General features: G+C 42.9%; 3 protein-coding genes and 3 long non-coding RNA genes across 13 annotated transcripts; 3 read left to right on the top strand and 3 right to left on the bottom strand.

The window, feature by feature from the left end:
• The first annotated feature begins 10,974 nt into the window (after positions 1-10,974).
• PAX5 (paired box 5) lies at positions 10,975-262,512 on the top strand. 5 transcript variants are annotated; one of them, XM_083420377.1, is made up of 12 exons: positions 10,975-11,311; positions 14,797-15,023; positions 76,295-76,460; positions 81,807-82,004; positions 89,449-89,513; positions 92,435-92,563; positions 139,492-139,667; positions 161,895-161,951; positions 171,744-171,873; positions 217,598-217,699; positions 249,413-249,499; positions 262,193-262,512. In XM_083420377.1, the coding sequence occupies exons 4-12, from the start codon at positions 81,919-81,921 to the stop codon at positions 262,267-262,269; spliced, it is 909 nt and encodes a 302-aa protein (XP_083276503.1). In that variant the 5' UTR covers positions 10,975-11,311; positions 14,797-15,023; positions 76,295-76,460; positions 81,807-81,918; the 3' UTR covers positions 262,270-262,512. The 5 variants fall into 5 exon arrangements, with proteins under 5 accessions (XP_083276503.1, XP_083276504.1, XP_083276500.1 ...); XM_083420378.1 differs by lacking the exon at positions 161,895-161,951 and having other exon boundaries at positions 10,989-11,311; XM_083420374.1 differs by lacking the exons at positions 10,975-11,311; positions 14,797-15,023 and adding an exon at positions 48,567-48,627.
• On the bottom strand, positions 257,340-359,098 carry LOC310667911. 2 transcript variants are annotated; one of them, XR_014506402.1, is made up of 5 exons: positions 359,002-359,098; positions 317,022-317,052; positions 315,384-315,576; positions 305,831-305,929; positions 257,340-257,832 (listed from the first exon to the last, which is right to left on the bottom strand). It is a non-coding gene; the product is annotated as an uncharacterized lncRNA (long non-coding RNA). The 2 variants fall into 2 exon arrangements; XR_014506403.1 differs by lacking the exon at positions 317,022-317,052 and having other exon boundaries at positions 359,010-359,098.
• LOC310667912 lies at positions 281,526-284,171 on the top strand. The gene is made up of 3 exons (XR_014506404.1): positions 281,526-281,640; positions 282,445-282,572; positions 283,623-284,171. It is a non-coding gene; the product is annotated as an uncharacterized lncRNA (long non-coding RNA).
• Positions 359,099-385,387: 26,289 nt separating the features above from the next.
• Positions 385,388-417,871, bottom strand: MELK (maternal embryonic leucine zipper kinase). 3 transcript variants are annotated; one of them, XM_083419868.1, is made up of 18 exons: positions 417,778-417,871; positions 410,063-410,157; positions 409,253-409,338; positions 408,801-408,917; positions 406,688-406,831; positions 405,804-405,872; positions 404,307-404,399; positions 403,100-403,198; positions 399,396-399,464; positions 398,237-398,335; positions 396,442-396,528; positions 393,538-393,669; positions 392,308-392,439; positions 390,874-391,087; positions 389,780-389,876; positions 389,144-389,312; positions 387,739-387,842; positions 385,388-385,720 (listed from the first exon to the last, which is right to left on the bottom strand). In XM_083419868.1, the coding sequence occupies exons 1-18, from the start codon at positions 417,864-417,866 to the stop codon at positions 385,543-385,545; spliced, it is 2,073 nt and encodes a 690-aa protein (XP_083275994.1). In that variant the 5' UTR covers positions 417,867-417,871; the 3' UTR covers positions 385,388-385,542. The 3 variants fall into 3 exon arrangements, with proteins under 3 accessions (XP_083275994.1, XP_083275993.1, XP_083275995.1); XM_083419867.1 differs by lacking the exon at positions 417,778-417,871 and adding an exon at positions 413,357-413,507; XM_083419869.1 differs by lacking the exon at positions 417,778-417,871 and adding an exon at positions 410,485-410,770.
• LOC310667971 lies at positions 410,824-449,308 on the top strand. The gene is made up of 4 exons (XR_014506496.1): positions 410,824-410,964; positions 446,281-446,364; positions 448,225-448,339; positions 449,174-449,308. It is a non-coding gene; the product is annotated as an uncharacterized lncRNA (long non-coding RNA).
• LOC310667854 (cysteine-rich protein 3-like) lies at positions 448,896-488,752 on the bottom strand. The gene is made up of 5 exons (XM_083420879.1): positions 488,729-488,752; positions 482,744-482,909; positions 463,593-463,687; positions 454,543-454,597; positions 448,896-449,275 (listed from the first exon to the last, which is right to left on the bottom strand). The coding sequence occupies exons 1-5, from the start codon at positions 488,735-488,737 to the stop codon at positions 449,193-449,195; spliced, it is 408 nt and encodes a 135-aa protein (XP_083277005.1). The 5' UTR covers positions 488,738-488,752; the 3' UTR covers positions 448,896-449,192.
• Positions 488,753-493,076: the final 4,324 nt, after the last annotated feature.

Below are 493,076 nucleotides of genomic sequence, written 5' to 3'. Positions count from 1 at the left end.
CCCCACGACCCCCAGGACTGCTGCCGCCAGCACTACCAACGGAGAGGAATCGGGGGTCCCCGGGGCGTCTATCAAAAGAGCCAAAACGCCCCCCCACGACCTTGATTGAGCCGGAAAGGCACCCGACTACCCCCCCAACAGCCGAGAGGAGCTCCAGAATCAGGACAGTGGAGCCAACGCAGAGAGGGAGAAGAGGGGGGGAAGAAGAAGGAAAAGAAAGGGGGGAAAAAAGGAACCCCAACCTTACCGCTGCTGCCCCATCTCTGCCGAAGGGAAACAAGAGGAGAGGTGAGCACTCGAAGGCAAAAGAGGCTCTGAAAAAACACGTGGCTGAGCCGGCAAGGAAAGCCGCATAACAAAGGAAGAAGCTACCCCCTTCTCTTTTCCCTTTTTTTTTTTTTTTTAAAAAAAAAATAAATCCTTTTTTTTTAACCCCTTCCTCCCCCTCTCCCTTTTTAAAATAACAATAATAATAATCTTTTTTTTTTATTCCCCCCCATATACCTACTTTTACCATTCTTCTTTTTAAAAGAGGGGCCACTGCTGCTGTAGCCACCCTTTATTTGAATTTTTATTTTTATTTCTACCTTTCCTACACACTATTTAAAGACACACTTTTCCACACACACACACCCTCAATTTAAACCCCACTTTACTTTTGCCTCAAACTCCCCTCTCAAGAATTAAAATGGCAGTACCCAGAAAACAGCTCTAAACCACCACAGGCTGTTTCCTGGGACTGCCACTTCGCCCCAGACTTTCCACTCTCTTTTAAATTACTATTTTATTTTATTTTTTAATAAATAAATAAAAAGCTTCCTCTACCTATCTACCTATCTATATAGAAAGACGACCCCCCTTCCCCCCCCTCTTCCTTTACCTTTAACTCTCATTCTTATCTTTTACCCGTACATTTTGAATTACTTTTTTACAAACAAAGAATAATAACAATAATTAGGGGGAAATATTGTGTGTGGTTTTCTTTGTGTTTTATTTTTTATTTTATTTTTTTAAAACTAACAAAAACCACACAATTAGTATTATTATTTTTCCCCCTTTCTTACTCTTTTTAAAGCCCTTCACTCTCTATTTGTTGGCTTGCTCTTGAGGGGGGAACCTCTCACCCCCCAGCTACGACCACCACTCTCCTTTAAAACAAAAATTTCCTCCATACCACAGCTATTGCTATTGATACTCTCCCCCTCAACTCCCCCCCCTTTTTGTTTTCCTCTCCCTTTTTGCCCTCCTCCCTTTCTTTCTCTCTTCACCCCTCCTTATTTTTTTTATTTTTTTTATTTTTATTTTTTTTTTGCTTCCTATTATTCACCTCTTACTTTCCATCCCCAATTTTGTTTTCAATCCCTTTTATCTTTTAAAACCAACCCCCCCTTTTTTTACCCTGCTTGCCAGTCTGTCTTTGAGGGGGGAGCCCTTTCTCCCCACCCCCTCTTTTAAAACAAGACCATCCCCAATACCATCGCCACAGCTCACCCTCCCTCCCTCCCCTCTCTCCCCCTCTCTCTTCTTCTCCTTCTTTTCCCCACCCTTCCCCCTCCTCCTCTCCTTTTCTCTCCCTCCTCCCTCTCACTTTTTTCAACGCTCTTTTTGTCTCTCTCTTTTACTCCAATCTCCCCCCGCCTCTCCCCTTCTTCTCCCTTTCTTCTTCCTCCCTCCTTTTCCCTCCACCCTTTACATATAGCCTACTTGTCTGTCTCTGTTTCTGTGCGCACCCCCAACCCCAACTTCCACCTCAACTGGACCCCAGTACCCCTTTTGGGCACATACAACCCCCTCCTAAACACATACTTCCCCTGGCCCCACCCCACTAATCTCTTGCACCTCTACCCGCTAACCCCCCCCCCCTTATACGACCTGTCTGTCTGTTAGCCTACCCATCTCTGCTTACCTACCCCCCCCCCCCCCGCTTTGGCGGCACCGCTGAGGCAACTATAGAAATCCTAGAGAAGTTCTTAAAACACAGGCCAGAAGTGACACAAATGTCCACCTAATCAAACGCTCTGCGAAAGCCACCAGCCAGCAAAGCCTGATCAGCTCAGCAACCCAACAATACCCAGGAACCACCACTGCCACAACTCCTAACCACCACACGCCCTACCCCAAGGGGACGCCAAGCCAACCTCAAACCAAAACCATCAGGGAGACTGAGGTGACACCAACCAGGAAGATGGCAAACAATGCTAAGACGGTAACTCCCCTTCAAGATGATGAGCACCCAATAACGAAACGAGACCTGAGGGAAATGGAAGCAAGATTAGAAGCACGATTAGAAGAAACACTGAAGGCCACAATGGCTCCCATACAGGTACTAATCAACAATCTAACCTCCAAAGTGGAAGCTCTAGAGAACAAGAACCGAATGCAAGAAAGAATAATAGAGCAATACCGGGAGGAGAACGCACGCGTGAACAAGAAACTGGACGAACTGGTAAACCAAATGGAAGCAGAACACAGAGAGATGAAAATTAAGCAAGCCGACCTTGAAGATCGTAATCGACGTTCTAACATCCGTTTCCGAAACTTTCCTGAAAAAACAGAGGAGAAAAGCCCAGCAGACCTAATTATACACTGGCTGAAAAACACAATCCCAAACCTGAAACTTGAGGCAGATGACTTGGAGAGGGCTCACAGAGCCCTAAAACCTATGCCAAAACCCAGCGCCCCCCCAAGAGACATCATTGTATGCTTCACACGCTACAAAAAGAAGGAAGAGGTATGGAACAGCCTCAAAAACTCAACCAACCTTCGATATGGAGAAACCCCCATTCTGGCCTTACAGGACTTATCTCAGGATACCCTAAACCGGAGGAAAAGCCTGCGCCCATGCACCCAGCGTCTCCAACAAGCAGGGATCAAATACCGATGGGGCTTCCCCTTCCGCCTCATTGTAACAACCAATACAACACAACACATGGCTAGCAACATACCTGAGGCCCTACAGCTACTAAAGAACCTTGAACTCGACCTCCCACCGGAATGGCAACCAACAAACCCACCAAGTGACAGCCCCAATCACGAGGAAACAACAGCAAGCAACTGGACAACGGTACAGAAGAAAAAGAAACAACAGAAGCGGCACAACAGTGTAAACCAACACAGAGAAGCACCACGCTCAGAACCGTCCCGCCGGCCATACGACACAAGAAACCAGACCAAGATCAACCAAACCAATTCATCGCAGACGGACAACCCTACAACAACAACCCCAGCTGAATGAAGCAACCAAGAAAAAAAACCACAAACTGAAGGACTGGTGATTCCCCCCCCTTTCCCCCCCCTCTCCCCCCCAAAACATAGATTTAGTTAACACCATCAACACCCCCCCAACCCCGCACCCCCACAGAAATCCCCACCCCAACACCAGTCCAGACGACCTCAACCACATTACCCATCACCCACACCTTCAACACCCCCACACTCCATACTAAGGAAAAACAACTCTTCCAATCTTAATAACACAACCCACAATCAGGCTAAAATCAGATACCCAACCAGCACTATGGTGGCACCAGAGCGTACCAGCACCCACATCCCCACCCCAACACACCAACAATGTTGCTCACAACATTGGCAACATTGCTTATGAACCTTATACCTGACAGCGACGTTACAAAGTCACTTCACACTGTCTCACTGATCACCCCCTACCGCAAACAACAAGGGGGAGGGCCTGTCTTTGAAGACGGCCCTCCACACCAGCTGAGACTTAGGACCAACCGGCTAAATGCCAGATGGCCGAAAATATCCCAAACAAACACCTATATGACTACATATAGGAAACTCTCTACAACTTACCCCCTACTCTTCAACCCAAACCTTACTCTAATCCCATTAGCCACCCACCCACCACACCCTAGGTCAGCGCAACCCCACTGGTACCTTAAACAACACGAAGAGAGAGATACAAGACAACCCAAACGGGTTGGCAGGGAATCGCCCCACACAACAGATAAGCAAGATGGCTAACCTAAAAGCAATTACATTAAACGTGAGGGGGCTTGGAAACCCTATCAAAAGAAAACGCATCACCTCATACATAAACTCCATGAAACCACACATCACCTTCCTACAAGAAATACACAACCCACCCAAAGGCAGCAAACTCCTGAACGACCCCCGCTTCAGTCAACAATGGGTCGCACGAGGCTCAGGGAAAGCTCGTGGTGTAGCCATAATACTCAGTAGAGACCTGAACTTCACTGCCACAACAGTCCTCAAGGACAAAAAAGGCAGATTCATTTTCGCCAAAGGGACACTAGATGGCAAAATCAAACTGACAATCGGCTCCATATATGCCCCAAACACGAAACAACTAGAATTCTTCCAGAAGACACTAAACAAATTCCTCTCCTTCTCTGAAGGGGAAGCAATCCTAGGAGGGGACCTCAATCTAAATATGAAAGGTATATCCCTGAGAGATATCCACCCTACAACCCCATGGGCAACCTTCCTCCGAAGGAAACCCCCAACAACTAGGAACCCTTACAAGTTACTAAAAATGCTAAAAAACAGGGGTCTCTACGACATTTGGGGTGAGCAAAACCCGGGAGACACCAGCCATACATTCCAATCGGGACGCCATAATACAGTGTCCAGACTGGACAGCATTCTACTCACACAGGGTCTGATCCCCTCAGTGGAATCAACAAACATAGGTAACATTAAAATCACAGATCACGCCCCAGTAGAAGTCATAGTTAAAATAGGAGAAGGAACAGAAACCACCCCAATATGGTCCTTCAGTCCCATCCTAACTACAAACAAACAAACTAGAGAGAGTCTCACAAAAACCCTCCAAAACTACTTCAAGGAAAACGATGTAAACAATATAACAACCCCCCTCCTATGGGACGCAATGAAAGCGGTCACCAGAGGAGCTTGCATAAAAGAGAAAACATTCCTTAAAAAACAAACCTCCTCAAAAATTAGCAAAATAGAACAAGACATCACAGCCCTCTCATCACGCTACAAACAAACAGGATCTAAAAAACTCCTCAAAACTATAGAACAAAAAAGGAGAGAACTAGACTCCCTAGAAATTAACAAAACAATGATCAACATTCTATACTCTAAACAACGTTTCTACGAATATGGAGGGAAAAACTCCAGATTACTAGCAAATAGATGTAGGAAAAAAGCACTCAAAACAAGAATACACTGCATCACCAAAAAAGACGGCAACATAACATTCTCCCCCAAAGAAATAACCTCAGAATTTGCAGAATTCTACTCCAACCTATACACCTCCCATAACCCACCAGAGAAGGAAATCAAAAAATTTCTAGCAGGACTGACCATACCTACCCTAACTGATGAGGAACAGGAATTCATGGACAGCCCTATCACCCCAGAGGAAATAGATGCGGTCCTCAAAAACCTGAAACCACACAAAGCCCCAGGACCAGACGGCTTCACAGCAGAATTCTATAGGAAATTCAAAGAACCCTTGATGCCCTACATGACCCGCCTATTCAATGACATCATAAAAGGGGGCCCCATCCCCAAAACCTGGACCCACTCCAAAATAGTCTCCATCCCAAAACCACTAAAAGACAGCCTCAAAGTAGAATCATACCGCCCAATCTCATTAATAAACCAAGACTACAAGATATTCACATCAATCTTGGCCAACCGCCTGAAAATCTTCCTACACAAGTTAATAGCCCCAGACCAGACGGGCTTTGTCCCTGGCCGCAATATAACAGACCCCATCAGGAAACTACTGAACCTGATCGAGCACAGCAAGGCAACCAAACTCCCGCTGACAATTATGTCCCTAGACATCCTCAAAGCCTTTGATTGCTTAGAGTGGAAATACATATTAGCAGTACTAACTAACATGAAATTTGGCCCCAACTTCCTACAAATCCTCAAACAAATATACTCCCAAGCCTCAGCAAAATGCAGAACTAACAATTTAGATTCTAATACCATAGCTATCCAAAGAGGCACGAAACAAGGATGCCCGCTGTCTCCCTTCTTATTTATCCTGGCTCTGGAACCCTTAGCAATCCGCATCCGAGCAGCCACAGACATCAAGGGAGTGGAAATAAAAGGCAGAACCTATAAATTAGGGCTCTTTGCAGACGACCTAATGGTCACAACACCAGACCCCATAAGCACAGCAACCTCCCTAATCAGAGAACTCAACACATTTGCAATGGTGTCGGGCCTACAGGTAAATTTTACAAAGTCAGAAGCTATGTGCTTCAACACCCCTCCTCACATCCAAAAGGAACTCATGAAGGTCACCAAAATAAAACTTTGTCACACCAAGTTCAGATACCTAGGGGTACAAATAACCAGAAACCTCAATAAATTGTACCTCCACAACTACAAGCCCCTGTGGCGACAAATTAACAAAGACCTAACGAGGTGGAATAGCATGAATTTCACTCTCTCAGACAAAATAGCCATGATCAAAATGATCACACTCCCAAAACTAACCTACCTATTCCAGGCCCTCCCAATCTGGATCCCCTCAACCCAACTTCGCAGTTGGCAGAGAAAACTACACTCTTTCATCTTCTCACATAAAAAACCAAGAATAAGCCCCAAATACCTGCACCTCCCCACCTCAGAAGGAGGATGGGGAATCCCCAACATAGAAGCATACTACAATGCCAACCAAATACGCCATATAATCCCATATATACTAGAAGATGAGACAAAACAATGGGTACACCTAGAGAGGGAAACAATTAAAAATACCTGCACCACAACATACCCACTCCTCCCAAACAAACTAAAGAAAATTCCCACAACACTTAACAGATACACACAGACCATGCTCAAAGCATGGAAAACACAAATAGGCAAACTATCCCCAACCCCATCCCCACTAATCCCCCTGGCACACCACCCATTATTCCACCATGCAGCACAAAACCTCCAGATAAAAACCTGGCAAACCAAAGGCCTATATCGCCTAATAGACTTTTATAAAAATAACAAACCTTTGTCAACACAAGAAATACAAGACAAACTAGAAGACACCCAAATGCCCTGGTTAACACAACACCAATTACATGCCCTCTTAAACAACCCAACAGTAAAATCAGCAGCAACTAGGCCCCTGACAACCTTCGAAAACCTCCTCCTGACAACAAAGGGAAACGGTAAAGGGACGGTATCTGCAATATACAAAATACTACTCCAAAACCCCGCAAATCCCCTAGATGCAATCAAAAAACAATGGGAGAATGACATAGGCTATGAGATTAACCCCACTCAATGGACCAGAATGTGGTCTAAACCCCCCTTTAAATCCATATCAATGAAAAGAAAAGAACTCACACTGAAACTCACCTACAGGTGGTACCTAACACCAAGGAAACTAGCGCTAATACACCCAGGAACCTCACCAAAATGCTGGAGAGGGTGCATCTCCACAGGCACATACCTCCACATGTGGTGGGAGTGTCCCAAAATCCAACTATTTTGGACAACAGCCATACAAGAAATATGTAAAATAACTAAACAAGTAATAGACATCACCCCAGAATTGGCCCTACTAAACATTTTCCAAGACAACAATGCCCATTTACACCACAAAGAACTCATAACCCACCTACTCTCAGCAGCCAGAAGCATCATAGCCAGACACTGGAGAGACCTGTCAGGAGTAAGTATGGACCAATGGTACCAAATAGTATGGGAAACAGCCCTACTAGAAAAATTAACTAATAAACTGAAACTGACACGGGGACAAACAGAAGAAGACGCCTTCACCCCGGTATGGCTCCCCTTTATCACATACACAGCCCAACAGGACAATGACAATAATCCACCAACAACATACAAATCAATATGGCTAACCTGATCCAAAACACCCAACCACCTCACTCACACACAAAAACAAAGATCACCACAGCCAATCACAAGCAAACAATCACACCCTAGGCCAACCCCAACCTCTCTCACCACCAAAGGAACACAAGCGAACAACACAAACAACGCTGACCCCAAACTCTACATACATTAAACACAATAGAAACACCGCCACCCGACCCCACCCCCATCCATCTTCCCTCTCTCCACCCCCCCCTTTTTTCTTTTCTTCTCCCCCTAATGCCTCAACAAATGAAATGGATTTGTAAAAATGTTACATGGAAAAACAACAACGAGGCGTTACACTTACTTCTGTAAAACAAGAAAACCCTTAATAAAAATTTAAAAAAAAAAAAAAAAAAAAAAAGAAAATTCCTCTTAGCGCCTGTGCTTCGTGCAAGGCCGTCCTATCCATGTGGCAAGGTGCCTCAGGCAGCAGGATCCAAGCGGGCAGCAGATCCCAATCTTCCTGAGAGGAGGGACTTCAGCAGATCACATTTAGGCTTGCTTCACCTACAGCCATCTGCCTTTTATAAACCATGTATTAGTAGCATCCCAAGTGACACAGGATTAGTGGAAACTAGTTGTTTTTTACTGGTGTTTTTTTAAAAAATAAAGGAATGAAAGGAATAAGTTAGTATGGGGAAAACAGACATGTAGTTTGGGTTAAAGGTAGAGTTTGGGGCTGATCTCATTTGGTTGAATCACTCTATAAATGCTTTGATTTGTCCTGATGTATTCCTACATTGGATGCAGGTGGCTCTGTGGGTTAAACCACAGAGCCTAGGACTTGCTGATCAGAAGGTCGGTGGTTCGAATCCCTGCGACGGGGTGAGCTCCCGTTGCTCGGTCCCTACTCCTGCCAACCTAGCAGTTCGAAAGCACGTCAAAGTGCAAGTAGATAAATAGGTACCACTCTGGTGGGAAGGTAAATGGCGTTTCTGTGCGCTGCTCTGGTTTGCCAGAAGCAGCTTAGTCATGCTGGCCATATGACCCGGAAGCTGTACACCGGCTCCCTCGGCCAATAAAGCAAGATGAGCGCCGCAACCCCAGAGTCAGTCACGACTGGACCTAATGGTCAGGAGTCCCTTTACCTTTACCTATTCCTGCACTGGGGAAGGGGACCTCAGTCCTGGAACCCAAATGTGGTGCTCCAGGCCACCCTATGGAGTTTTGAGACTTTCAGACCACACCTCTCATTTCCCCTGCACCACATCCGTCTCTAGAACTTTTGCATGGCTGGGATGTATCCTTGAAATGTATAAATGCCTGTTGCTTGCCTGGATTGAGAGATACACATGTAGAGCTCTGACTTTTGCATGGTTGGACTGCAGTCTACTGTACAAAGATGAGCTCATCTGTTGCTCCAGCCACCAGTGGCATGCAACCCCCAAAAGGTTTCCCCCAAAGGCTGAAAAGGGTTTCCCAACCCTGACCTAATAATTCTTTACAAGATGAAGCCTCATGGAAATTGTGCAGTGTATATTCTTAGAACACCAGAATAACACAACCAAAAATGCATGATAGAATTAGAAGGGCAGATCTGAGAACCAGGCAAGTGAGGGTCAAAGTACATGAATTCTGTAATTGGGACTGTTCTTACCTTCTGTGTTTTGGAGAGAATCCTACTGAAATCAGTGGAACTTGCAGCAAAGTGAGTGTGCATAAGATCACAGCCATTATTACACTCTTGCATCATTCTGGGATGAAAGTGATGGTTGTGATGGTCAGTTTATGAACATACACTGCTTCTGAAGCCAATGCTAACCAGGCTTATTGCAGAAAAAAAGAATATGCAATACCAGAAGACCATTTAGCAATGGCTAATGAAGAAGGAGACTGGCTTGGGCGGCGATCCTTGGTGGGAGGGGAGGGATGTAACAAGTACATAAACATCCCTATGATAGTAAAGGCTAAGAACTAATACAAGGTAGGTGCAAAGGCTTGTGTGTGCTTTGTGGGCATTTTAAATGGCAGACCATATTGCCACCTACCTTTGAAGCTGCCCTCTTTTTTAAAAAAATGCTTGTTAAATGACCTTTTGGTGTGTTGAGTGGACACATAAATTTGTGAAAGTTTTTAAATAAACTGTTGATCATCAAATTGACACTTATTTTAATGCCATCATACCTTTAAAAGTGCATATAAGGTGTTTCAAGAAGCAGGACATTTGTAGCTGGATACAGAAAAGTCTTTGGATTTACTTGACGAGGTGAAACGATCTGAAAGCTCTGCCCTGTTGTCCACATAAGGACAGAAAGTGAGGCTTAAATTAAACCAGGCATGTCCATATTAGATATTTCATAATGTATGCCAGTCACAGGAGCTGGTGTTTACTGTACTTATATTATTTAAAAGGCTGTGAGGCCTCAACAAAGACAGAGCCACTTAGTTTACTAGCCTTGGTCTTGGATCATGAAGTTCCTGGCTGAAATCCAGGAGCACTCAGAAAATGCTGCTTTTTCTACACCTTTCGTCAGTTTCACTTTAAGTACCCTTTGCACACCAGCCTGGAATGTGTTTTGGACTGGAATCAATACTTCTACCCAAACCAGCCTCCAGGGTAGGAAAGTTTTATTATGAAAATGCCCATGTATTTTTTAACAACATGAGGCTAACTCAGGATAGCTCAGTTGGTAAAGCTTGAGACTTAATCTCAGGGTCATGGGTTTGAGCACCACATTGGATGAAAGATTCCTACATTGCAGGGGGTTGGACTAGATTACAGTGGTACCTCAGGTTACAGACGCTTCAGGTTACAGACTCTGCTAACCCAGAAATAGTACCTCGGGTTAAGAACTTTGCTTCAGGATGAGAACAGAAATCGCGCAGCGGCAGCGGGAGGCCCCATTAGCTAAAGTGGTACCTCAGGTTAAGAACAGTTTCAGGTTAAGAATGGACCTCCAGAACGAATTAAGTTCTTAACCTGAGGTATCACACTATTCTCATCCCTTCCAGCTCTACAGCTCTATTATTGATTGATTCTGTGAGGCATGTAAAGAGTTAACTGAACTGAATGCAGACTTGCAAGCAGCAAAGTGTCAGTTAAACTGTCAACCAGGTGCTATATTAGGGGAGGTTTCTGGCTTTATATTCAAAACCAAAGGGGAGCTGTTTTAACTGGTCAGTAAGTGGACATTCCGCCTCATCTCATTGGCCCATAACTACAAACCAATCATAGGACAGGATTTCACTCGGATGGTAGTGATAAAAGGCCAGGTTCAGTACTGGTCAGACTAGAGTAGCTGTTGGAGTGGAACAGTGAGGGCTTAGGGGAGCAATTAGGAGAAGAGGTTTGTTTCTGAAGGGAAGTTGGAGATGTAACCGAGGAACTGGTATCGCCAGGGCAAAGAGCTGAAGGTCTGCTAGGAGGAGAGATAGGTTTTGTGGCTATTGCCAAATGCCAGCTGGTTGTTCTGAACAGCAACCCTAAGAAGATTGAAGGGACCCAAGAGTGAAGGACGTGAGTGCCAAGTTGAAGACTACTTGTAAAAGTCTCTGGGTGTAGTGAATTGTGTGTTAACCAGAGAGAGAGAGAGAGTAATTTGCTAGGGCTTGAATAGAGGAAAAAACTAACCTGGTACACACACACGTTTTCCAAATTATTTAAATTTGATACAATTTTTAAAATAATTAGGTTTCCCATTCCTGTTACAAACTCAAGTCCAAATGCTTCCTGATGATGCCACTTCATTCTTTTTTAATCACCTTCTTATCCTTCTATTAATTTTAATCCATTTTCATAGCTGGCCTTTTTTGTTTCCTTACAATCAGCACCTTTGTTGTTTCCCAAACATATAAAAACCCATTTTGTGTGTGTAGACCTTCCAACACTCTGTTCCCAGACCTGGTGTGTAGAGAGAGTTTATTGCCATTGTCCTTTGTCCATAACTACATTCTTAATGGTTATATGTGATCCTCGGATAAAGGGTAGTATAGAAATTTAATAAAGGAACAGTAACCCTATTTAAAGTAACTCAATGAAACCACAGACCTTAGTAAAACCTTTAAATAAACATGACTGCCTATTAAGAATAAGCCTCAATAAGCTTATAATGTCATAGATGTTTTTAAACTTTAAATATACCATGGTATGTTTTGGTCCATACTGCTGCAGGAGGAGGATTGGGCTGAGTGGAATTGTGGAAATGGGTCTGTTGCAGTGATAGGGAATCATCTGCCTGCAGCATCTGCACAGAGACCTGCTGTTGTATTGTACTATGTAGCCAAATACAATTATGGTACATTTCTTTAGGATTTATTTCCACTCTCACACCTTTTATGACCATTAACAGTGGCTGATGAATAATAAAAGAAGCACCACCAAACTTAAAACAAGGCAAATCAAGGTAGAAAGCAGTGAAATGGAAACACTTCAGACTGAAGGGGTGAATTTGCTGTTTTGGAATAAACACCTTCAACTTAGTCAGAGCTTGCAAGGATTCAGCAATTTCCCACAGTGTAAGGCTCCCTGATAGTCAGCTAGCAGCCAGTACTAGCCTGGACAAATCTTCTGAAGTGCTAGGTAGTCCATGCAAGGGGTGTATGGAGTATTAGGGGAGGGGTAGTATCTCTGGTGGGGGAAACACATTGTGCTCCTTCTGGGGTAGTTTGTCCACCCTAGGAAATGTCTTTGACTGGATGGCTAAAGCAGGTGAGGGGTAGCCGAGGGTCTCAAACCCTCAGTGAGTTAGGGACATGTGAGTTAGGGATGCATGCAAAGACAGGCTCCAGCAGATTGTGTGGAAAAGCCCAATAGTGGGTATCATGGCCGAGAAGGTGGTTTCTGCCTGTACTGTAAAGGGAAATGAGGGGCAGATGGAGAGGAAGCCAATCGAGAAGGATCCTAAACCTCCACTGCTTTAGGGGAGATCATTGGGAAAAGAAAAGGCTAAGGCGTAAACCCTACACAAATCTGCAGTGGAGTCACTAAAATGGTTTGATGTCGCCTTGTATGCCTCATTCTAGCAACTCCTGAAGTCAAGCTACAGCGAAACATTACTCTCCTTTACTTTGGAGAGTAAAGCTGAGGGGGGATTTGTTGTCTGGACAGCCCAGGACCTCCATATACACTGCTCAGGCTTGGACAATAATGTTAATTTTTGAGTCAGGCCTGTTTTTTTAATTCTTCTTGTTGTTTTGTTGGTTCTTTTCCTCCCTCATTCTCATTTTTCAGGGGGAGAAATGTCCCTTAAGGAACACTCCATGATAGCTCATCAGACGAACATGTGAATGGCTGACATTATGTAATGCTTTGACATTTCGCATTCCCATGGTATTATCCCACCACCACCAATGCAGAATAAGCTGTCAGAGCATGAAATTGGTATTTTTACATATTCTTAATGTACAGATGTCAGTCTGAAAACCATTCACTGGGGTTAAGATTATATTCTTTGTTTCACTCCATTCATATGCGAAAATCTGTTTGAAGGGTTTTTTTTTAAGGCGAGACAAACCTTAAATAAAGAATTTAAATTAATAGCTCTATCAAAACAGCACAAGGTAACTCTAAGGCATGGTGTGATGAAAGCAAGATAGACCATATCACTCCAAGACTGCAACACTCCGTTTAAGCACCTGTGTTTCTGGCACACTTAGCAGAAAGTCAACGAGAGCCAAATGCAAATTGGAAATATAATCAGTGACCTATTTTCTACTGCCAAATTTATCAGCATGTTCCAAATCAAATCTGCTCACAGTTTACAAGTGTGTTATTCTATGTTGATTGCCATGAAAGAATGCTGTAACCTTAGGGGAGGATTAGTATTTCTAAAAATAAAGTAGCACTAGGGGATGGTGGGGTAGTGGGAAAGGAGTAAGAAAATGCTCAATCTAATGATCCTAGTTGTTGAGATGCTACCACAGGCTCCAGTACCTTGCCCAGAAATGGTGCATTCCTCATGATTAGTAAATGACAACAAGAGTCACCAAAAGTCAATAAAAGTATAAGATGTTATCATTCCTGCATTCATTTATTGATTTTTATTACATTTCTATACAGCCCTTTATCCAAGGATCACATGGTGGTTTCCAATATAAAAATACAAAAATACATAACGTAATAACAAGCAAAAACTATATTCCCCATCCAATAGAAATACACATTTTAGAAGGTCATATACTGTTTAATTAGCCAAAAGCCTGGAATAAGAAGAACGTTTTTGCCTGGCGCATAAAGATATGTAATGAAGGTGACAGGCGAACCTCCTTGGGGAAAGCATTCCACAAGCAGGGAGCCACTGCAGAAAAAGCCCGCTCTTATGTTGCCACTCTCTAGACATCTCGTAGAGGACGCACATGAAGAAGGGCCTCAGATTATGATTGCAGGGTCCGGATCAGTGCAAATGGGGAGAGGCAGACCTTGAGGTATTGCAGTCCTGAGCCATTTAAAGCTGGGGCAACCCAGTTAGATGGGCGGGGTACAAATGATAAAATTATTATTCATATTTATAGGTCAAAACCAGCCCTTCATAATCTATGATGGCTTCTGTGTGAGGAAAAGCCCTTCATAATCTATGATGGCTTCTGTTTGGGCAGCAAAGGACCTTGCATCTGCCCTAAAGATTAGATTTGCTCTTTTGCTGTTTTTTATGTTTAAAACACAGTATGCTTGAAGCGCAGTCAGGGAGCCCCTAACTGGCGCTGTGGACAGCTTGCTGACAACCTCCTGATCAAGAGCTACTGAAAGGCTGGAGTCAGGCAATCCCAAGTGGCTTCTGCTGCACCTGCATTCCAAGAAAGATCAGGACCAAGGCGGGGGGGGGGGGAATAATTCCTCCTGCAGTGGGGAGCTCCCACTGAGGATGCAATTCTTGGAATTCTCCCTGTTCTGATTGTATCATGTTGACCAACGTTAAGTGACTGTGCCAGAAAGACCACCACATTTTTAACTTCTCTTGCTTGTTGCAAATTGTCACCACTTTGCTATCTTCTCCTTCCCCCTAGATGTGTGACTTGCTTTTTTGAATGACCCCTTAGCGGAGGATTTTGTTAACATGCTTGCACTTGGGGGCTCTGGAGACTTCTACTTGGATCAACAAGAAACATTGATTCTAACATGTTCCAGAGGATTTGTGACATTCTCAGCGTGTGTGAAACTCAAATCACCCCCCACAGGCCCACCGTCTGATGACATGTGGAAAGCTTTCCTCGCTATTTGTCCTTGGAAATGTGTAAGTACAGAAGTTAATCCTTCTTGGGATAAATCTCATTTATGTGTTTGTCTCCTCGGCAAGGTTTATCCTACTTCATTAAGTTTTGGCATCTCAAAGGGCAACAGCTGCACCGTCACACTGCCACCGCTTTAAGAACCTCCATTCATGATAATGTTTAATGCAAACTTATTCCTCTTGCCAACTGCAGGAACATTAAAGCAGATTTTCCTTATCTTATTACTATTTGCTTTTTAAAGTATTTTGATTTTAAACAAAGATACTGTACAGGATCTTCAGCTGGTATACCTTGGCATAGCTCCAGTAAATTAAGCATTGCTCCTTCCCTCCAACTCAGCTGGGTATCTGACCCGATTTGGAAGAGAGTGGTGGTTTAAAAGGGTAGGAAAGCTTGACTCAGTACTTGTTTATATGTGACAATAAGGACTGGGATTTCTTCTGTAGCACATTGTTTAGAAGGAATTTACTGGGCACAGCCTGTCATCAGTGCTGGAGCAGGTGCTCAGGAAAGATGCCATCGGTGGCCACCCTTTCTGAGTAGCTCCACCTCCTCAGGGGCAGACTTTGGTAATCTTTCAAAATATGGCACCCTGTGTGAGGCCAAAAACTTCTCCATCTCCTCAGTATGGCCACTGCCTACTTGCTCATGTGGGATATTTACAATGCACTCAAACCAACAAGACGTGTTCACTAGAAAAGCACACACAGAGGAAGTTGGCAGTACTACCTGTGAGAGCCAGTCCCGTTGTGTACTGCCAGGTAAGCGGGGTCTATGCTCTAAAAGCTGGCTATGTTCCTGGCCTGCTCTCTCTTTTCTCCGCTTCTTGATATTCAAATACTCATCTCTTCTCTTTCCTCATCCATAACTAAGGATGTAGGCCAGCTCAGATTCCATTTTAATCTAAAGTACAATATAGGTCTGCAACTACTTTTAGTCACCACTCTCAAGACTGCTTCTGTGAAACTGAATGAGTAAATTTTTCTTTACTTATAAGAAGTCTGTTCTGCGTGTTTATTGTTTTTAAGGGAGAAAAGGTAAATTACCAGGAAATGTAGTCTGCTTTAAAGCATCCTGGATTACTTAACTAAAAGGCTAAAGCTACGGTAGTTTATCGACAGCTTCCTTATTTTGAGCTGCAAAGGGACATATGCTAAACTCACAAACATGAGCGAGGAATGATAATATCTAACTAATATATCCTTTCCTGGTTTTAATACATCCCTACAACTCAGAGACAGCAAAGAAGAGGAGCAGCACGGCCAGGAGGTTCTGTGGTTTAACAGTGGGTGACTTTGCAGCGAGGGGCCTTGGCAGGTGTCCATCAATGCACTCTCCTGACATTGGCCCTGCTTGCTGTGACTTATTTCAGCTGTTGCTCTAAGACAATGTGTTGTGGTCAGTGTGGTGTAGCGGTTAGGCCGGGCATCGGACTAGGACTTGGGTAGACCAGGGTTCAAATTCCCCACTTGGCCATGAAGCTCACTGGGTTACCTTGGGCCAGTAACTGCCTCTCATCCAAACCTATCTTACAGGGTTGTTGTTGTTGTTGGGATTAAATGAGAAAGGCAAGACCTGCTTTACATCTGCAACAGAATTGCTCACACCTGCTCTCGGCATCTATTTTTATCTTCTGGCCTTGCCATGTTGTGTGTCCTTAAATGACACGTCATTTGTGTTTTGTTTTGACATCCGTATTGTGGGATGCTAGGGCACTTTGTGGTGATTAAACCTCTGGAAGAGATTTGGCTCAGTTCTCTGCTTGTGACACAAATGCTGGCTAGGCAGAAGGGTCCGTGATAGTTGTAGGTGCAACCTACCTGCCTTGTGCCAAAGGGGCTCGCCAGTGAGATAAGCCTCTGGCAGTAGATTGGATGGTCTGATAGGACCAGTAGATAGGAAGTACAGGTAGGCAGAAGATCCTAGAAAAAGAGGGGTGAATGAAACAGGGTCTATGAAAGCAAGCTTGAAAGGTGGTGTGCTCTTACAGAAGACTGGCATGAAGGTGAGACATTTGAAAGGAAGCTAGGAGAGATTTAGGCAAAGCAAGAAGGGCTAACATTGACTCATTCTGTTGAAATAATTAACTATGTATTTGGCATATAGGACTTTAACAATTAAAACATAGGTGGCTAACATTAGCGGCCCTCATTGAGCAAATCTGTCTTCATATGTAGCAGATTGTACTTAATCTCCAAAACATCATATGTAAATACCTTTTCAACATATTGCGATATTTACAATGAAAGAGCTGTTCATTAAAACACATTTACTCTGGATAACCTGACACAAAAGAAATTATCTTGTTTACAGTGGAATCCTGACAAAAATACATGCAGAAAAGAGAGGCAAACACATCTGAATCTGGATTGCTTAGTGGAACACTGGTTTGCTGCCACATCCAATTTTTCTCATTAGAACTTGTTTTATTTGAACATGACTCAGTACCCCGTGTAAAATGTGAAGTTGTTAATCGTATTACTATATGGAAAACAAATTAATTATGCATGATATTGCAAATGGGCTGTTAGTTTGACACCGGAAAGATTAAACAAATGCAGGCATTGCTTCAAATGGTATCTGATATACATATAAGGCCCTCTTTAAGATCATTTGTAATTTTCATGTAGGAAGAATTGATCTGAAGCCTTTTCTTGTATCTTCTAAAGAAATTTCAAATTAACATTTTGAAGGTTAGATTAACAGCTACATTGTGTGTGTCCGGTCACAGGACATTAAGGTTATTTGTTGTTGTTTTTTTGAAATATGGTATTAGAACTTACTGTGAATTCTAAGTTTCTTCTCCGTTCATTTAAGGGAGGCAGCAATTTCTGCCACCTTCTCCTTCATCCGAAGCCCTCTTCCACACCCAGTGTTTGAAACTCCCATTGTTCTAGGTGCATTTGGCGACAGGGAATTTCATTAGCGCGAGTAGTTTCTGAGCTCTGGGCGCAATACTGGAGCAGAGAACTTCAGGGATTCCTGCTGCAGGACTGAAGTTCCAGGTAGAGACTTTATTGTTTGGACAATGTCAGACGAGCCCTGGGAAGAAGGGCCTGGAACCAGTGAACTCTTATTAGTTGACTGGCAAGCTCTTCAAGGTCTCGCCAAGGACTTACAGATCCCAGTTACTATTTCCACACACACCCCTCTTTGGATTTGCTTCTACATTCAGGTGCCTATTCTGTACAATTAAGTGTTAGAGCAGTTGCTGGAACCCAGTGTGATTGGGAAGAGGTTGCCAGCCCTGAAGTGCCTTCAGCACTTGCCTCAAGTCTGAGTTACACAGACATTCAACTGACTTGCACAATTATTACACAAAGATCCCAAGACTCATGGAGTAGTCTGCTCACAAGGTTGCATTTTCATTTTTACTGCTTCACACTTAGCTACTTCTGCAGATCTACTCCACTCCAAACAATCTATTCATCGAACCTCTTGGAACTTAGTATTTAAGAGGTAAGGGGTTGATTCTGTGTATATAAATTTGCAAAAGAACGATGGGTTTAAGGTTTTTCTCTCAACTCTGTATGTTTATTTTATAACTTTTTTGCTGTGAAGAAAACACATGTTATCTCTGCAGACACAAATTCACACTTTTGAGAACTGCAAGAAGAAGCATCTGTGACACCTCGTTAGAAAAACTGCCCCACATAATCTTACAGAAACCTCTGGAAAGGCATGGCATTGTGAATGGATTAATGGAGTTCATTTAAACACTGCATATAAAGCCTCATGCTACATAATTAAAAACAAATCCTTATTTCCTGATGAATAGACTTTGGACTATAATGTAACTTAAATAGAAAACTATCTTTAGAAAGATGTTTCCTCCAAAAGCATGTTTTTTAAAAAAATCCGATTTAAATTTTAAAAATTGGATTTTTTTCTTTTAAAAAAATAATTGATTTTTATCCACCTTGACCCCACCCCTCTTGCTGATGTGGTCCAAAGGAAAGCAGAGCAATAGGTTTGGCACCAGCTTGGCTGTAGGAGTTGCTGAAAGGAGGCGTACAAGGTGCCATCCCGTTGTTTTAGGGACTCCGCCCCTGGATTTGTGTAGACTAATCCCATCTGCCCCTCACTTCCTTCTACAGCACATGCAGAAACCACTATTGCTCACTCAAACAGAGTCTGTCTTCGCATGCAGGGGAAGTCCCTCACTGAGGGTTTGAGACCCATCAATGTGGTCGTTCCAGCACCTCTGTAGTGTTGTGTCACGGCGTTCTGTTTTTGCACGATGGAGTCTGGGTATATCTCCCTTAAAAAGCTCAACAAGTTCTGGCACTTCTTTTTCTAGAAAAAAAAGCCCTGACTGCTGAAGAACCAGCCTCATATAACCAACATGCTTAAGTCTAATTAATGCTTTCTTTCTCTTTCTCCAAAACTTTATTAGGCATTACAGATATAGACCATCTTAATACATCCATATACAATTTGTGTGTGCGTGTGCGTGTGTGTGTGCGCGCACACGCACACACACATACAAAGAAACAGCCATATAATATACATTATAACAGAAATTTTCATTGGAGTGTCTTCCCGCTAAACCATGCCATTGACCACTCTAAGAGATACTATTGACAGAAACTCAGCCACCCTTGCAGTTATCTCCAAGTTAATACCAGACAAGTAGAATCTGATATTTTCATTGTGCCATGACGTTAAACTACCCAAAAAAGGGGATAACACACATTTGTGTAGCTGGTTGTACAGTGGACAGTAGAAAATAATATGTTCTACAGTGTCTGGCCATTCGAATAACATCCGCAATGTCTATTATTTCTATGGATATTTAAATATCTGCCCTTACAAAAGTTGGGGGGGAAATATTCAACTGGGTTAATATAAATGTCCTACATTGGGCTGGAATTATTAACTTTGAGATATAGATGAGCCTGTCATTGGTTGTATTTAAACCATAGAACTCATAGGAGATTATTTTATTTACAGTTGACTCAATGTTTTGTTTTTCGATATCCTTTAATCTAATTTGGATATTGTGATACAACAATTCCAAGTCAATACCAATAGATCTAATTTTGCTGTGTATGAGTTGGAGCCATCTGGGTTTATAGGAGTCCTTAAGTACATCGGAAAGTAGACTTGAAGGTTGGGAACAAAAATGGCAACACAGCCACTATTTTATAGTGCTAGTCCATGCCCAGTATTCAGTCATGTGTACACCTAATTCTACCATGGAGTAAGCTGTCGTGCCAGGTTTGGTAAGGTCACCTCCCCTTACTTTGAAAGGAAATGGGTAATCAAGCCAGTTCAACACCCCCGTGTACTTGAGAAGCTCAGCATGTGAAGCTGGTTCTCAGAAGCCACTTTTCTATACCATTGACATCTATACAAGTGCTCACCCATCATAAGCATGTAAGAAGACTTGCATTGCAGACAAAAGGTTCACCTCATCTAGCACCTTGTTTCCAATAGCAGTTAGCCAGATGCTTCTGGAAGCGCACAAGACCAGAGCTTAAAGATGATGACAATTGTATATTACTACCACTACAAACTGGATCTAGTATTCAGAGCCAATACAATATTGGTGTCCCTAAATCTAAATTGCTTCATTTCAGTTTTGGCAGGGCCAGGGGATATATCCCCTTTTCATTACATTCCTATCTGGCATGGTTGTGTCCTATTTGCCATATTATTTTACAGGTTTGCTTGAGTTCAGAGTTTGCTGGAGAAAGCAAGACTCATAACAGTTTATTAAGAAGCCAGCATGATCATTTTCACCTCTTCTGAATATGTTTGTTTCACAGCAATTATGACTGTATATTGAGCCAACAGGGGAAGAGTTAGGAAATTGCTCTATTTTAATTTGAATTTTATTGATTTCAAAATTTAACTAAAAACAAAAAAGGTTTCAATTACAGAATAATCTTTTTTATATTTCACAGTTAGTAATTTTCATACAGCTGTATAATGGGGCTAAAGAGGATCTGGAATTAATGAAATTGATTTTTGTTAAGTGTCGCTTCACTACATTATTCTTAAAGTCTTTGATTAACTGGAATTCAAAAAAAAATTATGCGTGATATTTCCCTTCCAATCATTTGGCAGTAAACATGCATGCAGATTTGTATGAGCACACATAAAACAGACAATCACATGAGCAAATCAATATAAACCAAAAGGATTTGAAAGGACTGAAAATGATGCAATATAGCAAAACAAGATCTTGGTATAAATGCATTCTTGAAATCACACAGGGACCTATCACATCATGCGAATAAAACAAAAAAGAAATATTCTAATTCTAGGTGAAACCATTGCTCAGTGACCTACCATCAACCCTGCCATCTTCTTTGCCAAGGTCTAATTTGCCTTCTAGCAACAGTGTGGTTAATCACTTGGCTTCATGACAATAAAAAAAATATTTAATACATTTGAATGTGTCAGTCACAGTTTGGCTGAGTATTCAGCTGTGCAGCACAAAGCCCCTTCTGACATTATGCTATAACACTGAAAAGTGAAAGACCCAAACCTTGGCTGTTTGGATTGAAAATATAGAAGTCTTTCCTTTTTATCAATATATACATTTTTCTTAAATTTTAAGGAATAGCAAAGTTTCCATGCTAAAATTAAACTGCTACACACAAAAAAATAGTATTTTGCCCTTAGGTATACATATATGGAGAACTACTAATCATTTGATAAAATGCCTTACTAAAGTTGTAAACCTAACCATGTCTATTCAGAAGTAAATCCCATTGAATTCAATGGTCTTACTCCTAGGTAAATTGGATTAGGATTACAGCCTAAATCAGCTTTTGTGTTCATTTTAGTGAACCATTTGTGTTTTTCCAAAAAAAATATTCTGTGAGTGAAACAAGAATCCCCACTGTATGATATCTGAGCCCAGGTGTGGTTTAGTCCCTCACTACCACAAACATTATGGAAATTTCAATTTTAATATGAAGAGGTGAAGTTTCTACTTCTAGTTATTGCACAGAAACATTTGGAATACATGGCTGTAACATGTGCTGTAAGAGTCATAAGATGAATGAGCAAGGGGGGGGAATGCCTTTTTTATTTTTTCAGAATTTTAAAGACGATAGCCTTTGAAGTTCATAGCCACTCCTAGGATAACCTATTAGCCATGATATCTTTTTTAAAATGTTCAGAGATGTATACTAATGTATACTTGAGATTACAGTAGGAAGTCATTTGATTGACTGCTTCTTCAGATAAACATAACAAAACTCATTGCCTATAGATAACTGACATGCCAGGCAAAAGGTTAGGCTAGTACCATTTCCCCTACCATCCCAGTTTTCTAGGTGGATGGATATTTTTATTTTTTGTTGGAAAGGTATTGAGTCATGCAAGCCATCAGCTTCAGTTTGAGGTGGTACAGCCCAGAGACAGGTTTGCCATCTCAGTTAGAAATTACCCTGTACTTCCTTCAGTATTTTGAAAAGGTGCCAGTATTGAGGTTCTGGTGATCTACAAATGCATTTAAATAGATCAATCAATTTTAATCAATTGAAAGGCAGGAAATTAATCAGCTAAAAGTCCTTTAGTCTAGAGCAGCTTTAACAGTAAATATAGGTTTATACACAAATGACACGGTAAATAACTTAGATTTTGTTTGTATTTCTTCATTCCAGGTGCTTTTCTTTTGCTAGCATTTTCACTTTGATCAATACAGCAAAACTACTCCTTAACCAAAGCTCTAGTTTCTTCATGAGTATTTTCCACTTTGCCTGCCGTTGTCTGAAGCAGGCTGTTTGGAGATTTGGCTTCATATCGTTCAATCTTTTTTTTTCCCCCATGAAGCAAAGGAATTCATTTTTACCTTTTCAGAGTGATAATAGTCGATGGAACAAAAGTTCAAGCGCAGAATGTTCTTGAGCTGAAATCTTTCATTTCTGCTTCCTCTTGTTGTTGCATTGATCTTGGAAATGGAAAAGGGATTCATTGTTTAGTCATACCCCAGGTCTCCCCAGGAAAAAAAAATCCCCATCAAGAAATACCCTCAACTGTGTGTTTGAATTTATGGGCATTATTTGTGACAAGGATGGCTCCATTGTTTCAAAATAGCTGAAGAAACAATGCAATAGCTTTATTTGTCTGTGTGTATTTGGGGAAACGGGAGAAGCAATAGATGAAATGTGTGACACAAAGCTAGGAAATATGCTATTTTTAAAAATATATTACGATTTTGAACCATATTTATGTGTAATCCAACAATGTAGCCATCAACAATGGGGAAGATGAAAGGAAACGGACATTCAAACACCCTGCTTGTATTTTGAAATCTTTCCTTTTATCTCACTCTGAAGACAAATGAAAATTCCACCCTTGTACCCACTGTGTTGGCAGCCAAATGAACAAGCAGTTCTGAAGGGTGGTGTGCTGATTTGCATCTTTCCATTTTACTGCAGGGGAAGGTGGAATTTTTGACTCCTAATCCCCTCAATATGAATAACTAATCAACTTTAACACACATGGTATCCAAAGAGGAAGTGTGCCAGAATGGACTGTATCCAAATTGTCATATTTTAATTGGGTTCATGAAACCACAAGAAACACAGCATTTGGCTAAAAGTCAACACAGTTAAGTTTGTCTGCATTCTCAGATTATCTGTTAGTTTCTTTATGAAAAGGTGATCCCAAAGCAGTTAGCTTAGCTGTCTTTGAGGTGGAACACTATTTGCATCTTATCCGAGCAGATGAATATCCTGCACCCCGTGGGGTGCTGCAAGCCTTTTTCCAAGGGACATAAAGTAACTTGGTTTTGTTCTCTGAGCTGATCCACTTTATGCAGGATAGCAACAGGCTCTGTTTCTTAGAGGATATCAGGACTAAAGCATAGGGTCGCTAACTTTTGACAGGCTCATGCCCTCTGGTCACAGTAGTCCATAGTCTGGTAATCTCTGGATTAGATTACTGTAATCATCACGGGGCTGCCCTTGAAGATGTTTCAGTGACTGTAGCTGATGCGAAATACAGCGGCCAGCGTGTTGACCGATACGGTTGTCAGAACCATGTAACAGCAGTTCTAAACAGTTTACATTGCTGTTTATTTGCTACCAAGCCCAGTTCAAGGTTTTAATGCTTATGTACAAAGTCCTGAATGCCTTAGGACCCAGTTATCTGAAGGAGCATTACCCAGGCTTAATGATCTGCCAGGGATGTCCCTTTTGTTACCCCATACAGAGTGAAGTCCAATGTGCTTTTTGCTTGAGATGGGGCCTTCTTGTTGGTGACACCCTGGCTGTATAATTATTTTCCCTTAATGTGTGACTGATACCAGCAGTGTTTAGCTTTTGGCACCAGCTGTAAACCTTTCATTTCCTCCAGGCTTAAGTAGGGATAGGGGTTGAGATATTAAGCTACTTGGCATTGCTATAGGGAGCAGATGATATTATAGGATGGTTTTAGCCATTTTTATTCTATGTTTTTGAATTATTTTTATGTGATCCAGCCTGAGGATGCTTGCAGTTTAGGGCAGGATATAATTTTATTAATAAGAAAGACAGAGACTAAGTGTCTTGAACTTCTGGCCTACCTGGCAGCAAGTCAGTATGTCAAGTTCAAAGTCTGGATTTCAAGTCAGACAAGCAAAGTCCAAAGGTCAGGAAACACAGTCCAGGGTCAAGCCAAGTAGCCAAGTCTGAAGTCCAGCAGTCAGAATACAGTCCAGAGTCAAACCCAAAGCACAGTTCCATAGATGTCCAGGAGCATCCAAGCCAAAGACCAGTGTGGTGTAGTGGTTAAGAGTGCTGGACTCGTAATATGGTGAACCGGATTTGATTCCCCACCCCTCCACATGCAGCTGCTGGGTGACCTTGGGCTAGTCACACTTCTCTGAAGTCTCCCAGCCTCACTTACTTCACAGAGTGTTTGTTGTGAGGGAGGAAGGGAAAGGAGATTGTTAGCTGCTTTGAGACTCCTTAGGGTAGTGATAAAGCGGGATATCAAATCCAAACTCCTCTTCTTCATCATCCACAATGGGCAGTTGAACAGACATAGCTCCTCAGCTCTGGTCCCCTTTTGTACTTTGCATGCTGATTGCAGCATCTGTGCTTGATGAGGCATGTGACCCTCACCTGTTCCAAGCCTACTCCAGCTGAGGAATCACATCCCTCCTTCCAGAGCTAGCAATCACCTGCCTTAGCCTCCTAGAGTGCCACACCCGCTGCTCCCTACACCTCAGAGCCCGCCATGTTTGTGGGGATAGGAGCTCCTCTGGCTCTGGGTTCTGTGGCTCTGGTTCCTGTGCTTTGACCTTCAACTCCTCACCATCCTCCATCACCCTGTGAGTACTTCCTTCCCCATTCCCTGCTTGTCCCAGTGTGTCCCAGTCCTGACTACACTTGCCAGGATCCCCTTCCTCCTCCCTGTAGTCCTGCCAGTTCATGACACACAGGCAGCAATCCTAACCCCATGCCAGTCGGTTTAATTCAGCCCCTGTGGTAGTATACAACTTCAGTCCTAAAAAAAGCTCAACAACTTTGGTTGGCCGTCACACATCAAATCTGGCCCTCTTTGAAAAAGGTTCGGGCACCCCTGCCCTAGAGGAAGCCCCATTAAATTCAGTAGGATTTACTACTGACTAGATATGGTTAGGATTGCATCGTAATAAATACTTTTATTCCAGTTACCCACATAACTGTGCTTCTGCTGCAGCTTAAATTGACTTCCAGGTCAGGCCAGGCAGCCAAAGGCATTGTCTAAAAGAGGTTATTTCACAAGTTCTTGGCAATATTGCCATCTCCTGCATTCAGTATAATTTGGCAAGGAAGAGCCCCAGCTGCAATCCTACGTAACCCGAAAAAGTTAGACTCTGTTATTAATTGTGTAATTAATTGTACTAGTTTATGGGTTAACAACTGCACATCTGTTAATTAAGGAAGCATTTTGGAAAACATAGAGTCATATATTTGTACAAGGAGGCCTCAAGTAATTCTGTTGATTTTTGGCCTTTCTCAACTGGCTTGATTCTCATTATATTCCCTGGACTTGACTAAAAGGATGCTTGCCATAGTACTGGGTCCTGGTCACTTGTATCTCATTATTCAACATTCACACTGGGATACCTACCTGCAACAGTGTAATTATACACACACACACCCCTACAGCGTCAACAAAGTTATCATGAGTTGGGATATCAGGCCTGTTCAGTGGTGAGGATGCAGTGTCCATTACCAATCTACCATTTTCCTGTTGTAATATGGCAAATCTTAGGATCGAGCTGTGCATGCAGCTGAACATGCAGAAGTGTAAGAGATGAGCAGGCAGCAAAATATATTTGATATATTAAAGGTAATTACTACATTTTGCCTTTTCTTTTACATTTAAAAAATGAAGAGAAGAAGCAGAGACCAAATATGGTGGCAGTGACCAGTATTGTCTGGATTTATAAAGCTTGGTCAGTTTACCTTGACCAGCCAAAGCCTCCATCTTCCATACTTTGTAGCAACCATTGGATTAGGTTGCAGCAAAGGGAGAGATGGGAAACAGTGTTACTCTATCAGCTCAGCTGAGAGACCAGCTCTGTTTGACACCTCTGTCTGTCCCTGAACAATTTCCATTCCAGCTAGTCATTTCAAGAGCTGCTATTTCACTTTAAGAAGCGGTGTCTGAGTTTGCTTGTTCTCTTCTATTTTGCCTTTGATACTGTGTCTTTTAGGTTGTAAGCCTGCATACAGGGATTGTCTTGTCTTGATTGATTGCATATAACCTGCCCTGGGAGCCCTTTTGGCTGTTGAATGTGGTATAAATGCAAGGGAAAAGGTATTTAGTGGTTAAGAAGAGTCCTGCTGGATGAGGCCAAAGGTAAATCTAGCCCAGCTTTGAGTTCTTGCAGTACCCAGTTAGATGGCCATAGTAAGCCCACAAATCAAACCTAAGCATAACAGCACTCTCCTCACTTGTGATTCCCACCAACTGGTTTTCAAAGGTGCATTACCTCCAATAGTGGAGGCTGAACACAGACAATGTGAATAGTAGCCACTGGTAACCTTAGTTATCGATATATCTTCCAGTTTGAAGTTCATATTTCATAATTTTTGACCTGGCAATATATTGCAAATCATGGTGTGTGTGTGTGTTATGCAGAAATCATGATGCGGGGAAAACCGTGAAGCCAGCCAATACCTTTACATAACTCAATCCTTATTTCAAACTGTCAGGCTTCAGGGAATCTGATCCCTCCCATGGTGGGCAGCCAAGAAGCAGATAATAAGAAGAGTTCTTACCAAGTCCTTTATTCAATATTCACAGAGAGAGGCTTTAAAAAGTGCCTTGCCATCCCAGTAATGGCATTGCTCTGAATAAAGTTCCACCCCCTCCATCTCTTCTATCGTACGTCATCCCTGCGCTGGCTGATCTGTGCTTTCTGCCTCTGAGCTTTCTGTTCTACTACTCTCAATGCACGCCGGGTCAGGAATGCTTTCTAATGATAATGTGTCAGCCAGCTGCTCTGGCTCTGCTGTTCCCCCCTCCTCTTCCATTATCTCCCAGCTTTTCCCCTCTTCTGCCTCAGAGTCAAGACCTTCTGCAAATCACCGTTGTAAATCTATACTGCCCTCCTCTTCTCAGGAAGGTTCAGGAGAAGGGGGCGCTGTCTCCTCCATTCTGCTTCCTGTGTCCAGTCCCTGACACAGATATTGTGATATATTGATATAGCCTGATGTTGAAAACCAGATATCACCTAGCCCTCCATGGATTTGCCTAATCCGTTTTAAAGTCCTCCAAGTAGGTGTCCATTATTACATTTTGTGGAAGCAAATTCCATAGTTTTAACTATGTGCTGTGTAAAGAACTGTTTCCCTTAGTCTCTCCTGAATCTTTCAACATTCCAGTTAACTGGATGGCACCAATGATAACAAAGAATAAAAAGTTTTCTCTGTCTGCTTTGATAACTGCACCCAGGGCAAGCCTCCATGGAATCTTTCCTTAAAGCCAGAAGTGCAGCCAGGAGTACTTGGAATTATTTTACAATCTTGGCAGGCACTAGGCCTGTTGGCAGACCAATACTGCATTACAAAGATGTCTGCAGACCTGACATGGAGGCTGGCAACATCAACCCTGCCATATGGGAATTCCTTGCAGATGATTGCAGTGCTTGGAGACAGACAGACAGACAGACAGACAGACAGACAGACAGACAGACAGTGTATCTACAGCAGTGACCAGAGGAGGAATGACTGCTGGGAGGAATGCAGAGAGAAAAATGCCATGGTGCACTTGTAGCACCAAAAACCAGACACCTTCATTTTTGCCCCACCTGCAATAAAACATGTATTTTGTCTATTGGTCTCTGCAGCCACAGCAGGCGATGTAACTCTTCAATGGTTTAACTCATGGGTAGGCAAACTAAGGCCCAGGGGCCAGATCCGGCCCAATCGCCTTCTAAATCCGGCCCGTGGACGGTCCGGGAATCAGCGTGTTTTTACATGAGTAGAATGTGTCCTTTTATTTAAAATGCATCTCTGGGTTATTTGTGGGGTATAGGAATTCGTTCTGCCCCCCCCCCTCAATATAGTCCAGCCCCCCACAAAGTCTGAAAGACAGTGGACCGGCCCCCTGCTGGAAAAGTCTGCTGACCCCTGATTCACCCCCGAAGGCACACTCTTCCATTGTCTCTTGAGACAGACAGATGCCAACAACAACAACATATTGGGCAAGAATAGTTACGTTCTTCCCTCGCACGGACTGTGCCATTGCTGATGCTGGAAGAACAAGAAGAGGGAATGGCTATCTCCATCGCTTTTCCCTTGTGGTTTTCCAGGGGGGATCCAGCTTTCAGCACTGAAGGTTAGGGAAGGACCACAGCTCAGCACCAGGCCAAGTACCTTGCATGCAAAGGGTACCCTCTCCCTGTATTCTCCTGCTGGGGTTGGGAAAGACCCTTGAGAATACAAGAGAATTTCAGTTCTGTGTCAGTAAATGTGGGAAATTCATGTTCAGCATTGAAAATTATATCATTTTCTGCAGACCCTTGAGAATAATTCCTAGTCAGTGTAGACATTACTGAGCTACAGTAGGTGGACCAATGAACAGACTTGGTATAAGGCATATTCCTCTGAAGAGAGATAACCAAACTAGTTGGACCTTTATTTTGAGGCAGCAAGATAATATTCATATTCCACATTTCCCTTGGTATTCTGTGCAGATTTTGGGCTAGGGGCAACTAATGTCTCCTATGCTTGGATTTCCTGTGGCTTATGAGGACCAGATACACTGAGATGATAGATAGATGATAGATAGATAGATAGATAGATAGATAGATAGATAGATAAGATTTAAAAAGGTGTAGACTTGTTCCAAATGTGAGACAGATCCTATAATCCTGCGGCCATGTTTTATCCATGCACCTCTCAACTAGCCTAACATTCCCAAGAAAATTTGTGAAATCAAATGCTTTGAAAATGGCATTAAACTGCCGATACACCAGTGCAATATTGCTGTTTGTTCCTTAAGGGAGAATAATCCCTCCTAATGAATACAAATTTCCTATGCATGAAAGCAAGCATGTAGTTGGGGAGTCAAATGTTTGAAAAACAAAACAAAACAAATAATGCTGGATGTTGCCAGTCATTTGGCTGTGAGCTGATACAATGAGCACTGTCGAGTGTTTGTGCTTTTCCAAGTGTCTTTTTATCCTTTCCTCCACATTTTCTTTTGCTACCTAATTTCATGCATGGGAGGTCAAAAGACAAAAGGTCAGGCCTGGTTTAAGAGCCATCTAAACAGCCTGCCATTAGTTAGGCCACGAGAAAAGTGTCCCTGAATCTGTAAACATCATCAGGTTTCTCAAGCGGCACAATTCTCCCCACCCCCCACCCCATTGAGTTATATTTACAGAAAAACAAAGCAACTTCACATGTTTGCTTTTAGTGCTGGAATTATCATGAGTGATGCTTTGAAAACATAGGAAGTAATGGGTTAAGTGAGATAGAATAGCTTGTATCTAATTAAAGTAAGGTTTTAAAGGGCAAAAAAGGATGTAAAATAAGTTTCTTGTACTCGATATGTATTTTATGTAAATATTTCCAGTAAGATGATCCTAAATTCTCAACCTGATCCACAACCCTGCTATGATTGACACCACATTCCTAGTGTCTGTCCCACTGAAAAGTCTGTCCCACTGACAACTTTCCAAGAACAGTAGGTGTGATATTCAATTTTAGACCTCTTAGCTTTAAACCTGCAATTCTATACCACCAACCTGGGAGTGGATAGCATTGACTTAAAAGGGACTTACTTCTGAGCAGATGTGTAGAATTGCACTGTTAAGATGCAATCCTGCACACATCTACTTGGGAATAAACCTGTTGAATTTAGTGGGACTTACTTCCTACTATACACATACTGGGTTCAGCTGCCTGAAACCATTTCACTGAGAAAGCAAGACTGCTTGGTTACACTGGGCAACAATTTTTTACTTTTTGAATGTTGTCTAGATTTCTACAACTGATTTAGGGTATTTTTGCACTGCTGAATCAGGAAATGGCATCCGTTTCTCTCCATCAGGTCAGGTTTACTGTAAACTGAATGGTGGGCATTGATAAAGGTAAGTACACATAAATTGCATGTTGCTTCACCATTTTTCAAACTTCAGGGCTTGAACTTCCATTTCTTGGAACTTCTGGAATGCTCAGCGGCAGGGAGGTCTCTCTTCAGAGTCCAACAGTAGTCAGCCATCATGACTGCGTCCCAGCGACCCTGATACCTGGTCTCCATCTCTTTCATGTCCTGATGGAATCTCTCCCCTTGCTCGTCACTCATTGAACCCAGGTTCTCAGGAAATCAGTCCATATGTGAAAATAGGTAGTGCATCTTGACGCTCATGTTGCAGCCCAGGTTTCTGAAAGCAGTCAGCATGTTGTTGACAAGTTCTGCGTAGTTTCTGGCTTCATTGTTGCCAAGAAAGTTCTTCACTACCAGAACAAATGCCTTCCATGCTTCCAGTTCCACTTCATTCATTGACTTTCTGAACTCTGGATCTCTGATGAGCTGACGGATCTGAGGACCATCAAAGATGCCAGCTTTCAACTTCTCCATGGTCAATCCTGGAAAAGCCTGGCACAAGTAAGTGAAGCAGTCACCGTCCTTGTCCAGAGCCTTGGTGAACTGCTTGATTAAGCCGAGCTTGATGTGCAGCGGTGGGAAGAGTATTCTGTCTCTGTCCACCAGAGGGTCGTTCATGACGTTCCTTTCTTTGCAGGGCACCAATTCCTCCCGCACAGGCCAGTCCTTCTTTGTGTAATGCTGAGCACGGTCCCTACTATCCCACATGCACAGAAAACATGGGTACTTGGTGAAGCCAGACTGTTGTCCCAACAAAAAGTTCACCATCTTCAGATCAACACAAATAAACCACTTATGCTGATCATAACCAATTTTCTCCAGCACATACTTCACCGCTTCATAGTTCTCCTTCAGTGTAGACGAGTGAGCCAGGGGTATAGAGGCAAACTGGTTGCCGTTGTGTAGCAGAACACATTTCAGTGATCACTTGCTGCTGTCAATGAACAGTTTCCAATCTTTGGGTTCATACTGTGGCACTCCAAGCTTGAGCAGAAGCTGCGCAATATCTGCACAGTACACCAAGTCCTTCTCTTCCGAGAAAAAACGGAGGTACTCTTGATGCCTGTTGCGGAAGAAGCTGATGCGAGCACTGTCAGAGAGGAGTTTTTTTTCCTTCAATCTGGATGCCAACAGTTCGGCAGAGTCCTTTGACAAGCTGAGGTCGCGAACTAGATCACTGAACTCCTTTTGGGAAAATGGATGTGGAGCATCATCTTCAAGAACCACTTCTTCTTCTTCATGTCCTTCAACACTGGAGGCATCTTCGTCACTAATGTCAGGAAGTTCTCCGAAGATAGGCACTAGAATTTCATCACAATGAGCTACAGGACGACGTGCTGATTGAAGATCAGGATACTTGAGGCTGCTCCAGTTCTTTCTGTTGATCCCAGCCGCACCAATTTATGGAAGATTTTGAGGTTTTATGACTTCAAACTGATCCCTTTTCGACATAATCACCCAGAACTATCAGACCTGAATACTTCTTGTCATTAAATAATCATTAACAATCAAAACAATTATTCGACATGGCATTTTACCCCCACCAACTTCTTCTAAAATGCTCCACACAAGCATACATGTGAACAAAAACGTAAAAAAAGACATGTGGCCATAGCTCAAAAACTTGACCTGATTGAGCAAAACCAATGTGATTTTTGGATTCAGTGCATCAGATTCGTCCTACATCAACTGAAAAAACGCAGACAACAAATTTGTTGTTGACCAGTGTTATGTTCAGTAAGCCTTCACAGAATTCCCAGAGTTCCTTGGATATGAACCATCAGTTTATCCAGTTTGAAAGGGGTTTCTATTTAGTGTAGGTGTGCCCTTTGCATGGAGGTATGTTCCATTCAGATCCATGGGACTTGGTTCCTAGTAGATTTACTGAGAATGAGGGTGCCAATTATACTGAAGTCTGTAAAACAACAGTCAATAAAACTGCCCAGGGAAAGTCATTTGTACCACAATAAATCACCCAACACTTGATCCTAGAGGCAAATGATGTTATCCAGTCTCACATAAACACTTTTTAATTCCATTGATTTCTGTGTGGGAGTTAATCACATTCTTAAGGCTGCAGTTCAAAATACACTTATTAGGAAGTAATTCCTGTAGAACTAATTGGTGCTTATTTCAAAGTGTACTTGCTTAGGAGTCTTTTGCACAGTTTTCCCGCTGAAACTATTTGGACTTCAGAATGCTTTACTTTGGCTGGATTGTGTCCATTGTCTGAAACTTTTCCACCTAATTAGCTGTTTAAATCCTGCTGAAGACAACAGGATTTAAACAGCCAAGCAATGTGCAAGGATCACACACCTTTCCTGGTTTGTTCTCAGAACTGAGGGTTGCAAACCAACACAGAATCTCACTTTAAAAATGTCAAAAATTCTGCACTTGGTTCTAAGTAGCAACCACCAGTTGTATAGCAACCACCAGCTGTAGGGTTGTCATATTTCAAAAAGGGGAAATCCGGACACAAAATTGTTCAGCTTTTTTCAGTTTTGCCCAAAGTTGTTGAGTTTAAGCAAAATTGCCAAAAATGGCACTGCAGACATCCGGATTTTCCCAGACATTTGCTGATTTCTGCCCAGACACTGCTTTCAGCAACAGTATTCTGAGTATGTCCAGGAAATTCCGGACATATGGCAACCCTACGAAGGAAAGCTAAAAGTTACGTAGACGTCGATGAGGATAAAAAATATACCTAATTCTTACTTGGTTGCGCCCAATACGTGGAAATAAGGTCCGCTCAGTCAATGGCCCATAGCTTGCAAATAACTCATGTGTTTAGATGGATAAGGTGTCTGTCTCTAATATGCCTTTTGCTGCTTTACTGCTAGTCATTCAGCTCAACAGGTGTTTGAGCTTGGGCATCTAGTGAAGCAAAATTGATAACTTTCACAGGCAGGGTGAAGGAGAATTGCATGCTTTTTCTGAAACTCCCCTCCCTATATATTAGAACTACAAGTTCATTACCCAGTTGTATTATCTAAAGCTAGAGTTCAGTCAGAACTCGCTGGAACTCTTAATAGAATGAGAGAAGTGTTCATGGTGAGTTCTGGCACCTGTTTTTCTAGAAAAATTGCACTGTCTAAAGGTAACGTGGAGATGGGCCTGTGTGCTACCTTCGTACGAAATTCCCCAGTGCAACACAAGAAACACCAATTATTGTTTGGGGGCGGAGGGCCTTTTAAAAACACATCATCATTATTATTATTATGTATTTATTTCTACGCCACCTTTTTGCCCAAACATTTCCTAATCACTGGTGACAGTGGCCTTGGCCCTCACTGTTATACTGATGATGTTTTAATGGTTTTGTTTTATTGATGTTTTTTGTTTGTTGTAAGCCGCCTTTGAGACTTTAAACGGAAAGCAGTCTAAAATAATTTTAAATAAATAAATATAAACTAAATGAAGTGAAGTGAAGAGAATAAGTAATGGCAGAAAGTAAACTTTGCATTTTCACTTCCATGGAACGGCCCTTTCTCATGAGGGTCCCAAAACTATTGAATTCTCCCCCCCCCCCATTGATCCTCTCTTGCTGTTTACCCATCCTGGAAACTAATTTAATAATAATAATCCAGAGCATTAGCCAGGTAATCCAGCATATGGGCGTCGAAAAATGTTTGCCAGAAATAAGGTTCAGATCCTGCCTTTCCAAACCCATTTTTGTAATCCACCTTGTCAGAGCACAGAGCTGGAAAACAGAAAATGGTGAAATCTGAGCTCCTCGGCTTCAGAGAGTTAGGGAGATCAGTTGCAGCGGATTTTAGGTTTCTGCTGTAGGAAATGAACTTTCTTTCACTCTCCGGTCCTATTTCTTTTCGTCCACTTTCCTCTTGCTGCCTGGGGTTCGCGTCTAGCTAGCCTCCACTGAGGTCTGGCCAGTCACCAAATCCTTCCGCGCAAAGGGGCCGAGCTAAGACGAGCTTCCTTGGGGGTCTGCCTCGCTTCCTCCTTGCTCACTTTACGCAGTCAAGTCGCTGCCTTGACCGTCTGTAGGGACGCTTCTTCTCCTTTGGGCACTAGAAGAAGTTAACACGGCGCAGGCTCGAGAGAGTTGCATGTCTTTCCTGGCAAATCCACAAGTCCGGTCCAAGAATGGATTTATTTTTCCCTCTGAGCCTGCTTATAGTATAAAATCATGGCGCTTAGAACACTTCAAAGAAGAAAAACCAGAAGTAGAAGCAGCAAAATTGAAGGAGATTGGGAACGGAAGAACATTTCTAACCAACGCTCCAAACCCTAAGAAATCCCACTGAGAGCAACTGGGCTTTTTCCCGAAGAAACGTGAAATGGATCGGGACGCGGTGGGAGAAAGATTCGCGCAGCTAATAATAGTAATAATAATAATTTTTATTATTTATACCACGCCCATCTGACTGAGTTTCGCTAGCCACTATTGAGCCTACGAACCTTTCCAAGGAAGTAAGCCTCCACAGTTCAGTGGGTTTACTTCCAAGTACACTTGCCCAGACTTAACAGCCTTAGCGAGGATTCTTGCGAATGTGCCCGAAGCTCTTTGAACCATAAACCATATTTACCATAAACATAAAAAAGTGCATTTAAAAAGAAGAAAGTTTTTTGTTTTTTTTTGTTTTTTAACTCTCCCCACTTTCTTCTACAAAGTGCGTTCATCCTGCTGCCCAAAGCTTCAATCCACTTCGATTTAAGTACTTTGAATAAGCCTATTTAGACTGCCCTCCTGTGCCACTTCTGATCAGATTTCCCCTAATAAAAATACTGGGCAAATCTACCCGCGCTGTAGACAAGCTGCCACCCAATATTACTCTCTATTCATTCCAGTGGGTTTGCGCAAGAGAACATCCAGGTGGTTTCTGCACATTGCAAAGCGACCCAGGAGGTTCCTAAGCACTGTATCGCAGGTCTGAGCACTCAACAGTGTTTACTCGGGAGTCAGTCCTATTGATTACAATGAGTTTGATTCCTAAAGGAGCGTGATAGAGGGTCAGGTGTGACTTTCAACAGAACGCAGATGGATCAAATAACCGCGCACAGCCTGATCCTAAACTTTTTTTTTTACTCGAGTGTAAGTCTCTTTGGACTCCGTAGGGCTTACTTCCGAGCAAACAACAACGTAAGATTCAGGTTGGGGATTGTGTGCTCATGGCTGTGGCATGAGGGAAGTTTTAAGGGTGCCTTTCTTAAGTAAATCCCATAGAACAATCTAGCGGATTTACTTATGAGTAAAGCAGGAACTGAGATTACAGAGTGACCCGGCAGGCATCTCCATACAGTCTAGTCTTTCCCTTTTATTTGCCACCACAATGAATTTCTAAAAAAAAACTACCTCGCTTCAAAATATTAGTTCTGTAGCAAAACGGCAACCCGCTTAATCTGTTTTAGTGGAATAATCCTCTGCACATTTGCAAATCGTTGTGAAACCGAAAAGGGTGACGGGGGCGACGGCGGAAGTGGATTCGCGGGAAACGAAATTCATTTAATTTAAAATAATGGATAGCCGATATGGTGCGATTTTTCAAATGCACCAGAGTAAAAGAGTCAGGAGTAAGACTCTTCAGCTTAAATTCCTAAAGTTGGCTTTAACTACAATTCGACTCGTACTTAAGTATGTCCAGTTTAGGGGCTTACTTCCGAGTAAACACGGCGAAACCCGACCAGCAATCGCATCCATTTTCGATAGGATTTACTCTTTTAAAAAGAAAGACAGAAACAGGAAGAAAACAGTCCTTTTTTTTTTAGGCACACCAGATCCAAAATACCCGTGTGAATTGCGGGGCGGGGCGGGGAGAGTGCGCGTGTGTTTAGGATCGCAATCTTGCCCGAAAGTTACCGACACGCCCCGTTGAGTGTAGACTTTGGAGGTAAGTATGCGTTCAAACAGCCAAGCCATACTGCAATTTTAAAATGCCCCCCCGAACCATTCCGTTCAATTCTATGTAAAATTCGTACTAAGGCATCGGTAAATCTGCTTTAAAAGGGATTGGTTTGGTTTTTAAATTACTTTAAGAAGACCTTTTCCTCCGGAATTCCCTTGCCATAAATGTGGTTTTTCTTCAAAGTGATGGATTTAAGAAATTGTTTAGTTAAAGTCTTCGATCTTCAGAGCACACTGAGCCCTGGATTTAAGCCCCGTGGAATTTAGCGGGACTTACTTCTGAGTAAACACGGTTAGGATCACTCTGGGATTTAAAGCGATTAACAGACTGAGCTTCGACATGTTTTCCTGGAAGTAAGTCCTGTTCATGTAGGGGAAACTTTACTTATGATTATGATTAGATTTTTATCATCCTCACACCAACCCTGTGAGGTAGGTTAGGCTGAGAGTTACCTCCTAAAATTCGTGGCTTAGTGCGGCTTTGATCCGGCGTCTCTAACGTTAGTCCACTGACATCAGTACAGTACAATGAGGTGTATTCTTTCGGCAAACAATGGAAGAAAATGCCATTAAAACCAATCAAGGAAAAGTATTTGGAATAGGATTTTAAATGTCTTAATCACAGTACCTTTTTGTGGGGCGGGTGCTTTTTTTGTTCGATTTGTCGATTGCCCTTGGCACCCTAGTCCTAAACATATTTTCAGCAAGTTTCCTCCAAGGTATTTTGTTCCATTCGTAAGCCTTGGGCTGAAATCCTATCCAAAAGTCTTTGGACGTAAACTCCATTGATCCAAGTGGGGCTGGACATGCAAAGATAGGATCAGACTGTTGTGCAATCCTATCTACTCAAAAGTAAGTACCACTGAGCACAGTGGAGTTTCTTCTCTGGAAATAGAAACAGAAATCCTGCCTCAAGCCACTTACTTGGAAGTAAATACGTCTAGAAAGAAATAGGAATGATTTCCAAGTATACAGAAAAATACCCAACAAATACGCTTCTAATTCGGGCTTTGTAAGGAAATCCTAGTATGTTCAGTGGAATATATTCACCCTAATATTTATAGAACTGCAGTCCTAACAACTCGATCCTAAATACATTACCTATTTTAGTCCCATTTTACTGTTAATGTGATTAGAGTCTGGTTTTAAGATGATTAAAAATAAGCTCACATCACACCATTCCTAGACTTCGGTGACACCAACCCAGAATAAATCTGAGCAGACTTTGGGATGTATTTATTTGAAAAGCAACGCCCATCGACTAAATGATCGTTATTTTATTTATTATTGCTTTTGTGAAAGCCCTGCTGGTAGAAAGAATGCTTGCGTGTGTATATAAATCCTTCAGTCCTTCACTTGGTCCATTAATAGATATCTTAATTCGAATATATGCTAGGCAAATGATACTACTCGCCTACCTTTAACGGTAGATCAGGGTAATAATATAAGTGTAATGCTTTCAACACTTGAGTTATAAAACAAATGTCAAAGGCACTATCCAGACAAGGTTAAAGGTTATTGGAGTCCCCCTAATTCCAGTCATTAAATAAAACGCATGGTTAACTTGCCCGTTTAAATAAACAGGACCAAAAAGCTTCAGGTTAGTAGCAGTAGTAGTGATAGCAGCAGCAACAGCAGCATGCTTCAGATTATTATTAGTAACAGCAGGAGCATACTTCAGGTTAGTCGTAGGCATGGTCATAGTAATAGCAGCAACATGCTTAAGCTTAGTAGCAGCAGCAGCAAGGTGAGAATGGGTACTCCTTTGATACTCAATGAATCTGCTCAGAGGGGAATTGTCCTATCAGACAGTATTTCTTCCATCTTTTGGGTGCTGGGGGCAGGAGGGGGACTGTGGCGCTTTACACCTGTCTTGAAACACTTCCTTTGTGCCTGTTCAAACAGGGTTTTTCCGGGGGGAGGTCTCTAAAGAGCTGGCTATTGTCCTTCCCGCTGTGGAGTCCCTTCTCTTCCTCAGAAGATAGTGACCTTGACCTCGGATAGACCCCACTGAGGAGGAGGAAGCCCCCGGAAGTTGTTTAGCTGCCCTTGATTTTTCCCAGGAGGGCGATCAGCGGTGGCAAAGAAGAGCATGGGCTCACCCTGATGTTTAGCATTTTTGTGTTTACAGAAAAACAACACAAAAAAACCAAAAAATAACTTGCTGGAAAGTGGGTTTGCGCCATCATTCTATATTTTCTGAAGGGGATGTCTGTGTGTGATGGTGGGGAAGGTTTCTGAACAGTCTTTTCTGCCAGATGGAGATGGGGGGGGGCGAGGAAATAGCAAGACCCTGCAGTCAGCTCCAGGACCTGTTTTTGAAATGCCACTGCGCAAGAAGAAGCAGGAACAATGAAGACATCTCGTGGCACCTTGAAGACGTGGCAAATGAAGCATTGGAATTGCCCTGCTGGATCCGACTAAGGTCCGTCTAGCCCAGCATCCTTCGGTTTCCAGTTCACCAGCCGGGCAGGAAGGTGACTTCGGGCCCTGGGGGTGTTCAGACGTCAACAGGAAGACCTCGTGCGGCTCCAGAGCGTTTCACAAATTATGCTCCATTCATTGGTTTCATTCGCCGGCTTGTTAAGCCAGCTAACCTAAAGGTCACCCCTACACCTTGTCGCGGGTCATTCCACAAGAGAATCCTGAGAAAGGGACCATCTCTGTTCACAAACTTGTCCGGCACGGACTGAGGTATAAGCCAGAGCCTCAAACCGAGGCGCAAACGCACAGGAGCCTTCCGCGGCGCAAGGAAACAAAGAAACTGTTTGGCAAAGCGAGGCTGACGGTAGCACACTACGAATCAATCGGTTTAAGTTAACACGATTCCATTAACAACAGAGTGCCTCTGGGCATGTGAGGAGTGCTTCCTTCAGCAAGTACAGTACTGACAGCTGCGGGCGTTCCAGAGGGAGAACATTTCCACTCTGCAAAAGGGGCGCCCGTCAGTATTCAAAACAACTATTATTATTATTATTATTATTATTAATTTGTACCGCGCCCATCTGACTGGGTTGCCCTTGATAGGGGCCTCCCCCACTTTTGGCACCCAAGTGGATGGGAACACCCCTAATTCCTAGAGGAAGGGGGAAAAGTAGGGGGCATAGCTGTCAACGTTTTCCCCCTTTTAAGGGAAATTCCCTTACTCCGAATAGGATTCCTCGCAAGAGAAGGGGAAAGTTGACAGCTATGGTAGGGGGTGTTCATACTCTGGTTGTTCTTGTGTGCGTTTGCCGGCCTACTTCTTACAGCGACCCCCCCCCCAAAACCTAGTCCTAAATGGGCGATCCTATTGGCTCAGAAAGAAAATTCCCCCAGGAGCGTTTGCTCCTTCGGCTGCGAAGGGGTTTTCAGCCAGGCTGGATGTCGTGTCTTTTCTGGTGCAACCCAGGGAGTTTTAAGGCCACTCCTGTTCAAAGAGGCGACCGAAGTGCAAGCCATGGGGGGTGGGGGAGCGGAGAAGAGAGAGGAAGAAAGAAAGAGAGAGAGAGAGAATGTTAATCGCGAAGGAATTTCCTTTCCCCCCCCCGCCCCTCCCTCCTCGATCTGGTCTCTGAAATCCGGGCGCAAAATGCTGCCCCTTCTTCCCTTCCCTCCAGTCAACACGCGAGTTTCCCCTGAGCGGAAATGTTCCTCCGCTGAAAGGGGCGCGAAGGGCCGGCCTTCCTCCCCCGCCTCCGCCTCCCCCGCAGAGTCGCTTTAATTAAAGTCACAAAGTCGCGGTTGATTCTCGGCTTGGCTTCTGCGCCTTGAATCGGCTTTCCCCGCCTCCTGCCTCTCCCCCCCCCCTTTCTCCCTCCCCCCCTTTCTTTTATTTCCTCCCTGGAGTTGACTCGGATGCAGTTGAACACTTGCAGGGGCAGCTTCGTCCAGATGTTGCAGCAGATTTCAGGGGGACAGAGCAGACAATGCATAGGATAAAGCCATCTCCTAGGGGCTGAGGTCCCTTTGGCCCCCCAGTAAAATATTGGAGGGGGCGGCCTCCCAAAGTTGATGGGCATTGCTTACCTGCCCCCCAATATGTTATTCAAGTTGGCACTCCTGGACAGATGTGTATCATCCCCCCCCCCGACACACACCATGAACTATACAGCCTTCCCACTCCTCTTTTCTCTGCCCAACTTCCTTCTCTCTCTTCTCCCCTTCTTCAAACTTTGCCTTTGGAAAGGGCAAACAACAACAAACCCGCCTCTGGACCGGCCCTTATTTGACCTCGGTCGTCTGAAAGGTCCAGCCGGCAGAATGGCAAGCCCACTAACGTCGAAGTAACTCGGAGAGTGATTTTATTTTGTTTTGTTTTATTTATTTCGTTTCACAACATTTATTGCTCGTTTTTCCACTTGGGGAAAAAAACAATTAACACCAACAAAACGGAAAAAAACGAAAACTGAAGAGTCGGACCTTTTTGCGGACCGAAGTGGTTTAAAGTCAAGCATTTGCCCGCAAGGGCTGAGTAGATTTGAAACTCCGTTTCCCATTCCTAGCCAACAATTCTCGCCCACATTTTTTGCACCTCCGACTACATTAACTCCGGCTGGAACAGCCTCGGCGATTATAAGCTCCTCGGGGCAGAGACCTTCCTGTATGTCCTTCTCCCATCCGTTCCCACCTAGAAGCCCCGACGCGTGTAGATTAAGGGGAGCCGCACTGGTGGTGGAGCACGTTCTTTGTTTGTATGAAGCCCAGGATTTGACCCCTGACGCCGCCTCTTAAGAGTCTCCCAGGTGGCCACTGCTGGAAAAGATCCCTGCCGGAAGGTCGCAGCCAGTGAGTAGACAATACGGAGCCTGATTTGTAGAGATGGAAGGTACCTCAAGGGTCATCTAGTCCAACCCCTTGCAATACAGGAATTTTATGCCCAACGTGGGGCTCGAACGCAGGACCCTCATGCTCTACCGAGTGAGCTATCCCAGATGAACCAACGGCTTCGCTCAATATTTGAGCACTTTCCTATGCAGTACTACTACTATTAATTAATAGCAATACAATTTTCTTCAAAAGTCAGCTCAGCGGGACGTAAACTCTTTTAAAAATATTCTGCAGGAGAGCTGTTGTTTTTACTTAGGTGTCTGCCCTTCCTCCCCTTAAAAAAAAAAGTGACAGTGAAAGGTGATTTTTGTGAGGTGACACTCCCCCCCCCCTACCGTAATGTCAAATGTTTCTACGCGGGCAGCTATTTCAGAGTTTGCACCCACCCACACTCTACCTTGTCTGCCTTTCTTCTTCTTCTTCTTCTTCTTCTTCTTCTTCTTCTTCTTCTTCTTCTTCTTCTTCTTCTTCTTCTTCTTCTTCTTCTTCTCTGTTTGATTTCCTTTTGTTGCTAATCTCCGGAGATTTAAAACAACAATAACAACAACCCAACCCTCTCTCTTTTATCTTTTCTGGGTTAGCTGGCCCGCCTTACCTGTTTGCAGCGTGCGTCCGCTGAGCGGCAAAAAAGCCCTGATGTTTGGTAAATGGCAACGATTGCGCGTGTGCGCCCTGCGCCGCGCCACGCCACGCCACCTGCGCGGGTGTGGCGGTGCTGTTCAAACTGCGCGGAAAAAGAGGCCGAAGATTAAGGTGCCAAGACATTGTGATTGTTATGACGCCGCATGGAGGGGTTGAAAGGGTCAGAGACTCTCAACAAACCCCTCGCCGCCGTCCCCCCCCCCCCAGTGCAACTGTCTTCTTTGCTACAACAATGCGCAGGATTTTTTCCTGGTGGCAACTGGTGGCTTTTTGTTTTTTTTAACTCAGTCAAGGTATTAGCTTTGGAAAGGGGGAGGGGATTCCTCGGGAAAGCACTTAACAAAGTATGTGCCGCCAAAGGCCATTCAGAAGCCTTATTCTCCAAAGTGTTAGTTCCACTACTAAACCCGGGAGAGGATTGTTTTGTATGTGTGTGTTCTGAAAAGCCACTGAGAAAATGAAAGGAAAGGGGAACTAGGCCTTAGGCTGAGACGCTGAGAATCGCTGACATTTATGCGCCGTGCATGGGTGGAATGGACCCCATTTTGGGTTTGTGTGATGCACATAACTGGGAGGCGAGCAAAGGTGGCTTAAAAACTTCTTGGTGGTAGTGTCCTTGTTTACTAGCTCCGAACTTGTCTTGGCCTGGAATGGCACACACCAGCTCAGCTGCAATGCAGCCATGCAGTGCGCAATGGATCAGGGCGGTCCTGTGCAGCTTTACTCAAAAGTAAGCCCCACTGAGTTCAATGGGGCTTGACCCTTCCTTGGTAAGTCAGTGTGCAGACAAGAGCCGTGTCGAGGGTGTTCTGCTGCGTCGGTAATGGCTTGTTTCTATCGTTATTCCTACGGTTAAATGCAGTCCTGTCAAAACGCTCTGGTATGTTTAACGTTCTCCTCCACTACAGCAGCCCTAGAACATGCGACCCCTTTATAGTTTGGGAACTGGTCTGCACAGAGAGAGAACCTGTTCAAGACAGGCCGCGACTCAAACGCTCACTGGTCACAAAGGACTCCTAGGTAATCTTGGGACAATCGTCAGCTCTTTTCCTGGACAATGAGCCCACCAAGTCAAAGTCACTCCAGCAGTGGGTCCAGAAAAGATATACGTCCCGAGTTCCTTGATTCATCTACTAGTCCCGATTCAGTTTATCAGTTTATGCTGAGCTCTGCTTAGATCCTCTGTTTCCAGCTGGTGAGCACTAGCCAACCTCCCTTATACATCTGGAAGAAAGTTCCACGGAATTATATGAGACTTTCTCCCCCCGGCTGTAAGTCTATGTGCATTTACTGTACTTGGGGAAAGTACCACCAAATATAAGGAAACTTCTTCTCAAATGCTCAAAGATTGGGCTGCACACTCCCCACCCCTCTTAGCTAACAGGTTACTACCAAACCAGAGGAAGAATCGACCCAAACCAATGGCAGTACTGTACAGCAGTTCAAAAGAGCTACTCCGCTTGCAAGCTTTGAATCTGGAATCCTCAAAAGGGTGTGAGTGGGAATCCGGATAGAAACTGTTTCTTTCTTGATGGGGGTAGGGGCGATTCTCTTGACCTGAGCCTGTGCTGTTGGCACCCATGCTCTCAAGAGCCAACATTACACACACACGTGCACACACGCATTTATGTTTAAAAACAAATATTAGGAAGAAATTGATTGTGGGTAGTATCAATTTATTTGAGCGCTACCGACGGGTGTAGATGCAAACTACAGGTTTTGCCCTTTCTAGGTATTCAATGCACAACGTTTGCGCGCGCACTGAATGAAAATCAATAGTTTAGGCATAAAGGTGTATGTGAGTGTGTATAGGCTCGCCCAAACCCACAACCTGACTGATACTGAGTGGGCTGACTCCTATCCATGCAAGTATACAAGGGCATCTATGGATAATCAGCATGCCCGTTTCCGAACAGGCTTATACATTATGGAACCTGGGTCAGCTGATATGCCTGTTACGCGTAGGTGTGGGCGCGGGCATTCTATGCGCTGGTATCTTACATGGCTACGGGTCAAAATAGGTACAGAAATGCAACACATGCCTTCATTTGCAAGGGGGCAGGCAGACCCACAACCCAGTTAAAAGCTTAGTTTCATTGGGACTGTCCCCCCCCCCACCTGATTCTTCGATAGTTAGTACCTTTTGTTTCAGTGGGATTTTATGCCACCGAAAATTGTATTTCTAGAGAGAAGCCTGCACCAGTTTAAAGCTAAATGCTGCTGCTGCTGCTTAAGTAGAATGCAGGATCTATGCATTCACACGCAAATAGGTGTCTGTATTGGTATCCCCAAATAGTCACATATGCCTTTATATAAACATCTCTCCCCTCCCCCTTTCATATCCTAAACAGGTTTACTTGGAATTAGTCACACAGATCAGAATAAAGCATACACCCAGCTGCCGGGTCCTAGCCATGTTTACTGTGAAGCAAGTGCTTTTGCTCCGGGTGAGGTTCACTGCCTAGTAAAAAGGCGTTAGATCTGATTGCACACCAGTGTTTCAAGGTGGGAAGGAAACGTCTTTTTTACTCGGGTGCATATACACGCGCGCGCGTACACGGCGCTGCAATGCCAGAGATGCAGTGACGTCCAGCCCCGCTGGTGAGGAGCCACGAGGATGGATGTTGCCAAAGGAACTGTTTGCCTTCGAAAATCCTGCCCCCACCCGCGCCGCCCCGGTTGTTTTCATTCTTCCTTTCTGAATACCTTGTAACGCTCTGCAATTGGGGTGAGGGTTAAGTAAACAAGTGCAAAATCTTTATAGGGTTGGGGTTTGGGGGGGAGGGATATGAAAAACAAAGCAACTTCCCCCCTTGCAAACTAGGATCAAGGAAGCCAGACACATTTTTTTAATGGTAAAATTCGAATATGTTTTTACTGGGTTTAGAAACAGTTCCTCTTTACACAAGGAGCGTTTTTCATATGACACCGCATTCTCTTGTAAGTCGAAAGGGATGGTTTTATTTCAGAGTAACCAAAGCAGCGTGTGTGTGTGTTATTTATATAATATATAAACAAATAAGGCGACTGAGACGTTAGAAAAAAGGGGAAGTAATGCAGCTGAAAGCAGAGGCAAAATATGCAGAAAGTCAATTCGGGCGTGTTTTGTTTTGTTTTGTTTTGTTTTTTTAACGCAAATAGCTGCGTCTCGAAATATTTTGATATCTACTACTTTTGGGATACAACTGGCGCGATTCTCCGGACAGTTCTCCTGCGCAAGGCCCACTGTAGCGTGTTGGGGACTCGTGGCTCTCCTTCGTCTCGCTGGCGGTGGGGTTTGCGCAAGAGCGTTTGGCAGAGGATTGTGTCCTGTGACGTGCAAAAATGTCTATCCGAGGGAAAGTGGGGCTGTGCTGGGAGGCGCGGTGGGGAAGAACTTGAAGCAAGTTGGAGATGTAAACATTAAACACCACGGTCCCAATGCATTCGCCTGGAAACAAGGGCGCTTAGTTAGAACTGAGGCGCCAATATTTTGAAGGGGGGGAAAGCACTTCCCCCTTGTTTATCAATCCGGATCCTGTGCATATGCCTGGGTCCTACTACTTTCAAAGAGGCTTAGCCTAAAGGTTTGCACATTTATGTATTATTTTATTTATTATTACAAATGTAGAGGCCCTTCTTCCTCCTCAAAGGGGGCGTGGGCGGCTCAAAATAATAAAATTGCTTAAAAAGAATAGACTACAGCAAAAGAATTCTACTTCAAGTAAACCAGATCATCCTTAGTTTTCAGAGGATACTTCTCCTTCCTCTTCCTCTCTCCTCATCCTCATCAGTTTTAATCGATCTTACCTGCACCTAGCTCCATCTGTAACAAAGCAATTGTATTATTTTCATCTAATCTAATATTTTCAAAGGTGCGCGCTCGCATGCTATCCTATGCTTGTGTAAAAATCCAGTTTTAGGTCTAAGCTTTCGTAAGAACTGTGTGCGAAAGGCGGTTCACATATTTATGAAATAAATAAATAATTTGTTTGCAATGGCACATGACCTACAAGCAATGGAGATTTATTGCGAATGAATGAATGAATGAATGAATAAATAAATAAATAAATAAATAGAAGGACGATTTTATTGGTATGATGGTTATTTTCCCGGAGTTTGCATGGATTTACATCCTGGTTATATGAACAGAGTTCACTTGTAAGGAAGCATTATTGCGGATAAGCGAATTTCCAGCTTTGGGTTACTGAAAACAATACAACCACTGGTATCATTTACTGGGATCCTGGAACTGTTAGTCAATACCTTCCAGGTTCTTTTTCTTCTTCTTTAAAAATGTGATCTATTGTTTCTCAAAGACCTTGAAAAGATTTTTTTTGGGGGGGCAGGATCTAGACAACCTTTAAGTCATTACAGCCCCATAAATATCAGTGGGAGACTTAAGCAAGTGCTTAAATATATCCTGTTTAAATCAATGGACCTAATCCTACGTACACAATACACGCGAGTAAGAGCCCTGTTTGAATTACTTCCCAGTAAGCTATCCCACTAAACAGTCGCAAGCTATGTAGCACAATGACTTGGAAGTAAATCTAGTTGACCTCAGTTGAAATTACTTTCCAGTAAATATGGGGCAGGACTGGACAGCGTAAGGACTTAAATTTGGCTGTGTTGTGAAACACGCGCATGCTCAGCAGGCTTGTACACAAGCACACACCATGCACATTTTTCACTGGCAAATGTTTTGAGAGCATGATCCAAACAATTTACCATGCGTTTGCGTGGATAGGACTAAATCCTGGGGAATGTAGGGAATCCCTTCATAGGTTTAGTTTTCTTTTTTGTTTTGGCAGAAGATGCTTTATCCAAACTCAGGCTATTTTCTCCCATGTCCCTGTTGACGAACTGTGCCTAAGGTGCCTTAAGGTGATTGAAGAAGGCGGCCTGCTGGTTAATTTAAAAGACCAAAAGACCCACCTTTCAATCTGTAACGGAGACAGGTAGCAGTTTAGCTCCCCAGCAGCAGCAGCAGGAGGAGATGTGAGGGGAAGAATGCTTTTTTTTTTTGCCTCCCTTTGCATGGTGAAGAGAATTATTTTGCATAAATGGACCGTTTGCCATTCTATCGATATGGGGTCTTTCTCACCACCAATATTGTTCATTCGCTCGGTCTACTTCGCTTTCCTAAAACTGAACTCACTGAAGCATCCATCTCTTCTGCACTCGAAGGGAGAGAGAAGTGTGTGTGTGTGTGTGTGTGTGTATGGTCTAGATTAAGAAACTATTTTGATACCAAGTTCAACTGTAATGGCAGACAGCAAAGAATGAGTGGCTTAGCTGCCTGGTGGAACAAGTAGATTTATTTTAGACAGGCATGAATATTTCAAAATTAATCAGGCCGACTATTACAGTGAAGGAAATTAAAGTGCAAAGCCCATTCCTTCCCACCCCCCGCCCCATAGTGTCGTGGCTAATATTTAATTTTCTCTTTAAAAAATGCCACCCCTTCTTTATTAGAATTGAAGGCGTGTGTGTAAGAGCCTTACAGCCTGTGTAAGAATTGAGCATCTTCTGTGGAAAAAGGCGGGGACAGACGGTCAGAATACGGGCTATTAATACGTTTGGATAATACAGTCTCTCTCTCCCTCTCTCCATCCCTCCCCCCAACTCCCAACACGCGACGAATGAAAGAACTGAACGTTTTCCCATACATCCCTTACGCGGATAGATCTGGAAGTTATTTCCAGAGATTCCGTGCCTTTCTGTACAGCTGTGTTAGGAGGCACTACTGTGACTAGTGAGGACGGGACGACCAAAGATGAGTTGGCTGTGTTGACATATGAAACAAATAATAAAAAGAATTAAAAAGAGGACATTGTTTCATTGCACCCGCCTATAAGGACCATTGGAACATGGCAGCACTTAAAACATGCATTGGCTTTGTTGCGTTTTATAAACACGAAAGCAAATAACCCTTCATCCAGGGAAACTGATATTTCGACTTCAAAATAAGAAATATATAATTACTTTGGGTTTTTTTTTTTACGTGTTCTTTCTTCTTCTTGATCTCCACCCCCCCAGGCGTTGGCTTCAATAGGAAGGGTTCCCCCTCCTTCCTTTTCTCTCATTCTCTTATTTTTAAATTTGGTTCGGTTTTATTTTGGAGAGCAACGTGCAATTTTAATAACTCCAGGCGAATACGCTGCCAAGAGCTCTCTCTCTCTGTGTGTGTATCCATCAGTCTCTATTTATTGTCCCATTTAATGGTAGTGAATGGGTTTTTAATGAAAAGTTGACCGGCTACTTTACTTTCTCCAAATCCTGTAGGTTTCAGTTAAATCAATGGCGCCTTTTCTGCCTCCGCCTTCCTTCCACAACGTTGTTCTGTAAACAGCTCCAGTAACAGTTTAAGGCTGCAAACAAACTTTGATTCCTGCTACAACAGATGTCAGAGCTTCTTGAGTTTTGGCTGCGTCTGGGGACATCTTGTGATGTTTTTAGAGAACAGGACATGATCTCACATGGCGAGAAGCTCTTTAGTTCCTTAATCATTTCACGGTTCCTTCGGAGGCTTTCTTCCCACCTAAAACGTTTAGTTTCAGCTCACTGATCAGCTGCAAAGGCTCGACGGGGAGCGGAAGAGTTGAATTATTCCAACCTGCAAGCAGCCCCTAAAAAAAAAAGGAAAAAAAGTGGAAACTTTTTTTTTTTACCCCTCTCTGTCCATTTCACCAAGTCCTGAAAAATCAGAATGGAATTAGAGAAAAACTACACGACTCCCAGGACTGGCAGATCAGGTAAGGACTGAGATTATTCGTTTGAAATGATGCAAATGAAAACATTTTTTAAAAATAAAAAACATCTTAGGGTTTAACATGTGTTTCAAAAGCTATAGACACATATACAGATAGAAAACCCCTGATGTTTTTAGATTTATATAGAAAGGCTGCCCGTTTAAATAATATTACTCAGGAGTAGTCGCAGGGAAGTTCCACTGGGGTTACTCTCGAGTAAATTGTTGACGGACTGCATTTATTTCTCGCAAAGCACGTTCTGCCAAAAATCGGACCTCTGAGTTTGAAGAAAATGTTATTTCGGGTGTCAATAAGAAGTATACAGTGTGACTGCTATGTGTGTGCCTTTTAGGTGCGTGGGTGTATATATTCTGTCTGTCTCTCTTTCTCTCTCGATGTGCGTCGTAGAATTTTCTTCAAAGAGGTTTATGTGCATAAATGTCCTGGAGACAAAGGCAGTAACCGGATCCTAAATATATTTTAAAACTTGGAAGGAATCTCAGCTGCCAGATCGCTAGGATTTCTTTCTCGTTTGGGACCGAGATTTCTTTTTCTCTCCCCCCCCCCCCCCCGCAAGGCTGCTGTGAATACAGCTTGAAACGCCCAAGTTGCAACCTGCATGACCGGAAACGCTAGACCCTTTCCATTAAAAAAGTCAGTGGAAACCTCCTCTATGTTGGTTTAATTGGGGTGGAGCGGATCCGGCTGCTGGAGACTTCAGAGTCGACCCGGATTATCTGAAGAGGTGGCACGGATGCTACTACTAGAACCAGGCTGCCTGCAGGCTGTCGGGCAGGAGAGAACGAGCGAGAGAGACAGCAAAACGACCTGCCCTTTTTTCTTTCCCTGCTCCCCGGCTACCCAATGGGCTGCTATGACTGCGGCCACTTTCGAGCTCTACGGCCTCTGCATACCAAATCCATAGCTCTTTGGCCTCTGGAGCAGAGAGGGGTGGCGGTGTGTAAGGAGAGATTTCAGAGCTAGAGAGATATTGGCTCAGCAGCCGAAACAGGACATTTTTCGACAAGCCTTTTTCGAACATTACGACGAGCTTGTCATGCGGCCTTTCCTGGGATCTTCCCAGCTCCTCAGGGTCTCCTTTCTCTCCTTCCAGCGGGAAAGCCCCAAAGCTTAACTCTGGGGGCGAGCGCGCGTCTGGAGAGTGCCCTGACAAGCTGTCTATAAATAATGTGATTTCAAGGCGATCGATGAGCCCTTTTATTAGTTAAATCGTCTGAATAATCGTTTCATCGATAAAGCATTTCATTGCTCTTAGCTCCGGGCCGGGCCAGGGTGGGGTGTTAGGGGGTCTGGGAAGGCCTCACAAGGAAGGGAGGTGAAGAACTGGATTTTTTAAATATATATATTCTGTGCCGCCACCCCCTCCGCCACCTGCTTCTCCGTTCCTTCGGTCACCCATTCCAAAGGTGACTTGCATGCTGAGCACCAGAGACAGCCCTCCCCCTGTCCTCCTCCTCACCCCCGGCACAATTCGCTAGCCCGTCTCCCGGCCATCCGATCTCCTTCCGCATTGGTTGGGTCGGTGGGGCGGCGAGAGAGGAGGGGGCTGTCGGCGCAGCAGCGTCTCCGCGCAGTTCGCCGCGATCGATTACTTGGCAATTATTTTTGCACAGGGATGGAGCTGCGCGCGGGTTGATTCTCTGCGGGTTGCGAGGAGGGCTGGTGGCTACTGCAGGCCAACGGGTCTTCTGAGCCTCAAGGCCTCTGTGTATGTGTGTGTAGGACAACCTGCGATAGAGATATCCCAACCCCACTGGGGAGATTAAAGGCAAAGGGGGGGGGGTGCGAAAACCCCACCCCGTCTCTCTCCTTGGAGCTGGTGGGGAAGAGATATTCTCGGCCCTTCTCCTCCCCCTGCGTAATGTCGCCACCCGCGCCTGCTGCGCGCTGGCTGCTGGCTTGGCTTCTGGGGCCGCTTGCCAAGAATCTTTGCCTACCCGCCGTCGCACAAGGCGGGCAGTTGTTCCACCGCTCTCTTTCCCTGTTTGAAATCGCTGCTCGTCACTCAGGCACTCTCTGATCTGGGGGCAAAAGCCACGTCTCATTCCCTGAAAAGTCGTCTCACGGCAAAAAGTCGGCAAAAACAAACTCCCCTAAGGTTGCGATGGCGCTGAGCAAGCGCGCGTAAAAGCGGCCAATGCGCACATTTTGGACACTTCGGGCCCTCTTCGGTTCCAAAGATCAGCCCAGGACAGGTGGATTTTAAGCCGAGTCGTGTCCCCCACTCCCGCCTCCCAATAGAGTGTGCCTAGGAAATTCTTCTCTGCTCTGGGAAGATCAGCTTGTTTGTTTGTATAGGGGGGGTAAAACGCCAGACATAACACGCGGCGTAAAGAGGGCGGGGAGGGTTGGCTGAAACAGAGCAAAGGTCATGGAAAGGTGACCCCCGAGGTGATAATGATTGGGGCACGTCGCAGAACTGTTAAAAAAAAAAAAGCGGGGAGGGGGGAGAAAACATGGAGACGTAGGACATTCTGCAAGAGGCGGAGAATACTTTTATAGAGTTTATTATGTTCATGACGCTTAATCGAGTAACATAAGTAGAAAGACCTACCCGGTAGGGTTTGCAAACCGGATGGGGACAATGGGCGGAGAAAGCAAAAGAAGGACTCATTTTGTATAGCCTACTCTTTGCTAAGAAGGAAGGGCTACTTTTCCATACTGAATGAAGTCTATCCCCCACTCTCTACTAGAAGCTTCAGGAGGATACATACAATAGTCCCCCTCCCCCCTACAGTCTTCAGATTATTTACTTCTGAGTCGACCTTCGAGCTGCGTTTAAGCCATCGGGACTAGCTTGCAACTATCCTCTCAAGAAGGTGGCTCCATTATATCTCAGACGACGGGCTCAATCCACTGGGAAGTTCTGTGCAAAGCCCCACTGAAACCTAGGGAAGCGGCCCATGTGCAAAGCCTGCTCTTTGCCGTGGGTTGTGTGTAGCCTTGGCCACTTTACCCTTGGAAAGAGAGGGAAAGGCGTCATGCCAATTTTCCATATTTGCTCAGCCCAAGACGTGGTTGTTTACTCCGAAGAAAAGTCCGCCGAGTTCGTGTCAGATAGGTGTTTCCTCCCCTCTCCCAGTAAAATTGAGCTAAATGTAAACACCCTTGGTTTTAAAGACCATGCTTAGGCTCAAATGTTCCTCTTCTGTGTCATTTCTAGACCTAGTCCTTGGAAGGAAGACATATTCCTTGATTTCATGGAAGCTGGCTCCAAGCCAGAGTTGCTGTACCGTTGCTGTGATTCTAAACATGCAAATGGGATCCTAAGCTTGTTTATTCGGAAATAAAAGCTACTGAGTGCAGATGGGTTTACTCCTTAGTAAGTGTGGCGAGGACAGAACCTAAAGGGACTTATGCTGCAAGGAAGCACCTTGGATGCAGGCCCCATTAGGCGCACGCAGCTTTAACAGAGCCCGTCACATCTACCCATGCTCCAAATAAAATAAGTAGGTCTGATTCTTCGTTGAGAAGGCCTATTTCAGACACAGCCCCCGCCCTAGAAAACCTCCAGCAGGACTGTGAGCTTGGTTGGGGACGGGGAAGTGAGGCAAGTCCTTGAGCGTGAAAACGTAGGCCAGGCGAAGCTCGATTGAGAGCCGCCCCGGATCGACGGCGTGGGGGCTATGGGGAGTTCACTTGTTCTCTGCACCGAAACTTTCTCTCTCTCTCTCTCCTTCATTGAGAACAACGCCGTGTTGATGGACAATCCCGGTGCCTCTCGTGCCACTGAATCCAGACAGTCTGTTAAGGGAGGCGCTTTTCCCCTCTGTGACCCGTGAAATAATCTATAGAATTGTTTACTTTCAGCTCTGATCTCACTGTCAAACACACTCCTGGGTGCAACACACGTGGGACCCACGCTTCCACTCTCGGCTTGGGCCATCCTGGGTGGGTAACATCGTTACTCGCCTCGCTTTGTAGGGTATAGTTCCTTTTCTGGTAAAAGAGAGCGAAGCGGGGTGGGATCTGGCTGTCGTTGAGAGCGATGGCAGGAACCAGCTCCACCATTTAGCTATGGGAGAACAGGAGAGGTTGTGTTAAGCGGTATCTGGGGCCTATGGGCAGAAATCAGGGGAGATGTCGCCCGCAAAGGAAATGTGGGCAGTCCAGATTTAAGTGGAAGGGGAAATGTCGGCAAGGACCCGTCTTAAATCAATCTGGGAATGAGGGTGATGGAGGGAGATACTAATTTAGTGTGTTTGTTATTACATTACATGAACCAGGGACAGTGTTGATAACGGCAGGCGTTTCTACCTCAAAGGGCAAACTGTCAGCCTTGTTATTTTTTTATAAAAGTAAAAGGATTTGCTGCTGTGACGTACACGGTACATAAGGTGAAGATGGTGATAATGGTGATGAAAATGATAGCTGGTAGCTTGCAAGATACAGAATGGTCGTTGCTGCTGCTGCTGCTGCTGCTGCTATAGCTCTCTGCGTGCCTGGCACTTTAACAGAAGCAAAATATTCCTTGCACCGAGGACTGTACACTTTGCTTTTGCTCGGGGTGGCGGGGGAAGGCTGTCACTAACTGCGTAGAACCAGGGAGTTGGCCTTAGAGGAAAGTGTTCCTGAAGAATAATCAATGGTGATTATTGGAAACGCGGGTGTCTGTGTGGACTGCAGTAATGACACTGATGTGTCCCCCTCCCAGCAGTCAGGAAACGGTGAGCGACAATCTGACAATGCACAAACCACTTGCAGTAAAGGAGCTTGGATTAAAGTGATGACAGCAAGCGCGGATAACCTACAGGCCTACATCTCTTGAGTTCAGGTGTAACTGGATTGCGAGTCACGCGGGGAACGTGTGGAAGAAGATTGCCACCCGGGTTCTAAACATATTTACTCGCAAGCGGAGGATTTTAAAATGGACCTTAAAGGCGCGCACAGCATCCTGGTGCTAAATACAAATAGGCCGCGACAGACTACAGGAAAGCTCCTCCCCAGCTAAGCTTCTTCTCCAAATATTTTTGCGCGTTAGTGCTGAGTTCTGAGTGCCGAAGTTCTCCAAGCGTAAAGCTGGTGGCAACACAGGCATGGCTGAAAATATCTATCCCCCCCGCTGTTCCACACTCCCTTGACCTACGCAACCACAATGTTATTAAAGGTAAAAGTAATAGCCTACTAATACACTGGCTTCAGTTTAGTTTAGCATGGAATTCAAAATCTCTCTCTTCCCCTCTCTCTTCCTCTCGTTTCTCAAACACACACACACGGAGTGGGGGGGCTTGCAGGTTCCCTTTTCCATTCCAAAACAAACCCCGCGGGCTCCACTGCTCAACTGGCTACAAGGAAATACAACAGCAGATGCGCCAAAAAGTGAAAAGCGCGCCCTGCAATGCAAAAATGCGAAAGAAAAGGCGAAATATGAAAACGTTTCTTCCCAGGTTGTTGATTGTCTGAAAATGAGGGTTGATACAGAGTATCTCCTGTCTTCTTCCGTCCTACCTTCCTTCCTTATTTTGCTCAGGAAATCTGGAGGAGGCACGTGCACCCTGCCTTAACTTCAGAGAGATGATCTGCATATAATCCAATTAGTCTTGCTTTCTGTACAAACACAACGCGCCTGCAGCCAGATCCCCGGGCCCCACCCCTCGGCCCGTTGTTCAACCTGCTTCAGTTAATATAAGAAAAAGAAAGTAAGAAGGTCAAGACTGGCAACAAATTAGGCGCCATTAACACCGAAGGCCATAGTCCATCAGGGAGGTTCTCCCATTGAAATGAATGGGAATAGTGCTCCCGCAATGGCCTCGTTTCTCTCCATGAGGCTCGCTGCCCTAGTTTCGAAACGTTTACATTGTTTATGGGCGCGTTTTGCAAGGGAGAGAAAAGAAGGGAGCATGTGTGGTGGGACTTCTTCAAAAAGGATTCTTTGAAAAATCTGCCAAAGTTGCTTCTTTTCGTTACGAATGGCTGTGACTCACGAGTGGGATCCCAATCTGGCATGAAAAGAGAACGGTTTGAGACCTATATTTCCTAATAGATCTCAGTCACCTGTGACTTTCGAATTCTGGAGCCAGGATTCCTTGGGAGATCTCATTTTCTGAACGCCCTCTTTGAACACCAGGACGATCTTAAAGCTAGGCGGTCGCTGGCAAAAAGCATGACTTTTTAAGTGGTGGCTCCAGTCCTCATTAATCCCTTCTCTAGGGTGTTCGCCACTGGTCTTGAGGCTCATGGTCAAGGTTATTATTCTCCTTTAAACGTATTTTCGTCGTTAACTCTGCTGCTATGGCTGCTTGCTCTTTTATCTCACTTGATTGCGCGCAGGTTGGTTTAGTAACTCAATGCATGTGGTTTTGTGTGTGTGTAAAGCCCACACAAAGGTAGTCTACAAAGGTTTGCAAATTGCAAATTTAGCTGTGGTGTTTTATATTCTCCTGCGTCTAGACAAAATGTCTGTACACTACTACTACTACTACTACTAGTAGTAGTAGTAGTGATGATGGGGGTTTTGATGATGATGACAGTAACAATACTAATACTAATACTTTCGATGGGGATAAGCAACGAAACCCCCTCCATGCATCTCCTCTGACGTTCCCCCCTTAAATCGGAGGGTTGCGTGAATCTCTCTCCAGCTTTATCTCTCTACGTGTAAAACCCAGCAGGATTCATGAGGTTGAGAAAGAACTGTGCAGAAGGAGAGAAGTGCTATGCTCTGGATGAGGAGGGGGAAAATAAGCAGCGTAAAGACCAGTGTAAATTCTGCCTACTAAATCAGTGCCGACCAAACCACACATCCTGGGGCACTTTTAAAAAGTTATTTAATCGGAGCATTCAACACGCGCTTGGAAGGCAGCAGTCTGGGCACACCCTTAACTTGGGTTGGAAGCAGCAAAAAGATTAATCAATGGGACCTAAGAGATGTGGTGGGTCGTAGTGCACATCTCTCAGGCTGAAATCATTGGGATTTAAAGTTGCTTAATGAATGAATGAAAATCGGTCATTAGAATGAAGACTCCATAGCTTTCAAAAGGGCTTGGTTCCAGGTTAATGTGTCCAGCCATGTTGGTTGCAGAACGTGATCATTATCATTGCTGCTGTTCGGTTGTTGTTGAAGTGCTTCACCTCTCTAGCAGCAGTGCTAGAATGACTGAAGAGACAGAGGGTTTATATACGTACTACAACATCTCTCACACACACATCGACAGAGGACACAGAGAGCGCTCTCTCACGCAGTTAAGCCTTAAGCACTTGGGCTGAAGCTGTGAATTCCACTAATTTTAGCACGATTGAGGATCTGGGTTCATAAAATAGGACACTGCCTTTAAATCAGCGGTTGCCTGATCCTCGTAGATACAAAGACGCACGGAATTAAGAGTCCTCTGAGAACGCAGTGTGTGTGTGTAAAAACTGGCCCTGTATTTTGTTATGGCAGCTCACACTGAGCTTTATTTTGCAAACAGAGAAAGGGTAGAGGGGAAGGGAGGCCCTCCCCCCCCCCACTCCGCGATCACGCCCCTAACATCTCTGCTTTCTATTTAGTCGAGTATGTACACGCTATGCGAGCAAAAGTGAAGTCGACAGGCGCTTTAGAAGAACTTCGGCATCCTCACCAAATCCCATCTAGCTGTGACAAGCGCATTGGGGAGCTGAGCGGGGGCAGGGCAGGGCAGGGCAGGGCGGGGGGAATGAAGCCGTGCCACGCCACTTTTACAGCCCCACCACTATCATAATCCTAAACATGTTTGCTCACAAGGGGGTCTAGGAAAGTATTCGAGGCTTAAGCACGAGCACACAAGTGTGCTGTTCACACGACGTGGACGTTCTTTTCTCGAGGACTTCCAGTGCCCAAGGCGTGGGTGTAACAATCCCACGAACGAAATTGCTCTAGGAATGGAAAGACATTGTATTTCGACATGCTGTGAAAGAGCCCTCTCGGTCTTTTTTGATCTGGGGTGGCTCATTGACATACGGGTGTCACCCCTTCATACTGTAGTGATGAATGTGCCATGCGTGTATATACTGCAATTGGGTGTTTGCATTCAGAACTGTGTGTGTGTTTTTCCTTCAAGGATGTAGGCTAGCTTGTCTTTCTCCCGAATAAGCTTGTATGGAATTGGGCTGCACATGAGCGCAGCCAGGATTTTTCTGGACGGGGGCAGGCCTTTTGTTAGGGGGGGGCAGAACCTCAGTGTGCTCTGTATTTTTTTTTTTTTATTGATTTAGGGGGGCAGCTGCCCCTCCCTCCCCCCCGGCTATGCCCATGGAGCTGCATCTTAGAGCTAAGTGTATCAGGGCTTTGCCCTTGTAAATTTTCCAGCACCTGCTTTGAAAAATTAAAGGAGAGAGTGTATTTGACCCCCCCCCCCGAATTCCCCCCTACAACCGATTTCTGATCGCCATTTGCATTTCTGATCGCCATCACTGAGGTCCTTTTAAGACATGGAGCACAAGGGTATCCTCTGGCTAAATCTGAAACATCAGGCCAAACCGGTGCCTGGAACCTGGTGGCTTATAATGTTATGAGGATCCTTGGAATATATTACTTCTTTTGCCCCTACAAAGAACCTTGATTGAGAGTCATTTCCATTAAAGAGGTTTGAACCTGACCAGTCAACATGCATGAACACAGCATGGGAGTGGAGAAGGAAAAGAAATGGAGTTTGGAATTATTTGTATCCAGCTTAGTCACGCTGGCCACATGACCCGGAAAAATTGTCTGCAGACAAACGCCGGCTCCCTCAGCCAATAGAGCGAGATGAGCGCACAACCCCAGAGTCATCCGCGACTGGACTTAATGGTCAGGGGTACCTTTACCTTTAAACATGATACACATACAGTGCAATCCTACAAGTGTTCACTCAGAAATAAATCTCATTGTGTTCAGACGGAGCTTACTTCTAGAAAATTGTGCATAGCACTGCAGGTCTAGGAAGTTCAGTGGGAATCAATGGGATTCTGTTTCCAAGTAAATGTATTTAGGATTGGAGTGTCACTGTTCCCATTCAAATCAGCGAGTGAGGCAAAAATGGAGGACACATCTCTCCCTGCCTCCCTCTCTCGCAAACACACTCACACACTCTTCTATGACCAAGTCTAAGAAATACCAGGTAAGCACCAAATCCCAGGACCTTGCAGGTAGGAAGCCACCTAGGTGGAGAGAGGATTCCATCCCAAATCTTTGTTGTGAGGAATGTGCAACCAGGGTAAACGAAGGTTTGCCAGACTGGAACTCCCCCTGCTGCTAGTTCCATAAGGCTGCAGCAGTGAGTTGCCCACCATCACAAGGAGGATTGGATGGGCTTCTTTTTAGATCCGAGACATTGATAAAACTGGCACAAGGGACTTGTTCCCCAAGTGGATATTTTGGGAGGAAAGGCCTAGAGGACTCCAGGTTTACAACCCTGGGAATGTGGAGAGGCAGAGCTGGAAGGCTCTATTCGCAAGCCAACTGAGCAAGAGCTCTTGGGTGGGAGTGAATTGCTAGCCATTGAGGTCAGATAAAGCTGGTTGCTGCAGTGGGAGGCTGGAGTCCAGGGGTGTTGCTGGGATTTGATAGGTGACATTGTAACATGGATTTTGGTGTTTTGAAATGCACCTCTTTATACTTAAGAGCCCACTGAGGCCAGTGGCCTCTCCAGTCTAATGCCTTGTTCTCACAGTGGCTAGCCAGATGTCTGTGATAAGCAGGACCTGAGCACAAAGCACTTTCCCAACCCATTATTCCCAGCAACTGGTATTGAGAGGTGTGTGTGTTTTTCTGTTTCTGTGTGAATGAGGTATATTCCCTCTGACAGCGGAGGTAGAACATACCCATCAGGGCTAGTAGCTATTGACTGATAACCTTTTCCTTCTTGAATTTATCTAACCATCTTTTAAACCCATCCAAGTTGGTGGCATCACATCTTGTGAAAGTGAATTCCATAGTTTTAACTATGCACTGCATGAAGAAGTACTTTATACACCTAAGTGGCTTTTTTACCTAAGTAAAGCATATAGAGTGGTACCTCGGGTTACATGCATTTCAGGTTACATACGGTTCAGGTTACAGACTCCACTAACCCAGAAATAGTACCTCGGGTTAAGAACTTTGCTTCAGGATGAGAACAGAAACCGTGCTCCGACGGTGCAGCGGCAGTAGGAGGCCCCATTAGCTAAAGTGGTGCTTCAGGTTAAGAACAGTTTCAGGTTAAGAACGGACCTCCGGAACGAATTAAGTAGTTAACCCAAGGTACCACTGTACTGAAAAGAACTCATACGGGTGTTTGAAAACACTGATACCACACAGGTATTGGCTGTGACTTCCTGCTAATTGTACACTCAGTAGAAAACAGGTATGTGACTCTGTAATGTGTGAAAACAGGCTGCAGAATCCCTTTAGAAGTGATTAAAAACCACTAACAGTTCCATAGGAGCCAACTTCTAGGAGCTGAGGTCCCTTTGGCCCCCATAATAAAATATTTGAGGGGCTGGGCCCCCCCAAAGTTGATAGGCAGTTACATTCAAATGGTGTGTGCACCACATTTTGTGATTGATTGCACAGGGCAGGGCTTACCTGAGTCCCCCAATATTTTATTCAAATTGGCACCCCTGAATGATGCAATTCTCTGTGTGCCTATTCCAGAGCAAAATTATCAAATGAATGTGCACAGGATTGCACATTAACTTAACAATGGACTTAAATCCAATGTGTTTTTGATCAGCTGTTTTGTGGGTGGTGGCCTAATGTCGCTGAACTCAACTGATTCAAAACAGAACCTTGAATGTAGTCATTCCCTTTCCTTGCTGAATAAACTGTTATTTTTAATTAATGTCCAGGAACATTCTATTATAACAGCAAAGTGAGGATTCGAAATGCCTAAGGCTGTTATTGGCCTTCCTTATGCAGGACACGGGCTGTTTCTCCTAATGTGGGAGCAAAATTAAACAGTCCACGGTGAGGCATAGCTTTAGAAATAATCAGACATAAATACATACTCTAAAAAGTCACTCTCAGTCTGGACAAAAGTCAACCCCATGCTTTCTTCAGGAAAAAGAGACAGATTTGAGAACTGATGCACATACAGCTTGCTGAAAATTCCAGCAAGGCGCTGACATGGAGTGGAGGGTAATCTGAAATGGTTAGCATTGACTCTGGTGAGAGCATATGGGTGCAGCAAGTTTGTATGGGGAGAGGCGTTCATCAATGACCGGAAGAAAGTGTCCAAGCTTGAATACAAAAGGGAACCATCTTCAAAGGCTGCTGAGCTGGGAAAGGGGGTGGGGGAAGAGGGAAAGAAAAGAAAACCGAGACACTGGTCTCTGTGCCCTGAGAAATCTTTGTGTTGTTTCATTTTCTCTCCCTCTTCCTCACCTAAAGTTCCTTGCAAATGAATACACGTTGAAAATTCACAGCCTGGTTCATATCCCACTCACAACGAAAGCACACTTGAACTTAAGAATACCATTTGACTGTGTTTTGTGGAAAGGGTGATCAGAAGTGATTTTGCAGCGGAAAGAGGCCTAGAGGAACTCACTCTTATAGTGGGTGTCTCCTCTCAAGGTCCTTGACAAATGCGGTTTGGGGTTACTATGGAGCTGAAAGATCACATTCTGAGACGTTTCCTTTCCTTTGTAAAAGTGCCCTTCACCCTCTGTTGTTGTTATTTAAAAACATGCTTCTCTGAGCTTTAGATCTAACTAGGAGTGTCATTTTAGATTTCATTCACACTGGGGGGGGGGGGAGAGGGAGAGGGAGAGAGAGAGAGAAGGAGCAGATTCAGTGGCAACATTTAAGGAGCACAGGATAGCACCCTGCATTTCAGACAGATGAACTATGTGCTAACATGAGGTATAAAAGTAACATGCCAATGATCTGAAGAAAATTGTTTCTGGCAGTTAGTTTATCCAAGAGCAGGCCTTTGAGTCGTGCTCCCTCTGATAATCCCGCCAGACATACTCTGCCCTGCAAGAATCAAACACTAACTATTTGATATTATATTCAATATTGAATATATTAAATACTTCTGCTCAGAAGTAAGTCCCAATGGTTGAAATGGGGAAAAAAAAACCAGTACATTTTAAGACAATTTTTTGGTGAATTTTAAAATGCCTCATAATATCATTATATCAGCCACACTCCTTTTGTTTAAGTCAACGGATCTGTGGCTTTGCCATAGGGTATAGGCCCATTTAATGTAACCACAGTAGAAGCCTAGTGAGTCAGTTTACCTGAAATATAAGTGATTTGTTAGGACAGCCAAGTGGCCTTAAATTTGAGGTGGTGTGTGCCTCTCTAAATGACATCCCTGGGCTTATGCTATGAATGAACCATAAGATCAAATAAACAAATAATTAGTCAAAGCTGCATGTGAGAAAAGCCCACCCCTGATAAAACACACAGTTGGAGGGCTAGTTAAACAGCGAGGCAAGTGTCTTTCTTGTGTTTCAGACCATATGTGATTATGTGATTATTCCTTAGGTTTACCTTCAGCCACCAGAAAAGCTCTTTAAAAACATGCAGCTTGGCTTGTAAATGCCTGGGAGTCAGACCTTTCAGATAGGTTCAAAAGCAGATCTTTCCTATGAGTCTTATCCAGCCCACCAAAAGATACCCCCTCACACTCCACCAGTACCACAAAAATCAGAAATATAACTCCCATATACTCCAGGCGAACCCAAGAGCTTCCCTCAAAAGGCAGGTGGGGTGTGGAGTTTGTCTAAAAATTGTCTTGGGCTTGTGCTTCTTCTGGAGAGAGGGACACTCTGCAAACATAATGCATAAAAGCAAACACCCAGAGCACCAGCTCCTCCATTTCCTACCCTGCCCATCCAGAACTGTGGTCTTAACCATGGACTGGGTGCTTTGCCTCTCCCGCTGACATCCATCGAAAACAAATAAGCAAGAATTGGTTTAAGGACTACAAAGCCATCTCTGAACTTTACGCACACACAAACTCCACCACTCTTTTCAAAACACACAGACCGTTCCCAGCACAATGGAGGGGAAACAGGTTATTGGCAGTGGTTAGGGACAGCCGCTGTCCAGTGAATCTGAATGGCCTAAGATTTAAACTGTTCTAGCACTATTTTTGCAGCTAGTATTAATCCGGGCACCACCATAATATTAATGGACCTTGTGGCATTTACTGAGAATTCTGTGGACGGATTCTGGGCTTCAAACTGCAGGTGAGGGGTGGGTGGGTGATGGTTTTGTTGACCCCTGTCCTCGCGTAAAAAATCCCAGCAACAGCGCCCGAGGACTGGTGAGCTAAACTAAGTCTTTATCCATGATATGCTAGTTTTCTGTGTGCAGGCAGAAGTTGGGGCGGGGCGGGGTTAAACTTGTGGGAAAGTGTTAAAAAATGCAGTCCTGTTACTCTCACCATTTTAAGCTGCAGTCCTAAAGAGCAACCTGGGAACTAAGTGGGAACGTCTGAATAGAGGCGCTTAGGATCCTCGCTGTCTTCCAATCGACCCTCTAAACCTGCATACCTTTTCGAGCAGCTCTTGTCAGTCTGATCATTCTTGGGGATGCTTGAGGACGGATGGATGACCATCAGAAAGAGAGATAGGCGTGTGTGCGTGTGTCCTGATTTCCACTGTCAGCAAGGGGCCAAGAAGAAGCCACACTTGTGACGCCTCGCAAGAGGAAGTTCTGTCCTTCAGATAAGCCAACTTTGGCTTCTGACACCGCCCTCTTTCGTCCCCCTACCCTTCTCCCTATGGGCTCTAATTCCTCGCCACTTCAGCGTCTTCCCGGGGCGACTCGCCTCTTACGATTTCCGGGAAATTCGCTTCCTGATCAGGACGATTAGGATCGCAGCTTGGTGCGCCCTCGACCTCCCTCAGCTATCGATCTTTGCTCGCACCTTGGGGCGATTAATTCTGGAAGTACTCTGGAAAGAGAGGGCCTACTTTCGAAGGCCTCGCGTTAGGAGTGAATTTCCCCACCGCCTCACAAACAACACCCCTAGATCCGTGCCAGGCGGACTCATAGTGGTGGGACGCGCAAGGTTCTCGCGCTCATCCTCGATAACTGGGGAAATGGGGCTGCTTTTTCCATCCTTGCATTGGATGAGCCGGCAGCATCTTTGCTGGAAATGTCCGTTTCTGCCAAAGCCTCGTGACCTTTGCTGCCGCTTTTCGCTAAGTTTGGAGCTCTCCGCGCTTGAGATCTGCTTGAGAAAAAGGAGCAAAAGCTTTACTAGCTTCTCATGTCGCTGCGCACAAAAAGGTCTGTCCTCAGGCCTCCTCGCACACAACACTGCTCAGTCACAGCAACCCGAGATATCAAGGGCGCCATGTTCAATAGGCCAACCTATAGATGGAGGAGCACCTCTGCATGGTGGGGGAACGTGCGCACAATTTGGGGGCCTTGCTGTCCACATTTCACACAGGGTTTTTCAGTGATCCTTTTTGCTTGCGTCTTTGCTAGGTGTGTGCGTTACATTTTTGTGTGTCAAGACATACTGTGAATTGTACCCTTTGGTAACAACTCTTTGTTCAGACAGAGACAGAAATGTAGCCTGTGTTTCTTTGCTAAAGGGACCCTTTCGAAATCGCCACACTATTAACTGCAGCTGTAGAAAGAAAGGCATCCTGGGAGGACGGTGTGGGTTTTTATTTTTATTTTTAAAGGAACTCCCAGACATGACTGCAGCTGAGCAAAAGGCATTCAGGTCCAGCTCTTTTAGAGTCAATGGGGGTTTTTCTTCTGATTCCAAGGATGAGTCGTATCGACGTAAAACGATACTTACTGGTTTTTTGGCGTGCAATCTGGGAGTGACTGTGCCTGCGGCCGCAAATATTCACCTGTGCTCCTGTAGCAGAAACGAGTGCAACGATGTATTCAACTAAACGCAGTACACTGCTAAGTGTGCATTTACGATGCTTTAATTAGGTGCAAACGCCCATTGATACAAAAACTTATATTACATCTCAGTGATGATGCTATGCTATCTTGAGCGTGTACGTGTGTATACTATGTGAAAACAGGGGAAATATAAAATGGCAGTTATACAAGACATAAGCATATTCACATATAGAAGGCCATGAAGGTTGTATAGGCGCAAGCACGTCATATGACACCTTGAGTCATATGACCAATATTGCTCTGTGTGTTTTCCATCACGTGTACCACAATGTTTTAGGTGCAGACACTGTTGTGCCTATTATATTACAGTAAATACAGGACAGCAGAACAAATGTGGGTCTGAATGTGTGTTCACACATATCCAGGCATAAAATCAGGCGCTGTCCCCATTTGCCTGTAGCTTAGTGCGGAACACTTGCACTTGGAAGCAAGTCTCATTCATTAATTTCTGTGGAACTTCGGCGGTGCATTCGGATCCTAACGATGTTCATGCAGAAGGAATTCATTTTATTTCTTATTTGGGGTTTCAGTAAGTCTTAACCCCTTAACAATATACCTTAACAGGGCTGTGCGTTGTTCCCCGCTTCAGAGGCGCGCGCCTGTATTTCTATGCACATAGGAATATTTTCAAAATATTACCGACAATGCACGGGGATCCAGTCCTCGCGTTTTTATTTTGTTATTTTCCCCACAAAGTAGAATGACAAAGAGCATAGTTACTTAGTTCTGCCATGCATATGAAACCATATCCGGTAATAACTGTACATTTCATGAATTCTGAATAAAGCAGGCGAAAAGAGACCGTATCGAGTCACTTTAGGGCGGCGAGTCATGTGCTATTTCTAAAGCCAAAGAGACGAGCGAACGAGCGGTTGCTCCCTATATTTAATGATCCTTATCTCGCTTCTCTCATTTTGAAGCCCGCTTTATAAAAAGGAGCACTCTGATTTTATATATTTATCTCTCTCTGTGTAGCTACAGTTTTAAAAACAATCGCAATAGGGTTGTTGTTGTTTTTTAAAAAAACAGACTTAAAATGTTCACACACCCGTCTTAATGGGGTTTTACTAAAATGCATACCGTGACAAGTGGGACTCACTTGCTACTGGAGAGGGAACAAGTTCAGGACTGGGCGACTAGTGGAGGCCTTTCGTTGCGCGCAGGGCACGAGTGGATCGCGTCCTCCGCCTCAACCGCCCGCGTCAGTGGCTAGGGCAGCCCTGAGGCCTCTTGCGAGACGGGTTTCCCCGGCGGTTGATGGGAGTTCAATGGCAAAATCGATGAGGTCGGACTTGGCAGGTGGTGAGACGGAAGGAGACGCGCTTGGAATTACGGGCGACCAGCGGCGTCTCCAGGCGAACCCAAGACCCTCCCTCCAAAGGGAGCGAACTTTCCTAACCTCTGATGAAAGGAAACAAGTTCCTTTCCCCGAGCACCAGTGTCCCAGCCCCTCCCCACACACCCCGCTCCATTCTCCGCGCCTGGGGAGGACGTTCCCTCTATGGGGACCGAAGGAACACAAGGCTGGAGCTGAGAGAGGCTTGCAGATGCTTGGCTGATGCTCTCCATCTCCCAGCTCAAAGAAAGGGGCGACACAAAACACATTTCATTCTCCAACACACATGTAAGTGTGCTCTTATTCCAGGGGTACCTACTTGAATAAAAGGGGGGGGGGGGAGGTAAGCCCCGCCCCGCATAATCGATCATATGCACGCACACTATTTGAATGGCAATGCCCATCAACCTGGGAAGGACCCGTCCCTGCCCCCTCAAATATTTTATGGGTGTGGGGGGGGGCGAAGACCTCTCAGCCCCTTGGAATTGGCTCCTATAGCTCATTTTCTCTCTCTCTCTCTCTCTCTCTCTCACACACACACACACGTGTCAAAACGGATAAGTATATCTTTAGCTCTCTCGCGCGGGTTCAACTACACGCAACGCAATCCTGCAAGTCTCACACCTTGCGCACAGGATTGCAGATATAGACACACGTTCGTACACAGGCAATACTTTCAGTCAGAAGACATTCTTATACACAAATGCCAGGGCAGGAGGAAGTACAGGGACATTTTCTAAGGCCTGGTTCACACATGCAGTGCGCATCAGCTTCCTACATGACGACACCTGATGAGTGACGTCTGAACGTAGAGAAGCATCCTGACGCGGGGCGAAAAGTGAAGCCCCGTCTGCGGTGATTAATCCGCGATAGCCAATCTTCACCTCCTGAAAATAATGGCTCGACGTGGCAGCTAGCAAGGGGGAAAACAAACCTTTCAGAGGCTTACAAATGTAAGCAAACATTTTTAGATGCGCTTCTCTCTCTCTCACACACACATACACAAAATCACACATTTCCACAACTGAACCAGGAAACGGAAGCTTTCAATGTTGGGGAGCCGGGGCGGAAGGTTTCTTCTCCCGCACAAAAAGGACAAGCCTTGAATAATGGGGACAGGAAGGAAAGGGACAAATGAAATGCACAGGCCCACTGCCTAGCCTTAATGAGCAGGCCCCCTCCCTTTCTCTCCCACCTCTCCCATATTGTGTTTTGATCAGGCCCGTCGAGACCCTTCGCAACCCCAAGTTCAACTCCCGCCCAGCTCAGAAACACATCAAATCCCGCATTGACCCCACTCTCGGCTTCCGCGCGTGTGACGGCTCCGGCATTTTGCTAGAGATTTCACTTTTGCTGGAGAAAAGGAGAATGAAACAAAAGCTCGTGTGTGTGTGTGTGTGTGTGTTTGCGATCCCGGCCTCGCGACAGCCGAGGGAGCAGCAATCTTATATGCACTGCTTTGGGATCCCTTGTATTCTGCGGGATTTACTTCCGAGGGTCGGGTTCCACGGGCTGCAATCCTAAAGGCGTTTACTTGAGCGTAAGCCCTCACTGAGGGCAGGACTTCTGCATATAGTCCGGCTATGAGGGGCTTTGCTGATTGATACACGCACCCCGGCACTATCCCCCCCCCCGCAGTTGCCTTCATCAGCCCTCTTGCTTCTTACAGACCCACAGTCGCTCGGGGCAAACACACACACACACACCCAGCCAGCCCGCCATCCCCTCCAGTTTGTCAATGAATCCGCCTCCCCCGCGGGGCTCCGCCCGCCGCCCTCGCTGATTGCTCCGCCGCTGGCTAATCAGGCGCCTCCTCCCCCGCCGCCCCCGCCTTCGCTTCGCCCCCCTCCCCTCGGAGCTCCCGAGCCCCGCAGCCAATGCGCGCAGGGCCGTAACTTTACTTTTCTGATTGGCGCTCGGCGAGCTGAGTGACGGGCCGGCCCGGCGGCAGCGGCCGGCAGCGCTTGCCCTCCCTTGCCTCCTTCCCTCCCCCCCCTCCCCGCCTCGGGCTCCCAGCAGAGGCTGCCGCCCCCCGCAGCCGCTGTCCACACGAAACTGGGTCCTGAAAGCTGCTTTGGCCGAGAAGCGCGCTTCTCCGCTGAGGGAGAGCGAGCCGGAGAGCCGCAGGACTGCGACGGCCGGCCGAGGAGGAGCGAGCCCGGCGCTCCTGAGGAGAGAGATTGCCTGAGGCGCCTGGAGCTTGAGCGCCCAGGTGTGTGTGTGTGAGGGAGAGAGAGAGGGAGCGCGAGTGCGCGCGCGCGGAGTGGGTGGGTGAGGGGACCCTCCCGCGAGAGCTGGCCAGGTGGAGACACACGCGCGCACACACAGGCGCGCAACTAGAGCCGGCTGCCTTCGCGAGAGAGAGAGGGAAGCTCCCTCCGCAGCCTGAGGCGGGAGAGCGCACGCGCGCGCTTGGCCATGGGAGAGCCGCGACGCCGGGCGCCCGAGGAGCGCGGCAAACTTTAAGCGCGCGCGGAAGTGGGCGCGTGAGGTGGCCAAGCGCGCCGCGAGCAAAACGCCGCCTCCCTCGCTCCCTCCCGCCTTCTCTCTCTCGCTCCCTCTCCTCGTCGCGCGGCGGGGATGCCGCTGGCAGGCTCCAGCCGCCGCCGCCACCGCTTTCTCCTCACCTCCTCTGGCGCCTCTCCAAGCCCAACTTCCCGCCAACTTCTGGGGCTCTGAGGGCGCCCGGCGGACGGAGGTCGTCGCTCGCGCCTGCCCGGTTGGGGAAACGCGAGGAGAAGGGGAGAACGGACTTCTTTCCTCCGCCGCTCGACGCCGCGCGCTTCTCCTCAGGACTTGGGACGCCCGCCGAGCGAGACACGCCGACCTACGCGCCGCCGAGGGAGACACCTGTCCGTAGCCTTCGCGCCCTCTCGGCGAAAGAAGCCGTCGCCTCAGAGCCGTCGCCGGAGCGGAGACCTCCAGCTTGGCTTGCCGGCTGAGGAGACGGAGGAGGAGGACGACGACGACGGAGGGGGACCCGCTCGCCCCCAACGCGCCACCTCGCCTCAGACAAAAGACTGACCCGGGGCACTTCCCGCCCCCTGAGGTAGCCCTTGCCTTCGTCGCGGTGGGGAAAAAGAAAGGAGATGCCCGCTGAAAAGTAGCCCCGGTGGATCTTGGCAGCTGACCCGTCCCTGCCCGCGTCTCTGCCTCTACCTTGGACGACCTCGGACTTGAAGAAGCGCTGCCTGTGTGGAGACTCTCCCCCCCCCCCCAGCTCCTCTTCAGCTTCATTTTCCCCCTTTCTTTTTTTCCTTCTGAATCACCGGACGGGATTGATGGCTTTTTCCTCCTGGAGGTGGGAGAAATAAGGCTTCCTCCGCCGCCGCCGCGCAAGCCCGAGCCTCGTCGGAGCCCGGAGGCGGCCGAGCCTGGCCAGGGGGACGCGGGGGGCGGGGAGGGGGGAAGGGCGACTCCGGAGCGCCCGGCGAGCCCCCCCCGAGCCCCTTCCGCTGCAGAGGAATAACTTCCGCGAGGATTGCCGTGCTTCTTGCGCTCCGGGCTCCGAGGGGGAGCTTCTTGCCTTCGGGAAGTCGCGCGGAGTGTTTTTGTTTCCAATTTGTAGCCGAACGACATCACTGCCAGCGACCCTCTGCTTGACCTTTCCACTCGAAAACAAACAAACTAACCCCCCTTGCCCCAGACAAAACAAAACAAAAAAGTGATCCCAGGGAGTTTAGCTTAAGGTGATCTGAAAGCAAAACAAAACAAAAGCCTCGAGCTCCGTGGATCGGCTGCCCAGATGGAAATACACTGTAAGCACGACCCGTTTGCAGCGATGCATAGTAAGTAGAGGCGGCTGGTTCCATTTCTCTCGGTCTCTCCCTGTCCCTCTTTCTCAGGCGTAGAAGGATTGAGCTGGCCGCCGTGCCTTCGCCCCGCTCCCCGAAGCGGCTGCCCCCAGCTTATTGGTTTAACTGAGAGGGAAGGAGGAACGGGCTGCGGGGCCGGGGATGCCTTTGGGCATTGCGAGGGAGGCACGACGACGGTATTTGACCTGCTCTTGGCAGCTGGGAGCGGGCGAGGGCAGAGCAGGAGGGAGCGAGCGGGGCGCTTGCCCGGCTCGCAGCCTCCTCTGTCCAGTTTCAGACCCTTTGTGGTTTCAGAGGAGTTAAAGCAAAAGAAAACAAAAGAGCCACACGGACATCCTCCTCTCTATATACAAAGACACGTCCTGGTCCACAGTATGTAGGGAATGAATGGAAAGCGTCCTCCCTTTTGCTTTAGGACACGATCCAGCCAGAGCGAAACATTTTCGAAGTCCAAGTGATTTCAGGGGGAGGGTTTGAAGCATGTGCTCTAACTCCTCCTTCCAGCGCTGGGGAACTTAAGAACAGGTTCTCTTCGACTGGGTTGTGTTCTGTTAAAGCATCGTCACCATAATTATAATCATCACCACTTTTTAATAATAATATTAATGATGATAATAATAATAAACTCAGCAGAGCTTTGCCTTTGTCTCCAACGCAGATTAAGTGCTGTTAGACCAGGAAACGAAAGCCAGAGCTTGAGCAAAAGAGCAGCTTCTAATATAACAAGCATCCCTATCTATCCTAAATGCATTTACTCGCAGCATTGATTTCAAAATTGCTTACTTTTGCATAACGAATCTACCCAGCAGGGTGTTCCTATGCATGTCTACTCAGAAATAAGCCTCACTGAGTTCCATAGGGCTTACTTTCAGGTAAGCGTGCATAGGATTGTATCCTTACAGTATTTTTTTTTAACGTATAGGAACCTTCCACAAGCCGGGTTTTCATTATTATTATTTTTAAACTATGTTTTCCCCCTTTCCTCCATCCACTTCTGTGTTTGTGTGTCTTACTTTCTCTTTGTCTTTGTGTGTCTTTTTCAAAGTTCAGGGTAGCCCTACTTGACTTCACCCTTCCCTGTTTATTCTGCAGTTATGCATGGGAGGGAGAAAACGCCTAAGAAGAAAATATAATTACAACGACAATGACCACCAGATTATTTTAACGCCTTTCTAAATAAAAACTCCTTCCGTATATAAAATACAAACTTGGATTTAAGAGTCACACGCCCCCACCCCAAAATAAAAAAAGTTTTGTCTGTAGTATATTGTTGGCAATGTTTTCTTAACACAAGTTTTAGAAATAAAAATGACCAGCGGTTTTAAAATGCAGTATAAGGATTCGTTCTCCCTTGCAAATTATTTTAAAAAGGCAAATATGTGACGACTGAATAAGACAGGATGTTTAAAAAGGCCTTAAATATTGGAAGTTGGCTGTTTAAGTTAGCAGGTCGTGTGTAATGTGTTTGCTTGAGATTTGTTGTGCTTGAGAGGGCTAGAGGAGATTTATCCATTAACACAATGTTATGTGAAATGACATCTTCTCTCATGGTGAGTTAAACGCCGGATTAGATCCAGAGATTTCAAGGAAATATAGGGTAGAACTAATCGCATTTCCCTTATGCACAAGGGCCTTTTAGCCAAGACGGATTTTCTTTTCTAGAAAAAAAAAGGGGGGGGGAATCCATGTGATCTATCTATCTATTCATTCATCCATCCATCCATCCGGCGGCGAGATGGATGTGATCTATCTATCTATTCATCCATTCCCTCCCCAATAAAACAATTTCATACTAGATCATTGGATGCATGCAGAAAGCACAACGCAGGGCAGGCAGGCTGCAGATTCGCTTGGAAAGTATACAAGAGCCGTCACCTACAGAGAAAAGTGGTAGAGGAGCACAACCTCCGGAGCTGAAATTGTCTGGAAAGGTTAAGGCTACTGATGCGCGCCCGCTCAGCCCTGCATCGGTGGAGAGAGGCTTTAAAATACGAACATCAAAAGGGGTCTTCTCTTTTCTCCCCCCCCCTCTTCCCCCCTCTCTCCTGGAGTTGCCTTTGTGCTAATTTGAAGAGAGAGGGAGAGCGCGCGCATATGCGTGGAAGCTACCAGGGGACTAGGGGTTTCCTCCATTAACCTAAATAATGATAAATCGATAACTTCTTCAGGAATTTAAGAAGGAAAACAAACGCGAAAAAGAGAGAGTGGAGGGGGCGGGGGATAGGACCCTCACCCAGCGTCTTATACTTCCTCACCACCCCAGTCCCTTCACTATCTTATTATTTTAAAGCTGCGCCGTCAAAAAGAAGCCCGTTGTTGCTCTCGTTTCCCAAAGTAGCGGGTGGGAAATGTGACTGATATCTTTACTGGACATTAACACCAGCGCGCTCCTTTCTGCCAGGAAACGTATTTTGTTCTGCAGGAGGCGCCGAAACTTCGGTTCAAATGCGCAGAAGGGAAAAGAGCCCTCGCAGTTTCCTCCCCTGCCCAGCCAGAAGGATCGCCTTCTAAACCAGACACAGCCTTTGATTATAAAGAAATCCGTAGCACTAGAAGAATCTGTTTCCCAGGAATCTGTTTTAGATTCGCTTCGAACCATGGCAGAACTGGGCGCTAGATTAGCATCCTCTTCAATGAGGGAACTCCCTGGAAATATAAACACGGAAACGGCTCGAAAGACGTGCGTAAAAAGGCACCAAAATCCCCTCCGGACAAATCTGATGGTTGCTAGTGGAGGTCTTTATAACAGCCTCGATATATGTTTTGGTCCCGGGTGGGTGGGAGGAAACACGCGTTTTCTCACGTTAACCATCATCAGGGTCAAAACACACAGGCAGGAGAAAACCTTCACGCCCCGTGCTACATTGTAGCAGCATCTGGGGGGGGGGGTAACCAGACCTTTGTAGGTGGACAGACAACCAGGGAGGAGTGAGCCTGCCTGCCTGCCTGCCTGCCTGCATACAACCTTGTCGTTTCTCCGACTCCCCCTCTCTGATCCTTTATGGTAGTTCGCATCCTCACCCATAATTCACTCTGCATATTTTCTACATAGATGAAACTAGTTGGTAGCCGGAGTTTTAAATCGCACGTTTCGCATACTCGCTGCATTAGCTTGAGCTGACCTGACTTTTCAATTAGCATGATAGAGCTGGGCAGGCTGGGGGGAAGAGACCTTTGAGTTACTTCTGGTTAACGAGGAGATTAAAACTGGACAATCTCTCCGAGCTTCATGTATGAAGAAAACTTTTTCTTCTTCTCTTGGCTGCCGCTTCCTTCCATATAAAGTTTTTTCTCTTTTAACTCACTATTCCGTCATTCGCTGGCGACGCCAACGGTTAGTTTACGTGTAAAGGCACATTGAAACACAGTCAGGTTTTGCAGACGGAAGAAAGGGCATCTGGGGGTGTTGATGTTTCAACTGACGTCCTCTTTGATGGCTCGTTCAAAATATGGAGAGCTCCCAAGCCAAAAATCTCAGTTGCACCAATATTTGCCACCCCATCTGCAATATATAATAAGCCTTGCTCTCTATAGTGTGTATAGGAAGGCTGGAGTGCGTTGAGAAAATGAAAATTAAGAGAATAAATTACTCGAAATTAAAGCAATTATTGTGTGTGTGTAGCTAATAGTTGATCAACATAAGGGATACTTTTGAGGATGGACTACAAATCAGGCTCTGCATATGATCAAAATGAAGCCCCCTTCAATGGATCAGATAACCAACTAGGCCAGATAATGCCGGAGACAGTTAAGTCTTGGACGTGCCAAAATAAAATCATGTGCAATAGCCAAAGAGAAAAAACATGAATTTCAAAACGCCCCATCTAGGCCTGTATGAGTGATCTTACCGGTTCCTTAAAAAAAACAACAACCAAGTGACATTGAAACTGAAATAGATAGTGTATTAGATGTTTGTTTATTGATTGCTAATGAGTTTTCGCCCATTGGATGCGCGTGCTTGCACCCCCTCGCCCCACATAACCTGTTATCTGTCATGCCACACTTTAGTCAGGAACCAGCGTTGGCGATTCATCAGTCTTGTAAAACTTTGTATCCAAACAGGCGGACTGACTCATTGTATGCATATGTATAGATATTTTTTCTCCTTTTCTTGGCGGTTTAGGAATCTATCATCTATCTATCTATCTATCTATCTATCTATCTATCTATCTATCATCTATATCTATCGTCCCTGAAGGAAGCATGGAATAAAAATATGATCCGTTAAATAAATAAAAACAGCTGCGTAACACACAGGCACAGCTATATAGCAATACATTTAGCCATGGGTACACATACTTAATTCAGCCTGTTTTGTATGCAGATATCTAATACTGATCACCGGCAAGCACATGGGCAGAAAATGAGAAAGATTCATGCCGAACTTGCGACACCGGCACATAGCATCACACACTCTCATACACACTCAGACGCACCCAGCTTCCTTGTGGAAGTTTTTCGAGTAGCTAATTCTATAGTCGACATTTGTCGTTCCAGCCTTACTAAATATCTGCAACCTGATTTCTCCTGGGCAGACCAATTATCCCAAGAAGACAAGGAATCTTATACTGGGCAGAACAACGAACAATATCTTATAAGAGCTGAGCTAACTTGCATTCTGAGAAAGAACTATCTAATCTTTCTGTATCTCGAGTGGTTTAATGTGCTTGGCTGATCCTTGTAGCAACGAAGGTCTCATTAGCTCGCTTTTCCTTTCTGAATTAATGCTTTTTTATTATTTAAGTAAATTGAAACACCGATAACTTCTATCTGATAATAGAGAATTTCTGCCTGATAATAAGGAAGGCACACACTGCAGCTTCCCCACGGATGGATCGTTTTCTTTTCATTTAAACTAGTTATTCCCTTTCCGTCCCATAAATTTCCCCCAGCTAGTAAGATGACCGACATAAATCCGTAGTCCCCTTTAACTGCCAGCAAGAGACTCAGGAATGACTTGCGCGTCGTTTCCTTAGCCCAGCTTGCACTTTGATGTCACGGGACAACCGCAGATCCAGCCCACCAAGGAAGAGAGTGCAGGTCGGTCCGGATTAACAGCAAACAACCCACCCAGGCCTTGGGTAGGAAAGGATCCTTTTCCTGGCATTCTCCCCAGTCCATATATCTTTGGAATGGAAACCCTGACTGCCTTCTTACTCCCATTCATTTTGTACTGGATGAAAACCAAAAGGCTTTAGGTTTGAAATTGGCCATGGGGGGGGGGGGGGAGAAGGTAATATTTTTGGAAGCAGAATATCATGTGCCCCTGTCTGTGTCTACTGTATGTATGTGTCTTTGTCTGTTAGTTTTCCTAAAACATCCACTTGTTTAAACTTCCTAACTCATTTTTACTATCCATTAGCATTGAGCTCCTTAGTTTATTTCCTTAACCCACCCCACCCTCCATGAGGACCTAGCATTATATACACCCAAGGTCTGTAATTCAGGAAATGTGATACCTACGTCACCCCTGCAAACCTTTTACAAAGGTAGAATATCAATTGTTTGATTTTACTCCAATCATGTGCACTGTTGGGCTGCTTAAACCTTCAAACATCCAGGAGCAATAGCCTTGATTATTAGAATTAAAATGTTCCATAGCCTTCTTAGTGAACCTTTATACACTAGGATGCGAGGGAATTCTCCCCTCTGTTATCCCCACTCTTTTTCTGTCTCTGCCTTCCTTTCTTCTCATAAATCGTCCTTGTATTGGGATATTACAGTAACAGTAGTCACCTGGTTGCAACTTTGTTCACTTGGGAGACTACAGTGCTTCATTCTTTGCCCTTGCCTAACTAGCCCAGGTACTCCCAAGTTTGTTAAGTTCAGCTGGGTTTCATTTGCTTTCAGCATTCTTATCTGTTTCAGCTGGGAAGCTGGAACTACTCTACACAACATAACTTCCAAGAGCAGGGATATACGGCTGTCTAAGTTAACTGATAAATCCGACCCCTTTCCTGGTTGCTGCAATATTAACCAGGATTTTAAATCAATAGAGATTGCATCCAAATGTATAGCTAACCAAGACCTAAAAGTACACAGTCCCTTTGCCTAATTTTGACTTTGCAATTTGTAATCTTTGAGGATTCTTATGCAGCCAGCATAGTGAACAATATTTCTATTAAATTACGTTTAATACTGTTAAAGCACATTCACTGGGGTAAAAATAATGACCGAAAACCATGTTCTTTCAACAGCTGAACCCTTTATTATTTTTTTTAAAAAAGCTCCTTCCTTCCTTCCTGGTCCAGAGAGTATTTTAAAGCTCAAAATGAAGGCAGCAATAAAACAAAGAAAGCAAAAAGTGGACTCGCCAAGCTTCATTTTAAGGGCAGAACATTTTAGTCATAACTAGTCAGCTGAAAAATAAAAGATTCAGTTTTTAAAATGAGTAGCTACAGTAAGAGTCTGTGCTTGGTTGACACAAATTACTTTAATAATCAAATAGTTATTGTGGATTTTTCATATGTTCTGACATACTCCAAAGTTTGACAGCAATTTATGAACTGGGAAATTATTGGGTTGAAAATAAAAGTGTTTTATATATGTAACTGGTTTGTTTAATACAGAAACGGTTTGCCTTGCCAACTGATTCTGAACAGTTCAAGTCCTCTGTAAATAGAGAGATTAGCTTATTACTTTTGCTCAGTTGTTGCCAATGATGCTGGTTATTGCAATTATTTGTTTTCAACATTGCAATTTCTCTATTATAAGTAGTTTGCATGATTAACAATTTGGGAGTTAATTATATTTTCTCAGTTAGCTACATGTCATTATATTTCGCGCTCATTGATTTTACCCAGTTAGCTGCTATTCATCTAGTTGAGAACCATTTCACAACAGATAGATGTTTCACCTTGCTAAAGGAGAGTAGTGAAAATACACACAGAGAAAGAATAATCTATTTAGTTTGTCTGAGCCAGGCTCTGTAGGCTCCTAATATTTATAGAGGCTCTTCTACATTCTATCAGCTAGAAGTTATTGACTATACATACATACATACATACATACATACATACATACATACATATGTCTTGAGGACATACATAATTAAACTGTGATTTTCAAAGTAAAAGTGAATGCTTGGCAAATTTCATCTTTCAATAAATTTGCCTAAATTTGCCCATATTTTCCCATTATGGGAAAATATTTGGGCCTTCTTTTCTAACCAAGTGAGATAGGACCCCTGATCCTAAGCACGTTTACTGGAAAGTAGGTCTCATTGAGCTTAATGGTACTTAAAAGTGAGCGTGCTAAGGATTTTCAGCCTTTATATCCACCCTATCAGTTAGGCATCATGAGTGATTTTACATTGCCTGATGATTTCAGGCATTGGCCTAAAAATAACTTTTGAGAGATGGTTTTGCAAATCAGAGGCCTGATTCTCATGCCACATAATCCTGGGTAATTATTGAAGTAATTAGAGTTACACAAGTGTAAAATTGCTATCAATGTCAAATTAGGTCTCAGTAAATAACATTGTTCCTCCTCCTCTCAGCAAATAAACCATAGCCATCATTTCAGAAATGGTGAACTGAAACTGAAACTCTTGTTTAAGAATTTGCCCAGTGCTTGATGGTAGATGGGAATCTATAGCTGAAACAGGCCTTATGTAAGCATCTTCTAAACAGTCACAAAGATGTATTTTTTTCTCTGCTTGTTTTTGTTTTTGTTTTTGTTTCCCCCCATATGTTTCAGGACATGGAGGAGTGAATCAGTTAGGGGGTGTTTTTGTGAATGGTCGACCACTCCCTGACGTAGTCCGCCAAAGGATTGTGGAACTTGCCCATCAAGGTGTCAGACCCTGCGACATTTCCAGGCAACTACGGGTCAGCCATGGCTGTGTCAGCAAAATTCTTGGCAGGTAAAAGGAGATAAGTGAATCTCATTGATTCTTAAAGAGAAAATACCATGCTGTTTGTTATTGGAATGTGTTTTAAAAGACAGTTCGGTTTGTGACTAGGCAGATTCTTGGGAGTTAACCCAATGATGACAAGAATTTCAGAGAAATCCATATCTATCTATCTATCTATCTATCTATCTATCTATCTATCTATCTAACAACCAAATCTAGGAAATGTTTTAGAAATAGATTATTGAGAATATATTTAATAAGTTATTGATTATGGAACTATTTATTAAATGCTTCCTACTGAATATGCTGGCAAATCTGTGAGTCATCTCAATATTATGGAAAATTACTATTTCTGTTTCTAAGAAACATTAGCAATTCAATTAGGAAATAGTTGAGGCACACTCAACAGAACTAAGTAAGCCACATTGAAACTCGTCTGAAATCTACAAATTATCACTTAAAAATCAAGCCATTTTTGGTCATTTGATTATTTAATTTGCATATAATAAAAATCAGTTTAATGATTAATAATCTTAATTACTGAACTTTAAGTGAACCTGTCTGTTCACAGTGGAGATGCTCTAACTGTGTAGCAACAGCAGAATACTTAAAAAAGAAAGGGAAGCTTCTGTTGTTTCAGTATGTAAAGTACTACTGTACTTGACCTCGGCCGAGGAACAGTATGATTGTGGACACAATGATTTTGAACATGCTATGATAGAATGCTCCAATTTTTAAAATAAATTAATCAGGCGCATTAAACTAATGTAACTTGGTTAAGATTGCAATGATCAAGTATTGGCTCTTGCAAAGGAGAGTTTGTTAATGTACCATGTTACTCTGCTTCCCATCACAATGATACTCTTTTCTTTAGTCACACAAAGCATATACCATAATATATTAGTCTTTAAGGTACTGCCAGATTCTCTCAATAGTCTCTCCGTCCACCCATTCCCCAGCAACTTTGAATAAAATCTGGATAGGTTATTTTGTTATCTATCACTTCTTTGTTTTTCACCTGCCTAACCTATAAAAAGTTAAAGGTTTTTGGTTGCATTTGAATAATTTCAGCTGTAATGCTTTTGTGGAAGTCCCATTGCACATAGTGGGCATTACTTCTGAGTAACCATGCATAGATAGAACTCTTAATTTTTTATCACTGATTTTTCAACAGTATATAAATATCTTAAGTTTCATTTTCACTACTATGACTTCTGTACTTCCATTGACTTATATAAATAGAGCTATTCATAAGCAGACGTAAAGATTTGTAGTTAGTGCTGCATAAATACAGTTTCTTTAGAAAGTTGTGCAATTTCACACTAACTAGAGCCAAATTCTCAAGTAAATTTGGTAAATTATGGTTCCTTTTTTTTAAAATAAGGTCATCTTTCCATCTCACTACATAAAAAGTAACGTTTGACCATGGATGCAAAACCAGTCCCATTTCTATTAAAATACAAAAATTCTGCAGTAAAATTAAACATTCTTTATAGTGTTCTGTGCATGTGAATCCTTTCAGTGTCCCCATTCTCTGTGCGAAATCCTCAGAGTCAATAGTGGGATATAGCGAAGGTCAGCAGATACAAGTAGACCTGGATCTTTTCTGTCTTACATCTATTTGACAAAATGTCAGTTCACTGGATTAAAGGGAAGGAGTCTTGATTTTATACTGCCATGTGTGAAAAGACAAAAAACAAGCCAGAGGTGCTGCTCTGAAACTTTAATGGAAATACTCTTGAGTAAGCAGTTTCAAGACTGGATCCTTAAGCATTCTAATATTGATATTTCTTAAAAGAGGCAAGTTAGGAAACTCAGCGAAAAGCCTATCAAAGACACTGGTAGCGTTAAGATTGCACAACTGGAGATTTTTCAGATTTTTGTTTGTGGTTCCGAAGCAGGCCAATATGTATGGTCTCAGGAATGTTATTTAAGTGCAGTTTCTAAAATTACCAGTGTCAACGGCAGCAGTCAGTTTTGTGACATTTTATCTTTGCTACTTCATCCCACCCCGATGGCAGTCACATCAAAGTTTAACTTTTAGCTTACTATTTCTATTAGCCAATGAATAAAACTAATAAACAAGCAACTCATTACCAGTAAGAAAGAACATCTAAAAGTTTTACTGTTTCTGAATAGATTTGTCACTAGATATATTTGCATTGCTATGGAGCTAAGAATTGAGTTCCAGAGCTTTGTCATTTAAGTTGTCAACAATAAATTGGAATTTCATAGCTCATTATTTTCATAACTAATAATTACAGTTGGTAAAATGTCAGTGTAATTGGAGCACTCTCTCTCTGTGAATATATATATGGAACACGCACAGAAAATATGCTTGATTCTACATTTAGGAATCAATATTTCTTAATTTACAACACTTAAACACTGGCACAAAATAAATAGCAACAGTGGCAAACCTTTCAAAGATGTCAACACCAGCAAATTGTTTCTATATTTAATAGTTTGTTGCTGAGCCATCTTAACTATGATTGTTTAACTGATACTGCTTGTGAATATAATGGGATCTGTACAGGCAATGCATTTTAGCCCAATAACAATGCCAGCATCCTGAATATGGGTCTAGATTCTTCCCAAGAGTGAACATTGCATTCTGGGACGTTTGGTCTCCTCAGACCACAAGTTAAGTTATGAATGGGTGCAGTTTGTCTTAGGGTCGTTGTTCACAGCACAAATGAAATTATTTGTCATTACTTGGTTTGATACACGTTTGCTAATTTACCTACCCTAGCATTAGATGAAAATAAGAATGATGTTTCAATCACCCAGTAATTCACAATCCATAGACCCAGATCCACCTATTTTGCTGTACTGTTTGAGGCCCAGAAGCCAGTCTGATGCCGAATCCTGTATACTATCATGTTTAAAATATTAGTGACATTTTAACCTAATAATAAAAAACAGTGCTCTCAGATGAGGTCTCTTCCAAACCTGCTTAGTTTAAATAGTGTAATAGCATTAGGTAGCACAGGGTTATGGCTTGAACGCTGACCTATTAATGAGCAAGTCCCTGGTTTAAATCTCACCACTGCCCTTTCACTCGGTGACTTAAGGCAAGCCATTCTTTCTGATTCTCAGGCCCTTGCTATACTTTTTATAGCAATTTAGACTTCACATGGTTCAGCCTATTGCAAGCTCCCAGACCATTCTCTGGGTGGGAAAATCAGAATTCAAATCCCTGCTTGGCCATAAAGCTGACTGGGGGTCCTTGCGCCAATCAATCTCTCTGCCTCACCTACCTCATAGAGTTGTTGTGAGGGTAAAATAGAAGGGGAAATGGCACCACGTACTGTATGCTGTTTTGAGCTCCATGGAGTAGTATTTAAAAAAAGTGAGAGGTATATATAATAAATAAAAATGATTTCTAAATCAGCTACTGAGGGACAATGAGTGCAAAAGGATATGTAGAAAATCAACTATTTTCCATTGTAAAAATAAAAAGTACTCCTCATAAGCACAGTGACTGATGAGTGGCGACTTTCTTCTTAAGTACTTTATCAGCCCGGTTCTATTGATTTTGATGAGAAGAATTTAAATTAAATTAAAGTTATTTTCCTTAACTGAGTTGAGATCAGGCATGGCTGATTAAAACAGGAGAGTCCATGAAGGCATTTCTTAGTCATACAAATGTACACTATCAATTATTTTATGATATTCATTGTATATACAGTGGTACCTCGGGTTACAAACACTTCGGGTTACAGACTCCGCTATCCTGGAAGTAGTACCTTGGGTTAAGAACTTTGCCCCAGGATGAGAACAGAAATCACGTTGTGCCGTGGCGGCGGCAGCAGCGGGAGGCCCTATTAGCTAAAGTGGTACCTCAGGTTAAGAATGGTTTCAGGTTAAGAACGGAACTCCAGAACAAATTAAGTTCGTAACCAGAGGTACCACTGTACATGAAAACTTTGCAGCTTCATTAGACTCAGTACAATATTTCAGAAGGCTCTAATAGCAAGCGTAACCCAGCCTTCCCCATCCTGGTGCCTTCCAGATGTTCAGAACTACAATTCCCATCAGGCCCAGCCAGCACTGTCTTGTTTCACTAGTATTTCTCAGCTAAAGAGTTGTACAACAGACAATTTCTTAAAAAACCCAATGGGAAAACATAAACACAGGATGTAAGTGAGTTACATATCCTGTTGAAATCAACAGCAAAACTCTCCTTGATTTTAATTGTTCTAATCTCACTTCAGTGTCTTGCCAGTGTGGTGAACAAGGATATTAGGCCCTGACAAAGGGCACCCAGAAAGAAGACGCCCAGCTGAAACTGTGTAGTTAAATGAAAATATGATGGGCACCAAAGTGCTGGATCCAAAATGCAGCCCAAAATTGTAAATTCATATTATTTTAATATGATGTGTTTCTGAGCCTTCTGTATAGAAAAATAATACAGATTTATGATATTGCTAGTTAGAGAGCCTTTGGTTGGTATACAAATAATTGGGTTTTCTGTGTTGAACTTCTCCTGTTGGGACACCGCTGGTTTGTTATCATGGCTGTTCTCAACAAGGTTAGTCCAGAGACCTTGATAGTCTTTAGTCTACAGTAGCTGAGCATTAGACTCAAAGGGTGCACATTACCTAGATTTTCTGTAATGCAACCATGTCCATTTTACTGGTGCCTGTATAGGAAAAGTGCTTGGTAGATTCTTCTTTCATTTGCGTCAGTAAATTGCAATGGGTTACTGAGGAGAATGGTAGTTTAACAGTAAAGCCAGTAGTTCAAAAATTCTCCCTACCCTGAAGATAGCAGTTAGGAAAAATGTGTTTTGCCCTTCACAATTATGAAGAAAAAGGAATGAAGAAAAAGGAGAGAAATTTGTGCATTGTTTTGACTGCACTTACCTTTCCATGATATTGTTTTACCACTTAGTTGCAAAAAGATGGTAAGTCTTAATAGTAATTTACTACAAATGAGACCAATGCTCCCCACCCCTATTTAAGTAAAAAAAAATTATGCCAGTGCCAATTTCTTTTTATTATTGTTGCTATTACAGATTAATAACACACATTTTCAGTTAATTTTCAATTTTCACTTGCCCTTTAAAATCACATCATTTTTATTGCCTTCTGGCCATGAAGGAAAACACACATGCACCTATAGTTATATATCAAACAATCTATAATGGCAAATTTAAAAAAGAATTAGGACACAAAATCATGTGACATTAAACACTTCTAAGTCTTATTGATTTCAGTGGGAGAATTAAATACATGGGTTGCAATTTACTAGGGGTCCATTACATTAGAATATATAATGGGAATGACCACTGAAAATGCATTCCTGAATTGATTTTAATTTTTCTCCCTCTTTCATGAAATTTTGTTGTAGGTACTATGAGACTGGAAGCATTAAGCCTGGAGTTATTGGGGGGTCAAAACCAAAGGTCGCCACACCCAAAGTAGTAGAAAAGATTGCAGAATATAAACGCCAAAACCCCACCATGTTTGCCTGGGAGATCAGGGACAGACTTTTAGCAGAGCGAGTATGTGACAACGACACAGTACCCAGCGTTAGCTCAATTAACAGGTAAGGATCTTTTGGGCAGTACAATGGAGATGCATGTGGGCAGTGTTTCTTATAATCGTCTGAAAATGGAATGGGTCTATTTTGATTATTTGCAGGGCTCTTCACATGTGTAAAAGGCATTCATAGCCATTTTGTGATCTGTTTCTCATGCAATGTTTGGTGCATTGAGCATACCTTGTAAGAAATTTTCTGAAAGGCAAGATAAAAATGAATATACAAAATAAATAAATACGAACATTTCTTTCTCCACAACACCCATTGTCTCTGTCTTGAATTTCCATTTTTCTGCCGTCTAAGACCCTGATATTTGTTATGTGAAAACTAGGAACGTAACTGTTCTAATGCAACAAAGTGTGAGTCTATAACTTTGGAATGTGGACTGGGAAATAAGGAAGAACTAGTCTAGGACAAGGACCATGTGGTCATATTTTGCTAGATTTATCATCCATCTTTATTATTGATTAATTGAAAGTGAACCTGGGTAGATCAGTAATGCATCTACTAATAGAAACAAGTGTGGTAGAATCAAGAGTGTCCTCCAGTTTAGTGACCTGTGCAATGTGTCTATTAAATCTTATGCAGAGGGATGATTAATTTTGCAAAATTCTTTTGAGATTCTTGCATACAAAGTGCTATCTTAGATTGTGTATTATGAAGTTTCTGTAATTTGTACTTGTCCGGTGCATGAACAGTCATGCTTATGAACAGTGTGTCAATTACTGCTTTTCTCAAGAAGCAATCACTGTCCCAATGTGCATAATTGTAGTTCATCACATCAAAAGTTAAGTATATATTTCATAGGAGAACTGAAAGATAATTCAGCTACTAGCTACAGTTTACTTCACAGTAGTTCTAGTTAAGTCCACCTTGTTACCCTGAAATAGATGGCTTGCAGATCACATCCTTTGTGAATTTTTATGTTAAATCCCGAGAAACTAAGCCCCATTAGTGTCTCATGTTTAAGGTAGCAGTACAGCTTAAATTGGGATATTTGGATTTTTTTAAAAAAATATAGAATTTATTTTAAATTTAGAAAATACACACAAGTGGAATACTTTTCTGTTTTAGAAACAACAAGCCCAAAGAAAATTTTCATGGAATTTCATTTAAATGCTCTAACTTTATCTAACAATAACACACTATTTGTATTGCTAGATGTGTAATATATAGCTGCAAAATTATTTTATTTGTTCTTTTCAATATCCAAGCATCTTTCGAACACTCACTAAATACTTAATAATTTCCTCATAGGATTTTAAAATGCCTTTTAAAAGGTTAGGGTACAAAAATTGCTGCTTTTTGACTGGTTACTAATCTAATTGCATATTTTCACCAGATATTTTGCAGTAAGAATATACAGCTTTGCACATATTAATAATATGAAGAAAGTTAGTTCTGTTGAAATTAACAGGGTAATTTAAAGCACTTCCAGATTTTCACTATTATTGGATGAGATTCAATCACATACTGTACTGGCAAATTCAGGTTGTACAATTAAAGTTGATTGGGAGGTCTTGCACGGCAAACCAGCTTCACCTCAGAATGACCTTTTTAAAATAAGGAAACTGATGGGAAAATGTCCTAGAAAGTATGGGATAAAATTTGCTGGATGCAACATCATTTAACCTCCCCACAAGCAAATGAGAATGAATGCCCAATAAATTGCTGATATCACCTAATCTCCTTAAGAACTTTGTGCAGACGAATAATGATAAATGTTCAATAAGTGGGTCACCTGATATTGCAATTGATTTATGTCCCGTTGAATTCAATAGATGTTAAGTGCAAGCGGCTTCACTTTGGCTCCAACTTTTAATTCTAATGCCATTCAGAACATTGGCTTCTGTTTCCTAAACAGAATGAAATCTCAAGCGCTTATATAGAGACAATAGAGCATAACCTAATTTATCTGCCTTTCCATATGCTTTGGTTATTTGGTGTTTACGTGCCCTGTTGCTATGATCATTGCAGGACTGTGGGCAAAATTATGTGTTCAGAAAGTGTCTGGCTAAAATGAGGCTGTACTATTTTTGCATATTGCAAAGTCATTTATTTAAAATGTTTGGCTAAAACTGAGAAGTAAAACAACAGCTTGGCCTATAGGCCAATTAAGGGAAAGTACATGGACTTAAACCAATTTAGTCCCATTGAGGTCAATATGGCAAAGCTGGCAGAAGCCCAAATATTCCTGGGTTGGTTTGGGCTGTCTGGACTATTTTTTGCCTGAAAACAAAATTTATCCTTTATGTGCGCTAGAAACCACCGGCCCAGCTCTGCAATCAGCTATAGTCATACTACTAGTTATACTGTTACAAGGCACGTATCCTGATTCTATGCATAACTAGCAAGTTACTTAACGTTTTGACTTCTGCTACCTGCCCCAAATGAAATTGTTAATGAAGAATACTGAAAAAGCTATGTATCGTAATACATAGCTTTTATATATTATAATACAGACCTGCTGATTCCGTCATTTTATAGCAGAGACTTTGAAGAACCGAGTAGGGTTGCCATACGTCCGGGATTTTGTGAACATATTCGGAATACTGCACTTGGAAGCAGTCTAGGAGGGAAATCACTTAATGTCCAAGAAAATCTGGGTGTATGGCAACCCATGTCAGCAGTGTCATTTTCAGCGATTTTCCTTAAAAAACTTTTCTGTCCAGATTTTCCCTGTTTGAAATATGGCAACCTAGAACTGAGTATTATTAACTTTCTTCCTTTTCTTTATCTGGAGGCCACCAGATTGGGGAAGGCTGCTTTGTAGAATATCATACATGAATAGACAGGTTCCTACCCAAAAAGCTTTAAGTCTAAGTTAAGTAGTGAAGGGGAAAACACAGCAGAAATGAGGGAAGGGGGAATGTAGAATAACAAAACAACAAAAGGAGGGGGGAATTTATTTATTGCACTGTAACCCACGTGGTTGCATTAAATATGGATCCTTAAACATAGATGTACACACACACACACACACACACTTCAATATAGAGCTGTGTCATGCAGCTCCACGTTAGTCTCTGGGCATATCAGAGCGGCTAAGGTAATAGAGGATGGATGAGAGTAAATGCAGGTACATGTAGTTACATTTTTTTTTTATTTCCCAAAATTCTCTTTTGTAAACACATGGGTGAAAAATACAGAGTTTGGCTGTAAACCTTAGAACACCAGCTGTTGGTGACCAGTAATAAGGGAAACCTATTAACTTCATGCTCTGCTTGTGAGAACACAATCGTACCTGTCTGGCCACAGCCAGTAACACTGCTGAACTAGATATATACCTTTGGTCTTCAACTGCAAGGCACATATCATGTTCATAAAATGAGCAGGCACAGGTAAATTTTTTGCATATTTTTTCCCTTTCAGTTACTCTTCCTGTATTATTTTTGAATATTACTGCCTAATTACTTAAAATGATTAGCAGCTAAGTTCCAAATAAGTAAGTCACAAAACAGGTTGGTACAGTTTGCATGAGATAAACCCCCTGCTGCAATCTGTTCAATCTCTCTCTTTCTGTCTCTTTTCATAACACACATTTATGTACATACATGAGGGGCTTAAAGGAAAGTTGATACCTTGTTGATTTTTGCATTTCAGAGAAAGAGAGAGAGAGAATTAAATCTCAATCCTGACTTATGTGTCTGGGACTGAGGTGTTCTAGTTGTTCTTTTCTTTCAATTCATTCCTCTAGGTCTGGTATTCGCAGCAGAGTCTTGATCCTACACCAATAATTGATAAAACACAGTGCCATCTCAGCTGGGCCCCTGCTTACGTCATTTGTCTACTGTGGATATATAAAAAAATGTTTGCAAGATGACAAGTAAACTTGAATTCACCCCTAGTGAATGAAATGCTTTATAGTTCTGGGAAGATAAAGGTATAAGTGGAGAGACAATAGCAAACGGGCAGATCTGTGCACATTCTGACACAGAAAAAGTGCATGCTTCTGTCATCTACTGCACAACTTAACAGTTTCTAGGAGAGGGCAAATTGGTGTCCTTTGAAGAAGCGACTATGTCTCTTTCACCAAGTACATATTTCTGTATAGCAGGAAATATATTGATCAGATATTTTAATTTATAAGATGCAGAATAAATTGAAAATGTGTAAATAAATAGAGTTTGCAGGGCAAAGAAAGCAGGTCCATCTGAATGTTATTTTAAAACCTAATAAAATCTAGCAATATTTAGGGATGATTCATAATTCAGGTGGCATTCATGTTTTGCATGTAGCGTTTGATGCTTGAACACATGAAATGAGGATGTGTGCCTGTAAGCATAGGGTGGACACGCAACAGGGAGTCACAATCATTCATTCAAGTTCATTGAATGTTCATTCAGTTCATTCAAGGCCAGTCTTCTCTAACCAGTTGCCCCCACAGAAGAACCTCCCCACCTGCCTTGACTAGCTTACACTCCACGTGGTATTGCTCTGTAAAATGGAGAAAGCTATGTCCTGTGTGGAAGCACAAAGCAGAAAGGAGACATATGGGACATTCTGCCTTATAAGAAGTGCCAGGTTGTTCCCTGGCCAGTCTGGAAGGCACCACCATCTCCTCCGTGCTCTGAACAATCCCATATGTGCTGGGATTGTTTGAGGATGCTCAGTAAGGAGGAAGTGAACTTTGTATATACTCAAAAATGTATTTTATTTTTATGGATCAGGAAGCCACCCTGGAAGCCTTTTTGGGCAAACACTGGGCAAAATACTTTAAAATAAATACATGCGCTTCTTTCTTATACCTAAAGAGAGAGAGAGATTACTTTAAATTAGGTGCTGTGTGAAATATCCAACACCAGCCCTGCTCTGAACCCTGTACAGATGCCAGCAGAGTGATTGGTGTGTAGGAATTGCACCAGTCACCTGTTTGGTTCCCAAGGCCATTTACTCAGTGCAAAACCACTCTACAGCCTTGTGCAGCTTGAACAGGCCAGTTGCATGCTGAGATGCAGGCAATGTGAAATGTAGCAGCCGATTTGCGGCAGTGCAGATACAGCCTCTAGACCTTCATTCTAGCTAGCTAGTGTGCGAGGCTTCCAGTGGAGAAGCTACTGTACATTCAGAGAATACTTGCAGAGCAGACCTAAGAAGTAGAGGCTCGTGTTGCCTCATCATCTTCAGGCTGAAATTCTCAGCTATGGGTTCCTGTTACTTTTAGGTGTGCCTCAGTTCCTCCCCATGTAAGAAGGCTGCACACTGTGTCTTTGTATGATTTACTGCTCTTACCTTGCTTTCTTCTAATCAAACTCTTCTAGAGGTGGGTACTTTGCTGTATCTCTGCATTAGGTGTGATCAGATCAGCTTAGTCACCCATGATGCAAAGACAGAGCAGAATTAAGCACCTTCTGCATGGCTCACTGCTCTGTTCCCTGGGCTTGTACAGTCTAAAACTATGTTCAGGTCTGAAACAGGCCTTGAACTAGAATTGGGGGTCACAAACTCTTAAAATGCAAACTCTTTAGTGTACAGGAGTTTTCGGTTTTACTTATTTCTTTGAAATGTGCTTCAGCTTTCAATACTTTTGGAAATATAGTATTACTCAAAGAGGGTCCCATCCTGAATTGTTCATTAAGTATTAACACAACACAACAACTACAACCAAACACTTCAGGTGGAACTTGGAGTAAGCCCATTGAAATTAACAAGCACAACTACCATTATGCCTATTAATTTCAGGGGGTCTACTCTGAGTAAACCTTAGTTGAGAACCACCCATCATAATCATCTACATTTTGGTAAATGGTGCAAAGGAAGAGGCAGATAACAGTAATTTGGCACTGTCACTTTATGAGTTGATGTTCTGAAATGCCAAAGAGGAAAATGTTTTGTTTTTTTAAATGACAGGAGAGTGTTCTTCTGTGAACATACTAAACACGAAAAAACAAATCTGGAAGACAACCAGGCAAAAGCTGGGAGTGTGGCCAGGAACTCATCAGGCCACAAGCTGCCAGCTAAAATATTATATTAAAACAGGCATATATACTGTGTGGAGAATTATATCAATTAACTGTGTGCTATTTGATAAAAGACCGTTCTATAGTGAGTGCATCAATCTTGTTCTTATTTAAATCAATGGCAAGATCTCCATTTGCGTCACTAGGAAAATATACAGAGAAGACCTCCTGCGTTCAGGGCTCTTAATGCATCTCCACGGTGGATTTTCCATTGTTAACAATTTATTTTATTTTATGCTAACTTCAGTTCTCCAACCCAGCATTAACAAAAGCCTAAACCATATGTAGCACACACACACATTTTGCTGCCTAAAATGTGTTAGCAAATATTTTGAAAGTAGATATGATTCTAGATATGTATGTATAAGTAAGTTGGCACAAAAACCTGGGTAAAACCTCAGCGCCTAGGACTTGCCGATCGTCAGGTCGGCGGTTCGAATCCCCGCGGCGGGGTGCGCTCCCATTGCTCAGTCCCAGCGCCTGCCAACCTAGCAGTTCGAAAGCACCCCCGGGTGCAAGTAGATAAATAGGGACCGCTTACCAGCGGGAAGGTAAACGGCGTTTCCGTGTGCTGTGCTGGCTCGCCAGATGCAGCTTGTCACGCTGGCCACGTGACCCGGAAGTGTCTGCGGACAGCGCTGGCTCCTGGCCTATAGAGTGAGATGAGCGCACAACCCTAGAGTCTGTCAAGACTGGCCCTTACGGGCAGGGGTACCTTTACCTTTACTAATGTTTAGGGCATTTCTACAAGTCTGTTGTGATCAGCCAACAGGAATGAGCAGAGAGGAAACACCACAGAATTACTTACGGTAGTTAATGAGACATTTCCTGTTGCGAGGGTTTAGAACTGTGCAGATTTTGCTCACTGAATATTTGGTGCTGTGAGGAAAAGCAGCAATCACCCACAAACCTGCACCAGGGTCCACATTTTGCCCCAATCTGGATAAATTAGTCATGCTTAACTCCAGTTGAAATTAATGAGACAAGGTATTATTGAGATCAATAATATGTGTAATTATTATTATTGCAGTTATTTTATACCCATTGGAAGTCAATGGAATTTAAGTACTTAGATCTTAGATCCTGCGTTTTGGACACTGTGTTGTTTATATTGTATATTTGGCTTTGGTCCATTTGCTCAGCTGCAATTCTTTCAGTCTCTCTTGATGGGGTGATTACATATATGAGTTACAGTGAATGTCCAAGCATTGTGAATGATGACATTCACACATGAAAGTGGGCAATTCCAGTTTTGTGAATGTATTTAAGTAGACATGCATTTCCCAACTTTTCAGCTATGGCTGATAACACATTTAGGCAGTTCTCAGCTCAGTGCATCTTTTTGGTTTTCAATTTGGGAAATATAATAGTAATGAAGAGGAATAATTTTCTTGGACACTCATCATGCTTAGTTATTGTTTACCTGCATAGCTGTTTTTTTGCTCTATTGTTGTATACCTAATAGTAAGTAGCCATTTGTCTATATGCAGGATTATACGGACAAAGGTACAGCAACCACCCAACCAGCAAGTCCCAGCCTCCAGTCACAGCATAGGTAACTTTTTTTTTAATATACTTAAAAATATATAATGCAATTCATTCTAAAGAACTTTTAATCACTCTTATGGGCAGATAATTCTGCACAGAACACTTCAGCACACGTACTAATGCACCTTCTTTGTCATTCTCCAAGGGCTGAACATGGTAAATGAATTTTATAAATACTGCTAAAAGGTTTTGAATTTTACTGATTATTATGATAAATAGCTTTCACCATGAGACAGAAAATTGAAATCTAAACCAAAAAAAAATAAAAATCATCCCACTAATGGGGGTCTATAGAATGTCAGATAATTAAAGTAATAAATCAAGAAAGGGATAGTTATTCATAACATTTTCTGCATCATTAGTCAGTAAGTAGTTTTGAATGTGTTTTTTTCTTCTATCAACCAACCCTTCCATAATTCTTTGTGCACTTGCAATTTTGAGTGAAGAGGTAGCAAAACTTTGAAAACTTTTTACTGCTTTTTCTTCTTCTTCGCCTAATTCACATGCAGACCATCTAACTCTAGTCATTGAAGAGTGATGGACTTTATATTAGGGTTTTTTTTTTCTTGTGGAGTCTCTGACAGATGAGCATAACCTTGCTTAAAATAAGCCCTGTTAACTCAAACTACTTTTATAATATATTCAAGCTTATGTAGTCCTGTTGAACCAAATGAGTGAAGTCAAAGTACTTCGGCTTAACTGGGTTGTAAGGCATGTTTCCATAGACCACTTTGGCTTAATATTCACTGCCTCTTTTCTCTTCACTGCAGATTTTCAAATTTTTCCTCTGCCTAATCCTTTAGAACTGAATTCACTAAATTTTATCTTGAAAAATCTCCATATTTTCTGAGCTGTCAGCATTTTAGAATACTAACAACCTAATCCACAATCCAGCAAAAATGAAGTTCTTAGATTCAAGACAGTTAATCTCAGTGATTTCAGTAGGGACTAAATTGGTTTAAATCCACATACTTCATTAAAAATTATGGACTGGACTACAGGCAATCCTGTATAGCAATCCTGTATAGCCATTTACTCCGGGATAAAAATCCTGAGTCTAATTTTAGAATCTTGAGTGAATCTCATGTATGAAGTGGTAACTATCTCAACATTTAGGGGTTTTCAGACAAATTGCAGTGTACATTTCAGTATTTCTGAATTGCACGAATATATAAGACATATGAGCGATGGTTTAAATAAGCCTCTAAACCACAGTTTCCTAAATACACAAACTAGAATCTCTACCAACCACAAAATTTAACATGAAAGAGACCACTCAAAACATACCCTGCATCATAAGTCCAATTGATGCAGTTCTAACATATCTAGGATTCCCAGTGAACTCTATATAGCTTCAAGTATTGGACCGGGCTGTCCTTAGTATTTGGCAGACTGAGGTGCCTATCTCAGGAGCCATATTTTGGATGCTATAAGAGGGCAGCAAATTGCTAGTTATTTAATCTATTATTATACTTTTGGCTCTTGGTCTGGGCACCATATGCACTATGTTGAGGCAGTAGTTCAGAGGATCTAGTGTCCCCAGTGCTATCTTTGTCTTACTCAAGTCCTCAAATGCTGAAAGAGTTGCAGATTACCAGTCATATCATAGATGTCCTAGCATCAGGGGTCCTAGCAAGAATGCAATCTACTGTCAATTTAGAGCAGCTTTGCCGAACCCCAGATGCTTTCAACTATAATTCCCATCAGCCTCAGCTGGCAATACTATGCCTGATGGGAATTGTAGTCCAAAACACCCAGAGAACACCAGGTTGCAGGCAGGTGCTTTATTGCCTTGGACATAAATGGTGGGAGATGTAGGCTCAAATCTCTGCTTGTCCAGGGGTTTATTTGTCCAGGCGAAATAATTATAACAGACTTTTAGACTGATGCATCTTGCAGGATGACGCCATATATGTTGACCTGAATGCCTTGGAGATGCAACCAGCAATCCTTTTGCAGTAATATAGCATAATGTTTAAGAACATGAGCTGTAAGCTACTTATCTGTAGTTCTTATCTCATTTCAGCCATGACCTCTATGGCATCAGTGGATTCCCTTTAGGCAGCCACTTCTCATCTTAACATGGGGGTAATATAATACTAGCCTATGGTACAGAGTTGTTGTATCAGTTACTGATAAAATAAACATGAAGCATTTTGAGCGGTTTAGAAAAGTGCTCTATCCTGTGACAAGGGTAGCTAACATGGTGACCACCAGATGTCTTGGACTACAACTCCCATCATGGCAAATGGTTGAGAAAGATGGGAGCTGTAGTTCAAGACATCTGGAGGCCACCACACAGGTTAACCCTGTGGTATGGGTTAGTAAATGGCACAGATCTCTACCACTGTTCTCATGGTATACACAGCTGACTCTCAACTTAGGCAGGGGTTATGTTGCAGGGATAGTGCATAAAGTCAAAATCGCTTATAGTCAAAATATATTGGGTGGAATGGTGGGTGGAATTGCCAGTCTTCTCCCCCCCAGAGGTCCACCCCTCCCGCTTTTATTTTTATTTTTAAAAATCATTTGCCAAGCCCTTGAAGCTGAATGCGCACAAGTTAAATGCACATATGTTGTGGGTCTACTGTGTGTATATATGAAAATAGAGAGGGCAGAATATTTTTGCAATGCTTGATAGGTACCTGATGCTAATTTAGCTTGCTGCTGTATAAAGCAGGTCCTTCTGTCAGCAACAAAAGCTAATAAGATAGGGCTGGGCTGTAAGACATGGCAGAAAATGAAATTTAAATGTTCAGGAAAGGTATCCAGGCTGCAAATTTCCCTGTTCCCCCTCTCCCAGCCTCCTGGTTGTAGGTAGTGGTATTGAAACACAACTATCAAAGATGGCAGTCATGGAAAAGTTGTTTGCATGGCTTCCTCTCTTGTGTGGATATGTGTACTGATTGGTTTGTTTCTAAATTACAGCTTCCACGGGTTCCGTGACACAAGTGTCCTCAGTAAGCACAGACTCAGCAGGCTCCTCCTATTCTATTAGTGGAATTCTGGGAATTACATCTCCCAGTGCTGAAAGCAACAAACGCAAAAGAGATGAAGGTAAGAATAAATACATATTCCTTTCATATTGTTTTTTTATAGTTTATAGAAAGAGTGAAATTTTATCCTCAATCTCTGCTGCAAAATTAATTATCTCCTTCTCGCTACAAACCTGTTTCCCACTTAGAGATACCAATTTTCTTTGTATGTTAATTTGAATTAACACACACACACACACACATGCAGATAGGAGCTAATAAATTTTTATATCAGTAAAAATTATAATTTCAAAATAACCCATTTGGAATCATAGAATCATAGAGTTGGAAGAGACCACAAGGGCCATCGAGTCCAACCCCCTGCCAAGCAGGAAACACCTTCAGAGCACTCCTGACATATGGTTGTCAAGCCTCTGCTTAAAGACCTCCAAAGAAGGAGACTCCACCAATTAGGAGCCAAATTAGTAGCCAAACTATCAACAAAACAGAGAGATTTGAAAAGGCTTGGAATTTGCCTCCTTTGCTATACCATTTTGGAGGACACAGTTGCGAACTTTTTGTCTAGTGATGTGACTATTTTAATTTTACTTAAGAACTGGGTGGGAGGAAAAAGCATGAGATTCTGACATATTTCCTCTTGACTAAAATGATAGGAGCTTGCGGCTTTCCAACACCAATTACTGTATGAATTGACAACATGGTAAAACACCTTCTGTTGCATAATCATTTTAATATGAGAACTGGGCAATGCCTCTGACTCTTCTTGCATGATCAGTTTGACTGAGGGTAGATTCACATTATGGTTTTTAATGCTGACTTTTTTATTTTGTAGATTTCTGAATAATTTAAAACTGTCTGGGTACAGAAAGCATTGTGGCAAATAGTGGTGGCACAAGATAAACCTTTTGTTTAAATAGACTTGCTTTTGTTGAATGAGGCTTTTGAATGGTTCAGCACAAGTTCATTAGCATCAACTTCATTCAGCATTTCCTGGTTCAAGTCACTTTCTAAAGACTTTTCAGAATGTGCCCAGTTGCATTTTGAATTAAAATCATTTACTAGGCTGGATCTGTCTGTGCTATGACTGAAATCTGTAATTGGTTTGATTTGTAGATTAATCAACTGAAGTTTGGTTGATTAATTTGTATGACTAATTTCTAACAATAGAGGTATGAATTAAAAACACATTTTGGTTTATTATTTTCTTACAGTTTCATAGCTTACCCATAACAAAAATTCTTAGCCGCTCATGAAGCAATATGTTTTGGTTGGTATGCTAATAAAACTGGGATTTTTTTAAAAAAATAAGGGAAAATATTAAAGATTATATTCTGTTCAAAAAAGAGTGGAAGTTATGCCTATTTAAGTTATGTTACATCCTTAAATATCTCAAAAAAAACACCTATGGTGAGGTTCTGATAATGTGCAGTGTTATTCAAATTAAACTGATCAGTTACCAATCAACAGGCAGTTAGTACTATAATCAGGTAGTTTTTAAAATTCTAGTGTGCGCTTAGTGTACACAAATCTGATGAAAAGTCAACTCATGTTGGCTTTGGAGCACAACCCCCCCCCCCATCTGAACAGACAGTGCTGCCTCCAGTTTTGGAGGGCTTTTATGTAAAGTGCACTCATTGGGCCCCCTTCCTAAAAGGGCCCACCTGCTGTCATTGCAATTACTGGTAATTAGCTTGCCCAATCTGTATAAGCACCCATCCTATGGTGTGATCTTTGAGGATGCCCAGAGATGTCTGCCCCTGATGCCAGTGAACTGAATTCTATGATTATAAGAATACAAGTAAAACGAGGGTTTGGAAACAAGCTTTTCAGCTGCCAGAAATAGTCACTTTGATGATCCAGTAATTCTCAATAAACGTGAAAGCACTGATGCATGTAAATGAAACTCGGCCCTTCCACTGAAAGGTGTGGGGAGCCTGCTTGCAATGTGAACAGGGTGCACCCAATGTTGCTCTAGTGCAGTTCTGCTTTCTGGAGAGGAAGTGGTTTAGGTTTAGGGTTGTTTACAACTGTATGCTCATCAGGAGTTCATGAATGTATAAAGCGGTTTGCTTAAATGTGTGCAATGAATCACCAGAGAACTAACATGTTCATAGCACTGCTCCCCAAAGGGTTTTCAATTGAAGTAAGTCACAAATTCAGCTGTGAGTCACCAGTCGCTGAGCAGTCCAGTTATGGCTGTGCATGTGTGAACTAGTATTGAGTGCAAAACTTCTGAGTTGGAAATCATTTTAATTATAATCTGTTCTCACCATCTGTTTTGATGGAACTTGGCCTAATCTAACAGTTCCACAGATATAAAACTAATGCTTAGCAAGCATTTGCTGCTTATTGAAGGTTCAAAGCACTTTACACACATCATGACAGCAATTATTGCAATCATCCAATAAGTTAGGTCAGTATTACCTTGCAGGCAGGAATAGAGGAGATATTAAAGGTCTACATAAATATATTTAGTGAATTTACACCTGAGGTGAGAATTGAACCAGGTTTTCCTTGGCCACAGCAGTGCTCTCCAACACAACACAACAATTCTCAACAGCACATAATAATATATAATTCATAAGGAAAAAATGATGTTTTATTGAAATCATATAGCCTCATTAACTGTTCAGTTTGTTTCACCCATAACAAATAAGTTATAGACAAAACAGGCAGCATAGCTGATAAACAGATAATAGATAAAACCACTTAATCAATGTACATTTATTATAACATCTACAAACATAACAATCTGCATTAACTGTGACCAAATGTAGGGGGGAAGTCCTCCAGATATACCAGGGGTCAGTAAACCTTTTCAGCAAACCCTCAGACCTTGGGGGCCAGGACTTGGGGGCCAGGACTAGATTTTGAAAAATAATAATGAACAAATTCCTAGGCCCCACAAATAACCCAGAGATGCATTTTAAATAAAAGGACACATTCTACTCATGTAAAAACACGCTAATTCCCAGACCATCTGTGGGCTAGATTTAGAAGGGCCAGATCTGGCCCCCAGGCCTTAATCTGCCCACCCATAAAGGTAAAGGGATCCCTGACCATTAGGTCCAGTCATGGCTGACTCTGGGGTTGAAGCGCTCATCTCGCTTTATTGACCGAGGGAGCTGGCGTACAGCTTCAGGATCATGTGGCCAGCATGACTAAGCCGCTTTTGGCGAACCAGAGCAGCGTACGGAAACGCCGTTTACCTTCCCGCTGGAGCAGTACCTATTTATCTAATTGCACTTTAATGAGCTTTCAAACTGCTAGGTTGGCAGGAGCAGGGACCGAGCAACAGGAGCTCACCCCATCACGGGGATTCGAACCACCGACCTTCTGATTGGCAAGTCCTAGGCTCTGTGGTTCAGACCACAGCGCCACCTGCGCCTACCCATGAGATATACTAATCCACTGATGTTTAATATTTCCTTTGTATTGTGCGTTAGGGTACATGTGCATACCTGCTACATCTACTACAAAGTAGTATTTTACTCATTTATTTTTGAGGATCAGTTTTTGGCCAGTGTGCTTATGTTTTGTAGGGACAGAGCTGCTTAGGTATTGATGAGTACAGGTGTGTGTCTTACTTTATAAAACTGCTTACGATGCACTGGGTTGTATCCAGTTGGTTTCCTTTTCCTGAGAAGTGGCTCTTTCATCCAGCACAGCCTTCTGGTAATGGGAGAAGGAAACCTCAAATCTGCAACAGAAGGTTGGGAAGCCATTTGCTTGGGAAGTGGCACAGGGGGCTGCAGGGGGAAGGGAGAATCTCTGAAGGTTGCCCGATCCCTATTCAGCTGATAGAGGGCTTAGCAGGATCCCTTAGCCTTACATTAGTGGAGGGGAACCAACTGGTTATAGAAAGATAAACAAATTGGCCCCAGCAATCTCTTTCTTGTGTGTGGAATCCTAAAACAACAAAACATTTTCCTTCTGTTAAGTTCCTCTAACAAATTAAAAAAGAGAAACTTGGAAATCCATTCCTATTAATACATTTGGGAGTAAGCCCTATTGAACTCAGGACATGTGCTGCAAAATGCCCACACTGAAAAATGGCTATAGATTCGGACCAAAGAGTTGCCCCAAAATGAATTTCCCAGTTTGAATGCTATAATAATTTTGGTGGAAAAAAGGAGGAGGATTTGGTTATTTAATTATAGGGAGCAGTGTAATGCATAATATACAGAAGGGGGCCAAGTTAACATTTTTTTACTTTTCCAAAGTGCAACATTCAGCCTTAAATATCATTTTTGCATAGTTGATATATTCACAGCTCTGCACAAATATGGTGGGAAATACTAGGCAGTAATGATGTTCCGCTTGCAGGTGCTGTGTGAGCAGGGCTAGCTAGTGGTATAGAACAGGCTCTTTCCTTAGAACTCATAAACTGTATCCATGACACTCTATGATTCATTACCTTTTTCTGTTCACCTCACCATTGACATTCTTTAGCAGATGTCACCAGTCTTTAACTCAGTGGGTTGCATGCCTGGTAGCAACAGGGGCAAACTATATCAGACAATCTTTATTGGTTTATGTAGCTGAAGGTGTCATTTTCCCCTCCTGTTGTAATATGAATTCAGAGCAGATGTGTCTTAGTGGGGGATCGGTTGTTTTCACTTATAACTAAAGGACACACTACTGGAGACTGACAAAAGAAGCAGAACATGGACAGCAACTAGACAGTAGATGGTTGCTAAATAGAGATGAATTATTCACCTCCCCCCTTCTTAAAAGGCAGATACTTTTAGCCACAGTGGTGTTCTTGAACATGTTAACTCGCTTAAACTTTGCTAATTTTCCACTGCAAACCCCCCCCCCCCCAAGTTAAGAATGCATATTGGGAAAGAAAAGCTACAGAAGAAAATGTAGTCATTTTATTTTATAGTTTCAAAGTTGCAGGGGAAGTCATATGGTATAACAACTGGCCATGTGAAAATGAATTGTGGTTTATTATATGCTATAAATTAGTAGAGAAATAAATGCTTTTTAAATGTTACAAATGGCTATGTTTTCAAGGTATTCAGAGTGGGAACAATGGAAATGAGTCTAATTTTAAGAGGATACCAGGTGAATGCCTTCTGTGATTATTATTTCTGCTGTATAATGCTATTTTTCTGTTCTTGTTTTAGAGTTAGTTTATAACTGATGTTTTTAAATTTTTATTCATGGGTTTTACCGTGAGCTCTTCCGAGGAAAGATAGTATATAGATATTTTAAACAAACAAACATATAGTACTCTTAAAGTACTGTTCCTATTAACATGACTAGAAGATACCTTGACTAGTTTATTCATGTCGCCACCTGCCCACATAGAAGTTGCTAGCTTAATACATGCTTTTTATAAATACCCACTGTAGGGAACAGGTCCCATAGCATCTCAATATTAAACTGGTGGAATGCAGATTTTGATCATGTGAAAAAAACACTCAGCAGTACTGTGTCAAACATTGCAAGCAAGTTTTTAGTGTGCAGAAGATATTTTGTTAACATTTCAGTACTTCCCAGAAATAGATAGATGATAGATCCACTAATATACAAACATTTTCCTGAGATACATGAATGCAAACATTTTCCTAGAGATACATGAATGCAAACATTTTCCTGAGATACATGAATCCAGTTATAAGGAATACACCAGTCTTGGTGGTACTAATACTGACAATATGATGTAAAAGCATTTGGCCTTGATGGGCCAAATTTTATCTTGTCAATTGTTCTTTTTGCATCAGCAGACCTGCAAAAGGCCTCAGAGAAGCTCACGAGCAAGGCATGATAGTTATAGCCATCTCCTGTTTGTCCTCCACATCTCATATTCAGCCTTAGTCCTGTGATACGTGGTTGATTAAGGCTGTGTACACACTGCTATTTACTCTGGGTATGTTGTACTCTCATGTAACAAAAAAAAAAAAAAAAAAAAAAAAAAAAAGGGTAAAGGACCCCTGGATGGTTAAGTCCAGTCAAAGGCGACTATGGGGTTGTGGAGCTCATCTTGCTTTCAGGCCAAGGGAGCCGATGTTTGTCCACAGACAGCTTTCCGGGTCATGTGGCCAGCATGACTAAACCAGAGTGCACAGAAACTCTCACTGGCATGCTTTCGAACTGCTAGGTTGGCAGGAGCTGGGACAGAGCAACAGGAGCTCACCCCATCGTGGGGATTCAAACCGCCGACCTTCTGATTGGCAAGCCCAAGAGGCTCAGTGGTTTAGACCACAGTGCCACCCGCAGCCCTTATATCTCATGTACACATGACGCTACCCATGATGTAGCGCTCTCCTGTATTTCCACGAGAAAAGCTGCTGTTTAATGTGTTTCCCTTCAAATTAGCTTCAGTCTGAAAGCACAAGTGACAGTTTCATATATGGGTGTTCCAGGGGGTGGTGGTCTGCAGGGGCAAGGAAACAAAAAACGGCAATGTGCATCAGCTAAAGACATGCTGGCTCCCTCTCTGGTGTGTACAGCAATGTGGAGCTATGACTTGTAATGCAATGGTGGGAAACAACCTTGCTGCATTTTAAGCTGCTAATGTGTACCTAACCCGAGAGGAATAAAGAGGACATGGGAGCAGATATGGATCAGAAGGGATTTATGCATCCAAGAAAACTAGAGCCAATAATCAAACAAAACATTCTGCACAGTGTTTGAGCGTGTAGACATTCAGTCTGAGTTGGAATTAAATACATGTGTCTAAGGCCGTATTTTTGTGCAATGCATTACATACATATATTTTCTGTTTCATTGTGGCCCAGTCAATGAAGCTGCAGAGAAAGCCGCCTATAGGCAGCAGGGAAGGAAATACTTTCAGTCCCCAAAGAACATGCCGTCCCATAGATTATCTGGTTTATCTGTTTATCTTGTCTGCTTGAGCAGAGTGTGCAGGGCATTCTGTGCTTTGAAGGTTTTGACAAAGCCATCCAATTGGTCACATCCATTTTAATTTTGACTTATTTTGTTTTGCAAGAGGTCCAAAAGGCAGAGAAGGAGGGGTTTTTCTTTTTTTCCTTTTACGTTCATAATGTAATCTGTTCAAGGTAAGGCGGATCCTATGACACCTATTGGAAAACGAGGACAAGAGACTTCTTTAATGAAAAGTTTTTCATTTGCATTCAAGTGCTGCTGTTGCTCCCTCTGCTGGCAGGAATGTTGGTAGCTCTGGAAATCCAGCAGCGTGGCTGAACTTTCCTCTTCTTTAGAGACTTTAGGTCAGGGTTGGGAACCTGCAGGACCTCCATATCATTGGACTGCAACTTCCATCAGCCCCAACCACCATGACTAATAGCCAGGGATGAGGGGAGCTGCAATCCCAATATTGGTTTCTCATCCCTGTTTTAGCAGTTGCCCCTGCTTTATGGAATGAATATTCTGATTTATTTTTTAAAAAAATAATGCATATGATGAGGTGGACATAAAAGTTTATTCTAAGATAAAATTAGATTGACTTCTGCAAGACTTTTTAGTTAGTGTTTCAAGGCTCTTTGTTATTATTTTTCAATGCAAAAGACCAACACTGCCACCCATCTGAAATTTTGTTTTTAAAATGTTCACATTTTAAGCTCTCTGGAAAGTAAATTATATATCTTTTTCCAAATATATAATTTCCTTTACAAATAGTTTCAAATGCGAACATCTAAAAAACAAAATTTCCGATCGGTGGCTGTGTTAGTCTGTTGAGATTTGTACAAGACAAGTTATATAATTAATCTCTATTCTTACTTGGTTTTGTGAATGTTTCTTCCGTTCGGCAAGGTCCCAGTATGAAAGAGAAATGAGTGTAAGCTACTACAGTATACAGAAACAGATACTTATTTAAACAAAAAGGTGTGCCCCATGACTTTTGGATTTGAGAAACAAATCTGGATGTAACATTTACACGAGTTACAAAAAGAAATTTTGCCACAGAATTACTTTCCCCCCATAGAGGCTGACTGGAAAAGTCACAGCATACAGAGAAACCAGGGGGATGAGTGGGGCTCTTCTTTGACTCTTTTAAGGAAATGCTATTGAATATTGTTGTATTATTATTGTTTCTATAAACGGCTTAGAGATTTTTATTACATTAAGTGGTATAATTATAAATAACTGTAGGGTTGCCATACGTCTGGAATTTCCTAGATGTATAAGAAATAATGCAGTCTGCAATCGTGTCTGGACAGAAATCAGTAAAAATTTCTGGGAAAATCCGGATGTATGGCAGCCCATGTCAGCAGTGCTGTTTTAGCCAATTTCCCATAAAAATAGTTCAAAACTGGCATCCCCCCCCCATTTTGCAAAAAAGCCCAGCTTTTCTGTCCAGATTTTCACTGTTTGAAATATGGCAACCCTAAATAAATGCAACTTTAGCTGTTTACCACACTGAAATTTCATAGATTTAGAGAGGTGGTATGCAGCAAAAATATACAGTGGTACCTCCAGTGGTTACAAACGCTTCTGGTTACGAATGCTTCGGGTTACAAACTCTGCTAACCCGGAAATAGCTGCTCCTGGTTGTGAACTTTACCCCAGGATGCGAACGGAAATTGTGCGCCGGAGGCATGGGCGCAGCGGGAGGCCCCATTAGCGAAAGTGCGCCTCAGGATAAGAATGGTTTCAGCTTCAGAACGGACCTCTGGAACAAATTAAGTTCGTAACCAGAGGTACCACTGTAGTAGTATTGATAGTGCATAATTTGAAGGCAGTATTTTGCACTTATTATTTGCCAAAGAATAGCCAAATAATGCCTGTGAAAAATCTAATATATGCAAGTTGTGTCTGCATATATAAAATTTAGAGGCACAACAAGTGACTAATTATACTTACAAACTGATCTTTGCAAATATTTCTCCTAGTTCCTGTGACTCCCCCCCCCCCCCCGCTCCCTGCTGGTATACACTATTAAAAGAAGGACAATAAAGCTTAACACACTGTGTTATAAATGTGCAAGATGCATGCATTTGCTGAACACCTACCACTCCATTACCTAAGAAGAAATCAAAACTGGATTGAAATACCCACCCCTTTTCCAAACCAATGAAAGCTGCTTAGGTGATAGTTCTAATTTGCTAGTATAAAGAATATTTGTAATGTTGAGAAGGGTATGGGAATTTCTTTATTATAGTTCATGAAATTGTATATTTTACATTTTGTTTATGCGTTCATAGTATGTTAAATATATCACTTGAAATTTGTTTAATAACTTCTTTATAGAGAGAGATGCTGGGGATAAAGTATGGGCTTCTTTGTAATTTTTCTTACTTTATTATTTGCCTTCTGATTCCTTTCTTTTTTTGCAGGGCAGTTTTTGCTTTGTGTGCATATGCGTATATGGATATGTGCTCTTGGGTGTTTATATTTTGTGTTGCCAAGAATTCCATGTGTACACTGGAATTCCATGTATATATTGGAATGTGTATATTGTTGAGCTTTGCCTGCAGTGGTATCTGGGTTTTGAGCTGGACTGTACACAGTCTTTTGTGATTGCTTCACAACCTCTTCCTAGGATGAGGGTGATTTTCTTATTGGATAAACAGCCTATGTCTCTTTTCAAAGAGGCACATGGGCTGCCACCTTGCCATTATCTGAAATTCTTGTTTTGGGTGGCTATAAGAGTATAGCCTCTGTCCCTGTAGAATTTGCTATGGTCTGTGCCTTTCACACCAGTGCAGACTTGTAGGGTGCCTCAAGTATCTCACTACTTTTGTGGAACTGATTCAAGCACATACCAGAAATTTACAGTGGATTAAAATATTCTGCAACAAAACCACTTAGAAATACACACATACTTTTTGCTGTTAGGAAAGTGATGGGGAAATACTCTGAAAAGTTTAGGGTGAACAAATGATTAACAGGAAGATGTATGAAAACCCCGGTAAGCAAATCAATATGAACGCTCATTGACTGTTGAATAACTACTGTGCAAACAACTCAGAAGGAATGCTCATTAAAGAGTGGGTATAGTCTAACTTTCTGATGTTGTGTGAGCAAATCAGGATGAATGCTAAACAGGTTGTCTGAAGGAGCCTGTAGATGGTTGTGTTATTCCAAACATCCTCCAAGTGTGTCTGGATGTTATATTTGGGGGCTGCCCAGTGGAACAGAGTATAAGATGCAGAATGACAAATATTAAATATCTGGAATATTATAATTTGGAAAGCCTGGATGATATAGTGGTTAGAATGCAGGACTGGGACCCGGTGGATGAGTGGGCCTGGTTTCCAGTTCACAGTTGCCAGGAAACAATCTGGGTGACCTTAGCCTAACCTACCTCACAAAGGTGTTGTGAGATAAAATGAGTAACTTCCACACAATTTAATCTCACCCTTTCTCCAAAGAACTCAGAGCAGTGTTGCTGAGGTTCTTGCTGTCTTATCCTCCATTTTATCCTCATGATCTTCATCTAGATTTGAAAAGGAAAAAATAGGAATGGCACCAATATGAGAGGGGGGAGAGAAGGAAAGCTGGCATCTCAAAGGTACACAGAAACACAGCTGAGGGCACAGCATGCTGTATCTAAGTGCCTCTGAGGAAGAATATACTGTATATGAAATGTGTCGAGCTATTAAATTTTTGTTCCTGGGTATCTTTGAGATTCCACCTCTCCTTTTTCTCCATCCCCTTCTCTGAATAGGGATTTGAAGCTGGGTCTGTCTAGTCCTTGTCCAATGATCTACATGCCCCATACTGGTTCTAACAGTGTCCTCTTCCCTCAAGACTCTAAGATCCTAGAACTGCAGAGTTCTGCATTCCTCTTACAAGACTTGAACTGCTGGCAATCTTCTGCTCTCCGTACAATAAGTCTTCACACCATTGCTTTAGCTCCTGTACTGGTTTGAGAGACCAGCAGGCAGGCAGGAAATACTGTATTTTTCCGTGTATAAGACTAGGTTTTTTTACCCAAAAATTAGGTTTAAAATTGGGGCTCATCTTATATACGGGTAATGCTGAGGGGTGTTTTCTTAATTTGGAGTCCCCCCAAATATGGGGCGTCTTATACATGGGGGCGTCTTATAGACAGAAAAATACGGTCGTTCTTCAATTTGGCCATCAGTACACAAACAGCTTCAAAAGATTAAAAGGAGGAAGGAACATTAACACTGGGGATTATCTTGCTACCTGTTAGCTTGCACATAAAACTCTTGCAGCAATCCTCTCCTTGCAAGATAATGTACCCAATCTAAAAATATTGGCAGCCATGAGGGGGAAAAATACAAATTCAATTTGTATAGTAATAACATGACCAAAACAACAACAACATCTCAGTGGGAATGTGGCTGGATTAGCCAGATCAAGCTTTTGAAAAACTACTGTATTGCCTTTGACTATCTTAAACAGAAGCCCAGTAACTCTAGACAAATGAACAATATAGCAAATAAGAGCATCTATCTCATGCCAGCTTCAGTTTAGGATGCACAAAGACTGTATCCCTCATGTTGCAATGTGATTACTACCATCTGCAGGAGAGCAGTACAGACATGAAGTGTAGACAGATTTGCCAAGTTTCTAGAGCTGTAGTCCCTATAACTCAGAGAAAGGACCCTAGGAGATAATGGATGGTGCCCAGCTGATTGGTGGCTGGAGCCTGTGGCACAGTCTGGTGATTCAGGAATGTAACTTGATAGACACAGAAGTGGAGCCAAAAGCAAATATTCTCACCATCCCAATCAAAAAATGCCTGGCACCTGCCCCTAAGATTTTACATGGAGACCCTAGAGAAGGAGGCAAAAACATTTGAAACTTCAGATCCAACAACTTTAAATTACTATGCACACACACGTGCAGTAAAAGAGGACACTATCAGAATATATTTCTTGGTGTGTGAGCAAAAAGCTGAAATATTGGTAACAGAACTTAAATTTTAGCACAAAACACAATTTTTGACAGGATAAATATAAAATAGTTTTGGTTCTGAGAAGGCCTTAGTCTTTATAAGCAATATAGATATGTAACTATTTCAGTATAATTTGCGACGTGTTGCAGTATCCTAAATACAAGTGAGAGGGGGTACTTTCCCTTACATTCTTAACATTGCAAATTTGTGCAAATTCACTTTATACATAATTTTGATCCTCTGCTCTCCACTACACAGTTAAGGATGGATATATGGCATGGCCTGATCATAGAATAATAGAATCAAAGAATTGTAGAGTTGGTAGGAACCATGAGGGTCATCTAGTTCAACTCCATGCAATACAGTGGTACCTCAGGTTACATACACTTCAGGTTACATACGTTTCAGGTTACAGACTCCACTAACCCAGAAATAGTGCTTCAGGTTAAGAACTTTGCTTCAGGATAAGAACAGAAATCGGGCTCTGGCGGCGCAGCAACAGCAGGAGGCCCCATTAGCTAAAGTGGTGCTTCAAGTTAAGAACAGTTTCAGGTTAAGTATGGACCTCCAGAACGAATTAAGTACTTAACCCGAGGTACCACTGTACAGGTATCTTTTGCCCAAATGGGACTCAGATCCATCTGAGATTAAGAATCTCATGCTCTACCAGTGCAGGCCTTACTTTGTAGAATATATCTAGCTGCTACAAGCCTATTCATAAAACTTTAAAATGTTGTTGTTCAAGATGTTCCTAAACTCCCCACCTCTCAGAAAGAGACCTGATCTTCAGAGCATTTGAGACGTAGTTGAACCAGTTTTTTAGTTCAGGTTTAAAGATATCCAGAGAAGTCAGCCAGGGAATCTGTCCAATCAAAACATCAAATGAAGAGCACTCAGGCAGAATGCAGTATCTTGATCCAGGAAATACCAAGTGCAACACTTATATGTTAAAAAAAGGTGTGATGGATATTGGCTTCTTCTTCTTTGATGTCTCATCCACATGCATGAGGAATAGTTTTTAATGCTGTTTCATACATAGGAGCCAACTCCAGGGGGCTTGTCTCTCCTGAACGTATTTTTATATTGTGACCCAACTCCAATAATCTTTTCCATAGGTGAGCACGTTTCCTATGCTGGGATCTGACCCACTCCTTACACAAAATACACAGGGAAATATCATTAGAAAAAAAGCAGTGGTCTCTGGGTTTGTTTCTTTCTCAATCAGGCTGAGAAGTAAGGGATGCTGAGAATGCAGATACGCTGACAAATCCAGATCTGTTCTGCTGGGGGGCATTTTATTTATTAAATTTCTGTACCACCCTTCACCCAAGGCTTCATCCAAGGCTTTCAGTGGCACCCTCCCTGTGCTGTGGAACGCTGTCCCATCATATGTCAAGGAGATAAAGAACTACACAAGGCAGCCCGGTTTTTAATGTTTGATATTTTACTATGTTTTTATATGTGCTGTAAGCTGCCCAGAGTAGCTGGGGAAACCCAGCCAGATGGGTGGGGTATAAATTATTATTATTATTATTATTATTATTTACACAATCCCCCCCAGTTTAAAAAGGTCATAGACTGTTTAATTAGGCAAAGGCCTGGGAGAAGAGTTTGGATTTGGTATCCTGCTTTATCACTACCCAGAGGAGTCTCAAAGCGGCTAACAATCTCCTTTCCCTTCCTCCCCCACAACAAACACGCTGTGAAGTGAGTGAGGCTGAGAGACTTCAGAGAAGTGTGACTAGCCCAAGGTCACCCAGCAGCTGCATGCGGAGGAGCAGGGAATCGAACCTGGTTCACCAGATTACGAGTCCACTGCTCTTAACCACTACACCACACTTGCTCCAAAAGAGAAATGTTTTTGCTTGGTGCCTAAAAATATGCAACAAAGGTTCCAGGCAAGCCTCCCTGGGGAGAGCATTCCACAAGTGGGGAGCCCCCACAGAAAAGGCCCATTCTCATGTTGCCCAAAATGGGTACCACAGTGAGAACCAGTACTTCAATGGTTAGGTGTTCTTTGAAGGATTTCCTTCTGAAATGAGACTCTGTGTGTTGCTTCCATGCTTATTGGACATTAGGTGGTCATGTCTACATGCAGTGGAGCCTGCATTAGAATTAACCACTGGTTTAAAAAGTTTTAAACATTAGTGTGTTGACGTTCACGTTCACTCAGCTGCCTGCATTTTAAAATTTAGAGTTCTAGCTGTGGTTTCTTCTTCTTGTTTTTAATCTTTTCAAAAGTGCTCAAAGTATTTTATATGTATTATCCCAGAAACAATATCATTGCATAGTAGGGCAACATTATTATTCCCATATCAAAGATTGCAGGCAGTGACTGAGGCTGAGGGCAGTTGCTCAAAGGCAAGTTTGACAATATAAGAGGTGAGAGTCAAATCAGGCAATTCCTGGCTCACAACTCATGGGGCTTACTCCCAGGTAGGTGAGCATAGGATTGCAGCCTTAATTACACGACACTAGCTAATTGGATGTGGCTGGTGCTAATGTTATGTATTTTATTGTAACATATATTTATATTTTTTATTGTAACACTCTATGGAACGAATATCCAACCACAAAGCCCCAAATAAGTAGTAACAAATGCTTGATTCTCCTGCTAACCCCCACCAGCTTTTTCTCATCCTTAATAAGCTCTAAACAATCTTACAAACACTGTTTAATTAATCTGATGCCCTATTTCTGGCCCTACATCAATAAATCCAGTTCTTTGGGGTGACAATAGTTTCAGTTTATTTGACAGCTCTGGGAAGCTAGCTCTGCTGAGTGCATGTGTGTGTGTGTATGTTTGTCAGATATAACTCCATCACTGTTGCCTTTCTCTCCTTCACTTCTTTTCTGTTTGTTACCCTTCCATTCACAACTGCTGTGTGTGTATATTTGGGGGCAAACCAGAACAAGATGGTGTGCTATCTGGCTGTGAAATGGCTGCTTTTGTGTCCCCTTTTGGCTAGCCTCTGAGAGGTTTTATGAATGGAACCGTGTTTGCCACGGGGATAAGGTTCTGTGAAGAGCTCATTAATGGATAATGAATTCTACCCCCCTCCTTCTCTGGGAAGGAATGGCAGTGGTGCTGATGGTGGAGGGTGCAAACAGCAATGACAGGCATGATCTGCCGATGAATAGCTGCCCGCATTGAAAGAGTGACCGGGTGGCAAGCAGCACTGCTGCCGCTCTGTTCTGTGGCTGTGACTTTGATCTTTGGGAGTGTTGGTTTCTGCTAGGCCTCTCAGGGCCACCTATTGAAGCCTTCTTTCCCCTCCCCCAGGCAGAACCCCTCCCCCCCCCACACATACAGAAACATGCATAGGATGCTCAGCTAAATGCTAATGCCTTCCATCTAATACCCATCCGCTCCCCAAATAAAAGAGGAACGGAAAGAAAAAAACATCTTAGTTTATGCCTTATAGGCAAATAGTAGTGAGTGAGGGTTTCTTTACTGGAAATATTAAAATGTACACACACACACACACACACTAATTTTATTACATGTGTTCTGCTTTTTTTTTTACACAGGCGTAGAAAGTGGCAACTTAAAATAGAGCATTAAACACTTTCCTTCCTTAAACATTCAGAAATATTTATATGTTCATTTCCTGCAGTAAGCAATCCAAATCACACCATGTGGATACATTAAATTAGTTAAACTCCTCATGTACTTGGCATTTAGTTGCTTAACTCTACAATATGTAAATTATCTGAAAATGACTGAAAAAACCCCACGGAAGCTTAAAGGTGGGAGAGAAAGCGGGGGTATTTTCTTACCTCTTTCATATGATGGAAAACTCTTATCCATTCTGTTGGTTATGATGTCAAAGTACTTCTGTTGGCTTACTTTCTCCACATCAACCCCCAAACTAATAAGAGGATAAAATGAGTGGATGGGGGTGCCACTTTATTAGGATGCAAACTTATTCTAGTAAGTTAGTTATGGTTCTGCCTTATATTATATACTGTTGACATGTTACTTATTTTTTTATATGAGAGGGAAGCAGGTGGCACTGTGGTCTAAACCACTGAGCCTCTGGGGCTTGCTGATCAGAAGGTTGACAGTTCGAATCTGTGTGACGGGGTGAGCTCCCATTACTCTGTCCCAGCTCCTGCTAACCTAGCACTTTGAAAGCATGCCAGTGCAAATAGATAAATAGGTACTGCTGTGGTGGGAAGGTAAACAGTGTTTCCGTGCGCTGCTGTGGTTTCTGTCACGGTGTTCCGTTGCGCCAGAAGTGGTTTAGTCATACTGGCCACGTGACCCAGAAAGCTGTCTGTGGACAAATGATGGCTCCCTCGACCTGAAGGCAGGATGAGCACCACAACCCCATAGTCGCCTTTGACTGGGCTTAACTGTCCAGGGGTCCTTTACCTTTACCTTTTTACCTATTTTTATATGGTAGTGTCAGGGTGGCTGAATGGACAAATGTCGATCCCTGCCCCTAAGCAGATTACAGACGAAAATAGAAAGTGGAGTATACAGTATGATGGGGAAATCCTGGATGACAGACTGAACAGACTTTCGTAGGGCTTTTCTTTCTAGTTTTTACACCTCTTTAGAGCCATCTCTAAACTTGGCTCTCAATGGCTTGGTCTAGGATATATTCAAAATTATTATTTAAATCACTGTACTTTGAAATATTTCTTAGACTTATGAAAAGACTAAATTGTCCATTAATTCCCTCAGCCACGTTGACTGGGAAGCAGTAAAGTGGACTGATTCTGCAAACAGGAAGCTTTCACTTTAAATGAGAATTTACCTGAAAAGCCTCAATAGCAAATTTGCCTATCCACACTGGAGAGTCTGGTGTTGCAATTTTGTTCATTAGCTGAAGAGAATGAAAAGAGTCACAAATCATAAAAACATAGAAAACACTAAGATGCAATTATTTGAAAACAATGTTTGGTGAATTCCCAATGTGTGAACAGAGGATGGCAATTCAAGAACAAAGGGCTAGTGCGGACACAATCCTGCTCTCATACAGAAAAGTAATTGCCATATTCTTATGTGAACCCTGGAACACATTATAATGAGCTCCTGATGACTCACCACCAATCAGGAAGAACCACATTCTGCATTAGCTATAGTTCTGAAGTATTCCTGAAGGACAACCCCTAGAAGAATGTATTAATCATATTCTAGTCTTGAGGCTACAAACATATGAATGAAAATCAGTAGGTTGAAACTGGAGAAAAAAGGTTGCTGCTGTCTCAGTGGCCTGAGTTGGAGAAAAGTTAGGGAAGCATAACAAGGCTTGGCTTGAGCAACAGTAAGAGGTCAAACTCTGTGAACCACAGACCTACTCGATTAAACAATGGGCTGACCAATTTACTAGGATTAGCAGATTCAGATACAAGAAAGCGCTCGTGATTTTATGTAGAATTTTAGCAGCTATAATTTCCCACATTATTTTATCATTAGTTCCAAAATATATATTTTCTGTGCACCTATTAAAAGTTCAAGAATTATGTCAGAAATTATTGTGCTTATAGGATTTTTCTGTTTTATGTGAGACGTGAATATTACTTTGAGGAAAAAATATTTTATGTTCATTTCCACACCTATTTCTGTTTCTTTGAGACTCAACTGTATACAATTCCTCTTTGGACCAATAATGACTTTTTATTTTTAATTTGTTATACCAAAGCAACAAATTACAGTAGTGGTATTAAGGGGTGAAGGGATGAAAAGCAAGAAAAAGGTAAGATTTATGTGCGCCCTGTTCTGTCCGTATAAGTAAATTCCAAACCTGACAATAGATTTAGTTTGACTTGTAAAATAAATCTAATCATATGTCTACTGCTCAGCTATGCAGTGCTAGCAGGCGTTACATTAAAGGAGAAAGAGATCAGCGTGTTCTGCGGCTGGTGCAAATTTGCAGGTGCAGGCCCGTAAAACAGTTCCAGCCAAGCAACTTCAGTTTTGTAATTATGGGTCAGTTGACCTCTTAGTGAAGGTCAATTGGATAAAATCTGCTTTCAATGGGCCAAGTATAAGGAGGTGAATTGTGACACCTGCTGCCAGGCTTGAGTGGAGCAGCCCAGAACATTACATTTTGCCGCAGCCTGCTGACATTCTCATTTAAAAAGGAAGCTTACGACATGACCAATTATGCATTTAGAACCCATTAAAAATTCTGCTGCAGGGTAGGTGTAGAATTATTCCTGGCTGTGCTCTTTTACTCTTTCTTCTCCCTCTCTTTAATAAATAGGAAAGGGAAGCAATCAAACCAGAGGAGTGGTGTCATTTTTTGGACATGAACATCATATATATATTTAAAATCTGAATACTGCTTTTCTATTAAAAAATACCGAAAGCATAAACAAACAAGCAAATATAGGAAGTGACATGCTGTATATTTAATAATATATAAAATACAGAAAGTGGCAGACTAAATATTTAATATTTACAGCATGGGAACCCCCTGTTCATTGTGAAAAGTCTTGCATATTGGGATACAGTGCAACTGGAAAAAAACCTGATATGACGTGGCCCTGTGAACTTCACCGGTTAACTTTTGGTTAAAAATAATAGTAATAGTTAACTGATGTGCAGGAAAAAATGTTTATGCGACTGTTTTGGGAAAGGTAGCTTCCAGTCTTAAAAGACATAAAGTTCCAAGGGAATTGAAACTGGCAAATAAATAAAAGAAAAACCAGCGAAATCCCCAAGGAAGCAGAGACATTATTCATCCTAAGTGGAAATGAGACTATTTTGAGTGACCTCAGCTCAGTCTCTAGTGTGAACTGGCCTTTATTAGAATGTAGAAAAAAATCCCTGAATGATAACAATCCCGAGAAGGGCTTGCAAGGCAGAAGTCATAACTACTTTTTTAGCTCTCTCTGTTGTGAAACTTGTTTGTTTCCTGTTGAACCTTTGCTTCTTCTTATTTGCTTCTTGTTGCTTCTGTAACTAGTCCCTAAAATAATCCATCTTCATATTCAGCAGCTGTTAAGGGCTGGGTAGCATCCGGTGTTTTTGGGAAGGGTACGCAACGTTGCAATGGGTCTTCTCTAGTAGCAAGAAGCAGCAGGAGTCAGGAGAGCTTCAGTAGTTCTTTTTATTCATGGACAGCGGAACAATAATTTTGCATAGCAGATGTGACTTGCTATATAGCCAACACTACATAGCTCTTATTCAGCTATTACACATACCAGACATGTCTCTTAATGAGACAAGCCACACATACTATAGGCTGGCCAATATGTTATGGATATTACTAGCTGGGACTTGCCTGTATTTTACATGTGTCACATCCTCGCCCCCATATCCAGGCAGCTTATTATTTAAATCAAGCACATGACTTTGGGACATTTTCTACTCATTTGTGTTTGCTCTTGGCCTGCACCACCAAAAGGTGGGGAAAGAGCAGTATAAACATCTGAGTTGACTGTTTGCTTATGCCAGGAAAAAAATAACCTCGCTGCCAGTGTCTTTAGTTAGTTTATAAACGTATTTATTTGGTTCTGAAAAGGGCCTTCATGGTGGCTTCCAACGTTAGGGACATACAATACAAAAACTAAAAAGTTAGAACATTAAAACAGACAGACAAAAGATAGGAAGACTTTTAAACAGGTCAAAGGCCTGGTGGGAATTCCAGAATTCACCACAACTGAGTTGTTTCGGACTGTGCCCCGTCCCAGTCGACTTACATCCACTGGTTGTGGCACCTGGAACAAGTCTTCTGATGATGATTGTAGTGGGCTGGCTGGTTTATATGGGAGGAAGTAGTCCTTCAAAAATCCTGACCTCAAGCCATTTCTCTCTCTCTCTCTCTCTCTCTCTCTCTCTCTCTCTCTCTCTCTCTGTGTGTGTGTGTGTGTGCGCCTATCTCCAAAGTACCGTATTTTTCGCACCAGACCATAAGACGCACCTAGTTTTTGGAGGAGGAAAATATGAAAAAAAATATTCTGAATCTCAGAAGCCAGAACAGCAAGAGGGATCACTGCGCAGTGAAAGCAGCAATCCCTCTTGCTGTTCTGGCTTCTGGGATAGCTGCGCAGCCTGCATTTGCTCCATAAGACGCACACACATTTCCCCTTACTTTTTAGGAGGGGAAAAGTGAGTCTTATAGAGCAAAAAATACGGTATATTACCAGGGCCACTATTTTGCCAGGCGTTCCTTTTTTGAGGCTGAGAGCAGAGATACGCACACTTCTCTTTCCCAGGCTTCTGACTATACAGATACTGGAGATTCCACCTGATACCTCCCACATGTAAAGCGTTCACTCAGTTAAACAGCTATGGCTTAACTTTGGCTGGACCATGCTCATTTTTTTTTAAAAAAAACACACAAAACTGTTTCTGCATTTTCATAATTTTCTGTTAGCATTTTTTTTTTACACTTCTCTCACATAACCATCCCCGATTAGCTTTCTGCTTCTGGTGCATTTTAAATACCTTTTGTTGTTGCCACCCATGATATTTCCAGTGATTTGCCATTAAATTCATTCTTTCCCTGTCTTACTACTGACTTACATTTAAATTTCCAAAGTCTCTGCTGCTTTCTATAATCTGCTTACACAAGAGTCCACAATTGTTTCTGTGTTGTTGTTTTTTTAAAAAAAATCTTAATTGAATTTGCTACTTAACTTTGTTGTTATCTTCTTGGCAGGAATGGCAGTTCCATGCCTAAAGATAGGGTCTGTACTACTTAATGAGGATGAAACTGCTGTTTCTATGCTTTACTCCAGTCCTTGGGGCAAAGCTAGAGACCTGTCCCGCACAGCAGGCAGGGATCCTGGGGGAGAAGAATGGGCTTAACTGAGGGGCAACTAATTTCTCGTTGTGGCTCTCCAGATGTTGGACTACAAGTCCTATTGTCCATGATCTGGGAGAAAATGGTGGAAAGTGATAGAGTGCCACAAAGTAAGCATGGGGATGGGATGGGTTTTATATGCAGCTCTACTTGGTGTAAAACACCCTCACTTTAAATGCAGATAGTGCAAAGGTGTTTAAAAATACACACAATTCCTCTTCATGCATATTTTGGTCCTATAAAAGCTAATCACAAAGGATTGGGGAGGGGGAAAGATAATAATAATAATAATAATAATAATAATAATAATAATAATAATAATATAATATATTTATACCCCGCCCATCTGGCTGGGCTTCCCCAGCCACTCTGGGCAGCTTCCAACAAAATATCAAAATACAGCAATGCATCAGACATCAAAAGCTTCCCTAAACAGGGCTGCCTTCAGAATGAGATTGGGACCATGAAGTTAAGGAAGAGGGAGTTTAACCTTCTCCCACTTTACCATTTTCCTTATCTACATCATCCCCCCTCCCCACAAATGTATTTTCTCTGCTGGGGAAAACCTGAGGTATGCTTTGCCAGGAGACCAATAGCAACTTTTGAGAAAGGAATATTAGATGAAGAAATGGCACAGGTGGATTTGGGGGAGCGCAACCGGTTTGCCTTCACTGGATGCCAAGCCGAGAGGGTGGCTCAGGGGGGCACCGCAACAATGAGTTAGAATGGAAGGCGAGAGGTGGGGGGCACCAAATTTTGGCGCTGTAAAGGTGCCACTGAAATTTGAAAGCCCAAAGTCTGCCACTGGAAATGACATGAGGGAAAGGGTTAAATCACTCCCCCACAACATTGCAGCCCTGATCCAGTTCACCCCATGCCCCTATGGATGCTTCTTAAATTGTTATTTAAAGAAGGCATTCAGAGATCTGATCACGAATGTCCCATGTTCCATTTAAATTGGCTTGCTCATTCTGGTTCTTACAGTCAGAACCTACGAATCTTTCCTGAGAGGTATGGACTGAGGTCAGTTGTATGTATTCACTAATAAGTCTGATAAGACTGTTTTATTCAGTTTCTAGGGTTTGTTTCCTTATAAACACACACCAACTATACACAGTGTTGCCCTTTGCTGGCCCTTTCTTGTGTGCATCTTTCCTCAGACACTTTAATTGATTTAGTTAAGTGTAATTTTCTTCCATGGGTGTGTTGTCAACTCCTATCCTGTCGTTGGTACTTGTCGTCTTAAGAAGGCTCCAAAGGGATTAAAACTATTAAAAAGAATTAGTGGAAATCCTAGTATTATTCCATAGTTGTGTGATGTGTGCCTAAGAGTCTGAACCTATGTTTTGTGTTTGGGGAAGGAAGGGGATAGGATAGCCACCTTACTACTGCAACATCACACATTGCAGTGTTGCACCAATGCAGCAAAATCCGTGCTTGCAACAACGACTGAAAAAAGAGCAAAGAATAACAATTGACCAAAACCAGTAGTTCTGAACTAATTGCTATAAGTAGCAAACAAATGGCCGGTGGCATTCAGCGCTACTTATGTTGCAATCCTATGCACACTTCCTTTAAAATTAGCCTTAGGCTTCTAAGGGAACAGACATAGGACAAGCTGCATAACTTTATTTTTCCTAAGATTCTGAGACAATCCTAACTTTGCATCCAAAGTTTAACTTTCATGGCTCTCATCCAGGAAACTCTGGGCATTGTATTTCCATGAAAGGACAAGAGGTTTTCTTAACATTGTTTAACCTCTTACTGATAAGCTTATGACAGCTGAACTGGTTTTAAACTGGTTTACATCTGTACAGTAAATGTAACTGAAATAGGAGTGTGGAAAATACGCGTATGCGCACACCCTTCTTTCCAATAAAACAAATGACACAGTGAGATTTAAAACTGTTGCACTAATGCTGACTTTGTCAAAATAATGGAGTAAACAATTTGGGATTCTGTAAACAAAAAAATATTAATTGGTATATAAATACATACTGAAATCACTTATATGAGGAACTTGCACAGCAATGTGTTACTTCCCCACTCTTCTTCACCAGTTTTCAGGCTGAGATGATGAAATTAATTGTTTATATATATAACACTGGCATTTTGCTTGCAGCTCTGCAGGAACTGTTGAGAGGCAGCAGATACTTATGCTGCAGCAACTTGGTTGACATCCGTATGCTATATAAGTTGGGTGGGATGCTGGTGGTGCTCTAAACCGCTGGTGGTCTAAACCACTGAGCCTCTTGGGCTTGCTGATTGGAAGGTTGGTGGTTCAAATTCGTATGACTGGGTGAATTCCCGTTGCTCTGTCTCAGCTTCTGCCAACCTAGTAGTTCGAAAGCATGCCAGTGCAGGTAGATAAATAGGTACTGCTCAGCAGGAAGGTAAACGACATTACCGGGCACTCTGGCTTCTGTCATGGTGTTCCGTTGCACCAGAAGTGGTTTAGTCATACTGGCCACATGACCCAGAAAGTCATCTGTGGACAAATACCAGCTCCCTCAGCCTTAAGCGAGATGAGCGCCACACCCCATAGTTGCCTTTGACTGGACTTAACCGTCCAGGGGTTCTCTAAGGTTTTTTTTACCTTGCTATTTAAGTTATGCAACATGTTCAGACAGCCAATGAAAATTGAATCAATCACTGAGGAAATGGAAAACACACCTTTTGACTTTTCATTATTACCCCCTGATGTCATGCCTATTACATATGGCTCAACTCAGACATCACTAGAAATAATGATTTCCACTAACCATAATTTAGAACCCCAATTATTGTTTGAGCCAACAAATCTAATTGTTGATCCATGGGTTTAAGCTGCTTTTCTGTGTTCATTTCCTGCCCTCTCAGCACTCACACTATTTATTTATTATGTTTATGTTACACACTTACTCTGAGGAGCCCAGGGCAGCCCACATAATTCTCTCTCACCTCCATTTTATCCCCAGAACAACCCTGTGAGGTATGATAGGTTGATGACTAACTCAAGGTCAGCTGGGGAGGATTTCTGTGGGAATGTTCAGGGATGCAGGAGAGGATATATTGACTGATTATATCCTTATCCAACTTGTGCTAACAAGTTCCCAAAATATCAGCAGAGTAAGACATTCCCCTTTCACTTAAGTTCGCAACGGTAACGTGTGCTCAGGTTCGCTAGAACCTCTATAATAATTACTCTGGTAATTTCCCCTTCGTTCCCTCTTAAAATACAAGACACGACACAGTCTTTTATAAAAGTATAAAAAGAGTTTACTCACGTTCTGTTCACAATCGGATCCCAGAAGGCAGACAGGCTTAATAAGGTAATATACATTTAGAATCTATCTTATAGGAAGATAGTCCCTTTGTCCTCTCTTGGCTGGGAGCCAAGAGAGCATCTTTAGCAGATGTTGCTTCTTTGAAGGAAGATGAGAGAGAGAGGGCTGCCCTGCCCTGTGCTTTTATCATTACCTGCACAGGTGAGGCCACACCCACCTCTGGTCACATGCGGAGGAAGTCTGTCCCAGGAAGTTTACCTGCTGGCTGGACAGACATCCCTCCCCATGTTTAAACATGTACACTCTAGGAATGTTGTAATTGACTGCTCCTGTGTTTTACATCCCACAATTTCAAGGTTGTGCTAAGACAAATGTTTCATCAACGCAAGCTTCCCTGACTTTTTATCTCCTCCCTACACATGCTGTTCTAAGGATTTTCCCAACCTCCACCCCTGAGCTTAATTGGGGTTGGGGTTTGAAGGAGGAAGGGGAAAGCCCCATGGTGTTAGTAGTGAAATCTAGTGCACAGGAATTTGAACTAGCATCTCACCAGTTGTAGTCCAACACTCTAAGTCTATGCGTTCCATCATGCTGGTGGAGACTTATGAAGGCCCGATCCTTACCTCCTGCACCTTTTGTGGGGCTGCCCATCTGCCAATCATGGACATCAGAATGATGTCAGGTAGCCCATTTTCCTTTCCTCATATGGTTGTTGATGCCTGGAGCACCCTGATTTCCCTTTGCAATGATCCATGATGGGTTGGTACTTACAGAGGCATAGGGCATTGCAAGCACCAACAATGAATTGATCAGCATTGTCCACAAATTCTGCTTCTGTCAGGGAGCTATGCCTTTACCTGCCCCAACCAGATGCCCAAGATGAAGACAGGTGTAGGGCAGATGGATGTGGCTTGGCCAAAATGGACTTGCAGGCAGAGAACCAAAAACTCCAAACAGATTTAAATTGGTTTGTATTTGTAGTGTAGACTGGACTGAGTCAGAAAGAATATTGTTGCTGATTTTACCTGTGTTTTTGCTATAACATGATTTGTGATACGATGCTGGCACAATGGCTGCAATGTGCTAGTGGAGAGGAGTCTCTAAAGTAGGGTGCAAGTCTTTCTTTTCCCTTTACAGGGGAAAGGTCTTTGCTTCTTTCAAATAGCTTCCTTTGCTCATGCAGCAGGACAGATCATCAGGGTAGTTATGACCTTGAGGCAAATGGTCTATCTGTTACTGTGGCAGGCTGCCAGCTCCTTTATGCTCAGAACCCTACATCCTCTCTTGCTTGCCATGAGGGTAACTGTTCTGCCTTGCTGAAATAAATAACTGTTCTGTCCTGTAATAAAATTTATGCTGCCTTATTTTCCTGAGAGATTCTGTTTTGTAACTCTTCCAGTATTAATTACATTTGGCAAAAGCAGCTTATAAACTGCTGGCATTCAGGGTTTAATACATCCACTCAGTTTTCCATCTGATAATCCTTTAAAGAACATGGATATGTGATTTGTGCTATGTGAACCCAGCAAATTCAGCAATGGTTGGATTTCTGAATTAAGATTATACTTCTATGTGCATTTTTGTGTGTGAACAAACAGCCCAATCAAGCAGCAAGTTTTACTAAATTCATAATTTGATAACAGTGGCTATGTTGCCAGTTTATTATTTCAATGGTGAATGTGTTAAAAATAGGCTCCTTACGTTATTATTCCGAGGTTTTTGCTTGATACAACATCATTTAACCTCCCCACAAACTAATCAGAATGAATGCTCAATAAATAGCTGACATTGTCTAACTATCCTGCAAACTATGTGCAAACACGTCAAGGGGAATGAACAGAAAACAGGTTGTCTGGAAGCCACATCATGCAGTATTCCATGAGGGTCGAAGAGAGGACCTGATTCCCAGCCCTGTTTGCTGCAGTTTCTGAAATGAAAAGCTCCAGACTCACCGCATGAACCACTGTAGTTAAGTGTTTAACAGCATATTGATACATGAAGCTTAAATTGGCACTGAGCCTCCCCTGTGCTAATTGATGCACAAGAGGAAACAGAGGGAAAACATTTGTAATGCAAATGCTCCATTCAACACAGTTTTCCAGTTCATATTATCAACTTTATAGGTCTTTAAGCTGCATGTGTGAAAATGCCCTAGGAGTGTAAACTGGAAAGTTCCTAATTCAGATTTCACTCAGGACCAGATTTACTAAAAGGCAGATTATGCCTTTGCCCACGGTCTGGATTTATTTTTATTTTTTTGAGGCTTTGAAATTGCTGAAGAGGGAAAGAAAGAGCGACCCTGTGACTAAAATTATCCCTTGTTTTAATAAAGAATGAGACAGTACAGAAGGCTGCTTTGTTCAACCAGTAATCCTGGAGAAGAGTTATTGACTCAAAACACGGTGGGCTAAAAATACATTTTTTAGTGACCTTCCAGAGTTTCCTCTTTCATTTCTGCATCAGTGGCCTCTCTCTAGTCTGAACAAGAAACAATCTTTAAAGAATTATGCAAAGAAAAATGGAAAGGGGCAGTATTGTATGCACCAGGGCCCCCAAATTTTTGGACCAAAGAACACATTTAGAAATCTGAGAAATTGTCATTGGTACCAGCACAAAATGGCTCAAGGATTCAAATCATTCTTTCCTCCTGCCTTGCTGATTTAAATCACCTTGATTTAAAACAATCCACTTTACCTGCCACTGCCAAAAGTAAAAGAAAGGAACAATCTTCAAAATGTAATTAAAAATCCTAATTCATGCAAATAAAACAGAATATAACTGCAAATTAAAATATCATAAAACAGTTTTCTATAATGCCCCAATGTGAAATACCTAAAAGAACAACTAAAAAAAAAATCAACAGTAAGAATTTTAAAATGAAAAAAAAAAATGTGATTATGACGCAGGCACTGAGAAAAATGTAGTAATGGCAGAGAAATAAGAACACTTATCTATGCATAGGCTTTAAAATGAGCTCTGAATCAGGGGTTTCCAAACTGTGGTCCATTCACCACCAGTGGTCCATGAGCTTCATTCAAGTGGTCTGCAGCATGTCTGTAAAAATACAATGTAAATTCATAAAGCATCTAGCACAGCACAAAATATTACAATTGCTAAAACTGTCAGAAAACTCATTAAGTGGTCCACCAAGATCCTCAGCAATTTTAAAGTGGTCCATGGAGAGAAAAGTTGCAGGACCACTGCTCTAACTTCTGTTTGGCAGGATTCATCATAAGTTTTCTCTACTTCTACTTCTGCTTCAGCTATTGCCTTTGCTACTTCGTTCTCTTCAGCTTCCAGTTATAGTATCAGTCCATTGCATTCTTTCTAGTGGAAAAGGTCATTTGAGAGCAATAATGTAACTGTCCAACATGCAGTTCTTGGAATGACCTACTTTGGCTTAACAAAGTTCACTGAATTAGTTTGAAAATTTCTGAACTATACCTGAAAGCTGTTCCTATTATTGCCGAGTGAACTGAACACAAGTTTGTTTAGGGTAGTACTTTGATTTCATACTCAAATTCATTCTCTTATGTGTCCTTTTTTCTCTTTAGGCTTATCGGGCCTTTAAGCTTAAATATTGTTGGGGGAAATAAATTCAGTAATTAACATTCCACTGCTCCTGTGTTTTCATGTTTTCTTAGTTGTTTTAAGTATATTTTTTATTTCTGCACAGTAGGTTGTAACATTCTGCATGCAATCTCTCTCTCTCTCCCTCTCTCTCCCTCTCTCTCTCTCTCTCGATCATTTGGATTAACTTAAACTGTGACCTGAATGTGAATCAAATTACTTTGTTTTGTAAAGGGGTGAATGTGAACTAGAATTAATTCCTTTTTTTTTTTTGACATGTTGAATTAGAATTAGAACTAGTTCCTTTTTAAAACAAACTTTCCAGTCTCTGCCAATCTCTGGATGAGCAGGCTGAATTGCTGTATATTAACAAAACCTGGCTAGACAAGACACCATTGCATTCACCCAGTTCCATCCAGTGGAGTTTTTTTTTTTTTAGAAGGCCTGACAGGTTTGTGAAGCACCTGCAGATAATAGCTTGCATTCTTTCCAATTTGGACTCCACTCTTGTACTGGTGTCCTGCCCCCCCCCCCCCCAAACCTGGCATATAACAGTACCAACCAATGGAGCGAGGGGCAGCTGACTGCCTCCAGGAATCTGCTTGTTGAAGAATGGCCCAGAACAAGTGCTGGTCATTAATTGCCTTTTAATTTGCTCCAGTCACTTTGATTTCTCTTTTTCTTGTTTTTAGAAAGATTTTTTTTATTTAAATGAGATGGGGGGGGGGGAAGATTATACTGGTATAACCAACTTTGATTTCTAAGATCCATCTACTCTGTTTATCTTTCGGAAATGCAAAAACTGAGATAGACACACACACACACACACACACACACACACTTTCCCGCAATGTTAGTAGCTCTTATGGCACTCATCAACCTGGCAGGAAATCCAAATATAGTATTTAGGGCATATTTTTGTGCATATTTTTTGTTACTAGCAACTATACAGAATCTAATTCTATAATGTTACAGCTGCAAAAACGTATAGATAAGGGCTATATCCACTGCTAATCATACACAGAGCAGACTCATTGAATTCAATGAATATGACTACCATAGTTCCATCAATTCAAGTGGGTTTGCACTGTTACATTTAGTTGGCTTCAGCTCTCTGTCTGTACTTATAATCTGAACATAGCCAGTTGTTCAAACTTTCCTCAGTTCCTTTTTTGTTGTTGCCCATTGTAATAAATTGCTGGCACAGTTAAGATCATTGGTTATTTTGCTGTAAAGTTGGGCGTGCAGCCATCCATAATGCTCAGTTGTGGATTCAGAAGGCATTTTTAATTGATATCTGCATTGTTACAGTAATGGTAGAATGTATGAGTTCCACTGTTTCTAGGTGCAACACTGATGCATTATGAAACCAATCTATAATGTTTATTAACAGATAAGAAGACCATTAGCTCTCTTAGTCCTTACATCTCAAGGGACTCTGAGAGGGCCATCTGCATCAAATTCCACTTTTGTACATGGTTTGTGTCTGAGCCAAGATGTTGCCAGTTAAAAGTTCTTTCTGCAGAGCTTTAAAAACCTGTTGGTGACTCTGACCTGCAGCTGAAAATACATGGAAAAAAACAGACCCATAGCATTGGTAAATTTGTACACAGTGTTTAAGTCTTAAAAGTTAAGATGATCAGATTCAAAGGGGCTCCTGCCCATTCAACTGTTGTGGATAAGAAGGAGTTTTAGCAGGGGAGAGAAAAGCTGTAGCTACCGAAATTTTGTCTTCTATGTAACCAAGCTACAGCACCTAGAATCTTCTGATTATGGACACAGACAAAAAAATGTGCATCTTTCCCAGCCATGTATTGGATTGCATTCTGAACAAATGCAAACTACAGATCTGTGGCTATGTCTATATCTGAATGCCTTTTGCTCTCAAGCTGCATGGACACAGCCTGTTATATAGCCTTTAGAGTTCACAGAGGCCACTGATGGTTTACACACAGAGAATTCACTTTCCCCCACCTGCCTTTTTTTCATTTTCCAAAGGCCTTTCATTCAGTTATCACACAAGAACATACTGCCAGAAGGCACTAGCCTCTCTTGATATCCCCATCTCCTCTTTAGATCCCCATCTTTTAAAGAAAAGAACAGTGTTAAAATAAATGACAGCCAGTTCTTTTCAAGTTTACTAATAAAGCAGATCTCATCAAGCAAGTTGCTTGTATTGGTGGTGTGGGTGGAGGGGAGCTAATGAAGTTGAAAGAAAAACATAGACGCCTGATGGTGACATAGGTTTCTGTGTGTGTGTGTGTTGCATGTATTATATATATTATAACAAATTATAAACTGAGCAATCCTGGATACAATTGCAGGGAGATGGCAGAGGTCTTTAGAAGCACTGATGGGCTGCCGATAGTCAGCTGAAACAAATGGTCCGATAGTGTGATACCTCAGCTCCCAATAACATAGGGCAAATGGCCTTCCAGGAGGAGATATAGATTTTCCTTTGAGATATGGAAAGGGAAATAAATTAAATTATGTTGGAACATAGTTTATAAGAAAAGGAGAGGGAGGGAAAGGAGAAGGGGGGAAATACAGCGAGGTAAAAAGGGGAAAGTGTGTGTGTGGGGGGGAAAGGAGGGACACAAAGATAGAAAATCAGTTTTTGCAGGCATTTGCAATTTAATTGATATTTGGCGGCAGGAAGCCAATCAGTATAAGTAAATTGACGTTATAAGATAAAAATAATTGCTTAATGGGATACCTTCCCCCATGGCTGAGGCAGGCCAAATAAATGTAGCCAGGCACACAGAACCAGCGTGATGGCCGTTACTGGTTGCAGCCTGCTGCTGCCTTACTGGCAGGGTTCTGCTCGGGCTGCAGTTTATTTTTATGGCGTCTGCCTCCTCTCCCCGAGAGAAGGCAATGAGCGGTTTCACATTGATTGCCGCTCCAGCCAACGGCGGCCAAGAGAGAGGGCCATAATTAATGACTTTATTTGCCGGAGCACTGCTGAGAACAATTGAGTTTGTTATGGTAACAACTGATGCCAGCTTTCCTAGAGGCTCAGGGGAGGTGTTTTAGTGTGGAGTCCAGCCGCCAGAAGCCGGGCAGTGTACCAGATGATCCACATGCAGCGGGAATGCTTTGGCAGATGAAGTGTCAATAAGCCTGAGTGATTCCACCTTGCGCTGATGGAGCCAGGGGCAAAGCATGAGGGGCTGGGATGAAGCACTGCCTTCTCGGGCGCGGACTTCCAAGATTCATTATTATGATTCTTCTTCTTCTTCATATATATATATATATATATATATATATATATATATATATAACCTGGCTGCAGGAGCTAGTCATCGTGGGAGAGCTAGCTCCTCTTGTTCATTAGTCTCCCTGTATATATATTATATCTGGGACAAAGCTACAGTTAAGAAGCTTGAGATGTATTGATACTGCAAGACTTTCAGAGAAACAACTTTCAGAGAAACAACACTTTTCCTCCTGCAACCCCACCCACCCCAATACTGTCTAGTTACTCAGCATCTCTGCTTCCTTGTAGTAACAAGGATAGTGTCTGAAAGGAAAAAGAAGGGACCAAACAGACAAAATCCTTCTGTTGCCCCAAGCAAATTCCTCACTTTGGCCCAAAGCATAGCCCAAAGTGAATGTGTGCATGCCATACGTAAATGTAACATTTGCTATATATGAACTTTCTTCTTTTCTCTTTCGAAGGCCACTGCACTCTAAAGCAAAGCGTATGCTGAATTCAGGCCATGTCTCTCGCCCCCACCATTATTTGCTGTAGTTGGTTCCATGGAGAACTAAATCATGAGAATCATCCAGTTGTTTTCAGACGGCAGGCCAGCTGACATAGACTGGGCAAGCCTGATTTTTCAGTCTTCCTGGTCACCTTCTGTTGGACCATGTGACACAAAATGAACATGTGAATGCACTCCTAGAGTCAGTCTATGCTGTGGTCTTCAACTTTGGTTCACCTGCCATTCCCTCTCCTCAACCTCCCCTGCCCTCAGGAACTGTAACTCTGTCACTGGGGCCAAAAAAACTTTAACCAAGAATCATCACCACCCTCATCAAACTATCCAAATTACAATTTTTAAGGCTATATTGGGGGAAGCAATGACAGTCGATTAATAATTAAAGTCATATATTTTCAGCACAGATGGGTGTTCAGGGTCTAACTGCACATTACATTCAGATGTGTGTAACCAAACCACAGTGGCCCTTTCTACCTACCCCATTCCAAGTGCTGCTTTGAATGGGGAAGATGTTGTGCAGAAACTCAGTGGGGAGGGCACTTTCCTTTAACCCTTCACTCACCTACTATTGTTTGTTCCAAATTCCTATCTCCAGCTACTTTACCTGCAGATGGTTTTATACATACAAGTGGTATCTTAGAACTGTGCATTTGGCAAAGCAACAAATTGCCCCACTCCTGAAGTGGCTTTTCCAGAATAAGGGGGAGTAGGGTGGCTGTTGTTATTCAATCACATGCTTGCAAAGTGAAATGTGCCTTTGCATTAATATGCAAATAGCAGCCACTGCAGGGGGTGGGGGAGTAGGCAGGTCTGATAATTATAGAAATTGCAGCTGGTGTGAGGAAAGGAAGTCTAACTCTTTCCTTCTCTGCTCTAGTCTTCAAAAAATTATTCCTTCAAAGCTGCAGTTTGCATCAAGAGGGAAATTCTGACTGGCACTTTTAGTTTCTGTTCACGTTTGCTGGCAGCTACTAAATTTCACTTTCACAGCTTGCAGTGGAGTGCAGTAAAATTTTTCATAGTAGAACAGTTGGGGCCAGAGGCACTGGCTTGTGAGGGGGGTCAATGTCACCAGGGGTGGAGGAAGGGGGGTGCAGTGGGGGCGGGTCGCCCAGGGTGTCACCACTGAGGGGGTGTGTGACAAAATGCCAGGCGGCACTCACTGTCGGGCCTGCAGCGCACCCGAGCCATGCGTCTCTCTTGGGAGTGACGCTGTGGCTTGGGTACCCACAGGCTCCACGCTGCCCCAAACAGCCCACCTGCTTCCTCCCCCTCAGCTGTAGGGCAGCTGAGTGGGAGGACGCAGGCAGACTCCTTGGAGGCCCCACAATGTGTCCTGCCCTGGCTGGCCCCACCCTGTGGGTGGCTGGCCCCACCCCTAGGCGCAGGGCATGCACACCGCCAAAGGCGCCCGATCGACTTGCTCCACCGCTGCGTGTGATGTTATGATGTCACACACATGCATTGTGCCTCCCTCCTTAAGCCAGGCAGAAGCTTCCTGGGCTTTGCAAAGGAGGTGCCAGGGCTCTGACAGGAGGCTGGAGCCCTCCTTCCTAAAGGTAGATGGGCTTTGGGAAGATGGTAGGATGGATCATGGACCCATTGGAGCCTTCAGCATCCCTCCCTAAACTGGGCAAAAGCTTCCTGGGCTCTGGAAAGGAGGCCCTAGGGGAACATTTAGGTGAGTAGCCTACTCCCCTTAGTCCAATGACCACAAGCCACTGACAGCTTGCACATTTAATCAGAAATGAGGTCAGATTTGTTCAGCTGGGAACTTTGAACTCTCAGGGTGGTCCAGCACACAGTGTACTGGGACATATTTTTTGGAGGGAAGGGCATGTGTCTTTCTGAATGGTGGTGCTGCCTACTGACAGGGAAGCATTGCCAGTGGAAGCTTCTACCTGTCCCCTCCTTTGGTGGATGGAGCAAGGACCTCCATGGCAGCTGAGCCTGGTGCAGCGAGGTGGAGGAACACCTCTCCCCTCCGTGTGCTGGATCAAGGTTTTTAATTGCCGTGCCCCTTGATTAATTAGCCTGAGCAAACAAGGCATGTGTTTATTTCACAGGCTATTTTGTTAATGGTATGTTAGAGAATGAAAAAGGAAATGCTGGATGGTCTTTCCTTTCAGCAGTAATTGGTAGTACACATCTTTGCTTTCTCTGCTGCCTCTGTGATCTTTGGCCAATTAGATTTTGCATATTTTTGAAGCACTGCTAAACTTGTGAAATCTGTTGGAACAGAAAAAATGAATATATCAAATAGCTAAAAGGTAACAATACTGTCTTTAAGTCTCTGAAAAACTACTACCTGTGCCCAGCCTTTATGTGCTCCTATAGTAGCTTCTAAGCACAAAATGTCTTTTTTTGTAAACTTTTAAAAAAATTGCTAGAGCTATTAAAACTTTTTTTAAACACACACACAGCTAGATCTATAATGAATCCAATCCCAGGCCGTAGCCTTTTCAGATGCTTCTGTATACAAATGGTGGGAAATTAAATTCATTGTATTTATTCAGGTAACTACAGTGAATGGAATATTATAGACATGAAAGCAAAAGGAAGGAGTGATGGAAAGAATTTTTATAGCCAGTCTAGTGTGATTTGTGGAGTTTTATTTCCTAGTCATTATGGCTGTGAGACCACAAGTATGCATGAGGTGAAAGACGGGGGGGGGGGATTCCGAGTTCTTATAAACTTGGACATAAGACAATAGACTTTGGTAGTGATGCTGATCTCTATGTATCTGAGACCAGCAGTGGTCCAAGTATATCTAACAGGTCAAGCTTTGAAATGAAGAAGCAATAAGCCAGTGAAATGGTACTATCACCGAAACATGATTGATCAATTGAATTCTATCAGAGACAGTGGACAGTGAGATTAACTCAGGCCTGATAGGTTCAATGAGTTAAAGCATGATGTTCATTTCAGCTTCATTTCACCAGTCTTTGCTTGTGAAATTGGTCAATCAATAGAGGTTGAAGATCATATATATATATATTGGTGACCATCTTATAGGGAATATAATCTAGTGTTGTCAGCTCCTGACTCCGGCTGCCTTCAGTGGGTAATGGAGACAGAGCTGAGACTCTATCAGTGCCATCAAAATGGTCTGATATCTTCTCCAAATGAAAAGTATTTTTGGATCTCTGATGATTTATCTTTCTTTCTCTCTCCCCAACCTCCCCCCGCTCCTCACTTTGATCTACAGCAAAAGCCCATACCCATCTTGGAGAAATATAGTGATTTCTTTAGAAAATATTTGTGCAATGATCAGCTGCATACGCTGCAAAATATAAGGCTTTTTTGTAATATTATCCTTTGGAAGAAAAAACAAAAACAAACAGATAGCAGTTAGGAAGCACAAATAGAGCACGTGCAAAGAACTCTCCCAGTGTTTATGATTTTTAAATCACAGCTTTGCTACTTAATAGGAAGTGGCTATACTGCTTGCCAGATAAAGGTGGGAGATTTCAGGACTGCAGTGCACTTTAGCTTGTAAACAAAGCTTCCCAAGTGGTAATTAAACCAAGTGTTTCCTAGTCTCAATTAGAAGAAAATGCAGCAGGAAAAAGAATGGCAGTTTTTATATCATGCTAATGTCTTGCTTTCAAACCTGTAATTAACACCTTTGTTAGCTAACCTGCATCTTCTTATCAGGTGAAATAATTTGGTTATATTATCAGCTAATCAAATTGGAAAGTGTAGGCCTGAGATTTGAAAAATTGCATTTTTCATGAACAAGGGCTACTGACATAGCATCATATCCCATTGTTTCTTTATTTCTTAAATTAGCGTTATGAAAACCACTTAGGAAAATATAAGAATACTCTCCTAATGTTGTTTTATATCACTTATTTCATAACATCAGAAAGGAATTCCTTATATCTTATTCTACTTCTTTGTTCAGTGGTACCTCGGGTTAAGAACTTAATTTGTTCTGGAGGTCTGTTCTTAACCTGAAACTGTTCTTAACCTGAAGCACCACTTTAGCTAATGGGGCCTCCTGCTGCCGCTGCGCCGCGGCTGCATGATTTCTGTTCTCATCCTGAAGCAAAGTTCTTAACCCAAGGTACTATTTCTGGGTTAGCTGAGTCTGTAACCTGAAGCGTATGTAACCTGAAGCATATGTAACCTGAGGTACCACTGTATTTGGCTTTTCCATAATAATAGCAATTTCAAGTGGGGGACAAATATATAAGATTTAAAAATGCATTTCAGCTACTAGGAAAAATGCATTTCCTCTTAAATAATTGCCTTCTGTTACTATCTAGAATGCTAACTGAGAGCCAATGCATCTCAGCAGCTACACTACAGAGTTAGATTTGGCTTCAGCTAGTTCCTTTTATGTGGAGCATAGTGCAGATGACCTCAAAATTGGTGCAGTCAGCAAGTGGGTTTGGGCAGCGGATTGGGATTATGCCCACTGATTCTATCTCCAGGGCTCGTCCAAGACATTTTGCTGCCTGATCTCAAAGACAATATGTACATTCCATATACAAAAGACAACTAGAATGGCAGTTGAATCTTACCTTGCACAGACAATCTCCAGATTTAGAGAGGAGAAAGCCACATAACTGAGAAGGAATTAAAGAAATAGAATAAAAAAATTGTAGAGTTGGAGGCACAAGGGATTCACAATTCACACTATCTCGAGTTATGGACAGCTCCTTAGCCATGATTCTCTACCTAAAAAGTGGAGATAACAGCTGCCAAGTGAGGACAAGTGCAATAAATATTGTAAAATACTTTCCAAATTTAAGAGCAGCATATGAATTATTGGTAATTGTAGTGCACCGCATGTTTTCATGAAAAAGAGATTTTTGTTGCATGAGAAAGTTAAGGAACTGACAAATCTTGCAGACATTAAACAATGTACATCAATTACATGAATCACACTCTTCAGGAAGCTGTTGGAAGGCACTACAACCTACCATTGCCTCTTCAGCATCCTTCAGTAAGGCTGGATTAAACAGTACTGCAAGCTGCAAACCTGATCCTTAGTGGGGAGTGGTGTCCCATCCAGAACAGGGTGAATGCCAACTAAACCAATAGACCAAAAACAACTTTGTCTTATCTGGTTTGAGCTTCAGTATGTGTGCTGTTGATTAGATCAATCTGCAGCTATCTGAAAATAGTGATAGATTTGTTCAGAAGAGTGGCTGGCCTTACATGGTAAAAGGAGTATCACTCTTACTGCTAGAAACTTTTCAAGTGTTATGAGTGGCTAGCGCTTGCAGCTCTAGCATGCATTTGGGATTTGGTCTGCTCTTTTATATGGTGTAAACCACAGAGCCTAGGGCTTGCCGATGAGAAGGTCAGCCGTTCAAATCCCCATGACAGGGTGAGCTCCCGTTGCTCGGTCCCTGCTCCTGCCAACCTGGCAGTTCGAAAGCATGTCAAGTGCAAATAGATAAATAGGTACCGCTCCGGCGGGAAGGTAAATGGCGCTTCCGTGCACTGCTCTGGTTCGCAAGAAGTGGCTTAGTCATGCTGGCCACATGACCCGGAAGGTGTCTGCGGACAAACATCGGCTCCCTCGGCCAGTAAAGCGAGATGAGCGCTGCAACCCCAGAGTCGTCCACGACTGGACTTAACGGTCAGGGGTCCCTTTACCTTTATATAAATTATTTGTAAAAGGCAACCTGCCTTGAAACTTAAAGATGATGTGGGATGGACGTTGGAATGAATATGACTACAATCCTGTGCACACTGACCTGGGAATAAATCCCATGGAAATCATTGAACTTTCAGGGTTTCTGTGAGGTCAAGGCTGTGTGACTGCACCAGCAGAGCTGATTCATGTCAGTGAGCCTATGCAGCCTCACCTCACTACCACTTAGCCTTGCCTTTTAGCCACATCCAGATAAACTGCAGTGATACTAGTGTTGGGAGGATGGCTCCACCTCACCACACAGACTGTTGCTGCTGTTATGGAGTTGGCCATCTTCCTTATTTTTCTCCATAGTCCAGCCATATTTGAAGGAAGTTAGTATTAGCATAGTTTTAAATAAGCAATGTTACTAAGGGCAAGTTTATGCAACAACCGTGAAGACTTGTGCTCTGCTAGTGGAATTTTCAACTTTTTGTTTTAGAGTATCTTGTATTTATATCATGTAATGAATTGCTTTTGCAACTTTACACCTGCTGCTGCTGTTGTTTTGCAAGTACACTCTGCAGCAAGCCATTGATGCAAGAATAGTGCTTTAGGGCTTATCCTCACTTACCTTTCCTCTGCTCTTTCCAGGCACAATCTGTACTCCATGTACAGGCTGCATGTCGGAGTGCCCGTCCTTTTTTGTTTTGCTGCAGAGCTTTCCCCACGAAAACCTGCTCTCTAAAGCTGAATTGGAGTAAACGGCAATCCGTAGAAAACTATAACAGCTCTTTACTCTGATTCAGCTTTAAAGAGCAGGTTTTCTTGGGGAAGCTCAGACACAGAGCTTTAAAATATGGACCTTTGTCTGGAAAGAGACAGGGATAAAATAAATATAGATAAGCCCCAAGTTGTGGATTTATACTGGATCATTCACACATTGTTCCACTTTATTAGTTCTGCAGTGGTTCCCCAGTGTTGCTACATTATTGCCAGCTGGAGGGGTGCTCTTACACTACAGCACAACAAAAGCAGAAGAACACGCCCCCCTCCCACCGAACATTTGTGTTATAACGAATTACAAGATTTTAGCAAGTAACTATGGGGCATGTATCTATTGCAAATGAAGCAGTGTGACTGCTCCCCCAACTTTCTGTAGGAACAAACAACGTTGAAAGTGTGATCACTTATAGCATCACCAATAATATAGTAAGCCCAAATAATGATGCATGCTCAGTAAAAACTGGTGGGTCCCTCTCCTTCAAAAGCAGTTTGCCCTGCAGCTGTAAAGCTCCTTTGCTTTACTGGTTCTTTGGATCAAGGCCTGTGTTTACTGAAAAGTAAATCTCCCTGAGTTTAATGGGAGCTTACTCCTAAATAAATCTACCTATGAGTATGGCACTAGTGCTATTGCCATGGAAGCATGCTTTTCCTAAGTGATGGAATGACTGGATGAAGAATTCCTTTACCGCTCCCTGGAGCATATTTATAATTTAAACTGTTAGAAGTCTGCCAACAGTATTTTTAATTATCAGAGATGTTCTGGTGTAGTCAAACAATGTCTGATGGTAATGGTAATTATCTCACATTTATGTGAGTGTTGAAATGAATTACCATGGGAATTGAAAATTTGACAAATTCCCAGCATTCGTGTGATTGTCAAATTCAAATCTGAATTGTCACAAATTGCTCCAAATAACACAGAACTTTGATTTTTGTTACAAAATTCATGTTTCGGTTGCAAAACCCAGTTTTTGAGTTCCTGAAACTTCAGTTTTTGCGAATATAAAAATGTAGCATTAATTATTTTAATTATTTATAGTGTTATTTCAAATTTAACATTGAATTAATTTCAGGCTTAAGTCTGTATACTTACAGTAGGCCCTAAAACTCCTTTGAATATTCATTTTTCGTTATACCTGAAATACTTATAAGAACAGTGTTATCAATAGCTTATTGAAACCTTCCTAAGGAAATGTAACAAGCTTTAAAAGCACATCACAGTGATGCTTAGCAGTTTCCTTCGTGTCAGATGATAACTTATTACAACAACAACAACAACAATTTATTTATTATGGCCATGGGCCCATACAAGAAAAAACATAAATAACAACTTGTGCACGTGGGGAAAAAAGAAAAAAAATAGGGAAGGGGAAAAAAAAAAAAAACAGCCGCTAAAACACCACTATAACAATAAAATACTATAAGATAGAATGGCGTCCTACGCCTTAATTAGCTTGTAGTGCTCCTTGGCGTCGCTTTTGGGTAAGGACCGCGACCAGGAACCTAGCCACTTTCAGGGTCGTATGGGTATCCTTATCCTGCAAGATTTGGGCAAGGTGGAATGTTGGAGGGGTACCCGCTAGTTTCTGTATGATTGATCCCAGCAGATTTGCTCGTAACACATTGAACAAGGGGCAAGAAAACATAATGTGCTGGAGCGACTCCGGCGTCACCTTATCACATTCGCACGATAACTTATTAAATTGCCACCCTTTTATATTAATTTAAGTCAAAATTAATATTACTATTCCTGACTAAAATTTAAAAACTGTGTGCAGGTGCATGACTGTACACATGTGTATGGGTATCTATAGCAGTTGGTGTGGAAGGTAAAGTTTGCAAAAATAGGCACAGTCTGAAACTGGTCAGCAATGTGACACTAAGCATGTGATCAGCACTTGTGTGCCTGGTCTTTGCTTGGTGACCCTCAACTTACATGGGGGCTATGTTCCAGGTAGGGCATAAAGCCAAAATTGTATAAAGTCAAAATATATTGGGTGCAATGGCAGGTGGGTTTGCCAAAGTTTCCCCCACAGAGATCTGCTCCTTTCTGCCCCCCCCCTTTTTGCAAGGCGCATAAAGCTGACTGAGTACAAGTAAAAAGCACGTAAGTTGTGAGTTAGCTGAAACAGCTAGACCTCCAGCTGTGAATCTGGACTGCAGCATGGAAAGATAAGAAATTTTAACCCTTTGTTCCTACTTCAGTCACAATCCATATTTGGGCTTCCATGGCTGCTACTTATAAGGGGGGGGGGGGATGTCATTCGTATCAGGGGCAGTTTTTTTCCTAGGGAAATTGGCAGCTGAGGACAAAGGAGGATCAGTATCAAGAGGACTGTAGTTAAATCTAATCTTCACCCCCCCCATTGAAACACCATGATCTGAAACCAGAACTGGTCCTTTCATGATAAAAAAAGCATGCAAGAGCCAGTCACATATTTAATTGCATGTGTAATTTGGCCATAAGGAAATAGTTCTGTCTGTCTATTTCTTTACCCACTTACCTAGTTAATACATGTGTAAAAAACAGAACAAAGTGTTGGTGGGGTCTATTCAGAGAAATGAAAAGCAGAATTATTCCCAAAATGGCACCTGTCAAATGAAACTGAATTAAAGAATTAATTAGGAAATATCTCACTCTGAGAAGGCCATGTGTACTCTCAAAGCAATTTGTATAACTGGATTGAATTGAAATAATGCCGGGAACAAGTGAAATACCCCCACAAAAGCAAATCAACTATTTCCCTAGATTTGAGCAACACGTGTGTGACCATTAATGATACCTTGCATTTGTTTTTTTGGAGCTGAGACAAGCATTTTGAAAGGGGCTGGAAACCTGTGGCTCTAGGGCTGCCTAAAACTTTTTTAATGGAAGTGGCAAGAAGGGGGAAGGTACACAAGGGGAGTTGCCAATAGAAGGGCTCCGCCCCCACTCACCTTTGTCTCCAGCCCTGTCCACTTTTTGGTCCCAGTCCTGCCATTGTGTAGTTCCCAGCAGCTTATTTCTGAGGGAATGCAGCAAGGGAAAAATAAAAACCCATTATTCACCTTTGAGTTTGAGAGCTGGAGAGGTTGACTGACTATTTTTATAAGATATTTCTGATAAATCTGCTATGGAAATTGCAGCCACATCTGAGAAATCTGGTGAAATACCTTTATTATGGAGGGTGTGTGGTCTGACTGATAGTACACTTGGAGCTACAGCTCAGAGGTTGAAACTCATATTGCCTAGATGTGAATTCTGTTCCCTGTCCCAATTCCAGTTACTTTTTGCTGAGAACAACAACAACAACATACCCTTTTACACAAAACCCATTCACTAGAAAACTTGGTTCTCACTGCCTTATTATGGCATTGAGTCCCATTACACAGACAAAAAAATAATAATTCGGTGGTGTGACCTTCCCCCCCACCCAGTACTGCTCACATGATGCTTTCCATTTCACTATTTTTTATACAATATAACTCTATCTGGTTCAATGAATGCATGGAAAATAATAAAAAGGTGACTGACTACTAGGTGCTGCAGGCTTGCCATTTGATCATTCCTATGTTGTTCAGTAAGCAATAGAACTGTAAATTCTAGGTAACTAATCAATTAATGTATTTAGCCCTGCAGAATTATTTTCATCCGGCCTACTCAAATTTAGTAGATTTCAGTGGTACATACTTCTAAGAAAACATGTATAAGATTGCAGCCTTTGGGCACCTTTCCTCATGATTACACCTGTGAAAAATATGCCTGAACACTATTCTTTCTAAATGGAGATATCTACAAATACATAAATACAAAATCATTGCATCTGATGAAATGCTCCCCCCCCCATGAACATCCTATTGCTGCAGACAAGAGTTTATTTACCTTTCCAAAAATAGCAGTGATTTACTCCCACATTAATTCAGCAATAAAGTACTTGATTTCTGTGCTGTCTGCACTACTGTTTCAGTGAGAAATAAACTACTGCTGTTCCTCTTTGCTTTGCCCATATAGCTGAGAAGCAAGAAGTTGGCTATTCCATAATCCTATTCAGTAAACAAGAAAGCTTTTTAAAAGGATACTCTACCCATCTCTTTCTGCCCAGGAAGACAGGAGTAGTTATACTATTGCTGAAGTGTCCACACGATCTATTAGCATTTCAGGGGAAACTGGAATAAATTATCACTGAATCTTCTAGCAATAATTTAACAACTGCTAGGCAGACACATGCAGTAGTGGCAATCCTACAAATATATTCAACAGTCCATCAGCGGTAAAGTGCCAGGCTGTCAGAATGCCTCCAATGTTTTGGCTTCTTCATGTTTGATTTCTTTTTCTTCAATTCTTAAAGATAGTGTATAGAAGCTAAAGCAAACAAACATACTGGAAGCAACCAATTGCAATGAGAGAAGACTAACAGTTTGGATTATAGGACTATGTATGGAAGCGAGCCTATAATCCACTCTGTTGCCAAAACCTGATGACAGGACCAACCTGTGCATACTGGTTCACTAAGGAATTGTGGCTGGGGTTGTGATTTTTTAAAAATACAGTGGTACCTCAGGTTACATACACTTCAGGTTACAGACTCCACTAACCCAAAAATAGTGCTTCAGGTTAAGAACTTTGCTTCAGGATGAGAACAGAAATCGTTCTCCGGCGGCGCGGCAGCAGCAGCAGGCCCTGTTAGCTAAAGTGGTGCTTCAGGCTAAGAACAGTTTCAGGTTAAGAACGGACCTCCGGGACAAATTAAGTACTTAACCTGAGGTACCACTGTAAACAGACTCCTGTCCCTTATTCTATGCTTCAAAGAACATTTTGAAACAAAGACATTTACTGTGTAATCCTAAACTTGTCTACTCAGAAGTAAGTCCTGCTGAATGCAGAGGGGCTTACTCCCAGATAAAATGGGGTTAGGAATGCAGCATTAGCCATGCCAGGAAAAGCTCCCACAAATACATATATATATATGGCAGGTTGCTGTTATAGACACAGGGGCAAGGGCAGAAAGTAGTGGCAGGTGAATTTGTGATATTGCTGCAAATGGCTTGGAAGCAAACGCAGCAGCAATTTGTTCTGACATCATTAATCCATTGCCATGAGATGATGGCTACTGGTTTAGATGGCTTTAAAAGGGAATTAATACATTTTAATGAAGGGTAAATCTGCCAATGGCTACAAGCCAGGACGGCTATGTGGAACCTCCTGGAACGGAGACAGTACTGTATTATTTTTCCACTTTTACTCTCAAGAACTCAGAGAAGCTCATAAGTGGTACACCCGGTATCTTCCATGCAATCAGGTAGTCAGGCCTGATTGGGTTCAGCAGTAGAACTGCATCATATACCTTCTGGTCATATCCCAGGCCTGAGGCTGTTTCAGCTTCATAGAATCATAGAGTTGTAGGGTTGGAAGGGACCACAAGGGTCATCTAGTCCAACCCCCCCCTTCAATGCAGGAATAAATGTGTAAAGATAATTTGCTCAAACTTCAACTCCCATGAATGCATTCTGTATGTGTATTACTTTAGGTAATTGATGAGTGTGCTCCATGAAAGTAACTGAAGGTGCAATGGATTTCAGTAAAGTAGAAGCAGAATCTTTTTGTTTCCATTTCACCAGAAAAATGTAAATGCATGACTTTTAAAGCCCAATTGCAAATAATATTGGTTTAACCTGAAATTTTAAAACAAGCATTTCCATGCTCTGTTACCTGGTCGTTTGGTAACATGCAGCTTCCTACCAGACTTTTAATTTTATAAGCTATGGTTGATTAAACCCAGCACTCGTTCTGCTAGACATGATATAATTTGGGAATGTAGGAAAAAGATAATCTGCTTTTTATATATTTGCACTTTTCTGCCCTCTGTGTGCCATAATGTGATTCTTACACAAGTTCAAGCTTCCCTCATTGCAAGTACCTGAACAAATTACCTTTTTGTCTCAAGCTAGCATGGTGAAAACTGAACAAAAGTAAAAACAATAGTTATTATTGGTGTGTACCATCAGTATCATGCCCACATGTACAAGATAGCCACAGAATCCACAGATTGTTTTGTGCCGCTGGACAAAATTTGAGCATTGTGATTATGTTGCCTGGATGTTTGAAGAAGGTCCATTCATCATACCTTAGATCAGGTGTAGCCAACTTCTATATTTTCAGGGGCTACTCTATTCTTCAAACCAGGAGGAGATGTGGCCAGATCAATCAGCTTTGCATTCATACCTTAGATATTTATCTCTTTCTTAAATTGAAGCAACAGTGCTTTTCAAATGAAGACCAAGTGTCAGAGCTGGCTCCTGGTCCCAGCTCACCAAGGACCAACGCTAGCCGGTAGTAAAGTATCAAAGTCTTTATTGAAGAATAGTTTCCATTTCAAAGCCTCAGCGTCCCAGCTCTACGTCTGGAGTCTAGACCGGCGAAGCTCCGTCTGAGTCTCCGCCCCCTGTGCACCAGTTTAAGACTCTAATCTTACTCCACCTCTTCCTTCTCTCTCTCTTCCTCTGGGTCCTACTACCCCCCGGGGTCTCCTCCCTCCTGGACTCTTCTGACGCAGACGTTGACCCCTCTGACTCCTCCCCCTCTCTTCGGCGGGCTTTAGGACCTGGCTCCCTACCCGGGCTGCCCACCTTGCCGCCCTCCTGTACATTTGAACTTGGCGCGCGCGTGCGTTTAACTTTCCTGATGACCGTTTCCTCGCTCCCTGACGAGGGTGTGGTCACTCCTGCCTCACGTTCTCCCGCTGCCCGCGCGCCACCTGATCCCGATGCCTGGGACTCCTCCCCCCTACTGCACTCTGGGGGGGACGCTGGTCCGGATTTCCAGCTGCTACTCTCTGAGTCCCCTCTGGCCCCTTCTTCCCGAGGTGCCCCCCTGGGCACTCCCCTTGCCCTGACTATGGGGGCCCCTTTCTGTGAATCCTCCGAGTCACTGGAGAGACTCAGAGACCTCGGACTGCTGTCATAGCTGACATTTCCTTCGGACTCCTCCCCCTCGCTCTCCATTTCCTCCCTCTCCTGTGACTCTGCTCCTGAACCCCTGACATCCATCCCCCCCTCGAAGCCCCCCCTTCCCCCCTCCCCCTCCTCCGGCGGGGGTGCTGGGTGCTCCGTCGTTGTGGGGGTGAATGGCGGATACAGTTCGTCCCCCGTGGCGTGCATCCAGCCGGATAAGTCCGGCTCGTCCTCCTTGTCTTCGCCGACCTCGATCTCCTCTGCTTCCATCTCCGTGCCGCCATGCTCGAACCCAACGTCCTCCCCCAGCACGTCCATGTCCATCTCACCCTCGGTCCCCTCTGGGTCCGTTGCCTGCCAAGGACCCCCCAGCCACCTCCTGCTCCACCGCTCCTCTCCTCGATCGTCCCACCAAAACGAGCGGTCTGAGGCAAACCCCGAGGGCGAGCCCTCCGGGGAACGTGTTTCTATTGCCGGTTCCTCGTCCGAGGTGAACCCCTGGAATGTGCTGGTAGAAAGCGTGGGTGTGAAAAGCCAGTCGTCGAAATACTCGGCTGGCATGGGCCTGTGTGGGAACAAGGCATGAAACTCCTCCTTGAGAAGAGGCTCGTTCAGGGCATAGTCCGGCACCCAACGGTTGGCACTAGCCGGGGTACCTTCACTGGCGAGAAAATATTCTACCCCCTCTTCCCCCCATCTCGAGTCTAAAATCTCTGTGACCTGGTTGATGGGCTCCCTTCTTGGCGACTCCCTCCTTGGGGGGGTCTCCCCATACGGGTCTGGTGCCGTGCCCTGCGCCTGAAATCGGTGAGGTGCTTTGTAGGGCGTGAGCACCGACCTATGGAATACTGGGTGCATTCTGGATCCCTCCGGAAGTGTCAACCGGAAGGCCACCGGATTGATCTGTGCCTCAACTTGGTAAGGTCCTAGCTGCTTATGTCCGAGTTTCTTCTTAGCTAGTGATCTGGTCGGAACTGCGTGGGCCGCTAACCACACCCAGTCTCCCACCTGTATGTCCTCCCCAACCCTTCTGTGCTTGTCAGCCTGCAGTTTGTATGCGTGCTTTGCAAGCTCTAACTGCCTCCTAAGCTGTTCGTGAACCTCCTGCAATTCTGCCGCCAAGACTTCCGCTGCCTGTGGCTCCCCCTCCCCCAGTCTCTCTAATCCCGGGAAGGTTCTGGGATGCCTCCCGTTGTTGGCGAAGAACGGTGTCACCCCCGTGGACACGTGCTTCGTGTTGTTGTAGGCGAACTCAGCGAGCGGCAGGTAGTCCACCCATGTTGTCGGCTGCTGATTTGCATAGCATCTCAGGTACTGCTGCATGATGGCGTTGACGCGCTCCGCTTGTCCGTTGGTCTGCGGGTGTCTCGCCGACGCTAGGTTGATCTTGACGTTCAGGAAACCCATCAGCTTCTGCCAGAAGTTCGAAATGAACTGGCGCCCCCTGTGCACCAGTTTAAGACTCTAATCTTACTCCACCTCTTCCTTCTCTCTCTCTTCCTCTGGGTCCTACTACCCCCCGGGGTCTCCTCCCTCCTGGACTCTTCTGACGCAGACGTTGACCCCTCTGACTCCTCCCCCTCTCTTCGGCGGGCTTTAGGACCTGGCTCCCTACCCGGGCTGCCCACCTTGCCGCCCTCCTGTACATTTGAACTTGGCGCGCGCGCGCGTTTAACTTTCCTGATGACCGTTTCCTCGCTCCCTGACGAGGGTGTGGTCACTCCTGCCTCACGTTCTCCCACTGCCCGCGCGCCACCTGATCCCGATGCCTGGGACTCCTCCCCCCTACTGCACTCTGGGGGGGACGCTGGTCCGGATTTCCAGCTGCTACTCTCTGAGTCCCCTCTGGCCCCTTCTTCCCGAGGTGCCCCCCTGGGCACTCCCCTTGCCCTGACTATGGGGGCCCCTTTCTGTGAATCCTCCGAGTCACTGGAGAGACTCAGAGACCTCGGACTGCTGTCATAGCTGACATTTCCTTCGGACTCCTCCCCCTCGCTCTCCATTTCCTCCCTCTCCTGTGACTCTGCTCCTGAACCCCTGACACCAAGATATGGCAAGAAAGAAATATTCACCACCACCCATACCACATTTTAGCATCCTGGGGGAAATTGCAGTAAATATTTTTCACTGAAAAGAGCCCAAATTTGGGTATATGACTATATATAACTATGTTATATTAACCATGCTGTACTATAGTTTTACTACAAAAGCAGAGCATTGTGCATTTGGGTGATTTTTGATGGATCTAGATTTTCATGCTGTTGGCTTCTATTACATATAATTAAGTATCTTCTATGATCAGCTCTCCAGCTGCTGTATCATCTTAAAGGAATTCCCCATAAACTCTTCAAGGATTAATTTATCTTTTGAATGTAAATACATAGATGTAAGCAAAGGTAACAGGAAAATTAAACAAGATACATTTTAAAATTGAAGCTGCCTATATTTATAATTTGTTATGTTATGCTGTTAAAAAAAAAAGAGAAAAGGAAATTGTGATTATCACTGTAATAGCTATATATCTGTTTCTGTATTTTTTTTCCCTCTTGGAAAGGCATTCAGGAGTCTCCAGTACCAAATGGCCATTCTCTTCCGGGTAGAGACTTCCTCCGGAAACAAATGCGGGGAGATCTTTTCACCCAGCAGCAGCTAGAAGTGTTGGACCGAGTCTTTGAAAGACAGCATTATTCTGATATCTTCACAACAACTGAACCCATCAAACCAGAGCAGGTAATATTTGGAGCTGAAACTAATCTGCCTGAGTTTTGTCTCCATATCTCCTTCTAGGTCATCAACTCTTGTTTTGTATCTAGTCTTTCAAATTTGGCATTTAATATTTGGCACTGAATTTGATACTCTTCAGTATCTGATAAACTGTATCTGATACTTGTTGGCATCCGTCTGTCTTGAGACAATGGAGTGAGTCTCTGCAGGTGAAGTCAAACCACTACGTTAGCAGCACGGAAGTGACTTCCCTGGGGCACAAGGTTGGGCAATATGTGTGGAGGTCCTGGGTTGCCCAGATGATGTGGTCCAAAAAAAGAGAAAAGCATCATGTTTGACACCAGCTTGGCTACAGGAGTTGCCAGAAAGAGGCGTGCAACACACCATCCAACCTTCTTAGGCATTCCACTCTGGATTTGTATATAGAGTTTACTCCTTAGCCTTTTCTTCCCCATAAGATGTATCACAAGGCAGTGGAGGTTTAAGATCAGCGTTTCCCTTCTCCATAACTGGCTACCTTCCAAGGTTGGTGAGCCCCATCTGCACCTCACTTCCCTCTATAGCACGTGCAGAAACTGCCTGCTTGGCGGTTGGATTCGTTATTAGTCTCGCCTGCTCAATCTGTTGGAGTCTGTCTTCACATCTGTTTTGAAAAAAAAAATATTAATTTTTTATACTGCCATTCATCCAAAGATCACATGGTGGTTTACAATATAAAAACACAAAAATACACAACATAGCAACAAACAAAAACAATACTCCTCCACTTTTTAAAAGGCCATAGATTGTTTAATTAGCCAAAGGTCTGGGAGAAGAGGCATGTTTTTGCCTGATGGTTGAAAATATACAGTGGGACCTCGTGTTTTTTTAGTAATCCATTCCAGAAGACTCTTTGAGTTCTGAAATGTTCAAAAACCGAAAACTCAGTATGGAAGCCTCAAAACGGAAAATTCAATACGGAAGCTATGTTTTCGGTTTTACTTCTGAGGTGCGTTCAAAAACAGAAGCATTTACTTCCGGGTTTATGGCATTCAAAAACCAAAATGTTCAGCAATGGAGAGGTTCGAAAACCGAGGTACCACTGTATAACAAAGGTGCCAGGTGAGCCTCCCTGAGGAGAACATTCCACAAGCAGTGAGCCGCTGCAGAAAAGACCTGTTCTTATGTTGCCACCTTCCAGACTTTTTGCCTGGTCTGGTCGGGAAGAGATGGTCCATGAGGAATGCGGTCCTTGAGGTATTGCAGACCTGAGCATTTTAAGGTTTTATAGGTCAAAACCAGCACTTTGAATTGGGCCTAAAACCTAATTGGCAGCTGGTGCAGTTGGCCCAGGATTGGTGTTACATGTTCAAATATCTTGCCCCAGTGAGCAACCTAGCCACTTAAGTTTCTGAACAGTCTTCAGAGGCAGCCCCATGTATAATACATTGCAGTAATCTAACCTAGAGGTTGCCAGAGCATAGACAACAGAAGTTAGGTTGTCCCTGTCCAGATAGTTGTTCAGCTGGGCCACCAGCCAAAGCTAATGGAAGGCAATCTGTGCCATCATGGCCACCTGAGCCTCAAGCGAAAACAGAAGTACCCCCAAGCTGTGTACCCACTCCTTCAGATGGAGTGTAACCTTATCAAGAGCAGGTAACCTCCCTTCCATCCAGTCTAGGAAACCACCCACTAACAGTGCCTCCGTCTTATCTGGATTGGCTCTCATCCTGTCCCTTACTGAAAGGCAAGACAATGGTCCAGCACACCCTACTGTCCCCCCCGCTGATGTAAATTACACCACACTCAAAAGTTCAATGGAACTTATTTTCAGGTGAGTATAAGATTGCAGCTTTTACATATTTTTACTTATCCCTAGGCTAAGGGGGTTTAATTCTGCCTGAATTCTGCCCTGAGTAATTCCTCCTCATGTGCTGAGATATAGTATGAAAACTGCAGGATGAAGCAGATGTTTTGGCTGATGCTCTAAAAATGGAAAGTATACATTGACATAAAATTCCTAGAGTGACAGTTCTGATTATCATTACAGAGAAATGATCATCCTCATATTAAGGAGAAAAGGTTTCTGCTTAATTTATGGGTTTGCACTGAAGATAAATCTAATGTATTTGTACAGAAGCTGAAAACATTCGCACAATAGTATGCTTCATGGAAATATTAAGCTAATAAGTGCTCTGGTTTTTGCACGTGTGTGAAACAGTAAAGAGTGAAATGCTTTTGTGTACCATTAGGTGGAGTTCACTTTGCCATTGTTGGTGGTGGTGATACTTTGTTAAGACTAGCATAGTAGAAGCCCAAATCTCAGGGTGTTTATTTTTATAAGAAATACACGAATTTGCCTTTATCAGGTCATCTTTAGCCCGTAAACTTCAGAGTATTGAAACTGAATTTAGAGGAAGCAACATTTTGAGAACAGGCTAACCTTTTTATTGGCCCAAGGGCTGCATTAACCTTTGGCCAACAATTCTGGGGAGTAAATTCCAGTGCTGCATGTGACCAAAAGTGTGTGTGGTCATTGCATGCACCATATGTACTTACAGGACATATAGAGCTCCTTTTGCAGATCAGCTGTGGAAGGGAGTTGTTGCGCCTCTGTGCTCATGAAATTATCATTCTGATGTCTAGAGAAGGGGCAATTTGCACCTCCATCTGACTCTTGGGCTGGGATTTAAATAGGAAGTGATCTTACTATGGGAGATATAAGAAGTGGGTTCGCCCCAGTACCAACATGCTCTTAATCTTGTGCATAAGTGAGCTGGAGTTGGGGTGAGCAGTGAGGTGACCAAAATTTCTTATGACACCAGAACATTCAAGGTGGTCATTTTGTTGTTATTGGTTGAGAAAATGTTTAGAATCCTCTTTTAAACAATTGTCTGTGCTTCTGGAGCACATAGTTGTTAGCTTTGACAGTACTGATCACTGGGTGGCGGTAGTGGTAGTATGATTTCAGATAGCTGTTCCCCCTTCTGTTGATTAATGCTGCTAAAGCTGATGGAAGCACCATTTTGTTTGGTGGAAGAAATCTCTGTACAGCAGCATGCAAATGTATATGTATGGGGCCAAAAATGGAAACGACTGAAAAATCCTAAGGAAATTAGAAATGGTATGAGAGCGAGAAATACCAAAAGGCTTCTGCTGTTTTCCACAAGCATTGGATTGGTTTGGGAATTCCCCATAGATATTTGCTCCTAGAGCTTACACAACAGTTATACAGTCTTATTTACCTGAATGCTTTGGAGTAATAAATGGATTTGAAATAATATTCATAATAAACTTGATATATCTACCTTTGACATGTGATGATATTTGGTTTTAATATTGGGTACCATTATGTTTACCCTAGTGGTGAGAAGTTCCACCTGTGTTTACCTGGGCCTTGTTTGCTTTCAAAAGCTCACTGGGAGGCTTATGGCATTTGCAATAGTTGAGTTTATTTACAAATACAAAGGTTGAGCATAGGTGAAACCACAGTTTAAACACTGCAACAGACAACCAAATCCACTACCCCACACCAGATCTCCACAAAGAGGCAGTTCTTCCCAAAAGGCACTTTCCAGAGCTTGCAGAGCCAAAAAATCAGCTGTCCCCTTAGTAGTCTGTCTTCCTTTCCAACCTAAACTGCATGGTCTATATTAATTCTTTTCATATTCAGACTTAACTTACATCATCCTTACGTAGAAATGGGGAAATGAAGAGAAAGGAAAGTGCCCCTTTCAGGACTTTTCAGATATATTCTAGAAAGCACCCCCCGGCCATTTAGCCAGTAATCTCGCTAACAAGAGTATACAGTATATAGATCTCGCTAATTGACTGACTTTAATCAATCCTGGTTCAGTTAATCTACTCCTGATGAAAATCCCAATCTTAGCAATAATACTTTATTTCAATATGTAATATTTGATTAACAGCGTTTGATATTTAGAACTCATCAAGGAGCTCAGGATGGCATTCAAGTTTCCATTCTCTCCTGTTTTATCCTCACAACAATCCTGTAGGTTAGGCTGAGACCTAGTGACTTGGGATTGCCCAGTGAACGCCACAGCTGAGTGAGGACTTGAACCTTGGTCTCCCCAATCCTAGCCAGGCACATTAACTGCTATACCACATTGGCACTCTTCACATATTATTCAAATGGTATTCATAAACTGACAGCTTTTGTCAGTTTACAGAGAACAGATATTTGACACTGACCAAAAACAAACAACAAGAGTTGCTAACAAGCTTAAAGACCCAGAATCTTGAGGTAAAATTTCTCTTTTTTTAAAAAATGTATTTTTATTAAAGATTTCTTGGTCTACCAAAGTATGTGCAATGTCTCTTTTTTCAAGTTACATTTTCTACAGATCAGTTTCACTTGTTGAGACGTTAGGAAGAAAAACGGGGAAAGAGGTGGAGGGGGGAGTGGTGTGTGGGGGAGTGGTGTTATAGATGTAGGCTGTGCTCCCCCCCCCCCAGGGAACACTCAAGGGTACATGGTACTGGCACCTCTTTTTGTTGTTGTTAAAAAGTGTGGCACTTACTATAACAACTTCATGGTGAGTACCGGCACCTATTTTTCTAGAAAAAGAATGTTTTTGTTTGTGGGACCAAAAGTACAAAAGTAACTATTGTAATGAGACTTGTGCAGATACAGATGACTTTCAGACCTGTAGATCTACCTGTGCTTGGCAGGGGAACAGATATATCTATTATTCCCTTGCAAATTTTTTTAATTTTATCCATGACTTATATGTGTGTTCCTGTGAATGAAAACGTAGGATGCATCCCATTTTGTTTTCAAATGATTAACCTTAACTTTGCCTCCAGAGCGAAAGCTAACAATAAAGGAAAGTGCAAATAGAACTAGAGGGTTTTTGGTTTTTTTTAGACACGTTTGTAACTGTTTAGTCACTAATATGTGTCTCTTTCAAGTAAAAAATACCTTTGGGTCTGTCAGTGGTTATCTAGGGAGTGGGGGAGGAGGAGCAACTTCTAAATCCAGCACAAGAAAGCACATCAGCAGCAGAGAAAACCTTCCCATATTTACTCTCAGTAGACTATTAAACAGCACAAGGCTATTAATTTGGATTTTGAGTCTTCACTAAAGCCCATAAAAGTGCACAGTTGTCGAATGGAGTTCATTTTAATTTCCTTTCAATCACAGTAAATTATTCAGGTGATAAATCAGCTGGGGCAACCTCCTGGCTGTAATAGAAACCCTAATTCCTGGCTAATTATCCAGCCCATTGCTGCCAACAGATCAATACCGCTACAAAATGGAAAGGGCTAAGGCCCTGCAATGGGCAGAGTGTCAGAAAGACAGCTGGGAACAGTGACATGTGTATGACCCCCCTCAGAGTTCAAAGGTCAGGGGAGGTTAAACTGCTATGGTGTCTCCACCCCCCCCTTTAAGGAATGCATCCTCTGCTAGTTGTTAATTTAATCCAGAATTGACAATATTTTCTTTAATTTTGCCACAGTTTTACAAAAATCTACAGCTGGTGAACCCACATTGTTGGATTTCTCCTGACTAGCTATATGCTTCTAACATGCTAATCTACTAGAATGTTCATGTATATTTCAGATAGCACTTGCTGGGCATTGTGTGCAGTGGAATTTGGTTGACTTCTACAGTGTATGGGTGTGTTTGGAGTGCAATACTTAGTATGCTTCATAGTCTAGTATACATGTAACCCATGCCATGTAACCCAGCACTTTTAATACTGTTAATAATAATAATAATTTTATTAGTGGCAATATAGGAGAGTATCTCCATTTAGCATTGTTCTCCCTATACCACATAAATTCCTGGAGTTAATTTTGTATCTTCCTAAGATGGCAGAGATAATATCAGAACTGGTTAGGATAATCATTTTTCTTGTCCAAGCCAGGAAATTTCAGACCTTTTTTTTGGAAAACCCCCCAAAATATTCCTTCACAGCAGGAGTTTGGACTAGATGATGCTTGTGATCCCTTCCAACTCTTAACAATTCTATGATTCTTCCACCAATTTCCATGTAGCATTTGACTTGTCTTACTGATTCAAATAATATAGAGCTATCTGTTCCAGTGGCTATCTGCTTCTAGTTATCTGGAGCTTTTGGAATAACCCTTTGAAAGCTGGAGCATCCTAGGTAGCTTAAGACTCTTTTGGTCCATTCTAACCCTATCATACTGATATTAAAATAGTTGTGAACAGTATCCAACCAGAGGCGTCAGCTTTTCAGAATGATTGAGGGAGCCTGATGTGACATTGCGAGGAGCCAGGCAGCAGAACTGAATGCCCTCTGAACATTGAAGGGGCCTGGCCCCCTAAAAAAAGTTGGGGATCCGAAAGTGCTTCAGCCCTTAGGACCTGGCACCTATGTATCCAGCTAACTCGACCTCTCAGCACAAGGACTTCTGCTTGCACAACGGAATTTCCCTTCCTCCCCCAGCACTCCCTCTAAATCTGTTATGTGCCCCGCCAAACCCCCAGAGCAGATTTGTTGGGGGCATGAGGCACATACCTTTCAGTACCTGCTACACAAGCCCTTGAGTACAATGTTGCTAACTGGCATTTTGTGCAATGTTCAGCTTGATGGACCACACACAAGATCAGGTTGTACCAGCATCAGAGGCCCACTTTGCATAACCAAAGAAAGCCACTTCCGACCTCGGGAGGAGGTGGTGTTGCGGGCTTCATGCCCCCAACACTCACATGGAGGCTGGCTCCCAGCCCCATACGATCAGGGAATCCTCTGTCGCGTCATCCCCCTGGCCAGCCAATCGACTGGCTCTGGGGGTGTGGCTTGCTGCATTTAAGGCGTCCTCTTTGCCGCAATAAACAGGAGGCACATTTCACATAACAGCAGAAACAACCATTCTTTTAACTGGCCTTTTGCTTGTGAAAATTGTGATTTACAGCCAATTTAATTGTTTTGGTTGCCTTTCCTATGCAGGGATTACAGTTGTATAAATAGCCTATGAATGGTCCCTTTTAAGCATGAAAGCTGAAGCCTTCAAGGGATCTTATGCCCCCCTCCCCCATTTCTGACAAGCTGCTTTTGTGTGTGTGTGTGCAGTTTTCTTGGAGGACTGTATAAAAATTTCCTACACATTGTAGCATGTTGCAGCATGTCATGTTGGGTGGCATCAGTCATATTGTGTTATGTTATGTGACAGAACATAACGCAGCATGATTGATGCAGCCTGGCATGTTGCATGACAATTGGATTATGGTAGCTGAGAAGTATTATGAAAAGGATACCTGCTGGACCCATGTATGCAGCTAACAGGGTTTGCTTTTGAAAGGGTCTCTGCATTTGTGAAACTGCTTAGGCCTCCTTTGTGAACTTAGAAGCAGTTGTGTGCTCTCCACAACCTTAACAGCATGATCCCTAAGACATGCCATTTCAGCACACAAGCTCTTAGCATGGGGTGTCCTCTAAGAACAGCCTAAGCAAGTCCAACATCACAGGATGTGAAGAGTCATCTGCAGTGTAGTCAAATGTGCTGGATCAGATGTGCTTTAATGTTTCATTCAACACATTCTTATTTGTTTGCCTTCTTAGTAGCTTCTTATTCATGGATTCTTTCAGCAAATGCTTCTTGTCCAGGGTTTTTTGGGTAGATTGTATCAAAAACATATCAACAGTTGAAGCTGGTGAAGACAGCTTATATTCTGCTGCTACTGTTTCCAGCTGTTACTGAAAACCAACCCTTTCCGAATGCAGGAAACAACACGTGTGCATGTTTTGCCCTCTTTTCCTGGATATCATTGCAGATCCCAGTCTCAGGCTATTTCATATTAGGGATGGAATTTTCTCAAAATATTGAAATCAGAACAGAATTTTTCTCATTATTGGGTGGAATTAAACACCATGCGGGACGCGGGTGGCACTGTGGGTTAAACCACAGAGCCTAGGACTTGCCGATCAGAAGGTTCAGCAGTTCGAATCCCTGTGACGGGGTGAGCTCCCATTGCTCAGTCCCTGCTCCTGCTAACCTAGCAGTTCGAAAGCACATCAAAGTGCAAGTAGATAAATAGATACCGCTCTGGTGGGAAGGTAAACAGTGTTTCCATGCGCTGCTCTGGTTCGCCAGAAGCGGCTTAGTCATGCTGGCCACATGACCCGGAAGCTGTACGCCGGCTCCCTCGGCCAGTAAAGCGAGATGAGCGCTGCAACCCCAGAGTCGGTCACGACTGGACCTAATGCTCAGGGGTCCCTTTACCTTTAAACATCATGATAAGCAGTGGTGGAGCTGCATGCTCCAGCACCGGGGGTGGGGGGGGTGGAGAGCAGGTGGGGGCAGCCATGATGGCACCCTGCTGAGATTGCACTGCTGGGAGTGGTGTGCTCCCTCTTCTTCCTCCACCAGTGATGATAAGGCAATTGTTCTATCACCTTAAGCATTTGGGCTTGCTAGTTGGAACAATCTCCCTTTCCTCCCCCATGTGTTGTTTCAGAGTTTCCTCTGACCTCATCCAGAGCCGGTTTTGGGGGAGGAGAGGGGGAAGCCCATTTGTTTAGCAGAAGTCCTTGCTCAGGACTTCATCTGATGGGATTCATTAGTAGTTGATTGGATTCCTTAGTCGTGCTCATGGAATGTCAGGAGAATAAAGTGTGTTTAATTTTTGTGGTTTCACTAAGAATATGAACTATTAGCACATATTTTTATATGCATTATTATATTGATAATATTATATGCATGAAGTGCAAGGTTTCTTAAAGTAACCAGCGTAAAACCAGATACATGTAACAATGCATATACTATATACAATGATTTATGTATTAATATATATAAATTATGCTGCAGCAATATGGTACCACATGCAGCATGACTCTTTTATACATCTCAGAAATATAATATACATATTTTCTGCAAATAATTTTGCAAGTACATAGATATCTGAAAAAAGAACCCAGCAATGCACAATCTGCTCAGATATAAGTGGCATTTGATGCAAGAGGTAGTCCAGTGCAGCTGAAACTCTGTCAGATCAGAACCTCCAAATTCCTATTGTAAATTCATTTAAAATTGATACAGCCCCTTCCATCCCTACTTCAAGAATGAAGAGGGAATACTCACATCCCACTCTTTCTGTGTAGTGGCTTGCTTATGAGGCAGATATTGTGTGCTCTTTTCAGATGTTTCTAGTAATTATGTTGTCCTGGACTATATGTGTACCTAGCTCCTGACTGGATGAGAGGGTGCTACTCAAAAGGAAGGGAACCTGCACACTGTCCCAGCTGCATGGGTTCAAGAGATATGCATATCATAGTCATGGCTGAACTTCATCTATTCAGCTAAGTTTTGGAACAGAGCTTTCTCCTCCTTCTCACATGCTTCTATGTTGGTATGCTTATTTATAGCAGAGATTATGGACTGTATGATTTCAAATGGGGGCGAGAAACCTTTCTTTTGCCTAGTTGTAAAACTGTTGATTTAAATTGGCCAATGTTCTGCACCCAAGAGATCACCAGTGGCAACTCAGAAACTCACATTCAGTTTTACACAAGCATGCAAACTCTCACTCATTTGCACATAGATGTGCAAACTTATGCAAATGTATATAAATATGAATCATGGATTTCTTCACACATGTACTTTCACTTACAAGCATGCACGCGCGCACACACACACACACACACACACACAATCACTCACATATGGTTAGGGGGCGCAAATTACTTGCCTTGCCCTGGGTGCTGACAACCCACGCTACGCCACTGTGTAAGCTTTTAAGTACACACAAATCCTCTTCATCTCTGCCCACCAGGTTGTTTGACCTTTCCTTGGAAACATTTGAGTGAGATGATGTGACAATGTGTCTTGGGCCAAATCAAATTCAACCCAAATATATTTAGGGGCTCGGAACATGTTGGTAGGAGCTAGTTAGAAAGAAGACATTATTTGAGACATAGGCCTGGGATTCCCTGCACCAGGTCCACAGAGGATATAGCTTTTCTACAAATTTTTGTTCATATACACGAGGTATAAGCGGCCATATAATCAAAATTCTTAAAGCAAACACAGATTAAAACAAACAAAATTACAGCAGCTGAACAATACAACAAATACAAAATCACTTCAGAACAGGGGAAAAGAATTTTTGCAGCAATTAGTAACGTACTCAGGGGGATTGCCATGTAAATGTTATGAAGCACAAAACTCTTGCACAAATCAATGAGAGTGATTAGGGAAGTTTTTAATATTTGATGTTTTATTCTGTTTTTAATCTGTTGGGAGCCGCCCAGAGTGGCTGGGGAAACCCATCCGGATGAGTGAGGTGTAAATAATAATAATAATAATAATAATAATAATAATAATAATAGTAGTAGTAGTTATTGCTTGTTACATTTAACAGCTTATTAAACACTCCCAGTGTGTTTTCCTTCTAAACCAATTACATGCTGAAATCCATGCACAAGCATTAAAATAGCCCATTCCCAACCAATCAAAAGAAAACTAGGAAGGTGGTAGCTGTGAAGAGGACGGTTCCTTTCCTAGCATTCATATCTCTGACAGATAGCAAATGGCAACTCTATAAGTCCCCAATGTCATAGATAGTAGTGAAGGAAACAACGGACTCTGCACATGAACTGAGGCAGAGTAGTGATTTACTGGCCATCCATCAGATTTTCAATATCATGTCAGGACATAATATATGAGTGAGATGAGTACAATATAATTGCTCACATAGTCTTTGTGCCTTTGGAAAATAATAGAGCCAGGGAGATCATCCATGCAGTTTACAGTGTGTATGTGATGTTCACTACTTGCACTCAGAAAATAGATATAGAACTGTCTGCTACTGGGCATTATAACACAGACAACACAATACTGCTTTATATGGATGCTTCACTTTACACAACATTGACCTACTTCCTGCTGTCTACATTAACCCTACAGGAGAGTGAAAGAGAAATCTATAAGCAAATAAACTTGCCTGTTGACTTGTATAATGGGAAGCTGTGATAACCCAGAGCCTACTAATTTAAACGGAAAGTCTTTGTGCTGCATTGCAATTGAGTTTCGAAAATGGCAAGAAATATTGCACTCAGTCTCAGCTAACGGGACAATCCTGCTGTATTCGTTCAAGGCATAACTCTGCAATTATCTGTCCTTTTGTTTCTGAATAGACCAGAATAGAATTCTCCCATGTTTAGGTCTGTAAATTGCTAATACTCTCCAGCTCATTTTGTAGGCATTTCCTACATTTATGAGGCAATTTACTCTCCAAAGGAACATATTTTTAAAGCAGCATTTCTCATATAGCCTTTAAAACATGGTGTATTGAGGTAGTGCTAAATTATTTTTAAAGAGATTTCTACAACTTGGCAATATTATTTCAGACTTCGTTGAATGACTGAGGCGAAAATGTGTCCCAGCATTGAAAGCTGCACAGCAGAAGTGGTCAGACTTCATGCTTGTGAGATCAATTTTGTTTTTCCCCCCTACACCCCATGGTCCAACAACTGCAAAATAGTGGCTTGGGGCGGCAGGTAGGCATAGAATTAAGAACTGGGTAACAGAGCACATACTCAGCCCAGAAATTTGTTTTCATTACTCAAAGAGAGCTCATATAGTTGTATTCAGTGTTAGTCAGAGTAGACCCACCAGAATTAATAGACATTGCTAACTTAATTCTTTTGGAATGTATCCAGCTAAGTCCTACTCAGAATTGATGCATTGAAATTAATGAACCTAAGTTAGCATACCCATTAATTTCAATGGGACTACTCTGACTAATGTTTGACAGAGCCCTAACACTTCAGTGGATCTATTCTGAGTACAACTTAGTTGGATGCAACCCATAGTATTTTAACACTAAAACCCACGCTTGGTTTCTCCCATACTTCCTTAGTCTTAGCAGCTTAATTTAGGAAGCCTAATTTATGTTGTTACTATTGTTAAATAACTGAGTAGATCATCCAGGGGTATATTGGCACATCCCAATCTACCTTTTCCTTCCTGTCCTGGGGACATTTGAACATGGCATGATTTAGGATCTTCTGAAACCATCATTAACATGAGGGTCTAATAATATGGCTACGTTGTACAGTGCTGGCACTAGACTTGGCAAATCAGAAGCCATCACATTGGTCCTGACCATGACATTCTATGGACTTCACTAGGATTTAGAACACAGAAACTGACATCATAAATGTCAGATTTTTGTACAGCGTGGTCAAGGTTTTGACCAATTTTGAATAACTTTACTGTTTTTGCTTCTGGTTGTGTATTGACTTTATTAGTTTTACTCTGTCTGGTCCTATTGTTCATTTTTATGATTTTTCTGCCTCCTTTATTGTGTTATTGTTTTATCAACTAGTTTTTAGAGATTGTGGCTTTTTATTGTCCAAGCCGTTTTACTTTTTTATGGTATACTTGTGATGCTGTAGTTTTTGTTTGTAATGTGTTAAGTTTTATTTGACTTCAGCTATTTGAACGTTGGATTTAATTTTATTATCATTTTAAATATACAACCCCTTGAATGAAAGGTGACATATAGATGCCATAAACAAACAATGCTAAAGACTTATGTTTGTTCAGATACAGGATTCTGCTTTCAGAGGTAAAAATTCTACCCAAAATATGTTTCTTAATTAGGTGCAAAAACCCCATCAAAATATTATGTAGGGTGTGTGTGTGTGTACACACACAATTTTTTATTACGCTTTCATAAGTTTGCTTCAATACATAATAAATTTGTCTTTTCCCCCCCTTTTACGTCCCATCCCATTTTCCATGGTGTTTTTTTTCCTCCCCTACTGCTGTTAGTTTTGCCAATTCAGTACAGTCCATCACCTGTAAGGGCATTAAATGAGACATGCAGAAATATGTTTAAGAGAAAGGAGTTGAACTGCAGGAAAAAAATACATCAAAAGACAAACTTGGAGTCTTTACACATAATAAAAAGCCCAGATTCTATTCTTAGTGCTGTATCTGTGCTAGTCCTGATTCGACAGCTGTAGAGGATTGTACCAACCCCTCATAATGTGTATGTGTTTATGGATGGATTCACACAACCAAGGTTTCAGTTACCGATCATTTGGTCATTCATGCAGCATTCTGATCACACGTGTCAGAACCTGTTTGCCTAAATGAATGAATGAATGAATGAATGAATAATGCTGCTCTTTCTCTCTTTTGCAACACACAGCTAGAACTCTTGACAGAATGAAATCTAGCTGTCCTCTATGAAAAGAGACTGCCAGTATGAGCTCAGGTTTAGTCGTGTCCGACTCTTCGTGACCCCCTGGACCAGAGCACGCCAGGCAATCCTGCCTTCCACTGCCGCAGTTTGGTCAGGCTCATGTTAGTAGCTTCGAGAACACTGTCCAGCCATCTCATCCTCTGTCGTCCCCTTCTCCTTGTGCCCTCCATCTTTCCCAACATCAGGGTCTTTTCCAGGGAGTCTTCTCTTCTCATGAGGTAGCCAAAGTATTGGAGCCTCAACTTCACGATCTGTCCTTCCAGTGAGCACTCAGGGCTCATTTCTTTCAGAATGGAGAGGTTTGATCTTCTTGCAGTCCATGGGACTCTTAAGAGTCTCCTCCAGCACCATAATTCAAAATCATCAATTCTTCAGCGATCAGCCTTCTTTATGGTCCAGCTCTCACTTCCATACATCACTACTGGGAAAACCATGGCTTTAACTATACAGACCTTTGCTGGCAAGTATTTCATGTTACTTAAAAACAAGCGGAGATTTGTAGAAAATAAAACAAAGCCCACTGTTGTGTCTATTTTGCTCCTCTTTCTTTTCCTTTTCTCTCTTTCTCCCATATGTGTAGTTATATCTGCATCTTGGTATTTTCCCATCAACATTCCTTTCATCTTTATCCCCCCCCCCCTCTCAGTATGATATTTTCTCTCTTCCTTATAAACCTTTTCTATCTAACATCACTGCACTATATATTCATTCCCCACTTAGGCTCAGAAATTGTTGCCTCTACCTGTTTTCTACCATGAAGCCCACAACAATGGTGAACAGCTAGCTACAGTTTTTCAAAAGTGTATACATTTCAAACCTGCTATTACTATCCCAAAATTCTAATGTTTGTCCAAAACTTTGCTCAAACTTCCCTGCTGTTGGCATCCTTCTGCATGTTGAAAGTGTCTTCTGCTCATAAAAGGGCTGATTTACACACTTTGGTGCATTATGTTGCATGAAAAGAGTGAAAGTATAACCAGAGATGTTCTACTTATGCAAGAGCTTTGTGCAGTCTCTCCCAGAAATATGGATGCTTGAGAACTGCTATAGAACCTACCTGCTATAACACTGTGTGAACTCTTGTTTAAATATTTGAAGAACAGCACTAGAAGGCACTAGTGCTCTTCTGCTCATGCTTTTTTGGAATCCAATACAAAAATGTGTTCTGCAATACAGAAATGTGTTCAAAATGTATTCAGTATTGTCAGGTTCATTTACATCTCTGTACATGCTCAGAAATGTGGGCATGTGCACTCGTTGCCTGTTTGCTGTTTCCCCCTTAAAAAAATATCACCACCTGTTTAGGTAACTTTATTTATTAACAGCCTTTTTGAGCAGAAAGCTTGTTTCACTCATTCTTTGCCTACTCTTCCTAATTCCCCCGCTATGTTGTGTTGTTACTCAAAGGACCCTTTCCAGGCCTGTGCAGAGGGGGCAGGCAGCTGGCCCCACATGCCCTGGGTCTCAGCGGACCGGCTGGGAATTAGCTGCTTTTTTGTTCAAGTTTATAACTTTATTCTAACAAAGCTCCCACCCTGAGCCTCAGATAAGCTCTGCATTGGCTTGACCCTTTCCCTCGTTCTCACACGTGTTTTCTGACTGAGCCATTTCCCCAGTGCTCAGCCTTCTGCACGCACCCTACCCTCAACTGCCTGCCATTGCTTCTTTTATGTGCCCATGGAGACCCATCACCCTTGATGACTCCAGAGACCTATTCCTACTGTCTCCTTCTACCTGTTTTTGCACCCAAGTACTTTTTAAATGGGCCATAGCCCTAGCAAAACAATAAATGCTTGATATTGCAGTTCGTCTTACTGTGTGAAATAGCTGAGTTTGAGATAAATTCTCTGGTCTCTTATTCAAAAAGTAAACAAATGTCAACAGCAAACACTGCCGCCACAAGTGCCAATAATTTTTCTGCTTATTTCATGTATTCCAATGTTCATTTTGGAAATCTTTGGTTTGTGTATGAGAGAGTGAGTGAGAGTGTGCATGTGATTTACGGATCTGTGGCCTGTCACATGTCTTTAAAATTACAGTGCCCATTTTCCGCCGAAATAATTTCTACAAAGAGTGGCTCCTATTACAGCAAGAGGAGCGTGGACGTCATGATTTATTATTATTTATGGTCCCAGGGCCTTGTTTATGCACGATGGGTTAGGTGCGCAGGATAGAAATGCCATTATGCAAATGACATTGAATGTCCTTACCGAGCCTAAATAATTTTTGTGTTGGACGATTAAACCTCATCTGTTATTGATATGGGCTGCAGTCAGGCTATTAAAGAGTCCCAACAGTACTTACTCCCAGTAATGGGAAAATTGAGAGGAAGAGGCTAAACAATTGCCTCAAGTGTGCTGTGATTGTCTGGTAGGAGTGGAACATAACAAACCTCCTGAATGGAAATCGTGTTCACTACTTAGGGATAAATAAAGAAGGGAGAACACGCAATAAATTATACTTTGTGATTTGAATCAGTGCACTAGAGAATTTGTGTACGTTCAATTTGTTTATCTAAATATTTGGGGGGGTTGTTGGTGGGAGGGGGCTGTGTTTGAAACTGCCAGTGATGGTCTGCATACAGTGTTATTGTGTGTTCTCTCTCTCTCTCTCTCTCACTCTCTCTCTCCCTGCTCTGGAGGAGCGGGCTTGGGGGATGGAGGGGGGGGGAACTGGGGGATGGACTAGAGAACCAATCTTCTTAGTGAACAAGGGAGCTACGTCGTCATTGCTCCTTTCTTTTTTGACACAGCTGTGCGGTCACATTTTGATCAGTGTTGATAGCTTATGAATTCCAAAATTGACAAAATTTACAGAAAAATGAGGATAATCCATCTTCCTTAGCAGCCTGTCAGGAGCTGGCTATACTTCATAATCCTCAATTACAGATGCTATTTTCAGACATTTACATGCAGATATTAGGAGAAAATGAAAATGAGAAACAAAGAGAGAATGGAAATGCAGCTATTTATATGTATAAAAGAAAAACAACAGGTAAATTCTAGGCATTTAGATTGGATTTGGGGGTCCCTTTACAAAAGGCTCTCAGTGACTGTAATATATTTGCAGATTTTAGTAGGAAATGCAGCATATATAGCTTCAGCACGCAAATAATAAGGTTTAGGTCAAAAACAGGTCAGTTATTCTGAAGTATCGGAGTAAATGTGTTCATGGCAGGGTGCACTAAATAATTCCCACTCTTTTAAAAAAGATCTCCAGGGAGTGTCGTGATTCTAATTGGATTTGGGTGAAAATGAAATACAGCTGCTAATTTTTTCCTCCAAAAATCTTCTGCAAAGGGGAGATTTAGAAATGTTTTGAGTGACAGAACACAATAATAACAGGATATTATTTCAAGTGTTATATGGAACTCCTGCGTTTTTTAAAAAAAGTCAATTGACAAATGTTATGTAAAACAAAGGGGATTTGGAATACTGCCATAATTGGCTGTGTAAATAGGATTTACCCCAAAGAAAAATTAGTGTCATTGATAGTGCAAGGTGGAATTGAAAATGTGATGTAAATGATAGATAGATGAGGACAGGGGTGAGGGGAGGACTCATTTTTGATAAATGGTCCATCAGATCCTTGCCAGCTCAGATCTGGGGGAGTCAAGGAGGAGGCTTTGGTAATCAAATTTCAATTCCTATAAAATTTAAGACAGAAGAGCACCAATGCCCATACAGCTGTACATGGCACAGGGTTTCTGCAAAACTGGGGAGATTAATTAGAGTTGCTTTGGATTAAAATCTGTGAACCATGTCAAATGTTACAACCGCTCCCCCCCCCCCCCCCGCTTTGTGGCCTGACAGCAGAGCTTTTGTAGAAAACCTGGTTGCTAATATAATCCTTATATTTTCCCCACTCAGTTTGGGCAACACAACATTGCTCATGGCTGTTGACGCAATGAAAATGTAGACAGTTCCAGTGCAACATACAGATAATTTCTAAATATGTTAATTTCTTGGGTTTAAAATACTTTCACTATATGTGTGTATCAAGAAGCACAAAGACATCATAATAAATATATTTACCAAAATGTTTATACAGCAAAAAGGGAGATTCTTTCAACAGAACCATTTTTGTGTTATTTTGGATCCAGTCATATTTGGTAGGGAGATGTGAAGAAATTGATCTTTGTGAATTCTGATATCAATTCTATATGCAGATAGAGACTTCTTTCTTTACTGGCACTCCCCAAGTGATCCAATGTAGTTATTGGCTCAAAATCTCTACAGTCTTTACCAGCGTTGGAGCTCTGCCACCAATAGGGCTGAAGATGGGGTGTGCCAGTAGTAGATTAGGGGAAGGCTATCTATCTGAAGGCTGTAGTCCTCCAACCTGCCTTCAAACTAGAGAGGAAAGAACTCCAGTCCTGGAGCTTGAGTAGTGGATTCCCCTCCTATTGGGAATGAGAGGGAAATGGTTGCGCCTTGAGGCTCCCAGGACCCACTCATGAAAATAACTTCACTCAGACACATATTTTAGTTTTAAGTTTTCGGGCAAATTTTGGCCACAACTTTATTGAAATTACAGTCACGTGAGCGGTATTGGCTTAGGCATTGACTCCCAACTATAACTGACTCCATCTCTCTGGGTGATAGTCTAATGGGGTAAACCAAACGAAGCTCACCCCGGGGTTCCTGTTCTCCTGGCATGGCCCTAGACCCTCAAGCGGGCTTCGGACGAGATCCAGGACCCCCAGATTCCTTTAATGGAATGCCCAGTTCCTGGAGGGGCAGGTGATGGCCACACCTCCCCTCCCCTCAATCCAACTGAGCCAATGCCTAACAGCCAATTTACAAGTTGTGACGATTTGCTAAGGGGTAGGCAAAACCCAAGTGACTAGAGCCAGTTTGCCACTTGGAAAAAATTCCTACCCAGCCCCTGTTCCCCAAACCGAAGCAAGGCCAGGCGAGAATACCTAATTCTAGGGAGGGAGGCGGTTGTTCGACAGCACGACGCAAGTGCCCCTACTTGCGTGAGTCACGCTGGTGCTTTTTAAAGCCCCTGAGATCACGCCACCCTCTGGGGATTGGCTAAAACAGCCTGGCATGATCCAGGGGCTGTGGCCAGGGCTTTTGCTATTCCCCCCACCAATGACTCCTATGGGGGGGAGAATCCCAGGAGCCCACACGCAACCAGGACCCTCTAATAGGAGGATCCCATTTAAAGATGCCTATAGAAAGCTCACAAGCAATTGCAGTCTCCCCACTGACATTCAGAGGATTCTACCCAGCAACTGTCATTTTCAGTTGGAACTTGCCGGAACTGAGGTTGGTGCCACTGTCGTTATCAGAGAATGAGGGAGGCATTGGTGGTGAGTTCTGGCACCTCTTTTTCTATAAACAATAGCACTGATTATACCACCTCTGATAACAGTTGAGGGAGGAACCTGTTGGAGCTGGACTTTTGCAGAGCAGGGGGAGAGGCCCTGAAGCCCCATCTATCTCACTCTCTTATAACCAGATGGAATGGCTGCTGCAGATGACAGTTATGGGTGAACACGTGTGAAAGTGACATGGACCAGAAACAGAATGAGTTACACATCTCAGAAATACAGTAAAAATAGTACTATGTCCAATTTTGTGGTTCCAAAGTATGACTTATATATTGATGAAAGATATCAAACAAGATATCAAATTTGAGCACTTGGCCTCAAATTTCCAAAGAGATACATATTTGGGAATGAAGACCAACCGTATTATATATAAGCCAAACAAGAGAAAATAAAAACTATTATTTTTATAGTGATAGTTTCAATTGGAATACTGTTTTCCTTCTTGCTACAATGTTAAAAAGAATAACTTCAGTAGGCAAAGAGAATGGGGAACCATTCAAATGACTCAACAAACAACTCCATTTGCAACCTGTAAATCCTGCTTCTCCATATAAGTAGTGCATCACAAATTGCATGTATGTTTTTATGTGCCTTTCCAACAAGCCTCCAAATTATTGTAGGCAATAATTACCTGATGATGAATTTGTATAAACAAATTATTTTGCCTATATTTAAAATAGGGCATGGGGATTTGGAATCGAGGATACGGATACATTGGCTGTTGAAATAAGAACAATGAATTCTTTGTGGGTATAATCCAGGGATTTCATGAATGATCTGGATAGAAAAGTGTTAAAGTCTATGTGAGGAAAAGGGGGGGAGGGAAACTTACAATTTACAGTATTTACCTCTACTGTGATGTCACAAGGTCAGATGGGCAACCAGTTTTACACGGCAGGTAGCCTACTTAATATTCGGTCTGTTTGAACAGGTCACTCACTGTTGGAAGTCTACAGTAATGGTGAAGTGCCCCTAATCTAGCATCTATTTTCACTTGCTGGAGATGAGGGGAGTGAATTTATAAGCCATGGAGAATGCGTTGGTCGGGGATCTAACCTCTTAACTCTCCTCGGCCTCCAGGGTCAGAAGAGTGTTTTAAATGAAAGCTTATATTGTATGTTGTTGACAATATTATTTGACCCATGTCTCCAAGGCCAAAATCAACATCTCTTTTGTGTAGACATGTTACTGGAAAAAGTGATCTAATAAACAGTAAAGATGCCATTTTCCTTCTAGATCTTTTTGTGTTCTGTTCTACATCTAATGCAAGTTTTGTACCATACTTGAGGAAAAGGTTTTGCGCTAAGCACTTAGGAGCATAATCTCCCAGGAGCTGCACCTGCACATTCCTCATTCATCTCAATAGGGCTTGTGCAGGAGAATATACCGGAACACTTTGATTTATATTATATTACTACATTACATTACATTACCTGCCCTTCCTGCCAAAGTAACCCATGGCAGCAAACAACAAGTGATAAAACAAATCTGAAATAATAAATAAAGAAAACACATACACCTCAAACATCTTTAAAACAATTCTAATGTGGATGTAGACTGTCCCCTTATTTTTTGGGAAGTATGCATGATTTTACAGATTATCTATCTCTATCTATCTTCTATCTACATAAACTCCACCCCCCACCCCAGATACACTTGCGGAACATCCTGGGACAACCAGGGCTATTTGTACCTAACCCTGTCAGAAAATGTTCACAGTTTGTCAAGGAGTGCCTACTTCATCCTCCTCAACAGCTGATTGGCGCTGTGATAATTTGGAGAAAACTACACACACAGCCCTGGGGCCTCATCCAGATAGTGATATGTCATCACAGCTTACTCGTGTTTATAGCCCCCCACCCCCCGACCAAGCTGGATTGCAACACATTTATTTTTATTTGAGGGATATTACGAGGATAAAGGTACCCCAAAGGGCTGCTGGAAGCAAAGCTGTTTTAGATGTCCTCTTTCTTCTGTGTTAAAATTAAGTGCTGGTCAATCAACTGAATGTTCCATTCACACTGAATATTCCATTTGAAGAATAATTTCAGTAAAAAGTTTCTCTAATTGTTCAAAAATCAAAATGATGGCTTTTTATTTAGACATTTCTGACAGTTAATTCAAACGTTTAATTTCAAAGTTGTCAGGCATAACAGCCTGCAAATGACATTTTCTGGGTTAAAAACCTGAGATCTTATCATTCCTGTTTCAGAGGGAATTACGAAGCTTCATTTTAGAAAGAATAAAAGAGGGCAGATTTCCCCAGTTTTCAGATACCTCTATAGGGCACATATACACATTTATTCAATTGAGTCTGGCAGGGTGGAGGAGAAACTAACATACACATTCAAGAGGAGACTGTAGTTTACTAAGTCATAAGGATGAATTCAGTGTAGGACTATGGCAATCATTCTGTCAGCACTAGTTTTTTAGCTTCCTGGATGCTCCCCAGTGGCAGAGCGTATGTTATCACTGCCTGTGTGTGCAGGGCGCCCCCCCCCCCACAAGAGAGAAGGCAGGAGAGGGGCGGTAAATTTGCTGCAAACTCTTCTCTCTCTGCCCCTCAAAAGTACAGCCCAGGGTGGTCCACTTCCCACCTCCTAGCTACGATAGTGCTTCTCCCCTGTGTGCCATTCTGCAGGTTCTCTTACTTCCCAAACCCAGTTTCAGGGTGGGTGGTGGAGGTGGGTGGGGACAGAAGTGGGAGGAAAGCCGCCGTGAATTTAAATAGTTTTGCATATATAGTGATCCTCCTGCCCAGGTCAAATGCAGCCCACCAGCAAGGTCTGATGTCCCTGCAAGATGCCCCTCCTGTTTTTTCCTGCCTGCTCAGGGCTGTGAAAATACAGCAACTGGCAAGTGCCTTGCAGACCACAAGGCATAACTAGAGGACTGAGTCTAGCCTTGTAGCTAACATGTTGTGTTGGCTTGATGTATACGCTGCCACCCCAGGGCAAATGCTTATGAGTAGATGCAGGAGATTTAACCCTTAGTCAGGCCATGGTCTGCCAGTACATTTGGAGTACTGTCTGTGAATTTTGCAGCAGCTCTTGAAGCTCTCTGCCTGTTCCCTGAATCCTTTTGTCCAGAGATAGAGGTCAGATTTGGGTCCTCTTGCAAGCAAAGGATGCCTGAATGAGCTATAGCTTATCCCTAAGAGTATCACAGATTTCTTCATATATTGCTAGCTTCTTTATGTGTTTTTGGAGCATTCAGCTTTTTGCTGTGAAACATATACCTTAGGCTGGTGCAAATTGTGACCCACTAAGCTTAACAGAGCCCATCAGCCAAGTATGGTGGCCCATCAGGGATTTGATAAACCTCTTACTTTTGCTGCCTACTGGGGATATCAAGCACAATGGCAAACCACAATGCATAGCTAATGGACTGTGTTCAGTTTTATGGGTCACAGTTTTTGCAGGCTTACCATCCTTCGAATGATATTCCTGTCACAAGCTTGGGCAGTTTGAGATAGCTAGGCCTGTACACCATAGCTATAGTTCCTGCTTCAGGTCGCCATGCAATGCTTAACTATATGTCAGTTTCTTGTTAAGTAGATTGGGGCACAGGAATTATGGAAAAAGAGAGAGCTTTCATAATACAATATTTAATATATATATATATTTATTAAGTTCTCACTGCACTCATTTTTTAAAAAATATATATTCTCCTTACATTTCTGTTTTTTTTCTCCTTCATGCTATGGCAGTGGTGCTCCATGCTGATGAGACAATACTTGGTGCAACCCCAGGCAGTCATTTTTCAGGTAATTTCTTAGGATACCAAACTCCTGTCTCATACTTTTTCATGTATGAAGCAGGTCAGATTCCCCATTTATGGCGGGAGTACCCTGGCTGTACCCAGATAGACTGGGGATCAGCCTAATTCTGCTCATGCCCACACCAAAGCCCATGCAGGTGGAAAAGGGAACATATACTTTTTTAAATCTTAGGCAATTAGGATATTAGCACGAATAAGGCCCCAGGTGAGACTTGCCCAACTTTTTGACCCACTGAATTGCATGCAGGCTTGTCAGCTATGTAACAACTTCCTTGGTTTTTTTTTTACTTCCAGGCAGGTATAAAAAACAGGAGGCTTATTGAGCCAATAGTGGACTGGTAGTTTGCATTTGGCTTGGTCTCCCTTAGTTAACCAATGCTCTTTCTGCACAAGTTTTTAATGAAATGAATGCAGGTTGGGTTGTTTTTGTTGTTGTTTGTGGTGGTAATATTTAACACAAAGGCCACATGGTTTAACATAAGGTTATTCACCTGTTGCAGAAAAACATTGCATTTTCCCAGCTCTCCAGGGCATAGTTTGCATTTGGTAAAATGTGGTTCTCGTACCCCAGAGAGAGCATTCATTGCTACTCTACACAACTCTCTACTGAATATAGTTTGTGATGTCAATGGCAATGAATAGCACAACCCTTAGAGTTGCACGGACACAGAATTGATTTCCTAGCTGAGTTACTTTTTATGGTGGTGAATACCAGTGAGCATAGCTTCTCTGTTTCCACATCTCTATATAACAGTGCTCCAATGTGTTAGTTATTTAGTTATTTATTTGGAACATATTCATTTTCCTTTTCTTGCACTGGACTGCACTGCATAGTAAATTTGTTTGAAAAGAGCAAACAGTGGAAGTACTGCCCCGCCAATCTGCAAGCAAGCTCCTGTCCCTTGGAATAAAACTATCCCCCATTTATTATATACAGGATATTGTGCTATTTACCTTGGAAAGGATTTGCAGGAATATTGTCCATAAAGCTAAAAAGAAGTATGAATAATTTGGCTTATTGTACAGAAATGCCCCAATTCTGAATGTTCAGTGATGAGATAACTCAGGATATTAAAATAAAAGATATTTCAACATTAGGAGGACACAGTGGCTACTCATATATCTACAAAGCTATATGGGAGTGCAGGCAGGTGGATTTTTTTAAAACAAAAAATCCTATGGCAACATTTCACATTGTTGAAGAGGCCAGTCACCTTTCAACTGGAGATATGGCTTGTCTCTTCAGCAGTTCATGCAGATGAACTTCAGCAAAACATCCAATTATGTGCATGGTTCTTCTGCTTAAATTGTGACAGACAAATGGTTTGGGTTTGTTTCAACTCATTTTGAAATACAGGCCAATAACAGGATATTTGGATTGACCAGCAGAGCTTTTGATTTGCATTTGATTAAGGTCCATAATTAGAACTATGGCATGGGGAAAGGAGTATTGTCTAGTAGGGTAGATAGATATTTTTGATTCCCACAGAAATATATTGTCTAAAAATTTGAGGGGGTGGGGACTGTAATTATGTTTGTGACACTTGGGAGAGAGCCTCCCCAAGGTATTCCTTTCCCAGAAACTGTATAGGGGAATGACACTGACTCCTCTTGCCTTTGTGACATTGGGAGCTGTTACAAATATACTTATCCTTAACACAGACTTATTTGTGTGCCTCATAACCAACACACTTAGGAAAGGGTAAATATGTCTGAGAGAGGTAAGAACAGCAATGGGGCAATGACTGCTGATGTCACAAAAGCCCTACTATTTGCTTGCCTGGCAACCAACACGTGTAAGAAAAAACACAAAAGCTGCCATGGTTGGGTACATCTGTGCTGGAAGGGTTGACATGGCAACCCTCATGGTCTGATCCCAGCATCCTGGTTGCTGGCAGGCCAGCAAACAGTTGCAATTACTACAACTCTGTGTGGATTTCTTCAAGCACAAGGTATAGGAAGGAAGGAGGCAGGGTCCTAGAGTGATAGTACAATTGAGAAAGTGGAGAGAGATATGGATGAAGCAAGAAATAGATATGAAATGGAAGGAATGGCGAGTCAAATACAACTGGGAATAGATGAGGCAAGCCGTGACCTTAGGCCCATCAGTGTTCCACCATTTGGGCTGTGTATTATGTTGAGCACATTCATAATTACTAAGAAAAGGCTGAAATCCTATGCATACGTGGGAGTAAGTCCCATCAAATGGCCCCACTTATGTGGCTGCAGCTGTATGGGATATCGTATTAGAGAAGTGGCTGCCAAATGGCTTGGTATAAATGTGAACAGGGGTGCCAACTTAAATAAAATATTGAGGGGGCAGGTAAGCCCCTAATCAATCGCAATACGCGGTGCACACATACCATTTGAATGGCAATGCCCATCAACTTTGGGCTTCCCAGCCCTCTCAGATATTTATTGGGGGGCCAATGGGACCTTAGCCCCTAAGAGTGGGCACCTATGAATGTGAAGGTTCCCCTAGGTGTATTTAAGAAAGGGAATTGGACACATTCATGGAGGATAGTTCTAGTTACAGGTAGGTAGCCGTGTTGGTCTGCCGTAGTCAAAACAAAATTTTTAAAAATTCCTTCCAGTAGCACCTTAGAGACCAACTAAGGTGCTACTGGAATGATTTTTTTAATTTTATCATGGAGGATAGGTTAGCAAATAGCTTTAGCTATCATAGCTTCCACATACAAGAAGCAGTATACCTCTGTGGTAAAACAAGGGAATGGCAACCACTTCCACGCTGAATTGTAAGCTCTCCAGTGTATCTGGCAGGCCAGATTCTGTCGAAAACAGTATGTTGGACTAGATGGGCTTTGATCTGATCCAGCACAGCAGTTCGTATGATTCATGATTTAGTCCCTCTCTGTGCAGCCTTATTAAACTGCTCAGAACCAGTTTGATGACAGCTGAAAGTGCATGTTCCTTGATAAACACTGAGCAGCTACATAAGCAAGTGACTAGGCAAATATGGAGCAAGAACAAGAGCTTAGGGCTATATGAAATGTCACTTCATGTTTAGCTGGAACAAAAAGAGCTTTTGGAAATCAAGACATCAGCCCCAAAAGTGATAAACACAGTTGCTAAACTGGATCTATGTATAGCCACAGGCTCCTGGCATGGGATCAGTTTGACTCTAGTTAGTTTTGCATCCCTTTCTTAAAGCTTATAGCCTGCATAAGTTCCAAAAGTAACTTGTATTACCTTTGGGACATTTATTTGCCTTTTGTGGTAAGATGTGGGATATTGGTCAAAGGAAGGTTCTATTCACACAATCACATCAGGAAGTCAGGGCATGTAACAATAATTCATTAAAACAGCCAATATAGAATAAAGCCACAAGAATGCACATAAAACCACACCATATTTCATGCATTAGCTTTACTAAGGCCACAACTTACTTTAAAAATTCATTGTGTATGCATGTCAGCAGTTCTGAGGTGAATTCATGAGTAAAATACCAAAATAATCAGCCAGGGTTTAAAAGAGGAGCAACTGAAAGTAAAAGTTGTACAAAAATAGTACTGTTCCCCTTTTACACGTGTGTGTGTGTGTGTGTGTGTGTGTGTATTTGCCACACCCCTTCTCCCCTGGAAAATGAGGAGAGGTGGTTTCCTCAATGGGGAGGAATGCATACATTGCCTTTGTCCCATTGTCATCACTGGCCAAACAAGCTTTGTAGGTTTTTGAAATTCTATAAAAACATCACAAAACCTGTTTGACTACAGCCAGTAATGGAAAGCATTGGAGATTGGTATATATATATATATATTGCAGTGGAGTGCAAAAATAAATAGTCTGTTAAGACTGCTGGTTGAAATAATAAAGAAACTTAAGGTTTATTACTCCTGGCAAACAAAGTCATTCTGAATAGAAGTTTACACTAACTGACTGGAGGAGAAAGCAAGCAAGTAAAGCCCAAGGGGAAAAAGAAATCTTTGGAGAGTTACTTAAGAAGGAATCAGTAAGGGAAGAATAGATTGCCTTTTTGTCTATTTTGTTCAGGTAACCAATTACAAGTGTTGTTGCTTTAGTCCCAGCAGAAAGATGGTGTGCATTTACAGATAAAATGCAATGATTAGTTCCATCATATAATCTTCAGTTATTTGAAGGGGGGGGGAGACTGGAATAAAAGAAGAAGAAAATGTCAGCCTTTTGGCAAAATCAGTTGGATGGTGAATGCAATAATAGCTAGGGATGATCAAGGTATGCATGCAGGGGAGCTGAGGAAGAAATAAGGTTGAGCTGCAGACTTAAGAAGTGTAGAGAAAGATTTCAGTTCAAGCTTCATTGAGTGTGACTGTGACTAAAGGACGGAGTAGGAAGCGTTACTCTTCTTGCTGAGAAATATTATTAATAATTCAATTTCTTACCTATCCTTCACTGTAAAGTCCCAGGGCAGGTTACAGCAATTTAAAATGCAATATTTAAATCAGTTTAAAACAAACTGCTATCTATCTAATCTATCTATCTATCTATCTATCTATCTATTTATCTGGTGTCAAAGGCCAGGATAAAGAGTTGTATGTTCTGAATACGACGGAAACTACATAAAGAAAGTGCTCACCTGCCCATGGGGATCAGTGAGGCAGTTGCCTCAGATGGCAGACTGGGGAACACTTGGAAGTGGTAGCAGATCCATGCCTCAAGGAGTGTGCCATGCTGTTTATCATCTGTTCCTCCTCCTCTGTTGCTATCACTCACTCTTCAGTCTCCTTTTTTCTCCCAAAGATGGAAGGGGGAGGGAGGCTGCTGCGTTGGGTGGGTGTGGTTTTGGCACTGGCAGGGGTGGTGGCTTGAGCAGTGGCGGTGGGTGGCGGCTTTGAAGATGGTGGGAGGCAGCATTTTCTGTTTTGCCTCAAGCAGCAAAACATTGCTGACCAGCGCTGTGATGGTTCCAGATGACCCTCTTTGGGGAGGGAATACCGCAGCTTAGGGGCTGCCACAAAGAATGCCCTCTCCATGGCAGCTGTTCTGAATTTCTGGGGGTTGTGGAACCTGAGAGTGTCTGAAGGGCAGGAGATGTTATTTCAGAGATTTGGGGCCTCAGTCATTCAGGGCTCACTAATGTGAGGGCTTTGAATTGGGCCCAGAAATAAACTAACAATAAATCAGAAACTTTGTCAATATCATGCAACTGATATATAAGTCAAACCGAAGAACATTGTGTTCAGCGATTTCTAGCTTAGGTTATTTGGTAGTCTTCCCCTTCTGGGTCAATTCATGAAGTCGGGTAGGCTTATGCTTCCTTCTCCCGCACAGATAGTGCCTGAAATGGACTCTGTGTAGCTGGAGAATGGTGTTTTTTCAGAGACTTGAAGGCAATATATATTTTATTTATTTGTTGCATGAAATGTACACACCACTTAATTTGTAAAAAACAACAACAACCCTGAAAGTATGACAAACCATTGCTTGAAGCGCACACATGTTCATTTCTTTTCTTTTCAGAAAAATATCTGTAATGGTTCCACCTGCGTTGCTGGAGGCTGTGTGCCTCTGAAAATTAGTTTCTGGGACTCACTAGCCCAGAGAGCGCTATTCTGTTCGCAGGTTTCCCATAGGCGCATGGTTGGCCACTATGAGAACAGGACATTGGATTAGATGGACCATTTGCCTGGTGCAGCAGGGCTTTTCTTAACTTCTTACGTTGTTCTTTGGTCAATAGGTTTTGCAGGGTTGTTTTCAATGCAATGCAGGAATAACATGGTATCACTGTATAGTTTACCTGAACTTATACATGTGACTGTCCACTGCCACAAGGGGGCTCATTATTTTAAGGACAGAGAGGCAATTCAATAAAATAGTGTTGAGGACAGAATATGACAAAGTTAATTGACAGTGGAGTGTGCAGAAGAGGCAACATTATTGCAACTCAGGAAAAAATTTGCCGACAAAATGGGATCTGACAATCCGGCAGAAGGATCAAGAGGTGAGAATGGAAGAATGAAACATAGGGAACAAATAAAATATGTAGCAAGAAGAAGAAAAAAGTGTGATGCACGAGGAAATATCTGCAGAGTTGTATGTATGCTGTGAGTTTACAGCAGCACAAATAAGCCACAGAATGTGGTTTTGTCTGTAGATTTCAGCATTCTGATCTTTTCAGTTTTCTTAAAAAAATGATTACGTTTCCAGACCTTGTGTTTGCAGAGACATGGTAAACTGTAAGTTGTTTAAAACTGTTTTAACATTCTTTTTTAACTGTTGCAACCCATGCCTGGACCTTAGGGTGAATGGTGGGTTATTATTACTATTACTATTGTGTCTGCCGCACCTGGTGAAATATCAGCAATCCGAAGAGTAGCCATGGGACGCGGGTGGTGCTGTGGTCTAAACCACTGAGCCTAGGGTTTGCCGATCGGAAGGTTGGCAGTTCGAATCCCCACGACGGGGTGAGCTCCCATTGCTCAGTCCCTGCTCCTGCCAACCTAGCAGTTCAAAAGCATGTCAAAGTTCAAGTAGATAAATAGGTACCACTCCGGCAGGAAGGTAAACGGCATTTCCGTGTGCTGCTCTGGTTCGCCAGAAGCGGCTTAGTCATGCTGGCCACATGCCCTGGAAGCTGTATGCCGGCTCCCTTGGCCAGTAAAGTGAGATGAGGGCCAAAACCCCAGAGTCGTCTGTGACTGGACCTAGCAGTCAGGGGTCCCTTCACTGAAAGAGTAGCCATTTTGGATTTCCAGCACTAGGGGTGGAGATTCAGTCACCTTTTATCTTCCCCATATTCAGATTGAAACATTAGGAGTGATTACATATAAAATAAAATAATTTTTTTAATAGTATGCAACTATTTTTGCAAACTTTTGGTGTTTTAAATTGTACATCACTATGGGTGCTTTGAGGAAGGAAGTTTAAACTTTTGCTTGCTTATTTGTATTTACATACTCTGAAAATAATTGTGACAGGAATAATAGTGATGATTTCTGTTGCTGCTTCTATTTCCCCCCATTGTGATTTTTCTATTATTTTTGCAATGGTGTATGTTCCTTGAGTGGTATCGCAAGTGATAAACACAGTCCATATTGTGGACGTTGTTTATGCCACAAAGACACAGTTACATTGCTGCGCCTTATGATCTTGAGCAGGAATGACGAACTTCTTTTGCCAAGGGAGGTCAGAAGCCAGTCAAGTTGTAACGGGGCTAGATCCTCTGGCCACGAAGTTGCACTTCACACTTGTGTCCACTGGCCAGAAGAGTCCTCTTAGCAATTAATGTGAGGAAGCACAAGAAGCTTCAGGGATTAATGCAGACATTTCTGGAACATTTGGGGTTGACAACTACTGACAACTTTGGAGAGAAGCTTGAGAGTGTCACTGTGTTTTGCCAGGCTAGCAATTCTCTAAGGCTCAACCCTGTCTCACTAGTTTTGCCACACAAAGAGAGGATGCCTCTGAGACCTCTGCTATATCACAGAAACCTGTTGGGTATTATGTCATGGTGCTCAGCACTGCTGCATTACACAGCATCCTGTTTTTGACCTGTAGCAATTCAAATGCCCTTGAAATGTGAAGCATTGTTGTGCGGGAGAGTAGGTAATCTTGTAATTTATTTTTTTCTTTAAAAAGTTGTATGAGTGCTTTGAAAGATCAGTGAATAAGCTTTCACATATCTACAGTAAATATCCCTCAAAAACTGTTCCATAATTGTTGAGAGCATGAGATGGAGTTAGGTTTGTTCCTTAGTATTGAGCTATGGGCTTTCCCTAATAGGTTGCATGACAATAGCCAGACCAAAATGTCTATTGCAGAAGAAGCACTGATTGCATTGCTGATGCGTAGTTCTGGTTTCCCTAGGGTATAAGCACTCTCTCTCTCTCTCTCTCTCCTTTGAAAGCATGCAAAACAAGCAAGACCTTTCTGTTTAAAGAAACTTTGTGAATCAAGGCTGGGATGTTTCTCAGATCCCTGGTTGTGGGATGTGTCTGAAAAACTATAGGCAGGAATTGAACATTGGGCTAAGGTGAACATTCTGTCCGCACAAGCAATTCAGCTTGCCTGCCAGAATGTTATTATTATTATTTATTTTATTTATTAAATTTCTATACCATCCTTCATCTAAGGACCGCAGGGTGCTAAAGGCACCAGGTGAGCCTACTTAGGGAGAGCATTCCACAAGTGGGGAGCCACCATAGAAATAACCCGTTCTCATGTTGCTATCCTCCAGACCTCTAGCAGAGGAGGCTCATGAAAAAGGGCCACAGATGATCACAGGGTTTGGTTTGGTTCATAGGGGGACAGGCAGTCCTTGAGAATGTTACCCTTTCTCCTCCCCCCCCCCCCCCGTGTGTTGCTCTGGGGGTTCTGAGCCAATTTCAAGGGAGGGGGAACAGGGAGAGGAGGGAGGGGGAAAGCCCTACTTGTTGAGACTTGAGGGGAAATCCTAGTTCCTACCTACTTAAAGGCATGTGCCACAGGAATGAGTGAGATTCATTTCCAAGCAACAGTGTATAGGAGGAATGGATTTGTATGTCCTATTGAATGTAGGGCACTTGCTTTCATGCTAGCCCTATAGGATAAGGGTGCAAGTATTTCACTGCAAACTATGTTATGCTATGTTATGTTATGTTATGTTATGCTATGTTATTTATTTCAATGTTCCTTTCTGCCACAAAGTTATATTCAAGGCAACTCACATGTCATTGAAAAATTAATGAAGTAAAAATATGATAGCAGTACAAACCCAAGAGCAGGAGACACAAACCATATCTGAAAGCAGCAGTAAAAGCAAATCAAAGCAGCACCAACAGTCCACAGATACTAACAAACAATATCCATAACCAAAGACAATGACATTAATAATTATCAGCTACTAATTAATTTAACAGAAACCATTCAGCAAAAGGTCAGGCAAACAGGACAGCCTTTTCCGATACTTGTTACAGTCACGCATACTGTTGGCTTGCTACTCTTTGCAGTGATTCTGGTATTAGTTTGGTACTGGACAAGAGGCTTAGCATCAGCTCCTTAGATCAATGAATGGTACCTTATTTATGAACCTTATGAATTGGTTAGATGCACCATAACTGCAATAAGCAATTTTGATTTAATACATTACACAAAGTATTGTTCATGTCCTGAGGCATGCAATACATCATTTTCTTCTGGCCTCACAATCTGTTCCATATTACGAAGCTCTTCAGGTGGCAACCTAATAGTAATGAAAGTCATGGCAGAGGAAAGCCTGAAAAGCATTGATGAACAACAACATTGCCAGTACTTAACCATATGCACCAGTAAAGCATGCTATTTTTCACCAATGTTGTTCTGCCAGAGCTAAATCCTTGTTTAGACATGCAACCATTTTTCTACCACAGCAAGAGGAATTTTATGGAGTCACATCTTCATCGTTTCCCCAAACTAGTGTTTTAAACTTGAGTCGGCCAACACAAATTCAGCAGTCCCCCAAGTGCATAAGTTTTCAAAGTGTTTTATTATGCTCAAAATGTTTTACAAGTTTTGCCTCTGGTGAGGGAATTTCCTAATTCTGTAACACACTGGGCATAACAAAATGTTTACGCACTCTGAAAACTTGTTTTCTGTCCCCCCCCAGCACGTACTTAGCAAGCTACATAGTTTAAGCTTACAAAACTCGTGTTAGCATATGATCTAATCATAGACAGAAGCTACCCACATGACATGTGAAACAAATAATAATAATACTAACAATTTTCACAGGAATCCACCTTTATAGCTTGGTTTTATCATGCATTAGGCACTGATTTTTATACTCAGTAGATGTATTAAGTTATCTCATTTTTTCTGCTCTCAGTCAACAGAATACTCAGCCATGGCATCACTAACTGGTGGATTAGATGATATGAAGGCTAATTTAACAAGCCCTACTTCAGCAGATATAGGAGCCAGTGTTCCAGGTCCACAATCATACCCTATTGTGACAGGTAAGGAAAACTAGATGATCTACCAAGAGCATGTTATTAATGGATATACTGTATGAAATGGCAAGTGGGAGGAGCTTATGGTGATGTAGTAGGAGGTTTTGTCATTCCTTGTTGAAACTGTCTTAGTTTTGATGTTTGATATCTGTGATACCTATGATATGTAAGGTTCTAAGCAGCCCGTGCCCAGTATAGGTTTGCCATATAGTTATTATTTCAAGGAGTGAAATATTTGTTTGTGAGAGGCACCATAACTGCAACATTAATACATATTGGCCAAACTCCTAGGAAAGTCAGCTCAGTGTTACATTAAATATTTTCTGGGAGATCAAATTGTATGGATAGTGGCTAAATTTTTACCAGTGGCAGTGGAAGGATAATTTTTCGGACTTCAATTGTTACTGTGTACATTGTGTTTGTTTTTACTATTATTTCTGGTCTATTGAATGTATTAAAATGATGATGGTGAACATTACAAGAGGAGTATAGCCTAAAAAGTCTTACAAATTGTCTGACATATGCTGTTTTCTTATGGTCTCCTTATTTTGGAGCTTGGCAACTCTACTCTTTGAACGATTGATGGGAGAGGCCTTGTTCGGTATTCCCTTGATTTGGTGCTTGAAGTGGGTTTTGGCGAGGTTGGGGTGCCATCTAATTTCAGGCAGACCTAAAAGGACTCCACTTCTTTTCAGTGGGTTTAATTGACTCTGGCCTAATTTGAAGCGAAACCATCCCAGTTAATTTGGGTGAGGGCACGGCTGGATTTAGATGAAGAGAAGCCCTAGGCTACTCCACTTATGAGGCCCCTCCCAATCCCTCACCCTCACAACTAGAAGAAAATGGAAGAGTGTTATAAACAAAATTGAATGAAGCTAAGCATAACGATGGGTATTTAAAATTCTGCAATTCACAATTTCTCCTCTAAAGGACATCAGAAAACTCCATCAAAATTTGTTTGTCTAAGTTTGTCACTTTCAATGTACAGAATGCTCAGTATGGACAACCTCTCTTGAGACATCGTGGCCCTTAATTCATTTTTAATTCTTTTGGGTCTTGAAAAACTCCTATCTCCCAATCAGTTAGTGACCATAAGGCTAAGAAATAGCTGCAAAATTGCTTCCACATTAGGAAAGGTCATCTGAATTTTTTCCTTGTATATAATTTGATAAAGGTCTGTACCAGACAAAGAGTGCTCTGCTGTAAGCCCATGGCTTTGTCTCACGTACAGGTGAAAGTGCAAAAGTTCATCAATATGAATAGGTATGCTTCCATCTTCTGGGTATGCTTCCATCAACAGTTCAACACCTTGCTGAATTTCTTGCTTAGATGCTATCAGAATAGCAAGAATGGAAAAACAATTGTGCAACATCATTGTACACAGTGCTTCTTCTTTTTAAATTGGCTTCAAGTGCATCTAATATAGGAATAAAGGATTTTATCCTAAACTTATCTCTTGAAGAAAGTGCATCTAAGGCATCAGGTGCACTTCTGTCATTTCTTTGCCGTTCCCTCACTTCTTTGTCTCCTTGTTTTGTAGTTAACATTTGGCAAGGTGGCTTTTGCTTGTTTCTCAAGCTCATCAAAATCTTCTCTTTAAAAAATCCAGAAGTGAACTATACAAACATGCCCAAGAACTCAATAACAGGTCTGATTTCTGAAGGGCTTTGCTGACCTTGTGAAAATGACCTTGCACACAGATTTATATCTCTAAGATTCTGCAGATTTTGGCTGTGAACTAGGGTCCCACAATTTTTTCCCAAGTTGGGCCCTGGAGTTTCAAATTGGGCCCCACTGGCTGGTCCTGAGTCTCACAGTTGCTCGGCCTGAGTTGCCCTGCCCTCACATGAATGAAGTCTTTGGTTTGCAATTTTGGGAGAGGGGAGGCTGCCCGCTGGGGGGTGGGGGTGGGCTGGGGAGGCCCCCTAGATTTAGAAGCCCTAGGCTTCAGCCTACTTAACCTATACATAAATCTGGCACTGGGTGAGGGCTTCTCCTTTGCACTCACAATATCAAATGACCTGCTCAGCTTTTGCCAATAGTTGAAGACTTTCCTGTCCTCAAGAGCATTACATGATCATGTTGATGACTGGTTTATTGGATTATGCTGATGATTAGCTACTGTTTCATTCCTAGTTCCTACATTTATAGCATGTTTAAACATTTATTTAATATAGCGTATTTTTTGCTCTATAAGACTCACTTTTTCCCTCCTAAAAAGTAAGGGGAAATGTGTGTGTGTCTTCTGGAGCGATTGCAGGCTGCGCAGCTATCCCAGAAGCCAGAACAGCAAGAGGGATTGCTGCTTTCACTGCGCAGAGATCCCTCTTGCTGTTCTGGCTTCTGAGATTCAGAATATTTTTTTTCTTGTTTTCCTCCTCCAAAAACTAGGTGCGTCTTGTGGTCTACTGCGTCTTATAGAGCAAAAAATACGGTATTTATATATATATATATATATATATATATATATATATATATATATTACAGTATTTGAATACCTGTTGTAGAAAATCAGTCAGTAAATTACGGTATTTTATTAATAAATACCGTATTTTTTGCTCTATAAGACTCACTTTTTCCCTCCTAAAAAGTAAGGGGAATGTGTGTGCGTCTTATGGAGCGAATGCAGGCTGCACAGCTATCCCAGAAGCCAGAACAGCAAGAGGGATCACTGCTTTCACTGCGCAGCGATCCCTCTTGCTGTTCTGGCTTCTGAGATTCAGAATATTTTTTTTCTTGTTTTCCTCCTCCAAAAACTAGATGCGTCTTGTGGTCTGGTGCGTCTTATAGAGCGAAAAATACGGTAAATTACACTACACATTGAGTTCAAGGGTTTCAGGCCTGCAGTTTGTATAGATGAATGACTTCTCGAGACTTATAAGAGAAATGCTTCTGTCCTTTTCATCCTACCTCTCACCTAAATACATACAGTACAAGAAGCAAAGGTTTGCTTTGCTTTTATGCCGGAAGTCCAGAATAGATGAAGAAGATGAGGATTTAATTAGCTATGTTTTATGCTGGTTTATTTCAGTGCTTGAGCAATGAGGACCAGGGGGTGAGTTGTGGGGAGGGGAGGATAGTTAAGGGTTGCCTGTCCCAGGCAGATAATGAGCTAGAAACAGCTCTGGGCATGGAGATATACCTTTTCTTTCTTACTTGTGATCCACATTTAGTGTGATGAGATTGAGTTTATTTTTAAAGCGATGCCTGAAATCCTTCTGGAGTCAAAGAGGTTTGTATTTGGATACTATGTAGAACTGGAGACTAGTGCTTACGTACTTTATAGACAAATGGACACAATGTAATTGGTACATTAATTAGCTGAAATGTTAATAAAGACTTGATTGATTGAGAAGAGGCAAACAATAAGTCTTAAGTAATCACAAACCTTTATGCTATACAAAGTCCAGAATAAATTATGCCTCTCTCCACACCACTGCTTTTCTCTCTCCCCCACCCCTTTCTGACTCATGACACCTTAATTCTGTTTGTATTTGGCTTTTTTGTTTGTTATTATTTTTGTTTGTTATGAGTTTTTTTTTTGGGGGTAGGCTGTATGCCAAGAGCCTTCAAATCTTTGGATCTAGCAAGTGTTAAAATCTATTCCTGGAACAGCCAGACTAGCTTCCTAGTGAGGTAATAGGCCATTAAGGAAACAAAGGAAGTGGCTCATTGCCAGAGAACAAATGGGTGGGCTCCCTCCCCCCCCCAACTCAAAAACAAAGTTGAGAGTTGAGTTTTAGTGGGTCCAACTGTGACTAACTGACTTCTGTTAGCGCCTTCTGGCGGTTCCCTCATTGTGAGAAGCAAAACTACAGGGAACCAGGCAGAGGGCCTTCTCGGTAGTGGCGCCTGCCCTGTGGAACGCCCTCCCATCAGATGTCAAGACGATAAACAACTACCTGACATTCAGAAGACATCTTAAGGCAGCCCTGTTCAGGGAAGTTTTAAATGTATGATATTTTAGTGTTTTTTGGTTTCTATGGAAGCCGCCCAGAGTGGCTGGGGAAACCCAGCCAGATGGGCGGGGTACAAATAATAAATTATAAATTATTATCCGTAAACTAAATTGTTATCATCATTATTTATATGATAATGCACATAGGAATGAAAAGATCTTCCCAATTTGGTTATGTTAGTTTCTCATTTTTCTAATTTTAAATTTAGTCCTCCACATTTCTGCAGCAATTTGTGGATGTTGTTTTTATTTTTTTTAATCCTCATGAAAATTCAGTGTTTTAATGTGAATTTCTCCTTAAAAACACATTTCTGCAAGCATTTCCCCTGAATATATTGCATTTTTGTATGTTATTTTCACTACTATATAATTTTTTATGCACAGTTTCTACTAATAGTTTCTTCAACCAGAGCCAGGGCCTTTTCAACTCTGGCTCCGGCCTGGTGGAACGCTCTGCCTCATGAGACCAGGGCCCTGCAGGATGTGATTTCTTTCCGCAGGGCCTGTAAGACAGAGTTGTTCTGCCTGGCCTTTGGCTTGGAGCCAATTTGATTCCCTCCCTCCCTCTCTTTTTTCTTTTCTTTCTCCTCCTGCGATGAGGCTACATTTTAATATTTTAATGTTCCATTATTGTAATGTTGTATTTTATTTTTGTTTTTAAGTTGTAATCATTCATCTTGTTGTTATTATTGCTTGAAAGCCGCTCTGGGCCCGGCCTTGGCTAGGGAGGGCGGGGTATAAATAAATAAAAATTATTATTAATATATGCATTTTGGTAAACAATGTTTGGCTGGAGAACTGCAGTGCAAAATTCGGATATTGAAGGATGGCTATATTTTAGATTTCCTATTTATTTTGAAAGTGTGGATTTGATAGTTTCACCTTTAAATGTGAACTGAATTGAATTTCTTCCCCCCATCCCTAAATGTGCCAAGAGATTCTGTGCTGTTGGTGGTGACAATGATGACTTTCCTTGTCTGTGACCACCTCTGGCAGTGATTGGTTCAGCTGTCTGTCTATAATGGAGCAGTTGTATGATCAGTAGCGCCTCTGGCAGTAACTGACTAGCTGCTTGCCAGTCAAAATGAAGTTGGCACAGAAGGGCCTCTGGCAATCATTGGCTAAGCTGCTTTGATCTGGGAAGGGCTGGGCAGGGAGATGTTTTAGCAGAGGAAGTGGCAAAGGAAATGGGGTTTAAGGAAAGCTAGACTGGAAGATGGGATGCTACAGGTGAATGACGGCAGGAGATTAAGAGGGAAAAGAAATATGGAAGAGGAAATGGGAGCAGGAACAGTAGAGGAAGGCAAGATTTAGTAAGCCTCTGGGTATGTAGAAATCATTACCCTATTTTTGGGTGGCCCCATTTCGCTCCTAAACTGAAAGGTATTCAGCCACCCCAAGCTCTCTTTTAACAGGGAAATAAACATTGCAGCAATATTAATACTACTCTGAAAAGTGTTTTTGTCTCAATGTGCCACAGTTCAGTGAGCGTCTTTTATGGTTAAGATCAAGAAAAAACGTAATTACCTTAGTATTATTATTAAATGAGTGTAAATCAATATTCAACATATTATGCTGTTGCTTATGTTAGTGAGCTACTCTTGGTTATAATACTCTACCTTAAAAATATACTAGAAATAAAAAGAAGCCTCGAAAAGGGCAAATAAATTAGGGTTGCCACCTTTCCCAGAGGGGAATAAAAATCTGTCAGTGCTCATTTGCATATGATTTATTTAAGCACATGCACATTATAAAAAAAATCAATTGATTAGAATTGTCTGGGTGACAAAAAATAGTCAGTTGAAAAGGAGACATCCACCCCCACCCTGGCAAGAAAGAAAGAAAGAAAGAAAGAAAGAAAGAAAGAAAATTACTCATCCTTTAAAATAATAATAAAAATAATAAATAGCTAGTGGCATAGAAAGCCTTCAGTTAGATGGAAAATGTTTAGCTTGGAAAGCTAATAAGCAAGCAAGCAAGCACCATTATAATATACAGAAAGTGCTAAATTGCTTTTATTTCCTTTAAGCACATGTAGTTCAATCATATGAATGTTTGCTCAGATGTAATCCTCAGGTAAGTGTGCACCAAACTGCACTATTAAGAGGGAAACTTGTAATCCTCTTCTCTGCAGTGGGTTGTGCACAATCATCTAGTGCAATTGTCTTCAACTGGTGAGTTAGAAGAGCATTGACACCAGGTTTGTGGGGGCTGCAGTCCACTTTCTCTCTATTACAACCACTCCGTTTTCTTCCCCCGCCCCCCACTTCTACTCCGCTGTGCTCTCTTCCCTTCAGCGCTGTCCCGGTTGCTTCATTCTTGCCTTTCCCCTTCTATTATTCCTTTATCTCGCTCCCCTCCCCACCCCTACTTTCCCTATTCTCTTTCTCCTTCCATAAGCTTGCCAGACAGGAAAGTCCTACCTATCCCCTTTTTTCTTTCTACCTCTCATTTTCGGTGAACTCTAGTGCCTGGTACCTTTCTTGCAATGAATTATTGGCACTTCTGTTTGTTAAAGGGTTGCTGGGAATTGTAACTCTGTGAGGGGTAAACTACAATGCCCAGAATTATGGGGGGGGGGGATGTGCTTCGAATATGCTTTGTAGTATGCACAGAAGCCCTAGTCTGAATGTGCAAGGCATTTTCAGAGTTGTTAAATGATAAGATCCTCAGGGTCACTTAGTATACCTTTAGTTATGCCTTAACTTTTAAGAGAGCTTGAGTTTTCACCCTTATTTGTAAATTTAAAACATATTGTTTGACTACGGAGATTCTAGTAAAAAAAAAAAGAGTAAAGAAAAAAATAGCATAGAGCACAAATAAGATGTATAACAGAACCGAACTTTGTGAAAATCTGAAATTTCCTATCTTGGGCTATTTGGAGTTAGCAAGGCTAGCAAGAATACTGTATCTTTCAAAAATCACAAACCTATATGTTATAACATCTTCATTTTGTGTGGGAGACCCAAAAGTAGTGTTGTGCTTAAAAAAAGAAAGAATTGTAAATGGCACCAGAAGTCATTGACTGAATAGAGGAAGTAGTTCTGTTTCATGAAAATAAAACCGCTGAATTCCTTAGTGTTCCACGATTCAACACCCAGCAGGATATTAATGTGCAAAATGCTTAAAAGCCCCCATATTCTGGAATGAAGAGAGTTTGAGAAATGGGTTTTATTGTGGCCAAGAAAACTAATCTGGTTCTTTTGATAGGGCTGAGATCTGCAGTTCAAGCTTCAGCAGTTTTTATGAGAATGTCTAGGGACAGAGCTTGGCTTCCATTCACAAACTGACCTACGTCTAGTTTGTATTGTGAGTCCTGAGTTCTTAAGCCAACTCATAAAATAGTTTAATCAATGCAAAATAGGCTGAGAACCATGCAGATAAGAGAATTATGGCCACAGTGTTTCATTGTTCTTGTTTTCAAGCCTTTGGCTGAAGTAGGAAAGCAGCATTGAGAAATAATAATGTAAAAGATCCTCCGTGCAGCTGTGGTGTCAGTCTGAGGTTTGCATTTCCTAGCAGATTTGCAGATCTGATCTGTAGTAATATCATTTGAATGGGGGGTGGGTGGGGGGAGTACTGTTTAGACATTGGCATTCACATCAGCATGTCCATAAAAATGGGCCTAAATTATGGTAAAAGGAAATTTTGATGACACTTTTCTATACTGCTTCATCCACCAACTTGCTTGTGGTTATGGACCACTGGCTGAACATCTGATTAGAGAACTAGTTGATTTCTCTCCATCGTTTTTATGCCACATTAAATATTAAGTTAAAAAAAACCTCGCTCTTACTGCCTGCTGCCACGGTTCATAAGCGTGCTCTCCATTTGCAAGCCAATGACATGTGCCCAGCTCATTACTGCTGTAGTCAGCATTTCCTGAGCAGCCCCTGATTGTTACTAATTACCTGCAGATGCATTTTCTCTGCTCTGCTGTGCTGACTTCAGCTTGGTCGCTCTCACTTTGAGAGGACAAAGTGGCACTGAAATTGACACCTTTGCTCGCCTCTCCAATAAGGCACAGAGGGCAGATTGACAAATCCACAGGCAACTCTGACTGCAGCTGGTTGGAGAGTCACTTTGCATTAGCAGTGCCCAGAAATGAGTGGATGAGAGTGCTAAGCGACCTAGCAAAAAGGAACTATATGAGAATATTTCACTTCAGCGGGATCAGATGTGAACTGTACAACACACAATTCCAAATGGCATAACTGCTTTGTGGGTATGCCTTTAGAGACTGTTCAGACTGACAAACCAGGTCACTTAGTTCTTCAAAAGCATTTGAAGATTTGAAAAATCTCTCTTTCCCCAACACGCTATCACTATAACTTGCTGTGTTACATTCAGTAGCCTTCTTGGATGAGTGGCTGAGCCAATCCACACAATGATCTAGTCAGTATAGTCTCATGTTTTTTCCTGCACTGCATCACTTCAGAGTGTAGGTAGGGGAATCATATGTTTGAATACGAGCAGAAGGTTATCATAAATACATGCAGCTTCCCCCAAAGCCACTCCTGAAATGCAAGCAATCCTCAGACATGGCTTCCAATGAAATACATAGAGCAGTGAAGGAAAATTTGGGAGATTAATGATGCATATGTGGAAAATGGTTGAATGAGCACATGAGCCTCTTGGGATCTCAGCCATAAAATGAGAAAAGTCTGTTTTCTAGAGAAGATACTTGCAGGGCAAATATCTAGAAGTGAATCCAGAAGCTGTGAACCTTTCAGGGGAACAAACTTGGTATTCTTTTAGGCATTACTGTCCAAAGAGGGAACGTAGACAGAGCAGGGCTGGAGCTGAGAGACTGACCCATTTACAACTAACCTCTGCGGTGGGGAGGGAGCCTTGATACACAGTGCTCCCCATTGAAGAAGTTTATCAGAAACGTGTGTGTGTGTGTGTGTGTGTGCAGGTGCGGGGGGGGGGGAGAGGCTAAATGGGCATCACCCCTTCAGCCCTGTTCTACTCATGCTCCCTTATCAAGTGATGTCACTTGAAGGGGGCTCCTGTGTTTCCATATTAAAAAGGTAAAGGGACCCCTGACCATTAGGTCCAGTCGTGACCGACTCTGGGGTTGCAGCGCTCATCTCACTTTATTGGCTGAGGGAGCCGGCGTACAGCTTCCGGGTCATGTGGCCAGCATGACTAAGCCGCTTCTAGCGAACCAGAGCAGCACACGGAAACACCGTTTACCTTCCCGCCGGAGTGGTACCTATTTATCTACTTCCACTTTGACGTGCTTTTGAACTGCTAGGTTGGCAGGAGCAGGGACCGAGCAATGGGAGCTCACCCCATCGCAGGGATTCGAACCGCTGACCTTCAGATAAGCAAGTCCTAGGCTCTGTGGTTTAACCCACAGCGCCACCCGTGTCCCTTGTTTCCATATTACATCCTCATGAATAATAAATGAGTGTGTTTGCACGCACACAGACACAGACACATGCACACATACACCTTTTAAAAACAGAGTGAAATAACTTATCTTTGCCAACATTGTATTTTATTGATTTGCCCCCCAAACTTTCAAGTGCCCATGAAAAGGTCCTGGCTCTCTTGTTGTCCTCTGTGTCTGCACCCTCAGAGAGATATAGAGAAATGAAGAGAGGATCACAATCTTATGATTCTTCAGCTGCAGCAGTGAAGTTACTGCTCACTTTGTATTCATAGTGCCAGGGAACCTCACATGGGGTTGAACTGGGACTCAGTCTTGGTACCAGCATCTTCTTTAAGCGAAGCAGAGGAGTATTGCCATGTGAAACACTGGCCCCTGTGATCCCTGTGATTGACAAGAAGTATAAAGCCTCTGGATTGGCTGGGCCTGCTACAATTTCCAGAAATCCTTGCTGGGCCAACAGAATAGTGGCTTCTGCCTGCTGAACTTCAGCCAGCCTGCTCTAGACCAGACCCCCCAGCTGATCCGGGGTGGCGGGTCACAAGTGTCAGAACAGTGATTACACAATAGGTCTAGATTGTGCTATGGTTGCCTGTAGCCCCACACCCTGACCATAATAGAAAGCATTCCTACTCACTATGACAGGCTTTGACCCACCATAGGGGCCAGCTTGTGTGGGTGATTGGGGTGTATGTGACACTGCACATGTGTCATCAGGAGGGGCTGGAGCCAGGCTTTGGGAAGGTGGAAAGAGGGCTCTAGGACCCCGTTGGAGCACCACACCTCCCTCCCTAAGCCAGGCAGAAGCTTCCCGGGCTTTGGGAAGGAGGTGCCAGGCTTCTGACAGGATGCTGGAGCCCTCCTGCCTCCTTCCCAAAGCTCTGTGCTTTTGGGACATCAGGGGAGCCCAGTCCCTTCCCGAGAAATAGAAGGGCCAAAAGGAGCACCTAGAAGCCATGACCCTGGCACCCACCACAACACACATACCTAAATGCACAGAGAAAGAGGAGCTGGCATAAAGCTGGGAGCAAAGTCCCCTTGAAAAATGTCATATCAAACCACAGAGGGGGAGGAATGGCTGGATGTCAGTCATGTTGTTTTACCTTCTATGGGCTTTATGAGGAGGACCCAGTCACCTACAATATTTCATTCACAACTTCAGTTTAAACTGAAGTACAGTAAGGGCACTGCCCCTGGCTGAAATGCGTTCGCCCTCTCATATAGCAACACGTGCTCTGTGTATTAATTCTCCTTCACAGGGGCTTTTGTAAGGCATGCTGAGATAATGCGTGGGAATACTACAAAGCAACATAACTGGGGGTAGTTGTTTTGTTATTAATTTTCTGAACCCCCTTCCCCTTTTTTGGAAATTGGTGTTGATTTTAATAATCTTCAATTAAAAATATTTGAAGGAGGCTGGTTTTAGTGAGAAAGTATGCTATTTGGGTAAAAAGATAAATAATTTCATATTATAGTACACTCCATTGAATTCTGAGCAGACAGGATCTCTAAGGACTTCTAGGTGAATGCCATCCACCTCTGGTGACCAGATACTGACATAACATTGTATCATGGGTGAAATTTATACTACTTTCTATATGCAAGTCTACATGAGTAATGGGATGTGGGTGGCGCTGTGGTCTAAACCACTGAGCCTAGGGCTTGCCGATCAGAAGGTCAGAGGTTCGAATCCCCACGGTGGGGTGAGCTCTTATTGCTCGGGCATTTCTGTGCGCTGCTCTGGTTTTGCCAGAAGCGGCTTAGTCATGCTGGCCATATGACCCGGAAAAACTGTCTGCGGACAAACGTCGGGTCCCTTGGCCAGTAAAGCGAGATGAGCGCTGCAACCCCCGAGTTGTTCGCGACTGGACTTAACTGCCAGGAGTCCTTTACCTTTACCTTACAAATAAGATTTATCAGAATAACCATAATATATTTTGCAGTATGCTTAGTAATATGATATCTAGGAGGCAAATGTAAACAATTCATGTGTATCCTTGTAACTAGTGAAGCAGAAGTCATGTTCGGATGCAAAAAATAAATAAATAAATGCCTGCAAGCTACAGAGTAAAGCAAATCTAGAGCTGCTAGAGTTTATCAAGCAGGAAGCTACCCAGACAACCAGCAAAGGCTGTGAAATAACAAACATTTAAAAAGAATGGTTAAGGAAGGCAGGGGGATGAAAGAAAAGCTACATGAATCCATTTTATTATAAAATATGCTGGAGGAGTACCCATGTTTAAACTATTTCTGAAAGTACATCTGAATCTGGTTTCTGGCTTCATATTATAATGTTACTGCCTTGGTTGTGGATTATGTTCACTATCACTAAGAGTGGGAGCTGGCGAAGAGAGAGAACGACCTTGCAATGCTGATTCTTCTTTGATATCATGAACTATAGCGTCCTTCTATGCGGCTTGGCAGCGTTGGAGATAGCATGTTGCAATGCTTCCATTCCTACCTGTCAAGGACGCAGAAAAGTATGCTTGGCTAGAATTGTTCCACCCTGTAGGAGCTGTCCTGCAAGGTGCCACAAAAGTTTGATCTTACCCCACATGCTGTTTAATATCTATGCGAAGCTGCTGTGAGAGGTCATTTTGGAGTTCTCTGTCATCAATATGCTGATGAAATCTAATTATCTCTCTCCATTTCTATCTCTGATTTCTAATATTATAAGGCAAAACTTTCTCTCTGTGCTTATGTACAGTTGAAGACTGTACATGCTATCACTCCCCTCTCTTAAAACGCCAAACTGTATAATTTATTAGTTGGCAGTGCTTGGGGAAGATTGTGTCATCTGATTTTTTTAAGTACGCCAACCCACCCTTCCCACCTGTTTCAAGATAGCTTACAAATACCGTATGACAAGACCATCTTACCCTTTCCTTCCAATTTGATAATCACTTACGTGGAAAACATATAACATGATATGCTTTAAACCCCCAAGGTGCTTATGTGAGAGGTTGCTGGCCAACTCCAGGCACTCTTGCATGAAACTGATTGTGATCCGTTTCACTTGGGTTTCAGGCCTGGTTCTGGAATAGAAACTGGCCTCATTGGCCAGTGGAATGACCTTTGCTGATTGGGGAGAGTACAGCCCTGTACATTCTCTTGTACCTCTAGGTGGCTTTCAGTACTATTGATAATGGTGTCCTCCTGCTTAGGTGGTCCAAGCTGAATGTTGGAGGTACAGCTTTGCAGTGCTTTCACTCCTATCTTGAGCACCAATTTTAGAAGATGGTGCTGGGGAATCCATGGCAGTTATGCTTTGGGGTCCCATAGGGTTCTTTTCTATTACTCCTGACCAGGTGAGATGTGTGTGTGCAAACCTCTGGAGCACACAGTAACTGGCTGTCAGTGGATGGCTAAACACTTCAAGGATAAAGTTGCTTGGCTCCACAGTGATTTAGATGCTGCTATTGTGACAGTGTCAGCTGAAGTGTCTGATTTAACATTGAGCCCAGTGTTCTGAGATCATTTCCAGTTGATGTGGACAGGATACGTACAGTGATGTGCTTGACCACCTGCTCCATAGATTCTAGTTCATCCTGGCTTATTAAAGCTAGTTGGGTTGGGGGGAATGACTGAATGGGCCAAGGGTGTGGTAAATGCATCCTTGCGTAATGGAGTGGTGCCCACTGCCCTTAAAGAGGCAGTGGTGCATCCACTCCTCAAAAAGCCCACCCTAGACACAATGGAGTGTAACAACAATAGACTGGTCACCAACACCCCTTTCTTTGCAGAGGTACTGAAGAAGGTGGTTGTGGAGCAACTGCAGGTATTCCCAGAAGAGACTACAATCTTGGTCCAGACCTGGCTTTGGAACTGAATCAGCCTTGGTCGCCCTAATGGATGACGTTTATTCTGTGAGGGACAGGGGCAGTGTGATCCTCTTATTTCTGCTTGATCTCTCAGCAGCTTTTGAGACCATTGACCATTGTCTTAGAACGACTTAGTGAGTTGGGCATTGGAGGCGCACTATTACAGTGTTTCTGTTTGTATCTTCAAGGTTGTGTCTAGAGAGTAGCACTTTTTCATGATACAGCGGTGTATAAATATTTTGATTAATAAGACAAAGAAAGAAAGGAAGGAAGAAAGTCCTGCCGTGTGGTAGACCACATCAAAGCAAAACATGATTTTCACAGAATAGGCTCGTATGTGTTGGTAAAACAATTTATACCACTTGCCTAGAGTAAATGCTTTTTTATTTCTTTCATGGCTTTCACAAACAGGTTCATTCCATATCATCACAGCTGTTCTCTCCCCCCCCCACCTTATCTCTTCTTCATTCTAGTCATGATGAAAGGAGAAGAAAAAAGTTTAACTAACAGATAGTGCTCTGCTCCCTTCAACCCCTCTGGGATTGATGCCAAAGAAGCGACGAAAGGGCCATTTATCATTTAGTTAGACCACCTTATTTGACCTGCCTTTTATGACCTATTTTTGGATGATGATCCAAAATAGCTAAATTCCTTTTGTGTCAAATTGAAAGTGTAATGTGAAAGTGAAAGGTGGAGGAGAGGGTAGAAGAAAAACAAAAGAGGGAATGAGAAATAACCAAGTTTATTGGTGTTTTCTTTTACATCAAATCTTTTTTGTTTGCAACGTTTAAAATATTAAATTCCTTCTGTTTCCATTTACTCTCATCACAACAGCAATGACCACCAAACAACTGTCTCTATGACCATAGCGTTCAAAGTATTTTGGGTTGAAAGAGCCAAGAATAGGAAAAGAAAAGAGAATGTAGGGGATGGAACAGAATGGAGTTTGGGAGCATCTGAGAGGGATCACTGGGGGCTTGCTTCATATTAGTGTACGATGGGACTCTTTATTTAGCATAGAGGTTCAGATGTGGAGACCACATTGATCTCACTTTAAAATTGCAGCTTCAGTGGCTGTATTTTATAGCACCAATTGTCATAGCTAAAAAGACTCAAAGAACTAATCACATGTAGTTCTCTACTACCAATGGAACCAAGAAGTTTTGTGTAAATAATTGAGAGTGAGGGAAACATCACAAGCCCTGGGCAGCTGTGCAGATTTACTGGGGATGCTCTTCAGAACTGGTGCATGCTTGATTCTCTCCTTCTGTCTGACTTCTGTGGTAGGCATGCTTTATAAGAGCCTCTCTTGCCTTTGCAAGGAGCCAATGCAAGCTCTCGTTAGGGTACCTGAGCACTTTGGGGATGGTAGATGCCAGCCAAGCTGATGGACTGGCATGCATTTCTTTAAAAAGACCATTGAGCTGGTGGACAGTGATTGATGCAATGGGATATGTCCATAACTTGCTATGTGGTTTATGCTAATTTTAATTATAAAACATATGGTGATAAAATCTTAAGGAGGAATAATGAAGCAAGCCTTTTTATTTTAAAGAAAGGTAGCAGGCTAAAAGATAGCCCAGGTTTATTACAGTCTATATTGTAGAGAAACCTTTTACAACCACACTGGTTGCTCTATTTTCTCCCCCCCACAGTCAGAGGCAGTATGCAGTTGCTCAGAATCAAAAGTGGGGAGATTTGTTCTTACATTGGTTTACCACTGTGAGAACTGGATGCTGGACCAGGTGGGTCTTTGGCCTGATCCAGCAGGGCTCGTCTCACATTCTTAGTTTGGTTGCCAAACTAGATGTGATGTTAAATGTGTGGTTGCAAAGGATGTGTCTATGTGATTATTATTATTATTATTATTCATTTCATTTCTATACTGCTTTATATTTTTAAGAAAAATCTCAAAGCGGTTTACAGCGTATTAAAACATCAACAAAACAATCCAGAATCAAATATTTCTGAAGAAAGTCAAATATAGAGTATACAGTCAAAGCAACATAATTAACAGAAAACTAAAATATTATCTTAAAAATTTCAAAATAAAACATTACAAAGGAAGTCAACTACAGAATACATATTTATCACAAACAAAGTTAACAAAAAACTTAAACATTTCAAAAAAGAAAAATTGCTAAGTAAAGTCAAATATAAAAAACACATTTAAAAACAGCATAATTAACAGGAGAATAAAATATGATCATAAACATGACACGGCTGTTTGGCAGGTACAAAAAGATGGGGCAAAAGAATCCAATTGTTAGGATTTGTTGCCAGGCATAGCAGTGTCCCTCCGGTCTCACCAGGCGCCTCTTTAGTAGAGCTGGGAGAGTCTGGGCCCCGCCCCCTAGGCCAGGTGGAAAGGGCCTTGCAGGGAGTGGCCTTCAGCACTCACAGCCAGGTAATAATATTAATAAATTAAACTGAAGCCATAGTTGTGGATGCGGGTGGTAAACCACAATCGAATCCACAGTGTGCAAGGAGGAGGTTAATTATTTCCCCCAACACTAACATCTCTATGAAATTTGCTCTGGGCCAAATTACTATTGCCCTAGAAAGCAAGCTGCCATGGTGAAAACAGATGCTTTCCTCCTGGGTCATTAGGATATTTGCACGGAAGGGAAAGGGTTAGACACAGATACCCCTCCCCCTGCACCACAATATCAATCTTGGCCCCTCCCTGTTATTTCATATTTTTAAAAAATAGTCCCATTAATTGCAATTGCACAATTAATGTCACATCTAGTTTAGCCCTTAGATGCCTGGTAATTACATAACTTTTTTTAAATGGATAAAAAGTGGGGTGGGGGAAGCCCTTAACACCAGACATTGAGCTCAGGAATCCTGGACTGGAGAACACACACTTCAGGATTGGACTTGGGTATAGAGGCCATAGCCCCTGGCAGTGAAAGCATATACCAAGTTTTGTTCTGAAAAATCAAGGTGCTGAAACCTTCTTTGAACACTAATACTAAAACTGTAAAAACGCTTGGGCTGATAATAGTAAACAAACAAAACAGCTATTTCTGTTGGGGCATTTGAATGATACTGAAATATAATCTTGTTGTAATACTGTAGAGTGTTGATCTGCACTATCGTATACAGTTGGGTGTTAGTAGATGCCTTCTCCAAGAGCAGCACAATACCAGATTTACAGCTCCCTCTCACTGTACTTAATAGATAAAAGTGCAGATGCATTTTCCAATAATCTATTTGTCACTCCAAATGGGGCCTGTCATGTTAAGGACTTGGCAAAGAGGCACATAAACTCTCTTCAAACAGCAGCCAGTTTCAAAAACCAGAAGTGTCATATTTAAGTGTTCTTGTCTCTCCATTAGACAAGAACTCAGTTTCCAGTGTGGGACCATTGCTGCCTTATTCATACCATTCGTGGTAAAACTGCAGCATATATTCCAAAAACAACAGAGACAGAGCAGGTTCATGGAACACCTGGGCAGAAACAGAATGGTTTTAGCTGAATGCAGCCCAGCAGCAAATTGTGTATGGCAGCCCACCTTCTGGTTTTGTTCCCTGCTCCTCGGATTGCAAAAACATGGGTTTGTCAAGCACTTGGGAGGACACAATACATAGCTACATTCAGCTTGGTGGATCATAAATTGTGAACTGTCAACACAGAATTAGATCTGTGCTCTTGTCTGTTTTTCCTGCCACTGCACTACTGCAACATATGGATGGCTTGATATTTATTGGAGAATACACTAAAAAGGATTTGTCTTGCTCTGACCCACTCCCCACACTTCCCCAAATGGCCATCTCTGATCTTGGCTCAGATTTGTAATTTGTGGACAAAAGCTGACACTGGGGTTGATAAACAAAGTCACACATAGCAGACCTTCCAAGTGTCCCTATTTTATAGGGACAGCTCCAAATTTACAGAAGCCATCTTGGTTTCTGATTTGATCCCAAAACATCCGACTTTTCCTTAGGAAGACCCTATTTCCATCAGAGAAATGTTGGAGGATATTGAGTTAGGCAACCTCTGAACCAAGGAGATAAGTAACTATACAACCTTTAGAAGACATCTGAAAGGGTATAAAAATACTACTACTACTACTACTACTACTACTACTACTGGAATAGGATGTCCCTATTTTCATCAGAAAAATGTTGGAGGGTATGACATAGTCAACTTTCCAGGAGGGAGAACTTAATGTTTATGTAGTCTTGCAGACAGAAAATGACCCCATTTCCATGCTGAGTAAGGTCTTCCCAGCAATCTGCATGAGCTCCATGTCAGGTTCACTCTAGTCACTTATGCAAATAAGTGGTTAACAATTCCTTTGGCCATGACGAATGGGGTAGTATGGTAGCAGATGACATCTTCTGAGCCTTTAACTACCTGGGTAATTAATGGTTAAACATGGAGTTACGATGAGGTGGTCAATCAGGCAGAGTTATCCTGCCCCCCCCCAATCTGCAATTAGTGGTTTACTTCCACCAAGGAAATCTCCTGTCAAGGGCAGAGGGGCCAAGTGACTCATGGGCCAGGGGACATTCAGGGTGGCCATAGGATGAACCAATATGAGCTGAACTGAGCTGAGCTGAGCTGAGCAGAGGACGGTAGGCCACAGAGCCTTTGGCAACCTTGGCCCTGTGTGACTCAAGGTAAATCTGTCTTGTTCCCTGGGCTGGAAATAAAGATAATATAGAGAGAAATGGTCTAGCTAATGAAGAAATTAGTGCTGAATGATAGTTTCTGAAATAAAAGAGTAGTACAGCACAAAAGGTTAAAGATTCCATTGTTTCCTTGAAATAAAATTTCTGGACAGAATGGTCTGTACATTTTTAAAAAAACTTAGGCATACAGACGCTGAGTCATTAGAACAATATTTAACAGCTAGTCTAGAGATCAAGAGAACAATAAAAATCTCCTATGATGACAGCAATGAGAGAGGGTTTTTAAAAATAAAATAAAATAAAATAAAAACTACCCTGGAAAGTAATAATGGGCAAATTCAATTGCCCAAATAATAACTATGTTCTGCTATGACTTTAATCTGTTAAGAAAGGCAATTTATTGACAACAGAGCTAATTACTTTCTGGGGCACACTAAATGAAAGGGCACCTCTGACTAAGTCCTAAGTAACACACTGGGACTGGTTCAAAATTGAGCCACTAAATACTGACCTATCTTATAATTAAAGTTCAACACTTCTATTGGAAGGATCATATCATAAACCAGCACACTGACATTCTACCTTTTAATGATTTTTAAATGAAGAAATCTAGTTGGATGGAGCTAGAAGATGCAACATTAAACAAACGTCTTCCACAGAAACTGGAGCCTCCTTTGGGTGAGGCAGCTATAGTTCCTTGGCAGGCAGAACTGTTGCTTAGGGTCCCCATCTTGGAGACTTTAAAAATATTTCTTATATCATGAGACTTTAAGGAAGGAATGCAAGGTTTAAATATGTATGATGAGAAATCAAAAAATAAGGCCCGTGTGCTAACAATAACCAGTTTTGCAGAGGGGGTCATGATGCTCTGTACTATTTATAGCTTCCTGAGGACTGACAGTTCCATGCATAAGTAACCATCTTGACTTCAGACCACTTACTAAGTAGCAGAAATGAATACAGTGGTGCCTCGCAAGACGAAAAGAATCCGTTCCGTGAGTCTCTTCGTCTAGCGGTTTTTTCGTCTTGCGAAGCAAGCCCATTAGCGGATTAGCGGATTAGCGCTATTAGCGGTTTAGCGGCTATTAGCGGCTATTAAAGGCTTAAGGGATTAGCGGATTAGCTGCTAAAAGGCTATTAGCAGCTTAGTGCCTTAGAAAAAGGGGGTGGGGAGCGAACCCCCCCCGAAATCGCAAGACATTTTCATCTTGCGAAGCAAGCCCATAGAGAAATTCGTCCTGTGAAGTGCATTGAAAAACGGAAAACCCTTTCGTCTAGCGGGTTTTCCGTCTTGCGAGGCATTCGTCTTGCGGGGCACCACTGTATTTCAGAGTCCAGGCCATAATATGATCAATGCCAGGAGGGGGATAATATTTGACTTTTTATTTGTGTGACTATTCTGTGAATCTGATATAATGTTAGGATACCTGGTAGGGAATTGTGAGAAAAGTGACCTAAGGCATAAGTCTCAGGGTGTAAGTAACCACACAGGGTTTACACTGGGTTAGCTAGTGTCTTCAAAAGATATTGAAACTCTTATTCCTAATAAAACTGCCCATAGGAGCCAACTCCTAGGGGCCCAAGGGTCTTCACCCCCCCAATAAAATATTTGAGGGGGCTTGGCCCCTCTAGAGCTAATGGGAGTTGCCATTCAAATGGTGTGCATGCACCACATCATATGATTGATTATGCAGGGTGGGGTTTACCTGCCCCCCCCATATTTTATTCAAGTTGGCAACTCTGAAACTGCCTCTTCCTTGTTTTGCTGTTTTTGTTGGCTGCCTCCCACCCTGCACACCAACTTTTGGCCTCATGGGCAACACACCATATCCTTACTGCATAATTCTTATTGCCAGGTTTCCAAGGCCCTTCAAAGTGTAGTGCAACTGTGGGGATGATATTCCTCCCTTTCTCATAGCTGTCAACTTTCAGATTTGAAAATAAGAGATCAGCAGCCTCGAAAATAAGGGATCAGCAGCCTCACCTGTCCTGGGGACAGTCTACGGGATATCTAACAATCCGGGATAGCAGCAGGAAGCAGTGGGAAATGGCACTGGGATAAGGGAATGTCCCACAAAAAAAGGTTGACAGCTATGCCCTTTCTACACTTCCAAGAGGAGAGCTAGGAACAGTCCCCAGCTCCCTCCCTAGCTCCAAGTTTGGGGCTAGAGAGGGAAGTAAGAGATTATTTTTGAGCTCACGCAGTTTTGAAGGTGGAACGCAAGGTCTGGAACTAGGCACCATTCCTTGTGGGAGGGCACAACAAATGATTGGCTGTCCACAAAAGTTAGACAAAATGTGTTGATCCCTAGTTATGTGGGCAGGGACTTGTTGGTTTTGCCTTGCCCCTCTGAAGTGTTCTGAGTGCCTTGGAGTTGCAGTGGCCATAGTAGCCCCTGCCAAATAAGATTCAGAGATTAAAAAAAGGCTTTTCAGTTCAGCCCTACTTTACTTTCCAGTTTCAAACTGCCTGTGGTGATGTGAAAAGCACAAAGAAGAAAAAGCCACAGCTCACTGGTAAAGGAAGGTCTCAGATCCAGCCTCTGATATCTTCAGATACAACTGGGACATGTTCCTCTTGGAACCCTGGAGAGCCACTGCCAGTCAGTGTAGGCAATACAGAGCTAGATGGACCAATAGTCTGACTCATGATAAAGCAGTTTCCTATGTTTCTGGATTACAACTCCCATCATCCTTGCCCATTGGCCATGGTGGCCCCCATGCTCTCCATCAGTGTTTTTGGGGAAAGTATGGAAGGACCTTGCCATAGGGAGAATGGCCTGGCTGCTGTGCTACATGACCAGGAGCCTGGTGTGGAGACAACCTGGCAGGGAAGGGCTATACTGTCTTTTATGGAGCAGCTCTGTAGCGGGGTAAGCAGAGTCGGACCTTAAGACACAGTACACAGAGACAACACCTTTGCAAGAGATTTCCATAGCCAAGCGGGTTCCTATGGGAGAAGGTAGTCCATATTTATGGGTCACAGATGAGGTTTGGTGTTCCCCTATCTCTTTACCTGCCTGTCTGTGTGTACTCTGACACTGGATGCAGCATGGCTTTTCAGGAATAGCACTCTTCAAGTGTCAGTGCTGTGGTCTTTCTGTCTGCCAAAATACAAACTTGTTTCCTGGAGGGATTCTTTCTTTTGACCTTTATAATTATTCCTGTTCAATCTTTCTCCGTGTTGTTTTTCCCTTCCCCAACCCCACCCCCCTCAAACTCCTGCACTCCTCTCCAGAGTATTAGGGATGTGAGTGAAATTGATGACTAGAACGTCTCCAGTCTTTATGATGATGAATGACTTTCACTGCCAAAGCTTTTATTGTCTGTGATTTGGGAAGAAGGGGGAACTGATTTATCATGGCTCACTGTCATGGCGTTTAATACAGTTATAAATCCTGACGTCACCCACTCTCCTGCAGAATGAACTGCTCTGGCCAACCACCCCTCCCTTCACCCCCATCTTCATTAAACTTTTATAGATTCTCCCTTTTCGCAGCTCTTTGCTTGACTGTCACTATTATACTCATCAGAGGGTAGCATTCAGACTGTAATTTAAAAGCATGGGAGTCCCCAACAGCCAAAATCTCCACCAGATGCTCAAGAGGGGAGGCAGGGAGTAGTGGGGAGAGGTGGGGCAGGGATCACATCAAATGGGTGATTACACTGGGCTTTCAAATTGCAATGCTAACCTGGGATTTCAGCGATGCCAGACAGTGTCATGTAAGAACAGTGCTAGATAAGGACTATAGATATGGGCAGTTTACATCACAGGCGTTAAGTGAAGCACCTCTTGGTAGATCAGACAATCCATTCTCATGTTACCAGACTCTGATAAGGGAAAGTAAGTTTAAAATGGACTTAAAGGCTTTTAAGAAACATCCCTCAATTATGGTTAACTTGTTTTACACATGTTGATAACCTCACCCCCCCAAACTTGTACCAAACTATGAACATGCATTGTATTCCTGAAACCCAAAATATAATTACAAAAAGTTTCTGAAATCATTATTTGATTAACATACATTTTTAAAGGATTTATTCCTTGGTGAGTGGATACCAGGAATTACAAAGAAAATAAAAGGAAACTAATTATTTTCTCAAAAGTGTTTAGCGTTGTAAGTCACTTTGAATTATGTTTGTTAAAAAAAGCAAGAAATAAGTTCAATTAATTAATTAAAACAATATTTAGAAAACAAACATTTAGAACTGCTTTTCAGGAGCTGACGATAAATGGCACAGAGTACAATCCATTCTGCTGATGCTAGAAATAGGGTGGTCAATGTTTGATTTTAAAAGAAGGTGAAGGGTTGGGAGGGAGAGGACAGGAGCGAATGGAGTTAGGATGAATTCTGGTAGGTGATGGCCAGAGCCTGGTGGATTGTGATTGTGCAGCCTGGAAAAGAGATGGAAAAGGTTTTGCCAGTCCCGATTTCCCAAAAATGGTTGCTATCAGATTCTTATACTACAATCCTATGCATGTCTACTCAGAAGTAAGCACCACTGTGTTTGTGATGGTAAAAAGGACTTGAGATTTAAGAACCCACTTTCATCAGTTGGGTTCTAAGTTGATTGCCGCTTTATACCCTCATCCAGATTATCTTCCTGAGCTGTTTTACTGGTTGGTTCAATGACGTAATGGCAGTGTTCTTTAAAAGCCAAAGTATTTATTCATTCTAATTTCAAACATTTTAAAAGCTCTCATTTCCACTAACGATTAATTAAAACAAACAAAATGTAATAAAAACAGTTAAAGCATTTAAACTAGAAAAGCCCCAACAACTACCAAGCAAGTCAGAACAAAGACATTAACAGCAGCAGCAGCAGCCACATCAACCAAAGTCCTCTCTAAATAGAAACTTTTTCACATTCTTCCTGACTGAACTCAGCAAACTGCTAGGCAGACCTCAATAGGCAGAAAATTCCACATGGAAGGTGCTATCAGTGAAAAGGCTCTGCTCCTCCTTCACCAAATTCCTCCAGTGGGAAGAGAAATTCTTCAACAGTTTAACAGGGGCAAGTCTCCCTATTAACAGCGGCAGTAGCACGCCTTTATTATTTTTCAGATATCTCCCTTAAGTTTATAGGAAATGACTAAACCTTTACCAGTCACTTAATGATAAACCCACAGCTTCATTGGTCACTGTAAAGTGAGGGTGGGGAACCTGCGGGCCTTTGGATATTGGACCCCATCAACCATAGACAGCGGTTGCTGAAGGCAGGGAAGTTTTTAATGTTTGATGTTTTATTGTGTTTTTAATACTCTGTTGAGAGCCACCCAGAGTGGCTGGGGAAACCCAGTCAGATGGGAGGCATTAAAATAAAATAATAAAGAAATAAAATTACAGATGATGGGAGTTGTAGTCAATTAAAAAGTAACCTGAAATCTAAGATGACTGCTTTTCAGTTGTGAGTTTTTCTTTTTCTGCACTCATTTCCTAACTGTATTGGGCTGGCCAAAAAACTGAAACTGGTAATCACCATTATTTTCACTGTGCCGCCACCTAAATTCTGCTGACCAAAAAAGCAAACAGGCATTGGTGATTCTCCTGTATGTGGTGGCCTAGCAATAATTCTTGAGGCAACACCATCATGCATTCAAATCAGATGTTAAGGTTAAGGCTAAGTTTATTTCCCCCCCCCAAACCCCAGTATTAAAACCTCTGTTCATTGCATTTAAAATCATTCTGAATTTTGATGTCTCTCCATTCCAAATTAATTCCAGAGATGCAGATCATAAATATTGATTTTTCTGAAATAGGAAATTTAACACGGGATTAACTCCTCTGTGACATAAACCAATTGAAGTTTTCATTCCCAAGGCTTTTGTTGTTACTTTAATCATTGACTTATAATATATCTTTCTGGTTCATAATTCTGACTCTGTCTGTATTATGGAACATTTCTTTAGTGAATTATTTATGCTAATTTGTAATTTTGAAGATTCTTTCCTGTGATATCCCATCCTTCTCCAAAAATATCCCTGGTGAAGGTAATTATGTTGTAGCAAAGGACAATTATGTAACTAGTGATTGTCTTTGGGCTAAAGGAACCTACAGCCAAGACCCTCTCCCTAAAATCACCACCCAGAATGGCAGATAAAGGGCAGTGAGAAACAGGTTATGAATCAGCACCATTTTATAGTCACAAGTCAGCTAGCTGGGCATGTATATGATTACAGATGCCCCCCCCCCCCAATTTTCACTTTAAAAGTATATTGTCACTTTCTATAGCAAAATGGTACTTATTTACCAGCAGGGCAGCAGATCTTGGGCACATCCAGACCACAGATCAGAGGCACCAAATTCTGAGGGAGAATGGGGGGGGGGGGACATTGTGTGCGTGACGTCAGGATGTTGCGAGGAGCCAGGAGTGGAGCCAAATGTGATGCCAGCGTGGCTTCAATGGTTGGTGGCTCCTCCTCATGCCTTCAACACTGGCCAGGGGCTGCTTTCTCGCCCCTTCCCCTACATGGCAGCACTGAAGCTGTGATGCACTGGAGCTGCGATGCACTCGGTTCTCACTTGGCCTCCTCCACCCCCTTTGAACCTGGGGGGGGGCATGTCTCCTCCCAAAAACATTAGGGGGGCAAAAGAGCTCAGCCCTTAGGAGATGCCACCCCCCCCCCGCCACAGGCTTAAACCTGTTCAGTGATCAACTCCTCTTCTCAGGGAACTCTGGGAATTGTACCTCTGTGAGTGGGGAAGGAGTCACCTAACAATTCACAGTTGTTGGGGAAAGCCATGATGGTTAAAGTGGCATAAAATCAATATGAATGTATAATGCAGATGAGACCTTAAACTCCATTTTATTGTCAGTCATGTTGGTGCAATGATTTAAGTGAGCTTAAAATGTGAAACTGCACATGTTCAGAGTATTCCTTAAAAAAAAAAAAAAGCAGGCATGACGCAGTACACACACACCATTTAAATGGGAATGCCCATCAACTTTGTGGGGGCCCATCCCCCTCAAATATTTTATTGTGGGGGTTGAAACCACCACGGCCTCTAGGAGTTGGCGCCTTTGAGAGAGGTTAAGATTCTTAAGACAGAGTGCTGTGTCTTGTCAGAGAGGTTCTGAATGTTATGTCTTATGCTTCTATTCATTCAGTTTTTACATAACTGCATTCAGATGTCTGTAAATTCCTTTCATTTCACTTTGATAAAAGTAGGCAGCTCCCAACCAAGCAACCCCTAAGTCCTATAAAACTCATGTTACTAAAATAAAATCGGAAGGTGTAAGAGGCCTTGTTGGGTACTGGGTGATGTCTGAGGGTGACATGGTTCTCATTTTAGGGACACCAGCACTAAGGTGATCTGGAGGTTGTGCTATTGTTCAGTTCGTGGCAAAACTGAACAATAGTTCGTGCAGTCTGAGAAAAGTTGGAAACAGCACAGAAAAATGAAGGAGGACAACAATTAGATGACAATATCATGTAAATAATAGAGAAAGAAATGGAGTGAACAAAGTGTGGTACTTCCGCAGTAAACATCTAGTATGGAAGGTTCCCAGCAAAATTATTGTAGTACAAGTTTTGGCAAGCTATAGTTCACTTCATCAGATTCGTAAAAGTTGCAATCTGTGTCACAGTTGTTTCTCACCCAACAGCCAACGCCCCCCACCCTCCCAGTAACCCTGAATGCAATCCCTTTGTTTCCCCTCATATGCTAATGTCTGCAATTCAGTCTGGGAAAAAAATAAAGTGTCATACTTGGGGACAATCCTTCTGATGAGCAAAATGTTTCCTGGTTGACCTAGGGATTAACCATGGAATTTGCTATTACAAAATGTGGTGACGATAACCAACTTGGATTGCTTTAGAAGAGGATTAGAGAAATTAATGAAGAATAAGGCCATCCAGTATAAGAGGCACCGTGCCTCTGGAAATCTTGGGAACCTGAGTGGCTCATGTCCTGCTTCTGGTTTTCCAATAGGTGTCTATTTGGTCACTGTGAGAGCAGAATACTAAACTAGATAGGCTTTAACCCTTCTTTCATTCTTGACTTTGCTGCCAGTGCTAAAGAATTTTTACAGAAGTTGTGGCTTGAGCTGCTCAAATTATTTTCAATAGTTTAATTAATTGCCCCCAAATATCCTTGTAAACACAATCTTATTAACTGCATCAGGATTGCATAAAACTTTGTAAGTTGATATTTCAAATGGGAGGTTATGTTTAAAATCTTTGCAGTTCCTGATACTGGTGGAGTGATACTAGGGAGATGTCCTTTAAGTGCCTGCTGAGCTGCTCTTATTAAAAGTATTGCTGTGCCACTGAAAGGAAACAACAATAGAGGGAATGTGTTGCTCCGGCACGCGTTAAGAGCACTGATCAAACCACATGAGATCCCATTTCGGGCATAATGTGCATCAGAGGGCAAAATTAGATTGAGAAGTAAATGGAGCCTAAAATTTCCATAGCTTTATCCGTCAAAAAGCTGTTTCATTGCGTGGTTTTAATTCTCCTAGTTCTTCCATTCACTGCATATAGCATGCTGGCTGCAGTACATTTCAGAAATAATGGGGTGAAAAAAACCCATCTTTAATTTGGCAGTGGTGGTGAGGTGCATCAGGGCAGTTCGATACTGAAATGGAAGTAGATATGAAATAAACGGTGCACATTGCACAAATGCAGAAAATGGCCCTTCCCCATGAGTTTGCTCCAGTTATTAATATTTTATATCTGTTTGGAAGTTATTCGTTAGATTAAATTTTCATTTCATTTCTGATTGCAAAACTCAGAGATGAACATAGCTCATCTTGTATAAAGAAGATCATTTTGTGGCGTTTAAGCTCACCATTTGTGGTAAAACCAGTTGCTTTTCTTTTGTTAAAAAAAGCTTCCTTTTGTTTCAGTTTTCAGCATGTCTCTATGACGGGAGTAGGTGAACTGGGCTCTCAAGTGAATAGACACATTGTTGTTGGGTTTTGTCTTGCTTTTTTTGCCTTTGAAGGTAACTCCTGATGTCAGTTCAAAACTAACACAGATTGCCAAGCAAAACACCAATGTACAGGGGAAGAATTCCCTCCTGAAATTGTTCAAAATTGTAGTTCTGTGTAATTGACACCAAAGGTTTTTTATAGAGTTAGCATTCTTTACCTTTTCTTCAACATCACTTTGTGAGCTAAATTGTTCACTACATTGAGCAAATTTTTATGAAAGGCAGTGGAAGAAAAAGTTTAAACAGAACTGTCTTGATTCTACAGGGCCTTTGATGCAATTCTTATTTCTATTGTGTATGTGGAGGAAAATACATATGCTCTTTTATACATCTTTAATGAAATTAAAATGGCTTCCACAATCACGCATAAGGGTCTCAGTGTGTGTGGTTCAGAACAAGCTTTGCATGCAGAAGTTCCCAGGTTCTGTTCCCCATATCTTTAGGTAGCACTGGGAAATACTCCTGCCTGAAACCCCAGAAAGTCAAAGCCATCTATTGTATTGTGCCAAATGAACCACTGGCCTTTATTGGGCACAGGTATCTGCCCACATTTTTAATGCAAGGAGATTAGAATCGAGTCCCAGGCAGCATCAGCCCCTGTATTATGACAGCCCCTGTTACATTAAATGCAGTGACATTAAATAGTACAACTCATAGTTATGGTACAACTCATCCTATATAAGTGGTTTTCTATGGTCAGCTTGGGAACTGGACAGCTGTGTCCCCATTGCCAGGTGTGGTATGCCACTTTAGCAGCACTGGTGCAAAATGCTTATTTGCAATGCAAGAATGAAAGTAAACGTATAATTATGAGCAGGATCCTTCCATTGAACAGTATCAAGCAAGAACATGATTTTACATACTTGTGAGGAGCTATCATAAAGTGCTTCAAACTTTTGAAATGTTAGATATATATTTTTACAGTATTTCTTGGTTAAACCACTGGAGGATCTCTTAAGAAGTGAATGTATTTTGTTTTTTTTTTAAAAAATTAAAACTTCTTTTGAAATTATTTGGTGACTTAATCTCTAGTTCTGGTGCTCTAGACATCTTTTGGGGCACAAGGGGCTATGAGAGGCAGGAAGAGATGCAGTTCCTTTAGTGACATGATGTCTAAACCACATGCGACACAATCCGTGTTGATAATTTCCTATCCCTCAAAACAGCTTAAGTGGACAAATAGACTTTTACTATTCCACTGATGATCTCTCAGGCGAGGATGTGGGACTGAACAGCAGACCATGATGGAGGAAAGTCTTAACTTACTAGCAGCTGACAGCTGTTTGTTTCAGTTGCATGTGCTTAGGTCTAGTATGGGGATCAAGGGGTTGTGCCAAAGGTTTCACAGAAAATGTGGGATTTGATGAGGGCAAGTTAAGAACCTAATAAAGTTTTATTAGGAATAGAAATGAGCCTGTGGGTGACCACTTGGTCATCCCTGGTCATGACAAGCAGCTCTTTCCTACATATGTACCATAGCATTCTAAATGTACTTTGGGGTTGTGATTTGCTCAGAGCTTTGTCAAAATGAAACCTTAGCTTAGTGGAGGCCAGAGAAGTTCTCTGGCATTTAGGCACATTGCTACTGCTGTTCCTACATGTGTGGAGGCCATTCAGAATGGCCTGTGAGTTGTAAAACACATTCTGTAGTCCACTCTGGAATTTGGAAAGATTGGCATTAGTTCACCTCAGGGTTTGCCAAAATATTCTGAAGCAGAATCTAGTGATTCTACCAATCCTGACTTAAATTTGCTATGATTGACAAATAATACCTTCAAACTGTAAAAAGCTGGGGGCTGGGATGGGGGAAGGTTGTGAATATATTAGAAAGGATGTGGAAGGTATCTTCTTCTTCTTTGGCAATCACTCGTAGCCGAGTAAGATTGTCTTCCATAAGCAGGGTTTTAACAATGAGTTCATAAGTGACTGTGGAAGCCAATTCTGGATCCACACGTCCTTTCACAGTGGGGACATAGGTTTCCAGGCAGGAGTTGATCACGGTGTGGATTTGCCAAGTGTGCCTTCTTCTTAGCACGTTTCTCCCTTGCGTCCTTAGTTCGAGTGTCTTTAAAGCCCATGACACCTTTAGTAAAGGCTGTTCTCCAACTGGAGTGCTCGCAGGCCAGTGTTTCCCAGTTGTCAGTGTTTATACTACATGTTTAAAGATTTTCCTTGAGACAGTCTTTAAACCTCTTTTGTTGACCACCAGCATTATGCTTTCCATTTTTAAGTTCGGAATAGAGTAGTTGCTTTGGAAGACGATCATCAGACATCCACACAACATGACCAGTCCAACAAAGTTGATGTTGAAGAATCATTGCTTCAACATTGGTGATCTTTGATTCTTCCAGTACACTGATATTAGTTCGCCTGTCTTCCCAAGTGATGTGTAAAATTTTTTGGAGACACTGTTGATGGAATCTTTCAAGGAGTTGGAGATAGCGTTTATAAGTGGTCCATGTTTCACAAGCATATAGTAAGGTTGGTAGTACAGTAGCTTTGTAAAAAAGCATTTTGGTTTCCCTGCGAATGTCCTGGTCCTCAAACACTCTGCACTTCAATCGGGAGAAAGCTGTACTCACAGAGCTCAGGCGATGGAAGGTATAAGAAGGAATGGGCACATTGTTGTAAAATCTTGCAAGTCTTGCTTTCTTTTTGCTAAATAGACATTCATGGCTTTTATGATATTTAATGAACCAAGTTAATTATTCCTTCTGGTACATTTAAGTAATATTTAGTCAAATAGTGCTTAGCACTCTTTTATTTTTTCTTGTTTTGTGGGATCCCACTATAAAAACTTTAAGACCTACTCCTTTAGAGCTTGTTTAAATAGCGATGAAAAACCAATTTAGTAAAACCATATTGATGATACATTTCAGCTTAAACCATTCTGCTTCAACTTAGCTTAAATTTCAGTAAAATAATTTTAACTTATATGGAAACATAAAATTTAAGCTAAATAGTTTCACTACATTCCCCACATAGGGAAGTGAGCCAGCTAAATAAAAGCCAATGTCAATTTGTCTCCACCATCTTTCTTGCAATGACAAATGTATGTTTCATTTCCCTACATTTCTGTGTGGGTAAAGCATGGCCAACAACTCTAAAAGGTAAGTTCCACACCTTGATGTTGCTGTTTTATAGCAAGAATAAACAAAGCAGCATCTGGACCATGATTTCTGCCGTGTTTGTAATTTGAATTTTACAGCTTTAGATATCAGCTACGAATACTGCTGTCAGAGACAAACAGCAACAGTGTTGGTGGGCACTGTGCATTTCAACACATCCTCTGCTAATCTTTCCCCCACTGCTCCCATTCCCTGGCTGCTAATTTCACGCAGGCACTTAAACATGATGGATAATTGTGTTCTGCTTATCAATGTTTAATTTAAGGGCTGTTCTGTCTGACCTGGATGCCCTCTGCAAAGAGCTATGCCTCATTATTGATTTCACGGTCACACCTGTGACATTACCTGCTTTGTAGAAAGAAGACTTTGACATTCCTGTGAGGCCATGGCAGCCGGACCTAATTGTCAGAAGAATAATCGAGCTAACAAAATCATTACAGCTGATCTGTGTGTTACCACTGTTTTATCTCTCTCCTAATTAGGTGCAAGGGAGGTAGCAGATCATAGTAAGCATGCTACACTAGATTTGATGCCCATACATATTTGCTGGGCAATGTGATAAGGGGAAAAAAGGACATTTTGACAAGTTCATTTGGGTATTTTTATTTAATTTAATCTCCTAACACTCTCAGCCCTTTGTATGCCTTTGTTTTTGGATACAGCAGTATACACACAAACCAGTTGCTCTTGACTTGTTTTTGGAAGAAGAAATGTTAGTCTTGGATCCAACATAAATTTTGCAATAGGAACTGATTTTTGGTGGTAGTGATTGTTTACGAGTTTTATTTATAGTCAAATATTGTACTAAGAGCAACATCAAACAGACTTTAAAACAGGTTGTTTGGAACTGCTAAATGGAATCTAAAAGGTTCTTTTCTTCTTCAAAAATAAGGTTGCTTCAGAATAAATAGGATTCCAGAGTCATTTCTCCATGGCAAGATGCAACTGCTAAAATTGCCCCTTCTTTAGCAAATCTGCCTTAGCAAAGTTTCTGGCTATGGACTTGATGTGTCTGTTTCAAAGGATACATCTCTTTATGCAAGTGGGATCTTGAGTCTGGGGGCTAAACTACATGTATTGTAACCTCACATGTAGGAACCCCCCCCCCCCGATTCCGCACACCTACCTCTATGAAGTGCAGAAGATGCAATTTTCAGTGGAAGACTCATTTGAGAGGTGTGGTCTCTTAACCCTTTTCCTTCTGGCATTTCCCCCACTAAAATCAACATTCTAATTGCTTTAACTCATGCTGTGGGAAAGATATGGGTAAGATTTGTATTTTCCCTTGCTGGGGGAAGAACTTTTGCAGAAAAAAATGCTGAAGGATTACAGATTGCCTGCCCCTGTGTCAGAGTTGATCTTATCATTTAGACTGAGTGAGGTGCCTTCCATAGGCACCTGGTTTTAGTACCATTTAAAGGGCAACAAATGGTCAGTTACTGAATTTATTCTTGTTATTTTTACAACACAATAATTGGGATAAACGCTTGGGGTTTATATGTTTCAGAAACCAAAATCACTTGGTTAGCTTGCACCTTGACTTGGTGTGGTGGTTTGCAATTTGCAATTCTGTCTCAGGCTGCAAAACATCTTGGACCAGGCCTGACTTATTGGCATCTTCTGCTTTGGATTTTGTTAAAAAAAAAAAAAAAAGGAGAAAGGAAAATATATATGTGTGTGCATCACCAGGATGTGGCATTAAGATCGTAATTGAAGTGTGCCGTGGCATCTGTCAATTAGTTATGTACATACTCAGTTGAACATGCTGCCACATAAGTGGTCCAGAATAGTAATCCTTGTGTGGAGACTGACCTGGAAATGCAGAACCAGGTCACATGGCATGCCCCATAGGTCCTGAAATCCAATCTAGCAATGAAGATGCGTTAGAGTAGAGAAGAGACCCTTTTTGCCAGGCTCAGCCTAGACTACCCAAGACAGTAGCTCAAATTCTCTAATGAGCTGTTTCACGAACACAGTATTCTCCAGTTTTTCTTTATCTGAGATAGCCTGCCAAGAGGCTACAGAATGCCAAAGGAATGCTAGACTCTAGGCCAGAGTGTAGCCTGTTTGAGAAATCTGATCCTCATTGAGCAGTGGTGCTTGAATCAGTTGTAATCTGGTGGTTGTCAGGAAAGTTGTGTGCCAGGGAGCTGTCCATGGTTTTGCATACTTGGTTTGCATATTCTTTGCTGTTGCCCTTTCTGCACATGACATGCTTCACTAGTTCAACTGTGGGCCCCTCTAATCATAGGGCATGGCAATCTGCTACCAACTATGCCCTACAGGGCTTCATGCTGTTTCCAATTACTTTGACCAGCAGAAAATGAAGGAGAATATCATTCCGGAAGATCTGCTAAACTCTGGGACTGTAGGAGTGATCACCTTCAACGAGAACTTCCCACTATTATTTTTCCATTCTGTAAAATAAGCTAGCCGAAATTCTCCTAATTGCTTTCAATAGATGTTGGATTAGACTTTGGGTGTAGGGTTGCCATATTTTGAACAGCAAAATAAGAGGACACATTTGCTGACTTCTACTTTTAACTATCGATCGTTATGATGACACTCATTTGACCATACTGATGAAAAAGAGGACATGTCCTGGAAAAAGAGGACATATGGAAACCATAAAATAACTTTAATAATTTCTGCCATAATGTTTTTCGCAGTATTGATCTGACTGTATAATGATAACTGCTTTCAAAGTTAGATTTGAATGCTTAAATGCCGTCACCTGTATATTTGTCCAATGAACACTCGAAACATTACATAGATTTACAGTCCCACAGAGCTAAATGTTTCAAATAATGGGGTATCTTGTCCATATCTTAGATCAAATGATGGGTTGTACTGAGCATCTAAAACAACAACAACAAACAAACCAAAATGCATTGCCACTGAGCAATGCAAGTGTGCTATATTTCCATATATGGGGGTTTCTATTTTTCTGCAAACTTTGAATCAAAGTTTGATCCTTCCCCTCTTAAAAACCAAGTAATGCATCATTTCTGGTTTGAAGCACCATAATATACTGCTGAAGATTTTGAAGATGCATTCTTATCTCAAGTCTAAAGGGTCATGAGCACATTTATCCCAGTATAGCCTCTCATCACTAAACATATTGAAATTGCTGCTACCTTTCAAACTGATCACCTGGTAAGGGAGAGGGGAAGTCTGATCTAGAGGGGGGTGAATCCATAAGCACACTGGCAGGTATTCAGCTTCCTGCTGCGTTCATGGATCTCTAGATTGGAGTGAATACTATGCATGAAATCCCAGGTGCTACTTCAAGGTAGGGATGGATAGACAGCCTACGTCTGTCCCATTACAGTTTTACTTGTTCCTCAATCATAGGTCCAAATGAGCACATCAAAAAATTTCATGTAAATTGTTCACACTCTTCCTGTAAAATATGCATTCCTCAATGTATTGAAGTGCTTTTGAATGCATTTCCCCCCAAAACATTTTCTTAAAGTAAAATGTATATTTTTTGTGCACTTCTGGGGACTGAAACTATATCAAAAAATCTGCAGAAATAGGAAATCCAATTGATAGTCATGTTCTGAACTGCAGGTTTGAGAAGATCAAATCATGTTGGTCCACTCTTAAAAGCAGATTGAATGAATTATTTCCCCATTACTACTTCAAGAGGATCCCTCCATCCTGTGAAGCCTCTTTAATGTTTATCTTGGGAGGTACATACAGGGAACCCTGTTTCCATATGAAAGTACTCACTAGCTGAATTAGAGCTCTGGTTTTTCTTTGTTAAGAAAAATAAATTCATATATTTAAAAGTTAAGTCACTAAAAACAGATGAATGAAAAAGAGAAATGCAAGTAACAGAAGGAGAAACCACACTGAAAGGAAGAAAAAATGAGATTGTTTGGCACACTGTACTAGATTAATATGACAGAAGTATTAAGGGTCAGAAGGAGATACAAATCAGGTTTAATGTTTTCCAAAATTAAGTTGTAAATCCAAAGAAGGAATGCTTTATAGAAAGAGGGAAGTGAGATTTTGGCCAAAGCTGAAAGTACTTAAAATCCACCGATTTTAATTTAAAGTAAGTCCTCAGAAACAACATACATATATCATAATAGAAAGAATACTATTGCATTTATGTCCTATTTGCAGCTTCTCAAAGGTAACTGGTTGGCTACTGTGGGAAATATGATGCTGGACTAAACTGGTCTTTGGTCTGATCCAACAGAGCTACTATTATGTTTTTTAAAAGGCTTAACTTTGACTTGATAGGGTCCTATGCTTTAAAACATTGTTTAACTGTCCATATACCATAAGGAAACATCAAAAGTCAGGCGCATGAACATATATAAAAAGGAAGAGAATTAAGATTAATTCAGGTCTGTACAAGTAGCAAAGCATCAACTTACCCACCACGTATGATTCTCCACCTGAGACTAAATAAATCCTGTCTTACTGGAGCTACAACAGCACAAAGATTGCAGATCAGTGTTTCCCTTATAGCTCCCTGGGGAGTCCCAGGATATTCCAGGGTGGCCACAGGTGAAAAATGCATAAATGGGGGGCCACAGAGGGAAGTGAAAAGTGATGGGGGGGAAAAATCATTTATTTATTTTGTTAAAAATCCTGATTGGCTGGCTATCCACTTGGCCAATCAAAAGCAGGTAAGGGGGTGGCACACCAAGGCCTAATGCTCCTTTTTGCCATGTGCATTTTCTTGGAGCAGTCCTGGTTTGTTTCCAGTGGGAGAGGGCAATTGCTTATGCTCCCATTTTGACCAGTAGAGCCCGCGATCCAGAACCCCCACATCAGGTATGTGCAGTGGTGGGGTGGCAATGGGTAGGACTAGGGGAGCCAGAGCTGCTTTTTGCCAGTTCCGGGCTGGAATACATTATATCAATCCTGCCCCTTGGACATTATACCAATCCTGCCCCTTGGACAATCCTGTCCCTTTAAAAATACTGAGCATGGTGACTGTTATTCATATTATTAAAAAGCTTCTCAAAACTTTGATAATCTAGTAAGGCCAAGATGTACAATGCCACCCCCAATCAAAGAAAAATGGGGGGGGGTATGACAAGGAGGGATGAAGAAGGATGAGAGTAAAAGAAGCTGTATCTGGATTTTGGTTTTCAAAAAGCTCTGCCTTCAGCTGGAGGGATCTACAGTGGTACCTCGGGTTAAGTACTCAATTCATTCCGGAGGTCCGTTCTTAACCTAAAAGTGATCTTAACCTGAAGCACCACTTTAGCTAATGGGGCCTCCCGATGCTGCCGTGCCGCCGGAGCACAATTTCTGTTCTCATCCTGAAGCAAAGTTCTTAACCCGAGGTACTATTTCTGGGTTAGCGGAGTCTGTAACCTGAAGCGTATGTAACCCGAGGTACCAGTGTAGGCATGCTGGAATATAGGTCAGAACAGAGTTCCACATGCCCTTTCATCTAGGTTTTCCTGCCGTTGTATATTTACAGTGGAATTCTCACACTGACACTAAAGAGGAAGAAGCTGAGAATAAGTAATTAAGAGGGTAGGCAGGTTGGGATTGGCTAAGGACAGACTGAGGTAGATGGGGCAGTGTCCCATTTGCCCTAATGGATCAGCCTCCATGACACACCTCAAACATTATATTCCTCTATGTAGTCTCCAATACTAAGGTAGTCATCATTTCTATTTTTATTCATATCCACCATTATGAGATTAATTGTATCTTGTTTATTGATTCATAACTCAATAAGAATATGAGGCACCTCTGCATAAGTGTGCATTCACATACCACGTAAAATACATAAAAAGACTGAGGCATCAGAATGAAAGCTGGCTTTCGTGTTCAGGTCACAATTCTGCATTTCAGGTCTGAACTGCAGCTCAACCCCTGAAGCTTTTGGGGAATGGGGGAAGCAAGATGCAAATACATTGTACTGTGAAATATGAAATGAGGCCTCTTGAACACGAATCTTTACGGTACTTCTGTAGTTTTGTGTTCACTGTGTAGCTTTAAGTAGTTTTACTGGCTCTGATTAGATAGCAGGAGCATGAAGGTTCATCAAACCAGGTTCTTTCAGAATCTGACAACTTTGTGATGGTTGTGAGTTGCACAAAAACTCGCTAGGGATTAATCTGTGACAATCAAAATCATTTTTACGTGTGACCTATTCTAAATCTGAACTCTGATCCCTAGGGAAGTGAGGTTACTATATTAATCCAATACACTGTTATGTAGTGCCTGATCATGGCTCCTATTGTGTAATTTTACCAGTGGACATGAAAAAGAGCACGAATTCTCACATTAACTGATAAATGCCTATACTAGGGAATGTTTCTTTTTTCAGTATGGTATAATTTAGGAATGAAGCAAAAAGCCTGCGTAAATAAGTAACCATAGCCTGGGTAAGTAAGTGGCTTTACAACCCATCCTACTACCACCTGCACCCCCTCCTCATTTTCTAATGTATCTTTTGCAGTAATTAATTACATCTCTTGTGGATTCCTTTCTTTCATACTGTTGCTGGCAATCAGGTAGATAAAGTGAAAAAAAATGTTGGTGCCCTATGGTATTAAAAGTGAAGGGTTTTCACACTGTCAGGGTAATGAATTCTGCAAGGGTTTGAAGCGCTTGAGTGTGGGGGGACTCTCTCTGTGTCATGTGCCTGGGAGTGACAACCCCCAGTGGTTAATTACTGCCACGGATGAGAGCTGAGCTGGTAGCAAAATGAGATAAGTTCATTATGAGCTAAATTTGAAGTTAATTGGATTCACATTTTCACCCATTAGTATACAAAGATACACCCAGAAAGGCTCTTTTTTTGTGTGAGAAGACAGTTGTATGTAAGCAAGGCACAGAAAAAGACCCCATTGTCTTAGCTTTTATGTCTTCATACCTATATATTTCTACACACACACACACACACACACACACTCCCCAATGACTTTTTTTAAAAATAAAACCTTTGCTGCAGCCTTCCACTACTTTATAATGTTCAGCTGGAGGTCTATCTGCTCAGAGGCTAGTCCCACTGAGATCAATGGAACTTACTCCCAAGTAAATGTGCATGGGACTGGAGTCTACTCCTACTGAAGTTAATGCAATTTAAGCAGACAGACTGTGTGTACAGGATTGCAGCACACAGGGGAAGACTGGCTAGGTCAGATCAGTGGTCCATGAAGCCTGATATCCAGTTTTGTGTGTTCATTTCAGGATATTTTAGAGGAAATACATACAACAACAGGGTATATAGCTTCCTGATATTTAGCTCAGGATGCAAGAAATGAGCTAAAAATGGAAACATAAGACTTCAGAACTTTGCAGTATTTTCCAAAAATGACAAAACATTTATGGAAACATGTTTTATTCTCTTCTTCAGCTAGAGGCACATGTTCTTTTCTTGCTGCAGTGATTTTTAACAGTGATTTAAAACTTTCATCCAGTGCCACAAGCACTTTTTAGAATGCAAATTTCTGCCAGGACAAGTCCATATTGTGTTCACCTCCTTGTTTCACATGCCTGCTAACATATATTAGTTATGACATTGCAAACAACACTTAATTTTTTTATAGTTTGTTTGCTTATTATAGAATGTGCAGAAACCTTACTCAGAACAGATTTTCGTGAACAGAATTCCACTCATTTCACTGCTGTGTGTCTTGTTCTTCATTTCCCCTAACCTCCTCTACCTTCTGAATATGTACTATGGGGGATTGGTGGGCATGAGGGGCTATAGGAGGAAGGTGGAAATCTCCGTCTCCCACAGTTCTCTAAGTGTTGTTGGACTCCAACCGCCATCAATCCTAGGCAGCATCACCAATGGCGAGGCATGTCAGGAGTTGTAATCCAGCAAAGTTGTGGTGGGGAGACACTTTTTTTGGCAGATCTACTGCCAGCCTACAACCCTGTCAGCTCACCAAGGGCAGGAGGTGAGGAATGGGAATGACATCCATCCCTCACTGCAGTGCGTACTATTACGTTTGCTGAAACCAAATGTAGAGGTGCATATGCTCCACATTGTTCTTGCTATTGGTTCCCCCCATCTGATATGAAAAATATTAATAAACTATTTTGAACCCTCCTCCACAACTCTGCCTGGCCCAGGGCTGGTATAGTTTTAATGCATGGCCTCTTATAACATGCCCCGGATTTGTGCCCACCTCCAGCAAAGCACTGCTGGTGGGACAGCGACCACAGTACAGTTTTCTACCGCTGAAACAAGGAGGTTTCTGTTCACAAAGAGGGGAGGGAGTTCAGAGCATCCAGTGATTCCTCAGGTACCTTCCCACACAGTTTAAGATTATTTCCTAGGTCATTTTTCTCCTGAAATTCAGAATCTCACAGAAGAAATTAGCTGTACCAAGTGTATGACTGTCAGAAGACAAATTATTGGTGTACAATCTTAGTTCCTTACTGTCTTGTGTCTTTCAGTGTGGTTTATTTGATCAATACACTGACTGATTTGTATTATAGAACTTCGAAACATAAATGTTTGTTGATAATTTTCAGTGTTACTGAGTTTCCAATTTTTTGCAATATACAGGAAAGGGTTCCAGCACTCTTTCCCCTGCCTCTGCATATTTGGTGCAATCCGCAGAATTTCTGTACAATCATAGCCCTCTCTTAAACTTTTTCCTTAATATGCTACTATGTGGCATGCTGTTATTTAAGACTCACTTGTGGGTAAAAGCTACAAGAACATCAAATCCAGGAATGAGAAACCAATGTATTGTATGTCGGATGCAGTATTTGGGTGGAAATCGTCAAAATCCGGATGTATGGCAAAAACTTTTGTGTCCGGATTTTTACTTTTTGAAATTTGGCAACCCTGGTATTTGGTCATTGTGATATTCATTGCTATTATTTTTAATGACATGTCAGTTAAATGGTATATAAATATTAATTTGTTTAATATGACTTTTAAGATACCATATAATAGGAAATTTGTCATGATGAACAAAATAACAATTTTAAAGGATTTAGTGACTTTCTAGTATTGTGTGTAGCCCATGGATATATAAAATATTAGTTGTTTATTGTGCTGCTGACTCTGCATATAGTGGATGACATGCTTATTTTTGAATAAATCCTTGTTGCTATTATTATTGTTGGCATTATAAGGCAGTATGACCTTTGCAGCAAGTTATTTCATGTAGCCAGTGGCACCAGACAATGGAGACAGTGGATTGCTTTAGCTGCAGTCATATAGTACCTAGGTAGCAGGTTTCATTGGGACTGAAATGGAATATGATCCACCAAAGTTTGTCAAGATACATTAGAATGAATAGGAATTGCATAAGAACACAACTGGCACAAAGCACCCAGAAGGGCACGGTGCTGTTTTTGTGTGAACATCTTCTATGGCTCTCATATAAATGTGCAGAAGTGCTTAGGAACCTTCCTTTTATAGTGTTTAACATTAAAGAGAGTAAAGTAACAGTTGTAATAACATATTTGCCTTTTCACAGAAGGTTGAAAGCAGTTGATTATCAGCAAAATATAAACTGCCATTTGTCAGCTAATCAATTATCTGGAGGGCTCAGTGCTAACAGTAGACAATACTCCTGTTACGGATAGACAAGAGTGAGCTGTATATGTTCCCTCTGTCACTGACAATGACATACAGTCAGCCCTGTTTGAGCTGACATAAGGTCATCTTTTCCTTCCCAGTGAGACTGGGCAGCTCTAAGAACTGTCGGCTGGCATTTTTAAACTATGATATTACAAACTCCACTGGCTCCTGTGATCTGTTTTACATTCCTTTGTTACCGAGTTCCTTGAGCTTGTGGAGATTGAGTCAATGAATTTCCTGATTCCTATACCCTGTCCTTTCTTCTCTTTTCTGATTTAATTTTGATGAACAATAAAGGCCAACATTTCTAGCTAACTGTTGGTTCAACTCCCAGTTCTCAGCCAATTAGGGGCTGCTAATAGGTAATAATTCAGCAATTGATTTTTATCCCTCCCACCCAGTTTAATGGGACATCTCAGGACCATGCCATGTTCAGTGTATTTGACTTCTGATTGAATCCTATATTTTAAGTGATAGAGAAACTATAAGCTTGCAACTAATTTGACTGCTGCTGCTTCTACTAGTGCACTGTAGTTATTTAGCACCTATAGTGTGTAGAGCATTGTTCATAACATAGAAGCTACATGGTTCTTGTCTGGACAGCTAGCATATCACACATAATATCAGGGTTCAATGGCATTCTTCTTAGATATTTGATTTCAATATGAGACAGGTTTTCTATAGCTTGGATTGCTTTTTAAATATGTGTAGGCATTAGCCCATCAGTGACAGAAAAGTCTCCCTGTGAAAAACAAATAATCACACAAGTGAGTGGTTAGCGGGCCACCAATGGGTTTCTTAAGGACGACAGCTTACTAAAATACAACAAAAATAAGAACCCCAAAAGGGAACTGAAAGTAAAATTAAAAAAATAAGCGGGACAGGCAAAAGAGTGTGTTCGGTCCCCAATATTTGTTGGGAGAGGGCTAGGCCCCCCCAATGCTGAGGGGACAGAGGAGGCCAAGTGTGGGGCAGCTTCAGTGGCTGGCTCCTCTTGAGCGTGAGAGAGGAGGAGCCACTGGCCACTGAAGCTGTGTCATGCTGGGCTCCTCACTCAGCCTCCTCCCAATGACGCAGCATCGTGTGCATGATGTCACATGTGCACGATCTGCACTGGACTCCCTCAATCTTGGGCACAAGTTGGCGCCTCTGCATTGGACTTTTAAATATCTATTTCCTCTCTCCCATTGCTTTTTATGCCTACTTCTTGCGGCTTATCACATATTTCTTTATTAAGATTCATTGGGGTATATTAGTTGTACAAACAGTATTTCTGCAAAATATTACATTTATAGTTTATGTGTACAATGTTTTACCCACCCAAAATTCAGAGCATAAGAAGGTATATATAGCAGTAGGTACATTCCTATCTAAATTAAATGTCTTAGATATCGAAGCAAGCATGTGATTTAAGTTAAATGGGTGGCTGCTATCAAGGAAGGGTCTTGTAGGTGGTGGTAGCCAAGTTGTGGAATACCTTCCCCAGGGAGACCTGGAATACCTTTACAAAATGATACTATATTCTAAACCACCGTTTATGTGTTGTGTAGATTCTGGTCACTTGCTTTTATTCTTCCCTTTGGACATTTATATGCTGCAGATTGTTATCTTAGCATATTGTGTTTTCAGTTGTATTTTGTTGCTTAATGCTGAAGGCTGAGCCTTTGTATCTTCTGTAACCTTGATTAGGGATGCCTCAAGTGAGCCAATAGCCTTGGGTGGCAGATTGACTCAGACTCATCAGTCCTTACTCAAAAGGCCTGAGCTGCCAGGCGGAGGCTCATATTCTTCTCAGAAAGATATAATCTGTTTCTGGAGTATTCAGAGAATGTGAGGTGTGATTCTTGGGTGAGGTCCCTGTTAGAAGATACACTCATGAGAGTCTTTGGGTCAGGTTGAGATTTTTCTATTGATTTTAATTCTGTCTTTATTTTGTGAGTAGATCTTTTGAGTCACCAGGCACTACTTGGGTCTCGTAGAACTCTGATTCATTTCAGTGTGGCCTGTGGCAGGATAAATATCCTTTTGGACTGTGCGCCCGATATAAGGAGCTGTTATTTATGCCAAAAATGCAGCAGATGCTTTATAGTACTGAAAACCCAATAGGCATACAGCACAAATCTGATCCATTGTTGAGACTGACAACTATTGAATGTATGTATGGCTTTCTCTGCATTGCAACCTCACAAATTATTTATTTCAAATCAAATCCTGCTGACATCATAAGAAACAATTTGTTGGTGGATAATTCCTGGTAGTGGTTTGACAAGTTGATTAAAGAACAATGACTGTTTGCTATGATCATCAGTACTCTGAAAAGTAAAGCTTAGGTAGAGATAGAAGTGTGGCAGTTTGAAAACGAACAGGGTTAACTTTGCAGAACCAGCCACACTTTTGCTACCTCTAAGAAAAGAGAGTTCTGTTACAAGGAGGACATCTTTATCTTCTCTGTGTGCCCTTGCTATTTGGACTTAAGTTTCCAGCTAGTTCGGTGAAGAGGTGTTCTTGGTAACCCTAAAGTGAATGAAGGTTAAGAGAAGAGGAGTGGGCTCTGGGATAGGTGTGAGCCACTTGTGTCAGGAAAGTATTGGGAAGACAGGGCGGTTGTTGAAGCATCTGTATGACTTTAGGCTTTCAGTCTCTTGCATGTCTTTCATGAAACTTTTCTGAGCAACCATCATTAAAAAATGCAGGGTGTTTTTTTTGAGGGGATTGGGGAGAATTATGAGTGTGTGGTTGCTAACATTTAATACCTCTCAAGTGTTCAGTTTTAGAAATGTGGAAAAACCTGTAAGATCACTCTCACCTACTCAGACCTTCAAAAAAGACATTCAGTCAAGCCATCATCAACATGGCAGGTAGTTACTAACAGTACATGCCATAGAGGAAGGTCATTGCTGATTGGTTGGCTGATTTAAAGCCTACCCTTGCTGATTGCCTCTGAAACTATAGGTATGCCTGTATAGAATAATTTATTGTCATTATTGTTGTAATACACTGGGAGTGTGAGTATTAGAGTGTGTAGTAGCATAAACATTGCAAAGCAAATATCAGTTCATCGGTTCATTAAAAGTCTATTGAATATAAAGCCTCCTTACATCTGCAGCTTATTTTTTCTGATTTCATTATGTCCAGGTTGTTGCTATACCTTACTCTGATAGCTTTTAAAAAAACCAGCCAGTACTTGACCTTTTCCTCCAGTGGAACTGTTTATGGACTATTTTCTTATCTTGCATGTGTGTGTGTGTGTGTGTGTCTCTCTCTCTCTGTGTGTGTGTGTGTAGCAAAGCCAAGAATTATTTAAAGCTTTATTGTCTGCAGATTAATGTCCAGTTCTAAATACTCAAGAAAAGCATGTGCTACAGCACAGCTGAGGCTGCATTATTTCAGAATGTAGGTGTGTAATGCCATATTTGAATTTTCAGTTTGCTCCTTTCAAAACTCCTTGCATGTAAAACCTACTTTGCCAAAAAGAAGATTGAACTAGAGCTCAATGTCCCGATACTCTTATCTCCCATGCAAGGCTGGCCTTACCATTAGGCAAAGTGAGACAATTTCAGGCTGGCAGTTCTGGCACTGAAACAGGCAATGCTCCTTTTGACTTTGGAAGTGGTAAAGTTCCAGAATGTTCATACCATGTGCCCTTTCTGAATGAGTAGATTGCTCTCATGGCAAGAAATGTTGCTGAATGTAACTGAGCGGTAATGGTTACGTTATCCTTTTTTTTTGGCCCCTAAGGATAATAATGTCCAAATATTGCCTTTGATGTTTGTTTGAACTTTTGAGAAAGACAAATGTAAACATTGTAACAGCGGAAGATCTCTGATCTTACTTTCACACAGAAGTAAATCTTCTTCAACGCTAGAAATAAGGTTTCAAAACTTTACTTGCAGAACTTGTTTCAAATGTTATAAAATAACAAAGATACATTGTTTTCAGTTTTACAAGTGTTCTCCCACTGGTTCCAGTGTGAGCCTCTAAATATATTTTACTAAAAAGTAGCTTTCTAGCTAAAGATCAAAATACTATGTCTCACTCTTTCTGCTGCATGCATTTTGGCCAACACCAACAGCTTCATGGATTTATTTCTGTGTTTGTGTGATGCAAGCAACTTCATCTGCATATATAAACACTAGCAAAGGTACTCAGGTAACAGCTTCTCTCACCACTGCCTTGTGATTTAACTTGTGATCCAAACGTAGTAAAACTCCGTCACAAGGTAGGCTACCACAATCCATTTGGGAAAATAGTGGCTACGTGCCTAAAGTATTCTTTATAGCAACTTGAATACAATGCAACTAAAATACAGCATGCTATGTAACATTTCATAGTTTCATAATTTCAGCAAAGTCTCTGTCAAATTCCTTTTCCTTAGGTTCAATAGGTTTGAAACCTTCCCTTTCCCTCCTTTCTTTTTGATAATTTTGCTTCCTCAGGTGTTAATCTGAGCCTTGCAAAGTACACAGAGCTGAAGGAGAAAGTAAGAAAGAGTTTTCTTCCAACTTCCACCTTCAGCAATATATACTTTTCACATGGGGGAAGGTAATTACTCTTTCCACACCATGATGAAGGGACACTAAGTAGGACCCTTATTTTAGTTGGGGTGCTCAGAGGTTTCACAGACACCTTAAGAGGTCCTCAAGGACATCATTGTAGCAGTTAGGAGTGTGTTGATGACTCCATGGTTACAAGATCATAATATTTGTGACGGATCCATCCCAGAATAAACAAAACCGCATATTAGAATCAATGAGTTTCAAGCCCCTGGTTTTTCCATTCACAGATGAGTAAAGGATATCCACAGGAGGTGAATGCTGAAATTTCTTTTATTTGACAACATATTTTAGCTGTTCACAATAAATGGTATGTTTTTGGAAATTGGGCATATTTAGGGCATTTCTGTTTCTTTCATCCTTAATGTCCTTTAGGATGAATGATGACTGAATTCTGTTCAGATATATTCAGAACATAATGAATTTGCAGGTTCCGTTCTACATTTCTTGTGCATATTTAAATAGCCCTTCTTATCAGAGAGGTCTTCAGTTTGCGTTCTCTTTTTCAGTCATTAGGGAAAAGACACTGAAAATCTTGCACTCTTGGTAGCTCACCCCATTGTGCTGTTAATCACAAGTCTTAACCAAACCAGAATGGTGATGGGGGTGTAAAGAAAATGGCTTATTTTATCATATGTAGTGGGAATATAAAATTGTAATATACTTTTGTAGTACAGGTTTTTTTTGCTGAAGTATCAAAAATGATAAAATAAATCACATAAGTGAGCTTGTCATAACCTTTTTTTAGTCAAATAACTTGACTTGAAATAGACAAAAGGTGGAAAGACTGACACATCAAACTTTGGTGTCAAATAGTATGGCACTTAGCCTTGTCAGGAAAGTTAATACATTAGTTCAAACCCTCAGAAGAACAGACTGTAGCAGATTTGCTTTTATAACATGGTATCCTTTAATTCAATATGTCAATGATGGTCTTTCTCAGATGCCACACATTTCACCAGTACTTTTTCAATGAGTTATTGAGATATCTCTCACACTAGTTGTGTCCTTCATTCAGGCTATGTTATCTTCAGGCAGTCTTTTTCAGTCAACCTGTTTATTGAGCATTCATTCTGAGTTGTGTGCTGGGAGGTTATATGATGTCACATCAAAGAATTGTTATCCCATATTTTCCAGTACATTTCCTTATCCTTGCCACTAAGAGCTTTTTTTCTTTTCTTTTTGAACTGCTTTTGTGCAAGGGTGCAAAATCCATTTAATTTTGCAACCTGAATTTGCTGGTATGCAGTTGAATTCCACCTGTAGTATAGCAATAGTCTAGAAGTGCTTCTGTTTCTATTTAATAAGAGTATATTTTACCTATACCTTGATTGAAGATTGTTTTATTTTGGGGGGTTTGTTTTGCCTCTTACATTAACTTTTTTAATTCTAGAAAAGGGTCCTCACATCGCTCAGAAAAATAAATCTGTTTTCAATCTGTTTGACATGTCAGATCTGCAAAGAAACTTAAGAATAAGCAGGAACAAGTAGAGTTCAAAGCTGGTTTGCTACTAACCTGTTTGCAGTGCTGTTTGCCATTGCTCTCAGTCTCTTACTTTGTGGCAGCTTATAAAGAAAGGGAAATCTTTCTCATTTCTGCCAAAGCTAAGGCTGGGGGGAAAACATCCCACTTTGGTATTCGCAGTACAGTTATGACAAATGCATGGCCTGTGTTCTGAGTGTTAAGGGAAATGTAAAAACATGTCTAGTTGTTGTGAATGCTCACATGGTGATTTGTTGGTTTGATTCTTCAGGTCGTGATTTGGCAAGCACAACCCTCCCTGGATACCCTCCGCACGTCCCCCCTGCTGGACAGGGCAGCTACTCTGCTCCAACGCTGACAGGGATGGTGCCTGGTGAGTTTCCATTTAAAAAAAGAAAGAAAAGAAAGAAACAGTCTTTTAGCAGCAAAGCCAAGTGCTGCCTTTGTGCTCCGCTTTCATACCATTGGCAGGCATAGTAATGGCACTGAATGAAAGAGGAGATGTAAAACAGGCAAATTGAACTACTGCCTTTCTCACAGTCTTTTAATTTCACCTATGCTGCTGTTCTATAGCTCAAGTAAACCGAGTTCAAGCTGGTTTAGGACTACTTGAAGTTAGAGGGAGACTTAAATTCATATGCCTTGGGTTACATAGGACTGTGGACTGGAAAAAGAGAATTTATTCGGTCAAAACATGTAGGAAAAGAAGTGTCTAGCCTTGCTGCATGGCTGTTGGATACACATGATAAAATGTACATAAGGTTAATCTCAGAGTTTCCTCACTTCTCTGAATTTTTGTCATGTGAATCATTTTAATTAACTTTGCTATAAGCATTTCTTGCAATTGTGCCAGAGGAATCTCATACTTTGAAATTATGCTGCTTAATATGGGTGCCTGCAAATGATCTCTTCCAAGGCTTTTCACACATGAGATCTTAGCCATTAATGTCTCCAGTGAATCACCTAATGTTCCCTTTTGTTCACCTTTGGTCTTTCTTATATTTGCTTTAAAAGAAGCCAACCATTTCCTGGGCTGTTATTTGATGTAAGAACATCTCAGGCTTGGGTATGATAATTGAAAGTGCCCTCTGCCAGGAGCTGGGCTTTCAAATTTTTCTGACAGTGGGGAAGAGTTGAAAAAGTTTTACTCAGTACTTTGTAACATCAGACTTTAATAATGCACACATACTGGGCAGTAACATTAGGAACTGGAGAATTATTACCCCATATTTAGAACTGTAGTGAAGTAGAAGAAATATTAAATTTAAGAAAACTGTTAGTGTTTACAGAGAGGGATTGGTGGAATTTCACATACATTTAGAAAAGATACTTCTCGTCCCAAACACTGGAAAGCCACATTTTCAATTCACAATTTCTTTTACTAGCAGTCTGTTCCTCTGCCACATTGCAAGCTCCCTTTAAAACTTCTGAGTTTTAAAAATGGTTGGCCCATCCCTCATGATGAGTTGCTATTAAAATGTTAAAAACCAAAGCAAGTATTTGGTGTCAAGTCGCATGAATTAGGACCTGCAGTATGGAGTGCTCCTGATTATGATTTCAGCCAAGCAATTTCTTAAGATATTCCATTTTATTCCTGTCCAACAACAGCCAGTCACAGTTCTGTATGTAATGGGCATATTCAGCCCTCATTGGATTGTTTTGGGCCCCCTCCCCCATATATATTCATATATTGGTAAAAGTGCATTGGGAGCTGATGTATTGTCTTAAAGGTTGTGTATATATATGCTACACAAGTGTTACACAAATATGATTGTTCCCCTGTGAGCTGTTCTAGGGGTTGTCCTGACCCTCCCCCAGGGTTGGATTAACTTTAGAGACCCTAAGTTGTATCAAACGCAGCACAAAGTAACTGTCCTGTCAGTGTAAGGTTTACAGTTGTTCAACACTACTCCTCCCCCTCACCTCCATTCATCCCCTAATCTGTTCTGGGTTTTCCCCAACCCTCTAAAGCAGATTTGGGGAGAGGGAAGGGTGCATGTGGAGGGGGGAGCCCTGCTGCACAAGCATAAATCATTGCACTGATGGGACAGTTGCTTAGTCTCATGCTCTACCAACTGAGCTAGCCGGGCAATGCCACAGTTGCTTACATTGGATGGAAAAGTATGTTTCTAATAGTTTGCTTACATTGGATAGTTGCTTACATTGGATGGAAAACTATGTTTCTAATAGTTCTAATACATTGGATGGAAAACTATGTTTCTAACAACATACACCTACACATAAAGTTCCATGTTTTCTTTTAATAGCAACATTCTGCTCTACAAAAGTGAAAGCTATCTGCTGGTTTTAAAAAGCCTTCTTGCTCATTTAAACTAGGCTTTGCTAACTAGCATCCAAAATAACTTTTTGATCATCTCTTGTCACTTATCGTTTGGAGGGGCAGTTTCAGAAGCCTCTTATGAATGCCTGCAGTCTTTTATGATTTGGCTCTCAAACAGCCGGCAGATCAGCTTTATTACACACACATCAGTGTTTGTACTCTAATATGACTGAATTACTCTGTCCTGACATTTATACAAGGAGGATTCATTTCACCAGTTCTCAGAAACTCACTTCTAGACATACTGATCTCCTGTAATTTTCAGAGCATATGCAAAAAGTGGATACAATAAATCATTTAATAATTAGCCATGAATTATGCCAATGACTAACTAACATGGGGTGCAAGATACAAAGTGAGTAAGGGAGTTTTTGTTTCATGTTTTTTGACATTGCTATATAGCTTGATCCTCTTCTGCAAAGTGCTACACCAGGGGTGGCCAACTCCCAAGAGACTGTGATCTACTCCCAGAGTTAATAACTGGCATCTACCCCCTTTTTGGGGGTTGAGGTCAAAGGTGTTGAGTTTTTAGGGGGGAGCTGAAGTTGTTGATCTTTGGGGGGGAGCCAGTGATCTACCACAGAAGTCCGGTGATCTACTGGTAGGTCACGATCTACCTGTTAGACATGCCTGTGCTATACTATAGTCTTTTAATTTCTGTAGTATTTGCCAAAGGATGTGCTAGGTAATTTGGAAGCAGAATTTGTGATAGGCAGGTCAGAACTGGGAGGCAGCTGATATGGATCCAGGTGTCCCTATAGGTAGCAGATGAAAGGCTAGATCAGGAAAGCACCTAACAGATTTCCCCTCAGGAATGCCTGGAAAAGTAGCCATCACACTAACCAGTGTTGAGTGGGGTAGGACTAGGGACCAAGCCCCCCCCCCAATTTTCAATGAAGGGGCTACCCCCCAAGTTCCATGGCAGCTGCGCACCCCAGGCCCCCTCAAGCATGGGGGCAAGGTGGCACACCTGATCACATTGAGCTGGTGCATAGTATCAGTCACTTATGGCATCATCATGGACAATAGGGAGTGAATTTAAGCCAGTTTGGATGGTTTCTGACCCCATATGATCACCACAGAAAAGTTCTTGCTCATGGCAATGGTACATATGGCAAGGGTAATGTTTAAAAGTTCGTTATTGTGTGCACAGTCCCTTTTTGTGTGTAATAATCACATGCCACTACTTCATGCTTCTGGTAGCAGTGGTAAAGGACCCCTGGATGGTTAAGCCCAGTCAAATTCAACTATGGGGTATGGCACTCTTCTCCGCTTTCAGGTCAAGGGAGCCGTCGTTTGTCCACAGACAGCTTTTCCAGGTCATGCAGCCAGGATGACTAAGCCGCTTCTGGTGCATAGAACACTGTGACAGGTGCCAGAGCTCACAGAAACACCATTCACAGCAGTACCTATTTATCTACTTGCACTGGTGTGCTTTCGAACTGCTAGTTAACAGTAGTGCTGGTATGTAGCTACTACTCATGTGAAGAACTGCACCATATATGGTTTTTTCAGATGTTGCTCTCCTGAGTGTTGGCATGAGCAAGGCAGTTTCCATTCCTGCAGTCTTCCCTCGGGAGACCAGTGTCTAAATTGGCCCTCTGTGGCATATACGGTAATTGGGAAATAATATGAAATGTGGAGCATGATCCAATAAGCAGATAGTTAGCATGATATACATAAATACTGCATGAACCTGAATTTGTAGATGACCTCTCAATGGTTACACAGCCCACAGTTCCCAGGCTGGATGTAGATTATCTCATTTAACGTGCCATTACATATGTGCTTCTCAATGTGCATGCACTTGTGGAGATTGTACTATTATTCTCCCATGTATTAGATTCTCACAAATGATTGATGGTGTAGACCTATGGTAGATGGTTACAAACATGCTTTTTGTTTTGGTCTACTCATTTACTTATTGGGATTTAGAACCAGTTATAACATGACAGCATTTCCAGTTGTTGTTTTTGCACTCAAGTAGCTAAGATGCAATGCATATATTACTGCTTTGTGGTGTGTTTGCTTTTGCAAAAATGTTTCCCAAGGTGAGATCTCATGGTAAATCACTAGGAGTCCTTTAGGGGAAAGAGCATAGCTCAGTGGTGGAGCAAATATATGTTTTGCATGCAGAAACTCCCTGATTCTATCCCTGGAATCCTGCCTGAAACCCTGGAGAGGTACTGCTAAATAGTTCTGAGCTAGATGGACCAATGGGTTTGACTCCCTATTAGGCAGCTTCCTCTATTCCTATGCACTTTGAGACTTTTAAAGAAAAAGGAAGATGTATGTATAATAGGTGGAGCTTTTGGATTTATCGCATGTTCTGCACTTCCACTGGAGCCACATTGTAATGCAGGTAGACAATGTGATTAGTGCTTTTATGAGAGTGTGGGGCATGTGTAGGTGAACAGTGTTGCAGCAGCAACCACTTTGCAGAAGTAACATGAAAACTGTGTTTAAGGCTGGTTGACCCTTAATGGCAGTGACACTTTCACACAGCTTCTTCCTATGCCTTTCCCATAAAGACTCTCCCTCCTGCAAGAGAGGGGAGTGGTTGCGGTCGGGATCCGGACTACGACTCAAGCAGGGCGCGTTAGCCCCCTGCCTCCCACTCACCTGGCTGGCGCCCACACCCACAGGCAGGCACCCAACCAGGTACCTGCGAGGGGGCGTGTTTAGCAGCCTTAATTGCTGTGGCGCCATCTTCCCGGCCTCACTCTTTGTCGTCCCATTGCGAGTCACCCACCCTCCACTCCCTTAGAGCTCAGGGTCTCAGTTTTCTTTTGGCCTTGCTATGGACCTTAGGTTGGTCGCCCTGGTTGTCCGGGGGGCCTGGTAGGAATTTTTCCATTTGGCATTAGGCTTTTTGGTTTTTTCGCCTACCTCGTAGCAATCGTCACAACTTTTGTGGTATTGGTGGGTAGATTAGGCATTGGAATAATGTGTTGTGGTGTGTCGAAGGGCTAGGTGTGGCCATCGCCTACGCCTTCAATTTTTGGGTATTCCGTTAAAGGAATCCGGCGGTCGTGTATTCTGTCTGATGCCTGTGTGGCGGGAGGCCATGGCACGACCCTCGGTGACATCAGGGGAGAGCTTATAGTTGGATTAGCATCAACAGGCTCCACCTACCAGTGAATAAACCCCGCTGTTTTAGACTCACCCCTCTCTGAGGGAGTGGAGTCAGCTGACGTAATCCAATGCCTAAGCCAATACCTTTTCACTTGCTGTAATCAATAAAGTTGTGGCCTTTTCTTGCCCATTAACCTAATATCACGTGTCCTTGTGTTTTCATCCCACTATGCGGAGATCGGGTCCTCGAACCGCAACATAATCAAGAAGGAACAAAAAGGGTCTGGGTCAATAATGTCATTTGGTTCCATACAAACATTCATTGGCTATGTAGAAGAAGAAGAGGAGGAGGAGGAGGAGGGGGAGTTTGGACTTGATATCCTGCCTTTCACTCCCCTTAAGGAGTCTCAAAGCGACTAACAATCTCCTTTCCCTTCCTCCCCCACAACAAACACTCTGTGAGGTGAGAGGGGCTGAGTGACTTCAGAGAAGTATGACTAGCCCAAGGTCACCCAGCAGCTGCATGTGGAGGAGCAGGGAAGCGAATTGGTTCACCAGATTATGAGTCCACTGCTCTTAACTACTACATCACTCTAGCATGTACATATGGGGGGAGGGGATATGACATTTGCATGAATAAAGTATGTATTTGACCCCACCCACATAATTCCTTCATAAACACTTTTCTGGCGGCACATCATGGGAAGAAGCTACTCAGTGTGACCTATGTCCTTTTGGCTCCAAATCTGAATTGGTCCTTTGTTATCTTCATACAGCGATTAGTTTGTGCACTGGACAGACTGTATACAGATCCAACAAGTCGTTTTGTCCATTCTTGCTTTGTTCCTTCAGCATGCTATATCTTGGGAGATATGGGTTTATCTGTGTGATGTTATTGGTTGGATTAATGTGTGGTGTTATGTCTTAATTTGTTGAGGATTCTTTCTTGAAGCAAGAGGGTAGCTCTAATGTTTCGTTTCTTCAGATCATTTCCAGTTTTTGTATTCTATCATCTATGATTCCTATTTTGACACTGAAACTGTCAAACCATTTCATGGATGGATATGTAAAAGCGTGAGTTCTATTACAGGTTAACAAGGTTTGAGGATGCATTTTTATGGAATCACTGAATATGTCCCACAGAAATGTTCCACATTTTGTATGCTTTTTTGTCTTTTACTGTGAACACAGAAGGCAAGAATGGTCAAAGAGATTAATTCAATGAACCATAAAGAACAAAGCAATATATTTGCCTCTGCACATCAGTTATGCTAGTAGTTCAATCAGAATACATAGATGGGAAAAGCTGCCTTTAAAACAGAAGATACTGTGTAGAAAGAGGATCCAATGTTACAGACTATTACCATACAGTAAAGCAGTTGTGGGTAGGACTACAGCTCCCATCATCTCTGACCATCATCTCTGACCACTAGCCATGCTGGCCGAGGTTGATCTGGAATTGGAATCCAAGCACTAAAGTAAACCAAAGATTTTCAGAGGAAATCTAGTGTTCCCTGAAAGCTTGTCAAGGGTTCAAAAGTGAGAAGACCAGGAATGGCAGACAGTTTGTCCACCATTGTCAGTCTTCCCTTACAATGCACTGTAAAAAGTGGTTGGTGGAAACAAGTCAAGGTAAATGCAGCTAAGAACATTCGAAGAGTGGGCTGGATCAGCCCAATGGCCTATCCAGCCCCAGTGGCCAACCAGATGCCTGTGGGAAGGGAGCAAGCTGAACACGAGCACATCTGTTTGGAAACACTGTGGCATCCAACTTTGAGGGCAGAGCATAGTCATCATGGCTAGTAGCCATTGATAGCTCTCTCCATGAATTAGTGTAATCCTTTTTTGAGGCCGTCTAAGTTGGTGGCCATCACTGCCTCCTGCGGAAGTGAGATTGATAATTTAACTATGTATTGCATATCTAGAAATGCTAGCTCTTTGTCATGACTGGAACAAATACATAGTCAGATTACATGAGGGTAGTTGAAGTTTCCTACTACTACAAGATCTCCCTAAGCATTTTGATCAGGGCGACAATAGCACGTCCCCTCCACTCAATTATTCCTGAGCCTGATATCACCACCCACAATGATTCTGTGGCTGGCTCTTTTTGGTTTTCTAGCTTGCTGGACTCAGTGCCATCTTTGACATAAAGAGTAACACCACTGGCAGTATGCCCTTCCTCATCCTTCCTATAGAGTTTATATCCACAGATATTTGCTGCTAAATCAACACCTTAAAAATAAACAAATTTACAATGGCATACACTTTCATAGACTAGAGCCCAATTTAAATGATGCATGAAGTGTAATCCACAATTTGCAAGGACACACACACACGGATGTAAACAAGGGAAAATGTAACTGTTTGCTTTACATGGCAATGACATGGAAATAAGTATAGGGCTATATCCAGTGGTGCCATTCTGCTTGCACAACAGAGTTCTGCTTGTGCAACAGAACTTCTATACCCCCTCTTCTCTGCTGCAGCTCCCTGTGTACCCTCAAAAATCTCCAGATGGTTGGGATACCCTCTGGCGTGGCTTTTGGGGGTGCACAAGGAGAGAAGAGGAAGGCGAAGTCCCATTACACGAGTGGAACGCTGCATATGCAGTTTTGGATACAGCTCATGGTCTGTGACAATACAAGTACAGTGGTACCTCGAGATGCGAACGGGATCTGTTCCGGAGCCCTGTTCACATCCTGAACAGAACGTAAGACACAACTGCACATCTGCGTGTGTGTGGGTCACCGCTCCGCGCACGCACGTGACGTCATTTTGACCGTCTGCGCATGCGCGAGCGACGAAACCTGGAAGTAACACACTCCGTTACTTATGGGTCACCACAGAACGCAACCTGAAAATACTTATCCTGAAGAGTATTTATCCCGAGGTATGACTGTAGAGCTTAAATTGTTTCAAAATAAACAGAGTGATTCTTCACAGTAGACCCAAAATTATAGAATGGAACTTATTGAAAAGAGGTGCTGTTTGAGCAACACATGACTAAAATATATTGGGTGCACAAAACTAGTTAGCAACCCATTTGATACTGGCTAATCCATGGTGTTTGTTTTTTTAATCCTGCCTCCTTAATATTAGTGTTTAATTCAATTTTCCTCCTAACCTTCAAGTGTGTTATGCAAACAGCGAGTTAATTTGAACAAATACCTGCCTACACTTGAGGAGAGCTTGCTACAATTCCTAGCCCACCAAGGGTCAGAAATAAAAATATTTACATACGTACATACATGGGCTGGGCATGTCCAGTATGAGGAGGAAACTGTATATTTTACTGTTGCTTTCCAAAGAAATGTGTTACTTCTAAAATGGCAGGAGCAGCAACATTGGATATTGCTCATATAAGCTTTTTCTTGTTTTGTGTTGTTAATGCCTTTCATTCAGCAAAGGCTGAGCAGCAGCAGTCATTCTCCTTGTTTTTACATGGAGAATCGGATACCTCTGAGTGACTGGTTCAGATCTGCATAGCAAGTGTGCTCTATGTGTACATGCATGCATTCAATTCACTCCTCTCAGGTTGGAAAACATTGTCCTTTGCAATTTCTATCAAAGTACTCATGCATTCTATGCATCATAATATCACACCATGAAGCCTGCTTTCTCTAGGTGTTACTTTTGATCAAGGAATTTTGACTGCAGAAATAACATGTTTTTGACTAGTTGTATTTTCAGCATGAAAACTTTCTAAACGTCACCCAAGCTTGCCTTGCCCTGAGGGCTTGTCGTGTTTTATAATTGAATTGGAATAAGCTTATGCTTAAATAATCATGCTTGTTCATTTAAATATTTGTTCTGGTTCTTGTATTGGAAAAGCTGAGACAATGGCCCCTGTTACCCTCTGGATATTTTTTTTTATTTCACTTGTACCTTCTTCCTTTCCCTGGGGACTAAGGTTTTGGCCTCATCCCTCATGCTTACCCATTCACTCGACTGTCATTCTCATTGTCCTCTTGGGGCTCTAAACGGAGGGTGACAGGAAAGGATAGACCGTCCGGGATAGTGATGCTGAAAATATAGTCATTAATGGGACTCTGGAAACCCAGATGTCCTTTCTGAACATTGGTAATTTGTTTTTAATGAAAAACCATGCAGTGACCCTGAACAAATGAATTTCCTTTATACGAAGTCTATGTGTGCAATTACCCGAATAAAGGGATCTGAAAATGATCAAATTCAAACCTAGGGTTCACTAAAACATACAGTAGCTACAGCCTAATACCCTTTTGTTTGAATTGCTGGGTCAAAACCACACAGGATTCAAAAGACCTCTAGAACCACATGCATAGGAGTTAGGGGTAAGTAAGAAGAAGGTGGGAAATCATATTTGAGAAGAGTAATCAAGAAAAAGAGTTGTTTTCATTATTAGATTAATTCAGTTGTGAAACTCCAAGCATTTTCACTTGTGAGGCTTAGTTCTTGCTTCAATGGACTTTTAATACAAATTTAAAAATCTATGTCGGCCAAAACTTAATTCAAATGACAAATGGCTCTTTTCTACATTAACAATAAAATATTTGTGTAAATTGAATGAGGCAATTTAAGTCTTAAATGTGAAAACACTCTACAATTCAACTAAACCTGCAAAGAAATATATTCTCAAGCTCCCCCAGAAAAGAAAATGCAGCACATATTCTCTGGGTCCAATGCAGTTGAGTTGGACTTGAGGTCTCAAGAACATAGGATCTCCAATAGCATCTGTTTCCTCCATGGACATAGGAACACAGGTGGCTGCCTTATAATGAGTCAGATGAATAGTCAATCTAGGTCAATGTTTTTTACACTGACTGGTAGCAATTCTCCAGGATTTCAGATAGGGAATATTCCCAGTCCGACTTGGAGATGCCAGGGATTGAATGCAAGGACAATGCTCTGCCACTTAGCTACCTCTCTTGAGAACATTTACATGAACATAACATCAGTTGTGAAATTATAAAGTAGTGCTTAGCATTTAGTCACTTTGAATCTTCCAAGAGGCATAGGAAGTGAAAGCCGCCTATGCTTTTCAACTGCAGGAGCCAGTGCTGACTCCTAGTGGCTGAGGCGGCAGTATTGGGAACCAGTGTTTTATTTTCCTTCTGGCTTACATAACTTTTACACGGGTGTGACTTTATTGAATTTAGAATTACACAGATATGAGTGGAAAGAGACACATGCTCTTTTCAATCCAACTGTTCTCTGTCCCAGCTCTGCTTCATAAACCGATAGTGTGACAAATGGTTTTTCAACACTCTTGTGGTGGGAGCTTATATTGTGCTCTAGCAAAAGCAACATTTTACAGGCTCTAAGCACTAACTGTGCAAGCTGTATGCCTCTCTTTCTCATTTGCTCCAGATAGATTTTCTATTAAGTAGAAAAACAGAAAATTCATGGTCAAGGCGTATGTGTTGCTGTAAAGTGAGCTGCTAGTAGCTTTTGGAGTGTATTCATGTAGGAACTTAAGCGCTACCTGGCAGGATCAGGCCAAGGTCCGACTAGCATTCTGTCTCCCAACACCGATCATCCAAATGCCTCTGGAAACTGATGAAGAGGGCATGACAACCATTGTTTCCCCCACCCCCTTGCTTGTAAGTAGTTGGTGATGTACATCTTTGTGCCCCTGGAACAATTCAGCTGGCTTTTGTGGCAAAGTCATAGGACTGAGGTAGTGTTCCATTTGCTATACTAGATATCAGGCTATGCAACAAGATATCCACCTAATTGTACTCATTTTAAAAAGGCAACATATGAAACAGAATGGTAGAATTGGCTTCAAATCTTTGCACAACCACGATACATACTGAGTGGGCTTGGGTCTTAGTCTAACCTATCTCACAGTGTGCTGTGAGTACAATATAGGATAATCCTATGGGCTCTGCCTTGTTATGAGTTCCTAAACTGCTATAATAATTTTTCAGAAATCCTTGTCCTGTTTGCATCAGGAAGATTAGGCAACAACGGGGCCGATAAAGACACTTAACATCTTTTCCAGATTCTATTTAAAGGCTAGTAAAATCAACTTAAAGGCCCTTGGCACCAGCAGGCTCCAAGTAAGGATCTGCACAGACTTTTTTCACACCAGATTTAAATCATAGCTCTTGATCTTTCCCCATATGGGTTACAATTATTTAATTGTGCCCCCATATTGTTGTGCGCAAGGATAAACTTTGTTCTCCAGAGGAATGCTGCACAGGAAACAAAACTGGGAAATTAAAAAAGAAGTGTATTGGCAAACAATTCAACTTCTATTGGAAGGTAGAGATTACTTTCCTACACACTTCACTATATTTTGTGGATTAAGATCAGGGATGTGGTCCAATTCTAGGTACTAGTTTGGATCACATTTTGATTGTCTCATCACCCATATCATTTAGCTTCAGTTTTTACTTTGCTATTTTTATCTTTTCAAAAATAATATTACTGCTTGTTTTCTAATGACCATTTCAGAGCTGGCTGAAAACTCAATGAGCCAGTAACTGCCCACTGAAGTATGCATCTTGCCTCGGGGTTACTGTCTGTTCAAGTGAAGATGAGGAGGTGAGGGACATGCCACCTCTCTTACTGTTCTTTAGCATGAGGTGCAAGTAAAACCCTTTTTGGTGACATTGACTGCAGTTTCTGGCTGTAGTTTGGCTAAGTCACAGAGGGCAAAAAAGTGTAGGAAAGTTTAGCAATAAAACAATGAACATAAATGCTGGTTAATAGCCAATAAAATCACCTCCACAGTGAAGCAATGAGGCAGAAGTTAAAGTGAATACACATTTCATCAGTACCCAGTTAGCAAACAGTTAAGATCAAATTTTGATGGTGACTGGTAGCTGACGAAATCTTACTGGGACGAATGTTGTCACATTTGAAAAATTATTTTGTAAAACCCCACCTGATCTGCAGAAAGTCACTTCAATGAAGACTGCTTCACAAAGAGAGTGAACAAGCAGACCATGTGCCCGTTTGAGGCTTCGTCTGCTTGTAGCAGATTCCACTAACATCCCGACTTAGATTAAAAGCCAAAACATGTAATGTAAATTAGTCTTGAGCCACTTAAGTCTAGTCCCAACCATTTATTTTATTTGTTTAATTTATATTTCACCTATCTCACCTTTCCAAAGAGCTCAAGGTGGCATATATCGTTCTCCCCCCTCGGCAAGTTAAGCTGAGAGGCAGTGAGCTTTGAGGCTGAGTGGGGATTTTAACCTTGGTCTCCCAGGTCCAACTCTTTAACCACTACACTACACTGCTATATGATGCAGGACCACTCTAATGTGCATAATAGTACACATGCAGTGCCTCTGTGGTTTTCTGGGATTTTTTCCCTTTTTGCCTTTTAGACTACTTTCTGGGAAACAACAGTCTGATGTAGCCAAGGCATCCAGACAACCACCTGTGTTTTAGGGTTGGGGTTAGAATGCTTAAGGCACCTGTTATCTCTGTGTTGCTTTTAATACAGCACTTCCAGAGACATCAGGGTTGTTGTTTTTTAAATTGAGCCATGCTCCCCACCCTTGCCATTCCTATCCAGATCAGGATCACAGCGCACAGGAAGTGAAGGGTTTGGCCTTTACCTCCCCTGGCACAATAATGGAAAAAACTCAAACCCATTCCTGGCAGCAAATAGCAATAGTAAAAAAACACACCCAAGAGAAAATCTTTTCTCTTTGTTTTTACCATCCTGTTTGCCACATAAGGGGTGATGGTGATACTTTTTCAGGATCATGGTTAAACCTCTTCTCCTTGTGCATTGCAGTCTTGATCCATATCCACCACCCATGCTTTTAATTTTTTAAATTTAATTGTAAAAAGACCTTATCATCACTTAAAGCAACCCATGTAAAGTAACACACATGTGGAGCTTCAAAGGGGGAAAATGCAACCATTTCTGAGAATTCACCTCTAGATACCGGCATGCATTATCCCTGAGGTAAGGATATGTTAGCACAAATAGAAAGGATCCATCCTTTTGGCCATGGGCCTGTTTACCTGGCAGAAGTATTTTGCAGTTAAGCATTTGGCAAGGGAATGCTTCTCTCTAGGCCATTGGCAATGTGTATTGAGGGTACATGGATCAGAATATAAGCAATAGCAGAATATATGCCATGACAGAGAAAACATTTGTATGATCTCTTTGTGTTGCTGTACTCCATATAATGAGATGCCAGGTATTCAATACCTGAGTCACCTTTCAGGGACCAGTCCTGGTGGATGGACAGGCTGCCGGTGATTTGAGACAGGCAAGGGTAAAGAGAGGGAGCTGTGGTTGACTTCCTGTGGTCAAGGCATGTAGCAGGCTGGGCAAGCCAGGGTCAACGAGGGGCAGCAGGCAGTACAAGAGTACTGGAAGTACCTGTCAATGATGCCTGAGAGCAACTAGTTGTCCAGACTGAACGGGACCAGCAGTTGAATCTTTCTTCAACAGGAGTGATGCACCTACAGGGGGTGTAGTGTGCACAGCTCTGTCCTTAAACAGAGGGGAATGTCCTTGGGGCTAAGGAGAACAGACAATGGACTGCTGTTGCTGCCCCTGACACCTGTCGCCTGAAGCAGTTGCCTCACATTGCCTATTGGCAGGGCCACCCCTGACTGAGAGTGCAGCAGAGGCCCTGTTATAATTAAGACATTTGTGTGTGGTGCACATATTTGTGAGCTGTCCCATTTTACTCACAACAACCCTGTAAAGTAGGTGGGGCAGAAAGAGAGAGTGACTGGCCAAAGGTAAATCTAGCATGCTTCATGGCCGAGTGGGAACTGAACTCGGGTTCCTCCTGTCCAAGCCCAAAATTCTATTCACTATACCTAACTGTCTATCTTGAAACTTATAGCAGGAAATGGAGCAGAGTTTGGCTTTTCTGGACCATTTCCCCACTAGGACTCTCTTCTCACCAGTGTCCTAGTGGAGGAAACAGTGGGTGCCTGGCCTGCAGGGCTCCTACTTCTAGCTCAGAGATGCCATGCACAGGTGAGCCTTTGTGAAAACTGGAACCCACAGAAGTAAGTGCCATATTCACTGTAAGGCTGTTTTAACTTGAAAAGACACATTTAATGCTACATGTAGCTTTGTCAAAATATGAGGCTGGCTTCCATACAAACTTGTACTTTGTGTGTGGAACACTGTCCCTGGTCCCTTGGTCTGGCACACTCTTTGATGATATTCAGACATCCGATTCAGACAATGTTGTTTTCAGACATTTAAATACATATTGATTTGACTTTTTAAAATTCGGTTCACTGCTGCTGTTTTAACTTATTTTTTGTGTTTTATTGCTGTGAGCCAAACTGAAAAGCACATTTCAGATATTTTTAATCTATTCATAAAGATGGGAAGAGTTGTGGGTGACATGGCAAGCATACCATCATAAGCCTCATTAATCAGATTAATTCGCCTGACAACTTCCTTTGCTAATTTGCTGTTTGAATTGCAGTGCAATCCTATGCATGCTTACTCAGAAGTAATACAGGCAATAAGTCCTACTGTGTTCAGTGAGTCTCACTCCCAGTCTGCAGTCCTAACCTCACCTGCGAGGAATCCCTGTTGGATTTGATAGGACTTATAAGGACTTGTCACACCTCTGCTTGCCCCACTGCTTTCCCCGGGAAAACCCATGATTTACCGCCAAAGCGAAAGTGTGAGTGAGCCCTTAGCAGACATGGTTAGGATTGTGCTGTCAGTATTTGTCCATAGATAGTATATACAACTTGAGTATGTTGCAGTAAGAAACATAATTTTTGTTTTCTTGATGGCGTTACAGAACTGGGAGGGGTCCCTCCCAATCTCTGAAATTAATAAATGCTAGGATTTTGGGCAGGGGCATCTTACCCACAGAGGCTAGTGGCGCGGGGTGCCAGGGCGCCAAGTTCTGGAGGGCGTCAGGGAAGAGGCGGAGGCTGGACACAGCGCCTCCCGGCACCAGCTCGCCGCCCTTGCCCACCTCCGCCATGCCGTGCCAAAGCAGTGCCGCACCCTGAGCCTCCGTCTGCTGTGGCCACCATGGCACAAAGTGGTGAGCTGAGCTGGGAGGTGCCATGTCCAGCCTCTGCCTCTTCCCTGCTGGAGGAGCAACCCTCCAGCTGCTGCCTGCCTCCTCCAGCCCTGCTGGCAGTGCCGTCCACCCTAAAAAACTCTGGGAAACGTGGTGTGTGTGCCAGAGGGAGCTTTGCTCCACGGCGCTTGATATGCTTAAGACGGCCCTGGTTTTGGGTTATTTATGATAAGAGGGGAGAATATAAGCTGCGATGGAATTCCTAGGTAGCCTGGTCAACCTAGGGCTGTTAAGAGAGCCATTGTGGGTCGTTAACAAGACAATGGCACTTCTAGCCCCAGGTGTGACCAGACTGGAGATTTGGAAGGTTGCCAGGTTAACTACTCTGGGGAGGACAAGGAGCTTCTGGGGGGGGGGGGGGGAAGGAGGAGGAAGGAAGGAAGGAAGGAAGGAAGGAAGGAAGGGAGGATCCATCTTGGTGAGGGAGAAGAAAGGACTGCCTGCAGTGCTCTGGGCCATGCTGTAAGATCTGGACTCCTTCCATGCAGACTGAAGGTGTAAATAGGTGAATAAAACCATATTTCTTAAAATACGACAGTCTTTGCCATGTGTTCCATTCTCCAAAGGGACACACACCCTGTGTGTGCGCGCCCGTGGCCCATGTGCTCTAGCCACTGCTTGGCAGAAAGAGGGTGAGGCACTGGGCTTTTGTAACAATATTTTCTGAATTGTATAGAATCAATATAATACTGCATTTAGTATAATGTCCTCATATTTATCATCATCATCATTATTATTCTGAAGTTACTTTGGTAGAGACAGATAGGGTGACTCCATCCTTCACAAGCAGTATTTTTTTTTTTTTAATGAGGTGGATTCTCAGTGGGTATAAAGTGGCAGAGTTCTATTTTGACTTATGTAGACCTGTGCTGATTCACACCACTCAAGGACTTGGTAACGTATACAGAAGAGCTAGTCTACTTCTCTTTGCTCTATATCCTCATTTTTTCCTCCTCCCTTTTTAAAGTGAAACATTATGCATATCTAAACATAAGTAAGCAAGGCAAAGTGTGTATAAACAAAAGCCTCCATATTTAGAAATGGGAAGGAGGAGAGAAAAACATATTGTATTGCTCCACTCTTTGGAAATTTCTATGCATTTGTAATAACAAAATTACCATAATTTGCTCGTTAACGCAGCTAGATCAGTCAAGCATTGTTCCAAACATGCGGAGACTGCTCCTCGCTCTAGGTCTGCCAGTGAGTTAAGCACGGTGAAAATTAGCATGCAAATAGCCCTAATTCAGTACTCGAGCTGTCAGATTCACATTCAGTGGCTTGTTTCCATTTGAAATCCCTGACAGGACCGGTTTATGCAATCCCACCCTCAAGTAGTTCCAGCCAGAGGAGGCACCAAGGGGGCACTTACTGAGTGACAGTTTGGCCAGCTTCAGTCAAATAAATCAGTCACGTCAACTGGTAGCAGTGAGCAAGCTACGCTGGAGGGGAAGGGGGAGAAAGGGCCAGGAGGCCAGCCTTTTCCAGCAGACCCAATAACCCAAACTTTCCGTGGCCCATCAAAGGCCTACAGCAGGGAACATAGGTCTCCTGGTGCTCCCTAAACAATTTGTTTGAAACATTGCCTGTGGGGGCAAGGGAGTGCATCAAAAGATTTTTGTATTCAGATATTGATTTTCACAGTGTGCACCGCAAAAAGACTTCCCATTCATAGGTGTTTAGAACTAATAGGAGAAAGCTTGTGTTCATAGTAATTCCTTTTTACATCAAGCTGAAGGCCCTTGCCTTCTTTTGCAGCAGCTAAGTTCATGCAGAGTAATTGAAGCGGCTGCCACATATTAGTAAAGAAACAAGGTGATGGTGGTGGAAGATTAGTGGGAGGGGGAAAAAGGCCCAATTCTGGTTTTGCGTGCTAATTGGTTTGAATGCAGTCAGTTTAAAATGTGGCCCATTGTCAAACACTTAGGCTATGCCTCAGCAAAGTTCTGAATTTGGTATCGAGGGAAGAGCAGGGGTTGCCAGCATTGTAGGTCTTTGGACACATAATTCAGATGAGCAACTGCCGTAAGCACCACCCCCTGCAGACACTTTTCTCCCCTCTTCTCCTTATTGGCTCCCACAAGGAGACAGAAAGAGGAAAAAATGAGAACACATAACACTTTGCTTTCCCGGGGACCTGAGTAAAATGGGATCCAGTTGAATTATTCTGAAATTTAGAGCACATAGAACCGAAAGAGGAAACTCTATGTTCTTCTTGAGGGAGAATAGTGTAGCCACCCTCACCACCTCATGGACAAGGAGGCAGTGAAATTGAAGGGTGGGGCTCAGAGGCTTTGTAGGCACCAGGGTAAGACCTCAAAGGCACCATTGTGCCCACAGGCACCATGCTGGCAACCCCTGTGTTAGGTTCAAATTCTCAGTCTGCCAAGATGTTTACTGGATGGTCTTGGACCAGTCAGTATTTCCCAGTCTAACCTACCCACAGTAGGGTTGTTGTGAGGATAAAAAGAGAGAGAAGAACCATGAATGCTGAAATCCTTGGAGGAAGGGTGGGATTCAAGTGTAATGAATAAATAATACTTTTACCTAAACATTGGCCTTTTTCTATCAAAAAAGAGTAAGAAACAGAATTTCCCATCCCATGGACTTGGGGTAGGCTCCATAGATTTTATGTAAATTAAAATACTCCCAATTACTTTAAATCTGACATTGTCTTGCTTTATGCAACCCCTGACGACCAAAAGCCAATTTAAATAAAAATGTATACCCCACTTCCAGAATACACCAGTAGTTGGGCTTTGGTGAATTAATGCTCATGCCATTATCATACATCCTAGGAGGATTAGTTTGGTCAGAATCAAGGATACACTTCCAGAGTTAATGCTAAATTCTGGTAAATGAGCCACCATAGCCACTAGAGGGCTGTGAAAATTTGTGTCTGGGGCTTTTTAGGCTCGTCTGCCCATGTATTGTTGCTAGATTCTAATCCCTGCCCCCCCCCCCCAGTTCTCCTACCCTACTAAATAAAGTCCCCACCACAAATTCCTCATATGAAGTTTCCTCTTGCTCATCTGATCCTAACAATTTAGGAGTGGGAAAGCAAAACTGTTCAGCACTAGCCAATCTTCAATTTCAAATTTCATATTTTGTGTGGGTAAAAAAAATATTAATCAGCTTGCAGATCACAATTAATACAGCCCATAATATTTATCTTGGCTTTACATTTTTTGAAAAACCTGACCTCCCTGACTGCTCCCCTACCCCAAAGTGAAGTAGTTGGAGACTAGGAATGATATAATAAGCAGGGGTTATATTATTTGATATATATTTCACTAAGTATACTAATACATTATTTCTTTTCTATCCCCTCCCCAGGCAAAAAATAATAATTGTGATCAGTAGTCTGAAATAACTTAGAAACTTCAGGAACTTGCAGCATTTTAATAATTCCTGTTTTTTGCTGCAGAGCTGCAAGGAACAACAATTACCTACCAGTGACTAATTAGTTGTGGATTAAGGTGGGCAAACCTTGCTGTGAAGCCACTGTGCCATTCTTGACCTGTGCTGCCTGCCATAAAATTTTAATGTTGCCTTGGACATCTTTATGAAATATCTCAAGACAGTCTTTCCAGGGAGACAAGTTGATACAACATCTGCAGTTGCTATAAGCGTACTGCGTGTGTGTTTTAAACATAGCATTTAATTTTAATATAACAAAAAGTAGGGTGTGGGAGAGAACAATAAAGTTGGCTATGCCTAAACTAAGATTAGTTTTCTAAATTGGAAGATAACTAACAGCTTATATGATTGCAGCTGCTATTTTTCCTTCTGTGGTTTTCTTTTTAGCCAGTGGTGGTATGGTAACATCTTTATTCATGGCAGCAAGCAAGTAGAAAGACACACAAAACCCCCAGCCCTGCTGCTATATATAGGCACCTGGGCTAGGACTACCCAACCCAGGTGAAGCTAATTAAAAGCACTCACTACCTCCCTTAACTAGTTCCTGACTGCTCTGCTGCTGTGCTGTGCCTGCAAATTCAATACACAACAAACTATATGTAGTTGGCTTCTTGGCTTGGGTTCTCTTCATTCTACCAGGTTTCTGTTATACCTTCTATATCTCTATGCTCTCCTTTAAGACAAAGTGCCTCAGCTCACCCTACTTGGCTTAGAGGCTTCTAGCATTAGCATATAAGCATCTATATATGGTGTCTCTCTCCAGATGTGTTAGACACGTGTGAGTGCTTTACTGTAATTCTCAGAAGATTTGGAGTACCTTACTTAGGGTTGCAATACGTCCAGAATTTCCCAGACATATCTGGAATACTGCTGTCTCTAGTAGTGTCTGTGCAGGAATCGATGAAATGTCAGGGAAAATCCAGACATATGCCAGTGCCGTTTTTGCCGATTTTCCTTAAAAATAGCTCAAAACCAGCTTTTTTTTGGCAATTTTGACAAAAAAGCTAAACAATTTTTCTGTCCGGTTTTTCACTGCTTGAAATATGGCAACCCTAACTTTACTCATGTACACCCAAATCCAGTTTTCATGTGCAGCAGATGTGGATGCAGTGGTTGATGTCCTGAATTGGTATTTGAGGATTGTGATGAACTAGATTACAGAGATTAAATTAAAGGCTGCAGGTTGACACACACTCCCTATGAGTTCATCTTGCTAAACATCGTGAGACTTCTGAATAAACATGCACAGGTTTGAACTGTTTGTGATAGTGGGGGAGTTGCTGATGAATAAATGGGATCACTTGTTATATCTGATTGGCCACTTCACCTTCCTGAAGCATATGGACTTCGCCAGTTTGCTGTGCTTTTGAACTGCTAGGTTGGCAGGAGCAGGGACCGAGCAATGGGAGCTCCCCCCCCCCCCCCGTCGCAGGGATTCGAATCGGCAACCTTCTGATTGACAAGTCCTAGGCTCTGTGGTTTAACCCACAGCGCCACCCACGTTCCCACACCTATCCCTTGGTAAATCTATGACATAAAATACTGAATGGGGAAAACATTATCCTGAGCAACTGGGTATCTTGGCTGGAATTGTTTTTAAGGAATAATTTATTTCCCTTGCTTTTTTCTCCATGGGTTTTTATATTTTCAGTTACAAATTTCAGATTTCTATTCTGAAAATATTTTGAAATATTTTAATATTTGCTGTTTGGTGAAGTTTCTGCATGTTTTGCACAGGAACACCTTTTAATATCAGGGCATAGGTCACTGAAGCCAGGCTATCTCTGTCCAGGTAGTGTTGTAGATGGTGTGCCAGCCTAAACCACATGTACCTCTGTGACAAAGATGGATCAACGAGCACCTCCAAACTATTCCTTTACAGGCAGAGTTACACCATCCAGAACAGCTTTGGCACTACTTGCCTGGGCAGATGAACCACTCACTAACAGTACCGCTCTCTTGAGCAGCTATTTATTGGACCTCATTCCAAAAAAAGAAAAAGAAAAAAGAGAGAAGTAGAAAAAGAAAAGTAGAGTTGGATGTCATCTGCATACTGATGACACCACATTCTAAATGTCTGGATAATCTTACTCAGTAATTCATGTAAATATCAAACAGCATGGGAGATAACATAGAACTCTGTGGGACTCCAATGCCATGAAATCAAGCAGAATTCCTCCAGCACCTTCTTCTGGAATCAGCTGCCTCAGTGGGAACAGAACCACTGTAAAACAGTACCTCCAACACTCAACCTGGCTAGCTTATCAAGAAAGTCACCATGGCAGATGGTATCAAAAGGTGTTGACAGGCATGAAAGAATCAGCAGGGTCATACTTCCCCTATTCTTCTATAGGCAAACACCCCGCAGGCAACCAAAGAAGTTTCTGTTCCAAAACCAAGCTTGAAACCTAACTGTAACGGATCTAGAGAATCAGTTTGATCAAAGAATACCTGGAGCTGGCCAGCAACTACACATTTGAGCACACTGCCCAGGAAAGGAACATTAGCCACTGGATGTTCATATCTTCTGGGTACTATAAAGTTCCCCCCAGTGGAAGTATTGCCATTTCCTTTAATGAAGGAATTGGGAACCTTTGGTTCTCCAGATGTTATTGGATTACAGCTTCCATCATCTCTGACCATTAATAATAAATAATAATAATAAAAATTATTTATATCCCGCCCTCCCCAGCCGAAGCCGGGCTTAACCATGGTGGCTGGGGCTGATGGAGGTGGGAATCCAAAAATCTCTCAAATGTTGTTGTCCACCAGGGCTTTAAGGACCCAGCAAACTTCCACCCATTTAACTACTTAGTAATTTGGTCATCTAAAGTCACCCTAACATGTTGTGATATTGTTTGATGCTGCAGGTGAAGAACATCTTGTGTGAACCATCCCTAATATATTTGTAAAGTTAATTTATAGTTGGGATTCATATTGAAAGAGGCATCTGATAGTACAGAAAGACAGATATAAATGAGGTAAATAAATAAATGTATCTTAACAAAGTGGTAAATGTGAGACGATTGTGGTATTTCTATAACTAAACAAATTCTGTTAAGGGATTAGAATGGCACATGGGTAGGATTCTTTAGAGAAAATGATAACAGGACAGTGCTGCATGTGCAAAATACATGAACTGAAAACCCAACGGCAGTTCTAATCATTGGTTTTGTATTTGGGTCACAGTTTGCTTCAAACAGTGTTTCATAATGTTGGACATAATTACTTTGCTTTATTGTAGTATAGACTGGCATTGCAGCAGCTAAAAAATATGGCACTGTCCTGGCATTTCCTATGGCACAAATGGCTAGATTTAAAATACCAGTAGTTCAGATTAACAATTGCAGGGAAATACTCTTCTTAAACAGAGGAACTTTGCAGCTTTTTAGTTTATCCACTGAAACTTCTCCTCATTGTATTTAAATCCACTTGCAAACAGCCCTCTTTTAGTAATAGATTTTAAAGCTGTGTGTGTTTTAACTGCTATTTCATAATGAGAATACATAAAAAGCAAACTGTTTTAGTATACTTAGTTTGCTAAATGTAGTATTTAGCCCTGTTCTCCATGCAGCCATGCATATCTCAACGCCCTGGTTAATGACTACGGGGGGGGGGGGGGAAATTATGAGCCACATTCCTCCAAAAAAAGAGAGGAATGTTAAAGACAGAATACCAAAAAGTCTGTTCACTTATGGAACTTAGTTATATATACATTTGCAAGTTAATATTTAATATCATTATCTCAAAACTGGCAAAGCTTGGGATTTATTTTTAAAGAATAGCAGAAAAACAAGTTAGCCAAATTGCAATTTTCCCCCAACTTTTGAATCTGGGAATTTTGTTTCAGATAGAAGCACCATCAATTTTATTAATATTATACTAGGGTTGTGGATACAATTATACTTTGTTGTTGTTTAGTCATTTAGTTGTGTCCGACTCTTTGTGACCCCATGGACCAGAGCACGCCAGGCACTCCTGTCTTCCACTGCCTCCCACAGTTTGGTCAAACTCATGCTGGTAGCTCCGAGAACACTGTCCCACCATCTCGTCCTCTGTTGTCCCCTTCTCCTTGTGCCCTCCATCTTTCCCAGCACCAGGGTCTTTTCCAGGGAGTCCTTTCTTCTCATGAGGTGGCCAAAGTATTGGAGCCTCAGCTTCAGGATCCGTCCTTCCAGTGAGCACTCAGGGCTGATTTCCTTCAGAATGGAGAGGTTTGATCTTCTTGCAGTCCATGGGACTCTCAAGAGTCTCCTCCAGCACCATAATTCAAAAGCATCAATTCTTCGGCGATCAGCCTTCTTTATGGTCCAGCTCTCACTTCCATACATCACTACTGGGAAAACCATAGCTTTAACGATATGGACCTTTGTTGGCAAGGTGATGTCTCTGCTTTTTATACTTTACAAATGGTTAAATGGCTGCCCAAGGTATCTTATGAGAAATAGAGACAATTTTTGTCATATTTTTACATCTTTTAATTATTATATGTATACTTCTGTACATATAATTGAAAAAAGTAAGTGGAAGCATACGGTTACAATTTCTACAAGTATATACTAAAAGACAGAAAAGTGGGTGGGAATCCATTCTTTCAACATGTTTTAAGAAAGAACAGTTGGTACAAGATAGTGGAAGAGTTATAGGGGATAACTACAATTAGAGTTTCACAACTGTCTTTTTTAACTTGGCGATGTTATTAAATGCCAAGTTAGTATCTACTAGGTGTGTGCATCAGCTCTATGCACAACCTGAATTATGAGGTAAGCGGGGGGGGGGGGGGGGAAGATTTAGGTGAGGTTTTCATGTGTCTGAGTCAGATTGCACCATTAACAAGGTCTGTGAAGTCAGATCTTGGCTTTTTTTTTTAGATTCCCCACTGCTGGGTGTGTGGAAGAGCTTTGTATTTAACATAAAAGGTAAAGGTACCCCTGCCCGTACGGGCCAGTCTTGACAGACTCTAGGGTTGTGCGCCCATCTCACTCAAAGAGGCTGGGGGCCAGCACTGTCCGAAGACACTTCCGGGTCACGTGGCCAGCGTGACATCACTGCTCTGGCGAGCCAGAGCCACACACGGAAACGCTGTTTACCTTCCCGCTAGTAAGCGGTCCCTATTTATCTACTTGCACCTGAGAGTGCTTTTGAACTGCTAGGTTGGTAGGCGCTGGGACCGAACAACGGGAGCGCACCCCGCCGCGGGGATTCGAACCACCGACCTCTTGATCGGCAAGCCCTAGGTGCTGAGGCTTTAACCCACAGCACCACCCGCGTCCCCTGTATTTAACATATCTAATGTTTAATGTTTGTCCCATTATATTTTATTGGAAGCTGCTCAAAGTGGCTGGGGCAACACAGTCAGATGGGTGGGGTACAGTAATAATAATGATAACAACAACAACTATTATTATTATTGTTATCACCACCACCACCATCTGATTCAGACCAGATTCGTATGTTAAACTGGCAAGACACAAAGTGAATGCAAAACAGATTGAGTTTTTAGTTTTGTGACCAGTAAAGATGTCTCAGGATTAGTCAAGCCAAACATAGGCTCATCCTCACTTGCCTCCATTCTTATGTGGTCTCCACTTTGAGAGTATCAGTATCTGAGATGTATAAAATTTCTGTTCTTGAATCTAAAATGCAGATTCTTTATTTCCTAAGTTTTGGGCTGAAACTAGTTTGGTCAAGAGAGCTGAGTGGGCGGAGGTTTGATAGGGTTGCATTTTTAAAATCTGGCTAGATTAAGAAAATGTGGATGGGGCGGGGGATGGCTGCAAGAAGCAGCCTTGAGGAGCTGCAAGGGTCTATGTTGCTTTGGGGTGGGTGAGTAATGCTACTTTACAACTAGAATTGCCTGTTTCTGTTTCTGTTTGCATTCCTCTTGTTCTATATATTTGTAAATATGCAGGTACTTGACTAGTCACCTCATAACAAAACTTACCCTGCAAAATTGTCCTGAAACTTCTTACCATTCCAGAAAGTGGTGAGTGTAGAACATTGTAAGTCTTAAATACTACCAGCCAACCAGACATGTATTTTTGTTGACCAAATTTGAATCTGACAAGCCCTGTTGCCCTGTACTGCCACAATTTAAATGAATGATACTTAATACTAAGTCCAGCAGGTTGTCAGCTAGGTCAATGGTCCTGAATTACAGTTATAATAAATCTTGACCTTTCTATGGAAAACATTAGAAGCATTTTTTAGAGTCGTGGGACATAGGCAATGGAAATCATTGTGCCGTTTCTTTGTGTGTTATTGGCTGAAAAACATTTCTGCATTGTAGGTGGGTGACATGATAATCTTTAAAAAGGTGCTGTCTTAATGAAGGGCATAGCTGCATAATCACTAAGAAAAAACCCCTCCACAATGTATTGAACCTTCATTTTGCAAAATATTTCATCTTCCTAATCGTCTACCTCTCTCACCACCACCCCTTCCTACAGACAAGCACACACAACTCCCCTGGGTAGCTGATGCATAGTATTGCTTTTGACTGGGCTGATCATTAAACAGTGCTGTCAAGAAGTATATCTGATGGGTGCAGGAGTATCTGCTGGAAATCACGAGGCACTCATGCAGTGTTCATTCATCTCGTTTAGTTTCACTGTACTCCTGCTCCATTTGTCTGTCCAAGGCCTGTGATGCTAATAGGAGGGCCGGTGGCTTTCCTTTTAGTCTCTTCCTACCCATTCTGTTTTGTGCTTGCTTCTCCCCCCCCCCGCCCCACTCCGCTTTTTTTCCTTTTGCATGGCTGATGGATATGCAGAGTATGTGGGATGAAGCGAGCAATACTGTCACCGAACTGATGGTATTCAGTGACTCCTCTAGCTCTTGGCTGGTCTGTACTGCAGGAGCCTGACACCCTGACCACTGAGGCATAAAAAACAGAGAATTGGAAGCCTCAGCCTGTCAGGCACTAGAGCGTCCCCCAGAGAGGCCTAGAGATGTGTGTGTGTGTGTGTGTGTGTGTGTGTGTGGAGAGGGAGAGAGAGAGCGAGAGGGAGAGAGAGGGAGAGAGGATAGCAGCGAGTAGAGGTGGAAGTAGTGGTGGGAACAAAATCTGAGAATGAAATGTCAGCTTACTTCAACTGATACTTGTGCAGGAGTGTTGATTATTGTTAGAAAAGTGAAGTTTCCTGCTTTACAACACACAGGCAGGAGAATGGCAGTTTGGCTGTTCCTGATTAGCTAGCTGCAGGAGTACGGAGGAGATTTACCTGAGCCAGAGGCAGGGAGAGTTCATGAGACCTGCAGTGGGCCTCCCCCCCCCCCCAATACCATATGGCGATGATGGAATAACTCCTCTTAAAAAGTTCCCCGTTGTGTGAAGAGGTGGTGCAAGAAACATGCAAGGTCCTTTAGGAATGGAGTGGCATTTCAGATATTGAGAATAATAAACCTGTTTGTTTTCATAGCTCCCTTTTAGGGAAATTGAGGCAAGTTCTGAACTTGGGTTCTTTGTTAGGATGTGCCGGAATATACTATTATCCTACTTGCTTCCTTCATGTACTAGGTTCACCAAGGAGTCAGGAATGAGCAAACTGGCTCACATAATGTCACAGCTAACTCTGTGGGCTGTACCAATCCAGTTTGTGCTGTATGGTGTGTCTCTGTGTGTAATGCTTATATATGTTAAAGATATAGAGGTAATATTTGCATAATGACTTTAATTTGTAGAACATGGTTAATCAAACCTTGCATGGAACAGAAGCAGATACCTAAGTAAAGGGAAAGTGCAGCAATCATTCTCTCCGCAGTTTCATAACATACCCCTCGTCTTTAAGTGCGTGCTGATGTGTTTTGCTTGTTTCTCATTTAATAAATTTAGATGCTGTGATTATAATGGTAGGCATAGCCTAACTGGCAATAGCCCTTGGGATTGGAGCAAGAACCTGAAAAAAAATATCTTGTCTCTGACAGTCCTTACAGATTTTGCTCAAAATCATATAAAAAACTTAGTTGACATTTTCACACACAAGGGAAAGCAAAATGTTTTCAAGTTTTAAGGCCTAGGTAGATCTTCCCATGTGTTATCACCCTAGTAACATCTAGCAAAAGAAATATGTAATGTAGTGCCACTGCCTTTTGCATTTCCTTGCTCTCCACAAGTTATAGTTAATGACTCAAAATGGACTTGGGAAATGCAGAAGGTAAGGAAGGCCAGCATGTGATATGTGGGGAAGCCAATGGGTAGGTGGGATCCATGCATTTCTTGATACATCTAGTTACACCATGGATTAACACATTTGTCTTTTGAGTTTTGTATGTGGCAATGTCAGAACTAGGGAGAGGGGGAAATGATTTAAAGCCAAGTGTATCAAATTCACACTTTCTGTAGCAAAAGGAGAACTGAAATACAGATGTCCTTCGAAATTTGATATCCAAATTTTACATTTCATACATTAGGGGAAATGTGCATAAAAATGAATACATTTGCAAAGATAACATATACAAATGCATTATATTTTAAAAATTGCTTGCAAAAACGTGTGCTAGTTAAAACTGCATAGAAAAAATTATTAACAGAAACTTGCAGTAAAATGCTGAAGAATTTCATATATAGTGCAAATTGGTGCAAAAATGCAGAGAACTGAATTTAAGATTGGGAAAATGAGAGACTGGGAGAACCAAAATTTGAGCCCTAGTCAGAACACGTGTTCTTTAACTGTGGGATGATGTCAGCTTTATTAGGTAGCCTGACCACTCATGAAGAAGGCCAGTTTGTAGGGCAAAATACTTTTCTGGATCCCCCACCCATTCCCCAGTATGGAGGACAGAGTGGCCTTCAGGGTTAAAAAATATAGAAAATGATCACCTCCCCACTGATACATGAAGTTACATCTTAATAGTATTTGTTATATATACCAATGTCAATGTGATTTTTTTAAAAAAAGTAATTAATACAATACCCAATTAGAATATGTTGTGTTAAGGGGACTTTTGCTTCTTGCTAATGGAGAATGGAGTGCAAGTCCATTTGTTTTGATAGAGAGATACGGGCTTGAGCTCCACGGAGAGAGGGGGAAGCAACAAGACGACTTGCACCCCCTAAAAAGCCTCAAGAGGCTCTTCTGAGGTCCCGAAGGGTCCAGTGGCTTCCAAAAGGCTCTCAAGCAACCCCCTAAACTCCTGTCTGAAAGGAGCAAGGGGGGGGGGGGAGTGGCGATTGAGCCAGCAAACTTTGCAATATCAAGTCTCTGTGGGAGCAAAGTCTCGAACTCCGACCTGCTGCAAGAATCCTTTCAAAATAAAAGATTCTAGCTGAGTGAAGGTAAAGAAAACTAATTTGGATTTGGATTCAATTGGTGGACATTTCAGCTAAAGACAGTGGATGTAGCAAGGAGGCCCATCCCCGTTGCCTGGGTAACTTCAAACTGCATGAAACAACTTGCAAGTGAAGAAGTTACAAACCTTGTTTGGATACATTGGGACATTTTCTTGCCAATGGAAATATAGCAATATAGGTGATTGTGGTCAAGGCAGAAAGCTTACAAAATGTATCTCTATGCTCAGATAACTTTTACATAATAAATATCATGAGGAGGCACTGTGCCCCAAACATTTTCGATAAGGAGATAAGGCACTTAATAAACATCTTGTTATCTCATAGGCTTTGCTATTAAAGCCAACTGCCAATGGGACAACATCTGAAAGAGCCACTAGCAGTCCCAGACAAAGAGGGGGTCAGTTGCATGTTGAAAGGAAAGAAGACGGGGTTTGAGTTGAGCAAGCAGGAATGGAAAAGGAATCAGATGTACAGTTTTGCTAACAGAACCAATTCTAAGACTGAAATATTTTTAAAATTTGGTTCTTATGCGGGGGCACATTGCAGGTTTATTTAGGTATTCCATCTAGTTCTTGCCTTCCAGTTAAAAAAGAAACGTAAATACCTTTTCCCCACATGGTGCTGGCAGCATGGCTGAAGCAGAAAAGATAAAGTGAAAGGGCCCCTTTCTCTGTGTGAAGTGGCTCCTAAGGAGTTTGGGCTGATTTATCCAGTCCAGCTATGCTTCCCCCACCCCTGAAGGAGCTTGTTTTGCTGGCACAGCTAAAATCAACCTATTTTGCCACCTGTTTTGGTGCTACTTCATACAAAAACAATTCCTACATTATTTTCATGCTCAGTTGAAGTCACAGTCCATTCTGGGACTTTACACCTCAAGTTTCATTTGGAGATGGGGAGTCATTTTTTGCACATCACACCTTACGTCAGTTCCTTCTACCTTACAAAGAGATATATGGGGCAGCTTCCAAAAGCAATGCTCCCCATTAAACTGAGGTCGAATAGTCTTGTAGATGGACCACACCAGCTTAGCCAGTTAATATTTGAAGTATATATTTTTATTGGTGGTGAAGCAGGGTTGATTCACCTTCAGACACATCCTGAACTATCTTGATGGGGTTTGGATGGGAAGTCTGGTAAATTTCCTGACCCCCTCAGCCAGAGTGTACCCAAAGCCGATACCTTAACCATAGATAACATGAATCTGTATCAATAAATGACCTGTTCCCTCCCTGTCATGTCAAATTTCCTCCCAATCACCCTTGATCAGAATAATTCGTAGAGAAGATGTGAAGCACACCTCTTACTACACAACCCCAGATGTGTGGAGAAAAAACTGTGAAAAATTACTATGTGAACTAGTCCTTTACAGCACTTTCTGTTTTATCATGCACCTATGATGGAGGTCATAAAAATGCAGGGTACAGATCAGGCAAGCAGAGCCTAGGCAAAAACATTCTGTTTTGAAGCTATGATGAAAGCATGATTGTTGTGGGAGGAGCCAGTGGATAAGTTTCCTCCCCACCCACACAGATTCATTCCACACAGATAAGTTGACTAAACAGCGTTTGTGTCATTTGCCAGTTTTTCTTTCTTGAAAATAAATAAATAAATACAGTGGTACCTCGGGTTAAGAACTTAATTCGTTCCAGAGGTCCGTTCTTAACCTGAAACTCTTCTTAACCTGAAGCACCACTTTAGCTAATGGGGCCTCCCTCTGCTGCCACTCGGCCGGAGCACGATTTCTGTTCTCATTCTGAAGCAAAGTTCTTAACCCGAGGTACTATTTCTGGTTTAGTGGAGTCTGTAATTTGAAGCGTATGTAACCTGAAGCACATGTAACCCGAGGTACCACTGTAGAGGAGTGCCATATTTTCCCTTGTTGTCTTGCTGGTGCTACTCTAACACAAACTTCTACCAGACAACTGATTTTGTACCAACACATTTTTAACCATATATTTAATGGTTAGGCCTGTGTTTAGTTTGCTTGGTGGCACAGAAAAAGTTGGCCTCCTTCCCTAGTTGTGTTAGTACAGGTAGTAGCTTCCAGATGAAGAGTAGTATTAGTATTCAACTCACTGTAGAAGGTAGACCCTTCTTAGTCATGGGCAGTCATTTAGAAGGTCTGTTCTGAGTGAAACATGGTTGAATACCAACCATGGTTCTAAAGAAAAATTATAGTACACAACCCAAGAGGAAAGTAGCACAGTACAGTGGTACCTCGGGTTAAGTTTTTAATTCGTTCCGGAGGTCCGTTCTTAACCTAAAACTGTTCTTAACCTGAAGCACCACTTTAGCTAATGGGGCCTCCAGCTGCCGCCGCACCGCTGGAGCCTGATTTCTTATCCTGAAGCAAAGTTCTTAACCCGAGGTACTATTTCTGGGTTAGCGGAGTCTGTACCCTGAAGCGTATGTAACCTGAAGCATATGTAACCTGAGGTACCACTGTACACACACAGGAAAAGAAGCTAAAGTGGCGACCCTGTATAGAATGCACATCAAAAGATGTATCTAGCCAGTTCAAAGGAGCTTTAGCAGGCAACACAGTGTGAATGGGGAGGCACATCCAGATGCACATTTGTATTCTCAGCTACTAGCATGCACAGTGAAGGCTACTTTCATTGGTGGAAGGATGTGTCTCAGGTTCAATTCCCAGCAACTCCAGGCAGGGTTGGGGAAATCTCCTGTATGAAACCCTCCACTGCCAGTCAGTGTATACAATACACTGACGGATCAATGGTCTGACTTAGTATGTGTCTACACACAGATCTCCCTTCCTGGATTAGTTAGGCAGTCTTTTTGCTATGTCAAATAGTGAACCCGAAAACTTGAGAAAGCAAATACACGGTAAATGCGAAAGTTCATGCTGTTGAATTTTATTCAGACACTGCCATTCAGATATTCAAATGTTGTCAAATCATATTTGGGATTTGTAGACACGGAAATTAAAGTTACTTCCAACTCCATTTATTTGCTGCTTGCTTGTGAAAATCAATCTAAGACAACAACTTTATTTGCAATTCAGGTGTGAAAATAATGCCTAGAGAAAGCTTGTCTCCAACCTTGTGGTCAACAGGTATTTCCCCCATATATGCCTATATGTGCAGTTAACTTTATAGATTTTCATTCTGTTTCTTCAGTACAAGTATTTCTAAGGTGGCTAGCAATACTAAAGCAATAAAATAATAACAACTGTAACACAGATAAAATACTACTAGAATAAGAACAGCAGGTGCAACTGCAGTATACTATCAGCATCACTAGCAGTTTAAAAAGTCTTGGAAAATAATAAAGGTATTTGCCTCACACCAAAGACGTGTGGGCAGCAGGCAATCCTCTCTGGGGAGAGCACACCACACATTAGGCTCTACCAACAAGAACCGCCTCTCCTGGTATGTCCCACAGAAGAACTTACGGTCTGCAAATAAAAATATCCTGAAGATCCCAGGCCTCAGAGAGGTTAGGCTGGCCTCAACTAGAGCCAGGGCCTTCTCGGCCGCAGCTCCAATCTGGTGGAACGCTCTGTCACAAGAGACTAGGGCCCTGCAGGACCTGACATCTTTCCGCAGGGCCTGTAAGACAGAGCTGTCAGGGCGCAGCCTGACCCCCTCCTCTGGCAATCTGCACAGAATCTTGCTTAATGGTTGCCATCAATTTGATTTTAATTAATTTTTATAATGAAAGGTTTTTAGAATGTTGGATTATTTTGATTGTTATTAGCCGCCCTGAGCCCAGCTTTGGCTGGGGAGGGTGGGGTATAAATAAAATTTATTATTATTATTATTATTATTATTATTATTATTATTATTATTAAATCTGTCTCTTACTATCAAGTCATCTGCTAGAATTCAATATGTTTCCATCAGTCAATTACTTTAATCTTGATCTTGATTATTAAATTTTACATAATATTCCCTTTCTTTTTGAATGCAGGGAGTGAGTTTTCCGGAAGTCCATATAGCCATCCACAGTATTCCACATACAATGATTCCTGGAGATTTCCCAATCCTGGATTGCTAGGTAAGTTTCCCCCATTGCAACTGGACCATCAGCAGCATAGTTCAAAAGGCAAGTGGGGGCAAGCATGGGACTGCCATACTGGCTATAACTGGGAAAGATGAGTAGTGATGGGGATGGATGAATCAACCATTTTCACTTTCTCTTAGCTTTTCATGTTTCTATTCTAAAGTGCAGTCTCCACATTTCTCCATCAGTTTGTGTGTTGTTGGTTTCTTTTTTAAAAAACAACAACAACAAAGTTATGAGAATTTGTCAGCATTTAGTGTTTATGTCTCCCAATGTGGAAATTTTTGCATGCAGTTTTTCCTAATATGTTTTGTATGTTAGTTTCATTAATGTATTTTTTTTGCGCACTTCAGTATATGGACTTTTGTATGTACATTATTTGATTGCAGGGATGTTTCACAAATTTTGGAGAAGTGTGAATTCTGAAAGATAGATATGTTTCAGTTTGTGTATTGTTGCAGGAAGTGCACAAAAGGTGAATGGAACCAGATTTCTCCCCCATCTCTAGGGAAGTTGACATCTATACACTTGCTATGCACCAAAAGAGGCTAACACCAGTGGAGTTACTAAACCAAAAGACAGTGCAGCCCCCTCTAGCCTAAAGAATGTATAGCTTACTTTGAACTATATCATATAAATTATCGTCACCAAGAAAAGAAAGAGCATGGAAATATGCCAGATTTTAGCTTGACAATGAACAATTTATTACTTATGCTTCCAAAGGCACGGTGCAAATGCAGTACAGCACATGCAGTACTACACATTATATGCCATTATCTTTGAAGCATATAAGGCCACTTTCTGGAATGACTTTTCTATAGCTTCACATCCTTTCATTATCTGTTCTGAGTAGCAATCTGTAAACTCACAGCACATTCCAAAGTAAGTTTAAACTTTACTCAGAAGCCTTTCTGATTTCCATGGGATTTAGTTTTAAGGAATTCTGTTTAAAATGGAAAGGTGTATATTTACTATAACTCTGTAGAAGATGGAGGTTATTTTAGTTATGGTTTGCTGTGGTAAGCTTGCTTCACAACCCATGGTTAATTAAGATTAACTACAATATGTTTACCTTCGAACTTAAGAACAAGTTGTAGTTAATTTAAAATGAAAGAGCAATAGCTTTTTAACCCCTCCTTGCAGCCAAAATGGAGAAGGGTAGAGCATGAGAGCCCAAGTCTTCCTGCAGGTTGTCTTTGTAACACTGGTTATGCACAAATTCAGCCACATTTATTTTGGAGTTAAAGGCAGTTTCAGAGTGCCACACTGGTCATGGTGTGTAAGTTAAGGGGAATGTAAATGGAGCAGTTAAAGTGCATAACAACTGGCCATTGTGCACACTCACTAGGCCTCATTGAAAATTTGCACATAATTCTTCTATGAAGTGGGAATTATGCACATTTCCCTGTCAAGAGACATAATTTCCAAGAGAACTTTGGAAATGTGCAAGTGACTGAAATTTGTATAATCTCTGAATTTTGTACATTTCCTGGGCAATATGCACAATCTCCAGTCTGCATACAGAGTTTCCAAGAAACATGCATTTTTTTTCTATTTCATGTTCAGAAGTGTACAATCTCTGTTCCCAGGATGCCTGTAGCCCAATGCCTATTCTTACATGGCCCACAACACACCCTTCCACTGAGCAGCAAAGAGGTTTAAGGGGGGGCTCCAGCTAAATATTAACTTTTTCTGCAGGCCAGCCCCCTTTTCATCATTTTCAGCTGTTCCTCAGCTTGCTGAGCAGCACAAGGGGTGTTGCAGGGAGATGAAATTTTTAAATCTTCTCTCCCATTTCCCATTTCCACCACACAGATGGAAATTATCCCCATGCTGCTATTAAGGAAGGGGAAATGCTTAATAGCACCATGGAGTCAATCACCATGAGAATCACAGAGGAGGGAAGATTTAAACATTTAGGAAGGGCTTAAGGGAAACCTAGCTGGGAGAGAAAGAGTATAAAGTACAAAATTCAGTTGTTAAATGCACAGTTCCCAAGGGCTGTTGGAGATTATGTATATTTACTGGGAAATGTGTATGGAAGGATTATGTGCACTTCCTGACCTTTATATACCAGCTTGATCACTGAAATCATCTGCAGAAACATCATTGGTTGGTAAAGCTCATTTGATAACAAGAAACTAAACCTTTCATGTCGTTGGTCCAGTATTGTAGAACACTTTGCCAATAGAAATTGAGCCAGTGCCTCCTGGTTCAACTTTCAAAAGACCCGCTGAAAACTTTTATGTACCATCAGGTTTATGCAGACAATGATGAATGCATACTGCATATTTTTAGAATAGCTAGATGGTTTCTCATTTTAACATTTTTATGTGGTTTTTATTGTGTGGTGTTATAACTGTTGTAAACCACTCTAATACTTTTTATGAATAAACCACTCTGATACTTTTTATGAATAGTGGTAAAAAATTATATATACATTCGTACCTTGGATCCCGAATGCCCAGAAACTCTGACGTTTTGGCTCCCAAGCGCCGCAAACCCAGAAGTGATTGTTCCGGTTTATGAAGGTTCTTTTGGAACCCGAACGTCCAATGGGGCTTCCGCGGCTTTCGATTGGCTGCAGGAGCTTCCTGCAGCCAATCAGAAGCCATGCTTTGGTTTCCAAACATTTTGGAAGTTGAACGGACTTCTGGAATGGATTCCGTTTGACTTCCAAGGTAGGACTGGGGAGAGAGAGAGAGAGAGAGAGAGAGAGATTCTCACATTCATTAGCTGGTTATTATGAACATTAACCACTCAACTTACATTCCCTTAACATATATATTTGCTCCACTTTCATCTCTGCTAAATAATGTGAAACTCTGGAAAACCTGTTTAACAGCAGAAGAAATGTGTCCAGCAGGAAACCCAAACTTTTCATAAGCCCATTTGAACTCCCTTAAGAACCATTGGCAGTAATCAGTTTTTGCTGCGTGCTATGCTTTATAGTGTTTGTTTTCAGTTTTTAAATTGCAAAATGCTGAAGGGAGAATAATAAGGTATATGAATCCATATACCTGGAATAAAGTTATTTCTCCATATTAAGATCCAAATATATTTGTGCCACATAGTCTTCAGTTTTTATGAAACTGCTTATAAAAGAAAGCAGTTTAGCTTCTTAAAAAACAACAACACCTTTCTTCCAGGGTCTCCCCTACCTTCCTCAATCTCTTGCCTGATCATTTTGATTTCCCTTACAAATGTGCAGTCCAGTGTATGCATGGCATATTTCAGCAACATACTTTTGCAGTTAGGCAGAATCCCATTGGCTCTGGAAAATCTCCTGGCAGGCCCTTGGCTTCTGCTATAGCAAATCCCTGAGTAGCATATCCACTCCCTCACTTTAATAAGGAGGATAAGCAACATCCATTTTATACTACTGTCAAAGTCTGGCCCACCCTGACCTTACATGTGTGTAGCACATGGTGATTAGAATTCTCCTGCATAATCTATGCGGATGAGGTAAGTAAAATACCAATTAATTGTCACCTCTCTAGCAGAGAGATATTGTGCCTTAGAGACTTCCAGATTTATGGATGTCAAGGTTGTTATGTGCGACCTCTAGCAGAGAAATAATTTTGAATTTTTGTCATTTTTTAAAATTCAGATTCTTTGTTTTAAGTAATTGAGTCCCTAAGTAATTGAGCCACCTAAGCTCTACCCATCACATTCCTTGCCCTTAAATCCTTTGGGAGTAATTGATGGCTATAGCATTCTGTGTCGCACTGCTTTTTACATTACAAAATTGCCATTTACTATGCTAGAGCTAAGGGTCTTTTTGTTGCTTACGGCCCAAATGGGAAGCTGTTTCCTATTACCGTTTCGTTACTCTACTCAATGCTAGTTTCAAACCTCTGTATGAAAGCCATAATCCCATGTAGAGTGGATTGAAGTGTCAACTGCGAGGTTAAAAAAGCCATGGAGGGCAGCTCTTAGGGCTGGTTCTCACACACATGTACATAATTTGACGTCTCATTACTTGGCTATTTAGCACTTGGGAACCAATGGCAAACACCTGGTCTATATGTATAGCACAGTTGAAGTGGTATGGTCTTGAGAATGGGTTGTGCCACTTTAGACTACAGTTTGAGAGGATGCTTTGAAAAACAATACAGTGGTACCTCAGGTTAAGTACTTAATTCATTCCGGAGGTCCATACTTAACCTGAAACTGTTCTTAACCTGAAGCACCACTTTAGCTAATGGGGCCTCCTGCTGCTGCCGCGCCACCAGAGCCCGATTTCTGTTCTCATCCTGAAGCAAAGTTCTTAACCAGAAGCACTATTTCTGGGTTAGCCGAGTCTGTAACCTGAAGCATATGTAACCTGAGGTACCACTGTATAACTCCCTGTAAGTAAAAAGCTAGCATATCACAGACAGGCCATAGTTCCCTGCAATGCCAAACCATCCAACCAGTAATCACTGCCAGGGCTCTTCAACATTCCCTACATATTGCTGAAGACTCTCTCCCTGCTGCTGTATATTTTATTCATATGTTCAGCGATAGTCTGCCCTGCACTGCCTGCTGAAGGTTTGTAACTAAACTGATCATAACAAGATTCTTTTTTAAAAAAGAAACCTAATAATGTTGAACAGAATACTTAATCACAAAATTAATCTGGTTGTACCTATAGATAGCTTAAAGTTCAAGCTAACTCAAACACTTTCAGCAATATTTATTATCTGCTAGACGGTTATGGGGAGGGGCATTTTGCATCTGAGTGCCTTCCTTTCTGTACATTACCTTCTAGAGGCCTCTGGAAGGACTGAAACTTGAAGATCTCTAGCGAATGCTTGTTTACTGCCCACAAACAAAATGCTGCCCCCTGTGTCTCCCCAAAAGGCAATAGAGGGGTGAAATGAGAATAGTTATTTGACGGGGGAGTGGGGGTGGTCAGAACAAATTAGCACTGCTGGAGGGTAAATATGCAGGCTAGAGATGCTGAGAAGGTAAAAGGTTGGCCATGTGTGGCTGTAGCTGCTGTTAAAACTAATAACTGCTACAGCAATGGTGACTTGTGACTATGTGGAAGCCTTATTTATTTAGGACTCTTGCATAAACTATGTCAAGGTTGCATTGAAAGCGTGTTCTTGGCTGGCTGGTAGAGCCAGTGCAATGCCACAGGACTTGGTGTTCTGTCAGTTGCCCCACATGGCAAATGCTTGCCAGCACATCAGCACATAGCACGGTGTTATAAGATTGTTAGTAAGGCCTTTGTAATGACCTCCATAAAATATCACCCCTTTCTGATTTGTACTATTTAAATTATACAAAAATCACTGGTTCTTGATACAATTTGAGGTTGATAACATTATTTTAATATAATGGATTCGAATGCTGAAGCTGAACTGCAAGGCTTGTTTACTGTGTGTTTGCAGCTCTTTGTGTTTCCATTTAATTTGCCTAGTCCACATAACATCACCCTCAAACAACACAAATCCCAAACCTTGCTCTGCTGCTCTCCTTTCCATGTCCAGTACTTCCTCAATGTTTTTTTCCTGGCTGTTCTTGTAATACTTTCTGGCTCACTCCTGAATGGAGGAGCATAGCCTTGTTGTTGTTTTTTCTTCTCATCCCACGCATTTGCACAAAACCAGAACCCTGCACAAGTAAACCACATTTAAAAATAATAACCAGATATTGGGCAGCAAACTGAAAATGGTGCTTTTCATTTCTTTTTTCGCTGTGCTAAAGATTTATGGCATGCTCCTGAAAGAAGTGTAGTCCCATTTATACATATTTCTTTTAATCCTTCAGATTTGCACAACACCAGAAAAGTGCAAAGGCAAACTACATTCTCTCTCTCTCTCTCTCTCTCCTGATCTGTTAAGTTTGCACAAAACCAAAAAACTGTGGATGTGTGTGCTGAGAATTTATAATTGCCTAAATGTATGCTTTTGCTCATTTCCCAAAACAAAACAAAACAAAGGTACACACTTATCTATTTGTGCACATGCCCTGTTGGTACTAAATTGGCATAACAGAATTAACAATTTAGAAGGAGGAACCTTGACCAAAGGGAAGACCCTACTGGTATGAACAGGAAAGACTGAAGTTGCACCTCATAAACTAATTCCAATAAATCTGGGTATGGACTAATCCAGTATCATTCTAATGGGGGAAAAGTGGGTTAACAGCTAAATAATGCTCAAATGTGGATAAGGCCTTAGATGCCTGCCTTCAAATCCCTACATTTAGTGCAAGCTCATTGACAGCACAGTCCCAGTTATGTCTACCCACAAATAAGTCTCATTGTGGGTTACTCATGGGCATATAAATATAGAATTGCAGACTGAATAGACTTTGGCAGGTCACTATTTTTCAGACATATTATAGGGTTGAGAAAATAGAAGAGATAACCTACATTGGTGATCATGATCTTGTTGGGGAAACAGTGTTGTACAAATGGGACAGACCAATATTGTTCACTTAATTTCTGTTCTGAACAATGGGTCCCAAAATATTGCTCTTTGTGCTTTGCATGGATAATTTTCATTTCTAATTCCTCCCACAATAGGAGGTTGTAAAATGAACAAGATATAATTTAAATATTACAAACACACACACACACACACTATGCCCAGCCAAAAATTTCATTCCCCCCCCCCACCTGAACATTTTATCAATTATCTTTCAGTTATAGGACATTTCATGAAAACAACAAATAATTTTTTTGAAGGACAAATGCTACCCTTAATTTAGAATTTTATATTTTACATAGCCTTCCCACTTATCTGTGATAAAGCTGAACTCAACCAGTGCAGACACATCCCTCCCTTCCCCACCAATTATTTTAATACATAGACCAGAAATGCTTTAATATGTTTTTTGTCTTCGAGTAACTTTTCTAATGAGTGTGATAGATTCCCATAGCATTGTTTACTCCCCAGCCTGTTCTTCTGAATGCCATACTTGAGGGCTACAGCAAGCAAAAGATGGATCAAACTGAAGCAATCTAATCAGACTTCTGATATGTATTTCCTTACTTCACTATTTGGAATGTCATCTGATAAGCACATCAGTTATAAGAACATCTAAAGATGACATAAATCATGTTGCTGATGTCAGTAATCTCAGCATAATACTATTTGTACTATGCAGGGCCTGACTGCAACCCATCACTGTGGTATATGAGCGCCTTCCTGTGGCTTCTTAAATGACCTGACTGGCACCTGCCATGTGTCATAACTCACAGGCTCATTCATTTCAGATTCTAGTAAGAAAATGCTCAATTGTGTTGCTGAAGCCTAAGGGGTTTTAAACTAACTTTGCTTGAAGCAATCAGGCCTGCTAATTCAAGCCTAGGAATTTGAATTTAGCCTTGAATTATGCATACGCATTTACTAAAATCGTACTTTTATTTTAACCACATTTCCCCCTCTGTATTTTGCTTCCACTGCATACTCTCTTCTTTGTGTAGTCTATGTTATTTTCAAGCAAGGTCTTGAATTATTTTCTACATTTGTACAGCACCAGACACACCTAGTACTGCAGAAGCAATGATTAGATCTTATTGCCTGACTTTATTGGTTTTTAATGTCCAGCTTTACTAACTTGACACAGCTATGAATTTAGAAATATTTGAGAAAACTATGTATGGCATACAAGCACTGAAATAATAATGGCTGCCTTGGTTTTTATGAACTCTCTCTCTCTCTCTCTCTCTCTCTCACACACACACACACACACACATATACACACATACCCCAAGAGGTTTCAGTCACTGAAGCCTAGCGAGCTTGCGTGTTTAAAGTCTACTTAATACAAACATGCTAAAAGTGGATAATAGCAACACAGTCTAATGAAGAAAAATGATTCAATTTCATGCTGGTTTGTTGTAATAACTTCTTTACCATTTTCACTCATTACTTTCGACTTGATGTTGATCATGGCAGATCTTGTTTGATGCACTGTTCTCTCTTCTGAACTGATGTGATTTGTGCACATTGTGAAATGTAAGTGAGCCTGACAGGGCTCCCTTTTGGCTACACCTGAGCTATATATATAGCTGTTGTTACAGAGGACGGGGTCACAAGATTGACAATATTGGCATGGCTTCATATGAGGTGAAAAGGTTTGAAACCAGTCAATTAGGATTAGAATCAGTACTTCTATGGGTTTCTATAAAAGGATTAGAGAACAAGTATGAGCCAGAAATGACTGTGTCAAGAAATAAATTGATGATAATATGAATTAAAGGGAAAAATGACAGAAGAATGGACAAGTTTATTCTAGAGGAGAGTGTAATGACAGGGTGAAAGAGTGAATGTTTTGCAATGTGAAGTTTTCATTTTTCAGTTTAAATGCAGGCCTTTTTGATTTCACTACAGAAATGTGAATAGGAGGGAAAAGTCAAACCCTGGAGATATATAAAACGCTGTCAGGGAGCGGCGGAGAAAAATTATATTTTAATAGTCTGATTATGTTAAAAATATCACATGTAAGAAATGAGACAGAAGGTCAAATTTGGAAAATAAGGAAAAATTGTGGCCTATAGAATCATTTTCATCCGAAGGCAGTTGTTCTTATACTGTTTTCCTAGTCTTTACTCATTTTATTTTTTTCAAATGTCAGTTGCTAAAAAACCTCTGATCCTGACTGAGACCAACTGCTGTGTCAAAATAAAGTTCAAACAAATATTTCTGGGTGTGGAAGCTGATAGAGGCAAGCACAGAGGCAAACAGGGGATAGTTCTGTTCAAGTGAATATGACTATGGCTACATGCTTCTGATAGTTATTTTACTCATGTGCACTTAATCTCTCATCAGTTGATGCCTCCCAGCTGAATGCATCAACTGTGTCTCATTGAAATATATTATGTATGCAAAACTGGGCGATCTGAAAATTATATTTGTGATAGTTAATACAGAATAGTTCATTCACACATATTGTTAACTTGAGTATCAAACAAGATAGAGTACATGAACCCTGATACTAGATACAGATAACCACACGCCTAAAATGTTATATTCTCTCCTTCCCGTCCCACCTGGATCTATTTTCCAGTGGATGCTGGTCCATTCGAGTGAACGGAGCATTGTCCCGCCAACCCCAGTCTGCAGCCAGCCAGTCCCCACCTGCCACCTGCGTTTCCAGTCCCCATGAGCACTAACCACCACTGCTTTTGTCCACTGACATACCTGCAGAGGTGGGAAAGCAGTTGTGGTCCTTGGAGACTGATGGATTTGTTTTACATTTTAAAGATAAAAATTACTCACATTTCTTCTGACCCCTGTTTTACCAGCCAGAGAGGGATGTAGCTAGGGTCCCATTTAATCATGTTGCCTTGGATAGATTTCAGCAGCAGATAAATCTGCACAGCCTGATGACATGCAAAACAATTCTTGGAGATTTGAGAACTACAACCTGTCCTAGAGAACCCTATAGGCCCTTTGTGGTTATTTTAAAAATTAATCTGTCAGGATAGAACTCACCACATGAACCTCAGAAGCAGTTAATGCTTTTTTGAGTGTAGTGCCCACTACCCTCAAAGAGGAAGCAGTTAGAGTCAGTGGTGGTCTGCTGGGCAGTGGCACTCACCTGCCTTCCTGCTGCTTGTGTTGCTACTCCAGGAGGTAGAGGGGAAGGGGCAAAGTGGCAGTGTAGTCGATGCAGTGCAAACACACCGGTGGAAGCACTGAATTGGTTCCACCAAAGTACTTGCACACCACCTCCCCACCCCATTCAATTTCCTGATAAGAAGCAGTGACACAGGCTACAGGTCAGGTGAGCCATATCCTGCTGACTGCTCCTGGTTAGACCCATGTTTAAAAAGCAAACAAATTTTGGACAACTATTGGCCAGTGTCTGGTTTCTGATCTGGTAGAGTAACCACCTTGTTGACCTGGTGGATACGTTACCTTGGAAATGGGTGTGGGTTGTGTGGCTCTGTTTAGTTCTCCTCTAAAGACCTGGCTGTTTGGATCCATTTTGAAACGATTAATTAAAGACTGGTCTGGGCTTTTAACTTAACGGCTGCTATTTTTAATTTTTTTTAAAAGACTGAATTGTTATTGTTAAATTTGTATTTTATACTTTTGAGAGTACAGCACCTTGAGAGTGCTGTATGACCTGAAAGGCCATGTAAAAATACTTCAAACAAACAAAAAGATTAAGGTGGGGTCAAAACCATAAGGTTCAAAGTATGGTGCTTAAAAAAAACCTATGAAATATAATGTTGCATAGGCTTCTGCAACAGGAACCTTATTGCTTTTGTAGCAGCACATTCTGCAGTAAGTGTATTGCTGCATTGGTTTCTGAGGTTTCATCCAGGGAAACCTCAGAACGTTCTCAATGAGCACAGATCAGTTTATTACAGATATTCTCAAGGAATGCTTGGAAAGACGTTACTTATTTACTCTTGCCCCTACTGTGGCAAGCATGCCGTCTGATGAAAGGTCTTTCCTGTTTTGAAATATGTGCCAATTGCCTCCCCTTAAGTATTATATAGAAAGTCTTTTTCATCAGTGCCGTGCAACGGTGCCTCTAGTCTCCTTTCACAAGCTCATCTGTTTGAAATATTGGTCCCTTACACATGTCTTGAACTTTGTGACTTCTCCATGATGTCTGTCACTATAGTATTGATTTCTCCCTGTTTCTCCTCCTTTAAAACTGTCAGTAGAGTCCTCTACAATAGGGAAGGTTTGCTGGTTAGCAATTTCATTGCTTTTACAGTATGGAGAAGATGTATATGTTTTGATTTGAAAACAGGCTTCTGAGAAAGTTTGAGTCATTTTAAAAAAAAGAATGTGGAACACACATTCACACACTATTATCATGCTCTCTAGAACATCTTTCGCTTCTGTTGTGAGAGATTTATTAAGCTGCCAGATCTAACTCCCATGTTTATTGTCTGCTTCTTATGGACAATTTATTGTTCAGAAAAAAGCATGGGATATAGGCGTCCCAGGATGGTGTATTTTGAATTCACTTTCATGCAAAAATCTCATTGCATTTGGAAAGCTAGTGCATTGGGGCAGGCTTTCTATCAAGTACTTTCTAAGCAAAGGTACCCTCTTTTAGTTCGCATTCTTGTGCTGTTTACTTGTTTTTGTTCTTCAGGGTATTTCTGTATGATTCACTGTTACCCTGATCTTATGAATCTGTACCAGGCTATTGGAACTTGTTTGTTTTCTGTTTGACCGTGGCCTAGTTCAGATATCATGCAAGGCAAAACCAGGGTTTAAAAGGAATGTGTGAGTGTGTGGGCTCCTGGTGAGGCAATCACATATGCTTTGCTCATTTTGCTGCTGCACCATGCTGAACAATGCCATTGCTTAACACATTCCGAAACTGAAACTCTGTAAGGGGTGGACTCTTACTTAAGAACAAATAAATAACCAAGGCCTGCTGATGCATGCCTTCATCACAAAAAGCAGGCACAAACTAGGGATGGGGCAGCTGTTAAGCCGAATCTGCTGTCCCTTAAGCCCAATGATCTACCTTGGAGCTTCTCAGTGTAACCTGAAATGCAGTCACAGACAGAAGGCAATGCCCAGACAAAAAGCACAGCCTGAGGGAACTGGCCAGGAGCCCATTTGACCAAAAAGCCCCCTAAAATTCTAGCAGCATTGCATCTTGTTTTTTTATTCTTCAATCAAACTAAATAAACTAAAACTTTTTTTCAAATTGACATCTAAACATTACTTTAAAAACACTAACTTAAAAATGAGATTAAAAATACAATTTATTTGCTGTAGTGATAACTAGGCATATACAAATATACTGTCAATTTTCATGATCTTTATCTTTAATCATATAATGAGCTAACCCAAGTTGACCAAAACAGATTGTTTCTTCTAGTGAATGAGACAGCGCTTACTGGGTGTGAGCAAAAGGTAGTGAAAGTAGCTCAGACAATGACAGAGCCAGAAGCAGGCAGAAGAAAAAGACTGGAAGACAGAGGCTGAAGATCCATTCCATCATTCCTCCCCTGCCTGCCCTCTGTTTCCTTCTGCCTCCCTTTTTTTTAAAAAAAATTGGGTGTGCCCAGTCACAGCCATGCTAACAGGGATAGTTGGCCTATCACTAATTTAAATCAACCCACCCACTCTGAGTAGGTATGCAAGCTGCTCTAGGGACAAGTGTGGACTACTGAGTCACCTGGGTATATGCTACAGTTGTCTGTACAGTTGTGCCTCGCAAGACGAAATTAATTCGTTTCGCGAGTCTCTTCGTCTAGCGGTTTTTTCGTCTTGCGAAGCAACCCTATTAGCGGATTAGCGCTATTAGCGGTTTAGCGGCTATTAGCGGCTATTAAAGGCTTAAGGGATTAGCGGATTAGCTGCTAAAAGGCTATTAGCGGTTTAGCGGCTTAGAAAAAGGGGGTGGGGAGCGAAAAAAAATCTCAAAACTCGCAAGACATTTTCGTCTTGCGAAGCAAGCCCATAGGGAAATTCGTCCTGCGAAGCGCATCGAAAAACGGAAAACCCTTTCGTCTAGCGGGTTTTCCGTCTTGCGAGGCATTCGTCTTGCGGGGCACCACTGTATTATCCTGTAGGTTTTCCTGGCACCTTGTGTTTACACTCTGATCTGAGAAACATGGACTAAGTAATATGTTAGGTGCTGGACAAGACACTGAGGAGGATGGCTTTGTTACTCTTTCTCTAACTCCTTCATTTGCTTGGTGATGAGTAACACCTCTGAAGATTTGTGATTTACACCACGGCATCTCTTCTCTTCTAGGCTCTCCTTACTATTACAGCGCTGCAGCCCGAGGAGCAGCCCCTCCAGCAGCCGCTGCTGCTTATGACCGCCACTGACACATGGAACCAAGAAGCACTTATTGAACACATTATGCCGGATGACACAACTGGAACCACCTAGCATGTAACTGCAGAAATCGGACTACGAGGATGGATAAGAGAAAATACCCCGCATGAACCCATGCAACAATTGGAATGTTATTCTTTCAGCTAGGTGAACTGCTTATTACTGTTTTTAATCATTGAAATTCTAGTGACCTTAACTGAATCTCCCATAAAAAAAACAGAGCAAACAAAGAATCAGTTTTGCTGACATTCCCTGTGGTTTGCAAGATGCAGTAGCCATGTGATACGCACAGTCTTCTTGCTTCTGGACTAACTAGCTGGTTCTCTGGTTCTCCTGACCATGTCAGGGGAACCGAAGCAGTTCTAAATGTTGAGCAGTCCTCCATTGAATGTCTCTCTTTAATGTGCATTGTAACAGGATGCGTGATTCAACATGGACTGTATGGGTTGAAGTTTATTTTAGGGAGAGGGCATTAAGGGGGGAAAAATGGTCCCCTCAAATGACAAAGCACCAATGTAAATAACTTACTTCTTTGTGTTACTATGGAGTGGTATGGCATAAACAGCAACAAGGGACAAATGAGGAATTTAAAATACAGTGGGAAAATGTGTTTTGATACTGGTGCACTGACTCCAAGAATTCAGTAAGCTTTAAACCAACTTTGAACCAGGTTAACATTCATTGTGGCTATTTCTGGGGCTGTTGTTCTTTCTTGATACATAATTCAAATCTGGTGGTCATGTGGGCATATATGAACCATATGTTGGCATTGAACATGTGAGCAAATGACAGACATGGGCAATTAGTGACATTTTAACTGCTGAATATTAATTTATGCTTATTTGCAGTCACTATTAGCGAAGTTACACACACAGTGGCTGTAGCTTTAGCTAAATGTTCCAGAAGAGATTCCATATAACGAAAGCCTTATGTATATTGCAATTGCAGAAATTTAAGGTGGTACTTTTTCCAAACTGCTTAAACAGTGGTAACTGGGGGCCACTATGAAAGCTACACTAAAGTTCCCTTCACATTAATAAAGGGGCAGTGGTCCAAGGCTGATCAGCTCCCTGACCCAAATGTCTAGGTGTTGAGTTGGGATGGAAGGATCTGTCAGTTTGGGTTTTCTCAATTTCTCCAATATTAAATTTAGTCCTCCACATTTTGTAGCAAATTTTTTCCCCTCAAAAAAAGTGTAAAAATTCATTATTTTACTGTGAATTTCATATTTTTATATGCAGTTTTGACTAATACACAGTTTGCAAGCAATTTTCTGTATATTATTTTCAGTAATAGATTCATTTTTATTCACACTTCCCTCTAAAATGCACTTTTGTAAATGCTGATTGAGGAACTACACCACAAAATTCAGATTAGTGCAAATTTCTAAGAATAGCTATGTTTTGGTTTACATATTGTTTCAGAAACAGCAAATTTGATAGGTTCGGCTGTAAATGCACAATAAATCAAATTTCCTCCTGTGTGTAAACATCTTAAGATAACTAGAACTCATGGAGGTTACAGACCTCGTCTAGAGCCCCTTTTGCATTAATTAATTAATTACTTAATCAATCAATCATTTTATTGTATGCCATCTTTCCATAGTTAAAACCATGCTCAAGGCTGCTTACATGAAAAAGTGCACAATTACAAACATAGCAAAAGTAGTCATAAACAATAAACAAATCAAAAACTAAACAACCAAATTGAACATTTCCCACATAACTCTAAAAAGATATAAAAATGAAGATACAAAAAATTAATATCAACAACAACCCCTCTCCCAACAAAACCCCTGAAACAAAACCCTAGTGCAAGTCTGTTCCTTTCGCCTGCCCCCCCCCCCCCGCACTCTGGATCTGCTTATTTCTTAAGAACTTAGAAAACTACCTTCCATCACCGTCTGGCCACTGGTTCCTTTTGCTCACTATTGTATAGACTGGCAGCAGTCTTCCAGGGAGCCTTTGTATATCCACCCTGGAAATGTGACATATTTACCTCAAGACCATTTGCACATGTGCTCTACTACTGAGCTATGCCCCTTCCTCAAACATTCTTACAAAATTTCTAAGGCTTGATAAAAATAGTTATGATCTCTGATATGGAAGAAGGACTGGTTAAGCCTCTTAATCACTTAGGTTTACTGTTTTTGACTGCTGCAAGTTCTACCACTGTGCACAAATCGAATGTTGTGGCAGTGTTGGCTGTTCTTAGCAACTGTGCTTGACATGTGCACCATTATCCTTTTCTATCCAACTTAGAGCTGATTCACACTGCCAGGTTCTTCCACATGATCAGGTTACATGTTCTGAAGTCCACACACATGGGCTTTCCCATGTAGACATCCCTGCTTGATACATGGACATGTGTGTGTGTGTGTCCAGAAAGCTGCACAACTTAAGGGGCAGAGCCAATATTGTGACCATACTACTGATCCTTTAATCATGTGAATCTCTTCATGAGCATAACACATTGTGACACCCCCAAGGTCCATTACAAGGTTTCTCCCCAGGTTGTCATTAAAGGCCAGTCCCTCGGCTACTCCACTTAGTCCTGACCTCTCTCAAACATATCGATTACCATGACCTACCGACTTGGACAGCAGAAGGACTCTTCTCCATCACCCATGGAACGATAGGCAGCGGGCAAGAGGCATAGTTTATGTTAGAATCTACCCAGACCAGAATTCATCCTTTCAAGTTCTGAAGCTTGAACTTTTATTTAATTGAGGAACCCACCCACCAGTGCAGGCAAGTAACATCTACACAGTTGTTGTAATTCTAATGTCCTGCCTAAGCATGTCTGCTCTCGAGTCTCTACAATGAAATAAATATATTTCATTGTACCCTTCCTCTCACTGTCTGTCTCATCTTCCTCTTATCCACCAATTGGCCTTACCAATTGGCACTCCTTCCCTCTCTTAGCATTCCACTCCCCTTACTGTCAACCAGATTCCCTTTCAGACTTCGGTTACACGTGTGAATGAGGTTTACAGCATTCTGCTTTCTAAAACTAGGCTGTGACGGAAGTCATGTCATTAGGGGATACCTAAATTGCTCACATTTCTCAAGGCACCTTGGAAACAACACAACATACAGTGAAAAAAGAAAATAATCTGAAGCTGCCATAATTTCACTAGGAATGCATTTACACCATGAAGTGTCTAGATTCTCATCTTCAACACTGCCCCCAAAAGGAACTAATAGTTCTTTGACATTTTATTTAATGTTCCAAGCATCCCAATCCATACAGAATGAAGTTTACAAATGGTGGAAAAGATGGGCATCAATCAACTGTGGTGCCATAAAATTCCCTTAACTCAAAAAAACAGTCATTTTATTCCTCTTTAAAAAAATAATAATTATGACCCAGTGATGGCCTGTCTAAAGAAAGAAAATTACAGGGGAAGAAATAGCTCCTTTTTCACAGAATTCAATGGAATAAATGTTGAATGGTGTTAGTGAATGTTTCATGTGGCTGCCTGACATGTGTGTCGTTTCTGTACAAATATTTCAATTTCTTTGTTTTGTTTTTGCATTACTTAGGCAATCTTATATCCACTTCCTTGGGAGAAAGCCCTATTCAATACAATGAGTAGACCTGTAAGTGATGCTCAGCACCACATGCTTTTGCACTGCTTCTCAGGCAATCCATCACTTTCAAGAACAGCAGCTCTGAGTCCTGTTTTAAGATGAAATGTGATGTCTGACTGGGATCCTGGGGCCTTGCTAACTATCTAAAATGTGTGTGTGTGGGGGGGGAGAACTTCACAGGGAGTTAAGTTCTTAGCCCTTCCCACATCCACCAGGTCTTTCCTGATTTGCCCTCCTTCTGCCACCTTTCCCCAGTCAAAGTTCCAGGTGTTAGCTATGGCTATGAGAAAAATTACTATTGGAGAGAAGTGCAGTAGAGAGATAATGGGTGAACGATTAAGCACCCCCCTCACCCACCTGCTGTGCTCTTCTTCAAATCAGACCCTCCCACCACTGCTCTTTACATATTTGCCAGACCTATTTCTCCACTGAAACTTCGATTTGTCCCTTAGCCTGTAAAATTGCAACTCCCTTTTGCATCTTTCGCTTCAAATAAGCTATTGAAGAAAAACTTCATTTTCTGTTGATCATATCAGAATTTCTTATTTCAACATTTTGATGTAAAAAATGCTACTTGGTAATACAAACTAAATATACAGTACACACATAACCAGTAGATTAACTTCAAGCCCTCCTGGAGTTCACAAGAACGGTGCAGAACTGTGAGATGGATGAGATTTTGTGTAATGCCTTCTAGTCCCAAAGAGGACCTCTGGGATATGTTCCAGAGGTAGGCATGCCAACAAAAGCCATATCTCATGCATTTACCATATTCTATTTGCTGTCTAATAAGATGCATGTATAAAACTTTCACCGCCCAATTCCTCATTTCCATTATAGATTGCTATTGGTCCCTGTTTTAGAACTATAATATATGAAAGGGATTCAAGAATACAGTAACAAAATTAAAGAGGCCTTAGTATAAAAAGCACACACATTTTAATACAAGTCTAACTGCATAATACTAGTGACATTTTCAGTATCAAAAGCCTGCATGGCAATTCCTGGATGTTTGTCTGATTCAGTATGCTCATTGCTAGCTGGAATGAAAATTGATCTACAAACCTATGTGTGACCATTCAGTTTCATAGCTCAAGAGAAACACATTTAGGTCTAACTTTCATTGTTTTTGTATGAAAGCAAGGAGAGGGTTGAAAATAAGAGTTTCATCTGTAACTGAAGGGGAAATTATTTTTCCTGATTTCTAAGAATATTTCAAAAAATTAAGAAGTGGTACATCAAATGTTAGCTTTTACTACCAGAAACAACTGGGTGCTGTTTTAAAAGTCCATGTTTCTCCATACTTCATCTTTGCTGGCACCATTGTAAGCCTTTATCTGTGAAAAATTATAGCATTTTTTACCTGGGGGTAAAATCAGGAACAAAGCACAGTTCAGTTGAATTGGGCAGTCAATATATAAGTTTAAAAAGTTCTCTTAACCTGTGCTTTAAAAAAAAGATAAAATGGAGGGGAAGGGGAGTGTGAACAGGTAATCTGGAATTTTAGCACATGAAGAACTTTAGCCAACTAGTCTTTATTTCTAGTTAAATTGAACAATTCAAACTGTATGGCCAGAGGAGTCATACAAAATTTGTTTATCACCCACTTCCCAGGGAGCAAGGGCCATTGAACCTAATGAGACCTACTTCTGAGCATCAGCGCCAGGGCTTGCTCCCTACTGTGGGTGCCCAGGGCCATGGGTGCCATGCAGCATGCTTGGCCCTGGCGCCGAAATTTGTGGGTGCCCACCCCCTTCATGGGGAATTTTGTGGGTGCTCAGGCACCCAGGGAGCTGGCACCTATGCTTCTGAGTAGGCATGTAGAGGATTGCATTGTGAGACTTACACAAATTCCAGGCAGGCTGTGGCCACAATTTTGGAGGATTGTGGGTGCCCTTCCACTATGTACAGAGGGGTGAAAGCAAGGCTCAGATTGCTGCAAACTCTTGCTTCCCACCTGCACCTTTGGTCTTATTGAAATAAAAAACTGACCAAGCAGTCCCCTTTGTGCCAGTCTTCTGTGTGCAGGTAGATTTAATTTTGCATGGCATTCTCAGCACACACACACAACGTACAGTCTGCAAGTGTGAAATATAACACTATGATATTTACAGGAATGGCAGGAATTTTAACATGGGGTGGAATGGCCTAGATCTGCTGGCTTCACACTAAAAAAGCCATCCATTAGATCTTTCCCACACTTTCCATTTGCCCTGCTCTTAGTCTGCACATTAATACTGTGTGACTGAGCCCCCCCCTGCAAAAACCCTGCTCTTTAAAGCAGAATCTGAGCAAATGGCAATTTAAACCTCTGATTCAACTTTGAAGAGCACGTGTTCCTAGGGAAGGTGTTAGAACAAAAAAAGGGAGGGCTTTAACCAATTTCTAGCCCAAATTGGTTACTTTGAAACTATGGATTAACAATGAAGGCAATGTTCTTACAACAGGCTCTCACGTCTGCTTTTTAGTGCCATACCAAATGCTTAAGGTGTCCGTAACTCACAAAGGCAGCCACTCCTCAAGATAGCAAACCAAGAACCTTTTCTTCCTCTACCACAAATGTGTGGCTTCTGAGGGTCAGCTGAGGTAAGCTTTTATTCTTCCTAGGTGCAGGCAGCCAAAAACACCCTCACTTATTCTGTGTGGCAATGTTAAAATGCTTTTGACTTGCTGAGTATTTGATGTTGCCATACATACTTTGCCCGTTGATGGGGCAAAGCAGGATAAGGAGCATTCAAGCATTATCTGATTTGGCATGGTGCCCAAACACAACCAGGAGCTTTTCAACAGCTTGCGGTAGATTAGGAAGACCTTTAGGTATGCAGCCTTTGAAAATTCCACACTACTGGTTCTGCTATCACCTATTGACTAGGTTCTAGTCCCTCACAAGTACAGGAGCAGAGCTTATGAGAAAAGCAGGGTGAACACGCTGGAGGGAATATTCAGCAAGAGCAGCCTGCAGCTCCGTTCCCATTCAGAGATGTATTGTACACTGCAACTTCTAAGGTTACCATTGATAGACATGTACTTGGGGAAAGAATATGCACCTCCACCCTTAATTCTAAGTCTACAATGTCCACTAGGCTTATGAATATCTGAAAAAAAAACAATTATTCATTACATCCCCACAATACATATATCAATGATACTGATTTTCTTTTTTAAAGTCATCATGCCCATGCAACATTCATTTTATAATGTTTCCTCACAGCCAGTTTAGACAATCATATTTATTAATATATGGTAAAATCAGCAATGCAAGATAACACAATGAGGACAGATGAACCACCACATTTACAGCTCGTTCAACCCTTTGCCTCTCTTGCAACCCCATAAACATAGCAGGACAACAAATAAGCATTCATTTGCATAGATCTTTGACAGATTCCTAGGATCTAACCTTTTTCGGATATTAAGACTTGCAGGGAGCAGATATACATGTATGCATAAGAGCCAACTCCTAAGGGCCATGGGGACTTCAGCCTCCACAATAAAATAATTTGTGTTTGAGGCATACATTCATTGCCCCAACCATGTACACAAAATTCCCAAGTAAGCAAGAGTGTGGACCAGCTCACAACAGTCTATTATTCTGTCAATAGAAGCAAGTTTATTGAGGGAAAAATATTATCAGTTGCTAACTATCAGGTCAACAGATACTCTTGAGATCCAATTCAAGCTTTACCTTTCCAGTCTGAAAACTGCCTCAGCATGGCCTGTTCCCCCACAGTTCTATTATGTGTGAAACACTGTGGAACACCAGGGGCTAAAATGGTTGCCTCCAGTGCTACTGATACTGATACCAGGGCGGCCAGTTCACAACTCAGAATGCCTTGAAGGTTGCTTTTTGCTGGGTGTGAAGGAGGAAAGGCACTCTCCTCTCTAATATAAATGCCATCATGAAAAAGGTGGTCCTATCACTGTCCTCACTTCTGGCACTGGGCACTGAAAGGGGGGGGGGGGAGGGATGACTTGGCAGTTGGCTGAGGGTGCTGTCACCTTGTGTGAGCTGTGCAAAATGTGATGGCGGTGGACTGTATCGGGCCCTATGGATCATAGTGTTCACCTATGAACTAGACAATGCTGAAGCCGTTTCCATGCTGCAAAAGTAATGCTTTAATTACCGTCTTTTTGCTGAAAAGGCCTTAGGAACTTTTTCATCCAAAGGGGTAGCTGTGTTAGCTGTTAGCAAAAACAACAGAGTCTTGTGGTACTTTACAAACTAGCTAATTTATTAAAGCGCAAGCTTTCATGGACTAGAATCAACAAAAGCTTATGCCCACAATATATTTATTTGCTCTTCAGGTGCCACAAGGGTCTTTTGTTGTTTTATCTAGCAAGTCTACACTCACATTAGTGAGGATAGGTCAATATATATCAACTAAAGATCCAGAAAACGTTTGGGGTTTTAGTAGAAGCCCTGTATCCACTGCCTTAACGGTGCAAAAGAGAACACATTTCTCTTCTTCTAGAGATACTTTGCAGGTGGCTTAGCACTCAGTGCCCTTCTGTGTTTACTCTGCAAGGGACATTGGTGTCCCAAGCTTAACCAGAATATTATTAAAGGAGTCCTATTGTTTATGGAAGGAAAGTTGGTGGCAAATATCTCCAGTCCTGAAACTGCTTACTCTGAGAGAGTCCCTCCAGCTTTAACTGGGAAGTACATGGTTTAATAGTGAAACCAATCATTTACATCTGTTGAATATTGATCGGTCACTCTCAAAAGATCTGGAGGTGTGACTCTCTTTTGATAAGCCCTAAAAAGAGTGGATGCTTATCTGAAGCATCTCCAGTTCTTTTGAGGTTTAACTTTTCTATACCCTTTCCCGACCTCAAAGCTTTTTCCAGTGGAGCTACATTAAATATATTATTTCTCAGAGAGAAAAATGTATACTTTATATAATGTATCTTTATACGATCATATTTTTACAGCTTCTCTAGAAGATTTTAACCAGGATAGGACTCCTTTATTAAAAAATATTGGCAGATTTCTAGTTGAATAAACTTCGTATGTAGAAAACTGAATTTGATAAACTTTATGAAGTTTTAGAATTTGAAGTTTCAATTCCTTCTGGAGTGTTCTGTTGTCAGTATTATACAGTATTATAGATATAAAATTAATTTTCAATATTAAATTGGTTAAATTTTTTTTTTAGATTTTATGTTCTGAACAAAAGTTGGCTTTTGGGGCATGGGGGCATTAGACAAAGGAAATTAAATTAAATTTCTAGTTTTTCAATAGTAAAGTGACTTGTGTCACTTTATCTGTTTCTAAGGTCTCTGAATGTATGGGGATTCCTTTATTTTAGCCTACCCCAAACCAGCAGGAAGTATTTCAAATATCTCCACTAAAATTAGGTGTGCTGAATAAAGGGGTCCACAGACCATATCTGTGGACCTGCCTGACAATGTATTTTCTCATTTATGGTCTGATATTTACTCCATCATATTTCCATTTTCCTTGGAATTGAAACAGGGAGGAAGCTCATAAATGAAACCACACATTTTCTTCCAGCTCAGGCTGCAACTATTGTATTTATAAATGTGGCAAGCTAAACTTTCTGAGTAATCAATAGTCAACTTTTAATTGCTACACTGTATATACCAGAATACACCTGAAATGTGTGTGTGTGTGTGTGTGTGTGTGTGTAAAATCTGGTTCCATCCTACATGCTATCATTTTATGACTGGGGTCAACATGACAATGCCAAACAAAATACACCATGCAAGGCACAGTACCAGAAATATCATTAATGTCATATAGCTTAGTTCATCTTTATTACAGTCAAAGACTAGACAACAGAAATAACAATAATAACAGCACCAAGGGACAGAAGCAGTAGACGCAATCCAAAGTTTCATGTATACTTATTTACATTAAAAGTAGCGCTCCATAAGTCTATGATACAGAGTCTAAAATCAGTATTCATCAGCTAGCTTGGCTGTCAGATCATGTGACCATCTTTACATGCTGGACAGTATCTAGACTTGGTTTCTGAAGAGATAAGCTGCTTCCATCCATGGGAGGCTTCTGATTCAGCAGAGGAATCCCACCAATGGAAAAGCAATTCCAGAATATGATTTTGCTGGTTCTCCCTTCCCCTGTAGTCCCCTTTGCCCCCTCAGATCTACTCTGGAAGTTGGAGGACTCTGTGGAACAGCATGAGAGATGACACTGAAATGGCAGGGGGGTGGGAAAATTGGCCAAAACAAATGCCTCTTATCTCTTCCGCTGGCAAGAACATCCTGAGTGAAACCTGGTTCAGTGGATGCCATCACCAGTGGGAGAAAACTCTGGATCCAACCCATTGTCCCTCTTTCAATATCACTGTGTACTCTGTGTTTAAATATAACAGCCAAGACAGTACAAAGAGCAATTGTTGGCCAATGTTTCCATCTTTGCGTACACATCCCTATTGGAATTGGTCCAAAGTCCATTACAATCCTGGATTTTCCAGCGTGTTTGTGAGGTCTGCGAGTCTTTGAGATTTTTTCACCCTGCCTTGCAAGGCAAACTTAAGTCAGGTGGGCACTTGCATGCACATCATTTTTTTTTACTCCTTGTTTTTGTATTGGGAGGTAATTATTGTCCTGCTGCAAAGTAGCTTTAAGTCTATCTCCAATCAATTCATAGAGATAATTCACCTCTGAAAGAGACTCGGTGAGGGAGGTCATGGAAAGCCTAAGTGTAATGTGGAGGTCCGAAGTGGTACATAAGGGGTCCCTGAGTGCTCGGTTGTGTCCAATGTGATGCTAAAACCATTTCCGTTTTCAACAACAGATGCCTATGCCATATCACAATTAGCTTTTGAAAGTCCCCTTCATTTCAAAAGTGACTTGCCATAAAACACTGGAGGCTGCTGCCTGAGAAACACAAGCCCAAAGCCTTCTTGGGGGCATGGAACTAGTTGCGCTGTGCTTTGGATCCTGGCCAATGTAAACAGCTGGCAACTAATAAAGGATAAATCTAATTCTCTCCTGGAACGAATCCTGCAAAAAACATAATGCATGAACAAACCTCTTCTTTCTTTTGTTTTGCTCAGACCTGCATTGGAAAAGACACTGTCCTGGTCTGTCACTTTCTAGTGGCCTTTAAAAACACAGAAACATGTTACATTGCAAATGGATTCCTTTCTGAGTGAATGCTAATTTTTTTTCAAAGACAAACTCCCTTTATGAAGGGTATCCAGCATCAAAGAAATAAATGTCGATTGTATTCACCAAAGTCTCTGATGGCTGTTTAGAAGCTTACTTTTGAAAACCAACAAAATAGACAAAACAAATAAAAAAACATAAAAATACAATTGAATTGCCTTTGAACGTAGGAGATGACTGTCTCCACACAGATAAAATTGCTTCTTAAAATGTGTATGTTTTGTATTCTTTTTTTCTAGTAGGAAAAGAACTGACTTGAAATCTTGGTGTTTTTTTTCTTAGTGTTGTGTGTTGCTTTTGTGTGTAATAATATTTGAATGTAATGACAGCAGTGCCAATTTGCCAAAGATGTCGAACACTTTGTTTTGTTTAATTTTGTTTTGGGAAGTTTTTGTTTGATTTTATTTTTTTTAGCTGGGTGGGTGTTTAAGGTGTGGGTCAAAGGGAGGGGTGTTTGGGGAATAAGTTGATTTTTTTTGCTTTGTTTCTCAATTTTCTTGTCAATACTGGACTGTGATTTTTATTCTAAGTTAAATGGTTGACTGCAAACATTTTATTTTAGATTAGTTGAAGAAACATGCAATAAGATTGGCGTAGTTTCAATATCTGTGTGTCTTTTCATGAGAGTGACTGTTACTTGTGGACATTTTGATTTTATGTAACCTTTATGTGAGATAATTATTTGTAAATATTTACCATAATTTTATTGGTTCCAAAAATAAAAATAATTTTTTTAAGTTCAAAGGATATAATGTTGCTTTTCTTCCAGAGAAGAGTGAAATGGGTTGACAGCAAAGAAATAAAAAACTCTTGATATTAGCTGAACCACTGGATTCTAAATAATCTCTCAGGGCAAATGTACCCTTCAAGTAAATATATATGCAAATATATATTGTTGCGTTTCCATTAAGGTAAGATTGCCAGCCACTGCCAACACCACTCATTTTTGCTATATACTTTCAGTAGCAACTTGCACTTTGGTTTGGTGGCTGAATTCCACTTCCTAACAATGATGGCTGGTCCATTAGGGCTAATGGGGCACTGTCCCACCAACCGCAGTCAGTTCTCAATGATGGACCTATATTTTTGGAGCTTGAACAGTCATGGGGCCCCTTCGCAACAGCATCAAGGTCTGGGTAACCACTGTTATCTTCTTCCATGGGGTTGTTCCATGACAGATCACCACACCCTCACAACATCTGTGCTACTGACTCTCGAACTTTGGGCTTGTTGAAATATATACAATAACAAATAAACCAGTTTGAGTTTGTGCTAGTCAAATTGGGTCTGCTAGGCAATGTGAGCTAAAGTTGCTTCTGGGGTCCCTGCACAATTTGGACCCCTTATCTTCCAGACCAAATCCCAAAGAAGGAAAGCAGACTGTATAGTCCAGGAGGCCCCAAAGAGACTAATATCTAGTCTCCTAGATGGTGTACAAGTCACCTTGGAGCAATTTCTCCAGAAGTTCCACTAGCTGAACCTGTAATTAATATTAAATTGACTTTAAAATAAAACATATGTTATTACACAACACCTTTAGTTAATGAAAAAATTAATTATTTATTCTCAGTGAATTATGAATAATCAGATTATTTAGAGTTGACTGCCTTCAAAGCAAGGGTGGGGGAGCAATATTACACATTACTGGTCTTTTCCCCAGCAGTTTCGTCACACTTTCCCAGTGTAAAGGAAAATTTAGCAACCTGTGCTTCTCTTATAAATTAACTGTACATATAATGTGCCAGAAGGGTACCCTTTACATTTATTTATGAATGGAAAGGGTGCCCCTTATACCACTTTGCTTCCAGTTTATCCATCCACACCATTTTTAGTTATAAAATGATGAAATCCACATGGCATCTCTGCTTCATAAACCTCACTGGTTTATGGAGCAGAGTTATGCAAGAGCAGAACCTTTTCTTTCTGCAGTACTGTTTCCATTTGCCACATTATGGAGCCTTGGCTGAAATGGGACATGGAGGGTGATTGAAATGGTGCTACTAGATCTGAAATATCAAAACTTTCAATAATTCAACAACTGGAAAGCTTAAAAAAATCTGTGAAATCAATCAGATAAATTATGTATTATCTACCAAAGCCAATAATTCATTGTCACATCCTCACAGAGAAGCAACCAGTTAGGTATAACTACACTGATGCACTCCTATTTTGGGAAACAAGCAAGACAGAGAAAACTGCCTACATGAAATCGCTTCCTTCTCATGGCTGAACTGGTCAACCCCTAAAATGAGATTTATCATACCCTAACAAACTGAGACACAGAGAGATAATTTTCAGGTCCTGATATGAAGAGCTGCATCATATTGAAAGCTCTGCAGGTAATTGAGATTCCCATTTCTGACTATAATTTTTATACTTCAGATATATTTCTGTCAAGCAAATGTATGAGTGGAGATGTCTATTGGTTCTGCTTTGTTCAGTCTGCTTCCTCTCCTAATAATAAAAAACCCCTCCCTAGCACTTGATTTGAATTGCCTTTTTAGAGCAGTTGGCGGTATCGCATCTGATTAAAATACCCTGTAATGTTTCTGCCTGAGGTATGGAGGCCATTGCCCTCCCTTTGGTGTTCAAACCCCGGCCGCTCCATTCCTCACTGGATGCCCTTCTAACATGCAAATAGGGAAGTTTTCTTACAAATGGGTATTGGGCATTGTCATTCAAAGTGTGCATAAATACAAGACCATAAAGAAGAAATGAACATTTGTACTTCAAACTCTATAATCAAAGGAAATACAAACCAATGAAAACTAAAAGGCAAGTAAGAACATTGCTGTTAACTGGATTGGACACTTTTTAAAAATAATCACATTTTCAAACTGCAGACCAAACACTGGAAGCCTAAACCAAAAAAAAAAAAATGAAATATTCTACTCCCCATCTCATGTTAAACATCGTATCGGTTTGGAGATAGCTTCTTATAAAACTGTCCAGAGCTTGTTTTAAACCTGGTGCAAATGTCAGGCTTAGCTGAGATTATTTCAAAGTGAAACTAAATTTATCAGAAATTCTCCTCCTAGCTACATCCTAGCCCAACAATTCACTCAGGCTTGTTGAGTTCATCCAGATGATGACAGGCAACATGTCAACTAGGGACTCAGCTACACAGCTGCAAACAAAACGTTATAAATGTGTTACAATGTGCAATATACAAATGTGACACTATGCAAAACTCAATGTATTTTTCAAAACATCTTTTTTAAAGCATTTTTAATATGTGTGTAGATTTCTCCTATGACATGTTGACCTGCTGAACACAAAGTTCTGAATTGTAATATTCATTAGACAGAGGGAATTAAGGCCTCATAAACAACATTAACTGATGAAAAATCAACAGACGCCTGAATCATTATTTTTTCCACAAACTGTCACACATTGGACTGGAAGTGTCCTTGTACTGTGAGAGTCTTACTAGTATTAAAATTAAAACGCTTCCATTCTACAAAATAGGAATCCTGTTTTCCTTGCCCCTTGATGACATCGATTTGACACATATAGTACACATCTCCACACTGGCAATTTCCCAAAGTTTGCTGAACCAGAGAGGTATAGTAGGAGCTTTATTGCTCTTCTTCTGGATGCTATCCTCATAGACTAATATCTATGCCCAAACCTGCCTCTGACCAACTATCATTCCTACGCTGTCTTTTGTTAATGCAGATACACAGAATATCTTTAAAACAAGGTGCCTTGATTCATCTGCCATGCTAAAAAACAATGCCTCAAAAGGCATGAGACCTCTAGGGTCTTGCTCCTCAACCTTCCTCTTGGAAACAAAGTACAGGATCTGATGGATATTAAGCCAGTTGACTTGGACATTGGCAAATTTAATCTCTCAGTTGTTTATCTGTAGGTGGGATTAATCAGCATTGCCATACTTTCCATGTGATAGATATACACCTCGTGAATGCATTAAGGAGTTATGCTGGAAGGAAAGTTAGTGGAAAGTTTGTGTCCACAGAGGAACATCCACTGATTGTGACAGTTTCATCTTCACTCAGGGCCTGTCTATTGCCTGCTATCGGATAAATTAACTGACACAACTGAAAATCTTCATAACTCAGAATATTTAAACTGTTTTAGAATGTTTTTCATTTATTTATTTCATAAAATTTCCACACCCCTTGATTGTAAAAAACCCCTCAAAGTAGTTTACACACACACACAAAAAGCTTTTGCTTGGTTTTCGCTTTTAAATTGTGTATCTGTTTGCTGTCCTGGGCTACTATGAAAGGAAATGTGGGCTATAAATTCAATAAACAAAAATTCAATAACTAATAACAGTCCCCCCCCCCATGTGGAATTCACCAACATCATGATTTGTCCTTTTGTATAGTAAATCACAATGAAGTCTGGTCTGTTTATTCTGAAAAAATAACATTGCTAATAGAAGCCTGCCATTTCCCAGGTACATTTTAAGCACATGCATGTGTGTGTGTGTGTGTGCGTGCACACACACACACACACACACACACACACGTTGAACATCCCCCTGATCATGTTTTAAACCCACTTTTTGAAACCCACCACCTAGGAGCTGCTTCACATCTGCTTTATCATGACCATTCAAACTGCCAACAGTCATCAGAAAAGGTCAACTATTTGATTTCGGCATTTAAAAAATACTTGCGCAAATTGGCTTGGATCACAGTAGACAGCAGGCTTCATCAGCCATTATTTCTGATCAATGCAAATAAGATGGATGTCACTCAAGAGAGAGGCATTGAAAACAAGCAGTATAATCCTCTGAAAGGAGTGTGTGGAGGGGAGAGGGAAATGAACATGGTATTGATTAGCATCTAATCCAGTGTTTCCCAAGCTTCTGAAAACTGGAGGTATATTTCACTTTCTTTTCCCAAAAGGTTTACATTAAGCATGTGAAAAAGTAAAAAATTATCTTTCTACAGAGGAAGCCACCCCCTGGTGTCTCTGAATGAGTCCCTGCCCTGATAGGAAAAAAGGCAAGCTCAGGGGTAACTAATGCAGAGATACAACAAACAGCTCTGAGGGATGAAAAAAAATTGTGCTGCATCTCTGCTTCAGGTGTGATTGGTTCATTCAGCTGCCCTAAATGCAAAGACACAGCAGAATTAGCCACATACAGAGAGAAGAGACAAGCTGTAAGGAGACACTCCCAGAACAAACTCTGGGCCCCATCTTCCTTCATGCGTGGGTGCTATGGTCCTTCCAGCAGCTATTAGTTAAAAAGATTAAACAGCCCTTCAACATATCTCTCATCAGATGCTTGTTTGCCCAAGGACATGGTGTGGCCAACATAGTGTAATGGTTAGGGTGTTGGACTAAGACAAGAAAGACTCAAGCTCAAATTGGCCTCTGGCCAATCATACTCTCCCAGCCTGGACAACTTCAAACGGCTAATTAACGATTATGATTATTTTATTAAATTTACATAAAATTCTCTGAGAGTCTTACAAAGAGAAATACAAAACAACATTTTAAAGTAAAAAATAGACTAATTAAAACAATAAAAATTGATAAATCAAAATTTTCTTTCTGCTGAAAGAAAATGGAAGGGACATCAGATAGGTTGTATTGAGCTCCTTGAAAAAAAGGTTGAATAGTATACATATACATAACTAACCATTCTAAAGTGTGTTTGACATATTTGTTCTGAAACACCCCCCTCCCCACCACAGTCTATTTGCATGTTACCCTTCTTCAGAGGAGCAACGTCTTCTCTCAAGAGATGGGTTGGCTCAGCCAGTCTTCCCCATTTTGCAATTTGGATAGCAATGAAACCAGCATTAGATTGACTTCTCTATGTGTGGTCTTTCCATTTATTCTGTTGATACTAACAATGCCTCTTGCTTATTCACTGATAGTACAGTAGAGTATATAAAGCAATAATGCATATTGATCAGACTGTACTGAACACCAATTATTCATTTTAAGGAGAGCCCAGTACCTTCTGGGAAATGCTTTCTTGCCAAAGGCACATGAGGAGAAGGAATTGCGTGACAATGCAGTGAGCTGCTACAGACACTGTGTGCAAGAAAACAGTTATTGAGCTTTAACCAATTCCATGATCCTGCTCATAAAAAGCTGGGTAGAAAGATGGTTCCAAATCCAAAAACACCAGCTGAACATAAAGCTTGAAAAGCCACAAAGAGCTGAAAATGTCTATAATTCCTTCATTTAAATGTGATATGTCCGCTAGGAGAGAGTAATCCAGAGAGCAACTGAAATGCATTTGAAATGAATTTTGGCCAATATTTCAGTGTAGAGTGGATGGTTTTCATCACAAAACATGAGATAGATACTGTATAAGAGCAAATGCGTGATTTTATAAATAGGTTGTAACAAAATTCTTTTAAGTATGGAAATATGAGTCTAATTATGTGGTTCTAACTCCAATATTGCAACAAAATTCCAGTCTTATTCAATTCTGAAATTAAGCCTTCTACACTTCTGTTAAGCCTTCTACTGATGCTCCCATCATCAGTGCTTTTTTACTTTAAAAATGTTTAGGGGTACTCTCATTTTGACTCAAGAAAATCACAATTTTATAGTTCAAATCGGGAAAAATAAATACAGTAAATGGACAAAAGTACAAAGATTCACAAAATGTTTAGGGATATGTGTAGCCCTGCGTTCCCACAGAAAAAAGCACTGTCCATCATCACAAACATTCTGAATGTGTGGAATTTTCTGAACCTTCCTCTTACCTCACCCAGTCACATTTTTTGTGATCTTTTACTTTTCAAATAATTTCTATACAACTGGACATAGTGACCCAGGAATACAAATGTATTAAAATTGTCTGCAGAGCTCTTAGGATGATACGATACAATACGACAATCTTTATTGTCATTGTCCCATACAGACCAACAAAATTGAAAAAATCTACATCAGACATTCAAAAACCAACATGCCTGTTATCCCAGCTATCACAGCCTGGTTAGCCCCCTAAAAACTCTGATACCCCATAATTAAATACAATATACTCTCATAGAGACTACCATACACTGTGTTTAAAACCAAAATCACATTTGGATAGAAACTGTTTCTCAGACGGCTAGTCCTAGTCTTTATAACCCTGTACCTTCTTCCAGAAGGCAGAAGCTGAAAGAGATCATTTCCGGTGTGCACACTATCCTGCGCTATCTCTGCAGCTTTCTTATGGCACCTGGAAGCATAGATTCCTCAAACCATGCAACTTATTCTATCCAGACTCAGAGTCTAAGCAAAATGGAACCATTGAGAAAAGCAGCAAAAAATAAGGTGGTCAAAATAATCAAAAGATTCAGTTCAAATGTGGCCTCTTTCTTCTTTAAGACTGGGAAAACAAAATCATTATCTTAATATTATCTTTATCAGGTGACTGGTGTACCTCTACCCTAGACAATTTTCTATTTCTTTTTCTATCCAGTGCTAGTCATACTCAAGAGTAGACTCGTTGAAATTAATAAACATGACTAACTTAGGTCCATTCATTTCAATGGATTTACTCTGAGTAGTTTTTTGGATTCAACCCCATGTGCGCAATGCAGCCCCCGCTGCAGTCATGCTGGCAAACAGAGGAGATACATTTACCGTAGACTGCATCATTAATGCTCAGTGTGTTAAGTGGCCTTTAAATTAAACTAAGTTAAATAAACCCTTCTTTAATTTCCTAGTGAATCTTTTTCATTAACAGACACATTAAGGCTAAGCTCATTTACATATAGCTTATGCAAGCACATGATTCTGGAATGTCCAATTAATGAGACATAATCTGACTTGGAATGGGCAAGTGGCACAAGGGGTTGTGTTGAGTTGTGTAGACACCATGTCTGTCTCCAAAGGAGCACTGTGGCTCCAAGTCCTGTGCAAATTGGGTGAAAAGAAATAATGTGATAACTGAGTAGTCCAAGACTAATGACCCAGCTATAGAAACAAGTAATCCATTTCAGTAGTTGAAGAAAAAACAAGCAGATCAACAGCACACATTTGTTTGTACAAAGTAGGGAGAGACAAAGAAACTCGCTAGGTGGCTGTATCAAATTTTGCACAAATTCACATATTGAAAGTAAACATGTAAGTTATGCTTTGGGTTTAGAAACTCAATCAAAATGTGAGCTATCTCCCTGATTTGGTTTGGGGTCCAATGTAGTGATCCTGATAGGGCCAGTTTGGCCATGAACCAAATCAGGGGCCTTGTCTAGTCCTAATGTTTAATTAGAAAGGGGGAGGGGGAGATACAGGCAGAGACTCTTACCCGCATCATCTCAGGGTCATGGGTTCAACCGGGGAGGAAGCATCCTCACTGAGACTCCCTCAAAGGCTCAAAACCAATGGCTCCGTTTAATGGGGAGCCAATGCGTATTCAACCAGGGCAACATGCCCATTAGAGATGCAAGTACAGTAGTTATAACAGATTTATGAAATAGATTTTACATTCCCAATACCTGTGTGGAGAAACAACACCTGTGAATGAGAAACCAAGGCTCAACAGACAACGTAGCCAGGATTGTGATGTCACAATATTTCAACATGATGGTACACTTCATTAGAACTTTCCCATGTCATCTCCTGTCAAAAGAGTTTCACATCTGCAAGGGCAATCTAAAGCACTTCACTGGCTGTTAACATGAGGTGAGTCAAAAAAGGGTTCATTTCAAAACTTTCTTTATTTCAGCAGCCTCATTTAAAAGGGGAGAAGCCTGCTGGTTGTTGCTGCTGCCACTGTTAAAGTTTAGCAGTTAAACAATTAGGAATTGGAACACTTTGTGATCTACGGTAAATCACTGAGAGATTTACCAGTAGATCCCAATATCTACCTTCTGCCCACCAGTATAATTGGCTTCCAAAGTATACAATGAAAGCTAACAGTTTCCACACATACATGGCCTAAATTAGAGTTTGGACAGAAGGTGGAATTATCAAATGAGTTAAACAAGTTTAACCCCTCTGGAATCAATGGTCAAGAACATTCAACATTGAACTGCACCCAAAGAAGTCATGATGGAGTCAGATGCTTCTCTTTACTTCATATATTTGTGAATTCTGATCAATGACTTGAGTCTTCCCAAATTTTACATGCATAAGTGGCTATTTTAAGCCTCACCAAGACAGCATATCCCTGTTTACCATATGACAGATTAATACTTTTATTTCTATTATGCAAAATCATTTCCCCAACCCCCCCAATCCCTGGAAGTCTCTCTTCTTTCTTGTCTCTACGTGCCCAGCATGCCCTAATGACAAAGGGTGATAAATAAAACCAGAAGGCAGGGGACTGTTTGGCTCAGCGACTTGCCCACTTCTGGGATGAGGGTTTTCAAATCATTGACTAAAAAATAATTCTGATTAGATGACTATAAAAGGTGAAAAGTGTAATAAGTTTAGCGTCCCTGCCTGGGAACATCAGAGGCACACAACCTCTTGAATATTGATCAGGTCTGAAAGAAAAGCCAAGGAGAAGAGAGAGCAGGAAAACCAACACTTCTTTGGACAGCGATAACTGCGTATCACACCCAGGCTTCGTCCACAGGGAACAAGGCAACACAAACCCATTAAAATCAATGGTAAGGCTGACTACAATGCAACATGCATTTCTCCCTTGATTTACAACGTCTCTCACAAAGACAAAAATTCTTTCAAAGACAAAATTCTTTTGCATGAGGAACATTGCATTTTACTATAATACCAAAAGGCAACTTTGGCACTTACAACTAGGTGGCTATTGTCAACACCAGATCATTATTCCAGTGGGCGTTGAACTGAGTGTTCATTCATAGTGATTCCTGGTCAATTAGCACTTGAAACAATAGTGTGTTACTGTATGTTCCTTAATTTATAGACAATTGGCTATTTAAAAAGGGGTTGCACAACTTCATTGAGATCGGGCAGAGTGTCGTGGCTAAGAGACTAGCTAAGAGCTTATCCACACTTCCCTTCACTCTTTCCAGGCCTGGTCCGTGCTTTGAGCTTTAAATCCACGGAAAACACAAATTGACGTTTGCTCTATGCTTGAGTGCTAAAGAGTGGGTTTTCACGGGGAAAGCTCAGGGGCAAAAAAACAAAACACACAATTTTAAGCATGTGCCTGGAAAGAGAACGGCAAAAGGTAAGTGTGGTTCTGCCATGAACTCACTAGGTGACATTTGAGAAGCTACTTTCTCTAGGCCTGAGCTTCCAATCTGCAATAATTGGTGTGTGTGTTAATATTGACTTACCGTACAAGACCGGTTGTACAGATTACAAGTAGGTAATATATGTGAAGTGCTTTGAACACTTGAAAGTGTTATTCAAATGCTATCACTGCTGTTGCTGTTGCTACTACTGCTACCAGTGGCGTAGCATGGGAAACTAGGGGGCAGTTGCCCAGGTGGAAAATTGTTAGGGGGTGTAGAATTTCAACACCTGGTGCTGCCTCAATACAGTTGTGCACTTCCATCACTGGGCTCCATCGAAAACAGCTTCTCCATGTGAATCAGGAAGTGACATCTCCAGACAACAGAAGGAATCTTATCGCTGTGGCTGCAATGTCCTCAGTGATGCGGATGCCGTTAGGTAATTGAATGTGCATATGTACTCCATCCATTTCCCTCTTTCCCACCCACCCTTCCGCACAGCCCCAGGTGCCGGTAACCCACGCTATGCCACTGACTACTACTGCTGTTGACAGCTACTCACAGAGGCAGCACAGATGACAGTGGATGGCCCTTACACCTTAATGCCTTCCCTGAATTCCCAGAACGATCAAGCTAACTACTCTTCAAAATGCACTCTTGGGCTACATGAACCTTAGAACAATCTCTTCCAGCAAGGCAATTCTCATGCTGAAGAAGCAAGCACTTCTTTCTCAAATCAGATGTATTTATTTTTTAATCACTAAAGCTTATTGAGCCCTTCATCAAACAAGATGGCTTTTTTTTTTTTTTTTTGCTATAAATAAAATCAACATAGGCACACAGCAGCTTTTTTGGTATCCCTGATACCAAACAGATGAACAGATGAACCTTGGGTGTGCTGAGAGCTATCACTTCTATGTGATGTAAACATTCCTTAATTTTTCCTCCATACAATAGATGTGAGATCTGTATCCCATATATGTGTGTGTGTGTGTGTGTGTGTGTGTGTGTGTGTGTGGAACATGCCATTAAATCATGACTAGAATTCAAGCCTAAATACTGTGTTTCTTCAAGCGAGTCTGCATTTGTTAATACAAAAAGGGGAAAAAATGTATTCTGGTATAAAACCCTTGAGATGGCACATTTCATTTCCAGCGGGTCATAGGAGACAGCAGGCACTGTTAAATTTGTTCTATTATTCACGCATGTACACAATAAAAAAAATGGCAATACAATTACCTATGCAAAGTCCACGATACTGTGAACTGTCAAAGGAGGCTGGGAGGCAAACTACCAGAATTTAAAACAAAATATTACCATGAAACACACTCGATCTGACACTGCAAAGCCTTTTGATAGTCCTAAACATATTGAATGCCCAGTGGAAATTTAGCTTTTCATTCCGGCCCAAATTTGATTAAGCATGGCAGGAATGGAGAAATCCCTTTTCAGCAGCAGTCTGAGGTCACCGTCGCTTTCAGACAGGTGCAGAAATGCAGCTCAGGATGCAATATCTAAGGCATAATATCCAACAATTTCTAATCCAACGCACAACAGACAGCAGGGCTCGTCCAAGTTAGGCTCCTATTAACAACCCAGTCAAAGAGGTGGTGGTCTTAAATATATTGATTTGTTCAGACAAAAGCTCTGTTTGAAACAGTGGGATTTAATTCCAAGTCATTTGCGATCTAAGTGGTAACCACGACCATCACCATCATTTTATTTCGCCTTTCCATAGTTAAAACAATGCTCAAGGCAGCTTACAACATGACAAGATTTACATAATTACCAACATAGCAGAAGTCATAAACAATAAATAAAACACATCAAAAGGTACACAACCAAATGGACAACAATTTCCACATAAATCATAAAATCTAAAACAAAAATACAACATTAATATCAAAAACAATATAAAATGACATAGATAAAAAATAAAAACAATATTAACAAAGGAGCCCTCTCTGTCCAGCAGCAGTCCTTAATGGAGCCTGTCAGGCCCCACCCTAAGCAAGGTGGAGGGAGGCAGGCCACTTGGTTAAGAAAGGAAGACAGTTTAGTACTGGAGGACAGAAGAGTCAACAAGAGGAATTATTGAGTGGTAAACTCATAATCACTTACATGCTTAGAGCAGCTTACAAAGGATCTATTCTTTCGCAGCTCTAAGAAAACCAGGTGCTTGCTTGCTACTAACCAGCATGGATTCTTAAGAATATGCACCCTAGGGCATTTTGCCCTTACCTGATGCTCTGCAGTTCTTTTAGACGGCAACCCTCAACCCCTAGACTAGCATGATCAATGATAGGAGCAGAGTCCAAAACATCCAGAGGACGCCATGTTGAGGAAGGCTGTGTTAGACCATTCCTTATCAAATTGCCTTTTCTGGCTTTCTCAAGGTTCAACCTTTGAGAAAACCCTTCCTTTATTCATCTCCCTGTATTTCAGCCGGCTGTCCTTGAACCTGCACGGCCAAAATGAATGAAACTTTCGACAACTTCAAAAGGTTGAGGCTACTGTGGTGGATTTCCTAGATTGACAGGAATGACCATTGAGAGCCCTCCCATCTCTGATTTAATGACTTCCTGTTGCGGAAGCCAAGCCGAAGAGCCTGCAGTCCCTGGGAGACTGTTCAAACATTGGTGGCCACATTCTTGTAATCTATTAGTTATATTTAGAATAAATTTTAAAATAAATTGAAGTTAAATACAATGACGGTTGCTATGTTGAGCACATTTTATTGGGCTAAGGTTGCAATCTCTCTCATGCTTGAGAAAAAATACCACCAAAGTAAATGCAGCTCAGACTTTTTAGGATTAACATATACCCATATTTTTTCAGTCATAGACAGGACTAAGAGCAGCTTTGAAAGAGCAATTTAGACGGGGAAAAGATTTCCAGCATGCACACAAATCCCTCCCACAAAACAGTAGCAAGTTTGGATGCATCCACTGTCCTTATTCCAAAATGTGTCAGGTTCTACAAGAGACCGACACCTACCCAAAGGCAGAAAACCAATCTGTCCCCCTTATCAGGGGGACCTAGATTTCCCATTTCAGGACCTCTCAGTCCAGTTGCTTGGAAGGAGGGGTGTAAATCCCATCCACATTTCTGCCTGGGGGAGGATTAATTCTTGCCTCTTGCCAATAGAACAGTGGCGCACATATTATGCTGAAAAGTCCTGCTAGAGGACACCGTCAAGACAGCAAAGGACAGAATCCTGGTCTTCTGATTGAACCCCAAGACCAATTCACTTGCCAATTAACACCCTGTTGATAGGAGCAACTGCCTTCCCTGCCACAGGTTTATTTAGCAGGAAGCACATGCTGATGCTGAGATGATTTTCAGTGTGTTATATCACCTTTGCAAGATAATCAATAAAAATTTAAATGAGAAGAAGTTGGTTGGTTCTTTAAATCCCATTAAACTTGAGCACCAATTTATAACCCTCTGCAGAATTAAGTGTTTTTAGAACACCAGTACTGTGTAATAGCATTTGCAAAACACTCGCTGTCCTTTTGTTGATGTGATTAATCATTCCTATGGTATGTTTTGAATATTCCAGTTGCAGGTTTGCAAAACTGTGTAACTCATTTCATAAATTTTGTTCTTGCTGGAGTGGTTCCACGGGCATCCTCATTCTGCCAGGCGAACAATGACGGCTGCTGCTTATTTGCCCTGTTAATTCTGCACTTGTGAAGACTAGAGACAGTCATACTATGTGGTACTAAATTTATGTATTGCACGAATTTAATCTATTCTTTAATACATCACACACATGATGCTTGCTAATCCAAAATGAATGTAATAAATCTGAAATTTCTAATGTTACTGTGAAATAACGCCATTGATAAAACAGCACTTTGTACGCAACAAAGATTTTCATGTTTTATTGGGGAGGGGGAGAAATATGTAAATACAACAATCAACTCCAACATAACAACTAAAATAACTTTTAATTGTTTTCCCTTCCCTTATATTTTCTGCATGGCTGACTTTGCTTACGGCTTCGTGAAAGGCCAACTCATCAGTTTTAGTTGTTAATCAAGAACAGTAATTGTGTAAGTTATAAACATACAGAACGATACTTTGCCTAATAGGATAACACATCCCAGAAAATGCAAAGTGGTGGAGTTTTTTCATGCTAATAATTTGTAAGGCTTTTATTTGAATAAACAAACTCCCAAAGAGGCATTTGAAATCGAGACATTACGAGTTTTTTCCATGTACATTTATGAAAAAGAGGGTGCCCATTCAGAAAAAAAGAAGCTTGTCTTGCAGATCTGAAAAACGGATTCCTTGCTGTGCTCCTTCAGCTTGAAATCTGTCTGGTGCCAAGGAAAATCAGGGAATACCCCTAGCATGAAACTAAAGTAACAACTATGTTATCAGTTTCGGTGCTAAAAGCGTGAGATGCCTCATGTGGGCAACTTGCTGAAGCAAAAGAGATGCTGAATTCTTCTTCATGACTATGAATGGCAATTCAGCCAGTATACATTTAGGATGGGTTGCATCTCTCTGCTGTTGTGCTTGGGTCATGAATGGGATCCTGCTTAAAGTCAAACCGAAGTGATGCAAGGAAGTGCTTAAGACACATTTATCTCAGCTAAAGTCACATCTGTCTCATTCACACTCCCTTTCCTGTAATTGAGAAATCAAGGAGGATCATTGAAGTTGCTGAGCTTTGACAAGTTCCTTTTGTTTAAGCTCATGATTACTCTAGCTTCCCGAGTTGAATGGATAGCTGGCCATAACCTTAGCCACATTCACACATCATGCAATGCCAAAGCCATGACTGACACAGGCCAAGGTTTATAAACTAACAACCATGGCTTATTTTTTTTGATATATTTTGTTAAATTTTATTAAATTCAAAAATTTAATTAAAACTTTTTTTAAAAAAACCAAAGTAACCAAGGCTCATCATCATCATCATATTAGTATACTGCCCTATATCCACAAAATAAATGGAATTCCTGCTCCTCCCAAATATACGGAATTCCAAAGAGAAAGGACCTGGCTTAACTCCTTTTTCCTAATCCACTTCAAATGGGAAAAAGTAAAGCCTTAGCATGTTTTGGAAGGCAAATCCACCATTTTGGACGCTGGTTGGCCCAGCCTCTCTCAGTACGCTTATGTTGGTGGATTCCCAGCAAAATACGGAGCTTAATTTCATTCCATCTAAGACCCATCATAATGGCAAGCTTCTATGCCGCCACCTGGGTTCTGTCTCTTTGTTACAGTCTAGATTTCTCAGTCTAGAGTACAAAGACAAGGCTCCCAGGCAACATCTGGAAGGTGAGTGTAGTTCTTAACAGGTCACATTGTTCCATGGGACAAATTAAGTGGGCTGCTAAATCTTGGCCATGGCTGAGGGGGCCAAACCCAGCTCAGGCCCTTCTGGGAAGGATTATACACAGAGACACATCCTCCCTTCTTCCTAGTACCCCACCCTTTAATTTAAAGGATGCTCCTCTATTGCTGTTCCTATCACTCTATCATGAAGGTGAACCAATCTTCCTCCAGATGTTGTCAGACATCAACTCCTGTTAGCCCCAATCATGCATGGCCAATGACCAGGGTGAGGGGAACTGGAGTTCATCAACACCTGGCCACAGGTTCCTTAATACTGGGCTAGTGTTTGAAACAACAAAAATGTTAACAAATAACAGGTTTGGAAACTTTTGTATCGGTCTAATGGTGACCCCAATTACAATTTCATTATTACCGTAACAGTAATGTTCAAATGCAATGCAAGGTTTGGATGGGGTGCTTGAGCACTTAAGTAAAGCCATATACTGGCATCAACTCATAGCCTGACAGAGAATCTACTGAGTTATTAAATGGATTTAAGTGGATGAATTCTGGTGCAGTCTGCTCAGCAATGCATGAAGAAAAGAGTTTGAGGTGTAAAAAATGTCAAATAGCTTTCTCATATGCATTAAACTGTTAATAAAGATAAAATGATCTTTATGTTTTGGGTTTCTAATGTCTCTTTTATGAAAGTAACCATGAGCTTTGATTCACGATTCGTTGGTTTCCGAACGGTGTGTCATTACTTAGAACACATCAAGAATAACTTGTAGACAAGACACGGAGCCTGGGGGAAAAGCTGGCAAAGTGAGCTGGAATACCTGAAGCTTTTGATACCGTGACTCACCCATTGTGGTTGTTTCTCAGTGGCACCATGGACTGGTGGTCATTTGTGGAGGTAGCAGGAGTGAGGGACAGGAGACAATTTAATGAATAAGTTACAGTGCCCCCAAGCTGGAGCAGAAAGCAATCACTAGTCACAAAACTGATCCCTATCCATTGGACTGAAGTGCGACTGAGCTATTTTTCAAGGCAAAGGACTGTTCTGTTCTCTCCAACAAAGGACCAAAAATAGTGGCGTAGTGGTAAATTTTGAGGAAGAGGAGCTCATTGTGACAGCCCTCATAGACACGTCTCCAAGGAGAGGACAAAAATGCAGCCAAGGGAAACCTGAGTTCACATCCCAGATTAGCCATGAAGCTCACTGGGTGACCCTGGGCCTATGACTATCTGAGCCTACCTTACCTAACAAAGAGATCATGGGATGTATTCAACTACGTTTTAGTGAGGGTAGACCCACTGAAATTAATGGACCTAACTTAGTCGTGTTCATTTATTTCAATGGACCTACTCTGAGTAAAGCTCAGTTGACTACCACCTTCTGTGCCTGTCCTCCAGGTCCCAAGTTACAATGCTGACAAATACTGCTCCAATAGATGACCCGGTTGGTTCTGCAATGAAAGCAAGCACTGAAACTATGCTTTGCGCCCCCCCCCCCAGCCATGTTCCTCTTCATTATACCAGTGAGAAGAGCCATTCTGCAGATTTCTAATAGAAAGTATTCAGCATCTTCACAAAATGACAACTTCCATGCATCTCCAAGGCAAGGGAAGACAGTTAAAAGTTTAGGGGGGTGGCTTTGTATCCCTGTCCTTTCCTTCTCCATAACAATTATCTTTTTGTTTTTACATTTGATTTTTTAAAATGCTATATTGATTTTATTACACGCACCATTTTGAGAAGAGCTCCATTCTTCTTGATTTAGCAGTACCGAAATATTTATTAAGTAAATGATCAGATAACATGCCAATTATGATGGTGCACATTCCTCAGCCCATTCTGTCTGTCTGTCTGTCTATTTATTTATTTATTTATTTATGGAGTGTCCAGATTGCCCTTCAGTAATCTGGAGAAAAAACGGTCAGGGAAAGCAAGCGTACAAACAAAATGCTAAAGCAATGTATAAAATCTGAACTAAAGGTGACACAGAACAATAAAAGACAACACTAAAAAAATAGAAATCCAAGTTGAACAGACAAGACCAGCGTTAAAACCAACTCACACTTTACATGATGAAATGTCTAGGAGAATAAACGCTGTATAGTTGGTGCCACAAGGTAAGCCCTTCTTTGGTGGGCCATGACTGAAAAGCTACCCTCTCAGTCAGCACTCACATAATTTCAGATTGTAAATTAGCCTTTGCAAGTTTAGTTGAAATATTTTATAGCAAGGAATAAAGAGTTAGTTGGTTAGTTAGTTAATTCTAACATTCATGGAGCTCCCTTATTCAATGAAAAATGTCTTCAGATTTTCCCAGCAATGCTTTAAGGACTTTGGAAACATTTCCCTGCAAGACAGTGCTATAGATGCGAGACCTATGCAAAATCCCAGGTCATATTTCGAATTCAAGTCAGCCTGTCAAAGTAGAAAAAGACCCAACTTCATTCATTAAAGTTCAATTAGATCTTAAAATTAAATTAATAACTGACAGACCACCTTTGAATGACACTGGAAGCAGAATATGCAGGGGCACCATTTCAGATTTTAGAAGCAAGAACCAGGCTCTCATCAAATCAGCTCTTGGGTTTACTTAAGATTAAACTAGGAACAACCACAACAACACCTCATTATCAATCAACAAATTATCAATCACGTTTTTTATTAAAAAGGGGTCCATAAGCAAAACTCTGGTGGATTTGACGCAAGGCCCATCTAGTCTAACAGATGGCGGCTAACAGATTGAGGTTGAATCCTGACAAGACGAAAGTACTGTTTTGGGGGGACAGGAGGCAGGCAGGTGTGGAGGACTGCCTGGTCCTGAATGGGGTAACTGTGCCCCTGAAGGACCAGGTGCGCAGCCTGGGAGTCATTCTGGACTCACAGCTGTCCATGGAGGCGCAGGTCAATTCTGTGTCCAGGACAGCTGTTTATCAACTCCATCTGGTACGCAGGCTGAGACCCTACCAGCCCACGGACTGTCTCATCAGAGTGGTACATGCTCTGGTTATCTCTCGCTTGGACTACTGCAATGCGCTCTATGTGGGGCTACCTTTGAAGGTGACCCGGAAACCAATAATCCAAAATGCGGCAGCTAGACTGGTGACTGGGAGCGGCCGCCGAGACCATATAACACCAGTCTTGAAAGACCTACACTGGCTCCCAGTACGTTTCCGAGCACAATTCAAAGTGTTGGTGCTGACCTTTAAAGCCCTAAATGGCCTCGGTCCAGTATACCTGAAGGAGCGTCTCCACCCCCATCGTTCTGCCTGGACACTGGAGTCCAGCGCCGAGGGCCTTCTGGCGGTTCCCTCGCTGCGAGAGGCCAAGTTACAGGGAACCAGGCAGAGGGCCTTCTCGGTAGTGGCACCTGCCCTGTGGAATGCCCTCCCACCAGATGTCAAAGAGAAAAATAACTACCAAACTTTTAGAAGACATCTAAAGGCAGCCCTGTTTAGGGAAGCTTTTAATGTTTAATAGATTATTGTATTTTAGTGTTTTGTTGGCAGGGTGAAACCCAGCCAGGGGAAACCCAGCCAGATGGGCGGGGTATAAATAATAAATTATTATTATTATTATAGTCTAGCTTTCTGCGCTACCATTAGCCAATCAGGTGCCTCTGGGAAGCTCAGAAGCAAGACATGTGACCAATCACACCCCCCAGAAACTGGTATTCAGAGGCATGCAACTTCTGATACTGAAAACAAATTGCTATCAATAATATTAATAATGATGATAATATTGCTCATATGCAGCTTTATCCAATCATTTCAAAGTGACTTATAAATAGCAAACTATGCAATATAACCTATGAAAAACAAAATAATTTAAAGCAAAGTATAATTAAACAATTAACACAATCCTTCCATTCCCTAATATAGTTCCACTCATCACAGGCAGCTCCCAAAGGAGGAAAATATATCCCCAGCTATGGCAAAGCAAAAGCAAAATAAAGCGCTCAAACGCTTGCAAGATATAGTCTGGGAGATATATAGCCATTGTGTGGCTATTGACAGCCCCCGAGAATTTCTGTAATCCCCTTTTAAATACATCAAAGTTGGTGGCCGTAGGTTAACTATGTGCTGTGTGAAGAAGAGCGTCTTTTTTGTCCAACATTACTCAAGGGGATGATAAATAGGAGGAAGCAGAGTGTAGGCACAAACTGAAGGGGGGAGGGCGTTAAGTACTGAGATTCTCCAAGGACACGTGTTGAGACCGGTGCTATTTAACCTCCTCATAATTTGGAGTGAGCAGTGAAATGGCACACCAATACCACCCCTCTTGTTAGCACATACCATCTGAGTTTGCCATTGGGAGGAGAGATGGCGTGATCAGTCACATAGAGCGGCAACATAGGCACGTTGGAACTCCCTGTGTATTGAGATCAGGCAGGCCCATTGACTGCAATTCGTACCTTGATTCCTGAATGTATTCTGTTCCGGAAATCTGTTTGACTTCCGAAAACATTCAAAAACCAAGGCGCAGCTTCCGATTGGCTGCAGGAGCTTCCTGCACTCAATCAGAAGCCACAGAAGCAGTGTCAGATGTTCAGCTTCCAAAGAACATTTGCAAACCGGGACACTTACTTCTGGGTTCGCAGCATTTGGAAGCCAAAATGTATGAGTACCAAGGCGTTCAGCAACCAAGACACGGCTGCATTGTTTTCAGCACCTGCTTAAAACATTTTGTTTAGGCAAGCCTGTCCAGACTTCTTGAAGTTACATGTGTGTTAACTTTTTAGCTACTGTTTTAATATTTTAATAATCTATTCTATGTTTCTAAATACCCAATTTTGACTGTTTCTTAACTGAGAATTTAAACATTATATATATATATATATATATTGTAAAGTGCTTAGAAGCTTGTTTTTTTTCCTTTCAAATAAGTACAGAAATAAAATCAAGAAGTGCTGGATTTACATATAAGCTAAACAAGTTTTAGCTTAGGGCCCCACTCTCTTAGGGCCCCCCCCAAAAAAAATTAAAGAAAGAAATTATTAATATTAATATTAATATACTTCTTAATCGTATTTCAGTTGAACAATTTGTTAAAATATATATTTTGTTATGTGCAAATGGCTTTAGATATCTATTAGGTCCATAAATTACCATATAGCATATATTCAACAACAAAAACAGCGACAATTTGTTGTGGACGAAGACAGCTGGACATATAAAGGGCCCCATTACCTTCAGTAGCTTTGGGCCTCTTCAAACCTAAATCTGGACCTGCAACCAAGTTAATTAATTTTGTTAAATAAATATATATGAACTACTGTGTGAACTTCCAGTAGCCTCATCTTAAAAAAATAGGTTATTGCAGAGCTTGAGAAGGTGCAGAAAAGGAGAAAGAATTGGAGTAACTTCTCTATGGAGAAAGGTTGGATGGCATGCCACTTTGCAGTTTAGAAAAAGCCAACTAAGGGAAGGAAACATGATAGAAGTTTGTAAAATTAAGCATGGTATTTTATCCCTCTCTCATAACACTAGGACTTAGGTACCTTCAGTGAAATTGACCAGCAGTAGATCAAGAACAGACAAAACAAATTACTGCTACATATGATGCATACTTAATTTATGGAATTTACGACCGATATTTTCCCCTACAGTTGAGAGGCAATGCTCCTGCACTGATCCCATCTCCTATCCCAGAGCAATTTCCTCTGCAACAAGCAACACTTAATGAGCCTTGGCAAATCTACATAATCCATTCTTAAAAATCAAGTAAACTAGTGGGCCATTGCAACACAACATCTAGAGAAGCCAGTAGAAAAACATAAGCACTGAAATATGAACCTCCGCTTAGTCCCTCGATCACTATCCAAAAAGGATATGCATAATATTTTTAAGAATTTCAACGGGAATTGCAACATGTGGAATCAAAATACTACCTAGCTAAATCCAGAGTAAGATTAATATACTGGATTAGCATCTTATTGCAGCATCCTGCAACTTGTTTCTGGTGAATGGAGAATGAAATAACATTGTTTCTTTATGGAAGAAGTCCTGAATGGCTTGGGATCTGAAGAAGCATTGGCTCAAACACCAAAGCACTCCAGAAGGTCCCCTGTGCCCCACTTTGAACACCAAAACACATGGCCATGCTTGCTTCTTGTCAGAAATCTCCAATGATTCCAGTGAAATATTATGGACCATACTTCTGTGCAGGAAGAGGGCAATGTAAGAATTTATTGTTTGAAGTGACCCCTACAGACTGGGGATAAGTTCGATTCAGTTCGCATTTAAAGCTGAATCTATCAGCTTCATGCATTCAGAAACAATACAGTGGTACCTCAGGTTACAGACGCTTCAGGTTACAGACTCCGCTAACCCAGAAATAGTGCTTCAGGTTAAGAACTTTGCTTCAGGATGAGAACAGAAATCATGCGGCCGCGGCGCAGCAGCAGCAGGAGGCCCCATTAGCTAAAGTGGTGCTTCAGGTTAAGAACAGTTTCAGGTTAAGAATGGACCTCGGAACAAATTAAGTACTTAACCCGAGGTACCACTGTATAAGACTCAAAACATAGGCAGCCTTTGAAATTCACACTTATCTGAACTGCAGTTCTCCAATCTGAATTGCAGTTCTCCAATCCATGTTTACAACAATGCACACATTATGTGAAAGCGAGCATAAAAACAAATATACTATTTAAAATAAGATACAAAATGCACAATATTAGGAGAAGTGCCTTGCAGAAATGTGTCCATTAGTCAAAACCACATACAAAAATGTGTTTATTGGGTGAAATCCACACTAAAGTTTCATGACGATTATTTTTAATTAATTGCAAATGGCCGCAGAATGGAATTTAAGATAGGAAAAATGAGAAACCGAGAGGACTGAAATGGACGGATCATTGCCTCTCTAGTGAAGACTCTATTTGTGACTTCACTCAGAGTTCAGCTGAGAATTGTTTTTATGTTTTACCAAACAAAAAGCTGCTAACAAGAATTAGTTGCAATACCTCTTGGTACCTGGTTTTTATTTTTTGCTGGGAGGGCTCCTGAAATGGACTTCAGTGTCCAAGCCAGACATGGCAATGCAGTTGAAGAACATCACCCGCCCGATAAACAGCTTGTAAAGGTCTAAGTGTGCTGCCAGAGGTGGATGAGGGAAAGGTTGGCAGCTCTATGGCGGAAATTATCCACCCTCTTTTGGAGCTTTTGATGAAGAGACTGAGCTCTGCATGGTGAAGCTACGCCTAAAAATGTTGACTCATGTTACTGAGTGGCGGGAGTGTGATGCTCACACAAGCATTGCCCATAAATGGGTAATTTTCACACTGGAAAAGCTATTTAACAGACAGCTGAATTATGCAATTAGCACACTGAAACCAGCTCCAATTAATGATACATCTTAATTATCTATGTAATGTTATTTATGTTCCACTTGTAAAGTCCAGTCTGGTAATTAGAATTTGAATGTTAAGAGAGAGAGGATTTGGGGGAGGACGGGGGGGGGGGGGAGGAGAATGCTTTGAAGCAGAAACGAAGGAAATACATATTTTGAAAATGATCAGAGATCTAAAGATGAAATCTTGGGACTCTCAGCACAAAGCTCATTGGGCTTTCTGAATTCCCTTATCCTAAAAAGAAACTTTCCTTAAAAAATAATAATGAAGAGTGCAATCCTATGCAGCAGTGAGTTCAGTGGGACTTACTCTTAGATCAGTGCAGCTAAAGGGGAAAAAATAAAATTTTAATTCACTGTGAATATTTCTTCCAGAAATTGGCAACAGAGGACTACCACCTGTCACCTCCTTCCTGCCTCTTACTAGGATAGATATTTCAGGTTCAAGAGATTCCTTTTTCTTTCTTTCTAACAAATGTTACCGAGTTCTTTATTTTCTGTACAGCATGCTATGTTACAAAGTTTGGGATATTGAGTTATCCATTTGTAGTTCTGTTTGGGATCACTTTCTCCTGTGGAAACACATTGAACACTTTTTTCTTGATTCTGAGGGGAGGGATTCCTGAAAAGTAGGAAGGCCCCCATCACGCCCAGGAATGAAAATTCATGCTTGTTACAAGTCCGTGTTAGTTACGACATCCACCATCTTCCTCTGGTAGGTTAGCTTTGGTCATATGTCTGGAGTTCTGCTATGACACATTTTGGAGAGTTTGATCCTGTACTGGGGCACCTGTCACACACAGGAGTAAAATAACCGCCCCACTTTCTGATCTAAAGCATTCAGATCTGGATAACCTATCACTGCAAAATTCAAATTTAGAGAATTCAGATCTGTTCCCAGATCTTGACTTCCAGGTGGAGTAACTATGCGAGACAGAAGCCCTCCTAACCTATAATAAGTTGAAACTGGAGCACATTTGCCTGAATTTGCCACCTGCCGGGTCTTACTCTAGGGGAGGAGCCATGGAACCAAGATCAAGAGCTGGAGCTCAGGTGTGAAATTGAGGCTTCAAGTGTCGCCACTTGAAGATCAGTGCCCTAAAATTGGTTTTTGCGTTCAGGTAAACACTTTTCTTTTATTCCACCAAGGTCTTACACCAATGAAACAATCTACTGCCTCAGGATAATTATGTTCTGACAATCCATTTTATTCTCCCTGATGCTGTTTTGCTGCTTGTTATTCGGCTGTTGTATTTTTTTATTGTTGCATCTTATCCTGTGTACCACTTCGGGTGTTATTTATACAGAAAACTGGGATGATGGTGTTAAACAAACAACAACAAACAATGGTTTTGCCCATCTTGGCATCACCTTTCCCCCCTTCTGTTTCTCCCAGGCTGCAGCCCCCCATTTTCTGGCTCTCAGCAGGAAAGCACAGGACAAAGAGGCCCTATGCGCATCGTCTGCTACATGCCACGGTGGCCTCTAGTGGCCAGACAGCACAAGCTCATGTCACTCCAGGAGAGCAAGAACATTCAGCTGTCAGTAGGAGATTTCTAAGGATTGTAGGACAGCATTGAGGGGGAAAGGCGTGAGAGATGGACTCAAGATCATTTCATGCAAAAAGGCATGCTTCAACTTTAACATGCTTCAAACATCTTGTCATTCTTATAACCTTAATGGGTGAAATAAGGTGCATCTCTGCACAGCAGCCGTTTCAATGTGTGCTTATGGGCAATTCTAAGCACAGTGTAACAAAGGTTCTGCTCTAAAGGCAAGAAAGTGGGTTCCCTCTTCATGCAGAGGTGCATACCTTACAATAATCCACAGGTGGCAATAGGGAAATTTTTGTTCAAGTGTAATGCCCCTTCTCACACCAGAGATTACTACTGGTGTCATCACCACACACCTCACCCCTAATACACCCCTGAAGTGGTTCCTCCTTCTGTTCCTCCTTCATGCATGTTAAGCTTATCTGCACAATATGGTATATGCGGGTGGCACTGTGGCCTAAACCACTGAGCCTCTTGGGCTTGCTGATCAGAAGGTCGGTGGTTCGAATCCCCGTGACAGTGGGTGAGCTCCCATTGTTCTGTCCCAGCTCCTGCCAACCTAGCAGTTCAAAATCACACCAGTCCAAGTAGATAACTAGGTATCACTGTGGCAGGAAGGTAAACAGTGTTTCCATGCGCTCTGGCTTCTGTCATGGTGCCCCGTTGCGCCAGAAGCAGTTTAGTCATGCTGGCCACATGACCGGGAAAGCTGTCTGTGGACAAACGCCGGCTCCCTTGGCCTGAAAGTGAGATGAGCACGCCAACCCCATAGTCGCCTTTGACTGGACTTAACCGTCCAGGGGTCGTTTACCTTTACCTACTTTATGGTGAACACAAGCAGAGATGGGAGGGTAGCATGTCCCTACTTACGATCTCTGCACATTCAAGGAAATGTCTGCATAGGACACACATGTGCACAGTGGTACGTATATCAGCCTCTTTCCAAGTTCTCAGCCACATAGAAAGAGACCCTTACACATGCAACTCTACACATGTAAGTAGACTGAGGTGCCACCTTCTCCTGAGGATGGAGGGGGCCCTGCGCAATGTCCTGACATTGCGCACATGATGTTGTGCACTGTCAGGACATTGTGGCCTCTGAACATTGAGGAGGGATGGGCTCCTAAAAATAATAATAATGGGGGAGCCCCCAGTGCCTTGACCCCCAGGAGTGGGCCCCCTTGTAAGCAGGTGTTAATCTGAAGATAATTGTGTTCTCGCTCCTCCACCCCGGACGATATCAGTCATCATGTATGAATTAGGGCTTCTGCAACATCCTGTACTGCACTAGTTTAAAACAATTTATAAAGCAGATGCTAAAAACTGAAGTATCTCAGGTGTCAAAGCTCAAAGGCCAGGGGAAAGAGGTATGTTCATGGAGCATACAGTGGAAACTACAGAATGAAGGTCCCAGTGATGCTCCCCCCCCCCATTTCTGAGGGGGGTCGAACTACTACAAGGAGCCCCTGTGCTGATCTTAATGTAGACTAGATTTTGAAAAAACAGAAATTATGTAGATTTCCATCAAGTTGCAGAACTCAGTTTCTTCTAGGCAGAACTTTTATTATTTTAAAGCCCTGCTAATGATCCTATGCAGCAGCTATAGTTTTCAGATTATGTGCGACTAGCTAACAATGCTGATTCCAGTATTTGAGGGTTTTAATTTTTCTTTCTTTCCCTTTGGCACATTTGCTATTTCACTTTGCTGCCATTGGAAGCCTCCCCCTTCCCCTTACAGACTATATATTTGAAACAGAAGGCAAGCCTGACAGAAGCTTTACGAGACACTACAATTCTGCTCTCACAAACGGTATGGACAAATAAGGACAATCCCTAAAAAAAGGTATGACCTCTATTCCACAGGATGCTTCACACATATGGACAAAGAAACAAGCCAAGAAAACAAAGGTTTTCATTTTTATATCATGATGTGACGCCTCTCCTAAGAAGAGGAAATAATATCCATCTCAGTTTATGACAGAGAGTGCATTTCACTAGGGAAATGAAGTAAGGTTTGCAAAGTTATGTGCCTGCAAAACACAGACCCGACATGACCAGTGGTCACAAAGATAAAGGCTGTGACTCACCGATTCACCCCAACAGCCGCAAAAGTTGGGAACCGTGACTGACATTTCAGTGAGTGACTAGAATAAACTGCAAAAGTACAGCAGAAGGTTGCTGAGTAGTGCAAATAAATGCAGATCTGTTGGAAGTCAACCACATGCACCAACCGAAGACCTGGCTCTAGATGTCTGGCTTTATATTTTCTACACTCAGACAAATACTGGCCACCGATTAACTTCCTTCCCTACAGAAATCAAAAGGTCACCACTGACATGTATGGAAGAAAGTAGAGGGTCTGCAGTAAAAGGCGGGGGGCAAAAGTTCTGATCTGTGGCAGAAGGGCAGCTCAGCAATCCTTGATCTGCCCCTTTGCAATAGCTTTGTCATTCCACTGAACTGTTTGTGCCTCTGTTGGGAGGGCCATAGGGCAAGAAAGACCTAAGCCCTAAACACTGTCATATAGAACAGCATACCCTCCAACATTTCTCTGATGAAAGTAGGGACGTCCAGTGCTATTTTTCTAGAAAAAGAGGTGCTGGAACTCACCATGAACATCTCTTGGAATGGCAATGGCACCCACCTGAGAAGTGCTGGAACTGAGTTTTGGTGGGTTCCAGCTCAAAAAAAGCCTTGGGGATGTCCTATTCCACACCCTCCAACATTCATCCAATGAAAATAGGGACATCCTAAGGAAAAGCAACACATTATGGAATCAGATCAGAAACCGGGACTGCTTCTGTAAATCTGGAACTGTCCCTGGAAAACAGGGACCCTTGGAGGGTCTGGAACAGGGGCTTCCTAAACTCTGGTCCAAAGACCAGCAATGGTCTGAGAGCTTCATTCAGGTGCCGCGTGAACAACAAGGGGAGAAGGAGCTGGTCACAGTGACTGCAACTGTGAATAGTGGGTGCAGCACATCAAGCATTCATATTCACTTTTAATTGTAGTTTTCTCTATTTTGTTATTATATGTTAGATTGTGATCTATGGAACTCAAAATGCAACACAATAAAATGCCATGTAAGAAAGAAGCAATAAAAATACAATTCAAAATCATATGGCATCCACATCAGCATATAACAATTGCTACAGCAGGCAGAGGGGACGTGGGTGGCGCTGTGGGTTAAACCACAGAGCCTAGGACTTGCTGATCAGAAGGTCGGCGGTTTGAATCCCCGCAACGGGGTGAGCTCCTGTTGCTCGGTCCCTGCTCCTGCCAACCTAGCAGTTTGAAAGCACCTCAAAGTGCAAGTAGATAAATAGGTACCACTCCGGCGGGAAGGTAAATGGCATTTCCATGCGCTGCTCTGGTTCGCCAGAAGTGGCTTAGTCATGCTGGCCACATGACCCGGAAGCTGTACACCGGCTCCCTCAGCCAATAAAGCAAGATGAGTGTTGCAACCCCAGAGTCGGTCATGACTGGACCTAATGGTCAGGGGTCCCTTTACCTTTACCTTTACAACAGGCAGAAAGGTCATTTATGGAGTCTACCAGGACTCTTGGCAATTTTCTAGTGGTCCATAGAGAGGAAATGTTTAGGAACCACTGGTACAGAATGTCAGCTAAAGTCAGATGCCGAGAATTCATCTTGCTCCGTGGTGCGAAAGAAACATAACTAAGCACGTGGCTCAGTGGATAGGAGCAGACTTGATTCTGAGTGGCTGCAGCAACTTGAACCCCCATCCCAGTGGTGTCATTGGAGTGCATCAGTTTTATCTCTCCTATACAAGTTAATGGTTGATATGCTGCTCTTGGTGAGGCCCACCAGAAGGTCCCAATTGGATAGTTAATTATGGTTATTCAAAGGGACTGAAGGAAGCTGGATCTACTCATTTTTGTAGGCCCAAATCAAAAGCTGGTTATTGAAATACAAGCAAACAAGGGTATGAATAGGAAAATGAAGAATAACATAGCAACAGTCTGAGGATGGAGTCCTTAGCACCAACCCAGTATTTATTCTTTATTTATTTGGTGCATTTGTACCATGTTCTTCTGCGTGTGTGTGTGTGTCTATATCTATCTCTTCCACTCATCCATCTAGAGCGGCTATTGTTGTTTAGTCGTCTTAGTCGTGTTCGACTCTCTGTGATCCCATGAACCAGAGTGGCTTACATACAATCAAAACAAGACAGTCCCTGCTTGCAGGTTTATCATTAAATACACAAAACACAAGAGGAAAAAGAGGCAGGGAAGAAAGAAGGGGGGGGGTGGGGAAGCAAATTTAGGTGCCATTTTTTAAAAGTTAAATAGCAGCTCTTACAAAAGACCAGCTCGTATTGGCATAATTCAGGGGCTGAAGGCTCCTTGCTGGAGTTGGTGCTTTAACAGAGCTGGCAGAGTGAGCGCTGCTTCCCATCTCTCCCAAACCCCCAGTTTGCCTGAATGACTGGTACCAGGTGACACATCAGCAAGAGCAGACCTGATGGACCCAGCCTTCATTATACTGCAGACTTAAAATAATCTGACTCCACCATTTCTCATAACTATGCTCCCAATGACTTTTTCTTTGCTCAAAAACAGCTGCTGAAAGTGGATTGGAGCTGTATCTATCTTGCTGAGTGATTTGTGGAGGCAAACCCGACTGGAACCTTGTGAAAGGTTTTGCCACAATTGTTAACTTTTCACATACTATCTATATTGTAACACATTGAGACTACAGTAGTGGCATTTAAAAGCAAATTCGGGAAAACATTATTTGATTGTTTCCTTTTCTTTCGTTTCCTTATCTGGTTTGGCAGTCAGTGAGCAGACATCTGTTGTGTATATAAGAAAAGATTCTTTTTAAAAAGGACTCTCTGCGATTCCCACACAAACTGAAGAAGGGGGAGGCAATAAACCTATTTTTCATGTCCCTTCCCTGTTTGTGAAAATGTGTCCCTAGCTCTTGCAAAATTGCAATCTGGGAAAAACACGAACCTACTGTAGGCAAGCAATGCTACCTGCCAGAATGTATTTATTTTTCCCTATTTAGGGTGCTAACAGCACCACCCTGATGCCTTGGAATGGCCAAAATATAACAAGGGCCCATTCAAACAAATAAAAATCAATAAACCATAACAAATATTAAAATCCAACTCACTTATAGCCTGAATCTCAGCAACCAAAGGCAACTGGGAACAACATACACAATCACAATTGAGGCCTAAGCACATTTATTTGGAAGCAAGTTCAATTTACTACTGCAGGAGAGCTTTATTCCAGTAAGTATGCTGAAGACTGAGAAGAATGCTCAAAGGAAGAGGCTTAACTCCAGGGCAGGAGCGACCACACAGACTGGATCTCTGTGGGTCTTTCAATGCTCTAACATCATCACACACAGGCTGTCAGCTCCAGAGAGCATCCAACCTCAACCTTAGGGTTCTTCTAGATGAAAGATTTCAGAGAACAGAATCCTAAAACACACCAAAACACCCACAGTCCAAATGGAGACAGTTGCCAGTCCCTTTGTTGAGTGCCCCTGTATATTTATTCTGAATTGCCAAGGAGATTTTGGTTGTTTTCCAACAACCTGTTTCTTGAGCATTCATCCCGATTTGTTTGCACATAGTTGATGGGGGAGTTGGACAGCATCAACTGTTCACTAGGCATTCCCTATGATTTATTTGTGACAAGGTTAGATGATATGTTGTTATCCCACACTTTCCAATGTATCACTTTCCTTAGTGGAAAAAGACTTTCCTTTGGGGGTAGGAGCAGGGCTGCACAAGAGCTCCAAGTTATTGCGCAACCTGCATTTGCCAGTATGGCATTGGATCCCAGTCTGGGAGCATCCTTCCTTCCCTAAAAGCCTCACCTCTTTCCCAGCCAGCTTGGAAACAAAGGACCTCAGACAGGGAGTTCAGCTACCTTACTGGCCTCTCCCTTCTCATATTGGAAGCCGTACCCTAACTGCTGCAGATAATATGGCACAGTTTGAAGCACCTGGATGCATGAAAACTGAATCCTTTTGGAAACTGAGCATTGGCAGATGTGGGGAGGTATAATGAGCAGGCTCATTAAAAGATTTCCTCCAAGCCAGGGGAAGGTAAGCAGGTAGGGAGTGTCATGAAAATTCTACTCAATATTGATTCATAGCAGATTCCATCATATAGTTAGCAGAGTAAAAACTTAGACATGTTGCAGGACCCCCCCCCCCAAAATAGATCAGAGGCAATTGTATTTCATCCAGCAGAGCTTTACTGCTACAGAAGGCAAATGAGCATGGTGGTCACAAATCCAATACATTCAGGTTTGGCACTGTCCATAAGAAATCCAGTTGCAGCAGGCTTAACTAGCAGGCAAAGCGTCGCCGTGGGGAGTAAACAAGGAGAGGTTTCCCCAACCAAAAAAGAGAGAGAAAAATTCGAAAGTGCTCAGTTTGTTCAATTTAAGAGCTTCTCCATGTGGAGACTGCCAGGTTTTTCGGGAACAAAGTATAGAAGGGAGTTGGTGGTTAATAGCTAGCAGCTGGTGGCCTGCCCAGGATGCTTCACAGAACTTGCCCCAGATGTTTCTCATAGCATAGACAAGAAGGTGCTGTTAGAGTCTCAGTAGGTTGGTAAATTTAAAAGTAGAGAAGTAAAAAAAGGAAAAATTACTTCCCTGGGTGGCAATCAACGCTAATTACAGTCCTGTTATCTGCGGAGCTCCGAAGCCTGCTTCCAGGCTTAACTTAAACTTGCATTAACTTATAATAAGTCTAAACCTTAACACTATATACAGAACACCACACCAGACGGAAAAAAGAAAGAAAGAGAAAAGGTGAAGCCCAGGCCTCTTATTATAGCATGACCTTGAAGAAGAGATAACAGAACCAGTTTAAGCCAGCTGCGCTCAGCTTCTCTGAAGGAATAACCCAAACATCATGAACCTTCTGCTTGTTTCTTTCACACAGAAAAGCTTCCAGAACCCTCTTGAATTAAGTAGAAGAGGAAAGATCTCTACACATCTGATCAATACTTTCTGCACTAAGAAATGCAAACTGACAGGGAGCAGAAAGCCCAGAAAGACATCCAAATTACAAATTGAGAAGGTTAAAAGTTTAAAAAGCTTTTTAAAAGGCTTTAAAAATAGCTGATAAAACATTTTTTGGAGGAACAACACTGAGCCTCTTTATGCAACTCCCTGCCGAGCTGCCGTCTTACTCTAGGTAGCTGAAGGTTGAAATGGAGCGTTGTCCAGACCGATGAAAATATTATTCAAATTTTACCAGCCAAACTCTTCAAAATGCATCAAATGATAAATCAAAAATATCAATACAACATCTTGTGCTGTCCAGCACAGGCTCAGCATCTTACAAAAAATGAAATAATTCCAACAGGATTAAGAAGCAGAGGTCTGTCTCTTCCCACAACATTCATTTTTGGCCTGGAGCTTGTTAAAATAAAAATTGCTCCTTTTCTCTTATGGGTTACCCAAGAGTCCATATAGAGTCCTTTTGTAGGTTCTCTATTTGTACGAGAAAATAGCAGAGGCCAACCAGAGAATATTGAGAAGCAAAGCAGCTAGTAAGCATGATCTTTATTAAACTGTTGCAACAGGGTGTTCACACCTGTCCTGTCCCAAGCAGGAGGGAGGAGGAACCCAGAACAATGGTGTGCAAGCCCTTATATATTGTTGTTGTTTAGTTGTTTAGTCGTGTCAGACTCTTCGTGACCCCATGGACCAGAGCACGCCAGACACTCCTATCTTCCACTGCCTCCTGCAGTTTGGTCAAACTCATGTTCGTAGCTTCGAGAACACTGTCCAACCATCTCATCCTCTGTCGTCCCCTTCTCAGGCCCTAAGGAAGTCAGACTATCCTCCACCAGGGCCAGGGCTTTTCAGTGATGGCTCCGACCTGGTGGAATGCTCTGTCCCATGAGACTAGGGCCCTTCAGGATTTAACCTCCTTCTGTTGGGCCTGTAAGACAGAGCTATTCCACCTGGCCTTTCATTTGAATTCAGTCTGATCTTTTATTTCCCTTCCCTCCCCCTCCCCTTTTATGAAGATCACCCACTCTGAGAGCCCACAGCTAATTCTCCCCTGACCTCCTCGCTGGCCCAAGTAGGACCAATTCAGCCGGCTAGCCCTGGGGATTATCTAATTGATTTTTGAATTTTATAGTTATTCATGTTTTTATACTGTACTTTATGCTGCTTTTATAATTAAGTGTTTTAAAGTGTTTTAAATGTGTTGTTAGCCGCAATTAAACCATTATACTTAACTCTAACTGAGGGCTCACAGGTGGTTGGGAGAACTTGACTATGACCCAAACCCAATGTTGTCTCATTGTCAGTTTGGAATCCTCAGGGACTGAACATTTTTATTTTAATTCAGCACATTCACATGTATGGAAAGAACCAGTAACCTTCCAAGTTTTAGGCCTATTCATCTCAGCCAGAACTCTCCTGTGCTATGGGGTGGGGTGGGAACCCTGGTTGGGGCAACAATATTAGCAAAGCAAAGCAAACTTACCTTATTTCTTAGTTCTCTCCATTCTCTCACTGTTGCATATGGCAAACTGCTGCTGTGGAGTTCTTACGCACAGGTGATAGGTTCTCTCATTCAATGAATCTAGGGGGAAAGAGAGGGTAGCAGGTGTGAATATAGTTGGTTCCTGGGCCAAGGAGAAGTCCTTGAAGAGGAACTTCCTATGGAGCAGAGTGGGAGGAAGAAGCCAACGTGGACCTGGAGGCCCAGGAATAAGCAGAGCTCCTTGTCTGCTGTACTTAAATAAAGCTGTTCATGTCTGAGTTTACCTCAAGTGCTGGGAGTTTGCTTCTAAGAAAAGCAGCCCTCCTGGGCAACAGCACAGCAGGTAAAAAAACAAAACAAAGCAGACTCCTGCTCCAGCTGGGGTGTCTCCAGAGTGATTGAGGACCAAATGCTTTGTGGGAAAGAGCCCAGGAGCAAGTGATCAAGAGAGAGAGCGCGCACATCAGGTGCCTGTTCCTGATCTAACGGGGCTTGTTTTGCTGTCTTGTGTGGAGCATCAGTATTTTTAAATGTTCCCACTGCACTTGACTGATCTTGTAAATTGCTTTGAGGTCAAAAAGCAGGGTGTAAATTTGATAAACAAATGAAATCCAACCTAATCACATCTCCTAATACAGTTTGCAAGGCAAACTTTTTGTTTGATGGTAAGTCCGGATGCGGGTGGCGCTGTGGGTAAAACCACAGTGCCTAGGACTTGCCGATTGTATGGTCGGCGGTTCAAATCCCTGCGGCGGGGTGCGCTCCCGTTGCTCGGTCCCAGCGCCTGCCAACCTAGCAGTTCGAAAGCACTCTCGGGTGCAAGTAGATAAATAGGGACCGCTTACTAGCGGGAAGGTAAACGGCGTTTCCGTGTGCGGCTCTGGCTCGCCAGAGCAGCGATGTCACGCTGGCCACGTGACCCGGAAGTGTCTTCGGACAGCGCTGGCCCCCGGCCTCTTGAGTGAGATGGGCGCACAAGCCTAGAGTCTGTCAAGACTGGCCCGTACGGGCAGGGGTACCTTTACCTTAAGTCCGGAACAAATGCAGGGGTTACATTCTGGAGATCGCGCCTAAAGCCAAAATCGCATATAGTCAAAACTCATCGGGGTCAGTGGCAGACGAGATCACCAAAGACATTTTCCCCAGAGGTCTGTCCCCTTTTTAATTTTGAAATATTTTTTGGCCATGCTCGTAAAGCTGAATGTGCACAAGTTGGTCTCTAAGGTCCTACCAGACAATTTTTTAATTAAAAAAAATTTTTTTTGATATGGAAATGTAAGAACTGAATTTAAGGCTGGAGAAATCAGAGCCTGGGTTAAACCAGAATGGGCAGAATAATCTATCCCCATCTCTTGAGCTACGATGAATTCCTGGTTAGTCAGGGATAGAAGTCCAAAAGAAAAACACATCAAAATATGCCCTGTGTGCAACAGGAGAATGACAAGAACATTTCTATGTCTCTGAAAATATAGCTCCTGTTTAAGCCTTAGCATAATCTGTCTTGAGCAATAACAGCATTTGGAGGAGGAATTACAAGGAATGGTTTTGGCAATCTGGCACAGATGCACCTCACTCCTGATACACATGACGGATTGCATTTGTTGGCTAGGCTGTTGTGGCACCACTAGCTTCCTCCTGGAAATTCAAGGGCTGTTGTTTTTTTCTTACTAGCAAGAGATGAGAAGGGGAGGGGGGCAGAATCTGGGTATGCAAGCCTTCCGCCTTCCCTGGACAAAGGTCTAGACGCTTAAAGTACATTTCAGGTCAAGAGAACCAGTTTCATGGCAGGGTCTGTACACAGGTGGCGAAGCCCTTACCATAGAAATAATGTGAATATTAAGTTAATCAAAGAGGCTTGCACTGGAAGGGAATTAAGAGGAGTGGATTTTTTTAAGGGGAGGGGGAAAAACAGCTCGTAACAAGCAATCCATGTCACTTTTTCCCTCCTGCATCCTCTTGCTCTGTCCCATTTGTCTAGCAGTAATCTACATTTCAAATGATTACATGGGAAGCTGAAGTGGTAGTGACAAGGATAAACGAAGCTTGTTAAACTAATAGCTGCACTAATGCCCAAATATGTGAACTTCCCAGAGTCAGGCGGCATCCGAGGCTGCCGGAGCTGTCAGCCTGGCTCCCCCTGGGCTCGTCCGCCAGCGGCTGCCACATGATGAATGGCCCTGTCGAGTAAATTCATCCGGGGCCCAATTAAACAGGCAGAAATGAACTAGAGCCGTCAACCAGGGAGAGAGAGAGAGAGGAAGAGAGAGAGAGAGAAAGAGAAAGAATAAGCCAAAGACAGAGAGAGAGAGAAAGAGGAGGCAATAAAAGAGAGAGAGGGGGAGAGAGAGAGAGAAGAAAAAGGGAAACATATTCTCCACAAAGTCAAGGAAGCGCCAAGGCAGTGAAGTCATTCTGTCAGAAAATGGCCATTTAATGCTTTGCCGAGCTCACGACAGATATGTCATCTAAAGAAGCTTTAGTGGAGTCCCAGGGCATTTCATTTATTAATTATCAGCTTCAAGAGGGGGATTGGAGGTAGCCATGCTCCCCCCCTCCCCGCCTTTCCTCTCTCTTAAGCACTGTCAGCTCCCAGCCTTCCTCCTGTCACAGCCTGCACAGGGCAGCTGCAGAGAGCACAGAAGTTTGGCCTATCATGGAAAAAGCACGCTGATGGGGAGAGGAAAACAGGAAAGTTTTCCTCTTTCCCCCCCTTTTTTTTCTTATTTCACTGATAGGTGGGAACCCCTCTGCGGGTTTACTAAAAATTCCTCAGTAGGAATTTTGCTGTAGCTGTAATACTGTGGCATTGTAATGATGGGGAAGAGACTGAGGAATTTTGCCAATGTTATTAATTTATATACCAATCCCCAACCCCTCACGCCACTGAATTCAAAGTGTACATATTATTTCTAGGCACCCATTGGTCACCAGTTCAGACACTGACCAGATCCAGACCAGCTTTGGTTAAGTAAGGTGACATTCTCACGTGCCTTCCAACCATATCCTAGGATAGATTTTCACTTTTATCAACTCAGCCTTACACATACTGATCTGTGCTTGTTAGAGTCTCAGCTTGTATTCTGTTCCTTTTCTGAAAAGACTGAAGGGGAATACAGAAAATAGTTTAGTGGTTACTATCATAGTGTGGATGTATATACTAGTTAAGCTAGATGTCTATAAAGTCCTGTCTGGTGTTGGTGGTGATAGTTTTACCGTGTTTCTGCATCCAGTGATAGATTCCGGGGAGCAGAGGAAAAGTTGTTTTTAAAAATAATAATAATCCCAATACTTGGCAAGATGTTGCAGGCAACCACTTCACCAAGTGGCTTGATGCACTCTGTAGTAAATTATCAAATAGTTCATCTATGTATGCTCTGAGAATAAGTGAGGAACTTTCAGAGTGAAGAGCAGAAGGTAAATGTATGTGAAGATAAGATTATGGGAGTTTTCCCATGATCTCACTTCAAATTTATTTCCAAATTTTGATGCTTTAAATTCTTCAGTCTCTGAAAATGCATTGAATATATACTTCTATTTACTAGCAGCCTCATACCTAATGTTGCTTGGGAAGTCTAAGAAACCAAAACAACAGTAAACTTTTGAAAGGTTCAGTCCACCATCTTGATTCATTTTTTTAAATACCCCCCCCCCCATTTTACAAAATCAATCACACATTTAACGTTCTTGAAAACATTACAAATAAAACAAGATTCTTTCGAATCTTAGGACTTCCCTCCTCTCCTCCATGGATTCTTTAAATACCTAAGTCAACTGCATATTATCATTAGTCCACCATCTTGATTCAAAATGGTGTCCAACTGTATCCAAACATAGACAAAAATCCCAGGAACCACCATGCAAAATTTGATTACGGTATCTTAAGAGATGTCCAAATGCATAGAGGACAAACAACTTTCCAAAATACATAGTAGAAGACATCTTATGAGATGTGGTATTTGATATTTGTACAGTGGTACCTCTGGTTACGTACTTAATTCATTCTGGAGGTCCGTTCTTAACCTGAAGCACCACTTTAGCTAATGGGGCCTCCCGCTGCTGCCGTGCTGCTGCTGAGCGATTTCTGTTCTCATCCTGAAGCAAAGTTCTTAACCTGAGGTAATATTTCTGGGTTAGCGGAGTCTGTAACCTGAAGCGTCTGTAACCTGAGGTACCACTGTAATATCTTCCATACAGGTGGCAACCATTTCGTCGTGTTTCGTTGATGTGTGCATTGGTGGTACATATTTCTGAGCAAGGTGTCAGGGGAGACAGCCTAGCTGGAACACACTCAGAGCTCTTTTTTGTCTGCCTCCTAGGCTTTCCCCTGAGATCCAGGAAGTCCAGTTCCTGACTCATGTATTTTCCTCAGAGCCAATGGGGTGTTAGAATCATAGAATTATAGAGTTGGAAGAGACCACAAGGGTCATTGTCCAACCCCCTGAAACACAGGACTCTCTTGCTCAACATGGGGCTCAAACCCACGACCCTGAAATTAAGATTCTCGTGCTCTACCGACTGAGCTATCTACAGTGTTGTGGGTAGAGTGTATCAGACTGGGACCAGGGAGACTCAGGTTCAAATCTCCACTAAGTTATAACACTTGCTGGGTGCCCCAAAATGTTCTTTTTATTTCAATCGATCCCAATTGTTGACAAACCAAGTTGCCTCAAGGAATGGAAAAAGGATATTTCTAAATTTGTCGGGGGGGGGGGCACGAATCAAACATAAAATTTTGATTGCTACAAAAGAAAGAGTGGGCTTTGCCCTGCCAGATCTACAATTGTACTATGAGCCAGCTTGCTTGTGTTGACTAAGGGAATGGATTGTATTGGAGGATGCACACATTTTAGACCTAGAAGGCCATGATATGAAGTTTGGCTGGCATGCATGTCTTTGGTATGGGAAAGCTAAAATATATAGTTTTATGAACCATGTTATCAGGAGAAATTTGTACAGAGTCTGGGGGAAACACAAAAATTTGTTGGAAAGAAAAACATCCCTATGGTTGTCGTCAATTGAAAAAATTACATGGATAGACAGTGAGCGACCTATAGAAATCTGTTCGACTTTTCTGGAAGCGAACCCAAATTGAAATTACTGGAAAAAGTAAGGAGCCAAGTTACTGATTGACTACAATATCACCAATTACATGATATGTTTAAATTAGAAGAGAAAAATGGCTTTTTGGACCAAAGCTCACAATTTGAAAAGAGTTATTGATGAACAAGGAATAATTATTGTCCAAAATGTATAAACTATTATTGGAATGGGAAACAAAAGATGAGCTGGAAAAAGCATCAATGACCCACTGGGTAATGGATATAGGGTATAATATAACCTCTGGGAGAAACTTTGGAAGAATCATTGAAATTTACTGCATGCTACACACTGAAAGAGAATTATATGAAAATGATCCATAAATGGCATTTAACTCCGAGTAGATTGGCTAAGATGTATAATGTGGAATCAGACTTAAGTTGGAAATGCAGAGAAGTAGAAGGAACTTTTTTCCATATGTGGTGGACATGCAAAAAAGTTAAAGTATATAGGGAAATGAGATGAAAAAATGTTTAAAACAACCCCCCCCCCAAACCAGAGGCATTTCTGTTAGGTATTGTTCAGACAGAGGTTCCCAGGAATTAGAAGAGCTTATTCATGTATGCAACAACAGCATCTCAGATTTTTTTAGCCCAAAAATGGAAAGTGAGAGAGGTCCCTAGTAAGGAAGACTGGCAACTTAAGACGATAGAATATGCAGAATTAGCAGGTCTATTAAGCAGAATAAGGGAACAAGAGGAGTGGAATTTTTTTGTAGAGAAAATTGAAAATAATTGTGCACAGTTACAAACACTGGCAGTTTTAAAGTAATTCAATAGTTTAACATATTTTGAACTGATGTAAAATAGGAAAATTAAATTGGATATAATAATTAGATGGGAAACCCAGCCAGATGGACAGGGTCTAAATAATAAATTTATGATTATGATTATGATTATTATATTTTAAAATATACAGGAATGGTGGATAAGTTAAATGAATCTTGGTAGAGGAAGGAGGGAAGTCAATGAACACATGGTTTAATAAAAGATGTTTAATTTGAAATGTCAAATTTGAAAATTTAATAAAATTATTATAACTCTCGCTGGGTAAGCTTGAGGTAGTCATTCTCTCTCTCAGGCTAATCCACCTCACAGGATTGGTGGTGTGGGGCTTATGGGAGGAAGGGAGGATTGTAATACACAAATAAATAAAGTGACATTTGGTTATGCAAGAAACTGAAATTAGCAGAAGCTGCAAAGTTTTTTAAATGAAAACAAGCTATTCCTATACACCTAGGAGTCTGATTCTGCAAGGCCAAGGAAAAGTAGCACCATGACTGTACCCTTGTGAGCTGAAAACTGGCATAATCACACTAGGTGCTGTCTCTGGACACAAATCAAACACATTCAGAGATGAAGTGGGAGGGTTTTTTCCTCCTTTGTGGAATCTATTTGTGATTGGTGGGACAGGGGGTGCGACAGGAGAGAAAACAGGGCAGGGGATATGAAATATACTCAGAGTCGAGAGTGGATTTCATGCTCTTTATTCAGCTCATAGTGGTGAGGAGGAATGAAAGTTTCCCCAAAGTATCTGCATTATATACATTATTTACACAATGGGCTGCACGTGATTGGCTAATTCCGGAATTCTCCTGTAGGCCAATCAGGTTGTGGATTCACTTCCATCTGGAGCTGGATTGGGTGGCTCCTGCAGACCAATCATACTGCTGCATTGTTCTAGGACCAATCAGACTGCTGCATTCTGAATCCTATTGTTCAAGGACCAATCAGACTGCTGCATTTTGGATCCTATTCAACTCAGTACATAACAGGATATAATAAACATCAGTGGAGGAACCTCATGGTGGCATGCATGGTTTTCCCCTCCATAATTTTATCCTTACATCAACTCTGTTAGGTTAGGCTGTGAGATAGTGACAGGCCCAATATCATACATGAACCTTATGCCTCAGAGGGTCTCCACAGCTCCAGCACTCTAATCATACTAGTGGTGCTACTAGCTACTAGCACCACTAGTAGGCTGTGTAGGCTGTGATGCCTGGAGGCACAGGAAACTCAAAGAATCTGACGTTTGGGCAGATCTTAGCTTCACGAGGAACTGGCTTCCCTTTGTGTGAGTGAGTGTGGTGACGGGGAGGACAAGTTTCTAGCCCTCGTGGCTGTGGAGATATGCTTGACGGTATGCAAGCAATCCCTGAATTAAGATTTGAGGTTGTGGCTTCATTTGTCTACGGGGCTCCCATGACTACAGACCCAGAACAAATACGGCAAAACAGGAAATTGTACAGATTGGCCAAATTTGCATAACTGATGCACTGAGTGCAATTTTTCCTGGCTCAGGATTTGAACTGCTTTTGCATAATATTGTACATTCCTTTAGTACAGAAGACACAAAGCCCCAGGCATCCTGTGAGCCAACCCTTCACTTCTGTTACAGAGCTCTTCCTTTGTGGAACAAACAAAAGGTGGCAGTTCAGTCAATAATTTGTCTTTGCTGCTCTGATCCCCTGGAGTCTCTTCCTTATTCTGGCAAGAGGTGTTCCTCTTTTCTCGGCCTCAGGTCCCCTTGCTTTCACAGCAATGTTCTTTGGTCCCAGAGGGGCAGCCATCCCATACCTTTGGAACTGAAACCTACAGACGCTCTCTCCATGGATCAGGCAGCAGGAGGTGTGTGGCAGTCAGCAGAGCTTTTTACTGCCTGCCCCAGAGGGACCACAATCCCCAAACTCCATCTCTCAGCTCCGATTTCCTGGTTGGCCACCCATCCCTAAGCTTAGGCTGACCCCCAGAGCTGGCTAGCACACTGCATGTCATGTTGTCAGGCTCACCCTGTCAGTAGTAGCCTATCAGTGGGCAACAATGCAAGTGACACTCCACATCACTCGCTCTCATCAGACCGCCTTGCATTCCTGGTAAATAAACAACCCTTTGGACGCTTTGGTGTTCTCTCTCTCTCTCTCCTTGTTGGAGGGGGGAAAGATCAGCTTACATATTCTGAAATGTATTTTGGAGCTATTTGCTTCGTTTGGACCACGCTCTGAAAAATGGCCCCAGTTTCATTTTCCTTCCAAAATAACTTTTCTTTCTAAGCAAGACTGGTGAGAATGCTGGGTATATGAGAACAGGGTGGGAAGAGATAAGAAGACACCCCTGTTTTGCCTTCAAAAAGGTGAAAAATAAAAAATATACTTGCTTGAAAACACGTTCGAGGCAGCTCAGGAAGCCAGACGGCAAGTTAGCGGTGCGTGCATTACCCATGTTTACACTCTCATGTTTCAAATGGATTTCCTGTTATAGGACTGGAAGCCCTTGTATGAGAAGAGAAGGACTGTTTCTTCTGTTTGTTTTTCGCCAGAAACATTGTCAAAATGCAACGGGGAGACAGTGAAAGAGCATTTTTGTCCATGGGACGCAAAATTGCTTTTTAGGTTTTCACTCATGCTATTTATGTGATCTTTTTCGATGCAGAAGAGAACAGGGAAGACAGGCATTTGTAATGCAAATGAGCATTCTGTGCCAGGCATGAGGCAAACCTAAGGAGATGAGTATCACATTTAGGAAACATCTGAAGGCAGCCCTGCATAGGGAAACCTTTTAAGGTTTAAGGTTTTTATATATGCTGGAAGCCACTCAGAGTGGCTGGGGCAACCCAGTCAGATGGGTTGGGTAATAATCATCATAATCATTTATTATTATTATTATTACTACTACTACTACTACTACTACTACTACTACTACTACTACTACAACTACTAGATGCACCACTTGAAGTCTCATTTGAAAATCCCACAAAGCAAGGAAAAGCCATACGTATGGGAATGTAAGCTAATTTATAGATGTTCACATTCCTTCCTTCACATGCCCGTCACAAGAAACTTTGCTAAACCTTTCAAGGTGGTTTTAGTAAAGTAAAGGGACCCCTGACCATTAGGTCCAGTCGTGACCGACTCTGGGGTTGCAGCGCTCATCTCGCTTTATTGGCTGAGGGAGCCGGCATACAGCTTCCGGGTCATGTGGCCAGCAGGACTAAGCCGCTTCTGGCGAACCAGAGCAGTGCACAGAAACGCCGTTTACCTTCCCGCCAGAGCGGTACCTATTTATCTACTTGCACTTTGACGTGCTTTCGAATTGCTCGGTTGGCAGGAGCAGGGACCAAGCAACAGGAGCTCACCCCGTCATGGGGATTCAAACCGCTGACCTTCTGATCGGCAAGTCCTAGCCTCTGTGGTTTAACCCACAGCGCCACCTGCATCCCTTTCAAGGTGGTTTTAGCACCTGTATAAAAAAACTTGCCCAGAGCTCTCCAGTTTGCCTGAAGTTTGGCTTGAGCTAAAATGCATTGGCACCTCATGCTTGTAGACTCTATAAGGGCATCTGACTGGCCACCATTGAAGGATACTGGACTAGAAGGATATTTGGTCTGATCTCCTTGTGTTCTTATGTTCTTCTACTAGCTACCTTGATGTATACACAATGCATTGGACTATACTTACTTCTGATTTCTTGGGTGTTAACAGGTAACCAATCCCACACTCTGGCAGCTTCACAGAGTAGACAGTTCTGGTGCAGGGCTTCAGATCACAACCAGAGGCATTTGGGGAGGATAATATGGAAGAATGTGCATCTGCACGCACCCAGGCTCCAAGTCTTGTCCCGTTATTGCTTAGTCTTGTGTACTGATTCAACCTAGTAAGAAAAGAAATGAAAATAGCAAGTTGTATTTCTCATGTGCACATCAGGAAGCTCAACCCTGGATCGGCAGCTGGCTTCCCATTCCAGACAGACACTTCCCCTTGTTTTTAATGCTTGCTTTTTTATTGTGTTGATTTTTCATATTGTAATTTTATTGCATTTTATGTTAATTTTACAGTTCTTGGGTGCTACATAGGAGCTGTCCTCTGCACCAGCCTTCCCCAAGCTGGTGCCCTCCAGACAGTGCCCTCCAACTCCTTTCAGTCTCAGGTTAGGGAAGAAGGTTACTACACAATTTGGCATATAAAAATAAAGCCGCTAACCCAAAAATATAATTAAAGGCAAACAAGCATGTAGATCCAGGACCAGCCAATACTGAGCTACTTCTCCAGGACACTTTTAAAAGAGAACTTCCATCTCCCATTTCCTGTAAGTCAACACAGCCTAGATTGAAAACGATGATGTGCTGTTGGCTATCCCTTGCACATCATCATTTTCAATCTAGGCTGTGATGACTTACAGGAACATATATACAGGTTTGTCTATCTACAATTTGATTTCTCTATGGGGGAGCAGGGAGTATTCACCAACTGCTGTGGAGATGCTGGGCAGGCAGTGTGTTGGCAAGACACAGATATTGGCCAATAGGGACCTCCCACTATTTTGCTGCTTCAAAATGAACCATGTTGTGTAGAATCTACCCGCCCCTAATATCTCCCCAGGACAGTCAAATGCATGTGTACTTGGGAGTTTGGCAACAAGGCTATCAAATCAAACCACCTCCATTACTCTACAAATGTTACATCTTCATCTTTAAATGTACAGGATTATTTGCTTTAACAAATGCCATCTTTCTTCACAGTCAAGATTTTTCATTTCTTTTCTTTTTTTAAAAAAATCTATTCACTAAAATGCTAATGATAGGCAGTGATTAGAAACTGCTGGCTGCTTGAGTTTTGAAAGTTCCCTGCGGGCTTCACAGACATGGCTTGTAACTTGTCAGTTCTAGAAATGTTCCCAACAAATCACACAGTACTGTATGTATTTAAATATATATTTCATTTCCTTAATGCTTCACTGTCTTGAATCCAATAGGGACGCTCGCGTTAAAGTGATGAAGACCACAATATTGGTTGCTAAGTCAGATTTGATCGAAATTTCTTGGAGCAAGATGCTCTTAAGATACACAGAGGAAAAGCAGCTGGCAGCCACAATTAGGAATGCTTATCTTAAATAAAGCCTAGGATTGTTTCAAAACAAACCTGTCAACAATGACTGGATTTTGAATGTGCTTTTAACATATAACAATGGAAGGTAGCGTCAAAACCGGTGTTCATATAAAGCATGTTGTCATGGGTCATTTTGTTATGCTGTTCAATTTTTTCACGTTACTTTTGGCTTTGGTCTGTTTGGGGGCACAGATGGGATATTCCGCCTACCTGTGTTGGTGGCAGATGAAACTGGCTGGGACTCATGTAAATAGAAAGAAATAAAATAGGTAATTATTTTGTTTGGCAAAAATCAAGGCTGCAATGTCCTTTTGCTTTGGTCAGCTGATTGTAGCAGTACCTACTTGCTTGCCACCTGCTTTTTTTGTATATTTGTTAATAAAGAAATCCCCATATTCAAAGAAAGTATACTGTTGAACAATGTATAGAAGATGGTTGCGCATCACCATGCTTAGTATATACGGTAGCTTCCCAGATGAATTTGGATAAACCTTTTTGGGAGTGTTACTGTATAGTGATGTGATACTATATTGATGTGATAGTGAGTTGCAGAGTATTATCCTTTGATTTTTGTTCCATTAATACTTTCTAGATAAAGGGAACAGTAGCTGCTATGGATGACTTGTAATAATAAATAGAATGCTCTTTTGGTCATGAAACATAACATATTTGAGAGAATACTAATTTCTGCTTTCCTACCAAATGGTAAGAAGTCTCAGGGTAGCTTTACAGGATCAATTTCCTCATGAGGAGAGGATTTTGAAGACTTATAGTGTTTTATAACATCTGTTTATTAATAAATATGCAAAAAAGCACTAATTATATGGTGACTCCTCACCATATTCAATTACCGTATCATGAATACTAGTTATGGTTAAATTTACCTTCCATGATTTTGTTAACTTCTTGCTCAAAGCTATCCAAGTCATTGGATTTATTTTACTTGTGTGGTATGTTTATTACCTTAGTCTGACCCTTAAAAAGCACACAGAGCCTGAAAGAGGACATGAGTAAGAGTGTCACTGTTCCAAATTCCTTCTTCAGAGAAAAGGGAGCCACCTTCATCCCCTCTGACCAACCCAAGGACCTGTGAGTGGGTGAAGGCTCAGAGGTCTCATGGACACCAGGGGAAGACCATTTTGGTGACCCCTGAGCCAGGGCAAGATCTATGCTGACACCAGACCCTCTTGAATCCCTCTCCTTCTCTCTCTGTCTCACAAAATGGAGAAATGGCAAAAACAAAAACAAGAAACCCCAGAGCTTCCTAAGAACTGGGTGTTAGCAATGGACACCCACAGGTCATATGTTACTGCCCCCACATATGTACCTACATAAACGGGACTGTGATTTGCACAAGGTTTTTTAGAACTACATACTACAGAAGAACAGCAACCTAGAATTGTGTCCATTGCTGATATAATCATTTCATATATCACAGCCAATTTTCATTTGTAACAACAACAACACATGCTCCCAAGCAAAAGGGTTTTAAGAAAAGTAGCAGCTGGGAGACAAAAAAATAGCCCAGATGAATTCAGAAAGGAATGGTCTGCTTTTCATAGTGAGGGATGAAGAAAACTTCTGTCAAAGTTGCAAAGCTTTTCAACACCAAGATTCAACTTTTTTCTTCTTCCACATTTTCTTTCCATTTCTTTCCTTTTAGGATTAGGATATGCTGGTTTATTTCTGGCTGAGCTGAAATGCTTAAGGAAAAATATATATGAATGAATGAATGAATGAATGAATGAACGATGTTGGTGAATTTTTAGATACTCAGCCCTGTTCCTCTTTCTTCTGAAAATGAAACAAAGGGAATGAATTACAATCATTGGTGGGATGGGGGGGGGGAGAGAAAGGGCAAGCAGTCACACTGCTGATTAAAGAGGAACAAAAGCGGCATGTTTTGTGAAAAAAAAGATTATATTGCTCATTAACTGTTTCAGATTTTGTTAAAGTACAGACCATTGTAGAAATAAGACAATTAGTGAGAACACATGAATAGATGATCCTCTTCCCAATTGTGCAACAGTAATGAGAAGGAACAGAGGCTTCATAATGAGGAGAGGGTGTGTGTGTGTGTGCATAGGCGTAGGGATAGATAGATAAATAGATCTTCTAATGCAGCCTTCTTCCCTAGAAAGGAAAGTGCTTTAAAATTCTCCATGTAGTTTTCTTCATAATGTAGAAGTGCCACGGCAGATTCTTTGCACAACCCTTGGCAAGTGTCTGAATCTTCTTCACTCATCTCTCCACCCACCAAATTTCCTTTCTCTCCATTTGTCAGCACATACAATGTATATTTCAAAAGTGTATTAGAGGGTTTGAAAAGTTACAGGAAAGGGCAATTACAGCTGAAACCCTTTAGCATACTTACTTGGGAATGTTGTGTAAGTTTTGTTGGAGAAAAACAAATGCATTTCCTTCTCTTGAGTTTGTAGTTAATGCATGTGGTACTTTAAACCACATGAATGCACTGTTCGTTTAGCAATCTAATCAGCATTGGCTTGTAGTCTTTGCTTTATCTATGACTATGTTAACACCATCCCTAAAAGCCGAACCATTTTGTTTGTCAACTTGTTGAGACAAGATGTCTGCTATTTCTCACCTATAAATTGTTCCCGCCAAGATAAATCTGCTCCTGCATGAATAAAGCCTTTGAGCTCCAGAAATTGTGATTATTCCAATTTAATTCACTCAACCTGAAAGGTCTGCTAACAAGATTCATATCTGAGCACACGTGTACAGGAGGATAAAGCTAGCCAATGATCAAAGAGATGGGGCCTTTTTTTTTTTTTGCTTAAAATGAAATACTGTATTTGGGTGGAGTGGGGGAGTGAGACCATGAAAACTTCCCGGGATGCCCATCCTCTTAAATCCCCCTTCCCTAACTCACTGAGCTCCTTGGACATAAGGTGCTGAGGTCAATCACCAGTACCTATTTCTCCCCTGAAACGTACATAAAGCTGAAGTTTGAAGACACTCGTTCCCACTCCCTCTTTCAGCTCTATGTGCCTTTGAAGGCTTGTATTGCGTCTACTGCATCTGTTTTATACATGTCCCTTGGGAAAGCAAACACCCACCTTGGGTGGGTGTCCTTTCTCTGCATGTGGGGAGGGAAGAAGTGACCAAAAGGGGTGGTACCCATGGCCTTGCTCAAATATCCAGTGTGCCCATCAGCCTTAAAATTACTCCAGCAATAATCTATTTCTAATAAATAATTCTGAGCAGCTGTAATCCAGTGCTTTAGATATACTATTTTCCTTCCATTTGTGACCCTTGGGCTTGAGGTCACATCTAAAGACGTTTGGTAAAAACTCAGTGGCAAAGTTGCAACCCCAGTCTATGTTATGCCCAGTGAATAGTAAGGATGGGACATTCTGTCATTTTTGGTTCTCTCAGCTTCTCATTTTCCCCACCTTAAATTCAGTTCTCTTATTTCCTTATTTTTTTTAAAAAAAGCATGAAGAATTTTCAGTGTATAAGTGTGAATTTCTGTCAATAAACACGTTTTGGTTTGGCCTAATGTACACAGTTTTGCAAACAATTTCTCATAATATAATGCATTTTTGTAGGTGATTTTTGCTAATATCTTCATTTTCCAGTCAAAGTCACTACTGGGCTTCTTGATCTGACAATGACTCCTTAAGTGAGGACTATTCCATATTTTGAGTACAATAAGAAGCAGTAGCGGTAACAAATAGAGTTGGTGAACTCTAGATTTATTTTAGTAGATAACTATTTAACAGAGAAATGCCAAGTACAAGTAGGCAGGAGTTCTTTCCAATAAAAATAAAAATAAAAACAAAATAAAATCCGACACTGTTTGCTTGTCCAGAAGGAACAATTAAAGAAGTTGTCATTGCTGATAATTTTTACCCAGCTCTTACACTGCAGCAGCAGGCGTAAGCCCAGGCTAATGGGGAGGAACAACAACAAACAGCAACAACCCTCCTAACATTTAGGGAAGATTTGAAAGACTTCCTTTGGACATGGTCCTCTCACGCCAAGCTCTGCAGCCAAGAGGCCGGCTGGACTTTTCAAGCTAATTTTTGGCCACCTGCCACTTACAGGCTGATGAGTCCAGTGCAATAGGTTCCCGGCAGGCAGTAATAAATTGTAGGGCAATCTGTATTTGGCTAGCCTTTCGTTACCTGTCACCCTCTGCCTGAGTGCATCCTTTGAATTGTATTTTCCCTGGCAAGTTTTCCGGCACACATCCCCTGTCCCCGATGCAGCTGAAATTGGCAAATTTAAGCAAATGCCAATAATTCTACCCCATCCCTAAATCTCTTTTGTCGTTGTCAATGGACCCGGCTCACTAATGATTTCTTAGTGTTTCAGCCTGAATGGCTTCCCATAGATTTTCCTTCTTTTTGGGTTAGGCCTGGAATTACCATTGGGTATGTTTCTGTCATACTGTTCTTTCCCCTTGCTTAGGTCCCAGCTGCTATCTATATACATTCAAGGCTGCAGAGGGGAATTTGGTATTAAAAGGGCGAAGGTGGTTTTATACGCAGGCCACATCTTTATATGCGCTATGCTCCTCTAACACGGCACTTCATCAACTTCTAATTATGTCTGGTTGACAAATTTCTAGCTCTTTCAGCTGGAAATGGAGTGTCTTTGACTGAGCCCATTAGGGCTCGTAATTTTTGATGGTGGGGAGGAGTCGCTTAAGTGACTACTTATCCTCGTTGTCCCCCCCGCCACCCCCAAACACTTCCACTAAAACTAAGTTTATGTAACTGTGAGCCCAGGTTCATTTGCTTTCTGCATAGAGGTCCCTAAGAGAGAGAGAAGGAAATTATATTCTACGTTTTAAGTTGTGTGCGGTTGCTAAATTACATTTGGAGTGCATTATGTTAACCGTTAAATGGAGGTGGGATTGGGAGAATAAGGTTAATAAAGTGACTAAATCTGACAGGGGATGTCACTGAGGAATAGTGTTTCTTAAGCCCTTGCTTCTCAACTGAGAAGATGGGAGGGGGAGGGAAAAAAACGGGGAAAACACACACATCCACACACATTTGAATAAATAGTAAGGGGCAAAACTGGGCAGAATTGCTCAGAGCCTAGTAAGCTTAGGCTTTATGTTCTGCACTCAAAAACCATTCTCTTTATTGGGGCTGTGAACCAAATTGAATAAATTTTAATAATGTCATTCTATTAGCTTGAATCAATCAGTCAATTGCATTTGCTTAAGGCTAGGAATATTTCTGCGGAAAGAACCATTCTTTACTTATTGTTTGGTGATGCACATGTGGGTGTCATAGCAGGCATAATCTTAGCAGAACCGCTCCTCTTGCAAGAAAGAGGAAGAGAAATGCCTCCTTTAAAGATGGTATTAAAAATAATGTCTTAATTTTTTTTTAAAAAAAAAAAATCTGCTGCCCTAGTTAATTGGAGCATGCCTTTTTAGTCCATTTCTGGTGGTGTTTTTGTGTGTGAATGAGAGACACTGTGAAGCAACTGCCACCTCCACTGCCCTGCCATTCTTGCTGGGGGGACAGAAAGCCTTTTCTTCTTCCCTCTCTCTGACTGCAATGGCAGGGATGACGGTGAGAGTTGTTCAATTGTGGGACAAATTATATTGGAAGGCGGCCGACTCTCCTTCATTGGAGGTTTTTAAACAGAGGTCAGGCATTCTTCAGCTGGGATTCCTGCATTGCAGGGGGTTAGACTAGGTACCCCTGGGATCTGATCCAACCCTACAATTCTGTTATTCTGGGAGAGAATACACTGGGACAGACAAATCTCTCAATTTCAGTTCTCTGAGTTTCTTAGTTTTCCAATTATAAATTCAGTTATCCACATTTCCACAACAATTTGCGATTTATAAAATAAATTATAAAAAAATATACCCTCATGAAAATGTGACAGGGTTTGATTGGGAATTTCTCTTAATAAACATACTTTTGAATGCAGCGTTGACTAATATACACATTTTGCAAGATAGTTCCATCAAGCAAGCTGAAATGTCAGCTCAATACCTCAAGAACCTCCTCTTCCTCCATGAACCAACCCAGACCTTGCGTTGACCCCCCGAGGCCCTTTCGCATGTGCCCATGTGGAGGGTGTCAACACAAGAACGGGCCTTCTCAGTGGCAGATCCCCAAGTATGGAACACTCCTGCAAGGGAGTCGCACAAGGTACCATCACTATGGTGCCAGGCAAAAATGTTGATTTCCTGCCAGGACTTTGGCCTTTAATTATCTGTGGCCTCCCTTATCTGGTGGGATGCTTTGGTCCTGCCTTTAAATAAACATGAATGTGCTTTTAGCCATTATTCTGCTTTAGTTCTATGCTGTTTTTCATGTGTTTGCTATTTTTTGTAAGTTGCTTTCAATTACTTTTTTGGGGAGGGGGTAGTTACTAATAGGTTCATGAAACCTCTTCTTCCTCCATGTTAGCAAACTAAGAAGTCATTTTGAGCCTACCCTAGTGGACAGAGAGGTTTTCTAAAATTGGTTTCAGTCTTTCTGATGGTACATCACCAGAAAGTGGTACTCCAGATTTTGAGTACCTGACCTTTTCCCTACAATAATTACCAGTGAGTCTCTGGCCAATCGTAACACTTCACAGAAAAGCCCTGCTCTGGCAATGCCCTTCACATCCTCTCTACGCCACCTTCCCTACCTGTCCTGCTATGATAGAACAGTTTCAACTCTGAGATTTGACTCAAATAAAAACTGACAATGTCGAGACATTTTAAGTACTTGACTACAAAGGGTTCATGCAATTATCTTTTGTCAGAATTCATTTTGTCAGCTCTGTACAGTGCTAATATCTTTAGGTAGTCTGGAAAGAGAGAGAGAGAGAGAGAGAGAGAGAGAGAGAGAGAGAGAGAGAGAGGAGAGTATGGGGAGTGAAATACCAAGAGAAACAACTTCAAGTTCAGGGTGATCTGTGATTAAAAAACTACTTGCGTATGCTAAATTACTATCAGAGATTGAGAGAACTTCAAAGAGAGGTGCGTCTGCTAATGATGTCAACCTATTAAGAAGATGGAGACAGAATGTCTTGCACCAGCACTGAAGCCAGAAGGAGGCATTGTGTGAATATACCCTTGTGAATTGGGCCTCAGGCGGGGTCTGTTATTTTAATATACTTATTCATTGAAATGCTTTCTGAAGAAAGGAAACCAGGTGTTTTATGAAAGATTCTGGTTCCACAGCTGTTAGAAAGGTTGCAGCGCTCCCTAAACCTTGGAACAATGTTCTTAAACCTCACTGCAAGAAGTGAGGTTACAGGGAACCAGGCAGAGGGCCTTTTCGGTAGTCGTGCCCACCCTGTGGAATGCCCTCCCATCAGATGTCAAGGAAATAAGTAACTGTACAACTTTTAGAAGACATCTGAAGGCAGCATTGTACAGGGAGGTTTTAGTATGCTTTTTTTGTATATGTTGGAAGCTGCCCAGAGTGGCTGGGGCAACCCAGTCACAATACAAATAAAATCATCATCATCAAACTGTGTTGTGGCACCCTCATGTGTTGCAAGGGATAATGGACCTTGAACGATGAAGACAAAATGTTGCACACATCTACTGCTCCATGCCACTCAAAGTGGAGTAGCCATGTACAGGAAAAGCCCCCCCCCCAACTTTCTGCTTATATGTGGGGAGTGACATCATTCTGGAGTAATGAGGCACCCGAATTCCCTTCTGCAACCTGTGCCATAGCTAACATGATCAGGGCAGGAGAAGCCAGAAACATCACCATTATTTCCTTCAGAAAAATTCAGGGTAGTTTATAATGGACTCCCAGGCAGTCCATGATCCCATCACCAAATGGCAAAACCTATTCATGTCTCTCTTACAATGAACAGCAACCTGTACCATCAGACCATTTTGTGAGTTGGCCTCTTCTATACCATTTGAATGTTGTCCTGTGGCTGGTAGCATGTGTTTTGGGCCGCTGGATGTCAGCTGGGATAGCTGGAAGACTAGTGTGGTGTCTAGAAGCTACTCCTAAGTGATTAAGATTTCACAAAGCTATAGAAATGTAGGAGTGAAGTGCCATGAAGCATACACTGCTCTGTGCTAGGAAGCCTCAGAAGAAACACTGGTGACAGGGCTCTCCCTTCCTTGGATTAACAAGGAGATGCTTTTCAGACGTGTGCTTATTTGATAGCCGGAGGAGACCTTGGATCTGCTGGGGTGCTGCACTAAAGATTGACTGCTGAAATTTGAGTCTGGCAATGGATGCCTGTATCTATAAGCTGCCCATAGGGTCAAGCATTGTCTAAGGATGTTGTGGTGGTTGGGCTGGTCCTGATTCAAGGAAAAACCAGATCACACCTTTTTAAAAGAAGGACACCGAGGAAATAAATGGCCATAGCGCAGTGGCAGAGCTTCTACTTTGCATGCACAAGGTCAAGGGTTCGAGTCCTGGCATCACTTGGTAGGGCTGGGAGAGATTCCTTGACTTAAATCCTGGAAAGCCCTTGCTAGGGTACACAATACTGAGCTAGAGGAACCAGTGATAGACACAGCGTAAGGTAGTTTTCTATGTCCCCAAAGAAAAAACCCCAATACATTTGCATTGTGTGTGCAGTTAACTTTCAGTGCTTCCCATTATCTTACTTTCACACACACACACACAGAGCTCATAAAAGTGACTGGAGGTTTGCATCGATCGCTTTTAAAAATTACTTAATTTTCAGCCATTCTTCAGTTAACACATAATAGGGCTCCTCGGGATACCAAGCCCCATATTAAACTATCACTTTTTGATGACTTTTTTTACAAGCCAAAGGTCAGCATTGAAAAGCGGGGGAAGGCTAAAAATTCATCTTACTTAGCATGACCTCCTCAGGTTAGGTTTGAATTACATTTCCAGATGGCCTGTGAAAATCTTTCATGTCTCTCGCTCCATTAGTTGGTACGTTTAGCAAAGGTTGGGTAATGATCAGACATACTCTTTTAGTCATGAACAAGAATCTGCTAGCAATTGTTCATATATATATATATAGACACACACACACACACACACACACACAGTCTTCTGTTGTCACTGCCAGGTGTTCAGGTGCTGAGTGCTGGGACGGTCAGATGCCAGAGGTCGAAAAGGCTGGAGGGGGCCAGAGACAAGGAGACAAGCAAGGAGAAAGGTTGCGTGGCAATTCCCGCCCCCTCCCACAGATGGAGTAAATAAAGACACCAGACACCAGAATTTAAGTTAATGGGCGAAAATGGCCACAACTTTATTGATTACAGGTAAGCGAGGTATTGGCTTTAGGCATTGGCCCTAACAGACTATCTGGTCTAACCGGGAAGGGTTAAGCACCAACAGGGGGAGCGCCCGAGATGCACATCCCTGGGCACTCCCCAAGGGGTTACCGCTCGGGAGCATGCTTTAGGCCCTAGCCTCCGTAGGTTTCGGACGAGGCGACGCCCCTCGGAGTCCTTTAACGAACTACCCTTCAAGATTTAGGGGAGGTGATGGAGCTCCTCCCCCGCAACTTCATTTGCATAACAATACCCCTGCCAATGCCTACTGCCAAAACCGAGGAGTTGTGACGTTTTGCTACGAGGTAGGCGAAAAAACCAAGTGGCTTTTAAAATACAGCCAATTAGCCAAATGGAAAAACTCCTACCAGGCCCCTTGTGGCGACCAGCCGAAGCCCATAGCAAAGTCTGATTGACAACCCAGAGGGCGGGTGGGAGGGAAAACCGCAGCTGCTGTAAGGAAAGAAAGGGGCGAGCCAGGGCTGCCCCGACCTTAAATGCCCTTTGTTAACCCCGCCCCTACCGCCAGCCGATTGGCTGGCGCTGTGCCTAATGAATAATAATCAGAGTGGGGAATCCCTGAGTCCCACGGGGCTGGAGCCATCTCCGCGAGAATGTAGAGGGGGGCGTGGGCCCGCAACCCCCCCCTCCTGAAGTCGGGAGTGGCTTTGTAGATCAGCAAGGGAGCATATAGAGGGTCTTAGTGTCATTGGGTTTTGCCATGTACAAATCTGTTCCACTTCCCAGTGGGGAGGAGTTGCGGTGGACCACATGGCCACCCAACTCCCCTCTGGGGGAGGGGGACAAAGTCCCACGTCACCCGAAGGTTCCTAGCAGCATTATTCACCTGGCAGCCAATCCGCTGGCTGGGGGGGGGCGTGGCTGGGCCCAATTTAAACTAAGGCACAAGCCGGAAAGCTTCCTTTTGGGTCACTTCCTCGATCTCCCTCCCTCCCTATTTTCAGGTTTTGGATTTGGCCTTGCTATGGACCTCGGTTGGTCGCCGTTGAGGGGCCTGGTAGGAATTTTTCCACTTGGCAAATTGGCATGGGTCATTTGGTTTTCACCTACCTCATAGCAATCGTCACAACTTTGTAAGGTTTGGCAGTTAGGCATTGGTCGCTCTTATGATGGGGGAGGGGAGGTGTGCCCATCACCTGCCCCTCCAAGCTTAAGGGTATTCCATTAAAGGAATCCGGGTGTGTGGATCTTGTCCGAAGTCCGGGGCTGGGCTAGGGCCATGCCACGACCCCGTCGGGAACCCAGGGGGAGCTTGAATTGGCTTGCATCGGCGGGGCTCCCCCTACCAGTGGTTGACCCTAACTGGACTCCCTGCGTAACGGGCAGGAGTCAGATATAGTCGGGTCAATTCCAAAGCCTAAGCCAATACTCCTCACATTCTGTAACCAATAAAGTTGTGGCCTAAATTTGCCCAATAACATTAACCTAATCGCTCCATGTGTCCCTGTGTCTTATTCATCAATGAGGGGGTGGTCTTGGGGTCTCGACATGCAGTGGGGCTATAAAGGCCAATGAGATGACCACAAGGCAAAGGAAATGAACCCAGTAGTAGTATGCTCAGGACCCATGCAGTGCAGCTCTTGTTTGTCTCACTGAGCTATATAGTCAGCAGTTAAAGGGGATTGGCAGTCCTGGATCACCTGCCTGCCAGAATCTGGAGGATTCTGGAATTAGCCTTGCCAGCAGACAAAAGGTCCAAACTGATAGAGCTAACTCCAACCACATGCTCAGCAGTGCTGAAGTGAGCTGCAGGAGCAATACAGTTTCTGCTCAAGTGCTGGTCCACAGGACTGCTGATTTTGCCCTTTTGCATGGAAGAGGATTGATTCAGACAAGCTGCTTGTGCACACAAAACTGTGTCAGCACTCAGCCTATGCAACTGGGGTGATTTAGGCTCACTTCACACAGGATCATGAAAGCAGGAGTGGCTGGCATGGTGGGCTGATGTCAGAGAGCCACTCTGCCAACACTGACATTACTGCAGTTTACCAGGACCGGGGGGGGGGGAGCAGCAGGGTCTGGGCTGCACAAGTAGCCTGGTGGCACTAATTGGGTGCTCCCCCTGGTAGAGCTCTGACCTTGCCACTGCCCTGTCCTGCTACTGCCTTGCACCAGCAACATAGGAGCCAACTGCTATGGGGCAAGGTCCCTTCGCCCCCCAATAAACTATTTGAGGGGGCTACCCCCCAAGTTGATGGGCATTCAAATGGTGCACTCCATAATGTCATTGATTATGTGCGGTGGGGCTTACCTGGTCCCCCAGTATCTTATTCAAGTGATGCTGGTGTCAGGAGGGTGACTCTGTGGCACAACCTTGCCACACAAGTGACTCTGCAATGAGAGTCAAATGGTAAAGCTCTTCCTGGACTGAGGGAGCCGGCATACAGCTTCCAGGTCATGTGGCCAGCATGACTAAGCCGCTTCTGGCAAACCAGAGCAGCGCACAGAAACGCTGTTTACCTTCCCGCTGGAGCAGTACCTATTTATCTACTTGAACTTTGACGTGCTTTCGAACTGCTAGGTTGGCAGGAGCAGGGACCGAGCAACGGGAGCTCACTCCGTCGTGGGGATTCAAATAACCGACCTTCTGATCGGCAAGCCCAAGGCTCCCTGTACCACTGAACTATTTCAGACAGCATGTTGGGGACTGGATGCTTCCTCCCAAAAAGCCTCTCTCCCTATTGAAGCTAGTATGCCAATGAGAAGGTTTCAGTCTACACTTTTCCCTGACTTGCTAGTTTTCAATATGCAGTTCTCTATGTGAAGGAACATTCAACCATGTAGAACATTCATACATGCAGAAAAGGAAAGGAAAAAACTGCCCCTGGCAACTGGATAGCTCAACTGGTAGAGCACTTTTAATCTCAGGGTCATAGGTTTGAGCCCCACATTGGGCAAAAAAATTCCTGCATTGTAGGGGGTTGGACTAGATGACCCTTGTGGTACGTTTCCAACTACAATTCAATGATTCAATGATTTATATTATTCTATGACGCGTCTTGGCCAGTGCAAAGCAGATGAAGCAGCAGATTGGCTACTTCTCTCTATTGTTCTTCATTGGGGGGTTAAGGTTACAATTCCCACAAATAAGGAAGCAAATAGATACTAGTTTAGTAGAAAATGAATGATGGGACACTCTAATGTTGTAGAATGGGGGTATAATTACATATTTAAAACTTGTTTCATTTAAATTTTTTAAACAAATTAAAATAAGGGATATGCTCCGAGAAGGAGGGAGAGAAACAGATATGTTAACAAATGGCATCAGATAATATTTAGTCTCTTACGTTGCATTCTCCTTACAGCCTAAAGTGCAAATGGCATTTTTCTAACTTCTAGCTACCAGTGCTGCAGAATTTCTTCCCATCACTCAGAGTGAAACAAGAGCCTCCCAGCAGCAGTGAGGGTCATTTTCAGTTTCCCACCCGGCATGAGAATGTATTATTCTGGGAATGATGCAAGGGCACAGTCCTGCAGGGGCAAAAATGTAATGTTGGTACATATCACGATCTTGCTGCTTTAAGAGAATCCATCTTGCTAATAGGGTGACCAGGTTGCATGGAAGAGGGAATTTTGGCAGGGGCAGCTTATCATGCAGGGAGGTGGTGGGCGGGGGAAGCTGCACCCTGCTGGAATTCCCTCTTCGACGCATTCTGCACATTCTGCACAACTGCTCGTTTTACCTACAGTCTGTAAACAGACTGGCCATATGACGATGAACGTCAGTTTCTAGAGGTCAAACAGCACTGAAGAAAACTTTAAAGTGTATTAAATAACTGCCAGAGATCGTCAAACCTTTGCCACCAAAAGATTTAAATGACAAAAATCTTCCCTATTTTTAGAAAGCTCAAGTGGACTTCATTTTTCAGAAGTACATTAAAAAGTGGAAAGCTTGGAATTCAAGCGCTGAGGGTTTTTCCAGGCAACAGAGGCAGATTCAACAAATAAGTTTTAGCTACACTTGCATTTTTATAGTTATAAAGACAGTTGTTGCCTGTATTGTGGTGTGTGTTTTCTCGCTATATTTGGGGTGTTCACAAATGCATTAATTTTCTAATCCCTAATCCCTAGTTCCTTCTAGGAATGAGAAAACTTGCTAAAATTTGTGTCTTCTGTATCTGCAGATCATGGCAACAGTCTAGCACAGAGTTAATTGTGTTCTAGTCTGTAAGTGTGGAACCTTCATTCAAAGATTATTTCCACAAAGTCAGATAGATATAACTAGTATATTATTGAATTAGGCACTTGTGGTGGACATGCCCAGGTGGCAAATTTTGGGGAATAAGTATTTATGAAGGAATGAGATAGGGTTTAGGCCATGTTATGCTTTTAATAGGTCATGTTATATTCTGGATTATGTATGTTTTATAGATTATGTCTGAATGGGATGAGAGTGTTGGAGGTACGTGCAAATGTGTATGTGAAGCCGGTCTTTGGGTGGGTGTCTGATTTGCGTTGTTGTGTATACTGTGTATATACGGACAATGACAAATAAATTTCTATTCTATTTAACGAGATAAGGAAAATCACACATCCGCATGTCACCAACTCTTCAGAACTTGGGTTACTGAATCTTTATTCAAATGAGAATCAGGACTTGGTGAATAAACTAACTGGATTTCTCTTAGCGGCTGCATGTATGGTTGTAGCCACATTCTGGAAGGACTTAAAAGATGCGGACCGGAATGCCTGATATAAGAGTATGGCAAATCTGCCCTAATAGGAAAAATATGATTCACAGCTTAAGACTGACAAGAGGAATAAAGTACAAAGATATATTTGCAGGAGAATAGTAGAGCTTCATTTAGTTTACAAATTCTCCAGAAAATCAAGGGTCATTTCCAAAGATTTCTACTAACTTGTAGATCACTTAATAATAACATGCTTTACAGGTTCATGCTGCTATTAGTTCTGGTGTATGTACGTCAATATAGGTTTTCATAATGTAGTTTGGGGGGGTCACTAGGGAAATAACAGAGAAAAACAGAAATAAAATATTACTGAATAAATGAAGAAGCACAAATATAGCAGTTTCTCCAATTTGTCTGGCTCTTCCACATTCTTCTCGCATGATTTCATATTTTTTAAAAAAGAAAATTTGCCTTTCCAGCAAGCCACAGACTCCTCAAAACCCTGCCCTGCCCTGGCTGTAGTTGTATATGGCAAGTTCCGTGGTGGATTTATGGTCCATGGGGCCCCTGTGCTCAGCTCTTTGGGGGGCTCTAGTCATTCAGCTAAATCAGTGTTTCCCAGACTTGGGGTTCCAGCTGTTTTTGGACTACATTCCTGACCACTGGCATTGCCAGCTGGGGATGATGGGAGTTGTAGTCCAAAAACAGTTGGCGACCCAAATTTGGGAAACACAGAGCTAAATTAACATGACTATGGGCTTATCCACACTTACGTTTCCTCTGCACTTTTCTGGCATAGTTGTGCTTTAAAGCTCTATGTTCAAGAACGTTTTTTTTTTTTATCTCCAGAGCTTCCCCCTCAAAATTCTGCTCTTTAAAGCTCAACTGCAGCAAATGGCAATCCGCTGAAAACCCAAACAGCCATTTGCTCAGATTCAGCTGCAAAGAGCAGAGTTTTGTAGTCAAAGCACCAGAGCAAAAAAAGGGGGGGCACTTAGACACGGAGCTTTAAAACACAGCCCTGGAATCACAGAATTGTAGAGTTGGAAGGGAAACAAAGGGTCATCTAGTCCACCTCCCTGGCACTGCAGGAATCTCTACCAAAGCATCCATGGCAGATGGCCATCCAACCTCTGCTTAAAAACCTCCGAGGAAGGAGAGTCCATCTCTCGATGGAGACCATGCCATTGTTGAAATGCTCTTGTAGTCAGAAAGTTCTTTCTGATGTTTCTGGTAACTTGAATCCATTGGTTCTGGTCCTAGCTTCCAAGCCTCTGCCTGGAAAGAGCGGAACAAAAGCTAAATGTGGATAAGCTCTATGTATGAAAACATAATGCAGTTAAATGCACAACTTAACAACATGGGCTTTCTTCTTTACTACTACTAGTGGTACCTTGGGTTAAGAACTTAATTGGTTCCGGAGGTCCGTTCTTAACCTGAAACTGTTCTTAACCTGAGACACCACTTTAGCTAATGGGGCCTCCCTCTGCCGCCGCGCGATTTCTGTTCTCATCCTGAAGCAAAGTTCTTAACCTGAGGTACTATTTCTGGGTTAGCGGAGTCTGTAACCTGAAGCGTCTGTAACCTGAGGTACCACTGTATATTTCTTTTTGTCAGGGGTTATCAATGGAAAACTCTGCCAGTGTGGTGTGTCATGTTTGTGAAGAGACAGCTGTGAAATGAACGTGCTCAAATGTGACTGCATTTTGCCCATACTTTCTCACAAGGGATTTATCAAGAGAGAGGTATGCTGGTATCAGCAAAACTTTTTTGGGATCAATACCTGCTGGCCACATTTGTTGGAGATTTTCTTTAAACTGGCTGTGGTATTACTGCCAAAAGGACTCCACCCCCGATACCCATCTTGGGGAATGAAAAGAACATGGATGCTCCTGGAGCGCCCTACAATTTTCTGACTGTAGATGCGCTTGTCAGGATGGAAGCCTGGCCTTGTCTCCAGTGGCGTAGCGTGGGGGGTGCAGGGGGGGCCGGCCGCACCGGGCACAACATCTGGGGGCGCGCGCTCGCACTCGCAGCTCTCTGCCCCTACCTGGCTCACTCACTCTCTCTCACTGCAGTGCTGGCTGTGCGAATACGATCCGAGCCGCCGGGTCGCCGCCCACTGTGGAGGGGAGGGTGCCAGGCGTGCGGTGCGGTGCGGAGAGAGAGCGAGGGACTATCTGGGGGAGGGACAGTGCAGTGGGGGGGGGGCTCAAATTACTTGCCTTGCCCCGGGTGCTGACAACCCACGCTACGCCACTGCTGGTCTCGCTCAGTAAAAATTATTGCCTCTTCCAGCATGGAGTCCTGGGGATTGGGCCATAAGGTGAGCAGAGGGTCTTTTGCTAACTATTTGCTTCCTTGCTTGCTTGTTCTGCTTTTGTCACTGGGTGAAAAGAGAAGGAAGGGGCAACTGGTATTCTTGAAGGTAATGGTTTGCAGGAAGGAATGATCCCGAGCTAATAAATGGAGATTTCCGAGGGCTCCCCTGCATGGCTAACTCTCTTTCCTGCACAGCAGCCAGAAGCTTATGCAGCTGGGAGAAACAAAATCTTGCAGAAAATGGGCCGGGAATAGAGTTTGAAACCAGAGCTTTCAAAGCCACAGCTGGAAGCCTTGCCACTACATCAAGGCAATAATAAACCCTGGTGTAAAACGCACACCGGCTCTGACACAGCCATGTTCACAAACTATGTCTGAAACAACCCCCCCTGCTCTGCTTGGGAGTTCTATCACATTAACTTCTTTCATGTAACCACGGCAACACATGTTAAGAACACACTGCATGGCTTTAAAAATGCATCTTTTCTAGGCAGTACAGCACCTGTACTTGAGGAAAGCCTTAGGGGGTCTTTCTTGGGTACCAAATATCTCTGCATCCCATTTACTCCCCCTGCTTATTTTTGTTTATAATGAGCAGGTACCCTGAGTTTGCCTCTGAATTGGTATTGCCATGACTGAGCTGAGATGGCATCACCTATTGGCATTGGTTTTATTGTTCAGCATCCAGAACTTTATTTTATTTTTAAATGGTGCCTTCAGCCAAAAAAATCAATTTTAATAACTCCCTCTACGGACATGATTTTTTTTTTTAACCTCTTTGAGGTTTTTTTCTGTTAACAGTCAAGCGGTGCATAAATTTTATGAAATAAATGAATGAATGAATGTTGATTGGGCAATAGGGAAGAGTAGATAAGCTGAGGACATGGTTGTGCCATGTAGCATGAATCAGACGGATGGATGGACGAACATTAAAAGGTAGCATGTTACTCCTTGAGCAATTCATATTGTGTTTGATTGTGACCCAAGCTGTCTAGCCCTTTGCACATATACTTTGAGCAACATAGGACTTACTAAGTAAAAATGCATACCACTGGGCACCTGAGTTGTTGTTTTTTTTGGGGGGGGTGTTGTTTTTTTTGCACCTGCTTAAAACATTTGGGGTCTTTTTTTAGACAAGCCTATTTGGCGATACATAGACGCTGACATGTCTTCTTATTTTTAAATGCTAATTTTAATTATCTGTATATGTTTTTCATTGTTTTACTGCATTAATTGATCATTTTAATATTTCTTGAAAACTGCTACAGTCAAGTGGTATCTAAATTGTGTTTAAAAACTAGATGGATAGCTAAATGGAAGTGACAATTGCTGCCCCATGTCAGATCATGCCGTCACAGGTATATCTGTTACCCAGAGAGTTTTCCTTCTTAGCTTGTAGCCCCCATAATGCCTACTGAAATGAATGTGACTCAGATCTTAACCAGGGGATAATATCCACCCACCCCTGCCGTCGAAGCCAGTGGGACTTTGGATTGGATTGTATGCATCCTTAATTCTGTTCTAGATTGTGGCTGTGGCATCTGATTCAAACCAACAAAGATAGCAGCAGATTCCTCCTGATGACAGGTGGGTTTGGGTCAGGGTCTATCTTCTGGGCTGCATCAATAGGAGTATAGCATCTAGATCAAGGGAAGTAATAGTGCCACTGTATTCTGCTCTGGTCAGACCTCACCTGGAGTACTGTGTCCAGTTCTGGGCACCACAGTTCAAGAAGGACACTGACAAACTGGAACGTGTCCAGAGGAGGGCAACCAAAATGGTCAAAGGCCTGGAAACGATGCCTTATAAGGAACGGCTAAGGGAGCTGGGCATGCTTAGCCTGGAGAAGAGGAGGTTAAGGGGTGATATGATAGCCATGTTCAAATATATAAAAGGATGTCACATAGAGGAGGGAGAAAGGTTGTTTTCTGCTGCTCCAGAGAAGCGGACACGGAGCAATGGATCCAAACTACAAGAAAGAAGATTCCACCTAAACATTAGGAAGAACTTCCTGACAGTAAGAGCTGTTCGACAGTGGAATTTGCTGCCAAGGAGTGTGGTGGAGTCTCCTTCTTTGGAGGTCTTTAAGCAGAGGCTTGACAACCATATGTCAGGAGTGCTCTGATGGTGTTTCCTGCTTGGCAGGGGGTTGGACTCAATGGCCCTTGTGGTCTCTTCCAACTCTATGATTCTATGATTCTGCAGCCGTACCAGAGGACCAAGGTGTCTCTAGAGAAGTGAAGAAGAAAGAATGGGAGAAGGAAAGACATTGCGAGCCCTTGGAAAGGGGGAGGGGAGGGAAGAGAAACCCTGAGATCCATCAAACACGTATTTGTCTCATTAAAAGTGTTTTTAATTTATAATGCCCTGGAATGTAGTTGTCACCCAGCTGTGCATCCATGACAATGTTGCCTCTCTTTCTCTTCCCCTCGCCCCCCACCCTCCTGCTCTGCCTCTCCCCCTTCTCCCCCCCCCCCTTCACTCAGCCATTCCCCTCTCCCACCTCACTGGGACTGCCATCAATTTCTTCTCATCAGCTGCAGTTACAGTAAATGGATTCATTTGTGGGCAATAGAAGCCGAGAGACAAAGGTGACAATATAATTAAGGTTTTTAATTCTATGCCTGAACAGTTAAGTCCAAAACTCATGATAATTAGCTGGCTGTAATGAAAGATCTTTAGTCGTTATTTTCCCTTTGTTTCCTGTAATGGTTCATTTTGGCCAGCCACATTTGTCCTTTTAATCTGAATTCTGCTTAGGCTGTGCTCTTGTCACTCTATTTATACCCATGAAGTGCAAAAAAAGAAAATAAAATAAAAAAGTGTTCACAGCACAGCAGAGCACAGCTATTTGCCCATACGTGGGGTGCAAGCCTATTCCTAGAAATGCTACACTATAAAACTGCTAGTCAACAAGTTCCATAAGTGGTTTAGTCCAAATTTTGCTAAAGTTAGTACCTGGATACGAATTATGGTCTGGAGGAGACTCTTGAGAGTCCCATGGACTGCAAGAAGATCAAACACATCCATTCTGAAGGAAATCAGCCCTGAGTGCTCACTGGAAGGACAGATCATGAAGCTGAGGCTCCAATACTTTGGCCACCTCATGAGAAGAGAAGACTCCCTGGAAAAGACCCTGATGTTGGGAAAGATGGAGGGCACAAGGAGAAGGGGATGACAGAGGACAGGATGGTTGGATCGTGTTCTTGAAGCTACCAGCGTTAGTTTGACTAAACTGCGGGAGGCAGTGGAAGACAGGAGTGCCTGGCGTGCTCTGGTCCATGGGGTCACGAAGAGTCGGACACGACTAAACAAACACATATTACACTCACCATGTGAGAAGTTGTTTGGGGTGGGGGGATGAATTATCAGCATGAGATTGCAAGAAGCAAAGCCCACCAGCCAGAGGAACATCTCTGTTCTCTTGATAAGACTCAGAAAGGCACAGATACATACAATATTGCCTGCACTATGCAATGGGCATCCTCAGAATCCCCTACAGTTGGGGCATGGCTACTTTTCACATGGTAAGGGTAGCATGCCGTCAAGCTCTGAGTCACAGCCTGAAATCAAGGAGGGATAGTTTGAGTTGTGGCTGCTTTGTCCTACCAATTTCCCATTGGGGGTTAAGTGCAGCTAATTTTAGGTGGATCAAGACCAAATGCCATTAGCACATCTCTGCCAGATCAATGTCCTGTTTCCAACAGTGGCCAAAAACAAGCAGGATATGAACACTATAGCCCTTTTGTGTTGTTGTTCACCAAAGACTGGTATTTAGACATGTTAGGAATAAAGCAGTAAGCTGTCTGAACCACTTGCAGCAAAGGACAGGAAGGCAACCTGTACTTCCCGATTCCTTCTCTGTTAGTAACTACTACTTGTTGGTAAAGTAGATCACATCCTTCCTGCATTTTCTTTGAGTTAAGTCTGTCTAGGAATGAGTCAGCATGTGGGTGCATTAACTTCTTAGTTCCATCTTGGCCCTTCCATTGAACTATGGGAAAGGCTGTAGCTCACTGGTAGAACATCTGCTTTGCATGCAAAGGGATCCTGGTTCAATCCAGGTAAGGGCTGGGAGAGACTCCTGCCTGAAATTCTGGTGAGCTGCTTCCAGTCAGAATAAACAGTACTGAGATACATGGCTGAATGGTCTGGCTCAGTATAAGGCATCTGCCTATACAAAACAAAACTATCTAGGCAGCAACCAATTTAAAGGTAAAGGGACTCCTGACCATTAGGTCCAGTCATGGCTGACTCTGGGGCTGTGGCGCTCATCTCACTTTATTGGCTGAGGGAGCCGGCGTACAGCTTCCGGGTCATGCGGCCAGCATGACTAAGCCGCTTCTGGAGAACCAGAGCAGCGCACGGAAACGCCGTTTACCTTTCCGAAGGAGCGGTACCTATTTATCTACTTGCACTTTGATGTGCTTTCAAGCTGCTAGGTGGGCAGGAGCAGGGACTGAGCAACAGGAGCTCACCCCGTCGCGGGGATTCGAAGTGTCAACCTTCTTATCGAAAAGTCCTGGGCTCTGTGGTTTAACCTACAGCGCCACCCGCATCCCATGCAACCAATTTAGGCGCATCCAATTGATGTGTGATCACCAATGTCCTTTTGGACCCAGAAGAAGGCGGTATGGGGGCGTAATGAGGCGGGGCAAACATACACATTCTGATGATGCGTGTGGGAGCCAGGAATGGAACACCCACATGAAATGGTCACCACCTGTACTTAGAATGGCTTTGTTTGCCATGAGTGATAAACCTTAAGTTTCCTTTATCCAGTAGTCTGACCAGACTATTTCTTTCTGCACACTGCTGCAATATCTTTACCAAACTCTGAGAGATATATCACCTCTGATACAGAAGGTAATATACAGACATCATGGCTTGTAGCGGTTGATAGTCTTATCTTCCATGAATTTGTCTATTCCTTCTTTAAGGCTATCCAGTTTGGTAGCCATCAACACATCTTGTGGAATCCTTGTTACTATAGATTAAACTTCCTATAGGGGATTTCTTATAAAGTCCCTTCCCTGAAGAACATCACAGATGCCACAAAGCTTTCATATTCCCTTCAGTCAACCACAATGTTGTTACTATTTGTTTATACACAACCGACTTGCCAAAATGGCTTCCATGTTTTTTCACTGCAGACCTCTCACATAGTCAACTACAAGTCACTGCATATGATATGATGAGAAATCAAGGTTGTGCATCTGTGCCTGTGAGTTCAGCACTAGTATGGACACTCAGTGGGACGCGGGTGGCGCTGTGGGTTAAACCACAGAGCCTAGGACTTGCCAATCAGAAGGTCGGCGGTTCAAATCCCTGTGACGGGGTGAGCTCCTGTTGCTCGGTCCCTGCTCCTTCCAACCTAGCACTTTGAAAGCACATCAAAGTGCAAGTAGATAAATAGCGGGAAGGTAAACGGCGTTTCCGTGCGCTGCTCTGGCTTGCCAGAAGCAGCTTAGTCATGCTGGCCACATGACCCGGAAGCTGTACACCGGCTCCCTCGGCCAGTAAAGCGAGATGAGCTCTGCAACCCTAGAGTCGGTCACGACTGGACCTAATGGTCAGGGGTCCCTTTACCTTTACCTATGGACACTCAGTAGAATCAAGTAGTAAAGCTTTTCATGGATGCAAACAAACAAGAGACATCTACAAAGGACAGCAAAGTCCCTGAACACAGAAAAATAGTATGGCAGTGGGAGGGCTAGTTTGAACCTCCCTGACACACTAGTTTTCTACATGTAGGGGATTGCTTCTTCTGGCGTTTTGTTTGCAGGGACACATATGGTTTTCTCTCTTCAGTGTGAAGTGCTATAGACCAAGATAAAGCTTTAGCACATTGTTTTGCTGAATGTATATAAACTGCTGAGTTGGGAACTACTGTCACCCTTTTTCATTTCTCCACCACACATTTCCATTATAGGGCATGGCGGGATGTGACCTTGAGCTATTTAGCTCACTCAATCATTCTAGAGCACGTCCGCTAGATTTTTCAAGACTACTAATTGCCCCTTTAACATCTGCTTAGGTCATAGTCTGTAAGGTTTAAAGCAAATGATAAACCTGGAAGTATTCTTCTCTGGCACGCCAGGAGAGGGGGAAATGGCACTGTTTCATATCAGGATTAGCCACCTGGACCTCCTCACCGAGGGAGCGAATCAGACCCCTTTTAATTTTTTTTTATCTGACACTAAGCAGGTGGGTCAAGAAGCTTTATTCTATTGCACCTAAGGCAGAAGAACTGTGGGCATTTGGCAAATCTGTACTGAATAGGAGTGAGCATGAATGAATGCAAATTTATTTATTTTATTAGGCCATTTATATCCCATCCTTCTAGTGCAAATAAAACAGTGCAGATTGAAACATATAAAATTACCATTTCTTAACAACAATCTAAAACACAATCACGAAAAAAAGACACAGGGTCAGCAGTCTAAAAAACCATAAAGACATCCTCTGCCTGCCAGAATAGGAAGGTCTCCAGTAACCAGTGTAAAATAGTGAGGGAAGGGGGTGAACTCCATTTCCTGGAGCAAGGAATTCCATAACCTGATGCAACCACTGAGAAGAGGAAACAGACTGAAATTAAGAGAAGTGTTCTATAACCTTTCTATGTTAACATGCCTGTTGTCTTTGTCCATGGAGTTTTCTTGGCAGCAGAGCGCAAAATATAGAGGAGAGCACAAAATATAGAGGAGAGCACAAAATATGCTTTGAAGCTCAACATCAAAAAAACGAAGATCATGGCCACTGGTCCCATCACCTCTTGGCAAATAGAAGGGGAATAAATGGAGGCAGTGAGAGATTTCACTTTCTTGGGCTCCGTGATCACTGCAGATGGTGACAGCAGCCACGAAATTAAAAGACGCCTGCTTCTTGGGAGGAAAGCAATGACAAACCTAGACAGCATCTTAAAAAGCAGAGACATCACCTTGCCAACAAAGGTCCGTATAGTTAAAGCTATGGTTTTCCCAGTAGTGATGTATGGAAGTGAGAGCTGGACCATAAAGAAGGCTGATCGCTGAAGAATTGATGCTTTTGAATTCTGGTGCTGGAGGAGACTCTTGAGAGGCCCATGGACTGCAAGAAGATCAAACCTCTGCATTCTTAAGGAAATCAGCCCTGAGCGCTTACTGGAAGGACAGATCCTGAAGCTGAGGCTCCAATACTTTGGTCACCTCATGAGAAGAGAAGACTCCCTGGAAAAGACCCTGATGCTGGGAAAGATGGAGGGCACAAGGAGAAGGGGACGACAGAGGACGAGATGGTTGGACAGTGTTCTTGAAGCTACGAACATGAGTTTGACCAAACTGCAGGAGGCAGTGGAAGACAGGAGTGCCTGGCGTGCTCTGGTCCAGGGGGTCACGAAGAGTCGAACACGACTAAACAACAACAACATGTTAATAAATCCAAAATTGTCCAGAGAGGCAACTCACTTTCATTTCTGTGTAGTCTCTCCCTTCCTAGTTTTAATACTTTTGTAAACCAATAAATCTTTAATAAAAATATATTTTAAAAAAGAAAAAAAATTGTGTCTCCTTCCCATCCCTGCCCACCATCCCCAGGATAGAACATTCTCCTACTGCATACATGAACAGAAACTGGAACCCTTTCAGGAAGTTCTGTAAGACATGCCTATATGTGCTTTGCAGCTTAAGACACAAAAATGTGGAGAATTTAGCGGCATTTAAGCTTAACACTGCCTTGCTGACATTTGATATTTTTACCCATCATGGGCAGGCTGTAAATGACGAATTTTGTACCCATGTTTGAAAACTGCCAACCAGAGATCTGGAGGGAAAGGTGTGCCTAATGTTCTGCCAAACTCTCCAAGAGTTTAGTGCAAAGGTTTTTATGGTTCAGGGGAACATCAAAAGCTGCCTTCTCACAACCATGGTCCATGTAGCTCAATAGTGTCTGCAAGGTCTGGTGGCAGCAGGGTTTCAGACAGGGTACCCCCACCATTCATGGAGATGCTGGCAGCTGAGCCTAGGACCTTCTGTATGTGTTAGGGAATGTGTTAGTGGCTAGTCTAAGATTTCTAAGGGTGTGGCTCCTCATAAAGCAGTAGTTGATCCCAATGGCTGATATTTTGTATTCCACAACAAGTATATAGGAAGGTTCTGTCTAATACAGGTAGATGTTGAGGCACATGGATTGCGCTTCTCCAGTGATATGTCCTTTTTGGTTTGAAGTTGTCCGTACCAATTTTGCCTTTGACCAAATCCTTGATATTTGCAGATGGTCATGTACTTGTTCGTGTAGTATGGGGATTAACAGCAGGACAAGATATGCAGATTTTGCAAGCCTTTAATGGTTCCACTTTGAACCTGGAAAGATAAATATACACCATCTATGATGCAGCGGTCTGAGGACCTTACTACCCTGGCTACGTTTGAATGTATTTCATTTAGACATTAATTTCATGTTTTATTTGGACATCTGGAGGGCTTATATTATTTTTTATGTTTAACCTGAGATGGATCTACAGGTGGTTAATGCATCTTTAGTGCAAGCTGATGGTTGCTGCTGCTGCTGCTGCTGCTGCTGCTGCTGCTGCTATTCAGATATTCTTTTTCCTTCATTATATTTCATTTTTAATAATCTTATTTTTCTTTGCTTTCTTCAATTTGCAAATAAAAATTAATTTAAAATAATTATGAAAATAATAATAAATATCAGTTTGGGAAACACTGGGCCATTGGAATCAGAAAGTTCACCGATGCAGTATCTGAATTAGGAGGATGGTGGTTTTTTTTTTTAAAAAAAAAAGAAGTAGAAAGAGCAGGAATCCACTGGAAACTGCGTCACTCCTTTTGCCACAAAAACCCTTCACATGAAACATTGGGAGAATTTTATGCAACAGTAAGTTTGACTTATCACATAACTTAGAACACATAACACCAATAACATTCCATAGTAAGGCCATTTTGGCACATAATTTGCCCTTCATGACCCTGCCTGTAATCATTGATAACACTTTCCCCGTTGCCTTAAAACCAGTAGTCTGTGGAGAGGAAAACTGTGCCCCCTAAAGCAAATACTGACAAATCTTGACACAAATAAGAAGAAAGCTTCCTCTTTATCGTGTAATTTCTTAACTCGAGCTGACTTTTCTCCCCTTTTTCTGCTTGGCTGAGAATAACATTTCAGCCCAAAGGTCCCCCCTTTCAGTGTTTCCTCCTCTCTGTCATTATTACCAAATTCCAAGAATATTCTGAGGTTTCTCAGATCAAAATTGGGTAGCTCTGTTGGCCTATTATAGCAATATGTAGAGAGGTCAGTAAAATATTAACTTCAGTAAAACCAATTAATGTTCACACTGTCAAATGTGAGATTTCAGGTTACACCGCCTTAGGTTGGATGTTCAATATTTTTTAAAAACTGGAGAATTACTATTACTGTTAGTACTCTTACTATTACTACTATCATTATTATTTATGTACCACTTAATTGACAAAGTGTTTTCCAAGTTAAAAATAATAATCAAGAAATATATAGGCACACGTAATTAAAATGCACAGTCCATAAAAGCATGAAAGTATGCACACATGCAATTAAAGTGCGCAATAAAATAAGCCCACTAAAATAGTTAAAAAAGTAATTGAAACAGGAGATTTAGGTCAGGAGATCAGAGGAGTGCTTTTTGAGCATTACAGCCTTTGGAATCCCAACTAGAGTTGGGATTCCGAGTTCTTCACCCCGCAGTGAGGGGCTGGACACACACACAAAGACAATGGGGCCAGTGCAACAGGGCTTTCCCCACACTCCCCACCCCACCCCACCCCTCAGTTTGCTCTAGGGGAGTCCCAACAAAGCGTGTTCTCCCTAACAGAGAGCACGTGTTGCGGTTGGGGAAAACAAGCCACCCCATTTTTTGCTGGACAGACTTGGTTTAACCCAAGCCATTAAATGGTTAATGGTCACTGGGGATTTTTGGTTGTTGCCATTTTTGGAGGAGGAGCCAGAGTTTTTATATACAGGTCGCCCAACACTGGGCGTCCTCTTGGCTGTTTTGCACCGGATCACCCGCCCACCCTCCCTTTAATTAGGGGGGTTTTTTTGTTCACTTGACCTTGCTATTACCTGTCATGGAGTCGTCTGCCTTAGAGCAGGGGCTCGGTAGGAATTTTGCCATCTGGCTGATTGGCTGGTGCCATTTGGTTTTTGCCTACCGGGTAGCAAATCGTCACAACTTGTAAGGTTGGCGGTTAGGCATTGGTTAAATTGGTGGTGGAGGGGTAAGTGCCTACCCCTCCAATGGTGGTGCGGAATGGGAATTCCGTTAAAGGAATCCAGGGGCTTGCCATTCTTTTCGTCCTGTCCCTGGCAGCGGATGTTGGGCCGTGCAAGCCCCACAGGAACATGAGGGTGAGGAGTGAGGGACTGTGGCCCAGCTTCATTTCCTCACCCAATACTTGTTTCCCACGCTGGTTTCCGTTGGAGTACGGAAGTCAGTTCTGTCCCTGGGCAAGGACAGATAGTCATAACCAATGCCTACGCAACCACTCACATTTTTTGTATTTTGAATAAAGTTGTGGCCAAAATCATGCCAAAAACCTAAACAAAAATTGACGTGTGATGTTTGAATTTTTTGGGGTGGGTGGCTTTGGGACTCAACACGCAACAGCATATCGCTTCATCAGGCACGCAGAAATTCTTGAACTGACAGAGCGACCTGCTTAGCACTATGCTAAATTCCTCTCCTTATATCAAGGAACAAATCGCTTGTTGCCAACAGTATTCCTAGCTTTCCCATTGTAATTTAATACATCTGATGAGAGAGATACCCTTGGTCTCCATTGAGCCCCAAACAAAATGCTGATAAATCCTAGCCTAGCAATTTCACACTGGAGGCAGTTAGTAGGGAGAAAAGTTTTGTTACACATGATCATCCTAGCTTGTGGATACCACTGAAGTGTCACCCTACTACTACTATTACATATCATTTAAATCATAAATATACAATTCAAAAATAAGAAACGCCATTACCAATAGACCTTACCTGATGCAACAGACTTTGATTACTAATACCTTGCAAGCAACCTTATTTTTTTTTAAAAAAATACCTCTCTATAATCCCAATGGGATTTTCTTCTAGCGTAGACATGTATAGGATTGAAATATAGACTGGCAAAAACTGGCCTTGAGGTTTTGCAAAGGTGTGCTGTTGTTTCTGCAGGTAGTGGCTCTGCTTTTAGTCTAGTGTTGCCTTTCCATAGATCTGCCTGCTCTTCCCTGCCCAATTTACACATGGCAGAAATGACTGGCAGAATCAGAGACCAGGGAGAAGAGACGGTGGAAGAAGATTGGAAGAAATTCAAAGATTATCTACAGAAATATTGTAAGATTAATGAATGCTAGAATGACATCAGATTGAAAGAAAAAGGTTATTAGTAAAAAGGTGTAAAATTAAAAGATTCAATATTTTAAGATACCAAGGAGATCAAGATATATTAAGATATCAAAATTAAGATAAAGATCAGTTTATCTTTAAGACAGAGGGAAGGGATTTGCTGATCAAATATATGAATTGGAATACAGTGAGGGGAGGTGTGGGGAAGTCTGGGAAATAAGTAAACGCAAGAAATATTATGAAGATGGAAATTTTTTTTCCTCTTTTTTGCTGTTTTTTGTTGTTTTGTATTTCTTTATTTCTGTAATTTTGTATTTTTCTGTTATTTCTTGTTTCTTTTTTATGTAAAAACCTTAATAAAATATTTTTTTAAAAATTTACACATTTTTAAAGAAGTACATGTTACAAAAATACAGTACATCTACAATATCCTTTTCTTTTAAGGAAATTGTAAAAGGTTAGACTGAAACTTCCTAGCACTTGGGCAAGCTGAGAGCATGAAACAGCATTTTAAAATTGTAAAATGATCTAAATCAGAACCAAGCTATTTTTTTCCCTGCGATATATATATATATATATATATATAGTACAGCATGTTCCCTTGCCCTTGATCCTCTAATGGAGGCTGAGTGATTAATTATTTTGGCTTTTTATGGCATCCGTGTTAACTTGCTGCTGCACATTCATACTTGCAATTATATAAGTGAGAGTTAAAATAAGAGAGACTTGAATTATTGAAATATTTATAATCAGAGATGTTCAGAGCAGAGGGAGAACCAAAGTAGGCAGCAAAAGTTAATGATTCAAAGATAAAATACTGTGTTTCAATAATCTAAAGGGAGTGTGGCAAATATGAGGATATTAAAAATTAAGTGTTCACTGATGAGATGAAAAGGCATGGACCAGACCCTTTGGTGATCTAAATCAGTTTCATTCATTACCTCCGCACTGTTAAAAATATGTTTGTCCCCTTCTTTGAGTTGCTAATAAACCCGCACCCGAAAATTGCAGGTTCTGCACTTAATGAAAGTCTTGCAAGCTTTGCAGTTATGAACATGGCAAGAATTCTGATGCACCTTTTCTATTGTTCCTGGTTGTTTCCCCTTTTTTGCATTTATATAACCTGTCCTGGACAGTAAACATAATCACACTGATCCAGTAAGGGAGATCTGAGTGTGCAGATAATGAGCATATACTTCTGCATTGGGTGCAATACCTATCAGGCTACCCTTTAGGCTTGATGGATGAACCTGCTTATATGTGGGGGTACACCTTATCTAGGGTCACACTTGTGGCTGGAGCTGGACTGAGGTCCATGGGTACAATGTAGCATGCACAACTACTATATTTCCTACATATGTTTCAAGCTCCTGTGAAACGAATGGAGCGATATATTGCCATTTGGCACAGTGAAGGTGGGTCTGCCCTGCAAAACCAATCATTTCTGATATATGGGCAAGGGGCCCTCTGAATTAGGGCAAATGTGGTTAGTATTCTATTTCCATCTCAAGCAATCTCCCGTTATTTTGGGGTATCCTGTACTTTTAAAATAGTTAAGATCAGAAGCATACCCTCCAACATTTCTTCTGTGTCCAGAGCAGCTGTTTACCAGCTCCACCTGGTACACAGGCTGAGACCCTACCTGCTCGTGGACTGTCTCACCAGAGTGGTGCATGCTCTGGTTATCTCTTGCTTGGACTACTGCAATGCACTCTACGTGGGGCTACCTTTGAAGGTGAACCGGAAACTACAACTAATCCAGAATGCAGCAGCTAGACTGGTGACTGGGAGCCGAGACCACATAACACCGGTCTTGAAAGACCTACATTGGCGCCCAGTACGTTTCCAAGCACAATTCAAAGTGTTGGTGCTGACCTTTAAAGCCCTAAATGGCCTCGGTTCAGTATACCTGAAGGAACGTCTCCACCTCCATCGTTCTGCTCGGACACTGAGGTCCAGCGCCGAGGGCCTTCTGGCGGTTCCCTCGCTGCGAGAAGCCAAGTTACGGGGAACCAGGCAGAGGGTCTTCTCGGTAGTGGCGCCCACCCTGTGGAACGCCCTCCCACCAGATGTCTAGGAGAAAAATAATTACCAAACTTTTAGAAGACATCTGAAGGCAGCCCTGTTTAGGGAAGCTTTTAATGTTTAATAGGTTATTGTATTTTAGTATTTTGTTGGAAGCTGCCCAGAGTGGCTGGGGAAACCCAGCCAGATGGGCAGGGTATAAATGATGATGATGATGATTAGGGACGTTCTAAGGGAAAGTGGGACATTCCGGGATCAAATCAGAATCTGGGACAGCTTGTGTATATCTGGGACTGTCGCTGGAAAACAAACACTTGGAGAATCTGCAGAAGCACATAAAAAGAGCCTGCTTGATCAGGCCAAGGGTCCACCTAGTCCAGCGTTCTGTTCTCACAATGGCCAACCAGATGCCTGTGAGAAACCCACAAGCAGGACTTGAGCACAACAGCGCTCTCCTCTCCTGCATTTTGCATGTGTCTTTTAAAAGAAGAACATTGTGTACCCAGGCAGTCTTAGGGCCAATCACCATGTCTCTGCCTAAGCTACCTCACAGGGCTGTTGTGAAGCAGGGAAATGTTCCCACTCTTTGGAAGATTTGTGGGACACCCATGTCATCATTAAGCAATGAAAATGAAGGGCGTGGGGCCTAAAAATGTTGGCCTGTCAGAGGTCAATGGCTAAATGGCTGAGGTGAAATTTGAACCGGGGCCCTCACAGTTTAGATTCCAGTTACTACGTTTGTCAACTTCCATGTATTGATTTCCATGTTTAGTGCAAGATATTTCTGAGGAGGAAATCCATACATGGAGATTATCCCTTGGTTGTTCATTATTTTAATTAACCAGATTACCTGTCACATTTCTATTCTGTCCTTCCTTCAGAGTGCTCAGGATGGCTTATGTGCGTGTGCGTGTCAAAAAAATCATTTTTCATCCTCACAGCAAACCTCTGAGGTGGATTAGGCTAAATCCTAGAATCAGAGTTGGAAGGGACCCCAACGGCCATCTACTGCAACCCACTGCACTGCAGGAATCACAACTGAAGCATCCAAGATAGATGGCCACCCAACCTCTGCATAAAAACTTCTAAGGAAGGAGCGTGCGCAATCTCCTGGGGGAGTCTATGTGACTGTCAAACAGCTCCTACTGTCATTCTTCCTGATGCTTAGTCAGAATCTCCTTTCTTGTAACTTGAAGCCAAGTCCTATCCTCCAGAGCAGGAGAAAACAAGCTTGCTCCATCTTCCATGTTGACAGCACTTAAGATATATGAAGACTGGTATCATATCTCTTCTCAGTCTCCTCTTTTCCAGGCTAAACATACCCAGCTAGGGGCAATCTAGATTTAGGTTAAATACATGGCAGTTGCCCAAATCGGCTACGTCATATCTTGCTCCTTCCATTTCCCCCTCCATAATGTCTAATAGACCTTTCCTCACAGCATGCGGCATATCTCCACACCTGCTCTGCATCATAGCCTGCTAACGACAGGCAACTGAGTGGGAGAACATGGGGTATCATGATTTCACCACATGAAGTAAGTTCCATTGGGTGGTACAGAGGAGGAATAAGACACGTGGCTTCTTTTTTCAGTGGACACTGCACATTTACCACAATGGTTTGGCCCAAAAAGAATGGTCCAATATCAAATAGTGAGCTTTATGGATAAGCAAGGATTTGAACGCAGCTGTCCTTGTTCAATACTAGATACTTTCAAACTTGCTAGGTAAGTCCACTATTTTTCTTCATACCCACCCACGTTATTCCCCTCAGTTCTAATTACACCACTTTCTGTGTGAAAATTTAATGGCGCTCAAAGAGTGTCAGGATTGTCCATGTTTTGCTGTCTTTCTAGGTTCTTTCCCCCAAAAAACTGAAGGTAGGCAAGAAAGAACAATAAAATCATATTTGGGTCCCCTTGACCCAATAAGCCCCCCTCCGTTGTTGTGAAAGAGTTCTATTTTCACCGACTAGTTTATGCAATTGGTTATAAAGCAAATTAAAGACCACCGAAACTTAAGCTCTGTAGTTTCATAAAAATGCTCTGTTCTTGTCAGATCTCTACCAGCAACGTCATAGCTCACTGAGCAATTGCCAGCTTCCCACTACATCTCCTGAGAGCTGTCACACTCCTCATCCATCATAATTGAGGCAGTCCACCTGCTATGGGGTGGGTGGGGGGGTCAACCTTTCAATTGTAATGATTGCTGAGATGCGATAGATACCTCTTGTCATCCCCTTCATTTTTATGTTAGTCTTGGATTTGGAAAGGTCAAAATGGAGGCTTCTGTTCTGATACTTCTGGTGGGTCGGCATTTCCTGATGGCATCACAGGGTTGAGTCTATCTACTATCATCCTCTCCTTGTACACATTTCTTTCCGCAGGGGATCAAATGCAAAGTAACTGAATTATTTTAGAAGATTAGGAGAGGATTTCCATGTTCAGCACTTGCTTGTTGTTGTTGTTTAGTCGTGTCCAACTCTTTGTGACCCCCTGGACCAGAGCACACCAGGCACTTCTGTCTTCCACTGCCTCCCGCAGTTTGGTCAAACTCATGCTGGTAGCTTCGAGAATACTATCCAACTATCTTGCTCTGTCGTCCTCTTCTCCTTGTGCCCTCCATCTTTCCCAACATCAGGGTCTTTTCCAGGGAGTCTTCTCTTCTCATGAGGTGGCCAAAGTATTGGAGTCTCAGCTTCAGGATCTGTCCTTCCAGTGAGCACTCAGGGCTGATTTCCTTAAGAATGGATAGGTTTGATCTTCTTGCAGTCCAGCACTTGCTTACTCAAAAGTAAAACCCATTATGTTCGACTGGGCTCACTCCTCAGTTCAATGTGTCTAGGATGGCATTGCACATGCCAGTTGGTGTATAAGGTTCTAGACCGTCTATTCATGGATGGTTCTTTTTGTCTAAGATGTAAAATGACATCTCCATTGGTAGAGTTATTCTTCTCAGCATAGTGAGTGGTTTGAATTCTGTCATGGACTTAAGATCTCTGAAAATGCTTTCCCCATTTGAGTAACTTTGCAATTGCTTTGTTGAAGTCAAGAGCAGGTTTTTTTTTCCAAAAGAAAAAGAAACACACACACACACACCTGTATACATACATAAATTCAAATGGTAACTGTTGACATAAGTCCTGATCCTTTTCCATAGCTTGACCTTGATGCAAATGTGACACAAGGAAGCCAGAAACTGCATATATATTATAAAGGCTAGTGCCTAGCAACCCAAATTTTGATTTTACTTAGAAGTATCTGAATACTCCACTAACCTTAGACCTTAACAGCCAGTAATTTAATTTGATGCAACAAACTTGCCTTCATCTTTTGGGAATAGTCTAAGGACACTGGGATTTCTTGTTGACAGAAGTTATCCATTGCACAAACACAATACTATTCTGCTCACAGGGACATTTTTACAGGAGGGCAACCCAGGGCAGGTGCCCAGGGTGGCAAATTTGAGTGGTAGCAGTAGGAGCAGCACTGCATCCCACCCCCCTCCACCTCCACCACCACCTTCCAGAGCTTGCTTGTCTCATTCATAGTTCCTGACAGGAACTACATCAGCTGCTACCCAAAGGATTCTGGAAAGGGAAGGAGAGCAGCCGCCACCTCCAACCAGCCATTCTGTTTGTACAAGATGCTTAGAGACAGAGACAGGGCAGGAGGATGGCTTCCCCATCTCCTTCCCCTCCCTCTTCCAAACTAGATTTAGTCCAAGTGAGGTGGTTTGTTATTGCCACCACCACTTGACTTGCTACTCCTTGTTTTCCCAGCAAGCTTGGGGAAATAATTCAACTCTGCTGGTTCACAAGGGGAGGCTTAACAGAGGCGGCTTCCTGGTTGCACACTAGCGTGATGAATCTTCCTCAACAGCAACTTGGTCCAGCCAAGCTCTTCTTGGTGGAGAGGAGGATGCTGAGAAGGCAGTAGCCTTGAGGGACGGGGGGGGGGGGGCACCTGTACTGCCTAATTGATATTATACATTGCTGACTGGGAAGAGAAAGCGACTTAGGTACGGGCTATCTGAAGGACTGCACAATATGAAGCTGCCCAGGCTCTTCGGCTGGCAGGTGAAGACTATTTTATCCCAACAGGCTTTTGGGAACTGACTGCTTTTAAAGGAAGGGGTCTTAGTGTACTGTACTGTAGTTCTCCCCCCCCCCCATCTGCATTTAAATAGATGTGGGGGTTTTATTTGCATTGTTTTAATTCTATAGATACTTTTTAACCGTAACCTTCCATGTGTTTTAAACTGTGCCTGTTTTATTGGTATTTGTTTTAATTTTTGTGAGCTGCCTTGAGGCAGAATAATGATAATTATTTTTATTAATAATAATAACTGGGCACTGCTGAGCAAAGGACACAAGACTTCCCCAACCCCAGCATGGCATGCATGGCACATTCTGCATGGCAGGGGCTCTCTGAAAATGATCTCACACAGAGCCTCCTTTCCTTATTGCCTGAATGAGAGTTAGTTCTTCAGCCAAGGCTAAATAGTTTATCCTTGCAGAAGGGGCAGCACATGCCTTCTGCTTGGTGGCAGCATTGCCATCAATATATCACAGCCTGTTCATAAAGTGGGAAGCCTCTGTGTGGACGAAGCTCCACATGCGCATCACAGCCTCTGAATTATATAACTATTTGCTCGTTCATCTGCTCACTGGCTTGACCTATATGCTAACAATGGATAACCAAAAAGCAGCATTAGCTTGGCAAACTGTCCGGGGGATGGTTTTTGTATATTGGAAAGGTCTGACTCTGACTTCTTTCTCCCCCTCCCCACCGTTTCCCCCCCCCCTTTCCCTTTTTGCCTTTTGTCTGTAATTTATGGTAGATGCTTCCTTGAGGGTCTGCTTCCTTCCTCGTGGTCTGTAAATGTTATGACATTCTGATCTTCAGGGCCTTTGCATCTTATTAGATTTATCTTTGCATATTTTAAGCCTAACTGCGGTGAAATTTATGATAATGGTGAATTTTACAAACTGCATGGAACAGGAAATATGTAAGTCACAATTTGCACACTTCTTGCTAATGCTGCAGTATTTGCAGGCTGATACATATAGTGCTTTTCAAGCAGTGTTTGAAACCACATTTAAATCCAGGAATAAACCTGCTCAAACCCTGAGTTTTGAGGTTAAATCTCTGAGGCCCGATTCTTCCTCAGAGAAAAGCGCAACACCCACATATGGAGCAATATGTGCACTGGCAGGCAGGCAGGCAACATATACTATCCCAGCCCAGGACATTGGAATATGCCATCTATAGCATCCATTGAGTCCCTCCCTCTCCTAGTGTGAACATTACTCAAGCGCTGATGCCTACTGTCTCACTTATAATTAATCCAGAGGTGGCTGTGCCTGTCATTGGCTCTTGCTTCATCGACTGTTGGTCTCTCTGCTTTCCACCCTCCCATTCCCAGGGGGCTTCAGCTACCCCTGTATCTCACGTACTCCTTGGAAATACTTCCCATGCATTTAAAAGTGCAGTAGCAGCATCCTCTCCTGCAGCACCTACACTGTTAAAAGGTAGCGTCTCCACTCCCATCGTCCAGCCCAGACACCGAGATCCAGGCCCAGGGGTATTCTGGTGGTTCTCTCATTGCAAGAGGAACCTTTATGGTAGTCATGCCCCCGCTGTGGAACGCCCTCCCAGCAGATGTCAAACAGATAAACAGCTATGTGGTTTTTAAAAGACACCTGAAGGCAGCCCCGTTCAGGGAAGTTTTTAGTGTTTGATGTATTGTGTTTTTGCTGTTTTTTGTTGGGAGCAGCCCAGAGTAGCTGGGGCAACCTAGTCAGATGAGCATCATATTATTAATTATTATTATTGTAACCTCATATTATTTATTATTATTATTATTATTATTATTATTATTACCTTTATACAAGAGAGTGAAGCTTTTCCTGCATGCAATCCGTTATTCTCACAGTAATGGAAACCCAGCTAAATCTATGTTCAAAAAGGGATGAGGGTGTTGTGTGTTATCACATAGAACCAAAGAATTGTAGAGTTTGAAGGGATCCTGAGTATCTTCTAGTCCAACCCCCTTCAATGCAGAAATATGCAGCTGTCCCATATGGGGCTCGAACCCTGTGCAACCCTGGTGTTATCAGCACCATGCTCTAACCAATTGAGCTATCCCATGGCTGGTAAAAAGAACCAGGAAATGTGCTCTTAAGAACCCCTTGTTGCTCCGTCATAGACAACTTTGCTCATGATTTAGGACGTGAGACGGGAGACTGGGGAGAGATTTCATAGTGAGGGTAAAAGATTCTCCGTAAGGTTCAGAGACCCCTGTTGGATATCTTCAAGACTGAATAAAAACAGTTTGACAGCATTTATTGTGGTTACTTCTTAATTCTCCTTAACTTAATTCTCCTTAACTTAACTTAACTTAACTTAATTCTCCTTAACTATGAACTCAGATCATAGGGACGCGGGTGGCGCTGTGGGTTAAACCACAGAGCCTAGGACTTGCCGATCAGAAGGTCGGCGGTTCGAATCCCCGTAATGGGGTGAGCTCCCGTTGCTCGGTCCCTGCTCCTGCCAACCCAGCAGTTCGAAAGCACGTCAAAGTGCAAGTAGATAAATAGGTACTGCTCCAGCGGGAAGGTAAACGGCGTTTCCGTGTGCTGCTCTGGTTCTCCAGAAGCGGCTTAGTCATGCTGGCCACATGACCTGGAAGCTGTACGCCGGCTCCCTCGGCCAATAAAGCGAGATGAGCGCTGCAACCCTAGAGTTGGGCACGACTGGACCTAGTGGTCAGGGGTCCATTTACCTTTATGAACTCAAGTCAGTTGCCCTCTTTAAAGCAAACACGTTTGTGCCTTTGGCACGCATATACCTAATGCAGCCTTCCTTAACCTGGAGACCTCCAGATGTTTCAGTCTAAAACTCCAATCATCCCTGTTGAGCGGCTGGTGAGAGTTGGAGTCTAAAACATCGGCTAGGCACCAAGTTGTGGAAGACAGAAATAGCATATGTCTATTTCATGATTTATAACAATAACCATCAAGTAGCCAGGAATATAAGTGCTCCTGGAGATAACCATAAATTATCTGAATCATGGGCTGCTGGTGGGAGATGAGATGGCCTCCTAACTTCCCTAGAGGGGACTCCTTTCGGTCTGGATCTGGCTGTAGGTGGTTTGTGTAATACCCTACTGATCATTTCTATACAGAACAAAGTGCAGTGATCCCGACCCAGGCTACTGTGACCACAACTAAGGCAATATAACACAGTACAGCAATTTGATTGTGAACTGTGAGTTGGCAACACTGCAAGGCAAATTGCAGCCGAACCTACCCATTTACACTAATGATGGGAATATTCATATAGACTTAATATTTTTTTGCAAATAGGAACAAGTAAACAAAAAGCACAGGTAATCCATTGCAAAAGAGTCTTTTCTTTATTTTGACATCTTACCATTTAACTTTAATTAGGTCCAAGTAAACGGTTTACAGTGATTAATTCGTTGTGTGCAAGATGCCTCGCCATATAACTATGTCACTTCCAGTTCTCGGAAAGCTATTTGCCAGGTGAAGCTATTCTGCAAAGTGATCTTGTAAAATCTTTTTGTGTCGTGAACCATTATCATGCATGGCTACTTGCCAATCAGGTTGGTTTGGTTAGGCAGACAGCATGTTGCAGTGTGTTTCCTCAGTGCAAGCAAAGCACACCACAGAGCAAACTCTCCAAGCAAGAGGTAGCACACTGTACAAATCTTCAAACATACCTTTGTATAAATTGAATCATTGGTAAACCCAATGCCTGTCTGAGAATCAGCTGTGTATATATAAAAGTTTATCACATTAGATGGCTGTTATTTCTTGGGTGGAGAAATTTACATGCTAAATGCAGCCACACATTTAACACCATATCTACTTTAGCCCAAATTCCCCACTGGGGGTGCAGTTCAAGATTCCCTTTGCTGGCTTCAGCTTACTACCCTACTAATCTGCCTTTGAAGCTGAGATGCTCTAGAGTCCTTAGCCTAACAACACCCCTTGCCAACTCAGGGTTACCAAAGTACTGAACAGATGCGCCAAACAGAGAGGGGAAAGTCCCCCCCCCCAATTATTCAATGAATGGGCGGGGCCTCCTAAAAGTTCTGCAGCAGCTGGGATAGATTATGTATGTTTGTATGCATGTATGTACTGGGACGCGGGTGGCGCTGTGGGTTAAACCACAGAGCCTAGGACTTGCCGATCAGAAGGTTGGCGGTTCGAATCCCCATGACGGGGTGAGCTCCCGTTGTTCAGTCCCAGCTCCTGCCAACCTAGCAGTTCGAAAGCACGTCAAAGTGCAAGTAGATAAATAGGTACTGCTCCAGCAGGAAGGTAAACAGCGTTTCCGTGCGCTGCTCTGGTTCACCAGAAGCGGCTTAGTCATGCTGGCCACATGACCCAGAAGCTGTACGCCGGCTCCCTCGACCAATAAAGCGAGATGAGCGCCGCAACCCCAGAATTGGCCATGACTGGACCTAATGGTCAGAGGTCCCTTTACCTTTACCTTGTATGTATGTATGTATGTATGTATGTATGTATGAACGACCATTGCCTGATGCTAAAGTTTAAAGCAGCAAACATGCGACCAGTAAAGCAGTGAAACAATTAGCAAGATCCGGTGGGATTTCAAACTCACAGTAGGTAGCTATGGGATTGAATACAGTGCTTGTGACCTATGCTTAGTCCCTTTTCCCTTCAAAATTCTTGTCAACTCCTACTATTTGGCCTCTTCGGCCAAATGTGAACCTTTGGTACTGATTGGTTAGGACCCACAAATGGATGCCACCCCTCCTGGGAGGGGAGTTTTTGTAAAAAAAAATGTATTAAGGAGATGACTGTTCCTCATTCTTGTCCTCCCGACTCGTCTCCAGATGCAGGGCCACCCCTTCTGAGCAGTTAAGACACCGGAAATGTTAGGCCCTGCCTCTCTTTGAAGTGTTTTCCCTCCAGCTAGTCATTAAAAGAACTTGTAACTAAGAACTGGATTCTTGAGCTTGCATGTACAACTTTTTGAAGACATCTGAAGGCAGCCTTGTATGGGGAATTTTTTTTTTAATGTTTAATGTTTTATTATGCTGGGAGTGGCTGGGACAATTCAGTCAGAAGGATTAAAATAAATAAATAAAGACGTCCCTATTTTCATGGGAGAAATGCAGAAGGTATGTAGGTTATATATCTATTTACCTTCCTGAATTTCTCTGATCTCAATGATCTGCTAGTTTCCAAACTGTTCTCACAGGCCTAGAATACACAGCAATCTGTCCCTATAACCTGTGAACATCTGTTCTGTTAGAAACTGCCTCTGCTTTTTTTTTTTTTTTTTTGCTGCTTTTTTGTTGTTTCTCTTGCTGAAAACTGCTTTCCTGTTTTCAGGTGAACTACAGACCCCTTAAAATCCTGCAGATGATAGAAAAGATCACCCCATGCCAGACTGCTCCTGTCTGATAACCTTTTGTTTCTTCCTCCTTAATCAAATCTTACCTTGCTCTACACTGCCATCTACTGGGTGAAGTAATTAGCACCAATGTTACAGGTACTTCCGCCTTGCAGTAATAATAAGCAGCCATACTGCAAACACCTGCAAGCCCACCTTATTTCACAGGTATTTAAAAAGGCATAAGGAAAGTGGGCAGCTTTAAGAATTCCACCAGCCAACTCTCCAGTAGTCATGGCTAAACATCAGGAAATAGCAAAGGCCTGCCTCAGCAAAAGATAAGCACTTTTTAAGTCCCATTGATTTCAATCAGAGAGTTAACTATGTGCTCAGGCTCTCGCACTGAAATCAATGGGATTTAAAACTGCCAAACTTTGCCTGGATTGTGCCCTATATTTTCACCATGCTCTGTGAAGAATTCCTGTGTGTGTGTGCAGCTGTAAATGAAAACATGGCAAGCAATAGTAAATGGACATTTCATTTGAAAAGAGGACAGATAAAAAAGAAATTGTGTGGACAGAAAAGAATCAGGTTGGTGCAAGGGACAGCTAACCTTGCCTGCTAATAGCAAACCCAGGTGATGGGCGCTAACAGGATTGAAGCCCAAATGGGACCACAATGAGAATTAAGATGGAGAAATATGCTGTTTGCAAAGAAGTAATTAAAGGTGGGCCAACTTCAGTGAGGATTAAGCATGCTCAGTAGCCAGAGAATGTTTTGCGTTAGCCAGGGGAAATGGAAACAGGAGAAATAAAATGCCCTGCTCATAGCTTATAGGCTAATATGCACACATTAGCGACTTTAAATGCAGTGAGGTCACTTCCTCCACCCACCTCATTTCAAGTTGCCTTTTTCTTTTGCTGTTCACACCAGAAAGGAAACAAGGATTAATTTAGGGCTGCCTAAATTAATTAATTTTAGGGCTGGAATTTCAAATTCGTAATTGACGTCCAGGCGGCACTTTGTCCCAGATTTTAGGTACCGCATTTTTCGCTCTAAAAGACACACTAGACCACAAGACGCACCTCGTTTTTGGAGGAGGAAAACAAGAAAAAAAATATTCTGAATCTCAGAAGCCAGAACAGCAAGAGGGATTGCTGCGCAGTGAAAGCAGCAATCCCTCTTGCTGTTCTGGCTTCTGGGATAGCTGCACAGCCTGCATAAGACGCACACACATTTTCCCTTACGTTTTAGGAGGCGAAAAGTGAGTCTTATAGAGTCTTATAGTCAACAATTTTGGGATTTTCCTTAAAAAGGCTCAACAATTTTAGTGGTTTCCTATATATAAAAAAAGCTCTATCCATGGATAGATGGCCATCCAGCCTCCAGTGAATGTGAGTCCACAAGCTCCCGAGGGAGTCCATTCCACTGTCTGACCGCAAGAGAATTGTAGAGTTGGAAGTAACCACAAGGATCATCTAGTCTTTTTGCTCAATTTGGGGCTCAAACCCATGAGCCTGAGATTAAGAGTCTTGTGGTCTACTGACTGAGCAAGCTCTAAGTTTGTAGCCTCTCTTGCCCCTTGGTATAGAATTAAAGACTGAACTGGGCCTCTGAGTAAGTATGTACAGTACAAAAAGAAGGGCTTTTTCAACATCCGTGTCCATCCCGGAATGGAGGGAGGTTTAAAGAGCTCTTTGATCTCTTAACTCTCAGTAGAGTGAGTCAGTGGGCTGAGATACTATTGTTGGTTCTTCAACCCTGGGCTCAGTTTGAAATATTGCTCCTGATATGTGTGTGTGTGTGTTCACACATACACACATTGCTTGCTGCACGGGGGGAGGGGGGCATGTATTCAGTGCCTTCAATACACAGATTGGAAGAACAACACCCTTCCACTTCTCCCCAACTTCCCACTTTTTCACAACATGAAAGAAAATGCTTGTGAGTTTCTCTGAAGCCCCTAGGATGGGCAGACAACCGCAGGTACAGTATATTTTTCTGCTAGTGGAGAAGACACATGAAAAGACATTTCTCTCCAGAAATCCCCTGTAGGTTTCCTCCCACAAATGCCCTGCACACCTTTGGAGTTTCCTCCGTGGCTCTGCTCAGTTGAAGTATATGAAAGCTAGCAAAGAATACATCGGAGAAGGAGGCATCGCCAATAATTGCCTTGTTTACTTATTTTCCAGGCGGCTGCCAGCTATACTTAAGGCTGCAACTGCACTGTAGGATAACTTAGGTTGCAAATGGGGTTGCTTGCCGTTCACTCTTCTCTAAAATCAGCTTTGTGGGTTCCCCCCACTTTAAATACTGAATGTATAGCTTTAAAAAAGAAAAAAGGCAAAGCCTACTAATGTCAGCTGCACTGATGGAAGGAACAGAGGAATGAGGAGGCAGGTGAATATAATATCAGCCTGCTCCAGGTGAATTATCCCTCCCCAACAGAATCATCTACCCAAAGAACAAGACAGAGAGACAAGCAAGACCTCAGACCCTGCTGCACCTAGATTATCTCCTCCTCCACCCCACCAAGGGTCATTTTACTTACTTATTTACTTACTCAAGCTATTTGCATACTACTCAATCACTGGAATTTCTAAGTGCTGTACATAAAAAAAAAGCAAAAAGCTTGCCGCATATCAAATAGAATGAATCCCCAAAACTCACAATGGTGAAAATCAATTAAAATTAATAATGAAAGCAAACAATTCCTTAAAATGCCTGCTGGGTTAGGAAAATCTTTGTCTAGCACCTGAAGTTCAACAGATTAAGGCCACAACCTTATCTGGTTACTTTAAAATAGTACCGCATGTCTCCTTAAATGAGTGTACATTTTATTAACTTGTTGGGGTCACTTTAAAGCCAACAGCTTATAGCCAACTATTAATGTTATATGTTAAGGAAGTAGTTAACTACCCTGTTAAAAGACCAGCCAAATTGCCCTTTTATCCTCTCTAGCCAGTTAAGCCTCACCAACATGATAACTGCAGATTCGGCTGGAAGTCTCTTTTCTAACCCTTTATTGACCTATTGAAGTCCAAGTTTATCTTCCTGCACCGACCAGGAAATTTTCCTTCAGGTATTCCTTCCAATCCCCAAAAACCAACATCCCAAGCTGCCTCCCAATTCGCTCCTCAGCTTGTCTCCCCTTGTCTCTTCAGTCCAAGTCAAGTGTTTTGGCTATTCCCCAAGACTTTGGACACCAAACTGCCCTACCTTGCTTCTCATGTCTTCCTCCTCCTTCTTCTTCACCTGTCCTGGTCCTCTGCTGCCTCCTCCTTCTGGCTGATTCCATGACACCAACAGCTGCTCTTCTGGCCAGCACCTGGCTATATATACACTTCCTATGGCCCTTCTGCAGTAGCCCCAGCCAATCACACTGCCTAACTGAAAATTCTAACCCTGCATCCACCAATCAAAATATGCAGGCTTTCAATCCCTCTTTTGCATACTGAGAATTCTAATTCCAACCTTCCTCACAGGTGTCAGTTGACGCCTCAAGCAACAGTTAAACAAACTTTCACTGGACCAGAGTGAAAACTTCCCGCGTCAGATACATTACAGTACAAATGTCAGAACACATGAAACAATACCTGTTAAAACCTAATTCACTTACACAAGATTTCTTCAACCAGGCCTTTTTGGCTGATTAATATTCCACAGCCTTTTAAATAGGTTTGTGAGAGGGAGGGGGTTATTGTTTTGTTGTTTCTATTTTAACTGTTTATTTGTGCTTTTATCTTGTATTTTTATCTTGTGAACTGCCCTGAGATCTTTCGCTGAAGGGTGCTATACAAATAAATAATAGTAATAAAATAATTAATAATAATAATTCCACCAAATCAAGAAAAATATGCCTAAGAAAAGAAGGTATATAGTAGTTTCTTGTTTTTCCAAAAAATACTGAATGCTTGTCCAACTGAGTTTGTAATTATCCATTGGTATCTCTTACTTAGGGCTGGTGTTTGTGAGTGGGCAGTAGCTGTGAGGAATCTATAGCCCAGCCTAATACTCCCAAATACATTAGCTACAATCCAACAGAGTATTAAGCATGCAGAAAGCCATTGAAACCAAAAGACCATTATACTGATAGCTGTCAGTGGCATTTATCTTCAAAAAATAGTGCTACATACTTACCACAAACAAAATGAAGCAAAAATACACTTCTGGTCTTCTGTGTCTCACATTTCCAAGCAACTCTTTTTTCAGTGACTTCAGGGTAACCCTTCCCTTTTGTTATCCTCACAACAACCCTGTGAGGTGGGCTGGGACTGAGAGATAGTAATTGGGTGAGAATTTGAATCTTGATGTCAACAGTCTAGTGCTGTAACCCCCCATTTTGACTGCTGCAGTACTGCTTGGAAAAGTCACTGCAGTCTCAACCAAAAGACCAAGTCTGAAAAATTCAAGTCCATATTTTACGAGCTGATATGTAAATTACATCAGTGACTTTCTTTAATAAGGGAATTTGCCAGCTTAAGCCCTGTTTATATCTAGTTTTTCATGGTTGTCTGTGTTGTATTTCACTATTTCACATAATGAATTCAAATTGTCTTTGTTCCCATGTTGGAATAAATGCTTGTAAGCTGCTACTATAACATTATAATCTTTCTCTTTGAATCTGTTTCCTAGTTTCATGTACTCAACAGTCAGTACTGACCACTCCCCACATTAAATGGGGGGCGCCCTTGCGTGGTTGCGCACAGCCCCCTGGACCCTATGCGGCACCATTAGCACAGGCTTGGCTTCGCCTTCCCTAGGTGGGATACCTGGAGGTCTCCGCCTACCTCAGTCAGTTGCCCAGTCCCGCCTGGGGAGGCGTTGCCAAGGTGATCAAAACAGGTAGGGGGAGGGAATACCTGCCCACACAATAGGGGGAGGATCTTACCTGGGAATCGTCAGTTGGCTCCAGAGCTTCTCCCACCCTCCCCACTCTCAGTTAAGACTTCTTTTGCAGGTTAACCTTTTCTCCACAGGTATGCGGGCACTGCTACATCAAGGTCGCTGTTGAAGGGCCGGAAAGGAATTCTCCTGCATTGGCAGGTTTGCCTTTCCCGGAGCAAAACGTCACAACTTAGGGGGTATCAGGCCTTGGGTGGAATCCTTTAGGCTATCTTCCCTGAAGATGGGAATCCTTTAGGTTTGCCTTTCCTGCAGCAAAACATCACAACTTTGGGGGTATCAGGCCGTGGGAGAAATCCTTTAGGCTATCTTCCCGGTGACCCACGCCCCGCTCCTCTTTGTGGCGGCAATACCAGGGTTCCCCGTTAAAGGAGTTGTTTGAGGGGAGGCTTTGGCCGTACGCCTAGAGGTTGTCATTGCTCTCCCCTGCGACGGCGGCATAACTGGGGCAGGCGCTCTCTGCTTGAACATATCTTTTCCAGAGCCAGCCCATTCCCCCCACACACTGGATAACCCTGATGTTCCCCAGATCCCCGGGGGGGGGGGTGACTGGGAGGGATAAACACCCAAAGCCTGAGCTAAGGTCTACCCACATCTGAAACATAATAAAGTTGTGGCCAATTTTAATCCCATAGCACCTTGTCTTGAGTCATTATTCCACACGGGGGCTGCCCAGGGTTTGGGGGACTCCGCCTGTCCACGCAATTCTGTTATAAAACCTTCTGAAGTATAGCTCTTTCTTTCTTTGAAATTAACATCATCACCCATCAATAATACTGAGGAATTTTTGTGTGGAAGTTTACAAAAATGCTTTGATGGTGCTTAATGGTCTGCAAAGTCACATGCTTTGCTTCAGAAAGAGTTGTTGAAAACAATGTAATTTCACATTTCTTGCAACTGCTTGCCAACACAACCAGTAAGCTTAAATGCTAGTTTGATATCCAGATTCTTCTGTTGTGGCAGTGATGTTAAAAAGTTAAGATCTCCCAATATTTTTAGCATAATTTCAGTAAGAAAGGAAAAAGAAATTCTATTGATCGGTTTGAGCAAAGTAATAACATCTGTTTTTAAGTGACAAAATTTATCACAAAGGGAAGATGCACTGATTAATTTGAGTTGTGGTGTACCAGCAGTAGTTGAAAGGTTAGCTTCAGTGTTTTCTTCATCCCCCACATCGCCTCTGACAAGAGTTGCTATTCTAGATTTATTTCCAGCAAATGAACTTACAATGGATGCTTGCTTTGAAATCATGATCTGCATTTTTCCCAGCTGGGGAAAAATAAAACTTAACCTCTCCCCTCGCCTCCCCACCCCACCCACAACTGGCAAGGCATAGAAACACTCATTTCCCTTTTTAAGCGTCGCTGCCAGAGCAACAGCCAATGACTGGCCGGGCAATGAGGCACCACCCTCCAAGTGGGGCCTCTGATTGGCCCATTCAAATTTGCCCTCTTTGGCAGAAAGATCGCCCCTTGATACTGCCATCAGAGGGGAATTCTCCAGCAGCAGCCGGCAAACAAGCATGTTCTAGCTGCTGAGGAGGAAGGTGGAACTTGAGGGGGCTGCAACAGTCACCCTCCCATAAACACGGTAAGTGCCCATATACTGCTGCTAGGGTGTTGATGACCCAGGCGAAACCTGGAGTAAGGACCCTGTGCTGGTCCCGTGGGTTAACCGTGAGGCGAGGTCGGAGTCCAGTCCGAGGTTGAGAGTGCAGTATGGAGGCTGTCCGTCAAAGCTGAAGCTGGGCCCAAGGCAGGGAGTCGGGTGAGGTCAGGAACTCTGGCAGAAGAGCAGGACAGGGTGCAGGCAGGAATAGGCTAGCAACAACATTGCTCCCGCAACCTGGGACTGGGCTGGCTGGCTTTTATCTGCCCCGAGGCATAGGGCAGCCCCGGTCCACAGGTGACTCGCCTCTCCTGGCCTGGAGGCAAGCACTCCTCCTGTGGGAACTTAGTTCCCTCCGCCTCTCTGCCCTGAGCCTCTGTAGCTCAGGAGAGGCTGGAGGGTTACCGGACCCAGAGGCAACCTCCTCTTCCCCTGATGGGGCTGAGAGTGGAGCACCTGCAGGCAATGGGTCCTCCATCACCTCAGGAGTCAGAGCAAACTCAGCTGATGCCTGCACCTGAGGATCCAGCACAGGTGAGGACCCTTCAGGTTCAAGCCCCAGCCCCGGCTCAGCTGGTTCTGGAGGCAAGGAATCCTGTGCAGGCTGGGATTCCTCAGGTTCAGCCTCCGAGTCTGAATCCCAGGCCATCACAGAACCATTCTGGGCCCCTGAGGCTACCATGTCTGGAGTTATTTGGAACAAGGACTCTGACACATTGACAGAGCCCCATCAAAGTATGTGCTGGATTCAGTTGAGTTTGTGACCGGGGAGCACAACGGAAAAAATCTCAGCCTGTGTTAATAAAATTCCCATTAAACCTGGGAACAAATAAACTGTTGAACAATCAGGATAACACTAACTACCCAATAGTTCATCATTTTACCAATTCCGCCACCAAATTATGCTATGGATGGCAACAGGAAAAGCAGAAAACTCTTAAGTTCTTTCTCCTATGATTTTTCCAGGCTCCACAAATAACCCACCGTTTCACCCCCAAATCACTGGGTTCCATCCTGGCACCACTTCCGACCTCACCAGATCCCTGCAGGCTCAACCAGCCACCAATGAGTTTCTATCCTTGTTTCACCTTCTTTGCCTTTACCCTCCTGGCTCAAGCTACTGGAGCTTCAACCACAACTACACGTCCCAGGATCCCTAGCAGTGTCAGAGAAAGATGCTTGGCTGGATATGCCCAAAGTTACTGTCTATGCCTACCCCTTGCTCCAAGACATGGTTGATGCAAGTAGAAACTGCAAACTGGGCTGCGTTCCCTCCAATCCCACACACAGACAAGGCCAGCCCTACCATTTTTCTTGAGGGGGGGGGGACACGACGACACACAATTATTGATTGATTGATTGATGTGTTTAAAATCCACACTTTCATATAAGTATATCAAGGCATTATACAACGTATAAGAATAAAATCAGCAAAAAGCATCCAGAAAAACTTCCTTAATACACCAGCAAATAGTGATTGGATAAAAGGAGTACAGTGGTACCTCGGGTTAAGTATTTAATTCGTTCCAGAGGTCCGTTCTTAACCTGAAACTGTTCTTAACCTGAAGCACCACTTTAGCTAATGGGGCCTCCTGCTGCCGCCGTGCCGCCGGAGCACGATTTCTGTTCTCATCCTGAAGCAAAGTTCTTCACCTGAAGAACTATTTCTGGGTTAGCGGAGTCTGTAACCTGAAGCGTATGTAACCTGAAGTGTATGTAACCCGAGGTACCACTGTATATTCATATTACAAAGTATAGTTTTCAAAAGTTGTTTGAAAGAGGGGAGGGGTGGTTCTTGCTTAATCTCTGCTGGTAGAAAGAGTGAAAGGACCATCTTAAAGAGCGAATACTGAAGGCCACAGACTTCTGGCCACCCATCCTTAGCCTTCTGGCCATTCCCCTCTGTCGGAAGGCAAACCTGTGGGTGTTGCACAGTTTGTCTTGGTCCTCCAAAACTAGCTGGCTTCCTCAGGTGCAGTGAAGGATTCCGTCCCTCCACCAGTGTGTTGAAGGAAGATTCAAGGAAGGAAGGAAGGAAGGAAGGAAGGAAGGAAGGAAGGAAGGAAGGAAGTTGATTTCTGCATGTGGAGTGAGGGGAAGGTGTCATCCTTTGCCTTAGGCAGCAATATGTCTTGGGATGGCTCTGCTCTCAAGCATTAGATCAGGGGTTCTCACCTTTGAAAAGACCCCTCAAATGCTTTCAAGCATCCCTATTTACCATACAATAAAAATATCTTTGGCAACCCCAAAAGACAACCGAGCCTCATTGATTCAAACTTCTGAAAAGCCCCCGGAATAGCCACTGCATTGCAATAAAGTACTTTAATCTTCCCTTGACTTTAATTAAGTTAAACGTATGGGCTTGCAAGCCTGAAGAGGTTTATATTGGAATCAAATATCTCAACAGGCAGTTTCCCCCGATCTTGTCTATCTCAACCTTGCCTATACACTTGCTATTTTAAAACAAGCTGCAATATCAGTCCTGGCAGAGGCGCAGACACAGTTAACACAGAACTCCTGCTGAAATTAAATGACCCACCCCTCTCTTCAATGCTGTGTTTTTTAAAAGCTGACACTGAACACTTGCATTGCAGCAGCTTTCTAGCAAATCCTCTCCCTGGGATCTAGAAAAGGGGTCAGTCTTTTGACATTATATATGCAACACTTTCAGGCTTCCCACTACCCACAAGCAATCTTGATTTGGCCACCACTCTCATTTTTAGCTGCTTGCTAGTTTGGGACGCGGGTGGCGCTGTGGGTTAAACCACAGAACGTAGGACTTGCCGATCAGAAGGTCGGCGGTTCGAATCCCCACGACGGGGTGAGCTCCCGTTGCTTGGTCCCTGCTCCTGCCAACCTAGCAGTTTGAAAGCACGTCAAGTGCAAGTAGATAAATAGGTACCGCTCTGGCGGGAAGGTAAACGATGTTTTCGTGTGCTGCTCTGGTTTGCCAGAAGCGGCTTAGTCATGCTGGCCACATGATCCGGAAGCTGTACGCCGGCTCCCTCAGCCAATAAAGCGAGATGAGCGCCGCAACCCCAGAGTCGGCCTCGACTGGACCTAATGGTCAGGGGTCCCTTTACCTTTACCTAGTTTGGTGCCCTGTCCACTGGCAGCTTCTCCTGAAAAGTCCCATTGTGTCAGCAAGGAAGAAGGCAAGGACATGAGGAGGTGGGTGTGGAAGACTCCCAGCAGAATTGGGATCAGAGCTAGACAGAGCGCTGGAGTTGATCCACAGGATAGCAACTCCTCCACCACCATCACAAAGCTGCCTCCTGCCCCTCTTCCAAATATCAACTTCCCTCTCACCACAGTGCTGCTTGCACATCCTTCACCACAGGGATAGAATCATAGAATCATAGAGTTGGAAGAGACCACAAGGGCCATCGAGTCCAACCCCCTGCCAAGCAGGAAACACCATCAGACCACTCCTGACATATGGTTGTCAAGCCTCTGCTTAAAGATCTCCAAAGAAGGAGACTCCACCACACTCCTTGGCAGCAAATTCCACTGTCAAACAGCTCTTACTGTCTGTTCGACAGTAATGAATGTCGTGAGAATGTCGATGGATGAATGTCGATGAGAGTGTGGGGATTTGAAGCGAGGCGTCACACCCTCTGAATGGCCAGAATAATTTTAATGTCCAAGTTCTGGAAGTGGGTTGAGATAGTAGAAAGTGTCTGCTCTAGTCTAGGCAATGCGAGACATTACCAGAGCATGGAGTAGATTTTAGCCAAATGGAAATGAGGGGATAAAGCTATTTTAGGTATAGTGGGTGGCTCCTCATTCAAAGGGGGGGGGGGCTGGCTAAAGGTGGGGAGGCTGACTAAAAGTGAGGGCTATTTATTTAATATACTTTGCTGACTCTGTTTCACCGAAGATAGGCAGTCTCCCAAACATAAACAGTTTTCATACCATTATTCCATGATTTATTTTGCATAGTTTAGAGAGGAATCCTACATATGTCTACTGAGAAGTAAATGTATTTGAGATCTATCATTTAGTCTATTCTGTCATTTCCCTCTTTTGATTGGCATTCTGGTTCTGATGTTCATATGGAGGGACATGCTTTTTAAAGCATATCTTCTGCTAAATTCAATACTACGCCCAAGGAATACAGAGAGATAAACCACAAACTCTGTATGTAGTTTACAAAAACTCATTAACAATAATGTACAGCATTTCAACACCTTCTATTACATGAAATCTTAAATAATATACAAAATGCCAAAACAATAATGACTTGCGCAACTCAGTATCTCAAGGCCAAGGAGTCCAAATATTTCCGAAATAAGTCCATGAGAGAAACTCTCTATGTGTATACTTGTGCTGGTGTGGTCCCAACGGAACTCCGACGAGATACCCAGATTTCAATCTCTGTTTCTTGAATCTGGTTGGCCCAAAAAGGAACTATACCGTGGCGATTCAATGCTCCACCAAATAGATCAGCTCCAACCTTGGAATGGCACTTTGCAAAGACATGCCTTTTCAAAAAAAAAGAGCAAACACACGAAAAAGAAAGAAAGAAAGAAAGAAAGGAAGGAAGGAAGGAAGGAAGGAAGGAAGGAAGGAAGGAAGGAAGGAAAAGATTCTCAGGAATCTGTATTCTGTGCCCAATATATTCTGGGTCTCTGCTGTGCTCCTGCAGTATCCTAGTATACATGGAGCCCTGAAAATAAACATGCATTCTGGGGTTACCAGCTTGGTAGAAGCTCCTGGTAAGTGAAAACTCTTCCCCATCCATTTCCCCTAATCTTGCACCCAACTTTCTTTGGGCAGCAGGGACAGCGCAGCATTCCTTGTTGGTGGCAGGTTCAGAGGCGAGGGGCACAGTGTAGAGGGGATGCGCTGCTCTTGGGAACTGGAGACAGTTCCCCCTCTGACAGGTAACTGATTGGATTAAGAGGCCTGCCTGACAGCATGTCTGTTCAGCCACGCCGGCTAATCAACTTCCCTCTCCTTGCCTGCTAATAAATCTTGCACTGGGGACCATTCCGCTTGATGATCTCTCCTTGGGGAGTTTTTAAGGCTTCTTTCCGAGAAAACTACTCTCAGTCTATTAAAAATTGGAGCTGTGCAGTTGTCAGGTAGTCCCAGGGAGTCACGGGAGGTGCCCATCACCCAGGTGGAGGTACCTATTACATATTCAAGCAACAACGGTGGGGGGAGAAGAATGGGGCTATCTTGGAAGAAGCAGAAATTACAATCAAGTTGATAGAACACGCGCCCACTTTGCCCCCACCCTCCCAGCACTGACGCTGTCACATCAGAAAGAATGACACATAAATATATAACGGTACACTCGTAACACAATAGATCCCAAGGCAGAACATGTGCCTGGCCTGTTTACGGAAGGATTAAGCAAAATGTAATTGTTCCTTGGCACAAAGATTGCAAAGGCACCTCGACTGCTGCTGGTGTTTTCAAAGCCAGCCAGTTTTAAAGAGCTGAGAGCAAGCTGTCTCTTGACCCTCCAGATATAGTCTGTTGGCCTAATAATCCAGCGATATGAGTATTTGACTTGATTTGCTTTGCTTTGCTGTGGGGCGGAGGGAGAGGGCAGGAGAGAGACTTATCCCTGTAATACGTTTTGCTGCAGTAGGCTCCTGAAGGATGCACCGTATGAATAAATTAGAAGGCAGTAATTGTCAGATCTATAATATCTGTATGAAAGATGTATAAATAAATTAAAGTTTTAATTATTTTACTGTATTGGCCATTGGAGAACAAGATGGGAGGGTGCCTAAAGACAAGCCAAATGTAACTAGGCAATAGGCGAGAGGGGCTTCCATCTCTGTTTAACTGCTATGGATTTATTCTCCTCCATTGGCACAAAGGAACATTAAAAACCAATTTCCCTTGTTGCTTAAGATTAAAAAAAAAAGTTAATGAATTTTAGTTCATTGACAGCTGCCTCTCAAATAGTGTGTTGGGACCTGTGGTTCTTATCTCCAGTAACCTAAAGTCAGGAATGTTGGGGTGTTCCCCCCCCCCCTTTTTCTTGCATTTTCTTTTTTAAAAAAAGTCAAAAAACTTTCACAATATATGTTTTAGGCCAGGCTTCCTCAACCTCGGCCCTCCAGATGTTTTTTGCCTACAACTCCCATGATCCCTAGCAAGCAGGACCAGTGGTTAGGGATGATGGGAATTGTAGTCTCAAAACATCTGGAGGGCCAAGGTTGAGGAAGCCTGTTTTAGGTAGACAGGCATGCGCTCCAAAATAAGATGTTACTTGACAGTCATTTAGTAAATTGCAAATACTTAAAGCAAATGTTGGATCTACATTGATCTGTAAAAACGTTATTAAATAAAATGTTGTGTAACTCTTGGTGCAATTCTCCATTATCGAAGGCTCGCTGCTCTGCAGCGCCCCCTGGTGTCACATTTTAAGAATGCAATTTTAACGTTATAAACATCCAGTGTAGATCCATTCATAGAGAGGGATTCCATATGTTCTTTCAATCCAGCTCCCATCAGCCCCAGTAAAGGCTGCCAATGGTCAGGGATCATAAGCGCTGTAGTCCAACATCTGGAGGGCACGGCAGAAGGTCTACCCCCAGCTTAAAGAGCTATCCAGAGGATATGAAAAGAGCAAACCCCTTCTTTAAAGAACAAAAGGGAGGGGAAGAAATGACCACATTCATCAACCTCCACTGCTTCTCCTAAGAGCAACCTACAACTTCATACAGTTACTTTTGCACCACGGTTGACATAGTTACTATTGCTGGGCTGAATAATATTTTTGCTGGGCTTGATGACACTTATTTAGTTTCCTCTGTATAATTAGTATAATCAGGGGTGCGTATAAGTGCTTATCAGATTTGGGGATAGGCCTCTAGACACACCCTTTGCAAATGCTAATTTATGTGTACTGAATGCAGATTTAGACTTTAAATGCTAAAGAAGGTAAGGCATGTAATTTCCTATCAAAATCCCCCCAAATAAGTTCTTCGGTTAATTTGCACCCCGCTCCAGATCACCCCAAATCAGTTCATCCTCAATTTATGTACCCCAGTTGATTTCTCAACAGATCCAGGTCCAAATCAGTTCAATTCCTCTTCCGTTACATCCATTAATTACCTACCAGTAAGAACTAGATGAAGTCACATTCAGTTAATTTATTCCTCCAGATTAATATCCAACTCTTTAACAAAGTTCACCCCTTAATTCATACACTTCCTGAAATTCATTACCTGCCCAGAAACACTTAGGGCACTTAGAAGAAAGATTTGAGGTTCATGTAACGTGTAACTGGGGGGAGGGGAGAGACTGGATTTGCTCAGTTAGGAGAGATCCTTAGATTTCATATTTTTAAAATATATACTAGTCTACTTATTGTTGCCTACTGTACTGCACTTTATTGTTATATTGGTTTTAGTTTACTTTTTTATCTTGATTTTATGTGTATTGTTGTTAGCCACGAGGGAGCAATGTAATAATAATATCTACTAAGTTACCTGTTTTGCAATTCATTTGGCTATTGTTATGTGCTAAGATATTGCAACCAAATTTGCACCATGGTTTCGGAGATCAAGGAGTAAAGGGGTCAGGCTTTTACATTTGATCAATGTATCATGGAATTTTGCATTACTTCAGAGACCATTGTTTGTTACTGCTTGAAAAGCTGAGTCGATCCTTTGTAGGGGAGTGGGAAATGTTTATTTAAACCTACTGGAATAGCTGTATAGACTAGTTCTGGTTATATATATATATATATATATATATATATATGCACACACATGCTTGGTTACTAAATGTTTGGTGCCTGGCAGCTGAATACATGAACAGACTATGTACAGTGACATTGAGGGATATGTCTGTGATATTAGACTTGTCACACACTCGTGAAAAAAATCAGAAGACTGTCTCTTGCAACAGCGGGGAGTCCAGCGAAAAGAAGAAGCAAGAAGCTGGTGAATAAATAGATAATTACAGAATAAGACGGCAATCCTACACTCACTTACCTGGAAGAACGCCAAGTGGAACTCAGTAAGACCAACATCTGAACAGACATGCACAATATTGCATTGCCAATAGTTTAAAGCAACTGGTAGTGTCTTTGCCCTTTAAATTTACACACAGAGGGTTTGAGACCCATCGGCTACCCTCACCTGGTTTACCTGGCCAGTCAAAGCCGTTTCCATGGTGTGGCTGTGTCGCATGCTGACAGCTTCTAGGAGCCACAGGTGAGAGCTGAGTGCAGGGTAGGGACCAGTGGCGTAGCGTGGGGGGTGCAGGGGGGCCCGGCCACACCGGGCGCAACATCTGGGGGGGGCGCGCTCGCACTCACAGCTCTCTGCCCTTACCTGGCTCACTCACTCTCTCTCACTGCAGTGCTGGCTGTGTGAATCCGATCCGAGCCGCTGGGTCGCCGCCCACTGTGGAGGGGAGGGTGCCAGGCGTGCGGTGCGGTGCGGAGCGAGGGACTATCTGGGGGAGGGACAGTGCAGCGGGGGGGGTGTGCAAATTACTTGCCTTGCCCCGGGTGCTGACAACCCACGCTACGCCACTGGTAGGGACCAAAGGGAGACCAACTACCTGCTAGATGTAGACGTAATGATGCCCACTGGCTTAAAAGGGGATTAGAGAACTTTATAGTGAATAGTCCTATTATCAAGCTGTTGGTCATTATATCTAAACAAAATACCTACGTTCACGGGCAGTATACAGCTGTATGACAATTTCTACCAGGTAAACAGCAGCGGCTGTTTTCATGCCTTGCTTGTGGATTTCCTGGAAGCACCTATCTGTCTACTTGGAAACGGGATGGACTCTTCATTTGATCCAGTGGTCTCTTACATTTTTGGTCAAATTCTGAAAAGAGCTTTTGATGTCGCTTGTGTAAGTAAGAGTTACTGATCAAGTGTGTCTTATCTTGTCTGAGAACCGATGTCCTTTCTTCCCAAACACCCAGAGTACAGTGACTTGGTTGAAGTAAGCGTTGGGGGTTGATGAGAGTTGGAGGCATGGAATCTGGAGAGCACCATCTAAATGATGGCTGAGACACATACATAATGGCTCATAAAGACACACTTGCTGAATTCTTCAGTCAGCCCTTATGCAGAATCAATGGATACCTTTGAGAAGACTAGAGAATGGTTGTTCCCGGACGTGTGTCCTTTAAAACAAAGCACCCCTCTCTCTTGGGCTCTCCTTTTCTTCCTGTTCTGAGAAAAGAAAATTCACAAGACAGTAGAGTTAAATCTGAAAGACAAACACTAAACCATCTTTTGGAAGAATGATGGCCTCTTAACCCACTTTGCATATTTATTGGCATTTTTCATGGTCTCCAGCCTCTTAAAATATCAGAATGTTCCACTTTAAAAATCTTATTTGCACTTTTTAGTCATGGAAGGATATTGTAAAATGCCTTATTCGCGTCCATTGATTTTGTGCTTTTAAGGGTGTCATATAAAACTCTTTAATAGGTAAAAACCAACCTACCTGAAAATGGATTCTATATATCCTGTAACAGATTAATATTAGTACACTTGTGTCACATTAAGTGAAAAAGCAGATCATAGGCAGGGCTGGTTGTTTGCCATGCGTCTGTGCACACAGCATTTAGGATGTAATTTGTCATCGCTGGAGCTTTCATTTTCTTTTTTAAAAGCATGTTTCTAGCCCTCATGGTGGTGAAGTGAGCAAAAGGCAGCATATGTAAAAGACTCCTTCACTACTATATAGGTGATAAAGCTTCAGGGTCTAGAGTGGCAGTGCCCAGTCCTCTTCACTTGAGCTCCTTGAGTTACTTCTGTTTCCACTATGTCTGTGAGGCATCTTTTATGTTAATAATAATAATAATAATTTATTTGTACCCTGTCCATCTGGCTGGGCTTCCCCAGCCACTCTGGGCAGCTTCCAACAAAGATTAAAAATACATTAAAATGCCACGCATTAAAAACTTCCCTGAACCATTGTATTCCCCCATCCATGATCACATGTGTCAGGAAGGAAAGCACGGTTAGCCCTCACTGAAACCCCCCCAGGTAAACACACCTTAATGGTGACGGGCTCCAGTTTAACTGGAAGGGCAAAAAAAAGGCTTACTGAGCCTAAACGCTAATTGAGCCCCCAATATAAATTGGTCCGTGCAAGAGACGGAACTAATTTTTCTTCATTTAAAGATCCACAGATGGGTACTTTCTGCACATATCTTTAGGGTGCTGCCCTTTTAAAGGACTTCAGCTGTTTGTTTCCGGCTTTGGCTGTTAACCAATGCTTCATTCTTTGAAAAGCGAAGGCTTTCCCTGACTACACTGAACAATTTAGAAGCTGTTAATGACTCTTCTCTGGTTGTTCTTTTTTTCTTCTTCTATGAAAGCCTTTTTTTTTTTTGCATGGTTTACCATAGAAAACGACATACAAATGATGAAGATGATGATTGAAATTGTGCATCAGTGTTAACTCTTTATTCATGACACACCTGGTTTAACTTGTTTATTGAACCATATGCCTGTCTCCCCAGTGGTCGATTGAATTTGTTGCTTAGTGTAAAAGTGGTATAATGTCCAATGTGAGTAAATAAGGACTGATATTCCTTAATTCTGTTCCATAATTTTAGGAAAGCAGAGATTTTATGATAGGGTCTCTCTCTCTCTCTCTCTCTCTCTCTCTCTCACACACACACACACACACACACACACACCCCTACACCTACCTGCCTTATGCCTGATATATTTTGAAAACTTAGGCTGGGCATTTCTTTAAAAATCACACACACTTTTCTGCAGAGAACAAAATAATGAATACTTTGTCACCATGAACGTTATAAACAGAGGTTATGCAAGTTAAACATGCTTTCATTGTCTACCACAACTAGAAGTTGGACTTTCGGTGTCACTACTGCAGAGATTCAGCAGACATCATCACTTTTGACTTGAAGATTTATTTATGCTGACAGGCCTATGCAATTCACTCCCCTCCCCCCTTGAGTAGCCAGTCATTTAATTATTGCTTTGTACTGTTTTTAATGGATTAAAAATAAATAAATCTTTTAACATTGTTGTACATTTCTCCCCAGTTTGTGTGTGGCGCAGGTGGCTTTTGAGCCTTTGAATCCAATCTGCTGCTCAGAATCCAACCCTCTGTTTTAGACCTTACTGATTTCAGAGTTCCAGTGTTGGTTGGGCCAGGACGTCAGAGGATCTGTTGGTGGTTGTTGTGGATAAGGGAGCTTGTGACATCTATTCTCACCCTCCAGCATTGAAACAGTAAATTCAATCTATCATATGGCGCCTGGAGTGCCCTCCCAGGCACCAGGTTGCCACCTCTTAAACAAAGTCAAGTATAGAGGTATTCACACATTACACTCAGTGAGTATACAACCTGTGTGCACAACAGCTGAGCTGTACAAATGAATGCATGATTTGTACACATGAAGAGACGGCTTGTACCTGTGTTTAGTACAACATGTTCACAGGTGCATATTTCAGATAGCTGCAAAGTGGGGAGGAAGAAGCTCTCAGTCCTACCTTGGTATGTAAAGGTAAAGGGACCCCTGACCGTTAGGTCCAGTCGCAGACGACTCTGGGGTTGTGGCGCTCATCTCGCTTTATTGGCCGAGGGAGCCGGCGTACAGCTTCCGGGTCATGTGGCCAGCATGACTAAGCCGCTTCTGGCGAATCAGAGCAGCGCATGGAAACGCCGTTTTCCTTCCCGTTGGAGCAGTACCTATTTATCTACTTGCACTTTGATGTGCTTTCGAACTGCTAGGTTGGCAGGAGCAGGGACCGAGCAACGGGTGCTCACCCCGTTGCGGGGATTCAAACCGCCGACCTTCCGATCAGCAAGTCCTAGGCTCTGTGGTTTAATCCACAGCGTCCCTTGGTATGAGAGGGTGATATATTGCAATGGAAAAGGTGAACCACCACCTGAACAGCAGCATGCTGGTCTTTGAGAAATATCTGAGCATGATCAATTCATTGGCAATCAACAGACAGGTGTCTCAACTTGTCAACTGTCAGCATTCCATCTTTCTGACAAATGAAAACATTGCAGTACCCCACCAAGGTACCTGAGATCAGCCTGCAGCCGATTCTGCTTTACATACAGGCAGATTCAGAGAATGAAAATTAAAAGAATGTTGCTGCAGGAAATTGCCTGTGAATACCTCAATTCGAATATAAAATGGCAAAGAAACAGAGTCCTCTCTCACATTGGACAGCGGCACTTTATTGTGATGAGAAGCCATCAGGATGGCACTCTCATCAATAAAGTTATTTCAACCTTAAAATTAACATCTGTTCTCAAACATTGTATCATTTCCTCAGATCCATTATCCATAGTAATAGTTATCAGGGCATAGGCTGGAAGGAAAAAATACTAATTCTTTCGAAATAATTCCCAGGTGCCATTGTATGTCCTAGATGGTAAAATGGAAAACATGATCACCCACTGGGAGAAGCCACAATTTAATTTAAAACCTCTTAAAGGGTTTGAATAAACTAGCCGTAACTTTGTTGCTCAGTGATTTCCCTCCCCTTCATCCGTTTGCTGTATGTTTAATTTACACATATTTAAAATGAATCTTTTGATCCAAGTTATATTATAGACCTGTAGTATTTGCGACCCAGCTAAACCAGCCCACCAACCACCTGATTTTGCCTCCTGCCTGGGTTTCCAAGGACCTGGCAGACCACAATACATGTCCAGAAGGCTGTGTTTAGCTTGGTGGGTCCTAAAGTAGCACAGGTCTCTTGTCTTGGTTTGGAAATCTGTTGAGATACTAAAATTCAATACTAAAATTTAGTATCTGTTGAGAGACTAAAATCATGGCAATAGCGGAAAAGTTTGCAAAGCTGGAATTCAGTTCTGAAACTACTAGGATCACTTCATTCGTTACTTTTAGATGATATAAAATTTAGCCTCCCTCTTCTAGGAGACACTGCCAGTGTGGCATTTGTGCCAAAAGTCTTGCTGAAGTCAAGATATATTAAATCTCTGGAATTGCCATTATCCACCAAACCAATTATTCTATCCAACAAAGAAATAAGGATGGACTGATACGATTTGTTCCTAACAAATCCAGGTTGGCTGGTTGTAATCACTCTCTTTTTCTTCTGGACACATACAAATCTATTGTTTTGCCATTCTTTTTCTAATAAGATCCTAGCGATAGACGTTAAGCTGGTGCAGCTATAACTTGCAACTTGAAGGCAGACCTTGCTCCTGATCCATATACTGTCATGCGCTGCTGCATGTGAAAATCTCCCCTGCTAAATAGATGGTTGGCATTGTCAAATAACACAGCATTGGCCAGCTGTTGGAGGTAGAAGAGCCTAGAATCTGTTCTCCCATGCCTGAAAAGAATTATTTGTGCGCAATTTAAAAGTGCATCTTTCAAGTTTCAGCTATAAACAGATTGTAGGGGTGGAGAACTGTGCAACGAAAGAGCTTTCCTACAGTAATATATTATATAGTGCCTGTTTCGTTTTGCTATTAGCAGTTAGAAAATACTCCAGCCCTACTCCAGCTCTGCTAAGCAATTTGGATCGGGCAACTGTAGATTATTGATTGGATGTCTGTCATGTGCTGTCACAGCACATTGGCCACACATCCCACATCATGTGGTCTGTTAGGATGAAGAATTATAATGTGCAACAAACCAATGGACAAGGCTTTGGCTTTTGTTCATGGCAGCCTTGCTAGAGATGTAGAGCATCCAGCTAGCTGCAAACAGTTTAGAGCAAGCATAAATTCCCATCTCAGCCAACTGGTGTCAAATTGTTTCCTAGACAGAACTGGAACTGGGAATCCAAGAAGCATAGCAAAAAACAACTCCAGTTTAAAGGCAGTGATTCTTAAATAAATTATACCAACTTTTGGTGGTACAGTATAATATAAATTATATTATGCATATTTCCTGTTGGTGCAGGAGAAACTATATAATATAGAAAGGAAAATCTATGGATGCCAAGATCCAAGTTTGGGGCAAGTACTCTTTGGTGAGGGAACCCCAGCAGAGATTTAAAATCCCAAAATATACAGCAAAGTACAGCATGGAAATATAGGCTGTTAGATCTTTAAAATGTGCCCTTCCAAGTTCCTTCTGAAGTTCCTGTCTTTCCCTAGCATAGAAAAAGACCACACATTTGGTAAGTAAAAAATCGGTTTACAGTACTTACAAACTCTCCATATTGGAGTGAATTGTATTGAAGTAAACAAGACCGCCTTCTAAGCAAATGAGTTCAGGACCACCCACTGACTATTAGAGCCAAGATAAATTATTAACAGACCATATGACATTGCAGGTTCAGCATTGCACCAATTCAGGATACAGGTGGGGGATAAAATGTCTGAATATTCACCAATATGAAAATAACCCATTAAGCGATACAATGGGCGAAAGATGTGGGACATAATATACTAACGACAGATTGGGAGAGACTATGGAAAATAGATCTGAAATTTATGGCATGTTCCTCATTGAAAGAAAATTATATGGAAAATGATGTACCGGTGGTATTTGACCCTGGTAAAACTAGCAAAAATGTACTATAGAGCAAGTACTAATATATGCCGGAAACATAAAGGAACAGAAGGTACCTTTTATCATATGTGGTGGATCTGTAATATAACTAAAAAATTCTGGGAAATGATATATAATGAAATGAAAAAAATGTTTAAAATAACTTTTGCTAAAAAAAAACACCCCAAAACTTTTTGTCAGGGAACTGCAGGCAGCGAGGGAGGAAAGAATTAGAGGATACAGGGAACGATCTCCACTGCTCAGTACTGAGTCCTCCTCAGAAGACAGAGAAGAGGATAGTGAGTCTGGGGAGGAAGGGGTGCTTCAGAGAGAGGGGGATCCACGCCACAGGGAAAGACGGAAGGGGCTGAGCCATTGGTTGCGTTGGTCTCGAGGGAGAGGGAAAAGAGAAACTAGAGACGGGTCGCTTTGTTTATTCTGCATGTAATCTTGTCAGAAGGAAATAAAGAAAGGAATTTATGGCTGGCTGCCGGGAGTGTTTTCTCTGCTAAGTGCAGCAACGTGTACAGCTGGCTTGCTGACACTTTTCTATTAGGAATTATAGGTACCAAGATTCCAAGGGACTGGAGGAAACAGTTTATGTATGCTACAATGGCCACCTGGATGTTACTAGCCCAGAGATGGAAGGTTGAGACAGCCCTAACCAGAGAAGAATGGCAAATCAAGTTAATGGACTATGCTGAAATGGCAAAACTAACTGGGAAGCTCAGGAATCAAGAAGACAAGAAATTAAAAAAAAAAAAGGGAAATGTTTTCAATGTATATACAAAATCATTGTAAACAGGTCAAAACATTAGCAGGATTTTAAATATACTTGTAATGTAACAGAACACATAGATAACTTAGGAAGATGAAAAATGGAGAAGTATTGATATGCAGTTGAAAATAGAATCAAAAGGACCCATGGAAGGGATGGAGGGAAGTCAAGAGATTCAGAGCAATCTCGCTATTTGGCTCTTGAACTGTCTTATGTTGTATGTTTATATTTTTGAAAATCAATAAAAAAGATTATATAAAAAAGAAAATAACCTATTGAGCTAGCATATCACAAAAAGGCCCAGAAACCTTCTTCCTAGTGAATCTGCTGATCAAGTGGCTTGGATCTGTTACACTTCAGGTAAATTAACACACAGCATGGGCAAGCAGCCGATGCCCAGTCTCCAATGGTGTAACCACTGAACCTCTCGTACTTTTGTCATTTGCATTACACAGCACCACAAATGCACAGAACCAGGGTCTTTTGCCTATAGGAAAGACTGCTTCCTTCCCCGTAGAAGAATGCAACCTACGTACTATCCTTAACATAAATGCTTTGTTGACTCAGGCTGAAGACATCTATTACCATTCTCGTTTGCCTTGTGATTTGGATATTGGAGAGTGTTCAGGGAGCGCTAGCGCTGTCATCTGGGATGCTTTTGTTTTAAAAGGGCATTTGTATCTGGAATAGGGTTTCTGGTAGGACGAACGACTGGAGCAGAACCATATGCTTACAATGAACAACAAAACATCCCTTGCAGAACTCTCTCTCCCGTTTATTCTCCCATTCTCCCTCCTCTCAGCGTGGCTTGCCTCTGATCATCTCGTTTCCAAGTGGGGGATAGCGCCTGGCGCAGCTGGTTGCACCCCTTATTTCCACCAAACAGCAAATCCAGCCCTTCCCTTCTATTATATAGCCAAGGAGGAAGGGGTGTGCGCTCTTGTGCAGAAACCAACACCGCACCAAACAATGAACCCCTTTTGCAACCGACCCAGCTCCATAGTTTTGTGTGTGAGTGTGCCTTGAGAGATTCAGCTGCCACACTTCGAGGCCTATTTGGTAGATCTTGTGCTAATTCCCCATGATGAAAAGCTGCCCGCCTCCTGGGAAGTACCTACAGCCTTCGACGCCGGCCAGGTCTGGCCGTTTTATCATGCACACCAACCGAAGACATAATCAATTCCCCAGTTGGCACTTTGCACTGAATACCCACTTTTTCAGCTTGATAGCAGGACTAAATTAGTTATTTAGCAACTAGACCCCTAATTTAAAGTGAGCAAGTGGCTTGACAAGCCTCATTGTTCAAGGCCTCTGCCTCCCCCAGCCCTCCACCCCTTTGCTTTCCAAGAAGAGGCCCCGCAAATCCTGGGGAAGTGATAAATAGACAATTAGAAAATAGATATATTTTGTTAGATCTACAAAGCTCCCCAGTGCTGTCAGATGTACAATAAAAAGGACTCTGCTAAATTGGTGGGCAATGAACACCATCTGTACCACCATCACTCCTACAGACACAAAGCCATATGCGGCCATTTACGGGACATCCCTGAGAATAGATTGGACCAATAAGACCAGAGGGAACGGAAAATACTTGACAAAGTTGGCTGCTCTTCATTTAACAAGAATAAAATATCTAATGGAGTGTAATGGAGAGCATCAATCACCTCTGGGTAAACCTCTGTTTTAATACTTTGCTTTTAGCTGTTTGTTAAAAAAAAAAAAAAAAAAAAGGTTTTCCTTGGAATAAGCCAGGAATTAATATCTTCACTGGGTGGTAAGATGGTGTTCTTTAGTGCTAATAAATGATGTGCGGCACCCAACAGGAGTGATCCAAAACAAAATTTGATTTGTAAGAGCAAAAAAGCAGGTAGAGCCCGAAGCATTTGAAAAAATGTGGTTAACATTTGTAAGTTGCTCTTCCCTGCTAAGTCAGAGTTGTTTAGTTATTGGGGAGTGCAAACAGAATGGGCCCTCACAAACATAGTATTTGTTAAGTTGTGGGTGAACATATCAGACAACACAGCAATTCTTCAAATAGCTCTTGTTTATTCACAGGCCAGAACAGAACTGAACTGAAGGGTTCAGCCAGCCTGCTTATATAGAGCTCCACTACAGCGCAACAGTAACCACTTTCTGTAACTATCCAATCACTGAACGTCACTTTCAATCCCCTATTTGCATATGTGGACCTGAGTGAAAACTATCTACAGTATCCCCCTGCTGGCCCAGGGTGAGAACTTCAGTACGTAACAGTATTAATATTATTCCAACTTAATTTCCATGGCTTCTGTCAGAGAATGCTGGGATTTGTAGTTATGGAGAATTCTCTATTAAGAGACTCCAGCCCTCCGTGCATAAATAAAGTTCCTAGAAATCTCTGGAGAGAGAAAATTAGTTTGGAATTGCTGTCTGGCATTGGCAGGCCAAGGTTTGAGGGGCAGGGGCCCCGGCTGAGGGGAAAACGTAATGACCATATACCATCAGAGCTCCCTAGTTTAATAACAGCCATTGAAGTGGCTCAAATAAGTGAGCCAGTCAATATAACTTAGGGCAGTGAAGAAAATCTGATCTGGAGAGAGAAGAGGAAGGAGTATTGAGATGGAGAGGTAACAGAGGATGCGGGTTAAATTTACCTGCAAGGGGTAACACAACTATATGCGCAGTCTCATATTCTTTCGCTTTGTATTCAGCTTGAAATGCTTACCTCTCCTTGATTCTATATTTTCCAGCTCAGTTCCTGTTGGCACTGGCTTGTCCTCTCTTATTTTGAACCCCCGTCCCAAGCATAGTTACATTAGATGCCATAAATATACACCCATCCTCCTTTCTGTTCTGAGCAGAGGAGAGCTGCAAAAAGCTGCTCTGTGAACAAGCTCAGCCGTGGCTGATATAGGTACCCATCCATCTCCCCATCCCCAACCCACACCCTAGAGAAGGAAACATGCCTGCACTGTCTTGATTAATCCTGCCTCTTTCTGTTCTTTTAGATGTGGCAGCAATTTCGTGCGATGCCACACTGCCACGGCAGCTGTTTTGTGACTGGGGCTTTCAGTTTTCTCAAATGACCCCTGCCGTAAGTTGTTGAACGAGGGTCTGTAAATGGTCAATTCGGGTGGTGCTGTGGGTAAAACCTCAGCACCTAGGACTTGCCGATCGCATGGTCGGCGGTTCGAATCCCCGCGGTGGGGTGCGCTCCCGTCGTTTGGTCCCAGCGCCTGCCAACCTAGCAGTTCGAAAGCACCCCCGGGTGCAAGTAGATAAATAGGGACCGCTTACCAGCGGGAAGGTAAACGGCGTTCCGTGTGCTGCGCTGGCTCTCCAGATGCAGCTTGTCATGCTGGCCACGTGACCCGGAAGTGTCTTCGGACAGCGCTGGCCCCCGGCCTATAGAGTGAGATGAGCGCACAACCCTAGAGTCTGGCAAGACTGGCCCGTACGGGTCAGTACCTTTACCTTTTTTATCCAGGCCCTAGTAGATTTGCTCTAGTGGAATTGCTTTTTTACTGAGCCAGGTTGAGCTGTTAGAACATTCTGAGGACAGAAAGCCTCATAATAATGGTACATAAAGAGCATGCTAGTAAAGGTAAAGGGACCCTTGACCATTAGGTCCAGTTGTGGCCGACTCTGGGGTTGCGGCGCTCATCTCGCTTTATTGGCCAAGGGAGCCGGCGTACAGCTTCCGAGTTGTGTGGCCAGCATGACTAAGCCGCTTCTGGCGAACCAGAGCAGCGCACAGAAACGCCGTTTACCTTCCCACCGGAGTGGTACCTATTTATCTACTTGCACTTTGACGTGCTTTCGAACTGCTAGGTTGGCAGGAGCAGGAACCAAACAACAGGAGCTCATCCCGTCGAAGGGATTCGAACTACCGACCTTCTGATCGGCAAGCCCAAGGGACTCAGTGGTTTAGACATAGGATAATTCCATTTTCCAAAAGTTAGCAGATAAACCGCATTTGGTGTTTTTTGTAAGAGCAGCTTATATTGAGGGTTTTTAAAAAATACATTACTAAGATGGTTTATTATTCAGCTTTTAAAAAAGTGATGTGGAATGAAATACACAGACTCCTGACCTGTTCCTTGGGTTAAATGTGATGTCTTTCCTTTAATTAAAGGATATGACACAATGTATTTTCATGTTTTGTTTATTATATTATGGTGTTTGAGGGTTTGCTTGCTTAATTCCTGCTCCAGTATAGTTATTTATATGACTTTGACCAGCTTTACTGCATTCCCTGGAGTAGATTGTGTACTATGTGGAAGTAAATCCCAATGAACTTGGCAAGACTTATGTCTGAATAAACAGGTATTTTTAGTTTTACTAGACTAGAAAATAGTTACAGTTTTAATTTAAATTGAAATGGCTGTGTAATAGCTAGACAAATCATTCAGAAATCCCTAGAGCTCTTAATTGTAATTCTCTACTGTCTTGATGCATAAATTTTCTTTCCAAGTGCTCATTTTGATAAAAAAAAAAAATGCTCACATATTCTTAAAACATGTGACAGTTCTTTAAAAAATTACAACACTTCAGAATTAAAGTTTTCCTTTAAATATAAATGTTGGAAGTAGCAGCTTGGTGCAATAATTGAGGGTTGGTGGTGTAGAATGGATGCACTGGGTGTAAGGCAACGGTGTTATTTATTTATTTATTTATTTAAAAGATATAAATAAAAAAATATGAAAAATGCTAGCGGTGTTTGCTGTAGAACTGTAACTGGTAAGAAATAGTCATCTCTTTCCATTTCAATGGATGTTGCTGCGCTTAAAATACACTGTCAGCAAAAATCACAAGATGTAGCTTTAGGCTGCAGGTGGTGGAAATTATATGTTTGAATCGGCTACATATAAAAATCTCCTCACACATAATTAACTAGCAGGTCAAGGAGAGTGTTACAGCCTACGCTTTCTTCCCAACATGGTATTTTTTCTTTCCGCAGGAAGTCTGATAGATAGAAAGCGTTAAGGTATAGTTAAGCTGCTTCTGCCACCAGCTGAACAAGCTTTTGTCACCGAAAAAGCAGTTACACACCTTTTGCTAGAGCTGGCTTCATTTCTGCTACCTTTTAAAGGGATCAACAGGTTAAAGCTCTGGGCAGGAGCATCTACTGCCAAAAGTATTAATGGGAAAGGAAGCAAACTGCAGCCTTGTTATCTTTTTTTGGGTCCCTGCAATAATGGCTGTTGGCTTTCAGACATACGATCTGAACATCCCATACGGCATCCCGACTTGTTTGTTTCCGAAAACACCGCACACCATTTTCATAAATTATACATGTCAGCTCAATAATTCCCTCAGGTTAATATATTGACTTAATTAGGTAAAACAAAAGGTGGATAATTAGACTGACATCCTCAGCTTCCCATTGATTTCGGGAAAGAAATCTGTTTCGCAGTAGTTTTATTTATACTCCAAATGTCGAGTTTTTTAAAATATACAATCTCTTCTGCTCGTTAACATGAGCCTTCTCTCTCTCTCCCCCCCCCCCAGTCTCACAAAATGTCACTTGGCTTTGTTTGGCAGAAACTTCTAGAAGTCTGAGGGACAGTTCACGAAACTTTAACATGACACATTTACAGTGGTACCTCGGTTTTTTAACATAATCCGTTCCGGAAGACCGTTCGAGTTCTGAAACGTTTGAAAACTCAGTACGGAAGCCTCAATACGGAAAACTCAATACAGGAGCCGTGTGGCATGTTCGACTTCTGAGGCGAGTTAGAAAACCAATGCATTTGCTTCTGGGTTTACTGTCTTCGAAAACCAAAATGCTCGTCAACGGAGACGTTCAAATACCGAGGTACCACTGTATCTCAAAACGGCTCTTAGCAGCTCCTGGCAGGAACAGGCAAGCCACCTGCAGAAAGGAATGTTGGCTTGCAGTACTTCCATTGCTCCTTCTCCCCTTTGAACAAGACTGTGAAGGGAAGAAAATTCGGTACCAGTGTCCTGTGAGCAGACTTCTGCTTCCAGGAACTCTGAATCCAACCTCACAACAAGAAAACTGTCCAAAGTAAAGCATGCTTTTAAAGCATTGTACTGCTCAAAAGGTTTAGGAGAGGAAGGCCTTCTCCCTTTGGGAGAAACACACACACACACAAATTAACCTCCTGGAGAGAGAAATTCCACAGCTAGAGTAGCAGAACAGGGAAAAGCCCAGGAAGTTGCCAATCCAGCTTCTGAAGATGACAGCCCAATGAGTGGGACTGCTCTCCCCACCCCCCCAGTCTAAGAAAAAGAGTACATTCAAACGGAAGCAGATTTACAAAAGAAGCCTCTTGATCACCTTCTCGATTATCCCTTTATTGAAGTAATTCGTTCTCTACCAGGAATATTAGGCACAAGAAATCGGCACCATAACTGAAAAAAGAGGAACCTATTTCACACATCAGAGCGTGTAAGATAACTTGAATCAATTATCCCCTGCTTGTTTTTAGTTTAAAAGAGGAAGAGGGAAGGGGAAGCAAAGAACCATAGAATATACTGTTTTCGAACACCATCAGGGGTTCAGAAAGGTTGCCTTCATTTGTTTCAGTTAAACTGAACAGTTGTGTGATGATCAGGTCCATCACATTGGGAATACCATAATTCTTCACAGTGCAAGATTGTGTGTGGCTAAGTGGGGATGGGGGGGGGGAGAACCCTAATTGTGTAAATTATACAGACTAAAACAGCAACAACAAAAAATCAAGCTATACGATTGCAAGTTAACAGTATAATGATGCAAGATTCAACGAATTTTTTGTACATTGGTCCAAGAAGTTGAATCCAGCATCCCGCTTCCAAAAGTGGCTAGGCAGAAGTGTGCAAAGAGCTTACAATTAAATGAATGCAGTAACCCTCTCCAGCTGCTTTGCCCAAATATCCTATAATCCAGAGGTAGCTACACTGTGAACCTCCAGATGTTGTTGAATACAACTCCCATCAGCATAGTCAATGGCCAAGGATGATGGGAGGTGTGATCCAGTATCTTGAGGGCTATTCCCCCTTGCAAAGCCTCAGAACACACGGGTCTGTTTAGCTACCATAGCCATTGATAGACCAATTCTCCATGCCTTTATCAAACCCTATTATTGAAGCTAGCAAAGCCCACAGAAGCTTCTTTGCCTTGCCTAATGGAGGAGTGTATTGTATCTTACTCAATCATATGAAAATGTTCCATCTAAACAGCATTTCCTGCCCATGAACCAGATGATATTGCTTTAAGACTATGAGACATTCTGAAATGCAGGGAAGAGGGCAACTCAGCTGTAAAAGAAGAGTTTGGATTTGATATCCCGCCTTTCACTCCCCTTCAGGAGTCTCAAAGCCGCTAACATTCTCCTTTCCCTTCCTCCCCCACAACAAATACTCTGTGAGGTGAGTGGGGCTGAGAGACTTCAAAGAAGTGTGACTGGCCCAAGGTCACCCAGCAGCTGCATGTGGAGGAGCGGAGACCCGGTTCCCCAGATTATGAGACTACCGCTCTTAACCACTACACCACACTGGCTCTCAGTGCTTACTGTATAGCAACGAGGTTCATGAATGAATGAATGAATGAATGACAAGAATGTTATAAATTTATTAGAGATGTTGAACACAAAGCAACTTTGAAACATAGCTGTGGCCCTGTTTAGCCATTTCAGTAAATGCAGCTTGAATTTCTAATTCATTTTCTGTTAAGTGATAAAACAGAATTGGAACACTTTACCTCATTCCAAATGAGAGACAGCACGCTGGTCACAAAACTGTTGGAGAAGCTGCATTTGCCAAGTCGCAGTTCAATGTTCACAATCATTCGAAGAAACAATTAATGTACAAAAAGCACGTAATTAAAGAAAAAGCAGCAAGGGCAGATAATGACATGGGAGGTCAATGTTTATTCACAAAGGAGGTCCTATTTAAAAACAAAAAAATACTAGTCCTTGGGTTAGATTAGGCAAGCTTATTAACAACTAAAACGAACATGGCTTAGGTTGGTTAAAACTGTCCATGTTCTCACCGTGAACCAAGAGTTATAGCTTGCAGCTACATAGGATATCTTCCACTAGTCTTTTGTAGACCCAGGCGTCTCCCTTCAGCCGCTGCCTCCGAATGCCCACGCCTTCAGGTTTGCTTAGCTGGCAAACCTCCAGCTCAAACTGCATTGTCACTTTGCCAAAGTCTGACTGGGTCTGGCACTTCAGTTTATAGCTGTGTAAGACAAAGGAAAGGGGGAATTAGTTCAGGTACTTACAAGTCAGGGATTGCAGGGGAAATAATTCTAGTGACAAGAGCCAACTTTCCTGCACACGATATACCGGGCAGCCAGTACATTCAGTCGGTAGAATAAAGTGGGAAAGGTTTTTTCTAAGATGTGGAGATTAGAGCTGGGGCAATATTACAAGTAATTGTTGGAAACCTGTCTGATGGTCAAACCGCAAGCCCACCTCATTCTAGTCTGCCTGCCTGCACTGTGCTGGCGGCAGCCAAGAAGCCGCAATGTATCGCCAGCTAAAATTGCCTTGATCAGCTGAGAAGCGGGCAGTTTAAGGAAGCTAGCTTCTCATCTGATCAAGCCCCCTGCCTCTGGCTCCCGTGAGCAGGAGGTCAGGATGGTGTTGTCACAGCTTGTGTTAACTGCTCTGGTTAAGGGGCGGGCAGGTGCGCAGCCAGCTGCACCTCAGTGGAACAATTTAAAGAAGCCCCACTCTGGGGACTCGATCAGCTATGGGGTGGGTGGGAGGCTGCCCGCCCCTCAGTTGATCACACCCACATTTAGCTCCTGCTTGCGAGAGCCAGAGTGGTATGGGGGCTTGCAACTCCAGACATCGTGATATATCGCAATACGTGTTATTATTGTTTAGTCATGTCCGACTCTTCGTGACCCCATGGACCAGAGCACACCAGGCACTCCTGTCTTCCACTGCCTCTCGCAGTTTGGTCAAACTCATGCTGGTAGCTTCGAGAACACTGTCCAACCATCTCGTCCTCTGTCGTCCCCTTCTCCTTGTGCCCTCCATCTTTCCCAACATCAGGGTTTTTTCCAGGGAGTCTTCTCTTCTCATGAGGTGGCCAAAGTCTTGGAGCCTCAGCTTCAGGATCTGTCCTTCCAGTGAGCACTCAGGGCTGATTTCCTTCAGAATGGAGAGGTTTGATCTTCTTGCAGTCCATGGGACTCTCAAGAGTCTCCTCCAGCACCAGAATTCAAAAGCATTAATTCTTCGGCAATCAGCCTTCTTTATGGTCCAGCTCTCACTTCCATACATCACTACTGGGAAAACCATAGCTTTAACTATACGGACCTTTGTTGGCAAGGTGATGTCTCTGCTTTTTAAGAGGCTGTCACAATATTTAGCTGCTGATATATCACAATGTTGAAAAGCAGATATTGCCCAGCTCAAGTGGAGATACAGGTGGGGAGCTCTATGTACCGAATGCATCCACCTACCCTTTGAAAAGAAACTGTCCCTGACTTTCTAGCTCTTTATGCAGGAAAGCCACCCCCCCCCCCAACACACAAGGGGGCACTAACATGCCACCCATCTGAAGGGGTACTGTGGGCAGGGGGATAGGATTTTGACTTAGTTCTGCTGATTCTGTCGTCTGACCTGATGCTCAGTGTTTTATCAGGCAGCTCATAAGACAATCCAGTAGAGGAAGATATTGATTTACAAGATGTGACATTGATTGTGGCCCTTTGAGTGTGACACTTCTCCACTTGAGGTTATTAAGGCTGCTTACATTCGTTTGATCAGTAACTGACTCAGTTAATGATCAATCAAGATGGGGACCAGGCCTTTAAAAAAGAAAAAGAAAAATGGTGCCACGAGACAAAGGCACACATATTTTAAAAATTGACTGTGATGTGTCCTTTAGAAAGATATCAAGAAAATGTTCTTTCTGCCAAGTTGTTGTTTGCACTCATTAAATTGCAACTTGGTTTGGGGAGAAATAAACCATGAGTGCAGGTCTGGGTGACAAGCCAAACCATGGCTCGCTTCCCAGCAGCAGAAGCAGGGAAGAGCTAAGTACATGTAATTTCTGCAGGGTGCCAACTAACTGCTCGTTCACATTAAAGCATAGTTAAAATAAAACTATGGTTTAGTGCAACATGCAAACCAGGCCACAATTCTAATACAGAATGAGCAAGATAGCAGCTTGTTAGAGGATCGAGGAAAAATTATCTGATAAAGATACCAGACTGAAATAAGGAATGAATATTTACTTACCCCTTCTGTACAAAATCAACTTGTTTTTTGGGAAGGATTGCAATTATTTCCTTCAACAGCTCATCTGGATTTAATAGGTTTGTTGTGGTCACATTGTAATGAGCCTAGAGAACAACACATTTGGTGCACGTTTAGGACACAATTCTGCATTTCACGTTCAAACACCAGCTACATTATTTCAGAAAGAAATGAGAAGGAGAGGATGAGAAAGACGTTATGAGCCTTAACGGCCCATGGCTTTGACTTAATGGCAGAACATCTGCCTTGCACACAGAAGATCCGAGATTCAATCCATGTCCAGGTAGGGCTGGGAGAGATCACCATCTGAGATCCTGGAGAGTCGCTGCCAGTCAAAGCAGCCTATCCTGAGCTGCGTAGATGGACCAATGGTCTGGCTTGGTATAAGGCCATTTCCTCTGCTTCCAAATGTTGTTCTTTGCTACATAAGTAGCAGTAAAAGTACTGGAAGAATCATTCTTCCCAGCATGTTTAGTAGGCTTTAACTAGGCATAAGGCCTTAAGGTTCTCTTTTGTTTAAATTCAATGTTTCATGCCAGACTTTTATGCACAAAAGTCCATAGACATTTGTTTGACATTCCCAACACCTGCAAGGAAGCCCCAGCCAAATGATTTCTATGAAGCTGAGGCCTCGCTTTACTGAAATAAAATTTCTTACTGTTCTAGCAAATCATATTTGCTGCCACTTGCACCTTGAACTTTAAAAGTGAAAGAACTCAGAAGTTTTGATCCATGACATGAAATCCCCTGCAAGCATCACAGAACTGGCACCTACTTGCCTACTACTTGTTAAGCATGGCATTTGGGCCTTCGTCAGCTTTTTGTGTGGCCTGGATCAGACAGGCTACATGGCAAGAGTCATTTAGTAGAACAAGGGTACTCAGCTGTAGCTGAATCTCTGCAACCAAATTCCAAAAGTTGATAGTTGCTAAAGCTGACCATCATTTGGACTTAGATCTGCAAGTAACCTTCCAAATTTAGCCTTTTCAGCAACGAGAAAGCTTACTGGACTGTGAATTTAAGTGCAGCACAAAAACATAAAGTTTTTCGTTAGTGCTGGGGGCGCACTTGAAAAGCTTGGAAGACAAGGCAACTCAGTCTAGGATGTCATGTGCAGATGGTGTTTAAGCATTACACAGTAGCTGCTCCAAGTCTGCAGAGATGGATACCACTAGTTTGTTCCCCCCCAGCTAGCTATTCCAGGATGAGACACAACTTTATTAGACTTTAAAAAACAACAGCCACAATGTCTGCAGTACAGTGAGGGCTTGCTGCTTGGGGAATCATAGCCATAGACCTCCACAGCCCAAACAGGCATGTATGCTTACTGATACATCACTGATAGTTTCATCAGTGAAAGAAATCCCAGGTAGTTCAGCAAACTTACCTTTAATTTCCTTGGACCATCTTTGGTCGAGCCTCTCTTTTTGTTTGGTGTGAGCATTGTAATAACTTTATCCAGGCCTCTTTCAAGGCTCCCAAACATCTTGGTTCCTTTTCTCTTTTGACCACTTTCAAAATGAGCTTGGTTCAAGTCCACTTCCACTGAGCGACACCTGCCATGTTCAGAGATAGCAAGTGAACAGTTGTTTTCAGTGGCTGGGAATTGACAGTTTTTAGATACATCAGTAAAAAGGTCTTTCAGCTTCTGCTCTTTTGTGGGGGCGGAGGGAAGGAAGAGGAGAGAAAGGGGAAACTGACAAAATACATGGCTAAAAGGACCTGCTGCACAACAGTAATTTGGGATTTTGAGAGCGAGTTGTATATATGCTCCAATTCTCTGGGGGCACAAGAGTGAATTTTAATTATGGAAAACAGGAATGCATCCAAGACTACTGAAGTGTGTAATGTAAGATTTTTTTTTCTGCAGCTTTTTAATATTTGTTGGTAAATGTAGGAACGGATTTAAATAGGTTATAACAGAGCAAACAGATGCCATTGCAAAAAGCTTTCCCCCATCAATACAAGGATTAAGATTGTACAATAGACTACCTGAATATGCTCAAGTTAACCGGACATTTACCTTCTCTCAGGGCTGATGACTCCGGCTTCTAATTCACACGGTTTTGTAGAAGATGGTAGCTTAACTGGGGTCTCACTGGTGGCTGCTTGACTTCTCTCTGCAAGAAGCACCAAGCAGTTTTGAGTCTATTTAGAAAGATGCATTATCAGCCCTTCTTAGTCCCATGCTTAATCCCATTATTTTCTTAGCTTGGTAGAAAAACAGTAATCCACCTGCCCGCCCCGCTGCAAAATCAGTTTGTAAATGCAAGGCTCCTCCCCTAACCAAACAGCCTGGAAAGGACCAAGCATCCTCAGTGGACCCCCCAGAAGGAAATACCCCACTCCCCCCAAAGAAGAATACTGAATGGGATATAAGCCACAGATCAGAACAGAGGGTGGATTTTAAAAGAGATTTGAAGGAAGAGATTCTAAACACAAACAAGAAGCTGAATTGATGGTAGTGGAGTTGGGCCTGGGGAGCATGCAGTTTCAACTAATAGTTATTCTGCTGGCCAACACAAAAATATGTGATAGCAAGTCAGAAATGTTTGGCTAGCTGCACAGTAGTTTTCAACAGCCTAATAAGTATGAATAAAATGAAATACCTCTTTAAAAAGCAGTTGTGGAAATACCTTGAGCAAACTGTCACAGGCTTATTAAAATAGGTACAGAATAAGGAGCTATCCTACCCACCCGCTCACTTCTGCACAGCAGGCCTCGTTAAAAAGTACCATCAGGAAGATAATTGATTAATTAGGGCTTCCTGCTCATGCCCCCTTGAAATACCCCTCCCGGGAAGGATAGGTACAGAAGTGCTGTTTTGTTATTTGGCCTAGAGGCAAGATAACCTAGAGCAACAACTGGACACAGGGCAAGTGCTCCAATACACCATGAAGCAGGAAGACCCGAACACAACAATTCCACACACCCCAGTGTCAGATGTTAACCTGTAGTTACTGCCTTGAGCCCCACCCTCTAGTCTGGTATATGTTTCATGTAAACTGCCTGGAGTTTTGGGAATTAAGTGGTAAATCCTGTCCAATAAAAAATAAATAGTATTTGTTAACAGTTTTCTGTTTCCAACGGCAATCCCTTCTCATTTCCAAGCCATACCTTCAGGTAGAAATGCACGATTTGGCGTTGTAAGCACTCTCTTCTCATTCATGACCCAAGCTGGTGTCTTTGGAGGGGGAAGAACAAACGGCTCTGGCTTTGCCGTAGAACAAGCACCAGAGTTTTCTTTGTTGGCACGCTTCTTTGAGGCTCTTCTTCTTGGCACAGGAAGCAGAGGCGGTGTGAACTCTCCACCATCCAGGAACAACTGAGGCTTTTCAAAAGAAAATATTTTGAGAAAGGGAACCTATTTTTCCCATCCCAGACAAGTCACAAGTGCAGATCAGTACACTGTTCACAGCAGGCCACGACCCAAGCCACCACAGGCATGTTGGCAACTTATTGTGTTCATTCGACACAGCTTGGCCTAACAAGGCAGGATTATCTGTAGCTGATGTATGTTAAATGATCCAGTTTCTCTCATCCCTTACATGACACCATTTGACTTTTACACAGAGGCACACATGTGTTCTCTCACTGACTTTTCGCAAGAAGAGACAGAAATGTTCAACTATTGCTGCAAGGGGTGTATCTGATCACACCTTGTAATTGATTAGTGGAGAATGAGCAGGATTGTTGCCTGTATTTTCCATCAATACAACACTATCCCGGACCTTTGCCAACGCCAAGTTGTTCACAGCCAATTCAAGCCTTGGTTAAGGTTTTTATTTGACTCATCTTATCGCTATTTGCACTCCTGCCATGAATAGCCCCGTAACGCATCGCCCAAGTTCTGTAACTTCCAGTTACATCATGTTAATGTTAGCCTAACAATGCCCAGTCCCACTTACTCTGCACTGGAACCATCCCATTCTTCTTTGGGAAAGCTCAAAGGTACTTATGTTTGGTCTCCACCTAGACACTGACTAGGCCACACCTGCTTAGGTTCAACAATGCTAAGGCATCAGACGCTCCCCAAAAAACTATGGAAGCTGCCTTATACAGTCAGTCCATTAAGCCATCTAGCTCAGTACGGTATACACCAGAGACAGAGCCAACATTGTGCTCTCCAGATGTTGCAGGCTACAACGCCCTTCATCTCCAAGCACTGGCTTTAGTGATTCAGGCTGATGGGACATATCCACAACATCTGGAGGGTCCCACATTGGCTCATCTCCACCTGGAGACGCCGGGAATTGCACTTGGGACTCTGTACACACAGCATATGCTCTACTATTGAGCTACCTCCTTCCCTACTGGAACCAGATACCACCGGGCTATTCCACCCATGCTAAATATGCTTTTTCTTCTCTCATGGTCTACTGAAATAGGACATACCTAACTGATAGCAATGCCCACCTCTCACAATATCTCAAGCACAAGCTGTTTTAGGTAAACCACAACCTCTAAGCCAATACCAACGTTTTAAACATCAGAGGCAAGCATAATTTTTTTTTAAAAAAATCTATCATTTAGTTAATAGGTACAAGATACCTGCTTTGTTTTGGGTGTATTGCAAACAGGCTGAGATTCCTCACAACAGGCTAGGAATTCCATAGATCCAAAGCCACATGCCATTTCATTCCCATCTAGATTACCATCATAAGACAGGGCCTTTTTGAAAACCTGTTCAAAGAGGTATAGTTCATTTCATTAAATGAGTGCACTTTCAAAACCCTTCTCAGTTAATTCTAAATGTCTCAAAGACATTACAAAAATAATAACCCAGCCTTTTGGGTACCCGCACTTATTTGTTTCAGTGAGGTTAAAGGAAAAGCTTCGTGAATGACGAGCATACCATGCTGAACTGAGTGGTTCAACTCAGTTCCCGTGGTTCAGCATTAAGCTGTCTTCCTACCACTTGGTCATTCTGGAGAGAGGGATGACTCCTCCCCTTGGAGGGGAGGCAAAAGGCTTCAGAGGACCTTGTCTGATCCATTGACAAGGCATCATCCGTATTAGGAATGTCCTTCAGTAGCATCTGGCAAATCATAACATTCAAGCCTGCCTTGGTTCAACTGTAATGAAGGCTTGGACAATACAGCCTGCTTCAAAGAGGAAACGGCAATTTGCGTTTGGAGGGTTCTGTGGCAAAAACCCATTTTATTTTTGATACTTCTGTCACATCCTTCCTTTCGAAAGGTCATAACCACTCAGATAGCACTGCCAAGCAATCTCCCATCCATGCCGGCAGAGGTTTGCTTAGATTTAAACATAGGGATATCCCGTGCCTTCAGTCCCTTCTCTGAGTTCCAGCTCTAGAGCAGTGTTATGAGCTGTCTCCAATGTAACAGTGACCCAACTGACCTCAACTGGAAGTTAGTGTTGTCAGCCCCATGCTGTGGAACACCCTTTCAGGAGAGATTCATCAAGCACTCTCACTTTTGACTTTCATCTATTGAAGACACTTTATTCTAAACCTTTGTAGCCATTTTTAAAAAAATTTTAACTACCCGGTCACTTTAATAATTATTTGTATTGTTTTTAATTTTGTTTTATGTTTTAATATTGCATACCTTCCTGGTATGTTATGATATGGGGTGTACAAATATTTTCATAAATAAATAGTTCACTCTATAGCTGAAATTTCATTATACTACTTGCTGCCAAGTCAAAACACCCAGGCAAAGGTTTGTTTAGCTGCACTATTCATGGGGGGGGGGGGGGGGATGAAAACACAGCAAGCTTTAGGAGCAAGACAGTGACAAAATATGCATCACACACCTTCTGTTCTCTGGATGGAGTGATGCTAGCACCTTCTGCCATTACATTTGGAATCCTTAGACGAACAGGTTTACCATGTGCTTTCTTTGATTGAAGCAAAAGGTATGTTGCAGTCACATGATCATATTTCCACTAAGAATACAAATAGATCTGGGTTACTTTCTCAGCCATCTTCTTGAAAAGCAGGGGACAGTGGAGGATGGAGGTACCTCAAATCAATGCCACATTCCAGAAAAGCTTAAACTGCATATAGTCTAAGTATTTTTTACCCCACCTTTTAAAAAACACCTTACTGTAACTTCATTGTGTTCAGCACAGAATTTTTGTAAACTTTTCCTTCCAAATATAGCCAATGGGTTTTTACACATGAGAACATAAAAGGCATGTTGTCACTGGTACCATCATATCAAAAAGTTTATCCGAGCAGAACTCCAGGACAGAGATTTTAAAAAAGGAAAATTGGGGGAAAGGCAAGGGAGTCCTATGCTAAGTGAAGGGAATCTTGCAGCTAGAAAGATTTCAGAACATAAATACTTTCCTCAAAAAGTACCAGAAAAGGCTGCTCAGCCAGTGCCTTCTCCTTCCCACACTTCAAAATCCCCCTCCTCTTTTTTTCTTGAAGGGAAGGCGATGTCAGAGTTCTGAATATATAGGCTAGTTCTAAAACAATTTTTGTCTTATTATAGAACCGAACATAATTATCTGAAAAATTAGGTTTATACATCTCTTGCTTTTGCCTTTTCAACACCTTTGAAAAAAAACCTTTAAAAAACCCTAGCCATGTTCATGCCCATCTGAAATAAGTTTAGCAATTTAGATTCAAAACTCCATTAATTCGTCTCCCCCCACCATTATGATCACAGATTTCTGTGAAATTCACCTTCTGCTTCAAACCTCTACTGCATTAATTTTATAATTGTAGAATAGTCCGTACTTCCGAGTCAATGTGCCATGAAATATGCAAATTCTTACCATGAAATAAGCAGCTGATTGCCATGAAGATGCTGCCTGAGCAGCAACAATTTAGATCTGCAAGTTCTTCTTAAGAGATGCAAAACACAAGAATTTCTACTTACAACTGGTAAAGTCTATTGACGAGGATATTTGCAAGAGACCAATTGCTTATATCAGTGGCTTTGAACTGTGTTAAGGGGAATCCTGTGGTTCCCACAGAAGCCTATCAGGTTCTTCAGCGAAACCAGTGATGAGAACAATTCCCTGAAAAGTCAGATTATTGCTCACCAACATTTATTCAGGCAACATAGATGCTGGAAACTGCTAGAGTATGCTCTGAGATATGCCAAAGAGCACACCTATCACCTTTTGTGAACCAATTGGCCTGGCCTGATACCTGGCATCCTCTGCAATATGGATTTCATGGCTGATACAGAAAACATTCTTTTAATAGTAGATAACTTGAAGACAACCAACTTAAGCCAGTGTTTCAAAGATCAGATCTAATCAGATTACATTCTAAATCAAAGATATAATTGAGTGTACAGTACACAGAATGTGAATATCTGCACTTTATCATTAATTTTTGTGTATGTTCCATTGCAGAAGCATATAAAAGGCACTTCTTCAGACAGGTTTGCTGCTGCTGGCTAGCAGAACTGAAAACTTCTTGATCTCACCAAAAAGTACCAGCAAGAAACTTATTCCAATTATTTGTATGTTAGTGTCATAAACAAAACTCAAACAGTGAGGCTAAAGAAACAATGAGGTTAAAGATACACATTTTCCAAGCGTCCCAATGCATCTAAATCTAGAATGAGTTCTCCAGATGGAAACATGACATAAGGAAGTCACTTCTGTTCATAGCCAACATATCAAGAAATGTCCTTCTGTAGAGTTCCAGTTGTTTCCAGTTTTTATCTTCATGGAACTCTGTCGTTCCAAAGAAGCTTGTTCAGAAAGGTATGTGTCTGACAAATGATTCTGGTCATGTTTAAGGTATAAACTTGGGTTCCTGCAGCAAGTCTCTCATAGGCCAGAGCCTAGTTTTGTGACAGGCTGAAACTAGGGGCTGATTCTGGCAAAGTTAGACAAAGGTAGAACAGGCTAGAGGCAGATGACATGTTCAGAAGATAGCCATGAGTCAAAGGCAGGTTAGATATGAAGTTCCAGATGAGATGGGTGGTCTGTGCTATTAACATCCGCAGATGAATAACATATTGAGGAACTTTGGTTATAACTGGAAGTAAAAACCATAGAGAGCTAACCAAATCACATGTCCATAGCAGGCTGAAAAGCTGAAGTTCAAGCAGATACCACCATACAGGAGGCACTGCAACACAGCAGAGTCTGGGCAAATAATTAGTATGGGAGCTATACTGGTAGCTTAAGATGTAAGGTGCCTGGACTCAGCTGCTCATGTCCCCCAGCACAAGAACCAAGAGTCAGCAAACTTTTTCAGCAGGGGACCGGTCCACTGTCCCTCAGACCTTGTGGGACGGACGGACTATATTTTGGAATATATATATAAATGAACGAATTCCTATGCCCCACAAATAACCCAGAGATGCATTTTAAATAAAAGCACACATTCTATCCATGTAAAAACACATGACTGACTGTCCACGGGCCGGATTTAGAAGTCAATGGGGCCGGATCTGGCCCCCGGGCCTTAGGTTGCCTACCCATGACCAAGAGTAAAGTCTTGAAAAACCCTAACCCTCTCCCAGCCCTTCACTGCAGTGGATGACTGGTAGCAGTGGACCAATCTATTCAGTAACAGTTCTAAATTTAGAGTTTGATGCAGCTACAGTCACAGATGTATTAGAGGGCTTAAACTACGTAGTTCTAAAATAGAGATGTTAGTTTTGAGACACACTCTACAGCGTTGAATATTAGATGTGTGAACAACTAAATCTCTCAGGAATTATTATTAAAGTCAAACATTACCTCTGAAATCATCTCTGCCATACTTTCTCTGCTACATTTGTGATACACCGAAAGTTCTGTTATGCAGTCTTCATCAAGACGCCCAAGCTGGGAGGGAAAAAGATCTGTTTAAATATTGGTGTTAAAGCTGCCGATACATCCACCCTCATTTTTTAAAGACCTGCACACTGCTGGCTCTTTTCCATCACACACTTTTCCATTGGATCACTATGTCTACTCTTAACTGTCTCATCTCCAGAACATTTTGCTTCTAAGTATACCTGCCCCCGTACTTATTTACACAATTTTGTTTGGAAAAAAAATACCCAAGTGGTCTGTAATCCTTGATTGCAAAATACCCATGGGGAATCATTTACAGGACTACATAATAATGCATAGCATTATGTTGGTATCTATTAACATCTGCACACTTTAGAGCTGGAGCTGGCGAGAGGACCCTCCACTTAAAATGGTGAGAAAATATAAATATTTGGAACTGGGCCAGCATTTCTGAAGTCAAGAGTTCAATTTCCTATTAGTTTTTGCAGCCCTGTTTTGCGTTTTTTTCATAGTTCACTCAGCAGAATAGATATAGTGTCAGACGTTTAGATGCCGAGAGCTACTATGGCTCAGCTTGTTCTTACTAGCAGTTTTTTCTAGATTGAAACCAATTCTGAATGATCTCCTATTGTGCCTGGTGCTACAGCATACTGTTACTTTGCAGTCCGAGAGAGAAGAATTGAAACAAAATATGTTTAAGTAGCCAAGCATAAATAAAGGTAGAATGTTCTAGTATAGGGAAACAGTGACACTCAATGGGCAGTGGCCGGTGTGAATAATTTCGTCGGGCTCATCGCCTATATGCAAGCACAGCATCCACTAGATTTCAAATGGACCCTGCTGCTTATTTGACTGCACAGAAAGGTCTCTACTCAACACTGTGGAGAGCCTCTGCTGGTCAGAACAAACCATGCCAGGCTAGATGGACAAAGTCAATCAGCTGCTTCCTATGTATGTATCTATGTCTGAATTCAATGAACAGCTCTCCCCTATTGCAGGTCACTTTGCCAGGCTTTCGTTGGCTCAAGTCACATCTGCAAAGGAAGATCCATTCCACTCCTGGCTTAGAGTCAGGAATACAAAGGAAGAATTGCAAGCGCACTTCTTCATTATTAGTTGTGGCTTGAAATTTCCTGCACCCGACATCTGGCATGGCATCAGAAGCAGAAGGTCGGTGTGGTTTGTGGGGAGCAGACTGGTGGATCTAGCTAGACCTATGGGCCAGAAGGTCCCCACCACTGAGCTATATGCTCATGTGTTCAACGCTGACTTAATGAGGAAAAAAGGCAACGGCAATTTAGTTATATAATATGTATAAAATAATAATATGTCATATCTCTCTCATCACTGCTGTTGGATTCCAGTCAAAACAGGTTGTTTTGACACAGATACACATATATGGCTCATTGTTAAACGTGTTGCATATGCTCTTTAAAACTTCATAATGGTAGGCAAGTACAGACTAAAGGTGCAGCTTGCTCTTGAGCTCAGCCTAGAAAACCACAGGAGACTTGTATTAACCACTGGTACAGACAGTACACACAATGCTTAGCAGCTGGCTGCATCATGCAAGAACACTCATTTCTTTCACTGTAAGAAATCTGAACTCTTTTAAACACACAACACTCTGTGAAAGACCTAGAAGATTCAGTTTAGTGTTCCATTTAGGAGAGAAACTTCACCTTGTTACCATGCCACATTAGCCTAGGTTCAGCTTTGTTATATTGCTCTTGTTCAGATGAATTTGTTTACTCACAGGGTATTTACTTTGCCACTGGACAGCAAATGAGTAGCCATGCATGAGCCACGGGTGACTTAAGAGATGCTTAACCATAATCCGTTTCTTTGGGTCCACCTAGTGGGTAAGAGTAGAGGTGCATTTCAAGAAACAGTTACTTTAATCAGAATAAATAACTGTACCATATATTTTAGCAGTCCTCTGCTATAAGGATGGAGCTGTGCAGTTAAGCAAAAGGCTAAACATAGTTTTTCCAAGACATGTCTGAAGGTTTGTCCTGAAAACTATCATGATGTTCCTGTTCTGGGTAACAGGAACAAACCATTCCATCAGCCCTGATTTCAGGGATGTAATGTTCCATTCATTTGCTTTACTGTGTTAAGAAACTGTAAAACTGTAAAATGCTGTTAGTACCATTGTGATGTCTGTGTGAGGCACAAGGATCAGCAACTTGCATCCCTGCAACTGGCAGGAGAGAGTCTGGTCACATCCATCTTAATTTCCCACTTTTGTTAAGCAGTTTGGGATTTCTCCCCTTTTTTAAAGACAAGGTGGAGTAAAAGGAAGAACAGTAGTTGCTTTTTACTAAAGCGACTCAAGCTGAAGCCTTCATGTATTTCCCTCCTCTCTATATAATAAAGGTGCAACGCTATAAGAAGTGATGAGACATATTCATGGTGGATAGGGCTGTTGACAGCTATTAGCAACCTCCAGAGACAGCATGCTTCAAGGCCAGCTTCAATGCCCTAATGGTGGGCTTCTCGGAAGCACCTAACTGGCCACTGTGGAAAACGTGGACCTCTTTCAGGGCTCTGTGGACTTAAAACACCAACGTTCCTTAAATCACTGCTCCTATTAGAAGACCATTCCAGAGAAAAGAAGACATTTACTAGAAGTGGGGCAGAAAGAGAATTTGCTTCCACCAGATGTGGAGACGGCCACCAACTTGGATGAATCAAATCTATGAAGGATAAGGCTATGGGTCACTGACAATGGCTATGTTCTCCCACCACGGCCAGACTCAGGAAGCCTCTGAATACCTGTCACTGGGAATCAGGGGTTGGAAGAGTGCTGTTGCACTCAAATCCTGCTTGTGGACTTTCCATAGACATCTGGGTTGGTCACTGTAAGAACAGAATACTGAACTATTGGTCCATTGCACTTATGCTCTTATTACCTGCAGCATCTGGTGCAGCAGTAGTTCACTGGCAGGTGAGAGCCATTTTGGTGTCTCATATTTCCCCCTCTGTAGAGAAAGTAGTTTTAGCATTAGTTCTAGTTGAATTAGTGGAACAGCCATCACTTGAACCAATCAGTTTTCTACCACCCACCCCCCAAGCAAAATATAGGGTGCTTGTTAGGTTTCAGGGTTGACCCTGAAAAGTAACAGCAACATAGCCTGACCTCCACTGGGCAAGTTGGTAGGAACATTAAATGGACCAACATGGGTATCTATGCAGTGCAAGATTTTACTCCAAAAGCAGAGAAAAAAATTAAGTATGAAACCTCTCATCTTTAGAAGAGTGAACTCAAAGAGCATGAATGAAATTCAGTGTTAATAGCCAGTGTAATACCCAATTCTCCATATGATTGAAGCTTTCCACAGTCTGCATCATAGCACTCAATCATTGCAGACGTCACCTCGCTGCACTGGATGAGTCAAGGACATTATATTCTGCACATTTAGTGCCCAAATATAAATGTAGGCTACAGCTATAGTTTTTGATCAGCTGCTTTACTTCTCTAGCTTCTGATAATTTAAGAGGGCTGGAAGTGAAAAACTAGAAGTGATTTTAATCTGTGGGCAGCACTCATCCATCTACCGAAGAGCAGATGGGAAACTATTGAAAGCTGTTCCTGAGAACTTAGGTTTATAAAGGAAATAGATTTTGCTTGATGACCAGGTAAGCGACAGAAGGACAATCCAAAGGCTCAAGATCCACAAGGTAGCTTGTAGTTTTGAGTCACAGACCCGGACACCTTAAAAAGATCTTAATCACTCCGTGTTTACAGGCATTAGGGGGCCTTTCCCCTTCCTTCTCCCACCTAGTCATTTGGTGTGCATAATACATTCTTAGTCTAACCATCAATTTTTAAGAAACTTTTTACAATAGCCTCTGGTATCTTAAGCTTACTGGAAACAAGCTCTGTGAGGATTTTAAGACCCTGTTTCCCGGCAGGGATGGTGGCCCTCCAGAAGTTGCTGGACTACAACTCTCATTATTCCTGGCTACTGGCCATCCTAGTTGGTGCTGATGGGAGTTGGAGTTCAACAGAATCATGTGAGCCTCAAGTTTCCCTTCCTTGCTTTTGGGAAAACAGTAAAGATGCCTTTAGTGGGAGGAACAGGAGGGTTGTGTCTTCCTGCCTCTTCAGAGCTTCTGAACAACAATGCAGAGCTCATTTGATTACTCATGTGAAGAAGACTCGGAAACTTCAATTGGTCCAAAATGCAGCGGTTAGATCACTGGCTGGGTTTCCATATAGATTTTTCAGCTAATGCTGAAGACACACCTATTTACCCTGGCCTTTGACAGCTGATGTGTATATTTTCAGGATCCTACTTTTTGTGACTGTATTTTTCCCCAATTTAAAACTGTTTTTATTGTTGCCTTTAAAATTGTTACACCCCGCCCTGGGACCTTAGGGTGAAGTGTGATTATTATTAAAGTTAGTTCCCTCCCTACACCCAGTTTATATTCAATGCCCACCACAAAGTCATAAGGCAAGTCAGGCTCCCCAGATGCTAACTTCCTTCCTCCATACCTTCTCCTGGATTGTGAACCCCGATTCTGAGATATGCAATCAATTGCTTCCCCAAAGCTCTTTTCAATTCTATCAAAGCCTGCATCTTTACATTTTGTCCTTAAATATATTATATTACCATGTAATTGTACATTGTTTTAAAGTGATGCCTCCAAGGGTTTATTCATCTGAAAGGTCTGGGTCTTCATTACTGAAGATCAGAGAATCTTCTCTTGGGAAAACATCCACATTCCAAGGGCAGACACAATAATCACTAACAAACTTAAGGGATGGAAAGGACAGGGTACACCTTTTTAAAAAGCTAATATGTAGCCATATCACTGACACTGAGCAGAGCAGGAGAGTTGTCTTTCCTCCAAAGCTAGAGCAGAGTAGAAATGAGGTCAGGACATAGAATGCCTTCTACAGTAGAGGAAAAGCTAAATTAGGACCCTTCAGTTTAGAAGAGACAAACCTAGTAAGATTCAAAGCAAAAACACATGGATGGGAAATCTGTGAAATGTTTAATCTCATGCAACTAGAAGATGTTGACTAAAAGCTAGTTACATAGGAGTTTGTTTCAGAAGAAATCTAGAAGTGCCTACACAACTATATTCAGGTAGGTAGCCATGTTGGTCTGATGCAGTCAAAATATATATAAAAATTCTCCAGTAGCACCTTAGAGACCAACTAAGTTTATTCTTGGTATAAGCTTTTGTGTGCATGCACACTTCTTCAGATATGAATCTGAAGAAGTGTGCATGCACACGAAAGCTTATACCAAGAACAAACTTAGTTGGTCTCTAAGGTGCTACTGGAATTTTTATTTTTATTTTAATATATTACACAACTATAGTATGAGCCAGCAGTACATTGCATAATCTAACTTGATCTAGTATTAGCTCACATATTAGCTGCAGGTCAAGTTACAAGAGGCAGCTGGCTACCTAACCCAGGCCTTAGAATGGCCTACTTTCATTATAAGGCCAAATCAGGAAGCCCTCAAGTCCAGCACAGCACAAACACTAGGACTGCCTTCTACAGAATCAAACCTGTAGACCACCAAGTCCAGTGTTGCCTATTTTAACTGGCAACAACTCTCCAGGGTCTCAAAGTAGACGCCTCTCATCTGCTACCAGAGATTCTGGGACAACACCTAGGACCTTCTGAATGCAGAACATGTAGCCATTGAGGCTGAAGGTGTTGAGCAGAGTAAGAGGTAACCCCTTGCCTAGTGGCAGCACTAAGCAGAGTTGTGATCAAGTTAAGCACAGGCTATTGACCAAACCTTAGGGCCATTTTGCAGGCACACTGCTGGATTTGCAGCCAAGGATGATTAGGCCCAATTGATCAGCACTGTGTCAAGTTATAGTTGCACAGGTTTTCTTAGGTGCTGACCTGAACATTTATCACAACTGGGATTTAATGCACTACCCTATCTAGAGCCAGATAATACAGTGTGCTTTCTCACCAATATGCTCCCCCCACCTCCTAGCAAGCAATGGGGCAGGGCGTGGGGGGAGGATGCTACAGAAGGCCTGTACCTTCTGTACTTCACAACATGGGGAGAAAAATCACCACACCTCCAAGACTAATGCATGCAGCATAAAAATAATTACACACCTGACTAAGGTAAGAGAAGAAATTGTCCTGGGCAAATTAAATAATGTGGGTGCTTACAACTGAATGAGTGCTTCTGCATGCCAAAGCTGCTGCCCTGGCCTCTTGCCATGAATGAGCACTTTTAGGAGATTTCCTAAAAGGCTGACCGAAACACAACACAAGAGCTTGGGTGCCTTTCTGGTAAGATAGTCGATAGCATCTAACAGACTACAAGAATGTTTGGGTGGGGTGGGGGAATTGAAGAAAGAACATAGCAGAATTCAAATGCCAAGATTATCCCAAGGTGGGCCTTTAAAAAAAAAGCCACTGGGATATCACAAAAGAGCATCCTTAGGCTTCCATGAGAATCAGCAAGATCAAGAGAACAAGTTTTAAGAGCTATGAAAGGGCTTCTTGCTGTAAATCCCCCAAACTCTGTTGGAAACAGGTCTCTCCCACGGTTGCTGCTCAAGCATCCTCCCATGAGCATGAAGACCCAAATCCTGGAAATAGTACATATGCCAGAATACATACCACTATTTTCTTGTAGAGCACCATAACATTATCGTCGTCGAATGGTAGAAATCCACAGAGCAGAGCAAACAAAAGCACTCCCATGCTCCAAATGTCAGCCTGGGGTGACAAGCAGGTAAGTTAGAAAAATATAAAGGTTGGTCACTTTGTGCACTAACATCCCACACAGCCCTAATACAAAATAATAAACAAAGTCATGGTCACCTCTGAACAGTTATGGTAGGTACTGGCTATCAACTTTTGATGTTAACTGCCCAGCCCTTGGGGTCCCCAGTGTTGATGACCACAAAGGCTGCACTGCTGCACTCTGGTGAACACAACAAGCCCCAGTCTCTTGCCCAACCATGAAGCTGGAGCCGTGGTCACCCCTGCAGTTGTGTGGCACACCTTGCAAGAAAGCCCTACCCTACAGTAACAAACCCCAGCTCCCTTGCAGCTCCAAGAGGTTTCCTTTGTGGGTGGGTGAGGAAGAGACAAAGGTTTGCATTCTGTGGTCCTGTGCCTTCAAAGCATTTCAGCAACAAGCCCCAGCCTTCGTCTCCAGCTTTCAATGTCCCCCAAAAGGACAGTGTAATTGCAGGGATAATGCTCATCCTAGCTGCAAGATGGGGAGGAGATTAGTTTGGAGCAAAGTAGGGGATTGACTACCACACAATTTAAAACAGGGTGAGGTCAAGAAGAAGCCTCTGCCCCTTGGGCCCTAGCACCCATAAATTTCTCAGAACCCACCACTGAGTCACTGACGACAAAGGCCAGACAACAGTGTGGACACTGCCACTCCTCTTATACTGCAAAAAATTAGATTTAGCCTATCAGCGATGTATGCCATTAGAGGAGAGGCGGAGCATACAGCTCGTAGAGTGTTAAGACAAAAGGTTCAAGATTGGCAGGAGAGGAAGGCTTTCCTGTTCCATTTGGAGGGTGCCCCCATTGCCTACTCTATAAGGTAACAGAGGAAGATATTGCAGAAGAGGAATAAAAGATGCAACAGCACTGAAGGGATGACCAGAGACTACGACCGCATCTTTGCAGAAGACGCTGAAAACAGTATTACCCACATACACAGTTGTCACGTATGCCCCTTTAAAATGGCTCCTGCTTCAGAAAGTTAACAGACTTTGTTACATTTTACGCAGCGGCCATTCTGTAAAGAAAATGTGTATGCAAGAGTCAATATCGAGAAATGTTAAAGAATCTACTACAATACCTCTGAGCCAATGTAAGCTTTGCCCTGAATCAGCTCTGGTGCTGCATAGGCTGGACTTCCACAGCAAGTGCTTAGATGGTAATCCAGACCACCCTACGGCAAGAACAACATAGTCAGCTACATCTGCAACAGGATACATTTTGCATTTCACCTAGATATGCATGCAATCGACAGTGGGCACTGTCAGCCCGAAATATCTAAGATGTTAAAAGCAAAGTCGGATTGCTTCCCCGGTTCCCAATGGGGTTAAACCAACCTTTCTGAGTCTCCCTTGACCAACTACATTCTTTCTGTGGCACCCCTGATATGTCACCCCTTGCCTGCAGAGCTGGCAGCCTCTCACCTTTTTTCGAACACCTTCCCTTGTGCTGTTCAGCCTCCTCTCTTCTCCTTGGGATCAGCTGCCGCCCCTTGTCTATGAGCTGCCCCCCCTACCCCAAAGAGAGGTGCCTCCTCACACTCCCCCACAGGGGCCTGGGAACCCCCCCCCCCGGCCAGCCCCAGAGGCTCCATTCGCCTGGGGAGCTTGTAGCCACGTCTGCTGCTGTGTAGCTGTGCAGACCTTTGGGAGGCAAAGACATGAGAGGGCATCAGAGGAGGAAGGGAAGGAAAGAGGGACAGAGGCCAGGACAGCACCCCTGACTATCCTCCAAGGCACCCCAGGGTGCCACAGCACACTGGTTGAAAACCACTGGGTTAAACTATTGCATTCTTCTCTTTCACCTTTCAGCCACTATGTCAGGCATCCCCAACCTTCGGCCCTCCAGATGTTTTGGACTACAATTCCCATCATCCCTGACCACTGGTCCTGTTAGCTAGGGATCATGGGAGTTGTAGGCCAAAACGCCTGGAGGTCCACAGGTTGGGGATGCCTGCTCTAAGTCATTATATATCTGAAGTTAAGTTTGCTTGCCAACTGCAACTCTAGGACACCCTAACCACCTTCTAACCCTGTTCCGTTTTAACCTGCCAAAGTACTCAAACCCACTTAAATTCAATTTAGCACACATAGGGCCAGATAAAGAAAGGAAAGAGCTGTCTAATAACAAGCTTGTGTTCAGGATCCTGTGTTTCCAATCCTTTATCAACAGAAATTCAACAATCTGCTGAAGCCAGCAGCCCAAAATTCTATGATATTTACATGTTTTGAATTGCTTCAGTATTGTACTGGGAAGAGCCACAATGTAGGAAAGAAGATAAACCAGGATATATCATGGGGGAGCATGTCATCTGAACGCAAACCGAATCACATCACACCTTTCAGTAAGAACCAAGTGAATGGCTGGGCTTCAGAATGCCCATGGCTGAGCAGAGCTATTTAAATCCAGCTTTAATCAGAATGCATCTCTGGAGCAGGAAGGAAAGACAGGAAACCTCCGACATGGTTTGGTTTGGAGATGAAACAGCAATCATCTCACCTTGATGACAGCAATAGTATCCCGTGTTTTCTAGTGCCATTGGCAAAATGGCAGAGTTCATTGCTTTGCACAAACTCACCAATGGTTTTGCACAGAGACCAAAGTCGATCAGCTTCAGGTTATGCTCGGCATCAATCAGCAAGTTTTCCTGACAAGAGAGATTGCACGTTAGAAGCAAGTAAATTTACACAGCAACCTTGTGCTGTAAATTGTTGACAAGGAGAAAACAAACGCCAGTCAAATTCCCAACCCTAAAAACATACATAGAAAACAAAACCAGGTGGTCTCTTAGTTAGACCGAGCTAGAGAAAGAACTGGAAGAAAATCAAAAGGAATCTTTATGGAGCTTGCACTAAAATCTCTACGACACTAATTATGCTGAGTGGGATTAGAGGCACAGAATGCTCAGATGCTCTGGGAACTAAGCTGTTCACAATGCAGCTTCTATAAGGGATGAGAAAGCTGGCAGCTGATGCAGGTCTTGAGGAAACCAAGGCAAATAAAAGCTAATCAAAGGAAGGGAAGGGCTGTATGTTCTGTGGAAAGGGAGAAGCCTAGTTCCTAAGTTTTAGTTAAGGGATGGTGGTTGAAGGAAGTGAAACAAAGAAGACAGTGCACCGTTTGCCAGAAGCAGTTGGGCAGGCAAAGCTTGGAGGACCATAGATTATGGGCAAGGGAGCATCATCTCGCTAGGTGCAGAGCCTAGACTGCAGCATGGAAGTTCTGCTAGCTGTGGCTTCAAGCGTCACAACAGCACTGTGACATGTCAACCACAAATGTGGGACTAGAAGGAAAGAGCAGTGGATATAATGGCAGTGAGGCCGAATGTCAGATACTGGGTTTTTTAGCTGTGGGCTTCTTTCATGCAAAACAGAAGGAGCAGCCAACCCAGCAAACTATTTGGAGTCTGGCATACAGCTAGTTTATTCCTAAAGAAACTCTGCTTCAACCTTCCACACTTACCGGCTTAAGATCCCTGTGAGCATACCCCTGACTGTGTACGTATGCAATGGCAGCTACAATCTGGCGGAAAAAGATGCGCGCTTCCTCTTCTGCTAAGCGATCCTTAGCAATGATGTAATCAAACAGCTCACCGCCAGGGCAGTACTGTAGTGAAAGCAGAAGGCAACAGTGTTTAAGAGGCACTGGCTAAACTTGAAGCCAACAAAACAGGCTGATAAAAACTGTCAGGATCTAGAAACCGGGAAGCTGTCAAAGATACCAAATCATTTAAGAAAAGGGCAAGTTTCTATCCCTTGGGAGTTTAATATGCAGAAGGCCAATGTCTTTATTTCCAGGCAGTTCCTGTGTTCTCCATGTTGGGATACTGCCAGGGAGACAAAGGCCATCGGGCACCCAGTGTCGTCTCCGGACGATCTCCAGTCTCCCGTTGGAACAGCATCAGTCAATTAGCGACACGAGTCTCAGACGCATTCCAAGACTCATGCACGCCCTTTTCGCAGAGTTTCCACAAAGGAAGATTCACCCAGGAGAGCATATTTACAGCTTTATTCAACGTTGGTCAGAACAAAGGAAAAACATGACTGCTTGCATCCATGTCGAGGAAAACAGCCAGAACAAAAGTTATATACAAAACGGAAACTCCCAGTGAGCAGCAAGTACGCAGGCATGTGACACACAACAGCCTGTTCCCTTTTTAAGAAGGAATGGAAATATCCTCACACTCCAGTCCTAGCACAGTGCAACCCACCACAGAGTAGCAGCTTCTGGAATAGAAGTCAGCAAGGGCTCCACAGGTAAGGAACACATTTCTGGGAGAATCCTATCAGTGGCATGCATAGGTGTGGTACACACTTCCCGAATATACCACAGGAAGCAGATTATTGAAGGGCAAGAGACCAGTGTGAGTGTGCATGATACCAAAGCATTTATATGAAGAATATATACAATGAAGAAGTATGCTTCTTACAAAAAGGGCACAGAATCCTTAATTAGCATTTGGGAAGGTCTTCTAGAGGCTCTTAAAGCTGCAGGATACAGCCTGGGGGGATCCTAGTTGCAACCCACCCTACCCCACAGCTGAGACCCAGTGAGGAATGTGTCTTCTGTACTTCGTTTTAGCCTTCCTGCTCCTCTTTCCCCTGTAACTCCTTCCTAATGTCAACTGCCTGCCTTTTCTCCACACAGGAAAAGAACTTTTGTTTGTATTTTTAAAATGCTATTTTGTGCAGTCAAGCAGGCTAACAAATCCACGTTTCTGTATTTGGTAGAGCACAAGTTTGGGCACTTTTAGTGCAATATCACTTTGTATTTCCTTTATGGCATTTCATGTTTTCTTGTGTTTATATCTATTGTTCTACACCATCTTGATATTACACATGAGATGTGACAATATAAATAAAGCAGCATGAATTATTATTAGATCCACTTTGCAGAATGCAGGTTTAGAGAGGAAATATTCTATTGTGACTAATTATAGAACTCCATGACTGAAGTTTTCATATTATTTGTTGAATTTATATACCGCCCTATACCCGGAGGTCTCAGGGCGGTTCACAGAACAAAATCAAAATATAAAACCACAAAATATATACCGTATTTTTCACCCTATAGGACACACTTTTTCCCCTCCAAAAATGAAGGGGAAATGTGTGTGTGTCCTATGGGGCGAATGCAGGCTTTTGCTGAAGCCTGGAGAGCGAGAGGGGTCGGTGCGCACGGACCCCTCTCGCTCTCCAGGCTTCAGGAAGCTATCTGCAAGCTTTGGGAGCCGGGCAGGAGTTCCCTCCAGGCTCCCAAGGCTTGCGGACAGCAGCCTGCAGCCCAAAACCAGGGGAGCGCAGTTGCAAACTAACCCTGTTAGGTTGTATAGCTGCCACCACTCCTTAGTCCAACAGCTTGGGACAGGAGACCCTCAAAGCCTTAATCAGACAACATTAAGATTTCAAGGAGTAAGAGGTAAAAATTCTGCCCCAAATGACAACATACCAAACGGCTCCCACTGTGAAGGACCAAGATGCCAATAGTTACTGACAGGGACTATTTCAGGCTCCTGAAACATTTCAGCCTTAAGCAGCAAATATTTTAAAAAGCAGAATTAGGTTTCAAATCTTACCTCTAGAATCATGAATATCTTCTTTGGTGTCTCAATCACCTGGTATAACCGACAAATGTTCTGGTGGCTTAAGCTCTTCATGGCTTCAATTTCTGTTTTGACGCGAGGCAAATCATCCTAAGAGACGAAAGGTTTGTGGGATTTCCAGATAATGGCATGCCACAATAGAGAAACCTCCTCTACATTTTCCCCGTCCCATCCTGTTAGATCATGCTTATGAGATTGTATTTTAAAAGCAACAATTAAATGCCACTTTAAGGTCTCAGTTATGGAAACGCACTGTCCAGGTAGTGCTAACAGAGCTCAACATACTGCCAGAAGCTTTGATGCAGAGCTTGAAATCTGAATTCCCTTACGGCCACAAATGTACAGTTTCACATTAACAAGTTGTACGATTAGAACCTTATTTGTACAAAGGAAACCCATCCTTTCCCAGCAAGAAAGTCACTCACCCCCAGAGACAGTTTGTCCATTATTTTTATTGCAACCTGTTCTCCAGTAAGTAGGTGACGAGCCAGTTTAACCTTTGCAAAACCACCTACAGTAAGGAAAGAAAAAAGGCAAGGCTACAGATTTAACATTAGTGATCAACTCCTTGTTAAAGATCTATATCCCTACATGGTACCATCTATGTTCTTTGTACTTCTGCCTCAGAACCCTCTGTGAAACCTTTGGCTTAATCCCTTATCTTCAACTGTAACATCCAGCCTTAGCACTAGATGTTTCTGAGTTAACATATATTTATATCTTGTAGGCTTTAACAGTCCCTCCATCCCCTCTGCTGCTTCACACTGTCCACATTGAGGCTGGAAGCTCCTCTTACAGCTCTTAACCGAGAGTACAGTCCCAAACGCATTTATTGCGCTGCTCACCACATCAAACTAGTGGGACTGACTTCTGCAAAAGCATGCTTAAATTTTGCAGTAATCGGAAAGGAATAGCAATATTAAATACTACCTCCCTTTAACAATCATCTAAATTGTTTTCCATTTTATTCATGCTGTGAGCTACTTTGGGGGACTCCCCTGCTTTTTGACCAAACAAATCTATAAAGCAAGCTAGATTTTCATAGCTCTTTATTTTTTGTTGTTGTTGTTTAGTCGTTCAGTCGTGTCCGACTCTTCGTGACCCCATGGACCAGAGCACGCCAGGCACTCCTGTCTTCCACTGCCACCCGCAGTTTGGTCAGATTCATGTTTGTAGCTTCGAGAACACTGTCTAACCATCTCGCAGCTTTTATTTGAAATCATCAAGGAGCATACCTGTACCAACAGTTTCGTGTAGTTCATAATACTTGAGTAGCTCCTCATAGTCATCCATAGCCATGCTGAGAGGCAAGACTTTCTCCTTTAGGCACCTGAGAGAACAGAAAAGCGACCATTGATGCCAAAAAGGTCATAGCAGCAAAACACTAGAAGTACAATATAAACATTTACTTATTTATATTTTTAATTAAAAATAAAGAAAGAAATAAGAACTATATCTTTCATCTAAACTGACTTTAGGGCAAATTCTACAAGCACTTTTAAATACTTGAATATATTACAAACACATTATGGATTTTTTAAAAAACATGCAAGATATACCTAATAAATACATTAGTCAATCTTTGTGAAAACTCATCACTAAAAAAAGAAGTGGCAGGGTGGGGGCAGGGAAGAAGAAGGGAAAACCAGATGATTACCGGTGGGGATGGAAACAAGGCCTCTGGGTCTTCTTGGCTGGACCAGACCTCCCTGTCAAATCTCTTTTTGATCTGTCAAATCAAAATCAGCGCAGCAGGCAATACTGCCTGCTTGAAATGGGCAAAACTAGCTCATTAGGTGGGGTAATTAATGTAGTGCCCTCCAGCTGTGGACGAACTATAACTCCCACCATCCCCAGCCATTGACTATGCTGGCTGGGGTTGATGGGAGTTGTAGTCCAACACATCTGGAGAGCCCTACTCCTTGTTAGACCACCCCTGTCATAAGGCATAGTCCTGCTCATTTCCCAGTGACATCACAATATACCCTTGGTTACCATCACCAAGCCTCCCTCCCCCAGGACACCACAGCCTGATGCTTCAAAAGAAAGCTTTTGCTGTCTTCCTTTTTCTCCAGAATATCCCATACTATGGGCCAGATATCTTCATCTTTGAATTGATTTTACTCAGAAAAGCTAAGTAAGAATGGCATGCTAGTTTCTCATTGTTTACATTAGGCTGCAACAGTTATTGTCTGCCTTCCAAGGAAGGTCACCTGTATTGCCTGATCCATTTCTTCCAACGGTGCTGCCAACCTCTAAATGCTGAAAGAGTGATACAGAGGATAAATGTACCTTCCTATCTCCTACCTCTCATCAAAGGGGGATACATATGGCACATATTTGGCCTAACCTGTTTCACCCCCTATAAGTGATATGCATAAGCCAAATGAAGGCATCATAGGACTGGGGAGAAGCAGGATCACATGTGCTATCGATGTCCTTGGCATTTATGTCTAGTCTCCCCCACCCAAATGATCTCTACCCTACATTCACATACATCAAACCTGCACATATACATACAGATCAACGTGCAAAAGGGTGTGATCACACTCCCTGTCCCTGCCCAGATTCTTGAACCCCAGATCTCACAATTAAATCCCCAATACAGTCATACCTCGGGATAAATACGCTTCAGGATAAGTATTTTCGGGTTGCACTCCGCGGTGACCCGGAAGTAAAGGAGCGCGTTACTTCTGAGTTTCGCCACTCACGCATGTGCAGATGGTCAAAATGACATCATGCGTATGCACGGAAGCAGCAAAACACGACCCGTGCATGCGCAGATGCATCTTACGTTCTGTTCTGGATGCGAACGGGGCTCCGGAACGGATCCCGTTTGCATCCCGAGGTACCACTGTACAGATACAAGAATTCATGTTCAATTGCTTTCTGCTTCTTTGGGACTCATACTTTGCAGTTCTCTACAAGCTTGCACAGAGAGCATAAAAAGCATCATTTAACTGAAGTTGCCAATATTTTATAGCCCATATTTTACATTGGCTCCTTAGCAGCAATGGAACCTCACCAACTTGGGGAACAATCAAAGATACTCCTGCAGATGATATCAGTGACCAAGCAGGAGTGTAAGGGTTCAGGCGATCCCCAAGGTATTCTGGACTCAAGTTGTTCAGGGCTTCATAAATAAATACAAAAACCATGAACCCAGCTCAGTAGCAGATAAGCAGCTGTTTTAACAATGACATCACATGTTCTTGTGATGCGAGCTCCATGATTGAGTGGGGATTTGAACCCTGATCTCCCAGGTCCTAGTCCAATGCTCTAACCACTACAGGACACTGGCTTCCTAGAGCACTTCTGCTATGGGGCAGCTATATAAATTAAGAAGGTAAATAAATATGGAGAAAGCAAAACGCCACTTAGAGAAGGATCTGAAATATTTCCCTTGAAGCCTGGAATCTGTTCTATTCTGGATTGTTTCATTTAATGTTTTAATGTGTTGTAAACTCTTCTGAGATTCCCCCCCCCCTAAAATATAATGCGTTATAGAAATGAAATGAATAATAACAAAACTCATGGGAGGGAGGGTGAACAACACACCAAACTGCTGTAAACTGTAGGCACTGTCCTGCCATATGCCTCATTAGTTGTTCTTGTTTCTTCTGTAGTCTGCCTTGAAGCCTTGGGCCAGTCACCATCTCTTAGAAAGGACCTACCTCACGGGGTTGTTGTTGAGGACGAAATGGGGAGAACCATGTACACCACTTTGAGATCTTTGAAAGATAAAGGTGGTACAGTGGTACCCCAGGTTACGGATGCTTCCGGTTACTGACTCCACCAACCCAGAAATATATACTTCGGGTTAAGAACATAGCGGCGGCAGCAGGAGACCCCATTAGCTAAAGTGGTACTTCAGGTTAAGAACAGACCTCCAGAACGAATTATGGTAAGTTCTTAACCCAAGGTACCACTGTATATAAATGTAATAAAAAAGTGAGTTCCTGTCAGGGGAAAAGGTGGGGTATGTATATAAGTGTGCGTGTGTGTGTGTGTGTGTATACACACACACACACACACACATATATATATACACACAGTAGTAAGCAGTGTTTTTTTTCTGGGGGTACGCATACCCCTAAACATTTTGTGAATCTTTGTCCTTTTACTGTATTTATTTCCCCCGATTCGAACTATAAAATTGTGATTTTCTTGAGTCAAAATGAGACCACCCCTAAACATTCTTTTAGGGGGGGAATCGCTGGTAATAACAACAACAACCACCACCTGCAATGCAGGGGTCCTTCTGGTAAACAGCCAGAGGCAGTGACTCGCTGAGCGTATTGGGTTAAAACGCGCGTCAATAAAATACGATATTTTCCCCTCACTCTTTTATTATTATTATTATTATTATTTGCTTTTTTAAATTAATTAATTAATTAATTTTTTAATTTTAATTTCCCTCACTAAACGAAGGTCTGTCTGTCGGCTCGCCCTTTATCGAAGCCCGCCCAACGCTCGCCCGAGGGAAAAGGCCCCTCGAGTTCCACAGCGACTTAGCTCGCATTACTTACCAGGTTAAAATCACAGCAGCCACAAATCCCCTCAGCCGCCTATGGCATCCGAGCCGAGAGCAACGGCGTCCCGGAGGCAGCCAAGGATTTAAAATTCCCGGACGGCGCCAGCACTTCCGCCCTCCATCCAAACAAACGCGGCGTTCTGGCCGGAAAAGGCGGGCCTGGCCGAAAGGGCCCATGGGAGGAAGGTCAGGAGAACGCAAAAAGATGGGGCGGGAATGTCGGCCGTTGGTCCGCCATGATGGGTGTTCCTGGGGGGGGAGAGGTTTTTTTAGAGAGTCGGTTTTTAGTTTATTTACTGATGTAGTTTTGGGCGTCACTTGTGTTTCTTGTAAAACAGAAGCTTTCCTTAGCGAACCGAATTTAGTAACGGGGAGAAAACGCCTCCTGGCCAAAGTTAATGGCCGTGCAAGGTTGCTTCTTATTTCAGTGGGAGAAATAAAGTAAAATATGTTTAAAGCGCTTAATCCTACGTGGATCGTATTTCTAACTGATTGCTGACTAAACAAGCCTGGGTAAATTTCCCGGGATTTCTTCCTAAGTGTAGGAGCAGCAGAGACGCCCACAGCTGCTTTGATTAGTTTGTCAAGTGGCTGAATATTTATGAAGACTTGTCCTTAGGATGTTTTTAAGCACTAAAATAACTGCAACTTATGATCAAATCTAGTGTTGCATTTTATTTTTTGGTCTGACCCCTCCCTCTAAAGAAGTGTGGTGACGAAAACTAGTTTTCAGCACTGCAAATGTCCCTAATCGCCCCCTTGCCCTGTAATATGTTGCATTTGTCAAACTCGTTGTCAGTTTCTCTAATGCCTTTGGCTGTTGCTCTTACTCGCCCCTGCTCATTGCTCTGGTAAAACTGAATGCTTTCCATAAATTGTGTGTGTGTGTGTGTGTGTGTGTAAAATGGACAAACAGCAGCTGAGCAGCTCTGAAAATGAGCATTTTTTTCCAAAGGGAGAAAACTGGGATTTGCATAATTTCGATTAACTATTTAAAAGCACAAGTAGTTGGATTTAGCTTCCATGGATCATCCAAAAATCTCACGAGGGAAATGTGCTTGTGGTCTTCCACAAAAAAACATGGAGAAAGCAAGGTAGTATTTTATACATCCTAGCCTAATGGAAAAATAAATTTTAGTGGTGTGGATCACGTTTCTCTGAACGTTGCTGTGCTTATTTTATTCCTCGAAGGGAGTATTTTACCAGCATTTTTTACATACAGACCAGCTGGTGGCAGTAGACTACTGTTCATTTTCTCAACCAAACTTCCCCAGATGTTTGTACAGGTCTGCAAGCCTTCAGTATTGTGCTCCATCTGCACAACCATGATTAACAAATTTGCAGCACTATATTTTTAACTGCCTTTATAAACAGTTTCGTTGTGCACATTCCAAATACCTTTGGCAGCAAATCTATCAGTTCTCAAGCATCTTAATAGCATATTTTACTGTGCTGTGAACTTTCATAGATAGAAGACAAGACAAACAAAAAAAACCCACTTAGCCCTCTGTCGTTCCATGGAATCAAAACTTTCTTCTCCAGTCCAACATCTAAGCTGCAGGGAAATGTAATCTTTTCCAGCACTGCAATGTCCAAGCCACTGATACAAGGGTCGTTTCCACCCCATCATGTATTTTACAACTTGGTGTAATACATGTCAATCACATCAATGGTTGCAAGAGTTGTTCTCTGTCTTGTACCATGTATAAATTACGTATTATTACTGGACTTCTTCAGAAACTGAACACTTCTGGAGTGATGTAGCACAATCAGAGAGCTTTACCAAAATAAATAAATAAATAAATAAATAAAGTCACCGATTAAAAAATTCATACAAATCTGTAGTTTTATGTACTTGGCTGTGATAATTAATTGTTCGCAGAGGCATCAAACAATGCAGATTGCAACTGGCTTTGCTTTTTCTTCTTCATCGCAACCTAAAGGGATACTTTCCCCCTTTAAAAGATGTGATAAAAGGCATAATCCAAGCAGTGGCGTGGTACAACTTTGGCTGGTCTGTTCTATCCTTCCCCTCATCGCTCAATTAATTTGCTAATTCTTTCCAGGGATATTCAATTACAGTTAGGTCTGTTCAGTTACTGGGCAATATTTGAATCTCCTAGAATTCTCGTACATGGTCTTTCTGACCATTGGACTTCATGCCTGTCCAAACTCTCTTTTATTGTTTTGATACTCTAATTGTGTGAGCTCTCCTGGAACCAGTACCACTGAAGGGTGGTATATAAATATTTCAAATAAAGTAAGCGTGGATGCTTACCTAAAGCCCTCCTGCCTGCGATTCTATGCTTGATTACCTGACACGCATAAGAGGTAACAGCCCGAGATGTGTATGAACAAAGGCTTTATATTGATTTTTTTTGAGGGCTGTATTAAATCATACTTAGTGGAACGCAACCATTGCTTCGCAGTAAAATACATTACAAGATAAAGAACCTTTCTGTGATCTAAATCAGGCTCAGCTCTTTAATGGTATATAGTTAAAGGAGTATACTAATGCACTTTATTGCCTGACCCCATTTCTTTTACAGCAGGTGAGCCCAGCATACTTTAAGACCATTGTTGTATTCGTGTTCTCTTTTACAATACCATTAATGAATTATCATTCTCTAATTTGAAGTTTTAATTATAGCCTGGGGTGCTGCTCCCTTATTTCTGGTTAGTGAGAGGGAGCTGTCTTCTTGGCCCAATCACTTGCTCTCTGTAGAGAATATAAATTTTAAAATGTATGATTGGAAGGATTTGTTTTAACTGTGATTGCCTGTCTCTGGTCCTTTTTCGTTAGCACGGTATTTGCACTTCTCAAATCACTCTCTTTACATCAATACTCACTTAATAAGTCACCCGAAATACTTGTTGGGAAATGATTTTATGGTGTAGGCACTGACTACATTCAGTTCAAACTACTGGAGTAGCTGTGGGGAAGGGAGGTGGATTTCATATTGGGGGTCATTTGGAAACAGATGGAACAGAAAACTTCCAATATCATGATGCTTTTATAGAAATGTGACTGCACTTGGAGTGCTGTGTCCAGCTTGAAAAGGGGCAGTTAAAATGATTAAGGGGAAGAAGAATGGAAGAAATTTAATGATTATTTAGCTAAATTTGTTAAGCTAAACTAACCAGAAATAGCTTCCAGATATTTAATGGGCTTAGGATTGTATGTATGTTAACTGATAAAATAATATGTTTAATACTATAAGAAGATTTAAAGATGTTAATGTTCAATTTAAAGTGTATAAAAATTGGGATTTGGAAAACCGTTATAAGGATATGCAATGAAATTCAACCAAGGAGAAACGAGGAAGTCGCTTTACAAAGTTAATAACTGTTATTTTCAATAAGGTTATGATTTATGTTTGTTATGTTTGTTCGTTTTGTGTTTTTGTTTGTCGTTAATATTGTAAAAACCAATAAAAATTTTGGAAAAATAAATAAAGAAAATGATTAAGGGGCTGGAGAAACTCCCCTGTAAGGAAACATTACAATGTTTCGGGCTTTTTAGTTTAGGAAAAAGGGAAATACATTGTGACATGATAGATATGAAAGAATTGGATTGTGCTTGGTATGAAGGAAGTGGATAAGGAGAAGTTTCTTTCTCAATACTGTACTAGGACCTAGGATCATCTGCTGAACCTGAAGGCTGGGAAAATCAGGAAATGCTTCATCCCATAGTGTACACAGGGCCAGCTCACTTGTGAGGCAAGGTGAGGCGACCTCCTCAGGTGGCAGAATCCACAGGGGTAACCAATTCAGATGTAGATCTTTATTTCCCCCATATTACTGATGTAGATCTTCACTTACTCTTCCTTGTCGGTCAGGGGGGATGGGAGCCATTTTGGGGTTCACCTCAGGTGCCACAGTGTCTTGGGCTGGCCCTGAGTAAGCTGTAGAATTAAGCTGTTAAATGGGTTAAACTGTAGAATTCACTGTCACAAGATGGAGTGGTGTTTGTCAAGTTGGATGGTTTAAAAGGGGAATAAATATATGTGGAGGCTAAGGCTATCCATAGGGACTGTTCTTAATGTTGTTATTTTTTATAGTTTATGCTCATCTTGTGTGAGCCACTTTGGGAAGGCTATGCCTTAAAAGGCACCATAAAATTATTTCTACCGATGAAAATGAATAAAATATAGAATTTTCCATCAATGCCAAAATGCGGAAGAATGGACGTCCCTTTTCAACATACTGCAAAGGAGATGGAAGAGCAGAAATCCATTTAAGGTCATGGCAAGAGAGGGACCAGGGGAAGTTAGCGCTCCTCACCTGGGCCATACCAAAGGGGCCAGGATGAACTAAGAGCCTAGAAGCCTAAACCAACAAACATTAAACTCCACTGGTCTATTCCTTCCCACTTAAAACAAACACCCTGTGTGTGGCTTGGTGATCAGCACTTACTCTGAACTCTTTCTTAGCTGCTGTGACAGTAGTGTTGATTCAGTCACAGCCAAACAAGGGCAAAAGTTGGCACCAGCAGGATCCACCATCAGGAGTAACCCAAAGATGCTTCTGCCAACAGTCTAATCCCAGACAGTAAAAGAGCAACATTAGAATGTTGCAGCCTCCCTCACAAAGAGTTGGTTCAATTTGAAGATGCATTGTCATGACGACCATGTCAACACTCAACAGCGTTGCAATTCCGAGAAGCAACTTTCCTTTTCATTGTTAAAAATAAGAAACCAAGCAGATGCAACATAGGAACAAATTTCTCTCCAGCCTTGTAGGGTCGCAATGGACCTTCCAGTAAATAATGAAAGGTTCATTAATTAATAAAGTCAGATCCATATCTTCTATAGATGGCATCAGCATGTCCATTTCAGCCGATTTCAGAGATTTCAATAGCTACACTCAGATCATTGGCAAAGTTGGGTTTCCCCAATAGCAAGTCCCAAAGCATTCTGCAGGGATTAATTAGCTGACAAATGGGATTTCAAAATATTGGGACTATTCAATTGCATTGAACAATATCAATGCGGAATTGAGAAGTAACCAATTTAATTTATCCCCAATAATTTTGCACCTGTCAACTGTCCCGCCACGTATGAACCAGTTCTGCATAGGATGTCCTGTCTTTCCAACATTTAAATCATTATGTAGAAAGCATCCTATTAACCCTTGCTGGGGCCAAGGGGCTGTTGATTCGTAAGCTGACTGAACATGGCACTCAGCCACTTTCAGGTGGATACTTGTTGTCTCAGGGCTGGCCCAAGACATTTTGCCGTTTGAGACAAAGGACAAAATGGCACCCTTCCATGACGTACAGAACTGAACTTGATTGGTAGCTGGCCTTAACTTCCACACTGATCATTGGACAGGACCCTCCATTGTAACTAAGTGCAGACTGTGTGGAGCACACAGATTGGTCCTCCAACATCTTACCACCACTCCACCTTGCTCTCCCACCCACCGCCTGAAGTGGCTGCCTCACTCTGTCTAATGGTAGAGCCACCGAGTTTTCTATCCTCAATTAGCATGTTAGATGATTAATCCTGAGAGGCTGAGTTTTTCTCTCATCACTTTTCCATTCTGAAATCTTCACGGGCACATTATCTGTAGACATCCAGATGAAAGGGATCAGAATGATCATTGGTTGCCAATGTTTTAGAAGAGAGGTTCGAATCTAACATAATGGATACTGATCTCTGCGGGGTCTTGCTATTTAGCAACCCTCGTCAGCAACAAAATGCATTTTATTTTGAAGATGCATAAGAACCTAGCCAATTATCATCATCAAGGTCTTTCTTTAGAAAGCAGGGGGCAGGAAGATGTGTCTGGTGGGAGTGGTGGTGGCGAGAGACGTCTGATTGCACTATCAGTGCAGATTGCAACGGGCATATTTATTCTCACTCCTGAAGGGAAAACGTTCGGTGGTTCGCTTTCACCTTTTATACAGCTTTCATTAGCCATGATTCACGATAAAGTCAATGCAACAGGCAGGTGTGCTTTTGTTTAATGCAGGATACCATGACCCACACTGCATTTGGGTAAGCGTTAACCATAACTACCCACTTGTTGGTGGGTGCAGATGAGAACCTCTTCAGCCTGTTCCAAACCAAATGCATAGGCTGGGACAAGCTTTTGGACCCGTTTCGAAATACTAGGTTGAAGCCTTTCATCTCGTAGAGCATGCATACCATAGACCTCTCCCTTTACTAGTATGCTCTCCTCACCAAGACCCTTCCATTCGGGAACTATGGCTGTCGCCCGTATTGCACAAAGGAAGGCTTTCTGTGTGGTTGAGCTGTTTCCATAGGATAACCTCCTCCAAGACGCCAGCTGTTGCTTCCTCCAAGGGATATCTCAGCTGGTAATAATAATAATAATAATAATAATAATAATAATAATAATAATAATAATTTCATTTATACCCTGCCCTCCCTGGCCAGGGCTGGGCTCAGGGCAGCTAACACCAATAAATAATAATAATAATAATAATAATAATAATAATAATAATAATTTCATTTATACCCCGCCCTCCCTGGCCAGGGCTGGGCTCAGGGCAGCTAACACCAATAATAATAATAATAATAATAATAATAATAATAATAATAATAATAATAATTTATTTGTACCCCGCCCATCTGGCTGGGTTTCCATCTGGGCGGCTTCCAACAAAGATGAAAAATACACTAAAATGTCACATATTAAAAACTTCCCTGAACAGGGCTGCCTTCAGATGTCTTCTGAATGTCAGGTAGTTGTTTATCGCTTTGACATCTGATGGGAGGGCGTTCCACAGGGCGGGCGCCACTACTGAGAAGGCCCTCAGCCTGGTTCCCTGTAGCTTGGCCTCTCGCAGTGAGGGAACCGCCAGAAGGCCCTCGGAGCTGGACCTCAGTGTGCAGGCAGAACGATGGGGGTGGAGACGCTCCTTCAGATATATACTGGACCGAGGCCATTTAGGGCTTTAAAGTCAGCACCAACACTTTGAATTGTGCTCGGAAACGTACTGGGAGCCAATGTAGGTCTTTCAAGACCGGTGTTATGTGGTCTCGGCGGTCGCTCCCAGTCACCAGTCTAGCTGCCACATTCTGGATTAGTTGTAGTTTCTGGGTCACCTTCAAAGGTAGCCCACGTAGAGCGCATTGCAGTAGTCCAAGCAGGAGATAACCAGAGCATGCACCACTCTGGCGAGACAGTCTGCAGGCAGATAGGGTCTCAGCCTACGTACCAAATGGAGCTGGTAAACAGCTGCCCTGGATACAGATAAAATCACAGTAAAAACATAATAGGGGGGAAAGAGCGTGTGTGGGGGGTGGGGTAAACCCAATTTAAAATACAGGTTAAAATGCAATTTAAAATGCAGCCTCATTTTAAAGTAGCCGATAAATCAAGACCATAAGGGGAGGGAAACATAAGGGTCAGACCGAGTCCAAACCAAAGGCCAGGCGGAACAGCTCTGTTTTGGTGACAGAGCGTTCCACCATGTCGGGGCCAGTGCTGAAAAGGCCCTGGCCCTGGTTGAAACCAATCTAACCTCCTTGAGGCTCGGGACGTCCAAAGTGTTGTTATACCTTAAGGTCCTCCGCGGGGCTTACCAGGAGAGGCGGTCCTGTAGGTAGAGCATGAGACTCAAAGAGTCATGAGTTGGAGGACCATGTTAGGCAAAAGATTCCCCTTTGCAGGGGAATTGGACTAGATGACCCTCATGGTCCCTTTCAGCTATACAGTTCTAAGATTCTTAGCTTCCTCCTAGCTTTAGCTTTCAGATTTTTATACAAAGCTCAGTTGTTTAGAAAGGACTTTGGCTAGAAAAAGGAATGCATTGTTGCTTTGGTAAGGGAGCCACGTCTCTGCTTTGAAGAACTGTCAAAGGATAGTCCTCTGTTTTGAAATAGTCCTCTCTTTGAAGGGCTTCTGAGTCCAGACCTGGACTCAAAAGCATCATAAGAAAGGGAGAACAAAGGCATTTTAAGTTGCTTTTCTACAGTAGCACATGGGCAGCAAACTGAGCAGGTATAGATGTTGCCAGGCTAATCTTTCCCCTTACGGGGAGAAGGGTTACATTTCTGTTTAAATTATAGGGATTGTTTCCAGATTTGCATCTATACATATGTACTACCCAATGTAATGCAAAAATGTGTGCCCCCCCTTTTTATTTAAACTAGACAACATTTAAACTTGCAGCATTAAGAAAGTTTGACACATGGGAACCGTAAGGACTGGTGGACCTACAAGACCACAGTCAGTTATATATGCATGATATTTTCTTAATAGCACAAAGTAAAGAATGCAATAATACAACTGTTTTGGGCTGCCACCAAATTTCTCCTCAAGGTAAATTTGAGGAAATGGTGAAGGTTCTGCTAATTCAAAAATCCATAGGAACTTTACAGTTAAATTGAAAGGACTGCTGGTGAAAATTAGTGTAATTTCTCTAGGAGTGCTGCTACTAAAGTGAAATCCAAGGCCAAAATATAGAGAATTGGGAGGATGAAACAAACCAGTTGCTCAAATGAAGGTTGATATAATCACTGATGTTTCTCAAAGTGGGGTAGAGGGTGACACAACTCTAACTCATTTCAAATAACCAATGGGTGAAAATATTTGTTTTCCCAGGTGTGGGTTCTTCTATTTTATACCAAAGTGGTTCATTTCTTAGTCCATAATCTGTGATGTAAGCTACCTTTCCAATTGTAGTTTTAAGGCAGACCAACCAACCCCAGCCTATAAGATAAACAGCAGATAGATTCCCTTGCACAGTCATTTCCTGTATCTCCATCCCTCTGCATTGTTTTTGCCTTGAAAAATGACTCTGGTGCACACAGGCCTGGCCTACAGGGAATCTCATGGTTGTATTACATTACCGAACGCTGACTGGTGTAAGTCGCAATCCATCAATGATCAAAGAAAGCAAAGGCAAATCAAAGAAATTTCTTGGCAGAGGGTGTTTCAACAAGCATGCCTGCTCCAGAGTCAAAAGAAGATGTTTTAAGATAGTTCCTTAAGAAGTCTTGCCGCCTTTCCTGCCTTAATTTCCCCACATGCTTTTCACACCCATGTGTACAAAGCATGTTAATCAAAAGGCAACGCCATGGCACGATAACAGAGAAATTCTATGGTTTTCATTTGTATAGTTCCTTTAAGATGAAGGGGACTGCAGTTGCACAAATATGAATGTTTAACTGCTTCTAAAATGTTGAGTCAATCCCACAATAGCCTTCCCCTCTATATCCCTGCCTGACAACTGTGCTCCTCAGGTGGGGCACCATACGCCCTAGAGGTGCGCTCAGTCTGTACTAGAACCTGGGCTTTTAGTGTTGCAGCTCCAGCTCTCTGGAATCAATTACCAGCCGAAATCACAGGCACTCAGTGTGAGGAAGTTTAGGTGCCTACAGAACACTTATTTTTTTCTTGGTAACGCAATTCCCAGCCACTGCAACATAGTTTACTCTTGACAGGATAGCTCAGCTGGTTAGAGCTTGCTGCTGGTAATGCCGTGGTTGCAGGTTCTATCCCCGTAAGGGACACCTGCATATTTCTGCATCGCGGGGGTGGGGGGGTGGGGATTGGACTAGATGATCCTCAAGGTCCCTTCCAATTCTATGATTCTATGATCTCTGGAAGATCAATTTTGTATCTGATGAAATTGTAAAGGTAAAGGTAAAGGTACCCCTGCCCGTACGGGCCAGTCTTGACAGACTCTAGGGTTGTGCACCCATCTCACTCAAGAGGCCGGGGGCCAGCGCTGTCCGGAGACACTTCCGGGTCACTTGGCCAGCGTGACAAAGCCGCATCTGGCGAGCCAGCGCAGCACACGGAAACACTGTTTACCTTCCCGCCAGTAAGCGGTCCCTATTTATCTACTTGCACCCAGAGGTGCTTTTAAACTGCTAGGTTGGCAGGCGCTGGGACCGAGCAATGGGAGCGCACCCCACCGCGGGGATTCGAACCGCTGACCTTTCGATCGGCAAGCCCTAGGCGCTGAGGCTTTTACCCACAGCGCCACCCGCGTCTGATGAAATTGTACAGAGGTGAAATTTACATGTCTGCTTTTTCCCTCTGACCATGACCACAGTTGGCTTGTGCCCCTACTCTGAAGGTTGCCCAGAAAGGAGTGTGGCCCACAGACTAATTCCCACCTCCCACCCTGAGAAGAGAGGGCTGTCCTTTGACATCACTTCAAACAGAGGACTGTTCTCTGTAAAGTAGAACACGTGGCCACCTTAATGACCTTTGGCCAGTATTTTGCAATCTAAACATTTTTCTGATTCATCTGTTAATTGTAAGTAAAGGGACCCCTGACCATTAGGTCCAGTCGTGACCGACTCTGGGGTTGCGGCGCTCATCTCACTTTATTGGCCGAGGGAGCCGGCGTACAGCTTCCGGGTCATGTGGCCAGCATGACTAAGCCACTTCTGGCGAACCAGAGCAGCGCACGGAAATGCCGTTTACCTTCCCGCCAGAGTGGTACCTATTTATCTACTTGCACTTTGACGTGCTTTTGAACTGCTAGGTTGGCAGGAGAAGGGACCAAGCAACGGGAGCTCACCCCGTCGCAGGATTCAAACCGCCAACCTTCTGATCAGCAAGTCCTAGGCTCAGTGGTTTAACCCACAGCGCCACCCGTGTCCCTAATTGTAACTGCATGTTAATTAGACCTGTCCTTTTTTCTTCTATACAAGGTAACCCTGCTGACGAGTAACAACAACAACTTAATGACTCCAGTTCAATCCCTTGCCTATCCTGTTAAATAATTTCAAGTAACCAGCCAAATAACTGCCTCTGCCTGAGACCACGGAGAGCCAATACCAGTCAGATCAATGGGCTGCCACAGCACGAGGCAAGCTTATCCATTCAGTAAACAGTTAATTTTTATTTTTTTAATTTTTTTTAATCTGAGCAGTTACCCTGGGAGGTTTCTCTGTGAAATGCGAGTTCTGTTATCTTTGTGGGATTGCCTCAGAGCCTTCACACGGCTCAGCTTTGTTCTAGGAATTACACGATCAGCACGATAGCATTACACTCAAAAGAAAATAATGCCCCACCTTTAAAAAAATAAAATAATCCTTAATTAAAAACATGATGGATTTCTAAAGTATGCTTCCTGTTAGGAACAGCACGCTGGAAAATAGCAGGGTTGAGATGGTGCTTTATTTCTACAGACACACAGACACCGCCAAACTCTATTTTGTTCATGGAAGGTACAGCTTAAAATGCTAGAGGGAACTTTCACAGAATTGTCCTGTGAAGCTGTTCCCCTCTAGGGAAACTTTCCGCAACTGAGGTATCAGAATGCTTCTTCACACCAGGCAGACAACTTGCTCCTTTTGATGATGAGAGCCACCCTAATAATTTTTATTTTTTTAATGAGACTGTGTATGAAAATGTGTTCCATAAAACCAGGTTGTCCAATTCATCAGACCTAGGCTGCTCTTTGAATCAGAGCAATCTTGCTAGCTCCACGCTGGTAGAACCTTGTAGAAAGACAAGTCGTGCAGTTGGAATCCATAATACCTATATGCAAACGAAAGCATTCTTATACCACTTTAACAGTCTTTCCCCAAGACTGTAGTCAGTAAGGTAAAGGTAAAGGGACCCCTGACCGTTAGGTCCAGTCGTGACCGACTCTGGGGTTGTGGCGCTCATCTCGCTTTACTAGTCGAGGGAGCCGGTGTACAGCTTCCGGGTCATGTGGCGAGCATGACTAAGCCACTTCTGGCGAACCAGAGCAGGGCACGGAAACGCCGTTTACCTTCCCACCGGAGCGGTACCTATTTATCTACTTGCACTTTGATGTGCTTTCGAACTGCTAGGTTGGCAGGAGCAGGGACCGAGCAACGGGAGCTCACCCCGTCGTGGGGATTCGAACCACCGACCTTCTGATCGGCAAGTCCTAGGCTCTGTGATATAACCCATAGCGCCACCTGTAGCCCCTGGGAAACCTGAATTTCTCAGAGGTTACTTACAGCCTGTTGTGTCACATAGTAAGACTTCATAGAGTGGAACAAGAGAAAGAAGGCTGCGCAGATTTCTTTTTCATGATGGTGGCAGCAGCAGAAATGAAGGGGAGAGAGATGTTACTGGGTGGTGGCAGCAGCAGTGGCGTAGCGTGGGGGGTGCAGGGGGGGCCGGCCGCACCGGGCGGAACATCTGGGGGGGCGCGCTCGCACTCGCAGCTCTCTGCCCCTACCTGGCTCACTCACTCTCTCTCACTGCAGTACTGGCTGTGCGAATCCGATCCGAGCCGCCGGGTCGCCGCCCACTGTGGAGGGGAGGGTGCCAGGCGTGCGGTGCGGTGCGGAGAGAGAGCGAGGGACTATCTGGGGGAGGGACAGTGCAGCGGGGGGGGGGGCACAAATTACTTGCCTTGCCCCGGGTTAGGGGGCGCAAATTACTTGCCTTGCCCCGGGTGCTGACAACCCACACTACGCCACTGGGCAGCAGAGGTAGGGGACATCATCAGGACAGGGTGGTTTTTGCCACCCGCTTAACCTGCCACCTGGGACACATGCCCCCACTTGCTCCTCACCCTCTTGATCTGGGCCTGCCTCCCCCCCCCCCAAAAAAAAAACTTATACAGTTCACCCTGGTCTTATTTCAGTCTTTCATTTGTCAATACCCGCTTCTTCTCTTTGTGCTGTAACACTTTAATGAGGAAAGGAAGAGTCTCTAATAAAGGGAAATTAGTTTCCTAATCTCTGGCTAGTGCCCATGGATAATTGTTTTTAAAATTATAGTGCAAAGCGCGTTCCCACCCTTCATTGCCCTCTTTATTATCAGCTGCAGGGAGAGAGAGGGAGAAAGGAGAAAGGAGGGAGCGCTAAAGCTTTTTAAATGGTTCATTAATTTCCCATAATCTGTTGTATTATTATTTTTATTTGCGGGCCCATAATACATTGGCAAAATTGTCATTTTGAGTGATTTCCAGGGAAGCGTTGTATCTGCTTTGCACTTCCACTCATAATATTTTGCTCTTCCGCTGAATAAATAAGGGGGCAATCCTAAATATGGGAAGACAGTGTAAATTACACCACTTTAAGACCAAACTGTGTGCAGGAGCCCCTGGGAAGCTGACCTAGCCTCAGCTCTGCAGAGAGAAAAGAAATCAAGAAAAAACAGCTCAACCGGCATTTCCATAGAAATGAGGTCCACCTGTTCACATTCAGGGGAAAGTTCGTAAAGGCCCTTATTGGGTATCTACAAACTGAGAAGTTGCTCTGAGAGAGCTTATGGGAAGTGCCTCAAAGTCTCCAACACATGAATGCAAATAAACAGGGGACAGAGTGAAAAGAATGTCGGCTCTTATGAAGCGAGACACCATGATAACAACAGTAACCTTTACTGAACTAACAGAACTGAACAACAGGGGCAAAGCAACTGCTTATATGCATTTCTGAAGGCCTGGGCCACGCCCACTCTCAACATGATTGGTTGTCTAAACTCCCAAGCTGCGAATCATAATTCAGAGTTTAAGGGCCAATGGCAGTAGCCCAAATCCTGAAGTGTTCTGTGATTGGATTTCATGTATTGATTTAGAACACAAGGGCTCAGAATCCTTACTTCAGACTCATGCTCAGGCAAACACAGACGATTGAATGCGTGACACAGAGCGCTTGTGATGTCCGTTGCAATGCTCACTGCAGCAGCTAACCAGCCCATGCCACAAGCATCCACACCGCACACTCTCTGGCAGTTGCACAGCCTCACACAACAATAGCGTGACACAGAAAGTAGGTAAACATATGCATGTGGAGCACACTAGCACACCCATGTCACACAACTTGCAAGCTCCCCAAACACAGGCTGGCTGGGCACAACTGAGCCAAGATGGGGGATCTATGCTGGCATGTCTCCTACTATGCTCAGGTGGGGCCCGAGTTCCACCCAACATTGGGGGGATAATGTGTGTGCAATACCATGCACACTGTGAATCACACTGTAAGGCCTGCCACAGCTGTGGAGAGCCCAGTGAGGCCTGTTGCTGCAAGGGCCCAGACCCTCAAGGTGGGGGTGGGGGCTCAGTCCCATCCCAATAGAGTTTTGGTGGGGTTGAAGGCACCTCAGTCTTGTACAGTTGGTGCCTATGGGTGGGATTCAATTAAGGTAAAGGGACCCCTGACCATTAGGTCCAGTTGTGACCGACTCTGGGGTTGTGGCGCTCATCTCGCTTTATTGGCCGAGGGAGCCGGCGTACAGCTTTCAGGTCATGTGGCCAGCATGATTAAGCTGCTTCTGGCAAACCAGAGCAGCGCACGGAAATGCCGTTTATCTTCCCACCGGAGCGGTACCTATTTATCTACTTGCACTGCATGCTTTTGAACTGCTAGGTTGGCAGGAGCAGGGACTGAGCAACGGGAGCTCACCCCGTCACGGGGATTCGAACTGCCGACCTTCTGATCAGCAAGTCCTCTGTGGTTTAACCCACAGTGCCACCCACGTCCCACAATTCATTCAATTACATACCAGCAAATTCAGGTTGCACAATTAAAGTTGATTTGACACTCTTGCTCAACAATCCTGCTTCTCTCCCCAATCAGATTTTTTTGCAAGAAGGAAAGTGATGGGGAAATGTATCGAAAAGTGTGAGATCGCTGCATGACACAAGGTCATCTCACTTCCCCACAACCAAATCAGAAAAAGTGCTCAATAAACAGCATCTGTTGCCTAACCTCCCCACAAACTTTGTGCAAACAAATCAGGATGAATACTCATAAAACAGGTTGCCTGGAAGTGACCAAGGTTATTCTTCCCATGTTATGATTCACATTGTGGAAATTATTTGCAAGAGCCTTCCTATAAATAAAGCTAGAACCCTCAGGTGACCTAGTTAATTCCTATCGCTTACAGAATTGATATGCAACCTGAGATGAGCTAAATTTAGTGTTTAGGTGGCAGGTTTTCAAAAGAACATCTGGCATGTGATAAATGTCTGTTTCCTCCTCCTTTTTATGGTGAGCTTGCTTAAAAATAAAATAAAATAAAATCTCCGATGACACAAGTAGAAGGGCGGAAGTAGTGCTGATGTGAGGTGGAGGTGATGAGGAGCTCTCTTTTCTAAAAAGCAACCGTCCTACCTGAAACCTACATATTGTCACAGGTGGCGCTGTGGGTTAAACCACAGAGCCTAGGACTTGCCAATCAGAAGGTCGGCGGTTCAAATCCCCACAACGGGGTGAGCTCCCGTTGCTCAGTCCCTGCTCCTGCCAACCTAGCAGTTCGAAAGCACGCCAATGCAAGTAGATAATTAGGTACCACTCCAGCGGGAAGGTAAATGGTGTTTCCGTGCGCTGCTCTGGTTCGCCAGAAGCAGCTTAGTCCTGCTGGCCACATGACCCAGAAGCTGTACACCGGCTCCCTTGGCCAATAAAGCGAGATGAGCGCCGCAACCCTAGAATTGGCCACGACTGGATCTAATGGTCAGGGGTCCCTTTACCCTTTACCTTTAACAGTGCTTAGGTAATAGAACAGCCGGGAGCCAATGAGAAACAGTCAGTTTGGACAGATAGCACAAATGGATGAGTTTGATTGAACATTTTTATGGCCTTCAAGCAAGGCAACACTTTTCTCTACTTCAAGGATGAAGAACATGGGACCCTTCAGATGCTGTTGGACTTCAACAACTTCCATCAGCCCCAGCTGGCATGGCCAATGGCTGGAAATGATGGCAGTTGTAACTCAGCGACACCTGGAGGACCGCAGATTCCACATCCCTGCACCAATCAAAAAATGCATAGCTGGGGCAATGTGTCCTGTTTTGTTGCCTGATGAGAAACAGGAAGTGCCACTCTGCTCTGCCCACCCTGCCTCTGCTGGCATTGCCTCCCTGCTATCCACAGCCACTGGTGGAGAAGCGGCTCAGGCATTGGCCACTGATTTCTATTGAGATCTCACTAGAGATGGGTGGGAAACCTCAAAGGCTTTTGCTGCCTGAGGCAGCTGCTTCACTCTGTCTCATGGGTAGGCCAGTCCTGTGAATAGCTACTAAACATAGCTCCTTGATGTGTACTTATAGCTTGGAGATGTTTCCTCAAGCCAGTGTGGTGTAGTGGTTAAGAGTGGTGGACTCGTAATCTGGGGAACCGGGTTCGCGTCTCTGCTCCTCCACATGCAGCTGCTGGGTGACCTTGGGCCAGTCACACTTCTCTGAAGTCTCTCAGCCTCACTCACCTCACAGAGTGCTTGTTGTGGGGGAGGAAGGGAAAGGAGACTGTGATCCGCTTTGAGACTACTTCGGGTAGTGATAAAGAGGGATATCAAATCCAAACTCTTCTTTTTGAGGGCTGGCACACTCATCTGCTCTAGTGGGGAGCTTGAGCAGGAAGAGTTTAACAAGTGGTGCTGGGTGGCACTCCACATGGCGTGCCCAAACTTGCCAGCATTCCCATCTTGATGATGGTACATGAATGATGGGGACACCATCATTAAGATAGGGGTGCTGGTGAGCTTGACTCCTGGCTTGGAATTAGTTTTTGCCACCTCCACCATGGGTAGCAGGGGCAGTGGAGAGCCTTTTTTTTATATTAAGAATGTGGGTGAGGGCAGGCTTTTGCTAAGCAATGGGGAGGCCCATTGTGGGCAGTTTCCCACAGTCAGAGCCAAACCTCCCTGCACATATCTCTGTTGCTGGGTTTGGTAGAGATCATGTTAGAGTATTTGAGATGTGTGTAAGATTCCTAGGTCAGGATATAATATTACAGAAATAAGATTTATTGCTGGAAATAGATGTGAAGCAGTACTTGCCTCGAACTTACAGATTTCAGAATGAGTCTTGTGGTATCTAAGATTTTGCTGACCAGTAAATTTATGTTCTGTCAGTTAAATTGTTGTTGTTGTTTAGTCGTTTAGTCGTGTCCGACTCTTCGTGACCCCCTGGACCAGAGCACGCCAGGCACTCCTGTCTTCCACTGCCTCCCGCAGTTTGCTCAAACTCATGTTCGTAGCTTCGAAAACACTGTCCCACCATCTCGTTTTCTGTCGTCCCCTTCTCCTTGTGCCCTCCATCTTTCCCAATATCAAGGTCTTTTCCAGGGAGTCTTCTCTTGTCATGAGGTGGCCAAAGTACTGGAGCCTCAGCTTCACAATCTGTCCTTCCAGTGAGCACTCAGGGCTGATTTCTTTAAGAATGGAGAGGTTTGATTTTCTTGCAGTCCATGGGACTTTCAAGAGTCTCCTCCAGCACCATCATTCAAAAGCATCAATTCTTCGGCGATCAGCCAGTTAAATATCAGTCAGTTAAATATTGGGACTGAAATACCAGTAAACCCCAGATTCCTCCAGACTGCATTCAGCAGCCCCCCAAACCCCTCAGGCTCGGCCCCATACATGCTAGAATCTTCCTGGGCTCTGCTTACTCTGACCCCTTGGCCCCACCCAATGGCCTCGCATTTTTGAAATCACAAGTTGGCAACCCCAGTATTATTTGTGAGTTAAATCAGTTTGCTTGAACCCTGGCACTCGCTCTACTAGACCAGTTCTCAGATGGAAAATAGGTGTCATTTTATGGAACGCAAGGAAGCAGGAGGAGATGTTAAAATACTGCTTTTGGTCTGACCTTGTGAGTCAAACAGAATGAGAGCAGGGCATCTGCCAGCATCACACAAAATGTACACACAGGTTCACTGTCAGCTGATTGAACCATCAAGGCAAAAGGCAGCCGTTTTTATAGCTTCAGCTATAAAATGCTAGACTGTTAACATCTACAGTCGTGTCTTTTATTATGTTGGAGCATAGAGCAAGCCTAATACTCCGCCTGCAGGACATATGTCTAGAGATAGGCCTATAAGTTTGGCTTTGTTTATCTGGCTAGATGGCACCAATGCAGCTGGTAAGTTCTCTCCTGAGTTGGGATGAGGGATCAATTTGATTTAGCTTTTGCTCCAGTGAGGAACTACCAAATTCATACTTCTTGAACCAATATGCAAAGCTGAAACATAGCTGTCCTTTGAAACTTGCACCTCGCTGAATTTTACAATGCACTTGTCCAGCCAAACAATGTATATAGAAATGCTTACATGAACATGTCCAAAAAATGCGTATATTAGCTTTTGTATGCTTTACATGAAGGGAAATTGCTTGTAAAATGTGCATACAGTATTAGTCTAAACTGCCTGCAAAAATATTTTTATTACAAGAAATTCACACTAAATTAGTGACAAATTTCCATGAGGATTTCTTAAAACAAAAATGAGGAAACTACTGCAGAAGGTGAACAAAATTTAAGATTAGGAAAATGAGAAACTGAAAGAAACCAAAATCAACAGGCCCAACCATCTCTACACCTGAGTCCCAATATTTAAAGATACATGTACAAATTATCAGCAAACTTAAAAATAGGCACCTGAGCTCTTTATAACATGGAAGGAGACTCCCTAGGTGGCCTCAACAGACTTATTTTGTCCTCCCCAGATTTTGGAAGGATAATTACACCAACACACATTTTTATGTTTATCTTTTATATATTTTTCAAGAAACAAAATAAAATAGTAGTCAAAGTATATTTTTAATGCAGTTGATTACCTGTGGTCACAATAATCTCTGGCATTTTTATTTTTTTGTCTGCCCAACTGCTATGGAGAGCAGCTGCACCGCTCATAATTTGCCAGGTTAAAAGGATGCAACCCTACTTGGTGCGATCAAGAACATCCTGCATTTGGGGATAATGCTTAGAGAAGCATTAGGAATGTAATTACGAGGAATCACACTCACACAATGCGCTTCCTTAACAAGGCATATTCCATTTCTCAAGCTGTAGCAACAGAAATAAAAGATTAAAGCCAGCTCTTTATTTGTGTTTAGCAGATACCCACAAATGTTGTACTTAGGCCATGTTTCAGATCTCAGCAAGGAGGACAGAATTTTCGCCAATTTTCTCCTCTGAAGAGCTGGAAGAAATGTGCACATTTCTATTTTGTGCTGCCTCATGTTCAGCGTGCTCAAATTACACATGCAATAAACTACAGCTACAACCAACGTTCTCATAAAAAAGAGCCTCGGAATTCTCCTGTGTTAATCTTGATAGTCACTGAATACACACACACGTACAAATGATACGTGATTTTGATTGCAGTCTAAAATATTTGACAGTATTTGATAAGTAGCGTGCAATGACAGTATATTTCACTGTTGACAGCTATGCGGTGAACTCCTATGCCTGTTTACGCAGATGTAAGTCTCACTGAATGCAAGAGGCTTTATTGTTCTGTTATATTACTTATTTTATTTATTTAGCAAAACACATATACCGCCGTTGTAACAAAACCACAAGAAAGGAACACCAGCATGCCATTGTAAGGCAATGAATTACAGCAGAACCCTAAAGATTTGACGTCCAGTGCTTAGAGTTATTTATTTTGCGTGTTCAGACCCAGAAAACTCTCCCTAAATAAATTCACACGTGACTCAAATTTTGGTTTTGGTTTTTGACAGAATTTAGGCCACAACTTTATTGATTACAGAAAGTGATTGGTTGCATAGGCTCTGGTTTGACTAGCTCCCTGCCATGCAGGTAGCGCTGACCCCGGGCACCAGCATAGGTCATCCAAGGGTGAACACCTGGATAAGCGGAAAGCTGGGAACGAGCTAACTCTGCCACCCAAATGTTCCCCTGGACTCAGGCACGGGCACAACCCCCTCTCAGGGGTTGACCAAGCCATTGAGTCCCCGGATTCCTTTAACGGAATACCCTTCACATAGGGATGCTGAGAGCGTTCTCCCATCCCTATCACCTGAACCAGAGCCTATCCGCAACCTTCCAAGCTGTGACGATTTCCTATGCAGCAGGCAAAACCCAAATGGCAACAGCCAATCAGCCAAGTGGAGAAATTCCTGCCATGCCCCTGTCCCAACGACAGATGACACACGACGGCATAGCAAGGTCAAGCACAAAGCCCTAAAAATAGGGAGAGGTGGGTGAGTGTTCCGAATGCACACGCCAAAAGAGAAGAAGAAGAAGAGTTTGGATTTGATATCCCGCCTTTCACTCCCTTTAAGGAGTCTCAAAGCGGCTAACATTCTCCTTTCCCTTCCTCCCCCACAACAAACACTCTGTGAGGTGAGTGGGGCTGAGAGACTGTGACTGGCCCAAGGTCACCCAGCAGCTGCATGTGGAGGAGCGGAGACGCGAACCCGGTTACCCAGATTACGTGACTACCGCTCTTAACCACTACACCACACTGGCTCTTTGGGTCACATGCATGGGCATAAATAGGTCCCTCAAACCGTATGGACTGTGTCCCATTGGCCAGATTGCACCCAGCTACCAGGGACCTACCAATCGGGTGTTGTGGCTGACCAATTGTACCCACCCACAACACAGGGTGTCAGTTTCCAGGTCTCACCGCAATACAGGCCCTCTTTAAGGGAGGACCCGATTTATTAAATAAGAACTGGGAGACCAGGTTTCAAATCCCCTCTCAGCCACGTAGTTCATTGGATTAGCTTGGGTCAGTCACAGTCTTGGTCCAGTGGCTGACTTTGGGCTCTCAAATTTCAGCGGTGCCCTGTGTGACACCAGAATTCCCCCCTCCAGCCTCTCACCTTACATTCTTAGTCATTGTTGTGGTACCCCTGCAGCGTCCTCTCGATTTGGCGCCCAATGCAAGCAAACCGGTCGCATCCCCCTAAATCTGCCTCTGCTCAGACTCAGCTTGCAGGGTTCTTGTGAGGATAAAATGAGGAGGGGGAGAACCATGTGTGCCTCCTTGAGCTCCCTGGAGAAAAGGTGGGATATAGAACCGTCGAGTTGGAAGGGACCCTGAGAGTCATCCAGTCCAACCCCCTGCAATGCAGGAATCTCAACGAAAGCATCCACGACAGATTGCCACCCAAACTTCTGCTTAAAAACATCAATGGAAGGAGAGTCCACAATCTCTGGAGGGTTGTGATGATAGATAGGTAGATAAAATCAGTGTGTGTGTTTTTCCTGGGGGGGGGGCGGAGGGGGACGCAGGGGGACGCATACCCCTAAACATTTTGTGAATCTTTGTACTTTTGTCCATTTACTGTATTTATTTTTCCTGATTTGAACTGTAAAACGGTGATTTTCTTGAGTCAAAATGAGAGTACCCCTAAACAGTTTTTTAGAAAGAAAAGCACTGGATAAAATAATTGTAACCGTATGAAATAAAATGTTAATAACATTCAAACATCCATACCAGGAATCAGGGCCGGATTTAGGTTTGATGAGGCCCTAAGCTACTGAAGGTAATGGGGCCCTTTATATGTCCAGCTGTTCTTTGTCAACAACAAATTCTCGCTGTTTTTTGTGTTGAATATATGCTATATGGTAATTTATGGACCTAATAGGTATCTAAAGCCATTTGCACATACAGAATGTAGGCACCCTATATATAGAAATGAGCAAACCAGTGATATTTTAGGGAGCAGGCTAGCAGGCGGGTCCCATGACTTACATCATAGGAGCCGACACAACACAAAACACTGTTGCTGTATGTAGGCTATACTTTATTTGTTTTTTATCTTATATTTTGGAAATATACATCCAGGTGTTTTTTCTTTAATTTTTTTGCCCCTCCCCCAAGAGAGTGGGGCCCTAAGTTAGAGCTTGTTTAGCTTATATGTAAATCCAGCACTGCCAGGAATCCAGCTGTTTCCCTGTTATCTCAGTGCATTGAGCAGAACACTGAAAAGCAGAAGCAGGCTTAGTTTATGCTGAGTAACTGGGTAAAATACCGCCTGCTCGACCTGCACATTTCCCCTTATACATCCATCAGGCTGGAATAAGTGCATGTGGAAGGTTGGAGGTACAGGGAGAGCGGGCTGGTTCTTGCAGACCCCTGCCAGGGCTATTTTCCAATTAGCATGTTCCGATTAGCACCTGAGGCGGATCCAAATTGCCGCTGGCATTTATATTTTCAGCTGACATTTCTCTTTTCTTCCAGTAGCCTTTTGTGCAACATGAAATCTGTTTTGCATCTAGCAGGATGTAATCTAATTAACTCTGCACAACACACCCCGTACTCCATCTTAACCCACAGGCTTTGAAGATTCCCCGTCACCCGTCTTGCTCTGAAACATCTTTCCCTCCTTCTGCTTTTGTTTTTGCTGTTTTCTGATACATCAAGCCCGAGGAGAAGTTTTGGGAATGCTTTTGCTCATTGGCTTGTGGCGTTTTAATAATCTTGATATGTTGCACTGGGGAGCTTGCTTGCTTTTATAGCCCAGGCCCTTTCCATCAGGCATTGGGAGACGGTGACTAGATGAGAAAGCTGGCTAGCCCAGGCCAACAAGATGGAAGCATCACTTGCTTCTGGGGCACCAGCTCAGGAAGGCTGGAATAGCTGTGGAGCCAAGAATCTGTTGCCTCAAATGATTGCCTCACCTTGGCTAATGGTATGGCTGGCTTGGCACAGGATAACGTATCATTCAATGTGCATAAGATAACCTGGAACTTCATGTTGAAGACAACACATGGTACCAGGAATGAAATGTATTGTGGGAAAGTAATATGGAATAGTGGAGGGCTCTGCATGCTTTATCTCTCTCCTGAAGCATCTGAGAAATGGAAGAGGGAGAAGCTTAAAACTGCCATTTCCCCCCTTTCAGGCTTTTTTCTAGATAGGATAAGACTGGGTTAAATGTTTTGGCTGGCATTTTGATGCTGACAGTGTTGTACAGACCCTTCCAAAAAAAAAAAGTGCATTCTCAAGGAGAGAGGCTGGGGCAACCAGGCCAGATGGGCAGGGAATAATAATAATAATAATAATAATAATAATAGCACCAATCCCACATTAAAGACCCATGTAGAAGCACTCTGTGAGGGACACGGGTGGCGCTGTGGGTTAAACCACAGAGCCTAGGACTTGCTGATCAGAAGGCCGGCAGTTCGAATCCCGCGACGGGGTAAGCTCCTGTTGCTCGGTCCCTGCTCCTGCCAACCTAGCAGTTCGAAAACATGTCAAAGTACAAGTAGATAAATAGGTACCACTCCAGCAGGAAGGTAAATGGCATTTCTGTGCGCTGCTCTGGTTCACCAGAAGCGGCTTAGTCATGCTGGCCACATGACCCGGAAGCTGTACGCCAGCTCCCTCTGCCAATAAAGCGAGATGAGCGCCGCAACCCCAGAGTCGGTCACGACTGGACCTAATGGTCAAGGGTCCCTTTAACTTTACTGGAAGCACTCTGTAAGTACCTTTAATACCAGCATAATTAGTTTCTGTTGTTTCCTAAAACTTCTGCTCTAGGAGAACTCCCCACTTCTTAAGTATAGCAGGGTCCTTAGGTGGGTTATTCATAAACACAGCCAGTTTTACTAACTACAGTGGTTCCCAAATCGCTCTCAGTAAATTCTGTCTGTGCGGCCTTTGATTGCTTTCCCATGTTTTCGTAAATAAATCTCTAGCTACATGCAAGACTTGCCCTTTATTTCTCATATGGAACACATTCCTTTATACAGTCCAGTAAACATCTCACTGGATCCAACAGTATGTTAATCTGGACCATGTCTGTGATTACAGCTGTTACCGTCCTCCAGATTTAGTTGTTTCTTTCTTTGCCTTCTGATACTTCCACCACGTGCCAAAAAATAAATAACCTTTTGTTTGACTACATATCCAACAATCCTCTTCCCCCTTTTAATATATTTTAAATGTTTTCTACATTGCTATATGCCACTGAGTGGCCATTTGAACCATGTTTTTCTTACTGCCACCTTCCCCAACCATATATTTTGGATCACAGCTCGCATCAACCCCAGATACTACATACATACCCCTCAAGTGTCCCAGAACATTCCATTTTTTCTTATGACAGCATGGTGGACATTTCGGGTGCTGTGATCTCGCATGATTTCAAGCCGTGACCCCCCACTCCCAAAAAATCACTTTTTCTGGGGCCATGGTTTTTTCAGGGGGAAATCACAGTGTGAAATCACTCCAGATCACAACGCCAAAAATAGCCACCATGCTCTCACAAGACAAAACAGGCAGATGGCATCCCAGAAGATGGTGTCCCAGTTTTTCTCTTTGATATGTTGAAGGGTATACACATGCTGCCTGGAACTCATGGGAGTTGTAGTCCAAAACCACCTGGAGGGCGTTAGGTTGGGGAAGACAGACTTACCGCCGTCACAAATTTAGACTTCTAAACAAATATATATTCCACATTTCCCGAGAGAGGTTTCACATTACAAAGTCTTTCCCCACATCTTGATGTTACTTTCCTATCTTGTTTTGGCTGCCTAATCATGATTTAATTGTGCATCCTGAATTTGCCAGTGTGCGATTAAATCCCACCCAAACATAGTGACTTTCTGGGAGTGCCCCTGGAGACTGCAGTCTTCACTTTTAACTCCCCTGCTGCCGGTGGAGATGTTGCAACAGCTTTGCATGCAGCCTGGTTTCTTGCTTGTGCTCATCTGCTCCTCTGCCTGTTTTAAGTGCCGGTAGTTGTAATTTGTTGGCAGAGTGGCTAGGGCAACCCACTCAGATGGGTGGCATAATAATAATAATAATAATAATAATAATAATAATAATAATAAAAAATACATTTTTCAGAATCGGATCTCTATGGTTGTGGGTGATGTCGTGCTTTTGCTGGTACAACCAACTTCTTCTTCTTTATACAGTGGTACCTCAGGTTACATACACTTCAGGTTACAGACTCCGCTAACCTGGAAATAGTGCTTCAGGTTAAGAACTTTGCTTCAGGACGAGAACAGAAATTGGGCTCCAACGGTGCGGCAGCAGCAGGAGGCCCCATTAGCTAAAGTGGTGCTTCAGGTTAAGAACAGTTTCAGGTTAAGTATGGACCTCCGGAACAAATTAAGTACTTAACCTTAATCATTTGGCTCCTTCTTCAGCCGCTGGCAGGGCAGCGGCTGAAGAAGGAGCCAAAAGGGGTTTCTTGTGTGTGTGATTCTTGTGGCTGATTAGCTGCTTTCCCTGGTCAAAGGTCAGAGGGGGCAGGGTTTCTGTTGAGGCAGGTGATTATCTGTGGGAGGAGCTTATCAGTGTTTGCAGGGCAGCGGCTGAAGAAGGAGCCAAAAGGGGTTTCTTGTGTGTGTGATTCTTGTGGCTGATTAGCTGCTTTCCCTGGTCAAAGGTCAGAGGGGGCAGGGTTTCTGTTGAGGCAGGTGATTATCTGTGGGAGGAGCTTATCAGTGTTTGCAGGGCAGCGGCTGAAGAAGGAGCCAAAAGGGGTTTCTTGTGTGTGTGATTCTTGTGGCTGATTAGCTGCTTTCCCTGGTCAAAGGTCAGAGGGGGCAGGGTTTCTGTTGAGGCAGGTGATTATCTGTGGGAGGAGCTTATCAGTGTTTGCAGGGCAGCGGCTGAAGAAGGAGCCAAAAGGGGTTTCTTGTGTGTGTGATTCTTGTGGCTGATTAGCTGCTTTCCCTGGTCAAAGGTCAGAGGGGGCAGGGTTTCTGTTGAGGCAGGTGATTATCTGTGGGAGGAGCTTATCAGTGTTTGCAGGGCAGCGGCTGAAGAAGGAGCCAAAAGGGGTTTCTTGTGTGTGTGATTCTTGTGGCTGATTAGCTGCTTTCCCTGGTCAAAGGTCAGAGGGGGCAGGGTTTCTGTTGAGGCAGGTGATTATCTGTGGGAGGAGCTTATCAGTGTTTGCAGGGCAGCGGCTGAAGAAGGAGCCAAAAGGGGTTTCTTGTGTGTGTGATTCTTGTGGCTGATTAGCTGCTTTCCCTGGTCAAAGGTCAGAGGGGGCAGGGTTTCTGTTGAGGCAGGTGATTATCTGTGGGAGGAGCTTATCAGTGTTTGCAGGGCAGCGGCTGAAGAAGGAGCCAAAAGGGGTTTCTTGTGTGTGTGATTCTTGTGGCTGATTAGCTGCTTTCCCTGGTCAAAGGTCAGAGGGGGCAGGGTTTCTGTTGAGGCAGGTGATTATCTGTGGGAGGAGCTTATCAGTGTTTGCAGGGCAGCGGCGCGCGCCTATCGGCGCGCGCAGTTTGAACCATCTTTTAGATTTAGGGGAGCTAGTCTCAAGCCCAACGACACATTCTCAAGATGGAGGGGGAGGGAACAGCTGCAGTCGCCTGCGGTTCCTGCGCAATGTTTGCCATCTTGCCAAAGGTTGCAGGCAGCTTTACGTGCAGCAATTGCATGTTGATTGCCCTCCTAAAAGACAAAGTCCAGCAACTGGAGGAACGTGTAGCTACGCTCCAAAGAATTAGAGAGCTGGAGCTCTTCTTGGAAGCAACAGAGCACACCGTCTCCACCAAGGAGGAGACAGGGGACTCCCCTGAGAAGGAGGCTAGTTCACCAACACAGGAGCCCGATATGTGGAGAAACGTGACTCAAAGAAGCAGGAGGCCCAGGGTTCGCTCTGATTGTCTAGAAATACACAATCGCTTTGAGGTCCTCTCCCCTAGCATGGAAGACGAAGAGCAGACTCCATTTGAGGATCTCTCCCTCATTACAGTCGATCACGTATATGAAGATGAGCAGCAAAGTCAGTCCTCAGGGAATGTGCAGGCGACCTTGGAACGGACCGCTCATGGAAGAACCCTAACCAAACCTAAGAGAAGGCGTGTAGTGGTGATAGGGGATTCCTTACTGAGGGGAACAGAAGCAGTGATCTGTGGGCCTGACAAGATGTCTCGGGAAGTGTGCTGTCTCCCCGGGGCTAAGATCCAAGATGTAACTGAACGACTGCAAGGAATCATAAAACCCACTGACAAATACCCCTTCCTCTTGGTTCATGTGGGAACCAATGACACTGCAAGCAATAGCCTCCAGAAGATCAAAAGAGACTACGAGGCTCTGGGCAGGAAATTGAAGCAATTAAATGCACAAATCGTCATCTCATCTGTCCTCCCAGTTGAACGACGTGGCCCAGGGAGAGAGAGGAAAATAGTGGAAGTAAACAGCTGGCTTCGCAAATGGTGTAAACAGGAACGGTTTGGATTCTTGGATCACGGACTGCAGTTTCTTGAGGATGGACTTCTGGCAAGCGATGGGCTGCACCTCACAACGGTTGGGAGGAATGTTTTTGCCAAAAAACTAAGAAACCTCATCAGGAGGGCTTTAAACTGACTAATGTGGGGGAGGGAGACAGTGCTCCTGAAGGTAGGAGTCTATTAATTGATGAAGATGATCATCCAAATGTCATAGACCAAATGGAGCAAACAGCAAGCAGACCTAGTGGTGGGAGGAAAAAATCCTTAAATAAGAGACACGGGGGAATGACTAATGGACTTCAATGTCTGTACACTAATGCACAAAGCATGGGAAATAAACAAGATGAGCTTGAGCTCTTGGTACAGCAAACTAAATATGACATAATAGGCATCACTGAAACCTGGTGGGATAAGTCCCACGATTGGAATGTAAAAATGGAGGGATACAATCTATTTCAGAGAAACAGACCAGACAAGAAAGGAGGAGGAGTGGCGTTATATGTCAGGGATGTGTATACCTGTGAAGAGATCCAAGATTTAGAACCTCAAAGCCAAAGTGAGAGCATTTGGGTCAAAATTAAGGGAGAGAAGAATAATAGTGACCTCATTGTGGGAGTTTACTATAGATCCCCAAGCCAAACGGAGGACATAGATGATGCCTTCCTGGAACAGATGGCCAAGCATGCAAAAGGAAGGGAGATAGTAGTAATGGGGGACTTCAATTACCCAGATATTTGTTGGATGTCAAACTCAGCCAAGAGCATAAGGTCAAACAGATTCCTCACTGGCCTTGCAGACAACTTCATTGTCCAGAAAGTGGGAGAAGCAACAAGAGGAACAGCCATTTTAGATCTGGTCCTAACCAATGTCGATGACCTGGTTAATGGGGTAGAAGTGGAAGGATCATTAGGCGCAAGTGATCATGCTCTTCTGAAGTTTACTATACAACGGAAAGGAGCAGCCAAGCACACTAGGACTCAATTTCTTGACTTTAAGAAAGCCGACTTCATAAAACTTAGGGAAGTGCTGGGTGAGATCCCATGGACAGTAATACTAAAAGGAAAGGGAGTTCATGATGGCTGGGAGTTTGTTAAGAGGGAGATAGTAAAAGCACAACTTCAGGCAATACCAATGAGACGGAAACATGGAAGGTGCCTAAAGAAGCCAGGGTGGCTATCTAAAGAACTTTTAACTGAGTTAAGATTAAAAAAGGATGTGTACAAAAAATGGAAAAGGGGGGAAACCACCAAAGAGGAATTCAAACAAATAGCCAGCACGTGTAGACACAAAGTCAGAAAAGCTAAAGCACAGAATGAACTCAGGCTTGCTAGAGAGGTTAAAAGCAACAAAAAAGGCTTCTATGGGTATGTTCGTAGCAAAAGGAAGAACAAAGAAACAGTGGGGTCACTCAGAGGAGAAGATGGTGAAATGCAAACAGGGGACACAGAAAGGGCTGAACTCCTCAATGCCTTCTTTGCCTCAGTCTTCTCCGATAAAGAAAACAATGCCCGACCTGAAGAATTTGGAGGAAATGATTCAGCAGAGGAAACACAGCCCAGAATAACTAAGGAGATAGTACAAGAATACTTGATTAGTTTAGATGTATTCAAGTCTCCAGGGCCAGATGAACTGCATCCAAGAGTATTAAAAGAACTGGCAGATGTGATCTCAGAACCACTGGCAGTCATCTTTGAGAATTCCTGGAGAACAGGCGAAGTCCCGGCAGACTGGAGGAGGGCAAATGTTGTCCCTATTTTCAAAAAGGGGAAAAGAGAGGACCCAAATAATTACCGCCCAGTCAGTCTAACATCAATACCAGGGAAGATTCTGGAGCAGATCATTAAGCAAACAATCTGTGAGCACCTAGAAAGGAATGCTGTGATCACCAATAGTCAGCATGGATTTCTGAAAAATAAGTCATGTCAGACTAACCTGATCTCATTTTTTGACAGAATTACAAGCCTGGTAGATGAAGGGAATGCAGTGGATGTAGTCTACCTTGACTTCAGCAAGGCATTTGACAAGGTGCCCCATGATATTCTTGTAAAGAAGCTGGTAAAATGCGGTCTTGACTATGCTACCACTCAGTGGATTTGTAACTGGCTGACTGACCGGACCCAAAGGGTGCTCATCAATGGTTCCTCTTCATCCTGGAGAAGAGTGACTAGTGGGGTGCCACAGGGTTCTGTCTTGGGCCCGGTCTTATTCAACATCTTTATCAACGACTTGGATGATGGACTCAAGGGCATCCTGATCAAATTTGCAGATGACACCAAACTGGGAGGGGTGGCTAACACCCCAGAAGACAGGATCACACTTCAAAACGACCTTGACAGATTAGAGAACTGGGCCAAAACAAACAAGATGAATTTTAACAGGGAGAAATGTAAAGTATTGCACTTGGGCAAAAAAAATGAGAGGCACAAATACAAGATGGGTGACACCTGGCTTGAGAGCAGTACATGTGAAAAGGATCTAGGAGTCTTGGTTGACCACAAACTTAACATGAGCCAACAGTGTGACGCGGCAGCTAAAAAAGCCAATGCAATTCTGGGCTGCATCAATAGGAGTATAGCATCTAGATCAAGGGAAGTTATAGTGCCACTGTATTCTGCTCTGGTCAGACCTCACCTGGAGTACTGTGTCCAGTTCTGGGCACCACAGTTCAAGAAGGACACTGACAAACTAGAACGTGTACAGAGGAGGGCAACCAAAATGGTCAAAGGCCTGGAAATGATGCCTTATGAGGAACGTCTAAGGGAGCTGGGCATGTTTAGCCTGGAGAAGAGGAGGTTAAGGGGTGATATGATAGCCATGTTCCAATATATAAAAGGATGTCACATAGAGGAGGGAGAAAGGTTGTTTTCTGCTGCTCCAGAGAAGCGGACACGGAGCAATGGATCCAAACTACAAGAAAGAAGATTCCACCTAAACATTCGGAAGAACTTCCTGACAGTAAGAGCTGTTCGACAGTGGAATTTGCTGCCAAGGAGTGTGGTGGAGTCTCCTTCTTTGGAGGTCTTTAAGCAGAGGCTTGACAACCATATGTCAGGAGTGCTCTGATGGTGTTTCCTGCTTGGCAGGGGGTTGGACTCGATGACCCTTGTGGTCTCTTCCAACTCTAGGATTCTATGATTCTATTCTATGATTCTATGATTCTATGATTCATTTTTTAATGAAATGATTTTAGAATGTTGTATTATTTTATTGTTGTTAGCCGCTCTGAGCCCGGCTTCGGCTGGGGAGGGCGGGATATAAATAAAAAAATATTATTATTATTATTATTATTATTATTATTATTATTATTATTAACCTGAGGTACCACTGTATATTTTTGACAACAAATAGGAATTTTGTCCCATCTTTGGTTACAGGCGAGGTTGCAACAACATGGGTCATGTTTAACAGCTTGACTAAGAAGCAGCTGTTTTTGGAATGGAGAGAGGGAGCAGCGAGAGCTTCTAAGCAGCTGAAATAAGGGGCATCAGTTCATGCCACCTGTCTGTCACCCATTCGGATCTGGAGGCCTCTTGCATGCTGACCAAGGAACAGAGCATAGGGTACTTGCTGCGACTGTTCCTTCTTGGCCAGGGGCGGGGTGGCAAGGTGCAGGAGGCTTCCAGGTCCCACTCAGTTCAGGTGGTAACTTTGCAAGATGCATACTTCATTTCATGCCTTTTTGGAGGGAGTGTTTTCTTTAACCTTGCCTTCCACCCTGCCCATTCTGATTCCACTCTGTAATTTTGCCACTCCATTGGTTTGGCTATTGTTGGAACTAAGGTTGGAGCTGACCATGTGTGACTCTAGCTAGCTCATGTGTCCTGGGGAACAGAAGGGATTAACTCATTGCTGTCCTGGATGTCTCCTGCATGAAGGGAAATTCACGGTAAGCAACCAGTCCTGATCTGCTGTCAGTGCTTAGGATTCTTTCCGCACCACCAGCCCTAAGCTTTTCTTGTAATTTTATAAATAAACCAAGTGTCAATAGACACCACAAGACTCTGGTGTTCTTTCTCATCCAAAGGAAACCGAGCCCTGCAGCACCACCCCTGGAACTTATCACCGCTCAGAGATATGAGGCGTGTGCAACGTACAATATAAGCAAGACATGGAAAGGAGGTGCCTTTGATCGAAACCAGATGAGGAAATAGCTTGAGGAGCAGATGTTCCTGAGCATCTGTTCCATGGGTTTAGAAATCAAGGAAGGGCAAGTGTCATTTCAGCGCTCCTTTCCCCTAATCTTGTTAACACGGCATAACATTCCTTGTTAAAACGAATTGCTTGGCTACTGAGTCTTATACTGCACAAGGGAGACAGGTTTAAGCAGTGTTCAAAGGTGATGGTGGAAGAAATGGGACGATTTCATTTCTAATTTGTCCAGACTCCATTTAGCCCGTAGTCCGCTGCCTGTTTTTATATCCCTCTGAACTGCTTGTTAAGAAAGTTGAATTAATACCTTTGTATTTTGAAATTAGTCAGTTTTTCTTGCCATGAAAAGAAAAGCATTACTGTAAGGTAAAGGTAAAGGGACCCCTGACCATTAGGTCCAGTCGTAGCCGACTCTGGGGTTGCGGCGCTCATCTCGCTTTATTGGCCAAGGGAGCCGGCGTACAGCTTCCGGGTCATGGCCAGCATGGCTAAGCCACTTCTGGTGAACCAGAGGAGTGCACGGAAACGCCCTTTACCTTCCCGCCGGAGCGGTACCTATTTATCTACTTGCACTTTGACGTGCTTTCGAACTGCTAGGTTGGCAGGAGCTGGGACCGAGCAACAGGAGCTCACCCCGCCGCGGGGATTCGAACCGCCGACCTTCTGATCGGCAAGTCCTAGGCTCTGTGGTTTAACCCACAGCGCCACCCGCGTCCCTAGGGTTACTGTAGGGGGCCTATTTCCAGCTTCTAGCTGTGACCAGGTAATGGCAGTTGTGCGGCAAGCAGGCAAGCGCTTGGCTGGACAGCCGCCTCCTTCCTTCCAAGATTTAAGCTCAACACAGACTCTATTGGGTTTGGGTTTTCAACTGCTGAAGGTAACAAAAAGCCATCCTTGCAAGTGTTTGCCCCTCTCAGTTCAACAAGAAGCCCTGACCTGGATTGACTGACTTTAAAAAAAAACAAAACCCAAAAAACCAGCGCTGCATAACTCTGCTCTATACAACATCCTGGGATTTTTTTGACATCCATTGACAAGTGGAATGGCTCAAGAACCATCTAAAAAAGAGCGAGATTGCATCCCACCTTTCCGTACAACCCGCTTTGAGCCATGCCTATAAGCCATTCTTCCTTTTAGCAGGTGACATAAGAAGTTGAGCTCACATCCTCTGTAACTTGTAGCGCTGTGAGATGGAAAAGAGAAGCTAAAACAAGTGTTTGCTGTTAAACGTAGCGCTGTACTGAAAACATCTTACACTTTCTCACCAATCATTACCAATGAGCAAAGGAAACGCTTTTTAAAATGATCATACAGGAGAGAAATTTTTTGATGAAATTCTCAAGGTATTTCAAAACAAAAAGTGGAACACCTTCTGTTGCACTTACATTACATACAGTATACAGTGGTACCTCAGGTTAAGAATTTAATTCATTCTGGAGGTCCGTTCTTAACCTGAAACTGTTCTTAACCTGAAGCACCACTTTAGCTAATGGGGCCTCCCGCTGCTGCCAAGCCACCGCCGCACGATTTCTGTTCTCATCCTGAAGCAAAGTTCTTAACCCGAGGTACTATTTCTGGGTTAGCGGAGTCTGTAACCTGAAGCGTCTATAGCCTGAGGTACCACTGTAAATCAGCATGTGCAATAGTTGTGCAAATCTCTCTCTTTTTGTAATGCAATAAAATGTTGCAGTATATCCTCCTTCCATCCTTACAAGAGTGCTCCTGTTCCAGCCAGAGCATTTTACCCCCTCTATTTTATGTTTGCTTTCAACAGGCTCACAACATTCTAGTCCTCACTGAGTAGGGTTTGGGGGGGATTTTTTTTTTTTGCCACCTTAGTTCTTTTTTAATTTAATAAAAAATTGGGTTGGGGTTTTGTTTTTGTTTTGGTACTTCTGCAAACTTTGGGGTTCTTCTGAGCATTCTGATCCATTTTCCTTCATTCTCAGGGGTCCTGTTTTGTTGACCTTCCTCTGTTCATTATTACAAGGAGTTAGCCCACGTTTGAGATGATGCTTCCAGGTCTGCTGCAGGTGAGCTTGCAATTTCAGCTGAAACTGAAGACCAGTCCTGTTCACTTCCATGCAACTTCTAGGTGTGGCAGTGAAAACCTAATTACTTATTTTGTAAAAATGTGCTGCTCGTACTCCTGCTCCTTTAGGCTCAGTTGACTGACTTGCTGGCAGGTTTTGTGGCTTGGCTCAACCCCAGGTACACTCCACAATAAAATAAATTACTGTTGTTTAATCACTGAAGTAAATTACCCACAGAAAATTATTGTGTCACCATAATAGATTCTCTCCTTGAAGAATAGCACCTTAGAAGAATGCTTTCAATAATTCCCCCCACAAGTTATGGTGTGTCATAATTTAGCTATTATGGTTACAGAAGCGATAACAACAGCTTTAATATTTCACGGTGTTTTTACAGTGTCTTGAAGGATCCATTTAAAAACCTATTATGAATATTTTGTAAGCAGTTGTGGTATTTACTTTCCTCCGTCCTTCGCCCAGCAGGTACTTGTCTCAAATATGAGCCACGGAAACATCCAACGCCATGCATCTTACAGGTCTGAAAACTGAGCACCACACATTTTCAGAAGGCCATATGGTTGAGGGAAGGTCCAGATGTGTACTCTTGGATAACTAGGAAGGCTGATTGGGGAAAGTGGAAAGTGGAAAGAAGAATGACAAAAGGATATAGGCAGGAAGACCAGCTGCACAAATATAGGATGGGTGAATTGCTGGTTTGCCAGTAGTACATGTGGAAAGGATCTAGGGGTTGTAGTAGACCACAAGCTTAGCATGTCAACAGTGTGATGCAGCAGTAAAAAAAGCTAATGCTATTCATAGAATCATGGAATCATAGAATCATAGAGTTGGAAGAGACCACAAGGGCCATCGAGTCCAACCCCCTGCCAAGCAGGAAACACCATCAGAGCACTCCTGACATATGGTTGTCAAGCCTCTGCTTAAAGACCTCCAAAGAAGAAGACTCCACCACACTCCTTGGCAGCAAATTCCACTGTCGAACAGCTCTTACTGTCAGGAAGTTCTTCCTAACGTTTAGGTGGAATCTTCTTTCTTGTAGTTTGGATCCATTGCTCCGTGTCCGCTTCTCTGGATCAGCAGAAAACAACCTTTCTCCCTCCTCTATGTGACATCCTTTTATATATTTGAACATGGCTATCATATCTAGGCTGTATCAACAGAAGTATAATGTCCAGATCAAGAGATGTAATAGTACCACTCTATTCTGCTTTGATCAGTCCACACTTGGAGTACTGTGTCCATTTCTGGCTGCCACAAGTTAGGAAATATATTCAAAAGCTGGAACGTGTGCAGAGGAGGGCAACCAAGATGATCAAGAGTCAGGAGACTAAGCTTTCTGAGGAATGATTGAAGGAAAAGAGGGGGATAGCCATCTTCAAGTATTTAAAGGGCTATCACATGGAAGATGGAGCAAGCTTGTTTTCTCCTGCTCTGGAGGGTAGGTCTCAAAGCAATCACTTCAAATTTATAAGAGAGGAGATGCTAAAAAAACATAAGAACTTTCTGATGGTAAGAGCTGTTTGAGAGTGGAACAGACTCCCATGAGAGACATTAAGCTGTTCTTCCTTGGAGGTTTTTAAGCAGAGGTTGGATGGCCACCTGTCATGGATGCTTTAGCAGAGATTCCTGCATTGCAGGGGGTTGGACTAGATGACTCTTGGTATCCCTTCCAATTCAAGAATTCTATGATTTTGGAAAGAGTACTATTGACCTTGCTCACACTAGGCAGGGCAGTTGCTGATCTTGTTGTTTCTGTTGTCTATTGCTCAGTTCAGCTTGTGGTTGTCTCACTGACAACATTGGGGGGCAGGCTTGCTTTTTACAATTCTCACTAACTCTCAGTCTTGCAGGTGGCTTCTCAAGATGAAGATGGGCAGAATACTCTCACAGGAGTTGCGAAGGCTGCTATGTGTGTCTCGGTTGAGCTATTTTGCACTGCATATCTGTCCCACACAAGGTAGGCATATCTGTGCAGATAACACTGCCTGTATTACCTGCAGCAATCAAAATCTTCCTTTGGCCACATGTACTTTTCCACCAGCTGTTCTGTACTTCTCCCTATTCCATATCTCTGTTGAAGTCACCACATAAACACATCACTGGCCCACATCTGTGTCGAATAAACACAAAAGTTCAAACCGCATTCACTCGACCCATATCTTAGTATCAAGAAGTGGTCAAGGTGTGACAGAGCTTCCAGTTTTGCAAAATGAAATGCTGGAGCATATGATTATTTTGATAGTCATTGTTCGAGCCTCTAGCATATATTTTATTCCATCAACGAATGAAAGACTCATTTGCAAATCTGAAGTGGCTGTTTGTGTGAGATACTTTGCACAAGGTTTCACTGCTATCCCTCTGAATATTTCTAAGTGACAGTTTGTGTTGCTTATGATGTTGAGCCAGTTCAATTGTATCTTTGGTTGTGGGTCTGCAATGAGGACATTAATTCAACTTTTGATTTCCTTGGCTTACATGATGCTCTGCTGAATGAAGGACACAAAACTGCAAAATGCAGGTGTTCACAAGTGCTTTATTATTCAGTACCAACATATAACAAAATAGGCACATATCTTAGTCTAAATAAAGCTACAGATGCTTTGCAAGCATTTATACATTTCAACAATGTTCACTATTAACCTGCTACAATATATTTATCACAGCTGCTATGTTAACCAGAGGTAGGGTGAACTCTATTACGGAAGCTGTCTGACCTTGTTTAGATTATTAGTTATGTTCAAGCAACACCCTTTTTCAGCTGACATCGCTTTATAAATTGCTACTTCTACAGCATAAGCAAGGAAAGACATCTATGAGCCCTTTCGGATTCCTGCTGGAACCTTAGGAGAAGGCGATGCCCCAAAGGATGAGCGGGTGGTTGATGGTCTTGTTCCTTTGCAAATAAAAAATAAAACATTTTAGGAAACGTTGTGGGAGAAAAATCGTATTTTACTCTCTCTCTCTTTCTTTCTTTCTCTCTCTCTCTCCATAAAGCAAAACTCACATTCAAAAGTCGGATAATTAAAAACACAGATGCATGCTGTAGAACATGGTGCGCAAGCCTAATCTGCAGCTCTTCCTTTGAAATCCTTATCAAAGATTTCTCCTGCCAGGAAATTAAACCTGCTCAGAGTTTTGCAGAAGCATTGCCAAAGTGTTCAATTAAAACCTGGACTCAGTTGAACTTCCAGGCCTCACGAGAAACCGAAATGAACATAAGCTCCGGTATTATTTATATCGTTTGACATATGAAGCCACAATCTGATCCCAGTTTATACACCTATGGGAGACTGCAAAGGATTATGCTCACGTTGCATAACGTTATACATTGTGCCAATATAAGTAGCCTAAGACTGAGGCAAGATGTTTCGGCCAACGAGAGTAATCCAAGCACACAGTGATAGTCCCCGTGAAACAGTGCAAACAACACCAAGACCCGGCAAATGAAAATTGGCTCACTGTCTTGATTCATTTGGGGGGGGGGGTTGTAAAATAGGTCTAGTTATTGTATGTCTATTTGGCACATTGGAATCTGAGGAATTTATTTATAATATATACTGGTATTTAATGTTTGTATGCTGCACTGTGAGAAAATTAGACAAATTGACAGAGAACAGGTCTATCAACAGGCATTAGCCATGCTAGCTAAAGAGAACATCCTATATACAGGTATGTTGGACCACTGAATCTCAAGGCTCTTTAGCAAACAGCCCACCACATGGACCACACTCAGTGATCCTGAAAACCATTACTTGCAGGTGTGGGTTTTCAAGTCAAGGAGGAAGATGGGCAAGAATACTTATTACTTAGCTTTCTATGTGCAGGGAGTTTTTAAATAAAATAATGCAGTAATGCAGTCCCCACTTGCAACCAGAAATAACACAGTCCAGGAACAGTTCTACCACGTGATGTTCAGCAGATGTTGGGCTGTAGCTCAGTACTGGAGCATCTGCTTTGCATGAGAAGGCCCCAAATTCGTTTACCTGTCTCTAGGTAGGAATGGGAGAAACCTCTGTCAGAAACCTTAGAGAGCTGCTGTCAGTCAGTATAGACAGCTAGATGAACCAATGGTATGATTTAATGTAACACAACTTCCTATATTGGTCTGATATGCTGGATGGCATTCAGAACTTAGTGGAGGAACACAATGAATCAAGATTGGAAGCAAATGGACCTCAGCAACAACCCAAAGGAGGCTTCTTTCTTGTTTAAACAAGGGTTGTTAACTCAGGATAATGACCCTGAACAGACATCTATGATCTCTGAAGTAAATGCAACCAACCTCACATAGCTGACACAAAAATAGCAATTGAGAGAAGGGGTATAAATATTTCAACCATGAAACAAGCCTTGACCTTGAGCACAAGATCAAAATCCAGACCTAGGCATTACAAATGTGCATGCTAATCCAAGTACTTGAAAATTTAATTTGCTGCTTTAGAAACCTGGATGCAAACCCAGCCACGGGTCACGGATAGCAGAAAGTAGAAGGACCTAATTCTGAAACAATGATGACAAAAACAGTATAAAAGGGCTCAAGATAATTTACGTTTACCGTATGATTAAAGAAACTCCCTCCAGGCCCTTCCATGTTTATTCTCAACGTTCCACCATATTCTGAATGATCAGATGCCAAACTTGACTCTTTACAAGAAGCCAGAATCAGGTTCTTAAAAGGATTTACCAAGGTATTAAAGGGGGGGGGGAGCAGGACATGGGTGGCGCTGTGGGTTAAACCACTGAGCCTAGGGCTTGCCGATCAGAAGGTCGGCGGTTCGAATCCCCGCAACGGGGTGAGCTCCCATTGTTCGGTCCCTGCTCCTGCCAACCTAGCAGATCGAAAGCACGTCAAAGTGCAAGTAGATAAATAGGTACCACTCTGGCGGGAAGGTAAATGGCGTTTCCGTGCGCTGCTCTGGTTTGCCAGAAGCGGCTTAGTCACGCTGGCCACATGACCCGGAAGCTGTATGCCGACTTCCTTGGCCAGTAAAGCGAGATGAGCGCCGCAACCCCAGAGTCGGTCACGACTGGACCTAATGGTCAGAGGTCCCTTTACCTTTACCTAAAGAAAAAAAGGTGTGTTACATGCATAGCAGTTTACCTATCGGGTCTTCGGAGTGTCTTTCCCGTCCCTGCATTCTGCTCCAGATGGATACCAAGCAAAAGAACGGAACTGCTCTAGACCTCTTCCCTCCTGAGAGAGAGCTGGGCTCTCCCACCGCCATAATTGGAGAGCAACATATGGTATTACGTTCCACTTGGCTGCAGCAAGGAAAAGGCTTGCTGACTAAGTGGCAGGCCCACCGTGTATGAAGGGAGAGGGAATTAGCAGCTCGTTCCTTTTCACCTTTCTCACCCCTTTATGCCAGATGCCAGGCACAGAGCGAAGGCTGGCTTCTGGCCAAGCTGATGCAAGTGAAACCAAGTGCCTTTTTCTTGCTACACCCCCCAAAAGTTTCCCTGAAGCAAGAGGCTGAACTTTCACGGAAGCAGCTAGGGACAGATTAAAACGATGAGTGGTTTATAGGCTGTGTACATACAATACCTCAAAGCACATTTCGTCCTGGGAACTGTGGTTCACACCCTCACGGAGCTATGACTCCCAGCACCCTTAACAAAAATGTTCCCAGGATTCTTTAGGGGTAAAGGTAAAGGGACCCCTGACCATTAGGTCCAGTCGTGACCGACTCTGGGGTTGCGGCGCTCATCGCGCTTTATCTATCGAGGGAGCCGGCGTACAGCTTCCGGGTCATTTGGCGAGCATGAATGCCGTTTACCTTCCCGCCAGAGTGGTACCTATTTATCTACTTGCACTTTGACGTGCTTTCAGACTGCTAGGTTGGCAGGAGCAGGGACCGAGCAACAGGAGCTCACCCCATTATGGGGATTCAAACCGCCGACCTTCTGATCAGCAAGCCCTAGGCTCTGTGGTTTAACCCACAGCGCCACCCGCATCCATTTCTTTAGGGGTAGTCATGCACTTCAAATGTATGGTAGTATTTTTCAAGAAAAGTCCTATATAGTCCATTTGGCAGGGGAGTTGATGATGCAAGGATAAATGGGGATTTATTTCAATCTGTGCAAGCCACTCTTTCCATCTGGCGTGGGCATGCGATGGCCCAGTCACCTGAATCATCCCACAAGCACAAATTGCTAACAGGTCTCTCTGATGGTCGTTCTGAGAAAATCCCAAATGACTCGTTGCAGGAAGATTGTGGATTTAATTTGGTGTTGTGTTTTCTCTTTGCCCTGGCCCAGCTCTAGTTTGCACAACAGCGAGTTGCCACAGCTGGGAATTGCACGTCAACATCCACAGTTCCATGCAGCTAGTTCAATGGAAGACAGAGCAGCATTGCATGATGGGTCTTCACACAGCCTCCTTGCTCTCTCTCGTGGAATATATGAGAGGTGAATAAGGCAGCAATGGAGCATATGTCCGTGCTGCCCAGGTGTGATGGCCTGGGATTCGGACTCGGAGGCTGAAACTGAGGAATCCCAGCCTGCACAGGAGTCCCCGCCTCCAGAACCAGCTGAGCCGGGGCTGGGGCCTGAGCCTGAAAGGTCCTCACCTGTGCTGGATCCTCAGGTGCAGGCACCAGCTGAGTCTGCTCTGGCTCCTGAGGTGATGGAGGACCCATTGCCTGCAGGTGCTCCTCTCTCAGCCCCATCAGGGGAAGCTGAGGTTGCCTCTGGGTCCGGTAACCCTCCAGCCTCTCCTGAGCTGCAGGTGCTCAGGGCAGAGAGGTGGAGGGAACTAAGTTCCCACAGGAGGAGTGCTTGCCTCCAGGCCAGGAGAGGCGAGTCACCTGTGGACCGGGGCCACCCTATGCCTCGGGGCAGATAAAAGCCAGCCAGCCCCAGTCCCAGGGGTTGTGGGAGCAACATTGTTGGTATCCTGTTCCTGCCTGCACCCTGTCCGGCTCTCCTGCCAGAGTTCCTGACCCCACCCGAGTCCCTGCCTTGGACCAGCTTCGGCTTTGACAGACACCCTCAACCTCGGACTGGACCCAGATCTCACTACACAGTTAACCCTTGGGACCAGCACACCAGGGCAGGTGCGCACCCGAGGGGGGCGTGCTGTGGAGGGTTCCCCTCCTCCAGGCGTGGGATAGCTGCTCAGGTGCCCAGAGTAGCCGGGGCAGAGTGAGCCACCCACAGGGGCAGAGTGAGCTGCCCATGGCAGACATTTGGCGCACCGCCCACCCGCGACTCCCAAGCCTCCCCCAAGCTGTCAAAACAAAGGGGGAAGGAGGGAATGCCACCGGCCAACAGCACAGCTCCCCCCTTACCCCGACGGATCGGGGTACGCTTGGGAGTCGCGGGTGGGTGGCGCGCCGAATGTCACCTCCCTCAGCGAGGGCACCCAGGTCGGACCACCCCCACCCACCCCTTTCTATGCCCCTGGAACAGGGTTGCATCAGCTGGCCATCTCTCCCTGCCCCACCCCTCCACAAAAATTAGCAGCATTGCTGAAAAAGGAACCTATGCACATAGATCAGTTTATGAGCAAGGCCTTTCCTTGCAATCAGGAACCCTGGGCTGCTTCTAGGCAGGCATTGGTTGCAAAATGAATTTTTATTGTAGGATAATAGGAGTGTTGTTGTCCTAAAAGTTGTTAAGTGGAAGAACACAAATGCATCTCTTGATAACGGTGCATTGGCCAGCGGCTTCCCTCAAAGGGTCCTGGCATTGTAGGGTGCTGAGAGTTGTTAAAGGTAAAGGGACCCCTGACCATTAGGTCCAGTCGTGGCCAACTCTGGGGTTGTGGCGCTCATCTCATTTTATTGGCCGAGGGAGCCAGCGTACAGCTTCTGGGTCATGTGGCCAGCATGACTAAGCCGCTTCTGGAGAACCAGAGCAGCGCACAGAAATGCTGTTTACCTTTCTGCTGGAGTGGTACCTATTTATCTACTTGCACTTTGACGTGCTTTTGAACTGCTAGGTTGGCAGGAGCAGGGACCGAGCAGCAGGAGCTCACCCCGTTGCGGGGATTCAAACAGCCAACCTACTGATTGGCAAGCCCTAGGCTCTGTGGTTTAACCCACAGCGCCACCCGCGAAGATACAATTGCCAGAGTTCTCTGTGAAGAGGAATTGGCTCTGAGAGTTGTAGCTCTTCTCTGTGAGTGCAGGGCAACGGGTTAAAGGGATAGGAGTTTACCTCTGGGTCCAAAGCGCTGAAGGTAGCAGTGGGTGCAGTAAGGTTTGTCGTCATGCTGTGAAAGTAGAACAGAAGAAAGATTAGTTCTCCCAGATTTGCTAAGGACACTTACATGTTGCTAATGTCATGCAGGCTATTGTACGAGACACAGCCTGATGCGAAAGTTGCTGCCCCACCCCCTTGATGGGAACTTGTTGGAAGGTGGTAGGATCCTGCTTCCCGGTTGTTGATGGCCACTTGCTGCTCAAACCCACCTGGGCTGGAAGAATGCTTTTAGTATTTGATTGCCAGCAACAGAGGCTCAAAGCAGCTCAAGCCTGGGAATTGCTCCAGCAATATTGCTAAGCCGCAGGAAATTGTGGGATACTGGGGAGGTAGACTGATATGGTTGGGACTAATTTTACCAGGGAACGTGCTTGATTTGCATCGGCTTGGCCTGTACATTTGTGAATAAATAGCTAGTTATAAAAGGCACCCTATCTCTTCACTGCACTGCAAGAGGCTCCCCTTGCAACTTCCTATCGCGTGGGTGGGAAACAATATGCAAAGTTGGGCATACCAGCATATTTTGAGCTTATGTCATTTTCCTATGTGTTGATTCATAAGTCTGTTCCATCCCATTTCTGCATTAATCTGCACTTTTTTAAAAAAATAAATACACACTTAAATCCATATTTCATCTCAGTGTATGCATTTCTAAATGCATTTTATAGTAAAATATGCATTTTAATACCTTTTTTAAAAAAGCTGCGAACAGCGTCACAAGATTTGGAGAGGTGCACAATCTGAAGGATAATTACATTCTGATCTGCACACTAGTCCAGGAGGTGCGGATCAGGTTAGTTCACACTGGAATTCACAGAAATTTAATTCCTCAGCCATCCCTAGATGTATCAGATGTGAAGGCAGGAGCGAAATTAACACAGAACAGGTGAATCCCTGGTGATTTAAGAAAGGCTTTATGAAAGATGTTGATTTAGAGCCGAGATTTAAAGCCGAGAGAGAAAAGATGTCAAGCTGAATGTTATCCAAAGTTCAGCAGTTTTCTGCATGGGAGCTTCTGACAGTGACAGTGATAATATAAAATGGAACTGTGTGTGTGCTTCTGCTGCCTTGAAGGATATCTTTGGGAGAAGGAAAAGGTAAGGACGCGGGTGACGCTGTGGGTAAAACCTCAGCGCCTAGGACTTGCCGATCGCATGGTCGGCGGTTCAAATCCCCGCGGCGGGGTGCGCCCCCTTCGTTTGGTCCCAGCGCCTGCCAACCTAGCAGTTCGAAAGCACCCCCGGGTGCAAGTAGATAAATAGGGACCGCTTACTAGCGGGAAGGTAAACAGGCGTTCCGTGTGCTGCGCTGGCTCGCCAGATGCAGCTTGTCACACTGGCCACGTGACCCGGAAGTGTCTGCGGACAGCGCTGGCTCACGGCCTATAGAGTGAGATGGGCGCACAACCCTAGAGTCTGGCAAGACTGGCCCGTACGGGCAGGGGTACCTTTACCTTTAAACCCTACACAGATGGTGTCCCTAAGATGGTTGGATGGTACCATGTACACCTCCTTCCTGCCACTCCTGCAGCCAAGCTGGTGCCAATGTATTGCTCTCTGCTTTCCTTTGGACAACATCAGTGAAGCAAATGTCTTTGCCGCCCAGGAACTCCATACACATTGCCCAGGCTTGCACACCATGGAAGGTCACTTTGGAGCTGCTAAAACAGTGGTTTGACTTCACCCCCGGAGGTGCACTCCATTGTCTCTCGAGATGCACAGATGCCAACAGTACGCCTTTTACACCTGTCTCTAATTGGTAGATCCTTTCTGGTTTTGGTTTTTGTTTTACTAGAACCCAGGGATCTGGCAAGCCTAAAGTCTGCCTGTCTCCACTATAGACAAAATGAGCTGTTGCTCTAGTTCTGTTTTAGGCAACTCCCTATGTTCTTATAAATCAATTTAATTGAAAATGTTACATATAAGATATACATTGCATATAGAATTATTTTTCTCCCTTTCAATGACTCAATACCTGCTGAAAATTGCTTTGCAAGTTTGGATTGCCTGTTGCTAGCCCAGAAATGTTTAAATCCAGCCAGGTCATTTTCCTCTTGAAGCCTAACTATTAACCTTAAACCAGGTGCTAATAGAAAATTATTTATAGCGTCTGCACGAGGTATATGCAATAGGACCCTTCTAACAGTCAATGAGTAGAAGAGACAGCCCCTTACCCTTTCATATTATTAATGCCCCCCCCAATCATTCAAAACATACCTTGACTCTTAAGCTATTACAATGCATGTCATTATGCCTCCCCCAAATGTTCCTGTTAATGGGATTTAAACTCTGGCAAAGATGTGGGTGTGATCATGCAGAGTAAAACACATGGCTGTTACACAGGAGGGCAGGATGAGGGTTTAATGGCAGAATGGAGTGTGGGAAGCTCTCACAGCCTTCACTGAGAGATCATAGTTAATAACTTGCCATTATTCCATACTTCGCTTTGCTTTTTATCCAAAGAAGGGCTTGTTCTGCACTAGGGGCAGGGAAGAAATGTGATACAGGTCACATTTAAAGGCTAACCTACAAACCCTCCAAGTGTTCCTATTTTCCCTAATTTAGAGAAGCCATCCCAGTTTCTGATTTGATCCTGGAATGTCCTGCTTTTCCTTAGGATGTCCCTATTTTCATTGGAGAAATGTTGGAGGGTGTGGAGTCATCCAACCCCCGAGGCATCTGAAGGCAATCTTGTGTAGGAAAGTTTTTCAAAATGTTTAATGTTTTATTGTGTTTTTATACTTGTTGGAAGCTGCTCAGAGTGGCTGGGGCAGCCCAGTAAGATGTGTGGTGTATAAATGTCATTATAGAATGGGACGTCCCTAATTTCATTGGAGAAATGTTGGAGGGCATGAACACTTGATAGGCATTCTTTGAAATTTGCACTTATCCAGATTTTGTGGTGCTGTTCTCCAGCCAGCGAAGGTTGCATATATTAAGGGAATGTGCACATGAAAATGAATATATCGGGGAAAGTTGCATTATGTTGCATTATATTAGGAGGAGTTGCTTGCAAAATTGCATTTATCAAAACTGCATACCAAAATGTTTATTAGGAGAATATTGAAATGAAAATGCTGGTGAACTTCCATGATTTTTTCTTAAATTGCAACTTGCTATGGAAGTATGGAAGACTACTGTTAAGATATGGAAAAATGTGAAACCGAGAGAACCAAGATTGACAGATCCTTTCATCCCTAGTCTGCACTTAGCATGGCCAATGATGACATCAGAAATGTTCTTTGGGTACCTGCAGAGCAACCCCACCCAGAGGTCAGCCTGTTCTCCAAAGCTGGAACGCCTTGGGGCAGCCTGACTTGGATCCTCTTTGACAGGTCACGCTCTGTTCACTAGAATGGTACCTCCACCGGCAGCATGTAGCGGTTAATTTATAAATGGAGAATAGCCAGGACTGAAGCCTGACTTGAAGTAATAAGATCTGAGCAGCCTGCAAGCTTTGCCTCTTCATCCAGGATTATGTCTCAGATTTCCCACAATGGTGAGGAAGAGGCACTCTTTACATGCTCAACGGCACTATATAATTATGTAATATTCTACAAGGCTGAGTCAATTAAGACAGCCTCAAAGCCAGGTAAGCGAGGTGCTGGGTTTTAGGAAGGAGGTGTGAGGGCTCTGATGGGGTCCTAGAGTCCTCCCACCTCCTTCCCAAAGCCTAGTTAGAGCTTGCCCAGCTTTGGGAAGAAGGTGAGAGGGCTCTAGGATCATGCAAGAGCATCGTGCCTCCTTCCCAAAAACTGGTGCCTCACTTAACTGGCTTTGGAAAGTCAGCATGAGGGTGGTGTGTGTGTGTTTGTGTGTGTGTGTGTGTGTGTGAAATTTTGGCCTTGCTCTCCCCACCCTGTGAGACAAGGCATATGAGGATATGTTACATCAGACTGATGCAGACTCTTGTTATCTACTGTGACGGGCTCTCTAGGGCCTCAAACAGGGCTCTTTCCCAGCGCTGACCTAAACCAGCCATGGTGTTAACCTTTGCAGTTTCCAGAACAATATGAGAACTGAAACACAGCTATGTATCTTTTAACATTTGCACTCTTCCAGATTTTGCACTGCCATTCTGAAAGAACACGTCAGCTGCAGCACAGCCATCCTTTGAAATTTGCGCTTACCCAGATTTTGGGATGCGATTCTCCAACCAGCGAAGGTTCACAAAAATGCATATACTGAGGGAAAAGGTGCATAAAAGTGAACATATTGGAGAAAAATAACATGCAAAAATGTGTTATATTGGGGGGAATTGCTTGCAAAAAAATGTGCACATCCATCATAACAGCATATTAGGAGAAATTTACGCAGATGGATTTTCATGAGGATTTTACAAATGAAAAATTCACAAATTGCTGCAAAATGTGGAGAACGGAATTTAAGATTGGAAAAATGAGAAACTGAGAGAACCAAAGTGATAGAACTTTCCATCCCTAATTGACACAAATGGGGGTTTTTTTTGGGTGGGTGCTGATCATTAGTGGGGTGTCAGTTCAACCCTCCCCTCCCCCTCCCCTTCTCTGAAAGTGCTTTTTGTTTTGGGGAAAAATCCTCCACTGGGGGCCAATATGGGATTTCCTCTGAATGCGAATAGCAGGTTGAAAGGAAGAATTTGTCCCAAACAATTCACAAAGGTCAGCAAGCCAGACAACACAAGAGGCTTCTACGGTGGAAGCAAAATTAGCAAAATCCTGCAGACTTATTAACCTTCTTTGGGAATGGGCACAGACCTCTTTGGATCCTGATCATTCCTTAAAGGTAAAGCTAAAGGACCCCTGACAGTTAAGTCCAGTCGCAGATGACTCTGGGGTTGCAGCGCTCATCTCGCTTTACTGACTGAGGGAGCCGACGTTTGTCCGCAGAAGTTTTTCTGGGTCATGTGGCCAGCATGACTAAGCCACTTCTAGTGAAACCAGAGCAGCGCACGGAAATACTGTTTACCTTCCCGCCGGAGCGGTACCTATTTATCTACTTGCACTTTGAGGTGCTTTCAAACTGCTAGGTTGGCAGGAGTTGGGACAGAGCAACGGGAGCTCACCTCGTTGCAGGGATTCAAACTGCAGACCTTCTGATCGCCTAGCCCAAGAGGCTCAGTGGTTTAGACCACAGTGCCACCCGTGTCCCTCTTGGTCATTCCTTACCAAACCCCATACTGCCAACACCAGCATATTTAAAAGACGTATGTAATAAACAATCGTAGTGAAGAAAACAATCTAGTGCATTTTGTGCATCCTCAGACCTCTCTAAACAAACTGATGCTTGTAAGATCATGCATACTAGGCCTGTGTTTTTTAAATCTAGAGCTCAATGGTGCAGGAAAAAAATCCAGGGGGGAGGGTATAGAATCTCGGGAAATGATCCTGCAAATGTAAGTTTTTATGCTGCATGACTTGATTCCCCCAAGGATTTCAAATGTGGCTGAAAAGATGCTCAGTATTTCCCCCCTCATCCTGTGGCACATGCTGTGCAAATATTAGCGCTGTTCCATATACAATGAATTTTTCATACATCCCCATGAAGATAACTTGATTTAATGCAACAAAACTGGATCAGACATTCTTCGGGAAACCACTTTGCAGCGATGGTAAGCTGAAATCTCTTGCTTTGGGCTTGCCCTGGAAGAACCGTATTAGAATCGATTCTCTTTTCCATTACCGAGCACAAGAAAGCCATTGCTTCGCAGGTCCCTTTCCCGAATCGGAATGAGAATGTTTCTTGGTCGTTATCTACCCTTCTGACTTCAAGTGATTTAGAGATAATACTTTACGGCTCAACTAAAATTTCTGCACAGATGTCTCCAAGTCAGCTGCATATGAACTACATAATGTTATCTCTGACCTGTGTCTGCTGCAATGACTGCTGGAAGAGGTCCCAGGTTCAATCCATAACACCCCCTGGTTGAGGTGGGTAAGACTCCCTGTCTGAAACCCTGGAGAGCTACTGCCAGTCAGAGCTGACAATATTGATCTAGATGGACCTATGGTCCAACTTGATGTAAGGTGGCTTCCCATGTTCCTCTGTCTATGCCTCCAACCCAACCGGGTAATTTAGAAAGAAGATGCTAAGGGCAGCCATGGCCAACCTGGTGCCCACTATATATTTTGCACTACACTTCCAATCACCCCAGACCATTGGCCATGCTGACCAGAACTGTCAAGTGTTGTAGACCAAAATATCTAGCATACATCAGGTTGAGGAACATTGGTTTAGGGCATAGCTGTCAACTGTCCCTTATTTGGCGGGAAAGTCCCTTATCCCAGCACTGTGTACCGCTGCTGTCCCTTATTGATGATGTCCCTTAAATTTCCCGGGTTTCAAAGGAAGCAGCTCCTCTCCCACCCTCCCTGCCGGCCAGGGAGGAGGGAGGCTCCAACTGTGTTGCTTGGCTGCGTTGCTCACCCAATAAGGAGTCTAAGAACGACTGGGGGGGTGGAGCTTGGATTCCTTGTGCCGATCAAATCGGCCATGTTGCTTGGGGACTCGCCTTTGCTCAGCGCTTCCCAGCGGAGAGGTGATGGTGGTTTTCCTTGCTGCATCCCCTTTGCCAGGTTGCTGCGCTGTGGGAACCACTGCTTGAGGCTTCGTTTGGCTGCTGGCTGGGCTTTCTGCCTTTGGCTCAGAGGGGCTCAGAAGTTGAACATACCTGTGCCGGGAAAATCCCTTATTTTGGCTGCTGATCCTTTATTTTCGAGGCTGCTGGTCCCTTATTTTCAAAGCTGTAAGTTGCCAGCTATGGTTTAGGGTTGTCTTGCAGGCAGCTTGTACTCATTGGAACTCTGTCTGTGCACCCTTTCTCCTTTCATTGATGCCATGGCCAATATTACATTTTTTCGACTTGTCATGGTGCTCAGAGATTCATCTTGGAATTGCTGAGGCCAAGAGTGGTTCCCTGTACCATACGCCACCCGTCAGGCTTGGCAAGTCTTTTAGCTAGTCTCTGTGCAAGAAAGGGGCTTCCTGACTGAAATGATAGATGGGGCTAAGCAGATGGGGGCAACCTCCAAACTCAACAGCTTCTTTTGTCTATGAGACAAAAGAAATAGGACACAATCTGGAGCGTACTTAAGAGAGAACAACACTTTGGCCCCTTTGAAGTACTGATGTCAGGATCCCACCCAAGCAGAATAAACCCTAGGGAGACCTCTACTGAATGTGTCATAGATCCCAATGAAAACCTCAGTACTACTGCTATAGTCCTGAAGCACCTCATCTCATGAACTTCTCAAATGGCCCTCTTTCTCTGACGACATCCCAAGTCCTGCCTCAGATCTCAAGTTCTCCTCTTTCACTCTCTGGACCTCAAGAATAAAGCCTTCAGTGGTCCAGGTAGGAAGTCCAGAGTTGGCACAGAAGTTCTTGTTTGGCTGCCAAAAAGCTTCCTTACCAGGGGTTCCCTCGAGGGAAGGGAGGGCAGGAAGGGAGGAAGCCAGAGAAGATTGAGCTGTGAGCAATGATGAACAGGAAGCAGAGGGGCTGGCAGTGAAGGTAAAAGGTAAAGGTAAAGGTAAAGGTACCCCTGCCCGTACGGGCCAGTCGTGACTGACTCTGGGGTTGCGTGCCCATCTCGCTTAAGAGGCCGGGGGCCAGCGCTGTCCGGAGACACTTCCAGGTCACGTGGCCAGCGTGATGAAGCTGCTCTGGCGAGCCTGCACCAGCGCAGCACATGGAACGCCGTTTACCTTCCCACTATAAAGCGGTACCTATTTATCTACTTGCACTTAAGAGTGCTTTCGAACTGCTAGGTGGGCAGGAGCTGGGACCGAACAATGGGAGCTCACCCCGCCGCGGGGATTCGAACCGCCGACCATACGATCGGCAAGTCCTAGGCGCTGAGGTTTTACCCACAGCGCCACCCGCGTCCCGGGCAGTGAAGGTATAAGCATCTTAATCTCTGTTTGCCTCTTGCTGGGATTACAGATCCCTGTTTGAGCTCCATGCCCATTTCCCTTTGAAACTTCCTTGCTTCCAATACTAGGCACTGGTCATGGCCAACTAGTAATGGGCGTCAAAGGGCAGACTTAGGTTTCACCCTGATGGGATCCCAGAGTGATCCTTTTCCTTTCTCCTATAAACTACAGTAGGAGGCAAAACCCACCTGCCATAATTGTATGGCCTGGGACAAACCTGACAAGATACTCTGGGGCCACCTATATCATGACTTTGTGCAGAAGGTCCCAGAATCATCTACAGGCAGGGCTGGGAGAGACCCCAATCTAAGATGAACTACAAGTCCGGCTCATTATGAGGCAGTTTCTTGTGTCCCTACGTACAGAGGTAAGGATGGGAGGAGAAGTTCTGGTTGGTCCACATTTTAATGCAAACCTACCTAATTCACAGTACCCAAAACAAACTGCAAAATGAAGCGCAGCTGTCCTTCAAAATTCTCACTGATCCGAATTTTGCGATGGAGTTCGTCAAACATCCAAAAATGTGTTCAAGAACGCGTGCATTTATTATGGGTAAATCTACATAAAAATTCACATGCTGGTGAGCATAACATGCAATATTAAGGGAAATTGCTTGCAAAAGCATGTATATTAGGCAGAAATGTGTGTCCATTAAGAAGAGATGTGGCAGACGAATCTGATTTGAGGACCTTTGAAAAAACAAATATTTGTGGAAATGTGCCAAACTCAATTTGAGATTGGAGAAAGGAGAGACTGAAATTAACCGATTCGCCCACCTCTGTAGGGAGACCCATTGCATGCCCATACACACTGGGAGCCTTGCAATATCTTCCCTCTGCACACACGTATACCCTCTGCACACACATGTACCCTTGACAGGCATTTCCCCAGTTTCCAAGTAACCATAGCCCGTGCATCTTCCTTCCCATCTCCCCAGCCATCACATTAAAGCACTTCTAAGCAGCCTTTGGTGGCAGCAACTCAATCCCAGGCAGGCCTTTGGAAGCGGAGCCCTCCGCCGGGAGAGACAGATTGCTGTCAGGGTGTAGCAAGTCACTGAAGCAGACAGATGGGGTGATGGTTTGTTTCCTACCTCAGCATGCTGGCCAGGGCTGAGCTGCCGTTTGCAATGGTAGCACTTCAGACAAAGGGGATGGTAGTCCTTGCCTAGAGAACGCTTCCGCTCAGCTGTTAAGAGAGGGAAAAGGTATGAGTAATTATACTCCAAGCACCTCATTAATGGAGGAGCATATGTGGAATGCAGCTTTGATCCACGGAATTACTTGCCAAAGTAATTTCAGAATGAAAGGAGTTGTAGAATCTTTTCATGCAGGAACAATTTGCCATTTCCCCCTCCTGTTTTAACACCTTAGTTTTTGCAACATGAATCTTTTTTGAAGTTTGCTCAAACTTTACATATTGGATATTTCATACCTTGCCAGGACAATAAAGGAGCTTTCATCTTCACTTCAATCGCGTGTTGTTTTTCTTTCATATTTTGCCATCTTTTGCACACACAAAAATAATAATATAGTTTACCCCAGGTCACAAACTGTTTAGTTTATATGATTTGTGTTTTCCAATTAGAGGGCGCATAAAGCCTTAGAGATGTTCAAGGAAATTCTTCTGAGTGCTCAAGCAAGGGCACCATTTTCTTTGTAGGCCGAAAACTTTGGTCTTTTTGGTATGGGAGGAAAGCAAAAATGAAAAGAGGATTGGCAGTTTTTTACCGGTTGTTTTGTTTTTTTGCGGCGACAAAACTTGTGTGTTTTATTTTTCTAGTTAGTTAAATTATTATATATACAGTTAGTTAAATTATTATATATACAGTGGTACCTCAGGATGCGAACGGGATCTGTTCCAGAGCCCCGTTCGCATCCCGAACGGAATGCAAGACGCGACAGCACACATGCGCATGCGCGGGTTGCGTTTCGCCACTTCTGCGCATGCATGTGATGTCATTTTGAGCGTCTGTGCATGCGCGAGTGGTGAAACCCGGAAATAACGCGCACCGTTACTTCCGGGTTGCCACAGAGCACATTCAACTCGAGGTATGACTGTACAGGGTGAGTCCTCTTTTAAAGGACTCTCTACAGGATACAGAGTACACCTGTTCCACGGGGCCTCTTTTAAAAGACTCACCCTGTATAACCTGCCTTTCCTCCGAAGTAGGCATGATTATCCCCCTTTTTTATTCTCACAACAACCCTGTGAGGTAGGAGAGAGAATGACCTGGTGCTGAGAGAGAATGACCTGGTTATGATTCAGCTGAGATATGCACATACCTTTTCTTCATGCATGGATCCCATTCACTCCTCCACTTTCACATCCCACAGTTAGACCAGGGAGTGTCTAACTAACCATTGTTTCCCATTGTGCTCAGACTAGGTTATTATGGCTCTCTGCTTCAGAACAAGCCATGCTCTGAACCCAACACTTTAAGCTCCTGACTTGTACCAAAGCTGAGTCCAGAACCAAAAGCCAATGCCATTGCCTTGTCTCTCACTTGGTGTAGCATGATCCAGCCAGGACACAAAGCACACTACAGTGGTACCTCGGTTTACGAACTGAATCCATTCCGGAAGTCTGTTCTTAAACCGAAACCGTTCTTAAACTGAGGCACGCTTTCCCTAATGAGGCCTCCCGCTGCCGGTGCCCTTCCACTGTTCGGCTTCCATTCGTAGACCAAGGTAAAGTTCGCAAACCGGGACACTACTTCCGGTTTTGCAGAGTTTGTAAACTTAATAGTTCGTAAACAGGGCTGTTCTTAAACCGAGGTACCACTGTATTAAGGTCAGAAGCAGAACATGTGCAGGGATGCTGAGCCATACTTCCACTCTGCATGTCCTGATCATGCCACTGCTTATTTCTCCATCAAAAATTGAACTTCTTAGGCTAAGGGTGCAATCCTAACCCTACTTACCTGGTTACAGGTAGCCATGTTGGTCTGCCGTAGTCGAAACAAAATAAAAAAATTCCTTCCAGTAGCACCTTAGAGACCAACTAAGTTTGTTATTGGTATGAGCTTTCGTGTGCAGGCACACTTCTTCAGACACTTCTTCAGATACACTTCTGTTTCAGTGTATCTGAAGAAGTGTGCATGCACACGAAAGCTCATACCAATAACAAACTTAGTTGGTCTCTAAGGTGCTACTGGAAGGATTTTTAAAATTTTGTTTCGCCTATTTACCTGGGAGTAACTTCTGAGTAGGCATAGGTCTGCTTACCTACTTCCAAGAGGCAGTAGCATTGCCTCCCACCAGCCGACGGAAGCTGCCTGGCTGGTGGAATCCTGGCTGGCAATGGGATAACTCCCCTTCCAGCAGCCAGGAAGATTAAATTCTGCCTTACTGCCTAACTGGCCAATCACAGGGGGTTGTGCTCCTTCTGGGGTAGTTTGTCCACCATCCTGCCTGCAATGGTGGCTACACCCTGGAATCAGCTTTGGAGGCCTGTGCAGGCCGGGTCGTCCTCTTATATACCTGCTGGGATTGACAAGGCACCCGATCCTCACCTGAATCTCATAGCTTTCCTGTAGCTGCTTCTGATTAATTATCATTTAACTTGGGGAAAATAATTAGCATCACACATCATGTGCATGGAACTTTTCTTGATTAGTGCCACTTTGTTTTGTACGATTCCTTGCAAATGAAGGAAAACAACTTTCCTGCTTGTATATGTTGATAATATAATTTTGGTTACTGAGAACAAACAAGATTGTACAAAAACAAAATTGGGTGCAGGCCTGGCCAGGACATAGGTGTCCTGGCTGTGATGAAGGTGACCTGTGTGTGCGCGCTTGCTTGCTTGCTTGCTTGCTTGCTTGCTTGCTTGATTAACAGCTGTTGGGAACTTCAAGGTCCTTGCTCTCCCTTTTTATGGTCTATGTACTGGACCTGGAGACTCCAATAGAGAGCATTCCATGTCAAGAAGGAGGGCAAGTGGGCACCCTATCAAATGACAGAGCAGGAGTTACATAGAGCAGGGCCTTTTCACGGGTGGTCCCATTGTATGCCTCACTCTTCCCAGACCTGCTCTCTTTTGGCCTGCATTTTGGAGCTTTATAATTTAGGAAGACTTTGTAAGAACTGGTTGACAAGTCTTATCAGTTGCTGACATATGAGCGGATTTTATTTGCTGCTATTCTGGGCTTCTGGTGCACCAGGGTTTACACCAGTGTAATAGAGTTGGCCAGGATGCCAGAAGGGATACAAGTTATGAGCTTTCTCCATTATCTGCACAGCAGGGGGTGTTCAGTCAACAGTGCAAAGGCTGAGCTGAAGCATTCCCTGCTGGTTACCTGCTTTCAGCAATAGGGGGCGCTGTTTGGTAGTACCCAATTGGTTAGCTGTCAGATTCTAGAGCTCCCTATTGGTGGCTCTTAGGTAAATCACAAAATACAGAGTCCATTCATAAAACACAGTGTTCATTCATAAAGCAGTAACATAAATTTCCATTGCTACATATTGGGTGTATATTTCAGCTGTTGAACACACAAAGTTTATGGCCATGCTGTAGTGTAGTGCTTATGTGACTGTGAATAAAATGTGGCTGGGCTCATTGTCTCGGGGTTTGGGGGGGGAAGAGGTGACAAAACTGATTTCCAATAAGTGCCACCCTTTATTTCCATAACAAGTCCTTGAGTCTGTACTCTGAATGGTGACACCAGGGATCTAGAAGGTGCACGACTTGTCAGTCCAACCCCTGCACACTCTCATCAGGACTGACCTTAAGGCAATTTGAGCAATTCGGCAATTGGCCCAAAGGGGTCCCTGCACCAGGACAATCTGGATGGATTTTATTTATATCTATAAGATTTTGCAGACTTTAGCTGTGAACTGGGGCCCTACAAAAAAAAACAATCAAGTTGCGCCCCACTGCTTCAAATTGGGCCTTACTGGGTCTAATAGTTGCTTAGCCTGAGTTGCCCTGCCCTTGCATGAAGTCTTGGGTTTTCAATTTTGGGAGAGGGGAGACTGCGGCACTGGGGAGCAGGCAAGCTGGCGAGGCCCCCTAGACTTAGAGGCCCAAGTTGCCCTGGCCTCACATGAAGTCTTGGGTTTGCAATTTTGGGAGAGGGGAGACTGTGGCACTGAGGAGAGGGCAGGCTGGTGAGGCCCCCTAGACTTAGAGGCCCAAGTTGCCCTGGCCTCACATGAAGTCTTGGGTTTGCAATTTTGGGAGTTGTGGTACCTGCCCACGCAATTAGAATTGTGCTGTAAGCCATCCAAGGGTCTTAAAAAGCCAGAATCACCCCTGATGTTTTGCATTCATCCTGGCACAGGGACCTGTGGTCTTTGAGATGCTGTTAGACTGCAACTCCCATGAGCCTCGGCCAGCATGGCCTATGGTCAGGAATGATGGCAGCTGCAATCCAACCAGGGCCTTTTCAGTAGTGGCGCCCGCCCTGTGGAACACCCTCCCATCAGATATCAAGGAAATAAACAGCTATCTGACTTTCAGACGACACCTGAATGCAGCCTTGTATAGGGAAGCTTTTAATGTTTCATGTCTTATTGTGTTTTTGTTGGAAGCCATCCAGAGTGGCTGGGGCAGCCCAGTCAGATGGGTGGCATACTGATATTATTGTTGTTGTTGTTGTTTGTCACAAGTTCCCCATCACAGCATAAGTCCATAACAAGCAACAAATCTTTACTAATAGAGACATTCCGTCCTGACCCCTTCTGCTCACATGCTATCACTCTCAAAAAAAAGTGGAAGGAGATTTGTACTAACACGAACTCATCTAATTTCCTCTGACACAATATTTAAAAATTCATGTATGTAGCTGCAGGATGTGATGCTGCCACGACAGAAATATAGGTTAGGCATGGGGGTTGCAAAGGTTCACAGTGAAAATCCCCACCTCTTTAAGCCAGGCAGGATCAGGTCCGAACTTCTGCTCCTAGAGCAGCACCCGCACCCCAATTCTCCTTTCAACTTTCATAGGTCTGTACCCCAAGGCAGAGGAAACCGGTGCAAATTCACATTTTGCTTTTTGCTTGCTTGTAGTCATGAGCCAAACTAAGCACACTGCTTACATACAAAGGAGCCTCATATCAAAAAAGATCAGTGCTATTTCAGGTTTAGGAAGGGAATTGAGGGTAGGCAGGTTTAAAAGGAAAACATGATTATTATTCATTTAACCTTGCTATACATTTAACAGGCAGACATTCAGGCTAAAACAGGGGTCTGCAACCCACGGCTCCGGAGCCGCATGTGGCTCTTTTACACCTTTGCTGCGGCTCCGGGGCGGATACTAGTGAGGGGAGGAGGCGCTTTGTGCGCCCTGACACTCCCCACTGTGGCGGGCGCTGTACTGGCTGTGACGTCACATGGGGGCAGTGTTTGTGTTAGTCACGCACCGTCCCGATGTCACCTTCCCACCCGCTGTCAGATCGGAGGGCAGCAACGCGCATGCTTTAAATGTCGCAATGGTTTTGCGGCTCCCATGTGTTTTTTTCTTCGGAAACGGGTCCAAGTGGCTCTTTTTGTCTTAAAGGTTGCAGACCCCTGGGCTAAAACCTTAATTGGGAGTCTGTGTGAAGAGCAGACCAGATCATGGCAGGGAAGGGACTAAAATACCATTTTGTACTAAAGCCAGTTAAGGAGTGGAGATAGAAATGTAATAAATAAATACCGGCTAAGTAAAGAAATATGGGAAAACTTCTAAATAATCAAATATTCATTGTTGTAGGATCTACACTTTGGAATTCCATTCCCATTGATATGCTATATTGTTTTCAGCGCCAGCTAAAATGTATTTTGTTTAAGCAAGCCTAGCCATACATGTAAATTTCACGTGGTTTAACATGTAATTTCATTATATAATGCATGTTTTAAAACTGCTGTTTTCATTTTGAACATTTTTTTAAGGCGAGCTTGTTTTTAGCATCTGATTCTCTCAGTAAAGTTAATGTATATTTTATGGTTCATGTAAACCACTTAGAAATTTTGATGATTAGGCCATATGTAAAACTTTTTAAGTAAATAAAATTGCTAAAGATAACATGGTGCTGAGACTTGAGGTTCACCAGTGTGAGGGGAAGACGGATGCACAAAACACTTGTGAGCTTTGTCTGCCTCAGCTATCAACGGGTTCTGCACATACTCTGGACCATAGCCAACATATTAAAATATATATTGGAAACCTGCTGCAAAATATAGGCAAGCTCTTATCCAAAATTACTTTTCATTTAAGAGTTGAAAACTGAAAAAAAAAGAGAGAAAGGTAAAAGAAGCTCTATCGGTTCCCAATCCAGATTATTTTTATCTTTCATCTCATTCCTTCCCTTGGTATGTACCTTCTGTGATTAATAATGGAGCCATCTGATCCTGGAAAATAAATCTGTCAGCGGTTTTGTCCCATCACCTTCCAACAGGATGTGCTGGGACTTATTAAATGCACAACACATCAGTCACACTCTAAAAACACCACACTCCCCTTCGTTAAGCTCAATTGCCGGGGATGCTACCGAAGGCCTCCACACTCAGCACAGTACGTCCTCGCCGCCTTAGGGAAAAGGCTGTTCTGGAACAAACTGAGTGTTTCGCTGCCCTTGCTGAGGTGAAGCATTAGTAAGCAGGTGAACACATCCCTCAAAGAAAGCCCATTCGCATCCAGAGTCTGTAGAGGGCTCCACTTCCTATCAAATACAAATCCGATGCCGAAAACAGTGCAGCGTCTCTATTCAGCTGTGCCCAGAAACTCCACTGTCTACCTCGCTTCTCCTAAACCACCCTCAGGTCCACTTCAAGGACATTTTGCAGCCGGGTGTGGGGAAAAAACAAAGGGAACGCACACACACACACACCCTCTCCCCGCCAACAAGTCAAGTTGCCATAGTACCCAAGGCCAGCTGAGTTATTTTGGCACCCGAGGCAGAAAATCCCCCAACCTCCTCTCTTCCCAAGAGTACAAATACAAGGAGAATAAACGACATAGGTAACAATTTGCTGCCGTTTTCTGAACACCTAAAATCAGCCACCTGAGAATGCTCTGGCCCTTCTCCCAGCAAAAAAAGCAAGGAGTTGACCGGGGATCCTAACTGAATTTTCCAATTTGCTTCTCACTACAGGTGCTGGGTTGCCCCCAAGATGGGGGCAGGACGTCACACGTCACATGTGTGTCACATCGTGTGACGTCACACATGTCTTCCAATGTCCTGCAGGCTGGACCGGCACGACCTAGCAGAAAACTGTACTGGCCTGGCCTGCGCGGTGTCGAGAGATGCTGTGCAGGCCAGCGTAACCTCATGGCAGGCCACGCCACTCCCTCAGCATCTCCCAACCCCTCGCAGGCCAGGCCAGCCTTCTGTCGATGCCGTGCCACACTTCACTTGGCGGTTCGGCGTCTTCTGCTCCCTCACTAATTCTTAGCAGGGGGCTCAGCCCCCTGAATATTGAGGGGGCTGATGACACCTCTGCCCCCTAGAGTTGGTGCACCTGGTTCCGACCTGTTGAGGAGGAGGAGGAGGAGGAGGAGGAGGAGGAGGAGGAGGAAGAAGAAGAAGAAGAAGAAGAAGAAGAAGAAGAAGAAGAAGAAGAAGAAGAAGAAGAAGAAGAAGAAGTGTACCATTGCAACTGAAGCAATTTTTGAAGCAGAGTAGGGGCGCGGGTGGCGCTGTGGGTTAAACCACAGAGCCTAGGACTTGCCGATCAGAAGGTTGGCGGTTCAAATCCCCGCAACGGGGTTAGCTCCCGTTGCTCAGTCCCTGCTCCTGCCAACCTAGCAGTTCGAAAGCACGTCAAAGTGAGGGAAGGTAAACGGCATTTCCGTGCACTGCTCTGGTTCGCCAGAAGCGGCTTAGTCATGCTGGCCACATGACCCAGAAGCTGTACGGCTCCCTCAGCCAGTAAAGCGAGATGAACGCCGCAACCCCAGAGTCAGCCACAACAGGACCTAATGGTCAGGGGTCCCTTTACCTATGTTGGTTGGGACACAGAATCAGGACTCAGTTTCCCTTTCTGTATCACTGACTGGTGAGATTCCACATTGTTTTGCCCAGCAAATGTGTGCGGTCACAGGGTTCACAGTTAATGGGACTGGGGTTGATACTGCATGAGTTAGGAGGCCAGCACATCAAACTGGTACTTCTTCACATGCTCCTAAAATGATGACATCTGTATTCATTGACTTCTATTCAACATCAGAATTTTCAAATCTACTCAGGGCCTAAGAATTGTGCCTGCAAGCAGCAACTCCCAAAGGTAGTAGAGGATCACATTAGACTGCATGGCTGGATGTCTCAACACCTTTTTCTTTTGCCAGAAAAATCTGCGTGGAACTGCTCATTAAAGCAATGCACCATGTTTTATTGCCCCCAACAACAACTACAGCATGAGAAGTGCACCTCAAAATCCCTTCTGACATTGCAAGGGATCTTGGAGTGCAGTTTGGATCACTTGCTGCTTCATCCTCTTGCTGCATTGAAAGCTATTGCCACTGAAAGCACAGTGTATGGATTACACAGTCAGGCTGGCCCCATAGCTGATTTTAATGTTAGCAGGTCAGATTTCCTGGGTAAATGTGCATAGGATTGCTCTGTAAGCAATCTTGCCAGTGTTCTCCATGCCTTCCCACTACACCTTGGGTATAATATAGGCTGACTTACTTCAGGGGTCGGGACACGGGTGGCGCTGTGGGTTAAACCACAGAGCCTAGGACTTGCTTATCAGAAGGTCGGCGGTTCGAATCCCCGTGACTGGGTGAGCTCCCGTTGCTCGGTCCCTGCTCCTGCCAACCTAGCAGTTCGAAAGCACGTCAAAGTGCAAGTAGATAAATAGGAACCACTCTGGCGGGAAGGTAAACGGTGTTTCCGTGCGCTGCTCTGGTTCGCCAGAAGCGGCTTAGTCATGCTGGCCACATGACCCGGAAGCTGTACGCCAGCTCCCTCGGCCAATAAAGCGAGATGAGCGCTGCAACCCCAGAGTCGGCCACAACTGGACCTAATGGTCAGGGGTCCCTTTACCTTTACCTACTTCAGGGGTCACTACTATGGCACACAGAAGAATAATACCTGCTGGCACTGAGATGGTAAACGCTAAGCAGATTATGCAGCTGAAATGACAGAGCAGTCCAGAGGAGTTACTGGCGCTAGAAGGGCCCACTCCCTTACACTCTGATTTGGAAGGATGTTTAGGGAATGAGAATTGGCAGGGACGACTGCCCCATTGGCGTCACTCCTGTTTGCTTGTTTGTATCCTGCCAGCCATGCGGAGCTGGCATCAGGCACTTGCTTCATGCTGTGAAGTGACTTCCCTCACCCGCTATGTCTGGATGGGGCAGAAGAGAGCAAAAAGGAGCACCCCATTAATTCAGCTGGTTGTTTGTTGCCTGCCAGCCATGTGGAGCTGAAGGCAGGTCCTTATTTTGCCTATTGAATGGCTTTTCTGAAGGTGAGTTGCTTTCTCTACGTGTGTGTGATTGGCAAAGAGGCAGATATGTGTGCGGTGTGTGTGGAGGAGGGGCAGAGATGTGAATATGTGATCTATGTGTATGTTTGGTCTGTGTGAGAGGGAGAGGTGTATGTTGTGGAGCTGATACTGCATGGGTGTTTGTGTGGTCTGCAAAAGCGATGCACTTCTGTAGAGAGGGAGAGATGTGCATGTGGTTTGCATGTGAAAAAGAGAGGGGGGAGGTTTGTGTGGTCTTTGTGGTTTCTGTGTGTGTGTGTGAGAGAGAGAGAGATACACTTGGGTAGACAGAGGAGGCAGATGAATGTATGGCTGTATATATGGGAAGTGTGTTTGTATGAGTGAGTGTGAAAGAAATGTAAGTGTGCCTGATCTGTTTGTGCAAGAGAGAGAAAGTGGTGTAGCTGCCAAGTATTTTCCCCTAGTACTGGGGAAATATCCTTGTCATTGTTAGACGACAACAGCATCATTCTATGTGGGCAGCAGGGAATCAATATTGTGAGATCTTCACAATTGGGACAGGTGACTTCCCAAGGCAAAGCAACAACAACAGCAGTACAGTGCTACCTCGGGTTAAGTACTTAATTCATTCTGGAGATCCGTTCTTAACCTGAAACTGTTCTTAACCTGAAGAACCACTTTAGTTAATGGGGCCTCCCGCTGCCGCCACACCACCCTAGCACGATTTCTGTTCTCATCCTGAAGCAAAGTTCTTTACCCGAGGTACTATTTCTGGGTTAGCGGAGTCTGTAACCTGAAGCGTATGTAACCCGAGGTACCACTGTACTTTCTCTAATGTTGTGTTATGCCAGGACTCCATGGCAGCCATTTTGTGACCAGAACTCACACAGTACTTTCTCCAAATTTGAAATGTGCCCTCTGGTCCGAAAAGATTGGTAATTCTTGGTCTACCTTATAAAGATTATTGAGAGATAATATGCACAACGTGCTGCGACCACTTGAAATGTGCCACATAAATGTTTGTCATCATTATCAAGAAAATTGGCAAAATCACAGAAACACCCAAAACATGGATAATTGTATAAATTTATTGTTTAACAAAAGAAGACAACGTGTAAAATAAGTATATAATGTCTCCCCTTTCACCCCACCAAAGTAACATCACCGCCTGTCCTCATAACCATTCAGGCAGAAGTTTTGCTCATGTTCTCAATTTTGAATCATGTTAATTTTGAATCAGATACTTGTATCTTTAAATTTTAAATCTGGACGTGGTCTTTGCAGTATATGTTGAGGCATGCTTTGCTAAAATTTTGAATAATGTAATATATTCCATTGCTCTGTTTTTCACTCACTGATCACTTTTTTTAATATTGCAAGTTGAGTACCCTGTAAGAAAATAAAGCACCCAAGGACATACATAGAAAAGGCAAAGTAATAGAAGAAACCAATTTGATTGTTACAAATGGGGTGTGGGAGAGAGAGAGCAGAGTATCCTAAGTGCATATATAGTAAAAGTAAAGGGACCCCTGACCATTAGGTCCAGTCGCGGACGACTCTGGGGTTACGGCGCTCATCTCGCTTTATTGGCCGAGGGAGCCGGCATACAGCTTCTGGGTCATGTGGCCAGCATGACTAAGCCGCTTCTGGCGAACCAGAGCAGCGCACGGAAATGCCGTTTACCTTCCCGCCTGAGCGGTACCTATTTATCTACTTGCACTTTGACATGCTTTCAAACTCCTAGGTGGGCAGGTGCAGAGACCGGGCAAAGGGAGCTCACCCCATCGCGGGGATTTGAACCGCCGACCTTCTGATCAGCAAGTCCTTGGCTCTGTGGTTTAACCCACAGCGCCACCCGTGTCCCTTAAGTGCATATATACCTGGGTTTAAATTGCTAATATCAATGGTCAGTTTAGTTCCTTTCTTCCTCTTTGTGCTTCTCTTGTCATCCTAAATATTCTCCTGTCACATTCCTCCTTGCAAAGTCAAAATACTGGCAAGCAAACAAGCTTTGTAAGGTCATGTTGTGCCCATAAGCATTCATTAACGGAAGGGATTTCACAGCCAGGACTCAGACACACAGTCATTTCTGACAGCATTTAGAGTACCATTAGCATGCCGCCAGTATTAATTACTCCTGATAGGAGTATTTACTTGACCAAACACCGCAGCAGTGGTAATAACTCCTGTGGTATTAGGGAACCTATGGCGATATGAAAATACTACCAGCGGTAACCATTTCCATAACCATCAAGACTTAATTACACCCATGATTTAGCAGGAGTATAATTAATATGGGCGAAATTTGCAAATGAGTTAATTCTATCGGATATTATTCATCCCACCTGTAACAGTTTCAGGGTGTTGTTTTACTTTCGCAGCTCTGACTTTGGCCTCATGACTCAGGTTGTAATCAAAGATGGAGAACTTTTGCAGATATTGCTGAACTCTTACTCCCATCAGTTTCCAAACAGCGTCGCCAATGCTCAGAGATGATAGAAGTTGTAGTCCAACGGCATATGGAGGCTTATAGGTGTGGTGTATCAACAGTGCTATTTTTCTAGAAAAAGAGGTGCCGGAACTCACCACGAACGCCTCCCTTGTTCTCATATAATGGTTATGGTGCCCACCTGAGAGGTGCTGGAATTGAGTTCCGGAGAGTTCCAGCTGAAAAAAAAGCCCTGTGTCTCAGCCATATGAGGAACTCCTGAGTCTCCTCTCAGGAAGTGTACTGTTTAGTTTCAGTTCGGCATTAAAAGCAGCAAGGTTCCCCATCCCTGTTCTATAACTATTAATGGACATTGGGAATAATGGAAACAGGAAGAAGAGTGGATCACAGTCTCTGAGGGCTCACCTATATTTCCACTTGCCCCCATGCCTAGAAAGCAGTGGCGTAGCGTGGGGGGTGCAGGGGGGGCCGGCGGCACCGGGCGCAACATCGGGGGGGGGCGCTCGCACTTGCAGCTCTCTGCCCCTACCTGGCTCACTCTCTCTCTCTCACTGCAGTGCTAGCTGTGCGAATCCGATCCGAGCCGCCGGGTCGCCGCCCACTGTGGAGGGGAGGGTGCCAGGCGTGCGGTGCGGTGTGGAGAGAGAGCGAGGGACTATCTGGGGGAGGGACCGTGCAGCGGGGGGGGGGAATGCAAATTACTTGCCTTGCCCCGGGTTAGGGGGCGCAAATTACTTGCCTTGCCCCAGGTGCTGACAACCCACGCTACGCCACTGCTAGAAAGCATGGGTCTGAGTGGTTTTTTTGCTTGTCCTGTGCCTTCTAGAGACAGGTCTGAGCCGTTTTGCTTTTGCCTTTGCTCTCAGAAAACCAGCTCTTTGGCACGAAATTGGAACAAACGGCAATGCACAGAAACCCTGAATGGTGTTCATTCTGATTCAGTGCTAAACCACAGTTTTTCCCAGGGGAAAGCAGCGGGGGAAATGGAAGAGCAGATGAGCCCTAAAGTGGCCATCACACTATCCTCCTTTCTATCTATTCAGCTACATTCTGTGTTTACAGCATGTGTGATTCTGAAGGCTGTGTTCAACCACAGAGAGACAGTGTGTGTGATTCTACTAAATCAACCCGACACAGCTGTTACCTGTGAGAAAATTGCACTAATATTTATTTTATCACTTTTGGGGAGAGGTTAGAGAGAGCGGGAAGGAGAGAGAGAAAGAAATAGTAAGTCTTGAGAAGCCAAGAGCTGGCACCAGAAAGCCAATTGGCCAGTTTATTTTTACTGGAAATCTACAACCTGGAAAGTTTCTGAAGTAGAATGAGAGCACACAAAAGCTAGTTACGAAAAGCATCCTGCCAAGTGCCTTGTGGCAGTGCCAGCCTTGAGTCAGCCGTTTCCCCAGACTGGCAAAAACAAGAGCATTGAAACAGTGCTCTTAAGTGCTCAAAGCACCACACATACCTTATCTCAATGATCTTTACAAGATCCCTGAAGATTAGCCCTGTGGCCCCCATATGACAAATGCAAATTGAGAAGAAAGGGTGGGGGAGATGTTGGATGAGATTCATGAAGTTTGAACCAGGTGCTAACTCGTTCTTACAAACCAAGACTGTGCAAACGTTACAAAGTTTACTTGAGTAATATAATGCCCAAGAAGGTGAGCTGTTCATCCAGGAAGATTCCTGTTCAAATCTTGGCTCTGCCATGAACTTATTCATTGTCCACAGAGGCTCTTCCCCATCTTCAATATGGAGATTATAATATTGACCTACCTTACAGAGTTTTTGTAAGGGCCGCTGAGCTACCAATTTGAAACACTTTGAGCACACTCAAATGCACCATACGAAGGGATGGTGATGACAGAAGAAGAACTTTGAACACCACAGAAGTTCAGAATAAAACAAATGCCTTTCAGACCGGAGAGGGAGTAAGACATTTCAAAGGATGGAGAATGGGAGGACACATAACCAATCCCATCCTAGTTGTTGTTGTTGTTGTTTAGTCGTTTAGTCGTGTCCGACTCTTCATGACCCCCTGGACCAGAGCACGCCAGGCACTCCTGTCTTCCACTTCCTCCCGCAGTTTGGTCAAACTCATGCTGGTAGCTTCGAGAACACTATCCAACCATCTCATCCTCTGTCGTCCCCTTCTCTTTGTGCCCTCCATCTTTCCCAACATCAGGGTCTTTTCCAGGGAGTCTTCTCTTCTCATGAGGTGGCCAAAGTATTGGAGCCTCAGCTTCAGGATCTGTCCTTCCAGTAAGCACTCAGGGCTGATTTCCTTAAGAAGGGATAGGTTGGATCTTCTTGCAGTCCATGGGACTCTCAAGAGTCTCCTCCAGCACCATAATTCAAAAGCATCAATTCTTCAGCGATCAGCCTTCTTTATGGTCCAGCTCTCACTTCCATACATCCTCAGGCATCCCTAAATCGATGGTCAGACCTACATAATTCAAGTCACATAACAAAAGAAGAGGCTGCTGGATTAGGCCAATGGCCCATCTAGTCCCGTATCCTGTTTTCACAGTGGTTGACCAGATACTTATAGGAAACCTGCAAGCAAGACTTGGGTGCAACAACATTCTGCCCACCTGTGATTTCCAGCAACTGATATTCAGAGGAATGGTGTCTCTGAAAGTGGAGGTTGACTATAGCCATCATGGCTACCAGCAGACAGAAACTGGTGCATGTACTCATCACCCCAGGTTTTCAGGAGCAATGCAACATGTCACCTGTTTACTCAACCATCTTGCATGCCCAAATGGGGAAGACAAGGGCAAGGAGATGACAATTGGTTTTCTCATATTATTTATTAAGAGTATCAGTGGGAGTCTGATGGTGTGCTGCAGAGGTGGAGAACCGTTTTTTAACCTAAGGCTGAGCAACCTTCTGCAGACCATATGGTGCTAATGGGTTTAGCCAGATCCAAAAACTTGTAGAGCAACTGGATGTGGCTCATTCTCCCTGGACCATGGACTGCATCCCAGTAATGCAGGTACCAGATATTCCTACACCTCTGTCCATACACAGCTCCACCCACGTAAGCAAGAAGCACTATTGCTGTTCAAGGACATATCCCAAGGAGAATGCAGCTGGTAGGGAGGAAGTCCAGAAAGGAGCAGCCTGGGGGGCCTGATAGAGAGTCCTGGAGGGCCACATTTGGCTCTGAGGCTCTGCATACCTCCTGTAGTGAAAGGAGCAACCACACACTGGTCAAAAGGTCTTTTGCTGCACAGCTATTGAGCTCCCAGGAACATCCACTGGCAACTCACTTGGTGAGCTGGGGGCAGTGACGGCAGGTGTCTCACAGAAAATTGACATCAGATTGCGCTCATTTTAGAGCTCTCCTTTTGCTTGTGCTCTGTGGTTTGTAAATGTTTGCCTCGCATTTCAGTGCTGCTGCTTGACATCTTCAAAGCTTCCTGTTTGTGACCTGTTCTTCCTGTTTCTGCTACACTTGCTACCTTCTGACTGTTGTGGCTTCCTGAATGCCCAGCCTTGCATTACTTCCATGACATCAACACCTTGCCTGGTTTTCCCTCTGAGCAAAACAGGCTAGTCCAGGGGCTCCCAAACTGTGGCCTGTGGACCACCCGTGGTCCACAAGCTTCATTCCGGTGGTCCACGGCATGTTCTCATTAACAGTCATATAGTTTTTTATTGCTCCTTTTATTTCTGATATTGTATTTAATTGCATTACAATGCTAATTCTGTGGAATTCAAACGGTAATGCAATAAACTGCAATATAAGAAATGAAAGAAGCCATTAAAAATGCAATTAAAAATCACACATCATCTAGCACATATCACAATTTTTCTATGACAGGGAGAAAAATCGTTAAATGGTCCACCAAGATCCTCAGCAATTTTCAAGTGGTCTGTGGCGATGAGGGGGTACGACTTGGGAACCACTGGGCTAGTTTACAGAGGCCAGGAGTGTGTTTTGAGAAGGAGCTGAGATGTTCTGGGTTCAAATGTATGTTCATCAGCGAACACACTAGATGGTTTTAGGCAAACGATACAACTTCCAGCTTCCCTCCTCCATCTTATGACACAGGTCATAATACCAGCCTAGCTTAAAGGTAAAGGTAAAGGGACCCCTGACCATTAGGTCCAGTCGTGACCGACTCTGGGGTTGCGGCGCTCATCTCGCTGTATTGGCCGAGGAAGCCGGCGTACAGCTTCCGGGTCATGTGGCCAGCATGACTAAGCCGCTTCTGGAGAACCAGAGCAGCCCACGGAAACGCCGTTTACCTTCCCGCCAGAGCGGTACCTATTTATCTACTTGCACTTGGATGTGCTTTTGAACTGCTAGGTTGGCAGGAGTAGGGACCGAGCAACGGGAGCTCACCCCATTGCGGGGATTCGAACCACCACCTTCTGATCAGCAAGTCCTAGGCTCTGTGGTTTAACCCACAGTGCCACCCGCATCCCACCAGCCTAGCTTACACAGTTGTAATAATGATTGAGACAGCTGTGGAGACCTTTGGGTAGTTGGGAAGAGTGCAATACTAATATCAAGTATTATTAAATAATGGGGGGGGGGGAGTTGACCATGGGATACTTGTAAAAAAGATTAAAAATTAATAGACTGAAGAACAGAACAAAATAATCTTCTAGGACTGATAGTATGAGGTGACTCAGGGAGCTTCATTTTTGTCTGGGGATTTGTATCCCTTGCCCAAGCCCGACCCTAGTCCACAACCACTCCAAATTCAGGAGTAGTGCTGAATTCCACTACAACTGGAGGCCAGGCCAGATTCCTGGAATTTAGTAGAGGCAACCCAATTTCTGGGTCAGCCATTTCTGAGAGGCCTTCCCTGAGAAGCCCTCCTAGCATGTTTTGGGGGCTGTGGTACTTCGTGGGTTGTAGGCTAGAAGCAGTTTGTCTCCAGGGTCTGCCAAAGCAAGAGCTTTGAAGATTTCCTACCACCCGAATCCAAAAATTAATTCCCAGCAAAAGTTTGGCTTCACTACCTGTGATGTTGCTGAGAAGAGCCATAAAATGGGAAGATGCAGCACTTCCACTGAGGGCCCCTCCAGACGGGTGTTTTAGTGCAGGTGCGTTCTTCAATATGCTGCTGACACAGCAATAGCGCATTAGTTGTGTGTCATTCTTCTTCAGTTTGTTCTGGGATGCTTCCCCTGTGCTACCACATTGTTGCTGTCTGGAGGGGCTACAGCATAACCAAAGCAGAGCAAAAACTAAACCGGAACAGCTATGCTCTAAAAAGTTGTGGGGTTTCAGGAGGAAGTTGTAGGATATGCACTGCTTGGAAATGAAGTGTTGTGACCACTCCACAACTTTTGCAGGCCCAAAGAGAATTGAAAGTAGGATTGTTTGTGACCCCTCTGACAGCATCTTGAGCACAAATGATCATAAATGTGCAAATAAAATGGATTTCTGTAGGCACCCTGCAAGTGACCTACAGATTTGCTTTTCTCCTTGCTCCATGCCCTCCTCACATCCCATACAGTAGGTCCCTGTTGAAGCAACTACAGAATTTTGCAGAGTAAGAGAATGTGACTCAGCCAATTTTGCTATTTTAGCTATTGGAGGCAGTGGCGTAGCGTGGGTTGTCAGCACCCGGGGAAGACAAGTAATTTGCACCCCCTAACCCGTGGATTTGCGCCCCCTAACCCTAACCCCCAGATGTTGCGCCCGGTGCGGCCGGCCCCCCCTGCACCCCCACGCTACGCCACTGATTGGAGGCTTCCTGATTTTGCCTGGACAGATTACAGAAGTTGCCCACGTTACAAGACCAGTCCTTTATCTTGCTCATGACTTCAAACCATATGCAGCTTTCTTCTGATATATTTCACGAGAAATGGGCATATTGTGCAACTATTCATTATTTTTTTCTGGGCATGGGTGGAATAGTTCTGCATAGCACCCAAATTGGCTTCAGCACGGGAATTGCAGTTTTTACAGAAACGAATAGTTCTCAGTGCCTTTGTGGGGTGGAGTTGAAGGAAGACTGATGTTGGCCCAACAGAAGCCATACAGAGCACTTCAAATTTAGGATCAGATGTACACTCTTTATGGAAAAACAAAAGTGGAATGATTAGGCAGTTTGGTTGAAAAAGTCCAGAGCTCAAACAATGAGGCAGCCGTATAGGGTTTGTTCTTCTGTTCAGAACCCCCTCCCCCCCCCCCACTTATTTTGTACGCTGTGTTAAACTTCAAAGACCAGAAAGAGAATTAGCAAAGAGGTTGTGGCCACATAGCAGACAGAGAGCCCAGAAGCAAAAGGACAAGGTTTTCCTAACATGAAAGAAGACCTCCCAAATTTCTCCATATCCAACTCTTTCATGACAGAGAATTTGCACCGGAGTTATTAAAGGAGTATTGAAAGCTGCCTTATACTAAGTCAGACCATTAATCCATCTAACCATCATCCATCATCCCTAGCTAGCAGAACCAGTGGTCAGGGATGATGGGAATTGCAGTCCAAAAACAGCTAGAGACCCAAGTGTTTTCCAGACTTGGGTCTATAGCTGTTTTTGGACTATAATTCCCATCATCCCTGACCACTGGTTCTGCTAGCTAGGGATGATGGGTGTTGTAGCCCAAAAAAACAGCTGTTTGGGAAACAGAAGTTTGGGAAACAGTGGTCTACACTAACCGGCAGTGGCTCTCCAGAATGTCAAGCGATCCTCCCTGGAGATTCTGGCGGCTGAACATGGGACATTCTGCATGTAAAACAGATGTTCTGCCACTGAGCTGTAGACCCTTTGTAGAACCTCCTCTTTTTCTTTTCTTTTCTTTTCTTTTTTTGATGGGGTAACCTCCTAGACCATAAAGAAGGCTGATCGCCAAAGAATTGATGCTTTTGAATTATGGTGCTGGAGGAGACTCTTGAGAGTCCCATGGACTGCAAGAAGATCAAACCTATCCATTCTTAAGGAAATCAGCCCTGAGTGCTCACTGGAAGGACAGATCCTGAAGCTGAGGCTCCAAAATTCCTCATGAGAAGAGAAGACTCCCTGGAAAAGACCCTGATGTTGGGAAAGATGGAGGGCACAAGGGGAAGGGGACGACAGAGGACGAGATGGTTGGATAGTGTTCTCGAAGCTACCAGCATGAGTTTGACCAAACTGTGGGAGGCAGTGGAAGACAGGAGTGCCTGGCGTGCTCTGGTCCAGGGGGTCATGAAGAGTCAGACAGGACTAAATGACTAAACAACAACAATCTCCTAGAGCAGCAGATCTGGAGGCAAGTTAATATGAAACCTAATCTCAACACTTACCCATACAAAGACACTCCCCCCCCCCAGTCATCAGTTTTTTAACCATGAGCATTTCAGACGTACCATCCTCACCAGAGCCTCAAAGTACTGCCCTTAATTTCTAGCCTTATGAACTCACAAGAGAGCTGCAGTTTAAATACAGTGAGGAGAGAGGAATAAACTTACCAAAGTAGACTGGTTTTCCACACACGGGGCAATATGAAATCATCGTTCGTCTTCCTTCAGGCCCCTCTCGACGCTCCTCAGCACCGTCTGAATCAACAGGAGTCTGTTCACTTGGACTGACAGGAAAACCATGGCTGGGCCAGGGCGGTGAGCAATGTGCTCTGCACTTTCAGTCAGGATGTTGTGGTTATAAGTAAATGAGCGAGCACATTGTTGTGTTAGTGACAGGGCTGAGGAGAGGGAAGCAAGCAAGTAACTTCTCATTTAAACAAAGGTATTGGCCTTTCGAGTCTGATTTTGCAACAGTAATCCATGCTTTAAGTCACATCACGTTTAGATTACTGTGATGCGCTCTTCATGGGGCTACCCTTGAAGAACATCCAGAAGATTCAGTTAGTGCACATAAACTAGATTCTGGCTTAGTGGAGTGTGTAACCTGAAGCGTATGTAACCTGAAGTATATGTAACCCGAGGTACCACTGTATTACAGTGGTGCCTCGCAAAACGAAATTAATTCGTTCTGCGAGTTTTTTCGTCTTGTGAATCTTTTCGTCTTGTGAAGCACCACTGTGCATTGACGGTTTCCCATAGGAATGCATTGGCGGTTTTAAAAATAGGCGCAAGATGTTTTCGTCTTGCAAAGCAAGCCTATAGTGAAATCCGTCTTGCGAAGCAACTCAGAAAACGAAAAACTCTTTCTTCTTGCGAGTTGTTCGTCTTCCGAGGCATTCGTCTTGCGAGGTACCACTGTACAATATTCAAAGATCTGTACTTCCCTTGGAAGAGGCATTAACTGTTAAACCGTTCTGCAAATTGTAGTTCTCTACGGGGAATATGGTCGTCTAACGACGCTTAGCACCATGCACTTCCCAGCGTTCTTTGGGGGGTGCCATGACTGTTTAAAGTGGTATGATAGTGCTTTAAATGCCTAGCACAGAAGGGGCTTAACTCAGGGGTGGCTAACCTGTGGCCCTTTAGATGCTGTTGAACTTCAACTCTAATCAACCTTGACTATGCTGGCTGGGGGTGATCAAAGTTGGAGCCCAGCATTTGGACAGCCTTAGGTTTTCCTACCCCTGTTCATAAATTCCTTCCCATTTTTTAAAAAATTCAAAAAACATTTATTCAAAAGTTACAATACAATACATGTTCAATCAATATAACCCTTCCACAGACACCTCAGTGATGATGGCGGCATTAAAATATACTGTTCTTCTTCAATAAAAGAGAAAAAGGGAGACCAGATCGTGTCAAAGGTATCATTTTTTGGAAATTCCTTCTCCAATAGTATGTGAGGCGTTCTGATGCTATTAAACCCAAGCCTCTATTGGTGTTTTAGAAGTTTCCTTTCATTGTTGGGCAATAATTAGTCTAGCTGCTGTGATCAGGAAGGAAATTAATTCTTTAGATTTAAGGGTAGAATGTGGGATCAAATCTAATGATAAAAAGGCAAGTGATAAATTAGGAGGGATAGATTGTTTAGTGATTTTGGAGGTCAGGTTAAAAACTTTCCCCCAAAAGGCTTGGACCATGGTACACTCCCATCAAAGATGAAAACAGGAACCTCGTTCTCCACAGCCTTCACAACATAATGGTGAGCTTAAAGGATTTATATCTGCAAGGGGGTTCAATGCCGCCGAAAGATATTTTTAAGGGAAATTTCCTGGAGGTGAGCCGAAATTGTTTTAAAAGATGGATTTTGCCATATTGATTCCCGTGCTTTTTCACTTACTGAAATTCCTGTATCTGTTTCCCATCCCAGAGAGGAGGGTTTCATAACACAACAGAATCAACACCCAGCTGGTTAACAATAGTATAATCCTCCCCGCTGTGTAACAGGACTTTACAGATAACCAGCTTTGTTTATGTGTGTGCTCCGCTTGATAGATGGTGGAGTGTATTCACCCTACCTTGGAAGACTGGGCTGAGCAAAGGGTAAAACTGACAAATGGGGAGTTGGTGGGAGGCAGCAGGAGGCCGAGGCAATAGTGAAACTGAGTCCATCAGTGTCTATTTGCGATTTGCATATGCTGCAGTGAAAGGAATGTAGCAGCTGGTGACAAAGCTAATGAGCCATAGTTATATAATGAAAATTAGTTTGCTCTCGCAGAGAGTATAGCTGAAGTCAGGCTAAACCTGCAACGCCTTAAAGGTGTGTGTGTTCCCTCCAATACATGGCAATGCAGCTATTCCTCCCCCCTGGTATCAAGGCTGCCTGGAGGGCCAAATGAGAAGATGCCTCAGAGTGATCTCTACTGGATCACCTTCTTTTAAATAGCTGTCATAGGTGCAAGCGGATGGGATTAGGACTATGGCACTGAGAGAGAGGGAAATAATGTTTTCCTTCTGGACTGTGTAAATTTCCTATGTGCAAGTATGCGTGCGTACACATGCTTGCCACATTTGGGAAAATGGACAGCGCCTGTACATCTTCCTTAACAGGAAAAATGGCAGCTTGTGAGGAGAATGAGACTATAGCTTGAAACACAGCAAAGCCATCCCCCCCCCCCCCCGCTGTGTTTCAAGTTGCATTTTTACAATTGTTGTGCACACCAGAGAGGGGCTTGCATACCCTCCAACATTTTTCTGGTGAATTCAGAGGTGTCCTATTCAATACTGCTACTAATGCTACTACTGCTGCTGCTGCTGCTGCTGCTACTAATGTTATTATTTATACCCCGCCCATCTGATTGGGTTGCCCCAGCCACCATTAAACATGAAAAAACTTCCCTATACAGGGCTGCTTTCCCGTGTCTTCTAAAGGTTGTATAGTTACTTATCTCCTTAGCTTGGGGGTCACATAACTCCACACCCTCCAGCATTTCTCCAATGAAAATAGGGACGTCCTAAGGGAAAGTGGGTGGGACGCGGGTGGCACTGTGGGTTAAACCACAGAGCCTAGGACTTGCTGATCAGAAGGTTGGCGATTCGAATCCCTGCAACGGGGTGAGCTCCCGTTGCTCAGTCCCTGCTCCTGCCAACCTAGCACTTCGAAAGCACATCAAAGTGCAAGTAGATAAATAGATACCACTCCGGCGGGAAGGTAAACGGTGTTTCTGTGTGCTGCTCTGGTTCGCCAGAAGCGGCTTAGTCATGCTGGCCACATGACCCGGAAGCTGTACGCCAGCTCCCTTGGCCAATAAAGTGAGATGAGCGCCGCAACCCCAGAGTCAGTCACGACTGGACCTAATGGTCAGGGGTCCCTTTACCTTTACCTTTAAGGGAAAGTGGGACATTCCAGGATCAAAACAGAAACAGGGGTGGCTTCTGTAAATACAGGACTGTCCCTGGAAAACAGGTACACTTGGAGGGTCTGGGTTTGGGATGTCTTCACCTGATGAGCATTACCTGATTTGTCTGCTATCCCCTTCAGCCCTCCAATCCACAGTTAAGCTGTTAACTGTGAATGTGCTGCCATCTGCACATGTGCAATGACTGTTTCAAAGGTACACACCTCTGCTTAGCTGTGGCTTACATTTTTTGCACTGGAGGAAAGATGGTTTGAGGGGGAGAAGAGCCAGTCTGCTGATGAGGCAAGGTGAAGCACCCACCTCAGGTAGTGGAAGTGAAAGAGGTGGTGCCCCCAACTGCTTCCACCACTGCCAGAATGCCCCCCCTCTTGCTGGTGAGAGGGAGGTGGTCCTGTGCATAAGGTAAAGGTAAAGGGACCCCTGACCATTAGGTCCAGTTGTGGCCGACTCTGGGGTTGCGGCACTCATCTCGCTTTATTGGCCAAAGGAGCCGGTGTACAGCTTCCGGATCATGTGGCCAGCATGACTAAGCCACTTCTGGTGAACCAGAGCAGAGCATGGAAACGGCGTTTACCTTCCTGCCGGAGTGGTACCTATTTATCTACTTGCACTTTGACGTGCTTTCGAACTGCTAGGTTGGCAGGAGCAGGGACCGAGCAACGGGAGCTCACCCCATCGCAGGGATTTGAACCGCCGACCTTCTGATTGGTTAACCCACAGCGCCACCCACGTCCCTGGTCCTGTGCATAGTGCTGCATAACAATGAATATGGGAATGAAAACATTAATATTAATACAAAATGCATTCTGTTAGGGGAAATGGCTTGCAAAAAATGTGTACACCACTCCAACTGCATGCAGAAGGTGGAATTGACCCTAAAATTCAGATTAATTTTTATGAGGGTTTTTAGAAATTGCTGCAAAAATCTGGAAAACTGAATTTAAGATAGGGAAAATGAGAAACTGAGAGAACTGACATTGACAGATCCTTCCAGCTGTAGTTGTAATATATATTTGGGGTATTTTACAAAGTTCTGTTGGCTTTTTTGCCAATGGACGGAACATCATGACTCAGATCTCCTCCACCCCCAGCTCTTAAACTAACCAGGAAAATTAATTGGATAGATATGTTAGGATATTTCCGTTCCACCTTAAAAGGGAGCAGGATGTTTGTGTCACAGCCTGCGTATTTCCTGTTTCACAGGATGTTTCTGTTGTGTCTTTGCTTTCGTTCCTCTCTCTGTGCCGGAACACTGAAGCAGGCAGTCATGTTTTTCTTTGTTCTGATCAACGCAGAAATAAACTTGTAAATAATGCTCTCCTGAGTACATCTTTCACTGTGCATTATCTGCTGATAGAGCGTGCATAGGCTCTCGAATGTGGCAAGCTATTTCTGGAGCTCGTGTCGCTAATTGCTGATACTGCGTGTCTACGGGAGATCGATGGACGTCCAGAGACGACGTGGAGTCATGATGGACTTTGTCTGTCTGGCAGTATCCCAACAAGATATTCCCCCTCCCCTTAAAAAATGTCATATTGATTCTTTCTCGTATATTTTTCTTCACTGTCTTAACAGCGTACACATGCATTTGCCTGGTCTATGTCTTGGTCTCCTTTTGGTCTATGTCTTAAATAAATAAGTTTTTCCCTCCCCTCCCCCAATCCATTATTTTAATAGCATGATCAAGATCCTTCCAGGTTCCAGCAGCCCTAGTCAGCATGGCCAATGGCCAGGGATGATGAGAGATGTAGTCCAGCAATATCTAGAAGGCCATGGGATCCCTAGGTCTTTTAAGGTCCTCAATGGCACCCTCAGCTCATACAACATGAATCCAATGTGACACTGTTCGTTCATCAAAAGGGCCTTTCACACCTTACACAAAGGCAAACTTTGATTTCCTCTCAAAGGGAAAGTTAGGCAGGGAGCTGTAGCCATCATGATACCTTGCAAACATAGTTTTGATACCTTGATACCTTGATCATGATACCTTGAAAAACATGTGTTTGTTCAGGCTTGCTATAATTTAAGACATATCTCAAGAGTACAACTGAAAAATAATAATTACCGTATTTTTTGCTCTATAAGACTCACTTTTTCCCTCCTAAAAAGTAAGGGGAAATGTGTGTGCGTCTTATGGAGCGAATGCAGGCTGCGCAGCTATCCCAGAAGCCAGAACAGCAAGAGGGATTGCTGCTTTCACTGCACAGCGATCCCTCTTGCTGTTCTGGCTTCTGAGATTCAGAATATTTTTTTTTTCTTGTTTTCCTCCTCCAAAAACTAGGTGCGTCTTATAGAGTGAAAAATGTGGTACTTAGTGTCCCTGATACTTCTAAGGACAAGGCTCATCCTCTGCCCTTGCTTTTCTTCTGCTTCAGATATGCCAGGCTACGTGAATGGGCAGAACTGGCACAGTCCAGCCTGTCTCTTGCTCCCCCTACCTCTACCGCACGTCCGGCTTTGAGTACAGAGACACTGACTCAGACCCTCTGAGGGCTACAGATCAAAGGGGAAGGTGACATTTGAGCAGGTAAATATTTTGCCAGAGAGAAACATTGAATATACATGGGCTGCCCCTAGCTCCTACTCTCCTGGGATGCTGGCTTGATTGATGTATGCAGCTGAGCAGAAAAGGCTAATAGCCTATTGCTTCAGAATTTACGGTTGCCTAGAAACCTTCCCTTTGTTGTTTCTCCTTCCTGGCAGTGCTTAGCTCTAGGACTCTTGAGCAGCTTACCTGATACATGGCTCAGGCAAGAGCCTGCCAGCCTCTTAAGTGGCCCTCTTTATTTTTCACAGCCCACCATTTCTGTAGCTCTGGTCTCTGAGCTGGTGCATGGTTACCGTGGGAAGAGAATGCTAAGTAGATCCTTCCTCCCTCCAAGCAGCAAACAGCACCAACGTATCTAGAGCTGACCACAATATTTGCCTTCCGAAATATGTTTCCTCAGTTTGGGGTGGCTAATATTCTCTTGGATACATGCAGAATATTTTCTATTCCACGAGTCGGGCCCAAGACTGAGCACGAGAGGGATGCCGTTCCCAGGAATCTCCCTCTGGAGACAGGGATGGAGGAGAAATTGGGTTTGCTTTGCATTTTAATGCATTTTACCTCATTTGCACTTCCTGGAACAGAACACCAGCCGAAACGCAACTCTGAAATGCGTACCTCTCTGAATTTTGCCATGCTGTTCTCCAGTAATAAGAAAAAGCACGTCAGTGCATAGGTTAGGGGCATCAAAATGCATATATTAGGGGAAACAGCTTGCAAAAAAATGTGTATAGAAAGAAACGTGCACCAAAAATCCAATGGATTTTCATGAGGTTCTTTTTCCTCAAAAATTTGCAAAGTGCTACAAAAATGAGGCAAACTGAAGGTAAGACTGGAAAGACAACACACTAGGTGTTATGTACTGAGTTGAATAGGATCCAAAAGGCAGCAGTCTGATTGGTCCTAGAACAATAGGGTCCACAATGCAGCAGTCTGATTGGTCCACAGGAGCCACCCAATCCAGCTCCAGGTGGAAGAGAATCCGCAACCAGATTGGCCTACAGGAGAATCCTGGAATTAGCCAATCACGTGGGGCCCACTGTGTAAATAATGTATATAAAGCAGACATTCTGGGGGAACTTCCATTCCTCCTCACCACTATGAGCTGAATAAAGAGCATGAAATCCACTCTTGACTCTGAGTATATTTCACTAGGAAAAAGTGAAATTGACAGATTCATCCATTCCCTGGGGTAGGTGATTTTCATCAGTTCCTTCTTCCCCCTGCAGCCCACTGTGTCTCATGAAAAGTTCCTCTGGAGGGCTTGGGACATGCCAAGCGATGTAGGACGTGGCATGTGGAACTGAAGGAGTATTGGCAAAAAGTGCCTCTGTTTCTGCCAGAGGAAGCCTCCACTTTGATTAGAGTCCCTTCCATGAACAGAAAGAGTCCTTCCGTTTGTTGAAGGGCACATCGAGATCTAATTGTATTTGAGAGTTGACAAGCAGTGGTACTTAGTTCTGATTGAATCAGATTGTTGACATGCAATGGTGTTTGGAGTCAGACAATACTTCTCAAAGCCACCAAGACTGGATATCCATCAAAACACTGGATATCACACCTTGGCATCACAATCTTGCATTAAAAATACAAATTTCAGTTAGGAATTTTCAGAATCAAAACCAGAGTGGTGTAGTTTCAATTTTTGAATAGTTTTGAATATTTGTTTCAGCTTAAATATATCTGATGTTGCCGATACAGTGCATCAACATAGAGAGAGAGAAACGCCATGCAGATTCTACTGGGCTTGGACTTGTAACTCTAGCTTGCTCATTTAACAGTGTCCCCAGTAAAGGCATGACACACTCCCATCTTTGCCCATGTCCTTGACTAATACATAATAAAAATATACCTCTGCACATGGCCAGGCTGCCTTTCCATTACTATAGAGCAGCCACCCCCAGCCCACAGATTCACATACTTAGAATCAAATGTAAACTAAAGCATTCCATATTAATTTTAGATGAGAGGTTTTCTGCTGTATGTTACGCTCGCTTCCTTTTCTACAATAACTCACTACATTATTCAATTGGGCTCAATGCTGAGGCCTCCCAGGAGACAGCAAAATCTTTATTGACTTTGGGAGGCTTGCCAGTTACTTCAAAGGCAGGGTGTGGATCTTTATTTTGCTATATTCTCAAGGGTTCTCTGGTTTTGCATGCTAACCATACAGAGACAATGTCTGTATATCCATCTTCCCTGGATCCACACCGTGAAAACTGTCTTGCTCCTTTCCTTGCCCTGGTGAATTTGTAATTCACTCCAAAGCTGGGGGTGGGGGACTCCCTGGTCCTGAATGGGGTAACTGCGCCCCTAAAAGACCAGGTGTGCAACCTGGGGGTCTTTTTGGACTCACAGCTGTCCATGGATGCACTGGTCAGCTTTGAGTCCAGGCTGGCTGGTGTGCTGGATGAGACCCTGCCTTCTTGCCCACTGTCTCGCCAGAGTATATTCTCTGATTATCTCTTGCTTGGACTACTGCAATGTGCTCTACAATGTGCTCTAGCTTTGAAGGTGACTCAGAAATGATAATTAATCCAGAATGCAGTAGCTAGATGGGTGACTGGGAGCAGCCACCGGGACCATATAACACCGGTCCTGAAAGACCTACATTGGCTCCCAGTACGTTTCCGAGCACAATTCAAAGTGTTGGTGCTGACCTTTAAAGCCCTAAATGGTCTCGGTCCAGTATACTTGAAGGAGCGTCTCCACCCCCATCATTCTGCCTGGACATTGAGGTCCAGTGCCGATGGCCTTCTGGCGGTTCCCTCACTGCCAGAAGTAAAGTTACAGGCAACCAGGCAGAGGACCTTCTCGGCATTGGCACCTGCCCTGTGGAATGCCCTCCCATCAGATGTCAAAGAGATAAACGATCATATGACTTTTCGCAGACATCTGAAGGCAGCCCTGTTTCGGGAATATTTTAATGTTTGATGTTTGAGTGTGCTCCTTTATATTCTGTTGGAAGCATCCCAGTCAGATGGGCGAGGTATTATAATAATAATAATAATAATAATAATAATAATAATAATAATAATAATAAATATAGTTCCCTCACCCAATATGAGCACTGTGTCATGCAGACATGAAAGAAAATACTACATTAAGCTTTGCAAGTCATTGCTTCAGAATGTGATTAGTACAGTGGGGTCTCCTGGCTGTCAAATGGAATCAGCCATGACTAGGAATGGAGCAGAAATTCAATTCAGAATGCATTTAAGACTGAATCAATCCAAATTGCAGTTTTCAAAACAACACCGCTATTCTCTGAACACAGCTATTCTCTGAAATTTGCACTGTATCCAAATTTTGTGATGCACCAACCAATGTTTACCAAAAATGCATATGTTAGGGGAAATTGCTTGCAAAAAATGTGTACATTAGTCAAAACTGCATATAAAAATGTGTTTATCAGGATAAATTCACACTAAGATGCTGATGAATTTTCATGAGGATTTTTTTTTCAAGATTGCAGACTACTGTGAAATGTGGAGGGCTAAATTTAAGACTGGAAAAGTAAGAAACAGAGAGAACTGAAATTGACAGATCCTTCAGTTTCTAGTCATAAGAGGTACAAATCGTTTCTTCACATTTAGAGGCAATGCCTAAGAATGAGACTTGAGGATGTGCAAAACCTTCGTTAACATTTCTGCAGAAATTGGCCCTTCACTATAAATAAATAGCATCACAAGGTTAGGACATTTATCTGCCAAAAGAGGTGTAATTTTTATAGTGCATCCTACTCTTAAAATGTTTCATACCCAGACTGCCAAGTGTCCATCTCATATGGTTCTGAACAGGACTTTTGATCAGGATTCTTTTTAACCTTCCCTGTTTAAAACAGTAATGGACTTCATTACACTGCTTTCTTCCTGTCTTCCTTCAGAGCCATAATTGTGCAAAAACTTTATTTATTTATTTATTTATTTATTTATTTATTTATTTATTTATTTAGGACACTCATCTCTATTAGAAATCATGGATTGTCACTGTATCTACAGTGTATCTTGGATCAACCAGTTGACTTTGGGCTGCCACTATCGTTTACTCCACTTAATTTTTTTTTATTTTGCTTTGTAACCATCTCAACTGAGGCTTTTGCCTGGCTGTTAGAGACAGAATACTGGTCTATATAAACCTGCCATGACAATTCTCATGATCACCCTGGAATCTTCTCTCTGCCTGTTCCATATTATAATTGTGTGGCTGTATTAACAACAACAACAACAACAACAACAACAATAATTCTACCCATCTGGCTGGGTTTCCCCAGCCACTCTGGGCGGCTTACAGCTTATATCGAAACATAATCAAACATCAAACATTAAAAGCTTCCCAAAACAGGGTTGCCTCTTTGGTCTGTGCCAACCTCATAAGGACTAATGTTCCGCCAAGGTAATACACAAAAATGTCCCAATGTGACTGTGGTACATGATGGTGCTAATGCTCAGTTGTTGCTGTCCAGCGATGGTCTTTGGGGAACCCAGGAGACTTGATCTTCAGGTTTACCTTCCATTATTCTGGATACTTGTTA

The sequence above is a fragment of the Podarcis tiliguerta genome (genome assembly GCF_965153285.1).
Source record: "Podarcis tiliguerta genome assembly, chromosome: 17".
Lineage (NCBI taxonomy): Eukaryota > Metazoa > Chordata > Lepidosauria > Squamata > Lacertidae > Podarcis > Podarcis tiliguerta.
This window is presented reverse-complemented; position numbering and strand designations above follow the sequence as displayed.

Excerpts from the sequence above, each read along its gene's own strand:
- MELK (XM_083419868.1), bottom strand. The coding sequence starts at position 417,866 with ATGGTGGATCCTGCTGGTGCCAACTTTTGCCCTTGTTTGGCTGTGACT. Across the intron at positions 405,873-406,687 it reads CTCACAGGGATCTTAAGCCG|GAAAACTTGCTGATTGATGC; the intron begins GTAAGTGTGGAA and ends CTCTCTTGTCAG. Across the intron at positions 389,313-389,779 it reads GTCATCAGCCCTGAGAGAAG|GTGTCGCTCAGTGGAAGTGG; the intron begins GTAAATGTCCGG and ends TGAACATGGCAG.
- LOC310667854 (XM_083420879.1), bottom strand. Across the intron at positions 463,688-482,743 it reads TGGAAAACCAGTCTACTTTG|CTGAGCGGAAGCGTTCTCTA; the intron begins GTAAGTTTATTC and ends CTCTCTTAACAG. Across the intron at positions 449,276-454,542 it reads TCAGCGCTTTGGACCCAGAG|GAACAAGACCATCAACCACC; the intron begins GTAAACTCCTAT and ends TTATTTGCAAAG.
- PAX5 (XM_083420374.1), top strand. The coding sequence starts at position 48,582 with ATGGAATTAGAGAAAAACTACACGACTCCCAGGACTGGCAGATCAG. Across the intron at positions 76,461-81,806 it reads GTCAGCAAAATTCTTGGCAG|GTACTATGAGACTGGAAGCA; the intron begins GTAAAAGGAGAT and ends ATTTTGTTGTAG. Across the intron at positions 249,500-262,192 it reads TCCCAATCCTGGATTGCTAG|GCTCTCCTTACTATTACAGC; the intron begins GTAAGTTTCCCC and ends CTTCTCTTCTAG.